This window comes from Podarcis pityusensis (genome assembly GCF_964106645.2).
Source record: "Podarcis pityusensis genome assembly, chromosome: 4".
Taxonomy (NCBI): domain Eukaryota; kingdom Metazoa; phylum Chordata; class Lepidosauria; order Squamata; family Lacertidae; genus Podarcis; species Podarcis pityusensis.
In genome coordinates, this window is record NC_138027.1 from 6016998 (window position 1) to 6518098 (window position 501101).

At 45.8% G+C, this 501101-nt stretch overlaps 18 protein-coding genes and 6 long non-coding RNA genes across 48 annotated transcripts in view; 7 read left to right on the forward strand and 17 right to left on the reverse strand.

The window, feature by feature from the left end:
- Positions 1–27629: 27629 nt before the first annotated feature.
- LOC308475333 (uncharacterized protein) lies at positions 27630–61371 on the reverse strand. The gene is made up of 3 exons (XM_081002434.1): positions 61209–61371; positions 59191–60312; positions 27630–27990 (listed from the first exon to the last, which is right to left on the reverse strand). Exon 2 carries the CDS (start codon positions 60147–60149, stop codon positions 59403–59405), a length of 747 nt encoding a protein of 248 aa, XP_080858560.1. The 5' UTR covers positions 60150–60312; positions 61209–61371; the 3' UTR covers positions 27630–27990; positions 59191–59402.
- LOC308475075 (uncharacterized protein) lies at positions 35512–202239 on the reverse strand. 5 transcript variants are annotated; one of them, XM_081001895.1, is made up of 6 exons: positions 202024–202239; positions 144794–145286; positions 144517–144598; positions 41808–41890; positions 40738–40864; positions 35512–38458 (listed from the first exon to the last, which is right to left on the reverse strand). In XM_081001895.1, the coding sequence occupies exons 2-6, from the start codon at positions 145193–145195 to the stop codon at positions 36372–36374; spliced, it is 2781 nt and encodes a 926-aa protein (XP_080858021.1). In that variant the 5' UTR covers positions 145196–145286; positions 202024–202239; the 3' UTR covers positions 35512–36371. The 5 variants fall into 5 exon arrangements, with proteins under 5 accessions (XP_080858021.1, XP_080858019.1, XP_080858018.1 ...); XM_081001893.1 differs by lacking the exons at positions 40738–40864; positions 41808–41890; positions 144517–144598; positions 144794–145286; positions 202024–202239 and adding exons at positions 64531–64657; positions 74928–75010; positions 75295–75376; positions 75573–76065; positions 77259–78980; XM_081001892.1 differs by lacking the exons at positions 41808–41890; positions 144517–144598; positions 144794–145286; positions 202024–202239 and adding exons at positions 74928–75010; positions 75295–75376; positions 75573–76065; positions 77259–78979.
- LOC308475429 lies at positions 49061–108222 on the forward strand. Its single transcript, XR_013985183.1, has 2 exons — positions 49061–50190; positions 107872–108222. It is a non-coding gene; the product is annotated as an uncharacterized lncRNA (long non-coding RNA).
- Positions 87244–104446, reverse strand: LOC308475145 (uncharacterized protein). Its single transcript, XM_081002098.1, has 6 exons — positions 104143–104446; positions 102432–102924; positions 102155–102236; positions 101788–101870; positions 100724–100850; positions 87244–89130 (listed from the first exon to the last, which is right to left on the reverse strand). Exons 2-6 carry the CDS (start codon positions 102831–102833, stop codon positions 87788–87790), a joined length of 2037 nt encoding a protein of 678 aa, XP_080858224.1. The 5' UTR covers positions 102834–102924; positions 104143–104446; the 3' UTR covers positions 87244–87787.
- LOC308475315 (uncharacterized protein) lies at positions 87244–228895 on the reverse strand. Its single transcript, XM_081002393.1, has 3 exons — positions 228867–228895; positions 178200–179230; positions 87244–87641 (listed from the first exon to the last, which is right to left on the reverse strand). The coding sequence occupies exon 2, from the start codon at positions 179133–179135 to the stop codon at positions 178296–178298; it is 840 nt and encodes a 279-aa protein (XP_080858519.1). The 5' UTR covers positions 179136–179230; positions 228867–228895; the 3' UTR covers positions 87244–87641; positions 178200–178295.
- Positions 95381–100989, forward strand: LOC308475454. The gene is made up of 2 exons (XR_013985213.1): positions 95381–97303; positions 100693–100989. It is a non-coding gene; the product is annotated as an uncharacterized lncRNA (long non-coding RNA).
- Positions 115437–126112, reverse strand: LOC308475172 (uncharacterized protein). Its single transcript, XM_081002152.1, has 6 exons — positions 126016–126112; positions 124304–124796; positions 124027–124108; positions 123661–123743; positions 122599–122725; positions 115437–116625 (listed from the first exon to the last, which is right to left on the reverse strand). Exons 2-6 carry the CDS (start codon positions 124703–124705, stop codon positions 115535–115537), a joined length of 1785 nt encoding a protein of 594 aa, XP_080858278.1. The 5' UTR covers positions 124706–124796; positions 126016–126112; the 3' UTR covers positions 115437–115534.
- LOC308476588 lies at positions 129027–129823 on the forward strand. Its single transcript, XR_013985984.1, has 2 exons — positions 129027–129117; positions 129696–129823. It is a non-coding gene; the product is annotated as an uncharacterized lncRNA (long non-coding RNA).
- Positions 139555–143709, forward strand: LOC308475437. Its single transcript, XR_013985192.1, has 2 exons — positions 139555–140022; positions 143056–143709. It is a non-coding gene; the product is annotated as an uncharacterized lncRNA (long non-coding RNA).
- On the reverse strand, positions 149175–163728 carry LOC308475123 (uncharacterized protein). The gene is made up of 6 exons (XM_081002044.1): positions 163607–163728; positions 159609–160101; positions 159331–159412; positions 158963–159045; positions 157282–157408; positions 149175–154546 (listed from the first exon to the last, which is right to left on the reverse strand). The coding sequence occupies exons 2-6, from the start codon at positions 160008–160010 to the stop codon at positions 153036–153038; spliced, it is 2205 nt and encodes a 734-aa protein (XP_080858170.1). The 5' UTR covers positions 160011–160101; positions 163607–163728; the 3' UTR covers positions 149175–153035.
- Positions 163865–279462, forward strand: LOC308475334 (uncharacterized protein; the record flags this gene model as incomplete). 8 transcript variants are annotated; one of them, XR_013985111.1, is made up of 4 exons in its annotated part: positions 163865–164165; positions 167964–168214; positions 223937–225724; positions 279360–279462. XR_013985111.1 is itself a non-coding variant. In XM_081002436.1 (4 exons), the coding sequence occupies 4 exons, from the start codon at positions 163865–163867 to the stop codon at positions 224126–224128; spliced, it is 642 nt and encodes a 213-aa protein (XP_080858562.1). In that variant the 3' UTR covers positions 224129–226697. The 8 variants fall into 8 exon arrangements, 2 of the variants coding, with proteins under 2 accessions (XP_080858562.1, XP_080858561.1); XR_013985112.1 differs by lacking the exon at positions 279360–279462 and adding an exon at positions 229256–229664; XM_081002436.1 differs by lacking the exon at positions 279360–279462 and having other exon boundaries at positions 167964–167995; positions 168098–168214; positions 223937–226697.
- On the reverse strand, positions 181345–199385 carry LOC308475078 (uncharacterized protein). Its single transcript, XM_081001900.1, has 5 exons — positions 198893–199385; positions 198615–198696; positions 198248–198330; positions 191641–191767; positions 181345–184305 (listed from the first exon to the last, which is right to left on the reverse strand). The coding sequence occupies exons 1-5, from the start codon at positions 199292–199294 to the stop codon at positions 182288–182290; spliced, it is 2712 nt and encodes a 903-aa protein (XP_080858026.1). The 5' UTR covers positions 199295–199385; the 3' UTR covers positions 181345–182287.
- On the forward strand, positions 204543–207500 carry LOC308475415. Its single transcript, XR_013985168.1, has 2 exons — positions 204543–204645; positions 205589–207500. It is a non-coding gene; the product is annotated as an uncharacterized lncRNA (long non-coding RNA).
- On the reverse strand, positions 209712–290839 carry LOC308475111 (uncharacterized protein). 4 transcript variants are annotated; one of them, XM_081002026.1, is made up of 6 exons: positions 290273–290839; positions 255189–255681; positions 254918–254999; positions 254551–254633; positions 253513–253639; positions 209712–212252 (listed from the first exon to the last, which is right to left on the reverse strand). In XM_081002026.1, the coding sequence occupies exons 2-6, from the start codon at positions 255588–255590 to the stop codon at positions 210655–210657; spliced, it is 2292 nt and encodes a 763-aa protein (XP_080858152.1). In that variant the 5' UTR covers positions 255591–255681; positions 290273–290839; the 3' UTR covers positions 209712–210654. The 4 variants fall into 4 exon arrangements, with proteins under 4 accessions (XP_080858152.1, XP_080858155.1, XP_080858153.1 ...); XM_081002027.1 differs by lacking the exon at positions 209712–212252 and adding an exon at positions 226842–228814 and having other exon boundaries at positions 290273–290381; XM_081002028.1 differs by lacking the exon at positions 209712–212252 and adding an exon at positions 241756–247714.
- Positions 235449–239428, reverse strand: LOC308475354 (zinc finger and SCAN domain-containing protein 31-like). The gene is made up of 4 exons (XM_081002467.1): positions 239335–239428; positions 237627–238119; positions 237350–237431; positions 235449–237065 (listed from the first exon to the last, which is right to left on the reverse strand). The coding sequence occupies exons 2-4, from the start codon at positions 238026–238028 to the stop codon at positions 236935–236937; spliced, it is 615 nt and encodes a 204-aa protein (XP_080858593.1). The 5' UTR covers positions 238029–238119; positions 239335–239428; the 3' UTR covers positions 235449–236934.
- LOC308475239 (uncharacterized protein) lies at positions 264962–279505 on the reverse strand. The gene is made up of 2 exons (XM_081002268.1): positions 279391–279505; positions 264962–268239 (listed from the first exon to the last, which is right to left on the reverse strand). The coding sequence occupies exons 1-2, from the start codon at positions 279422–279424 to the stop codon at positions 267065–267067; spliced, it is 1209 nt and encodes a 402-aa protein (XP_080858394.1). The 5' UTR covers positions 279425–279505; the 3' UTR covers positions 264962–267064.
- An 8228-nt stretch (positions 290840–299067) lies between the features above and the next one.
- Positions 299068–310708, reverse strand: LOC308475095 (uncharacterized protein). 2 transcript variants are annotated; one of them, XM_081001974.1, is made up of 6 exons: positions 310570–310708; positions 308916–309408; positions 308656–308737; positions 308289–308371; positions 304669–304795; positions 299068–301090 (listed from the first exon to the last, which is right to left on the reverse strand). In XM_081001974.1, the coding sequence occupies exons 2-6, from the start codon at positions 309315–309317 to the stop codon at positions 299427–299429; spliced, it is 2358 nt and encodes a 785-aa protein (XP_080858100.1). In that variant the 5' UTR covers positions 309318–309408; positions 310570–310708; the 3' UTR covers positions 299068–299426. The 2 variants fall into 2 exon arrangements, with proteins under 2 accessions (XP_080858100.1, XP_080858101.1); XM_081001975.1 differs by lacking the exons at positions 308289–308371; positions 308656–308737; positions 308916–309408; positions 310570–310708 and adding an exon at positions 307975–308265.
- A 5317-nt stretch (positions 310709–316025) lies between these two features.
- Positions 316026–332853, reverse strand: LOC308475152 (uncharacterized protein). The gene is made up of 6 exons (XM_081002108.1): positions 332784–332853; positions 331050–331542; positions 330789–330882; positions 330434–330516; positions 321752–321878; positions 316026–319297 (listed from the first exon to the last, which is right to left on the reverse strand). Exons 2-6 carry the CDS (start codon positions 331449–331451, stop codon positions 318039–318041), a joined length of 1965 nt encoding a protein of 654 aa, XP_080858234.1. The 5' UTR covers positions 331452–331542; positions 332784–332853; the 3' UTR covers positions 316026–318038.
- Positions 332854–345490: 12637 nt separating this feature from the next.
- Positions 345491–358384, reverse strand: LOC308475053 (uncharacterized protein). Its single transcript, XM_081001810.1, has 6 exons — positions 358299–358384; positions 356649–357131; positions 356400–356481; positions 356032–356114; positions 351281–351407; positions 345491–349129 (listed from the first exon to the last, which is right to left on the reverse strand). The coding sequence occupies exons 2-6, from the start codon at positions 357048–357050 to the stop codon at positions 346275–346277; spliced, it is 3549 nt and encodes a 1182-aa protein (XP_080857936.1). The 5' UTR covers positions 357051–357131; positions 358299–358384; the 3' UTR covers positions 345491–346274.
- A 5424-nt stretch (positions 358385–363808) lies between these two features.
- Positions 363809–403843, reverse strand: PGM2L1 (phosphoglucomutase 2 like 1). The gene is made up of 14 exons (XM_081002136.1): positions 403116–403843; positions 390614–390781; positions 385270–385376; positions 383004–383088; positions 381731–381814; positions 378839–379032; positions 377922–378111; positions 377718–377815; positions 374601–374781; positions 373126–373219; positions 372533–372662; positions 371707–371896; positions 370333–370466; positions 363809–369172 (listed from the first exon to the last, which is right to left on the reverse strand). The coding sequence occupies exons 1-14, from the start codon at positions 403224–403226 to the stop codon at positions 369070–369072; spliced, it is 1869 nt and encodes a 622-aa protein (XP_080858262.1). The 5' UTR covers positions 403227–403843; the 3' UTR covers positions 363809–369069.
- Positions 403844–404083: 240 nt separating this feature from the next.
- On the forward strand, positions 404084–468011 carry LOC308475061 (maestro heat-like repeat-containing protein family member 7). 4 transcript variants are annotated; one of them, XM_081001840.1, is made up of 24 exons: positions 404084–404248; positions 415115–415362; positions 418174–418298; positions 419651–419773; positions 420021–420094; positions 421594–421738; positions 424215–424310; positions 425454–425558; positions 427053–427188; positions 427499–427614; positions 428969–429121; positions 430322–430482; positions 436449–436578; positions 438624–438802; positions 441857–441994; positions 443869–443983; positions 446449–446589; positions 448964–449128; positions 451135–451290; positions 452581–452703; positions 454878–454977; positions 456141–456206; positions 463957–464492; positions 467729–468011. In XM_081001840.1, the coding sequence occupies exons 2-23, from the start codon at positions 415116–415118 to the stop codon at positions 464229–464231; spliced, it is 3069 nt and encodes a 1022-aa protein (XP_080857966.1). In that variant the 5' UTR covers positions 404084–404248; position 415115; the 3' UTR covers positions 464232–464492; positions 467729–468011. The 4 variants fall into 4 exon arrangements, with proteins under 4 accessions (XP_080857966.1, XP_080857965.1, XP_080857967.1 ...); XM_081001839.1 differs by lacking the exon at positions 404084–404248 and adding an exon at positions 412767–412893; XM_081001841.1 differs by lacking the exons at positions 404084–404248; positions 427499–427614 and adding an exon at positions 412767–412893 and having other exon boundaries at positions 428969–429144.
- On the reverse strand, positions 407107–412724 carry LOC308475462. Its single transcript, XR_013985221.1, has 2 exons — positions 412629–412724; positions 407107–407702 (listed from the first exon to the last, which is right to left on the reverse strand). It is a non-coding gene; the product is annotated as an uncharacterized lncRNA (long non-coding RNA).
- A 3092-nt stretch (positions 468012–471103) lies between the features above and the next one.
- On the reverse strand, positions 471104–486273 carry KCNE3 (potassium voltage-gated channel subfamily E regulatory subunit 3). Of its 7 annotated transcripts, none has more exons than XM_081002513.1 (3): positions 486160–486271; positions 483102–483196; positions 471104–472058 (listed from the first exon to the last, which is right to left on the reverse strand). In XM_081002513.1, the coding sequence occupies exon 3, from the start codon at positions 472031–472033 to the stop codon at positions 471746–471748; it is 288 nt and encodes a 95-aa protein (XP_080858639.1). In that variant the 5' UTR covers positions 472034–472058; positions 483102–483196; positions 486160–486271; the 3' UTR covers positions 471104–471745. The 7 variants fall into 7 exon arrangements, with proteins under 7 accessions (XP_080858639.1, XP_080858637.1, XP_080858638.1 ...); XM_081002511.1 differs by having other exon boundaries at positions 471104–472061; XM_081002512.1 differs by having other exon boundaries at positions 486154–486257.
- Positions 486274–494765: 8492 nt separating this feature from the next.
- The window catches only part of LIPT2 (lipoyl(octanoyl) transferase 2), a 9998-nt gene continuing 3662 nt past the window's right edge, over positions 494766–501101 (reverse strand). Inside the window, exon 2 of the mRNA XM_081002452.1 lies at positions 494766–495412. Within this exon, the coding sequence (XP_080858578.1) occupies positions 495180–495412 (233 nt within the window). The 3' untranslated portion in view covers positions 494766–495179. The remainder of the gene's footprint in view (positions 495413–501101) is intronic.

Genomic DNA, 501101 nt, shown 5'->3' on the forward strand with positions numbered 1-501101 from the left:
AAGTGTGCATGCACACGAAAGCTCATACCAATAACTTACTTAGTTGGCCTCTCAGGTGCAACTGGAAGGATTTTTATTATTATTATTTTGTTTTGTTTCGACTACGGCAGACCGACACAGCTGTAAACCTGTAACATTTAGCACAGTAAAACTTCAAACATTTAAAACCTCCCTATTCTAACCCTCGCTGCATAAGGACCCCCAAGAATTGGAAGGATCTCAGGGCATCATCCAGGCTGACACACACACACACACACACACACACACACACACACACACACTCAGACAGGCCCTTGTTGTTTTACCACCCCTAGTCAGGCTTTAAAACCTCTAAGTGAGTCTGCCTAGGAAGGTGATCTGGGGAGAGGGGGATTTTTTTGGGGGGGGGAATCTGTGGCTGTGAGAGGGGTTAAGCACCATGACCCCCCTCCCTCCAAGTGCCCCATAACCCACCCACCCCCCATTTTCCTGCAAGCTCGGCATCCGGTAGGGCTAGGACTTCCACTCCTGATGAGACAATCTCTCACTCCGCCATTAAAGCAGCTGCTCCGTAATGAAAAAATAAATCCCGCTAGATATCTCTGGGGTGGCTTTGGGAAGCAGCGAGCGGCCGGTTCTGCTGTGATGGGGGAAGCAGAGTGCTTTGAAAGGCAGCTCAAGGAAAGGCGATGATGATGGGGGGAGTGGAGGCTCAGTCTAAGCACTGGTCAAGAGCGGCCCTTCAAGCGGGAGGCGAGGGGCCCCCCAGGCTGAAAGCAGCAGGCAGAAGGGATTTAGGTGCACACCTGAGATTTAGACTCGAGCTGCTAAAGTGGGTTGAAGTGCTTGATCACCTCTGTGCAACATATCCCCTTTAATTAACACTCCACACGCGCACGCACGCGCGCACACACACACACACACACACACACCATTTTGCAATTAGGAAAGTGAGTGGGGAAATGTCTAGCAAGTGAATGACGTAGTTCATAGGTAGGCAAACTAAGGCCCAATCATCTTCTAAATCCGGCCCACGGGCGGTCCGGGAATCAGCGTGTTTTTACATGAGTAGAATGTGTCCTTTTATTTAAAATGCATCTCTGGGTTATTTGTGGGGCATAGGAATTCGTTCATTTCCACCCAAAAAATATAGTCCGGCCCCCCACAAGGTCTGAGGAACAGTGGACCAGCCCCTTGCTGAAAAAGTTTGCTGACCCCTGGCTTAGTTAGTTGAAAGACATATGGCCAATGGTTAAGAGTGTTGGGCAAGGACCCAGGAGACCATGGTTTGAATCCCCACTCAGCCATGAAGCTCACTGGGTGACCTTGGGTGCCAGTCGCTGCCTCTCCACCTATCCTACCTCACAGGGTCGTTGTGGGGGTTAAAATACAGGGTGAAGTTACAGGGAACCAGGCAGAGGGCCTTCTTGGTAGTGGCGCCCACCCTGTGGAATGCCTTCCCATCAGATGTCAAAGAAATAAACAACTATCCAATGTTTGGAAGACATCTGAAGGCTTCCTGTTTAGGGAAGTTTTTAATGACTGATGTTTTAATGTATTTTTAATCTTTTGTTGGAAGCCGCCCAGAGCGGCTGGGGAAGCCCAGCCAGATGGGTTATTATTAAATGAGGAGAGGGGAGAACCATGTATGCAACGTTGAGCTGCTTGGAGAAAAAGGTATAGCCTGTCAGGAGCCCATCCTACTCTCGAGTAGGACCCTGGCAAAGACACACGCCCAACTGGCATGTTCTCTCCCTACTGGTCGATCGTTTGGGAGCTTCAAAAGCTTTCTTCAGCCCGAACATCACAGTGGCCGATGCCAACAGACATCAACACACTTAGGGTTCCACAGAGTCTTCGCGGTTTGTGTGACAGACCTCAGCAACTCTAATCAGCTAATCTACTTTATTTACATATAAACACACACGGAGGCACTGCAACATGGCTCCCTCTCTCTCTCTCTCTCGCATCAGACAGCAAAGAGAAAAAGAACAAAGGACAATAGTCCCACTTCACGGAACACAGGAACACAAACATCCTGTCTTCGTCACATCCCACTCCTTGGAGTCAAAACATACACCGTCATGTGATAGACAACAATCCCATGACTGCAATCACGGAGCTGGAATCTTAACAGAGCCTGCATGCAATGAATAAATTTAAATAATAAATATGTAAGAACATAAAAACACGAGTCAGCTGGATCAGGCCAATGACCCATCTGGTTCAGCATCCTGTTCTCACAGTGGGAGATAAAAATAATACTGGGGGCATCTGAGCATGTGCAGAGTGCCTGCCACGCACTGAGTGATGACAAACAGTCCCCTGTACCTTTTGGGTGAAATTGCACAGCTTCTATGTACATGAAATCACACCAGCCCGTCCCTCTTCTGAGCGACGACACCCCATTCCTTTGGCCTGGAAAGTGTCGCCACAAAGCCTTGACATGCCGCTTGTGAAATGTGCCGCGAAATGGGAATAATTGGTGCGTACTGTTCGGAGCGCTCCTGGGTTAAAACTGCACGGTGGTGCTCACTGTTCCTGAGAGACACCCTTGGAGACCAGCGGAGGAGAAAATCAGCTCTCTTCCCAAATTGGAGGGTTGGCCTGGGTGGGTGGGGGCAGCTGGGGAGAGATGCACAAGTTGACTTTGAAAGTTGGCGTGAAACAAATGCCTGCTCCCTCCCTCCAGCTCCAAAATAAACGTGGAAAAAGAGAGAATTCTGCAATGACAGCGTAGCGTTAACGTGACAAGACTAGACTGCTCACATCATCTCTCCAGCAGCTGCTGGGCAGGGCATCCTGTTCTCTGCCTCCCTGTTCATCACCTTAATAAGCCATGCCAGGATTTTCTCCCACTTTGACCATTTATTTGACTGTCCCCCACCTGGCAAATTCAGAGCTGACAGTTCGGATGACTTAATCTAAGGTTACCAGATTTTTTTCAAAGAATCTGGGGATACTTTTCTTTTTTAAAAAAAGAGAATAATAATTTAATAATATTAATTTATTATTTGTACCCTGCCCATGTGGCTGGGTCTCCCCAGAGGAAAAAAAAAAGTTATTTTTTAAAAAAGTTATTTAATTTTTTAAAAGAAGTCATATCTTCTCTTCTGTGGTCTCCTCTGTCGCATGGCCTTCCTCTGGGCCCCAGCCTGCTCTCTTGGAGTGCTAGCCACCACGGAGTAGGCTCGGGTCGGGCCTGGACTTGACCACATGTCCTTGCCCTCCCGGTGCTCTCCTACCTCTTCTCCTCAGCGGTGGCGCAGCAAGGTCAGGGCTCCACTTTTTTTTCTCCTTCCTCTATCTCTTGCTTTCCTTCTCCTTCTCCTCTCCTCCTTCTCCCTGCATCGGCTCCAGGGTTTTCCTGCCCCGGAGCACTGCTAGGCAGTCGGCCGGGTGCTCTTGCTCCTGGCTCAATTTGGGTTGCGGGGGTCAGCATTTCCCCCAGTTGATGTGCTGGGCATCCCCAGTTCCCCCTGGGCAGTGGCGGTGGCAGCGGCAGTCTCAGCAGCCCAGAGCCAGCCTGGTAGCGCAGTTGGCTCTGGTTTCAGGAGCTGCTCGCTGCCTTGGCACCGGCCATTTTGCTTCGCCAGAAGTCCCCATATGATGTGTCTTGTGTCGTTGAACCAATCACACAATATTCATTCCCTACTGATCAATCTACAACACTTGAAATATAAATCCGGGGACATTAAATGAAATCCAGGGACATATTTTGTCCGGGGACAGATGTGTAAATCCGGGGACTGTCCCTGGGAAACGGGGACGTCTGGTAACCATAACGTAACCCTCTTCTGTCCCTTGAGACACCCTGCCTTACTCCCAGGGTGGTGAAAGAGGGATTTCACTATTATTTGTTTGCTGGTTCATTGCATATGTATCTCACTTCTCCCTTCAAGGAGCTCAGCACATATAGTTTCCCTCCTCATTTTTATCTTCAGAACAACCCTGTGAGGTAGCTTAGGCTGAGAGGCGGCGACTGGTCCAAGGTCACCCGCTGAGCTACATGGCTGAGTGGTGATTCGACCCCAGGTCCTTGTGCAGTACTCTAACCACTGCACAAAACTACCCTTCCATGCTTAGGGACAAAGTAGGGATTTAAATAGCTGCGGGTATGGGAACATGGGGTGGTATTTACTCTGGGTTAACCAAGGAGGCACCATGTTCCTTGTTTAAACATTTGGCATGCAGTCATTACAAACAAAACAAACTGCTATTGTTTAAAAGGTTTGCCGAAGCATTCTCTGTGAATTCAGCATCACTTATCCTGTCCTAACTTCTGCAGCTCAGATGCCCTCTGATGCAGAATTCCCCATCATCTTGAGTTCCCCTGGTTTCCCCTATAATTAACCAGAAAGCGATTTACCAGCTACATAAATAGATGCTTGCAAATGTTGTTGTTCTTTAGTCATTTAGTCGTGTCCGAATCTTCGTGACCCCCTGGACCAGAGCACGCCAGGCCCTCCTGTCTTCCACTGCCTCCCGCAGTTTGGTCAAACTCATGCTGGTAGCCTCGAGAACACTGTCCCACCATCTCCTCCTCTGTCGTCCCCTTCTCCTTGTGCCCTCCATCTTTCCCAACATCAGGGTCTTTTCCAGGGAATCTCCTCTTCTCATGAGGTGGCCAAAGTCTTGGAGCCTCAGCTTCAGGATCTGTCCTTCCAGTGAGCACTCAGGGCTGATTTCCTTCAGAATGGATAGGTTTGATCTTCTTGAAGTCCATGGGACTCTCAAGAGTCTCCTCCAGCACCATAATTCAAAAGCATCCATTCTTCAGCGATCAGCCTTCTTTATGGTCCAGCTCTCACTTCCATACATCACTACTGGGAAAACCAGAGCTTTAACTAGACGGACCTTTGTCGGCAAGGTGAATAGGCACATGCTATTTGAGACTTAAAACCAGCCCGCAAAATGAAAAGCTCTAGGGGTGATGGGAATTTAGGACAGGAAACCAAGCCTTATGAAGGAGCTGGGTATGTTTAGCCTGGGGAAGAAGAGACTGGCAGGAGATATGAGCGCCATCTTCAAATATCTCAAGGGCTGTCACATGGAAGAGGGAGCAAGCTTGTTTTCTCCTGCTCTGGAGGGTAGGACTCGAACTCATGGCTGCAAGTGGCAGGAAAGGCTATTCCAACTAAACATGTGAAAAGAATTTATGACAGTAAGAGCTGTTCGACTGTGGAACAGGGTCTCCCTTGGGAGGTGGTAGACTCTCCTTCCTTGGAGGTTTTTAAGCAGAGCTTGGAAGGCCATCTGTCACGGATGCTTTAGCTGAGATTCCTGCCTTGCAGGGGGTTGGACTAGATGACCCTCAGGATCCCTTCCAACTCAACAATTCTATGATTCTACGATTCTGGCCACCTCCTGGGAGACCCTCCTTGTTGAGATCTCAGCCTCTCAAGCCCTTTGGAACCTCTGGATTTGGAGCTTCAGCTGAGACATAAAGAGGCAGGCAGACATTATAAATATCCCTCTGGTGTGATTCTGTGGGTGTCTGGCCTCTCAGAAACACACTTTACCAGCAGAATTGGGGTATTATAAGGACATGCCGTAAGAAGAGCCTCGCTGGCAGATCAGGACAGAAGCTGGCTTAGCTCAGTCACTGCAGCATGAGATTCTTAATCTCAGAGTCGCAGGGTTGTGAGTTTGAGCCCCATGTTGGGGGGAAGAGATTGCTGCATTGCAGGAGATTGGACCACATGACCCCCCCCCTCCCCCATGGTCACTTCCGACTCTGATTCTACAACTAATACAGCATCATGTTCTCACAGTGGCCAACCAAATGCCTCTGGTAAGTCCACAAGCAGGATTTGAACTCAAGGGCACTCTGCCCACCTGCGATTCCCAGCCACTGCTATTCAGAAACATTGCTGCCTCAAACTGTGGAGGCAGAGGCACGGCCACAGTGGCTAATAGCCAATAGAAGCCCTCTCCTCCATGGATTTTTGTCTAATTCTCATTTACTGTCATCTGGGCTGTCCTGCATTTTGGGTTGGCAGGCAAGCCTGCCTAAACACCAGCCAACTTGGAAAGAATTGATGGCGTTCAAAGGTTTACTGGCCTACTAAGCATGCCAGTTCTCTTTCGATGACTCAGTGCAAGATCATAATGGCCAGAAATGGGGACGCACAGCCCAGAGCCCCAGCTCAGAAGGTCTCATTGACTTGAGGAACGGGAGCTTGGTGATTTGTCACCTTGGGAATCGATGCAATGCTGGAGGTGGTTTATCGAAAGAAGGCACAGCTGGCAGTTCTCTTTTTCCAGCCAAGTTCCTGCCAAGGAGGCCAGGCCCAAGAGACCTCACTGAGAATGTTTAGCTCAAAATCTGGACAGGACATTCTCAGATCAGGAAGAAAAAATGGTGGTTAACAGCCGAACATGGCTGCAGTATATAGTCATTTTGGGAGTCATTTTGGACTTACCGGTGTCCATGGAGATGCAGGTCAATTCTGTGTCCAGGGCAGCTGTCTAACAGCTCCATCTGGTACGCCGGCTGAGACCCTACCTGCCCACATGCCAGCGTGGTGCATGCTCTGGTTATTTCCTGCTTGGACAACTGCCATGTGCTCTACGTGGGGCTACCTTTGAAGGTAACCCAGAAACTGCAACTAATCCAGAATGTGGCAGCCAGACTGGTGACTGGGAGCGGCCGCCAAGACCACATAACACTGGTCCTGAAAGACCTACATTGGCCAGTATGTTTCCAGGCACAATTCAAAGTGTTGGTGCTGACCTTGAAAGCCCTAAACAGCCTTGGTCTAGTATACCTGAAGGAGTGTCTCCACCCCCATCATTCAGCCCGGACACTGAGGTCCAGCTCCGAGGGCCTTCTGGCGGTTCCCTCCCTGTGAGAAGCGAAGGTACATGGAATCAGTTAGAGGGCCTTCTTGGTAGTGGCGCCAGCCCTGTGGAATGTCTTCCTACCAGATGTCAAAGAAATAAACAACTATCTGACTTTTAGAAGACACCTGAAGGAAGCCTTGTTTTGGGAAGCTTTTAATATTTGATGAATTATTGTAGTTTAATATTTTGTTGGAAGCCGCACAGAGTGGCTGGGGAAACCCAGCCAGATATGTGGGGTAATAATAATAATAATAATAATAATAATAATAATAATATGTTGTTGTTGTGTTGTTGTTATATACAGTGGTACCTCGGGTTACATACGCTTCAGGTTACAGACACTTCAGGTTACAAACTCCGTTAACCCAGAAATAGTACCTTGGGTTAAGAACTTTGCTTCAGGATGAGAACAGAAATCGTGCTCTGGCAGCACAGCGGCAGCAGGAGGCCCCATTAGCTAAAGTGGTACCTTAGGTTAAGAACAGTTTCAGGTTAAGAACGGACCTCCAGAACGAATTAAATTCCTAACCCGAGGTACCACTGTAGCGCCTGCAATAGTCATGTGACGGCCAACGGCCTAGATGTCTTTAGGATAATAGAACTGTCCAAAGCATCCATGACAGATGGTCATCCTTTCAAAGAGGATTGGACAAATTCATGGAGGATGTGAGGGCTATCAATGGCTACTAAGCATGATGGCTGTTATCTGCTTCAGTGGTTGGAGGCAGTGATGCTTCTGAACACCAGTTGGTAAAAACTGCAGGAGGGGAGAGGGCTCTTGTGTTTGGATCCTGAATGCAAGTTTCCGTAAAGGCAACTGGTTGGCCACTGAGACAGCAGGATACTGCTCTAGATGGCCATCCCTATGTTCTAATGTGGGCTGGTGTCATGTATGAGAAGCCCAATGGAAGTGGGATTTGGGGTTGAGAATCTGCGAGGACTGATCAGCGAGCAACAAGCCCTGCTTTGAACATGCGAGTGGCGTGTATGCCTCTGTGTTTGTGATTCACTACCCTCTTTGTTTTTTTGTTTTTTAGAAAGGGGTGGAAATGAATGCATAAACTCCTGGCTCTGGATACTGGGAAACGCTTGGTCCAAATGCCTTGCAAATGGGTTTATTTCCTATCCCAGCAGAACTGATGAGATTCCAGGAGCACACAGCTGCGTGGCCAAATGAAAAACCGAATTTGAGTGCGCGGCAGCTCTGTTTTGCTGTTAAAAAGCTAGAACAAAGTGGATTTGGGAAGCGATCGCTCACCAAGGAGACAGTGACAATTCATCATCACTCTCTTGCTCTGTGAGCGCATCGGCTTTTTCCTCTCCCTGGGCTGCCAACCAAGGCAGCCAGCTGCAGTTGGCTCAATGCAGGAGAAGGACACGCCGCTGCCCGTTCTTTCTTCTCGGCCTCAAGAAGAAGAAGAAGAAGAAGAAGAAGAAGAAGAAGAAGAAGAAGAAGAAACTAAAATAGCAACAGCTCTCTGCATCGCTCAGTTGCCCGCACTTCCCCAGACTTCCTTGTTGGGTCCACCCACAGAGCAAGACAAGACAATGGGTGGTACCCCAGGAAAAACCATCATGCAGGATGCATTGTCGCTGGCAATTAAAGAGGCAATTTAGGACTCTGCTAAATCTGATCTGAGCTCTTTTCAAGGCATCAGAGTGACTATTTAATTGTTTATTGCATTTGTATGGCACCATTTTTCTCACAGGAGCTGAAGGTGGCTCTCCTTCTTCCTCATTTAATTCTCACAACGCCCTTGTGAGGTAGGTTGGGCCAGGCAGAGAGGCAGTGACTGGCTTCAAGGTCACCCAGGAGCCTTCATGGCATTTCAGGTCCAAAGATAGCAACCCACGCTGTGTGCCTTTCTCAACCCTGCACAATATAGTAATTGCTTGCTTCCTTCACATTCTGATATTCTTCCATGCAGCCAAGGATCTGCCCTGGAATAGACCCAGGACACCTGGGACCATTACTTCCACTTCCCTGATGCTTATTATGGGACCCTGAATAAAAGACATATGGCCGGTAGCAGGATTTGGGGGGGGGTCACCTTGCAAAAGTTGGCATTGCCTGAGATGCAAAGAGATGGAGAGATCTGCTCCAGATTAGGGATAGGCACAGCTCTCCATTTTGGTTTTCTAAGTTTCTCATTTTTCCAGTTTTAAATTCAGTGCATATTGCTGCAGCAGTTTGCAAAAATCCTGATGAAAATGTTGGTGCAAATTTCTCTTAGCAAACAAGTTTTAGTAGGCAGTACTGACTGATATAAGGCATTTATATATGTTATTTTCACAAATATATGAATTTTAGGCACATTCCCCTCTAATTTCTGCATTGCTGCACATGTAAGTTTAAAATACGATTTACTTACTCATAGTCATGAGTAAACAGCAACAGCAGTAAAATAAACGCAGGCAAGAGACTTACATTTATAAGCATTTGCCTGAGGCTGGAGTACAGTAGCTGGATATACATACTTCTGCTCCCATCATTGGTTGAAGAGAAAAGGGTTGAGAGAAAGGAATAGGAATTACCATATTTTTCTGTGTATAAGACTATATTTTTTCCTAAGTTTCTGAAGTTTAAAATAAGAAGTTGTCTTATACACAGATAGTGCATAGTGCATTTTCTTAATTTTGAGTCCTAAAAAATAGAGGGCGGCTTATACACAGAAAAATACGGTACTATATGCTCCTTCCCCCTCAGGAGGGATGGGGAAATGACATCACACAGAGCCCTTTCTACCAGCTCCATTTCTATGGTCTGGGCCTGCCAATCAGCCTGTGGCTCTGTGGCCTTAACCCCTTCACATGCTAACTTGCAGGAATGTACATTATTAGATAGGGCTGCAAATCTCCCACAAACACATAAATCCTAAATACACCACAGTCTCTGCTGACCTTCATTCCAAGGAGACAGAACCTGGGTAAGTGCGTTTCTGAAATAACTGCTCATAACACAGCTTTCCAAGAGACACAGTAGACAGAGATGTTCCAATGTAGAGCAAGAATTCATTCTGTCACCCAGCTGTTCCTGACCATCTTGGGTGCTTCACCCAAAGAGAAAATGGTGGTAGATTAGGGGCAGTCGGTTCCCAATTCTTGGTGCCCTCTGGAGCCATGTTCTCAGCACCTCTGGCAACAGCAATATGTACAAACCTTCGCAAAGAAAATGTTTAGCACACGCTGGTCCAATCCTTCACCCAGCAGAAGACAGCAGTAAAGAACAGCCAAGAGCCAGGAGCTGAAGGCAGGGAAATCTAAATTAGAAAAAAAAGAGACAGGTCTTATTGTAAGCACCGCCGCTTAAATCTTCATCAGAACAGACAGATTCTCCATTACCCGCAGCCATCAGAGCAAGGCCAGCTGACCTTCGCAGACAAACGTTTCAGCCAAGAACGATTTAAGCGGTGCTGGATATAGATATGGCTGGAGGCTGTTCAATTAGCAGAGGTCAGGCTGGATGGCATCGCTGGGACCCGCCGACCTTCCACGTTTGCAAAGGAGGCCAGGAAGAAACGGACCAAATGGGGCAGAGGTAAGGAGAAAGAAACAGCTTCTCAACTTGATGTTTCCCACCCAGGATAATTTCACATATTGGCATTTGAAGAAGTGGCTTTTGAATAACAATTAAAATTGAGAGAGTCCTGAATTGTAAGGGTTTATAATGTCATTCTGCAAAGAGACTGTCTCAGGAACTTTCCAGGGAACGGCGAGTTCAGCCTTTTCCTGATGCAATGCTGCAAAGCTGGAACAGTTTCAGAAAAGGGCAACCAAAATGATCTAAGGGAGATTGCAGCATTTGAGACTTTTTAGTTCGGAGGAAAGGCGAGTGAAGAGGCGACTTGACACAAGTTTATACAATTATGCACAGCACGGAGAATGTGGAGAGAGAAATATTCTTCTTCCTCTCATAACACTGGAACTCATGAACATCCAGCAGAGATTCAGGACAGAGAAATGACTTCTTCATGCAGTGCATAGTTAAACCATGGAACTCCTTGCCACTGGAGGCAGTGACGGCCAGCAACCTAGATGGCTTTCAGAGACGATTGGACAAATTGATGGAGGAGAGGGCTATCAATGGCTACCAGCCAGGATGACTCTTCTCTGCCTCCACATTCAGAACAGCAGTTGCTGGGAGTCACGGGAGGGGAGAGCTGCTCTTGTGTTCGAATCCTGCTTGCGGGTTTCCCACAAGCATCTGTTGATGAGCCACTGGCCTGATCCTAGCACACTCTCCTTCTTATGCATCCAGTGAAACTGAGATAACTGATTGATAGGCGCTGCTGGCTGGAAGTTGCTTACTTCAGCACAGTCTGTCTCCATTACTTAACTACTACTGTCTTAAGTTCTAAAACCCAGGGAAGCAGATCCCCCTGCAATTTCAGCCAGATGGTAAGCAGCTGTAATTTCATAATGATGGAGCAGGCTGTGTTTTCAAAGTCAGATGTGCCCATATGAATTGGACAGGAAATCCGGCACCATAATGTATGGAAATGTCCCCTAGATCGAGCATTAAGAGGCAAATGGCTAAGCAAACAATTAAGCAGCCTGTCTTCTGAAGAGAAACTGTTCTGACTATTAATCACGCTTTTCTCTGTTGGTCCTGGACCCAGAAAGGATGTTTGTTTTAGAGGCTCCACAGTTATCCTGCAGATTTTGTTGGTTTAATTATTACGGATCGCGCTGTACGATGCAGAACCTTCGTGCATTGTGTTTAATGTTTTGTTGTTGTGTGGCTTTCTTTTCTGGCAACGGCTGTCGATAAAAGGGAACAAGTAGCTTCTTCAGATCTCTCAGGGGCAAAAGCTTTGCAAACGGAATGGTGCGTCTCCTTCCACAGGCTTTTCCAAATGTCTATGCAGATTCCTGGCGAAAAGTTGCAGTAAAAACAAATGCATGATGAAAGTTGTGTAATCCAATTGAGCAATCCTGTCTTGCATGTTTCAATTAACAGCTGTCGATATCCGAGCTGAGAAATTAAGGTGCATCTGCCGTGAACGGAGATTTTCGTCACTCGTCGTCACAGCAAATCTCCAGAACAGAATGTTGACAAACCAACTTCATGGCCCACTAGGTTTTGCACCAACGTGGTGCAGAGTTGACTTCTCTCCAATGGGGGGTGCAAAAAAAGGGTGTAGTGCAAATTCTCTTTTGAGATCCCGTGTCTACATTTCAGCTCCACTGTTCCTAATCTGACAGAGATTCTCTCTTCTATGGATGTATACATTCTTAAATAAGTGCAAGGATAATAAATGTATATATTGACATTATTATTATTAATTAAACTTGTTAGGAAATGACAACCGAAATGATAAAGGGGAGGCAGTGACTCCTCTGTAAGGAAAGATTGCAGCATTTGGGACTTTTAAATTTAGGGGGAAAAGGTAAGAGGCAATATGAAGGAAATTTATAAAATTATGCTTGGCACAGACCAAGTGGGTAGAGACAAGGTTTTCTCCTCCTCTAAGTTCTTCCTAATGCTTAGTCACAATCTCCTTTCTTGTCATTTGAATGCACTGGTTTGGATCCACTCCTCTGGAGCAGGAGAAAACAAGCTTGCTCCATTTTCCATGGGACAGCCCTTCAGATATTGGGAGATGGCTTTCATATCACCTCTCAGCCTCCTCTTTTCCAAACTTAACATACCCAGCTCCTTCAATCGTTCTTCATCAGGCATGGTTTCCAGATCCTTGATCCTTTTGGTTGCCCTCTGCACACCTTCCAGCTTGTCAACATCCTTCTTAAATTGTGGCACCCAGAACTCGACACAGGACTCCAGGTGTGGGCTGACCAAGACAAAAGAAAGCAGGACTATGATGATGATGATGATGAAGAAGAAGAAGAAGAAGAAGAAGAAGAGGAGGAGGAGGAGTTTGGATTTGATATCCCGCTTTATCACTACCCTGTTGTTGTTGTTTAGTCGTTTAGTCATGTCTGACTCTTCGTGACCCCATGGATCAGAGCACGCCAGGCACTTCTGCCTTCCACTGCCTCCTGCAGTTTAGTCAAAATCGCTACCCTAAGGAGTCTCAAAGCAGCTCACATTCTCCTTTCCCTTCTTCCCCCACAACAAACACTCTGTGAGGTGAGTGGGGCTGACAGACTTCAGAGAAGTGTGAGCAGCTGCATGTGGAGGAGCAGGGAAGCGAACCCAGTTCACCAGATTACGAGACTACCGCTCTGAACCACTACACCACACTGGCTCTCTGTATCTGCATTCCTAGATTTAGAGGCTAGATTCTGTCCAAATTCGCAATAGCTTTGCTTTGTGCTATTATTACAGCGACACCCACACCCATTTCCTTGCAATGAAAGCTATTGAGTTGCCCAAGTGTTGTGTTGTGAATGGTAGTTTCCACTCTTCACAGCCTGGATGGCTTGGCCATAAATGAAGCCACCAGCAAACCCCAGCCAGCCCTCCTTCTGCGTCTGTGCTTTGGGTTCATCTGAAAAGCGTGTGCCGAGGATCCTGTTAATCTACAAAAAGAACATCTGCCAATATTTTCATGGGGAGATTAAACATCCCCAGCCAATAGGTCATTTTATTATATTAATGTAGGGCTTTCCAAAAGCAGGCTGTTTGACCCCAGAGAGGTGGGGCAGGTGGGGCCGAGGAGGCAATGGTGGGGCAGGGAGCCCCTCTGCCTGCACCTAATACTAACACACACACACACACACACACACACACCTGGATCTGCATAGCTGACTTGCAGGAGGAGCTACCTTCTGGCTCCCCTGATGGAGAGCTGGATTAAAATGCCAACAGAATCAAATTTCTCACTCAGCTATAGATCATAGGACAGTGAGCATCCATCCATCCTGACTGGCTTGCAGTTTACATGCCATAGAACCATTGAACCATTGAAGGGACCACGAGGGCAATCTAACCCTACCCCTGCCATGCAGGAATCTTTTGCCCAACATGGGACTCGAACCCTTGACCCTAATAATAATAATAATAATAAATTTTATTTATACCCAGCCCTCCCCAGCCAAGACCGGGCTCAGGGCGGCTAACAACCAATAATAAAAAACAAGTTGATTGAAATACAACTTAAAAAACAAGATTAAAATACAACATTAAAACATTAAAATGCAGCCTCATCACAGGAGGAGAAAGGAAAAAAGAAAGAGGGGGAGGGAATCAAGTTGATTCCAAGCCAAAGGCCAGGCAGAACAACTCTGTCTTACAGGCCCTATGGAAGAAATCAGATCCTGCAGGGCCCTGGTCTCATGAGACAGAGCGTTCCACCAGGCCGGAGCCAGTGTTGAAAAGGCCCTGGCTCTGGTTGAAGCCAATCTAACTTTCTTAGGGCCCGGGACCTCTAGAGTGTTGTTATTTATGGACCTTGAGGCTCTCCGTGGGGCAGACCGGGAGAGGCAGTCCCGTAGGTACATGGGTCCTAGGCCATATAGGGCTTTAAAGGTCAAAACCAGCACCTTAAATCTGACCCTGTACTCCACAGGGAGCCAGTGCAGCTGGAAAAGCACCGGGTGAATATGTGTCTCATGCTCTCCCGATTGAGCTATCTGCTTCCCACTTCAATTAGTTTTCCAAACCGGGGGGTGGGGGTGGAGCACTTTTTATAAAATAAATAAATAAAAGTGGCACGCTTTGACACACTTTAACTGCACAAATCTAAATCTCCGCCCAAACCCCTCCAGCTGCACTGAAACTGACTGGTAGAAAAAGCAGCAAAGCATTTTGGGCAAAAGATAATCGCCATTTTTATCACCCAGCTAACCTTACCTCCGTGGGAATTTCCAGAAAAGTCTGTCATTCGCCATTTAGGGTGGGGTGGGGGAATGCCTGCCTGGATGATTCAGATGACAGAAGGCAGAAGTTTATTTTTTTAAAAAAATGATATTTATTGAAAAAATTTAAAATTACAGAAAAAGAAAAAACAGAAAAGAGAAAAAGAAAGCAAACCACATCCAACAATACAAATTCAAAAAACAAATATACACCACAAACATACAAAAATAAAACCAACATTCTCAAATCTTCAACTTTCATTACCTTCTTTCTTTGACCTCCTCCTCCTCCCTTTTTTTGTATCCCAGTTATTAATTATCGCAGCAAATCCTTTCCATATTTCATAATATTCTGTCATTACATTACCTTGATCTATTTTCATCTTATCTTATAAAAAACCTTAAAACTTAAATCTTATTTTTACCCACTTCTCATGACCATAATATTCTTGCCTAATTCTTTAAACATTTTTGCTAGAGCCAAGTAATTTCGTTCCAACATTTTTCTAACAGTCATCAATTTTATAAAACAATCCTAGTAATAAAAAAAAAGAAATAGAAACAATCCAATCTTCATCCAGCGTCCCTTCCTCCTGGTCCCGGGTTTTGTCAGTCCTTTTTATCCCATTGATCTAGCGCATTAACCTGGTAACCTTATATCCGAGGCCCTTAAGTCCCTTCCATGTCCCTTCCGCAGCTCTTCTTCAGACAGAAGGCAGAAGTTTAGCCCCTTCTCTCCCTGGCCGCTGGCTCAGCCCCAACCCTTGGGGAGGCAAGAATACAGCCTATATTTAAGAGGGCAGAACATTCCTGATGCCAGCGGTGGGCAGGAGGTACACAGGACTCTACTGGCAGATCTCTAGATGACTTGAATTAGATTGACAAAAATTCATGCCTCCCAATTTTTTTTAAGCACGGTGGCACAAAAAATAACACACACCCCCACCCTGAATTGCATTGCTAAAATGATTGCATTCCTACTGTAAATGTACAGCACGTTCCATACCGCTCCCCAGGAAAGAATCCTGGGAGCTGTAGTTTCCTGGCACCCTTAACACACTACATTTCCCAGGATTCTCTGGGGGAAAGCTGAGAGCAAAGCTGAGAGCAAGGGGTAACCAGGAGTGGAGGTTTTGGGGTGGGCGGCCTGTGAGCTCTGTTCAGTTTTGGCGTGCAGAACAAAACCTCCTTCCTTGGAAGTTTTTAAGCAGAGGTTGGGTGGCCATCTGTCATGGATGCTTTAGCTGAGATTCCCACATTGCAGAGGGTCAGACTAGATGACCCTTAGGGGTCCCTTCCAACTCTAAGATTCTATGAAATTCTGAATTCTTGCATTCTAAGTGTATGGGGTTTTTTGTTTTTTGGGGGGTTTTTTTGCATCTGGACTCCATTTGATAGATCTTGGGGTACTAGTAAAAATCTAATTGAAAATGCCTTTTCTCAGCATGTGAAGCGTTAATTGCTGCTGCTGGAATGGGTCCAGTTCAAAAGCTAAGGCATGGCAGGGCTGGCAAAGGGAGGCCGTGGGCATGTTTGACACTGATGCCCACCCCAAAATGGCTCGAGACTTACAGGTGGGTGCCAGCCCAGTACTGGCCTCAGTCCAGTATAACTGAAGGAGCATCTCCACCCCCATCATTCAGCCCAGACACTGAGGTCCAGCTCCGAGGGCCTTCTAACGGTTCCCTCCCTGCAAGAAGCCAAGTTACAGGGAACCAGGTAGAGGGCCTTCTCGGTAATGGCACCCGCCCTGTGGAATGCCCTCCCATCAGATGTCAAAGAGAAAAACAACTACCAGACTTTGAGAAGACACCTGAAGGCAGCCCTGTATAGAGAAGCTTTTAATGTTTAATAGACTATTGTATTTTAATATTCTGTTGGAAGCCACCCAGAGTGGCTGGGGAAACCCAGCCAGATGGGTGGGGTATAAATATATTATTATTATTATTATTATTATTATTATTATTATTATTATTAAAGGAACACGGAAGTCTACAAAATGACATTGTGAAAAGGACCGACGAGAATAGACCTGCATTCTGCAGCTGCAGTTTTTTCCCCCCTAAGTGAACCAGATGTCACATTAAGGAAATGGTTAACGAGAGCTGAGGCTTGTTAGATAACCCTGCTCTGCCCCCCCCCCCCGCCCCGCATCTCAGTCCAGCCAAAATGCTGTCATCATCACGGCCTCTATCCCATTGGTTGGCCGAATTGTTATTTAACAAGCTGATGAGCATCGGAGGGGATTGTCAGGTCTCAGAGAGGATGGACGGGATGCTTGCCTCTTGGGCAGCTGGAATCAGTTGGGAGCCGTGGGCCCACCGTGTCAACTCCATCCCTCTGACAAGGAGGCTTACCCCAAGGCAAAGGGCACCACCTCATGCAGAAAGCAGGTGATCTGAAGGCAGGCTCTCTAGACAGCATCCCTCTGGGGTGTTCCTAACAGCAGCTCATCTGCCCAAACGCATTCCCCTCCGTCACTGTGAACGGAACAGACGCAGGGATTAGTTCATTAACTAAAGCGGGGCTGCAAGCATTCGCAAAGCGCCCACGTGACAGGGAGGCAGAGGACAGTAGGATCACACAGAACTCTAAAAACCTGCCTCTTGGCCACTGTGATACGCCAGAGTCTGGGAGGGAGATTATGGAAGCCAGATCCCGAATGTCGCTGAGCACCGGATCAGGCATTTGACAACCGGGAGGGTCACTGCTGGTATACACAATACCAAGCTACACATACTAACATACACTCATAGAATCATAGGTTTGGAAGGGACTCCAAAGGACATCTAGTCCAACCCCCTGAAATGCAAGGATCTCATCCAGGACAGACGGCCATCCAACCTCTACTTAAAAACCTCCAAGGAAGGAGCATTGACAACCTCCCAGGGGAGTTTGTTCCACTGCCAAACAACCCTTGCTGTCAGAAAGTACTTCCTGATGTTGAGTTGAAATCTCCTTTCTTGTGACTTGAAGCCATTGTTTTGGGTCCCAACCTCCAGAGCAGGAGAAAACAAACAGCATGCTCCCTCTTCCATGCAACAGCCCTTCAAATCTCCTCTCAGTCTCCTCTTTTCCAGGCTCTTTTCTGCACTGCCTAAGTGCAGAACCTTACATTTGTCCCTGTTGAAATTCATTTTGTTCATTTTGGCCCTGTTCTCCAATCTGTTAAGGTCATCTTGATTCTGTCCTCTGGAGCATTAGCTACCTCTCCCAATTTTGTGTCATCTGCAAATTTGATGAGCATCCCTCCCAGTTTCTTCATCCAAGTCATTTATAAAGATTTTGAACAATAATACACCCAGGTCAGAAACCTGTGGCACCCCACTTGTCACTTTTTCCAGGGTGATAAGGAACCATTAGTGGCACTCTTTGGGTTCAGTCAGTTTACCAGCTACAAATCCACCTAGCAGTTACCTTGTCCAGCCCACATTTTACCTGCTTCTCCACAAGAATATTACAGGGGACTTTGTCAAACATACAATACTCTGAGCTGTGGGAGATTCCAGGTTGTGTTTTCTCAGAAGGAAGGTCAGCAAAGACTTTGATGTCTTTAGGTTATATGGATTTATTTACACACACACACACACACACACACACACACACACATATTTACACATATATACAGCCCTGAGTGCTCACTGGAAGGACAGATCCTGAAGCTGAGGCTCCAAGGCTTTGGCCACCTCATGAGAAGAGAAGACTCCCTGGAAAAGACCCTGATGTTGGGAAAGATGGAGGGCACAAGGAGAAGGGGACGACAGAGGGCGAGATGGTGGGACAGTGTTCTCGAAGCGACCAGCATGAGTTTGACCAAACTGCGGGAGGCAGTGGAAGACAGGAGTGCCTGGCGTGCTCTGGTCCATGGGGTCACGAAGAGTCGGACACGACTAAATGACTAAACAACAACAAGAAATATACAACTGAAGCATAAAGCGGAGAGGCTCCCAGGCCCCATCCATACTGACCCTCCCAAACCCACAGCAATCCACTGATGCCCATCGCTGCCTCCTGAGTTTTTGCAGAAAGTCGTGACCTCACCTGACCCACAGCTGATGTTGCATCGGATGTCAAGGAGGCAGGGCTTGAGGGGAACGGTCTTGCAGACTATGTGAGTTCCTCTTCAGGGAAAGCAGGAAGGCAGTGGCAGTTTTAAGTCATGGCTCTTGTTGTTTTATTGTGGTGACCGCAGAGCCTTAGAAGGCTTCACTCCAACGCTTGCTAGTGAATGCTGGTTTTTTTGCGACATCAAGTGGGCAGGGCTGAGAACTGCAAGAGGCTTCGGCAAAGAGTAAAGACATACAGACACACCCTGCTGGGGCCACCTTTGCCTTCAGGATAATAATAACCATAGAATTGCAGAGTTCTAAATGGGGACGCTGCTGTGCAAATGGAATTTACATACATGGAATCTGTGCTACTCTTTCATTATTATTTTTTAAAGTTAGCTGACTCTGAGTCTGCTTTTTTGGGGGGGTGAACTGATTTGTATTGATTTTTGATGTTTGATTTTTGATAAGTTATAGAATTAAGGTCAAGCAACGATGGAAGTCAGATTTTAACTCACATTTCGAGTTATGTTGAACCAATGGTAGGGTGTGTGTGAGGGTGGTGTGATGCTTTGTGTTACTAACATGTACATATGTGTAAACCTTTCCTTCTGTTATTTTGTAGACTTAAAAACTTCAAAAAAAATTAATAATAATAATAAAATAAAGGATCTAAGTCTATTGACTGCTGTTTTGCTCCAAATTGCTTGGCTGGAATTTCCTTCTTTTACTGACTGCATGGACCTGCGGGCGACTGGTGCCCCGACCTCTCAACCCGGAATTTTCCTTAACACAATTGATCCTAAAGATACCCCAGTCTCTGCCGACATTTGTTTCAAGGAAATCAAAGATGGACCTGGAACCCCAGGAGTCTCTCACTGCTCAGAGACAGGCGGAGTGTCCAACTACAAACACACACACAATCATTTGTGCCTGTGCTCCTAAGACGTAACTAAGTGAGAAGGGTGTGTTTTATCAACAGCCCTCCTGCAACCTCCATTGACTCAAAGAAGCAACAAGGGAATCCGTTCCGGTGTCCCATGAGGTCTGTGGGGCCCTTAAAGAAAGAGGAGCCATTTCTGTGCCCTGAGCCCCCGAAAGGTCAGCAGAACTCCCTGCGAATCCTGAGGGGTTGAGCTCCTCTCCCATCTTCCCCAGGGCCAACTTGGCAGAAAGCCAAACCACTGCAATCAATCAGTCTGAAAAGATACTATTTTTCTTTCTCGTTTGTTGCTTCACTTAAAACACTAGTATAAAGTACATAAAAATAATTACACAAATGTAGAGGGGAAATCTAAAAGATTCTATCCTACTTTTTCTGCATTATTAAATCTCTCCGTGTAGCGATTTGTCTTCCCCAAAATTCAGATGAAACAGGCATGAAGATGACGCACGCCCACTTTGCATACAGTCTTGAATAGTTGCTTTATGAACAACAATCGCAGTTTAACGTGAACAAGCGGCATTTGTTGGAACTTCCCTTTCTGGAGAAATGAGCTTGGTTCCCACCTTGGGGTCTTTTGGCCGGCAGGTCAAGACTTCCTTGTCCCAAGAGGCTTTGGGAAGTGACAGCTTTGCATGAAAGCACTGGTGGCATGCGGCCTCTATGGGAATGTACTGTATGCTTCCAAGATACCAGATATATCTATGAATTACATTAATATGTAATGGTTTCTTAAATTATTACACTTTTTCCATGGGGTTAGCTGTTTCAGTGTAAGCTGCCTTGAGTCTTTCTCTTAGGGAGAAAGGCAGGATATCAACATGTAATATGTTTAGAATGATTGTTTGAGTTAAAAATTAAGGCCCTTGGCCTGCAATCCAAAGGGCCCCTGGGGCAAATCGGATCAACTCCTCCTATACTGGAGACAAGAGATGTCAAAAACCACCTCCCAACTTTTGGCTCCTCCCATGCCTCGGGCCTCTCTTCATCGGAGATCCAACATCAGCAGGGCCAACCAAAATGGAGCGCATTTGAAGGTCCACCCCCCCGACACCCCCCTCAAAACTGGAGATAGCCACTCATGCTCCAGAGTAATACAACCACTTTCATATCTCTCCCCCCCCCCCCCATCTTTGGCCAGGGCATCGGAGGAGCCAGAAGTTGGGAGGTTGCTTCTGACACCAAATCTCTTGTCTCCAGCAGAGGAGGAGTTGATCTGATTTGTCCTAGGGGCCTTAGGATTGCATGCTAATTTTTACTCAGACAATCATTTTAAACATTTTACGGGTTAAGAGTTTCAGCCTACTGAATTTTAAGGTGTATCTTTTTTCTAGTTGAGAAAATATCAACAAATATACTACAAATAATAATAATTCTGGTCACCTTGTTGTATAAAAACAGGGACTTTTCCAGATTGTCTCTTAAAGGAATCGATGGTCGGTCTGGTGCAGAAGTTATTTAGCTTGCTCCTCTTCAGCTCTATAACATAAGAGGAATATTCCTAGGAAGCTGCCTTGGACAGAGCCAGTCCTGTGACCCAGCAACCTCAGCAGCACCTGCACTGACTGGCAGCAGCTCTCCAGGGTTTTGGACGGGGGGGGCAGACATTCCCAGCCCCCCCCCCGAGATGCTGCCCAGGACGGAAGACCTGCATGCAAAGCACATGGTCCAATCCTGCGCTATGGAGACCCCTGACCTGCCTGGGAGGATGTGGGGCTGGCCTCCCTTTGGGAATGGGGCTGCAGGAAGAAGGATGCGAGAGGAAGATGGAGCCCAGCTGCAGGCGGAACAGCAGGGGCCTCCGAGTTCTGAAGAAGGAGCATCACCTCTCGGGAGGGGCCAGGTGGGGGGGTCGCCACGGTGACAAGGACCGGCCCTCCTTTGTGACCTCTGTTGCTTCTCCCTTAAAAGCCACCGACTTGCAGGAGGCCATTGTGGGTTAGGCGTGAGGCGAGTGGAGGAGAGAGGAGTTGGTGGCGGTTGGCGGAGATTGGGGAAGGAGTTTGGTTTATTGTTCTTTTTCCAGTTTCTTATTTTGCTTCCCATTTCATTTAATACTTTTATTTGATTTATTATTTTAGTTTTTTGTTTTAACACTTTTATCTTATTGTTCTTTATTTTAATATTTTTTATTTTATTTTGTGCACATTTTGTATATATTTGCATATATTTATTTTGTACATAGAGGGGTAGTTAAGGTTAGGCTTAGGCTTAGGGCTGCGGTTGGGGTCAGAAGTTAGGCTTGGATGGGCATTTTAGACAGCTAGTTTAGAGAGGAAGGTGGGATTTCTTCCTGGACAAAATGGACAGGCTGTAAGTGTTGGGATACTGCCAGGGAGACGAAGGCATCAAGCAGGCCTCCACGTCGCCTCCGGATGATCTCCCAGTCTCTCGTTGAACAGCATCAGTCAATTAGCAACACAAGCTTCAGAGACATTCCAAGACTCGTGCACACCCTTTTCAGCAGTCTCCACAACGGAAGATTCAGATAGGAGAGCATATTTACAGCTTTATTCAACGTAGATCAGAAGAAAGGAAAAACATGACTGCTTGCATCCGTGTCCAGGAAAACAGCCAGAACAAAAACTATATACAAAACGGAAGTTCCCAGAGAGAACAGTGCTGGGAGTAAACAGGCATGTGACACACAACAATCATGCCTGACCATTTAAGGTGGAACGGAACTATATCCTAACAGTAAGTAGGATTCTTTCCCTTGGTCTTGGTCTCTGGGGGGGGGGGTGAGTCCTGGGGTCTCTTGCACAGTCTTGGCTCTCTGGAAATTGACCCAGCCAGTCTTCTCTAGAGAGCTCAGCTCCTCCAAACTCATTCTCTGCCTTCCCCTTTTCTCTCCCCTCTCATCATCCGCTTTTATTAGGACATTCCTAGCCCACTTTTATCCCAGGAGCTCAAAGTGGCCTTCATGGTTCTCCCTGCCACCAATTTTTATCTTCCCAGCAGCCCTGCAAAGTAGGCCTGGCTGGCCCAAGGTCCACCAGGGAGCTTCATGGCTCAGTGGGGATTCGAACTCTCCTCTTCCCGGTCCTCCTAGTCCAGCCCTCCAAGCACTACACCTCTCCCTGGCTCCATCTTGCATCTCTCCAGCTGCCCAACACCATCGGCCTTCTCCCCCTTCATGGGGGTCTCTCTGGTTCCAAGGAAGACTCCACCACCTTCCTCTCTCGGCCCCCCGCACAGATACAAACACCCCCCACCCATTGGGGCTCCTGGGTCACTCTCTCCCCCCCACTCCTCTCTTCTAGGTTCAGGTGGTTCAGGGCCCTGTTCAGCTGCCAGCAGAGGAACAGGGTGGCCCCGCTGCAAGTCCGGGAGGAGCCCGTGGTGATAGGTGAGCAAGTTTGGAGACCGGAGGGCTAGGGGGCATCTCAGGGTGCAGTTCTCTGGCTGCCCCCCCCCCCGAAAGAGCTGGCTTTCCTCCTCTGCTCTCTTGCAGGACATCTTGGGGCACTTGGAGCGCTTCAGGGATCAATCCCTGAGCCTGGCCCTGGCCCTCCTCCAGCTGAGGTGAGGGGGTTCTTTGGGATGGACGGGGTTGTGGGGGTGGGTGGTGGACAGAATTCCAGGGGGAGCTCTGGGTGGGGAAGAGCAGGCAGGAGGGAGAAGGGGGCAAGGGAGACTCAGAGGAGGCAGCATCTAACCCTCTCCCCTTCATCTCTGCAGCATCATGAGGCCAAAGTTCAGCGGCGATATGCCCAGTGCTATCCTGCACAGGATGTTTGAGGCAGTGCTGAAAGGGGCTGAGAAGGTGGAGGACAGAGAAGTATGTCTTGACTTCCCTTTGCTCAGCTCTTTCTTCTTCTCACACCCTTGCAATATTTAACCCAGCACTCAACCTCTCTTCTCCCTTTTCCCGCAGGAACTGAAGCGGCACTTCCAGAGCCTGCTGGGGGGGGGGGTCCTCCACTTCAGAGATGGGCATCTCAATTCTCCACACAACTTTCCAGGCCAACTAGAGGGAAAGAATGAGAGGACAGGGAGGTCTGTCCTTAGTCCTCTTTACTTTTCCTTTGAGGCAACAGCACTGAGGGGCCTTTGGACCATCCAGCTGCCCAAGAATCGCACTGCAGAGTCCATTCTGGTTGTGTGAATGACCCCAGGAGGGAGCTGTCAGGGGATGGCAGAGGTGCCCTCCTGATGCCCCTGGAAGGACCTGACTTTCCTCCTCTGCTCTCTTCCAGGACATCCTGGGGCGCCTGGGGCGTTTTTACGAGCGCCCATAATCCAAACTTCTCCTCCAACCTCTGCAGTGCAATAGTCCGCAGGAGGTTTGAGGCACTCCTGAAGGAAGAACAGGAGGTGAACAGGAAGGTTTGTCATTGGTCTTGACTTCTCTTGACATGGCTCTTCTTCCTCTTCACACACTTCCACAACTGCACTCAGGACTCAAAATCTCTTCTCTCTTTTCCTTCCTTGCCCTTCGGGGACCTGCTGGCTTGAACATGGAAGTGAAGTGGCACTTCCATCATCTGCTCTGACAGAGACCCCCAATGCTCCGCACCTCCTTCTCCTGCTTAACGTAAGTGTCCTGATGGCATCAGAGATGGTAAAGGGATGCCAGGGACTCTGTGGTGGAGGCAGCGGAGGGCCACTTTGGCCCAGGCTGGCCCCTGACTTTGAGATGCTCTTTCTATCCACAGGACCTCTGATGTTACGCCCTTTCGGAAAGTGGGGAGGAACAGAAACTAGTGGCCAACAGCATCCCTTCTCTGCTGGCCTTTGCCCGAAGTTCCCCCATCTCAGAGCAAGTAGATTCAGTCCTTTGAACACTTCCATCTCCCCAAGAGACTCCCAAGGCTACTCATCCTCTGCAGTTGAGAACAGACCTAACTGAAAAGAACGGCTTCCTCTTCTGGTGACACCAGAGAATTTTAGAAGACATTCACCCTTTCCATAGCATTATGGATGCATGACAGTTCTTTAGTTGGAATCTCCTTTCTCGCAAGTCATTTGGGTCCTTGTCTCCAGAGCAGGAGCAGGTGCAAGCTTCTTGCAACTTCCATGTGGGAGCCCTTCAGGTATTTGAAGACGGCTCTCAAGTCATGTCTCCGTCTCCCCTTCTCCAGGCTAAACATCCCCAACTGTGAAATCCACTTAAAAAATAATAATAATCTGGCCTTTTTGCAGTTTGGAAAATGAAGGGTAAATGCATTGAAAAGTGTGGTGGGAAGACTTTTAAGAAATTGGGATGAGTGTTCATGGTCCTATACCTGCCCCACAAAGAAATCTGAATTGGATAGAATCTGATCTCCGTGTGCAGAACCTTAGATTTGTCCCTCTTGAAATTCTTTCCTGCTCTGTGCCAGACTCCAAAGCTGGACTTGGGGCTTTATGGGAAACCTAATGCAGAAGCAAGATCTGTAAGGGGGGGGTGCTAAGAGCCCCTCCATCCTATGCTCAGGTTGTATATATGTGCAAATAAAACCAGGTATCCTGAAGACTCCACAGTCTCTGCTAACCTTCGTTCCCAGAAAACTAAACCCCGGGTAAGGAGAAGCACCCCTGGAGTTTCTTGTTGCACAGAGATTGGGGTGCTGGGTAAGAAAAGGACACACCCCAGAGGTCAGAGCAATGGCGGATCGTGGCATCTCAAATGGTGGTGCTGCCCTGTACGATGCCAAATTCTGGCACCACCTCCCCCTTGCCTCACGCTTTCCTCCCCCCCCCCAGCTTTATTAATATTCTTACAATGCATTCTATATATATAGTACATCTTGTAAAATAGATTGAAGTTTCAATCACATATATACAGACACACAAAAAAGAGCATATACCTGTCTTTTCTTACATATTTATGAACCTTACACTTCAGCTGTATTTTTTTTTTATGTGATATCCTATGTCCAGCTATGTGCACTGCTACACATGCAAATAGCCTTAAGAGGAGGAGGAGGAGGAGGAGGAGGAGGAGGAGGAGGAGGAGGAGGAGGAGGAGAAGAAGAAGAAGAAGAAGAAGAAGAAGAAGAAGAAGAAGAAGAAGAAGAAAAGGAGTTTGGATTTGATATCCTGCTTTATCACAACCCGAAGGAGTCTCAAAGCAGCTAATATTCTCCTTTCCCTTCCTCCCCCACAACAAACACCCTGTGAGGTGAGTGGGGCTGAGAGACTTCAGAGAAGTGTGACTGGCCCAAGGTCACCCAGCAGCTGCATCTGGAGGACCAGGGAAGCGAACCCGGTTCCCCAGATTACGAGACTACCGCTCTTAACCACTACACCACCTCTCAAGAGGCCTGACATGCAAGTCTCTTAAGATTTACACGAAGGCATCCATTTACAACAAACCAGGTTATTATTTGTGGGGCAACAATTTTTTAGAAAATTTTATAGCCCTAAAGGGGGAAATGGTTAAAATATTTTTTTAGGATATATTATATAAATGTTCCTCAATATACCAAGCAAATACATATATAATTATATAAACCACATGTCCAAAACCCACAGGAAAAGCCTTAAAGCCATTTTGACTCTTTCACTCACCTCAAATATTTCTCTGCAATGTCGAAGGAAATGCAGAAACCTCCCCGTTGTCTCTGTCCTCACAAATCCTGCCTTAAGGGCACATTTAAGGTGTGAATAGGGTGAGCCTGTGACCTGGCTCAGGAATGAAGTATTATCATTACAAAAGAATGGCCAGGCTCCCCAGGTAATCCAGTCAAGTGACCATTTACAGGTAACCTGGCAGACAAGGTAAAAACAACGCACTCAGATTTCTGTTGTAGACCGCTTTTTCTGTGACGCAGGTATGATGCATCTGGGGGGTAGTCTTGGGCTACACCCCTTCTTTGATGTATGTATGATGTATCTGGGGGTGGTCTTGGACTCCAGGGCGGGCAATTAAAAATGTCTATATAAGGGCTTTCATGCATGGCTCGGGGTCCTCCTCTCTCCTGCGTGTTAATAAGTTAATAAAGAACAGGCTTAATAGCTGCTTTGCTTCTCAATATTCTCTGGTTGGTCTCTGTAATTTTCTCCTACCGATAGAGAACCTACAAAAGGGCTGTATATGGGCTCTTGGGTACCCCATAAGGAAAAAGGAGCAGGTTTTTTCCCTTATATCACCTGCAATCATGTGTGGTGAGTTAGCAATTCACTCCTCCCGTTGCTGGATATGTGGCTAGTATGTCACATGCCCCTGTTTACCTTCCTAGGCTTGGAAAGTGTAAGAACGGAAGTCAGTCTTATCTCTTTCGCTCTGCTGTGCTTTTGCACTGTTCTTTGTCTCCCTGTCTGTTGCTGAAGAAGAGAGGGGATGCCATTATGATCCGTTTGGTGTCGTGTGCAAATGTGATGAGAATCCCCTCATTTCCTTCATCCATGTCATTTATCAAGACCCTGCAGCACCCTTCTTGTCACTTTTCCCCAGGATGAGGAGGACCCATGAAGGAGTCCTCTTTGGGTTCGGTCAGTCAAATCCACATAACAGTTACCTCATTCAGCCTCATTTTACCAGCTTCCTCACATAAATCTCACAGAGGACTCTGTCAAAAGCCTTACTGAAATCAAGATGCACTACTTCCAAAGCAGTTCCCTGATCAAAGTTTCTAACTCCATCCAAAAAAATAAAAAAATAAAAATGGAGAGATTTCTCTGGCTTGATTTGTTTGTGAGAAAGCCATGCTTTCATCCTGTATGTTTATATTGTAAAATTTTCAGAAGAAGTGCAAATAAATTTTAAAAAGAATAAATGAGGATATTGACAAGCTGGAATATGTGCAAAGGAAGGAGATTTATGTATTTTTTTAATTGGGAAACCACCCGACCCAGTGCTACTTAACTGAATAAAATATTGGTGTGGGGCCAGTTAAGGCCCACCTTGCACAATCAATCACATGATGCATGCACACCATTTGAATGGCAATGCCTATAATGGCAGCGACTTTTTAAAAAAGTAATATTTTGAGCCCGTAGCTCAATTTCCCAGCAGCTCCCCTTGCCCCGGAGAACACTTCTGGCATTTCATCTCCTCTACCTGTGTCCATTTGGTATGGCCCTTTCCAGGTTTTTTCCTGCCCCTTATGTTTGTCTTTCATTTGTTCCCCTATGTGTGTTGCCAGTAGAAGCCACAATTCTGTGGGTACTCTAGGTGGCGCAGAAAACACCTAGAAGCTCCCTAGAGGTTGAAGTGCTGATCAAATTTCAGTTTTGCGATCTATAAATTCCAATTAGCCAACAGAGGGTGTCACAGGGCTGGCCTACTTTCCCTTTAAAGCAAACTCGGGTCTCTAGCTGTTTTTGGACTACAACTCCCATCATCCCTAGCTAGCAGGACCAATGGGGAGGGATGATGGGAACTGTAGTCCGGGAGCTCTTGGGGACCCAAGTTTGGGAAACCCTGATTTAAAGCAACTTTTGCGTTTGTCCCGCAAAGATGGGACCTGTCCACGTTTGTATTTTCTTGTATTTTGTTTTTCTAATGACCTTTGTGCGTTTATTTTTTAATTTTTTAAGAGGGCAAATTGAAAGAGAAATTGTATGGCAAGTTGTGGAAGAACAAAAGGTTGCATTTTTAAAAAAAACAACCTGGGGGGTGGCCTCCTCAAATATATATTTTTCAAAAAAAAAATTATTGCTTTTCCAAATTTCTAAGAAGAAATGACATTACACAACACAACACACAACAAAAGAAAACACATTAGAATACAAAAGAAAAACATAGAAACAATTATTACTTTCAAAACCCAATTTACCTTACATTGTTAACTGACTTCATCCAGTCCCCCCTAACTGAATTTCATTGTATCACCTTGTAACAGTTCTCCAAAATCATATTTCTAATAAAATTATCTCCTATTTACTATCCTCGTCTCTTTTATTAGTATTCTAATCCTTCATATTTTACAACACGTTCATATTTTAGTCCTAAGCCTATTTGTTACTTCCAAGTGACTTCTCATTATCATATATAACAATATTTAGCTAAATATTCTTTAAATTTCTTCCAACCTTCTTGTGTCTCCTCCTCTTTCTGGTCCCAGATTCTTCCAGCCAAAAAAGCAATTGCATTGAGCGCTTCCTGTTGGGTCCTCTCCACATCAGGGACTCTCAGGGACTTTCCAATTCCGACAATTTTGTCTTGTGACCTGTAACTTCTGCCTTGACTTCTTGAATTTTTTTCAAATCTACAAATTCTTGTTTAAGCTCCTGTACGCCCTGTTGGGTTCCTCTTCCATCTGTTTTATTTCAGTCAACATTTGCATCACCGACTCTTCAAAAGTTAGTGCTTTAGAGCCTCTTCTATCTTTAGGCTTGCTTTTCTCAGGCTTACCTACACCATTAGCCATAACTATTCCACAGTTTCAAGGTCCGCTCACCCAGACTCAGTCCACAGGTTTTTAGTACACAGACAGCAACAGGCAGCTCAGCAGCTCCCCTTTCAAAGTCTTATTCTTTTTACTCTTCTTATTCCTATTGAAAAGCATCCAAAATTGATTTGAACTATTGTAAACAATTCCAGGAGGGTAAAAGATACACTGTACAATGTTTCAGCGAGTTCAGACAACTGCAGTTACTTTGTAATCCCCAAAGAGGAAAACAAAAGTTGAAAGTATCCTCTCCCTTTGTGACGTAATAATGGAGTCTAACCTTTCCTCACTGGGAGGTCTGTTTCCAGAAAGCAAGAGTCTATTCTCTGTCAAATCTATCTCATTCAGGGTCCCAATTCAGTCAAATTCTCCCCCCTACCCCCTGCAGAAAGAGGGGCTTGAAATATTTCCTTGAAAGTTTTTAGCAAGTTTTTTAAAGTTACGGCTTCGGTCAGCGGTAACTGCTTTCACTTTCACTTCAGTGGAAAGGGATCGACCTCTGTGTTTAAATCCCTTCCAGTCCAATTTAATGTCCAAATGCAAATCCTTTTTACTCACAGTTTCCAATCTTAATTTAGTCCGAGAAATTGGTCGCTCACGATCGCCGGACTTTGGAGCTTCGCGCAATGAAGGAAGCGAGTCGATTCCACGGTACCGTCTCCAATCCCGCTCGCTCTCGGAGCTCTTACTAGCACTTACTGGGGAGCAGGGGAGTTGCTAAGGGTACCCGCCGGAACACCAGGTTCTCAGAATGTTCAATCTGAGGTATTTTTCGGGGTTCCACAACGTTCTCACGTTCACCCCAATCTTCAAAGCGCCGGGGCTCTTTCAGGCCAAAGAGCTCCCATCCGCCATAAATCAGGCGGCCAACCGGAAGTTCTCCTCAAATATTTTATTGGGGGGGGGGCAAAGACCCCCAGGCCTTTAATAATTGGCACCTATTCCCTACAGCCACAGGTCTCAGGAATGTTACAACATAAAAACAAAACATAAAAACACAAAAAACCCACATATTAAAAGGGCAGTAGATGTCATTCAGCTAAAGGCCTGGTTATAAAGATGCGGATTTGCCAGGATCCAAAAGCTGTATAATGGTTTTTCTGACCTTTGTATGGATTCTTTTATGGGAAGTGAGACTGTATTTCTGATTGAAGTTCTTTCGACATTCCACACACTAATAGGGTTTCTCCCCTGTATGAATTCTTTGATGGGAAGTGAGAGAGGAGCTATCAGTGAAGCTCTTTCCACATTCCGCACACTGATAGGGTTTCTCCCCTTTGCGAATTCTTTGATGGGAAGTGAGACTCTGGCTGCGACTGAAGCTCTTTCCACATTCCACACACTGTTAGGGTTTCTCCCCTTTGTGAATTCTCTTATGGTAAGTGAGATAGGAGCTCTTACTGAAGCTCTTTCCACATTCAAAGCACTGATACGGTTTCTCACCTGTATGAATTTTTTGATGGGAAGTGAGAGAGGAGCTCTGACTGAAGCTCTTTCCACATTCCATGCACTGATAGGGTTTCCCCCCCGTATGAATTCTCTGATGGGAAGTGAGTTTGGAGCTATGAGTGAAGCTCTTTCCACACACTGATAGGGTTTCTCCCCTGTATGAATTCTTTGATGGGAAGTAAGATAGGAGCTATCAGTGAAGCCACCTACACCACAGAATTTTGGCTGTTGGCACAGGACTTGTCCTGGAATGACTCTGCCCTTCAGGACCAGTATCTCGAGGGGCTTTCAGATGAGATACTGGACCAGCTGGCCATGATGGATCGCCCCGCCACGCTGGACACCCTCATTCAACGGAGCCTGCAGATAGACGATCGGTTGGAGGACCGTCACCAGGCTCAGGGCCTCCAGCACTCCCGGCTCCCGGCTCCGGTCCTTCCCAGCAGTTCCACAGCCACAGCCAAGTCACTGGAGGAGCCAATGCAGCTTGGGGCAGCGCGGCCTCGCCTCTCTCCCTCGGAGAAGACTCGGAGTCTGGAGGGGAACCTGTGTCTCTACTGCGGCGGGAGTGGACACTATGCCCAATCTTGTCCTGAGAAAACGCCAGCCACAGGGAAATGGCCAACCCCAGTAGCCAATGGCCCAGGCTACCTGGGGTCCCAAACATCGCATGATGGGACCTCACCGGTGGAATTGCAACACCTCATAGTTCTGGTGTGTCTATATCCCCTGGTGGGCCCTGGATTCTCACCCACACTCTGGTAGATTCAGGGGCAACCCGCTCCTATATGGACTCTGCCTTCGCTGCCCATCATCAGGTGCCACTCCAGGACAAGCCAGAACCGGTACAGGTGGAGGCAATTGACGGACGGCTCCTGCGCTCAGGGGCCGTTACTCAGGAGACTCGGCCCTTGGTCCTGTGTCACCAGCAGCACCGGGAGGTGTGCACCTTGGACATTGCCACCATGCCCCGGTTTCCCCTGGTGCTCGGGATGGACTGGCTGGAGTCTCACAATCTTCAGATTGACTGGGTCAATCAGACTGTGCACTTCCCAAACCCGTGTCCCCATGCTCGGTCTGAGATGCTAGTGGCCGCCCCCACGGGGGAAGCTGCGTCAACGCTCCCCGGTTTACCAGGACTACCAAGAAGTGTTTGAGGAACAGGGGGCAGACCAGCTGCTGCCTCATTAGTCTTTTGACTGTGGCATAGACCTCCAGCCCGGAGTGACCCTGCCTGTGAGCTGCCTATACTCTCTTATGGAGCCAGAGAGCTAAGCCTTGCAGGACTTCCGTCGCAAGAACCTGGAGTGCGGGTTCATTCGGCCCTCTACCACACCCACCGCCGCTCCAGTACTCTTCATTAAGAAGTGTAGGGAGCTTCGTCCCTGCCATGATTACCGGGCCCTGGATAATATTACCATCCCAGACCGGTATCCCTTGCCCCTTATTGCAGAGTTGCTGGAGCGGGTGCAAGGGGCACAGATGTTCACCAAGCTGCACCTTCGGGGAGCCTACAATTTGATTAGGATCCGAGCCGGGGATGAGTGGAAGACAGCATTTGGGACACGGTATGGGCAGTTCGAATATCTGGTAATGCCTTTCGGGTTGTGCAATGTGCCTGCCGTGTTCCAACGGTACATCAACCACGTGTTCCAGGTCTTGCTAGACAAGTACGTGGTGGTGTACTTAGATGACATTGTGTGTTTTTTTAAAAAAGGACTTCCGGGTTGGCACCTCTGGCAATGGCGGATTTCCTCCGATCGGGAGGAATCCGCTCCGTGGAAAACAGGGTCTGAACCGCCACGGCGAGGCGGAGACCCATCAAAAACCACAGGCGGGAGAAGCCTGTGGACGTGGGATTCGGCTGGCACCTTTGCGCCCCCCCTACTCGCGGGGAAACCCGGTTTTGGGGATCCGGAGCAACGTGGGGTGAGTGGCGCTGTGCCTTGAATCGACTGCTTCTTTCACGGAGTTAAGCCGCATTGCTGTTGCCGGAGAGCGCTGACTTTTTCCTGTGGACAATTGGACTTTAAATAACTGCCCGTGAGTAGAATGGAAAATTGGATTAAGAAATTTCTTTTAATTTGGCACTGAAGCGGGAAGGTCTAAACAGGAAGTCTGCCTTCCGCTTTTTGTAGATAGATTGAAGCAAAGACACGGCAAGCTAGAGTTTAGAAAGTCGTCTGTAAAGGATCAATTTTCATCATTTAAAATTACTGAACCCCCCTTGGAAGCAGGAGAAGAGGGGGGAACTTTTTCTGGACTGTTTAAACCTGCAGAAGAGAGAATAAAGAAAAGCAATTCTCCACCGTCTTGAACCTGGGAGCGGGGTGTCAGGACAGACGTCCTCGGGAAGTTCATTGACTACAGACAAACGTTTTAGACAGATAGTTAAAAGAAGAGAAACATATTGATTCCATTGTTCCCCTTCGCATCTAAAAGGAACAAAATATTGACAAAATATCTGAAAAAGGAAACTTTGTTGTTAGATCTGCTTTAAAAAAAGAGAGAGAGAGAGATGGATACAAATAGAAGCTTTTTCCCCTAGAGGGAGCTTGTGAAACTGTTATTAAATCCGAACTGGGGAGCTTTGCAGCTGCAATAGATTAAGATCGTGGGATCAGACTCTGACCTTGAACAAGAATGTACTCGGAGGCTCTGGTGCTTGCCTTTTGCAAGACAAGTGCTTTATTGGAACAGTTACATAAGAAGATGGATTTGATGACTGTTGGGATCGGAAATTTTGGACAGGCAGTGGGTGCCTATATAGAACCCACTCAGGAATTAATCCAGGAGTGTGCTCTGACAGATCAGATGAGGGAGGAGGTTGTTGCTGGACCTCGTGAGGCAGAGATGGAGGGAACTGTGGCCCAGCAGGAACTTGAGTTGTTGGACTTGACAAATGAACCTGGAAAAAGCCAGATTTGGAGAGAGAGAGTTTTGTTTGGCTTGGAGATGGGGGGTTGGATAGATCCCCCTATGCAGGGATGTTTTGACCTTTCAAGTCTGGCTTTGGGCCGGGAGGAGATCGGAGTTGTGGGGGCCCTTAACTTTGAAGGGACCTTGAAATATGCTTTTAAATACCACATGGAGTTCAGTGTTGACTATGGAAAAGGGGCTGATCTGTCGAGAAGGGACAAAAATATTGTCAAGCTGGAGTCTCCCCGAGTGAAAGGAGCAGAAGACAAAGTAAAGTACAGGTATAAATATGAAGAAGATCTGCGGAAGGGACATGGAAGAGATCTAAGGGCCTCGGACATAAGGTTACCAGGTTGATGGACTAGATGGACGGGATAGAAAGGACTGACAAAACCCGAGACCAGGAGGAAGAGATGTTGGATGAAGATTGGAAGAAAGTTTTAAACAATTTATTTAGGAAAATCTTGTAAAAGTAAAGAGTATTAGAAAAATGTTGGAATGAAATTATTTGGCTTTAGCAGAAATGTTAAAAAGAATTATGTAAGAATATGTCATGGTTAAGAGAATTTGGTATAAACAAGATTTAAGTTTTAAGTTTTAGGGCTTTTTATGGTAAGATAAGGTTAAAATAGATTAAGGTAATTTAATGACAGAATATTATGAAAGATGGAAAAGATTTGCTGAGATAATTAATGACTAGAATACAAAAAAGGGAGGTATGAGGAGGTCGATGAAATAAGGTAATGACAGTTAATGATTTGGGAATATTGGATCTGTTTTTAAATTTTTTGTTTATTTTTGCTTTTTGATTTTGATGTATTATGTGTTTTGTTTTGTTTTGTTTTTGACTTTGATTTTTTATGCATTTCTATTGTTTACATGTTACTTGTCTTTTCCTTCTTGTTTTCTTTGTTTCTTTCTAATCTTAAATTTTTTAATAAATATCATTTTAAAAAAATAATAGATGACATTCTGATTTACTCCCACGACCCAACTTGCCATGAGGGTCATGTCCGGTCCATGTTGCAGCGCTTGCGAGAGCAATGCCTGTATGCTAAGCTCAGCAAGTGAAAGTTCCACCAGGGGTCGGTGGACTTCCTCGGTCACCAACTCTCCCCCTGATGGGGTGCAGATGGATCCCGGGAAGGTGGCAGCAGTTCAGGAGTGGGCGGCACCCTGGAAGCGCAAGGACCTACAGCGGTTCCTGGGGTTCGCCAACTATTACTGAACCTTCATTGTGGACTATGCTCACCGCGCCACCCCGCTGACCCGACTGCTGTGCCCCAAGACACCATTCTCCTGGGACAAGGAGGCAAAGGTGGCGTTTCAGGGGTTGAAAGCCTGTCTCCAGAGGGCACCACTTTTATAGCATCCTAATCCCTCTTGTCCCTTCGTGGTGGAGACCGACGCCTCCAGTACGGCTCTCGGTGCCATCTTGTCCCAGCAGCACGGTCCTGATGCGCTGCTGTTACTCTGCGCCTACTATTCCTGCCAGCTTCTTCTGGCAGAGTGTAACTATACAGTGTGGGAGCGAAAACTACTGGCCATCAAGGTGGCCTTTGAGGTCTGGGGCAATCATCTTGAGGGGGCAAGACACCTGGCGGATGTGAGAACTGACCACCGGAACCTGGAGTACCTCCAGACTGGGTCAACCACTTGGCATTGGAGGAATTCGCTTACAACAACGCGGTGAACGCCTCCACCGAGCAGACCCTGTTTCAGGCCATGGACGGTTACCATCCGCGTTTGTTCCCGGACGTGCTGCCAGCATCTGCTGACAGATTGGTTCCAGGAGCTCCAGTCTCAGCACCAACTATTGATGGAGCAACTGCACCAGGCCAAGGATGCGTACAAGGTCCAGGCCGACCGCCGCCACCAGGTGGGGCTGGAACTCCACATCGGCAAGCCATGGGGCTATATAAATTCTAATTGGACTCCGTTGGAATTGGGCAAGTGTATCCAGGCTGCAATTAGCTTTTTGGTCCCTTAGGAACAACTGAGCAACTTCCGTAGAGTGGAAGACCAGAGCCTATTATAATAAAAATCCCATGGAAAGACCAAGGCAAAGACATCTCTCTCAAGAAATGTCCAAACCTGTGCCACTAGAAGGTGACATGGTCAATATGAAAGCCCTACAGGGATTCACCAGGGATTGTTGCTGCTGTAATATGATGGAGGTGTGAAACCAGACGAGAGCTAGCTTTGACACCTGGGAACACACAAAAAAGGCAGAAACAAAACAAACTGCATTTTTCACTCACTATTTGACCTTCTCGCTAAGTGTAAAGCATAGACCACTATTGAGGATGTTTCTCCCAAACTGCAAGTATGCCACAAGTAATTTAGTACAAAATGCAACGTGTTATTTTTTATGTGATATCCTATGTCCAGCTATGTGCACTGCTACACTTGCAAATAGCCTTAAGAGGCCTGACATGCAAGTCTCTTAAGATTTACACGAAGGCATATAAATGTACCAAGCAAACACATATATTTTACGGGGGGCAAAAACCCCTAGGAATTTAAGAGTGGCTGTATTCCCTACACCCACAAGTCTCAGAATGCTTAGAACATAAAAACACAACATAAAAACACAAAACATCACGTGGTAAAATAGCATTAGATGTCAATAAGAAAAAGGCCTGGTTAAAAAGGGGCGGATTTGCCTGGCTCCTAAAGCTGTATAATGGTTTTTCTGACCTTTGTATGGATTCTTTGGTGGGAAGTAAGTTTAGAGTTAACAGTGAAGCTCTTTCCACATTCCACACACCGATAAGGTTTCTCCCCTGTATGAATTATTTGATGGGAAGTGAGATAGGAGCTCTGACTGAAGCTCTTTCCACATTCCACACACTGATAGGGTTTCTCCCCTGTATGAAGTCTCTGATGCCTAGTGAAACTGGAGCTATCAGTAAAACTCTTTTCACATTCTACGAACTGATAGGGTTTCTCCCCTGTATGAATTCTCTGATGCTGAGTGAGATTGGAGCTCTGACTGAACCTCTTTCCACATTCCACACACTGATAGGGTTTCTCCCCTGTATGAATTCTTTGATGGGAAGTAAGAGAGGAGCTACATGTGAAGCTCTTTCCACATTCCGCACACTAATAGGGTTTCTCCCCTGTATGAATTCTTTGATGGGAAGTGAGAGAGGAGCTACATGTGAAGCTCTTTCCACATTCCACACACTGATAGGGTTTCTCCCCTGTATGAATTCTTTGATGGGAAGTGAGACTGTGGCTGTGAGTGAAGCTCTTTCCACATTCCACACACTGATATGCTTTCTCCCCTGTATGAATCCTTTGATGGGAAGTGAGAGAGGAGCTACCAGTGAAGCTCTTTCCACATTCCACACACTGATAGGGTTTCTCTCCTGTATGAATTCTTCGATGGGAAGTGAGAGTGGAGCTACATGTGAAGTTCTTTCCACATTCCACACACTGATAGGGTTTCTCCCCCTTATGAATTCTTTGATGAGAAGTGAGAGAGGAGCTCTGACTGAAGCTCTTTCCACATTCTACGCACGGATAGGGTTTCTCCCCTGTATGAATTCTTTGATGGGAAGTGAGATGGGAGCTATGAGTGAAGCTCTTTCCACATTCCACACACTGATAGGGTTTCTCCCCTTTATGAATTCTTTGATGAGAAGTGAGAGAGGAGCTCTGACTGAAGCTCTTTCCACATTCTATGCACGGATAGGGTTTCTCCCCTGTATGAATTCTTTGATGGGAAGTAAGACTGTGGCTGTGAGTGAAGCTCTTTCCACATTCCACACACTGATAGGGTTTCTCCCCTGTATGAATTCTTTGATGGGAAGTGAGAAGGGAGCTCTGACTGAAGCGCTTTCCACATTCCACACACTGATGGGGTTTCTCCCCTGTATGAATTCTTTGATGGGAAGTGAGAGAGGAGCTACATGTGAAGCTCTTTCCACATTCCATACACTGATAGTGTTTCTCCCCTGTATGAATTCTTTGATGGGAAGTGAGATGGGAGCTATTAGTGAAGCTCTTTCCACATTCTACGCACGGATAGGGTTTCTCCCCTGTATGAATTCTTTGATGGGAAGTGAGATGGGAGCTATGAGTGAAGCTCTTTCCACATTCCACACACTGATAGGGTTTCTCCCCTGTATGAATTCTTTGATGGGAAGTGAGAGAGGAGTTACATGTGAAGCTCTTTCCACATTCCACACACTGATAGGGTTTCTCTCCTGTATGAATTCTTCGATGGGAAGTGAGAGTGGAGCTACATGTGAAGCTCTTTCCACATTCCACACACTGATAGGGTTTCTCCCCTTTATGAATTCTTTGATGAGAAGTGAGATTGGAGCTCTGACTGAAGCTCTTTCCACATTCTACGCACGGATAGGGTTTCTCCCCTGTATGAATTCTTTGATGGGAAGTGAGATGGGAGCTATGAGTGAAGCTCTTTCCACATTCCACACACTGATAGGGTTTCTCCCCTGTATGAATTCTTTGATGGGAAGTGAGAAGGGAGCTCCGACTGAAGTGCTTTCCACATTCCACACACTGATGGGGTTTCTCCCCTGTATGAATTCTTTGATGGGAAGTGAGACTGTGGCTGTGAGTGAATGTCTTTCCACATTCCACACACTGATAGGGTTTCTCCCCTGTATGAATCCTTTGATGGGAAGTGAGAGAGGAGCTATCAGTGAAGCTCTTTCCACATTCCACACACTGATAGGGTTTCTCTCCTGTATGAATTCTTCGATGGGAAGTGAGAGTAGAGCTACATGTGAAGCTCTTTCCACATTCCACACACTGATAGGGTTTCTCCCCTTTATGAATTCTTTGATGAGAAGTGAGAGAGGAGCTCTGACTGAAGCTCTTTCCACATTCTACGCACGGATAGGGTTTCTCCCCTGTATGAATTCTTTGATGGGAAGTGAGATGGGAGCTATGAGTGAAGCTCTTTCCACATTCCACACACTGATAGGGTTTCTCCCCTGTATGAATTCTTTGATGGGAAGTGAGAGAGGAGCTATGAGTGAAGCTCTTACCACATCCCATGCACTGATAGAGTTTCTTTTCAATGAGATTTTGTTGATGGGAAGTGGAATTGGAGCTCTGACTGCAGCTTTCTCCATACTCCAAATTTTTTTGTGGCTTCTCCTCTCTGGGGATTTTTTCGTGGTCACCTTTGTTCTCGATTTCCAATTCATAACAATCTGCATTGGGGACAAAAAGGGATTAGAGCCTCAGGAACAAATGGAGAAGAACTGAAGGGAGTTGCGTGTGTGTTCATTACCTGTGTTGTTTGTTTAATATGAGATTCGGATGAGTTGTTGAATGTTGCTTTGTTTATATAAAGCAGTGGTCAAAATTGTGAAAGACTTTTGGAAAAAAGTGTATTTCAGAGTTTTGATGGCTTATAACACCACTTCATTTGGAGTAATGTCATAAAATTATATATCAATGGAAAGATAATTCGATCAAAAATGCAATCAAGAATGCAATCCAACAAAGTTTGTTCAATTACCAGTATTCTATCAAACGTTATAGCCAAATAACCAGAAAAAGGAAGCACAACCTGCTTTGGTTGACTTTTAGTGTGTTATGTGATTGCTATCAAGTTGGTTGGTTTTTTGTGTCTTTTCATTTAGTGAGGGTGTAAGACATAATAAAATTATAGAAATGGCACAAGGAGTTGAGTGGTCCCCAGAAAGTGATGTAAGATTGTACTATTAAGTGAGCAAGGCTACAGTTATGAAGAAATTAGAAGAGAGATTGGGGAAAACTTAACCAAAGTTGGCCTTTCTATATTTTTGAAGAGGTATAAGGAGACTCAGTCACTACAAAAGTGACGATGGATGAGTGGAGAGACTGTGCCTACATGACAGAAGAAAATCATCTGGGTGTATACAAGATGACATGGCGCAATGTAATGGGAAGTTGAGTGCAAGGACTGGTCTAAATTAGAATTCTAAGAAAAAGCCATTGTTATCTCTCAAGCAAAGGTTGAAAAGATGAAACCCATGTTAACTGGACAGTGGAACAATGGGGCGGTGTTATTTGGAGCGATGAGACCCAAATCTCCTTGCTTGGTAGTGATGGCATGAAATACCCGAGAAGAATCAGATAACATTTACATCCTACTTGCATTACACTGACCGTGAAACACCCAAACAGTGTGATGATCTGGGGTTGTATGGCAGCAAAAGATGTGGGCAGAATTTGCGTCATTAATGGGAATATAAATGCGGAAAAATGCATAAACGAAATATGTGAGCCCAAACTGAAGTGTTCCGCAGGTGATCTTTTCCCAGATACCGAAGCATTTATATATTTTCAACAGGATTCAGCTCTATGTCGTGTTGCTGCTGTGTGCAAAAGGTGTATTCAAGATAATGATATTTCACTGCCGTAAGGGCCTGGGAATAGCCCACACTTTAACCCGATCAGAAATCTATGGAGCCGACTAAAGAAACTTGTTATTCAGAAGCAACCCAGCAATAAAGCCCAATTAACAGAGGCCATAATTCAGTCTTGGTTTCGCATTATTACAGCTGCAGAACTAAAAACTTGGTTCACTTCATGGGAAGGCGTTGTAAGGCCGTAATTAAAGCTAAAGGTTACCAATGGTTACCAAAGGTTTCACGTTTTTTCTTTATGACTGCTGTTCTAATAAATACTCCTTCATAAAATTCATCGCATTACATTCTTCATTAAATTATCTTTCCATTGCTATATAATTTTATGGTATTACTCCACACAAAAGTGGTGTTATGAGCCATCAAACCTCAGAAATACACTTTTCACAAAAGGTTTCCACAATTTCGGCCACTAGGAGAAGTTGTTCATTTTAAAGTTAATGTTCTTTTATATGGAATCAGATTATTATTATTTATGTTTCATGTTTATATGTGTGTTGGAAGCTGCCCAGAGTGGCTGGGGCAACCCAGCCAGATGGGCAGGGTATAAATATAAATTATTATTATTACTACAGTACCTTGATTTAAGAATAGTCCTGTTCCGGAAAGTTTGTAAACCGAGGTACCACTGTATCATCATCATCATCACCACCACCACCACTGCTACTTCTACCTGAAATTCAATAAGTCTAGCTCTTCTCTGGGATGAATTTTGCTTGGCCCAGTCATGGCATCCCCTCCATCTCCAATGTCAGTCGTCTCTTTGGTCAACCCAAGACTGACAGCAGCAAAAACAAAAGCGGAAAACCTGAAGCTACTTATCTTTCCTAACAATTCTGAAGCTGACATTTAAGATGGCCTGGGCAGTTGAGACCAGCCCAATCGTGGTAGAAAAAGGAATAATTTGAGGAAGGCTGTTCAAAGAAAAAACTGTAATTTACTCTTTATTGTGGGGGTGTTAGGTTCCCAGGTGTTATAGGGGTCATTATTGAGATCTGTGAAAATAGATGAGGTTGGTCCATAGAGGTATTTTTTGAATTTCCAGGCAGATATGACAATCCCACAGGGAGCCTTACCAAGAGAGGCCACGATCCCACAATTCTCCTCTATGACGTCCTTATGCAGAGCTCTCTGGTCAGGATCCAGCAACGCCCACTCTTCGTCCGTGAAACGAACAGCGACATCTTCAAAGCACACTGGACCCTAAAAGAAAAAGGGAAATGTCCTCCTCTGAGACAGCAGAAATATGATCTGCTACACAATGCTCTGTTGTTTCCTTCCTGTAAATTGCAGTGTTGTTTCAATAGGATTGCTTTGCTGCACATTTTATTTATGGATGCTTATTTTATTCTGCGTTTTAAGTATGGGTATTCGTTTTTGTGCAAATAGGTTGTAGTCCACCTTGTGTTATTCAAGTCATTCTGCCTAGGCAAGCATTCCAGTTTCCCCAATGGAAGGATCCACATTCTCTTCTCCTCGTGAGCTCTTCTGGGGAGTTCCCTCCCAATGCCCTAGAGCCAAATTCAAGGGGTTCATGGAGGAATGGGGAGGGGGAGGAATGGGAGGCAGGCCCCATTTTGCAGCCGATGGGGCTGGTTAGGTGAATCCAGGCCACTATTTGTTCTCATTTGTCCACTGCTTAGAAAACAATTTTAGCATTCAGTGATCAATCTAGAAATAAAATAAGCCTATTTTGAATGGTCATCTGTCTTGGATGATCTAGCAGAGATTCCTGCATTGCAGGGGGTCTCCTGGCTCTGAGAGACAAGCAGGGAGGGTGGCTTCTGGCAAAAGGAGAGGGAGCCACCGGTGGCTCCTCCTTCTCCTGACTCACATCAGCCTCTCGACCTTCCTCTCCCACTTGCCTCCTTCCTCTTCTGCCTCTGATTCTGCACTGCATTCTGCCAGAGTCTCCCAGCTCACTAAGCTCTGTTTCCCCTTCAGCTTCTGACACCTCCTCTTCCCAGGCTTCTCCCTCTTGCCCCTCTGACCGCTCATCCTTCCTCCACCTCCACTCCTTCGGCTCTGAGCCATCTTCCCTTCCTGGTTCCCCGGCTGCTTCCTCCCACCATTCCTCTGTGCCCAACCAGTCCATGACATTGCTCCATCCCTCGGTCTCTGTCGCCACAAGGCAGCTTCCCCTGACCTGATCTGGTTCCACAGCCGTTGCTTCCCTTCTGCCCCCATGAAAAGGCGGATCAGGAGGTCTTGCTGGCATCCTTCCGTCACCTGCAAGAGAAAAAAAGGTAAGCAGGACGCCAGGAGTGCCGGCTTCTCTCACAGGTGAAACAGGGCATCTCTAACTACAGATGGGCCTTTGAGAAGGACTTACCTACTGAGAGTATTTGGACGTTTGTGCCCATTTCATATGTTTGTTTGTGCAGAAATACATCTCCCCTCCTCTGGACCCTTATTCCCAACCATCTATCCCCAAAACAAGATTAAAAAACCCTCAGATGAGTTGGAAAACCAACAGAATGAGACCAGTGGAGAAAAACCACCTTCCTCCTTACCCAGTGGCCTCTCTCTGGTGTCCAACGGAGGCCTCTCTGCCTCACAGGAATCCAGGTCCATTTCTGCAAAGAGATCCTTTCCCTGAAAAAAAACACAATGATTCAAACCAGAGAATGGGGAGAAATACTAGAAAGAGAATGACAAAGACTTGAAGGGTGTGAGATCTCATTCCATGGATGCTTTCCCAGGAAAAGGATGGGCCAACAGCAGACCATTATGGGATGTTCTCTGTCCTGTTTGGAGCCCCTTGGGAGTATCCAGAGGAAAGTCTCTCTCACCTGCTTTCTCTCCTCTGCCTGACTCAGGAGGAAACCTTCGGCCAGGGCCACCGCCTGGGAACTGGTCTCCGCTCCGCAGTCCCTCACCCAGCTCTCCATCTCCAGGGGAAGGACAGCCAAGAACTGCTCCAAGATCACCAGGTCCAGCATCTCAGCTTTCGTGTGCCTTTCTGGCTTCAGCCACTGATGGTCAAGGTGGTAGAGTCGGCTGCAAACCTCTCGGGGTCCTTTGGCCTCCTGGCAGCAGAACTGCCTCAACTGCTGGCTCTGCACCTCTGAGCATAGAGTGCCCTCCTCACCCAGGATCTTCTGCACTGGGTTTTCCCAAAATCCTCCACTGCTCCCAGTTTGGCTGGCATGGCCTCTTCCTGCTTCAGGGCCAGCCGAGTCTTGCTCATCCATCTGTGCTCTCAGGAAGCCTCTGAGAGATCGGAAGGAACCCTTTGGTCTTCTGCCAAGTTCTGCCTGTCTAAATGAGAAGCTCTAGCAAATCCTACAAAGCAAATACATTGTTCTGTTACAGAATTTGTAGGACAGGAGGGGAAATGGTTCCCTGAGCAAGCATGACTGCACCACATCCCAGACCATGAGCTATCTTTTTGAAAGAGAAGAAACAAGTCTCTAGCCTTCTAGCAATGCAAAATGTGGAGGCAACTGAACGGATTTCTGAGAGATTAATCAACCTGGTTTCCCCATCCTTCCAGTCAATTGATGACGTCGGAACCTACTGACAAACGAGTCGTTTCTATCTTGTGAAAAATGGATGCTTGGTTCTAGTGGGGTCCTCAGGAGTTGCCCCCCACACCTACACCCACTCCGCTGCTTCTGTCTCCTTTTCTTGCACTTGGACTCTCTGCCACTCTCAGAATAGATTTCTGGGGTGGGGTCCCTTTTTTTTGCTCTGAGGGCCAGGTATGTATCTGATCAACCCCCTGAGGGCCAAGTGGGCAGGACCAAAGACATCTCCCTTGAAATTTAGGAGGGTAATTTTTTATTCTTATATTCTTCTTCTTATTATTATTATTAACACACACACAGCCACTGATGCCAAGGTCCCTGGAGGCTCGGTGAGTAGGAGCGCCGATTTCCAGGTGGTTTTCCAGCAATAATCCCTTTGGGGCAGAGACAGGGGCGCCGACTTATAAAAAATATTGGGGGGGCCCATACCGGGGTCCTGGGGGAGGGAGAACGCGAGAAGCAGCGCGAGCCTCTGAGAGAACGCGAGACCCCGCGCAGCTGCTGCTCCTGCCTCAAGGCAGCGGGTTGGCCGGGTAGGCGTCGGTTCCTTGCTTGAGCAGGACCCCCGTGCCTGCCTGACTCCCTCCAGGTAGACCGGGTAGGAACCTGGCCCTTTGTATAGAAGCGACAGGCGGGCGGCAGGCAGGCAGGCAGGCAGCATGGCCGTCCCCTGCCTGCCTGCCTGCTTCCAGGTAGACCGGGTAAGAACCTGGACCTTGGTATAGAAGACAGGCTTGCAGGCAGGCAGGCGGCTGCTGCTGCTGTTCGGTCGGCGGCTCCTTTGCTTTGCTTGCTGCCGCCCAGGCCCCGGGAGCCACAGAGCCAGCGCCGCCTGAGGAGGAATATCCAGCCCATTCAGAGACGCTGCTGCTTCTCTCTCTCTCTCTCTCTCTCTCTCTCTCTCTTGTTGTTGTTCCGTTCGGATTCCCCCTCCCACCCGGCGGCTCCTCTGGCGCGTCCTGGCAGCAGCAGCGGCGGCGGCGGCAGCTCCTCCTGCAAAACACTTTTCCCTCTCCCTCGGTGTGTTTGTATTTGCGTGTGCGTGCGCGCGGCGAGCGAGTGCACCTCCGGCCTCTCTCTCCCTCTCTCTCTCCCCCGCCCTGCAATCTCCTCGGGACTCTCCAGTCCTTTTGATGTCGCCGCGGCCGCAGCGCTGGCCTGCCAGACTTTACACGAAGGTTCGCGCACTAATAATTTTCTTAAATTATTGGGGGGGCTCTGCCCCCCCAATCGAATTTTTGAGGGGGCTCGGGCCCCCTCAGGCCCCATGGAGTCAGCGCCTATGGGCAGAGAGGATGTGGTCCTGGGATGCCATGCTCTGGGTGCGAGGTGATGGCTGCCGTGGCCTCCATGTGGAGCTGCCCTTGGAGACACTGGGAAACTGCTCCCCCATGCAGTGGCCAGACTATGGGCTGGGATCCCTCTCTTTGTTCCTGGCCTTTCTTTCCCACCTTAACGTCCTTCCTCCCTGTGGGGTTTTTTTTTGGGGGGGGGGGCTAGTCCACCTCCTCGTCCAGCTTTGGAAAACCACTTGCACATGTTTCCTCTGTTGTGCAATGAGGCTGAGCGATGTCACACAGAGTAAAAGTACCAGGGACTCCTTTGTTTAAAGAGGGGAGATATTTTCAGAAAGGGGGGGGCGGAGGGCCAAATGAGTTTGGGATCCTCTGATCTCCAGGAAGGAGAGCGTGGCAGACCTGGCCCCTCCCGGATCAGGCCCCCCAGGCATCCTCCCCTGCTGCAGCCCTGGGACCCCCCCCCCGTCTCCCCACTGCACCCTCTGGGGGGAGAGAGAGGAGACTCACCAGATCCCAGGAGGGGACAGCGAGGCAGCCCTTGCAGGGGAGACCCCAAAGCAAGGGAAGGACTGGGGAGGGAGGGGCCTTGGCTCTGGAGGACCTGGCCCCCCTTGCTTCCTGTCCTCTCTAGGAAGGCAGCTCAGTTCTCTTTAACCCTTGCCAAGCCGAGTCCCTCCAGCTCAGCCCTCTCTCGCTTGGCAGATCCTCAGATTTTTATTATTTTTTTATGCATTTAGGTGCCACCCTGGCTAAGCCAATCCCCAGATATCGTTTTGGGGGTGACTCTTGGTTGGACTCTGAGCATCTCCCTCCCTTGTCCAGAAACCAGAGGAAGAGCTTGCAGGGAAAAGGGCTTTGCAGGAGGCAAGGAAGCTCCTCCTAGAATTCAGGAGTGGAGAGATAGGAGGGGATCCCAGGGTCATCTAGTCCTATTATTATTATTATTATTATTATTATTATTATTATCATTACAACCCCCAGCAATGCAGGAATCTCAGCTAAAGCATCCATGGCAGATGGCCGTCCGATCTGTGCCCAACTGCTCTTAGATGTCCCTCAAGGCATCGGGTCCTGAGTTCTAGCCCTGCTGAAGCAATCGCACTGGCTGCCAAGCAGGAACCCAGCGAAGTTCAAAATAAATAATTCCTATTCTCATCATAAATGAGTAATACTTTCCTATGCATGCTTTTTATACTAATATACAAAAGTATGCCATTTCCCTTTCCAGAAATGGATGGTTGTTGTTATTATGTTTAGGGAAGCTTTTAATATTTGTTGGACTATTGTATTTTAATATTTTGTTGGAAGCCGCCCAGAGTGGCTGGGGAAACCCAACCAGATGGGCAGAGTATAAATGTATTATTATTATTATTATTATTATTTATTAAATTGATCAGGTGAGTTTTCTCCTTTCGAAAGAGGGAGGTGGAATCTCCACGGTTGCTAATGGCATAACGTTGAAAGACTAGGGAAATATGGGGAGCCCTAGAGCATCTGCTTGGCATGCAGAATGTCCCAGGGTCAACCCCTGACATCTCCTGCAAGGGCCGGACGAAATCCCTGCCTGAAACTCTGGGGAGCTGCTGCCAGTCAGTGTAGGCCAGGGGTCCTCAAACTATGTTCCCTGGGCCAAATCCAGCCCGCCAGGGTCGTGAATCTGGCCTGCACGGCCCCTTCAGTACCCGCCAAGTGTCCGAGGCTGAAAGCATCTCGCCACCCGCTCAGTCAGTCCCTACATTGCGCGGAGGTAAACGCCACTAGCGTGGTGGCAGCTCTACCTATGACAGGCCAGGGGGTTTCGCCCGGGGACGGGAAAGTGTTTTCTTTTGGCTTGAAGAGCGATGTTCAGGTTGGTGGAGGAAGGCAGACTTGGGTCGATTTGGTTTTGTTACATAGACGTTTACTTTAAAGGTGGTAGAAGGAAGTATAGTCCTATTTCTGTAAGTGGCACAGGGGTCTTTCCACTCATGTGGTTTACATGCTCTGAGAGATGGGATCTATTTTGTTATTTTAATTTTAAAAGGGTGGAGTGGAACCGGAGATTGACCGTCTTGTTAGCCTGGGGCAGGGGGCAGCAACCTTTTTCAGCCATGAGGCGGTCCACTGTCCCTCAGACCATGTGGGGGGCCAGACTACATTTTTTGGGGGGGATGAACAAATTCCTATGCCCCACAAATAACCCAGAGACGCATTTTAGAAAAAAGGACACATTCTACTCATGTAAAAACACACTGATTCCCGAATTGTCTTTTTTTAAAAAATAATAATAATTTTTATTAACAGGCCAATCACATTATCCATATCACATTAATTCCAAATTATACAGCCAAATTTTAAATTTTGTTGGGGGTACCCATACATCAAGCTCAGCTCGAGTCCAAAACAGCATCACTTATCTTACTGCTTTAATTAGACAGTTCTGTCCAGGTTAAAAGCTGGCATTCTATGTGGATTTTGTACTCTTCCAAAAATCATATCAATCAGGGACAGCCTCTGTACAATGCTTCCATAAACAAAATTAATATCCGATCTGTCCTTTATTTTTCTCAGGCTTACCAAATAAATCAATTGAGTCTGGGGTTCTGTCAGGTCAAACTTGCATTCCAGCATTCCTTCTCATTCGAACAATCCTGATTCTCCTCCCCCAGTCCTTCTTCCTCCGACAAGCCTGTCTTGGCGAGACGCCATTTTTTAACTGCGTCATAAAAATTTTCCTCTTTTCTCACCATTCTCCAGTCTTCTTTCCTGTTATACTCCATCCCACATAGTTCTTAAAATCCTGCCTATGATTCATAAAAACGTGACGATCTTGTTTCTATTTGGGGTGAAGGGTTATTAATGTCACATCATGCAGAGAGGAAAAAAAAGAGTTTTTTCCTCCACCCACCCCCCCTTCGTTCCAAGCATACAGTCTCCTTATGGTAATTCATCAGAAGATTTACTTATCCGTCCGTCACTCCTGGTCGCAGAGATCCATTAATCAGCAGTCTTATCAGTCGAGCTTTACTTGATGTATGCGCTTTCAGCTTCATTTCCAATCATATGTTTCCAATTATAATTCCGAGCTGAAGCAACCAGTACGCGCTGATTGGAATCGGAGTCAGGAAGATCTGACTTCACCGAGGGCCTGTGCCAAGTGTTCAGCACCCCCATCACTCGTATCAGGGGGTGCATTGTGAACACAGCTGGCAGGACAGTGTCCCCCCGCATCCTGGGGGGATTAGGAAGGCTGCATACTTCCCATAGCAGCCCCTTAGTACCTCGTATGGGTCAGAGAGATGTTATTGTCGGCCATCTTCCAACGCACCACCTGGTGGCCCCCCTGATTCCCGAATTGTCCGCAGGCCGGATTGAGAAGCTTGCCTACCCCTGGCCTGGGGAGCCACATTCTGGTTGAAGGAGGCCAGGATTGGCCCCCAAGGCTTGGGATGTCCCTCCTCCCCTGCAGTAGGACTTGGAATCCAGGAGAAAACTCTTGGAATAGCCTTGCCAGGTGCTCAGGGACGGACTCACCTGTCCCCATGTCATTCTCTTTGCAGATGTGCTGCGGTTGCACATCCCTCCCTCAGGGGTGAGTATTGGAGAGAACCAGAGCAGGGACTCAGACCTGCCCTCCTTGCCCCCCACTCTGCACTCTCGGATGTGGAGAAGCCCTCCCTTTGTGAGGAACTGACAGCCTGACTTTTGCCTTTCAGCTGCTGGAGGAAGATCAGCTGTACCTGCCGGAGGTGATCCAGAACTGCCAGGCAGCTCAGCTCAGGGGGCTCCGAACCCTGAAGTGCTCCAAGCAAGAGACGACCAAAGCCATGCTGGTGAGTGATGGGTGGTGTGGGAGACCCCCATGGGGAAGTGGGAGAGGGAGGAGCTTTGGAGAAAGGGAAGTATCTGGGAATTTGGATGACGGCAAAGAATATAAATCTTTTTAATGACAATTATCAACCAGTCTGGAAGGAGATTAGGGAAGGTCAAGGGAAAAGACCAAGAATTAAATTTAAAATATTGACAGATAAGAAGGAAAGAGGGGGGGTTCGCAGTACCTGTTCTGAAACTCTATTATGAAGCGGCATGTTTATGTTGGACAAAGGACTGGATAACTCAGGAGAACCTAGACTTGTTAGATTTGGAGGGGTTCAACAATAGATTTGGATGGCACTCTTATCTTTGGTGTGGTAAGGCAAAAGTGCATAAGGGGTTTACAAATCATGTGATAAGAGGTGCCTTATTTGAAGTCTGGGAAAGAAACAAGAATTTGTTGGAAAGGAAAACACCGTGGTGGCTGTCACCAATTGATATATTAACAGTTAAAAAACTGAACATACTAGGGAGAGGAACCACATATGAGGAAATTTTGATGAAGGCCGAAAAAGGTTGGAAATTAAAGCCCTATGAGTGTATTGCTGAAAAATTGACAGGATGGTTGCAATACCATCAAGTCAATGATGTCTTTAAAGAGGATAAAAAAAATAGGATTTGAGAATAAAAAAATTGAAATTTCAAATAGATATTTTAGAGAGTAAATTCAAGCTATTATAAAAAATGTACAATCTCTTACTAGAATGGAACACAAAAGATGAATTTATAAAAGAGGCTATGATAAAATGGGCCATTGATTTAGGACATAACATAGAATGTGATGTATGGGCCAAACTCTGGAATGAGAGCATAAAATTCACTGCTTGTTCTGCCTTAAAAGAAAATGTTATGAAGATGGTTTATCATTGGTATCTCACTCCCACCAAATTGGCAAAAATGTATAGAACAAGTAGTAAAACCTGCTGGAAGTGCAAGGAAAAAGACAGCGACTTCTATCATATGTGGTGGTCTTGCAATAAAATAAAAGAGTTTTGGGATGCGGTTTACAACGAGTTAAAAAAGATGTTTAAGTACAGTTTTCCCAAAAAGCCGGAAGAATTTTTGCTAGGTTTGGTGGGAGAAGGGATTAAAAAGATAGATCAAAGATTATATTTATATGCAACAACTGCAGCCAGAGTTTTGATAGCTCAAAAGTGGAAAGCAACAGGAGATGCCGACAATAAGAGAATGGCAGATAAAGTTGGTTGAGTATGCTGAGATGGCTGAATTGACACACAGAATTCGCAATCAGGAGGAGACAAAGTACCAAAAAGAATGGAGTAAATTTATGGTTTATATAAGTGAGAATTGTACAAATATGAAAACGTTGGCAGGATTGAAATAAATCTCATGTCATGGTATAATTTATAATTAAAGAATCTTAAACTATAGAATGGAATAGGAAAACTGATGGAAGGGAAGGACGGAAGCTAATGGATCTATGAAACACAAAGTAGGATACATGTAATAAGATGTGATGTTTTGGTGGTGGGTGGTGGGGGTTGGTTGGTGATTGTAAATTTCAATAAAAATCATTAATAAAAAAGAAGAAGAATGGGTTGTCTGTCTGCCGGAGAGGAGGACTCTACTGGCCTAGGTTCACGTATCCTGTTTGAAAAGGGAATCATCTTAGGGACTTCCTGTGAACATCTGGGTCAGGAATGCTGTTCCTGGAATTGACAAACACACAAGACATAACCGGCTGTGCATTCACATAAACAATACTCTTCTATATATTCTTATCAGAATATCAAATGTTTATCTTGCACATAAACAACACATAAAGTGCAATAATATAGACGGAAGTCCCAATAAATCAGTTCATTCATAAAGACCAAATGTCTGCTAAGTCCAAATTGGGGACTACTACATTTCCACATTGTTGACAAAGGGTGATGGCCTGGGATTCAGACTTGGATGCTGAACCTGAGGGATCCCAGCCTGCACAGGATTCCCTGCCTCCAGAACCAGCTGAGCCAGGGCTGGGGCATGAGCCTGAAGGGTCCTCACCTGTGCTGGATCCTCAGGTGCAGGCACCAGCTGAGTCTGCTCTGGCTCCTGAGGTGATGGAGGACCCATTACCTGCAGGTGCTCCACTCTCAGCCCCGTCAGAGAAAGCTGAGGTTGCCTCTGGGTCCGGTAACCCTCCAGCCTCTCCTGAGCTGCAGAGGCTCAGGGTTAGAGAGGCGAGTCACCAGAGGATCGGGGCCACCTTATGCCTCAGGGCAGAAAAAAGCCGGCCAGCCCCAGTTCCAAGCTGCAGAAGCAACATTGTTGGTTGCTAGTTCTTGCCTGAGCTCCTGACACACCATGGCTACCTGCTTGCAAGCCTGTTCCTGACTTCACCCAACTCCCTGCCCTGCACCCAGCTTCAGCTACTACGGACTGCCTCCACGTTGCACCTTTGACCACGGACTGGACTTGGACCTAGCCTCTCGGGTAACCCACGGGACCAGCACAGTTTGCTCCCGCCATATCCGCACTCCCCCTTCGTTGGGGTGCGTTCGGGAGGAACCAGAAGCCATGGCTGACCAGGCGTCTGCGCTGGTGGCATCGGCTCAGGAAAACCAGGTCTTGACCCACATCGTTCAGGAGCTAAGCAATGCAGCTACAGCGCTTCAGCAGTGTTTGGACGCCTTACCAGCTTCTGGTGCCGACACCCCAGCTTCTGACAAGTACCCAGTGGCCCTGCCAGAGAAATTCAATGGGTCCCCAGCCAGCTTTCCCATGTTTCTTGCCCAGACCAAGCTGTATATTCAGGGTCGAGCCCGGAATTTCCCCGATGACCGCACCAAGGTGCACTTCCTGAACAGCTTGCTGAAGGACCGGGCAGCCAAGTGGGCATTGCCGCTGCTCCGGCAAGACTCTCCCTTGCTGACAGACTATACAGCGTTTTGCAACCATCTGGAAACCGCATTCGGCAACCCTCAGAAGGGGAGTCAAGCCAATCGGGCGATTCGGCGGTTGAAACAGGACAAGTCCATAGTGGCCACCTACGCCACAGAATTTCAGCTGTTGGCACAGGACTTGTCCTGGAATGACTCCGCCCTTCAGGACCAGTATCTCGAGGGGCTTTCAGATGAGATACTGGACCAGCTGGCCATGATGGATCGCCCCACCATGCTGGACACCCTCATTCAACGGAGACTGCAGATAGACGATCGGTTGGAGGACCATCGCCAGGCTCAGGGCCGCCATCACTCCCGGCTCCGGTCCTTCCCAGCAGTTCCACGGCCACAGCCAAGTCGCTGGAGGAGCCAATGCAGCTTGGGGCAGCGCGGCCTCGCCTCTCCCCCTCGGAGAAGACTCGGCGTCTGGAGGGGAACCTGTGTCTCTACTGCGGCGGGAGTGGACACTATGCGTAATCCTGTCCCGAGAAAGCGCCGGCCACAGGGAAATGGCCAACCCCAGTAGCCGATGGCCCAGGCTACCTGGGGTCCCAGACATCACATGATGGGCCCTCACCAGTGGAATTGCAACACCACATGGTTCTGGTGCGTCCATACCCCCCTGGCGGGCCCTGAATTCTCACCCACGCTCTGGTAGATTCAGGGGCAACCCGCTCCTGTATGGACTCTGCCTTCGCCGCCCATCATCAGGTGCCACTCCAGGACCAGCCAGAACCGGTACTGGTGGAGGCAATTGATGGATAGCTCCTGCGCTCGGGTGCCGTTACTCAGGAGACTCAGCCCTTGCTCCTGTGTCAGCAGCAGCACCGGGAGGTGCACACCTTGGACATTGCCACCATGCCCCGGTTTCCCCTGGTGCTCGGGATGGACTGGCTGGAGTCTCACAATCTTCAGATCGACTGGGTCAATCAGACTGTGCGCTTCCCAGACCCGTGTCCCCATGCTCGGTCCGAGATGCTAGTGGCCACCCCCACAGGGGAAGCTGTGTCAACGCTCCCCGCTGCTTACCAGGACTACCAAGAAGTGTTTGAGGAAGAGGGGGCAGAGCAGCTGCCGCCTCTGTAGTAAAGTTAGTACTTCCCTAGTAGCTGTTCTTTGGTCAAGTGGAGAGTGAGGCCTTGTGGGAAACCAGTAAGGATTATGAGAGCCGTCCTGTTGCTTTAATTTGTGGGCCCGTTGGCTCCAAGAGCGTGAGAGGACTTCTATGGGAAAGGAATTGTCGGGCTAAATTGAAGGTTTAACACCTGTGTTCAAAGCTATGACCATATCCTCTGTAATGTTATCTATCCTTTATTGCTTTGGAATGTGCATCTGCCTAAGTACAGTGGTGCCTCGCAAGACGAAATTAATCCGTTCCGCGAGTGTCTTCGTCTAGCGGTTTTTTCATCTTGCGAAGCAACCCTATTAGCGGCTTAGCGGATTAGCGCTATTAGCCGTTTAGCGGCTATTAAAGGCTTAGCGGCTTAGCGGCTTAGCTGCTAAAAGGCTATTAGCGGCTTAGCGGCTTAGAAAAGGGGGGGGAAGCGGGGGGAAAATCTCAAGACTCGCAAGACATTTTCGTCTTGCGAAACAAGCCTATAGGGAAATTCGTCCTGCGAAGCAACTCAAAAACGGAAAACCCTTTCATCTAGCGGGTTTTCCGTCTTGCGAGGCATTCGTCTTGCGGGGCACCACTGTACCACCAATCTCCATGGGAAGGGAGGAAACACCTTGATCTAGGTTCTGAAGGCTTAATTGGCTCAGCTGCCACAAGTTAGAATTATTAGCCCACAAACTGGTCATTGGAGAATTCAAATGTAATCAAGGGATTTTGATTGGTCCTGGGGTTTCTCATTCCACGTGCAAATTATGGATAGAAGATCTAGAGAATGGCTTGAAAGCGCTCGCTCTGCAATTCGCAAAGAATCACCCGGCTGCTGATGTCCATCAAGCAGCCGTCCTTTCGTGCTTTTGCATTGAAGATTTTCTGAGACCTTTGGATGCGGATTTCTGAAAGACTCTAACTAACCTATCTTTGCTTTAGAGTATAGAAGTAAGTACTAGCTAGCTATATTTTACAACGTTCTTATTTTTCTCTGTACTTGTAATTCACAAAAAGTTGTGCCTGCTTATTAGCATGTTCTTTATGCTTTTTAAATAATTTTTTAAGAAAGAACTTTCTTTTGTCTTGTGTGTGCCTATCAGGGGGAAAGGCTAATTCCAATGCCTAGACTTCTTGGTCGTGCCTACTATTCCTGCCAGCTTCTTTTGGCGGAGTGTAACTATACCGTGTGGGAGCGGGAACTACTGGCCATCAAGGTGGCCTTTGAGGTCTGGGGCCATCACCTTGAGGGGGCAAGACACCTGGTGGAACTGAGAACCGACCAACGGAACCTGGAGTACCTCCAGACTGGGTCGACCACTTAGCATTGGAGGAGTTCGCTTACAACAACGCGGTGAACGCTCCACCCAGCAGATCCTGTTCCAGGCCACTTACGGTTACCATCTGCGTATGTTCCCGGACGTGCTGCCAGCATCTACAGTCCCAACAGTGACAGATTGGCTCCAGGAGCTTCAGTCTCAGCACCAACTATTGATGGAGCAACTGCACCAGGCCAAGGATGCGTACAAGGTCCAGGCCGACCGCCATCGCCAGGTGGGGCTGGAACTCCGCGTCGGCAAACCATGGGGCTATATAAATTCTAATTGGACTCCGTTTGAATTGGGCAAGTGTATCCAGGCTGCAATTAGCTTTTTGGTCCCTTATGAACAACTGAGCAACTTGCCTAGAGTGGTAGACCAGAGCCTATAATAATAATAATAATAAATCCCATAGAAAGGCCAAGGCAAAGACATCTCTCTCAAGAAATGCCCAAACCTGTGCCACTAGAAGGTGACATGGTCAATATGAAAGCCCTACAGGGATTCACCAGGGATTGTTGCTGCTGTGATATGATGGAGGCGTGAGTCCAGAGGAGAGCTAGCTTTGACACCTGGGAACACACAAAAAAGGCAGAAACAAAACAAACTGCATTTTTCACTCATTATTTGACCTTCCTGCTAAGTGTAAAGCATAGACCACTATTGAGAATGTTTCTCCCAATGCCACAAGTAATTTAGTAACAAAATGCAACATGTGTTTTTTTTTATGTGATACCCTATGTCCAGCTATGTACACTGCTACACCTGCATATAGCCTTAAGAGGCCTGACATGCAAGTCTCTTAAGATTTACATGAAGATATCCATTTACAACGAAGGGACGCGGGTGGCGCTGTGGGTAAAACCTCAGCGCCTAGGAGTTGCCAATCGCATGGTCGGCAGTTCGAATCCCCACGGCAGGGTGCGCTCCTATCGTTCGGTCCCAGCGCCTGCCAACCTAGCAGTTCGAAAGCACCCCCGGGTGCAAGTAGATAAATAGGGGCCGCTTACCAGCGGGAAGGTAAACGGCGTTCCGTGTGCTGCGCTGGCTCGCCAGATGCAGCTTGTCACGCTGGCCACGTGACCCGGAAGTGTCTGCGGACAGCGCTGGCTCCCGGCCTATAGAGTGAGATGAGCACACAACCCTAGAGTCTGGCAAGACTGGCCCGTACGGGCAGGGGTACCTTTACCTTTTATCCATTTACAACATACCAGGTTATTATTTGTGGGGCAACAATTTTTTAGAAAAAAATTATATCCCCAAAGGGGGGAATTGTTATAAGGATTTTTAGGTGATTTTATATATATATATATATACTACATGTCCAAAACCCACAGGAAAAGTCCTAAAGCCATTCTGACTCTTTCACTCTTTCAGTCACCTCAAATATTTCTCTACAAGGTCGAAGGAAATGCAGAAACCTCCCTATTGTTTCTGTCCTCACAAATCCTGCCTTAAGGGCACATTTAAGGTGTGAATAGGGTGAGCCTGTGACCTGGCTCAGGAATGAAGTATTATCATTACAAAAGAATGGCCAGGCTCCCCAGGTAATCTAGTCAAGTGACCATTAACAGGTAACCTGGCAGACAAGGTAAAAACAATGCACTCAGATTTCTGTTGTAGACTGCCTTTTCTGTGATGTATGTATGATGTTTCTGGGGGTGGTCTTGGATTCCAGGGTGGGCAATTAAAAATGTCTATATAAGGGCTTGCATGCATGGCTCGGGGTCCTCCTCCTCTCTCCTGCGTGTGGGGGAGAACCCTGTTGCAACAGTTAATAAAGAACAGGCTTTCTAGCTGCTTTGCTTCTCAATATTCTCTGGTTGGTCTCTGTTATTTTCTCCTACCGATAGAGAACCTACAGAAGGACTGTATATGGGCCCTTGGGTACCCCATAAGGAAAAAGGAGCAGTTTGTTTTTTTTTAATAATATTTATTAAGAGTTTAAAAGTTACAAAAAAAAAGAAGAAAAAGAGTTAAACAAAGCAAAGAAGCAAAAAGAAACAAAAAACAAAAAACAACACAAGAAATGCAAGACAAATAAAACAAAACAAAGACCATTTTAAACAATTTCAATGTCATATCTTTCATTCGCTTATTTCCACGACTTCCTCACACCTCCCTTTTTGTATTCCACATCAATTAATTATTTCAGCAATTCCTTTCCATCTTCCTCTGTTTTCTATCCTATAATTATCTTAACACATTCTAACCTTATTTTATTCCCTTTAATGCTCAATTAATCTATTTATACTTAATTCCTTATAACATTTCTGCTAAAGCCATATAACGTCATTCCCACTTTGTTCTAACATTCATTAATTTTGCAATATTTCTATAAATAGTCTTTAAACTTCCAGTCTTCTTCCACCAGCTCTTCTCCCTGGTCTCAGATTCTGCCGATTCTCTCAACCAGCAAAAAGCAGATGATTCACAACAAAATTTAGGGGTCTGGCAGGGCAAGTCCACCTCCTTCTTTAGCATCCGTTAATATCTTAAATTTTACTCAAGGCTTCCTGCCCTGCCATACAGATCTAGAGACATCCCTCTGCCACCTCCTGAAACAATCCCTCCCATCCAAAACTTGCAATGTTTGAAACAAAAGCAACATCCCCGACCTCACCGCAACCCTCGTCCCCACCACAGCAACTCGGCCCAACAATAGCAACTTCCAATTTAGCCCTATTTCCAAATCCCCCTTCTCTTCAAGCCAACGTCCTTCACAGTTGCCCTTGAATAAATTCACATTTCTGGCGGTCATACTAACCCCCCAATACCTCTCTTTCTCAACCAATGTTACTCCTATCTCCTCCTGAAACTCTATCAAGGTTTCCTTTTCCTCGGGTAGGGCTCTGATCCTCAATTTCATCTGTTTCTCTTTAAGTTCAGTCATATCAAGTGTCAGCTCGTATTCATCAAATCGTCCTTGTTTGGATGGGACTCTCTCTCTCTCCAGTTGAATTACTTTAACTTCAGCAGCGAGGGTTTTCTCCTTAACTTCATCCGCAGTTTGCCGTATCAGGATAGATTCCTGTATCAATTTCTGGGTGGTTTCTGTATTGATATTCACCTTTTGTCCCAGGTTATTTAGACTTTCTACCATTAAATCATTTTTAATATTTGCAGCATCCACTTTCATATTTATCACATCCATTTTCTTGTGAAGCTGTTCCAGCGAATCATTTATTTTCACTAGTACAATCACTAAGGCCTCATTTATTTTCACTAGTACAATCACTAAGGTTTTTATCTTACAACTGGAAATTTCCCAGCCCAGATCTTATGTAGCCGCCAGTTTCAAGAACTTCCACTAGAGGGAAACAGTTTCTATTTGTATTGATAAGTAATATCCTCTTAAAGCACAGTTCAAACGACCCAAAACTAATTTCAATTTTCAGTTACTTTCACTGCTGGAAACAGTAGAAACAATGTATCTTCTCTTATGCTAGCTGTCAACACGATCCAAGCACTGTCAATAAACGTCTCACCAAAACGTCGGACCTTCTAGCAGCCCGTTCCCAGGGTCCGAGCGGCGGTGTTTTACCTCTCTTGGTCTCTTCCACAGGCAAACTCAGTTGACAACTTCCCTCCACCCTGTTCTCCTGCCTCCAAGTGGGGGGTTATATTCTTTACTTACGGAAATTTAGTCTTTTACAAAAGGCTTTCCAAGACTTCAGCTTGCAGCCTCAATTGCTTCAGTCTATTTACAAAAGGGGAAGGCGGACTTCCTGTATTGAACCTTCCCCGTTTCAATGCCAAATTAGACTTTTTAAAAAAAATAATAATCCAATTTTCCCAATTAAGCTCTACTCACGGGTAGTTACTTTAGAGTCAAATTGTCCACAGGAAAAAGTCAGCGCTCTCCGACAACAGCTATGCGGCTTCGCTCCGTGGAAGAAGCAGATGATTCGAAGCACCGCGCCACTCACCCCACGTCGCTCCGGATCCCCGAAACCGGGTTTCCCCACGAGTGGGGGAGGCACAAAGGGCGCCCGCCGAATCCCACACTCACAGGCTTCTCCCGCCTGTGATTTTTAACGGGTCTCCGCCTTCGCTGTGGCGGCCAGACCCAGATTTCCATGGAGCTGATTCCTCCGGATCAGAGGAATCCAGCCATTGCCGGAGGCGCCTCCCCAGAAGTCCAGGTTTTTCCCCTTATATCACCTGCAATCATGTGTGGTGAGTTAGCAATTCACTCCTCCCGTTGCTGGATATGTGGCTAGTATGTCACATGCCCCTGTTTAGTTTCCTAGGCTTGGAAAGTGTAAGAACGGAAGTCAGTCTTATCTCTTCCGCTCTGCTGTGCTTTTGCACTGTTCTTTGTCTCCCTGTCTGTTGCTGAAGAAGAGAGAGGACGCCATTATGATCAGTTTGGTGTCGTCTGCAGATGTGATGAGCATGCCCTCAGTTCCTTCATCCAAGTCACTTATCAAGACGTTGAACAACAACGGGCCCAGGACAGAACCCTGCAGCACCCCTCTTGTCACTTTTCCCCAGGATGAGGAGGAACCATGAAGGAGTCTTCTTTGGGTTCGGTCAGTCAAGTCCACCTAACAGTTACCTCATTCAGCCTCATTTTACTAGCTTCCTCACATAAATGTCACAGGGGAATTTGTCAAAAGCCTTACTGAAATCAAGATGCACTACTTCCAAAGCAGTTCCCTGATCAACAAAGTTTGTAACTCCATCCAAAAAAATAAAAAAATAAAAATGGAGAGATTTCTCTCGCTTGATTTGTTTGTGAGAAAGCCATGCTTTCATCCTGTATGCTTATAATGTAAAATCTTCAGATGAAGGGCAAATAAATGAGGATATTGACAAGCTGGAACATGTGCAAAGGGAGGCGATTTATGTCTTTATTTAATTTGTAAACCACCCGACCCAGTGCTGCCGACTTGAATAAAATATTGGTGGAGGGGGCAGGTAAGGCCCACCTTGCACTATCAATCACATGATGCATGCACACCATTTGAATGGCAATGCCTATAATGGCAGCGACTTTTTGAAAAAGTAATATTTTGAGCCAGTAGGTCAATTTCCCAGCAGCTCCCCTTGCCCCACAGAACACTTCTAGCATTCCATCTCCTCTACCTGTGGCATTGTTCAGCAGTGGGGAAAGTGAGCTCTTCACACCGGATGTCCATTTGGTATGGCCCATTCCAAGTTTGTCTTTCATTTTTTCTATGTGTGTTGCCAGTAGAAGCCAAAATTCTGTGGGTACTCTAGGTGGTGCAGAAAGCTCTTTTTGGACTACAACTCCCGTCATCCCTAGCTAGCAGGACCAATGGGGAGGGATGATGGAAATTATAGTCCCGGGAGATGCTGGGGACCCAAGTTTGGGAAAGCCTCCTTTAAAGCAACTGTTGCGTTTGGCCCGCAAATATGGGACCTGTCCACATTTGTATTTTCTTGTATTTTGTTTTTCTCATGACCTTTGTGCGGTTTTTTTAAATTTCTTAAAAGGTCAAATTGATAGTGAAATTGTATGGCAAGTTGTGGAAGAATAAAAGGTTGCATTTGAAAAAAAACACAAAGAAAACCTGGGGGGTGGCCTCCTCAAATATTTTATGGGGGGGCAAAGACCCCTAGGAATTAAAGAGTGGCTGTATTCCCTACCCTCACATGTCTCAGAATGCTTAGAACATAAAAACACAACATAAAAACAAAAAATATCACGTTAAAATAGCATTAGATGTCAATAAAAAAAAGGCCTGGTTAAAAAGGTGCAGATTTGCCTGGCTCCTAAAGCTGTTTAATGGGTTTTGTATGGATTCTTTGTATGGATTCTTTGATGGGAAGTGAGTTTAGAGCTAACAGTGAAGCTCTTTCCACATTCCACACACTGATAGGGTTTCTCCCCTGTATGAAGTCTCTGATGCCTAGTGAAATTGGAGCTATGAGTGAAGCTCTTTCCACATTCCACACACTGATAGGGTTTCTCCCCTGTATGAATTCTTTGATGGAAAGTGAGACTGTGGCTGTGAGTGAAGCTCTTTCGACATTCCACACACTGATAGGGTTTTCCGCCTGTATGAATTTTGTGATGGGAAGTGAGAGAGGAGCTATGAGTGAAGCTCTTTCCACATTCCACACACTGATAGGGTTTTTCCCCTGTATGAATTCTTTGATGGGAAGTGAGATCAGACCTCTTCCTGAAACTCTTTCCACATTCCACACACTGATAGGGTTTCTCCCCTGTATGAATTCTTTGATGGTAAGTGAGACTGTGGCTGTGAGTGAAGCTCTTTCCACATTCCACACACTGATAGGGTTTCTCCCCTGTATGAATTCGCTTATGGGAAGTGAGACTGAAGCTGTGACTGAAGCTCTTTCCACATTCTACACACTGATAGGGTTTCTCCCCTGTATGAATTCTTTGATGAAATGTGAGAATGTCCTTCCTCCTGAAGCTCTTTCCACATTCCACACACTGATAGGGTTTCTCCCCTGTATGAATTCTCTGATGAGATCGGAGCTCTGACTGAAGCTCTTTCCGCATTCCATGCACTGATAGAGTTTCTGTCCAATGAGATTTTGTTGATGGGAAGTGGAATTGGAGCTCTGATTGCAGCTTTCTCCACACTCCAAATTTTTGTGTGGCTTCTCCTCTCTGGGGATTTTTTCGTTGTCACCTTTGCTCTCAATTTCCAATTCATCACAATCTGCAGTGGAGACAAAAAGGGATTAGAGCCTCAGGAACAAATGGAGAAGAACTGAAGGGAGTTGGGTGTGTGTTCATTACCTGTATTTTTTGTCATTAACCAACATATTTATTATGAGATTCTGATGAGTTGTTGAATGTTGCTTTGTTTATATAAAGTAGTGGTCAAAATTGTGAAAGACTTTTGGAAAAATGTATTTCAGAGGATTGCTGGCTCATAACACCACTTCATTTGGAGTTATGTCATAAAATTATATATCAATGGAAAGATAATTCGATCAAAAATGCAATCAAGATTGCAATCCAACAAAGTTTGTTCAATTACCCGTATTCTATCAAAATTATAGCCAAATAACCAGAAAAAGAAAGCACAGCTTGCTTAGGTTGACTTTTGTCAGTGTGTTATGTGATTGCTATCAAGTTGGTTGGTTTTTTGTGTTCTTTCATTTAGTGAGGGTGTAAAACATAATAAAATTATAGAAATGGCACAAAGAGTTGACTGGTCCCCAGAAAGCGATGTAAGATTGTACTATTAAGTGCACAAGGCTACAGTTATGGAGAAATTAGAAGAGAGATTGGGGAAAACTTAACCAAAGTTGGCCTTTCTATATTTTTGAAGAGGTATAAGGAGACTCAGTCACTACAAAATCAGACTTGTTAAGGCAGGGAATGTGTGCAAAGGCAAGTGACGATGGACGAGTGGAGAGACTGTGCCTACATGACAGAAGAAAATCATCTGGATGTATCCAAGATGACATGGCACAATGTAATGGGAAGTTGAGTGCAAGGACTGGTCTAAATGTTAGAATTCTAAGGAAAAAGCCATTGTTATCTCTCAAGCAAAGGTTGAAAAGATTAAACCCATGTTAACTGGACAGCGCAACAATGGGACACTACCTTACTTGACAGGTTGTCTCAAGATATGGCAAAGAGAAATTTCCAAATTCCTGTGGGAAGGGAAGAAACCTAGGATTAAACACCTGATCTTAATAGACATAAAAGAGAGAGGAGGCTTTTCCCTACCCGACCTAAAACTTTACTACGAGGCAGCCTGTTTCACCTGGCTAAAAGATTGGTGCACGTTGCAGGATCCAGACCTCCTGAACCTGGAAGGTTTTGACAATCATTGGGGATGGCACGCCAACCTGATATATGGAAAAGCGAAAATTCATAAAAAATTTACCAACCATATAATAAGAAAGTCACTCTTTGCTGTATGGGAAAAATATAAAGACCTGATGGAGCCTAAAGTCCCGTGGTGGACTTCTCCAATAGAAGCCATAGCAGTAAAACGGAAAAATACTCAGGAAAGCTGGCCAACATGTAAAATACTTCTAAAAAATGAAGATAACCAAATAAAATTTAAAAACTTTGAGGAAATAAGAGAACACATGTCAGACGAGTTCCAATACCATCAGTTATTTGAAAAATTTAAATCTGACAAACAAAAGGGGTTCTCAACAGAAATTTCCCGATTCGAATCTGATCTTGTAAATTCTAAAAGAAAAACTCTTTCCAAAACTTATCGACTCCTCCTTGACTGGACAGTCAAGGAGGAGGAGGTAACAGTGGCAATGGTGAGGTGGTCCCAGGATTTTGGCCATTCAATAACCATGGCCCAATGGGAAAATTTATGGAAGATCAATTGGAAATTCACAAATTGTTACACAATTAGAGAGAACTTTCAAAAAATGCAACATCGATGGTATCTAACACCATGGAAACTTTCAAAAATGTATAAAAATGTGTCAAGTAATTGTTGGCGATACGGAGACTCAGGAACCTTCTACCATGTGTGCTGGATATGTAGGAAAATACAGGTATTCTGGGAGAGTATACATGCAGAACTGCACAAAATGCTAAAGATCTCTTTCAATAAAAAACCAGAGGCCTACCTCCTGGGAATAACAGATCTGGATATTCCACAAAAGAGGAAGGGTATCTTTTTATATGCGACAACGGCAGCAAGAGTTTTGATCGCAGCAAAATGGAAGGGTAATGAAATCTCCTCTATAAAAGATTGGATCCAAAAGCTGACAGAATATGCCAAATTAGATGGTTTATCAGAAAAAATAAAGAATAAATCAAAACAGGAATTAGTTTCAAAATGGGAGGTTTTCAAAGAATATCTGAAAAATAAATATAGTAGTCTCAATTCTGTTGCAGCATTCGAGGAACTTCAGTAATAGTTGCTAGGTAGATAGAAGAAATTAGATTTATTGAGAATAAGTTTAATTATGATAAAAGTGTGTATTGGCAATAAGCAATATGAATTTGAAATATGGAATAGACGGGAGGTTGGGTCTTTAGTGTTAAGACCAATAGATGTTTTATTGTTTGCTAAGAAAATTATGTGTCTATGGTTATTTTTGTAATTTGTGTGTAATTTGGTATTTGTGGCTTATTTTTCTTTTTTCTTGTTGTATAAATAAAAAACTTTATTAAAAAAAAAGGACACTACCTTTCTTGGTAGTGATGGCATGAAATACGTGAGTTTCTTTAATCGGATAAGAGGAGAAGAATCAGAGAAGATTTACATCCTACTTGCATTACACTGACCGTGAAACACCCAGACAGTGTGATGATCTGGGGTTGTATGGCAGCAAAAGGTGTGGGCAGAATTTGCGTCATTAATGGGAATATAAATGCGGAAAAATGCATAAACGAAATACGTGAGCCCAAACTGAAGTGTTCCGCAGGTGATCTTTTCCCAGATACCGAAGCATTTATATATTTCAACAGGATTCAGCTCTATGTCGTGTTGCTGCTGTGTGCAAAAGGTGCATTCAAGATAATGATATTTCACTGCTGGAATGGCCTGGGAATAGCCCACACTTTAACCCAATCAGAAAACTTTGGAGCCGACTAAAGAAACTTGTTATTCAGAAGCAACCCAGCAATAAAGCCCAATTAACAGAGGCCATAATTCAGTCTTGGTTTCCCATTATTACAGCTGCAGAACTAAAAACTTGGTTCACTTCATGGGAAGGCCGTAATTAAAGCTAAACGTTACCAATGTTTACCAAAGGTTTCACGTTTTTTCTTTATGACTGCTGTTCTAATAAATACTCCTTCATAAAAGTCATTGCATTACATCCTTCATTAAATTATCTTTCCATTGCTATATAATGTTATGCTATTACTCCACACAAAAGTGGTGTTATGAGCCATCAAACCTCAGAAATACACTTTTCACAAAAGGTTTCCACAATTTTGGCCACTAGTAGAAGTTGTTCATTTTAAAGTTAATGTTCCTTTTATATGGAATCAGATTATTATTATTATTATTATTATGGGCAGGGTAGAAATAAAAATTATTATTATTACTACAGTGGTACCTGTTCTGGAAAAGCTTAATTTTGTAAACCGAGGTACCACTGTATCATCATCATCATCATCACTGCTACTACTACCTGAGATTCCATAAGCCTAGCTCTTCTCTGGGATGGATTTTATTTGGCCCAGTCATGGCATCCCCTCCATCTCCAATGTCAGTCCTTGTTATGACTTGGTCTCTCCCACAAACGTGAGACGACTCTGGCTGTTAATAATTTCAGATTTATTGCTAAAACAACAAACTTGGACGGAGCTCTTCTACTCATCGTCCTCCCCACAAGATGGAGTTGCCCAGACTGAGCTCCTCCCCCTTCCCCAGCACAGAAGCCCCCACCTTCTCTTCCAGGATCTTTAAATTTGGCAGAGAATGCTTCCTGCATTCCAGCGTCTGACTCACTCCTGTAGCTCTCACACAGCTGTCTGTCACTCTGTCTCTCTTTTTCTTCTCCCCCTTGTTCAGAGCTCAGATGACAGTTGCTCTCCCCCTCCTCTCTGCCTTCCGCTGCTAACTCTCCTCTCCCTAGGCCTGCTTATTCTCTGGCTGGCAGCACCTGAGCTTCGCTGCCAGTCGTCTCTTTGGTCAACCCAAGACTGACAGGAGCAAAAACAAAAACCGGAAGCTACTTAGCTTTCCTAACAATTCTGAAGCTGACATTTAAGGTGGCCTGGGAAGTTCACACCAGCCCAATTGTGGTAGAAAAAGGAATAATTTGAGAAAGATTGTTCAAAGAAAAAACTGTAATTAACTCTTTATTGTGGGGGTGTTAGGTCCCCAGGTGTTATAGGGGGCACTGTTGAGCTCTGTGAAAATAGATGAGGTTGGTCCCATAGAGGTATTTTTTGAAGTTCCAGGCTGATATGATGATCCCACAGGGAGCCTTACCAAGAGAGGCCACGATCCCACGATTCTCCTCCATGACGTCCTTATGCAGAGCTCTCTGGTCAGGATCCAGCAATGCCCACTCCTCGTCTGTGAAATGAACAGCGACATCTTCAAAGCACACTGGACCCTAAAAGAAAAAGGGAAATGTCCTCCTCTGAGACAGCAGAAATATGATCTGCTACACAATGCTCTGTTGTTTCCTTCCTGTTAATAATAATAATAATAATAATAATAATAATAATAATAATTTATTATTTATACCCCGCCTATCTGGCTGGGTTTCCCCAGCCACTCTGGGCGGCTTCCAACAAAACACTAAAATACAATAATCTATTAAGCATTAAAAGCTTCCCTAAACAGGGCTGCCTTTAGATGTCTTCTAAAAGTTTGGTAGTTATTTTTCTCTTTGACATCTGGTGGAAGGGCGTTCCACAGGGCGGGTGCCACTACTGAGAAGGCCCTCTGCCTGGTTCCCTGTAACTTGGCTTCTCGCAGCGAGGGAACCGCCAGAAGTCCCTCGGCGCTGGACCTCAGTGTCTGGTCAGAACAATGGAGGTGGAGATGTGCCTTCAGATTTACTGGACCTTTGAGGCCAATTACAGCTTTAACGGTCAGCACCAACACTTTGAATTGTGCTCAGAAACGTACTGGGAGCCAGTGTAGGTCTTTCAAGACCGGTGTTGTATGGTCTTGGCGGCCACTCCCAGTCATGCTGCCGCATTTTGGATTAGTTGTAGTTTCTGGGTCACCTTCAAAAGTAGCCCCACGTAGAGCGCATTGCAGTACTCCAAGCGAGAGATAACCAGAGCGTGCACCACTCTGGTGAGACAAGTCTGCGGGCAGGGAGGGTCTCAACCTGCGTAACAGATGGAGCTGAAAAACAGCTGCCCTGGACACACAATTGACCTGTGCCTCCATGGACAGCTGCGAGTCCAGAATGACTCCCAGGCTGCGCACCTTCAGGGGCACAGTTACCCCATTCAGGACCAGGGAGTCCCCCACACCTGCCCGCCTCCTGTCCTCCAAAAACAGAACTTCTGTCTTGTCCGGATTCAACCTCAATCTGTTAGCCACCATCCATCCTCCAACCGCCTCCAGACACTCAAACAGGACTTTCACCGCCTTTACTGGGTCCAATTTGAAAGAGAGGTACAGCTGGGTATCATCTGCATACTGATGAGCACCCAACCCAAACCCCCTGATGATCTCTCCCAGCGGCTGCATGTAGATGTTGAAAAGCATGGGGAAAGGACGGAACCCTGAGGCACCCCACAAGTGAGAACCCAGGGGTCTGAACACTCATCCCCCACCACCACTTTCTGAACACGGCCCAGGAGAAAGGAGCGGAACCACTGTATGACAGTGCCCCCAGCTCCCAGCCCTTCAAGACGGTCCAGAAGGATGTTATGGTCGATGGTATCAAACGCCGCTGAGAGATCCAGCAGAACTAGGAAACAGCTCTCACCTTTGTCCCTAGCCTGCCGAAGATCATCGACCAGTGCGACCAAGGCAGTTTGAGCCCGATGATGAGGCCTGAAACCTGACTGGAAGGGATCCAAATGGTGCGCTTCTTCCAGGCGTGCCTGGAGTTGTTCAGCAACCACTCGCTCAATCACCTTGCCCAAGAATGGTAGATTTGAGACTGGGCGATAGGTAGCCATATTGGCAGCATCTAAAGATGGTTTTTTAATAAGCGGTTTGATAACCGCCTCTTTCAGCGGGTCTGGGAAGGCTCCTCACAGAGGGAAGCATTCACCACCCCGCAGAGCCCATCGCCCAGCCCTTCCCGGCTCGCTTTTATCAGCCAGGATGGACAAGGATCAAGGAGACAGGTGGTTGGTTTCACTCGTCCAAGCAGCCTGTCCACATCCTCGGAGGTAACAGATTGGAATTGATCCCACGCAACTTGACTAGACAGGACACTAGCACTCTCCCGCCCCGGCCCTGCTCCACGGTGGAGTCTACCTCTTCCTGAATCTGAGTGACTTTATCTGCAAAAAACTTTGCAAAATCATTGCAGGAGATCATGTGTCCCATACTGGGCCCCGTTGTAGCAGGTGGTTCCGCTAAATTGCAAACCACCTGAAAAAAGTCTCCTGCTGCTGTTTTCTGCAGATGCAGAAAGTCTTCTTCGCCGTCGCTACCGCCACTTAGTAGGCTCGACATTGAACCCTAACCCGTGTCCGGTCAGCTTCAGAATGAGTTATCCGCCACCGGCGCTCTAGCCATCTCAGCGATTGTTTCATTGCCCCCAGATCCGTGGAAAACCACGGGGCTGTCTGGGCTCCATGCAATCGAAGAGGGCGCTTCGGAGCCAAACAGTCAATAGCCCTGGTTAACTCCACATTCCAGCGGGCCACCAGGGAATCAGCTGAAAGGCCATCAACATGGGATAAAGCATCCCCTACCACTCTCTGGAAACCATTTGGATCCATTAAGTGGCAGGGGCGGACCATCCGAATCGGTCCCCCCTCCCTGCAGAGGGGAAGGGTCGCGGAGAAGTCCAGTTGCACGCGGAAGTGATCTGACCATGGCACTGCAACCCCCCCCTCCCCGCCCACAAGGCCTGGGTTGCTGTGCGTAAGAGAAACCTGGTGGACAAGTAGCGGCAAGGACAGGCCAATCTGCTTCATCCAACCAAGTCTCTGTTACACATGCCAGGTCAAGTCCTCCATCCATGATCAAGTCATGGATGGCAGTGGTTTTATGAATCATTTACCTGGTATTGAACAGCAGCACCTTCAGGTCATGTGGGTATCCCTTGCTGATTCTAGTATCCGTCCAGTCAGGACCAGACCCGGAGGCAGGGATAGTCCTCAAACAACGACTAAACCTGCTTCCTCTGTAATGACATGGTCTGGTCTTAGCGTACCTCCTCCTCCTACCCGTGATCACTGAGATCGGTTGTCCCAGTGCATCCCCCCCCATGGAACATGCCCCAGCTATTTTGTGAGCTGGGACCCACTCCCCGGCAGCCCTGACCCCTCCCCTTAAGAACAAAATAAAACCCTTAAAAAAAAGAACCCACAATAAAACAATACAAACAAAAAACTGTAAAAATTACAATCAAAATCAAACAAATTCCCGAACCCAGCCAAACATCCATCCCACCCCCCACAAAAAAAGTAATCAAAAGGGAAAAAAGAAAATTTTAAAAACATTTTAAAAAGAACATTGCGCCGCTCCGAGTCCTCCTGGCCAGCAGCAGCAGCAGCAGCAGCAACCGTCCTTATGTTTTTTTAAAAAAAATAATATTTATTACTTTTCCAACAATTTAAGCACTACAACACAAAAAAAGAACAATACAATACAATACAATAACACTACATAACACTAACACTAACACATTAAACTAACAAAACAAAACAAAAACAGTTTAAAACACATCAAACAATTTCAATATCTTATCTTTCATTCACTTATTTCAACGACCTCCTCACACCTCCCTTTTTGTATTCCACTTCTATTAATTGTTTCAGCAATTCCTTTCCATCTTCCTCTGTTTTCTATCCTATAATTATCTTAACACATTCTAACCTTATTTTTTCCTTTAATACTCTATTAATCTATTTATACTTAATTCCTTATAACATTTCTACTAAAGCCATATAACTTCATTCCAACATTTTTCTAACATTCATTAATTTTACAGTATTTCTGTAAATAGTCTTTAAACTTTTTCCAGTCTTCTTCCACCGACTCTTCTCCCTGGTCTCGGATTCTGCCAGTCATTTCCGCCAGTTCCATATAGTCCATCAACCATATAGCTGATTAAATCACATTGTTAGAAAAGCATTGTTTAATGTTTGGATAAGATATAAGGATTTGTTAGAAAAGAAAACCCCAAGGTGGTTGTCACCGATGGAAGCGAAGGCTCAGAAAAAGCTCAATATGGAGGCCAAATGGCCGAAATATTGGGAAATTTTGGAACAAGAGGGAGACAGATTGAAATTGCAGAGTTTTGAAAAACTAAAAAATAAAGTGCGAGATTGGCTTCATTATTATCAGATAATGGAGGCATATAATTTGGACAAGAAAATTGGCTTCCAGGTGGAAAAATTAAAATTGGAAACAGAACTGTTAGAACCCAAAACCAAGACTTTGTCAAAGATGTATAACTTGCTGTTGAAATGGAATACTCAGGATGAAACGGTGAAATCTGCTATGATTAAATGGGCACAAGATGTTGGACATAACATAATGATGGCTGACTGGGAACAGTTATGGACCACAGGTATGAAGTTTACGGCATGTAATGCCTTAAGAGAGAATATTATGAAAATGATATACAGGTGGTACATGACACCAGTCAAGCTTGCAAAAATCTATCACTTGCCCGATAATAAATGTTGGAAATGTAAAGAAACCGAAGGTACATTCTTTCACCTTTGGTGGACATGCCCAAGGATTAAGGCTTTCTGGGAGATGATTTATAATGAAATGAAAAGGGTATTTAAATATACCTTTCTGAAGAAACCAGAGGCCTTTCTCCTGGGCATGGTCGGCCAATTGGTGCCAAAGAAGGACAGAACCTTCTTTATGTATGCCACAACAGCAGCAAGAATACTTATCGCAAAGTATTGGAAGACACAAGATCTACCCACTCTGGAAGAATGGCAGATGAAGGTGATGGACTACATGGAATTGGCGGAAATGACTGGCAGAATCCGAGAACAGGGAGAAGAGTCGGTGGAAGAAGATTGGAAGAAATTTAAAGACTATCTACAGAAATACTGTAAAATTAATGAATGTTAGAATGATGCCAGAATGAAGTTAAGTGGTTTTAGCAGCAATGTTATAAAGGTATATGTAAAAATGGATTGTTAACAGGTGAGAACCTAAAGCTATATTAAGTTAAAGGATTAAGATAAAAACAAAGAGGGAAAGGAATTGCTGAATTAATTAATTGAACTGGAATACAAAAAAGGGAGGCGTGAGGAGGTCAGGGAAACAAGTAAATGAAATGTAAGGCATGGAAAGATTGATTTGTTTTTTAAGTCTTTTTTATTTTTTCTGTATTTTGTATTTTTTCTTTTTTCTATTTTTCTTTTTTTTATATATATGTAACTTTTCTTTTTGGAAACCTTAATAAATATCATTAAAAATAAATAAATCTGGAAATATCTTTCTGCCACTTCTTGAAACAATCCATCTTATCCAAAATTTGCAATGTTTGAAACAAAAACAACATCCTTGGCAACACATTCATTTTTATCACAGCAATTCGGCCTAACAATGATAACTTCAAATTTGTCCATATTTCTAAATCCTTTTTCACTTCAATCCAACATTTTTCATAATTATCCTTAAATAAATTCACATTTTTGGCAGTCATGTTAACCCCTAAGTATTTCACTTTCTTAACCAATGTTAGTCCTGTCTCCTCCTGAAACTTCTCTCTCTCATTCATAGTTAAGTTTTTCTCTAAAACCTTAGTTTTCATCTTGTTCAACTTAAAACCTGCTACCTGTCCAAATTCTTGAATCAGTTCCAATACCCTTTTAGTACTAGATTCTGGCTCCTGTAAAGTCAATACTAAGTCATCAGCAAATGCTTTCAGTTTGTACTGTTTAGCTCCCACTTGTATACCTTTAACCTCTTGGGCCTTTCTAATCATATTTAACAAAACCTCAAGGACCGATATAAAGAGCAATGAAGAAATTGGGCAACCTTGTTGTGTCCCTTTCTCAATCTTAAACTCCAGTGTGATGTAGTGGTTAAGAGCGGTAGTCTCCTAATCTGGGGAACCGGGTTCGCGTCTCCGCTCCTCCACATGCAGCTGCTGGGTGATCTTGGGCCAGTCACACTTCTTTGAAGTCTCTCAGCCCCACTCACCCCACAGAGTGTGTGTTGTGGGGGAGGAAGGGAAAGGAGAATGTTAGCCGCTTTGAGACTCCTGAAGGGGAGTGAAAGGCGGGATATCAAATCCAAACTCTTCTTCTTCTTCTTCTTCTGTCACTACATTGTTCACAATTAATTTTGCCTTTTGTTCTGAATATATTGCACCTATACCATTTTCAAAACCTTGACCTACCCCCATCCCCTGTAGATTCTTCTTCATAAAACTCCAAGAAATGTTGTCAAAGGCTTTCTCTGCATCCACAAATATCAAGACTGCCTTAGTATTGATATTCACTTGTAGGTTTTCTAGAATATTAATTATATTCCTCATGTTGTCAGACAAATGTCTGCCCGGGAGAAAGCCCGCTTGGTCTTTATGAATTTCTTCTACTAACACCTTTTTTAATCTTTTAGCCAAAATATCTGCAAAAATTTTGTAATCCACATTAAGCAGCGATATGGGGCAGTAGTTCTTGAGCTGTGTCTTTTCAGTCTCTGTTTTCGGTATAAGTGTAATGTAAGCTTCCTTCCACGACTCTGGGGCCTTTCTCCCTTCCAATATTTCATTGCAGACTTCCTTCAATGGTTGTATTAACCATTCTTTCAAAGATCTGTAATATCTTGAAGTCAAACCATCTGGTCCTGGAGATTTACTTAATTGCATGTTCTGGATGTCCCCTTCCACCTCCTGATAGTGAAGAGTTTTGACCAAACGTGATCCACCTGGAGCAGGAACCGGCAAGCCACTCCAGTATTCCTGCCAAGAAAACTCCATGGACAAAGACAAAAGGCATATAAAAGTTATGACGCTGGAAGATGAGCCCCTCAGGTCGGAAGGCGTCCAACATGCTACTGAGGAAGAGCGGAGGACAAGTACAAGTAGATTCAGAGCTGATGAAGCGGCTGGGCCAAAGCCGAAAGGACGCTCACTTGCGGATATGCCTGGAAGCGAAAGGAAAGTCCAATGCTGTAAAGAAAAATATTGCATAGGAACCTGGAATGTAAGAACCATGAACCTGGGTAAGTTGGAAGTGGTCAAAAATGAGATGGCAAGAATAAATATTGACATCCTGGGCATCAGTGAACTAAAATGGACGGGAATGGGCGAATTCAGTTCGGATGACTATCATATCTACTACTGTGGGCAAGAATCCCGTAAAAGAAATGGAGTGGCCCTCATAGTCAACAAAAGAGTGGTGAAAGCTGTACTGGGATGCAATCTCAAAAATGATAGAATGATCTCGATACGAATCCAAGGCAGACCTTTTAACATCACAGTAATCCAAGTTTATGCACCAACCACTGGTGCTGAAGAAACTGAAATTGACCAATTCTATGAAGACTTACAACACCTTATAGAATTGACACCAAAGAAGGATGTTCTTCTCATTATAGGGGATTGGAATGCTAAAGTAGGGAGTCAAGAGATAAAAGGAACAACTGGCAAGTTTGGCCTTGGAGTTCAAAACGAAGCAGGGCAAAGGCTAATAGAGTTCTGCCAAGAGAACAAGCTGGTCATCACAAACACTCTTTTCCAACAACACAAGAGACGACTCTACACATGGACATCACCAGATGGGCAGCATCGAAATCAGATTGATTATATTCTCTGCAGCCAAAGATGGAGAAGCTCTATACAGTCAGCAAAAACAAGACCTGGAGCTGACTGTGGCTCAGATCATCAGCTTCTTATAGCAAAATTCAAGCTTAAACTGAAGAAAGTAGGGAAAACCACTGGGCCGGTAAGATAAAATCTAAGTCAAATCCCTTATGAATACACAGTGGAAGTGAGGAACAGGTTTAAGGATTTAGATTTGGTGAACAGAGTGCCTGAAGAACTATGGATGGAGGCTCGTAACATTATACAGGAGGCAGGAACGAAAACCATCCCAATGAAAAGGAAATGCAAGAAAGCAAAGTGGCTGTCCAATGAGGCCTTACAAATAGCGGAGGAGAGAAGGCAAGCAAAATGTGAGGGAGATAGTGAAAGATACAGGAAATTGAATGCAGATTTCCAAAAAATAGCAAGGAGAGACAAGAAAGCCTTCTTAAACGAGCAATGCAAAGAAATAGAGGAAAACAGCAGAATGGGAAGAACCAGAGATCTGTTCAAGAAAATTGGAGATATGAAAGGGACATTTCGTACAAAGATCACCATAATAAAGGACAAAAGTGGTAAGGACCTAACAGAAGCAGAAGACATCAAGAAGAGGTGGCAAGAATACACAGAGGAATTATACCAGAAAGATATGGATGGCTCGTACACCCCAGGTAGTGTGGTTGCTGACCTTGAGCCAGACATCCTGGAGAATGAAGTCAAATGGACCTTAGAAAGCACTGCAAATAACAAGGCCAGTGGAAATGATGGTATTCCAGCTGAACTACTTAAAATTTTAAAAGATGTTGCTGTTAAGGTGCTACACTTAATATGCCAGCAAGTTTGGAAAACTCAGCAGTGGCCAGAGGATTGGAGAAGATCAGTCTACATCCCAATCCCAAAGAAGGGCAGTGCCAAAGAATGCTCCAACTACCGCACAATTGCACTCATTTCACACGCTAGCACGGTTATGCTTAAAATTCTACAAGGAAGGCTCAAGCAGTATATGGACCGAGAACTCCCAGAAGTGCAAGCTGGATTTAGAAGAGGCAGAGGAACCAGAGACCAAATTGCAAACATGCGCTGGATTATGGAGAAAGCTAGAGAGTTCCAGAAAGACATCTACTTTTGCTTCATTGACTATGCAAAAGCCTTTGACTGTGTCGACCACAGCAAACTATGGCAAGTTCTTAAAGAAATGGGAGTGCCTCATCACCTCATCTGTCTCCTGAGAAATCTCTATGTGGGACAAGAAGCTACAGTTAGAACTGGATATGGAACAACTGATTGGTTCAAAATTGGGAAAGGAGTACGGCAAGGCTGTATATTGTCTCCCTCCTTATTTAACTTATATGCAGAATTCATCATGCGAAAGGCTGGGATGGAATTAAGATTGCTGGAAGAAATATCAACAACCTCAGATATGCAGGTGACACAACCTTGATGGCAGAAAGTGAGGAGGAATTAAAGAACCTTTTACTGAGGGTGAAAGAGGAGAGCGCAAAATATGGTCTGAAGCTCAACATCAAAAAAACGAAGATCATGGCCACTGGTCCCATCACCTCCTGGCAAATAGAAGGGGAAGAATTGGAGGCAGTGAGAGACCTTATTTTCTTGGGCTCCATGATCACTGCAGATGGTGACAGCAGTCACGAAATTAAAAGACACCTGCTCCTTGGGAGAAAGGTGATGGCAAACCTAGACAGCATCTTAAAAAACAGAGACATCACCTTGCCAATAAAGGTCTGTAAAGATAAAGCCATGGTTTTCCCAGTAGTGATGTATGGAAGTGAGAGCTGGACCATAAAGAAGGCTGATCGCCAAAGAATTGATGCTTTTGAATTATGGTGCAGGAGGAGACTCTTGAGAGTCCCATGGACTGCAAGAAGATCAAACGCATCCATTCTTAAGGAAATTAGCCCTGAGTGCTCACTTAAAGGACATATCGTGAAGCTGAGGCTCCAATACTTTGGCCACCTCATGAGAAGAGAAGACTCCCTGGAAAAGAGCCTGATGTTGGGAAAGATGGAGGGCACAAGGAGAAGGGGACGACAGAGGACGAGATGGTTAGACAGTGTTCTCGAAGCTACAAACATGAGTCTGACCAAACTGCGGGAGACAGTGGAAGACAGAAGTACCTGGCGTGCTCTGGTCCATGGGGTCACGAAGAGTCGGACACGACTAAACAACAACATTCGTCTTTGTGCAAATAGGTGGAACTCCACCTTGTGTTTTCCAAGTCATTCTGCCTACACAAGCATTCCAGTTTGCCTGATGGAAGGGTCCAGTTTCTCCTCTCCTCGTGAGCTGTTCTGGGGAGTTCCCTCCGAATGCCCTAGAGCCAAATTCCAGGGGTTCGTGGGGGCATGGAGAGGGGGAGGAATGGGGGGCAGCCCCATTTTGCAGCCAATGGGGCTGGTTAGGTGAATCCAGGCCACTATTTGCGCTCATTAGAAACCAATCTTAGCATTCAGTGATCAATCTAGAAATAAAATAAGCCTAGTTTGGATGGCCATCTCTCTTGGATGATCTAGCAGAGATTCCTGCATTGCAGGGGGTCTCCTGGCTCTGAGAGACAAGCAGGGAGGGTGGCTTCTGGCAAAAGGAGAGGGAGCCACCTGTGGCTCTTCCTTATCCTGACTCACCTCTGCCTCTCAACCTTCCTCTCCCACTCGCCTTCTTCCTCTTCTGCCTCTGATTCTGCACTGCATTCTGCCACAGAGTCTCCCAGCTCACTAAGCCCTGTAACCCCTTCAGCTTCTGACACCTCCTCTTCCCAAGCTTCTCCCTCTTCCCCCTCTGACAACCCATCCTTCTTCTACCTCCACTTCTTGGGCTCTAAGCCATCTTCCCTTCCTGGTTCCCCAGTTGTATCCTTCCACCATTCCTCTGTCCGCAACCAGTCCATGACATTGCTCCATCCCTCGGCCTCTGTCCCCACAAGGCAGCTTCCCCTGACCTGATCCGGTTCCACAGCCGCTGTTTCCCTTCTGCCCCCATGAAAAGACGGATCAGGAGGTCTTGCTGGCATCCTTCTGTCACCTGCAAGAGATCAAAGGCAAACAGGACGCCAGGAGTGCCGGCTTCTCTCACAGGTGAAACAGGGCATCTCTAACTGCAGATGGGCCTTTGAGAAAGCCTTACCTGCTGAGAGCATTTGGACGTTCGTGCCCATTTCATATGTTAGTTGTGCAGAAATACATCTCCCCTCCTATGGACCCTTGTTCCCAACTGTTTCCCTGCAAAACAAGATGAAAAGAACCCTCAGATGAGTTGGAAAACCAACAGAATGAGACCAGACAGAGAAAAACCACCTTCCTCCTTACCCAGTGGCCTCTCTCTGGTGTCCAACGGAGGCCTCTCTGCCTCACAGGAATCCAGGTCCATTTCTGCAAAGAGATCCTTTCCCTGAAAAAGAAACAAGGATTCAAAACAGAGAATGGTGAGAAATATTAGACAGAGAATGGCAAAGACTTGAAGGGTGTGAGATCTCATTCCATGGATGCTTTCCCAGAAAAAGGATGGGCCATCAGCAGACCATTATGGGATGTTCTCTGTCCTGTTTGGAGCCCCTTGGGAGTATCCAGAGGAAATTCTCTCTCACCTGCTTTCTCTCCTCTGCCTGACTCAGGAGGAAACCTTCGGCCAGGGCCACCGCCTGGGAACTGGTCTCCGCTCCGCAGTCCCTCACCCAGCTCTCCATCTCCAGGGGAAGGACAGCCAGGAACTGCTCCAAGATCACCAGGTCCAGCATCTCAGCTTTCGTGTGCCTTTCTGGCTTCAGCCACTGATGGTCAAGGTGGCAGAGTCGGCTGCAAACCTCTCGGGGTCCTTTGGCCTCCTGGCAGCAGAACTGCCTCAACTGCTGGCTCTGCACCTCTGAGCGGAGGGTGTCCACCTCACCATGGATCTTCTGCACTGGGTTTTCCCAGAATCCCCCACTGCTCCCAGTTTGGTTGGCATGGCCTCTTCCTGCTTCGGGGCCAGTTGGGTCTCGCTCATCCATCTGTGCTTTCAGGAAGCCTCTGAGAGATCGGAAGGAACCCTTTTGTCTTCTGACAAGTTCTGTCTGTCGTAATGAAAAGCTCAAGGAAATCCTACAAAGCAAATACATTGTTCTGTTACAGAATTTGTAGGATGGGGGGGGGGGGCGAGGTAGGATGCTTCCCTGAGCAAGCATGGATGAGTCTTGCTGGGAACCAGGGCTGGACTGCACCGCATCCGAAACCATGAGCTATCTTTTTGAAAAGAAAGAGGAGGAAGAGGAGAAGAAATAAGTCTCTCGCCTTCTAGCAATGCAAAATGTGGAGGCAACTGAACGGATTTCTGGGAGATTAATCAACCTGGTTTCTGCTGCCTTCCAGTCAATGCATGAAGTCAGAACCGACTGACAAGCAAATCGTTTGTATCTTGTGAAAAACGGATGATTGGCTCTAGTGGGGGTTCTCACCCGGGGGTCCTCAGGAGTTGCTCCCCACCCCCACCCCACTCCCCTGCTTCTGTCTCCTTTTCTTGCACTTGGACTCTCTGCCGCTCTCCAGACAGACTCCTGGGGTGGGATCCCTTTTTCTTTGCTCTGAGGGCCAGGTATGTATCTGATCAACCCCCTGAGGGCCAAGTGAGCAGGCCAAAGACATCTCCCTTGAAATTTAGGCAGGTAATTTATTATTATTATTCCGCTAGATAGCTTAACACACGCACAGCCATTGATGCCAAGGTCCCTGGAGGCTCGGTGAGTAGCAGCGCCCATTTCCGGCTGCTTTGCCAGCAACAATCCCTTTGGGACAGAGAGGATGTGGTCCTGGGATGCCATGCTCTGGGTGCGAGGGGATTGCTGCAGTGGCCTCCGTGGGGAGCTGCCCTGGGAGACGACTGGGAAACTGGTCCACAATGCAGCAGCGAGACTATGGACTAGGATCCCTCTCTTTGTTCCTCGCCTATCTCTCCTACCTTTCCTTCCTCCCTCCACATGGGGTTTTCGGGGGGGGGGGGGCTAGTCCACCTCCTCCTCCAAACCATTTGCACATGTTTCCTCTGTTGTGCAATGAGGCTGAGCGATGTCACACAGAGTTAAAGTCCCAGGGACTCCTTTCTTTAAAGAAGGGAGATCTTTTCTGAAAGGGGAGGTGGTGGGCCAAATGAGTTTGGGATCCTCTGATCTCCAGGAAGGAGAGCGTGGCAGACCTGGCCCCTCCCTGATCAGGCTCCCCAGGCATCCTCCCCTGCTGCAGCCCTGGGACCCCCACCGTCTCCCCACTGCACCCTCTGGGGGGAGAGAGAGGAGACTCACCAGATCCCAGGAGGGGACAGCGAGGCAGCCCTTGCAGGAGAGACCCCAAAGCAAGGAAAGGACTGGGGAGGGAGGGGCCTTGGCTCTGGAGGACCTGCCCCCTCTTGCTTCCTGGCCTCTCTAGGAAGGCAGCTCACTTCCCTTTAACCCTTGCCAAGCCGAGTCCCTCCAGCTCAGCCCTCTCTCGCTTGGCAGAACCTCAGATTCTTATTATTTTTTATGGATTAAGGGGGGCATCTGCCCCCCTGGCTACGCCCATGCCCAGATATCCTTTTGGGGGTGAGGCTCTTGGCTGGACTCTGAGCATCTCCCTCCCTTGGGCGGAAGCCAGAGGAAGAGCTTGCAGGGAAAAGGGCTTTGCAGGAGGCAAGGAAGCTCCTCCTAGAATTCCGGAGTGGAGAGATAGGAGGGGATCCCAGGGTCATCTAGTCCAACCCCCAGCAATGCAGGAATCTCAGCTAAAGCATCCATGGCAGATGGCCGTCCGATCTGTGCTTAGAAACCTCCAAGGAAGTAGAGTCCACCACCTCCCAAGGGAGACCTTTCCCCTGCCCAACTGCTCTTAGATGTCCCTCAAGGCAGCGGGTCCTGAGTTCTAGCCCTGCTGAAACAATCGCACTGGCTGCCAAGGAGGAACCAAGCGAGGTTCAAAAGAAATAAATACTATTCTCATCATAAATGAGCAATACTTTCTTATGCATGCTTTTTATGCTAATATACAAAAATATGCCATTTCCCTTTCCAGAAATGATTAATTGCTAATTCAATGGACTGAAAATGGATTGTTGTTATTTTTATGTTTAGGGAAGCTTTTAATATTTGATGGACTATTGTATTTTAATATTTTGTTGGAAGCCGCCCAGAGTGGCTTGGGAACCCAGCCAGGTGGGCAGGGTATATTTTTATCATTATTATTATTATTATTATTATTTGATCAGGAGAGTGTTCTCGTTTCGAAAGAGGCAGGTGGAATCTCCAGGGTTGCTAATAGCATAACATTGAAAGGCTAGTGAAATATGGGGAGCCCTAGAGCATCTGCGTGGCATGCAGAATGTCCCAGGGTCATCCCCTGACATCTCCTGCAAGGGCCGGACGAAATCCCTTCCTGAAACTCTGGGGAGCAGCTGCCAGTGTTGGGTGTAGTGAAGGGTTAAGCTTCTGTGTCTCGAGGCTGAGAGGAGGCGCTTACAAGGGAAGTAAGCCAGGACGTGACGAAAGCAGCTTGGAATGCTGTGAGCTGAGTGAAAAGTGAAAGCAGTTTTGTTGCGTAGCTGCAAACTGAGAGAGAAGGACGCAGAGAAAATGCAGCTACAATCTGATGGTCTTTATGAATTGTAAATATGCTACTTTTGAGCAAATAAAGGGATATTAGGACAGAAGAAACGTGTGGGACTTGTTTTACTGCCCTTTCAACACGGACGCTGTGCAATTCTGCTAATTGCTTTACGACCTGCAGAGGCGTGCAGGGGAAGCGTGCCGGACGCCGAACAATAAAGCAATAAATCTACCTAACAGCCAGTCAGTGTAGGCCAGGGGTCCTCAAACTATGTTCCGCGGGCCGAATCCAGCCTGCCAGGGTCGTGAATCTGGCCTGCACGGCCATTTCAGAACCTGCCATGTGTCTGAGGCTGAAAGCATCTCGCCACCCGCTCAGTCAGTCCCCATGCTGCGCTGAGGTATAACACCGGTCTTGAAAGACCTACATTGGCTCCCAGTATGTTTCCAAGCACAATTCAAAGTGTTGGTGCTGACCTTTAAAGCCCTAAAAGGCCTCGGCCCAGGAAACGTGACGGAGTGTCTCCACCCCCATCATTCTATCTGGACACGGAGGTCCAGTGCTCAGGGCCTTATGGGGGTTCCCTCATTGCGAGAAGCAAAGCTACAGGGAACCAGGCAGAGGGCCTTCTCGGTAATGGCGCCCGCCCTGTGGAACGCCCTCCCATCAGATGTCAAAGTGATAAACAACTACCTGACATTCAGAAGACATCTTAAGGCAGCCCTGTTCAGGGAAGTTTTTAATGTGTGACATTTTAGTGTATTTTTGGTCGCTGTGGAAGCCGCCCAGAGTGGCTGGGGAAACCCAGCCAGATGGACGGGGTACAAATAATAAATTATTATTATTATTATTATTAGGTAAACGCCACCAATGTTGGCGCTGCTTTCCCCCACCACCAGCCTCAAAGACTAGACTCTCCTGGCTTCAGCGAAAGCAACTCCAAGCCTCCGGAGCGCAAGATTCGCTGAAGCCAGGGAGCCTGCATTTGCTCCCTAGGACGCACACACATTTCCCCTTAATTTTGAGAAGTTGAGAAGAACTGACAGTCTGACGTTTGCTGGAGCCAGAACAAGGCCTCTTGCTCCAGGTGATGCAGAGCTGCCAGGAAGCTGCCTTTTAAAAAAGTAATACTTTGAGCCTGTAGTTCAATTTCCCAGCAGCTCCCCTTGCCCCAGAGACACTTCTAGCATTCCATCTCCTCTACCTGTGGCATTGTTCAGCAGTGGGGAAAGTGACCTCTTCACACTGGATGTCCATTTGGTATGGCCCATTCCAGGTTTTTGCCTGCCCCTTGTGTTTGTCTTTCATTTGTTCTCCTATGTGTGTTGCCAATAGACGCCACAATTCTGTGGGTACTCTAGGTGGCGCAGAAAGCACCTAGAAGCTCCCTAGAGGTTGAAGTGCCAATCAAACTTCAGTTTTGCGCTCTATTAATTCCAATTAGCAGTACTGGGGGTGGTTAAGATTCTGGGGCAGTTCTTTTGGCCAGCAGAGGGTGGCACAGGGCCAGCCTACTTTCCCTTTAAAGCCAATTGGGTCTCCAGCTGGTTTTGGATTACAACTCCCATCATCCCTAGCTAGCAAAACCAATGGGAAGGGATGATGGGAACTGTAGTCCGGGAGCTGCTGGGGACCCAAGTTTGGCCCATAAAGATGGGACCGGTCCACATTTGTATTTTCTTGTATTTTGTTTTCCTCCTTTGTGCGTTTATTTTTTTTATTTTTTAAGAGGGCAAATTGAAAGAGAAATTGTATGGTAAGTTGCGGAATAATAAAAGGTTGTGTTTGAAAAAAACAAACCAACTTGGGGGTAGCCTTGTAATCATTTTACACTTAGTTAACCCTTTCCTTATGACCCAGTATGATGTCACACACCTAGGAGGGCTAACGCCACATACCTCCCCCCTTAAGAAGATTGACTCAGGATGGATAACTTAACCTACCGGTGGTTATTCTCCTGATCAATCAGCATTACATATCTAATGCAAATAAACATTTACTAACCTGTTATTACACTCTTCACATCCCACATAACATTGGTACATCAGTTACTTTGTTCTGGCAAAATATACACTTATACATAAAACGTGATATATCTTAGGTATTCAGTTAACTACAGAAAAATTATAACTGTGCACTGGTTAATTTTCAACCACAGGTCTTCTTGATAAGGCATCTGCAATGGTGTTCAGGGACCCTTATACATTTTTAATTGTAAAATTAAAGTCTTGCAGCAATAGGGCCCACCTCATCAATTTACTGTTCTTCATTGTTCTCAGCCACAGCAAGGGTGAATGGTAGTACATAAGATAAAAGTTCGGCCCCAGAAGTACGGCTTCAGTTTCTGTAATGCCCACACGATGGCAAGGCATTCCTTCTCGATGGTAGAAAAATGTCTTTCCTTCGGAAATAATTTGCTTATGAAGGTGATCGGATGCAGGTCATCCTTCTCTCCCTGTTGACACAGTACGGCCCCGATCCTGGCATTGCAGGCATCAGTGAAGACGGTGAACTCACGATCATAATTAGGAGCAACAAGGACTGGTCCTGACGTCAAGGCGCTTTTTAAGGCATCAAAGGCCTGCTGACACGCTGCTGTCCATTTAACCTTATCTGGCTCCTTCTTCCGAGTTAGGTCAGATAAAGGCGCTGCTAACTCACTAAATTTTGGAATAAATTTTCGATCATAACCGGCTAGTCCTAGGAAAGCTCTGACTTTCTTCTTGGAGGTAGGGGTAGGCCATTTTGAAAAGGTTTCATCACTCCTCCTCCCAACATGTGTCCCAGGTATTGAATAATCGAGCCCCCTATCTGACATTTACTAGCTTTGATGGTTAAGCCCGCCTCTTTAATTCGCTCTAGCACTATCCCCAAGTGCTCTTTGTGTTTATCCCAAGTTGGACTGTACACAGCAATATCGTCTAAATAAGCAACTGTGAACCCTCGTAATCCGTTCAGGATTTTGTCCACCAGTCGCTGAAAAGTGGCTGGCGCATTCTTTAAACTCAAACTGCCCTAAGCGACTTCTAAACACAGTTTTCTCCTGGTTCCTAGGGTCCATTTTTACTTGATAGTATCCCTTTGTTAAGTCTAGGCAGGTGATGTAATGACATTGGCCTATAGCTTCGATCAGGTCATCTAAATGTGGCATTGGATATGCATCTGCTTTAGTGACATGGTTCAGCTTCCTATAATCCAGGCAAAATCTGATAGATCCCTCAGGTTTGTCTAACAACACTTTGGATGCTACCCAGGGGCTTTCCGAAGGGGTTATGATCCCTGCCTTCAACATCTCCCTTACCTCATTGCTAACTTTCCCCACATATTCTCCTGTTATCCTATAAGGCACGGGTGTTAAACACAAGGCCCGCGGGCCGAATCCGGCCCACCAGACCTCGTCATGTGGCCCGTGTAGCCGCCCTTTCTCGCTGCTGTTCTCGCCCGTCCAGTGCACCATCGCCTGGTTGTGCGCCACGTCGCCTTTCAGCACGAAGGAGGTGGTGAGCAGAGAGGCCACCTCCGGAGGTCCCCCGCCGGTGTGACTCCGCAGGCCGTCCGCCTCGTCCCACGGGCTGCCCCTCTGGCGGCTGCTCCGGTCCGGCAGGCGTGCCACCCAGGAGGCGCCCAGCGTGAGCAGCAGCAGCAAGCGGAGCGGAGCTAACCGGCCGGGCGCTCCTCCGCACATCCTGCCAGCCGCTGCTGGCGCCATGCTCGGCCTCCGCTGCGCCGGCGCCGGGCAGCGATGCGAGTCTGGCAGGTGAGGCGCGGAGGCGGAGGACAGGAGGGAGTGAGCCGAGATGGAGGAGGGAGTGCGGCGCGGACGCGCGGTGTGGGAAACAATGTGCCAGCAGGGCTTCCACGCCCAGGCGAGGCGCAGCGCCGCCCTCTGCCGGCGGGCCCCACCGAGCCCCGGAGCCCGGCCGGCCGCCTTCCCCGACGGCTGCTGGCAGCAGGGCTGCAGCGGGCGCGCCGGAGCAAGTGGACGGGAGCCCAGCGCCTGGGCAAGCAAATGTCCCCCTCAGCCTGGGCTTGCCACGAGGGCAAGGGGAGGCGGCTGCCTCAGGCAGCAGGATCCACAGGGGCAGCTCAACCCCATCGTGGAAATGTGCTTCCTCCACCAGCGCCAGATTTGGGGCCGTGCGGGCGCCTCACCCGCCCCGAGCCAAGGGAGCACAAAATAATGATAACGATGCCTATTTATTCTATGGGGGGGGGACCAAATTTTGTCCTCACTCAGGGTGGGTGCCATATTACCAAAGTCCACCCCTGCCCCCCCCAATGGGATTTGAAATCCAGGGATTTGAAATCCAATAAATCCCTAGGAGTGCCCCTGTCCATACTGAGTAAGCCCCTCAGCCCCTAAAAGCAGACGATACGAACTTTTCAACATTGTGATAGTGATGTTGTGATACGGTAGCGATATATTGCAGTGTTGAAAAGCAGAGGGAGGAACAAGCAGCATTGGCCCCCGTCAGAAACTGGGGTGCAACCGACACATCTCCCCCTCCCCACCAGCTCCTGGCACAGGGAGGAGGCAGCAACAGGCGGAGAAGGAAGAGAAGGCGCAGACAAGCCCCAGCCACAAGACGCAGTCCGGTAAAGGTGCCCTCAGACTGGGCCTGCACAATGTTATGATACATCACCACAGGGGCAGACTTTAGTAATCTTTCATAACAGGGGTGTCAGCCTGAATAAAATATTGAGGGGGGGCAGGTAGGCCCCACCTCACATCACCATCACCATCACCATCATCATCATCATCATCATTTATTACTGGTCAAAGACCAACTCGAACCTCACATAATTTATCACATGCCACACACACCCCATTTAAATGTCAAAGCCCATCAACTTCGGGGGTCTCAGCCTGCTCAAATATTTTAGGCCGATACAACCAGCCCTTTGAGGGTGACCAAACTGCTGATGTGGCCCCTGATGAATTTGAGTTTGACACCCCTGCTATAGGGGGTTACAGCAATGGGCTCGGCATCCCCGGTGTCGATATGATGTACAACTCCCTTAGCTCTACCTGGAGTATTACTGAAAATTTCCTTATAATCTTGTAGGATCTGTTTAACCTTCACCTGCTGATTAAGGGTTAATGTAGGAGCTATCTTAATTTCTTGTAGATTGCACAACTGCATGTTCTATCAGCTTCGTCTGGATCTTCACGTATTGCATACACTGTCCAGCCTTCTGGTCTAAGATAAGGCTTTAACATGTTCACACGAACCACCTGACGCCCTTCTTCCCCTTGTTGGATTATGTAATTTACATCACTCATTTTGGACACGATTTTGTATGGTTCCTTCCATGCTAGTTGCATTTTATTTCCTTTGGTTGGTCTCAATAGCAACACTTCACTAGTGGGTTCAAAAGTTCTTACTCTGGCCTTTTTGTCATACCAGGCTTTCTGCTTTGTTTGGGCTGCCTCAAAACAATTAATTAAATCAGCATCCTCTTTCTGTTCTTGGGCAAAATTAGGTTTTTGGTAAAAGGAACCAGCAGGGCTTCATTTCTCCCCTCAGAGATCTGTTCCTCAGCTCTGTCTCCTTTGGCAACAGTAGCATTCCCCTCAGCATCAGGTGACTGTTGACCCCCCTTGGAGTGAGTAACTACAAAAGAACTCTGTTCATGCTCTAAGAGATCCTATCCGGAAGGAGGTGGACTTGCCCTGCCAGACCCCTAAATTTTGTTGTGAATCATCTGCTTTTTGCTGGCTGAGAGAATCGGCAGAATCCGAGACCAGGGAGAAGAGCTGGTGGAAGAAGACTGGAAGTTTAAAGACTATTTATAGAAATATTGCAAAATTAATGAATGTTAGAACAAAGTGGGAATGAAGTTATATGGCTTTAGCAGAAATGTAATAAGGAATTAAGTATAAATAGATCAATTGAGCATTAAAGGGAATAAAATAAGGTGAGAATGTGTTAAGATAATTATAGGATAGAAAACAGAGGAAGATGGAAAGGAATTGCAGAAATAATTAATTGATGTGGAATACAAAAAGGGAGGTGTGAGGAAGTCGTGGAAATAAGCGAATGAAAGATATGACATTGAAATTGTTTAAAATGGTCTTTGTTTTGTTTTCTTTGTCTTATGTGTTAGTGCTTTGTAGTGCTTTTACATTGTATTGTGTTGTTTTTTGTTTGCTTGTTTTGCTTCTTTGTTTGTAGTGTTTAAATTTTGGGAAACTCAATAAATATTATTTTTTTTAAAAAAAATGAGATCCCATCCAATCAGCACAGCAGTGGGAATCTCCTCAGAAATGGCAACCTGCCACTGTCCTGACCAGTCTTGGAACTTAACATGGATCTCTGCAACGGGGAATACCTCAGGCTGCTTTGAAATTCCTTTTAATCGCATAACTTTCCCTGGAATTATTTTGGTGGGACAGATTATCTCTGGGTGGACAATAGTGACTTGCGAGCCTGTATCTTTTAACCCTAGAAATCTCCTCCCTTCAATCCAAATAATTTCCCCAGCCGTTTTCAAAAAAAGATTGTCTTGTTTAATGGCATAGCAATGTGCCACTTTAGCCTCCACCACTTCAGCAGGCTTCGGCCTATCCTGACTAGCTAGGCTCTCCTCAGCTGCTGGTGTTTGCTTGGGCCTTGTCATTTTGCCCTTTTGACAATGGCCTGTTTCCCTTGTCTGTCTCTGAAGATGGGTTTCCCTTTGCCTGTTGGAATCTATTTCTGGTAGTCCCCCACACTTTGCCGCCAAAACTTGGTTCATCAAGCCTATGGTCCCTTATTTCATTTATTCGGTCAGCTAAGTTAGCGGCTTCTTGAAGTGATTGAGGGTGTCTTTCCTTTATAAGATATTTTAATTGGCCGTTTATCATTTCATAAAATTGTTCCAGAGCAAACACTTCTCTGATTTTTGGAACGGAGTCTGCCCTCTCCTGTTCTAACCATTTTGTGAGGTAGTTTGAGATTTTAGCCCCAAACTGAGCGTATGTCTCCTCCCTCACTTTAGTCACACTTCTAAATTTCTTTCTCAGTTGTTCTGGGGTAATCCCAAACCTGGTATATATTGTTAGTATCTTCAACTCACAGGCAGAGGTACCTGGCCTCCCCCGAGGCAATTGAGCGAGATACTGTGTTTACCGTCCGTCTGCGATCCCGGCAGGCTAGGTAAACAAACCCGGCGATTCTTCTCATTAGTCGTGAGAAGAACACACCCTCTGCTTCTCTCTCCCTCCCTGCATTCTCCCAGGGAGGAGAAATGAGACAGACAGGAGTCCTTTCTACATGTTTTATTCCTGTCACTCAACAGTACATAGAAATGTGACTGCACCCTTCAGACTCCATCAGAAGAGTCACACACTCCTCCCCTGTACTTCCAGCACAGGTCAGATAACACACTGAGCTAACATCCGGTGCTCAGTACAGAGAATAGGCTCCACCTTTTCTCCAACAGTACATCTGCAAACCTGTTTTGCATTCCAGCCATCTGGAGCTGGCTTTTGCCTTGGTGCTTTTTCCCAACATATATTAGTTGCTTAAACATATCTATATTTTTGGATTGGTCCTCAGTCATTTGGGCATAGATTTCAGCTAATGCACCAATTATTTTGGCTCTAAGTATCTTCATCTTATCTTCATCTTTCACTTGAAAATCTTGACAAACTCTTTCAAATGATATAATAAAAGCCTCAGGGCTATCTTTTTCCTTAAACACAGGAAAACGCTTTAAATCTACCTTCACTTGAGTTTGACTAATAGTGTTATTACTATTATTTTGATTTTCCATAGCTGCTAATTCCAGTTTCCTCATCTCCAGCTGAAATTGCATTCTTTCACTCTCACTTTCCCTCTACTGCTCAGCTCTCATTCTTTCGCTCTCCTGCTAAGCCCTAATTCTTTAGCTCTCACTTTCAGCTTTAATTATTTCTATTTCTTGTACAGATCTAATCTTTTCTAATTCCAATTTATATTCTTGTTCTAACTTCCACTTTGTAGTCTTCAGAGAATTTTGGACCTCCTGCCTCAGGTTGAATGTTAGCTACATTTTCTAAACACTGCTCTCCCCTCTGAGGATTTCCATTCTCCTCTCCTTCAGAACTTTCATAAGTTGTTTCCCTCACAGGGTTTCTTATCTTTTTGGGCGGCATAATGTGTGAGTGAGAATTGTCAGTAAATTAACAAAATAAGAGAAATTTCCTCTCAGTACCGTTCCCTCTGGCTAGGCTTCTCTCAAGACTCTGGTCCCAAAGTTCTGCTATGGGTTTTCTCTCTAACCCTTCAAGCTTACTTCCTCTGACCACGAGTCTAAACCCTCTGCCAGAACAGATTTTGAGCTCTCTTTTTCCTTGTTATTTTGGCTTTGCGGCTTACCTTAGGTATTTTACAACTACACACTCAGGCTAGGTAATCACTTCACAGATTTACCCTTCCCCCTCCAAGTGTATTGTTTTCCCCAACACAGGCGTATCTATCTGATCCCGCCTCAAACATATTGATTTGGATCCCACTGCTGCTGTCACTTTTTTGGTGACTAGGCGCAACAATCTAAATATCCCACCACAGGGTATTGAATGGATCTCACAGGCATATTGATGTTATCCCACTGCTGCCGACACTTTTGTGGCGTTCACACAGGGTCCCCGGACGTTTGACAGTCTATTGATCCCTGTGCCACCACTGGATCGCTTCCCCACTGCCACCAACCCATTTCTCTCGGGTACACACTGCATCTAGACAGTTGTTAACATTAAACCAAATAAACAAGTTTATTTTATAAGCATTAACAAGTTTATGGTTTCAGATAATTTTTCTTGTCAGTTTCTTAACCTTAGTTTCATTACCGGCCTATACCTTCCTAATACCTTCTAACTGATTATCCCAGCTGTTTAACTGACTCCTCTTAACAGATTCTCTCACTCTCTCGCATCAAACTAGCCCAACCCACAGACTTATCTTCCCTCTCCCTTCTCTAACTCCAGACTCACTTCTTAACAACTCTAACTCCTCCCCTTGGGTTCCTATTGGTTAATCATTTTACACTTAGTTAACCCTTTCCTTATGACCCAGTATGATGTCATACACCTAGGAGGGCAAACGCCACAGGCCTCCTTAAATATTTTATGGGGGGGAAGACGCCTAGGTCTTTAAACATTGGCGCCTATTCCTACACCCACAGGTCTCAGGATGGTTACAACATAAAAACACAAAACACCACATGTTCAAAAGGCATTAGATGTCAATCAGCCAAACGCCAGGTAATAAAGGTGCGGATTTCTTAGCTCCTAAAGCTGTAAAATGGTTTTTCCGACCTTTGAATGGATTCTTTTATGGGAATTGAGACTATCGCTGTGACTAAAGCTCTTTCCGCATTCCATGCACTGATAGGGTTTCTCCCCTGTATGAATTCTTTGATGGCAAGTGAGTTGGTCCTTCTTCCTGAAGCTCTTTCCACATTCCACACACTGATAGGGTTTCTCCCCTGTATGAATTCTTTGATGGGAAGTGAGACTGGAGCTCTGAGTGAAGCTCTTTCCACATTCTACACACTGATAGGGTTTCTCCCCTGTATGAATTCTTTGATGAGAAGTGAGACTATAGCTGTGATTAAAGCTCTTTCCGCATTCCATGCACTGATGGGGTTTCTCCCCTGTATGAATTCTTTGATGAGAAGTGAGACTATAGCTGTGATTAAAGCTCTTTCCGCATTCCATGCACTGATGGGGTTTCTCCCCTGTATGAATTCTTTGATGGGAAGTGAGACTGGAGCTCTGAGTGAAGCTCTTTCCACATTCTACACACTGATAGGGTTTCTCCCCTGTATGAATTCTTTGATGAGAAGTGAGATTATTGCTGTGATTAAAGCTCTTTCCGCATTCCATGCACTGATAGGGTTTCTCCCCTGTATGAATTCTTTGATGAGAAGTGAGACGATTGCTGTGATTAAAGCTCTTTCCGCATTCCATGCACTGATAGGGTTTCTCCCCTATATGAATTCTTTGATGGCAAGTGAGTTGGTCCTTCTTCCTGAAGCTCTTTCCACATTCCACACACTGATAGGGTTTCTCCCCTGTATGAATTCGCTTATGGGAAGTGAGATGATAGTTCTTCCTGAAGCTCTTTCCACATTCCACACACTGATAGGGTTTCTCCCCTGTATGAATTCGCTTATGGGAAGTGAGATCGGAGCTCTGACTGAAGCTCTTTCCACATTCTACACACTGATAGGGTTTCTCCCCTGTATGAATTCTTTGATGGGAAGTGAGATGGGAGCTCTGACTGAACCATTTTCCACATTCCACACACTGATAGGGTTTCTCCCCTGTATGCATTCTTTGATGGGAAGTGAGACTGGAGGTGTGACTGAAGTTCTTTCCACATTCCACACACTGATAGGGCTCCTCCCCTGTATGAATTATTTGATGGCAAGTGAGATCGCAGCTCTTCCTGAAACTCTTTCCACATTCCACACACTGATATGGTTTCTTTCCAATGAGATTTTGTTGATGGGAAGTGGAATGGGAGCTCTGACTGCAGCTTTCTCCACACTCTAAATTTTTACATGGCTTCTCCTCTCTGGGGATTTTATCGTGGTCACCTTTGTTCTCGATTTCCGATTCATCACAATCTGCAATGCAGACAAAAAGGGTTAGAGCCTCAGGAACAAATGGATAAGAACTGAAGGGAGTTGGGGGGGGTGTCCATTACCTGTATTGTTTGTCATTAACCAACATATTTATTATGATATTCTGATGTGTTGTTGAATGTTGCTTTGTTTGATATACAGTAGTGGTCAAAATTGCGGAAGCCTTTTGGAGAAAAGTGTATTTCAGAGGTTTGATGGCTCAAAACTCTGCTTCTTTTGGAGTAATATTCTAAAATTATATATCAATGGAAAGATAATTTAATCAAGAATGCAATTCAACTAAGTTTGTTTAATTATCCGTATTCTATCAAACATTATAGCCAGAAAACCAGAAAAAGGAAGCACAACTTGCTTAGGTTGACTTTTGTCAGTGTGTTACGTGATTGCTAACAAGTTGGTTGGTTTTCTGTCTTCTTTCATTTAGTTAGGTTGAAAAACATAAGAAAATTAAAGAAATGGCACAAAGAGTTGATTGGTCACCCAGAAAGCGATGTAAAATAGTACTATTAAGTGAACAAGGCTACAGTTATGAAGAAATTAGAAGAAAGATTGTGGAAAACATAACCAAAGCTGGCCTTTCTATATTTTTGAAGACGTATATGGAGACTCAGTCACTAAAAAATCAGACTGGTTAAGGCAGGAAAAGGTGCACAAAGGCAAGTGACAATCGAAGAATGGAGAGACTGTCCCTACATGACAGAAGAATATCATCTGGGTGTATACAAGATGACATGGTGCAATATAATGTGAAGTTGAGTGCAAGGACTGGTCGAAATGTTAGAATTCTAAGAAAAAAGCCATTGTTATCTCTCAAGCAAAGCTTGAAAGACTAAACCCTTGTTAAGTGGACAGTGGAAGAATGGGACAGTGTTATTTGGAGAATTGAGACCCAAATCTCCTTGCTTGGTAGTGATGGCATGAAATATGTGAGGAGAAGAATCAGAGAAGATTTACATGCAACTTGCATTACACTGACTGTGAAACACCCAGATAGTGTGATGATCTGGGGTTGTATGGCAGCAAAAGGTGTGGGCAGAATTTGCGTCATTAATGGAAATGTAAATACCCCCAAATACATAAAGGAAATACTTTAGCCCAAACTGAAGCCTTCCGCAGGTGATCTTTTCCCTGATACTGAAGCATTTATTTATTTATTTATCTATCTATCTATCTATCTATTTCAACAAGATTCAGCTCCATGTCATGTTGCTGCTGTGTGCAAACGGTGCTTTCAAGATAATCCTATTCCACTGCCAGAATGTCCTGGGAATAGCTCAGATTTTAACCCAGTCGGAAATCTATGGGGCCGACTAAAGAAACTTGTTAATCAAAGGCAACCCAGCAATAAAGCCCAATTAACATAGGCAATAATTCAGTCTTGGTTTCACATTCTCACAGCTGCAGAACTAAAAACTTCATGGGAAGGCGTTGTAAGGCCGTAATTAAAGCTAATTAATTAATTAAATTAATTAATTAATTAAATTAATTAATTTTAATTAATTAAAACCCCTTCATGGATCACTGCCTTGCCGTGGCGAAGGGGCTTAAATAACTCAGAGAAGCTATGAGCTTTGCCGTGCAGGGCCACCCAAGATAGACAGGTCATAGTGGAGAGTTTTGACCAAATGTGATCCACCTGCAGCAGGAACCGGCAAGCCACTCCAGTATCCCTGCCAAGAAAACTCCATGGACAAAGACAACAGGCATATAAAAGTTATGATGCTGGAAGATGAGCCCCTCAGGTCGGAAGGCGTCTAACATGCTACTGAGGAAGAGCGGAGGACAAGTACAAGTAGATTCAGAGCTGATGAAGCGGCTGGGCCAAAGCAGAAAGGAGGCTGAGTTGCGGATATGCCTGGAAGCGAAAGGAAAGTCCAATGCTGTAAAGAAAAATATTGCATAGGAACCTGGAATGTAAGAACCATGAACCTTGGTAAGTTGGATGTGGTCAAAAATGAGATGGCAAGAATATTGACATCCTGGGCATCAGTGAACTAAAATGGACGGGAATGGGCAAATTCAGTTCGGATGACCATCATATCTACTACTGTGGGCAAGAAACCCATAAAAAAAATGGAGTGGCCCTCATAGTCAACAAAAGAGTGGTGAAAGCTGTACTGGGATGCAATCTCAAAAATGATAGAATGATCTCGATACAAATCCAAGGCAGACCTTTTAACATCACAGTAATCCAAGTTTATGCACCAACCACTGGTGCTGAAGAAACTGAAATTGACCAATTCTATGAAGACTTACAACACCTTATAGAAGTGACACCAAAGAAGGATGTTCTTCTCATTATAGGGGATTGGAATGCTAAAGTAGGGAGTCAAGAGATAAAAGGAACAACTGGCAAGTTTGGCCTTGGAGTTCAAAATGAAGCAGGGCAAAGGCTAATAGAGTTCTGCCAAGAGAACAAGCTGGTCATCACAAACACTCTTTTCCAACAACAAGAGAGATGACTCTACACATGGACATCACCAGATGGGCAGCATCAAAATCAGATTGATTATATTCTCTGCAGCCAAAGATGGAGAAGCTCTATACAGTCAGCAAAAACAAGACCTGGAGCTGACTGTGGCTCAGATCATCAGCTTCTTATAGCAAAATTCAAGCTTAAACTGAAGAAAGTAAGAAAAACCACTGGGCTGGTAAGATACAATCTAACTCAAATCCCTTATGAATACACAGTGGAAGTGAGGAACAGGTTTAAGGATTTAGATTTGGTGGACAGAGTGTCTGAAGAACTATGGATGGAGGCTCGTAACATTATACAGGAGGCAGCAACTAAAACCATCCCAATGAAAAGGAAATGCAAGAAAGCAAAGTGGCTGTCCAATGAGGCCTTACAAATAGCGGGGGAGAGAAGGCAAGCAAAATGTGAGGAAGATAGTGAAAGATACAGGAAATTGAATGCAGATTTCCAAAAAATAGCAAGGAGAGACAAGAAGGCCTTCTTAAATGAGCAATGCAAAGAAATGGAGGAAAACAATAGAATGGGAAAAACCAGAGATCTGTTCAAGAAAATTGGAGATATGAAAGGAACATTCCGTACAAAGATTACCGTAATAAAAGACAAAAGTGGAAAGGACCTAACAGAAGCAGAAGACATCAAGAAGAGGTGGCAAGAATACACAGAGGAACTATACCAGAAAGAAATGGATGCCTCGTATACCCCAAGTAGTGTGGTTGCTGACCTTGAGCCAGACATCCTGGAGCGTGAAGTCAAATGGGCCTTAGAAAGCACTGCTAATAACAAGGCCAGTGGAAGTGATGATATTCCAGCTGAATTATTTAACATTTTAAAAGATGATGCTGGTAAGGTGCTACACTCAATATGCCAGCCAATTTGGAAAACTCAGCAGTGGCCAGAGGATTGGAGAAGATCAGTCTACATCCCAATCCCAAAGAAGGGCAGTGCCAAAGAATGCTCCAACTACCGCACAATTGCACTCATTTCACACGCTAGCAAGGTTATGCTTAAAATCCTACAAGGCAGGCTTAAGCAGTATGCGGACAATCAGATTTTAAACAACTACCCGTGAGTAGAACGGAAAATTGGATCTTTAAATACCTTAATTTGGCACCGAAACGGGGAAGGTCTTAAACAGGAAGTCCGCCTTCCCCTTTTTGTAAATAGATTGAAGCAAAGACGTTATAAGCTAAAGTCTTTGGAAGCTTTTGGCAAGGGATTAAATTTTCATCGGTTAAAGCTACAGAGCCCCCCTTGGAAACAGGAGAAGAGGGGGGAGATTTTGGACTTGGTGAGCCTGCAGGAGAGAGTGAAAAACCAAATTACCACTGCCCTGAACCTGGTAAGGGCTGCCAGAAAGAGTGAAGTTTTGGGAGAGTTTATTGACTGCGAACAAAACATTTTTGACAGCTAGTTAAATAAGAAAAAGATACTGTTTCCATTGTTCCCTTCTACGCTTAAAAAGGAGGAAAAGTAATTGGAAACTGAAACTATTTTCATGGCTTGAATTGTCTCTGAAAGGACTGATACAAGTGGAGACTGTTTCCCTCTAGAGGGAGTTTTTGAAACTGTCACAGGAGTGCAACTGGGGAATTACCAGCTGCAGATAAGTAATCGTGAGAACTAGAGATTGACCTTGGACCACTCAAAATGTTGACAGGAGAAGCCATTGTGACGGTATTATGCAAGATAAGCTACTTGTTGGAACAGCTTCATAAGAAGACAGATGACATGTCTTTTAAAATTGACAATTGGGATCAAAAAGTGACTAATTGGAGTCAAAAAGTGAGCACCAACACAGAAATAATTCAGGACTTGGTACAAGAATCTACTTTGGAAGGACAAATTGTGGAGGAGAAAGAGAAAGCGGTGGTCGTTGAGCCTAAAGTAATACAAGCGGGATCCTCAGTCTTACAGAAGCAAATTGAGGATTACAAGTTGAGGACTTCTAGGATTGAATCTAGAAAAAGCCAGATTTTGAGGATTGGATCCCGGCCTGAATGGAAGAAGGAAAGTTGGAAGGATACCTCTATGCAGAGATCAATTGACTTTTGGGACATGGATTTGGGTCTGGAGGAGATTGGAGTTCTGGGGGCCTTTGGAACCGGAGGAATTTTGAAACATGTCATGAAACATCTTATAGACCTCAGCTTCAACTATGGAAATTTGGCTGACCTGCCTGGAAGGAATAAAAGCATTGTTAGGTTGGAGTCTTCCCGAGATCTGCTTTTTGACATTAAAGAATATGAAGAAGACCTGCAGAAGGGACCTGGAAAAGAGTTAAGAGCCTCGGACATAAGATCTCCAGGTTGATGGACTATATGGAATTGACGGAAAGGACTGGCAGAATCCGAAAGCAGGGAGAGGAGATGGTGGAAGAAGATTAGAGAATTTAAAGTTTATATATAGTAATATTGTAAAATTAATGAATGATAGAAAAATGATGGAAAGAAATTTTATGGCCTTAGCAGAAATGTTATAAGGAGTTAAGCATATATAAGTATTTTAGTTTTAATGACAAAAAATATGTTAAGATATTTATAATATGACAGAAAATAGAGAAAGATGGAAAGGATTTGCTGAAACCATTAATAGAAGTGGAATACAAAAAGGGAGGTGAGAGGAAGTCGAGGAAACAAGGGAATGAATGATAGAGTATGGAAAAGGTGTGATGTATGTTTTTAAATGGTTATTGTTTTGTTTTATTTAGGGTTAAGGTGGGTTAGGGTTTTGTTTAGTGTAGTTTAATATGTTTAGGTTGTGTTTTGTATTGTTTATATATTGTATTGTATTCTTTTTTTCCTCTTTTTTAAGTTTTTTCTCTTTTCTCTTTTTTCTTTTTCCTTTCTTTTTCTGTAACTTTTAAAAGTAATAAATATTAATTTTTTTTTAAAAAAAGAACCTATTAATGAGGGTGAAAGGGGAGAGTGCAAAATATTGTCTGAAGCTCAACATCAAAAAAACGAAGATCATGGCCACTGGGCCCATCACCTCCTGGCAAATAGAAGGGGAGAAATGGAGGCAGTGAGAGATTTTATTTTCTTGGGCTCCACGATCACTGCAGATGGTGGACAGCAGTCACGAAATTAAAAGACGTCTGCTCCTTGGGAGAAAGGCGATGGCAAACCTAGACAGTGTCTTAAAAAGCAGACACATCACCTTGCCAACAAAGGTCCGTATAGTTAAAGCCATGGTTTTCCCAGTAGTGACGTATGGAAGTGAGAGCTGGACCATAAAGAAGGCTGATCGCCAAAGAATTGATGCTTTTGAATTATGGTGCTGGAGGAGACTCTTGAGAGTCCCATGGACTGCAAGAAGAAATAACCTATCCATTCTTAAGGAAATCAGCCCTGAGTGCTCACTGGAAGGACAGATCGTGAAGCTGAGGCTCCAGTACTTTGGCCACCTCATGAGAAGAGAAGACTCCCTGGAAAAGACCCTGATGTTGGGAAAGATGGAGGGCACAAGAAGAAGGGGACGACAGAGGACGAGATGGTTGGACAGTGTTCTCGAAGCTACAAACATAAGTCTGACCAAACTGCGGGAGGCAGTGGAAGACAGGAGTGCCTGGCGTGCTCTGGTCCATGGGGTCACGAAGAGTCGGACACGATTAAACGACTAAACAACAACAACAATTAAAGCTAAAGGTTACCAATGGTTACCAAAGGTTTCACATTTTTGCTTTATGACTGCTGTTTCAATAAATACTCCTTCATAAAAGTCTTTGCGTTACATTCCTCATTAAATTATCTTTCCATTGCTATATAATTTTATGGTATTACTCCACACAAAAGTGGTGTTATGAGCCATCAAACCTCAGAAATACACTTTTCACAAAAGGTTTCCACAATTTTGGCCACTAGTAGAAGTTGTTCATTTTAAAGTTAATGTTCTTTTTATATGGCATCAGATTATTATTATTTATGTTTCATGATTATATATGTGTTGGAAGGCACCCAGAGTGGCTGGGGCAACCCAGCCAGATGGGGAGTAGAAATAAAAATTATTATTATTATTACTACAGTGGTACCTCGATTTAAGAACAGTTCTGTTCCGGAAAAGATTAAGTTTGTAAACCGAGCTACCATTGGATTATGGAGAAAGACAGAGAGTTCCAGAAAGAAATCTACTTCTGCTTCATTGACTATGCAAAAGCCTTTGACTGTGTCGACCACAGCAAACTATGGCAAGTTCTTAAAGAAATGGGAGTGCCTCATCACCTCATCTGTCTCCTGAGAAATCTCTATGTGGGACAAGAAGCTACAGTTAGAACTGGATATGGAACAACTGATTGGTTCAAAATTGGGAAAGGAGTACGGCAAGGCTGTATATTGTCTACCTCCTTATTTAACTTATATGGAGAATTCATCATGCGAAAGGCTGGGCTGGATGAATCCCAAGACGGAATTAAGATTGCCGGAAGAAATATCAGATATGCAGATGACACAACCTTGATGGCAGAAAGTGAGGAGGAATTAAAGAACCTTTTAATGAGGGTGAAAGAGGAGAGCGCAAAATATGGTCTGAAGCTCAACATCAAAAAAATGAAGATCATGGCCACTGGGCCCATCACCTCCTGGCAAATAGAAGGGGAAGAAATGGAGGCAGTGAGACATTTTACTTCCTTGGGCTCCATGATCACTGCAGATGGTGATAGCAGTTACGAAATTTAAAGATGCCTGCTTCTTGGGAGAAAAGCAATGACAAACCTAGACAGCATCTTAAAAAGTAGAGACATCACCTTGACAACAAAGGTCCATATAGTTAAAGCTATGGTTTTCCCAGTAGTGATGTATGGAAGTGAAAGCTGGACCATAAAGAAGGCTGATCGCCAAAGAATTGATGCTTTTGAATTATGGTGCTGGAGGAGACTCTTGAGAGTCCCATGGACTGCAAGAAGATCAAACCTCTCCATTCTGAAGGAAATCAGCCCTGAGTGCTCACTGGAAGGACAGACCCTGAAGCTGAGGCTCCAAGACTTTGGCCACCTCATGAGAAGAGAAGACTCCCTGGAAAAGACCCTGATGTTGGGAAAGATGGAGGGCACAAGGAGAAGGGGATGACAGAGGACGAGATGGTTGGACAGTGTTCTCGAAGCTATGAGCATGAGCTTTACCAAACTGCGGGAGACAGTGGAAGACAGGAGTGCCTGGCGTGCTCTGGTCCCTGGGATCACGAAGAGTCGGACACAACTAAGCGATTAAACAACAACAACGACATTACTCCACAGAAAAGTGGTGTTATGAGCCATCAAACCTCAGAAATACACTTTCCACAAAAGGTTTCCACAATTTTGGCCTCCAGTATAAGTTGCTCATTTTAAGTTAATGTTCTTTTTATATGGGATCAGAATATTATTATTGATGTTTCATGTTTATATATGTGTTGGAAGCTGCTCAGAGTGGCTGGGGCAACCCAGCCAGATGGGCAGGGTAGAAATAAAAATGACAGCTTTGTTCCGAGCTGACAGAGGCTGGAATGTATGAAAGCAGGCAAAGAGAGATAAGGAAACTGGAATGTGAGCTGGAATGTGAGAAGGAGGAGGGGCAGCCGAGTGGCAGAGCTTCAGAGAACACAGAGCAGGCAGCAGATAGCAAAGATCCACAAAATACCAATCTTAGCTCAGAGACAAAAGGAGAGAGGCCAGGAATAGCTAGCCCAAAAACTCGAAGGCGCGAAAAGGTCAGTGAGAGGAGGGGGAAAGAGCGGAAGCGAAAGGGTTTTTCCCCCTCTTGGAAGAAGAGGAAGGGGCGGAGTTTAGACTTGGCAACTGCAAACTTGAAGTCAGACACGGAGTGAAGGAGCTCCGGAGTGATTTATGTGTATGAGCAATAAACCTGAGATAATTACTGCCGGTGTCTCGCTTCTGTGGGAGAGCCAAGCCATTACAAAAAATTATTATTATTACTACAGTGGTACCTGTTCTGGAAAAAATTAAGTTTGTAAACCGAGGTACCACTGTATCATCCTCATCCTCATCACTGCTACTGCTACCTGAGATTCCATAAGCCTAGCTCTTCTCTGGGATGTATTTTTTTTGGCCCAGTCATGGCATCCCCTCCATCTCCAATGTCAGTCCTTGTTATGGCTTGGTCTCTCCCACAAACGTGAGACGACTCTGTTAATAATTTCAGATTTATTGCTAAAACAACAAACTTGGACGGAGCTCCTCTACTCATCGTCCTCCCCACAAGATGGAGTTGCCCAGACTGAGCTCCTCCCCCTTCCCCAGCACGGAAGCCCCCACCTTCTCTTCCAGTATCTTTAAATTTGGCAGAGAATGCTTCCTGCATTCCAGCGTCTGACTCACTCCTGTAGCTCTCACACAGCTGTCTGTCACTCTGTCTCTCTTTTTCTTCTCCCCCTTGTTCAGAGCTCAGATGACAGTTGCTCTCCCCCTCCTCTCTGCCTTCCGCTGCTAACTCTCCTCTCCCTAGGCCTGCTTCTTCTCTGGCTGGCAGCACCTGAGCTTCGCTGCCAGTCATCTCTTTGGTCAACCCAAGACTGACAGGAGCAAAAACAAAAACCGGAAGCTACTTAGCTTTCCTAACAATTCTGAAGCTGACAGTGAAGATGGCCTGGGAAGTTCAGACCAGCCCAATCTCTTGGGATGCGTCCAAGGGAAACGGGGGCATTTGGCAGGCTCCCAGCTGGCTCCAGCCCACCGGCCGGTAACCGGGCAAACTCCGGTCCGCGGAACAGCATCAAACAGCGACCTGCAGCTTCAGAACTCTTCAGAAGCTGGAGCACCCTCTAATCAGCAGAGTAATGAACTCTGCGACAGAAGGGTGGCAGGGGAGGAAACCCAGAATGAAATACAAATTACTTACGGATTCCAAAGAAAGAGGGGGATTCTCTCTGTCAGACTTAACAATCTATTTTGAAGCTGCCACACTTTGTTGGATTAAAGAATGGATGAAATTAGAAGATACAGATTTACTAGATTTGGAGGGATTTGATAATGTGTTTGGTTGGTATGCATATTTGTGGTATGATAAAGTAAAAGCCCATAAAGCATTTAAAAATCATATAATTCGGAAATCGTTGTATAATGTTTGGATAAAATACAAAGACCTTTTAGAAAGAAAGACGCCCAGATGGCTTTCACCAATGGAGGCAAAAGCCCAGAAAAAATTAAATATGGATACCAAATGGTTGAGATATTATGATTTATTAATAGAGGAAGAGGAAGGTTATAAATTAGGACCATTTGAGCAAATTAAAGATAAGCAAAATTGGCTACATTACCACCAGATTAACGAATTGTATAAACTGGATAAGAAAAATGGTTTTGCCTTGGAAAAATCTAAGTTGGAGATGGAGTTGTTAGATACTGGAGGTAAAAACTTATCTAAAATGTACAAGCTTTTCCTGGAGTGGCATACGAAAGATGAACAAGTTAAATCGGTGATGACAGATTGGGCAAGAGATTTAGGACATAACATAATGTTTGAGGACTGGGAAAGATTGTGGAAGAAAGGGGTTAAGTTCACCGCATGTACTTTGTTAAAGGAAAATATTATGAAAATGATGTGTAGATGGTATTTGACTCCTGTAAAATTAGCAAAGATGTACAGTGGTGCCCCGCAAGACGAATGCCTCGCAAGACCGAAAACCCGCTAGATGAAAGGGTTTTCCGTTTTTGAGTTGCTTCACAGGACGAATTTCCCTATGGGCTTGCTTCGCAAGACGAAAATGTCTGCGAGTCTTGAGATTTTTTTTTCACTCCCCCCCCCCCTTTTTCTAAGCCGCTAGGCCGCTAATAGCCTTTTAGCAGCTAAGCCGCCAAGCCGATAAGCCTTTAATAGCCGCTAAACCGCTAATAGCGCTAATCCGCTAATCCGCTAATAGGGTTGCTTCGCAAGACGAAAAAACCGCTAGACGAAGACACTCGCGGAACGGATTAATTTCGTCTTGCGAGGCACCACTGTATCATAATTGTGATAATACATGTTGGAAATGTAAAGAAAAAGAAGGAACATTCTTTCATATGTGGTGGACCTGCTCCAAGGTGAAAGACTTCTGGGAAAAGATTTATAATGAATTGAAAAAAATGTTGAAATATACATTTATAAAGAAACCAGAGGCCTTTCTTCTTGGAATAACAGGTTCGGAATTGCCCAAGAAATATGTTAATCTGTTTTTGTATGCAACAACTGCGGCTCGTATTTTGTTAGTTAAAAGGGGAAAACTCAAGAATTACCAACAGTAGAAGAATGGCAGATGAAGATGATGGATTTTATGGAGCTAGCCGATCTAACCGGAAGAGTCCGCGACCAGAAGGAGGAGGAACTCACCACGAAGAATGGAAGAAATTTAATGATTATTTAGCTAAATTTGTTAAGCTAAAATAACTGGAAATAGCGTCCAGATACTTAATGGGCTTAGGACTGTATTTATGTTAACTGATAAAATAATATGTTTAATACAAGAAGGAGAAGATTTAAAGATGTTAATGTTTAATTTAAAGGGTATTAAAATTGGGATTTGGAAAACCGTTATAAGGATATGCAATGAAATTCAACTAAGGGGAAACGAGGAAGTCGTTTTACAAAGTAAATAACTGTTATTTTCAATAAGGTTATGATTTATGTTTGTTATGTTTTGTTTGTTTTATATTTTTGTTTGTCGTTGATATTGTAAAAACTAATAAAATGTGTGTTTTTTTAAAAAAAAGAAGGGTGGACAGAGGCATATGTAAAGCATATTTACAAGCAGTATATTCAGCATAGATCAAGACAAAGAAAAACATGTCTGCTCTCCTTCATGTCTAAGAGCAGGAAGCATGAGGCAAAAGCTATACACAAACGGAAGTTCCCATGTAAACAGAAATGTAAACAGAAATGTGACAGACGATAGCTCCACACATCAGTTTAGGTGGAAAGGAACATCAATATCCTAACACAATCATGATAGAAAAAGGAATAATTTGAGGAAGATTGTTCAAAGAAAAAACTGTAATTTACTCTTTATTGTGGGGGTGTTAGGTTCCCAGGTGTTAGAGGGGGTGCTGTTGAGCTCTGTGAAAATATATGAGGTTGGTCACATTGAGGTATTTTTTGAATTTCCAGTCAGATATGACGATCCCACAGGGAGCCTTACCGAGAGAGGCCACGATCCCACGATTCTCCTCCATGACGTCCTTATGCAGAGCTCTCTGCTCAGGATCCAGCAACGCCCACTCCTCGTCCGTGAAACGAACAGCAACATCTTCAAAGCACACTGGACCCTAAAAGAAACAGGAAATGTTCTCCTCTGAGACAGAAATATGATCTGCTACACAATGCCCTGTTGTGTTCTTCCTGTTAATTGTGGTGTTGTTTCAATAGGATTGCTTTGCTGCACATTATAAATATGGATGCTTATTTTATTCTGCGTTTTAATTATGGGTGTTCATCTTTGTGCAAATAGGTGGTACTCCATACTGTGTTTTTCAGGTCATTCTGCCTACGCAAGCATTCCAGTTTGCCTGATGGAAGGATCCACTTTCTCCTCTCCTCCTGAGCTGTTCTGGGGAGTTCCCTCCCAATGCCCTACAGTTAAATCCAAGGGGGTCATGGGGGCATGGAGGGCGGAGGAATGGGGGGCAAGCCCCATTTTGCAGTAGATGGGGCTGGTTAGGTGAATCCAGGCCACTATTTGTTTCTCATTTGTCCACCCCTTAGAAACCAATTTTAGCATTCAGTGATCAATCTAGAAATAAAATAAGCCTATTTTGAACGGCCATCTGTCTTGGATTATCTAGCAGAGATTTCTGCAATGCACAGGTCTCCTGGCTCTGAGAGACAAGCAGGGAGAGTGGCTTCTGGCAAAAGGAGAGGGAGCCACCGGTGGCTCTAACTTATCCTGACTCACCTCTGCCTCTCGGCCTTCCTCTCCCACTCGCCTCCTTCCTCTTCTGCCTCTGATTCTGCACTGCATTCTGCCACAGAGTCTCCCAGCTCACTAAGCCCTGTAATCCCTTCAGTGTCTGACACCTCCTCTTCCCAGGCTTCTCCCTCTTCCCCCCTGACCACCCATCCTTCTTCACCTCTACTTCTTGGGCTCTCAGCCATCTTCCTTCCTGGTTCCCCAGTTGCATCCTCCCACCATTCCTCTGTGCCCAACTAGTCCATGACATTGCTCCATCCCTCAGCCTCTGTCCCCACAAGGCAGCTTCCCCTGACCTGATCTGGTTCCACAGCCACTGCTTCCCTTCTGCCCCCATGAAAAGACGGATCAGGAGGTCTTGCTGGCATCCTTCTGTCACCTGCAAGAGAAAAAAAGGTAAACAGGATGCCAGGAGTGCCTGCTTCTCTCACAGGTGAAATAGGGCATCTCTTACTACAGATGGGCCTTTGAGAAAGCCTTACCTGCTGAGAGCATTTGGACGTTTGTGCCCATTTCATATGTTTGTGGTGCAAAAATACATCTCCCCTCCTCTGGACCCTCCTTCCCAACTGTCTCCCCACAAAACAAGATGAAAAGAACCCTCAGATGAGTTGGAAAACCAACAGAATGAGACCAGATGGGGAAAAACCACCTTTCTCTTACCCAGTGGCCTCTCTCTGATGTCCAACGGAGGCCTCTCTGCCTCACAGGAATCCAGGTCCATTTCTGCAAAGAGATCCTTTCCCTGAAAATAAACAAGGATTCAAAACAGAGAATGGTGAGAAATATTAGAAAGAGTATGACAAAGACTTGAAGGGTGCAAGATCTCATTCCATGGATGCTTTCCCAGAAAAAGGATGGGCCATCAGCAGAGCATTATGGGATGTTCTCTGTCCTGTTTGGAGCCCCTTGGGCGTATCCAGAGGAAAGTCTCTCTCACCTGCTTTCTCTCCTCTGCCTGACTCAGGAGGAAACCTTCGGCCAGGGCCACCGCCTGGGAACTGGTCTCCGCTCCGCATTCCCTCACCCAGCTCTCCATCTCCGGGGGAAGGATAGCCAGGAACTGCTCCAAGATCACCAGGTCCAGCATCTCAGCTTTCGTGTGCCTTTCTGGCTTCAGCCACTGATTGTCAAGGTGGTAGAGTCGGCTGCAAACCTCTCGGGGTCCTTTGGCCTCCGGGCAGCAGAACTGCCTCAACTGCTGACTCTGCACCTCTGAGCGGAGAGTGCCCTCCTCACCCAGGATCTTCTGCACTGGGTTTTCCCAGAATCCCCCACTGCTCCCAGTTTGCCTGGCATGGCCTCTTCCTGTTCCAGGGCCAGCTGAGTTTCGCTCATCCATCTGTGCTCTCAGGAAGCCTCTGAGAGATCGGAAGGAACCCTTTGGTCTTCTGACAAGTTCTGTCCGTCTTAATGAGAGGCTCTAGCAAATCCTGCAAAGCAAATACATTGTTCTGTTACAGAATTTGTAGGACAGGGGGGGAAATGGTTCCCTGAGCAAGCATGGATGAGTCTTGCCGGGAACCAGGGCTGGACTGCAGCGCATCCCAGACCATGAGCTATCTTTTTGAAAAGAAAGAGCAGGAAGACGAGAAGAAATAAGTCTCTAGCCTTCTAGCAATGCAAAATGTGGAGGCAACTGAAGGGATTTCTGCGAGATTAATCAACCTGGTTTCTGCTGCCTTCCAGTCAATGCATGAAGTCAGAACCGACTGACAAGGGAGTAATTTATATCTTGTGAAAATGGATGCTTTCCTCTATTGGGGTCCCCACCCGGGGGTCCTCAGAAGTTCCTCCCCACCCTCAGTCCCCTGCTTCTTTCTCCTTTTCTTACACTTGGACTTTCTGCCACTCTCCAGACAGACTCCTGGGGTGGGGTCCCTTTTTGTTTGCTCTGAGGGCCAGGTATGTATCTGACCAACCCCCTAAGGGCCAAGTGGGCAGGGCCAAAAACATCTCCCTTGAAATTTAGGTGGGTAATTTTCTATTATTATTATTATTATTATTATTATTATTATTATTCTGTTAGATAGCTTAACACACACACAGCCATTCATGCCAAGGTCCCTGGAGGCTCGGTGAGTAGCAGCGCCCATTTCCGGCTGCTTTGCCAGCAACAATCCCTTTGGGACAGAGAGGATGTGGTCCTGGGATGCCATGCTCTGGGTGCGAGAGGATTGCTGCAGTGGCCTCAATGTGGAGCTGCCGTGGGAGACGACTGGGAAACTGGTTTGCAATGCAGCAGCCAGACTAGGGGCTGGGATCCCTCTCTTTGTTCCAGCCCTTTCTCCCCCACTTTTCCTCCCTTCCTCCACGTGTTTTTTTTTAGAGGGGGGAGGGGCTAGTCCACCTCCCCGTCCAGCTTTGGAAAACCATTTGCACATGTTTCCTCTGTTGTGCAATGAGGCTGAGCGATGTCACACAGAGTTAAAGTCCCAGGGACTCCTTTGTTTAAAGCAGGGAGATTTTTTCTGAAAGGGGAGGCGGAGGGCCAAGTGAGTTTGGGATCCTCTGATCTCCAGGAAGGAGAGCGTGGCAGACCTGGCCCCTCCCGGATCAGGCCCCCCAGGCATCCTCCCCTGCTGCAGCCCTGGGACCCCCCCCCCCCGTCTCCCCACTGCACCCTCTGGGGGGAGAGAGAGGAGACTCACCAGATCCCAGGAGGGGACAGCGAGGCAGCCCTTGCAGGAGAGACCCCAAAGCAAGGGAAGGACTGGGGAGGGAGGGGCCTTGGCTCTGGAGGACCTGGCCCCCTCTTGCTTCCTGGCCTCTCTAGGAAGGCAGCTCACTTCCCTTTAACCCTTGCCAAGCCGAGTCCCTCCAGCTCAGCCCTCTCTCGCTTGGCAGAACCTCAGATTTCTATTATTTTTTACGGATTTAGGGGGGCAGCTGCCCTCCTGGCTATGGCAATGCCCAGATATCCTTTTGGGGGTGAGGCTCTTGGCTGGACTCTGAGCATCTCCCTCCCTTGGCCAGAAACCAGAGTAAGAGCTTGCAGGGAAAAGGGCTTTGCAGAAGGCAAGGAAGCTCCTCCTAGAATTCAGGAGTGGAGAGATAGGAGGGGATCCTAGGGTCATCTAGTCCAACCCCCAGCAATGTAGGAATCTCAGCTAAAGCATCCATGGCAGATGGCTGTCCGATCTGTGCTTAGAAACCTCCACGGAAGGAGAGTCCACCACCTCCCAAGGGAGACCTTTCCCCTGCCCAACTGCTCTTAGATGTCCCTCAAGGCAGCAGTCCTGAGTTCTAGCCCTGCTGAAACAATCGCACTGGCTGCCAAGGAGGAACCAAGCGAAGTTCAAAATAAATAAATCCTATTCTCATCATAAATGAGTAATACTTTCTTATGCATGCTTTTTATGCTAATATACAAAGTATGCCATTTCCCTTTCCAGAAATGCTTAATTGCTAATTCAATTAGCACTGAAGGACTGAAAATTGATTTTTATGTTTAGTGAAGCTTTTAATATTTGATGGACTATTGTATTTTAATATTTTGTTGGATGTCGCCCAGAGTGGCTGGGGAAACCCAACCAGATGGGCAGCGTATAAATTATTATTATTATTATTATTATTATTGAAATTGATCAGGTGAGTGTTCTCCTTTCGAAAGAGGCAGGTGGAATCTCCATGGTTGCTAATAGCATAAAGTTGAAAGGCTAGTGAAATATGGGGAGCCCTAGAGCTGAAGATGGATGGTTGCTGTTATTATGTTTTGGGAAACTTTTAATATTGGATGGACTATTGTATTTTGATATTTTGTTGGAAGCTGCCTAGAGTGGCTGGGGAAACCCAGCCAGATGGGCGGGGTATAAATTTATTATTATTATTATTATTATTATTATTAGATTAAATTGATCAGGTGAGTTTTCTCCTTTCAAAAGAGGCAGGTGGAATCTCCACGGTTGCTAATAGCATAACGTTGAAAGGCTAGTGAAATATGGGGAGCCCTAGAGCATCTGCTTGGCATGCAGAATGTCCCAGTCAGTGTGGACCAGGGGTCCTCAAACTATGTCCTGCACGGCCATTTCAGAACCCGCCAAGTGTCCAAGGCTGAAAGCGTTTTGCCGCCCGCTCAGTCAGTCCCTGTGAGGTAAATGCCACAGGCTTGGTGGCGGCTCTACCAATGGAAGGCCAGGGGGTTTCGCCCGGGGACGGGGAAGTGTTGTCTTTTGGCTTGAAGAGCGAAATTGAGGTTGGCGGAGGAAGGCAGACTTGGATCAATTCGGTTTCGTTACATAGAGGTTTACTTTAAAGGTGGGAGAAGGAAGTATAGTCCTATTTTTGTGCGGTCTTTCCACTCATGTGGTTTACATGCTCTGAAAGTTGGGATCTGTTTTGATATTTAAATTTTAAAAGGGTGGAGTGGAACTGGATATTGACCATCTTGTTAGCTTGGGGCAGGGGTCAGCAACCTTTTTCAGCCGTGGGCCGGTCCACTGTCCCTCAGACCATGTAGGGGGCCAGACTACCGTATTTTTCGCCCTATAAGATGCACTTTTCCCCCTCCAAAAATGAAGGGGAAATGTGTGTGCGTCTTATGGGGCGAATGCAGGCTCCTTGGCTTCAGCGATAGCAACGCGAAGCCTCCGAAGCCTGCGCTCCAGAGGCTTCGCATTGCTTCTGCTGAAGCCAGGAGAGTCTGCTCTTTGAGGCTGGCGGTGGGGGAAAGCAGTGCTTCCCCCATCGCCAGCCCCAGAGGATGGGGGGCAGCGGGAAGGTGCACGACGCCTTCCCGCTACTCTCCAACCCGGCTTGGAGGCTGGCGGTGGGGGAAAGCAGCGCTTCCCCCATCGCCAGCCCCAGAGGATGGGGGGCAGCGGGAAGGCGCGCGACGCCTTCCTGCTACTCTCCAACCCGGCTTGGAGGCTGGCGGTGGGGGAAAGCAGGCTTTTCCCCAAGGAGGGAGAAGGGACTGACTGGCGGAGTCGGTCCCTTCTCGCTCCTGTGGGCTTTTGTGGCAGATGGGGGAATTCCCCCACCTCCCGTAAAAACAGGCAAAAGCCGTGCGCTCTTTAAAGGGGCTGCGCGGCTTTGCTGGCTTTTCCAGGAGGTGGGGGAATTCCCCCACCTCGTAGAAAAGCCCGTAGGAGCCGCACAGCCTTTAAAGAGCGCGCCGCTCTTCGGGGCTTTTTCCCAAGGAGGGAGAAGGGACTGACTGGCCGTTTCAGTCCCTTCTCCCTCCTGGTCGAAAAGCCCGCAGGAGTCGCACGCGGCTCCTGTGGGCTTTTGAGGGAGGTGGGGGAATTCCACCACCTCCCGCAAAAGCAGGAAGGTGGTCTTGGAGTAGCGCACAGGCTGCGTGCAGCCTGTCTGCTGCTCCCAGAGCTGCGGGGGGGAAATCATTTTTTTCCCCTTGATTCCCCCCCCCTGAAAACTAGGTGCGTCCTATGGGCCGGTGCGTCCTATAGGGCGCAAAATACGGTATATTTTTTGGGGAGGATAAACGAATTCCTATACCCCACAAATAACCCAGAGAGGCATTTTAAATAAAAGGACAAATTCTACTCATATAAAAGCATCCTGATTCCCGAATTATCCGCGGGCCGGATTGAGAAGATGATTGGGCCGCATCCGGCCCCTAGGCCTTAGCTTTCCTACCCCTGGCCTGGGGAGCAATATTCTGGTTGAAGGAGGCCAGGATGTGCCCCCAAGGCCTGGGGAGTCCCTCCTCCCCTGCAGTAGGGCTTGGAATCCAGGAGAAAACTCTTGGAATAGCCTTGCCAGGTGCTCAGGGACGGACTCACCTGTCCCCATGTCCTTCTCTTTGCAGATGTGCTGCAGCTGCACATCCCTCCCTCAGGGGTGAGTATTGGAGAGAACCAGAGCAGGGACTCAGACCTGCCCTCCTTGCCCCCCAATCTGCACTTCTGTGGAGAAGCCCTCCCTTCATGAGGAACTGACTTTTGCCTTTCAGCTGCTGGAGGAAGATCAGCTGGAGGTGATTCACAACTGCCAGGCAGCTCAGCTCAGGGGGCTCCGAACCCTGAAGTGCTCCAAGCAGGAGATGGCCAAAGCCATCCTGGTGAGTGATGGGTGGTGTGGGGGACCCCCATGGGGAAGTGGGGGAGGGAGGGGATTTGAGGAAGAGGTTCTCCGTCTGCCAGAGAGGAGGACCCTACTGGCCTAGGTTCACGTATCCTGTTTGAAAGGGGAATCATCTGAGGGACTTCCTGTGAAAATCTGGGTCAGGAACGCTGTTCCTTGAATGTACAAACACACAAGACGTATCCGGCTGTGCATTCACATAAACAATACTCTTCTATATATTCTGATCACAATATCAAAGGTTTATCTTGCACATAAACAACACATAAAGTGCAATAATATAGACAGAAGTCCCAAAAAAAGTTCATTCATAAAGACCAAATGTCTGCTAGTTTCTGTTCCACATACGTTCATAAAGTCCAAATTGGAGCCTACTACATTTCCACAGTGTTGACAAGGATTTCTGGAATAATGTCTTGTTTCTCTCTCATGGGCTCCATCCGTTGTACATATTCTAAGTAATATAAATGAATATAATGTCATAATTCAACATATTTTGACAAATTAACAAACCAGTGTATGGATAAACTTTGTTTTACATTTGTTGTTTTAAAGGGGTCACTTTAAGAAGAAAACCTTACAGCTGCAGATTTCTGTCACCTGTAGCTAAAATCAATGCTGCGCCTGTCTATATACATTGTAAGACTTGTTGTTCACGGAAGAAACCACTGTGTTAAAAGTTCTATTATCTTGATACTTCATATATAGCATGTACTTTTATAGCACGATTGTTTATATAATTTTAATTTGTTAAATGATCTAGTGGTCGATCCACCACTCTGGTCACTGCTCCCTGAGAAAAGCTCAAGAACTCTGGGCAAAGACAATGGGTAGATCACTGGCAGGATTTTTATTACTGGGAGTAGATCTCAGTCTCTTGGAAGTTCTGACATTGTGGCCATTTCAAGGTACTAGCACAACTTTAATCGCCACTCATCTTTTGTTGATATTAACTCATTTTCCAGTATTTTGCTATTAACATACTAGCCGCTGTTGTCGTGTAAAGAAACACTCTTTTATTTTCATTTGGTATGCTTATTGTTAGAATATCAAATAGGAAAGCTTTGGTTTTCTTTAAAATAAATAGCATTTATTTTATTTTACTTTATTTTACTTTATTTTCCCTTTGAGACATGTCCATCACTTGTGGAATAAGGTTTCTTTCATTTTGTCTGCATCTCCAACACTTATTGCTGATATTTATTTATTTTGACTGATTTGGATGGGGCCAGGTACCATCTAAAAATCTGATAGCATGTGGGGAATTTTAAGTCTTTTTTCATAATTTCCCCCATTTTTCATCTTGATTGGATAGCCACAATCATGTGCCCATTTCACCATCACCTCCTTCACCTCCTAGTCCTTAAGGTTCCAGTCCAGTAACAATCTGTGTGGTTTTGATAATATCTTTGTATTATTCAATATTTAATAACTTTTTTAAAAATCTGCTATCTTTGTCCATTTATTTTTTATCTGGGAAAAAATGTTTAACTGGTAATCTGTCTTTCTTACTTTTGTTTTCTTTTTATATTTTTACTTTTTTTGTATTTTTAGCATATAATAACAGTAGTAAATACCGGTATATGGAAATGTGATCATAATATTGAAATGAATAAAATGCTTAACTCTCTAAGATAATAATAGTGAACTGAATAAAATGCTTGCAGCTTCCCAAGAAAACTCAAGGAGATTCTCCCCTTTTTGGCTTTTACCTCTTCCCTTTATAACTGTGTCTTTAAGTCCCAAAAGTCCTGCCCCCCCCCCCCCCCCGCTTACAGGATATCCCTTCTACAGATGTCAACGCAGACCTCACCACCACAAGACTATTTATTACCTGCAACAACAACAACAATAACAAAAGACACCAGAGTGGCCACAGCTCTCTATTTCCAAAGGATATAGACTGACAAGGGGGGATGACAAAGGGAGGAAAGTTGAATTGCAAGCACATTCTCTCACCTTTTAAACCTCAAGACTGTGCCCCAGGATTGAAAAGATATGTAAAAGATCACAATTGCCTCAAGATAGGCAACTGATATTTAATTAGTATGTGGTGTATTGTGTGATATTATGTAGGAATGCTAACATGTGTCTGACAGTATGTTATTTCCACAAAGGGGGGACCCAATTTTTGTGTATAATTGCTTTTCTGTTCAATGTATAGTGTTTTATTGCCTACACCCTAATGGAGGATTTTCATGCATTTTAAGCTTTCAAATAGATCAGGCTATTGCATAGGCCAGTATTTAGATTAGATCAATTAAAGTGGTTAAAATGAATGTTCTGCCAAAAATGCTATTCCTCTTTCAATCAGTCCCAGTAATTGTGAAAGATGAATGTTTCAAAAAGTGGCAGAAAGAAATTTCCAAGTTTATCGGGGAAGAGGGGCGGGGCAAAAGGCCAAGGATAAAACACAAGATACTTACAGACATAAAAGATAGAGCTGGTTTTGCCCTCACAGATCTTTCATTATATTATGAAGCTGCATGCCTGGTATGGATTAGGAACTGGGTGAACTTGGAAAAGCAAGAAGCATTAGAATTGGAAGGACATGACAACAGATTTGGCAGGCACGCATATTTATGGCATGGGAAAGGGAAGGTACATAAAAGTTTTTATAACCATATAATTGGGAAATTACTAATGAGCATATGGGAGAGATAGAGTGGTACCCCAGGTTAAGTACTTAATTTATTCCGGAGCTCTGTTCTTAACCTGAAACTGTTCTTAACCTGAAGCACCACTTTAGCTAATGGGGCCTCCTGCTGCCGCTGCACCACCGGAGCCCCATTTCTGTTCTTATCCCTAGCGCACCAGCAGCCACCCTGTCAGGCCTGCTGGAGGCGGTGGCCGGCTGGGCCTTGGAGTTCCCTAACCTATTGGTATTGGGGGACTTCAACATCCATGCTGATGCCACTCCCTCCTCACAGGCTCTGGACCTGGTGTCTTCCATGGCAACACTAGGGCTCTCCCAGTTTGTTTCAGGCCCCACACATCAAGCAGGCCACACGCTGGATTTGATCTTTGGCGTAGGTATAGATGTGATCATGTCTCCTTCAATTAAGGTGCCATGGTCTGATCACTACGCTCTGAAAGCCAGGATTGACTTTCCACCCCCACCCTGCTTAGGTGGCGAGCCGATTTGGGTTCGCCTGCAGAGGCTGATGGACCCTGATAGATTCCGTCAAGCCTTGCGGGACCTTGCTCCCCCTGGCGACTCATTGACTGAGCTTGTTGAGGGCTGGAATACCCAGCTCCTGGCAGCCATAGATGAGATCGCACCTAAGCGCCCTCTGCGACTCCGCAGAAACCGGGCTCCCTGGTTTACCGAGGAGCTTCGGAAAATGAAGCGGGACCTCAGACGGCTAGAGCGAGTATGGCGGGGTGCCCATGACGGAGCCTCAAGAACATCTTATAGGGTTTTTATGAAAACCTATGAGATGGCGGTGAAGGCCGCTAAGAAGTCTTACTTCTCAGCCTCCATTGCATCCGCTAGCTCTCGCCCGGCGCAATTATTTAGTATAATTAGGTCTTTAACGTCCCTTGAAGGACAGCCAAATTTAAATAACAATCTGACACACAGCTGTGAGGCATTTGTGAGCTTTTTTGCGGAGAAGGTCCTGTTGCTCCGCCATGACCTCCCTGCCAATTTGGATACAATAAAGGAACTGGAGGCCCCTCGACTGTCCTCGGGTCCAGTATTGGACCACTTTGATCGGATATCCCCAGCCGATGTGGACAGACTCCTCCGAGCTGGAAAGCCCACCACCTGTCCTCTTGACCTGTGCCCGTCTTGGCTGATTAGAGCGTGTCCAGATGAGGTGCGGGCCCCCCTGGGGGATATCATCAATTTGTCCCTTGGCACCGGGATATTTCCAGGGGAATTGAAGGAGGCAGTGGTGCGCCCGCTCTTAAAGAAAACATCATTAGATCCCTTAGATCTATCCAATTACCGCCCGGTTTCGAATCTTCCATTCCTGGGTAAGGTGATTGAGAGAGCAGTTGCTGAACAGCTTGGTAGGTTTCTGGATGAAACATCGGCTCTGGATCCATTCCAGTCTGGCTTCCGTGCTGGTCATGGGACCGAGACGGCTCTGGTCGCCCTAACAGATGATCTCCGCAGGCAGCTGGATAGAGGCGGGTCGGGGCTGCTGATTCTTCTAGACCTGTCAGCAGCCTTCGACATGGTTGATCACGAACTCCTGGACCACCGCCTTGCCGACGTAGGGATCCAGGGCACAGTCCTTCAATGGCTGCGCTCGTTTCTCTCTGGTCGGGGACAGAAGGTGGCGCTTGGGGGGGGGGATTGTCATCCCGCCACTCCTTGGTGTGTGGAGTGCCTCAGGGTGCGATACTCTCCCCGATGCTTTTTAACATCTTTATGCGCTCCCTCGCCCAGCTTGTCCGGAGTTTTGGGCTGGGTTGCCATCAGTATGCCGATGACACCCAACTCTATCTGTTGATGGATGGCCATCCTGACTCGGCCCCAGACATACTGACCAGATGTTTGGAAGCTGTGGCTGGATGGTTACGTGGAAGCCGGTTGAAGTTAAATCCTTCGAAGACAGAGGTCCTCTGGCTGGGACGGGACGATATGGGATTGGGGGGGCAACTCCCATCTCTTGCGGGGGTGCAATTAGTGCCAGCACCGTCCGTTAAGAGTTTGGGTGTAATCTTCGATACCTCCCTCTCTATGGAGGCGCAGATTACAGCTATAACAAAGGCAGCATTTTTTCATCTCCGCCAAGCTAAGCAGTTGGCCCCTTATCTCTCTCGCCCTGACCTAGCCACTGTGATCCACGCGACGGTCACCTCCAGACTGGATTATTGTAACTCGCTCTACGTGGGGCTGCCCTTGAGACTGACCCAGAAACTCCAGCGGGTGCAGAATGCCGTGGCGAGACTCCTTATGGGGTCTTCGCTGCGAGATCACATTCATCTGGTACTATACCAGCTGCACTGGCTCCCGGTGGAGTACAGGATCAGGTTTAAGGTGCTGGTTTTAACCTTTAAAGCCCTATACGGCCTAGGACCCTCGTACCTACGGGACCGCCTCTCCTGGTATGCCCCACAGAGGAACCTACGGTCTGCAAATAAAAACATCCTGAAGGTCCCAGGCCTCAGAGAGGTTAGGCTGGCCTCAACTAAAGCCAGGGCTTTCTCGGCTGCGGCTCCAATCTGGTGGAACGCTCTGTCACAAGAGACTAGGGCCCTGCGGGACCTGACATCTTTCCGCAAGGCCTGCAAGACAGAGTTGTTCCACCAGGCCTTTGGTCAGGGCCCAGCCTGACTCCCTCCTCTGGCAACCTGCACAGAACTTTGCTTAACGGTTGCCATTAATTTGATTTTAATTAATTTTTATAATGAAATGTTTTAGAATGTTGGATTATTTGATTGTTTGATTATTTGTTTGTTGTTAGCCGCCCTGAGCCTGGCTTTGGCTGGGGAGGGCGGGATATAAATAAAATTTATTATTATTATTATTATTATTATTAACCTGAAGTTAGCGGAGTGTGTAATGTGAAGCGTATGTAACCCGAGGTACCACTGTATAAAGATTTGTTAGAACAGAAGACCCCCTGGTGGCTTTCACCACATGAAGTTTTACTGCTCAAACCACTTGGAAAGAAAGGAAAGTGGCTTACGTATGCTGACTTGTTAAAGGATCAAGAAGGAAAATGGAAACGAAGAGATTACGAGGAAATAAAAACCACTTTCACAGTTGGTTACGCTATTGGCAACAACATGAAATATACAAAGAAGACAATAAGAAAGGATTTAGCTACACGACATCTAGATTTCAAAAGGAAGTCGTAGAAGGGAAAGGGAAGTTGCTGAAAGGTGCATATAGTATTCTGCTAGAATGGGAAACAAAAGATGAAGAGGTGAAATCAGTCATGATTAAATGGGCACAAGATATAGGTCATTATTTAATGTTTGAAGATTGGGAAAGATTGTGGAAAACTGATTTAAAATTTAAAGACTGCTCTTCGCTGACAGAAAATTACATGAAAATGATGTATAGATGGTATATATCACCAGTGCAGTTAGGAAGAATGTATAAAACCGGCTCAAATCTATGTTGGAAATGTAAGGAAAAAGAAGGGACTTTTTACCATATGTGGTGGGATTGTAAGAAAATTAAAAAATTCTGGGAAATGATATACAATGAGTTGAAGAAAATGTTCCAATTAACTTTTGTAAAAAAGCCTGAAGCATTATTGTTAGGGATTGTAGGAAAAGAAGAAGAAATGCACCTTGGGCTTCTTGCCGTGCAGCAGAAAATAGGGCGTGTCCCCTACTACAGAACTGTAAGAAAGGTTCAGAGTGAAGGACGCAGATTTCCACGCTTCCACCCAAAACTGCTGGGGCAACCCTGTGTCAAAGAGCATGGCTTCGGTTGCCTTCTGCAGCATTCTCTACCTGCATTCTGCAACTCCATTCTCCTGAGGAGAATTTGCTACAGTCAACCTGTGGCGTATGCCTTTCTGGCAGAAGAAGTTCTGCAACGCAGACCTGGTGAACTCTCCACTGCGAACTGATTGAAAGCTCTTGACCCGCAGTGAGAACTGTAGTTCTACTGCCGTTATCCAGTTATTCACCAAAGCAGCGGCCTCTCCCTTGTGCTTCAGAGAGAAAAGCCACCCATTTCTGGAATAATCATCCACCAGAGATAGCACAAATTTGGCCCCACCCAGACTGGCAACTGGCATAGGGCCCCAAAGGTCTGCATGGACTAGCTCAAAAGGTTTTGTGGTTACCCTGTCAGACCTAGGATAAGAGCATGTCTGAACCTTGGCTTTCTTGAAGGCACCCTTGATTCCAGGTATTTGTCACATGCCTTCATCTTGCACCCCTCAGTGCACCCTGGGACCATCTTCACGTACCCCCAGTTGATATGTGACATTCTCTGGTGCCAAACGCCATGATGGCACCCATCATGAATGGGAACGTTACCACACTGTGCTTGTGCATCCTCAGTGGGACCTTTACCTGCAATAGGCGTTTCTAGCACAAACAGCCTGTCTTTGCACTCAACACTGACCAGTTGTCGCCCACCTCTGGAAATGGAACACACATTATTTTCAAAACACACTTTGAACCCATCATGGACAAGAGAGGAAACAGAAAGCAAACAGCACTGCATCTCTGGAACGACATAGGCCTCAATCTCTGCCTGTAAAAAAGAACAATAAACAGACCCAGACATAGTTAGTTGGCGCTTGGAACAATCTGCAAGAGTTACACTTCTTCCAGTTTTCACAGCCTTGCAGTTCCACAAAAAACCACTAGATGGCGATGGCATGAGGTGGTGACACCCCACTGTCAATCACCCAGCTCAGCCTGTGGCCCTGGTCACAGTTTTTCCCTGTTGCCATAGCAGCAGCCAAATGATGCTGTGACGACATGTCTCTGCCAGTTCCCTTGGGACCTTTGCGAGGCTTCCCATGCTTGGCAGCTCCTGTTACCTGGTTGCCACAGAAAACGGCCTTGGAGACATCCTGTGGATCCACTGGACAATTCCGGGCCAGGTGGAATTCAGAGCCGCACCGGAAACGTCGGGAAGAAAAACTTTCACTGTTTCTTTACTTCTCCCTTCACCCCCATTCTTGGGTGCAGCACAGCTTGGGCCTGCTCGTCCTCCAGCTTTCTGCCTGTAATATTTTGAGCCCGTAGTTCAATTTCCCAGCAGCTCCCCTTCTGGCATTTCAAATCCTCTACCTGTGGCATTGTTCAGCAGTGGGAAAAGGTTTTTTCCTGCCCCTTGTGTTTGTCTTTCATTTGTTCTCCTCTGTGTGTTGCCAGTAGAAGCCACAATTCTGTGGGTACTCTAGGTGGTGCAGAAAGTTGGCAGATATTCCCTACACCCACAGGTCTCAGAACAGTTACAACATAAAAAAATAAAAATAAAAACATAAAACACCACATTTTAAAAGGGCATTAAATGTCAATCAGCCAAAGGCCTGGTTTAAAAAGCATGTATTTGCCTGGCATCTAAATATGTATAATGGTTTTTCCAACCTTTGTATGAATTCTTTGATGTGAAGTGAGACTGTGGCGGTTACTGAAGCTTTTTCCACATTCTTCACACTGATAGGGTTTCTCCCTTGTATGAATTCTTTTATGGTAAGTGAGAGAGGAGATCTGACTGAAGCTCTTTCCGCATTCCACACACTGATAAGGTTTCTCCCCTGTATGAATTCTTTGATGGGAAGTGAGACTGTGGCTGTGACTGAAGCTGTTTCCGCATTCCACACACTGATATGGTTTCTCCCCTGTATGAATTCTTTTATGGGAAGTGAGATCAGAGCTCTTCCTGAAGCTCTTTCCACATTCGACACACTGATAGGGTTTTTCCCCTGTATGAATTCTTTGATGGGAAGTGAGAGAGGAGCTCTGAATGAAGCTCTTTCCACATTCGACACACTGGTAGGGTTTTTCCCCTGTATGAATTCTTTGATGGGAAGTGAGTTCGGAGCTCTTCCTGAAGCTCTTTCCACATTCCACACACTGATAGGGTTTCTCCCCTGTATGAATTATTTGATGGGAAGTGAGATGGGAGCTCTGACTGAAGCTCTTTCCACATTCCACACACTGATAGGGTTTCTCCCCTGTATGAGTTCTTTGATGGGAAGTGAGATTGCAGCTCCGACTGAAGCTCTTTCCACATTCTACACACTGATAGGGTTTCTCCCCTGTATGAATTCTTTGATGGGAAGTGAGACTGGAGCTGTGACTGAAGCTCTTTCCACATTCTACACACTGAAAGGGTTTCTCGCCTGTATGAATTCTTCGATGGGAAGTGAGAGAGGAGCTATCAGTGAAGCTCTTTCCACATTCCACACACTGATAGGGTTTCTCCCCTGTATGAGTTCTTTGATGGGAAGTGAGACTGTAGATCCGACTGAAGCTCTTTCCACATTCCATGCACTGATAGAGTTTCTTTTCATTGAGATTTTGTTGATGGGAAGTGGAATGGGATCTCTGACTGCAGCTTTCTCCACACTCCAAATTTTTACGTGGCTTCTCCTCTCTGGGGATTTTATCATGGTCACCTTTGTTCTCAATTTCCGATTCATCCCAATCTGCAATGGAGACAAAAAGGGATTAGAGCCTCAGGAACAAATGGAGAAGAACTGAAGGGAGTTGGGGGTGTGTTCATTACCTGTGTTGTTTGTCATTAACCATCATATTTATTATTATATTCTGATGAGTTGTTGAATCTTGGTTTGTTTGATATACAGTAGTGGTCAAAATTGTGGAAGACTTTTGGAAAAAAGTGTATTTCAGAGGTTTGATGGCTCATAACACCATTTCTTTTGGAGTAATATCATAAAATAATATATCAATGGAAAGATAATTTAATGAAGACTGCAATTCAACAAAGGTTGTTCAATTACCCATATTCTATCAAACGTTATAGCCAAATAACCAGAACAAGGAAGCACAACTTGCTTAGGTTGACTGTTGTCAGTGTGCTATGTGATTGCTATCAAGTTGGTTGGGGGTTTTTTTGTTCTTTCATTTAGTGAGGTTGTAAAACATAATAAAATTATAGAAACGGCACAAACAATTAGGATATAGTTCTGTTCCACCTTAAAAGAGTCAGGCATTATTGTTGTGTGTCACATGCCTGTTAACTTCCTGATCACTGAGAGTTTCCGTTTTGTATATAGCTTTTGTTCTGGCTGTTTTCCTGGACACGGAGGCAAGCAGTCATGTTTTTCTTTTGTTCTGATCTACATTGAATAAAGCTGTAAATATGCTCTCCTGTCAGCATCTTCTGTTGTAGAAACTCTGCCATGCACAAGGGTGTGCACAAGTCTTGGACTGTGTCTGAGGCTCGTGTCGCTAATTGACTGATGCTGTCCTATGGGAGACCGGGAGATTGTCCGGAGACGACGTGGAGGCTGCCTGATGGCCACGTCTCCTTGGCAGTATCCCAACAGACTGGTCACCCAGAAAGCGATGTAAAATTGTACTATTAAGTGAACAAGGCTACAGTTATGAATAGATTAGATGAAAGATTGGGAAAAACTTAACCAAAGCTGGCATTTCTATATTATTAAAGAGGTATAAGGAGACTTGGCCACTACAAAATCAGACTGGTAAAGGCAGGAAAACATGCACAAAGGCAAATGAAGATCAAAGAATGGAGAGACTGTCCCAACCTGACAGAAGAAAATCATCTTGGTGTATACAAGATCACATGGTGAGATGTAATGTGAAGTTGAGTGTAAGGACTTGTCTAAATGTTAGAATTCTAAGGAAAAAGCCATTGTTATCTCTAAAGCATGAGTTTGACCAAACTGCGGGAGGCAGTGGAAGACAGGAGGGCCTGGCGTGCTCTGGTCCATGGGGTCACGAAGAGTCGTACACGACTAAACGACTAAAGAAAATCTCTCAAGCAAAGGTTGAAAAGATTAAACCCATGTTAACTGGACAGCGGAACAATGGGACAGTGTTTTTGGAGGGATGAGACCCAAATCTCCTTGCTTGGTAGTGACACCATGAAATACACAAGGGGAAGAATCAGAGAAGATTTACAGGCTACTTGCATTACACCGACCGTGAAACACCCAGATAGTGTGATGATCTGGGGTGGTATGGCAGCAAAAGGTGTGGGCAGAATTTTCGTCATTAATGGGAATGTAAATGCCCCCAAATACATAAAGGAAATACTTTAGCCCAAACTGAAGACTTCCGCAGGTGATCTTTACTCAGATGCAGAAGCATTTATATATATATATATAAATATTTATATATTTATTTTCTATTTCAACAGGACTCAGCTCCATGTCCTGTTGCTGCTGTGTGCAAACGGTGCTTTCAAGATAATCCTATTCCACTGCCGGAATGGCCTGGGAATAGCCCAAACATTAACCCAATCAGAAATCTATGGAGCCAACTAAAGAAACTTCTTTGTTAGAAGCAACCCAGCAATAAAGCCCAATTAACAGAGGCAATAATTCAATCTTGGTTTCACATTCTTACAGAACTAAAAATTTGGTTCACTTCATGGGAAGGCGTTGTAAGGCCGTAATTAAAGCTAAAGGTTACCAATGGTTACCAAAGGTTTCACGTTTTTTCTTTATGACTATTGTTCCAACAAATACTCCTTCATAAAAGTGATTACACTACATTCTTCATTAAATTATCTTTCCATTGCTATATAATTTTATGGTATTACTCCACACAAAAGTGGTGTTATGAGCCATCAAACCTCAGAAATACACTTTTCACAAAAGGTTTCCACAATTTTGGCCACCAGTGTAAGTTGTTCATTTTAAGTTAATGTTCTTTTTATATGGGATCAGAATATTATTATTTATGTTTCATGTTCATATATGTGTTGGAAGCCGCCCAGAGTGGCTGGGGCAACCCAGCCAGATGGGCAGGGTAGAAATAAAAATGACAGCTTTGTTCCGGAGCTGACAGAGGCTGGAATGTATGAAAGCAGGCAAAAAGAGATAAGGACACTGGAATGTGAGCCGGAATGTGAGAGGGAGGAGGGGCAGCCGAGTGGCAGAGCTTCAGAGAACAGAGAGAAGGCAGCAGATAACAAAGATCCACAAAATACCAATCTTAGCTCAGAGACAGAAGGGGAAAGGCCAGGAATAGCTAGCCCAAAAACTCGAAGGCGCAAAAAGGTCAGTGAGAGGAGGGGGAAAGAGCGGGAGCAAAAGGGTTTATTCCCCTCTTGGAAGAAGAGGAAGGGGCGGAGTTTAGACTTGGCAACTGCAAACTTGAAGTCAGACACGGAGTGAAGGAGCTCCGGAGTGATTTATGTGTATGAGCAATAAACCTGAGATAATTACTGCCGGTGTCTCGCTTCTGTGGGAGAGCCAAGCCATTACAAAAAAATATTATTATTACTACAGTGGTACCTGTTCTGGAAAAAATTAAGTTTGTAAACCGAGGTACCACTGTATCATCCTCATCCTCATCACTGCTACTGCTACCTGAGATTCAATAAGCCTAGCTCTTCTCTGGGATGGATTTTGCTTGGCCCAGTCATGGCATCCCCTCCATCTCCATGTCAGTCCTTGTTATGGCTTGGTCTCTCCCACAAACGTGAGACGACTCTGTTAATAATTTCAGATTTATTGCTAAAACAACAAACTTGGACGGAGCTCTTCTACTCATCATCCTCCCCACAAGATGGAGTTGCCCAGACTGAGCTCCTCCCCCTTCCCCAGCACGGAAGCCCCCACCTTCTCTTCCAGGATCTTTAAATTTGGCAGAGAATGCTTCCTGCATTCCAGCGTCTGACTCACTCCTGTAGCTCTCACACAGCTGTCTGTCACTCTGCCTCTCTTTTTCTTCTCCCCCTTGTTCAGAGCTCAGATGACAGTTGCTCTCCCCCTCCTCTCTGCCTTCCGCTGCTAACTCTCCTCTCCCTAGGCCTGCTTCTTCTCTGGCTGGCAGCACCTGAGCTTCGCTGCCAGTCGTCTCTTTGGTCAACCCAAGACTGACAGGAGCAAAAACAAAAACCGGAAGCTACTTAGCTTTCCTAACAATTCTGAAGCTGACAGTGAAGATGGCCTGGGAAGTTCAGACCAGCCCAATCTCTTGGGATGCGTCCAAGGGAAACGGGGGCATTTGGCAGGCTCCCAGCTGGCTCCAGCCCACCGGCCGGTAACCGGGCAAACTCCGGTCCGCGGAACAGCATCAAACAGCGACCTGCAGCTTCAGAACTCTTCAGAAGCTGGAGCACCCTCTAATCAGCAGAGTAATGAACTCTGCGACAGAAGGGTGGCAGGGGAGGAAACCCAGAATGAAATACAAATTACTTACGGATTCCAAAGAAAGAGGGGGATTCTCTCTGTCAGACTTAACAATCTATTTTGAAGCTGCCACACTTTGTTGGATTAAAGAATGGATGAATTTAGAAGATACAGATTTACTAGATTTGGAGGGATTTGATAATGTGTTTGGTTGGCATGCATATTTGTGGTATGATAAAGTAAAAGCCCATAAAGCATTTAAAAATCATATAATTCGGAAATCGTTGTATAATGTTTGGATAAAATACAAAGACCTTTTAGAAAGAAAGACGCCCAGATGGCTTTCACCAATGGAGGCAAAAGCCCAGAAAAAATTAAATATGGATACCAAATGGTTGAGATATTATGATTTATTAATAGAGGAAGAGGAAGGTTATAAATTAGGACCATTTGAGCAAATTAAAGATAAGCAAAATTGGCTACATTACCACCAGATTAACGAATTGTATAAACTGGATAAGAAAAATGGTTTTGCCTTGGAAAAATCTAAGCTGGAGATGGAGTTGTTAGATACTGAAGGTAAAAACTTATCTAAAATGTACAAGCTTTTCCTGGAGTGGCATACGAAAGATGAACAAGTTAAATCGGTGATGATAGATTGGGCAAGAGATTTAGGACATAACATAATGTTTGAGGACTGGGAAAGATTATGGAAGAAAGGGGTTAAGTTCACCGCATGTACTTTGTTAAAGGAAAATATTATGAAAATGATGTGTAGATGGTATTTAACTCCTGTAAAATTAGCAAAGATGTACAGTGGTGCCCCGCAAGACGAATGCCTTGCAAGACGGAAAACCCGCTAGATGAAAGGGTTTTCCGTTTTTGAGTTGCTTCACAGGACGAATTTCCCTATGGGCTTGCTTCGCAAGACGAAAATGTCTGCGAGTCTTGAGATTTTTTTTTCACTCCCCCCCCTTTTTCTAAGCCGCTAGGCCGCTAATAGCCTTTTAGCAGCTAAGCCACTAAGCCTTTAATAGCCGCTAAACCGCTAATAGCGCTAATCCGCTAAGCCGCTAATAGGGTTGCTTCGCAAGACGAAAAAACCGCTAGACGAAGACACTCGCGGAACGGATTAATTTCGTCTTGCGAGCCACCACTGTATCATAATTGTGATAATACAATTTGGAAATGTAAAGAAAAGGAAGGAACATTCTTTCATATGTGGTGGACCTGCTCCAAGGTGAAAGACTTCTGGGAAAAGATTTATAACGAATTGAAAAAAATGTTGAAATATACATTTATAAAGAAACCAGAGGCCTTTCTTCTTGGAATAACAGGTTCGGAATTGCCCAAGAAATATGTTAATCTGTTTTTGTATGCAACAACTGCGGCTCGTATTTTGTTAGTTAAAAGGGGAAAACTCAAGAATTACCAACAGTAGAAGAATGGCAGATGAAGATGATGGATTTTATGGAGCTAGCCGATCTAACTGGAAGAGTCCGCGACCAGAAGGAGGAGGAACTCACCACGAAGAATGGAAGAAATTTAATGATTATTTAGCTAAATTTGTTAAGCTAAAATAACTGGAAATAGCGTCCAGATACTTAATGGGCTTAGGATTGTATTTATGTTAACTGATAAAATAATATGTTTAATACAAGAAGGAGAAGATTTAAAGATGTTAATGTTTAATTTAAAGGGTATTAAAATTGGGATTTGGAAAACCGTTATAAGGATATGCAATGAAATTCAACTAAGGGGAAACGAGGAAGTCGTTTTACAAAGTAAATAACTGTTGTTTTCAATAAGGTTATGATTTATGTTTGTTATGTTTTGTTTGTTTTATATTTTTGTTTGTCGTTGATATTGTAAAAACTAATAAAATGTGTGTTTTTTTTAAAAAAAGAAGGGTGGACAGAGGCATATGTAAAGCATATTTACAAGCAGTATATTCAGCATAGATCAAGACAAAGAAAAACATGTCTGATCTCCTTCATGTCTAAGAGCAGGAAGCATGAGGCAAAAGCTATACACAAACGGAAGTTCCCATGTAAACAGAAATGTAAACAGAAATGGGACAGACGATAGCTCCACACATCAGTTTAGGTGGAAAGGAACATCAATATCCTAACACAATCATGATAGAAAAAGGAATAATTTGAGGAAGATTGTTCAAAGAAAAAACTGTAATTTACTCTTTATTGTGGGGGTGTTAGGTTCCCAGGTGTTAGAGGGGGTGCTGTTGAGCTCTGTGAAAATATATGAGGTTGGTCACATTGAGGTATTTTTTGAATTTCCAGTCAGATATGACGATCCCTCAGGGAGCCTTACCGAGAGAGGCCACGATCCCACGATTCTCCTCCATGACGTCCTTATGCAGAGCTCTCTGCTCAGGATCCAGCAACGCCCACTCCTCCTCCATGAAACGAACAACGACATCTTCAAAGCACACTGGACCCTAAAAGAAACAGGAAATGTTCTCCTCTGAGACAGAAATATGATCTGCTACACAATGCCCTGTTGTGTTCTTCCTGTTAATTGTGGTGTTGTTTCAATAGGATTGCTTTGCTGCACATTATAAATATGGATGCTTATTTTATTCTGCGTTTTAATTATGGGTGTTCATCTTTGTGCAAATAGGTGGTACTCCATACTGTGTTTTTCAGGTCATTCTGCCTACGCAAGCATTCCAGTTTGCCTGATGGAAGGATCCACTTTCTCCTCTCCTCGTGAGCTGTTCTGGGGAGTTCCCTCCCAATGCCCTACAGTTAAATCCAAGGGGGTCATGGGGGCATGGAGGGGGGCGGAATGGGGGGCAAGCCCCATTTTGCAGTAGATGGGGCTGGTTAGGTGAATCCAGGCCACTATTTGTTCTAATTTGTCCACCCCTTAGAAACCAATTTTAGCATTCAGTGATCAATCTAGAAATAAAATAAGCCTATTTTGAACGGCCATCTGTCTTGGATTATCTAGCAGAGATTTCTGCAATGCACAGGTCTCCTGGCTCTGAGAGACAAGCAGGGAAAGTGGCTTCTGGCAAAAGGAGAGGGAGCCACCGGTGGCTCTAACTTATCCTGACTCACCTCTGCCTCTCGGCCTTCCTCTCTCACTCGCCTCCTTCCTCTTCTGCCTCTGATTCTGCACTGCATTCTGCCACAGAGTCTCCCAGCTCACTAAGCCCTGTAATCCCTTCAGCGTCTGACACCTCCTCTTCCCAGGCTTCTCCCTCTTCCCCCCGACCACCCATCCTTCTTCACCTCTACTTCTTGGGCTCTCAGCCATCTTCCTTCCTGGTTCCCCAGTTGCATCCTGCCACCATTCCTCTGTGCCCAACTAGTCCATGACATTGCTCCATCCCTCAGCCTCTGTCCCCACAAGGCAGCTTCCCCTGACCTGATCTGGTTCCACAGCCACTGCTTCCCTTCTGCCCCCATGAAAAGACGGATCAGGAGGTCTTGCTGGCATCCTTCTGTCACCTGCAAGAGAAAAAAGGTAAACAGGACGCCAGGAGTGCCGGCTTCTCTCACAGGTGAAACAGGGCATCTCTAACTACAGATGGGCCTTTGAGAAAGCCTTACCTGCTGAGAGCATTTGGACGTTTGTGCCCATTTCATACGTTTGTTGTGAAAAAATACATCTCCCCTCCTATTGACCCTTGTTCCCAACTGTCTCCCCACAAAACAAGATGTAAAGAACCCTCAGATGAGTTGGAAAACCAACAGAATGAGACCAGATGGGGGAAAACCACCTTTCTCTTACCCAGTGGCCTCTCTCTGGTGTCCAATGGAGGCCTCTCTGCCTCACAGGAAACCAGGTCCATTTCTGCAAAGAGATCCTTTCCCTGAAAATAAACAAGGATTCAAAACAGAGAATGGTGAGAAATATTAGAAAGAGAATGACAAAGACTTGAAGGGTGCAAGATCTCATTCCATGGATGCTTTCCCAGAAAAAGGATGGGCCATCAGCAGAGCATTATGGGATGTTCTCTGTCATGTTTGGAGCCCCTTGGGCGTATCCAGAGGAAAGTCTCTCTCACCTGCTTTCTCTCCTCTGCCTGACTCAGGAGGAAACCTTCGGCCAGGGCCACCGCCTGGGAACTGGTCTCCGCTCCGCATTCCCTCACCCAGCTCTCCATCTCCGGGGGAAGGACAGCCAGGAACTGCTCCAAGATCATCAGGTCCAGCATCTCAGCTTTCGTGTGCCTTTCTGGCTTCAGCCACTGATGGTCAAGGTGGTAGAGTCGGCTGCAAACCTCTCGGGGTCCTTTGGCCTCCTGGCAGCAGAACTGCCTCAACTGCTGACTCTGCACCTCTGAGCGGAGAGTGCCCTCCTCACCCAGGATCTTCTGCACTGGGTTTTCCCAGAATCCCCCACTGCTCCCAGTTTGGCTGGCATGGCCTCTTTCTGTTCCAGGGCCAGCTGAGTTTCGCTCATCCATCTGTGCTCTCAGGAAGCCTCTGAGAGATCGGAAGGAACCCTTTGGTCTTCTGACAAGTTCTGTCCGTCTTAATGAGAGGCTCTAGCAAATCCTGCAAAGCAAATACATTGTTCTGTTACAGAATTTGTAGGACAGGGGGGGAAATGGTTCCCTGAGCAAGCATGGATGAGTCTTGCTGGGAACCAGGGCTGGACTGCAGCGCATCCCAGACCATGAGCTATCTTTTTGAAAAGAAAGAGCAGGAAGAGGAGAAGAAATAAGTCTCTAGCCTTCTAGCAATGCAAAATGTGGAGGCAACTGAAGGAATTTCTGGGAGATTAATCAACCTGGTTTCTGCTGCCTTCCAGTCAATGCATGAAGTCAGAACCGACTGACAAGGGAGTAATTTATATCTTGTGAAAATGGATGCTTTCCTCTATTGGGGTCCCCACCCGGGGGTCCTCAGAAGTTCCTCCCCACCCTCAGTCCCCTGCTTCTTTCTCCTTTTCTTGCACTTGTACTCTCTGCCACTCTCCAGACAAACTCCTGGGGTGGGGTCCCTTTTTCTTTGCTCTGAGGGCCAGGTATGTATCTGACCAACCCCCTAAGGGCCAAGTGGGCAGGGCCAAAAACATCTCCCTTGAAATTTAGGTGGGTAATTTTCTATTATTATTATTATTATTATTATTATTATTATTCTGCTAGATAGCTTAACACACGCACAGCCATTCATGCCAAGGTCCCTGGAGGCTCGGTGAGTAGCAGCGCCCATTTCCGGCTGCTTTGCCAGCAACAATCCCTTTGGGACAGAGAGGATGTGGTCCTGGGATGCCATGCTCTGGGTGCGAGAGGATTGCTGCAGTGGCCTCAATGTGGAGCTGCCGTGGGAGACGACTGGGAAACTGGTTTGCAATGCAGCAGCCAGACTAGGGGCTGGGATCCCTCTTTTTGTTCCTGGCCTTTCTTCCCCACTTTAACTTCCTTCCTCCCCGTTGTTCTTTTTTTTTTGGAAGGGGGGGGACTAGTCCACCTCCTCCTCCAGCTTTGGAAAACCATTTGCACATGTTTCCTCTGTTGCGCAATGAGGCTGAGCGATGTCACACAGAGTTAAAGTACTAGGGACTCCTTTGTTTTAAAAAGGGAGATTTTTTCAGAAAGGGGGGGCGGAGGGCCAAATGAGTTTGGGATCCTGTGATCTCCAGGAAGGAGAGCGTGGCAGACCTGGCCCCTCCCGGATCAGGCCCCCCAGGCATCCTCCCCTACTGCAGCCCTGGGACCCCCCCCCCCCGTCTCCCCACTGCACCCTCTGGGGGGAGAGAGAGGAGACTCACCAGATCCCAGGAGGGGACAGCGAGGCAGCCCTGGCAGGAGAGACCCCAAAGCAGGAAAGGACTGGGGAGGGAGGGGCCTTGGCTCTGGAGGACCTGGCCCCCTCTTGCTTCCTGGCCTCTCTAGGAAGGCAGCTCACTTCCCTTTAACCCTTGCCAAGCCGAGTCCCTCCAGCTCAGCCCTCTCTCGCTTGGCAGAACCTCAGATATCCTTTTGGGGGTGAGGCTCTTGGCTGGACTCTGAGCATCTCCCTCCCTTGGCCAGAAACCAGAGGAAGAGCTTGCAGGGAAAAGGGCTTTGCAGGAGGCAAGGAAGCTCCTCCAGGAATTCAGGAGTGGAGAGATAGGAGGGGATCCTAGGGTCATCTAGTCCAACCCCCAACAATGCAGGAATCTCAGCTAAAGCATCCATGGCAGATGGCCCTCCGATCTGCTCAGAAACCTCCACGGAAGGAGAGTCCACCACCTCCCAAGGGAGACCTTTCCCCTGCCCAACTGCTCTTAGATGTCCCTCAAGGCAGGGGTCCTGAGTTCTAGCCCTGCTGAAACAATCGCACTGGCTGCCAAGGAGGAACCAAGTGAATTTCAAAATAAATAAATCCAATTCTCATCATAAATGAGTAATATTTTCTTATGCATGCTTTTTATACTAATATACAAAGTATGCCATTTCCCTTTCCAGAAATGCTTAATTGCTAATTCAATTGACTGAAAATGGATTGTTGTTATTTTTATGTTTAATATTTGATGGACTATTGTATTTTAATATTTTGTTGGAAGCTGCCCAGAGTGGCTGGGGAAACCTGACGGGCGGGGTATTATTTGTTTGTTTTGTTTATTAGCTTGATCAGGTGAGATTTCTCCTTTCGAAAGAGGCAGGTGGAAACTCCAGGATTGCTAACAGCATAACATTGAAAGGCTAGGGGAATATGGGGAGCCCTAGAGCATCTGCTTGGCATGCAGAATGTCCCAGGGTCAACCCCTGACATCTCCTGCAAGGGCTGGACGAAATCCCTGCCTGAAACTCTGGGGAGCTGCTGCCAGTCAGTGTAGGCCAGGGGTCCTCAAACTATGTCCCGTGGGCCGAATCCAGCTCCCCAGGGTCGTGAATCTGGCCTGCACGGCCATTTCAGAACCCACCAAGTGTCTGAGGCTGAAAGCATCTCACCATCCACTCAGTCCTTGCGTCACACTGAGGTAAACGCTACCAATGAAAGGCCAGCGGGTTTCGCCCAGGGATGGGGAAGTGTTGTCTTATGGCTTGAAGAGCGAAATTGAGGTTGGCTGAGGAAGGCAGACTTGGGTTGATTTGGTTTCGTTACATAGAGGTTTACTTTAAAGGTGGGAGAAGGAAGTATAGTCCTATTTTTGTGCGGTCTTTCCACTCATGTGGTTTACATGCTCTGAAAGCTGGGATCTGTTTTGATATTTAAATTTTAAAAGGGTGGAGTGGAACTGGATATTGACCATCTTGTTAGCTTGGGGCAGGGGTCAGCAACTTTTTTCAGCCGTGGGCCGGTCCACTGTCCCTCAGACCATGTAGGGGGCCAGACTACCGTATTTTTCGCCCTATAAGATGCACTTTTCCCCCTCCAAAAATGAAGGGGAAATGTGTGTGCGTCTTATGGGGCGAATGCAGGCTCCTTGGCTTCAGCGATAGCAACGCGAAGCCTCCGAAGCCTGCGCTCCAGAGGCTTCGCATTGCTTCTGCTGAAGCCAGGAGAGTCTGCTCTTTGAGGCTGGCGGTGGGGGAAAGCAGTGCTTCCCCCATCGCCAGCCCCAGAGGATGGGGGGCAGCGGGAAGGTGCACGACGCCTTCCCGCTACTCTCCAACCCGGCTTGGAGGCTGGCGGTGGGGGAAAGCAGCGCTTCCCCCATCGCCAGCCCCAGAGGATGGGGGGCAGCGGGAAGGCGCGCGACGCCTTCCTGCTACTCTCCAACCCGGCTTGGAGGCTGGCGGTGGGGTAAAGCAGGCTTTGCCCCAAGGAGGGAGAAGGGACTGACTGGCGGAGTCGGTCCCTTCTCGCTCCTGTGGGCTTTTGTGGCAGATGGGGGAATTCCCCCACCTCCCGTAAAAACAGGCAAAAGCCGTGCGCTCTTTAAAGGGGCTGCGCGGCTTTGCTGGCTTTTCCAGGAGGTGGGGGAATTCCCCCACCTCGTAGAAAAGCCCGGAGCCGCGCAGCCTTTAAAGAGCGCGCCGCTCTTGGGGGCTTTTCCCCAAGGAGGGAGAAGGGACTGACTGGCCATTTCAGTCCCTTCTCCCTCCTGGTCGAAAAGCCCGCAGGAGTCGCGCGCGGCTCCTGTGGGCTTTTGAGGGAGGTGGGGGAATTCCACCACCTCCCGCAAAAGCAGGAAGGTGGTCTTGGAGTAGCGCACAGGCTGCGTGCAGCCTGTCTGCTGCTCCCAGAGCTGCGGGGGGGAAATCATTTTCCCCCCCCTGATTTCCCCCCCTGAAAACTAGGTGCGTCCTATGGGCCAGTGCGTCCTATAGGGCGCAAAATACGGTATATTTTTTGGGGAGGATAAACGAATTCCTATGCCCCACAAATAACCCAGAGAGGCATTTTAAATAAAAGGATAAATTCTACTCATATAAAAGCATCCTGATTCCCGAATTATCCGCGGGCCGGATTGAGAAGATGATTGGGCCGCATCCGGCCCCTAGGCCTTAGCTTTCCTACCCCTGGCCTGGGGAGCGATATTCTGGTTGAAGGAGGCCAGGATGTGCCCCCAAGGCCTGGGGAGTCCCTCCTCCCCTGCAGTAGGGCTTGGAATCCAGGAGAAAACTCTTGGAATAGCCTTGCCAGGTGCTCAGGGACGGACTCACCTGTCCCCATGTCCTTCTCTTTGCAGATGTGCTGCAGCTGCACATCCCTCCCTCAGGGGTGAGTATTGGAGAGAACCAGAGCAGGGACTCAGACCTGCCCTCCTTGCCCCCCAATCTGCACTTCTGTGGAGAAGCCCTCCCTTCATGAGGAACTGACTTTTGCCTTTCAGCTGCTGGAGGAAGATCAGCTGGAGGTGATTCACAACTGCCAGGCAGCTCAGCTCAGGGGGCTCCGAACCCTGAAGTGCTCCAAGCAGGAGATGGCCAAAGCCATCCTGGTGAGTGATGGGTGGTGTGGGGGACCCCCATGGGGAAGTGGGGGAGGGAGGGGATTTGAGGAAGAGGTTCTCCGTCTGCCAGAGAGGAGGACCCTACTGGCCTAGGTTCACGTATCCTGTTTGAAAGGGGAATCATCTGAGGGACTTCCTGTGAAAATCTGGGTCAGGAACGCTGTTCCTTGAATGTACAAACACACAAGACGTATCCGGCTGTGCATTCACATAAACAATACTCTTCTATATATTCTGATCACAATATCAAAGGTTTATCTTGCACATAAACAACACATAAAGTGCAATAATATAGACAGAAGTCCCAAAAAAAGTTCATTCATAAAGACCAAATGTCTGCTAGTTTCTGTTCCACATACGTTCATAAAGTCCAAATTGGAGCCTACTACATTTCCACAGTGTTGACAAGGATTTCTGGAATAATGTCTTGTTTCTCTCTCATGGGCTCCATCCGTTGTACATATTCTAAGTAATATAAATGAATATAATGTCATAATTCAACATATTTTGACAAATTAACAAACCAGTGTATGGATAAACTTTGTTTTACATTTGTTGTTTTAAAGGGGTCACTTTAAGAAGAAAACCTTACAGCTGCAGATTTCTGTCACCTGTAGCTAAAATCAATGCTGCGCCTGTCTATATACATTGTAAGACTTGTTGTTCACGGAAGAAACCACTGTGTTAAAAGTTCTATTATCTTGATACTTCATATATAGCATGTACTTTTATAGCACGATTGTTTATATAATTTTAATTTGTTAAATGATCTAGTGGTCGATCCACCACTCTGGTCACTGCTCCCTGAGAAAAGCTCAAGAACTCTGGGCAAAGACAATGGGTAGATCACTGGCAGGATTTTTATTACTGGGAGTAGATCTCAGTCTCTTGGAAGTTCTGGCATTGTGGCCATTTCAAGGTACTAGCACAACTTTAATCGCCACTCATCTTTTGTTGATATTAACTCATTTTCCAGTATTTTGCTATTAACATACTAGCCGCTGTTGTCGTGTAAAGAAACACTCTTTTATTTTCATTTGGTATGCTTATTGTTAGAATATCAAATAGGAAAGCTTTGGTTTTCTTTAAAATAAATAGCATTTATTTTATTTTACTTTATTTTACTTTATTTTCCCTTTGAGACATGTCCATCACTTGTGGAATAAGGTTTCTTTCATTTTGTCTGCATCTCCAACACTTATTGCTGATATTTATTTATTTTGACTGATTTGGATGGGGCCAGGTACCATCTAAAAATCTGATAGCATGTGGGGAATTTTAAGTCTTTTTTCATAATTTCCCCCATTTTTCATCTTGATTGGATAGCCACAATCATGTGCCCATTTCACCATCACCTCCTTCACCTCCTAGTCCTTAAGGTTCCAGTCCAGTAACAATCTGTGTGGTTTTGATAATATCTTTGTATTATTCAATATTTAATAACTTTTTAAAAAATCTGCTATCTTTGTCCATTTATTTTTTATCTGGGAAAAAATGTTTAACTGGTAATCTGTCTTTCTTACTTTTGTTTTCTTTTTATATTTTTACTTTTTTTGTATTTTTAGCATATAATAACAGTAGTAAATACCGGTATATGGAAATGTGATCATAATATTGAAATGAATAAAATGCTTAACTCTCTAAGATAATAATAGTGAACTGAATAAAATGCTTGCAGCTTCCCAAGAAAACTCAAGGAGATTCTCCCCTTTTTGGCTTTTACCTCTTCCCTTTATAACTGTGTCTTTAAGTCCCAAAAGTCCTGCCCCCCCCCCCCCCCGCTTACAGGATATCCCTTCTACAGATGTCAACGCAGACCTCGTCACCACAAGACTATTTATTACCTGCAACAACAACAACAATAACAAAAGACACCAGAGTGGCCACAGCTCTCTATTTCCAAAGGATATAGACTGACAAGGGGGGGATGACAAAGGGAGGAAAGTTGAATTGCAAGCACATTCTCTCACCTTTTAAACCTCAAGACTGTGCCCCAGGATTGAAAAGATATGTAAAAGATCACAATTGCCTCAAGATAGGCAACTGATATTTAATTAGTATGTGGTGTATTGTGTGATATTATGTAGGAATGCTAACATGTGTCTGACAGTATGTTATTTCCACAAAGGGGGGACCCAATTTTTGTGTATAATTGCTTTTCTGTTCAATGTATAGTGTTTTATTGCCTACACCCTAATGGAGGATTTTCATGCATTTTAAGCTTTCAAATAGATCAGGCTATTGCATAGGCCAGTATTTAGATTAGATCAATTTAAGTGGTTAAAATGAATGTTCTGCCAAAAATGCTATTCCTCTTTCAATCAGTCCCAGTAATTGTGAAAGATGAATGTTTCAAAAAGTGGCAGAAAGAAATTTCCAAGTTTATCGGGGAAGAGGGGTGGGGCAAAAGGCCAAGGATAAAACACAAGATACTTACAGACATAAAAGACAGAGGTGGTTTTGCCCTCACAGATCTTTCATTATATTATGAAGCTGCATGCCTCCTGGCAGCCATAGATGAGATCGCACCTAAGCGCCCTCTGCGACTCCGCAGAAACCGGGCTCCCTGGTTTACCGAGGAGCTTCGGAAAACGAAGCGGGACCTCAGACGGCTAGAGCGAGTATGGCGGGGTGCCCGTGACGGAGCCTCAAGAACATCTTATAGGGTTTTTATGAAAACCTATGAGATGGCGGTGAAGGCCGCTAAGAAGTCTTACTTCTCGGCCTCCATTGCATCCGCTAGCTCTCGCCCGGCGCAATTATTTAGTATAATTAGGTCTTTAATGTCCCTTGAAGGACAGCCAAATTTAAATAACAATCTGACACACAGCTGTGAGGCATTTGTGAGCTTTTTTGCGGAGAAGGTCCTGTTGCTCCGCCATGACCTCCCTGCCAATTTGGATACAATAAAGGAACTGGAGGCCCCTCGACTGTCCTCGGGTCCAGTATTGGACCACTTTGATCGGATATCCCCAGCCGATGTGGACAGACTCCTCCGAGCTGGAAAGCCCACCACCTGTCCTCTCGACCCGTGCCCGTCTTGGCTGATTAGAGCGTGTCCAGATGAGGTGCGGGCCCCCCTGGGGGATATCATCAATTTGTCCCTTGGCACCGGGATATTTCCAGGGGAATTGAAGGAGGCAGTGGTGCGCCCGCTCTTAAAGAAAACATCATTAGATCCCTTAGATCTATCCAATTACCGCCCGGTTTCGAATCTTCCATTCCTGGGTAAGGTGATTGAGAGAGCAGTTGCTGAACAGCTTGGTAGGTTTCTGGATGAAACATCGGCTCTGGATCCATTCCAGTCTGGCTTCCGTGCTGGTCATGGGACCGAGACGGCTCTGGTCGCCCTAACAGATGATCTCCGCAGGCAGCTGGATCGAGGCGGGTCGGGGCTGCTGATTCTTCTACACCTGTCAGCAGCCTCCGACATGGTTGATCACGAACTCCTGGACCACCGCCTTGCCGACGTGAGGATCCAGGGCACAGTCCTTCAATGGCTGCGCTTGTTTCTCTCTGGTCGGGGACAGAAGGTGGCGCTTGGGGGGGAATTGTCATCCCGCCACTCCTTGGTGTGTGGAGTGCCTCAGGGTGCGATACTCTCCCCGATGCTTTTTAACATCTTTATGCGCTCCCTCGCCCAGCTTGTCCGGAGTTTTGGGCTGGGTTGCCATCAGTATGCCGATGACACCCAACTCTATCTGTTGATGGATGGCCATCCTGACTCGGCCCCAGACACACTGACCAGATGTTTGGAAGCTGTGGCTGGATGGTTACGTGGAAGCCGGTTGAAGTTAAATCCTTCGAAGACAGAGGTCCTCTGGCTGGGACGGGACGATATGGGATTGGGGGGGCAACTCCCATCTCTTGCGGGGGTGCAATTAGTGCCAGCACCGTCCGTTAAGAGTTTGGGTGTAATCTTCGATACCTCCCTCTCTATGGAGGCGCAGATTACAGCTATAACAAAGGCGGCATTTTTTCATCTCCGCCAAGCTAAGCAGTTGGCCCCTTATCTCTCTCGCCCTGACCTAGCCACTGCGATCCACGCGACGGTCACCTCCAGACTGGATTATTGTAACTCGCTCTACGTGGGGCTGCCCTTGAGACTGACCCAGAAACTCCAGCGGGTGCAGAATGCTGTGGCGAGACTCCTTATGGGGTCTTCGCTGCGAGATCACATTCATCTGGTACTATACCAGCTGCACTGGCTCCCGGTGGAGTACAGGATCAGGTTTAAGGTGCTGGTTTTAACCTTTAAAGCCCTATACGGCCTAGGACCCTCGTACCTACGGGACCGCCTCTCCTGGTATGCCCCACAGAGGAACCTACGGTCTGCAAATAAAAACATCCTGAAGGTCCCAGGCCTCAGAGAGGTTAGGCTGGCCTCAACTAGAGCCAGGGCTTTCTCGGCTGCGGCTCCAATCTGGTGGAACACTCTGTCACAAGAGACTAGGGCCCTGCAGGACCTGACATCTTTCCGCAAGGCCTGCAAGACAGAGTTGTTCCACCAGGCCTTTGGTCAGGGCCCAGCCTGACTCCCTCCTCTGGCAACCTGCACAGAACTTTGCTTAACGGTTGCCATTAATTTGATTTTAATTAATTTTTATAATGAAATGTTTTAGAATGTTGGATTATTTGATTGTTTGATTATTTGTTTGTTGTTAGCCGCCCTGAGCCTGGCTTTGGCTGGGGAGGGCGGGATATAAATAAAATTTATTATTATTATTATTATTATTATTATTATTATTAACCTGAAGTTAGCGGAGTGTGTAATGTGAAGCGTATGTAACCCGAGGTACCACTGTATAAAGATTTGTTAGAACAGAAGACCCCTTGGTGGCTTTCACCACATGAAGTTTTACTGCTCAAACCACTTGGAAAGAAAGGAAAGTGGCTTACGTATGCTGACTTGTTAAAGGATCAAGAAGGAAAATGGAAACGAAGAGATTACGAGGAAATAAAAACCACTTTCACAGTTGGTTACGCTATTGGCAACAACATGAAATATACAAAGAAGACAATAAGAAAGGATTTAGCTACACGACATCTAGATTTCAAAAGGAAGTCGTAGAAGGGAAAGGGAAGTTGCTGAAAGGTGCATATAGTATTCTGCTAGAATGGGAAACAAAAGATGAAGAGGTGAAATCAGTCATGATTAAATGGGCACAAGATATAGGTCATTATTTAATGTTTGAAGATTGGGAAAGATTGTGGAAAACTCATTTAAAATTTAAAGACTGCTCTTCGCTGACAGAAAATTACATGAAAATGATGTATAGATGGTATATATCACCAGTGCAGTTAGGAAGAATGTATAAAACCGGCTCAAATCTATGTTGGAAATGTAAGGAAAAAGAAGGGACTTTTTACCATATGTGGTGGGATTGTAAGAAAATTAAAAAATTCTGGGAAATGATATACAATGAGTTGAAGAAAATGTTCCAATTAACTTTTGTAAAAAAGCCTGAAGCATTATTGTTAGGGATTGTAGGAAAAGAAGAAGAAATGCACCTTGGGCTTCTTGCCATGCAGCAGAAAATAGGGCGTGTCCCCTACTACAGAACTGTAAGAAAGGTTCAGAGTGAAGGACGCAGATTTCCACGCTTCCACCCAAAACTGCTGGGGCAACCCTGTGTCAAAGAGCATGGCTTCGGTTGCCTCCTGCAGCATTCTCTACCTGCATTCTGCAACTCCATTCTCCTGAGGAGAATTTGCTACAGTCAACCTGTGGCGTATGCCTTTCTGGCAGAAGAAGTTCTGCAACGCAGACCTGGTGAACTCTCCACTGCGAACTGATTGAAAGCTCTTGACCCGCAGTGAGAACTGTAGTTCTACTGCCGTTATCCAGTTATTCACCAAAGCAGCGGCCTCTCCCTTGTGCTTCAGAGAGAAAAGCCACCCATTTCTGGAATAATCATCCACCACAGATAGCACAAATTTGGCCCCACCCAGACTGGCAACTGGCATAGGGCCCCAAAGGTCTGCATGGACTAGCTCAAAAGGTTTTGTGGTTACCCTGTCAGACCTAGGATAAGAGCATGTCTGAACCTTGGCTTTCTTGAAGGCACCCTTGATTCCAGGTATTTGTCACATGCCTTCATCTTGCACCCCTCAGTGCACCCTGGGACCATCTTCACGTACCCCCAGTTGATATGTGACATTCTCTGGTGCCAAACGCCATGATGGCACCCATCATGAATGGGAACGTTACCACACTGTGCTTGTGCATCCTCAGTGGGACCTTTACCTGCAATAGGCGTTTCTAGCACTGTCTTTGCACTCAACACTGACCAGTTGTCGCCCACCTCTGGAAATGGAACACACATTATTTTCAAAACACACTTTGAACCCATCATGGACAAGAGAGGAAACAGAAAGCAAACAGCACTGCATCTCTGGAACGACATAGGCCTCAATCTCTGCCTGTAAAAAAGAACAATAAACAGACCCAGACATAGTTAGTTGGCGCTTGGAACAATCTGCAAGAGTTACACTTCTTCCAGTTTTCACAGCCTTGCAGTTCCACAAAAAACCACTAGATGGCGATGGCATGAGGTGGTGACACCCCACTGTCAATCACCCAGCTCAGCCTGTGGCCCTGGTCGCAGTTTTTCCCTGTTGCCATAGCAGCAGCCAAATGATGCTGTGACGACATGTCTCTGCCAGTTCCCTTGGGACCTTTGCGAGGCTTCCCACGCTTGGCAGCTCCTGTTACCTGGTTGCCACAGAAAACGGCCTTGGAGACATCCTGTGGATCCACTGGACAATTCCGGGCCAGGTGGAATTCAGAGCCGCACCGGAAACGTCGGGAAGAAAAACTTTCACTGTTTCTTTACTTCTCCCTTCACCCCCATTCTTGGGTGCAGCACAGCTTGGGCCTGCTAGTCCTCCAGCTTTCTGCCTGTAATATTTTGAGCCCGTAGTTCAATTTCCCAGCAGCTCCCCTTCTGGCATTTCAAATCCTCTACCTGTGGCATTGTTCAGCAGTGGGAAAAGGTTTTTTCCTGCCCCTTGTGTTTGTCTTTCATTTGTTCTCCTCTGTGTGTTGCCAGTAGAAGACACAATTCTGTGGGTACTCTAGGTGGTGCAGAAAGTTGGCAGCTATTCCCTACACCCACAGGTCTCAGGATAGTTACAACATAAAAAAATAAAAATAAAAACATAAAACACCACATTTTAAAAGGGCATTAAATGTCAATCAGCCAAAGGCCTGGTTTAAAAAGCATGTATTTGCCTGGCATCTAAATATGTATAACGGTTTTTCCAACCTTTGTATGAATTCTTTGATGTGAAGTGAGACTGCGGCGGTTACTGAAGCTTTTTCCACATTCTTCACACTGATAGGGTTTCTCCCTTGTATGAATTCTTTTATGGTAAGTGAGAGAGGAGATCTGACTGAAGCTCTTTCCGCATTCCACACACTGATAAGGTTTCTCCCCTGTATGAATTCTTTGATGGGAAGTGAGACTGTGGCTGTGACTGAAGCTGTTTCCGCATTCCACACACTGATATGGCTTCTCCCCTGTATGAATTCTTTTATGGGAAGTGAGATCAGAGCTCTTCCTGAAGCTCTTTCCACATTCGACACACTGATAGGGTTTTTCCCCTGTATGAATTCTTTGATGGGAAGTGAGAGAGGAGCTCTGAATGAAGCTCTTTCCACATTCGACACACTGGTAGGGTTTTTCCCCTGTATGAATTCTTTGATGGGAAGTGAGTTCGGAGCTCTTCCTGAAGCTCTTTCCACATTCCACACACTGATAGGGTTTCTCCCCTGTATGAATTATTTGATGGGAAGTGAGATGGGAGCTCTGACTGAAGCTCTTTCCACATTCCACACACTGATAGGGTTTCTCCCCTGTATGAGTTCTTTGATGGGAAGTGAGATTGCAGCTCCGACTGAAGCTCTTTCCACATTCTACACACTGATAGGGTTTCTCCCCTGTATGAATTCTTTGATGGGAAGTGAGACTGGAGCTGTGACTGAAGCTCTTTCCACATTCTACACACTGAAAGGGTTTCTCGCCTGTATGAATTCTTCGATGGGAAGTGAGAGAGGAGCTATCAGTGAAGCTCTTTCCACATTCCACACACTGATAGGGTTTCTCCCCTGTATGAGTTCTTTGATGGGAAGTGAGACTGTAGATCCGACTGAAGCTCTTTCCACATTCCATGCACTGATAGAGTTTCTTTTCATTGAGATTTTGTTGATGGGAAGTGGAATGGGATCTCTGACTGCAGCTTTCTCCACACTCCAAATTTTTACGTGGCTTCTCCTTTCTGGGGATTTTATCATGGTCACCTTTGTTCTCAATTTCCGATTCATCCCAATCTGCAATGGAGACAAAAAGGGATTAGAGCCTCAGGAACAAATGGAGAAGAACTGAAGGGAGTTGGGGGTGTGTTCATTACCTGTGTTGTTTGTCATTAACCATCATATTTATTATTATATTCTGATGAGTTGTTGAATGTTGGTTTGTTTGATATACAGTAGTGGTCAAAATTGTGGAAGACTTTTGGAAAAAAGTGTATTTCAGAGGTTTGATGGCTCATAACACCATTTCTTTTGGAGTAATATCATAAAATAATATATCAATGGAAAGATAATTTAATGAAGACTGCAATTCAACAAAGGTTGTTCAATTACCCATATTCTATCAAACGTTATAGCCAAATAACCAGAACAAGGAAGCACAACTTGCTTAGGTTGACTGTTGTCAGTGTGCTATGTGATTGCTATCAAGTTGGTTGGGGGTTTTTTTGTTCTTTCATTTAGTGAGGTTGTAAAACATAATAAAATTATAGAAACGGCACAAACAATTAGGATATAGTTCTGTTCCACCTTAAAAGAGTCAGGCATTATTGTTGTGTGTCACATGCCTGTTAACTTCCTGATCACTGAGAGTTTCCGTTTTGTATATAGCTTTTGTTCCAGCTGTTTTCCTGGACACGGAGGCAAGCAGTCATGTTTTTCTTTTGATCTGATCTACATTGAATAAAGCTGTAAATATGCTCTTCTGTCAGCGTCTTCCGTTGTAGAAACTCTGCAGAAAGGATGTGCACAAGTCTCGGACTGTGTCTGAGGCTCGTGTCGCTAATTGACTGATGCTGTCCTATGGGAGACCGGGAGATTGCCCGGAGACGACGTGGAGGCTGCCTGATGGCCACGTCTCCTTGGCAGTATCCCAACAGACTGGTCACCCAGAAAGCGATGTAAAATTGTACTATTAAGTGAACAAGGCTACAGTTATGAATAGATTAGATGAAAGATTGGGAAAAACTTAACCAAAGCTGGCATTTCTTTATTATTGAAGAGGTATAAGGAGACTTAGCCACTACAAAATCAGACTGGTAAAGGCAGGAAAACATGCACAAAGGCAAGTGGAGATCAAAGAATGGAGAGACTGTCCCAACCTGACAGAAGAAAATCATCTTGGTGTATACAAGATTACATGGTGAGATGTAATGTGAAGTTGAGTGTAAGGACTTGTCTAAATGTTAGAATTCTAAGGAAACAGCCATTGTTATCTCTAAAGCATGAGTTTGACCAAACTGCGGGAGGCAGTGGAAGACAGGAGGGCCTGGCGTGCTCTGGTCCATGGGGTCACGAAGAGTCGTACACGACTAAACGACTAAAGAAAATCTCTCAAGCAAAGGTTGAAAAGATTAAACCCATGTTAACTGGACAGCGGAACAATGGGACAGTGTTTTTGGAGGGATGAGACCCAAATCTCCTTGCTTGGTAGTGATGGCATGAAATACACAAGGGGGGAAATCAGAGTAGATTTACATGCTACTTGCATTACACCGACCGTGAAACACCCAGATAGTGTGATGATCTGGGGTGGTATGGCAGCAAAAGGTGTGGGCAGAATTTTCGTCATTAATGGGAATGTAAATGCCCCCAAATACATAAAGGAAATACTTTAGCCCAAACTGAAGACTTCCGCAGGTGATCTTTACTCAGATGCTGAAGCATTTATATATATTTATATAAATAATTATTTATATATTTATTTTCTATTTTAACAGGACTCAGCTCCATGTCCTGTTGCTGCTGTGTGCAAACGGTGCTTTCAAGATAATCCTATTCCACTGCCGGAATGGCCTGGGAATAGCCCAAACATTAACCCAATCAGAAATCTATGGAGCCAACTAAAGAAACTTCTTTGTTAGAAGCAACCCAGCAATAAAGCCCAATTAACAGAGGCAATAATTCAATCTTGGTTTCACATTCTTACAGAACCAAAAATTTGGTTCACTTCATGGGAAGGCGTTGTAAGGCCGTAATTAAAGCTAAAGGTTACCAATGGTTACCAAAGGTTTCACGTTTTTTCTTTATGACTATTGTTCCAACAAATACTCCTTCATAAAAGTGATTACACTACATTCTTCATTAAATTATCTTTCCATTGCTATATAATTTTATGGTATTACTCCACACAAAAGTGGTGTTATGAGCCATCAAACCTCAGAAATACACTTTCCACAAAAGGTTTCCACAATTTTGGCCACCAGTGTAAGTTGTTCATTTTAAGTTAATGTTCTTTTTATATGGGATCAGAATATTATTATTTATGTTTCATGTTCATATATGTGTTGGAAGCCGCCCAGAGTGGCTGGGGCAACCCAGCCAGATGGGCAGGGTAGAAATAAAAATGACAGCTTTGTTCAGGAGCTGACAGAGGCTGGAATGTATGAAAGCAAGCAAAGAGAGATAAGGACACTGGAATGTGAGCTGGAATGTGAGAGGGAGGAGGGGCAGCCGAGTGGCATAGCTTCAGAGAACAGAGAGCAGGCAGCAGATAACAAAGATCCACAAAATACCAATCTTAGCTCAGAGACAGAAGGGGAAAGGCCAGGAATAGCCCAAAAACTCGAAGGCGCAAAAAGGTCAGTGAGAGGAGGGGGAAAGAGCGGGAGCAAAAGGGTTTATTCCCCTCTTGGAAGAAGAGAAAGGGGCGGAGTTTAGACTTGGCAACTGCAAACTTGGAAGTCAGACACGGAGTGAAAGAGCTCCGGAGTGATTTATGTGTATGAGCAATAAACCTGAGATAATTACTGCCGGTGTCTCGCTTCTGTGGGAGAGCCAAGCCATTACAAAAAAATATTATTATTACTACAGTGGTACCTGTTCTGGAAAAAATTAAGTTTGTAAACCGAGGTACCACTGTATCATCCTCATCCTCATCAGTGCTACTATTACCTGAGATTCAATAAGCCTAGCTCTTCTCTGGGATGGATTTTGCTTGGCCCAGTCATGGCATCCCCTCCATCTCCATGTCAGTCCTTGTTATGGCTTGGTCTCTCCCACAAACGTGAGACGACTCTGTTAATAATTTCAGATTTATTGCTAAAACAACAAACTTGGACGGAGCTCCTCTACTCATCGTCCTCCCCACAAGATGGAGTTGCCCAGACTGAGCTCCTCCCCCTTCCCCAGCACGGAAGCCCCCACCTTCTCTTCCAGTATCTTTAAATTTGGCAGAGAATGCTTCCTGCATTCCAGCGTCTGACTCACTCCTGTAGCTCTCACACAGCTGTCTGTCACTCTTGTCTCTCTTCTTCTTCTCCCCTTTGTTCAGAGCTCAGATGACAGTTCCTCTCCCCCTCCTCTCTGCCTTCCGCTGCTAACTCTCCTCTCCCTAGGCCTGCTTCTTCTCTGGCTGGCAGCACCTGAGCTTCGCTGCCAGTCGTCTCTTTGGTCAACCCAAGACTGACAGGAGCAAAAACAAAAACCGGAAGCTACTTAGCTTTCCTAACAATTCTGAAGCTGACAGTGAAGATGGCCTGGGAAGTTCAGACCAGCCCAATCTCTTGGGATGCGTCCAAGGGAAACGGGGGCATTTGGCAGGCTCCCAGCTGGCTCCAGCCCACCGGCCGGTAACCGGGCAAACTCCGGTCCGCGGAACAGCATCAAACAGCGACCCGCGGCTTCAGAACTCTTCAGAAGCTGGAGCACCCTCTAATCAGCAGAGTAATGAACTCTGCGACAGAAGGGTGGCAGGGGAGGAAACCCAGAATTAAATACAAATTACTTACGGATTCCAAAGAAAGAGGGGGATTCTCTCTGTCAGATTTAACAATCTATTTGGAAGCTGCCACACTTTGTTGGATTAAAGAATGGATGAAATTAGAAGATACAGATTTACTAGATTTGGAGGGATTTGATAATGTGTTTGGTTGGCATGCATATTTGTGGTATGATAAAGTAAAAGCCCATAAAGCATTTAAAAATCATATAATTCGGAAATCGTTGTATAATGTTTGGATAAAATACAAAGACCTTTTAGAAAGAAAGACGCCCAGATGGCTTTCACCAATGGAGGCAAAAGCCCAGAAAAAATTAAATATGGATACCAAATGGTTGAGATATTATGATTTATTAATAGAGGAAGAGGAAGGTTATAAATTAGGACCATTTGAGCAAATTAAAGATAAGCAAAATTGGCTACATTACCACCAGATTAACGAATTGTATAAACTGGATAAGAAAAATGGTTTTGCCTTGGAAAAATCTAAGTTGGAGATGGAGTTGTTAGATACTGGAGGTAAAAACTTATCTAAAATGTACGAGCTTTTCCTGGAGTGGCATACGAAAGATGAACAAGTTAAATCGGTGATGATAGATTGGGCAAGAGATTTAGGACATAACATTATGTTTGAGGACTGGGAAAGATTGTGGAAGAAAGGGGTTAAGTTCACCGCATGTACTTTGTTAAAGGAAAATATTATGAAAATGATGTGTAGATGGTATTTGACTCCTGTAAAATTAGCAAAGATGTATCATAATTGTGATAATACAATTTGGAAATGTAAAGAAAAGGAAGGAACATTCTTTCATATGTGGTGGACCTGCTCCAAGGTGAAAGACTTCTGGGAAAAGATTTATAACGAATTGAAAAAAATGTTGAAATATACATTTATAAAGAAACCAGAGGCCTTTCTTCTTGGAATAACAGGTTCGGAATTGCCCAAGAAATATGTTAATCTGTTTTTGTATGCAACAACTGCGGTTCGAATTTTGTTAGCTAAAAAGTGGAAAACTCAAGAATTACCAACAGTAGAAGAATGGCAGATGAAGATGATGGATTTTATGGAGCTAGCCGATCTAATCGGAAGAGTCCGCGACCAGAAGGAGGAGGAACTCACCACGAAGAATGGAAGAAATTTAATGATTATTTAGCTAAATTTGTTAAGCTAAAATAACTGGAAATAGCGTCCAGATACTTAATGGGCTTAGGATTGTATTTATGTTAACTGATAAAATAATATGTTTAATACAAGAAGGAGAAGATTTAAAGATGTTAATGTTTAATTTAAAGGGTATTCAAATTGGGATTTGGAAAACCGTTATAAGGATATGCAATGAAATTCAACTAAGGGGAAACGAGGAAGTCGTTTTACAAAGTAAATAACTGTTATTTTCAATAAGGTTATGATTTATGTTTGTTATATTTTGTTTGTTTTATATTTTTGTTTGTCGTTGATATTGTAAAAACTAATAAAATGTGTTGTTTTTTTAAAAAAAGAAGGGTGGACAGAGGCATATGTAAAGCATATTTACAAGCAGTATATTCAGCATAGATCAAGACAAAGAAAAACATGTCTGCTCTCCTTCATGTCTAAGAGCAGGAAGCATGAGGCAAAAGCTATACACAAACAGAAGTTCCCATGTAAACAGAAATGTAAACAGAAATGTGACAGACGATAGCTCCACACATCAGTTTAGGTGGAAAGGAACATCAATATCCTAACACAATCATGGTAGAAAAAGGAATAATTTGAGGAAGATTGTTCAAAGAAAAAACTGTAATTTACTCTTTATTGTGGGGGTGTTAGGTTCCCAGGTGTTAGAGGGGGTGCTGTTGAGCTCTGTGAAAATATATGAGGTTGGTCACATTGAGGTATTTTTTGAATTTCCAGGCAGATATGACGATCCCACAGGGAGCCTTACCAAGAGAGGCCACGATCCCACAATTCTCCTCCATGACGTCCTTATGCAGAGCTCTCTGCTCAGGATCCAGCAACGCCCACTCCTCCTCCGTGAAACGAACAGCAACATCTTCAAAGCACACTGGACCCTAAAAGAAACAGGAAATGTTCTCCTCTGAGACAGAAATATGATCTGCTACACAATGCCCTGTTGTGTTCTTCCTGTTAATTGTGGTGTTGTTTCAATAGGATTGCTTTGCTGCACATTATAAATATGGATGCTTATTTTATTCTGCGTTTTAATTATGGGTGTTCATCTTTGTGCAAATAGGTGGTGCTCCATACTGTGTTTTTCAGGTCATTCTACCTACGCAAGCATTCCAGTTTGCCTGATGGAAGGATCCACTTTCTCCTCTCCTCGTGAGCTGTTCTGGGGAGATCCCTCCCAATGCCCTACAGTTAAATCCAAGGGGGTCATGGGGGCATGGAGGGCGGAGGAATGGGGGGCAAGCCCCATTTTGCAGTAGATGGGGCTGGTTAGGTGAATCCAGGCCACTATTTGTTCTCATTTGTCCACCCCTTAGAAACCAATTTTAGCATTCAGTGATCAATCTAGAAATAAAATAAGCCTATTTTGAACGGCCATCTGTCTTGGATTATCTAGCAGAGATTTCTGCAATGCACGGGTCTCCTGGCTCTGAGAGACAAGCAGGGAGGGTGGCTTCTGGCAAAAGGAGAGGGAGCCACCGGTGGCTCTAACTTATCCTGACTCACCTCTGCCTCTCGACCTTCCTCTCCCACTCGCCTCCTTCCTCTTCTGCTTCTGATTCTGCACTGCATTCTGCCACAGAGTCTCCCAGCTCACTAAGCCCTGCAACCCCTTCAGCTTCTGACACCTCCTCTTCCCAGGCTTCTCCCAATTCCCCCTCTGACCACCCATCCTTCTTCACCTCTACTTCTTGGGCTCTCAGCCATCTTCCTTCCTGGTTCCCCAGTTGCATCCTCCCACCATTCCTCTGTGCCCAACCAGTCCATCACATTGCTCCATCCCTCAACCTCTGTCCCCACAAGGCAGCTTCCCCTGACCTGATCTGGTTTCACAGCCGCTGCTTCCCTTTTGCCCCCATGAAAAGACGGATCAGGAGGTCTTGCTGGCATCCTTCTGTCACCTGCAAAAGATAAAAGGTAAACAGGATGCCAGGAGTGCCGGCTTCTCTCACAGGTGAAAAAGGGCATCTCTAACTACAGATGGGCCTTTGAGAAAGCCTTACCTGCTGAGAGCATTTGGACGTTTGTGCCCATTTCATATGTTTGTGGTGCAAAAATACATCTCCCCTCCTCTGGACCCTTCTTCCCAACTGTCTCCCCCCAAAGCAAGATGAAAAGAACCCTCAGAAGAGTTGGAAAACAAACAGAATGAGACAAAACGGAGAAAACCACCTTCCTCCTTACCCAGTGGCCTCTCTCTGGTGCCCAACGGAGGCCTCTCTGCCTCACAGGAATCCAGGTCCATTTCTGCAAAGAGATCCTTTCCCTGAAAATAAACAAGGATTCAAAACCGAGAATGGTGAGAAATATTAGAAAGAGAATGACAAAGACTTGAAGGGTGCAAGATCTCATTCCATGGATGCTTTCCCAGAAAAAGGATGGGCCATCAGCAGAGCATTATGGGATGTTCTCTGTCCTGTTTGGAGCCCCTTGGGAGTATCCAGAGGAAAGTCTCTCTCACCTGCTTTCTCTCCTCTGCCTGACTCAGGAGGAAACCTTCGGCCAGGGCCACCGCCTGGGAACTGCTCTCCGCTCCGCATTCCCTCACCCAGCTCTCCATCTCCGGGGGAAGGACAGCCAGGAACTGCTCCAAGATCACCAGGTCCAGCATCTCAGCTTTCGTGTGCCTTTCTGGCTTCAGCCACTGATGGTCAAGGTGGCAGAGTCGGCTGCAAACCTCTCGGGGTCCTTTGGCCTCCTGGCAGCAGAACTGCCTCAACTGCTGGCTCTGCACCTCTGAGCGGAGAGTGCCCTCCTCACCCAGGATCTTCTGCACTGGGTTTTCCCAAAATCCCCCACTGCTCCCAGTTTGGCTGGCATGGCCTCTTCCTGTTCCAGGGCCAGCTGAGTTTCGCTCATCCATCTGTGCTCTCAGGAAGCCTCTGAGAGATTGGAAGGAACCCTTTGGTCTTCTGACAAGTTCTGTCCGTCTTAATGAGAAGCTGTAGCAAATCCTACAAAGCAAATACATTGTTCTGTTACAGAATTTGTAGGACAGGGGGGGAAATGGTTCCCTGAGCAAGCATGGATGAGTCTTGCTGGGAACCAGGGCTGGACTGCAGCGCATCCCAGACCATGAGCTATCTTTTTGAAAAGAAAGAGCAGGAAGAGGAGAAGAAATAAGTCTCTAGCCTTCTAGCAATGCAAAATGTGGAGGCAACTGAAGGGATTTCTGGGAGATTAATCAACCTGGTTTCTGCTGCCTTCCAGTCAATGCATGAAGTCAGAACCGACTGACAAGAGAGTAATTTATATCTTGTGAAAATGGATGCTTTCCTCTAATGGGGTCCCCACCCAGGGGTCCTTAGGAGTTCCTCCCCACCCTCAGTCCCCTGCTTCTTTCTCCTTTTCTTACACTTGGACTTTATGCCGCTCTCCAGACAGACTCCTGGGGTGGGGTCCCTTTTTGTTTGCTCTGAGGGCCAGGTATGTATCTGACCAACCCCCTAAGGGCCAAGTGGGCAGGGCCAAAAACATCTCCCTTGAAATTTAGGTGGGTAATTTTCTATTATTATTATTATTATTATTATTATTATTATTATTATTCCGCTAGATAGCTTCACACACACACACAGCCATTCATGCCAAGGTCCCTGCAGGTTCAGTGAGTAGCAGCGCCCATTTCCGGCTGCTTTGCCAGCAACAATCCCTTTGGGACAGAGAGGATGTGGTCCTGGGATGCCATGCTCTGGGTGCAAAGGGATTGCTGCAGTGGCCTCCGTGTGGAGCTGCCCTTGGAGACGACTGGGAAACTGGTTTGCAATGCAGCAGCCAGACTAGGGGCTGGGATCCCTCTCTTTATTCCTGGCCTTTCTCTCCCACCTTTCCTTCCTTCCTTCCTCCACTTGGGTTTTTCTTGGGGGGAGGGACTAGTCCACCTCCTCGTCCAGCTTTGGAAAACCATTTGCACATGTTTCCTCTGTTGTGCAATGAGGCTGAGCGATGTCACACAGAGTAAAAGTCCCAGGGACTCCTTTGTTTAAAGAGGGGAGATTTTTTCTGAAAGGGGAGGCGGAGGGCCAAATGAGTTTGGGATCCTGTGATCTCCAGGAAGGAGAGCGTGGCAGACCTGGCCCCTCCCGGATCAGGCCCCCCAGGCATCCTCCCCTGCTGCAGCCCTGGGACCCCCCCCCCCCGTCTCCCCACTGCACCCTCTGGGGGGAGAGAGAGGAGACTCACCAGATCCCAGGAGGGGACAGCGAGGCAGCCCTTGCAGGAGAGACCCCAAAGCAAGGGTAGGACTGGGGAGGGAGGGGCCTTGGCTCTGGAGGACCTGGCCCCCTCTTGCTTCCTGGCCTCTCTAGGAAGGCAGCTCACTTCCCTTTAACCCTTGCCAAGCCGAGTCCCTCCAGCTCAGCCCTTTCTCGCTTGGCAGAACCTCAGATTCTTATTATTTTTTACGGATTTAGGGGGGCAGCTGCCCAGATATCCTTTTGGAGCGCGAGGCTCTTGGCTGGACTCTGAGCATCTCCCTCCCTTGGCCAGAAACCAGAGTAAGAGCTTGCAGGGAAAAGGGCTTTGCAGAAGGCAAGGAAGCTCCTCCCAGAATTCAGGAGTGGAGAGATAGGAGGGGATCCCAGGGTCATCTAGTCCAACCCCCAGCAATGCAGGAATCTCAGCTAAAGCATCCATGGCAGATGGCCGTCCAATCTCTGCTTTGAAACCTCCAAGGAAGGAGAGTCCACCACCTCCCAAGGGAGACCTTTCCCCTGCCCAACTGCTCTTAGATGTCCCTCAAGGCAGCGGGTCCTGAGTTCTAGCCCTGCTGAAACAATCGCACTGGCTGCCAAGGAGGAACCAAGCGAGGTTCAAAAGAAATAAATCCTATTCTCATCATAAATGAGTAATACTTTCTTAAGTATGCTTTTTATACTAATATACAAAAGTATGCTATTTCCCTTTCCAGAAATGCTCAATTGCTAATTCAATGGACTGAAAATTGATTTTTATGTTTAGTGAAGCTTTTAATATTTGATGTACTATTGTATTTTAATATTCTGTTGGAAGTCGCCCAGAGTGGCTGGGGAATCCCAACTAGATGCGCAGCGTATAAATAAATTATTATTATTATTATTATTATTATTATTGAAATTGATCAGGCGAGTGTTCTCCTTTCGAAAGAGGCAGGTGGAATCTCCATGGTTGCTAATAGCATAACGTTGAAAGGCTAGTGAAATATGGGGAGCCCTAGAGCTGAAAATGGATGGTTGCTGTTATTATGTTTTGGGAAGCTTTTAATATTGGATGGACTATTGTATTTTGATATTTTGTTGGAAGCTGCCTAGAGTGGCTGGGGAAACCCAGCCAGATGGACGGGGTATAAATATATTATTATTATTATTATTATTATTATTTGATTAAATTGATCAGGCGAGTTTTCTCCTTTCAAAAGAGGCAGGTGGAATCTCCACGGTGGCTAATAGCATAACGTTGAAAGGCTAGTGAAATATGGGGAGCCCTAGAGCATCTCCTTGGCATGCAGAATGTCCCAGTCAGTGTGGACCAGGGGTCCTCAAACTATGTCCTGCACGGCCATTTCAGAACCCGCCAAGTGTCCAAGGCTGAAAGCGTTTTGCCGCCCGCTCAGTCAGTCCCCGTGAGGTAAATGCCACAGGCGTGGTGGCGGCTCTACCAATGGAAGGCCAGGGGGTTTCGCCCGGGGAAGTGTTGTCTTTTGGCTTGAAGAGCAAAGTTGAGGTTGGTGGAGGAAGGCAGACTTGGATCAATTCGGTTTCGTTACATAAAGGTTTACTTTAAAGGTGGGAGAAGGAAGTATAGTCCTATTTTTGTGCATGGAGCAGCGGCATTTCCACTCATGCGGTTTACATGCTCTGAAAGCTGGGATCTATTTTGATATTTAAATTTTTAAAGGGTGGAATGGAACCAGATATTGGCCACCTTCTTAGCCTGGGGCAGGGGTCAGCAACCTTTTTCAGCCATGGGCCAGTCCACCGTCCCTCAGACCATGTAGGGGGCCAGACTATATTTTTTTGGGGGGGGGAGATGAACGAATTCCTATGCCCCACAAATAACCCAGAGAGGCATTTTAAATAAAAGGACACATTCTACTCATGTAAATACACGCTGATTCCCGAATTGTCCGCGAGCCGGATTGAGAAGGCGATTGGGCCGGATCTGGCCCCCAGGCCTTAATTTGCCTACCCCTGGCCTGAGGAGCCACATTTTGGTTATAGGAGGCCAGGATTGGCCCCCAAGGCTTGGGATGTCTCTCCTCCCCTGCAGTAGGAACTTGGAATCAGGAGAAAACTCTTGGAATATCCTTGCCAGGTGCTCAGGGACGGACTCACCTGTCCCCATGTCCTTCTCTTTGCAGATGTGCTGCGGTTGCACATCCCTTCCCCAGAGGTGAGCATTGGAGAGAACCAGAGCAGGGACTCAGACCTGCCCTCCTTGCCCCCCACTCTGCCCTCTCGGAGGTGGAGAAGCCCTCCCTTCGTGAGGAACTGACTTTTGCCTTTCAGCTGCTGGAGGAAGATCAGCTGTACTTGCCAGAGGTGATTCAGAACTGCCAGGCAGCTCAGCTCAGGGGACTCCGAACCCTGAAGTGCTCCAAGCAAGAGACGACCAAAGCCATCCTGGTGAGTGATGGGTGGTGTGGGAGACCCCCATGGGGAAGTGGGGGAGGAAGGGGCTTTGGGGAGGGGGTTGTCCGTCTGCCAGAGAGGAGGACCCTACTGGCCTAGGTTCACGTTTCCTATTTGAAAGGGAATCATCTGAGGGACTTCCTGTGAAAATCTGGGTCAGGAATGCTGTTCCTGGAATGTACAAACACACAAGACGTAACCGGCTGTGCATTCACATAAACAATACTCTTCTATATATTCTGATCACAATATCAAAGGTTTATCTTGCACATAAACAACACATAAAGTGGAATAATATAGACGGATGTCCCCAATAAATCAGTTCATTCATAAAGACCAAATGTCGGCTAGTCTCTGTTCCACATACGTTCATAAAGTCCAAATTGGAGCCTATTACAGTTCCACAGTCTTGACAAGGATTTCCGGAATAATGCCTTGTTTCGCTCTCATGGGCTCCATCCATTGTACATATTCTAAGTAATATAAATGAATACAATGTTGTAATTTACAATTGTGTATAATTGCTTTTATGCTCAATGTATAGTGTCTTATTGCCTACACCCCAATGGAGGATTCTCATGCATTTTAAGCTTTCAAATAGATCAGGCTATTGCGTAGTCTATAGCTGTCAACTTACAGATTTGAAAATAAGGGACCAGCAGCCTTGAAAATAAGGGACCAAAAGCCAAAATAAGGGACCTGCAGCCTCACTTGTTCCAGGCACTCCAGTCTTCCTGTACTCCTGCAGTCTGGTCAAACTCATGCTGGGTAGCTTCGAGAACACTGTCCAGCCAACTTTGTAACCAGAGGTTCAACTGAATAGAATCTGAATCACATGCACCACAAGGCCTATGCAGCCTCAACTTAAGATGGCTCCCCGGCCTGGCTTTGCACTGCAAAGTTTGCAGCAGCACGTGCAACAAAATGGCGTCCAGCATTCAAAAAACCCCGCAGCTTGCATTAACTAGTCACACACAAGGCATGCAAGCTCCACCCCCCCAGTCATTCTTAGACTCCTTATTGGGTGAGCAACACAGCCAAGCAACACAGTCAGAGCCTCCCTCCTCCCTGGCCGGCAGGGAGGGAGGGAGAGGAGCTGCTTCCTTTGAAATTTAAGGGACATCCATCAATAAGGGACAGCAGCGGGACATGGCGCTGGAATAAAGGACTGTCCCTTCAAATAAGGGACACTTTACAGCTATGGCGTAGTCCAGTATTTAGATTAGATCAATTTACGTGGTTAAAATGAATGTTCTGCCAAAAATGCTATTCCTCTTTCAAACAGTCCCAGTAATTGTGAAAGATGAATGTTTCAAAAAATGGCAGAAAGAAATTTCCAAGTTTATCAGGGGGGAGGGGCTAAAGGCCAAGGATAAAACACAAGATACTTACAGACATAAAAGACAGAGGTGGTTTTGCCCTCCCAGACCTTTCATTATATCGTGAAGCTGCATGCCTGGTATGGATTAGGGACTGGGTGAAGTTGGAAAAGCAAGAAGCATTAGAATTAGAAGGACATGACAATAGATTTGGCTGGCACGCATATTTATGGCATGGGAAAGGGAAGGTACATAAAAGTTTTTATAACCATATAATTAGGAAATCACTAATGAGCATATGGGAGAGATACAGTGGTACCCCAGGTTAAGTACTTAATTTGTTCCGAAGGTCCGTTCTTAACCTGAAACTGTTTTTAACCTGAAGCACCACTTTAGCTAATGGGGCCTCCTTCTGCTGCTGCGTCCCTGGAGCTCGATTTCTGTTCTTATCCTGAAGCAAAGTTCTTACCCTGATGCACTATTTCTGGGTTAGCGGACTGTGTAACCTGAACCGTATATAACCCGAAGCTTATGTAACCCAAGGTACCACTGTATAAAGATTTGTTAGAACAGAAGACCCCTTGGTGGCTTTCACCACATGAAGCTTTACTGCTCAAACCACTTGAAAAGAAAGGAAAGTGGCTTACGTATGCTGACTTGTTAAAAGGATCAAGAAGGAAAATGGAAACGAAGAGATTACGAGGAAATAAAAGATCACTTTCAGAGTTGGTTATGCTATCGGCAACTACATGAAATATACAAAGAAGACAATAAGAAAGGATTTAGCTACACGACATCTAGATTTCAAAAGGAAGTCGTAGAAGGGAAAGGGAAGTTGCTGCAAGGTGCATATAGTATTCTGCTAGAATGGGAAACAAAAGATGAAGAGGTGAAATCATTCATGATTAAATGGGCACAAGATGTAGGTCATAATATAATGTTTGAAGATTGGGAAAGATTGTGGAAAACTGATTTAAAATTTAAAGACTGCTCTTTGCTGACAGAAAATTACATGAACATGATGTATAGATGGTATATATCACCAGTGCAGATAGGAAGAATGTATAAAACCGGCTCAAATATATGTTGGAAGTGAAAGGAAAAAGAAGAGACTTTTTACCATATGTGGTGGGATTGTAATAAAATTAAAAAATTATGGGAAATGATATACAATGAGTTGAAGAAAATGTTCCAATTAACTTTGTAAAAAAAGCCTGAAGCATTCTGTAGGAAAAGAAGAAGAAATGCACCTTGGGCTTCTTGCGTGCAGCAGAAAATAGGGCGTGTCCCCTACTACAGAACTGTAAGAAAGGTTCAGAGTGAAGGACGCAGATTTCCACGCTTCCACCCAAAACTGCTGGGGCAACCCTGTGTCAAAGAGCATGGCTTCGGTTGCCTCCTGCAGCGTTCTCTACCTACATTCTGCAACTTCCATTCTCCTGAGGAAAATTTGCTAGACAACCTATGGCGTATGCCTTTCTGGCAGAAGAAGTTCTGCAAGGCGGACCTGGTGAACTCTCCACCGTGATCTGATTGAAAGCTCTTGACCCGCAGTGAGAATTGTACTTCTACTGCCGTTATCCAGTCTTTCACCAAAGCAGCGGCCTCTCACTTGTGCTTCAGAGAGAAAATCCACCCATTTCTGGAATAATCATCCACCAGAGATAGCACAAATTTGGCCCCGCCCAGACTGGCAACTGGCATAGGGCTCCAAAGGTCTGCATGGACTAGCTCAAAAGGTTTTGTGGATATCCTGTCAGACCTAGGATAAGAGCACGTCTGAACCTTGGCTTTCTTGAAGGCCCTGCATTCCAGATATTTGTCACATGCCTTCATCTTGCACGCCTCAATGCACCCTGGGACCTTCTTCACGTACCCCCAGTTGACATGTGACATTCTCTGGTGCCAAACACTATGATGTCCACCATCATGGATGGGAACGTTAGCACACTGTGCTTGTGCATCCTCAGGGCCTACCTGCAATAGGCGTTTCTAGCACAAACAGCCTGTCTTTGCACTCAACACTGACCTGTTGTCGCCCACCTCTGGAAATGGAATAAACATTATTTTCAAAACACACTTTGAATCCATCATGGACAAGAGAGGAAACAGAAAGCAAACAGCACTGCATCTCTGGAATGACATAGGCCTCAATCTCCGCCTGTAAAAAAGAACAATAAACAGAGCCAGACATAGTTAGTTGGCGCTTGGAACCATCTGCAAGAGTTACACTTCCAGTTTTCACAACCTTGCAGTTCCACAAAAAAACACTAGATGGCGATGGCATGAGGTGGTGACTGGCCCCACTGTCAATCACCAAGCTCAGCACGTTTTTTCAGCTTTCTGCCTGTAATGCGTATAATGGCAGCAACCTTGCAAAAAAATAATATTTTGAGCCCGTAGTTCAATTTCCCAGCAGCTCCCCTTGCCCCAGGAATGCTTCTAGCATTCCATCTCCTCTACCTGTGGCATTGTTCAGCAGTGGGAAAACTGACCTCTTCACTCCGGATGTCCATTTGGTATGTCCCTTTCCAGGTTTTAGCCTGCTCATTGTGTTCGTCTTTCATTTGTTCTCCTATGTGTGTTGCCAGTAGAAGCCACAATTCTGTGGGTACTCTAGGCGGTGCAGAAAGTTGGCAGCAATTCCCTACACCCACAGGTCTCAGGATGGTTAAAACATAAAAAAACAAAATAAAAACACAAAACACCACATTTTAAACGGGCATTAAATGTCAATCAGCCAAAGGACTGGTTAAAAAAGTGTGGATTTGCCTGGCTCCTAAATCTGTATAATAGATTTTCCAACCTTTGTATGGATTCTTTGATGGGAAGTGAGATTCTGACTGTGACTGAAGCTCTTTCCACATTCCACACACTGATATGGTTTTTCCCCTGTATGAATTCTTTGATGTGAAGTGAGACTGTGGCTGTTACTGAAGCTCTTTCCACATTCCACACACTGATAGGGTTTCGCCCCTGTATGAATTCTTTGATGGGAAGTGAGATCGGAGCTCTTCCTGAAGCTCTTTCCACATTCCACACACTGATAGGGTTTCTCCCCTGTATGAATTCTTTGATGGGAAGTGAGAGAGGAGCTATGAGTGAAGCTCTTTCCACATTCCTCACACTGATAGGGTTTCTCCCCTGTATGAATTCTTTGATGGGAAGTGAGACTGTGGTTGCGACTGAAGCTCTTTCCACATTCCACACACTGATAGGGTTTCTCCCCTGTATGAATTCGCTTATGGGAAGTGAGATCGGAGCTCTGACTGAAGCTCTTTCCACATTCCTCACACTGATAGGGTTTCTCCCCTGTATGAATTCTTTGATGTGAAGTGAGATTCTGACTGTGACTGAAGCTCTTTCCACATTCCACACACTGATAGGGTTTCTCCCCTGTATGAATTCTTTGATGTGAAGTGAGACTGTGGCTGTGACTGAAGCACTTTGCACATTCCACACACTGATAGGGTTTCGCTCCTGTATGAATTCTTTGATGGGAAGTGAGAGAGGAGCTCTTCCTGAAGCTCTTTCCACATTTCACACACTGATAGGGTTTCTCCCCTGTATGAATTCGCTTATGGGAAGTTAGATCAGAGCTATCAGTGAAGCTCTTTCCACATTCCACACACTGATAAGGTTTCTCCCCTGTATGAATTCTTTGATGGGAAGTGAGATGGGTGCTCTGACTGAAGCTCTTTCCACATTCCACACACTGATAGGGTTTCTCCCCTGTATGAATTCGCTTATGGGAAGTGAGATCAGAGTTTTGACTGAAGCTCTTTCCACATTCTACACACTGATAGGGTTTCTCCCCTGTATGAATTCTCTGATGGGAAGTGAGATTGGAGTTATTCTTCAAGCTCTTTCCACATACTACACACTGATAGGGAGTCTCTCCTGTATGAATTCTCTTATGGGAAGTGAGATCGTGGCTGATTCTGAAGCTCTTTCCACATTCCACACACTGATAGGGTTTCTCCCCTGTATGAATTCTTTGATGGGAAGTGAGATGGGAGTTCTGACTGAAGCTCTTTCCACACTCCACACACTGATAGGGTTTCTCCCCTGTATGAATTCTTCGATGGGTAGTGAGTTTGGAGCTGTGACTGAAGCTTTTTCCACATTCCATGCACTGATAGAGTTTCTTTCCAATGAGATTTTGTTGATGGGCAGTGGAATGGGAGCTCTGACTACACCTTTCTCCACACTCCAAATTTTTACGTGGCATGTCCTCTCTGTGGATTTTGTCATGGTCACCTTTGTTCTCTATTTCCGTTTCATCACAATCTGCAATGGAGACAAAAAGAGGTTAGAGCCTCAGGAACAAATGGAGAAGAACTGAAGGGTGTGTGTTCATTACCAGTTGTTTGTCATTAACCAATATATTAATTATGAGATTCGGATGTGTTGTTGAATGTTGCTTTGTTTGATATACAGTAGTGGTCAAAATTATGGAAGCTTTTTGGAAAAAAGTGTATTTCAGAGGTTTGATGGCTCATAACACCACTTCTTTTGATATCATAAAATTATATATCAATGGGAAGATAATTTAATCAAGAAGCAATTCAACAAAGTTCATTTAATTATCCATATTCTATCAAATGTTATAGCCAAGTAACCAGAGAAAGGAAGCACAATTTGCTTAGGGTGTAAAACATTATAAAATTATAGAAATGGCACAAAAAGTTGACTGGTCACCCAGAAAGAGACGTAAAATTGTAGTATTAAGTGAACGAGGCTACCGTTATGAAGAAATTAGATGAAAGATTGGGAAAAACTACACCAAAGATGGTCTTTCTATATTTTTGAAGAGGTATAAGGAGACTCAATCATTATAAAATCAGACTGGTAAAGGCAGGAAAAGGTGCACAAAGTTAAGTGATGATCGAAGAATGGAGAGACTGTCCCTACATGACAGAAGAAAATCATGTGGGTGTTTACAGGATGACATGGAGCAATGTACTGTGAAGTTGAGTGCTAGGACTGGTCTAAATGTTAGAATTTTAAGAAAAAAGCCATTGTTCTCTCTCAAGCAAAGCTTGAAAAGATTAAACCCATGTTAACTGGACAGCGGAACAATGGAACAATGTTATTTGGAGCATTGAGACCCAAATCTTCTTGCTTGGTAGTGATGGCATGAAATACGCAAGGAAAAGAATCAGAGATTTACATCCTTCTTGCATTACACCAACCATGAAACACTCAGATAGTGTGATGATCTGGGGTTGCATGGCAGCAAAAGGTGTGGACAGAATATGCGTCATTAATGGGAATGTAAAACGCATCACCATAAAGAAGGCTGATCGCCGAAGAATTGATGCTTTTGAATTATGGTGCTGGAGGAGACTTTTGAGAGTCCCAAGGACTGCAAGAAGATCAAACCTCTCCATTCTTAAGGAAATCAGCCCTGAGTGCTCACTGGAAGGACAGATCGTGAAGCTGAGGCTCCAATACTTTGGCCACCTCATGAGAAGAGGAGACTCCCTGGTAAAGACCCTGATGTTGGGAAAGATGGAGGGCACAAGGAGAAGGGGACGACAGAGGATGAGATGGTTGGACAGTATTCTCGAAGCTACAAACATGAGTCTGACCAAACTACGGGAGGCAGTGGAAGACAGGAGTGCCTGGCGTGCTCTGGTCCCTGGGGTCACGAAGAGTCGGACACAACTAAACGACTAAACAACAACAAAACGCATCAATGAAATACTTGAGCCCAAACTGAAGCATTCCGCAGGTGATCTTTACCCAGATACTGAAGCATTTATATTTGATTGTTTGTTTATTTGTTTGTTTGCTTTCTATTTCAACATGATTCAGCTCCATGTCATGTTGCTGCTGTGTGCAAAAGGTGCTTTCAAGATAATCTTATTTCACTGCCAGAATGGCCTGGGAATAGCACAAACATTAACCCAATCAGAAATCTATAGAGCCGACTAAAGAAACTTGTTAATCAGAAGCAACCCAGCAATAAAGCCCAATTAACAGAGACAATAATTCATTCTTGGTCTCACATTCTTACAGCTGCAGAACTAAAAACTTGGTTCACTTCATGGGAAGGCGTTGTAAGGCCGTAATGAAAGCTAAAGGTTACCAATGGTTACCAAAGGTTTCACATTTTTTCTTGATGACTGCTGTTCTAATAAATACTCCTTCATAAAAGTCATTGCATTACATTCTTCATTAAATTGTCTTTCCATTGCTCTATAATTTTATGGTATTACTCCACACAAAAGTGGTGTTATGAGACATCAAACCTCAGAAGCACACGATTCACAAAAGATTTATACAAGTTTGGCCTCTAGTATAAGTTGTTAATTTTAAAGTTAATGTTCTTTTTATATGGGTTCAGATTATTATTATTTATGTTTCATGATTATATATGTGTTGTGCCGCTCAGAGTGGCTGAGGAAACCCAGCCAGATGGGCAGGATAGAAATAAAAATTACTGTTATTATCACAGTGGTACCTCAATTTAAGAACAGTCCTGTTCCGGAAAAGATTTATGTTTGTAAACCTAGGTACCACTGTATTACTCTTGTTGTTATTGTTGTTAAGTTTGTAAACCGAGGTACCACTTTATTACTATTACTATCATCATCATCATCATCATCACTGCTACTACTACCTGAGATTCCATAAGCCCAGTGTTTCTCTGGGATGAATTTTGTTTGGCCCAGTCATGGCATCCCCTCCATCTCCAATGTCAGTCGTCTCTTTGGTCAACCAAAGACTGACAGGAGCAAAAACAAAAATCTGAAGCTACTTATCTTTCCTAACAATTCTGAAGCTGACATTTAAGATGGCCTGGGAAGTTCAGACCAGCCCAATACTGGTAGAAAAAGGAGTAATTTGAGGAAGATTGTTCAAAGAAAAAACTGTAATTTACTCTTTGTTGTAGGGGTGTTAGGTTCCCAGGTATTATAGGAGGCACTGTTGAGCTCTGTGAAAATAGATGAGGTTGGTCCCATAGAGGTATTTTTTGAAGTTCCAGGCTGATATGATGATCCCACAGGGAGCCTTACCAAGAGAGGCCACGATTCCACGATTCTCCTCCATGACGTCCTTATGCAGAGCTCTCTGGTCAGGATCCAGCAACGCCCACTCCTCATCCGTGAAGCGAACAGCGACATCTTCAAAGCACACTGGACCCTAAAAGAAAAAGGGAAATGTTCTCCTCTGAGACAGCAGAAATATGATCTGCTACACAATGCTCTGTTGTTTCATTCCTGTACATTGTGGTGTTGTTTCAATAGGGTTGTTTTGCTGCACATTTCAAATATGGATGCTTATTTTATTCTGCGTTTTAATTATGGGTATTTGTCTCTGTGCAAATACGTGGTTCTCCACATTGTGTTTTCCAAGTCATTCTGCCTACGCAAGCATTCCAGTTTGCCTGATGGAAGGATCCACTTTCTCCTTTCCTCATGAACTGTTCTGGGGATTTCCCTCCCAATGCCCTAGAGCCAAATTCAAGGGGTTCATGGGGGCATGGAGGGGGGAGCAATGGGGGGCAGGCCCCATTTTGAAGCCGATGGGGCTGGTTAGGTGAATCCAGGCCACTATTTGTTCACATTTGTCCACCACTTAGAAACCAATTGTAGCATTCATTGATGAATCTTGTATAAGGTTACCAGATTTTTTTCAATGAATCTGGGGACACTAAGTATAAATAAATAAATAAATAATACTACATGTGTGGGACGTTGATGCTGCAGCGATGGAGGTGGCAGAGGGGCGGCCACCACCTTGACCTCAACCGCCACGTTTCCCCTTCCACCAAGGCTTCTATCTCCTTTCTCCATGAGCCTGGGTAGCCCCTGAGTTGTTGGTTCTTCGGTGGTGGTGATGGGGAAGCGCTGCGCGGTGGGTCAGGCATGGAAGGCGAAGAAGGAAGGCCAAGAGCAGCCGCAAGGCTCGGGCAGCGTGATGCCTCCCTTCTCATCGGAGCAGCCCCAATTCCATTCCTACTTGCATGCTAGCAGGAAGGAGCGTAGATCCCTTAGCTGCAAAGCGAGGCTTTACACTGCCTTTCGGAGCAGCCCCATCCCAACTGCTACTTGTGTGCAAGCAGGAGGGGGCAGGGATCTCTCAGGCTACTGAGACTGCCACTGCTGCTTTTCCCGGGGACATTAGATGAAATCTGGGGACATTCCAGGGATGGTATTTGTCCGCAGACTTATTCACAAATCCGAGGACAGTCCCTGGGAAACGGGGACGTCTGGTAACCGAAGTCAAGAAATAAAATAAGACTATTTTGAATGGTCATCTGTCTCTAGCATGATCTAGCAGAGATTCCTGCAATGAACAGGGTCTCCTGGCTCTGAGAGACAAGCAGGGAGGGTGGCTTCTGGCAAAAGGAGAGGGGGACAATCTTCCTTATCCTGACTCACCTCTGCCTCTCAACCTTCCTCTCCCACTCGCCTCCTTCCTCTTCTGCCTCTGATTCTGCACTGCATTCTGCCACAGAGTCTCCCAGCTCACTAAGCCCTGCAACCCCTTCAGCTTCTGACACCTCCTCTTCCCAGGCTTCTCCCTCTTCCCCCTCCGACCGCCCATCCTTCTTCTACCTCCACTTCTTGGGCTCTCAGCCATCTTCCTTCCTGATTCCCCAGCTGCATCCTCCCACCATTCCTCTGTGCCCAACCAGTCCATGACATTGCTCCATCCCTCAGCCTCTGTCCCCACAAGGCAGCTTCCCCTGACCTGATCTGGTCCCACAGCCGCTGCTTCCCTTCTGCCCCCATGAAAAGACGGATCAGGAAGTCTTGCCGGCATCATTCTGTCACCTGCAAGAGAAAAAAGGTAAACAGGACGCCAGGAGTGCCGGCTTCTCTCACAGGTGAAACAGGGCATCTCTAACTACACATTGGCCTTTGAGAAAGCCTTACCTACTGAGAGCATTTAGACATTTGTGCCCATTTCATATGTTAGTTGTGCAGAAATACATCTCCCCTCCTCTGGACCCTTCTTCCCAACTGTCTCCCCACAAAACAAGATGAAAATAACCCTCAGATGAGTTGGAAAACCAACAGAATGAGGCCAAACAGGGCAAACGCCACCTTCCTCCTTACCCAGTGGCCTCTCTCTGGTGTCCAACGGAGGCCTCTCTGCCTCACAGGAATCCAGGTCCATTTCTGCAAAGAGATCCTTTCCCTGAAAAAGAAACAAGGATTCAAAACAGAGAATGGTGAGAAATATTAGAAAGAGAATGGCAAAGACTTGAAGGGTGTGAGATCTCATTCCATGGATGCTTTCCCAGAAAACAGATGGGCTATCAGCAGAGCATTATGGGATGTTCTCTGTCCTGTTTGGAACCTCTTGGGAGTATCCAGAGGAAAGTCTCTCTCACCTGCTTTCTCTCCTCTGCCTGACTCAGGAGGAAACCTTCGGCCAGGGCCACCGCCTGGGAACTGGTCTCCGCTCCGCATTCCCTCACCCAGCTCTCCATCTCCGGGGGAAGGACAGCCAGGAACTGCTCCAAGATCACCAGGTCCAGCATCTCAGCTTTTGTGTGCCTTTCTGGCTTCAGCCACTGGTGGCAAAAGTGGAAGAGTCGGCTGCAAACCTCTCGGGGTCCTTTGGCCTCCTGGCAGCAGAACTGCCTCAACTGCTGGCTTTGCACCTCTGAGCGGAGGGTGTCCTCCTCACCCAGGATCTTCTGCACTGGGTTTTCCCAGAATCCCCCACTGCTCCCAGTTTGGCTGGCATGGCCTCTTCCTATTCCAGGGCCAGCTAAGTCTAGCTCATCCATCTGTGCTCTCAGGAAGCCTCTGAGAGATCGGAAGGAACCCTTTGGTCTTCTGACAAGTTCTGTCTGTCGTAATGAAAAGCTCAAGGAAATCCTACAAAGCAAATACATTGTTTTGTTACAGAATTTGTAGGTCAGAGGAAGAAAAAGCTTCCCTTAGCAAGCAAACCATGAGCTATTTTCTGAAGAAGAAGAAGAAGAAGAAGAAGAAGAAGAAGAAGAAGAAGAAGAAGAAGCTCTCCTAGAAAGAAGATTGCAATGCAGGACTTCTGGGTCAGCGCCATTGGTGAATGGCAGAGTTCCTCCGACCGGAGGAACGGGCTCCGTGAAAACTGGGACTTCCCGCCGCGGCGAAGGTGGGGACCCGCTAGAAATCCCAGGCGGAGGAAGCCTGGGAACGTGGGGTTCGGCAGGGCACCAGAAGCGCCCCCCTACTCGCAGGGAATCCCATCTAGGGGCTCCGGAGCGAAGTGGGGTGAGAAGCGCGGTGCTACGAACTGACTGCTACTTTCACGGAGTGAAGCCGCACAGCCATTGCCAGAGAGCGCTGACTTTTTCCTGTGGACAATTGGACTTAAAACAAGTACCCGTGAGTAGAAATGGAAAATTGGATCAATAAATTGTTTTAATTTGGTATCGAAGCGGGAAGGTGCAAACAGGAAGTCCGCCTTCCGCTTTTTTGTATATAGACTAAAGCAAAAATTTTGCAAGCTAAAGCCGGGAAGCTGTTAAAAAAGGACTAAATTTCCTTCATTTAGAATCATTGAAACCCCCCTTGGAAGCAGGAGAAAAGGGGGGGGGACTTTGTTTAACCCTAGCAGGAGAGGGAGTGAAGAAGGATAAGTTTCCACCGTCTCTAACCTTGGAACGGGGTGTCAGAGACAGAAACTGTTGGAGAGGTTCATTGACTGTGAATGGAATATTTTGACAGATAGCTAATGAAGAGAAACAAGTTGATTCTAATGTTGCCTTTTGCATTTTAAACAAACAAAATATCTGAAAAACATCTGAAATATCTGAAAAATGAAAGTAACTTTCCTTTGCCTTTAAAAAAAAAAATGGATACAAATAGAAATTGTCTCCTCTAGAGGGAGCCTGTTAAATTGTTGCTGCAGTATACTTGAGGACCCAACATCTGTGAGATTAAGATCGTGGGAACAGCCTTTTCTGACCTTGACCAAAGATGAGCTGGGAGGAAGATTGGGTGCTTGCTTTATGCAAGACAAATGCCTTGCTGGAACAGATGCACGAGAAGATGGACTTGATGAATGAGAAAATGGATTTGACTGTTGTGGTTAATAACTGTGGACAAACAGGGAACATTGATACAGAAATCATCCAGGGACCAACCTATCAATCTGTACTGACTGGGCAAGTGAAGATGATAATGGAGGAGGATGCGGTTGCACCTCAAATAATATAAATGGAGAGACCCGAGGCCCTACAGGAGCATAAGCCGCTGTCATTGAAGATTGAAGTTGGAGTGGGCCAGGGGGAGTTTGGAGCTGAGGAGGTTCCTAACCTTGGAGAGACCTTGAAATATGATTTCAAATACTTTTTGGATTATATCGAGGACTGTGGGGAGTGGGACTGTGGGGAATGGGCGGGCTGGATGAAGGGAGATGGAGACAATTTTGGGTTGGAATCCCCCAGAGACCTACTCCTCAATGAGAAAGGAAAGAAATTAAGAAAGAGACCAACAAAAGACAAGGAAAAGGGCAAGTATAAACAACAAGAAGAAGAACTGCAGAAGGGACATGGAAGAGACTTAAGGGCTTTGGACATAAGGCTTCCAGGTTGATGGACTAGATGGAATGGACAGTAAGGACTGACACGATCCGAGAACAGGAAGAAGAGACGCTGGATGATGATTGGAAGAAAATTTATAAAGGAAACTTTTTATTTAGAATTAGCTTAATGAATATTAGGGAAAATGTTGGAATGAAACTATATGACTCTAGCAGAAATGATATTAGGAGCTATGTATATTTGAAAACTAAGATTTAAGCTTTAAGGTATTTTGGGGTAAGATAAGGTTAAATAAATTAAGGTAATTTGAATAACAGAATATGGGGAAAGATGGAAAGGATTTGTTGAGTTAATTATCAGGTTAAATTGTTAAGATAATTTTTTTAACAAAAATTGAGAAAGATGGAAAGAATTTGCTGAAACAATTAATTAAACTAGAATACAAAAAGGGAGGTGTGAGGAGCTCAATGAAACAAGCAAATGGAAATTATAGATATGCAATTTGGGATTTGTGTCTTTTCCCCCCTCTTTTTTATTTTCTTTTGCTGTATTGTTGTATTGGTTTTTATGTTTTGCGTTTTTCTCTTTTTTTTCTGTATTGTAGTGTTGCTTTTTATTTTTTTTTTTTTTTTGCAATTCTGAAATTATTAATAAATATTATTTTTTAAAAAAAATAGAAAGAAGATTGCAATGCAAAATGTGGAGGCAACTGAAGGGGGGAATGGTTCCCTGAGCAAGCATGGATGAGCCTTGCTGGGAACCGGGGCTGGACTGTACTGCATCCCAGACCATGAGCTATCTTTTTGAAAAGAAAGAGGAAGAGAAGAACAACTAAGTCTCTAGCCTTCTAGCAATGCAAAATGTGGAGGCAACTGAAGGGATTTCTGGGAGATTAATCAACCTGGTTTCTGCTGCCTTCCAGTCAATGCATGAAGTCAGAACCAACTTACAAGGGAATCGTTTGTTTGGATGCTTGGCTCTAGTGGGGGTCCTCGCCTGGGGTCCTCAGGAGTTCCTCCCCCACCCCCACTCGCCTGCTTCTGTCTCCTTTTCTTGCACTTGGACTCTCTGCCGCTCTCCAGACAGACTCCTGGGGTGGGGTCCCTTTTTCTTTGCTCTGAGGGCCAGGTATGTATCTGATCAACCCCCTGACGGCCAAGTGGGCAGAGCCAAAGACATCTCCATTGAAATTTAGGCGGGTAATTAATTATTATTATTCCGCTAGATAGCTTAACACACGCACAGCCATTGATGCCAAGGTCCTTGGAGGCTCGGTGAGTAGCAGCGCCCATTTCCGGCTGTTTTGCCAGCAACAATCCCTTTGGGACAGAGAGGATGTGGTCCTGGGATGCCATGCTCTGGGTGCGAGGGGATTGCTGCAGTGGCATCCGTGGGGAGCTGCCCTTGGAGACGACTGGGAAACTGGTCCGCAATGCAGCAGCCAGACTAGGGGCTGGGATCCCTCTCTTTGTTCCTGGCCTTTCTCTCCCACCTTTTCTTCCTTCCTTCCTCCACTTGGGTTTTTCTTGGGGGGGGGGGGGCTAGTCCACCTCCTCGTCCAGCTTTGGAAAACCATTTGCACATGTTTCCTCTGTTGTGCAATGAGGCTGAGCGATGTCACACAGAGTTAAAGTCCCAGGGACTCCTTTGTTTAAAGAGGGGAGATTTTTTCTGAAAGGGGGGGCGGAGGGCCAAATGAGTTTGCGATCCTGTGATCTCCAGGAAGGAGAGCGTGGCAGACCTGGCCCCTCCCGGATCAGGCCCCCCAGGCATCCTCCCCTGCTGCAGCCCTGGGACCCCCCCCCCCGTCTCCCCACTGCACCCTCTGGGGGGAGAGAGAGGAGACTCACCAGATCCCAGGAGGGGACAGCGAGGCAGCCCTTGCAGGAGAGACCCCAAAGCAAGGAAAGGACTGGGGAGGGAGGGGCCTTGGCTCTGGAGGACCTGGCCCCCTCTCGCTTCCTGGCCTCTCTAGGAAGGCAGCTCACTTCCCTTTAACCCTTGCCAAGCCGAGTCCCTCCAGCTCAGCCCTCTCTCGCTTGGCAGAACCTCAGATTCTTATTATTATTTATGGATTTAGGGGGGCAGCTGCCCCCCTGGCTACGCCCATGCCCAGATATCCTTTTCGGGGTGAGGCTCTTGGCTGGACTCTGAGCATCTCCCTCCCTTGGGCGGAAGCCAGAGGAAGAGCTTGCAGGGAAAAGGGCTTTGCAGGAGGCAAGGAAGCTCCTCCTAGAATTCCGGAGTGGAGAGATAGGAGGGGATCCCAGGGTCATCTAGTCCAACCCCCAGCAATGCAGGAATCTCCGCTAAAGCATCCATGGCAGATGGCCGTCCGATCTCTGCTCAGAAACCCAAGGAAGGAGAGTCCACCACCTCCCAAGGGAGACCTTTCCCCTGCCAAAATGAGTAATAATGAGTAATAAATTAAATGAGTAAATGAGTAATACTTTCTTAGGCATGCTTTTTATGCTAATATACAAAGTATGCCATTTCCCTTTCCAGAAATGCTTAATTGCTAATTCAATTGACTGAAAATGGATGGTTGTTGTTATTATGTTTAGGGAAGCTTTTAATATTTGATGGACTATTGTATTTTAACATTTTGTTGGAAGCCGCCCTGAGTGGCTGGGGAAACCAGATGGGCAGGGATTTATTTATTTATTTATTATTAAAATTGATCAGGTGAGTATTCTCCTTTCGAAAGAGGCAGGTGGAATCTCCATGGTTGCTAATAGCATAACATTGAAAGGCTAGGGAAATATGGGGAGCCCTAGAGCATCTGCTTGGCATGCAGAATGTCCCAGGGTCAACCCCTGACATCTCTTGCAATGGCTGGATGAAATCCCTTCCTGAAACTCTGGGGAACTGCTGCCAGTCAGTGTAGGCCAGGGGTCCTCAAACCATGTCCCACGGGCCGAATCCAGCCCACCAGGGTCGTGAATCTGGCCTGCACGGCCATTTCAGAACCCGCCAAGTGTCCGAGGCTGAAAGCATCTCGCCACCCGCTCAGTCAGTCCTTGCATCGCGCTGAGGTAAACGCCACAAGCGTGGTGGCGGCTCTACCAATGGAAGGCCAGGGGTTTTGCCCGGGGACGGGGAAGTGTTGTCTTTTGGCTTGAAGAGCAAAGTTGAGGTTCCTAACGTATCCTTTAAAGGTGGGAGAAGGAAGTATAGTCCTATTTCTGTCAGTGGCGCAGCGGTCTTTCCACTCTTGTGATTTACTCGCTCTGAAAGCTGGTATCTGTTTGATATTTAAATTTTAAAAGGGTGGAGTGGAGCCGAATATTGACCATCTTGTTAGCCTGGGGAAGGGGTCAGCATCCTTTTTCAGCCATGGGCCGGTCCACCGTCCCTCAGACCAAGGAGCGTCTCCACCCCCATCGTCCAGCCTGGACACTGAGGTCCAGCTCCGAGGGCCTTCTGGAGGTTCCCTCATTGCGAGAAGCGAGGTTACAGGGAACCAGACAGAGGGCCTTCTCGGTAGTGGCGCCCATCAGATGTCAAAGAAATAAGCAGCTATCCTATCTTTAAAAGACATCTGAAGGCAGCCCTGTTCAAGTTTTTAATATATATTTTTTAAAAATAATATTTATTAATAATTTCAGAATTACAGGGGGGGAAAAGAATAAAGAACAACTGCAATACATAAAAAGAAAAAAAAGAAAAAAAAACGCAAAAACATAAAAACCAATACAACAATACGACAAAAAAGGAAATAAAAAAGACACAAATCCCGGATTACATATCTCCAACTTCCATTTGCTTGTTTCGTTGACCTCCTCACACCTCCCTTTTTGTATTCTAGTTTAGTTAGTTATTTCAGCAAATTCTTTCCATCTTTCCCAATTTTTATTAAATAATTTATCTTATCAATTTAACCTGTTAATTGACTCGACAGATCCTTTCCATCTTTCCCCATATTCTGTTATTCAAATTACCTTAATTTATTTAACCTTGTCTTACCATAAAATGCCTTAAAGCTTAAAACTTAATACTCAGTTATCCATAACTCCTGATGTCATTTCTGCTAGAGTCATATAGTTTCATTCCAACATTTTCCCTAATATTCATTCATTTTAGGCTAATTCCCCAAATAAAAAATTTTCTTTATAAATTTTCTTCCAATCTTCATCCAGCGTCTCTTCTTCCTGGTCTCGGGTCATGTCAGTCCTTACTGTCCATTCCATCTAGTCGATCAACCTGGAAGTCTTATGTCCGAGGCCCTTAAGTCTCTTCCATGCCCCTTCTGCGAATCTTCTTTTTGTTTATACTTGCCCTTTTCCTTGTCTTTTGTTGGTCTCTTTCTTAATTTCTTCCCTTTCTCGTTGGAGAGCAGAACTCTGGGGGATTCCAATCCAAAATTGTCTCCATCTCCCTTCATCAAAGCCGCCCATTCCCCACAGTCCCACTCCCCACAGTCATCAGTATAATCCAAAAGATATTTAAAAGCATATTTCAAAGTCTCTCCAAAGTTAAGAACCTCCTCAGCTCCAGGTTCCCCCTGGCCCACTCCAACTTCAATCTTCAATGACAGCGGCTTATGCTCCTGTAGGGCCTCGGGTCTCTCCATTTGTATTGTTTGAGATGCGACCGCATCCTCCTCCATTATCTTCTGCACTAGCCCAGTCAATACAGGTTCATGGGTTAGTCCTTGAATGGTTTCTGTCTCAATGTTCCCTGTTTGTCCATAGTTATTAACCACAACAGTCATCAAGTCCATTTTCTCATTCATCAAATCCATCTTTTCATGCATCTGTTCCAGCAAGGCACTTGTCTTGCATAAAGCAAGCACCCAAACTTCCTTCCAGCTCATACTTAGTCAAGGTCAGACAAGTCTGGTCCCACGATCTTAATCTGACAGCTGTTGAGTCCTCAAGTAGACTGTAGCAACAATTTAACAGGCTCCCTCTAGAGGAGACAATTTCTATTTGTATCCATTTTTTTAAGGCAAGTCCAGCAAAGGAAAATTACTTTCATTTTTCAGATATTTTGTTTCATTAGAATGCAGAAGGCAACATTGGAATCAGTTTATTTCTCTTCTTTAGTTATCTGTCAAAGTATTCCATTCACAGTCAATGAACCTCTCCGACTATTTCTGTCTCTGACACCCCGTTCCCAGGTTAGAGACAGTGGAAACTTATCTTTCTTCACTCCCTCTCCTGCAGGGGTTAAACAAAGTCCCCCCGCCCTTTTCTCCTGCTTCCAAGGGGGTTTCAGTAATTATAAATGAAGGAAATTAAGACTTTTTTAATGACTTTCTTGGCTTTAGCTTACGAGGTTTTTGCTTTAGTCTATATACAAAAAGCGGAAGGCGGACTTCCTGTTTTGAACCTTCCTGCTTCGATGCCAAATTAAGATATTTCTTAATCCAATTTTCCGTTTCTACTCACGGGTACTTGTTTTAAATCCAATTGTCCACAGGAAAAAGTCAGCGCTCTCCGGCAATGGCTGTGCGGCTTCACTACGTGAAAGTAGCAATCAGTTCGCAGCACCGCGCCACTCACCCCACTTCGCTCCGGCGCCCCAAGAAGGGGTTCCCGGTGAGTAGGGGGGGCGCTCCTGGTGCCCTGCCGAACCCCACGTTTCCAGGCTTCCTCTGCCTGGGATTTCTAGTGGGTCCCCGCCTTCGCCGCGGCGGGAAGACCCAGTTTTCACGGAGCTAGTTCCTCCAGTCGGAGGAACTCCGCCATTCGCCGATCGCGCTAACCCGGAAGTCCTCAAGTTTTTAATATTTAACGCTGTCCTGTTTTTAACACTCGACTGGGAGCCGCCCAGAGTGGCTGGGGAAACTCAGCCAGATGGGCAGGGTATAAATAAATAAATAAATAAATAAATAAATAATAATTACGGTATGTAGGGGGCCAGACTATATGGGGGGGGGGGGGAATGAATGAATTCCTATGCCCACAAATAACCCAGAGAGGCATTTTAAATAAAAGGACACATTCTACTCATGTAAAAACACACTGATTCCCGAACTGTCCGCGGGCCGGATTGAGAAGACGATTGGGCCGCATTCAGCCCCCAGGCCTTAGTTTGCCTACCCCTGGCCTGGGGAGCCATATTCTGATTAAAGGAGGCCAGGATTGGCCCCCAAGGCCTGGGGTGTGCCTCCTCCCCTGCAGTAGGACTAGCCTTGCCAGGAATAGCCTTGCCAGGTGCTCAGGGAGGGACTCACCTGTCCCCATGTCCTTCTCTTTGCAGATGTGCTGCGGTTGCACATCCCTCCCCCAGAGGTGAGTATTGGAGAGAACCAGAGCAGGGACTCAGACGTTGCCCTCCTTGCCCCCCACTCTGCACTCTCGGATGTGGAGAAGGGACTGACTTTTGCCTTTCAGCTGCTGGAGGAAGATCAGCTGTACCTGCCGGAGGTGATTCAGAACTGCCAGGCAGCTCAGCTCAGGGGGCTCCGAACCCTGAAGTGCTCCAAGCAGGAGATGGCCAAAGCCATCCTGGTGAGTGATGGGTGGTGTGGGGGACCCCCATGGGGAAGTGGGGAGGGAGGGGTTTTGGAGAAGGGGTTGTCCGTCTGCCAGAGAGGAGGACCCTACTGGCCTAGGTTCACGTATCCTGTTTGAAAGGGGAATCATCTGAGGGACTTCCTGTGAAAATCTGGGTCAGGAATGCTGTTCCCGGAACTGACGAACACACAAGATGTAACCGGCTCTGCATTCACATAAACAATACTCTTCTATATATTCTTATCACAATATCAAAGGTTTATCTTGCACATAAACAACACATAAAGTGCAATAATATAGACGGAAGTCCCCAATAAATCAGTTCATTCATAAAGACCAAATGTCTGCTGGTCTCTGTTCCACATACGTTCATAAAGTCCAAATTGGAGCCTACACTTCCACAGTGTTGACAAGGATTTCTGGAATAATGCCCTGTTTTGCTCTCATGGGCTTCATCGGTTGTACATATTCTAAGTAACAGAAATGACTATAATGTCGTAATTCAACATATTTTAACAACTTAACAAACCTGTGTATGGATAAAGTTTGTTTTTCATTTGTTGTTTTAACGGGTCACTTAAAGAAGAAAACCTTACAGCTGCAGATTGCTGTCACGTGAAACTAAAATCAATGCTGCGCCTGTCTATATACATTGTAAGAGTTGTTGTTCACTGAAGTTCACTGTTAAAAGTTCTATTATCTTGATACTTCATATATGGCATGTACTTTTATAGCACAATTGTTTATATAATTTTAAATTGTTAAATGATCTAGCGGTCGATCCACCACTCTGGTCACTGCTCCCTGAGAAAAGCTCAAGAACTCTGGGCAAAGACAATGGGTAGATCACTGGCAGGATTTTTATTACTGGGAGTAGATCTCAGTCTCTTGGAAGTTCTGGCATTGTGGCCATTTCAAGGTACTAGCACAACTTTAATTGCCACTCATCTTTTGTTGATATTAACTCATTTTCCAGTATTTTGCTATTAACATCCTAGCCGCTGTTGTTGTGTAAAGAAACACTCTTTTATTTTCATTTGGTATGCTTATTGTTAAAATATAAAATAGGAAAGCTTTGGTTTTCTTTAAAATAAATAGCATTTATTTTATTTTACTTTATTTTACTTTATTTTCCCTTTGAGACATGTCCATCACTTGTGGAATAAGTCGAAATAGAAAAATTCCTTCCTGTAGCACCTTAAAGACCAACTAAGTTAGTTCTTGGTATAAGCTTTCGTGTGCAAGCACACTTCTTCAGATACACTGAAACAGAAGTTACCAGATCCTTCTATATATTGAGAAGGTGGGGAGGGGTATTACTTAGAAGGGTGGTGGGAATCGGAGATTGGCAGATAGCTGAGATGAGCCTGTTGATGACTCTTAACGACTGTAATAGGTCTTACAGGAAAAGGCAAGGGGTGAGAAGGTGAGAAATGGCTTAGTCATGTATAATGAGATAAGAATCCAATGTCTTTGTTCAAACCAGGTTTCTCCATTGTTTTAAGTTTGGTAATGAGTTGTAATTCAGCAGCTTCTCTTTCCAGTCTATTTCTGAAATTCCTTTGTAGTAAAACAGCTACTTTGAGATCTTGTATAGAATGTTGTGGAATAAGGTTTCCTTCATTTTGTCTGCATCTCCAACACTTATTGCTGATATTTATTTATTTTGACTGATTTGGATGGGGTCAGGTACCATCTAAAAATCTGATAGCATGTGGTGAATTTTAAGTCTTTTTTCATAATTTCCCCCATAATTTCCTGCGGATTGTCTCACCTCTACTTTGAGTCTATGACGTACAATCAAGCTAGAGCTGTGATCTCCCGGAGACTGAGTGACATTGCCAGACAAGAGGACATAGCCCAGGTAAAACCAGGGATGTTCCTAGGGGACCAGATTTATCGGACCATACCAGCCCCCTACCTTGCAGAAATCCATTATGTGGAATACCGTAGACTTCTTACAGCGGCTAGATTAAATGTCCTTGACTCTGCGATATTGTGGGGAAGGTACAGGGGGGTACCATACGCCCAGAGAACCTGTCATTGTGCCATGGGTGTGGTTGAGTCCACTGAACATATTCTTTTGACTTGCCCTTCTTATGCAGAGCTTAGACAAAATTTTATAGACCCTCTCCTATGTCAATTCAGCTTCCTACCCAGAGAAAACCAGGTTTTACACTTGCTGAATAACGCCACTAGAGCTATACCTTCCTTGGTGGCCAAATTTTTCTTTTTAGCTTTTAAGCGTCGCAAGACTATAATTGACTGTATTGATATGGGGCTACCTGTTTAGCCTATTTTAGTGTTGGCTAAGTTTTAAAATCTTCCTGGATGTTTTAACTGTGTATTGATAAAATGTACCTTTTTCTGACTGACGGTCGAATAAAAATGATGATGATGATAATTTCCCCCATTTTTCATCTTGATTGGATAGCCACAATCGTGTGCCCATTTCACCATCACCTCCTTCACCTCCTAGTCCTTAAGGTTCCAGTCCAGTAACAATCTGTGTGGTTTTGATAATATCTTTGTATTATTTAATATTTAATAATAACTTTTTAAAAAATCTGCTATCTTTGAATCAAGTCCATTTATTTTTTATCTGGAAAAAAATGTTTAGCTGGTAATCTATATTTTTTACTTTTGTTTTCTTTTTATATTTTTCCTTTTTTTGTATTTTAAGCATATAATAACAGTAGTAAATACCGGTATATGGAAATGTGATCATAATATTGAAATGAATAAAATGCTTAACTCGCTAAGATAATAATAGTGAACTGAATAAAATGCTTGCAGCTTCCCAAGAAAACTCAAGGAGATTCTCCCCTTTTTGGCTTTTACCTCTTCCCTTTATAACTGTGTCTTTAAGTCCCAAAAGTCCTGCCCCCCCCCCCCCCCCGCTTACAGGATATCCCTTCTACAGATGTCAACGCAGACCTCGTCACCACAAGACTATTTATTACCTGCAACAACAACAACAATAACAAAAGACACCAGAGTGGCCACAGCTATCTCTTTCCAAAGATATAGATGGACAGGGAGGGGGCTGACAAAGGGGAGAAAGTTGAATTGCAAGCGCATTCTCTCACCTTTTAAACCTCAAGACTCTGTGCCCCAGGATTGAAAAGATATGTAAAAGATCACAATTGCCTCAAGATAGGCAACTGATATTTAATTAGTATATGGTGTATTGTGTGATATTATGTAGGAATGCTAACATGTGTCTGACAGTATATTATTTCTGTTGGAAACTGGCCCCCTCGGGAAAGGCTGGCTCCACTTCCCAGGCACTCGGGGCCTGTTGCCGGTGATCTACCCTGGCTGGCATCCGGACAGACCAGGGAGCTCTTGGATAAGCGACACCTCCCTCCTGAGAGGTGCACACTCCCTTCCCCCTTGCATAGCAGCAGGAGAAAGAAAACAGTCTGAAAAAGTAGTCTATTTCATTCTACTTTTATTCCTGGACTGTACACTGTACAAAAGCATGACTTCTCTCTCAGAAACCTCCGAGCAACTCACTCACTCCTCCTGATCACAAACAACAGGAAGGTTTCATGTTACACTTAGAACACAACTCTGAGAATAGCTTGGAACTTCCTGTCCCACACTTAGACCCATCATGTGATGAAAACATCAAGCTTGTTCGCAGCTGCTGAGTACTAATATTACAACAATTTCCACAAAGGGGGGGGACGCAATTTTTGTGTATAATTGCTTTTATGTTCAGTGTATAGCATCTTATTGCCTACACCCCAATGAAGGATTCTCATGCATTTTAAGCTTTCAAATAGATCAGGCTATTGCATTGTCCAGTATTCAGATTAGATCAATTTAAGTGGTTAAAATGAATGTTCTGCCAAAAATGCTATTCCTCTTTCAATCAGTCCCAAGTCCCAGTAATTGTGCTAGATGAATGTTTCAAAAAATGGCGGAAAGAAATTTCCAAGTTTATCGGGGGGGGGGGCTGGCACGCATATTTATGGCATGGAAAAGGGAAGGTACATAAAAGTTTTTATAACCATGTAATTAGGAAATCACTAATGAGCATATGGGAGAGATGCAGTGGTACCCCAGGTTAAGTACTTAATTCATTCCGGAGGTCCGTTCTTAACCTGAAACTGTTCTTAACCTGAAGCACCACTTTAGCTAATGGGGCCTCCTGCTGCTACTGCGCCGCCGGAGCCCGCTTTCTATTCTTATCCTAAAACAAAGTTCTTAACCTGAAGCACTATTTCTGGGTTAGCGGAGTGTGTAACCTGAAGCGTATGTAACCTGAGGTACCACTGTATAAAGATATTTTAGAACAGAAAACCCCTTGGTGGCTTTCACCACATGAAGCTTTACTGCTCAAACCACTTGAAAAGAAAGGAAAGTGGCTTACATATGCTGACTTGTTAAAGGATCAAGAAGGAAAATGGAAACGAAGAGATTACGAGGAAATAAAAGACCACTTTCAGAGTTGGTTAAGCTATCGGTAACTACATGAAATATACAAAGAAGACAATAAGAAAGGATTTAGCTACACGACATCTTGATTTCAAAAGGAAGTTGTAGAAGGAAAAGGGAAGTTGCTGAAAGATGCATATAGTATTCTGCTAGCATGGGAAACAAAAGATGAAGAGGTGAAATCAGTCATGATTAAATGGGCACAAGATATAGGTCATAATATAATGTTTGAAGATTTGGAAAGATTCTGGAAAACTGATTTAAAATTTAAAGACTGCTCTTTGCTGACAGAAAATTACATGAACATGATGTATAGATGGTATATATCACCAGTGCAGATAGGAAGAATGTATAAAACGGGCTCAAATATATGTTGGAAATGTAAGAAAAAAGGGACTTTTTACCATATGTGGTAGGATTGTAATTAAATAAAAAAAATTCTGGGAAATGATATACAATGAGTTGAAGAAAATGTTCCAATTTTGTAAAAAAGCCTGAAGCATTATTGTTAGGGATTGTAGGAAAAGAAGAAGAAGAAATGCACCTTGGGCTTCTTGCCGTGCAGCAGAAAATAGGGCGTGTCCCCTACTACAGAACTGTAAGAAAGGTTCAGAGTGAAGGACGCAGATTTCCACGCTTCCACCCAAAACTGGTGGGGCAACCCTGTGTCAAAGAGCATGGCTTCGGTTGCCTCCTGCAGCATTCTCTACCTGCATTCTGCAACTCCATTCTCCTGAGGAGAATTTGCTACAGTCAACCTGTGGCGTATGCCTTTCTGGCAGAAGTTCTGCAAGGCAGACCTGGTGAACTCTCCACCACGATCTGATTGAAATTTCTTGACCCGCAGTGAGAACTGTAGTTCTACTGCCGTTATCCAGTCTTTCACCAAAGCAGCGGCCTCTCCCTTGTGCTTCAGAGAGAAAAGCCACCCATTTCTGGAATAATCATCCACCAGAGATAGCACAAATTTGGCCCCACCCAGACTGGCAACTGACATAGAGACTCAAAGGTCTGCATGGACTAGCTCAAAAGGTTTTGTGGTTCCGGGGTGGCGCCATCGGCAATGGCGGACTCCCTCTGAACAGGAGGGACTAGCTCCGCGGGAAACGGGTCTTTTCCGCTACGGTGAAGTGGGGACCCTTTTAAAAATCACAGGCGGATGAAGCCTGTGACCATGGGACTCGGTGGGCACCTTTAGCGCCCCCCCAACTCGCTAAGGAACCCACTAACGGGCTCCGAAGTGAAGCGGGGGAAGTGGCGCGGTGCTGTGAATCAACTGCTATTTCCGTGGAGCGAAGCCGCACAGCCGTTGCTGGAGAGCACTGCCTTTTTCCTGGGACAATTCGGACTCTAAAATAAGCACCCGTGAGTACTTAGACTTTGAACAACTGGACATTAGATAAGGACTTGCGAGCAGAAAGGAATTGGATTTTAAAAACCTATTTAAATTTGGTACGGATTGGGAAGGTTTAAACAGGAAGTCAGCCTTCCGTTCTTCTGTAGACAGAATAAAGCAAAGACAACGTAAACTAGAGCTTAGAAAATTGCCTTTAAAGGATTGGATTTCATCATTTAAAATTGTGGACCCCCCTTCGACAGCAGGAGAAGGAGGGGGATCTTTTCCGGACTGTTTAAAGTGAGTTTAAAGTAAAGTAACTTTCCTCCGTCCTGATCCTGGAGCGGGGTGTCAGGACTGACGTTTGAAGTTCATTGACCAGAGACAAGCGTTCTTGACAGATAGCTAAAAGAAGAGAAACATAGCGATTCCACTGCTTCCCTTCGCATCTTTAAGCAACAAATATTGACAAAGTATCTCAAAAAGGGAAACTTTGTTGCAAGAACAAATAGAAGTTTCCCCCCTAGAGGGAGACTGTGTAACTGTAACCAACTCCAGGGAGCCGGCAGCTGTTACAGATAACAATCCTGGGAACAGGCATTTGACCTTGCAGGACAATGTATTCAGAAGCTTTGTTGTGTGCTTTCTATAAAACAAATGCCCTACTGGAACAATTACATGAAAAGGTGAATTGGATGGCGACTTCGACTAGAAATTTCGAACAGGCAGTGGGAAATTTTGAACAGACAGTGGAAAAATATGTGGAGCCCACTCAGGAATTAAATCAGGAGTGTGTCCTGACAGAACAGGCCCAACAGGAATATGAGTTTTCGGATTTGACAAATGAACTTGGAAAAAGCCAGATTTGGAAAGAAAAAGTTTGGTTTGGCTTGGAAATGGGGGGCTGGATTGACCCCCCTATGCTGGGATGTTTGGACTTTTCAAATCTGGCAATGGGCCGTGAGATGTTTGGGATTGTGGGGGCTCTTAATTTTGGAGGGTCTTTGAAACATGCTTTTAAATACCATATGGAATTCAGTGTTGAATATGGAAAAGGGGCTGACCTGTTGAGAAGGGTTAAAAATATTGCCAAGCTGGAGTTACCATGAGCAGGAGATAAGGGAAAATACAGTTACAAATATGAAGAAGAGCTGCAGAAGGGACATGGAAGAGACTTGAGACCCTCGGATATAAGGCTGCCAGGTTAATGGGCTAGATCGACAGGATAATAAGGACTGACAAAACCCGGAACCAGGAGGAAGGGACATTGGATGAAGATTGGATTTGTTTGTATTTCTTTTTTCTACCATTAGAACTGTTTTATAAAATTGATGAATGTTAGAAAAATGTTGGAATGAAATTACTTGGCTTTAGTAAAGATGTTTAAAGAATTATGAAAGAATATTATGGTTATGAGAAGTTGGTAAGGATAAGATTTAAGTTTCAAGCTTTAAGGTTTATTTTATTATAGAAAGATAAGATTAAAACAGTTTAGGGTAATGTAATGACAGAATATTATGAAATATGGGAAGGATTTGCTGGGATAATTAATAACTAGGATACAAAGAAAGGGAGGAGGAGGTCAAAGAAAGAAGGTAATGACAGTTGAGGATTTGAGAATAATGAATTTGTTTTTAAATGTTTTTTAATTGTGTGTGATGTATTTCTGTATTTTCTTTTTTTTGTCACTTTTTCTTATCTTTGAATTTGTATTCATACGGTTGGAAGAGCTTTGTTTTTTTTTCTTTTTCTACTTTGTTAATTATTTTTATTTTGTATTTTCTACTGCTTTTATTTTATTTGGTAACACTTTGAAAATTTCAATAAATATCTTATAAAAAAAACAAAAACAAAAGGTTTTGTGGTTACCCTGTCAGACCTAGGATAAGAGCACGTCTGAACCTTGGCTTTCTTGAAGGCCCTGCATTCCAGATATTTGTCACATGCCTTCATCTTGCACCCCTCAGTGCACCCTGGGACCTTCTTCACGTACCCCCACTTGACATGTGACGTTCTCTGGTGCCAAATGCCATGATGGCACCCATCATGAATGGGAACGTTACCACACTGTGCTTGTGCATCCTCAGTGGGACCTTTACCTGCAATAGGCGTTTCTAGCACAATCAGCCTGTCTTTGCACTCAACACTGACCAGTTGTCGCCCACCTCTGGAAATGAAACGCACATTATTTTCAAAACACACTTTGAACCCATCATGGACAAGAGGGGAAACAGAAAACAAACAGCACTGCATCTCTGGAACGACATAGGCCTCAATCTCCGCCTGTAAAAAAGAACAATAAACAGAGCCAGACTTAGCGCTTGGAACCATCTCCAAGAGTTACACTTCTTCCAGTTTTCACCGTCTTGCAGTTCCACAAAAAACTACTAGATGGCGATGGCATGAGGTGGTGACTGGACCCACTGTCAATCACCCAGCTCAGCCCGTGGCCCTGGTCGCAGTTTTTCACTGTTGCCATAGCAGCAGCCAAATGATGCTGTGACGACATGTCTCTGCCAGTTCCCTTGGGACCTTTGCAAGGCTTCCCACGCTTGGCAGCTCCTGTTATCTGGTTGCCAAAGAAAATGGCCTTGGAGACATCCTGTCCCTCCACTGGACAATTCCGGACCAGGTGGAAATCAGAGCCGCACCGGAAATGTTGGGAAGAAAAACTTTCACGGTTTCTGAAGGAATGGGTTTCTGTGTAGTAAGTTTAAAAACTGACTCAACCCCCCCCCCTTTGTTCTTTCAAAAGAGAGCACTTTTAAATGCGTAAAACTTGAACTGTTGAGCAAAACCATAATAAGGACAGAACTGCATAAACAGTTCTCTCCTTTATCAGGACAGGCAAGGGATGGTCTTGGCCCTCCAGGGGAACAAAGAAAACACGTCAGAACTTTATCTTATGTGCTGACCACAAAATACACGCAAGACCAATGTCCGGGAAAAACGCCAAAAGCGTGTTCCCGGAGATTATGACGTCTTCCCAGATAAGAGTAGGAAGAGGAAGATCCTTTTATGGTCAGAAGTACAGGAAGGAAGATCCTTTTATGGTTGAGAGTACCAGAGCAGGAACATATGTGATGTCAACCTGCGTATACAAGTTGACGTGGCTGGGGAAGGGGGAGAGGATGCCTGGAGGATATATATACTGCATGAAACTTGTCATTTCTTTGGACTAGTCGTGGACTTGATCGCACAAGTGCCTTCTGCTATCCGGAGAGCAGAATAAACTCTTTCTTTGAATCCACCTCGGTGTCGTTTTGACTTCCTTCCTCCTGTTCAGGAGCAACGCAGACCCAATCGATGAACTCCAATAAGGCTACAGTTCACTTCTCTCTTCTCCCTTCTCCCTTCTCCCTTCACCCCCACTCTGGGCCTGCTCACCCTCCAGCTTTCTGCCTGTAATGCCTATAATGGCAGCAACTTTTTAAAGCAGTAATATTTTGAGCCCATAGTTCAGTTTCCCAGCAGCTCCCCTTGCCCCGGAGAACACTTCTAGCATTCCATCTCTTCTACCTGTGGCATTGTTCAGCAGTGGGAAAAGTGACCTCTTCACAACGGATGTCCATTTGGTATGGCCCTTTCCAGGTTTTTGCCTGCTCATTGTGTTAGTCTTTCATTTGTGCTCTGCGTGTTGCCAGTAGAAGCCACAATTCTGTGGGTACTCTAAGTGGCGCAGAAAGCACCTAGAAGCTGACTAGAGGTTGACGTGCCAATCAAACTTCAGTTTTGTGCTCTATTAATTCCAATTAGTAGTACTGGGGATGGTTCAGATTCTGGGGCAGTGCTTTTGGCCAGCGGAGGGTGTCACAGGGCCAGCCTACTTTCCCTTTAAAGCAAACTTGGGTCTCTAGCTGTTTTTGGACTACAACTCCCATCACCCCTAGCTAGCAAAGCAATTGGGAAGGGATTATGGGAACTGTAGTCTGGGAGCTGCTGGGGACCTAAGCTTGGGAAAGCCTGCTTTAAAGCAACTTTTCCATTTTGCCCACAAAGATGAGAAGGGTATATGTTTGTATTTTCTTTTCCTCATGACCTTTCTGTGTTTGTTTGTTTGTTTGTTTGTTTGTTTAAGAGGGCAAATTGAAAGAGAAATTGTATGGCAAGTAGCGGAAGAATAAAAGGTTGCGTTTGGAAAAAAAGAAAAAGACCCCTGGGGGGTGGCCTCCTTAAATATTTTATTGGGGGGAAGACGCCTAGGTCTTTAAGCATTGGCTCCTATTCCTACACCAACAGGTGTAGTTACAACATACAAACACAAAACACCGCATGTTAAAAAGGCATTAGATGTCAATTAGCGAAAGGCCTGGTAATAAAGTTGCGAATTTCCTGGCTCCTAAAGCTGTAAAATGGTATTCCCGACCTTTGTATGGATACTTTGATGGGAAGTGAGTGTCGGATTGTGACTGAAGCTCTTTCCACATTCCACACACTGATATGGTTTCTCCCCTTTATGAATTCTTTTATGGGAAGTGAGAGAGGAGCTATGCCTGAAGCTCTTTCCACATTCGACACACTGATAGGGTTTTTCCCCTGTATGAATTCTTTGATGGGAAGTGAGAGAGGAGCTCTGAATGAAGCTCTTTCCACATTCCACGCACTGATAGGGTTTCTCCCCTGTATGAATTCTTTGATGGGAGATGAGTTGGGAGCTCTGACTGAAGCTCTTTCACATACCACACACTGATAGGGTTTCCCCCCTGTATGAATTCTTTGATGGGAAGTGAGAGAGGAGCTATCAGTGAAGCTCTTTTCACATTCCACACACTGATAGGGCTTCTCCCCTGTATGAATTCTTTTATGGGAAGTGAGATCAGAGCTCTGACTGAAGCTCTTTCCACATTCCACACACTGATAGGGTTTTTCCCCTGTATGAATTCTTAGATGAGAAGTTAGAATGTCCTGCGTCCTGAAGCTCTTTCCACATTCCACACACTGATAGGGTTTCTCCCCTGTATGAATTCTTTGAAGGGAAGTGAGATTGTAGCTCCGACTGAAGCTCTTTCCACATTCCATGCACTGATAGAGTTTCTTTCCAATGAGATTTTGTTGATGGGAAGTGGAATGGGAGCTCTGACTGCAGCTTTCTCCACACTTCAAATTTTTACGTGGCTTCTCCTCTCCGGGCATTTTATCGTGGTCACCTTTGTTCTCAATTTCCGATTCATTACAATCTGCAATGGAGACAAAAAGGGATTAGAGCCTCAGGAACAAATGGAGAAGAACTGAAGGGAGTTGGGGGGGTGTTCATTACCTGTGTTGTTTGTCATTAACCATCATATTTATTATTATATTCTGATGAGTTGTTGAATGTTGGTTTGTTTGATATATAGTAGTGGTCAAAATTGTGGAAGACTTTTGGAAAAAAGTGTATTTCAGAGGTTTGATGGCTCATAACACCACTTCTTTTGGAATAATATCATAAAATAATATATCAATGGAAAGATAATTTAATCAATACTGCAATTCAACAAAGGTTGTTCAATTACCCATATTCTATCAAACGTTATAGCCAAATAACCAGAAAAAGGAAGCACAACTTGCTTAGGTTCACTTTTGTCAGTGTGTTATGTGATTGCTATCAAGTTGGTTGGGGGGTTTTTTGTTCTTTTATTTAGTGAGGTTGTAAAACATAATAAAATTATAGAAATGGCACAAAGAATTAGGATATAGTTCCGTTCCACCTTAAGAGAGTCAGGCATGATTGTTGTGTGTCACATGCCTGTTTACTTCCTGGTCACTGGGAGTTTCCATTTTGTATATAGCTTTTGTTCCGGCTGTTTTCCTGGACATGGAGGCAAGCAGTCATGTTTTTCTTTTGTTCTGATCTACATTGAATAAAGCTGTAAATATGCTCTCCTGTCAGCATCTTCTGTTGTAGAAACTCTGCCATGCACAAGGGTGTGCACAAGTCTTGGACTGTGTCTGAGGCTCGTGTCGCTAATTGACTGATGCTGTCCTATGGGAGACCGGGAGATTGTCCGGAGACGACGTGGAGGCTGCCTGATGGCCACGTCTCCTTGGCAGTATCCCAACAGACTTGTCACCCAGAAAGCGATGTAAAATTGTACTATTAAGTGAACAAGGCTACAGTTATGAATAGATTAGATGAAAGATTGGGAAAAACTTAACCAAAGCTGGCATTTCTATATTATTGAAGAGGTATAAGGAGACTCAGCCACTACAAAATCAGACTGGTAAAGGCAGGAAAACATGCACAAAGGCAAATGAAGATCAAAGAATGGAGAGACTGTCCCAACCTGACAGAAGAAAATCATCTTGGTGTATACAAGATCACGTGGCGAGATGTAATGTGAAGTTGAGTGCAAGGACTGGTCTAAATGTTAGAATTCTAAGGAAAAAGCCATTGTTATCTCTAAAGCATGAGTTTGACCAAACTGCGGGAGGCAGTGGAAGACAGGAGTGCCTGGCGTGCTCTGGTCCATAGGGTCACAAAGAGTCTTACACAACTAAAGAAAATCTCTCAAGCAAAGGTTGAAAAGATTAAACCCATGTTAACTGGACAGTGGAACAATGGGACAGTGTTATTTGGAGGGATGAGACTCAAATCTCCTTGCTTGGTAGTGATGGCATGAAATACACAAGGGGGGAAATCAGAGTAGATTTACATGCTACTTGCATTACACCGACCGTGAAACACCCAGATAGTGTGATGATCTGGGGTGGTATGGCAGCAAAAGGTGTGGGCAGAATTTTCGTCATTAATGGGAATGTAAATGCCCCCAAATATATAATTGAAATACTTTAGCCCAAACTGAAGGCTTCCACAGGTGATCTTTACCCAGATACTGAAGCATTTAAATATATTTATATAAATAATTATTTATATATTTATTTTCTATTTCAACAGGATTCAGCTCCATGTCATGTTGCTGCTGTGTGCAAAAGGTGCTTTCAAGATAATCCTATTCCATTGCTGGAATGGCTTGGGAATAGCCCAAACATTAACCCAAATCAGAAATCTATGGAGCCAACTAAAGAAACTTGTTTGTTAGAAGCAATCCAGCAATAAAGCCCAATTAACGGAGGCAATAATTCAATCTTGGTTTCACATTCTTACAGCTGCAGAACCTTACTAGCTAGCAGGAACAATGGGGAGGGATGATGGGAACTGTAGTCCAGGAGCTGCTGGGGACCCAAGTTTGGGAAACCTTGCTTCAAAGCAACTTCTGCGCTTCACCCGCAAAGATGGGACCTGTCCACGTTTGTATTTTCTTGCATTTTGTTTTCCTCGTGACCTTTGTGAGTTTATTTTTTAATTTTTTAAGAGAAGAATAAAAGGTTGTGTTTGAAAAAACACACACCAAAAACTTGGGGGTGGCATCCTTAAATATTTTATTGGGGGTGGGGCAAAGACCCCTAGGCCTTTAAGAGTTGGCGCCTATTCCCTACACCCACAGGTCTCAGGATGGTTACAACATAAAACACAACATGAAAACACAAAACATCACATGTTAAAAGGGCATTACATTTTTTTTCCAAAAAATTATTTATTAATGTTCTTATGTTACATTGGTAAACATTATCATGTAACATCACAAGGCTTATTATACTATAATTTTCAACATGTATACAAAGTTTATATGCTAAAAGAAAAAGAAAACAAGGACAAAAAATTATTCCAAAATCATATATGTACCAACACTTTGGACTTCCTGTGTATCCCATTGTATATTCCTTTTTCACAAATGAATGTGCTCTTATTACTGTATATTTCTTTACATTTTATCTAATACATTCCTATATCAATATGTACCCTTTGTCTTATTTCTCAACTCAGTCTCTTTCCAATGCCAATTGAATGCTAGCATAGATAGCGAACCATTACTGTATTTTTGAACATATATCTATCCCACTTTTCCATAAATTTTTGTTTTGAATTGCCTCTCAGGCTATTTGTCAACTGCATTTCAGCAAATTCTTGTAGCTTGTTATGCCAGTCCGTTATTGTCGGGACTTCTTCTTCCTTCCACCCCTTTCGCACCAAAGTCCAAGCTGCAGCCGTTGCATATAAGAATACCTCCCTAAAGGCATCCGGGATGTCCCTGCCAACAATACTTAACAGAAATCCATCTGGTCTTTTTAGAAAGGTTATTCCAAACATTTTTTAAAACTCATCATAAATTAAGGCCCATAACACTTTGATTTTCATACACGTCAATTAGCCAAAGGCCTGGATTCTAAAGCTGTATAATGGTTTGTCCCACCTTTGTATGGATTCTTTGATGGGAAGTGAGATTGGAGCTATCAGCGAAGCTCTTTCAACATTCCACACACTGATAAGGTTTCTCCACTGTGTGAATTATTTGATGGGAAGTGAGAGAGGAGCTCTGACTGAAGCTCTTTCCACATTCCACACACTGATAGGGTTTCTCCCCTGTATGAATCCTTTGATGGGAAGTGAGAGAGGAAGTATGAGTGAAGCTCTTTCCACATTCGACACACTGATAGGGTTTCACCCCTGTATGAATTCTTTGATGGGAAGTGAGAGAGAAGGTCTGCCTGAAGCTCTTTCCACATTCGACACACTGATAGGGTTTCTCCCCTGTATGAATTCTTTGATGGGAAGTGAGATGGGAGCTCTGACGGAAGCTCTTTCCACATTCCACACACTGATAGGGTTTCTCCCCTGTATGAATTCTTTGATGGGAAGTCAGATTGCAGCTGTTTCTGAAGCTCTTTCCACATTCCACACATTGATAGGGTTTTGCCACTGTATGAATTCTTTGATGGGAAGTGAGATGGCGGCTGTGACTGAAGCTCTTTCCACATTCCACACACTGATAAGGTTTTGCCCCTGTATGGATTCTTTGATGGGAAGTGAGAAAGGAGCTATCAGTGAAGCTCTTTCCACATTCCACACACTGATACGGTTTCTTGCCTGTATGAATTCTTTGATGGGAAGTGAGATGGGAGCTCTGACGGAAGCTCTTTCCACATTCCACACACTGATAAGGTTTTGCCCCTGTATGGATTCTTTGATGGGAAGTGAGATTGTGGCTGTGACTGAAGCTCTTTCCACATTCCACACACTGATAGGGTTTTGCCACTGTATGAATTCTTTGATGGGAAGTGAGATGGTGGCTGTGACTGAAGCTCTTTCCACATTCGACACACTGATAAGGTTTCTCCCCTGTATGAATTCTTTTATGGGAAGTGAGAGCGGAGCTCTGATTGAAGCTCTTTCCACATTCCACACACTGATAGGGTTTCTCCCCTGTATGAATTCTTTGATGGGAAGTGAGATTGTGGCTGTGACTGAAGCTCTTTCCACATTCGACGCACTGATAAGGTTTCTCCCCTGTATGAATCCTTTGATGGGAGGTGAGAGAGGAGCTATCAGTGAAGCTATTTCCACATTCCACACACTGATAGGGTTTCTCCCCTGTATGAATTCTTTGATGGGAAGTGAGCTCGTAGCGTGTCCTGAACCTCTTTCCACATTCGACACACTGATAGGGTTTTCCCCCTGTATGAATTCTTTGATGGGAAGTGAGAGAGGAGCTATCATTGAAGCTCTTTCCACATTCCACACACTGATAGGGTTTCTCCCCTGTATGAATTCTTTGATGGGAAGTGAGAGAGGACCTATCAGTGAAACTCTTTCCACATTCCACACACTGATAGGGTTTCTCCCCTGTATGAATTCTTTGATGGGAAGTGAGATTCTGGCTGCGACTGAAGCTCTTTCCACATTCCACGCACTGATAAGGTTTCTCCCCTGTATGAATTCTTTGATGGGAAGTGAGAGCAGAGCTCTGACTGAAGCTCTTTCCACATTCCACACACTGATAGGGTTTCTCCCCTGTATGAATTCTTTGATGGGAAGTGAGCTCGTAGCGTGTCCTGAACCTCTTTCCACATTCGACACACTGATAGGGTTTTTCCCCTGTATGAATTCTTTGATGGGAAGTGAGAGAGGAGCTATCATTGAAGCTCTTTCCACATTCCACACACTGATAGGGTTTCTCCCCTGTATGATTTCTTTGATGGGAAGTGAGATGGGAGCTCTGACGGAAGCTCTTTCCACATTCCACACAATGATAGGGTTTCTCCCCTGTATGAATTCTTTGATGGGAAGTGAGATTGGAGTTCTGACTGAAGCTCTTTTCACATTCCATGCACTGATAGAGTTTCTTTCCAATGAGATTTTGTTGATGGGAAGTGGAATGGGAGCTCTGACTGCAGCTTTCTCCACACTCCAAATTTTTACGTGGCTTCTCCTCTCTGAGGATTTTGTCACAGTCACCTTTGTTCTCGATTTCCAATTCATCAGAATCTGCAATGGAGACAAAAAGGGATAAGAGCCTCCGGAATAAATGGAGAAGAACTGAAGGGAGTTGTGTCATGTGACAAAGACACATGAGAGCAGAAACAGGAAACAGGCTGGGAGGTGCTGGGACTGGACAATCATTTGGGTCTACTACAGTCATTCAGTCCTAACTGCTAACTGTTGAGTCACTCTGACATGTGACTTGGCAGCCATTTTCTCTCTGTGTTCTCTGTAAGATTTCAGTCAGAGTCAGTCTGCCTCAGTTGTGAGCAGAGTCAGTATGTAATCTCAGTCAAACTGTTTGGAACCATGTTTTTTATAAGTTAATTTTAACTCAGTAAAGCTCTTATTCTTTCACTTAAAAACTCTGCATTATTAATTTACACTGTGCGTCAAATTGGGTGTGTGTTTATTACCTGTGTTGTTTGTCATTAACCAACATATTCATTATTGGATTCTGATGAGTTGTTGAATGTTGCTTTCTTTGATACACAGTAGTGTATCCCCTTCATGTATCACTGCCTTGCCGTGGCGAAGGGACTTGAATAACTCAGAGAAGCTATGCAAAGAAATAGAGGAAAACAATAGAATGGAAAAAGCAGAGATCTGTTCAAGAAAATTGGAGATATGAAAGGAACACTTTGTACAAAGATTATCATAATAAAGGACAAAAGTGGTAAGGACCTAACAGAAGCTGAAGACATCAAGAAGAGGTGGCAAGAATACACAGAAGGAATTATGCCAGAAAGATATGAATGTCTCATACACCCCAGGTAGTGTGGTTGCTGACCTTGAGCCTGACATCCTGGAGAGTGAAGTCAAATGGTCCTTAGAAAGCACTGCTAATAGCAAGGCCAGTGGAAGTGATGATATTCCAGATGAACTATTTAAAATTTTAAAAGATGATACTGTTAAGCTGCTACACTCAATATGCCAGCAAGTTTGGAAAACTCAGCAGTGGCCAGAAGATTGGAGAAGATCAGTCTACAACCCAATCCCAAAGAAGGTCAGTGCCAAAGAATGCTCCAACTACTGCACAATTGCACTCAAATCACACGCTAGCAAGGTTATGCTTAAAATTCTACAAGGCAGGCTTAAGCAGTATGTGGACCGAGAACTCCCAGAAGTGCAAGCTGGATTTCGAAGGGGCAGAGGAACCAGAGACCAAATTGCAAACATGCGCTGGATTATGGAGAAAGCTAGAGAGTTCCAGAAAGACATCTACTTCTGCTTCATTGACTATGCAAAAGCCTTTGACTGTGTCGACCACAGCAAACTATGGCAAGTTCTTTAAAAATATATATATATTTATTGATAATTTCAAAATTACAAGAAAAGGGAAAAATCAAAAACAACAGTACAATACAAAAAAGAAGAGAAAACAATAAAAAAGAGAAAAGCACAAAATATGAAAACCAATACCACAATACAGCAAAAGAAAGTAAAAAAGAAGAAAAAAAGGGAAAAAAAACACAAATCCCAAATTGCATATCCATAATTTCCATTTGCTTGTTTCATTGACCTCCTCACACCTCCGTTTTTGTGTTCTAGTTTAGTAATTATTTCAGCAAATTCTTTCCATCTTTCTCAATTTTTGTTATAAAATTTATCTTAACAATTTAACCTAATAATTATCTCAACAAATCCTTACCATCTTTCCCCATAGTCTGTTATTCAGATTACCTTAATTTATTTAACCTTATCTTACCCCTAAGTGCCTTAAGACTTAAATCTTAAATTTCAAATATACATAGCTCCTGATATCATTTCTGCTAGAGTCATATAGTTTCATTCCCACATTTTCCCTAATATTCGTTAGCTGATTCTAAAATAAAAAATTTCCATTATAAATTCTCTTCCAATCATCATCCAGCGTCTCTTCTTCCTGATCTCGGGTCATGTCAGTCCTTATTGTCCATTCCATCTAGTCCATCAACCTGGAAGCCTTATGTCCGAGGCCCTTAAATTTCTTCCATGTCCCTTCTGCAGTTCTTCTTCATCTTGTTTGTACTTGCCCTTTTCCTTTTCCTTGTCTCTTGTTGGTCTCTGTCTTAGTTTCTTTCCTTTCTCATTGAGGAGTAGGTCTCTGGGGGATTCCAACCCAAAATTGTCTCCTTCACCCTTCATCCAGCTCACCCGTTCCCCACAGTCCCACTCCCCACAGTCCTCGATATAATCCAAAATGAATTTAAAATCAAATTTCAAGGTCTCTCCAAAGCTAGGAACCTCCTCATCTCCAGACTCCCCTTGGCCCACTCCAACTTCAATCTTCAATAACAGCGGCTTATGCTCCTGTAGGGCCTCAGGTCTCTCCATTTGTACTATTTGAGGTGCAGCCGCATCCTCCTCCATTGTCATCTTCACTTGCCCAGTCAGTACAGATTGATAGGTTGGTTCTTGGATGATTTCTGTATCAATGTTATTAACCACAACAGTCAAATCCATTTTCTCATTCATCAAGTCCATCTTCTCATGCATCTGTTCCAACAAAGCATTTGTCTTGCATAGAGCAAGCACCCAGTCTTTCTCCCAGCTCATCTTTGTTCAAGGTCAGAAAAGACTGTTCCCACAGTCTTAATCTCACAGATGTTGGGTCTCAAATATGCTGCAACAACAATTTAGCAAGCTCCCTCTAGAGGAGACAATCTACTTGCATCCATATTTTTTTTTTGAAGACAAAGGAAAGTTACTTTCATTTTCCAGATATTTCAGATGTTTTTCAGATATTTTGTTTCTTTAAGATGCAAAAGGCAACAATAGAATCAACTTGTTTCTCTTCATTAGCTATCTGTCAAAGTGTTACGTTCACAGTCAATGAACCTCTCCAACAGTTTCTGTCTCTGACGCCCCGTTCCCAGGTTGGAGACGGTGGATACTTATACTTCTTCACTCCCTCTCCTGCTGGGGTTAAACAGAGTCCCCCCCCCTTTTCTCCTGCTTCCAAGGGGGGTTTCAGTGATTCTAAATGAAGGAAATTTAGTCCTTTTTTAACAGCTTCCCGGCTTTAGCTTGCAAAATTTTTGCTTTAGTCTATATACAAAAAAGCGGAAGGTGGACTTCCTGTTTGCACCTTCCCGCTTCGATACCAAATTAAAACAATTTATTGATCCAATTTTCCGTTTCTACTCACGGGTACTTGTTTTAAGTCCAATTGTCCACAGGAAAAAGTCAGCGCTCTCTGGCAATGGCTGTGCGGCTTCACTCCGTGAAAGTAGCAGTCAGTTCGTAGCACCGCGCTTCTCACCCCACTTCGCTCCGGAGCCCCTAGATGGGATTCCCTGCGAGTAGGGGGGCGCTTCTGGTGCCCTGCCGAACCCCACGTTCCCAGGCTTCCTCCGCCTGGGATTTCTAGCGGGTCCCCACCTTCGCCGCGGCGGGAAGACCCAGTTTTCACGGAGCCCGTTCCTCCGGTCGGAGGAACTCCGCCATTCACCAATGGCGCTGACCCGGAAGTCCAAACTATGGCAAGTTCTTAAAGAAATGGGAGTTCCTGATCACCTCATCTGTCTCCTGAGAAATCTCTATGTGGGACAAGAAGCTATAGTTAGAACTGAATATGGAACAACTGATTGGTTCAAAATTGGGAAAGGAGTACAACAAGGCTGTATATTGTCGCCATGCTTATTTAACCTACATGCAGAATTCATCATGCAAAAGGCTGGGCTGGATGAATCCCAAGCCAGAATTAAGATTGCCAGAAGAAATATCAAATATGCAGATGACACAACCTTGATGGCAGAAAGTGAGGAGGAATTAAAGAACCTTTTATTGAGGGTGAAAGAGGAGAGCGCAAAATATGGTCTGAAGCTCAACATAAAAAAAAAAAAAGATCATGGCCACTGGTCCCATCACCTCCTGGCAAATAGAAGGGGAAGAAATGGAGGCAGTGAGAGATTTTACTTCCTTGGGCTCCATGATCACTGCAGATGGTGATAGCAGTCATGAAATTAAAAGACACCTGCTTCTTGGGAGAAAAGCAATGACAAACCTAGACAGCATCTTAAAAAGCAGAGACATCACCTTGCCAACAAAGGTCCATATAGTTAAAGCTCTGGTTTTCCCAGTAGTGATGTATGGAAGTGAGAGCTGGACCATAAAGAAGGCTTATCACCGAAGAATGGATGCTTTTGAATTATGGTGCTGGAGGAGACTCTTGAGAGTCCCATGGACTGCAAGAAGATCAAACCTCTCCATTCTGAAGGAAATCAGCCCTGAGTGCTCACTGGAAGGACAGATCCTGAAGCTGAGGCTCCAATACTTTGGCCACCTCATGAGAAGAGAAGACTCCCTGGAAAAGACCCTGATGTTGGGAAAGATGGAGGGCACAAGGAGAAGGGGACGGCAGAGGACGAGATGGTTGGATAGTGTTCTCAAAACTACCAGCATGAGTTTGACCAAACTGCGGGAGGCAGTGGAAGACAGGGGAGATTCTGATGAGTTGTTGAATGTTGGTTTGTTTGTTGGTCAAAATTCTGGAAGCCTTTTGGAAAAAAAGGTTTGATGGCTCATAACACCACTTCTTTTGGAGTAATATTATAAAGTCATATATCAGTGGGAAGATAATTTAATCAAGAATGCAATCCAAGAAAGTTTGTTCAATTATCTGTATTCTATCAAATGTTATAGCCAAATAAGCAGAAAAAGGAAGCACAACTTGCTTAGGTTGACTTTTGTCAGTGTCTGATGTGATTGCTAACAAGTTGGTTGGTTTTCTGTGTTCTTTCATTTAGTGAGGTTGAAAAACATAATAAAATTAAAGAAATGGCACAAAGAGTTGACTAAATCCTTAAACCTGTTCCTCACTTCCACTGTGTATTCATAAGGGATTTGGTTTAGATTGTATCTTACCGGCCCAGTGGTTTTTCCTACTTTCTTCAGTTTAAGCTTGAATTTTGCTATAAGAAGCTGATGATCTGAGCCACAGTCAGCTCCAGGTCTTGTTTTTGCTGACTGTATAGAGTTTCTCCATCTTTGGCTGCAGAGAATACAATCAATCTGATTTCGATGCTGCCCATCTGGTGATGTCCACGTGTAGAGTCGTCTCTTGTGTTGTTGGGAAAGCGTGTTTGTGATGACCAGCTTGTTCTCTTGACAGAACTCTATTAGCCTTTGCCCTGCTTCGTTTTGCTCTCCAAGGCCAAACTTGCCAGTTGCTCCTTTTATCTCTTGATTCCCTACTTTAGCATTCCAATCCCCTATAATGAGAAGAACATCCTTCTTTGGTGTCACTTCAATAAGGTGTTGTAAGTCTTCATAGAATTGGTCAATTTCAGTTTCTTCAGCACCAGTGGTTGGTGCATAAACTTGGATTACTGTGATGTTAAAAGGTCTCCCTTGGGTTCGTATCGAGATCATTCTATCATTTTTGAGATTGCATCCCAGTACAGCTTTCACCACTCTTTTGTTGACTATGAGGGCCACTCCATTTTTTTTATGGGTTTCTTGCCCACAGTAGTAGATATGATGGTCATCCGAACTGAATTTGCCCATTCCCGTCCATTTTAGTTCACTGAGGCCCAGGATGTCAATATTTATTCTTGCCATCTCATTTTTGACCACATCCAACTTACCCAGGTTCATGGTTCTTACATTCCAGGTTCCTATGCAATATTTTTCTTTACAGCATTGGACTTTCCTTTCGCTTCCAGGCATATCCGCAACTGAGCGTCCTTTCGGCTTTGGCCCAGCCGCTTCATCAGCTCTGGATCTACTTGTACTTGTCCTCCGCTCTTCCCCAGTAGCATGTTGGACGCTTTCCGACCTGAGGGGCTCATCTTCCAGCGTCATAACTTTTATATGCCTGTTGTCTTTGTCCATGGAGTTTTCTTGGCAGGGATACTGGAGTGGCTTGCCGGTTCCTGCTCCAGGTGGATCACGTTTGGTCAAAACTCTCCACTATGACCTGTTCATCTTGGGTGCCCTGCTCAGCATAGTTCATAGCTTCTCTGAGTTCTTCAAGCCCCTTCGCCACGGCAAGGCAGTGATCCATGAAGGGGAAAGTGGTGTTATGAGCCATCAAACCTCAGAAATACACTTTTCACAAAAGGTTTCCACAATTTTGGCCACTAGTAGAAGTTGTTCATTTTAAAGTTAATGTTCTTTTTATATGGAATCAGATTATTGTTATTTATGTTTCATGTTTATATATGTGTTGGAAGCCGCCCAGAGTGGCTGGGGCAACCCAGCCAGATGGGCAGGGTAGAAATAAAAATTATTATTATTATTATTATTATTATTATTATTATTATTATTATTATTATTATCACAGTGGTACCTCGATTTAATAACTGTCCTGTTCTGGAAAAGATTAAGTTTGTAAACCGAGGTACCACTGTATCATCATCATCATCACTGCTACTACTACCTGAGATTCCATAAGCCTAGCTCTTCTCTGGGATGGATTTTGTTTGGCCCAGTCATGGCATTCCCTCCATCTCCAATGTCAGTCCTTGTTATGACTTGGTCTCTCCCACAAACATGAGATGACTCTGGCTGTTAATACCGTATTTTTCGCTCTATAACATGCACCCAACCATAACACGCACGTAGTTTTTAGAGGAGGAAAATCCGTAGGCATGCCACCCATAGGCATTCCCTCCATAACATGCACAGACATTTCCCCTTACTTTCTAGGAGGAAAAAAGTGAGTGTTATGGTGCAAAAAATACGGTAATTTCAGATTTATTGCTAAAACAACAAACTTGGACGGAGCTCCTCTACTCATCGTCCTCCCCACAAGATGGAGTTGCCCAGACTGAGCTCCTCCCCCTTCCCCAGCACGGAAGCCCCCACCTTCTCTTCCAGTATCTTTAAATTTGGCAGAGAATGCTTCCTGCATTCCAGTGTCTGACTCACTCCTGTAGCTCTCACACAGCTGTCTGTCACTCTGTCTCTCTTTTTCTTCTCCCCCTTGTTCAGAGCTCAGATGACAGTTCCTCTCCCCCTCCTCTCTGCCATCCGCTGCTAACTCTCCTCTCCCTAGGCCTGCTTCTTCTCTGGCTGGCAGCACCTGAGCTTCGCTGCCAGTCGTCTCTTTGGTCAACCCAAGACTGACAGGAGCAAAAACAAAAACCTGAAGCTACTTAGCTTTCCTAACAATTCTGAAGCTGACAGTGAAGATGGCCTGGGAAGTTCAGACCAGCCCAATCCTGGTAGAAAAAGGAATAATTTGAGGAAGGTTGTTCAAAGAAAAAACTGTAATTAACTCTTTATTGTGAGGGTTTTAGGTTCCCAGGTGTTATATGGGGCGCTGTTGAGCTCTGTGAAAATATATGAGGTTGGTCCCATAGAGGTATTTTTTGAATTTCCAGGCAGATATGACGATCCCACAGGGAGCCTTACCAAGAGAGGCCAACATCCCACGATTCTCCTCCATGACGTCCTTCTGCAGAGCTCTCTGGTCAGGATCCAGCAACGCCCACTCCTCATCCGTGAAACGAACAGCAACATCTTCAAAGCACACTGGACCCTAAATGGAAAAGGGAAATGTCCTCCTCTGAGACAGCAGAAATATGATCTGCTACACAATGCTCTATTGTTTCTTTCCTGTTAATAATATTAATAATAATAATTTATTTATACCCTGCCCATCTGGCTGGGTTTCCCCAGCCAGAACTCTGGGCGGCTTCCAACAAAACACTAAAATACAATAATCTATTCAACATTAAAAGCTTCCCTAAACTGGGCTGCCTTTAGATGTCTTCTAAAAGTTTGGTAGTTATTTTTCTCTTTGACATCTGGTAGGAGGGCATTCCACAGGGCGGGTGCCACTACCAAGAAGGCCCTCTGCCTGGTTCCCTGTAACTTGGCTTCTTGCAGCGAGGGAACCGCCAGAAAGCCCTTGGCGCTGGACCTCAGTGTCTGGGCAGAACGATGGAGGTGGAGACGCTCCTTCAGGTATACTGGACCAAGGCCATTTAGGGCTCTAAAGGTCAGCACCAACACTTTGAATTGTGCTCGGAAACATACTGGGAGCCAATGCAGGTCTTTCAGGACCAGTGTTATGTGGTCTTGCCGGCCACTCCCAGTCATCAGTCTAGCTGCCGCATTTTGGATTAGTTGTAGTTTCCGGATCACCTTCAAAGATAGCCCCACATAGAGCGCATTGCAGTACTCCAAGCGAGAGATAACCAGAGCATGCACCACTCTGGTGAGACAGTCTGAGGGCAGGTAGGGTCTCAGCCTGCGTAACAGATGGAGCTGATAAACAGCTGCCCTGGACACACAATTGACCTGTGCCTCCATGGACAGCTGCGAGTCCAGAATGACTCCCAGGCTGCGCACCTGGTCCTTCAGGGGCACAGTTACCCCATTCAGGACCAGGGAGTCCCCCACACCTGCCCGCCTCTTGTCCCCCCAAAACAGTACTTGTGTCTTGTCAGGATTCAACCTCAATCTGTTAGCCGCCATTCATCCTCCAACTGCCTCCAGACACTCACAGAGGACCTTCACTGCCTTCACTGGTTCCGAATTGAAAGAGAGGTAGAGTTGGAGGCCAACTGAATGCCCCAATAAGTAGTGATGAAATAAAGGAGATAATAAAGGAACTGAAAAGGGGGAAAGCCCCAGGACCAGACGGATTTACAGCAAGATACTATAAAGAATTGAGAGATGTTTTGGTGACACCATTGAAAGAAGTTATGAATAATATTTTAAAAGAAAGGGATATTCTGCAAACTTGGAAAGAAGCATTTATTACATTTATCCCCAAACAGGATTCGAACCTAACACAAGTTAAGAATTATAGGCCTATTTCATTATTGAATACAGACTACAAAATATATGCAGGGATTTTAGCGAATAGAATGAAAAAGATACTACAAGAAATTATACATAAAGATCAAGCGGGTTTTCTTCCTGGCAGACAGCTGAGAGATAATATAAGAAATATAACAAATATTTTGGAATACCTGACTGCCGGGAATGAAAAACAAGCAATCTTAATGTTTGTGGACGCAGAGAAGGCCTTTGATAATATTGTATGGGATTTTATGTTGAAGAATTTAGAATATATGGATGTGGGGAAAGAATTCTTTAATGGGATAAAGGCAATATATACAGAACAAAAGGCAAAATTGATTGTCAATAATGTTATTATGGAGGATATAAAAATAACAAAAGGAACTAGACAGGGATGTCCACTTTCACCATTGTTATTTATAACGGTCCTGGAGGTTCTCCTGAGGGCGATTAGACAAAATGACTTAATAAAAGGGTTGACAGTTGGCCAGAATGAATATAAGGTGAAAGCCTTTGTAGATGATCTGGTAATAACAATTGAAGAACCAACAGAAGGTGTAACAGAAGTACTGAAGGAGATGGAGCAATTTGGAACTGTAGCAGGGTTCAGACTAAATAAAAAGAAAACTAAAATAATAGCAAAAAATATGGACCAAACTACGACAGAAATAATGCAACAAAGAACAGAGATAGATGTGGTGAAAAAGGTAAAATATCTGGGAATTTGGTTAACTCCTAAAAACGTTGATTTATTTCAAAACAACTATATTCCGGTGTGGAACGAAATAAAGAAAGACCTGGAAATATGGGGTAGATTGAAGCTATCCTTTTGGGGTAGAATTTCTTCTATAAAGATGAGCGTCCTTCCTAAGATGTTATTTTTGTTTCAGACTACCCCCATAATAAAGGGGGTATCAATATTTACAGAGTGGCAGAGAGTGATATCAAGGTATATCTGGCAGGGCAAGAAGCCGAGAATTAAATTTAAGTTATTAACAGATGTGAAGGAAAGAGGAGGCTTCGCCCGGCCAGATTTGAAACTGTATTATGAAGCAGCTTGTCTCTGTTGGTTGAAAGAATGGATAAAACTAGAAAGTAAGGAATTATTAGATCTCGAAGGCTTTGATAACAGATTTGGATGGCATGCGTATTTATGGTGTGAGAAGAAGAAAATACATAAAGGGTTTGGGAGCCACATATTCCGAGGTCCACTAATAGAAGTATGGGATAGATATAAAAACCTATTAGAACCAAGAGTTCTGCACTGGTTATCTCTGTTAGAGATTATGTCTGTGAAGAAAATAAATATGAGAGGTAATTGGATCACATATGGTGAATTGATAATCAAAGAAGGAGGCAAATGGAAAATAAAACCATGTGAGCAAGTTAAGGAATATGTTTACGATTGGTTGCATTATTTCTAGTTTAATGAAATGTTTAAAAAAGATATTAAAGAAAGTGGTTACACAGAAAAAGATTCAAAGTTTCAAACAGACATAATAAACAATGATTGTAAAATTTTGTCAAAAATGTATAAGATATTATTAGACTGGCATACGAAAGATGAGGAAGTTAAATCGGTAATGATACAATGGGCCAGAGATTTTGGGTATAATATACAATTTGAAGACTGGGAAAAATTATGGAAGGAAAATTTAAGATTTACTGCTTGTACGGCGTTAAAAGAAAATGTTATGAAAATGTTTTACAGATGGTATATCACACCGGTAAAATTAGCAAAAATGTATAAGACCTGTAATAAGTGTTGGAAATGTAAAGAAAAAGAAGGAACGTTCTATCACATGTGGTGGGAGTGTAAGAAAGTGAAGGGCTTCTGGGAGATGATATATAATGAAATGAAAAAAATGTTGAAATATACATTTGTTAAGAAACCAGAGGCCCTACTTTTAGGGATTACAGGAAAGGAAATAAGAAAGAAGGACTATAAACTTTTCCAATACACAGTTACAGCAGCAAGAATTCTACTGGCCCAGAAGTGGAAACAAGAGGAAATACCGACGAAATAAGAATGGAGGATGAAATTAACAGACTATGCAGAACTGGACAAATTAACAGGGAAAGTCAGATATTGTCGAGACCAAAAGTTCATCGAGGACTGGGGGAAATTTGTGGAATATCTGAAAAGTACATGTGAAGTACAAACAACGCTAGCGGGTTTTAAAGAAGCACTGTAAAAGCTGAGATATATTGTTAAAAAGAAATGGATGATTGGAGGGAAGACTAATGACAATATAGAACAGAAGAAATGCGTAATTAAGAGTTAAAAATGGATGATTGTCAGAGAAGCTGAAGGAAGTCCAAAAATGTTAAATTTGTGAAAACTTGGATTAAACTGTATATCTATGTTGGAAAATTAATAAAAAGTATTTCTTTTAAAAAAAGAGAGGTAGAGTTGGGTATCATCCACATACTGATGAGCACCCAGGCCAAACCCCCTGATGATCTCTCCCAGCGGCTGCATGTAGATGTTGAAAAGCATGGGGGAGAAGACAGAACCCTGAGGCACCCCACAAGTGAGAGCCTAGAGGTCTGAACACTCATCCCCCACCACCACTTTCTGAACACGGCACAGGAGGAAGGAGCGGAACCACTGTATGACAGTGCCCCCAGCTCCCAGCCCCTCAAGACGGTCCAGAAGGATGTTATGGTCGATGGTATCAAACGCCGCTGAGAGATCTAGCAGAACTAGGAAACAGCTCTCACCTTTGTCCCCTAGCCTGCCGGAGATCATCAACCAGTGCGACCAAGGCAGTATCAGCCCCATGATGAGACCTGAATCCCGACTGGAAGGGATCCAAATGGTCCACTTCTTCCAGGCGTGCCTGGAGTTGTTCAGCAACCACTCGCTCAATCACCTTGACCAAGAATGGAAGATTTGAGACTGGGTGATAGTTAGCCATATTGGCAGCATCTAAAGATGGTTTTTTAAGAAGCGGTTTAATGACCACCTCTTTCAGCGGGTCTGGGAAGGCTCCCTCACAGAGAGAAGAATTCATGACCCCGCAAAGCCCATCGCCCAGCCCTTTCCGGCTAGCTTTTATAAGCCAGGATGGGCAAGGATTAAGGAGACAGGTGGTTGGTTTCACTCGTCCAAGCAGCCTGTACACATCCTCGGAGGTAACAGATTGGAATTGATCCCACGCAACTTGACTAGACAGGACACTAGCACTCTCCTGCCCCGGCCCTGCTCCCACGGTGGAGTCTACCTCCTCCTGAATCTGAGCGACTTCATCTGCAAAAAAACTTTGCAAAATTATTGCAGGAGATCATGTGGCCCATACTGGGCCCCAATGTAGCAGGTGGTTCTGCTAAATTGCAAACCACCTGAAAAAGTCCCCTGCTGTTGTTTTCTGCAGATGCAACAGAGGCGACCAAGAAAGTGTTATTCGCCGTTGCTACCGCCACTTGGTAGGCTCGACATTGAGCTCTAACCTGTGTCTGGTCAGCTTCAGAATGAGTTATCCGCCACCGGAGCTCTAGCCGTCTCAGCGATTGTTTCATTGCCCTCAGATCTGTGGAAAACCATGGGGCTGTCCGGTCTCCATGCAATCGAAGAGGGTGCTTCGGAGCCAAACAGTCAATAGCCCTGGTTAACTCTGCATTCCAGCGGGCCACCAGGGAATCAGCTGAAAGGCCATCAACATGGGATAAAGCATCCCCTACCACTCTCTGGAAACCATTTAGATCCATTAAGTGGCATGGGCGGACCATCCGAATCGGTCCCACCTCCCTGCAGAGGGGAAGGGTAGCGGAGAAGTCCAGTTGCACCATGAAGTGATCTGACCATGTCACTGCAACCCCCCCTCCCCGCCCACAAGGCCTGGGTTGCTGTGTGTAAGAGAAACCTGGTGGGCAAGCAGCGGCAAGGACAGGCCCATCTGCTTCAGCCAACCAAGTCTCTGTTACACATGCCAGGTCAAGTCCTCCATCCATGATCAAGTCATGGATGGCAGTGGTTTTATGAATCATTGACCTGGCATTGAACAGCAGCACCTTCAGGTCATGTGGGTATCCCTTGCTGATTCTAGTATACGTCCAGTCAGGACCAGACCCGGAGGCAGGGATAGTCCTCAAACAACGACTAAACCTGGCTCCTCTGTAATGACATGCTCTGGTCTTAACATCCAACCCCCCCCCCCCACAAAAAAAAGTAATCAAAAAGGAAAAAAGAAAATTTTAAAAAACATTTTAAAAAGAACATTGCACTGCTCCGAGTCCTCCTGGCCAGCAGCAGCAGCAGCAGCAGCAGCAACAACCGTCCTTATGAGGCTTCAGGCCCCGCCCTGGGCCAGGTGGTGAGTGGCAGGAGCAGGGCCCTCAGGCACTCACGCAGGGGAGTTGTTTCAATAGGATTGCTTTGCTGTACATTTTATTTATGGATGCTAATTTTATTCTGCGTTCTAATTATGGGTATTCATCTTTGTGCAAATAGGTGTTACTCCACTTTGTGTTTTCCAAGTCATTCTGCCTACGCAAGCATTCCAGTTTGCCTGATGGAAGGATCCACTTTCTCCTCTCCTCCTGAGCTGTTCTGGGGAGTTCCCTCCCAATGCCCTAGAGCCAAATTCAAGGGGTTCATGGGGGCATTGAGGGGGGAGCAATGGGGGGCAAGTCCCATTTTGCAGCCAATGGGGCTGGTTAGGTGAATCCAGGCCACTATTTGTTCTCATTTGTCCACTGCTTAGAAACTGATTTTAGCATTCAGTGATCAATCTAGAAATATAATAAGCCTGTTTTGGATGGCCATCTGTCTTGGATGATCTAGCAGAGATTCCTGCATTGCAGGGGGTCTCCTGGCTCTGAGAGACAAGCAGGGAGGGTGGCTTCTGGCAAAAGGAGAGGGAGCCACCGGTGGCTCTAACTTATCCTGACTCACCTCTGCCTCTCGACCTTCCTCTCCCACTCGCCTCCTTCCTCTTCTGCCTCTGATTCTGCACTGCATTCTGCCACAGAGTCTCCCAGCTCACTAAGCCCTGCAACCCCTTCAGCTTCTGACACCTCCTCTTCCCAGGCTTCTCCCAATTCCCCCTCTGACCACCCATCCTTCTTCACCTCTACTTCTTGGGCTCTCAGCCATCTTCCTTCCTGGTTCCCCAGTTGCATCCTCCCACCATTCCTCTGTGCCCAACCAGTCCATCACATTGCTCCATCCCTCAACCTCTGTCCCCACAAGGCAGCTTCCCCTGACCTGATCTGGTTCCACAGCCGCTGCTTCCCTTCTGCCCCCATGAAAAGACGGATCAGGAAGTCTTGCTGGAATCACTCTGTCACCTGCAAGAGATAAAAGGTAAACAGGACGCCAGGAGTGCCAGCTTCTCTCACAGGTGAAAAAGGGCATCTCTAACTACAGATGGGCCTTTGAGAAAGCCTTACCTGCTGAGAGCATTTGGACGTTTGTGCCCATTTCATACGTTTGTGGTGCAAAAATACATCTCCCCTCCTATGGACCCTTGTTCCCAACTGTTTCCCTCCAAAACAAGATGAAAAGAACCCCCAGATGAGTTGGAAAACCAACAGAATGAGACCAAACGGAGAAAAACCACCTTCCTCCTTACCCAGTGGCCTCTCTCTGGTGTCCAACGGAGGCCTCTCTGCCTCACAGGAATCCAGGTCCATTTCTGCAAAGAGATCCTTTCCCTGAAAAAGAAACACGGATTCAAAACAGAGAATGGTGAGAAATACTCGAAAGAGAATGACAAAGACTTGAAGGGTGCGAGATCTCATTCCATGGATGCTTTCCCAGAAAAAGGATGGGCCATCAGCAGAGCATTATGGGATGTTCTCTGTCCTGTTTGGAGCCCCTTGGGAGTATCCAGAGGAAAGTCTCTCTCACCTGCTTTCTCTCCTCTGCCTGACTCAGGAGGAAACCTTCGGCCAGGGCCACCGCCTGGGAACTGGTCTCCGCTCCGCATTCCCTCACCCAGCTCTCCATCTCCGGGGGAAGGACAGCCAGGAACTGCTCCAAGATCACCAGGTCCAGCATCTCCGCTTTCGTGTGCCTTTCTGGCTTCAGCCACTGATGGTCAAGGTGGCAGAGTCGGCTGCAAACCTCTCGGGGTCCTTTGGCCTCCTGGCAGCAGAACTGCCTCAACTGCTGGCTCCGCACCTCTGAGCGGAGAGTGCCCTCCTCACCCAGGATCTTCTGCACTGGGTTTTCCCAAAATCCCCCACTGCTCCCAGTTTGGCTGGCATGGCCTCTTCCTGCTTCAGGGCCAGCCGAGTCTTGCTCATCCATCTGTGCTCTCAGGAAGCCTCTGAGAGATCGGAAGGAACCCTTTGGTCTTTTGACAAGTTCTGTCTGTCGTAATGAAAAGCTCTAGGAAATCCTACAAAGCAAATACATTGTTCTGTTACAGAAACAAGATGAATTTTAACAGGGAGAAATGTAAAGTATTGCACTTGGGCAAAAAAAATGAGAGGCACAAATACAAGATGGGTGACACCTGGCTTGAGAGCAGTACATGTGAAAAGGATCTAGGAGTCTTGGTTGACCACAAACTTGACATGAGCCAACAGTGTGACGCGGCAGCTAAAAAAGCCAATGCAATTCTGGGCCTCATCAATAGGAGTATAGCATCTAGATCAAGGGAAGTAATAGTGCCACTGTATTTTGCTCTGGTCAGACCTCACCTGGAGTACTATGTCCAGTTCTGGGCACCACAGTTCAAGAATCACAGAATCACAGAATCATAGAGTTGGAAGAGACCACAAGGGCCATCGAGTCCAACCCCCTGCCAAGCAGGAAACACCATCAGAGCACTCCTGACATATGGTTGTCAAGCCTCTGCTTAAAGACCTCCAAAGAAGGAGACTCCACCACACTCCTTGGCAGCAAATTCCACTGTCGAACAGCTCTTACTGTCAGGAAGTTCTTCCTAATGTTTAGGTGGAATCTTCTTTCTTGTAGTTTGGATCCATTGCTCCGTGTCCGCTTCTCTGGAGCAGCAGAAAACAACCTTTCTCCCTCCTCTATGTGACATCCTTTTATATATTTGAACATGGCTATCATATCACCCCTTAACCTCCTCTTCTCCAGGCTAAACATGCCCAGCTCCCTTAGCCGTTCCTCATAAGGCATCGTTTCCAGGCCTTTGACCATTTGGGTTGCCCTCCTCTGGACACGTTCCAGTTTGTCAGTGTCCTTCTTGAACTGTGGTGCCCAGAACTGGACACAGTACTCCAGGTGAGGTTTGACCAGAGCAGAATACAGTGGCACTATTACTTCCCTTGATCTAGATGCTATACTCCTATTGATGCGGCCCAGAATTGCATTGGCTTTTTTAGCTGCCGCGTCACACTGTTGGCTCATGTCAAGTTTGTGGTCAACCAAGACTCCTAGATCCTTTTCACATGTACTGCTCTCAAGCCAGGTGTCCCCCATCTTGTATTTGTGCCTCTCATTTTTTTTGCCCAAGTGCAATACTTTACATTTCTCCCTGTTAAAATTCATCTTGTTTGTTTTGGCCCAGTTCTCTAATCTGTCAAGGTCATTTTGAAGTGTGATCCTGTCCTCTGGGGACAGTGACAAACTGGAACGTGTCCAGAGGAGGGCAACCCAAATGGTCAAAGGCCTGGAAACGATGCCTTATGAGGAACGGCTAAGGGAGCTGGGCATGTTTAGCCTGGAGAAGAGGATGTTAAGGGGTGATATGATAGCCATGTTCAAATATATAAAAGCATGTCACATAGAGGAGGGAGAAAGGTTGTTTTCTGCTGCTCCAGAGAAGCGGACACGGAGCAATGGATCCAAACTACAAGAAAGAAGATTCCACCTAAACATTAGGAAGAACGTCCTGACAGTAAGAGCTGTTCGACAGTGGAATTTGCTGCCAAAGAGTGTGGTGGAGTCTCCTTCTTTGGAGGTCTTTAAGCAGAGGCTTGACAACCATATGTCAGGAGTGCTCTGATGGTGTTTCCTGCTTGGCAGGGGGTTGGACTCGATGGCCCTTGTGGTCTCTTCCAACTCTATGATTCTATGAGAATTTGTAGGACGGGGGGAAATGGTTCCCTGAGGAAGCATGGATGAGTCTTGCTGGGAACCAGCACAGCATCCGAGACCGTGAGCTATCTTTTTGAAAAGAAAGAGGAGGAAAAGGAAAAGAAATAAGTCTCTAGCCCCCCCCCCACTCCCCTGTTTCTGTCTCCTTTTCTTGCACTTGGACTCTCTGCCGCTCTCCAGACAGACTCCTGGGGTGGGGTCCCCTTTGCTCTGAGGGCCAGGTATGTATCTGATCAACCCCCTGAGGGCCAAGTGGGCAGGGCCAAAGACATCTACCTTGATATTTAGCTGGGTAATTTATTATTATTGTTACTATTATTATTATTATTCTGCTAGATAGCTTAACATACACACAGCCATTGATGCCAAGGTCCCTGGAGGCTCCGTGAGTAGCAGCGCCCATTTACGGCTGCTTTGCCATCAACAATCCCTTTGGGACAGAGAGGATGTGGTCCTGGGATGCCCTGCTCTGGCTGTGAGGGGATTGCTGCATTGGCTTCCGTGGGGAGCTGCCCTGGGAGACGACTGGGAAACTGGTCCGCAATGCAGCAGCCAGACTATGGGCTGGGATCCCTCTCTTTGTTCCTGCCCTTTCTCTCCCACCTTTTCTTCCTTCCTTCCTCCATGTGGGTTTTTTTTGGGGGGGGGGGCGGCTAGTCCACCTCCTCGTCCAGCTTTGGAAAACTGTTTGCACATGTTTCCTCTGTTGTGCAATGAGGCTGAGCGATGTCACACAGAGTTAAAGTCCCTGGGACTCCTTTTTTTAAAGAAGGGAGATATTTTCTGAAGGAGGGGGGCGGAGGGCGAAGTGAGTTTGGGATCCTCTGATCTCCAGGAAGGAGAGCGTGGCAGACCTGGCCCCTCCCGGATCAGGCCCCCCAGGCATCCTCCCCTGCTGCAACCCTGGGACCCCCCCCCCCCCGTCTCCCCACTGCACCCTCTGGGGGGAGAGAGAGGAGACTCACCAGATCCCGGGAGGGGACAGCGAGGCAGCCCTTGCAGGAGAGACCCCAAAGCAAGGGAAGGACTGGGGAGGGAGGGGCCTTGGCTCTGGAGGACCTGCCCCCTCTTGCTTCCTGGCCTCTCTAGGAAGGCAGCTCACTTCCCTTTAACCCTTGCCAAGCCCAGTCCCTCCAGCTCAGCCCTCTCTCGCTTGGCAGAACCTCAGATTTCTATTATTTTTTATGGATTAAGGGGGCAGCTGCCACCCTGGCTAGGCCCATGCCCAGATATCCTTTTGGGGGTGAGGCTCTTGGCTGGACACTGAGCATCTCCCTCCCTTGGGCGGAAGCCAGAGGAAGAGCTTGCAGGGAAAAGGGCTTTGCAGGAGGCAAGGAAGCTCCTCCTAGAATTCAGGAGTGGAGAGATAGGATGGGATCCCAGGGTCATCTAGTCCAACCCCCAGCAATGCAGGAATCTCAGCTAAAGCATCCATGGCAGATGGCCGTCCGATCTCTGCTTAGAAACCTCCAAGGAAGGCGAGTCCACCACCTCCCAAGGGAGACCTTTCCCCTGCCCAATTGCTCTTAGATGTCCCTCAAGGCAGCGGGTCCTGAGTTCTAGCTCTGCTGAAACAATCACACTGGCTGCCAAGGAGGAACCAAGCGAAGTTCAAAAGAAATAAATCCTATTCTCATCATAAATGAGTAATACTTTCTTATGCATGCTTTTTATGCTAATATACAAAAGTATATTATATCCCTTTCCAGAAATGCTTAATTGCTAATTCGATGGACTGAAAATGGATTGTTGTTATTTTTATGTTTAGTGAAGCTTTTAATATTTGATGGACTATTGTATTTTAATATTTTGTTGGAAGTCGCCCAGAGTGGCTGGGGAAACCCAGCCAGATGGGCAGCGTAAAAATAAATTGTTGTTGTTGTTGTTGTTGTTGTTGTTGTTGAAATTGATCAGCTGAGTGTTCTCCTTTCGAAAGAGGCAGGGGGAATCTCCACTGTTGCTAATAGCATAACATTGAAAGGCTAGTGAAATATGGGGAGCCGTAGAGCATCTGCTTGGCATGCAGAATGTCCCAGGGTCAACCACTGACATCTCCTGCAAGGTCTGGATGAAATTCCTGCCTGAAACTAGGGAACTGCTGCCAGTCAGTGTAGACCAGGGGCCCTCAAACCATGTCCCACGGGCCAAATCCAGCCCCCCAGGGTCATGAATCTGGCCTGCATGGCCTTTTCAGAACCCGCCAAGTGTCTGAGGCTGAAAGCATCTTGCTGCCCGCTCAGTCAGTCCCCGTGAGGTAAACGCCACTGGCGTGATGGCGACTCTACCAATGAAAGGCCAGGGGTTTCGCCTGGGGACGGGGAAGTGTTGTATTTTGGCTTGAAGAGAGGAGTTGAGGTTCCTTACATATCCTTTAAAGGTGGGAGAAGGAAGTATAGTCCTATTTCTGTGAGTGGAGCAGAGGTCTTTCCACTCCTGTGATTTACATGCTCTGAAAGTTGGGATCTGTTTTGATATTTAAATTTTAAAAGGGTGGAGTGGAACTGGAGATTGACCATTTCGTTAGCGTGGGGAGCCACATTCTGATTGAAGGAGGCCAGGATAATCCCCCCAAGGCCTGGGGTGTCCCTCCTCCCCTGCAGTAGGACTTGGAATCCAGGAGAAAACTCTTGGAATAGCCTTGCCAGGGGCTCAGGGACGGACTCACCTGTCCCCATGTCCTTCTCTTTGCAGATGTGCTGCAAACTGTGTTGGAATGTGACATCAAGCTTTATTTACAGCGGTAAATAACAAAGAAACATGGCGTGAGCTGTCTTCCACAGCCGTCTCCTCCTCGGTCAGAGTAGAAGAGTACAAAGGCCAGAAGTGATTTACAGATTGACTTCCATTCTTACACAGACAGTACAGAAAATGTAAACATGGATATCATGTTACACTAGCTTTGGGAGAATGAAATACTGACAGTTTGGCCCCTAATTTGGTCCAAGACCAAAATCTGCAGCCTTCATGGTTCAGGAGTGCCAGGGACTCCGTGGTGGGGGCAGTGGGGGACCTCCGATGTTACGCCCTTTGGGAAAGTGGGGAGCAACAGAAACCAGCAGCCAACAGCATCCCTTCTCTGCTGGCCTTTGCCTGAAGGTTCCCCCATCTCAGAGCAAGTAGCTCTCCCTCATGGATTCAGTCCTTTCATCACTTCCATCTCCCCAAGAGGCTCCCAAGGCTACTCATCCTCTGCAGTTGAGAACAGACCTAACTGAAAAGAACGGCTTCCTCTTCTGGTGACACCAGAGAATTCTAGAAGACATTCACCCTTTCCATAGCATTATGGATGCACGATTCCCACAGGCAAGTTTCTTGGCAAGACAAGGGCCTTTGCTGGCCATAGAGTGTCCTCCTCAGCATCCCCAACGAAGGAGCTGGGTTGCAAGAGCTGCAGCTAATGGGGGGCTGTCCTCCCCCCTCCCATCTCACCTGACTGCTAGGTAGGAAAGCAAGACCCAGAGAGAGTTGCGGGAAACCCCGAAACCAGCTTGCTCTGTGCCGCATCCAAAGCTGCGACTAATAGAGAAGCAAGATCTGTTCGGGTGTTGATGCTGTGAGCCCCTCCGTCCTACACTCCGATTGTGTATGTGAGTAAATAAAACTAGATATCATAAAGACAACACAGTCTCCACTGACCTTCGTTCCAAGGAAACCGAAGATGGGGAAGCACCTGGGACCCCTGGAACCTCACCTCTCAGAGACTGGGGTAGTTTGCAAATACAAACACACACACAATAATTTGTGCCTGTGTTCCTAATAGATAACTAAGTGTGAAGAGCATGTCATGTGCTTTAGCAACAGCCCTCCTGGAAATAAGGAAATGCAACCTGCATTGCTGGTTGACTCAAAAAAGCAACAAGGGAACCTGCTCTGGTGTCCCATGAGGTCTGTGGGGCCCTTAAGTAAGAGGAGCCATTGCTTTGCTTTTCTTTTTTTAAAAAATAACTTAATTAAAGAAATTTTAACATAATCAAACATTCAAATTACATTTTACAATTTCAATTAACACCCCCCTCCCCGCCATGCGAATTCCCCCAACTTCCCTTCCTGGTTTATAACATCTCTGTTTCTTTTGCTTATAATTTTGTATTCTTTTTATATTAAAATGAAGGCTATAACATTTGTCTCTTCCTTCTCATTTTTACCTCATAATTGCATTTTCTGTTTGTATTTGTCCATTGTAAGTGTGTCACTCAAATCCTGCCAGTGAGTTCATTTCTATGCATTGTTTCTGTATATACATCTTAAAAGGTTCCCAATCTTTTTAAAAGTCATTATTGCCCTTATCTTTAAGTCTCTGAGTTAGCTTCGCCATTTCAGCGTATTCCATCAACTTTTCTTGCTAGTGTTCTTTCGCTGGTTTTTCATCGCTTTTCCATCTTTGAGCTAGTAAAATTCTGGCTGCTGTTGTCACATACATGAATGGAATATTCTTAATTTTTGGTAAATCCTGCCCTAAAATACCTAATAAAAACGCTTTTGGTCTTTTAACAAAGGTTATCTTAAAACATTTTTTTCATTTCATTATAGATCATCTCCCAATAGGTGGAGCCAGGTGGGCCCAGGTCCAGGGGGAGGGGGGTTGCCACGGTGACAAGGACCGGTAAAAGCCACCGACTTGCAGGCGGCCATTTTGGGTTAGCAGTGAGGCGAGTGGAGGAGAGAGCAGTTGGTGGCAGTTGATGGAGGACAAGGTGAGGCAATCAGTGGATTCTTATTTTCTCAGTTTCTTATTTCATTTATTACTTGTTTTTCTCTTCCTGAAGATGTGCCAGAGGCTTTCTTCATCCAGCAATGGTGAGTATTGGAGGAAACAAGAGTAGGGAGAGCATAGCTGTCAACGTTTCCCTTTTTTGAAGGGAAATTCCCTTATTCCAAATAGGATTCTCGCAAGGAAAGGGAAAAGTTGACAGCTATGAGGGAGATGATCCCAAAGACCTGCTCCCCGCTGCCAGGACTCTCAGTTGTGAGGAACTGACAGCATGACTTTTGCTGGAGCCAGAACAAGATCTCTTGCTCCAGGTGATGCAGAGCTGCCAGGCAGCTGCCCTGAGAGGCCTCCATGCCCTTCAGGTGTCCAAGCACCGGACAGCGGAGGCCGTTCTGGGGCTGCCGGAGAGGAGGACCCTGCTGGCTTACGTTCAGGTATCCTGTCTGAAAGGGGAATCATCTTAGGGACTTTCTGTGAAATTCTGCGTCAGGGATGCTGTTCCTAGAATGGAGGCATGTGCAACTGGTCAATCGCCATCTACTGGTCGATCCACAACTCTGGTCACTGCTCCCTGAGAAAAGCTCCACAACTCTGGGCAAAGACAATGGGTAGATCACTGGCAGGATTTTATTACTGGGAGTAGATCTCAGCATCTTGGAAGTTGGACGTCCCTGCTATAGTGCATAGGTATATACACACAAAACCAAACCTGATAAAATCAATAAAAATCCATTTAAAAAAAAAACTACTCAGAGACAATTCAGAGTGGGAGAACTCTGAAATTTACCTGTGGAAAGAATCTTGCGTGTTATCTTTGGACCTTGGCAAGCTTTCTTCCATAGTTGATGGTTCAGTACTTCACCATTATTTCCCCTTTGGGACCCCCTGGGGCAAAGATTTGGGGCAACCAACCATTTTACACAAACACACAAAAGGGGTCCTTCTCACTGCCGTTCCCTCAATGGCTCCCAATTTTACAAAAAGAAATTTGAATCAAGTTTCATGTGCAGAGCATAGCTTTGTCACCTCTTGGTTTAAACCTACTTTTTCTTTTCTTCTTTTTTAAAACTAATGTAGCCACTGTACATGTACAGGGTACATGATTCAGCAATCTATTATACCATTTGAAGTGTTGCATCACCTGACTAAATTACCATTTGAATAAAGCCATGATTGGCTTTTCTTACCAGGGACTCAAGGAAGGCGAAGGGGTAGATTTAAGAGACCAAATTCCCAAGGGCATAAAACCTTTTCAGTTAGTTTAAAATCTCCTTTCCCAGTTTGATGTCCTAAGACATTTCTGATATGTATGCTTTCCTGTTTCTTTTTGCTTAGGAAGCAGACTTATAGATCTGAAACTTTAAATAGATCAGAACTTCAACATTCAGACAACCCAACTCAACTTTCCCACCAAAAGCCAGTAATAAAAGTTTGGTCAAGGCACATTCCACCTAATTATGAATTTGTATGTGCTTTAAACTTTGGCTTGACTTTAGCCTATTTGAAGTCTGATTTGAATAACAGACAAAGTGATGAAAATCCCCAGATAATCACTCAAATGCTTGATATCGCCAGCTCTGCTCCAAAACATCACCGCTTTCACCTCCCACTTCTTAACACTCTATTCCAAACTCTGAAAACCAATCCTTCCATCTTTTTCTACCAAAGAGCAAAGCTTGGCTAAATTTCAGCCCATCACCCCACCCCACCCCACCCCACCATAACTTAAAATTCACTCCCCAATGCTTGCAGACACATCCCTTCTCCTTCGGTGATGCCCAGAATTGAACACATTGTGACGACTTTAAAGATGTGCCACCCCATGTCATTTCTGTAACACCTGCAATCATGTGTGTTGTGTTAGCAATTCACTCCTCCCGTTGCTGGATATGTGGCTAGTATGTCACATGTCTCTGTTTACTTTCTTTTTTTAAAATAAAATGAATATTTATTGAATTTTATAACAAATAAAAATACAGATCTCAATCATCATGTTATTTACCATTGTTTTCCCTCCCCTCCTCTGGACTTCCCTCAACTTCCCCTCTGCTGAGTTATTTAGCTTTATTTGTTGTATCCTGCTTTTCTTATATAAAAGCAATTTCCCAAATCATTTCTCTAAAGTATCTGTTACTGAAATAAAGTTGTGAAAGTTTATTCAAACCCTGCCAGTGAATCCAGTCCATTTTGTTGTTTCTGCAAATAGACTGTAAATGGTTCCCAGACTCTTTTGAAGTCCTTTTTGTCCTTCTCTCATAGTTTATCTGTTAGCTTAGCCAACTCTGCAGAGTTCATCAGTTTTTCTGGCCATTGTTCCTTTGATGGTATGTCTTCTGTCTTCCAATATTGTGCAATCAAGATTCTGGCCGCTGTTATAGCATACATAAATAATATCCATTTTTCTTTTGGCAGCACTTTCTTTGGGATACCTAATAAAAAGGGTGTTTAAGAAAGTTCATTTTCAACATGAACCTGTATAGTTTCCTAGGCTTGGAAAGTGTAAGAACGGAAGTCAGTCTTATCTCTTCTGCTCTGCTGTGCTTTTGCACTGTTCTGTGTCTCCCTGTCTGTTGCTGAAAAAGAGAGAGGACGCCATTATAATCCCTTTGGTGTTGTCTGCAAATGTGATGAACATCCCCTCAGTTCCTTCATCCATGTCATTTATCAAGACGTTGAACAACGGACCCAGGACAGAACCCTGCAGCACCCCTCTTGTCACTTTTCCCCAGGATGTGGAGGAACCATGAAGGAGTCCTCTTTCGGTTCAGTCAGTCAAATCCACCTAACAGTTACCTCATTCAGCCCACATTTTACCACCTTCCTCACATAAACATCACAGAGGACTTTGTCAAAAGCCTTACTGAAATCGAGATGCACTATTTCAACAGCAGTTCCCTGATCAACAAAGTTTGTAACTCCATCAAAAAAAGAAAAGAATAAAAATGGAGAGAATTCTCTGGCTTGATTTGTTTTTGAGAAAGCCATGCTTTCATCCTGTATGTTTATATTGTAAAATCTTCAGATGAACGCAAATAAATTTTAAAAATAATAAATGAGGATATTGACATGCGCAAAGGAAGGAGATTCATGTCTTTATCTAATTTGGAAACCACACGATCCAGTGCTGCCGACTTGAATAAAATATTGATGGGGGGCCAGGTAAGGCCCGCCTTGCACAATCAATCACATGATGCATGCATGCCATTTGAATGGCAATGCCTATAATGGCAACAACTTTTTTAAAAAGTAATATTTTGAGGCCATAGTTCACTTTCCCAGCAGCTCCCCTTGCCCTGGAGAACACTTCTAGCATTCCATCTCCTCTACCTGTGGCATTGTTCAGCAGTGGGGAAAGTGACCTCTTCACACCGGATGTCCATTTGGTATGGCCCTTTCCAGGTTTTTTCCTGCCCCTTGTGTTTGTCTTTCATTTCTTCTCCTATGTGTGTTGCCAATAGACGCCACAATTCTGTGGGTACTCTAAGTGGCGCAGAAAGCACCTAGAAGCTCCCTAGAGGTTGACGTGCCGATCAAACTTCAGTTTTGCGCTCTATTAATTCCAATTAGCAGTACTGGGGGTGGTTCAGATTCTGGGGCAGTGCTTTTGTCCAGCAGAGGGTGTCACAGGGCCAGCCTACTTTCCCTTTAAAGCAAACTTGGGTCTCCAGCTGGTTTTGGACTACGGCTCCCATCATCCCTAGCTAGCAGGACCAGTAGGGAGGGATGATGGGAACTGTAGTCCGGGAGCTGCTGGGGACCCAAGTTTGGGAAAGCCTCTTTTAAAGAAACTTTTGCGTTTTGCCCGGAAAGATGGGACCTGTCCACGTTTGTATTTTCTTGTATTTTGTTTTCCTCATGACCTTTGTGAGTTTATTTTTTTATTTTTAAAGAGAAGGATAAAAGGTTGTGTTTGGGGGAAAAAACACACCCAAAACTGGGGGGTGGCATCCTCAAATATTTTATTGGGGGATGGGTCAAAGACCCCCAGGCCTTTAAGGGTTGTAGCCTATTCCCTACACCCAAAGGCCTCAGGATGGTTACAACATAAAAACACCACATAAAAACACAAAACATCACATGTTAAAAGGGCATTAGATGTCTTTTTTTTAATTATTTATTAATGTTCTTATGTTACATCGGTAAACATGATCATGTTACATCACAAGGCTTATTTTACTATAATTTTCAACATGTATACAAAGTTTATATGCTAAAAGAAAAAAAACAAGGACAAAAAATTATTCCAAAATCATATATGTACCAACACTTTGGACTTCCTGTCTATCCCGTTCTATATTCCTTTTTCACAAATGAATGTATTCTTATTATTGTATATTTCTTTACATTTTTTCTAATACATTCCTATATCAATATGTACCCTTGGTCTTATTTCTCAACTCAGTCTCTTTCCAACGTCAATTGAATGCTAGCATAGATAGCGAAACTTTACTGTATTTTTGAATATCTATCTATCCCATTTTTAAATAATTTTTTGTTTTGAATTGCCTCTCAGGATATTTGTCAACTGCACCATTTCAGCAAATTCTTGTAGCTTGCTATGCCAGTCCGTTACTGTCGAGACTTCTTCTTCCTTCCACCCCTTTCCCACCTAAGTCCGAGCTATGGCCGTTGCATATAAAAATACCTCTCTAAAGGCATTCGGGATGTCCCTGCCAACAATACTTAACAGAAATCCCTATGCTCTTTTTAGAAAGGTTATTCCAAACACTTTTTTTGACTCATCATAAATTAAGGCTCATAATACTTTGATCTAAATACACGTCAATTAGCCAAAGCCTGGATTCTAAAACTGTATAATGGTTTTTCCCACCTTTGTATGGATTCTTTGATGGGAAGTAAGATTACGGCTGTTACTGAAGCTCTTTCAACATTCCACACACTGATAAGGTTTCTCCCCTGTGTGAATTCTTTGATGGGTAGTGAGATGGGAGCTCTGACTGAAGCTCTTTCCACATTCCACACACTGATAAGGTTTCTCCCCTGTATGAATCCTTTGATGGGTAGTGAGAGAGGAGGTATAAGTGAAGCTCTTTCCACATTCCACACACTGATAGGGTTTCAACCCTGTATGAATTTTTTGATGGGAAGTGAGAGAGAAGGTCTGACTGAAGCTCTTTCCACATTCCACACACTGATAGGGTTTCTCCCCTGTATGAATTCTTTGATGGGAAGTGAGATGGGAGCTCTGACGGAAGCTCTTTCCACATTCCACACACTGATAGGGTTTTGCCCCTGTATGAATTCTTTGATGGGAAGTGAGAGAGGAGCTATCAGTGAAGCTCTTTCCACATTCCACACACTGATAGGGTTTCTCCCCTGTATGAATTCTTTGATGGGAAGTGAGAGAGGAGCTCTGAATGAAGCTCTTTCCACATTGTACACACTGATAGGGCTTCTCCCCTGTATGAATTCTTTGATGGGAAGTGAGATTGCGGCTGTTTCTGAAGCTCTTTCCACATTCCACACACTGATAGGGTTTTGCCCCTATATGAATTCTTTGATGGGAAGTGAGAAAGGAGCTATCAGTGAAGCTCTTTCCACATTCCACACACTGATAGGGTTTTCCCACTGTATGAATTCTTTGATGGGAACTGAGATGGGAGCTCTGACTGAAGCTCTTTCCACATTCCACACACTGATAGGATTTGGTCACTGTATGAATTCTTTGATGGGAAGTGAGATGGTGGCTGTGACTGAAGCTCTTTCCACATTCCACACACTGATAAGGTTTCTCCCCTGTATGAATTCTTTTATGGGAAGTGAGAGCGGAGCTCTGATTGAAGCTCTTTCCACATTCCACACACTGATAGGGTTTCTCCCCTGTATGAATTCTTTGATGGGAAGTGAGATTGTGGCTGTGACTGAAGCTCTTTCCACATTTCATGCATTGATAAGGTTTCTCCCCTGTATGAATCCTTTGATGGGAGGTGAGAGAGGAGCTATCAGTGAAGCTCTTTCCACATTCCACACACTGATAGGGTTTCTCCCCTGTATGAATTCTTTGATGGGAAGTGAGATGGGAGCTCTGACTGAAGCTCTTTCCACATACCACACACTGATAGGGTTTCTCCCCTGTATGAATCCTTTGATGGGAGGTGAAGGAAGAGCTATCAGTGAAGCTCCTTCCACATTCCACACACTGATAAGGTTTCTCCCTTGTATGAATTCTTTGATGGGAAGTGAGACTGTGGCTGTGACCGAAGCTCTTTCCACATTCCACACAATGATAGGGTTTCTCCCCTGTATGAATTCTTTGATGGGAAGCAAGATTCTGGCTGTGACTGAAGCTTTTTCCACATTCCATGAAATGATAGAGTTTATTTCGAATAAGATTTTGTTGATGGTAAGTGTAATGGGAGCTCTCACTGCAGCTTTCTCCACACTCCAAATTTTTACGTGGCTTCTCCTCTCTGGGGATTTTTTCACGGTCACCTTTGTTCTCGATTTCCGATTCATCAGAATCTGCAATGGAGACAAAAAGGGATTAAAGCCTCCGGAATAAATGGAGAAGAACTGAAGGGTGTTGTGTCATATGACAAAGACACATGAGAGCAGAAGCAGGAAACAGGCTGGGAGGTGCTGGGAATGCACAATCATTTGGGTCTACTAAAGTCATTCAGGCCTAACTGCTAACTGTTGAGTCACTCTGACATGTGACTTGGTAGCCATTTTCTCTCTGTGTTCTCTGTAAGATTTCAGTCAGAGTCAGTCCGCCTCAGTTGTGAGCAGAGTCAGTATGTAATCTCAGTCAAACTGTTTGGAACCATGTTTTTTATAAGTTAATTTTAATTCAGTAAAGCTCTTATTCTTTCACATAAGAACTCTGCATTATTAATTTACACTGCGCGTCAAATTGGGTATGTGTTCATTACCTGTGTTGTTTGTCATTAACCAACATATTTATTATTGGATTCTGATGAATTGTTGAATGTTGCTTTCTTTGATACACAGTAGTGATCAAAATCCCCTTCATGGATCACTGCCTTGCCGTGGCGAAGGGACTTGAATAACTCAGAGAAGCTATGCAAAGAAATAGAGGAAAACAATAGAATGGGAAAAAGCAGAGATCTGTTCAAGAAAATTGGAGATATGAAAGGAACACTTTGTACACAGATTACCATAATAAAGGACAAAAGTGGTAAGGACCTAAGAGAAGCAGAAGACATCAAGAAGAGGTGGCAAGAATACACAGAGGAATTATACCAGAAAGATATGGATGTCTCATACACCCCGGGTAGTGTGGTTGCTGACCTTGAGCCAGATATCCTGGAGAGTGAAGTCAAATGGGCCTTAGAAAGCACTGCAAATAACAAGGCCAGTGGAAGTGATGATATTCCAGATGAACTATTTAAAATTTTAAAAGATGATACTGTTAAGGTGCTACACTCAATATGCCAGCAAGTTTGGAAAACTCAGCAGTGGCCAGAGGATTGGAGAAGATCAGTCTACATCCCAATCCCAAAGAAGGGCAGTGCCAAAGAATGCTCCAACTACCGCACAATTGCACTCAAATCACATAAGCAAGGTTATGCTTAAAATTCTATAAGGCAGGCTTAAGCAGTATGTGGACCGAGAACTCCCAGAAGTGCAAGCTGGATTTCGAAGGGGCAGAGGAACCAGAGACCAAATTGATTGCAAACATGCGTTGGATTATAGAGAAAGCTAGAGTTCTAGAAAGACATCTACTTCTGCCTCATTGACTATGCAAAAGCCTTTGACTGTGTTGACCACAGCAAACTATGGCAAGTTCTTAAAGAAATGGGAGTGCCTGATCATCTCATCTGTCTCCTGAGAAATCTCTATGTGGGACAAGAAGCTACAGTTAGAACTGGATATGGAACAACTGATTGGTTCAAAATTGGGAAAGGAGTACGGCAAGGCTGTATATTGTCTCCCTCCTTATTTAACTTATATGCAGAATTCATCATGCGAAAGGCTGGGCTGGATGAATCCCAAGCCAATATTAAGACTGCTGGAAGAAATATCAGATATGCAGATGACACAACCTTGAGGGCAGAAAGTGAGGAGGAATTAAAGAACCTTTTAATGAGGGTGAAAGAGGAGAGTGCAAAATATGGTCTGAAGCTCAACATCAAAAAAAGGAAGATCATGGCCACTGGGCCCATCACCTCCTGGCAAATAGAAGGGGAAGAAATGGAGGTAGTGAGAGATTTTATTTCCTTGGGCTCCATGATCACTGCAGATGGTGACAGCAGTCACGAAATTTAAAGACGCCTGCTTTTTGAGAGAAAAGCAATGACCAACTTAGATAGTATCTTTAAAAGCAGAGACATCACCTTGCCAACAAAGGTCCATATAGTTAAAGCTCTGGTTTTCCCAGTAGTGATGTATGGAAGTGAGAGCTGGAGCATAAAGAAGGCTTATCACCGAAGAATGGATGCTTTTGAATTATGTTGCTGGAGGAGACTCTTGAGAGTCCCATGGACTGCAAGAAGATCAAACCTATCCAATCTTAAGGAAATCAGCCCTGAGTGCTCACTGGAAGGACAGACCCTGAAGCTGAGCCTCCAATACTTTGGCCACCTCATGAGAAGAGAAGACTCCCTGGAAAAGACCACGATGTTGGGAAAGATGGAGGGCACAAGGAGAAGGGGATGACAGAGGACGAGATGGTTGGACAGTGTTCTCGAAGCTACGAGCATGAGTTTGAGCAAACTGCGGGAGACAGTGGAAGACAGAAGTGCCTGGCGTGCTCTGGTCCCTGGGATCACGAAAAGTCGGACACAACTAAGCGATTAAACAACAACAGTGGCCAAAACTGTGGAAGCCTTTTGGGAAAAAAGTGTATTTCAGAGGTTTGATGGCTCATAACCCCACTTCTTTTAGAGTAATATTATAAAGTTATTTATCAGTGGGAAGATAATTTAATCAAGAATGCAATCCAAGAAAGTTTGTTCAATTATTCTATCAAACATTATAGCCAAATAAGCAGAAAAAGGAAGCACAACATGCTTAGGTTGACTTTTGTCAGTGTGTTACGTGATTGCTAACAAGTTGGTTGGTTGGTTGCTAACAAGTTGGTTGGTTTAAAACGGCATTTCCGTGCGCTGCTCTGGTTCGCCAGAAGAGGATTGGTCATGCTGACCACATGACCTGGAAGCTGTACGCCGGCTCCCTTGGCCAATAAAGCGAGATGAGTGCCACAACCTAAGAGTCATTCGCCACTGGACTTAGCAGTCAGGGGTCCCTTTAACTTGAAACGCCCCCCAAATATATAAATGAAATGCTTGAGCCCAAACTGAAGCGTTCCGCAGGTGATCTTTTCCCAGATACTGAAGCATATTTATTTATTTATTTCAACAGGATTCAGCTCCATGACCTGTTGCTGCTGTGTGCAAACGGTGCTTTCAAGATGATCCCATTCCACTCCCAGAATGGTCTGGGAATAGCCCAAACTTTAATCCAATCGGAAATCTATGCAGCTGATGAAAGAAACTTGTTAATCAGAGGCAACCCAGCAATAAAGCCCAATCAACAGAGGCAATAATTCAGTCTTGGTTTGACATTCTTACAGCTGCAGAACTAAAAACTTGGTTCACTTCATGGGAAGGCATTGTAAGGCCGTAATGAAAGCTAAAGGTTACCACAGGTTTCACGTTTTTTCTTTATGATTGCTGTTCTAATAAATACTTCATAAAAGTCATTGCATTGCATTACATTGCATTACATTCTGACTCCCTCCCTCGGCAATCTTCACGGAGCTCTGGCCCAATGGTTGCCAGTGGCTTGAATTAATTAATTTTATAATGAATGATTTTAGAGTGTTGTTTATGCTGTACTTTTGTACTGTTTTATTGTTGTTAGCCGCCCAAGGCTTCTATCTCCTTTCTCCATGAGCCTGGGTAGCCCCTGAGTTGTTGGTTCTTCGGTGGTGGTGATGGGGAAGCGCTGCGCGGTGGGTCAGGCATGGAAGGCGAAGAAGGAAGGCCAAGAGCAGCCGCAAGGCTCGGGCAGCGTGATGCCTCCCTTCTCATCGGAGCAGCCCCAATTCGCATCGGAGCAGCCCCAGCCAGATGGGAGGTAGAAATAAAAATTATTATTATTATTATTATTATTATTATTATTATTATTATTATTATTACTACTACTACTACTACAGTGGTACCTCGATTTAAGAACTGTCCTGTTCCGGAAAAGATTAAGTTTGTAAACCGAGGTACCACTGTATTACTATTACTATCATCATCCTCATCCTCATCACTGCTACTACTACCTGAGATTCCATAAGCCTAGCTCTTCTCTGGGATGGGTTTTGTTTGGCCCAGTCACGGCATCCCCTCCATCTCCAATGTCAGTCGTCTCTTTGTTCAACCCAAGACTGACAGGAGCAAAAACAAAAACCTGAAGCTACTTAGCTTTCCTAACAATTCTGAAGCTGACATTTAAGATGGCCTCAGAAGTTCAGACCAGCCCAATCCTGGTAGAAAAAGGAATAATTTGAGGAAGATTGTTCAAAGAAAAAACTGTAATTTACTCTTTATTGTGGGGGTGTTAGGTTCCCAGGTGTTATAGGGGGTGCTGTTGAGCTCTGTGAAAATAGATGAGGTTGGTGACATTGAGGTATTTTTTGAATTTCCAGGCAGATAGGACGATCCCACAGGGAGCCTTACCAAGAGAGGCCACGATTCCACGATTCTCCTCCATGACGTCCTTATGCAGAGCTCTCTGGTCAGGATCCAGCAACGCCCACTCCTCGTCCGTGAAACGAACAGCAACATCTTCAAAGCACACTGGACCCTAAAAGAAAAAGGGAAATGTCCTCCTCTGAGACAGCAGAAATATGATCTGCTACACAATGCTCTTTTGTTTCCTTCCTGTTAATTGCGGTTTTGTTTCAATAGGATTGCTTTGCTGCACATTTTAATTATGGGTGCTTATTTTATTCTGCGTTTTAATTATGGGTATTTGTCTTTGTGGGCGGCTTCCAACAAAACACTAAAATACAATAATCTATTAAACATTAAAAGCTTCCCTATACAGGGCTGCCTTTAGATGTCTTCTAAAAGTTTGGTAGTTATTTTTCTCTTTGGCATCTGGTGGGAGGTCGTTCCACAGGGCGGGTGCCACTACCGACAAGGCCCTCTGCCTGGTTCCCTGTAACTTGGCTTCTTGCAGCGAGGGAACCGCCAGAAGGCCCTTGGCGCGGGACCTCAGTGTCTGGGCAGAACGATGGAGGTGAAGACGCTCCTTCAGGTATAGAGGACCGAGGCCGTTTAGGGCTTTAAAGGTCAGCATCAACACTTTGAATTGTGCTCGGAAACGTACTGGGAGCCAGTGTAGGTCTTTCAAGACCGGTGTTATATCGTCTCGACGGTCACTCCCAGTCACCAGTCTAGCTGCCGCATTTTGGATTAGTTGTAGTTTCCGGGTCACCTTCTAAGATAGCCCCACATAGAGCGCATTGCAGTAGTCCAAGTGAGAGATAACCAGATCATGCACCACTCTGGTGAGACAGTCTGCGGGCAGGTAGGGTTTCAGCCTGCATAACAGATGGAGCTGATAAACAGCTGCCCTGGACACACAATTGACTTGTGCCTCCATGGACAGCTGCGAGTCCAGAATGTCTCCCAGGCTGCGCACCTGGTCCTTCAGGGGCACAGTTACCCCATTCAGGACCAGGGAGTCCCCCACACCTGCCCACCTCCTGTCCCCCAAAAACAGTACTTCTGTCTTGTCAGGATTCAATCTCAATCTGTTAGCCGCCATCCATCCTCCAACAGCCTCCAGACACTCACACAGGACTTTCACCTCCTTCACTGGTTTGAAAGAGAGGTACAGCTGGGTATCATCCGCATACTTATGAGCACCCAGCCCAAACCCCCTGATGATCTCTCCCAGCAGCTGCATGTAGCTGTTGAAAAGCATGGGGGAGAGGACAGAACCCTGAGGGACCCCACAAGTGAGAGCCCAGGGGTCTGAACACTGATCCCCCCCACCACCACTTTCTGAATACGGCCCAGGAGGAAGGAGCGGAACCACTGTATGACAGTGCCCCCAGCTCCCAGCCCCTCAAGACGGTCCAGAAGGATGTTATGGTTGTTCAGCAACCACTCGCTCAATCACCTTGCCCAAGAATGGAAGATTTGAGACTGGGCAATAGTTAGCCATATGGTTTTTAAATAAGCTGTTTGATAAGCGCCTCTTTCAGAGGGTCTGGGAAGGCTCCCTCACAGAGAGAAGCATTCACCACCTCGCAAAGCCCATCGCCCAACCCTTCCCGGCTAGCTTTTATAAGCCAGGATGGGCAAGGATCAAGGAGACAGGTGGTTGGTTTCACTCGTCCAAGCAGCCTGTACACATTCTCGGAGGTAACAGATTGGAATTGATCCCACGCAACTTGACTAGACAGGACACTAGCACTCTCCCGCCCCGGCCCTGCTCCACGGTGGAGTCTACCTCTTCCTGGATCTGAGCGACTTTGTCTGCAAAAAACTTTGCAAAATCATTGCAGGAGATCATGTGGCCCATACTGGGCCCCGTTGTAGCAGGTGGTTCCGCTAAATTGCAAACCACCTGAAAAAGTTTCCTGCTGCTGTTTTCCGCAGATGCAGAAAGTCTTCTTCGCCGTTGCTACCGCCACTTGGTAGGCTCGACATTGAACCCTAACCCGTGTCCGGTCAGCTTCAGAATGAGTTATCCGCCACCAGCGCTCTAGCCATCTCAGCGATTGTTTCATTGCCCTCAGATCCATGGAAAACCACGGGGCTGAGTGGGCTCCATGCAATCGAAGAGGGCCCATCTGCTTCAGCCAATCAAGTCTCTGTTACACATGCCAGGTCAAGTCCTCCATCCATGATCAAGTCATGGATGGCAGTGGTTTTATGAATCATTGACCTGGCATTGAACAGCAGCACCTTCAGGTCATGTGGGTATCCCTTGCTGATTCTAGTATCCGTCCAGTCAGGACCAGACCCAGAGGCAGGGATAGTCCTTAAACAACGACTAAACCTGCCTCCTCTGTAATGACATGGTCTGGTCTTGATGTACCTCCTCCTCCTCCTACCCGTGATCACTGAGATCGGTTGTCCCAGTGCATCCCCCCCCCCCCCCGTTGGAACATGCCCCAGCTATGTTGTGGGCTGGGACCCACTACCTGGCAGCCCTGACCCCTCCCCTTAAGAACAAAATAAAACCCTTATAAAAAAAAATCTAATTCCCGAACCCAACCAAACATCCATGCCACCCCCCACAAAAAAAGTAATCAAAAGGGAAAAAAGAAAATTTTAAAAACATTTTTAAAAGAACATTGCGTCCTCCTGGCCAGCAGCAGCAGCAGGAGCAACCATCCTTATGAGGCCTGTCAGGCCCTGCCCTGGGCCAGGTGGTGAGTGGCAGAAGCAGGGCCCTCAGGCACTCACGCAGGGGAGTTGTTTCAACAGGATTGCTTTGCTGCACATTTTATTTATAGATGCTTATTTTATTCTAAGTTTTAATTATGGGTATTCGTCTTTGTGCATATAGGTGGTACTACACCTTCTGTTTTCCAAGTCATTCTGCCTACACAAGCATTCCAGTTTGCCTGATGGAAGGGTCCACTTTCTCCTCTCCTCCTGAGCTGTTCTGGGGAGTTCCCTCCCAATGCCCCAAAGCCAAATTCCAGGGCTTCATGGGGGCATGGAGAGGGGGAGGAATGGGGGGCAAGTCCCATTTTGCAGCCAATGGGGCTGGTTAGGTGAATCCAGGCCACTATTTGTTTTGATTTGTTCACTGCTTAGAAACCGATTTTAGCATTCAGTGATCAATCTAGAAATAAAATAAGCCTGTTTTGGATGGCCATCTGTCTTGGATGATCTAGCAGAGATTCCTGCATTGCAGGGGGTCTCCTGGCTCTGAGAGACAAGCAGGGAGGGGGGCTTCTGGCAAAAGGAGAGGGAGCCACCGGTGGCTCCTCCTTCTCCTGACTCACCTCTGCCTCTCGACCTTCCTCTCCCACTCGCCTCCTTCCTCTTCTGCCTCTGATTCTGCACTGCATTCTGCCACAGTGTCTCCCAGCTCACTAACCGCTGTAACCCCTTCAGCTTCTGACACCTCCTCTTCCCAGCCCTCTCCCTCTTCTCCCTCTGACCGCCAGTCCTTCTTCTACCTCTACTTCTTGGGCTCTCAGCCATCTTCCCTTCCAGGTTCCCCAGCTGCTTCCTCCCACCATTCCTCTGTGCCCAACCAGTCCATGACACTGCTCCATCCCTCGGCCTCTGTCCCCACAAGGCAGCTTCCCCTGACCTGATCTGGTTCCACAGCCGCTGCTTCCCTTCTGTCCCCATGAAAAGATGGATCAGGAAGTCTTGCCGGCATCATTCTGTCACCTGCAAGAGAAAAAAGGTGATCAGGATGCCAGGAGTGCCTGCTTCTCTCACAGGTGAAACAGGGCATCTCTTCCTACAGATGGGCCTTTGAGAAAGCCTTACCTGCTGAGAGTATTTGGACGTTTGTGCCCATTTCATATGTTAGTTGTGCAGAAATACATCTCCCCTCCTCTGGACCCTTGTTCCCAACTGTCTCCTCACAAAACAAGATGAAAAGAACCCTCAGATGAGTTGGAAAACCAACAGAATGAGGCCAAACAGGGCAAACGCCACCTTCCTCCTTACCCAGCGGCCTCTCTCTGGTGTCCAACGGAGGCCTCTCTGCCTCACAGGAATCCAGGTCCATTTCTGCAAAGAGATCCTTTCCCTGAAAAAGAAACAAGGATTCAAAACAGAGAATGGTGAGAAATATTAGACAGAGAATGGCAAAGACTTGAAGGGTGTGAGATCTCATTCCATAGATGATTCCAAGAAAACAGATGGGACATCAGCAGACCATTATGGGATGTTCTCTGTTCTGTTTGGAGCCCCTTGGGAGTATCCAGAGGAAAGTCTCTCTCACCTGCTTTCTCTCCTCTGCCTGACTCAGGAGGAAACCTTCGGCCAGGGCCACCGCCTGGGAACTGGTCTCCGCTCCGCATTCCCTCACCCAGCTCTCCATCTCCGGGGGAAGGACAGCCAGGAACTGCTCCAAGATCACCAGGTCCAGCATCTCTGCTTTCGTGTGCCTTTCTGGCTTCAGCCACTGATGGTCAAGGTGGCAGAGTCGGCTGCAAACCTCTCGGGGTCCTTTGGCCTCCTGGCAGCAGAACTGCCTCAACTGCTGGCTCTGCACCTCTGAGCATAGAGTGCCCTCCTCACCCAGGATCTTCTGCACTGGGTTTTCCCAGAATCCCCCACTGCTCCCAGTTTGGCTGGCATGGCCTCTTCCTGCTTCGGGGCCAGCTGAATCTTGCTCATCCATCTGTGCTCTCAGGAAGCCTTTGAGAGATCGGAAGGAACCCTTTGGTCTTTTGACAAGTTTTGCCCGTCTTAATGAGAAGCTCTAGCAAATCCTACAAAGCAAATACATTGTTCTGTTACAGAATTTGTAGGACAGGGGGGGAAATGGTTCCCTGAGCAAGCATGGATGAGTCTTGCTGGGAACCAGGGCTGGACTGCACCGCATCCGAAACCATGAGCTATCTTTTTGAAAAGAAAGAGGAGGAAGAGGAGAAGAAATAAATCTCTCACCTTCTAGCAATGCAAAATGTGGAGGCAACTGAAGGGATTTCTGGGAGATTAATCAACCTGGTTTCTGCTGCCTTCCAGTCAATGCATGAAGTCAGAACCGACTGACAAGCAAATCGTTTGTATCTTGTGAAAAACGGATGTTTGGCTCTAGTGGGGGTTCTCACCCGGGGGTCCTCAGGAGTTGCTCCCCACCCCCACCCCCACTCCCCTGCTTCTGTCTCCTTTTCTTGCACTTGGACTCTCTGCCGCTCTCCAGACAGACTCCTGAGGTGGGGTCCCTTTTTATTTGCTCTGAGGGCCAGGTATGTATCTGATCAACCCCCTGAGGGCCAAGTGAGCAGGCCAAAGACATCTACCTTGATATTTAGCTGGGTAATTTATTATTATTGTTACTATTATTATTATTATTCTGCTAGATAGCTTAACATACACACAGCCATTGATGCCAAGGTCCCTGGAGGCTCAGTGAGTAGCAGCGCCCATTTCAGGCTGCTTTCCCAGCAACAATCCCTTTGGGACAGAGAGGATGTGGTCCTGGGATGCCATGCTCTGGGTGCGAGGGGATTGCTGAATTGGCCTCCGTGGGGAGCTGCCCTGGGAGACGACTGGGAAACTGGTCCGCAATGCAGCAGCCAGACTATGGGCTGGGATCCCTCTCTTTGTTCCTGCCCTTTCTCTCCCACCTTTTCTTCCTTCCTTCCTCCATGTGGGTTTTTTTTTTGGGGGGGGGGGCGGCTAGTCCACCTCCTCGTCCAGCTTTGGAAAACTGTTTGCACATGTTTCCTCTGTTGTGCAATGAGGCTGAGCGATGTCACACAGAGTTAAAGTCCCAGGGACTCCTTTTTTTAAAGAAGGGAGATTTTTTCAGAAAGGAGGGGCGGAGGGCCAAACGAGTTTGGGATCCTCTGATCTCCAGGAAGGAGAGCGTGGCAGACCTGGCCCCTCCCGGATCAGGCCCCCCAGGCATCCTCCCCTGCTGCAGCCCTGGGATCCCCCCCCCCCCGTCTCCCCACTGCACCCTCTGGGGGGAGAGAGAGGAGACTCACCAGATCCCAGGAGGGGGCAGCGAGGCAGCCCTTGCAGGAGAGACCCCAAAGCAAGGAAAGGACTGGGGAGGGAGGGGCCTTGGCTCTGGAGGACCTGGCCCCCTCTTGCTTCCTGGCCTCTCTAGGAAGGCAGCTCACTTCCCTTTAACCCTTGCCAAGCCGAGTCCCTCCAGCTCAGCCCTCTCTCGCTTGGCAGAACCTCAGATTCTTATTATTTTTTATGGATTTAGGGGGCATCTGCCCCCCTGGCTACGCCAATGCCCAGATATCCTTTTGGGGGTGAGGCTCTTGGCTGGACTCTGAGCATCTCCCTCCCTTGGGCGGAAGCCAGAGGAAGAGCTTGCAGGGAAAAGGGCTTTGCAGGAGGCAAGGAAGCTCCTCCTAGAATTCATGGGTGGAGAGATAGGAGGGGTTCCTAGGTCATCTAGTCCAACCCCCAGCAATGCAGGAATCTCAGCTAAAGCATCCATGGCAGATGGCCGTCCAATCTCTGCTTTGAAACCTCCAAGGAAGGAGAGTCCACCACCTCCCAAGGGAGACCTTTCCCCTGCCCAACTGCTCTTAGATGTCCCTCAAGGCAGCGGGTCCTGAGTTCTAGCCCTGCTGAAACAATCGCACTGGCTACCAAGGAGGAACCAAGCGAGGTTCAAAAGAAATAAATCCTATTCTCATCATAAATGAGTAATACTTTCTTAAGTATGCTTTTTATACTAATATACAAAAGTATGCTATTTCCCTTTCCAGAAATGCTCAATTGCTAATTCAAAGGACTGAAAATGGATGGTTGTTGTTATTATGTTTAGGGAAGCTTTTAATATTTGATATACCACTGTATTTTAATATTTTGTTGGAAGCCGCCCAGAGTGGCTGGGGCAACCCAGCCAGATGGGCGGGGTATAAATATTATTATTATTATCATTTATTGTATTGATCAGGTGAGTGTTCTCCTTTCGAAATAGCGTTTTCGAAATAGCTAATAGCGTAAGGTTGCTAATAGCGTTTCGTTAGCGTGGGGAGCCACATTCTGGTAGAAAGAGGCCAGGATTTGCCCCCAAGGCCTGGGATGTCCCTCCTCCCCTGTAGTAGGACTTGGAATCCAGGAGAAAACTCTTGGAATAGCCTTGCCAGGGGCTCAGGGACGGACTCACCTGTCCCCATGTCCTTCTCTTTGCAGATGTGCTGCAAACTGTGTTGGAATGTGAAATCAAACTTTATTTACAGTGGAAAATAACAAAGAAACATGGTGTGAGCTGTCTTCCACAGCCATCTCCTCCTTGGTCAGAGTAAAAGAGAAGAAAGGATGGAAGTGATTTACAGACTGACTTCCATTCTTACACAGACAGTACAGAAGGTGTAAACATGGATATCATAGTACACTAGCAATGGAAGAATGAAATACTGACAGTTTGGCCCCCAATTTGGTCCAAGACCAAAATCTGCAACCCTCATGGTCCAGGAGTGGCAGGGACTCCGTGGTGGGGGCAGTGGGGGCCGCTTTGGCCCAGACTGGCCCCTGACTCCGAGATGCTCTTTCCTCCCGCAGGACCTCCGATGTTACGCCCTTTGGGAAAGTGGGGAGCAACAGAAACCAGCAGCCAACAGCATCCCTTCTCTGCTGGCCTTTGCCCGAAGGTCCCCCCATCTCAGAGCAAGTAGCTCTCCCTCGTGGATTCAGTCCTTTCATCACTTCCATCTCCCCAAGAGACTCCCAAGGCTACTCATCCTCTGCAGTTGAGAACAGACCTAACTGAAAAGAACGGCTTCCTCTTCTGGTGACACCAGAGAATTCTAGAATACACTAACCCTTTCCATAGCATTATGGATGCAGGATTCCCACAGACAAGTTTCTTGGCAAGACAAGGGCCTTTCCTGGCCATAGAGTGTCCTCCTCAGCATCCCCAACGAAGGAGCTGGGTTGCAAGAGCTGCAGCTAATGGGGGGGCTGTCCTCCCCCCTCCCATCTCACCTGGCTGCTAGGTAGGAAAGCAAGACCCAGAGAGAGTTGTGGGAAACCCCGAAACCAGCTTGCTCTGTGCCGGATCCAAAGCTGCGACTAATAGAGAAGCAAGATCTGTTCGGGTGTTGATGCTGTGAGCTCCTCCGTCCTACACTCAGGTTGTGTATGTGAGTAAATAAAGCTAGATATCATAAAGACGCCACAGTCTCCACTGACCTTCGTTCCAAGGAAACCGAAGATGGGAAAGCGCCTGGGACCCCTGGAATCTCACCGCTCAGAGACTGGGGTAGTTTGCAAATACAAACACACACACAATAATTTGTGCCTGTGTTCCTAATAGATAACTAAGTGTGAAGAGCATGTCATGTGCTTTAGCAACAGCCCTCCTGGAAATAAGGAAATGCAACCCCCATTGCTGGTTGACTCAAAAAAGCAACAAAGGAATCTGCTCTGGTGTCCCATGAGGTCTGTGGGGCCCTTAAGTAAGAGGAGCCATTGCTTTCTTTGCTTTTTAAAAAAAATATATAACTTAATTAAAGAAATTTTAACATAATCAAACATTCAAATTTCATTTTACAATTTCAATTAACACCCCCCCGCCATGCGAATTCCCCCAACTTCCCTTCCTGGTTTGTAACATCTCTGTTTCTTTTGCTTATAAATTTGTATTCCTTATAAATTAAAATGAAGGTTATAACATTTGTCTCTTCCTTCTCATTTTTACCTCATAATTGCATTTTCTGTTTGTTTTTTTCCATTGTAAGTGTATCACTCAAATCCTGCCAGTGAGTTCATTTCTCTGCATTGTTTCTGTATATACATCTTAAAAGGTTCCCAATCCTTTTTAAAGTCATTATTGCCCTTATCTTTAAGTCTTTCAGTTAGCTTCGCCATTTCAGCCTATTGCATCAACTTTTCTTGCCAGTGTTCTTTCGCTGGTTTTTGATTGCCTTTCCATTTTGAGCTAGTAAAATTCCGGCCGCTGTTGTCACATACATGAATAGATTTTCCTTATCTTTTGGTAAATCCTTCCCTAAAGTACCTAATAAAAATGCTTCTGATCTTTTAACAAAGGTTATCTTAAAACATTTTTTTCATTTCATTATAGATCATCTCCCAATAGGTGGAGCCAGGTGGGCCCAGGTCCAGGTGGGGGGGGTTGCCATGGTGACAAGGACCAGTAAAAGCCATAGACTTGCAGGCGGCCATTTTGGGTTAGCAGTGAGGCGAGTAGAGGAGAGAGCAGTTGGTGGCAGTTGACGGAGGACAAGGCAAGGCACTCAGTGGATTCTTATTTTCTCAGTTTCTTATTTCATTTATTACTTGTTTTTCTCTTCTTGAAGATGTGCCACAGGCTTTCGTCATCCAGCAATGGTGAGTATTGGAGGAAACAAGAGTAGGGAGAGAATAGCTGTCAACGTTTCCCTTTTTTGAAGAGAAATTCCCTTATTCTGAATAGGATTCCTCGCAACAAAAGGAAAAAGTTGACAGCTATGAGGGAGAGGATCCCAAAGACCTCCTCCCCGCTGCCGGGACTCTCAGTTGTGAGGAACTGACAGCCTGACTTTTGCTGGAGCCAGAGCAAGATCTATTGCTCCAGGTGATGCAGAGCTGCCAGGCAGCTGCCTTTTAAAACAGTAATATTTTGAGCCCGTAGTTCAGTTTCCCAGCAGCTCCCCTTGCCCCAGAGACACTTTTAGCATTCCATCTCCTCTACCTGTGGCATTGTTCAGCAGTGGGGAAAGTGACCTCTTCACCCCGGATCTCCATTTGGTATGGCCCTTTCCAGGTTTTTGCCTGTTCATTGTGTTGGTCTTTCATTTGTTCTCCTCTGTGTGTTGCCAGTAGAAGCCACAATTCTGTGGGTACTCTAGGTGGTGCAGAAAGCACCTAGAAGCTCCCTAGAGGTTGACGTGCCGATCAAACTTCAGTTTTGGGCTCTTTAAATTCCAATTAGCAGTACTGGGGGTGGTTCAGATTCTGGGGCAGTGCTTTTGTCCAGCAGAGGGTGTCACAGGGCCAGCCTGCTTTCCCTTTAAAGCAAACTTGGGTCTCCAGCTGGTTTTGGACTACGGCTCCCATCATCCCTAGCTAGCAGGACCAATAGGGAGGGGTGATGGGAGCTGTAGTCCGGGAGCTGCTGGGGACCCAAGTTTGGGAAAGCCTCTTTTAAAGAAACTTTTGCGTTTTGCCCGGAAAGATGGGACCTGTCCACGTTTGTATTTTCTTGTATTTTGTTTTCTTCGTGACCTTTGTGCATTTATTTTTTTATTTTTTAAGAGGGCAAATTGAAAGAGAAATTGTATGGCAAGTTGCAGAAGAATAAAAGGTTGCATCTGGAAAAAAACCAAAATAATCTGGGAGGTGGCCTTGTGGCGACCACACAGGGTCCCCAGACGGTTGACGGCCTATTGATCCCTGTGCCACCACTGTGATCGCTTCCCCGCTGCCACCAACCCATTTCTCTCGGGTACACACTGAGTCCAGACAGTTGTTAACATTAAACCAAATAAACAAGTTTATTTTATAAGCATTAACAAGTTTATGGTTTCAGATAATTTTTCTTGTCAGTTTCTTAACCTTAGTTTCTTTACCGGCCTATACCTTCCTAATACCTTCTAACTGATTATCCCAGCTGTTTAACTGACTCCTCTTAACAGATTCTCTCACTCTCTCATATCAGACTAGCCCAACCCACAGACTTATCCTCCCTCTCCCTTCTCTAACTCCAGATTCACTTCCTAACAACTCTAACTCCTCCCCTTGGGTTCCTATTGGTTAATCATTTTACACTTAGTTAACCCTTTCATTATGACCGAGTATGATGTCACACGCCTAGGAGGGCAAACCCCACAGGCCTCCTTAAATATTTTATGGGGGGGGGGAGACGCCTAGGTCTTTAGGCATTGGCACCTATTCCTATACCTACAGATCTCAGGATGGTTACAACATACAAACACAAAACACCACATGTTAAAAAGGCATTAGATGTCAATCAGCCAAAGGCCAGGTAATAAAGGTGCGGATTTCTTGGCTCCTAAAGCCGTATAATGGTTTTCCCGACCTTTGTATGGATTCTTTTATGGGAAGTGAGTTTGAAGCTTTGACTGAAGCTCTTTCCACATTCTACACACTGATAGGGTTTCTCCCCTGTATGAATTCTTTGATGGGAAGTGAGAGAGGAGCGCCGACTGAAGCTCTTTCCACATTCCACACACTGATAGGGTTTCTCCCCTGTATGAATTCTTTGATGGCAAGTGAGTTGGTCCTTCTTCCTGAAGCTCTTTCCACATTCCACACACTGATAGGGTTTCTCCCCTGTATGAACTCTTTGATGGGAAGTGAGATTGGAGCTCTTCCTGAAGCTCTTTCCACATTCCATACACTGATAGGGTTTCTCCCCTGTATGAATTCTTTGATGGGAAGTGAGATGGGAGCTCTTCCTGAAGCTCATTCCACATTCCACACATTCATAGGGTTTCTCCCCTGTATGAACTCTGTGATGGGAAGTGAGACTCTGGCTGTGACTAAAGCTCTTTCCACATTCCATGCACTGATAGCGTTTCTCCCCTGTATGAATTCTTTGATGGGAAGTGAGATGGGAGCTCTTCCTGAAGCTCTTTCCACATTCCACACATTCATAGGGTTTCTCCCCTGTATGAACTCTGTGATGGGAAGTGAGACTGTGGCTGTGACTGAAGCTCTTTCCACATTCAAAGCACTGATAGCGTTTCTCCCCTGTATGAATTATTTGATGGCAAGTGAGATGGGAGATCTGACTGAAGCTCTTTCCACATTCCATACACTGATAGGGTTTCTCCCCTGTATGAATTCTTTGATGGCAAGTGAGATCGCAGCTCTTCCTGAAGCTCTTTCCACATTCTACACACTGATAGGGTTTCTCCCCTGTATGAACTCTTTGATGGGAAGTGAGACTATGGCTGTGATTGAAGCTGTTTCCACATTCTACACACTGATAGGGTTTCTCCCCTGTATGAATTCGCTTATGGGAAGTTAGACCGGAGCTGTGCCTGAAGCTCTTTCCACATTCCACACACTGATAGGGTTTCTCCCCTGTATGAATTCGCTTATGGGAAGTGAGACTGAAGCTGTGACTGAAGCTCTTTCCACATTCTACACACTGATAGGGTTTCTCCCCTGTATGAATTCTTTGATGAAATGTGAGAATGTCCTTCCTCCTGAAGCTCTTTCCACATTCCACACACTGATAGGGTTTCTCCCCTGTATGAATTCTTTGATGGGAAGTAAGACTGTCCTTCTTACTGAAGCTCTTTCCACATTCCACACACTGATATGGTTTCTTTCCGATGAGATTTTGTTGATGGGAAGTGGAATGGGAGCTCTGACTGCAGCTTTCTCCACACTCTAAATTTTTACGTGGCATCTCCTCTCTGGGGATTTTATCTTGGTCACCTTTGTTCTCGATTTCCGATTCATTACAATCTGCAATGGAGACAAAAATGGGTTAGACACTCATGAACAAATGGAGAAGAACTGAAGGAAGTTGGGCTTGTGTTCATTACCTGTGTTGTTTGTCATTAACCAACATATTTATAATGAGATTCTGATGTGTTGTTGAATGTTGCTTTGTTTGATATACAGTATTGGTCAAAATTGCGGAAGCCTTTTGGAGAAAAGTGTATTTCAGAGGTTTGATGGCAAAAACTCTGATTCTTTTGGAGTAATATTATAAAATTATATATCAATGGAAAGATAATTTAATCAAGAATGCAATTCAACAAAGTTTGTTTAATTATCCATATTCTATGAAACATTATAGCCAAATAACCAGAAAAAGGAAGCACAACTTGCTTAGGTTGACTTTTGTCAGTGTGTTACGTGATTGCTAACAAGTTGGTTGGTTTTCTGTCTTCTTTCATTTAGTGAGGTTGAAAAACATAATAAAATTATAGAAATGGCACAAAGAGTTGACTGGTCACCCAGAAAGCGATGTAAAATTGTACTATTAAGTGAACAGGGCTACAGTTATGAAGAAATTAGAAGAAAGATTGGGGAAAACTTAACCAAAGCTGGCATTTCTATATTTTGGAAGAGGTATAAGGAGACTCAGTGACAACAAAATCAGACCGGTAAAGGCAGGAAAAGGTGCACAAAGGCAAGTGACGATTGAAGAATGGAGAGACTGTCCCTACATGACAGAAGAATATTATCTGGGTGTATACAAGATGACATGGCACAATGTAATGTGAAGTTGAGTGCAAGGACTGGTCTAAATGTTAGAGTTCTAAGGAAAAAGCCATTGCTATCTCTCAAGCAAAGCTTGAAAAGATAGGAGGAGGAGGAGGAGGAGAGTTTGGATTTGATATCCCACCTTTCACTCCCCTTCAGGATAATAATAATAATAATAATAATTTATTATTTATACCCCGCCCATCTGGCTGGGCTTCCCCGGCCACTCTGGGCGGCTTCCAAAAGGAGTCTCAAAGCGGCTAACAATCTCCTTTCCCTTCCCCCCCCACAACAAACACTCTGTGAGGTGAGTGGGGCTGAGAGACTTCAAAGAAGTGTGACTGGCCCAAGGTCACCCAGCAGCTGCATGTGGAGGAGTGGAGACGCGAACCCGGTTCACCAGATTACGAGTCTATCGCTCTTAACCACTACACCACGCCATGACTAAACCCTTGTTAAGTGGACAGTGGAACAATGGGACAGTGTTATTTGGAGGGATAAGAGCCAAATCTCCTTGCTTGGTAGTGATGGCATGAAATACGCGAGGAGAAGAATCAGAGAAGATTTACATCCTACTTGCATTATACCGACCATGAAACACCCAGATAGTGTGATGATCTGGGGTTGTATGGCAGCAAAAGGTGTGGGCAGAATTTGTGTCATTAATGGGAATGTAAATGCCCCAGAATACATAAATGAAATACTTTAGCCCAAACTGAAGTGTTCCGCAGGTGATCTTTCAGAGATACTGAAACATATTTATTTATTTTTCTATTTCAACAAGATTCAGCTCCATCTCATGTTGCTGCTGTGTGCAAACGGTGCTTTCAAGATAATCCTATTCCACTGCCATAAGGGCCTGGGAATAGCCCAAACATTAACCCAATCAGAAATCTATGGAGCCAACTAAAGCAATCCAGCAATAAAGCCCAATTAACAGAGGCAATAATTCAGTCTTGGTTTCACATTCTTACAGGTGCAGAACTAAAAATTTGGTTCACTTCATGGGAAGGCGTTGTGAGGCCGTAATTAAAGCTAAAGGTTACCAATGGTTACCAAAGGTTTCACGTTTTTTCTTTATGACTGCTGTTCCAATAAATACTCCTTCATAAAAGTCATTACATTACATTCTTCATTAAATTATCTTTCCACTGATATATAATTTTATGGTATTAGTCCACACAAAAGTGGTGTTATGAGCCATCAAACCTCAGAAATACACTTTTCACAAAAGGTTTCCACAATTTTGGCCACCAGTATAAGTTGTTCATTTTAAGTTAATGTTCTTTTTATATGGCATCAGAATATTATTATATTAATATTAATATTATTATTTATGTTTCATGTTTATATATGTGTTGGAAGCCGCCCAGAGTGGCTGGGGCAACCCAGCCAGATGGGCAGGGTAGAAATAAAAATGTTCCGGAGCTGACAGAGGCTGGAATGTATGAAAGCAAGCAAAGAGAGATAAGGACACTGGAATGTGAGCCGGAATGTGAGAGGGAGGAGGGGCAGCCGAGTGGCAGAGCTTCAGAGAACAGAGAGCAGGCAGCAGATAGCAAAGATCCACAAAATACCAATCTTAGCTCAGAGACAGAAGGGGAGAGGCCAGGAATAGCTAGCCCAAAATCTCGAAGGCGCGAAAAGGTCAGTGAGAGGAGGGGAAAAGAGCGGAAGCGAAAGGGTTTTTTCCCCTCTTGGAAGAAGAGGAAGGGGCGGAGTTTAGACTTGGCAACTGCAAACTTGAAGTCAGACACGGAGTGAAAGAGCTCCGGAGTGATTTATGTGTTTGAGCAATAAACCCGAGATAATTACTGCCAGTGTCTCGCTTCTGTGGGAGAGCCAAGCCATTACAAAAAATTATTATTACTACTACAGTGCTACCTGTTCTGGAAAAAATTAAGTTTGTAAACCGAGGTACCACTGTATCATCCTCATCACTGCTACTGCTACCTGAGATTCCATAAGCCTAGCTCTTCTCTGGGATGGATTTTGTTTGGCCCGGCCATGGCATCCCCTCCATCTCCATTGTCAGTCCTTGTTATGGCTTGGTCGTGAGACGACTCTGGCTGTTAATAATTTCAGATTTATTGCTAAAACAACAAACTTGGACGGAGCTCCTCTACTCATCGTCCTCCCCACAAGATGGAGTTGCCCGGACTCAGCTCCTCCCCCTTCCCCGGCACGGAAAGCCCCCGCCTTCTCTTCCAGTATCTTTAAATTTGGCAGAGAATGCTTCCTGCATTCCAGCGTCTGACTCACTCCTGTAGCTCTCACACAGCTGTCTGTCACTCTTGTCTCTCTTTTTCTTCTCCCCTTTGTTCAGAGCTCAGATGACAGTTCCTCTCCCCCTCCTCTCTGCCTTCCGCTGCTAACTCTCCTCTCCCTAGGCCTGCTTCTTCTCTGGCTGGCAGCACCTGAGCTTCGCTGCCAGTCGTCTCTTTGGTCAACCCAAGACTGACAGCAACAAAAACAAAAACCTGAAGCTACTTAGCTTTCCTAACAATTCTGAAGCTGACATTGAAGATGGCCTGGGAAGTTCAGACCAGCCCAATTGTGGTAGTAAAAGGAATAATTTGAGGAAGACTGTTCAAAGAAAAAACTGTAATTTACTCTTTGTTGTAGGGGTGTTAGGTTCCCAGGTGTTATAGGGGGCGCTGTTGAGCTCTGTAAAAATGTATGAGGTTGGTCCCATAGAGGTATTTTTTGAATTTCCAGGCAGATCTGATGATCCCACAGGGAGCCTTACCAAGAGAGGCCAATATCCCACAATTCTCCTCCATGACGTCCTTATGCAGAGCTCTCTGGTCAGGATCCAGCAACACCCACTCCTTGTCCGTGAAGCAAACAGCAACATCTTCAAAGCACACTGGACCCTAAATGGAAAAGGGAAATGTCCTCCTCTGAGACAGCAGAAATATGATTTGCTACACAAAGCTATATTGTTTCTTTCCTGTTAATAATAATAATAATAATTTATTTATACCCTGCCCATCTGGCTGGGTTTCCCCAGCCAGAACTCTGGGCGGCTTCCAACAAAACACTAAAATACAATAATCTATTAAACATTAAAAGATTCCCTAAACTGGGCTGCCTTTAGATGTCTTCTAAAAGTTTGGTAGTTATTTTTCTCTTTGACATCTGGTAGGAGGGCATTCCACAGGGCGGGTGCCACTACCAAGAAGGCCCTCTGCCTGGTTCCCTGTAACTTGGCTTCTTGCAGCGAGGGAACCGCCAGAAGGCCCTTGGCGCTGGACCTCAGTGTCTGGGCAGAACGATGGAGGTGGAGACGCTCCTTCAGGTATACTGGACCAAGGCCATTTAGGGCTCTAAAGGTCAGCACCAACACTTTGAATTGTGCTCGGAAACATACTGGGAGCCAATGCAGGTCTTTCAGGACCAGTGTTATGTGGTCTCGGCCACTCCCAGTCATCAGTCTAGCTGCCGCATTTTGGATTAGTTGTAGTTTAAGGGTCACCTTCAAAGATAGGCCCACATAGGGCCAGGGGGGGTCTGGAGTTGTGGGGGCTCCTAACTTTGGAGGGATTTTGAAACATGCTTTTAAATACTTTCTGGACTACAGTGTTGACTGTGGAGAATGGGCTGATCTGTGGAGGGGAGACTGAGATATTCTTGGGTTGGAGTCTCCCCGAGACCTACTCCTCAATGAGAAAGGAAAGAAATTAAGAAAAAGATCAACAAAAGACAAGGTAAAGTGCAGGTATAAACAAGAAGAAGATCTGCAGAAGGGACATGGAAAAGACTTAAGAGCCTCGGACATAAGATCACCAGGTTGATGGACTAGATGGAACGGACAGTAAGGACTGACATAACCCGAAACCAGGAAGAAGAGATGAAGATTGGAAGAAAGTTCTTAAAAATTTATTTTGAGAATTAGTGTAAAATCAATAAGTGTTAGGAAAAATGTTGGAATGAAACTATTTGGCTTTAGTAGAAATGATATAATGAGTTATGTATAAATAAGTATTAAGTTTTAAGGTATTTTATGGTAAGATAAGGTTAAAATAAATTAAGGTAAACTGAATGACAGAATATAGTCAAAGATGGAAAGGATTTGCTGAGTTAATTAATAGGTTTAGACCGTTAAGATAAATTATTCAACAAAATTGAGAAAGATGGAAAGAATTTGCTGAAACAATTAATTAAACTAGAATACAGAAAGGGAGATGTGAGGAGGTCAATGAAACAAGCAAATGAAAGATAAAGATATGGAATATTGGATGTGTGTTTTAATGTTATTGTTCTTTTTTGCTGTATTGTTTTATTGGTTTTTATGTTTTACTTTTTTATGTATTGTAATTTTTGTGGTTTTCTTTTCTTCTTTTTTCTGCAAATTTTAAAATTATAATAAATATCATTTAAAAAAACAAAAAACAAAGATAGGCCCACATAGAGCGCATTGCAGTACTCCAAGCAAGAGATAACCAGAGCATGCACCACTCTGGTGAGACAGTCTGCTGGCAGATAGGGTTTCAGCCTGTGTAACAGATGGAGCTAATAAACAGCTGCCCTGGACACACAATTGACCTGTGCCTCCATGAACAGCTGCAAGTCCAGAATGACTCCTAGGCTGCGCACCTGGTCCTTCAGGGGCACAGTTGCCCCATTCAGGACCAGGGAGTCCCCCACACCTGCCTGCCTCTTGTCCCCCCAAAACAGTACTTCTTTCTTGTTAGGATTCAACCTCAATCTGTTAGCCGCCATCTATCCTCCAACTGCCTCCAGACACTCACAGAGGACCTTCACTGCCTTCACTGGTTCCGATTTGAAAGAGAGGTAGAGTTGGGTGTCATCCGCATACTGATGAGCACCCAGCCCAAACCCCCTGATGATCTCTCCCAGCGGCTGCATGTAGATGTTGAAAAGCATGGGGGAGAGGACAGAACCCTGAGGCACCCCACAAGTGAGAGCCCAGGGGTCTGAACACTCATCCCCACCACCACTTTCTGAACACGGCCCAGGAGGAAGGAGCGGAACCACTGTATGACAGTGCCCCCAGCTCCCAGCCCCTCAAGACAGTCCAGAAGGATGCTATGGTCGATGGTATCAAACGCCACTGAGAGATCCAGCAGAACTAGGAAACAGCTCTCACCTTTGTCCCTAGCCCAGACCAAGGCAGTTTCAGTCTCATGAGGCCTGAATCCTGACTGGAAGGGATCCAAATGGTCCGCTTCTTCCAGGCATGCCTGGAGTTGTTCAGCAACCACTCGCTCAATCACCTTGACCAAGAATGGAAGATTTGAGACTGGGCGATAGTTAGCCATATTGGCAGCATCTAAAGATGGTTTTTTAAGAAGCGGTTTAATGACCGCCTCTTTCAGCAGGTCTGGGAAGGCTCCCTCACAGAGAGAAGCATTCACGACCCCGCAAAGCCCATCGCCCAGCCCTTCCCGGCTAGCTTTTATAAGCCAGGATGGGCAAGGATCCAGGAGACAGGTGGTTGGTTTCACTCGTCCAAGCAGCCTGTCCACATCCTCGGAGGTAACAGATTGGAATTGATCCCACGCAACTTGACTAGACAGGACACTAGCACTCTCCTGCCCCGGCCCTGCTCCCACGGTGGAGTCTACCTCTTCCTAAATCTGAGCGACTTTGTCTGCAAAAAACTTTGCAAAATCATTGCATGAGATCACGTGGCCCATACTGGGCCCCGATGTAGTAGGTGGTTCCGCTAAATTGCAAACCACCTGAAAAAGTCTCCTGCTGCTGTTTTCCGCAGATGCAATTGAGGCGGTGAAGAAAGTCTTCTTCGCCGTTGCTACCGCCACTTGGTAGGCTCAACATTGAACTCTAACCCGTGTCTGGTCAGCTTCAGAATGAGTTATCTGCCACCAGAGCTCTAGCCATCTCAGCGATTGTTCCCTCAGATCCGTGGAAAACCACGGGGCTGTCTGGGCTCCATGCAATCGGAGAGGGCGCTTCGGAGCCAAACAGTCAATAGCCCTGGTTAACTCCGCATTCCAGCAGGCCACCAGGGAATCAGCTGAAAGGCCATCAACATGGGATAAAGCATCCCCTACCACTCTCTGGAAACCATTTGGATCCATTAAGTGGCGGGGGCGGACCATCCGAATCGGTCCCCCCTCCCTGCAGAGGGGAAGGGTAGCGGAGAAGTTCAGTTGCACCAGGAAGTGATCTGACCATGTCACTGCAGCCCCCCCTCTCCGCCCACAAGGCCTGGGTTGCTGTGTGTAAGTGAAGCCTGGTGGACAAGCAGCGGCAAGGACAGGCCCATCTGCTTCAGCCAACCAAGTCTCTGTTACACATGCCAGCTCAAGTCCTCCATCCATGATCAAGTCATGGATGGCAGTGGTTTTATGAATCATTGACCTGGCATTGCACAGCAGCACCTTCAGGTCATGTGGGTATCCCTTGCTGATTCTAGTATCCGTCCAGTCAGGACCAGACCCGGAGGCAGGGATAGTCCTCAAACAGCGACTAAACCTGCCTCCTCTGTAATGGCATGCTCTGGTCTTAACACCCCCCCCCCACAAAAGTAATCAAAAAGGAAAAAAGAAAACTTTAAAAAACATTTTAAAAAGAACATTGCGCCGCTCCGAGTCCTCCTGGCCAGCAGGAGCAGCAGCAGCAGCAACCGTCCTTATGAGGCTTCAGGCCCCGCCCTGGGCCAGGTGGTGAGTGGCAGGAGCAGGGCCCTCAGGCACTCACGCAGGGGAGTTGTTTCAATAGGATTGCTTTGCTGCACATTTTATTTATGGATGCTTATTTTATTCTGAGTTTTAATTATGGGAATTCGTCTTTGTGCAAATAGGTTGTACTCCACTTTGTGTTTTCCAGGTCATTTTGCCTACGCAAGCATTCCAGTTTGCCTGATGAAAGGGTCCACTTTCTCCTCTCCTCCTGAAATGTTCTGGGGAGTTCCCTCCTAATGCCCTAGAGCCAAATTCTAGGGGTTCATGGGGGCATAGAGCGGGAGGAATGGGGGGCAAGTCCCATTTTGCAGCCAATGGGGCTGGTTAGGTGAATCCAGGCCACTATTTGTTCTCATTTGTCCACTGCTTAGAAACCAATCTGAGCATTCAGTGATCTATTTAGAAATCAAATAAGCCTCTGTTGGATGGCCATCTGTCTTGGATGATCTAGCAGAGATTTCTGCATTGCAGGGGGTCTCCTGGCTCTGAGAGACAAGCAGGGAGGGTGGCTTCTAGCAAAAGGAGAGGGAGCCACCGGTGGCTCCTCCTTCTCCTGACTCACCTCTGCCTCTCGACCTTCCTCTCCCACTCGCCTCCTTCCTCTTCTGCCTGTGATTCTGCACTGCATTCTGCCACAGTGTCTCCCAGCTCACTAAGGCCTTTAACCCCTTTAGGTTCTGACACCTCCTCTTCCCAGGCTTATCTCTCTTCCCCCTTTGATTTTGACTTCCTTTGACTTCCCCTGACCTGATCTGGTTCCACAGCCGCTGCTTCCCTTCTGCCCCCATGAAAAGATGGATCAGGAAGTCTTCCTGGGATCACTCTGTCACCTGCAAGAGATAAAAGGTAACCAGGACGCCAGGAGTGCCGGCTTCTCTCACAGGTGAAACAGGGCATCTCTAACTACACATGGGCCTTTGAGAAAGCCTTACCTGCTGAGAGCATTTGGACGTTTGTGCCCATTTCATATGTTAGTTGTGCAGAAATACATCTCCCCTCCTCTGGACCCTTCTTCCCAACTGTCTCCCCCCAAAACAAGATGAAAAGAACCCCCAGATGAGTTGGAAAACCAACAGAATGAGACCAGACAGAGAAAAACCATCTTCCTCCCTACCCAGTGGCCTCTCTCTGGTGTCCAACGGAGGCCTCTCTGCCTCACAGGAATCCAAGTCCATTTCTGCAAAGAGATCCTTTCCCTGAAAATAAACAAGGATTCAAAACAGAGAATGGTGAGAAATATTAGAAAGAGAATGACAAAGACTTGAAGGGTGTGAGATGTAATTCCATAGATGCTTTCCCAGAAAATGAATGGGCCATCAGCAGACCATAATGGGATGTTCTCTGTCCTGTTTGGAGCCCCTTGGGAGTATGCAGAGGAAAGTCTCTCTCACCTGCTTTCTCTCCTCTGCCTGACTCAGGAGGAAACCTTCGGCCAGGGCCACCGCCTGGGAACTGGTCTCCGCTCCGCAATCCCTCACCCAACTCTCCATCTCCGGGGGAAGGACAGCCAGGAACTGCTCCAAGATCACCAGGTCCAGCATCTCAGCTTTCGTGTGCCTTTCCGGCTTCAGCCACTGGTGGCAAAAGTGGTAGAGTCGGCTGCAAACCTCTCGGGGTCCTTTGGCCTCCTGGCAGGAGAACTGCCTCAACTGTTGGCTCTGCACCTCTGAGCATAGAGTGTCCTCCTCACCCAGGATCTTCTGCACTGGGTTTTCCCAGAATTCTCCACTGCTCCCAGTTTGGCTGGCATGGCCTCTTCCTGCTTCGGGGCCAGCTGAGTCTCGCTCATCCATCTGTGCTCTCAGGAAGCCTCTGAGAGATCGGAAGAAATCCTTTGGTCTTTTGACAAGTTCTGTCTGTCGTAATGAGAAGCTCTAGCAAATCCTACAAAGAAAATACATTGCTCTGTTACAGAATTTGTAGGCCGGGGGGGATATGGTTCCCTGAGCAAGCATGGATGAGTCTTGCTGGGAACCAGGGCTGGACTGCACCGCATCCGAAACCATGAGCTATCTTTTTGAAAAGAAAGAGGAGGAAGAGGAGAAGAAATAAGTCTCTCGCCTTCTAGCAATGCAAAATGTGGAGGCAACTGAAGGGATTTCTGCGAGATTAATCAACCTGGTTTCTGCTGCCTTCCAGTCAATGCATGAAGTCAGAAGCGACTGACAAGCAAATTGTTTGTATCTTGTGAAAAACGGATGTTTGGCTCTAGTGGGCGTTCTCACCTGGGGGTCCTCAGGAGTTGCTCCCCCCCCACTCCCCTGCTTCTGTCTCCTTTTCTTGCACTTGGACTCTCTGCCGCTCTCCAGACAGACTCCTGGGGTGGGGTCCCTTTTTATTTGCTCTGAGGGCCAGGTATGTATCTGATCAACCCCCTGAGGGCCAAGTGAGCAGGCCAAAGACATCTACCTTGATATTTAGCTGGGTAATTTATCATTATTGTTACTATTATTATTATTATTATTCTGCTAGATAGCTTAACACACGCACAGCCATTGATGCCAAGGTCCCTGGAGGCTCGGTGAGTAGCAGCGCCCATTTCCGGATGCTTTGCCAGCAACAATCCCTTGGGTCAGAGAGGATGTGGTCCTGGGATGCCATGCTCTGGGTGCGAGGGGATTGCTGAATTGGCCTCCGTGGGGAGCTGCCCTGGGAGACGACTGGGAAACAGGTCTGCAATGCAGCAGCCAGACTATGAACTGGGATCCCTCTCTTTGTTCCTGGCCTTTCTCTCCCACCTTTCCTTCCTTCCTTCCTCCACGTGGGGTTTTCTTTTTTTGGGGGGAGGGGCTTGTCCACCTCCCCGTCCAGCTTTGGAAAACCATTTGCACGTTTCCTCTGTTGCGCAATGAGGCTGAGCGATGTCACACAGAGTTAAAGTCCCAGGGACTCCTTTGTTTAAAGAAGGGAGATTTTTTTTCTGAAGGGGGGGGCGGAGGGCCAGATGAGTTTGGGATCCTCTGATCTCCAGGAAGGAGAGCGTGGCAGACCTGGCCCCTCCCGGATCAGGCCCCCCAGGCATCCTCCCCTGCTGCAGCCCTGGGATCCCCCCCCCCGTCTCCCCACTGCACCCTCTGGGGGGAGAGAGAGGAGACTCACCAGATCCCGGGAGGGGACAGCGAGGCAGCCCTTGCAGGGGAGACCCCAAAGCAAGGGAAGGACTGGGGAGGGAGGGGCCTTGGCTCTGGAGGACCTGGCCCCCTCTCGCTTCCTGGCCTCTCTAGGAAGGCAGCTCACTTCCCTTTAACCCTTGCCAAGCCGAGTCCCTCCAGCTCAGCCCTCTCACGCTTGGCAGAACCTCAGATTTCTATTATTTTTTATGGATTAAGGGGGGGAACTGCCACCCTGGCTACGCCAATGCCCAGATATCATTTGGGGGTGAGGCTCTTGGCTGGACTCTGAGCATCTCCCTCCCTTGGGCGGAAGCCAGAGGAAGAGCTTGCAGGGAAAAGGGCTTTTCAGGAGGCAAGGAAGCTCCTCCTAGATTTCAGGAGTGGAGAGATAGGAGGGGATCCCAGGGTCATCTAGTCCAACCCCCAGCAATGCAGGAATCTCCGCTAAAGCATCCATGGCAGATGGCCGTCCGATCTGTGCTTAGAAGCCTCCAGGGAAGGAGAGTCCACCACCTTCCAAGGGAGACCTTTCCCCTGCCCAACTGCTCTTAGATGTCCCTCAAGGCAGCGGGTCCTGAGTTCTAGCCCTGCTGAAACCATTGCACTGGCTGCCAATGAGGAACCATGCGAGGTTCAAAAGAAATAAATCCTATTCTCATCATAAATGAGTAATACTTTCTTATGCATGAATTTATTCTAATAAAAGAAGTATGCCATTTCCCTTTCCAGAAATGCTTAATTGCTAATTCAATGGACTGAAAATGGATGGTTGCTGTTATTATGTTTTGGGAAGCTTTTAATATTGGATGGACTATTGTATTTTGTTATTTTTTTGGAAGCTGCCCAGAGTGGCTGGGGAAATCCAGCCAGATGGGCGGGGTATAAATATATTATCATTATTATTATTAATTGATTAAATTGATCAGGTGAGTTTTCTCCTTTCGAAAGAGGGAGGTGGAATCTCCACGGTTGCTAGTAGCATAACGTTGAAAGGCTAGTGAAATATGGGGAGCCCTAGAGCATCTGCTTGGCATGCAGAATGTCCCAGTCAGTGTAGACCAGGGGTCCTCAAACTATGTCCTGCACGGCCATTTCAGAACCCGCCAAGTGTCCAAGGCTGAAAGCGTTTTGCCGCCCGCTCAGTCAGTCCCCGTGAGGTAAATGCCACAGGCGTGGTGGCGGCTCTACCAATGGAAGGCCAGGGGGTTTCGCCCGGGGACGGGGAAGTGTTGTCTTTTGGCTTGAAGAGCGAAATTGAGGTTGGCGGAGGAAGGCAGACTTGGATCAATTCGGTTTCGTTACGTAAAGGTTTACTTTAAAGGTGGGAGAAGGAAGTATAGTCCTATTTTTGTGCATGGAGCAGCGGTATTTCCACTCATGCGGTTTACATGCTCTGAAAGCTGGGATCTGTTTTGATATTTAAATTTTTAAAGGGTGGAATGGAACCGGATATTGGCCACCTTGTTAGCCTGGGGCAGGGGTCAGCAACCTTTTTCAGCCGTGGGCCGGTCCACCGTCCCTCAGACCATGTAGGGGGCCAGACTATATTTGGGGGGGGGGGATGAACGAATTCCTATGCCCCCAAATAACCCAGAGAGGCATTTTAAATAAAAGGACACATTCTACTCATCTAAAAACACACTGATTCCTGGATCCGGCCCCCAGGCCTTAATTTGCCTACCCGTGGCCTGGGGAGCCACATTCTGTTTGAAGCAGGCCAGGATTAGCCCCCAAGGCCTGGGGTGTCTCTCCTCCCCTGCAGTAGGACTTTGAATCCAGGAGGAAACTCTTGGAATAGCCTTTCCAGGTGCTCAGGGACGGACTCACCTGTCCCCATGTCCTTCTCTTTGCAGATGTGCTGAGGTTGCACATCCCTCCCCCAGGGGTGAGTATTGGAGAGAACCAGAGCAGGGACTCAGACCTGCCCTCCTTGCCCCCCACTATGCTCTCTCGGAGGTGGAGAAGGGACTGACTTTTGCCTTTCAGCTGCTGGAGGAAGATCAGCTGTACCTGCCGGAGGTGATTCAGAACTGCCAGGCAGCTCAGCTCAGGGGGCTCCGAACCCTGAAGTGCTCCAAGCAGGAGACGGCCAAAGCCATCCTGGTGAGTGATGGGTGGTGTGGGGGACCCCCATGGGGAAGTGGGGGAGGGAGCGGCTTTGGGGGAGGGGTTGTCCGTCTGCCGGAGAGGAGGCCCCTACTGGCCTAGGTTCACGTATCCCGTTTGAAACGGGAATCATCTGAGGGACTTCCTGTAAACATCTGGGTCAGGAATGCTGTTCCTGGAATGGACAAACACACAAGACGTAACCGGCTGTGCATTCACATAAACAATACTATTCTATATATTCTTATCACAATATCAAAGGTTTATCTTCCACATAAACAACACATAAAGTGCAATAATATAGACGGAAGTCCCCAGTAAATCAGTTCATTCGAAAGACCAAATGTATGCTAATTTCTGTTCCACATACGTTCATAAAGTCCAAATTGGAGCCTATTACAGTTCCACAGTCTTGACAAGGACTTCCGGAATAATGTCTTTGTTTCGCTCTTATGGGCTTCATCCGTTGTACATATTCTAAGTAATATAAATGAATATAATGTTGTAATTCAACATATTTTAACAAATTAACAAACCTGTGTATGGATAAACTTTGTTTTACATTTGTTGTTTTAAAGGGGTCACTTAAAGAAGAAAACCTTGCAGCTGCTCATTGCTGTCACCTGTAGCTAAAATCAATGCTGCCCCTGTCTATATAAATTGTAAGACTTGTTGTTCTCCGAAGAAACCACTGTGTTAAAAGTTCTATTATCTTGATACTTCATATATGGTATGTACTTTTAAAGCACGATTGTTTATGTAATTTTAATTTGTTAAATGATCTAGTGGTCGATCCACAACTCTGGTCACTGCTCCCTGAGAAAAGCTCAAGAACTCTGGGCAAAGATAATGGGTAGATCACTGGCAGGATTTTTATTACTGGGAGTAGATCTCAGTCTCTTGGAAATTCTGGCATTGTGGCCATTTCAAGGTACTAGCACAACTTTAATTGCCACTCATCTTTTGTTGATATTAACTCATTTTCCAGTATTTTGCTATTAACATCCTAGCCACTGTTGTTGTGTAAAGAAACACTCTTTTATTTTCATTTGGTATGCTTATTGTTAGAATATCAAATAGGAAAGCTTTGGTTTTCTTTAAAATAAATAGCATTTATTTTATTTTATTTTATTTTACCTTTGGGGACATGTCCACCACATGTGGAATAAGGTTCCCTCATTTTGTCTCCATCTCCAACACTTATTGCTGATATTTATTTATTTTGACAGATTTGGATGGGGTCAGGTACCATCTAAAAATCAGATGGCATGTGGTGAATTTTGAGTCTTTTTTCATAATTTCCCCCATTTTTCATCTTCATTGGATAGCCACAATCGTGTGCCCATTTCACCATCACCTCCTTCACCTCCTAGTCCTTAAGGTTCCAGTCCAGTAACAATCTGTGTGGTTTTGATATCTTTGTATTATTTAATAATATTATTATATATATATATATATTAAAAAAACGCTGTTGTTCTGTCAAGTCCATTTACTTTTTGTCTGGGAAAAATTGATTAGCTGGTAATCTATCTTTTTTACTTTTGTTTTCCTTTAATATTTTTTCTTTATTGTATTTTTAGCATATAATAACAGTTGTAATTATATGGAAATGTGATAATAATATTGAAATGAATAAAATGCTTAACTCGCCAATATTTTTATTGTTTGCGGCTTCCCAAGAAAACTCAAGGAGATTCTCCCCTTTTTGGCTTTTACCTCTTCCCTTTATAACTGTGTCTTTACGTCCCAAAAGTCCTGCCCCACCCTCCCGCTTACAGGATATCCCTTCTACAGATGTCAATGCAGACCCAACGATGGAAAGCCCTCAGCCCAATTCCTCGTGACCACAAGACTATTTATTACCTGCAGCAACAACAACAAAAGACACCAGAGTGGCCACAGCTATCTCTTTCCAAAGGATATAGACTGACAGGGAGGGGGCTGACAAAGGGGAAAAAGTTGAATTGCAAGCACATTCTCTCACCTTTTAAACCTCAAGACTCTGTGCCCCAGGATTGAAAAGATATGTAAAAGATCATGATTGCCTCAAGATATGCAACTGATTATTTAATTAGTATGTCGTGTGTTATTATGTAGGAATGCTGTGTCTGACAGTATGTTATTTCCACAAAGGGGGGACCCAATTTTTGTGTATAATAGGCTACATCCACATCAAAGTGATGCACCTGATGACCTCTCTGTGCAGCAATGGCTAAGAGCATGCACAGACTTTCACTTCTGGAAGTAGGAGCATACACCTCAGTGTAAAGCAGCTGTTCCACTGTGTAAACCCTCTGGCTACCAGCCTAGCCTTGTACTGCGGTTCTCCAGTTGCTGTGGGTTTAAGACGGTAAACCCGGCGGCTGCTCACGGCCTGCTTGCCTGCTGGCAGCGTCGTGATGGAGAACACACCTAGAGACTCCATTGAGTTCATTTCCTTCTGCATTGCCTCTTGCCACTTCCTGGCTTCCTCTTCAGGCAACTTCTGAACTTCCTCAAAACTCTCTGGTTCACACTGAGCCACACCAATCCACACGCTAGTGACCTCAAACCTTTCAGGTGGTATTCCTTTAGTAGTGTGAGCTGAACACCTCAGCACAACCTCAGGTACCCCCTCTGACCCACTAGGGCCAACTAGTGTGTCCTTGCTCTCAGATAACTCCCCCTCTGACTTACTGCGCCTTCTGGATTTCTCAACTGGACTTGTGGGTGAGGAGGAGCACTCTTTGGCTCTAGCTTAACAGCTTTAGGAGATGCCCTTTCCTGTTCCTGCTCTGGGTTGGGACTCTGAGCCTCAGCAGCAGGATCAGTTTCTACCTTTCCTTCATCAGCAGTCAAGCAGACTCTCTGAAAGAATGTCTGGATTCCCAAGTATGCATTGCCACCCACTCTGCTCACAGAACTCAGCACTCCTGCTGACTAGAATCCTAGACTGATTGCCTTCTGGATAGGCAAATCTCCACCACTTGGTCCCTGGCTCATACCCACAAAGGATCATTCTCTGGGACCTAGAGCCACCCTTTCTGTGTTTGGCACAAGGACCCAAGCCTCACATCCAAACACAAAGAAGAAATGCACCTTGGGCTTCTTGCTGTGCAGCAGAAAATAGGGCGTGTCCCCTACTACAGAACTGTAAGAACGGTTCAGAGTGAACGATGTAGATTTCCACGCTTCCACCTAAAACCGCTGGAGCAACCCTGTGTCAAAGAGCATGGCTTCGGTTGCCTCCTGCAGCATTCTCTACCTGCATTCTGCAACTCCATTCTCCTGAGGAGAATTTGCTACAGTCAACCTGTGGTGTATGCCTTTCTGGCAGAAGTTCTGCAACGCAGACCTGGTGAACTCTCTGTTCCAACACTCTCCACCGCGATCTGATTGAAAGCTCTTGACCCGCAGTAAGAACAGTAGTTCTCACTGCCGTTATCCAGTCTTTCACCAAAGCAGCGGTCTCTCACTTGTGCTTCAGAGAGAAAATCCACCCATTTCTGGAATAATCACCCACCAGAGATAGCACAAATTTGGCTCCGCCCAGACTGGCAACTGGCATAGGGCCCCAAAGGTCTGCATGGACTAGCTCAAAAGGTTTTGTGGTTACTCTGTCAGACCTAGGATAAGAGCACGTCTGAACCTTGGCTTTCTTGAAGGCACCCTGCATTCCAGGTATTTGTCACATGCCTTCATCTTGCACCCCTCAGTGCACCCTGGGACCTTCTTCACGTACCCCCAGTTGATATGTGACATTCTCCGGTGCCAAACGCACCCATCATGAATGGGAAGGTTACCACACTGTGCTTGTGCATCCTCAGTGGGACCTTTACCTGCAATAGGCGTTTCTAGCACAAACAGCCTGTCTTTGCACTCAACACTGACCAGTTGTCATCCACCTCTGGAAATGGAATAAACATTATTTTCAAAACACACTTTGAACCCAACATGGACAAGAGAGGAAACAGAAAACAAACAGCACTGCATCTCTGGAACGACATAGGCCTCAATCTCCGCCTGTAAAAAAGAACAATAAACAGAGCCAGACATAGCGCTTGGAACCATCTGCAAGAGTTACACTTCTTCCAGTTTTCACAGCCTTGCAGTTCCACAAAAAACCACTAGATAGCGATGGCATGAGGTGGTGACTGGCCCCACTGTCAATCACCCAGCTCAGCACGTGGCCCTGGTCGCAGTTTTTCACTGTTGCCATAGCAGCAGCCAAATGATACTGTGACGACATGTCTCTGCCAGTTTCCTTGAGACCTTTTGAGGCTTGCCACGCTTGGCAGCTCCTGTTATCTGGTTGCCACAGAAAACGGCCTTGGAGACATCCTGTGGCTCCACTGGACAATTCCAAACCAGGTGGAATACAGAGCCGCACCGGAAACGTCGGGAAGAAAAAGCTTTCAGTTTCTTCTCTTCTCCCTTCTCCCTTCACCCCCACTCTTGGGTGCAGCACAGCCTGGACCTGCTCACCCTCCAGCTTTCTGCCTGTAATGCCTATAATGGCAGCAACTTTTTTAAAAAGTAATATTTTGAGCCCGTAGTTCAATTTCCCAGCAGCTCCCCTTGCCCCAGAGAACACTTCTAGCATTCCATCTCCTCTACCTGTGGCATTGTTCAGCAGTGGGGAAAGTGACCTCTTCACACCGGATGTCCATTTGGTATGGCCCTTTCCAGGTTTTTGCCTGCTCATCGTATTTGTCTTTCATTTGTTCTCCTATGTGTGTTGCCAGTAGAAGCCACAATTCTGTGGGTACTCTAGGTGGTGCAGAAAGTTGGCAGCTATTCCCTACACCCACAGGTCTCAGGATGGTTACAACATAAAAAAACAAATTAAAAACACAAAACACCACATTTTAAAAGGGCATTAAATGTCAATCAACCAAAGGGAAGGCCTGGTTAAAAAAGTGTGGATTTGCCTGGCTCCTAAATCTGTATAATGGTTTTTCCAACCTTTGTATGGATTCTTTGATGGGAAGTGAGATTCTGACTTTGACTGAAGCTCTTTCCACATTCCACACACTGATATGGTTTCTCCCCTGTATGAATTCTTTGATGTGAAGTGAGATTGTGGCTGTGACTGAAGCTCTTTCCACATTCCACACACTGATATGGTTTCTCCCCTGTATGAATTCTTTGATGGGAAGTGAGTTTGGAGTTCTGAGTGAAGCTCGTTCCACATTCCACACAATGATAGGGTTTCTCCCCTGTATGAATTCTCTGATGCTTAGTGAGATTGGAGCTCTGAGTGAAGCTCTTTCCACATTCCACACACTGATAGGGTTTCTCACCTGTATGAATTCTTTGATGGGAAGTGAGCCTGTGGCTGTGACTGAAGCTCTTTCCGCATTCCACACACTGATAGGGTTTCTCCCCTGTATGAATTCTTTGATGATAAGTGAGATTGGAGATCTGACTGAAGCTTCTTCCACATTCCACACACTGATAGGGTTTCTCCCCTGTATGAATTCTTTGATGGGAAGTGAGACTGTGGCTGTGACTGAAGCTCTTTCCGCATTCCACACACGGATAGGGTTTCTCCCCTGTATGAATTATTTGATGGGAAGTGAGACTGTGGCTGTGACTGAAGCTCTTTCCACATTCCACACACTGATAGGGTTTCTCCCCTGTATGAATTCTTCGATGTGACGTGAGATCGGAGCTCTTCCTGAAGCTCTTTCCACATTCGACACACTGATAGGGTTTTTCCCCTGTATGAATTCTGTGGTGGGAAGTGAGAGAGGAGCTCTGAATGAAGCTCTTTCCACATTCCACACACTGATAGGGTTTCTCCCCTGTATGAATTCTTCGATGATAAGTGAGAGAGGTGCTATCAGTGAAGCTCTTTCCACATTCCACACACTGATAGGGTTTCTCCCCTGTATGAATTCTTTGATGGGAAGTGAGATGGGAGTTCTGACTGAAGCTCTTTCCACATTCCACACACGGATAGGGTTTTTCCCCTGTATGAATTCTTTTATGGGAAGTGAGATTGGAGCTGTGACTGAAGCTCTTTCCACATTCCACACAATGATAGGGTTTCTCTCCTGTATGAATTCTCTGATGCTTAGTGAGATCGGAGCTCTGACTGAAGCTTTTTCCACATTCCATGCACTGATAGAGTTTCTTTCCAATGAGATTTTGTTGATGGGAAGTGGAATGGGAGCTCTGATTGCAGCTTTCTCCACACTCTAAATTTTTACGTGGCTTCTCCTCTCTCGGGATTTTATCGTGGTCACCTTTGTTCTCAATTTTGGATTCATTACAATCTGCAATGGAGACAAAAAGGGATTAGAGCCTCAGGAACAAATGGAGAAGAACTGAAAGAAGTTGGGCTTGTGTTCATTACCTGTGTTGTTTGTCATTAACCATCATATTTATTATTATGTTCTGAGCTGTTGAATGTTGGTTTGTTTAATATACAGTAGTGGTCAAAATTGGGGAAGACTTTTGGAAAAAAGTGTATTTCAGAGTTTTGATGGCTTATAACACCATTTCGTTTGGAGTAATATCATAAAATATCAATGGAAAGATAATTTAATGAAGACTGCAATTCAACAAAGGTTGTTCAATTAGCCATATTCTATCAAACGTTATAGCCAAATAACCAGAAAAAGCAAAACTTGCTTAGGTTGACTTTTGTCAGTGTGTTATGTGATTGCTGTCAAGTTGGTTGGGGGTTTTTTTTGTTCTTTCATTTAGTGAGGTTGTAAAACATAATAAAATTATAGAAATGGCACAAAGAGTTGACTGGTCACCCAGAAGTGATGTAAAATTGTAGCATTAAGTGAACAGGGCTACAGTTATGAAGAAATTAGATGGAAGATTGGGGAAAACTTAACCAAAGCTGGCATTTCGATATTATTGAAGAGGTATAAGGAGTCTCAGCAACTATAAAATCAGACTGGTAAAGGCAGGAAAAGGTGCACAAAGGCAAGTGACGATCGAAGAATAGAGAGACTGTCCCTACATGACAGAAGAAAATCATTTTGGTGTATACAAGATGACATGGCAAGATGTAATGTGAAGTTGAGTGCAAGGACTGCTCGAAATGTTAGAATTCTTTTTTTTTTTTATATCATATTTATTAAAGTTTCCAGAAATATAGAAATACAAAGAAAAAGAAAAAGAAAAAAAAAAGATACTTGAAACCTTACTTTCATTACCTACTTTCTGGGACTCTCCCCCTCCCAATTGTATTCCCTTTTCATTAATTTGGTTCTACAAGCTCTCACTCCCAATTTGAAGCTTAATTTGTTTAACCCACTATCCAAATTGAATTGTACAAATCTTACCACCGTCCCGCATCATTAACAAGAAAAGAAAAAAGATTTTCCCAAAGATCCACCCCAGTTCCTTCCACGAATTCCCTTTTTTAAACACGTCTGTCAGGGCTGCCTCAAGTCTCAGCTCACAAAAGACCAACGCCTTTCTTTTCTTATATACAAAAGTGTTTATTGCAGTTCATTGTTTGCTTCAGATCCGAGGCGCGCAGCCCTACGTCTGCTAGGCTTAGACCGCTGAAGTCCCTTCTGAATCTGTCCCCGCCCTGCACCAGTTTAAGAGGCTTGCGCTGCTCCACCTCTTTCTCTCTTTCCTTTTCCGCAGGGTCTTTCTGCCCACTGGGGTTTCGCCCCTCCTGGATTCCTCCGACGCGGAATCAGACTGCTCTTGCCCCCTCCTGCGGGTTTTGGGACCTGGCCCCTCCTCCGGGCTCCCTGTACTTCCGCGCGCCTCTACATTTGAACTTGGCGCGCGCCCCCAACCTCTAACTTTCCTTTTGACAGCTACGCTACTCCCTTCACTACTCCCCTCCCCTTCCGGGAGGGTGGCTTGCTCCGACCTCCCTCCTTTCTCTACTGCCGGAGCCGCCTCCCCTGATACACTGGAACCTCCACCCCCTTCGCTGCACTCTGGCGGGGAGGCTGGTCCTGACGCCCAGCTGCCACTTTGGGATCCCCCGCTGGCCCCCTGCTCCTGACAAGTCCCCCCTGGGGCTCCCCTGGCCTTGACCACCGGCGCCCCCTTCTGGGAATCCTCTGATTCGCTGGAAAGACTCATGGAATCTCTAGAGTCATTGTCATCCTCTTCCTCGCTGTCCTGGGATTCATCCCCATCGCTCTCCATCTCCTGCCTACCCTGTGCCTCTGTCCCTGAACCCCTGACAACGTCCAATCAAAATAAAATGACATACGTAATTTATATAAAGAAATAGAAAATAAAAGATATAAAAAGATTCAAAAGATGATTACACAGCCTTTGGATTCCAAATCTCCCCCCCCCCCTTCCCCAGTTTGAATTCCCCATGTCCATCAGTCTATATGTTATCAGCCTGTAGGTCTCAAGTCATGGCCAAATTTCTCCCCAATTCCATCTTGCCGGTTTTCTTTTAATTTATTAATTTTAATAATATTTAACTTCAAACGTCCAATCTAACAGAGGCCTTAAATTTCCTTGATCTTTACCACTCCTCCCATTGTTCTTTCCGTGTCGTAGTCAGTCCTTTGTTCTTCTTATTCCTCACTTTCTCAGGTTTCTTGTCCTGTGCAGCTGTTGAAACGTTCTAATTCAGAAATCTGGTATCTCTACAGAGGTTTGTTATTCAGGAACAAAAACTTACGTCCAGTCCCTTCCTTTCTTCAATAGAAAATTCTATTGTCTCCTTTAATGTAAATACCTCTGTAGACAAAATACTATTTCAGTTTTGCAGCTTTCCCAGAAGATAACAAGTCCTGTGCGAATCCCGGAGTATTTTTCCACTTACGACCGTTCTTGTAATGTCCCGAAACCCCTCTAGGGGGATTGTAATAACTTTGTATCCTCTAATCCAAAAGTCAAATTGTTGTTCCTTATTTTCCGACAGTTTATATCCATATTGCAGCAAATTGTAACAAAATTAACCAGCAAAGTCCTCATAACAAAGTCCTCTTTATATTCTCCAGCTTTGACAGCTACTTTGACAGCTGTCAAAGTCTCCGTCTCTCTTCACCAGGCTCTGCGAATCGCCCCGGTTCCCAGGGGGGGGTTGCATTTTCCTTCTCACCCTCCACTCTTCTCCTCCAGCACAGTTCTTATAATTTCCCATCGTGGAATTAATGATTTTTATCGAGAGTATACTTCCCTTTCGACCTTGGTTACCCAGTCCTTGTTTTGGGATGTTTACAATAGGGGGGGGATTGACTTCCTTTTTAGATCGCCCCCGCTCGTGCCTAATCCGAAAAAAAATTCCTTTTTTTTCTCCTTTTGAACCCGGTTTCCCAATTACTCACGGGTTGTTGTTAATAGTCCAAATTTCCAATGGAAGAAGTCAGCGCTCTCCGTCGAATGGCATGCGGCTGCGCTCGGCAGGGAAAGCAGAGGACTCAAAGCACCACGCCGCTCCCCGGCACCCGATCCGAAGCCTTTAAAAAGGCTCCTTCACGAGTCGGGAGGGCGCTAATGGTGCCAGCCGAGTCACCCATGTCCACGGGCTCCGTGCCCATGGTTTTTAAGGGTCCCCGCGTCGCCGGCGCGGTAGGACCCAGCCCCTGCCGAGCAGACTCCCTCCGGAGCTCGGAGGGAGTCCGCCATTCGGCGATGGCGCCAACCCGGAAGTCCCGAAATGTTAGAATTCTAAGGAAAAAGCCATTGTTATCTCTCAAGCATGAGTTTGACCAAACTGCGGGAGGCAGTGGAAGACAGTAGGACCTGGCGTGCTCTGGTCCATGGGGTCACGAAGAGTCGTACACGACTAAACGACTAAATAAAATATCTCAAGCAAAGGTTGAAAAGATTATACCCATGTTAACTGGACAGCGGAACAATGGGACAATGTTTTTGGAGGGATGTGACCCAAATCTCCTTGCTTGGTAGTGATGGCATGAAATACACAAGGGGAAGAATCAGAGAAGATTTACATCCTACTTGCCTTACACCGACCGTGAAACACCCAGATAGGTGTGATGATCTGGGGTTGTATGGCAGCAAAAGGTGTGGGCAGAATATTCGTTATTAATGGGAATGGAAATGCCCCCAAATAAAAAATGAAATACTTTAGCCCAAACTGAAGCCTTCCGCAGGTGATCTTTACTCAGATACTGAAGCATTTATATATATTTATTTATATATTTACTTTCTTTTTTTAAAAAAATAATTTTTATTAAGTTTCATATTACCGAATTAAACACATCAAACCAATTAGTCCAAATTATAACAATACATATCATGTAATCCAATTATTTTCCAAATTATAAATTTTTGTGAGGGGTACCCATGCTTCTTGATCGGCAGGAGTCCAATCCTCGAATATTTTCTGCTGCTTTCATATTAAGAATGATATTTCCAGTCCCTTCTTCTCAATCCTTGTCGTTACTCATTTTCCTTTTCATTCACCTCCGAATTGCTCCGCAAGTGGCTTGAAAGAAACAGTCTTGTTTGTATTTCTGTGTGGGCTTTGTACTGCTCTCTCGTAAATCCCAATAATCCAGGCATTTCCGCTCGAGCAAGCAATCGCCATCTTCTTGTTCTGATGAAATACAGTCCAAAAGCTCGCTCTTTAACTTTTCTGACCTGTTGCATCGTAAATTAGTCTTTTTCCAGGAGGGCTGCCCCTTCCAGTTCACAATCTCATCGAAAGTAATAAATCTTCGGCTCGCCCTCCCCAAGACCAAACCTCCTGCAACACAGGTCTCATATCAAATCTCCATTCTAACTGCGTCACAAAGAGAGCCCTTCTTTCCAAATCCTTTACAGAGTAAAACCTTTAAATTCATATTATTCCCACACAGTTCCTTTTTAGTCCCATTTGCCAATTAGTTGCTGTGATGGATATTTTAAGAGGGAGTGTTATTAGTTAATCACATAGAGCAAAAAAAGATAAAAAGTCATTTCACCCCCCCTTTAGTTCCGTTGCACTCCAATCCACATACCAGCATGTCTGTAGTTCTTTGATGTAATCTTCCGTCTCAGTCTTCTTCATTTCAGTGGTAAACTTGTTAGCAAATAAAAACCTCCTGCCTCTCTTGAAGCCTGTGCGTTATCTTTCACCAATTTTTTTCCTTTTAAGTAACGCAACTAGTTTCGCTCCTGAAAGTAGCTTCGGAACAATAAACCCGAGATAATTACTGCCAGTGTCTCGCTTCTGTGGGAGAGCCAAGCCATTACAAAAAATTATTATTACTACTACAGTGGTACCTGTTCTGGAAAAAAATAAGTTTGTAAACCGAGGTACCACTGTATCATCCTCATCCTCATCACTGCTACTGCCACCTGAGATACAATAAGCCTAGCTCTTCTCTGGAATGAATTTTGTTTGGCCCAGTCATGACATCCCCTCCATCTCCAATGTCAGTCCTTGTTATGGCTTGGTCTCCCACAAACGTAAGACGACTCTGGCTGTTAATTATTTCAGATTTATTGCTGAAACAACAAACTTGGACGGAGCTCCTCTACTCATCGTCCTCCCCACAAGATGGAGTTGCCCAGACTGAGCTCCTCCCCCTTCCCCAGCACGGAAGCCCCCACCTTCTCTTCCAGTATCTTTAGAGCGTCTCAACCACTTTTCAGATCCTACGAGATTTGGCAGAGAATGCTTCCTGCATTCCAGCGTATGACTCACTCCTGTAGCTCTCACACAGCTGCCTGTCACTGTCTCTGTTTTTCTTCTCCCCTTTGTTCAGAGCTCAGATTACAGTTGATCTCCTTCTCCTCTCTGCCTTCCGCTGCTAACTCTCCTCTCCCTAGGCCTGCTTCTTCTCTGGCTGGCAGCACCTGAGCTTCGCTGCCAGTCATCTCTTTGGTCAACCCAAGACTGACAGGAGCAAAAACAAAAACCTGAAGCTACTTAGCTTTCCTAACAATTCTGAAGCTGACAATGAAGATGGCCTGGGAAGTTCAGACCAGCCCAATCCTGGTAGAAAAAGGAATAATTTCAGGAAGGTTGTTCAAAGGAAAAACTGGGGGTGGGGGTGTTAGGTTCCCAGGTGTTATAGGGGACGCTGTTGAGCTCTGTAAAAATAGATGAGATTGGTCCCATAGAGGTATTTTTTGAATTTCCAGGCTGATATGACGATCCCACAGGGAGCCTTACCAAGAGAGGCCACGATCCCACGATTCTCCTCCATGACGTCCTTATGCAGAGCTCTCTGGTCAGGATCCAGCAACGCCCACTCCTCGTCCGTGAAATGAACAGCGACATCTTCAAAGCACACTGGACCCTAAAAGAAAAAGTGAAATGTCCCCCTCTGAGACAGCAGAAATATGATCTGCTACACAATTCTCTGTTGTTTCCTTCCTGTACATTGCGATGTTGTTTCAATAGGATTGCTTTGCTGCACATTTTAAATATGGATGCTTATTTTAAGTTTTAATAATGGGTATTTGTCTTTCAGCAACAGGTTTTACTCCACATTCTGTTTTTCAAGTCACTCTGCCTACGCAAGCATTCCAGTTTCCCCAATGGAAGGATTGACTTTTCCCTCTCCTCCTGAGCTGTTCTGGGGAGTTCCCTCCCAATGCCCTAGAGCCAAATTCAAGGGGTTCATGGGGGCATTGAGGGGGGAGCAATGGGGGGCAGGCCCCATTTTGTAGCGGATGGGGCTGGTTAGGTGAATCCAGGCCACTATTTGTTCTCATTTGTCCACTGCTTAGAAACTGATTTTAGCATTCAGTGATCAATCTAGAAATATAATAAGCCTGTTTTGGATGGCCATCTGTCTTGGATGATCTAGCAGAGATTTCTGCAATAAATTGGGTCTCCTGGCTCTGAGAGACAAGCAGGGAGGGTGGCTTCTGGCATCCTTATCCTGACTCACCTCTGCCTCTCGACCTTCCTCTCCCACTCGCCTTCTTCCTCTTCTGCCTCTGATTCTGCACTGCATTATGGCACAGAGTCTTCCAGCTCACTAAGCCCTGATAGCCTTTCAGGTTCTGACACCTCCTCTTCCCAGCCTTCTCCCTTTCCCCCCTCTAACCACCCATCCTTCTTCTACCTCCACTTCTTGGGCTCTGAGCCATCTTCCCTTCCTGGTTCCCCGGCTGCTTCCTCCCACCATTCCTCTGTGCCCAACCAGTCCATGACATTGCTCCATCCCTCGGCCTCTGTCCCCACAAGGCAGCTTCCCCTGACCTGATCTGGTTCCACAGTTGCTGCTTCCCTTCCGTCCCCATGAAAAGACAGATCAGGAGGTCTTGCCGGCATCATTCTGTCACCTGCAAGAGACAAAAGGTAAACAGGACGCCAGGAGTGTCTGCTTCTCTCACAGGTGAAACAGGGCATCTCTAACTGCAGATGGGGCTTTGAGAAAGCCTTACCTGCTCAGAGCATTTGGACGTTTGTGCCCATTTCATATGTTTGTTGTGCAGAAATACATCTCCCCTCCTCTGGACCCTTGTTCCCAACTGTCTGCCCCCAAAACAAGATGAAAAGAACCCCCAGATGAGTTGGAAAACCAACAGAATGAGACCAAATGAAGAAAAACCACCTTCCTCCCTACCCAGTGGCCTCTCTCTGGTGTCCAACGGAGGCCTCTCTGCCTCACAGGAATCCAGGTCCATTTCTGCAAAGAGATCCTTTCCCTGAAAAAGAAACACGGATTAAAAACACAGAAAGGTGAGAAATATTAGAAAGAGAATGGCAAAAAGTTGACAGGTGTGAGGTCTCATTCCATAGATGCTTTCCTAGAAAATGGATGGGTCATCAGCAGATCATTATGGGATGTCCTGTTTGGAGCCCCTTGGGAGTATCCAGAGGAAAGTCTCTCTCACCTGCTTTCTCTCCTCTGCCTGACTCAGGAGGAAACCTTCGGCCAGGGCCACCGCCTGGGAACTGGTCTCCGCTCCGCATTCCCTCACCCAGCTCTCCATCTTCGGGGGAAGGACAGCCAGGAACTGCTCCAAGATCACTAGGTCCAGCATCTCCGCTTTCGTGTGCCTTTCTGGCTTCAGCCACTGATGGTCAAGGTGGCAGAGTCGGCTGCAAACCTCTCGGGGTCCTTTGGCCTCCTGGCAGCAGAACTGCCTCAACTGCTGGCTCTGCACCTCTGAGCGGAGGGTGTCCTCCTCACCCAGGATCTTCTGCACTGGGTTTTCCCAGAATCCCCCACTGCTCCCAGTTTGGCTGGCATGGCCTCTTCCTGCTTCGGGGAGAACTGAGTCTTGCTCATCCATTTGTGCGCCCAGGAAGCCTCTGAGAGATCGGAAGGAACCCTTTGGTCTTCTGCCAATTTCTGCCCTTCTAAATGAGAAGCTATAGCAAATCCTACGAAGCAAATACATTGTTCTGTTACAGAATTTGTGTGTGGGGGGGGGAATGGTTCCCTGAGGAAGCATGGATGAGGGCTGGACTGCACCGCATCCCAGACCATGAGCTATCTTTTTGAAAAGAAAGAGGAGGAAGAGGAGGAGAAATAAATCTCTAGCCTTCTAGCCACGCAAAATGTGGAGGCAACTGAAGGGATTTCTGGGAGATTAATCAACCTGGTTTCTGCAGCCTTCCAGTCAATGCATGAAGTCAGAACCGACTGACAAGGGAGTCATTTGTATTTTGTGAAAACGGATGCTTGGCTCTAGTGGGGGTCCTCACCCAGGGGTCCTCAGGAGTTGCTCCCCCCCACTCTCCTGCTTCTGTCTCCTTTTCTTGTACTTGGACTCTCTGCCACTCTCCAGACAGACTCCTGGGGTGGGGTCCCCTTTGCTCTGAGGGCCAGGTATGTATCTGACTTATCCCCTGAGAGCTAAGTGGGCAAAGCCAAAGACATCTCCTTTGAAATTTAGGTGGGTAATTTTTTATTTTAATATTATTATTCCTATTCCTATTATTATTCTGTTAGATAGCTTAACACACACACAGCCATTCATGCCAGAGTCCCTGGAGGCTTGGTGAGTAGCGGCGCCCATTTCCGTCTGCTTTGCCAGCAACAATCCCTTTGGGACAGAGAGGATGTGGTCCTGGGATGCCATGCTCTGGGTGCGAGGGGATTGCTGCAGTGGCCTCTGTGGGGAGCTGCCCTTGGAGACGACTGGGAAACTGGTCTGCAATGCAGCAGCCAGACTATGGGCTAGGATCCCTCTCTTTGTTCCTGCCCTTTCTCCCCCACTTTTCCTCCCTTCCTCCACGTGTTGTTTTTTTTTAGAGGGGGGAGGGGCTAGTCCACCTCTTCGTCCAGCTTTGGAAAACCATTTGCACATGTTTCCTCTGTTGTGCAATGAGGCTGAGCGATGTCACACAGAGTTAAAGTCCCAGGGACTCCTTTGTTTAAAGAAGGGAGATATTTTTTTCTGAAGGGGGGGGGGCCGAGGGCCAAGTGAGTTTGGGATCCTCTGATCTCCAGGAAGGAGAGCGTGGCAGACCTGGCCCCTCCCGGATCAGGCCCCCCAGGCATCCTCCCCTGCTGCAACCCTGGGACCCCCCCCCCGTCTCCCCACTGCACCCTCTGGGGGGAGAGAGAGGAGACTCACCAGATCCCAGGAGGGGGCAGCGAGGCAGCCCTTGCAGGAGAGACCCCAAAGCAAGGAAAGGACTGGGGAGGGAGGGGCCTTGGCTCTGGAGGACCTGGCCCCCTCTTGCTTCCTGGCCTCTCTAGGAAGGCAGCTCACTTCCCTTTAACCCTTGCCAAGCCGAGTCCCTCCAGCTCAGCCCTCTCTTGCTTGGCAGAACCTCAGATTCTTATTATTTTTTATGGATTTAGGGGGCAGCTGCCCCCCTGGCTATGCCAATGCCCAGATATCCTTTTGGGGGGGAGGCTCTTGACCGGACTCTGAGCATCTCCCTCCCTTGTCCAGAAACCAGAGGAAGAGCTTGCAGGGAAAAGGGCTTTGCAGGAGGCAAGGAAGCTCCTCCTAGATTTCAGGAGTGGAGAGATAGGAGGGGATCCCAGGGTCATCTAGTCCAACCCACAGCAATGCAGGAATCTCAGCTAAAGCATCCATGGCAGATGGCCGTCCGATCTCTGCTTAGAAACCTCCAAGGAAGGAGAGTCCACCACCTCCCAAGGGAGACCTTTCCCCTGCCCAACTGCTCTTAGATGTCCCTCAAGGCAGCGGGTCCTGAGTTCTAGCCCGGCTGAAACAATCACACTGGCTGCCAAGGAGGAACCAAGCGAAGTTCAAAATAAATAAATCCTATTCTCATCATAAATGAGTAATACTTTCTTATGCATGCTTTTTATGCTAATAAAAGAAGTATGCCATTTTCCTTTCCAGAAATGCTTAATTGCTAATTAAATGGACTGAAAATGGATGGTTGCTCTTATTATGTTTTCGGAAGCTTTTAATATTGGATGGACTATTGTATTTTGATATTTTGTTGGAAGCTGCCTAGAGAGGCTGGGGAAATCCAGCCAGATGGGTGGGGTATAAATATATTATCATTATTATTATTAATTGATTAAATTGATCAGGTGAGTTTTCTCCTTTCAAAAGAGGGAGGTGGAATCTCCACTGTTGCTAATAGCATAACATTGAAAGGCTAGGGAAATATGGGGAGCCCTAGAGCATCTGCTTGGCATGCAGAATGTCCCAGGGTCAACCCCTGACATCTCCTGCAAGGGCTGGACGAAATCCCTGCCTGAAACTCTGGGGAGCTGCCGCCAGTCAGTGTAGGCCAGGGGTCCTCAAATATGTCCCGTGGGCCGAATCCAGCCCTCCAGGGTCGTGAATCTGGCCTGCACGGCCATTTCAGTACCCGCCAAGTGTCCGAGGCTGAAAGCATCTCGCCACCCGCTCAGTCAGTCCCTGCGCTGCACTCGGGTATAACACCAGTCTTGAAAGACCTACATTGGCTCCCAGTACGTTTCCGAGCACAATTCAAAGTGTTGGTGCTGACCTTGAAAGCACTAAATGGCCTCGGTCCAGTATACCTGAAGGAACGTCTCCACCCCCATCGTTCTGTCTGGACACGGAGGTCCAGTGCTGAGGGCCTTCTGGCGGTTCCCCCATCGCGAGAAGCAAAGCTATAGAGAACCAGGCAGAGGGCCTTCTCGGTAATGGCGCCCACCCTGTGGAACGCCCTCCCATCAGATGTCAAAGCGATAAACAACTACTTGCAGCCTTCTACTTCGTTTGTACACATGGCTACTGGTATCAGGTTCGGATAAGCAGCAACCAGCAGCAATAGAATGGAGCACAAAAAAGCGGTAGGGGCACTAGGACCCAGACAATGCTCAAATCTATCCTGCCTGAAAACAAGCTGCAGAAGTAAAAAAGCACCTGCAGCTGGGGGGGGGGGATTTGCATAGTTTTGCCCTCTCCCTCATCCCGTGCCTTCCCCAGCTTTTTTTTTTTTTACTTCCTGGTTTTCACTGCGCTCGTGGCTCAGAGCTCGAGGTTGGGGTTTTTTTGGCTGCTGGTTACTTAATTTTTTTCCTTCCCGATCCAACCCCTCCTGTGCCCTGCCGTCCCTCTCCAGCCTCATTGCTCCGTTTAGAGAGCGTGCGGACCTTTGCTAGCTGAGGCTGCAGCAGCTGTTGCTGGCTATGCAACGCTTTTAAAAGCGCCTGCTGGCGTTTAACCACCTGCCTCCTTCCGGCTCGATATGGCTCCCGTCTGTCCCTCCTCCCGTGTAAGCGGCTGCTGCCCGCTTTGCTGCCATGGCTCTCCTTCCCTCCCTCCTCCCCAGCTCCTCCGTAGGTTGCTTTAAAGCAAGCAAAGCGAGGACAGACGCTTTGCTTGACTGACGGCAGCCAGGGCTCCAGTCCGGTGCATTCGCTCTGTAACACTACAGGCATTTTCCCTTACTTTCTAGGAGCAAAAAAGTGCGTGTTATGGAGCGAAAATTAGAGTAGTTATTCTCCTGATCAATCAGCATTACATATCTAATGCAAATAAACATTTACTAACCTGTTATTACACCCTTCACATCCCACATAACATTGGTACATCAATTACTTTGTTCTGGCAAAATGTACATTTATACATAAAACCTGATATATCTTAGGTATTCAGTTAACTACAGAAAAATTATAACTGTGCACTGGTTAACTTTCAACCGCAGGTTGGCAAGGCATTCCTTCTCGATGGTCGAAAATGTCTTTCCTTCGGAAGTAATTTCTTGCTTATGAAGGTGATTGGATGCAGGTTGTCCTTCTCTCCCTGTTGACACAGTACGGCCCCGATCCCGGCATTGGAGGCATCGGTGAAGACGGTGAACTCACGATCATAATTAGGAGCAACAAGGACTGGTCCTGACGTCAAGGCGCTTTTTAAGGCATCAAAGGCCTGCTGACACGCTTATTTAACCTTATCTGGCTCCTTCTTCCGAGTTAGGTCAGATAAAGGCACTGCTAACTCACTAAAATTTGGAATAAATTTTCGATAATAACCGGCTAGTCCTAGGAAAGCTCTGACTTTCTTCTTGGAGGTAGGGGTAGGCCATTTTGAAATGGCTTCTACCTTTGTCTCTAAAGGTTTCATCACTCCTCCTCCCAACATGTGTCCCAGGTATTGAATAATCGAGCCCCCTATCTGGCATTTGCTAGCTTTGATGGTTAAGCACGCCTCTTTAATTCGCTGTAGCACTATCCCCAAGTGCTCTTTGTGTTTATCCCAAGTTGGACTGTACACAGCAATATCGTCTAAATAAGCAACTGTGAACCCTCGTAATCCGTTCAGGATTTTGTCCACCAGTCGCTGAAAAGTGGCTGGCACATTCTTTAAACTCAAACTGCCCTAAGCGACTTCTAAACACAGTTTTCTCCTGGTTCCTAGGGTCCATTTTTACTTGATAGTATCCCTTTGTTAAGTATAGGCAAGTGATGTGATGACACTGGCCTATAGCTTCGATCAGGTCATCTAAATGTGGCATTGGATATGCATCTGCTTTAGTGACATGGTTCAGCTTCCTATAATCCAGGCAAAATCTGATAGATCCCTCAGGTTTGTCTAACAACACTTTGTTTTTGTTTTTTTAAAGATATTTATTAAGGTTTTACAAAAAATAAACAAAAGTTTACAGAATAAAAAAGGAGAACATATAAGAACAAAGAAAAAAAATACAAAAAAGAAAAATACAATAATACATAGAGCAAAAAAAATTAAAAACACATAAGTGAAAGGAAAAAAAAGTTAAAAAACAAATCCACTTTTTATATCTTTTGGGTCATTTGCCACTTTCCTTGACCTCCTCTCACCTCCCCTTTTTGTATTCCCGTTTACATAATCAGTTCAGCAAATCCTTAGCCTCTTTCGTTTATCTTAACCCTATATCTTAACACATTATAACTAAATATTTTCATCCATTATCACTCCAGTTTTTTGCATATTCGTTTTAACTTTGTTGCTAATACCACTTATTTTCAATCCAACATCAATTTAACATTCATTAATTTTACAGTATTTCTGCAGGTAGTCTTTAAATTTCTTCCAATCTTCTTCCACCAACTCTTCTCCCAGGTCTCGGATTCTGCCAGTCATTTCTGCCAATTCCATATAGTCCACCACCTTCATCTGCCACTCTTCCAGGGTGGGTAAATCTTGTGTCTTCCAATACTTCGCAATAAGTATTCTTGCTGCTGTTGTCGCATACATAAAAAAAATTCTATCCCTCTTTGGCACCAATTGGCCGACTATGCCCAGGAGAAAGGCCTCTGGTTTCTTCAGAAAGGTATATTTAAATACCTTTTTCATTTCATTATATATCATGTCCCAGAAAGCCTTAATCCTTGGGCACGTCCACCAAAGGTGAAAGAATGTACCTTCGTTTTCCTTACATTTCCAACTCTTGTTATCGGGCAAATGATAGATTTTTGCAAGCTTGACTGGAGTCATGTACCACCTGTATATCATTTTCATAATATTCTCTCTTAAGGCATTACATGCCGTAAATTTCATACCAGTGGTCCACAACCGTTCCCAGTCAGCAAACATAATGTTATGTCCTATATCTATATTCTCCTGTTATCCTATAGGGGGTTACAGCAATGGGCTCGGCATCCCCGGTGTTGATATGATGTACAACTCCCTTAGCTCTACCTGGAGTATTACTGAAAATTTCCTTATAATCTTGCAGGATCTGTTTAACCTCCACCTGCTGATTAAGGGTTAATGTAGGAGCTATCTTAATTTCTTGTAGATTGCATAATTGCTCCCCTCTCCCTTCCCAGCATGTTCTATCGGCTTCGTCTGGATCTTCACGTATTGCATACACTGTCCAGCCTTCTGGTCTAAGATAAGGCTTTAACATGTTCACACGAACCACCTGACGCCCTTCTTCCCCTTGTTGGATTATGGAATTTACATCACTCATTTTGGACACAATTTTGTATGGTTCCTTCCATGCTAGTTGCATTTTATTTCCTATGGTTGGTCTCAGTAGCAACACTTCACTATTGGGTTCAAAAGTTCTTACTCTGGCCTTTTTGTCGTACCAGGTTTTCTGTTTTGTTTGGGCTGCCTCAAAACAATTAATTAAATCAGCATCCTCTTTCTGTTCTTGGGCAAAACTAGGTTTTTGGTTTTTTGTAAAAGGAACCAGCAGGGCTTCATTTCTCCCCTCAGAGATCTGTTCCTCAGCTCTGTCTCCTTTGACAACAGTAGCATTCCCCTCAGCATTGGGTGACTGTTGACCCCCCTTGGAGTGAGTAACTACAAAAGAACTCTGTTCATGCTCTAAGAGATCCCATCCGATCAGCACAGCAGTGGGAATCTCCTCAGAAATAGCAACCTGCCACTGTCCTGACCAATCTTGGAACTTAACATGGATCTCTGCAACGGGTAATACCTCAGGCTGATTTGAAATTCCTTTTAATCGCATAACTTTCCCTGGAATTATTTTGATGTGACAGATTATCTCTCAGTGGACAATAGTGACTTGCGAGCCTGTATCTTTTAACCCTAGAAATCTCCTCCCTTCACTCCAAATAATTTCCCCAGCGTTTTTCAAAAAAAGGTTGTCTTGTTTAATGGCATAGCAATGTGCCACTTTAGCCTCCACCACTTCAGCAGGCTTCGGCCTATCCTGACTAGCTTGGCTCTCCTCAGCTGCTTTGATACAATATGTTTTTTTTGGAGGGCTAATATTGACAGACATTTCCCCTCCAGCTCTACGATTAAAATTTTTGTGGCCAAATTTTCCACATCCCCAGCATTTCGGTTCTTTGGGATTTGTATAATTTGTTTTCCACTCTTTCTCCTCAGTGAGACTGGTGTTTGCTTGGGCCTTGTCATTTTGCCCTTTTGACAATGGCCTATTTCCCTTGTCTGTCTCTGAAGATGGGTTTCCCTTTGCCTGTTGGAATCTATTTCTGGTAGTCCCCCACACCAGTGTGGTGTAGTGGTTAAGAGCAGTGGACTCGTAATCTGGGGAACCGGGTTCGTGTCTCTGCTCCTCCACATGCAGCTGCTGGGTGACCTTGGGACAGTCACACTTCTTTGAAGCCTCTCAGCCCCACTCACCTCACAGAGTGTTTGTTGTGGGGGAGGAAGGGAAAGGAGATTGTTAGCCGCTTTGAGACTCCTTAAAGGGAGTGAAAGGCGGGATATCAAATCCAAACTCTTCTTCTTCTTCTTCTTTCCCGCCAAAACTTGGTTCATCAAACCTATGGTCCCTTATTTCATTTATTCGGTCAGCTAAGTTAGCGGCTTCTTGAAGTGATTGAGGGTGTCTTTCCTTTATAAGATATTTTAATTGGCCGTTTATCATTTCATAAAATTGTTCCAGAGCAAACACTTCTCTGATTTTTGGAACGGAGTCTGCCCTCTCCTGTTCTAAGCATTTTGTGAGGTAGTTTGAGATTTTAGCCCCAAACTGAGCGTATGTCTCCTCCCTCACTTTAGTCACACTTCTAAATTTCTTTCTCAGTTGTTCTAGGGTAATCCCAAACCTGGTATATATTAGTTGCTTAAACATATCAACATTTTTGGATTGGTCCTCAGTCATTTGGGCATAGATTTCAGCTAATGCACCACTTATTTTGGCTCTAAGTATCTTCATCTTATCTTCATCTTTCACTTGAAAATCTTGACAAACTCTTTCAAATGATATAATAAAAGCCTCAGGGCTATCTTTTTCCTTAAACACAGGAAAACGCTTTAAATCTACCTTCACTTGAGTTTGACTAATGGTGTTATTACTATTATTTTGATTTTCCATAGCTGCTAATTCCAGTTTCCTCATCTCCAGCTGAAATTGCATTCTTTCACTCTCACTTTCCCTCTCCTGCTCAGCTCTCATTCTTTCGCTCTCCTGCTAAGCCCTAATTCTTTAGCTCTCACTTTCAGCGTTAATTCTTTCTATTTCTGGTACAGATCTAATCTTTTTTAATTCCAATTTATATTCTTGTTCTAACTTCCACTTTACAAAGTCTTCAGAGAATTTTGGACCTCCTGCCTCAGGTTGAATGTTAGTTACATTTTCTAAACACTGCTCTCCCCTCTGAGGATTTCCATTCTCCTCTCCTTCAGAACTTTCATAAGTTGTTTCCCTCACAGGGTTTCTTATCTTTTTGGGCGGCATAAAGTGTGAGTGAGAATTGTCAGTAAATTAACAAAATAAGAGAAATTTCCTCTCAGTACCGTTCCCTCTGGCTAGGCTTCTCTCAAGACTCTGGTCCCAAAGTTCTGCTATGGGTTTTCTCTCTAACCCTTCAAGCTTACTTCCTCTGACCACGAGCCTAAACCCTCTGCCAGAACAGATTTTGAGCTCTCTTTTTCCTTGTTATTTTGGCTTTGTGGCTTACCTTGGGTATTTTACAACTACACACTCAGGCTAGGTAATCACTTCACAGATTTACCCTTCCCCCTCCAAGTGTATTGTTTTCCCCAACACAGGCGTATCTATCTGATCCCGCCTCAAACATATTGATTTGGATCCCACTGCTGCTGTCGCTTTTTTGGTGACTAGGCGCAACAATCTAAATATCCCACCACAGGGTATTGAATGGATCTCACAGGCGTAGTGATGTTATCCCACCACTGCCAACACTTTTGTGGCGTTCACACAGGGTCCCCGGACGTTTGACAGTCTATTGATCCCTGTGCCACCACTGGATCGCTTCCCCGCTGCCACCAACCCGTTTCTCTCAGGTACACACTGCATCTAGACAGTTGTTAACATTAAACCAAATAAACAAGTTTATTTTATAAGCATTAACAAGTTTATGGTTTCAGATAATTTTTCTTTTTTTAAATGAATATTTATTAGCATTTTCAAAAAAGAACAACACATATAACAACAAAGACAAAGATAAACAAACAAAAAGAAAAAATACAAAAATACAAAACTTAAAAATAAAAACAATTAAAAACACCTGAAAGTTCAAATACTTATTTTCTTTTAACTTGTTTCTCAGACCTCCTCACACCTCCCCTTCTAGTATTCCAATTTAAATTATTGGCTCAGCAAATCCTTAATTTACTTCTCCATTTTAACTTAATTTAATTTATTCTAACATATTGTTATTTTATTTTTCTTCTTTCTTCCATTTCCTCAATTTATATTTACAAACCTTATTTTCCTTTAATTTTAGCCATTTAAAAAAAGATCAATTATAACTTAACCAAATTTACACCTACAATATTTATACCTCATTATTTTTTCTTAAACAAAACGTATTTCCTAAAGTCGACCAAAATTTCCCTTCCACGTCTTTCCCAATTTCCATACCAATAACAAAGCAAAATAAAAACAAAACAAACTATATTTATATACCCTTTGGATTCCCAGACTCCACCCACCCTTTTCCCGGTTTCAATCCTCAACAAAAATCCATCAGTCTCAATATACTGTTTAGCCTGGAGATCTCACGTCCGAGGCTCTCAGTTCTCTCTCAGTTCCTCTCTGCCGGTCTTTTTGATAGTCTTTTATGTTAAACTCCAAGTCTGAAAGAAGCTCCAGTCCAACAGGATCCAAATATCTAAGAAACTCCGGCCCAACAGGATCCATATTTCTACCAGCCAGACCTCCATTTTTAGTGATAAAGCTTATGGGGTACTTCAAATCTTGTTTTATACTCCTTTCAGGTCCAAATGTCCCCCAGGCTCCAACTTCCACCTCCAATTCAGGCCAGGCTCTCCACATCAGATTTTTATTTTCCTTTTTTGTCATCATGTCAGGCTTCAAAATGTTGCTCTCCTTTAACTTCTGCACAGTTTCAGCTCCTCCTTCCTTTTCTTCAGGGACAACATCTGTTACCTGCTCCATATTGTCAAAGCTCTCCGTTTTCTCTATTTGTTCAATTGGATAGGCTCCTTGTTTCAAGTCCTTATCAGGTTCAACAATGTTCTTTACTGCTGAATCCAGAGCTATAACATTTCATAGCCAAAACAACAGATTGGCCTCGTAACTTTCCCAAGAGAACAAATGCTCTGTCCAATTCAGCCTGAATTTTCCTTCCTCCAGCCATTCCTGTAATGTCACTAAACCCCTCTAGGGGGATTTTAGTTCCTTAGTATTCCTTTCAGCTCAAGTCCAAAAGTCAGGTTATTTTGTATCAGCCCTTCCTTATTCAACAAATTATTACAAATTAACCAACAGAAGCAACAGAAACTAGGTTCTCCTTTTCCGTCTCGACAGCCAACTTGACAGCTGTCAAACTTTCCAGTCTTTCATCAACAGGCTCTCTCGTGGGACATTCCCGGGTCCGGGGGGGGGGTGAAACTTCAGCTCCCAAAATTAATCTTTTAATCCTCCAGCAAAAATTCTTATAATGTCAAAACCGTGAAATTAAAGTCTTTTACTAAAAAAAAAAAAAAAAAAAATTCTCTCGACCTTAGCTAGCAGGTCCTTTGCTTTAAATTGTTTACAAAGAGGGGGGGTGGACTTCCTTTTAACCCTTCCCCGCTCGTTCCTGACCCGCAAAATTTTTCTTTAAGATTCCAATTTCCGTATTACTCACGAGTTGCTGTTTTAAAGTCCGAATGTTCCAAGGAAAAAGTCAGCGCTCTCCGATAATGGCTCACGGCTTCACTCCGCAGATGAAGGAGTACTCTCAGCACCGCGCCGCACCCCGTCCCCGTTCCGAAGCCTTTAAAAAGGCTCCTTCATGGATTGGGGGGGCGCAAATGGTGCCCGCCGAGTCACTACGCTCACAGGCTTCTACGCCTGTGATTTTAAGGGTCCCCGTGTCGCCGCAGTGGTAAGACCCGGTCTCTGCAGAGCCGATTCCCTCCGGAGCTCGGAGGGAATCCGCCATTAAACGATGGGTCCAACCCGGAAGTCCCGGTTTCAGATAATTTTTCTTGTCAGTTTCTTAACCTTAGTTTCATTACCGGCCTATACCTTCCTAATACCTTCTAACTGATTATCCCAGCTGTTTAACTGACTCCTCTTAACAGATTCTCTCACTCTCTCGCATCAAACCAGCCCAACCCACAGACTTATCCTCCCTCTCCCTTCTCTAACTCCAGACTCACTTCTTAACAACTCTAACTCCTCCCCTTGGGTTCCTATTGGTTAATCATTTTACACTTAGTTAACCCTTTCCTTATGACCCAGTATGATGCCATACACCTAGGAGGGCAAACGCCACAGGCCAAATTAAAAATTTAATGGGGGGGAGACGCCTAGGTCTTTAAATATTGGCGCATATTCCTACACCCACAGGTCTCAGGATGGTTACAACATAAAAACACAAAACACCACATGTTCAAAAGGCATTAGATGTCAATCAGCCAAACGCAAGGTAGTAAAGGTGCGGATTTCTTAGCTCCTAAAGCTGTAAAATGGTTTTTCCGACCTTTGAATGGATTCTTTTATGGGAAGTGACTTTGGAGCTTTGACTGAAGCTCTTTCCACATTCCACACACTTATAGGGTTTCTCCCCTGTATGAATTCTTTGATGGGAAGTGAGACTGGAGCTGTGACTGAAGCTCTTTCCACATTCTACACACTGATAGGGTTTCTCCCCTGTATGAATTATGTGATGAGAAGTGAGAGAGGAGCTCTGACTAAAGCTCTTTCCACATTCCATGCACTGATAGGGTTTCTCCCCTGTATGAATTCTTTGATGAGAAGTGAGATTGTTGCTGTGACTAAAGCTCTTTCCACATTCCATGCACTGATAGGGTTTCTCCCCAGTATGAATTCTTTGATGGGAAGTGAGAATGTACTTCTTCCTGAAGCTCTTTCCACATTCCACACACTGATAGGGTTTCTCCCCTGTATGAATTCTTTGATGGGAAGTGAGAATGTACTTCCTCCTGAAGCTCTTTCCACATTCCACACACTGATAGGGTTTCTCCCCTGTATGAATTCTTTGATGGGAAGTGAGATGGTAGTTCATCCTGAAGCTCTTTCCACATTCTACACACTGATAAGGTTTCTCACCTGTATGAATTTTTTGATGGGAAGTGAGATGGGAGCTCTTCATGAAGCTCTTTCCACATTCCACACACTGATAGGGTTTCTCCCCTGTATGAATTCTTTGATGGGAAGTGAGATCGCAGCTCTTCCTGAAGCTCTTTCCACATTCCACACACTGATAGGGTTTCTCCCCTGTATGAATTCTTTGATGTGCAATGAGATGGGAGCTCTGACTGAACCATTTCCCACATTCCACACACTGATAGGGTTTCTCCCCTGTATGAATTCTCTGATGGGAGGTGAGACTGTGGCTGTTACTGAAGCTCTTTCCACATTCCACACACTGATAGGGTTTCTCTCCTGTATGAATTCTTTGATGGCAAGTCAGATCGCAGCTCTTCCTGAAACTCTTTCCACATTCCACACACTGATATGGTTTCTTTCCAATGAGATTTTGTTGATGGGAAGTGGAATGGGAGCTCTGACGGCAGCTTTCTCCACACTCTAAATTTTTACGTGGCTTCTCCTCTCTGGGGATTTTATCGTGGTCACCTTTGTTCTCGATTTCCGATTCATCACAATCTGCAATGCAGACAAAAAGGGTTAGAGCCTCAGAGAAGAACTAAAGGGAGTTGGGGGTGTGTTCATTACCTGTGTTGTTTGTCATTAACCAACATATTTATTATGATATTCTGATGTGTTGTTGAATGTTGCTTTGTTTGATATACAGTAGTGGTCAAAATTGCAGAAGCCTTTGGAGAAAAATTTCAGAGGCTTGATGGCTCAAAACTCTGCTTCTTTTGGAGTACTATTATAAAATTATATATCAATGGAAAGATAATTTAATTTAATCAAGAATGCAATTCAACAAAGTTTGTTTAATTACCCGTATTCTATCAAGCATTATAGCGAAAAAACCAGAAAAAGGAAGCACAACTTGCTTAGGTTGACTTTTGTCAGTGTGTTACGTGATTGCTAACACGTTGGTTGGTTTTCTGTCTTCTTTCATTTAGTCAGGTTGAACAACATAATAAAATTAAAGAAATGGCACAAAGAGTTGATTGGTCACCCAGAAAGCGAAGTAAAATAGTACTATTAAGTGAACAGGGCTACAGTTATGAAGAAATTAGAAGAAAGATTGGGGAAAACATAACCAAAGCTGGCCTTTCTATATTTTTGAAGACGTATATGGAGACTCAGTCACTAAAAAATCAGACTGGTTAAGGCAAGACAAGGTGCACAAAGGCAAGTGACGATCGAAGAATGGAGAGACTGTCCCTACATGACAGAAGAATATCATCTGGGTGTATACAAGATGACATGGTGCAATGTAATGTGAAGTTGAGTGCAAGGACTGGTCGAAATGTTAGAATTCTAAGGAAAAAGCCATTGTTATCTCTCAAGCAAAGCTTGAAAGACTAAACCCTTGTTAAGTGGACAGTGGAAGAATGGGACAGTGTTATTTGGAGGGATGAGACCCAAATCTCCTTGCTTGGTAGTGATGGCATGAAATACGCGAGGAGAAGAATCAGAGAACATTTACATCCTACTTGCATTACACTGACAGTGAAACACCCAGATAGTGTGATGATCTGGGGTTGTATAGCAGCAAAAGGTGTGGGCAGAATTTGCGTCATTAATGGAAATGGAAATGCCCCCAAATACATAAAGGAAATACCTTAGCCCCAACTGAAGCGTTCCACAGGTGATATTTTCCCTGATACTGAAGCATATATATATATATATATATATATATATATAAAATTTATTTATTTATTTATTTTTCTATTTCAACAAGATTCAGCTCCATGTCATGTTGCTGCTGTGTGCAAGCGGTGCTTTCAAGATAATTCTATTCCACTGCCAGAATGTCTTGGGAATAGCTCAGATTTTAACCCAATCGGAAGCCCAATTAATAGAGGCAATAATTCAGTCTTGGTTTCACATTCTCACAGCTGCAGAACTAAAAACTTCATGGGAAGCATTGTAAGGCCGTAATTAAAGCTAATTAATTAATTATGTTAATTAATTAATTTTAATTAATTAATTAATTTTAATTAATTAAAACCCCTTCATGGATCACTGCCTTGCCGTGGCGATGGGGCTTAAATAACTCAGAGAAGCTATGAGCTATGCCATGCAGGGCCACCCAAGATAGACAGGTCATAGTGGAGAGTTTTGACCAAACATGAGCCACCTGGAGCAGGAACCGGCAAGCCACTCCAGTATCCCTGCCAAGAAAACTCCATGGACAAAGACAACAGGCATATAAAAGTTATGACGCTGGAAGATGAGCCCCTCAGGTCGGAAGGTGTCCAACATGCTACTGAGGAAGAGCGGAGGACAAGTACAAGTAGATTCAGAGCTGATGAAGCGGCTGGGCCAAAGCAGAAAGGACGCTGAGTTGCGGATATGCCTGGAAGCGAAAGGAAAGTCCAATGCTGTAAAGAAAAATATTGCATAGGAACCTGGAATGTAAGAACCATGAACTTGGATGTGGTCAAAAATGAGATGGCAAGAATATTGACATCCTGGGCATCAGTGAACTAAAATGGAAGGGAATGGGCAAATTCAGTTCGGATGACCATCATATCTACTACTGTGGGCAAGAAACCCATAAAAGAAATGGAGTGGCCCTCATAGTCAACAAAAGAGTGGTGAAAGCTGTACTGGGATGCAATCTCAAAAATGATAGAATGATCTCGATACGAATCCAAGGCAGACCTTTTTGTTGGGAAAAAGCAGCAAGGCAAAAGCCAGCTCCAGATGGCTGGAATGCAAAACAGGATGTTATGTTTTGCAGATGTACTGTTGGGGAAAAGGTGGAGCCTATTCTCTGTACTGAGCACCGGATGTTAGCTCAGAGTGTCATGTGACCTGTGCTGGAAGTACGGGGGAGGAGTTTGAGTCTCTTCTGATGGAGTCTGAAGGGAGCAGTCGCATTTCTATGTACTGCTGAGTGACAGGAATAAAACATGTAAAAGGACTCCTGTCTGTCTCATTTCCCCTCCCTGGGAGAATGCAGGGAGGGAGAGAGAAGCAGAGAAGCAGAGGGTGTGTTCTTTCTCACGACTGATGAGAAGAATCGCCGAGTTTGTTTACCTAGCCTGCCGGGGGTCGCAGACGGAAGGTAAACACAGTATCTCGCTCAATTGCCTCGGGGGAGGCCAGGTACCTCTGACTGTGAGCCAAGATACTAACATATGGCAGCCTTCGGATGGTTGCGATTCATCGGACATCTGCATGAGAGGCTGGTGGATTGTCCTCCTCTGCTCCAAGGGAGAAGGCAAGCGTCTGACAGAAGCCAGAGGCTGAACAGACCCAGAGGAAGGTGTTTTCCAAGCAACGGAGATCAAGGTATGCTGCATTTCGGGCTAAAAGTGTGAACGCAGGTTGATTAATTCCCTGGTTCACGGGAGCTGCGTTTGAAAAACAAAAGCTCCGGGAGAAGAGGCCTGCAGCTTCGAAGCTCAGCCTGCATTCCACAAATTCTTGTGGTTAAGATAAGAAGTCCTGAATGCACTCTTGCTAAGTAACGGTAGTGGAAAATTACTGGCAGAGAGGCTGGACTGTGAGTGTAAGCTTGAGAAAAGCGAAACAAAGCCACGGAGTGTTTTGGCTACACGTTTATGTGCTCTTGGAGGGACTTTCCATAGCAGCCAGAGTTTAGCTGCCAGGTGCTAAAAGCGTAAACAACTTGCAGTTTGCCTGCCTGAGAAAGGAAAAAACAACTGTTGGATTTTACAGCTTGCTTGAGAGTGTGAGCTAGAGGCTTGGCTTCAAGATGGATGCCAAGAAAGGGGGAGGTCTGCCTTGCCCAACCCCCTTAAATAATGACAATTATTCATCTTGGTCTGTAAAGATGAAGGCCCTGCTGCAGAATCAGAGGCTTTTTGATGTAATTGAAAACCCCATCCCTGCAGCACCAACCGGAGGTTGGGAGTCACGGAACGTGAGGGCCAGGACTGCTACAATTCTGTGTGTCTCAGATGAGCAGTTGGTACATATTCAGCATTTACAAAATGCGAAAGAGGTTTGGGATACGCTGCGTACAACGCATCAGAGAGATGCTGGTTCTTCAGCGTTGCTGTATTTTGAGAAGTTGACCAATCTGAGACTTGCGCCTGATGGAGATGTTCAACCGCACCTGACAGAAATGAAGTTTCTGCGTCAACAGATGGTGGAACGCAATTTCCGTCTTCAGGAGGAAGTGTTTTGCTTCATGATGATAAACAGCCTTAATCGCACCTACAAGGTTGTTGCCAGTCAGCTTGGTTCCCTACCGGCCGCGCAGCTAACCGCGGAGAGAGTGTGTGCTGTGGTCCTGAATGAACACGACAGACTTGCTGCACTGGAAGTGAAGGACAGGGGGAGGCAAGAACAGAGTTCTAATTCCCCCGCTGCTGAATCTACTGGAGAGCATGGAGTAGCATTGAGTGCTGTCCGATGCTACAATTGTGGACAGACTGGGCATCTACAGTGAAACTGTAGGAAGCCGCGACAGTCAAAAGGAGCAAAGAGCAGCTCTATGAAGCCTGAGGCGTCAGGCAAAAGCCGTACCAAGTACCAGGTGAAACCTGCAAAGGCTATGATGGCGAAAGGAACCACGCCAGATGTTGGGAACGCATTCATAATCGACACGGGCTGTACAAAACATTTATGCCCGCACAGACAACTGTTTTCGACGTTGAAGAAGCAAAGCTTCACTGTGAAACAGGCCAACATTCAAGAGTTGGAAGCGACCAGGATTGGGACTGTGTATCTTGAAAGTCTGAACTTGACTATAAGCGATGTTTACCTGGTTCCAGAACTGAGATTTAATCTGCTGAGCGTGTCGCAGATTGCAAAGAAAGGACTGAAACTGTCCTATGATGCTAAAAGCTGCAAGATCTACAAAGATGGAGAACTGTTTCTTACTGCCAAAGAGAAAGATGGACTGTATTTGTTGACTTTTGATCAAAGTGATTACATGAAATGTAATTCTTCTGATTCTAACGAAATCTCTCTTGCAGGTGTGACCAGTACGAGCACCAGGAAGGTGACCAAGAAGGTCGACAGAGCATTTCAGCGGGTGTATGCTGATGTGATTGGTCCTCTAGAACCATCTAGGGGCAGTGCAAAATATTACCTTTTGTGTGTGGATTGTTTCACTAATTATTCTTGGGTTTATATGATGGAGAAACCGCAAGAAGCTTTAGAAAAGTTTCAGGAGTTTTGTGACAAGGTTAAAAATATGCATGAGGCTAACATTGATTGTCTTTTCACAGATGAGAAGCAAATATTTCTGTTACAGAAGTTTCAGAAGTTCCTGGATGGAAAAGGGATAGACCACAAAGTTGCTGTTTCGCCAGAAGCGCGGAACAGGGGGGTCTGTGTTAGGGTGAACAAAGAATTGCAAAAGGGGATGAATGCGCAATTGCTGAGTTCACATTTGCCACATGAATATTGGGCCGAATCGCTAGCGTCCTATCTTCATGTGTGGTTGAGAAAGGTCTCAACAGAGTTGGGATGTTCTCCTTTTGAGAAGCTGTTCAATAGAAAACCTTCTGTTGCCTATTTCAAGGTTTTTGGGTCTCATGTGAGAACAGAAGCTCCAGGTGGAGTAAAGAATGCCAGAGGCATTTTTGTGGGATATGAAAAGGGTCTCTACAGAGTAATTTTGTCTGAATCTGGTCAGGTGATTCTCACAAAGTTTCTAGAGAGTGCTCCAGAGCAAGAGCGGGTTGTAGAACAAACATTTCCCACAGGTGGTAATTCAGATGATGATGATGATGATTTTTCTGATGTCACAGATTATAGTGGTTCTGACGATGACAGTGATAGCTCAGAGAGTTCAGTTGTAACTGTCATTGAGAGAAAATCTCACACAATGGATAGACCTTCACAGATGAAGGAAGAACCACAGTTAGCCATTGCTACTGGTTCTCAACAAAGTCCAGAGGTTGAACCAGTGAGCACAGAGGATCAGAACCTCATACGCAGGTCTGAGAGAGTTACAAAGGGTGTACCACCAAAGAGGTACTCAAAAGAGTTTGCTAACTTAGCGGTTGCATGTGTTGCTATTGTTAACAACGCAAAACAGATTAAAGCAGTGTCTAAGTCAGAGACAAAGACACAACAGAGAGTAGCAAGCCAAGGTAATGCAGAAGCACTCATTCCTTGGAAGCCAGACAACCAGAGAGGTACACTGGTGAAACCAGTGGTGGGGAGTTCCAAGGGTGGAACTGAAACAACAGGGGACCGTTATATGTATAACAACTGTTTGTTCTCTTCTCTGGATCATGTTTTGCCAATTGATGCTTTTGGGGGAGGATGTTGGGAAAAAGCAGCAAGGCAAAAGCCAGCTCCAGATGGCTGGAATGCAAAACAGGATGTTATGTTTTGCAGATGTACTGTTGGGGAAAAGGTGGAGCCTATTCTCTGTACTGAGCACCGGATGTTAGCTCAGAGTGTCATGTGACCTGTGCTGGAAGTACGGGGGAGGAGTTTGAGTCTCTTCTGATGGAGTCTGAAGGGAGCAGTCGCATTTCTATGTACTGCTGAGTGACAGGAATAAAACATGTAAAAGGACTCCTGTCTGTCTCATTTCCCCTCCCTGGGAGAATGCAGGGAGGGAGAGAGAAGCAGAGAAGCAGAGGGTGTGTTCTTTCTCACGACTGATGAGAAGAATCGCCGAGTTTGTTTACCTAGCCTGCCGGGGGTCGCAGACGGAAGGTAAACACAGTATCTCGCTCAATTGCCTCGGGGGAGGCCAGGTACCTCTGACTGTGAGCCAAGATACTAACACTTTTAACATCACAGTAATCCAAGTTTATGCACCAACCACTGGTGCTGAAGAAACTGAAATTGACCAATTCTATGAAGACTTACAACGCCTTATAGACGTGACACCAAAGAAGGATGTTCTTCTCATTATAGGGGATTGGAATGCTAAAGTAGGGAGTCAAGAGATAAAAGGAACAACTGGCAAGTTTGGCCTTGGAGTTCAAAACGAAGCAGGGCAAAGGCTAATAGAGTTCTGCCAAGAGAACAAGCTGGTCATCACAAACACTCTTTTCCAACAACACAAGAAACGACTCTACACATGGACATCACCAGATGGGCAGCATTGAAATCAGATTGATTATATTCTCTGCAGCCAAAGTTGGAGAAGCTCTATACAGTTAGCAAAAACAAGACCTGGAGCTGACTGTGCCTCAGATCATCAGCTTCTTATAGCAAAATTCAAGCTTAAACTGAAGAAAGTAGGAAAAACCACTGGACTGGTAAGATACAATCTAAGTCAAATCCCTTATGAATACACAGTGGAAGTGAGGAACAGGTTTAAGGATTTAGATTTGGTGGACAGAGTGCCTGAAGAACTGTGGATGGAGGCTCGTAACATTATACAGGAGGCAGGAACGAAAACCATCCCAATGAAAAGGAAATGCAAGAAAGCAAAGTGGCTGTCCAATGAGGCCTTACAAATAGCGGGGGAGAGAAGGCAAGCAAAATGTGAGGGAGATAGTGAAAGATACAGGAAATTGAATGCAGATTTCCAAAAAATAGCAAGGAGAGACAAGAAGGCCTTCTTAAACGAGCAATGCAAAGAAATGGAGGAAAACAATAGAATGGGAAAAACCAGAGATCTGTTCAAGAAAATTGGAGATATGAAAGGAACATTTCGTACAAAGATTATTGTAATAAAAGACAAAAGTGGAAAGGACCTATCAGAAGCAGAAGATATCAAGAAGAGGTGGCAAGAATACACAGAGGAACTATACCAGAAAGAAATGGATGCCTCGTATACCCCAAGTAGTGTGGTTGCTGACCTTGAGCCAGACATCCTGGAGAGTGAAGTCAAATGGGCCTTAGAAAGCACTGCTAATTACAAGGCCAGTGGAAGTGATGATATTCCAGCTGAACTATTTAACATTTTAAAAGATGATGCTGTTAAGGTGCTACACTCAATATGCCAGCAAATTTGGAAAACTCAGCAGTGGCCAGAGGATTGGAGAAGATCAGTCTACATCCCAATCCCAAAGAAGGGCAGTGCCAAAGAATGCTCCAACTACCGCACAATTGCACTCATTTCACACGCTAGCAAGGTTATGCTTAAAATCCTACAAGGCAGGCTTAAGCAGTATGTGGACCGAGAACTCCCAGAAGTGCAAGCTGGATTTAGAAGGGGTAGAGGAACCAGAGACCAAATTGCAAACATGCGCTGGATTATGGAGAAAGCTAGAGAGTTCCAGAAAGACATCTACTTCTGTTTCATTGACTATGCAAAAGCCTTTGACTGTGTCGACCACAACAAACTATGGCAAGTTCTTAAAGAAATGGGAGTGCCTGATCACCTCATCTGTCTCCTGAGAAATCTCTATGTGGGACAAGAAGCTACAGTTAGAACTGGATATGGAACAACTGACTGGTTCAAAATTGGGAAAGGAGTACGGCAAGGCTGTATATTGTCTCCCTGCATATTTAACTTATATGCAGAATTCATCATGCAAAAGGCTGGGCTGGATGAATCCCAAGCCGGAATTAAGATTGCCGGAAGAAATATCAACAACCTCAGATATGCAGATGACACAACCTTGATGGCAGAAAGTGAGGAGGAATTAAAGAACCTTTAATGAGGGTGAAAGAGGAGAGCGCAAAATATGGTCTGAAGCTCAACATCAAAAAAACGAAGATCATGGCCACTGGTCCCATCACCTCCTGGCAAATAGAAGGGGAAGAAATGGAGGCAGTGAGAGATTTTACTTCCTTGGGCTCCATGATCACTGCAGATGGTGACAGCAGTCACGAAATTAAAAGATGCCTGCTCCTTGGGAGAAAGGCGATGGCAAACCTAGACAGCATCTTAAAAAGCAGAGACATCACCTTGCCAACAAAGGTCCGTATAGTTAAAGCTATGGTTTTCCCAGTAGTGATGTATGGAAGTGAAAGCTGGACCATAAAGAAGGTTGATCGCCGAAGAATTGATGCTGTCAGGGGTTCAGGGCCAGAGGCACAGGGTAGGCAGGAGATGGAGAGCGATGGGGATGAATCCCAGGACAGCGAGGAAGAGGATGACAATGACTCTAGAGATTCCATGAGTCTTTCCAGCGAATCAGAGGATTCCCAGAAGGGGGCGCCGGTGGTCAAGGCCAGGGGAGCCCCAGGGGGGACGTGTCAGGAGCAGGGGGCCAGCGGGGGATCTCAAAGTGGCAGCTGGGCGTCAGGACCAGCCTCCCCGCCAGAGTGCAGCGAAGGGGGTGGAGGTTCCAGTGTATCAGGGGAGGCGGCTCCGGCAGTAGAGAAAGGAGGGAGGTCGGAGCAAGCCACCCTCCCGGAAGGGGAGGGGAGTAGTGAAGGGAGTAGCGTAGCTGTCAAAAGGAAAGTTAGAGGTTGGGCGCGCGCGCCAAGTTCAAATGTAGAGGTGCGCGGAAGTACAGGGAGCCCGGAGGAGGGGCCAGGTCCCAAAGCCCGCAGGAGGGGGCAAGAGCAGTCTGATTCTGCGTCGGAGGAATCCAGGAGGGGCGAAACCCCAGCGGGCAGAAAGACCCTGCGGAAAAGGAAAGAGAGAAAGAGGTGGAGCAGCGCAAGCCTCTTAAACTGGTGCAGGGGAGGGACGGATTCAGAAGGGACTTCAGCGGTCTAAGCCTAGCAGACGTAGGGCTGCGCGCCTCGGATCTGAAGCAAACAATGAACTGCAATAAAAACTTTTGTATATAAGAAAAGAAAGGCGTTGGTCTTTTGTGAGCTGAGACTTGAGGCAGCCCTGACAGATGCTTTTGAATTATGGTGCTGGAGGAGACTCTTGAGAGTCCCATGGACTGCAAGAAGATCAAACCTCTCCATTCTGAAGGAAATCAGCCCTGAGTGCTCACTGGAAAGACAGATCCTGAAGCTGAGGCCCCAATACTTTGGCCACCTCATGAGAAGAGAAGACTCCCCGGAAAAGACCCTGATGTTGGGAAAGATTGAGGGCACAAGGAGAAGGGGATGACAGAGGACGAGATGGTTGGACAGTGTTCTCGAAGCTATGAGCATGAGTTTTACCAAACTGCGGGAGACAGTGGAAGACAGGAGTGCCTGGCGTGCTCTGGTCCCTGGGGTCACGAAGAGTCGGACACAACTAAGCAATTAAAAAACAACAACGACATTACTCCACAGAAAAGTGGTGTTATGAGCCATCAAACCTCAGAAACACACTTTCCACAAAAGGTTTCCACAATTTTGGCCACCAGTATAAGTTGTTCATTTTAAGTTAATGTTCTTTTAATATGGGATCAGAATATTATTATTGATGTTTCATGATTATATATGTGTTGGAAGCCGCCCAGAGTGGCTGGGGCAACCCAGTCAGATGGCCAGGGTAGAAATAAAAATGTCAGCTTTGTTCAGGAGCTGACAGAGGCTGGAATGTATAAAAGCAGGCAAAGAGAGATAAGGAAACTGGAATGTGAGCTGGAATGTGAGAGGGAGGAGGGGCAGCCGAGGGGCAGAGCTTCAGAGAACAGAGAGCAGGCAGCAGACAGCAAAGATCCACAAAATACCAATCTTAGCTCAGAGACAGAAGGGGAGAGGCCAGGAATAGCTAGCCCAAAAACTCGAAGGCGCGAAAAGGTCAGTGAGAGGAGGGGAAAAGAGCGGACGCGAAAGGGTTTTTTCCCCTCTTGGAAGAAGAGGAAGGGGCGGAGTTTAGACTTGGCAACTGCAAACTTGAAGTCAGACACGGAGTGAAAGAGCTCCGGAGTGATTTATGTGTTTGAGCAATAAACCTGAGATAATTGCTGCCGGTGTCTCGCTTCTGTGGGAGAGCCAAGCCATTACAAAAAATTATTATTATTACTACAGTGGTACCTGTTCTGGAAAAAATTAAGTTTGTAAACCAAGGTACCACTGTATCATCCTCATCCTCATCACTGCTACTACTACCTGAGATTCCATAAGCCTAGCTCTTCTCTGGGGTGGATTTTGTTTGGCCCAGTCATGGCATCCCCTCCATCTCCAATGTCAGTCCTTGTTATGGCTTGGTCTCTCCCACAAACGTGAGACTGTTAATAATTTCAGATTTATTGCTAAAAAAACAAACTTGGACGGAGCTCCTCTACTCACCGTGCTCCCCACAAGATGGAGTTGCCCAGACTGAGCTCCTCCGCCTTCCCCAGCATGGAAGCCCCCACCTTCTCTTCCAGTATCTTGAGAGCTTCTCGACCACTTTTCAGATCCTACGAGATTTGGCAGAGAATGCTTCCTGCATTCCAGAGTCTGACTCACTCCTGTAGCTCTCACACAACTGTCTGTCACTCTGTCTCTCTTTTTCTTCTCCCCTTTGTTCAGAGCTCAGATGACAGTTGCTCTCCCCCTCCTCTCTGCCTTCCGCTGCTAACTCTCCTCTCCCTAGGCCTGCTTCTTCTCTGGCTGGCAGCACCTGAGATTCGCTGCCAGTCGTCTCTTTGGTCAACCCAAGACTGACAGGAGCAAAAACAAAAACCTGAAACTACTTAGCTTTCCTAACAATTCTGAAACTGACATTGAAGATGGCCTGGGAAGTTCAGACCAGCCCAATTGTGGTAGAAAAAGGAATAATTTGAGGAAGGTTGTTCAAAGAAAAAACTGTAATTAACTCTTTATTGTGGGGGTGTTAGGTCCCCAGGTGTTATAGGGGGAGCTGTTGAGCTCTGAGAAAATATAAGAGGTTGGTCACATTGAGGTATTTTTTGAATTCCCAGGCAGATATGACGATCCCACAGGGAGCCTTACCAAGAGAGGCCACGATCCCACGATTCTCCTCCATGACGTCCTTATGCAGAGCTCTCTGGTCAGGATCCAGCAACACCCACTCCTCATCCGTGAAACGAACAGCGACATCTTCAAAGCACACTGGACCCTAAAAGAAAAAGGGATATGTCCTCCTCTGAGACAGCAGAAATATGATCTGCTACACAATGCTATATTGTTTCTTTCCTGTTAATAATAATAATAATAATAATAATAATTTATTTATACCCCGCCTATCTGGCTGGGTTTCCCCAGCCACTCTGGGCGGCTTTCAACAAAACACCAGAATACAATAATCTATTAAACATTAAAAGCTTCCCTAAACAGGGCTGCCTTTAGATGTCTTCTAAAAGTTTGGTAGCTATTTTTCTCTTTGACATCTGGTGGGAGGGCGTTCCACAGGGCGGGTGCCACTACCGATAAGGCCCTCTGCCTGGTTCCCTGTAACTTGGCTTCTCGCAGCGAGGGAACCGCCAGAAGGCCCTCGGCGCTGGACCTCAGTGTCTGGGCAGAACGATGGAGGAGATGACGCTCCTTCACGTATACTGGACCGAGGCCATTTAGGGCTTTAAAGGTCAGCACCAACACTTTGAATTGTGCTCGGAAACGTACTGGGAGCCAGTGTAGGTCGTTCAAGACCGGTGTTAGATCGTCTCGACGGTCGCTCCCAGTCACCAGTCTAGCTGTCGCATTTTGGATTAGTTGCAGTTTCGGGGTCAGCTTCAAAAGTAGCCCCACATAGAGCGCATTGCAGTAGTCCAAGCGAGAGATAACCAGAGCATGCACCACTCTGGCAGGACAGTCCGCGGGCAGGTAGGGTCTTAGCCTGCGTACCAGGTGGAGCTGGTAGACAGCTGCCCTGGACACACAATTGACCTGTGCCTCCATGAACAGCTGCGAATCCAGAATGACTCCCAGGCTGCGCACCTGGTCCTTCAGGGGCACAGTTACCCCATTCAGGACCAGGGAGTCCCCCACACCTACCCGCCTCTAGTCCCCCCAAAACAGTACTTCTGTCTTGTCAGGATTCAACCTCAATCTGTTAGCCGCCATCCATCCTCCAACTACCTCCAGACACTCACAGAGGACTGTCAATGCCTTCACTGGTTCCGATTTGAAAGAGAGGTAGAGTTGGGTATCATCCACATACTGATGAGTACCCAGCCCAAACCCCCTGATGATCTCTCCCAGCGGCTGCATGTAGATGTTGAAAAGCATGGGGGAGAAGACAGAACCCTGAGGCACCCCACAAGTGAGAGCCCAGGGGTCTGAACACTCATCCCCACCACCACTTTCTGAACACGGCCCAGGAGGAAGGAGCGGAACCACTGTACGACAGTACCCCCAGCTCCCAGCCCCTCAAGACGGTCCAGAAGGATGTTATGGTTGTTCAGCAACCACTCGCTCAATCATCTTGCCCAAGAATGGAAGATTTGAGACTGCGCGATAGTTAGCCATATTGGCAGCATCTAAAGATGGCTTTTAAATAAGCTGTTTGATAACCGCCTCTTTCAGAGGGTCTGGGAAGGCTCCCTCACAGAGAGAAGCATTCACGACCTCGCGAAGCCCATCGCGAAGCCCTTCCCGGCTAGCTTTTCTAAGCCAGGATGGGCAAGGATCAAGGAGACAGGTGGTTGGTTTCACTCGTCCAAGCAGCCTGTCCACATCCTCGGAGGTAACAGACTGGAATTGATCCCACGCAACTTGACTAGACAGGACACTAGCACTCTCCTGCCCCGGCCCTGCTCCACGGTGGAGTCTACCTCTTCCTGAATCTGAGCGACTTTATCTGCAAAAAACTTTGCAAAATAATTGCAGGAGATCATGTGGCCCATACTGGGCCCCGTTGTAGCAGGTGGTTCCGCTAAATTGCAAACCACCTGAAAAAGTCTCCTGCTGCTGGTTTCTGCAGATGCAATAGAGGCAGCAAAGAAAGTCTTCTTCGCCATCGCTACCGCCACTTGGTAGGCTTGACGTTGAGCTCTAACCTGTGTCCGGTCAGCTTCAGAATGAGTTATCCGCCACCGGCGCTCTAGCCGTCTCGGCGATTGTTTCATTGCCCTCAGATCCGTGGAAAACCACAGGGCTGTCCAGGCTCCATGCAATCGAAGAGGGCGCTTCAGAGCCAAACAGTCAATAGCCCTGGTTAACTCCACATTCCAGCGGGCCACCAGGGAATCAGCTGAAAGGCCATCAACATGGGAGAAAGCATCCCCTACCACTCTCTGGAAACCATTTGGAGCCATTAAGTGGTGGGGGCGGACCATCCGAATCAGTCCCACCTCCCTGCAGAGGGGAAGGGTTGCGGAGAAGTCCAGTTGCACCAGGAAGTGATCTGACCATGGCACTGCAACCCCCCCTCCCCACCCACAAGGCCTGGGTTGCTGTGCGTAAGAGAAACCTGGTGGGCAAGCAGCAGCAAGGACAGGCCCATCTGCTTCATCCAACCAAGTCTCTGTTACACATGCCAGGTCAAGTCTTCCATCCATGATCGAGTCATGGATGGCAGTGGTTTTATGAATCATTGACCTGGCATTGCACAGCAGCACCTTCAGGTCATGTGGGTATCCCTTGCTGATTCTAGTATCCGTCCAGTCAGGACCAGACCCGGAGGCAGGGATAGTCCTCAAACAACGACTAAACCTGCCTCCTCTGTAATGACATGCTCTGGTCTTAACATCCATCCCACCCCCCACAAAAAAAAGTAATCAAAAGGGGGGGAAAGAAATTTTTTTAAAAGATTTTAAAAAATTTTAAAAACATTTTAAAAAGAAGATTGCGCCGCTCCAAGTCCTCCTGGCCAGCAGGAGCAGCAGCAGCAACCGTCCTTATGAGGCCTGTCAGGCCCCGCCCTGGGCCAGGTGGTGAGTGGCAGGAGCAGGGCCCTCAGGCACTCACACAGGGGAGTTGTTTCAGTAGGATTGCTTTGCTGCGCATTTTATTTATGGATGCTTATTTTATTCTGAGTTTTAATTATGGGTATTCATCTTTGTGCAAATAGGTGGTACTCCACTTTGTGTTTTCCAAGTCATTCTGCCTAGAATTCCAGTTTGCCTGATGGAAGGGTCCACTTTCTCCTCTCCTCCTGAGCTGTTCTGGGGAGTTCCCTCCCAATGCCCTAGAGCCAAATTCAAGGGGTTCATAGGGGCATAGAGCGGGAGGAATGGGGGGCAGGCCCCATTTTGCAGCCAATGGGGCTGGTTAGGTAAATCCAGGCCACTATTTGTTTTCATTTGTCCACTTCTTAGAAATCAATCTGAGCATTCAGTGATCAATCTAGAAATAAAATAAGCCTCTGTTGGATGGCCATCTGTCTTGGATGATCTAGCAGAGATTTCTGCATTGCAGGGGGTCTCCTGGCTCTGAGAGACAAGCAGGGAGGGTGGCTTCTGGGAAAAGGAGAGGGAGCCACCGGTGGCTCCTCCCTCTCCTGACTCACCTCTGCCTCTCGACCTTCCTCTCCCACTCGCCTCCTTCCTCTTCTGCCTCTGATTCTGCACTGCATTCTGCCACAGAGTCTCCCAGCTCACTAAGCCGTGTTACCCCTTTAGCTTCTGACATCTCTTCCCAGGCTTCTCCCTCTTGCTCCTCTGACCGCCCATCCTTCCTCCACCTCCACTTCTTGGGCTCTGAGCCGTCTTCCCTTCCTGGTTCCCCAGCTGCTTCCTCCCACCACTCCTCTGTCCCCAACCAGTACATGACATTGCTCCATCCCTCGGCCTCTGTCCCCACAAGGCAGCTTCCCCTGACCTGATCTGGTTCCACAGCCACTGCTTCCCTTCTGTCCCCATGAAAAGACGGATCAGGACGTCTTGCCGGCATCATTCTGTCACCTGCAAAAGATAAAAGGTAAACAGGATGCCAGGAGTGCCGGCTTCTCTCACAGGTGAAACAGGGCATCTCTAACTACACATGGGCCTTTGAAAAGCCTTTCCTGCTGAGAGCATTTGGACGTTTGTGTCCATTTCATATGTTAGTTGTGCAGAAATACATCTCCCCTCCTCTGGACCCTTCTTCCCAACAGTCTCCCTCCAAAACAAGATGAAAAGCACCCCCAGATGAGTTGGAAAACCAACGGAATGAGAGAAAAACCACCTTCCTCCTTACCCAGTGGCCTCTCTCTGGTGTCCAATGGAGGCTTCTCTGTCACACAGGAATCCAGGTCCATTTCCGCAAAGAGATCCTTTCCGTGAGAAAGAAACAAGGATTCAAAACAGAGAATGGTGAGAAAGGCTGAGATCTCATTCAATAGATGCTTTCCCAGAAAACGGATGGGCCATCAGCAGACCATTATGGGATGTTCTTTGTCCTGTTTGGAGCCCCTTGGGAGTATCCAGAGGGAAGTCTCTCTCACCTGCTTTCTCTCCTCTGCCTGACTCAGGAGGAAACCTTCGGCCAGGGCCACCGCCTGGGAACTGGTCTCCGCTCCGCATTCCCTCACCCAGCTCTCCATCTCCGGGGGAAGGACAGCCAGGAACTGCTCCAAGATCACCAGGTCCAGCATCTCAGCTTTCGTGTGCCTTTCTGGCTTCAGCCACTGGTGGCAAAAGTGGTAGAGTCGACTACAAACCTCTCGGGGTCCTTTGGCCTCCTGGCAGCAGAACTGCCTCAACTGCTGGCTCTGCACCTCTGAGCGGAGGGTGTCCTCCTCACCCAGGATCTTCTGCACTGGTTTTTCCCAGAATCCCCCACTGCTCCCAGTTTGGCTGCCATGGCCTCTTCCTGCCTCAGGGCCAGCTGAATCTTGCTCATCCATTTGTGCTCTCAGGAAGCCTTTGAGAGATCGGAAGGAACCCTTTGGTCTTCTGACAAGTTCTGTCTGTCGTAATGAAAAGCTCTAGGAAATCCTACGAACCAAATACATTGTTCTGTTACAGAATTGTAGAACGGGGGGGGGGGGGATTGGTTCCTTGAGCAAGCATGGATGAGTCTTGCTGGGAACCAGGGCTGGACTGCACTGCATCCCAGACCATGAGCTATCTTTTGAAAAGAAAGAGGAAGAGGAGAAGAAATACGTCTCTAGCCTTCTAGCAATGCAAAATGTGGAGGCAACTGAAGGGATTTCTGGGAGATTAATCAACCTGGTTTCTGCTGCCTTCCAGTCAATGCATGAAGTCAGAACTGACTGACAAGCAAATCATTTGTATCTTGTGAAAAATGGATGCTTGGCTCTAGTGGGGGTCCTCACCCAGGGGTCCTCAGTAGTTGCTCCCCACCCCCACTCCCCTGCTTCTGTCTCCTTTTCTTGCCCTGGGAACTGGGCCAAAACAAACAAGATGAATTTTAACAGGGAGAAATGTAAAGTATTGCACTTGGGCAAAAAAAATGAGAGGCACAAATACAAGATGGGGGACACCTGGCTTGAGAGCAGTACATGTGAAAAGGATCTAGGAGTCTTGGTTGACCACAAACTTGACATGAGCCAACAGTGTGACGCGGCAGCTAAAAAAGCCAATGCAATTCTGGGCTGCATCAATAGGAGTATAGCATCTAGATCAAGGGAAGTAATAGTGCCACTGTATTCTGCTCTGGTCAGACCTCACCTGGAGTACTGTGTCCAGTTCTGGGCACCACAGTTCAAGAAGGACACTGACAAACTGGAACGTGTTCAGAGGAGGGCAACCAAAATGGTCAAAGGCCTGGAAACGATGCCTTATGAGGAACGGCTAAGGGAGCTGGGCATGTTTAGCCTGGAGAAGAGGAGGTTAAGGGGTGATATGATAGCCATGTTCAAATATATAAAAGGATGTCACATAGAGGAGGGAGAAAGGTTGTTTTCTGCTGCTCCAGAGAAGCGGACACGGAGCAATGGATCCAAACTACAAGAAAGAAGATTCCACCTAAACATTAGGAAGAACTTCCTGACAGTAAGAGCTGTTCGACAGTGGAATTTGCTGCCAAGGAGTGTGGTGGAGTCTCCTTCTTTGGAGGTCTTTAAGCAGAGGCTTGACAACCATATGTCAGGAGTGCTCTGATGGTGTTTCCTGCTTGGCAGGGGGTTGGACTCGATGGTCCTTGTGGTCTCTTCCAACTCTATGATTCTATGATTCTATGAATGCATGAAGTCAGAACCAACAGACCAGGGAATCGTTTGTATCTTGTGAAAAATGGATGCTTGGCTCTAGTGGGGGACCTCACCCAGGGGTCCTCAGGAGTTCCTCCCCACCCCCACTCCCCTGCTTCTGTCTCCTTTTCTTGCACTTGGACTCTCTGCTGCTCTCCAAACAGACTCCTGGGGTGGTGACCCTTTTTATTTGCTCTGAGGGACAGGTATGTATCTGACCAACCCCCTCAGGGCCAAGTGGGCAGGGCCAAAAACATCTCCCTTGAAATTTAGGCGGGTAATTTATTATTACTTTATTATTATTATTATTCTGATAGATAGCTTAACAAACACACAGCCATTGATGCCAAGGTCCCTGCAGGTTCGGTGAGTAGCAGCGCCCATTTCCGGCTTCTTTGCCATCAACAATCCCTTTGGGACAGATTGAAGCCTTAATTACTGTATTTTTCGCTCTATAACACGCACCCGACCATAACACGCACATAGTTTTTAGAGGAGGAAAACAAGAAAAAAAATATTCTAAACGAAACAGCAGATGTATGATTTTTGTGGTTCATGCTGTGGCCACAGACATGTGATCTGACGGTGAGTTTGGGGTAGCCCAATGCAAAAATCCTGAGGATCCATGTGGATCCATGCTTTGTAACCACGTTTTTGCACCACTGCGGCCCCAGGCAACAGTGGGTGCGTGATTTTTTGGGTGCAAGCTGTAGCCATGGACATGCTATGTGATCTAATGGTGAATTTGGGGTGACCCAGTGCAAAAATCCTGAGGATCCATGTGGATCCGTGCTTTGTAACCACATTTTAAGTGGGGAGGGAAGGAAAAGCACTCAAGGGACAAGGAACACGTGTGGGGTGGGTGGAGAAGGATGCTGCTAATAATGCAGAAGAGGGGTATAAGAGGAGAAGGCTCCTCTCCTCTCCCGCTTTGCTCCTTTAAAGCAAGCAGGCTCTCTGCCCCTCTCTCCCCACTCAGCAGCTCTTCTCCCGCTTTGCTGTTTCAAAGCAAGCCACGGAGGAGGGAAGGAAGGGGAACCATGGATCCTCTGCTCACGACTGCAGCAGATCCCCCCGCCATCCGTAGGCATTCGCTCCATAACACGCACAGACATTTCCCCTTACTTTCTAGGAGGAAAAAAGTGAGTGTTATGGTGCAAAAAATACGGTACTTGGGATCCATTTGCCCGCTTGCCCAGGACCGAGGAGAGAACAAAAGCACCAGGGAAGCAACTTCTTCGGAGAAAAGAGTTTTATTGAGATCTGCGCAGAGGCAGCCAGTGGAGTATCTTCCAAAGACTGGCGGCCCCTATACTGTGTTCAGCAAGCATTCTTATACCTGAGAGCATACATTCGTCTCCCCAATCAGCTGGCAAGGTTACAACTTATTACCTTATATGGCATATGGCTATATGGCTAACTAAGCTCCAGCAAACTGAGTGATGAAATATCGGAAAGACTTCACTGAGATACTTTTCTTGCTAGAAAGGAGAACCTCGTTAATTCCCCAACTCCTGAGGCTAGATTAGACATGTTCCGGGAACTGATTTCGTCCCTACAACCTTATCTGACCAACAAAAAAACGCCACGGCAATCTCTACACTCTAATAAATCCAAACCTTGGTTTGACCAAGAATGCATGGCTATGAAACGCCTCCTGCTGGATAAGTACAGGAACTATAGATCAGCGAACTTACCTTCGCTTCCATTAGACTGGTTTGAGTTAAAACGCAGTTATAAAGCTTTGATTAACAAGAAAAAGCTCCAGGCACAAAGGGAGGAATGGCAGTGCCTAGTGGAGGCCTCCCAAAGGAAAGATTCTGCCACGTTTTGGAAAACAATTGCAAAAAGCTGGAGAGACTCCCCGATTGAAATCGATTACTCTATACCCGCTGGAGCATGGGAGGCCTATTTCCTCTCATTATATTCATCAAATCAACTGGCCCCAGTTCTGCTTCCTGCTTCAAGTGAATTTGGCAAGGAATGGCCCCCTGTAACCACAGAAGAAATTACTGGCCTTATTCAAGCTCTTAAATCAGGGAAAGCCCCGGGTGCTGACAATATCCCACCAGAAATTATTATGGCAAATGTTGAATGGTGGGCCCCTGTGCTAGCCGCCTTGTTCACTAGTATAAATCAAGCGGCTATTATCCCCGAGGACTGGGGTTTAGCCATCATCATTCCAATATTTAAGAAAGGAAACAGAACTGAGCCAGCTAACTACAGACCAATCAGTCTATTAAGTATTATTAGCAAACTGTACGCTGCTCATTTATGTGATAAATTAGTGGAGTGGATGGAAAGAGAGCATATTCTATCAGAAGCTCAAGCTGGTTTTAGAGCAAAGCGTTCAACTATAGACCAGGCCCTTATCCTTCAACACCTGGCAGACAAATACTCTAGAAAAGGGGGGTCTTTATATGCAGCTTTTGTGGTTTTTAAATCGGCCTTTGATCCAATACCAAGGGACAGACTCTGGGAAAAGCTTGGCGCTACAAACATAGATAAAGGCTTATTACGCCTTATCCGTGGTCTATACGAAAACACCAGGGTGAGGGTAAGATGCGATCGGTCAGGCCATCTAACTAAAGAAATTCAAACGCACTATGGGGTTAAACAAGGATGTGTCCTCGCGCCAACGCTATTTAATTTCTATATCAACTCTCTAGCAGTAAATATGGCGAAAGAAAATGCCCACCCTCCCAAACTGGCAGGTATGCCCCTCCCGGTGCTTCTGTATGCGGACGACGCAGTCCTACTCTCCTTTTCCTGCGTTGGCTTGAGGAAGCTTTTGAGATCACTTGCTGACTATTGTCAAGTGGAACAACTATCAATAAATTACAGCAAATCTAAAATTATGGTGTTTTCAAAAAAAAGAAGGAAACACAAATGGAGAATTAATGGTCAACCTATTGACCTGGTAGCAACTTTCAAATACCTGGGAATAACTTTTCAGTAAAGGGTCTTGTGGCACCAACAGATGAAAAACGCCATTGCCAACGCAGGAAGGGCCAATAAAGCCCTTATAAGATTTTTTCACGGGAAAGGGGGTAAATACGTTCCGGCGGCCTCCCAGGTTTTTGCTGCAAAAATACTCCCACAACTCACTTATGGATCCCAGGTTTGCAGTTTTAAAAATTTTGCACCTATGGAGGCATTTCAAACAAAATTCTATCGGTGTTTATTGGGGATCCCCCCCTGTGTATCTAATATAGCTGTCCGCTTAGAAGTTGGACAACCACCCGTTAACGCACGGTTGTGGATTCTAAAGATACACTACTGGTTAAAACTTATTTTTTCCCCGGCCAGTTTGGCTCCTTTAACACTCTTAGACACCTTTCATTCTACCTGGAAAGCTTCCCTGTTTGAAAAGATAAGAAGCTTGGGATTCTCCCCGCAGATCTTGATAGCGGCAGGATATGAGAGAGCCAGAAGTCAAGTGCTCCAATGCATTAGGGACATAGAGCTGCAATGTCATATGGGCAAAATGGATAAACATGCCACAATTAGAGACTTTGGGAGAGGGTTCTCACCCGCAAATTATCTGGCTGATTTACAAATACCTAAGTACAGACACTCCTTTACCCTGGCCAGATTTAACGTTCTGCCCTCTGACCTGCTGCTAGGCAGATATGAGGGCAAACCATATGAGTCACGTGTTTGCCCATGAGGCTCATCGGAAGTGGAAACAAGTCTGCATGTATTGCTGCATTGTAGTTACTACGAGGATCTACGCCTGACCTTTATTGCCCCAGTTCTACAAAAGCTTAAAAATGAACCAGAACTCCAATGTATGAGAGCCTTGGTAGAACGTTCCTGAAATTACGATCAATGTTGTCAAATTCTGTGTAGCCGCTATTAGGCGCAGGAAACAAGAGCTTTCCAATGTCAATATGCAGGCGAAGGCAAATACTTAATTTTATTTATGCTGTCTAATTTTAAATTGCTGTTATGGCCTAATCTGTATTGAAATTGTCCTTTGTTTTTTCCGGTGTTATGCTTCACTGACTAGCTGTACGAGTTAATCTGGTCTGTGACCGTTTAATAAAATTTGATTTGATTTGATGGCTATATGGCTAACTAAGCTCCCCTCCCTCCCTTCTATGTGTGTTCTTCTTCTCTTGCATATCTGAAGCAGGAAGCATGAAACAGGAAGCAGCTTCTGGCCTACATAGCTGAAGCAATTGCGGTTTTAACCACAGCTGCTTCTAGCTGCTTAACCACAACTGCAGCAGTTAGCTTGGGTCCAGATATTATTGGGATTAACCCTTCCCTCTCCCTTCAAGACAGGATGTGGTCCTGGGATGCCATGCTCTGGGTGCAAAGGGATTGCTGCAGTGGCCTCCGTGGGGAGCTGCCCTTGGAGACGACTGGGAAACTGGTTTGCAATGCAGCAGCCAGAATATGGGCTGGGATCCCTCTCTTTGTTCCTGGCCTTCCTCTCCCACCTTTCCTTCCTTCCTCCACGTTCGGTTTTCTTGGGGGGGGGGTAGTCCACCTCCTCCTCCAGCTTTGGAAAACCATTTGCACATGTTTCCTCTGTTGTGCAATGAGGCCGAGCGATGTCACACAGAGTTAAAGTCCCAAGGACTCCTTTGTTTAATGAAGGGAGATTTTTTCTGAAGGGGGGGGAGTGGAGGGCCAAATGAGTTTGGGATCCTCTGATCTCCAGGAAGGAGAGCGTGGCAGACCTGGCCCCTCCCGGATCAGGCCCCCCAGGCACCCTCTCCTGCTGCAGCCCTGGGAGCCCCCCCCCCGTCTCCCCACTGCACCCTCTGGGGGGAGAGAGAGGAGATTCACCAGATCCCAGGAGGGGACAGCGAGGCAGCCCTTGCAGGAGAGACCCCAAAGCAAGGGAAGGACTGGGGAGGGAGGGGCCTTGGCTCTGGAGGACCTGGCCCCCTCTTGCTTCCTGGCCTCTCTAGGAAGGCAGCTCACTTCCCTTTAACCCTTGCCAAGCCGAGTCCCTCCAGCTCAGCCCTCTCTCGCTTGGCAGAACCTCAGATTCTTATTATTTTTTATGGATTAAGGGGGCAGCTGCCCCCCTGGCTACGCCAATGCCCAGATATCCTTTTGGGGGTGAGGCTCTTGGCTGGACTCTGAGCATCTCCCTCCCTTGGGCGGAAGCCAGAGGAAGAGCTTGCAGGGAAAAGGGCTTTGCCGGAGGCAAGGAAGCTCCTCTTGGAATTCCGGAGTGGAGAGATAGGAGGGGATCCCAGGGTCATCTAGTCCAACCCCCAGCAATGCAGGAATCTCAGCTAAAGCATCCATGGCAGATGGCCCTCCGATCTCTGCTTAGAAACCTCCAAGGAAGGAGAGTCCACCACCTCCCAAGGGAGACCTTTCCCCTGCCCAACTGCTCTTAGATGCCCCTCAAGGCAGCAGTCCTGAGTTCTAGCCCTGCTGAAACAATCGCACTGGCTGCCAAGGAGGAACCAAGCGAATTTCAAAATAAATAAATCCTATTCTCATCATAAATGAGTAATACTTTCTTATGCATGCTTTTTATGCTAATATACAAAAGTATGCTATTTCCCTTTCCAGAAATGCTTAATTGCTAATTCAATGGACTGAAAATGGATGGTGGTTGTTATTATTATGTTTAGGGAAGCTTTTAATATTTGATGGACTATTGTATTTTAATATTTTGTTGGAAGCTGCCCAGAGTGGCTGGGGAAACCCAGCCAGATGGGAGGGGTATAAATATGTTGTTGTTGTTGTTGTTGTTAATTAAATTGATCAGGTGAGTTTTCTCCTTTCAAAAGAGGCAGGTGGAATCTCCATGGTTGCTAATAGCGTAACGTTGAAAGGCTAGTGAAATATGGGGAGCCCTAGAGCATCTGTTTGGCATGCAGAATGTCCCAGTCAGTGTTGACCAGGGGTCCTCAAACTGTGTCCTGCACGGCCATTTTAGAACCCGCCAAGTGCCCGAGGCTCAAAGCATCTCACCACCCACTGAGTCAGTCGTCATGCTGCGCTGAGGTAAACGCCACTGGCGTGGTGGCAGCTCTACCAATGGAAGGCCAGGGGGTTTCGCCAGGGGATGGGGAAGTGTTGTCTTTTGGCTTGAAGAGCGAAGTTGAGGTTGGCGGAGGAAGGCAGACTTGGATCTATTCTGTTTCGTTACGTAGACTTTTACTTTAAAGGTGGAAGAAGGAAGTATAGTTCTATTTCTGTGAGTGGCACAGCGGTCTTTCCACTCATGTGGTTTACATGCTCTGAAAGTTGGAATCTGTTTTGATATTTAAATTTTAAAAGGGTGGAGTGAAACCAGATATTGAACATCTCGTTAGCCTGGGGAGCCACATTCTGGTTGAAGGAGGACAGGATAATCCCCCAAAGGCCTAGGCTGTCCCTCCACTGTAGTAGGATTTGGAATCCAGGAGAAAACTCAATTGAAATTGCAGAGTTATGAGAAATAGAAAGATAAAGTGCGAGATTGGCTTCATTATTATCAAATAATGGAGGTGTTTAAGTCCGATAGGAAAAATGGTTTTCAGGTGGAGAAATCGAAATTGGAGACAGAACTGTTAGAACCCAAAACTAAGAACTTGTCAAAAATGTACAACTTGCTGTTGGAATGGAATACACAGGATGAAACAGTTAAATCAGCTATGATCAAGTGGGCACAAGATATTGGTCATAACATTATGTTTGAAGACTGGGAACGGTTATGGACCACCGGTATAAAATTTACGGCATGTAATGCCTTAAAAGAAAATATTATGAAAATGATTTATAGGTGGTACATGACCCCAGTCAAGCTTGCAAAAATATACCACTTGTCTGACAATAAATGTTGGAAATGTAAAGAGACTGAAGGTACATTCTTTCACCTCTGGTGGACGTGCCCAAGGATTAAGGCTTTCTGGGAGAAGATTTATAATGAAATGAAAAAGGTATTTAAATATACCTTCTTAAAGAAACCAGAGCCTTTCTCCTGGGTATGGTCGGCCAATTGGTGTCAAAGAAGGACAGGACTTTTTTTATTGTCACATACATGAAGAGATTTTCCTTATCTTTTGGTAAATCCTGCCCTAAAATACCTAATAAAAACGCTTCTGATCTTTTAACAAAGGTTATCTTAAAACATTTTTTTCATTTCATTATAGATCATCTCCCAATAGGTGGAGCCAGGTGGGCCCAGGTCCAGGTGGGGGGGGGGTTGCCATGGTGACAAAGACCAGTAAAAGCCACCGACTTGCAGGCGGCCATTTTGGGTTAGTAGTGAGGCGAGTGGAGGAGAGAGCAGTTGGTGGCAGTTGACAGAGGACAAAGTGAGGCAATCAGTGGATTCTTATTTTCTCAGTTTCTTATTTCATTTATTACTTGTTTTTCTCTTCTTGAAGATGTGCCACAGGCTTTCGTCATCCAGCAATGGTGAGTATTGGAGGAAACAAGAGTAGGGAGAGAATAGCTGTCAACGTTTCCCTTTTTTGAAGGGAAATTCCCTTATTCTGAATAGGATTCCTCGCATGAAAAGGGAAAAGTTGACAGCTATGAGGGAGAGGATCCCAAAGACCTGGTCCCCCCTGCCAGGACTCTCAGTTGCGGGAAAATGACAGCCTGACTTTTGCTGGAGCCAGAGCAAGATCTATTGCTCCAGGTGATGCAGAGCTGCCAGGAAGCTGCCCTGAGAGGTGTCCAAGCACCGGACAGCGGAGGCCGTTCTGGGGAGGGACCCCCATGGGGAGGGAGGGGAGGGAGGGGCTTTGGGGAAGGGGTTGTCCGTCTGCCAGAGAGGAGGACCCTGCTGGCTCACGTCCATGTATCCTGTCTGAAAGGGGAATCATCTTAGGGCCTTCCTGTGAAATTCTGCGTCAGCGATGCTGTTCCTAGAATGGAGGCATGGGCAACAGGTCAATCGCCATCTACTGGTGGATCCACAACTCTGGTCACTGCTCCCTGAGAAAAGCTCCACAACTCTGGGCAAAGACAATGGGTAGATCACTGGCAGGTTTTTTATTACTGGGAGTAGATCTCAGCATCTTGGAAGTTGGACGTCCTGTAGCCTTTCTAGGCCTTTTAACCATGGGTAGGAAAACATTGCACCCGGGCAGAGACGAAAAGGGTCAATCGACACCAAGGGGTTAAATCCAGAGAAAGAGCTTTATTCTGCCGTGGGGGGGGGGGGGGGCAGAGGCACCTGTGTGATGGATTCACAAAACAGGCCGCAGAAAAAAACATTTTACAGCAGGTTTTTATCCTTTTTCCCAACCCCCCTTTTTCCCTCTCCCCCTTCACAGGATTGCATAGAAATGTTTCTCTTGTTCCCTGGCTCTGTTCCCGGAAGTTTGCAACAATCTAGATGTACTGTTTGACAAGGTCAGCTAGGCCTGAGAAGCGAAAAGGCTTTGTTCTAATTCAGCTACCTTTGTTACATAGAAAGATGCTCAGCTAAAAGCTTTTAGCCTTAGAGAGAGAGAAACTTTGAAAAGTGCAGTTTGAAAAGTGCTTGAGGCTTTGAGGCCTGGCTGGGGGAGGAAATTCACAAACAGTTTTAGGGTAACCTAACTGTTTCCCCTAACTGTCCCCCTTCAGTCCCTGCTATAATGCATAGGTATATACACACAAAACAAAACCTGATAAAATCAATAAAAATCCATTAAATAAAACAACTACTCAGAGTGTAGCCTTATGAGGCTTTGCCCTCGGGTGGGAAAAATATTGCGCCTGGGAAAGGGAAGTGGGAGTCAACAGACACTCAAGGAATAGTTTCGGAGAAAAGGCTTTTATTTCTACCATCCATGAACTGGTAGAAGGAGCAAGTGTGATAAGTCACAAAAAGCATGCACGAGTTCACAGTGATGTGCACAAACATATATACCCCTTTCTAGTTCCCTCCCCCTTTCTCCTCCCTCAGGAGTCCTGCCTCATGTTGAGGTTCCTCTGAGCATGAACAGAAAGCTGTCTTGGGACTATTGTGGACTCTTGGCACCCTTGCCAGGAAAGGGGAATGAGAACGGTTCAACATGTCCAAAGGTGTTGCAACTGAATGAGATAAGATTCGTTTCTCAGGCCTGAGTATTCTTGGCAATGACAGAGTCTATTCATTAGCCTTTCAAAGAAACATTTTGCCTTTTGCCACAGCATCTTGTGATAGAGCAGAGGAGAGCAGAGAAAAGCTGTTTTGGATTTTTAGAAGACAAAAGGAATTCTGGACAGTTTTGAGGCCTGGGGTGATTTCACAGATAGGATTTGGGTATCCTGTCCCTTCAAGAGACAATTCAGAGTGGGAGAACTCTGAAATTTACCTGTGGAAAGAATCTTGCATGTTAGATTTGGACCTTGGCAACCTTTCTTCCATTGTTGATGGTTCAGTACTTCACCATTATTTCCCCTTTGGGACCCCCTGGGGCAAAGATTTGGGGCAACCAACCATTTTACACAAACACACAAAAGGGGTACTTCTTACTGCAGTTCCCTTAATGGCTCCCAATTTTACAAAAAGAAATTTGAATCAAGTTTCATGTGCAGAGCATAGCTTTGTCACCTCTTGGTTTAAACCTACTTTTTCTTTTCTTTTCATCTTTTTTTAAACTAACGTAGCCACTGTACATGTACAGGGTACATGATTCAGCAATCTATTATACCATTTGAAGTGTCGCATCACCTGACTAAATTACCATTTGAATAAAGCCATGATTGGCTTGTCCTACCAGGGACTCAAGGAAGGCGAAGGGGTAGATTTAAGATTTAAGAGAACAAATTCCCAAGGGCATAAAACCTTTTCAGTTAGTTTAAAATCCACTTTCCCAGTTTGATGTCCTAAGACATTTCTGATATGTATGCTTTCCTGTTTCTTTTTGCTTAGCAAGCAGGCTTATAGATCTGAAACTTTAAATAGATCAGAACTTCAACATTCAGACAACCCAACAACTCAACTTTCCCACCAAAAGCCAGTAATAAAAGTTTGGTCAAGGCACATTCCACCTAATTATGAATTTGTATGTGCTTTAAACTTTGGCTGGACTTTAGCCTATTTGAAGTCTGATTTGAATAACAGACAAAGTGATGAAAATCCCCAGATAATCACTCAAATGCTTGATATCGCCAGCTCTGCTCCAAAACATCACCGCTTTCACCTCCCACTTCTTAACACTCTATTCCAAACTCTGAAAACCAATCCTTCCATCTTTTTCTACCAAAGAGCAAAGCTTGGATGAATTTCAGCCCATCACCCCACCCCACCCCACCATAACTTAAAATTCACTTTCCAATGCTTGCAGACACATCCCTTCTCCTTCGGTGATGCCCAGAATTGAACACATTGTGACGACTTTAAAGATGTGCCACCCCATGTCATTTCTGTAACACCTGCAATCATGTGTGTTGTGTTAGCAATTCACTCCTCCCATTGCTGGATATGTGGCTAGTATGTCACATGTCTCTGTTTACTTTCTTTTTTTAAAATAAAATGAATATTTATTGAATTTTATAACAAATAAAAATACAGATCTCAATCATCATGTTATTTACCATTGTTTTCCCTCCCCTCCTCTGGACTTCCCTCAACTTTCCCTCTGCTGAGTTATTTAGCTTTATTTATTGTATCCTTCTTTTCTTATATAAAAGCAATTTCCCAAATCATTTCTCTAAAGTATCTGTTACTGAAATAAAGTTGTGAACGTTTATTCAAACCCTGCCGGTGAATCCAGTCCATTTTGTTGTTTCTGCAAATAGACTGTAAATGGTTCCCAGACTCTTTTGAAGTCCTTTTTGTCCTTCTCTCATAGTTTATCTGTTAGCTTAGCCAACTCTGCATAGTTTATCAGTTTTTCTTGCCATTATTCCTTTGATGGTATGTCTTCTGTCTTCCAATATTGTGCAATCAAGATTCTGGCCGCTGTTGTAGCATACATAAATAATATCCATTTTTTTTTTTTGGCAACGCTTGGTTTGGGATACCTAACAAAAAGGGTGTTTAAGAAAGTTCATTTTGAACATGAACCTGTTTAGTTTCCTAGGCTTGGAAAGTGTAAGAACGGAAGTCAGTCTTATCTATTCTGCTCTGCTGTGCTTTTGCACTGTTCTGTGTCTCCCTGTCTGTTGCTGAAAAAGAGAGAGGACGCCATTATGATCCGTTTGGTGTCTTCTGCAAATGTGAAGAGCATCCCCTCAGTTCCTTCATCCATGTCATTTATCAAGACGTTGAACAACGGACCCAGGACAGAACCATGCAGCACCCCTCTTGTCACTTTTCCCCAGGATGTGGAGGAACCATGAAGGAGTCCTCTTTCGGTTCAGTCAGTCAAATCCACCTAACAGTTACCTCATTCAGCCCACGTTTTACCACCTTCCTCACATAAACATCACAGAGGACTTTCATATTGTAAAATCTTCAGATGAACGCAAATAAATTTTAAAAAGAATAAATGAGGATATTGACGAGCTGGAACATGTGCAAAGGAAGGAGATTCATGTCTTTATCTAATTTGGAAACCACCCGACCCAGTGCTGCCGACTTGAATAAAATATTGATGGGGGGCCAGGTAAGGCCCACCTTGCACAATCAATCACATGATGCATGCACACCATTTGAATGGCAATGCCTATAATGGCAACAACTTTTTCAAAAAAAGTAATACTTTGAGCCCATAGTTCAATTTCCCAGCAGCTCCCCTTGCCCCAAAGACACTTCTAGCATTTCACATCCTCTACCTGTGGCATTGTTCAGCAGTGGGGACCTCTTCACACCGGATGTCCATTTGGTATGGCCCTTTCCAAGTTTGTCTCTCATTTGTTCTCCTATGTGTGTTGCCAGTAGAAGCCACAATTCTGTGGGTACTCTAGGTGGCGCAGAAAGCACCTAGAAGCTCCCTAGAGGTTTAAGTGCCGATCAAACTTGGGTCTCCAGCTGGTTTTGGACTAGGGCTCCCATCATCCCTAGCTAGCAGGACCAATAGGGAGGGATGATGGGAACTGTAGTCCGGGAGCTGCTGGGGACCCAAGTTTGGGAAAGCCTCTTTTAAAGCAACTTTTGCGTTTTGCCCACAAAGATGGGACCTGTCCACGTTTGTATTTTCTTGTATTTTGTTTTCCTCATGACCTTTGTGAGATTTTTTTTTTATTTTTAAAGAGAAGGATAAAAGATTGTGTTTGGGTAAAAAAAAAAACACCAAAAACTGGGGGTGGCATCCTCAAATATTTTATTGGGGGATGGGTCAAAGACCCCTAGGCCTTTAAGGGTTGTAGCCTATTCCCCACACCCACAGGTCTCAGGATGGTTACAACATGAAAACACCACATAAAACCACAAAACATCACATGTTAAAAGGGCATTAGATGTATTTTTTAAAATTATTTATTAATGTTCTTATGTTACATCGGTAAACATGATCATGTTACATCACAAGGCTTATTTTACTATAATTTTCAACATGTATACAAAGTTTATATGCTAAAAGAAAAAAAAACAAGGACAAAAAATTATTCCAAAATCATATATGTACCAACACTTTGGACTTCCTGTCTATCCCGTTGTATATTCCTTTTTCACAAATGAATGTATTCTTATTATTGTATATTTCTTTACATTTTTTCTAATACATTCCTATATCAATATGTACCCTTGGTCTTATTTCTCAACTCAGTCTCTTTCCAACATCAATTGACAGCTATCATAGATAGCGAATCTTTACTGTATTTTTGAACATATATCTATCCCACTTTTAAATAATTTTTTTGTTTTGACGTGCCTCTCAGGCTATTTGTCAACTGCACCATTTCAGCAAATTCTTGTAGCTTGTTATGCCAGTCCGTTACTGTCGGGACTACTTCTTCCTTCCACCCCTTTCCCACCAAAGTCCGAGCTGTGGCTGTTGCATATAAAAATACCTCTCTAAAGGCATTCGGGATGTCCCTGCCAACAATACTTAACAGAAATCCCTCTGGTCTTTTTAGAAAGGTTATTCCAAACACTTTTTTTAACTCATCATAAATTAAGGCCCATAATACTTTGATCTTCATACACGTCAATTAGCCAAAGCCTGGATTCTAAAGCTGTATAATGGTTTTTCCCACCTTTGTATGGATTCTTTGATGGGAAGTAAGATTCTGGCTGTCACTGAAGCTCTTTCAACATTCCACACACTGATAAGGTTTCTCCCCTGTGTGAATTCTTTGATGGGTAGTGAGATGGGAGCTCTGACTGAAGCTTTTTCCACATTCCACACACTGATAGGGTTTTGCCCCTGTATGAATTATTTGATGGGAACTGAGATGGGAGCTCTAACTGAAGCTCTTTCCACATTCCACACACTGATAAGGTTTCTCCCCTGTATGAATTCTTTTTTAAAAAAATAATATTTATTAAAGGTTTAATAATTACAGAAAAAAGAAAAAAGAAACAATAAAAAGTTAAACAGAACAAAACAATACCTTACAATACATCAAAAAGAAAAACAAAAACAAAAAACAATACAGCAAAACAACATAAGAAACAAAAACATTTAAAAACACATCCAATATATCCGTATCTTTACTTTTCATTTACTTGTTTCATCGACCTCCTCACACCTCCCTTTTTTGTATTCTAGTTCAATTAGCTATTTCAGCAAATCCTTTCCATCTTTCTCAATTTTTGTTCTATACAGTGGTACCTCACAAGACGAATGCCTCGCAAGACGAAAAACACGCAAGACGAAAGAGTTTTCCGTTTTTTGAGTCGTTCCGCAAGACGAATTTCCCTATGGGCTTGCTTCGCAAGACGAAACGTCTTGCGAGTTCTTGCGAGTTTGTTTCCTTTTTCTTAAAGCCGCTAAGCCGTTAATAGCCGCTAAGCCGCTAATAGCCGTGCTTCGAAAGACGAAAAAACCGCAAGACGAAGAGACTCACGGAACGGATTAATTTCGTCTTGTGAGTTACCACTGTAATTTATCTTAACATAATCTAACCTTAATTTTTCCACTTTGGCCCATTAACAATCTGTTTTTACTCCTAAAGCCATATAACTTCATTCCAGCATCCTTGTATGAATTCTTTTATGGGAAGTGAGAGTGGCGCTCTGATTGAAGCTCTTTCCGCATTCCACACACTGATAGGGTTTCTCCCCTGTATGAATTCTTTGATGTGAAGTGAGATTGTGGCTGTGATTGAAGCTCTTTCCACATTTCATGCACTGATAAGGTTTCTCCCCTGTATGAATCCTTTGATGGGAAGTGAGATGGGAGCTCTGACGGAAGCTCTTTCCACATTCCACACACTGATAGGGTTTTGCCCCTGTATGAATTCTTTGATGGGTAGTGAGAGAGGAGCTATCAGTGAAGCTCTTTCCACATTCCACACACTGATAGGGTTTCTCCCCTGTATGAATTCTTTGATGGGAAGTGAGATGGGAGCTCTGACTGAAGCTCTTTCCACATTCCACACACTGATAAGGTTTCTCCCTTGTATGAATTCTTTGATGGAAAGTGAGACTGTGGCTGTGACAGAAGCTCTTTCCACATTCCACACACTGATAAGGTTTCTCCCCTGTATGAATCCTTTGATGGGAAGTGAGAGAGGAGCTATCAGTGAAGCTCTTTCCACATTCCACACACTGATAGGGTTTCTCCCCTGTATGAATTATTTTATGGGAAGTGAGAGAAGAGCTCTGACTGAAGCTCTTTCCACATTCCACACACTGATAAGGTTTCTCCCCTGTATGAATTCTTTGATGGGAAGTGAGATTGTACTTCTTACTGAAGCTCTTTCCACATTCCACACACTGGTAGGGTTTTTCCCCTGTATGAATCCTTTGATGGGAAGTGAGATGGGAGCTCTGACTGAAGCTCTTTCCACATTCCACACACTGATAAGGTTTCTCCCCTGTATGAATTCTTTGATGGGAGGTGAGAGAGGAGCTATCAGTGAAGCTCTTTCCACATTCCACACAGTGATATGCTTTCTCTCCTGTATGAATTTTTTGATGGTAAGTGACATAGGAGCTATCAGTGAAGCTCTTTCCACATTCCACACACTGATAGGGTTTCTCCCCTGTATGAATTCTTTGATGGGAAATGAGATGGGATCTCTGACTGAAGCTCTTTCCACATTCCACACACTGATAAGGTTTCTCCCCTGTATGAATTCTTTGATGTGAAGTGAGATTGTGGCTGTGAGTGAAGCTCTTTCCACATTTCATGCACTGATAAGGTTTCTCCCCTGTATGAATCATTTGATGGGAAGTGAGATGGGAGCTCTGACGGAAGCTCTTTCCACATTCCACACACTGATAGGGTTTTGCCCCTGTATGAATTATTTGATGGGAAGTGAGAGAGGAGCTATCAGTGAAGCTCTTTCCACATTCCACACACTGATAGGGTTTCTCCCCTGTATGAATTCTTTGATGGGAAGTGAGATGGGAGCTCTGACTGAAGCTCTTTCCACATTCCACACACTGATAAGGTTTTGCCCCTGTATGAATTATTTGATGGGAAGTGAGAGAGGAGCTATCAGTGAAGCTCTTTCCACATTCCACACACTGATAGGGTTTCTCCCCTGTATGAATTCTTTGATGGTAAGTGTAATGGGAGCTCTCACTGCAGCTTTCTCCACACTCCAAATTTTTATGTGGCTTCTCCTCTCTGGGGATTTTATCGTGGTCACCTTTGTTCTCGATTTCCGATTCATCAGAATCTGCAATGGAGACAAAAAGGGATTAGAGCCTCCGGAATAAATGGAGAAGAACTGAAGGGAGTTGTGTCATATGACAAAGACACATGAGAGCAGAAGCAGGAAACAGGCTGGGAGGTGCTGGGACTGCACAATCATTTGGGTCTACTAAAGTCATTCAGGCCTAACTGCTAACTGTTGAGTCACTCTGACATGTGACTTGGCAGCCATTTTCCTCTCTGTGTTCTCTGTAAGATTTCAGTCAGAGTCAGTCCGCCTCAGTTGTGAGCAGAGTCAGTATGTAATCTCAGTCAAACTGTTTGGAACCATGTTTTTATGAAGAAGTTTATTTTAACTCAGTAAAGCTCTTATTCTTTCACTTAAAAACTCAGCATTATTAATTTACACTGCACGTCAAATTGGGTATGTGTTCCTTACCTGTGTTGTTTGTTAAGGTGCTACACACAATATGCCAGCAAGTTTGGAAAACTCAGCAGTGGCCAGAGGATTGGAGAAGATCAGTCTACATCCCAATCCCAAAGAAGGGCAGTGCCAAAGAATGCTCCAACTACCGCACAATTGCACTCATTTCACACGCTAGCAAGGTTATGCTTAAAATTTTACAAGGCAGGCTTAAGCAGTATGTGGACCGAGAACTCCCAGAAGTGCAAGCTGGATTTCGAAGGAGCAGAGGAACCAGAGACCAAATTGCAAACATGTGCTGGATTATAGAGAAAGCTAGAGAGTTATAGAAAGACATCTACTTCTGCTTCATTGACTATGCAAAAGCCTTTGACTGTGCTGACCACAGCAAACTGGCAAGTTCTTAAAGAAATGGGAGTGCCTGATCACCTCATCTGTCTCCTGAGAAATCTCTATGTGGGACAAGAAGCTACAGTTAGAACTGGATATGGAACAACTGATTGGTCCAAAATTGGGAAAGGAGTACGACAAGGCTGTATACTGTCTCCCTGCTTATTTAACTTATATGCAGAATTCATCATGCGTAAGGCTGGGCTGGATGAATCCCAAGCCAAAATTAAGATTGCCGGAAGAAATATCAGATATGCAGATGACACAACCTTGAGGGCAGAAAGTGAGGAGGAATTAAAGAACCTTTTAATGAGGGTGAAAGAGGAGAGCGCAAAATATGGTCTGAAGCTCAACATCAAAAAAAGGAAGATCATGGCCACTGGACCCATCACCTCCTGGCAAATAAAAGGGGAAGAAATGGAGGCAGTGAGAGATTTTATTTCCTTGGGCTCCATGATCACTGCAGATGGTGACAGCAGTCACGAAATTTAAAGATGCCTGCTTTTTGGGAGAAAAGCAATGACCAACTTAGATAGTATCTTTAAAAGCAGAGACATCACCTTGCCAAGAAAGGTCCGTGTAGTTAAAGCTCTGGTTTTCCCAGTAGTGATGTACGGAAGTGAGAGCTGGAGCATAAAGAAGGCTTATCACCGAAGAATGGGTGCTTTTGAATTATGGTGCTGGAGGAGACTCTTGAGAGTCCCATGGACTGCAAGAAGATCAAACCTATCCAATCTTAAGGAAATCAGCCCTGAGTGCTCACTGGAAGGACAGACCCTGAAGCTGAGCCTCCAATACTTTGGCCACCTCATGAGAAGAGAAGACTCCCTGGAAAAGACCCTGATGTTGGGAAAGATGGAGGGCACAAGGAGAAGGGGATGACAGAGGACGAGATGGTTGGACAGTGTTCTCGAAGCTACGAGCATGAGTTTGAGCAAACTGCGGGAGACAGTGGAAGACAGAAGTGCCTGGCGTGCTCTGGTCCCTGGGATCACGAAGAGTCGGACACGACTAAGCGATTAAACAACAACAACAGTGGCCAAAACTGTGGAAGCCTTTTGGGAAAAAAGTGTATTTCAGAGGTTTGATGGCTCATAACCCCACTTCTTTTGGAGTAATATTATAAAGTTATATATCAGTGGGAAGATAATTTAATCAAGAATGCAATCCAAAAAAGATTGTTCAATTATCTGTATTCTATCAAACATTATAGCCAAATAAGCAGAAAAAGGAAGCACAACATGCTTAGGTTGACTTTTGTCAGTGTGTTACGTGATTGCTAACAAGTTGGTTGGTTGATTGCTAACAAGTTGGTTGGTTGATTGCTAACAAGTTGGTTGGTTTTAAATGGCATTTCCGTGCGCTGCTCTGGTTCGCCAGAAGAGGATTGGTCATGCTGACCACATGACCTGGAAGCTGTACGCCGGCTCCCTTGGCCAATAAAGCGAGATGAGTGCCACAACCCAAGAGTCGTTCGCCACTGGACTTAGCAATCAGGGGTCCCTTTAACTTTAAACGCCCCCCAAATACATAAATGAAATGCTTGAGCCCAAACTGAAGCGTTCCGCAGGTGATCTTTTCCCAGATACTGAAGCATATTTATTTATTTATTTCAACAGGATTCAGCTCCATGACCTGTTGCTGCTGTGTGCAAACGGTGCTTTCAAGATTATCCCATTCCACTCCCGGAATGGCCTGGGAATAGCCCAAACTTTAATCCAATCAGAAATCTATGCAGCTGATGAAAGAAACTTGTTAATCAGAGGCAACCCAGCAATAAGGCCCAATCAACAGAGGCAATAATTCAGTCTTGGTTTGACATTCTTACAGTTGCAGAACTAAAAACTTGGTTCCCTTCATGGGAAGGCATTGTAAGGCCGTAATGAAAGCTAAAGGTTACCAATGGTTACCAAAGATTTCACGTTTTTTCTTTATGACTGCTGTTCTAATAAATACTCCTTCATAAAAGTCATTGCATTACATTCTTCATTAAATTATCTTTCTATTGCTTTATAATTTTATGGTATTACTCCATACAAAAGTGGTGTTAGGAGCCATCAAACCTCAGAAATACACTTTTCACAAAAGGTTTCCACAATTTCGGCCACTAGTATAAGTTGTTCATTTTAAAATTAATGTTCTTTTTATATGGAATCAGATTATTATTATTTATGTTTCATGATGATATATGTGTTGGAAGCCGCTCAGAGTGGCTGGGGCAACCCAGCCAGATGGGAGGGAGAAATAAAAATTATTATTATTATTATTACTACTACAGTGGTACCTCGATTTAAGAACTGTCCTGTTCCGGAAAAGATTAAGTTTGTAAACCGAGGTACCACTGTATTATTATTACTATCATCATCCTCATCCTCATCACTGCTACTACTGCCTGAGATTCCATAAGCCTAGCTCTTCTCTGGGATGGGTTTTGTTTGGCCCAGTCATGGCATCCCCTCCATCTCCAATGTCAGTCGTCTCTTTGTTCAACCCAAGACTGACAGGAGCAAAAACAAAAACCTGAAGCTACTTAGCTTTCCTAAAAATTCTGAAGCTGACATTTAAGATGGCCTCAGAAGTTCAGACCAGCCCAATACTGGTAGAAAAAGGAATAATTTGAGGAAGATTGTTCAAAGAAAAAACTGTAATTTACTCTTTATTGTGGGGGTGTTAGGTTCCCAGGTGTTATAGGGGGCGCTGTTGAGCTCTGTGAAAATAGATGAGGTTGGTCACATTGAGGTATTTTTTGAATTTCCAGGCAGATATGACGATCCCACAGGGAGCCTTACCAAGAGAGGCCACGACCCCACGATTCTCCTCCATGACATCCTTATGCAGAGCTCTCTGGTCAGGATCCAGCAACGCCCACTCCTCGTCCGTGAAACGAACAGCAACATCTTCAAAGCACACTGGACCCTAAAAGAAAAAGGGAAATGTCCTCCTCTGAGACAGCAGAAATATGATCTGCTACACAATGCTCTGTTGTTTCCTTCCTGTTAATTGCGGTTTTGTTTCAATAGGATTGCTTTGCTGCACATTTTAATTATGGGTGCTTATTTTATTCTGCGTTTTAATTATGGGTATTTGTCTTTGTGGGCGGCATCCAACAAAACACTAAAATACAATAATCTATTAAACATTAAAAGCTTCCCTATACAGGGCTGCCTTTAGATGTCTTCTAAAAGGTTGGTAGTTATTTTTCTCTTTGACATCTGGTGGGAGGTCGTTCCACAGGGCGGATGCCACTACCAAGAAGGCCCTCTGCCTGGTTCCCTGTAACTTGGCTTCTCGCAGCAAGGGAACCGCCAGAAGGCCCTCAGCGCTGGACCTCAGTGTCTGGGCAGAACGATGTCGCTCCTTCACGTATACTGGACCGAGGCCGTTTAGGGCTTTAAAGGTCAGCACCAACACTTTGAATTGTGCTCGGAAACGTACTGGGAGCCAGGGTAGGTCTTTCAAGACCGGTTTATATGGTCTCGAGGGTCGCTCCCAGTCACCAATCTAGCTGCCACATTTTGGATTAGTTGTAGTTTCCGGGTCACCTTCAAAAGTAGCCCCACATAGAGCGCATTGCAGTAGTCCAAGCGAGAGATAACCAGAGCATGCACCACTCTGGTGAGACAGTCTGCGGGCAGGTAGGGTCTCAGCCTGCATAACAGATGGAGCTGATAAACAGCTGCCCTGGACACACAATTGACTTGTGCCTCCATGGGCAGCTGCAAGTCCAGAATGACTCCCAGTCTGCGCACCTGGTCCTTCAGGGGCACAGTTACCCCATTCAGGACCAGGGAGTCCCCCACACCTGCCCACCTCCTGTCCCCCAAAAACAGTACTTCATTCTTGTCAGGATTCAATCTCAATCTGTTAGCCACCATCCATCCTCCAACAGCCTCCAGACACTCACACAGGACTTTCACCTCCTTCACTGGTTCCGATTTGAAAGAGAGGTACAGCTGGGTGTCATCCACATACTGATGAGCACCCAGCCCAAACCCCCTGATGATCTCTCCCAGCAGCTGCATGTAGATGTTGAAAAGCATGGGGGAGAGGACAGAACCCTGAGGCACCCCACAAGTGAGAGCCCAGGGGTCTGAACACTCATCCCCCACCACCACTTTCTGAACACGGCCCAGGAGGAAGGAGCGGAACCACTGTATGACAGTGCCCCCAGCTCCCAGCCACTCAAGACGGTCCAGAAGGATGTTATGGTTGTTCAGAAACCACTCGCTCAATCACCTTGCCCAAGAATGGAAGATTTGAGACTGGGCGATAGTTAGCCATATTGGCAGCATCTAAAGATGGTTTTTTAATAAGCGGTTTGATAACCGCCTCTTTCAGCGGGTCTGGGAAGGCTCCCTCACAGAGAGAAGCATTCACGACCTCGCAAAGCCCATCGCCCAGCCCTTCCCGGCTAGCTTTTATAAGCCAGGATGGGCAAGGATCAAGGAGACAGGTGGTTGGTTTCACTCGTCCAAGCAGCCTGTACACATCCTCGGAGGTAACAGATTGGAATTGATCCCACGCAACTTGACTAGACAGGACACTAGCACTCTCCCGCCCCGGCCTTGCTCCATGGTGGAGTCTACCTCTTCCTGAATCTGAGCGACTTTATCTGCAAAAAACTTTGCAAAATCATTGCAGGAGATCATGTGGCCCATACTGGGCCCCGATGTAGCAGGTGGTTCCGCTAAATTGCAAACCACCTGAAAAAGTCTCCTTCTGTTTTCTGCAGATGCAATAGAGGCGGCAAAGAAAGTCTTCTTCGCCATCGCTACCGCCACTTGGTAGGCTCGACATTGAGCTCTAACCCGTGTCCGGTCAGCTTCAGAATGAGTTATCCGCCACCGGTGCTCTAGCCGTCTCGGCGATTGTTTTATTGCCCTCAAATCCGTGGAAAACCACAGGGCTGTCCAGGCTCCATGCAATCGAAGAGGGCCCATCTGCTTCAGCCAATCAAGTCTCTGTTACACATGCCAGCTCAAGTCCTCCATCCATGATGAAGTCATGGATGGCAGTGGTTTTATGAATCATTGACTTGGCATTGAACAGCAGCACCTTCAGGTCACGTGGGTATCCCTTGCTGATTCTAGTATCCGTCCAGTCAGGACCAGACCCAGACGCAGGGATAGTCCTCAAACGACTAAACCTGCCTCCTCTGTAATGGCATGCTCTGGTCTTAGCGTACCTCCTCCTCCTAACCGTGATCACTGAGATCGGTTGTCCCAGTGCATCCCCGCCCCTTGGAACATGCCCCAGCTATTTTGTGGGCTGGGACCCACTACCTGGCAGCCCTGACCCCTCCCCTTAAGAACAAAATAAAACCCTTATAAAAAAAAATCTAATTCCTGAACCCAACCAAACATCCATGCCACCCCCCACAAAAAAAAGTAATCCAAAGGGAAAAAAGAAAATTTTTAAAACATTTTAAAAAGAACACTGCGCTGCTCCGAGTCCTCCTGGCCAGCAGCAACCGTCCTTATGAGGTCTGTCAGGCCCCGGCCTGGGCCAGGTGGTGAGTGGCAGGAGCAGGGCCCTCAGGCACTCACGCAGGGGAGTTGTTTCAATAGGATTACTTTGCTGCACATTTTAATTCTGGATGCTTATTTTATTCTAAGTTTTAATTATGGGTATTCGTCTTTGTGCAAATAGGTGGTACTACACCTTGTGTTTTCCAAGTCATTCTGCCTACACAAGCATTCCAGTTTGCCTGATGGAAGGGTCCACTTTCTCCTCTCCTCCTGAGCTGTTCTGGGGAGTTCCCTCCCTATGCCCTAGATCCAAATTCCAGGGGCTCATGGGGGCATGGAGAGGGGGAGGAATGGGGAGGCAGGCCCCATTTTGCAGCCAATGGGGCTGGTTAGGTGAATCCAGGCCACTATTTGTTCTCATTTGTCCACTGCTTAGAAACCAATCTGAGCATTCAGTGATCAATCTATAAATAAAATAAGCCTGTTTTGGATGGCCATCTGTCTTGGATGATCTAGCAGAGATTCCTGCATTGCAGGGGGTCTCCTGGCTCTGAGAGACAAGCAGGGAAGGTGGCTTCTGGCAAAAGGAGAGGGAGCCACCTGTGGCTCTTCCTTATTCTGACTCACCTCTGCCTCCCGACCTTCCTCTCCCACTCACCTCCTTCCTCTTCTGCCTCTGATTCTGCACTGCATTCTGCCACAGTGTCTCCCAGCTCACTAACCCCTGTAACCCCTTAAGCTTCTGACACCTCCTCTTCCCAGGCTTCTCCCTCTTCTTCCTCTGACCACCCATCCTTGTTCTACCTCCACTCCTTGGGCTCTGAGCCGTCTTCCCTTCCTGGTTCCCCGGCTGCTTCCTCCCATCATTCCTCTGTGCCCAACCAGTCCATGACATTGCTCCATCCCTCGGCCTCTGTCCCCAAAAGGCAGTTTCCCCTGACCTGATCTGGTTCCACAGCCGCTGCTTCCCTTCTGCCCCCATGAAAAGACGGATCAGGAAGTCTTGCCGGCATGATTCTGTCACCTGCAAGAGAAAAAAGGTGATCAGGATGCCAGGAGTGCCGGCTTCTCTCACAGGTGAAACAGGGCATGTCTTACTACCGATGGGCCTTTGAGAAAGCCTTACCTGCTGAGAGTATTTGGACGTTTGTGCCCATTTCATATGTTTGTTGTGCAAAAATACATCTCCCCTCCTATGGACCCTTCTTCCCAACTGTCTCCCCACAAAACAAGATGAAAAGAACCCCCAGATGAGTTGGAAAACCAACAGAATGAGACCAGACAGAGAAAAACCACCTTCCTCCTTACCCAGTGGCCTCTCTCTGGTGTCCAACGGAGGCCTCTCTGCCTCACAGGAATCCAGGTCCATTTCTGCAAAGAGATCCTTTTCCTGAAAAAGAAACAAGGATTCAAAACAGAGAATGGTTAGAAAGGCTGTGAGATCTCATTCCATGGATGCTTTCCCAGAAAATGGATGGGCCATCAGCAGACCATTATGGGATGTTCTCCATCCTCTTTGGAGCCCCTTGGGCTTATCCAAGGCGTATCCAGAGGAAAGTCTCTCTCACCTGCTTTCTCTCCTCTGCCTGACTCAGGAGGAAACCTTCGGCCAGGGCCACCGCCTGGGAACTGGTCTCCGCTCCGCATTCCCTCACCCAGCTCTCCATCTCCGAGGGAAGGACAGCCAGGAACTGCTCCAAGATCACCAGGTCCAGCATCTCAGCTTTCGTGTGCCTTTCTGGCTTCAGCCACTGATGGTCAAGGTGGTGGAGTCGGCTGCAAACCTCTCGGGGTCCTTTGGCCTCCTGGCAGCAGAACTGCCTCAACTGCTGGCTCTGCACCTCTGAGCGGAGAGTGCCCTCCTCACCCAGGATCTTCTGCACTGGGTTTTCCCAGAATGCCCCACTGCTCCCAGTTTGGCTGGCATAGCTTCTTCCTGCCTCAGGGCCAGCTGAATCTTGCTCATCCATCTGTGCTCTCAGGAAGCCTTTGAGAGATCGGAAGGAACCCTTTAGTCTTCTGACACGTTCTGCCCTTCTAAATGAGAAGCTGTGGCAAATCCTACAAAGCAAATACATTGTTCTGTTACAAAATTTGTAGGATAGGAAAAGAAATAGTTCACTGAGCAAGATGGATGAGTCTTGCTGGGAACCGGGGCTGGACTGTACTGCATCCCAGACCGTGAGCTATCTTTTTGAAAAGAAAGAGGAGGAAGAGGAGGAGAACTAAGTCTCTAGCCTTCTAGCAATGCAAAATGTGGAGGCAACTGAAGGGATTTCTGCGAGATTAATCAACCTGGTTTCTGCTGCCTTCCAGTCAATGCATGAAGTCAGAACCAACTTACAAGGGAATCATTTGTTTGGATGCTTGGCTCTAGTGGGGGTCCTCAGGAGTTCCTCCCCCACCCCCACTCCCCTGCTTCTGTCTCCTTTTCTTGCACTTGTACTCTCTGCCACTCTCCAGACAGACTCCTGGGGTGGGGTCCCTTTTTCTTTGCTCTGAGGGCCAGGTATGTATCTGATCAATCCCCTAAGGTCCAAGTGGGCAGGGCCAAAGACATCTCCCTTGAAATTTAGGCGGGTAATTTATTATTAATTCACTAGATAACTTAACACACACACAGCCATTGATGCCAAGGTCCCTGCAGGTTCGGTGAGTAGCGGCGCCCATTTCCGGCTGCTTTGCCAGCAACAATCCCTTTGGGACAGAGAGGATGTGGTCCTGGGATGCCATGCTCTGGGCGCGAGGGGATTGCTGCAGTGGCCTCCGTGGGGAGCTGCCCTGGGAGACGACTGGGAAGCTGGTTTGCAATGCAGCAGCCAGAATATGGGCTGGGATCCCTCTCTTTATTCCTGGCCTTTCTTCCCCATTTTAACTTCCTTCCTCCCAGTTGTTCTTTTTGGGGGGGGGGAACTAGTCCACCTCCTAGTCCAGCTTTGGAAAACCATTTGCACATGTTTCCTCTGTTGTGCAATGAGGCTGAGCGATGTCACACAGAGTTAAAGTCCTAGGGACTCCTTTCTTTAAAGAAGCGAGATTTTTTCAGAAAGGGGGGGCGGAGGGCCAAATGAGTTTGGGATCCTGTGATCTCCAGGAAGGAGAGCGTGGCAGACCTGGCCCCTCCCGGATCAGGCCCCCCAGGCATCCTCCCCTGCTGCAGCCCTGGGACCCCCCCCCCCGTCTCCCCACTGCACCCTCTGGGGGGAGAGAGAGGAGACTCACCAGATCCCAGGAGGGGACAGCGAGGCAGCCCTTGCAGGAGAGACCCCAAAGCAAGGACAGGACTGGGGAGGGAGGGGCCTTGGCTCTGGAGGACCTGGCCCCCTCTTGCTTCCTGGCCTCTCTAGGAAGGCAGCTCACTTCCCTTTAACCCTTGCCAAGCCGAGTCCCTCCAGCTCAGCCCTCTCTCGCTTGGCAAAACCTCAGATTTCTATTATTTTTAATGGATTAAGGGGGCAGCTGCCCCCCTGGCTAGGCCCATGCCCAGATATCATTTGGGGGTGAGGCTCTTGGCTGGACTCTGAGCATCTCCCTCCCTTGTCCAGAAACCAGAGGAAGAGCTTGCAGGGAAAAGGGCTTTGCAGGAGGCAAGGAAGCTCCTCCTGGATTTCAGGAGTGGAGAGATAGGAGGGGATCCTAGGGTCATCTAGTCCAACCCCCAGCAATGCAGGAATCTCAGCTAAAGCATCCATGGCAGATGGCCGTCCGATCTGTGCTTAGAAACCTCCAAGGAAGGAGAGTCCACCACCTCCCAAGGGAGACCTTTCCCCTGCCCAACTGCTCTTAGATGTCCCTCAAGGCAGCAGTCCTGAGTTCTAGCCCTGCTGAAACAATCGCACTGGCTGCCAAGGAGGAACCAAGCGAAGTTCAAAATAAATAAATCCTATTCTCATCATAAATGAGTAATACTTTCTTATGCATGCTTTTTATACTAATATACAAAAGTATGCCATTTCCCTTTCCAGAAATGCTCAATTGCTAATTCAATGGACTGAAAATGGATTGTTGTTATTTTTATGTTTAGGGAAGCTTTTGATATTTGATGGACTATTGTATTTTAATATTTTGTTGGAAGCCGCCCAGAGTGGCTGGGGAACCCAGCCAGATGTGCGCGGTATAAATATTATTATTATTATTATTATTATTATTAAAATTGATTAGGTGAGTGTTCTCCTTTCTAAATACTTCCATCTCCCCAAGAGGCTCCCAAGGCTACTCATCCTCTGCAGTTGATAACAGACCTAACTGAAAAGAACGGCTTCCTCTTCTGGTGACACCAGAGAATTCTAGAAGACATTCACCCTTTCCATAGCATTATGGATGCACGATTCCCACAGACAAGTTTCTTGGCAAGACAAGGGCCTTTCCTGGCCATAGAGTGTCCTCCTCAGCATCCCCAACGAAGGAGCTGGGTTGCAAGAGCTGCAGCTAATGGGGGGGCTGTCCTCCCCCCTCCCATCTCACCTGGCTGCTAGGTAGGAAAGCAAGACCCAGAGAGAGTTGTGGGAAACCCCGAAACCAGCTTGCTCTGTGCCGGATCCAAAGCTGCGACTAATAGAGAAGCAAGATCTGTTCGGGTGTTGATGCTGTGAGCTCCTCCGTCCTACACTCAGGTTGTGTATGTGAGTAAATAAAACTAGATCTCGTAAAGACGCCACAGTCTCCGCTGACTTTTGTTCCAAGGAAACCGAAGATGGGAAAGCGCCTGGGACCCCTGGAATCTCACCGCTCAGAGACTGGGGTAGTTTGCAAATACAAACACACATACAATAATTTGTGCCTGTGTTCCTAATAGATAACTAAGTGTGAAGAGCATGTCATGTGCTTCAGCAACAGCCCTCCTGGAAATAAGGAAATGCAACCCCCATTGCTGGTTGACTCAAAAAAGCAACAAGGGAATCTGCTCTGGTGTCCCATGAGGTCTGTGGGGCCCTTAAGTAAGAGGAGCCATTGCTTTTCTTTCTTTCCTTTTTTTAAAAAATAACTTAATTAAAGAAATTTTAACATAATCAAACATTCAAATTACATTTTACAATTTCAATTAACACCCCCCGCCATGCGAATTCCCCCAACTTCCCTTCCTGGTTTATAACATCTCTGTTTCTTTTGCTTATAAATTTGTATTCCTTATATATTAAAATGAAGGTTATAACATTTGTCTCTTCCTTCTCATTTTTACCTCATAACTGCATTTTCTGTTTGTATTTGTCCATTGTAAGTGTATCACTCAAATCCTGCCAGTGAGTTCATTTCTATGCATTGTTTCTGTATATAAATCTTAAAAGGTTCCCAATCCTTTTTAAAGTCATTATTGTCCTTATCTTTAAGTCTCTGAGTTAGCTTTTCTTGCCAGTGTTCTTTCGCTGGTTTTTCATCGCCTTTCCATCTTTGAGCTAGTAAAATTCTGGCCGCTGTTGTCACATACATGAATGGATTATTCTTAATTTTTGGTAAATCCTCCCCTAAAATTCCTAATAAAAACGCTTCTGATCTTTTAACAAAGGTTATCTTAAAACTTTTTTTTCATTTCATTATAGATCATCTCCCAATAGGTGGAGCCAGGTGGGCCCAGGTCCAGGGGGAGGGGGGTTGCCACGGTGACAAGGACCGGTAAAAGCCACCGACTTGCAGGCAGCCATTTTGGGTTAGCAGTGAGGCGAGTAGAGGAGAGAGCAGTTGGTGGCAGTTGACGGAGGACAAGGTGAGGCAATCAGTGGATTCTTATTTTCTCAGTTTCTTATTTCATTTATTACTTGTTTTTCTCTTCTTGAAGATGTGCCACAGGCTTTCGTCATCCAGCAATGGTGAGTATTGGAGGAAACAAGAGTAGGGAGAGCATAGCTGTCAACGTTTCCCTTTTTTGAAGGGAAATTCCCTTATTCCGAACAGGATTCTCGCAAGGAAAGGGAAAAGTTGACAGCTATGAGGGAGATGATCCCAAAGACCTGGTCCCCCCTGCCAGGACTCTCAGTTGTGAGGAACATGACAGCCTGACCTTTGCTGGAGCCAGAGCAAGATCTCTTGCTCCAGGTGATGCAGAGCTGCCAGGAAGCTGCCCTGAGAGGTGTCCAAGCACCGGACAGCGGAGGCCGTTCTGGGGCTGCCGGAGAGGAGGACCCTGCTGGCTTACGTTCAGGTATCCTGTCTGAAAGGGGAATCATCTTAGGGCCTTCCTGTGAAATTCTGCGTCAGCGATGCTGTTCCTAGAATGGAGGCATGTGCAACAGGTCAATCGCCATCTACTGGTGGATCCACAACTCTGGTCACTGCTCCCTGAGAAAAGCTCCACAACTCTGGGCAAAGACAATGGGTAGATCACTGGCAGGTTTTTTATTACTGGGAGTAGATCTCAGCATCTTGGAAGTTGGACGTCCTGTAGCCTTTCTAGGCCTTTTAACCATGGGTAGGAAAACGTTGCACCCGGGGAGAGACGAAAAGGGTCAATCGACACCAAGGGGTTAAATCCAGAGAAAGAGCTTTATTCTGCCGTGGGGGGGGGGGGGGGCAGAGGCACCTGTGTGATGGATTCACAAAACAGGCCGCAGAAAAAAACATTTTACAGCAGGTTTTTATCCTTTTTCCCAACCCCCCTTTTTCCCTCTCCCCCTTCACAGGATTGCATAGAAATGTTTCTCTTGTTCCCTGGCTCTGTTCCCGGAAAAGTTTGCAACAATCTAGATGTACTGTTTGACAAGGTCAGCTAGGCCTGAGAAGCGAAAAGGTTTTGTTCTAATTCAGCTACCTTTGTTACATAGAAAGATGCTCAGCTAAAAGCTTTTAGCCTTAGAGAGAGAGAAACTTTGAAAAGTGCAGTTTGAAAAGTGCTTGAGGCTTTGAGGCCTGGCTGGGGGAGGAAATTCACAAACAGTTTTAGGGTAACCTAACTGTTCCCCCTAACTGTCCCCCTTCAGTCCCTGCTATAATGCATAGGTATATGCACACAAAACAAAACCTGATAAAATCAATAAAAATCCATTAAATAAAACAACTACTCAGAGACAATTCAGAGTGGGAGAACTCTGAAATTTACCTGTGGAAAGAATCTTGCATGTTAGATTTGGACCTTGGCAACCTTTCTTCCATTGTTGATGGTTCAGTACTTCACCATTATTTCCCCTTTGGGACGCCCTGGGGCAAAGATTTGGGGCAACCAACCATTTTACACAAACACACAAAAGGGGTACTTCTTACTGCAGTTCCCTTAATGGCTCCCAATTTTACAAAAAGAAATTTGAATCAAGTTTCATGTGCAGAGCATAGCTTTGTCACCTCTTGGTTTAAACCTACTTTTTCTTTTCCTTTCTTCTTTTTTTAAACTAACGTAGCCACTGTACATGTACAGGGTACATGATTCAGCAATCTATTATACCATTTGAAGTGTCGCATCACCTGACTAACTTACTATTTGAATAAAGCCATGATTGGCTTTTCTTACCAGGGACTCAAGGAAGGCGAAGGGGTAGATTTAAGGTTTAAGAGACCAAATTCCCAAGGGCATAAAACCTTTTCAGTTAGTTTAAAATCCACTTTCCCAGTTTGATGTCCTAAGACATTTCTGATACATATGCTTTCCTGTTTCTTTTTGCTTAGCAAGCAGGCTTATAGATCTGAAACTTTAAATAAATCAGAACTTCAAAATTCAGACAACCCAACAACTCAACTTTCCCACCAAAAGCCAGTAATAAAAGTTTGGTCAAGGCACATTCCACCTAATTATGAATTTGTATGTGCTTTAAACTTTGGCTGGACTTTAGCCTATTTGAAGTCTGATTTGAATAACAGACAAAGTGATGAAAATCCCCAGATAATCACTCAAATGCTTGATATCGCCAGCTCTGCTCCAAAACATCACCGCTTTCACCTCCCACTTCTTAACACTCTATTCCAAACTCTGAAAACCAATCCTTCCATCTTTTTCTACCAAAGAGCAAAGCTTGGATGAATTTACAGTGGTGCCTCGCAAGACGAAATTAATCCGTTCCGCGAGTGTCTTCGTCTAGCGGTTTTTTCGTCTTGCGAAGCAACCCTATTAGCGGCTTAACATTAGCGCTATTAGCGGTTTAGCGGCTATTAAAGGCTTATCGGCTTAGCGGATTAGCTGCTAAAAGGCTATTAAAGGCTTAGCGGCTTAGATAAAGGGGGGGGAGCAGAAAAAAAATCTCAAGACTCGCAAGACATTTTCGTCTTGCGAAGCAAGCCCATAGGGAAATTCGTCCTGCGAAGCAACTCAAAAACGGAAAACCCTTTCGTCTAGCGGGTTTTCCGTCTTGCGAGGCATTCGTCTTGCGGGGCACCACTGTACTTTCTTTTTTTTTTAAAAAAAAGAATATTTATTGAATTTTATAACAAATAAAAATACAGATCTCAATCATCATGTTATTTACCATTGTTTTCCCTCCCCTCCTCTGGACTTCCCTCAACTTCCCCTCTGCTGAGTTATTTAGCTTTATTTGTTGTATCCTGCTTTTCTTATATAAAAGCAATTTCCCAAATCATTTCTCTAAACAGATAGGTAGCCGTGTTGGTCTGCCATAGTCAAAATAAAAAAAATCCTTCCAGTAGCACCTTTAAGACCAACTAAGTTAGTTCTTGCACACGAAAGCTCATACCAAGAACTAACTTAGTTGGTCTTAAAGGTGCCACTGTAAGGATTTTTTTTCATTTCTCTAAAGTATCTGTTACTGAAATAAAGTTGTGAACGTTTATTCAAACCCTGCCAGTGAATCCAGTCCATTTTGTTGTTTCTGCAAATAGACTGTAAATGGTTCCCAGACTCTTTTGAAGTCCTTTTTGTCCTTCTCTCATAGTTTATCTGTTAGCTTAGCCAACTCTGCATAGTTCATCAGTTTTTCTCTCCATTATTCCTTTGATGGTATGTCTTCCGTCTTCCAGTATTGTGCAATCAAGATTCTGGCCGCTGGTGTAGCATACATAAATAATATCCATTTTTCTTTTTTTTTGGCAGATCTTGGTTTGGGATACCTAATAAAAAGGCTTCAGGGTGTTTAAGAAAGTTCATTTTGAACATGAAGCTGTTTACTTTCCTAGGCTTGGAAAGTGTAAGAACGGAAGTCAGTCTTATCTCTTCCGCTCTGCTGTGCTTTTACGCTGTCCTTTGTCTCCCTGTCTGTTGCTGAAAAAGAGAGAGGATGCCATTATGATCTGTTTGGTGTTGTCTGCAAATGTGATGAGCATCCCCTCAGTTCCTTCATCCAAGTCACTTATCAAGACCTTGAACAACAACGGGCCCAGAACAGAACCCTGCAGCACCCCTCTTGTCACTTTTCCCCAGGATGAGGAGGAACCATGAAGGAGTCCTCTTTCGGTTCAGTCAGTCAAATCCACCTAACAGTTACCTCATTCAGCCCACATTTTACCACCTTCCTCACATAAACATCACAGAGGACTTTGTCAAAAGCCTTACTGAAATCGAGATGCACAATTTCCACAGCAGTCCCCTGATCAACAAACTTTGTAACTCCATCCACAAAAAGAAAAGAAGAAAAGGAGAGATTTCTTTGGCATCACTTGTTTTTGAGAAAGCCATGCTTTCATCCTGTATGTTTATAATGTAAAATCTTCAGATGAAGGGCAAATAAATTTTAAAAAGAATAAATGAGGATATTGACGAGCTGGAACATGTGCAAAGGAAGGAGATTCATGTCTTTATCTAATTTGGAAACCACCCGACCCAGTGCTGCCGACTTGAATAAAATATTGATGGGGGGCCAGGTAAGGCCCGCCGTGCACAATCAATCACATGATGCATGCACACCATTTGAATGGCAATGCCTATAATGGCAACAACTTTTTAAAAAAGTAATATTTTGAGCCCGTAGTTCAGTTTCCCAGCAGCTCCCCTTGCCCCGGAGACACTTCTAGCATTCCATCTCCTCTACCTGTGGCATTGTTCAGCAGTGGGGAAAGTGACCTCTTCACCCCGGATGTCCATTTGGTATGGCCCTTTCCAGGTTTTTTCCTGCCCCTTGTGTTTGTCTTTCATTTGTTCACCTATGTGTGTTGCCAGTAGAAGCCACAATTCTGCGGGTACTCTAGGTGGCGCAGAAAGAACATAGAAGCTCCCTAGAGGTTGACGTGCCGATCAAACTTCAGTTTTGCGCTCTGTTAATTCCAATTAACCAACAGAGGGTGTCACAGGGCCAGCCTACTTTCCCTTTAAAGCAAACTTGGGTCTCCAGCTGTTTTTGGACTGCAATTCCCATCATCCCTAGCTAGCAGGACCAATTGGGAGGGATGATGGAAACTGTAGTTCGGGAGCTGATGGGGACCTAAGCTTGGGAAACCCAGCTTCAAAGCAACTTTTCCGTTTTACCTGCAAAGATGGGACCTGTCCACGTTTGTATTTTCTTGTATTTTGTTTTCCTCATGACCTTTGTGCGTTTATTTTTTTTATTTTTTAAGAGGGCAAATTGAAAGAGAAATTGTATGGCAAGCTGCAGAAGAATAAAAGGCTGTGTTTGGAAAAATACACACCAAATCTGGGGGGTGGCATCCTTAAATATTTTATTGGGGGGTGGGGCAAAGACCCCTAGGCCTTTAAGAGTTGGCACCTATTCCCTACACCCAAAGGCCTCAGGATGGTTACAACAACAAAAAAAACCACCTATTAAAAAGGGCATTAGATGTCAATCAGCAAAAAACCTGGTTAAAAAGGTGCGTCTGCCTGGTTCCTAAAGCTGTATAATGGTTTTTTCGACCGTTGTATGGACTCTTTGATGGGAAGTGAGATTGGAGCTCTGACTGAAGCTCTTTCCACATTCCACGCACTGATAGGGTTTCTCCCCTGTATGAATTCTTTGATGGGAAGTGAGAGAGGAGCTATGACTGAAGCTCCTTCCACATTCGACACACTGATAGGGTTTCTCCCCTGTATGGATTCTTTGATGGGAAGTGAGAGAGGAGCTATGACTGAAGCTCCTTCCACATTCGACACACTGATAGGGTTTCTCCCCTGTATGGATTCTTTGATGGGAAGTGAGAGAGGAGCTATGACTAAAGCTCTTTCCACATTCCACACACTGATAGGGTTTCGCCACTGTATGAATTCTTTGATGGGAAGTGAGATGGTGGCTGTGACTGAAGCTCTTTCCACATTCCACACACTGATAGGGTTTTTCTCCTGTATGAATTCTTTGATGGGAAGTGAGATTCTGACTGTGACTGAAGCTCTTTCCACATTCCACACACTGATAGGGTTTCTCCCCTCTATGAGTTCTTTGATGGGAAGTGAGATGGGAGCTCTGACTGAAGCTCTTTCCACATTCCACACACTGATAGGGTTTTTCTCCTGTATGAATTCTTTGATGGGAAGTGAGATTCTGACTGTGACTGAAGCTCTTTCCACATTCCACACACTGATAGGGTTTCTCCCCTGTATGAATTCTCTGATGGGAGGTGAGACTGTGGCTGTCACTGAAGCTCTTTCCACATTCCACACACTGAAAGGGTTTCTCCCCTGTATGAACTCTTTGATGGGAAGTGAGATCGGAGCTCTTCTTGAAGCTCTTTCCACATTCCACACACTGATAGGGTTTTTCTCCTGTATGAATTCTTTGATGGTAAGTGAGAGAGGAGCTCTGACTGAAGCTCTTTCCACATTCCACACACCGATAGGGCTTCTCCCCTGTATGAATTCTTTGATGGGAGATGAGTTGGGAGCTCTGACGGAAGCTCTTTCCACATTCCACACACTGATAGGGTTTCTCCTCTGTATGAGTTCTTTGATGGGAAGTGAGATTGTAGCTCCGACTGAAGCTCTTTCCACATTCCATGCACTGATAGAGTTTCTTTCCAATGAGATTTTGTTGATGGGAAATGGAATGGGAGCTCTGACTGCAGCTTTCTCCACACTCCAAATTTTTACGTGGCTTCTCCTCTCTGGGGATTTTATCGTGGTCACCTTTGTTCTCGATTTCCGATTCATCACAATCTGCAATAGAGACAAAAAGGGATTAGAGCCTCAGGAACAAATGGAGAAGAACTGAAGGAAGTTGGGGGGGTGTTCATTACCTGTGTTGTTTGTCATTAACCAACATATTTATTATTAGATTCTGATGAGTTGTTGAATGTTGGTTTGTTTAATATATAGTAGTGGTCAAAATTGTGGAAGACTTTTGGAAAAAAGTGTATTTCAGAGGTTTGATAGCTCATAACACCACTTCTTTTATAGGAAAAACATAAAATTGTATATCAATGGAAAGATAATTTAATCAAGAATGCAATCCATCAAGAATGCAAGTTTGTTCAATTACTCATATTTTATCATATGTTATAGTCAAATAACCAGAAAAAGGAAGCACAACTTGCTTAGGTTGACTTTTGTCAATGTGTTATGTGATTGCTATCAAGTTGGTTGGTTTTTTTTTGTGTTCTTTCATTTAGTGAGGTTGTAAAACACAATAAAATTATAGAAATGGCACAAAGAGTTGACGGGTCACCCAGAAAGCGATGTAAAATAGTACTATTAAGTGAACAAGGCTACAATTATGAAGAAATTTGAAGAGAGATTGGGGGAAACATAACAAAGCTGGCCTTTCTATATTTTTGAAGAGGTATAAGGAGACTCAGGCACTACAAAATCAGACTGGTAAAGGCAGGAAGAGGTGCACAAAGGCAAGTGACGATCGAAGAATGGAGAGACTGTCCCTACCTGACAGAAGAAAATCATCTTGGTGTATACAAGATGACATGGCGAAATGCAATGTGAAGTTGAGTACAAGGACTGGTCAAAATGTTAGAATTCTAAGGAAAAAGCCATTGTTATCTCTCAAGCAAAGGTTGAAAAGATTAAACCCATGTTAACTGGACAGTGGAACAATGGGACAGTGTTATTTGGAGTGATGAGACCCAAATCTCCTTGCTTGGTAGTGATGGCATGAAATACATGAGGAGAAGAATCAGAGAAGATTTACATGCTACTTGCATTACACCGACCGTGAAACACCCAGATAGTGTGATGATCTGGGGTTGTATGGCAGCAAAAGATGTGGGCAGAATTTGCGTCATTAATGGGAATGTAAATGACCCCAAATACATAAATGAAATACTTGAAAGAAACTTGTTAGTCAGAAGTAACCCAGCAATAAAGCCCAATGAACAGAGGCAATAATTCAATCTTGGTTTCACATTCTTACAGTTGCAGAACTAAAAACTTGGTTCACTTCATGGGAAGGCATTGTAAGGCAGTAGTGAAAGCTAATGGTTACCAATGGTTATGACTGCTGTTCTAAAAAATACTCCTTCATAAAAGTCATTGCATTACATTCTTCATTAAAATATCTTTCCATTGCTATATAATTTTATGGCATTATTCCACACAAAGGTGGAGTTATGAGCCATCAAACCTCAGAAATACACTTTTCACAAAAGCTTTCCACAATTTTGGCCACTAGTAGAAGTTGTTCATTTTAAAGTTAATGTTCTTTTTATATGGAATCAGATTATTATTATTATGGGCAGGGTAGAAATAAAAATTATTATTATTACTACAGTGGTACCTGTTCTGGAAAAGCTTAATTTTGTAAACCGAGGTACCACTGTATCATCATCACCCTCATCACTGCTACTACTACCTGAGATTCCATAAGCCTAGCTCTTCTCTGGGATGGATTTTGTTTGGCCCAGTCATGGCATCCCCTCCATCTCCAATGTCAGTCCTTGTTATGGCTTGGTCTCTCCCACAAACGTGAGAGGACTCTGGCTGTTAATAATTTCAGATTTATTGCTAAAACAACAAACTTGGACGGAGCTCCTCTACTCATCGTCCTCCCCACAAGATGGAGTTGCCCAGACTGAGCTCCTCCCCCTTCCCCAGCACAGAAGCCCCCACCTTCTCTTCCAGTATCTTTAAATTTGGCAGAGAATGCTTCCTGCATTCCAGCGTCTGACTCACTCCTGTAGCTCTCACACAGCTGTCTGTCACTCTGTCTCTCTTTTTCTTCTCCCCTTTGTTCAGAGCTCAGATGACAGTTGCTCTCCCCCTCCTCTCTGCCTTCCGCTGCTAACTCTCCTCTCCCTAGGCCTGCTTCTTCTCTGGCTGGCAGCACCTGAGCTTCGCTGCCAGTCATCTCTTTGGTCAACCCAAGACTGACAGGAGCAAAAACAAAAACAAAAACCTGAAGCTACTTATTTTTCCTAACAATTCTGAAGCTGACATTTAAGATGGCCTGGGAAGTTCAGACCAGCCCAATCCTGGTAGAAAAAGGAATAATTTGAGGAAGGTTGTTCAAAGAAAAAACTGTAATTAACTCTTTATTGTGAGGGTTTTAGGTTCCCAGGTGTTATATGGGGCGCTGTTGAGCTCTGTGAAAATATATAAGGTTGGTCACATAGAGGTATTTTTTGAATTTCCAGGCTGATATGACGATCCCACAGGGAGCCTTACCAAGAGAGGCCAATATCCCACAATTCTCCTCCATTACGTCCCTATGCAGAGTTCTCTGGTCAGGATCCAACATTGCCCACTCCTCGTCCGTGAAACGAACAGCAACATCTTCAAAGCACACTGGACCCTAAAAGAAAAAGGGATATGTCCTCCTCTGAGACAGCAGAAATATGATCTGCTACACAATGCTCTTGAATAACTCAGAGAAACTATGAGCTATGCCGTGCAGGGCCACCCAAGATGGATAGGTCATAGTGGAGAGTTTTGACCAAACATGATCCACCTGGAGCAGGAACCGGCAAGCCACTCCAGTATCCCTGCCAAGAAAACTCCATGGACAAAGCAACAGGCATATAAAAGTTATGACGCTGGCACTGGAAGAAATTTAAAGACTATTTACAGAAATATTGCAAAATTAAGGAATCTTAGAAGGATGTTGGATAGAAACTAAGAGGTTTTTAGCTGTAATGCTTTAAGAGATATGAAAAAAGGTTAACAATTGGGTAAAAGTTTAATGGTAAGGATTTGCTGAACTAACAAACTGAACTGGAATACAAAAAAGGGAGGTATGAGGAGGTCCGGGGAAATAAGTGTAGGGAAGATAGGTTTGGAAAATCAATGTCTTTTTAACTGTTTTATTTTGTATGTTTTCTTTTTATTCTTTATTTTTTTGTTATATTTTAAAAACGTTATTTTTCTTTTTTTGTACTCTGTATTTTTTTTTTGTATTTCTTGAAACTTTAATAAATATCTTTAAAAAATATATATATATAAAAGTTATGACGCTGGAAGATGAGCCCCTCAGGTCGGAAGGCGTCCAACATGCTACTGAGGAAGAGCGGAGGACAAGTACAAGTAGATTCAGAGCTGATGAAGCGGCTGGGCCAAAGCCGAAAGGACGCTCACTTGCGGATATGCCTGGAAGCGAAAGGAAAGTCCAATGCTGTAAAGAAAAATACTGCATAGGAACCTGGAATGTAAGAACTATGAACCTTGGTAAGTTGGATGTGGTAAAAAATGAGATGGCAAGAATAAATATTGACATCTTGGGCATCAGTGAACTAAAATGGACGGGAATGGGCGAATTCAGTTCGGATGACTATCATATCTACTACTGTGGGCAAGAATCCCGTAAAAGAAATGGCGTGGCCTTCATAGTCAACAAAAGAGTGGCGAAAGCTGTACTGGGATGCAATCTCAAAAATGATAGAATGATCTCGATACAAATCCAAGGCAGGCCTTTTAACATCACAGTAATCGAAGTTTATGTTATGAGATAGATGCAATGCAGCTGCAAATTGCTAGCTTGAAAACATCACATGATGTTGGGACTGTCCGTGGGAAACAGAGGGACAGCCAGTTCACAGGGCAGTGCACCGGAATTAGCTCAGAGTGTAATATGAGCTCTTCCTCTTGTTCCTGTACAGGAAGTATAGGATCTGTTGGTCTCTCGACTGCTGGAGCTTGAAGAGAGCAGTCATGTTTTCTGTAATGCTGCAAAGACAGAAATAAAGGAATGTAAATACGTTTCTGTCTATCTCTTTCCCCTGCCGGGGGGGCAGGAAAGAGGGGGGGTGTTCTTCTCATGCTGAGAAGAATCGCCTATCGCGACCTAGCCTGGATCTTGCTGGGGAATGCAGACAGGGAGGTCAACAGGAGATCAAGCCAGGTGCCTGGAGAGTTACCAGTTACTACTGATATAGGCTTGAATCCCGACAGTTTATGCACTAACCACTGGTGCTGAAGAAACTGAAATTGACCAGTTCTATGAAGACTTACAACACCTTATAGAAATGACACCAAAGAAGGATGTTCTTCTCATTATAGGGGATTGGAATGCTAAAGTAGGGAGTCAAGAGATAAAAGGAACAACTGGCAAGTTTGGTTTTGGAGTTCAAAATGAAGCAGGGCAAAGGCTAATAGGGTTCTGCCAAGAGAACAAGCTGGTCATCATAAACACTCTTTTCCAACAACACAAGAGACGACTCTACACATGGACATCACCAGATGGGCAGCATCGAAATCAGATTGATTATATTCTCTGCAGCCAAAGATGGAGAAGCTCTATACAGTCAGCAAAAACAAGGCCTGGAGCTGACTATGGCTCAGATCATCAGCTTCTTATAGCAAAATTCAAGCTTAAACTGAAGAAAGTAGGAAAAACCACTGGGCCGGTAAGATACAATCTAAGTCAAATCCCTTATGAATATACAGTGGAAGTGAGGAACAGGTTTAAGGATTTAGATTTGGTAGACAGAGTGCCTGAAGAACTATGGATGGAGGCTCGTAACATTATACAGGAGGCAGCAACTAAAACCATCCCAATGAAAAGGAAATGCAAGAAAGCAAAGGGAGATAGTGAAAGATACAGGAAATTGAATGCAGATTTCCAAAAAATAGCAAGGAGAGACAAGAAGGCCTTCTTAAACAAGCAATGCAAAGAAATAGAGGAAAACAATAGAATGGGAAAAACCAGGGATCTGTTCAAGAAAATTGGAGATATGAAAGGGACATTTCGTACAAAGATTTTCATAACAAAAGACAAAAGTGGAAAGGACCTAACAGAAGCAGAAGACATCAAGAAGAGGTGGCAAGAATACACAGAGGAATTATACCAGAAAGATATGGATGTCTCGTACGCCCCAGATAGTGTGGTTGCTGACCTTGAGCCAGACATACTGGAGAGTGAAGTCAAATGGGCCTTAGAAAGCACTGCTAATAACAAGGCCAGTCGAAGTGAAGATATTCCAGCTGAGCTCTTTAAAATTTTAAACGATGATGCTGTTAAGGTGCTACACTCAATATGCCAGCAAGTTTGGAAAACTCAGCAGTGGCCAGAGGATTGGAGAAGATCAGTCTACATCCCAATCCCAAAGAAGGGCAGTGCCAAAGAATGCTCCAACTACCGCACAATTGCACTCATTTCACACGCTAGCAAGGTTATGCTTAAAATTCTACAAGGCAGGCTTAAGCAGTATGTGGACCGAGAACTCCCAGAAGTGCAAGCTGGATTTCGAAGGGGTAGAGGAACCAGAGACCAAATTGCAAACATGCGCTGGATTATGGAGAAAGCTAGAGAGTTCTAGAAAGACATCTACTTCTGCTTCATTGACTATGCAAAAGCCTTTGACTGTGTTGACCACAGCAAACTATGGCAAGTTCTTAAAGAAATGGGAGTGCCTGATCATCTCATCTGTCTCCTGAGAAATCTCTATTTGTGACAAGAAGCTACAGTTAGAACTGGATATGGAACAACTGATTGGTTCAAAATTGGGAAAGGAGTACGGCAAGGCTGTATATTGTCTCCCTGCTTATTTAACCTATATGCAGAATTTATCATGCGAAGGGCTGAGCTGGATGAATCCCAAGCTGGAATTAAGATCGCCGGAAGAAATATCAACAACCTCAGATATGCAGATGACACAACCTTGATGGCGGAAAGTGAGGAGGAATTAAAGAACCTTTTAATGAGGGTGAAAGAGGAGAGCGCAAAATATGGTCTGAAGCTCAACATCAAAAAAACGAAGATCATGGCCACTGGTCCCATCACCTCCTGGCAAATAGAAGGGGAAGAATTGGAGGCAATGAGAGATTTTACTTTCTTGGGCTCCATGATCACTGCAGATGGTGACAGCAGTCACGAAATTAAAAGACGCCTGCTCCTTGGGAGAAAGGCGATGGCAAACCTAGACAGCATCTTAAAAAGCAGAGACATCACCTTGCCAACAAAGGTCCGTATAGCAAAAGCCATGGTTTTCCCAGTAGTAATGTATGGAAGTGAAAGCTGGACCATAAAGAAGGCTGATCGCCGAAGAATTGGTGCTTTTGAATTATGGTGCTGGAGGAGACTCTTGAGAGTCCCATGGACTGCAAGAAGATCAAACGCATCCATTCTTAAGGAAATTAGCCCTGGTGCTCACTGGAAGGACAGATCATGAAGCTGAGGCTCCAATACTTTGGCCACCTCATGAGAAGAGAAGACTCCCTGGAAAAGACCCTGATGTTGGGAAAGATGGAGGGCACAAGGAGAAGGGGACGACAGAGGACGAGGTGGTTGTACAGTGTTCTTGAAGCGACAAACATGAGTCTGACCAAGCTGCAGGAGGCAGTGGAAGACAGGGGTGCCTGGCGTGCTCTGGTCCATGGGGTCATGAAGAGTCGGACACGACTAAACGACTAAACAACAACAAACACAATGCTCTGTTATTTCCTTCCTGTTAATAATAATAATAATAATAATAATAATAATAATAATAATAATTTATTATTTATACCCCGCCCATATGGCTGGGTTTCCCTAGCCACTCTAGGTGGCTTCCAACAAAACACTAAAATACAATAATCTATTAAACATTAAAAGCTTCCCTAAACAGGGCTGGCTTTAGATGTCTTCTAAAAGTTTGGTAGTTATTTTTCTCTTTGACATCTGGTGGGAGGGCGTTCCATAGGGTGGGTGCCACTACCGAGAAGGCCCTCTGCCTGGTTCCCTGTAACTTGGCTTCTCGCAGCGAGGGAACCGCCAGAAGGCCCTCGGCGCTGGACCTCAGTGTCTGGGCAGAACAATGGAGGTGAAGACGCTCCTTCAGGTATAGAGGACCGAGGCCGTTTAGGGCTTTAAAGGTCAGCACCAACACTTTGAATTGTGCTTGGAAACGTACTGGGAGCCAGTGTAGGTCTTTCAAGACTGGTGTTATATGGTCTCGGTGGCAGCTCCCAGTCACCAGTCTAGCTGCCACATTTTAGATTAGTTGTAGTTTCCGGATCACCTTCAAAGGTAGCCCCACATAGAGCGCATTGCAGTAGTCCAAGCGAGAGATAACCAGAGCATGCACCACTCTGGTGAGACAGTCTGAGGGCAGGTAGGGTCTCAGCCTGCGTACCAGATGGAGGTGATAAACAGCTGCCCTGGACACACAATTGACCTTTGCCTCCATGGACATCTGTGAGTCCAGAATGACTCCCAGGCTGCGCACCTGGTCCTTCAGGGTAAACAGTTACCCCATTCAGGACCAGGGAGTCCCCCACACCTGCCCGCCTCCTGTCCCCCCAAAACAGTACTTTTTAAAAAAATAAATCATATTTATTACTTTTATAGATTACAAAAAGAGAAAAAAAACCAAGAAAGAAAAACAGGAAAAAAACAAAGGAGAAAAGCAAAACAAAACAAAACAAAAAAATACAATACAATATATAGACAATACAAAACACAACCTAAACTCAAAACTCAACACATTAAACTAAACTAAACAAACCCCACTCCCTAACCTTAACCCTAAATGAAACAAAACAAAAACTTTTTAAAAACATACATCATCTCTTTTCCATACTCTATCTTTCATTCCCTTGTTTCCTCGACCTCTCACCTCCCTTTTTGTATTCCACTTCTATTAATTGTTTCAGCAAATCCTTTCCATCTTTCTCCATTTTCTGTGATATTGTAAATAACGTATTTTCTAACCTTATTTTCCATTAAAACTGAAATACTTATATATGCTTAACTCCTTATAACATTTCTGCAGAAGTACTGTTACTGTTTATGGGCTTAGCAGAAACAGTATTTCGGTCTTGTCAGGATTCAGCCTCAATCTGTTAGCCGCCATCCATCCTCCAACAGGACTTTCAAACAGGACTTTCACCGCCTTCACTGGGTCCAATTTGAAAGAGAGGTATAGCTGGGTATCATCCGCATACTGATGAGCACCCAGCCCAAAGCCCCTGATGATCTCTCCCACCGGCTGCATGTAGATGTTGAAAAGCATGGGGGATAGGACGGAACCCTGAGGCACCCCACAAGTGAGAGCCCAGGGGTCTAAACACTCATCCCCCCCCCCACTTTCTGAACACGGCCCCGGAGGAAGGAGTGGAACCACTGTATGACAGTGTCCCCACCTCCCAGCCCCTCAAGACGGTCCAGAAGGATGCTATGGTCGACGGTATCAAACGCCGCTGAGAGATCCAGCAGAACTAGGAAACAGCTCTCACCTTTGTCCCTAGCCCGCCGGAGATCATCGACCAGTGTGACCAAGGCAGTTTCAGTCCCATGATGAGGCCTGAATCCCGACTGGAAGGGATCCAAATGGTCCGCTTCTTCCAGGCGTGCCTAGAGTTGTTCAGCAACCACTCGCTCAATCACCTTGCCCAAGAATGGAAGATTTGAGACTGGGCAATAGTTAGCCATATTGGCAGCATCTAAAGATGGTTTTTTAATAAGCGGTTTGATAACCGCCTCTTTCAGCGGGTCTGGGAAAGCTCCCTCACAGAGAGAAGCATTCACGACCCCGTGAAGCCCATCGCCCAGCCCTTCCCGGCTAGCTTTTATAAGCCAGGATGGGCAAGGATCAAGGAGACAGGTGGTTGGTTTCACTCGTCCAAGCAGCCTGTCCACATCCTCAGAGGTAACAGATTGGAATTGATCCCACGGAACTTGACTAGACAGGAAACTAGCACTCTCCTGCCCTGGCCCTGCTCCCACGGTGGAGTCTACCTTGTCCTGAATCTGAGCGACTTTATCTGCAAAAAACTTTGCAAAATCATTGCAGGAGATCATGTGGCCCATACTGGTATGGGAAGGTGTAGCAGATGGTTCCGCTATATTGTGAACCACCTGAAAAGGTCTCATGCTGCTGTTTTCTGCAGATGTAATAAAGGTGGCCACTTGGTAGGCTCGACATTGAGCTCTAACCCGTGTCCGGTCAGCTTCAGAATGAGTTATCTGCCACCAGCGCTCGAGCCATCTCAGCGATTGTTTCATTGCCCTCAGATCCGTGGAAAACCACGGGGCTGTCTGGGCTCCATGCAATCGAAGAGGGCACTTCGGAGCCAAACAGTCAATAGCCCTGGTTAACTCCACATTCCAGCGGGCCACCAGGGAATCAGCTGAAAGGCCATCAACATGGGATAAAGCATCCCCTACCACTCTCTGGAAACCATTTGGATCCATTAAGTGGCGGGGGCGGACCATCCGAATCGGTCCCCCCTCCCTGCAGAGGGAAAGGGTCGCGGAGAAGTCCAGTTGCACCAGGAAGTGATCTGACCATGGCACTGCAACCCCCCCTCCCCGCCCAGAAGGCCTGGGTTGCTGTGTAAGAGAAACCTGGTGGGCAAGCAGCAGCAAGGACAGGCCCATCAGCTTCATCCAACCAAGTCTCTGTTACACATGCCAGCTCAAGTCCTTCATCCATGATCAAGTCATGGATGGCAGTGGTTTTATGAATCATTGACCTGGCATTGCACAGCAGCAACTTCAGGCCATGTGGGTATCCTTTGCTGATTCTAGTATCCGTCCAGTCAGGACCAGACCCGGAGGCAGGGATAGTCCTCAAACGACTAAACCTGCCTCCTCTGTAATGACATGGTCTGGTCTTAGCGCACCTCCTCCTCCTACCCGTGATCACTGAGATCGGTTGTCCCAGTGCATCCCCCCCCCCCCCCGTGGAACATGCCCTAGGATTTTGTGGGCTGGGACCCACTACCTGGCAGCCCTGACCCCTCCCCTTAAGAACAAAATAAAACCCTTAAAAAAAAGAACCCACAATAAAACAATACAAACAAAAAACTGTAAAAATTACAAACACATCAAAATCAAAAAAATTCCCGAGCCCAACCAAACATCCATCCCACCCCCCACAAAAAAAAGTAATCAAAATGGGAAAAAGAAAAATTTTAAAAACATTTTTAAAAGAACACTGCCACTCCGAGTCCTCCTGGCCAGCAGCACTCACGCAGGGGAGTCCTCCTGGGCAGCAAGCAGTCCTTATGAGGCTTCAGGCCCTGCCCTGGGCCAGGTGGTGAGTGGCAGGAGCGGGGCCCTCAGGCACTCATGCAGGGGAGTTGTTTCAACAGGATTGCTTTGCTGCACATTTTATTTATAGATGCTTATTTTATTCTAAGTTTTAATTATGGGTATTCATCTTTGTGCATATAGGTGGTACTACACCTTGTGTTTTCCAAGTCATTCTGCCTACGCAAGCATTCCAGTTTGCCTGATGGAAGGGTCCACTTTCTCCTCTCCTCGTGAGCTGTTCTGGGGAGTTCCCTCCCAATGCCCTAGAGCCAAATTCCAGGGGTTCATGGGGGCATGGAGAGGGGGAGGAATGGGGGGCAGGCACCATTTTGCAGCCAATGGGGCTGGTTAGGTGAATCCAGGCCACTATTTGTTCTCATTTGTCCACTGCTTAGAAACCAATCTGAGCATTCAGTGATCAATCTAGAAATAAAATAAGCCTGTTTTGGATGGCCATCTGTCTTGGATGATCTAGCAGAGATTCCTGCAATGCATGGGGTCTCCTGGCTCTGAGAGACAAGCAGGGAGGGTGGCTTCTGGCAAAAGGAGAGGGAGCCACCTGTGGCTCTTCCTTATTCTGACTCACCTCTGCCTCCCGACCTTCCTCTCCCACTCGTCTCCTTCCTCTTCTGCCTCTGATTCTGCACTACATTCTGCCACAGTGTCTCCCAGCTCGCTAAGCCCTGTAACCCCTTCAGCTTCTGACACCTCCTCTTCCCAGGCTTCTCCCTCTTCCCCCTCTGACAACCCATCCTTCTTCTACCTCTACTTCTTGGGCTCTAAGCCATCTTCCCTTCCTGGTTCCCCAGCTGTATCCTCCCACCATTCCTCTATCCGCAACCAGTCCATGACACTGCTCCATCCCTCGGCCTCTGTCCAACAAGGCAGCTTCCCCTGACCTGATCTGGTTCCACAGCCGCTGCTTCCCTTCTGCCCCCATGAAAAGACGGATCAGGAAGTCTTGCCGGCATCATTCTGTCACCTGCAAGAGAAAAAGGGTAAACAGGATGCCAGGAGTGCCTGCTTCTCTCACAGGTGAAATAGGGCATCTCTAACTACACATGGGCCTTTGAGAAAGCCTTACCTGCTGAGAGCATTTGGACGTTTGTGCCCATTTCATATGTTAGTTGTGCAAAAATACATCTCCCCTCCTGTGGACCCTTGTTCCCAACTGTTTCCCTCCAAAACAAGATGAACAGAACCCCCAGATGAGTTGGAAAACCAACAGAATGAGACCAGACAGAGAAAAACCACCTTCCTCCTTACCCAGTGGCCTCTCTCTGGTGTCCAACGGAGGCCTCTCTGCCTCACAGGAATCCAGGTCCATTTCTGCAAAGAGATCCTTTCCCTGAAAAAGAAACAAGGATTCAAAACAGAGAATGGTGAGAAAGGCTGTGAGATATCATTCCATGGATGCTTTCCCAGAAAACGGATGGGCCATCAGCAGACCATAATGGGATGTTCTCTGTCCTGTTTGGAGCCCCTTGGGAGTATCCAGACAAAAGTCTCTCTCACCTGCTTTCTCTCCTCTGCCTGACTCAGGAGGAAACCTTCGGCCAGGGCCACCGCCTGGGAACTGCTCTCCGCTCCGCATTCCCTCACCCAGCTCTCCATCTCCGGGGGAAGGACAGCCAGGAACTGCTCCAAGATCACCAGGTCCAGCATCTCAGCTTTCGTGTGCCTTTCTGGCTTCAGCCACTGATGGTCAAGGTGGTAGAGTCGACTGCAAACCTCTTGGGGTCCTTTGGCCTCCTGGCAGCAGAATTGCCTCAACTGCTGGCTCTGCACCTCTGAGCAGAGGGTGTCCTCCTCACCCAGGATCTTCTGCACTGGGTTTTCCCAGAATCCCCCACTGCTCCCAGTTTGGCTGGCATGGCCTCTTCCTGCTTCGGGGCCAGCTGAATCTTGCTCATCCATTTGTGCTCTTAGGAAGCCTTTGAGAGATCGGAAGAAATCCTTTGGTCTTCTGACAAGTTCTGTCTGTCATAATGAAAAGCTCAAGGAAATTCTACGAAGCAAATACATTGTTCTGTTACAGAATTTGCAGGACGGGGTGGGGGGGGGGAATGGTTCCCTGAGCAAGCATGGATGAGTCTTGCTGGGAACCAGGGCTGGACTGCACCGCATCCCAGACCATGAGCTATATTTTTGAAAAGAGCAGGAAGAGGAGCAGAAATAAGTCTCTCGCCTTCTAGCAATGCAAAATGTGGAGGCAAATGAAGGGATTTCTGGGAAATTAATCAACCTGCTTTCTGCTGCCTTCCAGTCAATGCATGAAGTCAGAACCAACAGACAAGAGAATTGTTTGTATCTTGTGAAAAATGGATGCTTGGCTCTAGTGGGGGTCCTCACCCGGGGGTCCTCAGGAGTTGCTCCCCCCCACTCCGACCCCCACCCCACTCCCCTGCTTCTGTCTCCTTTTCTTGCACTTGGACTCTCTGCCGCTCTCCAGACAGACTCCTGGGGTGGGGTCCCTTTTTGTTTGCTCTGAGGGCCAGGTATATATCTGACCAACCCCTCAGGGCCAAGTGAGTGGGGCCAAAGACATCTCCCTTGAAATTCAGGCCGGTAATTTTTTATTATTATTATTATTATTATTATTATTATTATTATTATGTTAGATAGCTTCACACACACACACACACACAGCCATTCATGCCAAGGTCCCTGGAGGCTCGGTGAGTAGCAGCGCCCATTTCCGGCTGCTTTGCCAGCAACAATCCCTTTGGGACAGAGAGGATGTGGTCCTGGGATGCCATGCTCTGGGTGCGAGGGGATTGCTGCAGTGGCCTCCGTGGGGAGCTGCCCTGGGAGACGACTGGGAAACTGGTTTGCAATGCAGCAGCCAGACTAGGGGCTGGGATCCCTCTCTTTGTTCCTGGCCTTTCTTCCCCACTTTAACTTCCTTCCTCCCCGTTGTTCTTTTTTTGGGGGGGAGGGACTAGTCCACCTCCTCGTCCAGCTTTGGAAAACCATTTGCACATGTTTCCTCTGTTGTGCAAGGAGGCTGAGCGATGTCACACAGAGTTAAAGTCCCAGGGACTCCTTTCTTTAAAGAAGGGAGATTTTTTTTCAGAAAGGGGGGGCGGAGGGCCAAGTGAGTTTGGGATCCTCTGATCTCCAGGAAGGAGAGCGTGGCAGACCTGGCCCCTCCCGGATCAGGCCCCCCAGGCATCCTCCCCTGCTGCAGACATGGGACCCCCCCCGTCTCCCCACTGCACCCTCTGGGGGGAGAGAGAGGAGACTCACCAGATCCCAGGAGGGGACAGCGAGGCAGCCCTTGCAGGAGAGACCCCAAAGCAAGGAAATGGCTGCGGAGGGAGGGGCCTTGGCTCTGGAGGACCTGGCCCCCTCTTGCTTCCTGGCCTCTCTAGGAAGGCAGCTCACTTCCCTTTAACCCTTGCCAAGCCGAGTCCCTCCAGCTCAGCCCTCTCTCGCTTGGCAGAACCTCAGATTTCTATTATTTTTTATGGATTAAGGGGGCAGCTGCCACCCTGGCTACGCCAATGCCCAGATATCCTTTTGGGGGTGAGGCTCTTGGCTGGACTCTGAGCATCTCCCTCCCTTGGCCAGAAACCAGAGGAAGAGCTTGCAGGGAAAAGGGCTTTGCAGGAGGCAAGGAAGCTCCTCCTAGAATTCCGGAGTGGAGAGATAGGAGGGGATCCCAGGGTCATCTAGTCCAACCCCCAGCAATGCAGGAATCTCAGCTAAAGCATCCATGGCAGATGGCTGTCCGACCTCTGCTTAGAAACCTCCAAGGAAGGAGAGTCCACCACCTCCCAAGGGAGACCTTTCCCCTGCCAAACTCCTCTTAGATGTCCCTCAAGGCAGCGGGTCCTGAGTTCTAGCCCTGCTGAAACAATCGCACGGGCTGCCAAGGAGGAATACTTTCCTATGCATGCTTTTTATACTAATATACAAAAGTATGCCATTCCCTTTTCCAGAAATGCTTAATTGCTAATTCAAAGGACTGAAAATGGGTGGTTGTTGTTATTATGTTTAGAGAAGCTTTTAATATTTGATGGAGTATTGTATTTTAATATTTTGTTGGAAGTTGCCCAGAGTGGCAGGCGAAACCCAGCCAGATGGGCTGGGTATAAATGTATTATTATTATTATTATTATTATTATTATTATTATTTAAATTGATCAGGTGAGTGTTCTCCTTTCAAAAGAGGCAGGTGGAATCTCCAGGGTTGCTAATAGCGTAACGTTACTAATAGCATTTTGTTAGCGTGGGGAGCCACATTCTGGTTGAAGGAGGCCAGGATTAGCCCCCAAGGCCTGGGGTGTCCCTCCCCTGTAATAGGACTTGGAATCCAGGAGAAAACTCTTGGAATAGCCTTGCCAGGTGCTCAGGGACGGACTCACCTGTCCCCATGTCCTTCTCTTTGCAGATGTGCTGCAAACTGTGTTGGAATGTGACATCAAGTTTTATTTACAGCGGAAAATAACAAAGAAACATGGCGTGAGCTGTCTTCCACAGCCGTCTCCAGAACAAAGGACGGAAGTGATTTACAGACTGACTTCCATTCTTACACCGACAGTACAGAGGGTGTAAACCTGGATATCATGTTACACTAGCAATGGGAGAATGAAATACTGACAGTTTGGCCCCCAATTTGGTCCAAGACCAAAGCTGGCATCCCTCATGGTTCAGGAGTGCCAGGGACTCCGTGGTGGGGGCAGTGGGGGCCGCTTTGGCCCAGATTGGCCCCTGACTCCAAGACGCTCTTTCCTCCCGCAGGACCTCCGATGTTACACCCTTTGGGAAAGTGGGGAGGAACAGAAACCAGCAGCCAACAGCATCCCTTCTCTGCTGGCCTTTGCCCGAAGGTCCCCCCATCTCAGAGCAAGTAGCTCTCCCTCATGGATTCAGTCCTTTCATCACTTCCATCTCCCCAAGAGGCTCCCAAGGCTACTCATCCTCTGCAGTTGAGAACAGACCTAACTGAAAAGAACGGCTTCCTCTTCTGGTGACACCAGAGAATTCTAGAAGACATTCACCCTTTCCATAGCATTATGGATGCACGATTCCCACAGGCAAGTTTCTTGGCAAGACAAGGGCCTTCGCTGGCCATAGAGTGTCCTCCTCAGCATCCCCAACGAAGGAGCTGGGTTGCAAGAGCTGCAGCTAATGGGGGGGCTGTCCTCCCCCCTCCCATCTCACCTGACTGCTAGGTAGGAAAGCAAGACCCAGAGAGAGTTGCGGGAAACCCCGAAACCAGCTTGCTCTGTGCCGGAGTCAAAGCTGCCACTAATAGAGAAGCAAGATCTATTTGGGTGTTGATGCTGTGAGCTCCTCCGTCCTACACTCAGGTTGTGTATGTGAGTAAATAAAGCTAGATATCATAAAGACGCCACAGTCTCCGCTGACCTTCGTTCCAAGGAAACCGAAGATGGGAAAGCGCCTGGGACCCCTGGAATCTCACCGCTCAGAGACTGGGCACACATACAATAATTTGTGCCTGTGTTTCTAATAGATAACTAAGTGTGAAGAGCATGTCATGTGCTTTAGCAATAGCTCTCCTGTAAATAAGGAAATGCAACCCCCATTGCTGGTTGACTCAAAAAAGCAACAAGGGAATCTGCTCTGGTGTCCCATGAGGTCTGTGGGGCCCTTAAGTAAGAGGAGCCATTGCTTTTGTTTTCTTTTTTTAAAAAATAAATTAATTAAAGAAATTTTAACATAATCAAACATTCAAATTACATTTTACAATTTCAATTAACACCCCCCGCCATGCGAATTCCTCCAGCTTCCCTTCCTGGTTTATAACATCTCTGTTTCTTTTGCTTATAATTTTGTATTCCTTTTATATTAAAATGAAGGCTATAACATTTGTCTCTTCCTTCTCATTTTTACCTAATAATTGCATTTTCTGTTTGTATTTGTCCATTGTACGTGTGTCACTCAAATCCTGCCAGTGAGTTCATTTCTATGCATTGTTTCTGTATATACATCTTAAAAGGTTCCCAATCTTTTTAAAAGTCATTATTGTCCTTATCTTTAAGTCTCTGAGTTAGAGACTGCCCCACCATGGAGTCCCTGGTACTCCTGAAGATATGTCAGTATCTTCAGCCCACAGGTACCTGGCCTTCCCCGAGGCAATTGAGCGAGATACTGTTGTTTACCGTCCGTCTGCGACTCCCGGCAGGCTAGGTAAACAAACCCGGCGATCCTCCTCAAACGTGAGCAGGACACACCCTCCTCCTTCCTCCCTCCCTGCATTCCTTCCCAGGGAGGGGAAGAAGAGACAGACAGGAGTCCTTTCTACATGTTTTATTCCTGTCACTCAACAGTACATAGAAATGTGACTGTTCCCTTCAGACTCCATCAGAAGAGTCACACACTCCTCCCCTGTACTTCCAGCACAGGTCATATGACACACTGAGCTAATATCCGGTGCTCAGTACAGAGAATAGGCTCCACCTTTTCTCCAACAGTACATCTGCACTGTTTTGCATTCCAGCCATCTGGAGCTGGCTTTTGCCTTGGTGCTTTTTCCTGACAGCTTCGCCATTTCAGCTGTCAACGTTTCCCATTTTTTAAAGGGAAATTCCCTTATTCCGAACAGGATTCCTCGCATGAAAAGGGAAAAGTTGACAGCTATGAGGGAGATGATCCCAAAGACCTGCTCCCCGCTGCCAGGACTCTCAGTTGCGGGAAAATGACAGCCTGACTTTTGCTAGAGCCAGAGCAAGATCTCTTGCTCCAGGTGATGCAGAGCTGCCAGGAAGCTGCCCTGAGAGGTGTCCAAGCACCGGACAGCGGAGGCCGTTCTGGGGAGGGACCCCCATGGGGAGGTGGGGGAGGGAGGGGCTTTGGGGAAGGGGTTGTCCGTCTGCCAGAGAGGAGGACCCTGCTGGCTCACGTCCACGTATCCTGTTTGAAAGGGGAATCATCTTAGGGCCTTCCTGTGAAATTCTGCGTCCGGGATGCTGTTCCTAGAATGGAGGCATGTGCAACAGGTCAATCGCCATCTACTGGTGGATCCACAACTCTGGTCACTGCTCCCTGAGAAAAGCTCAACAACTCTGGGCAGACAATGGGTAGATCACTGGCAGGTTTTTATTACTGGGAGTAGATCTCAGCATCTTGGAAGTTGGACGTCCCCGCTATAGTGCATAGGTATATACACACAAAACCAAACCTGATAAAATCGATAAAAATCCATTAAAAAAAAAACTACTCAGAGACAATTCAGAGTGGGAGAACTCTGAGATTTACCTGTGGAGGACTTCCGGGTTGGCACCTCCAGGCAATGGCGGAGTTCCTCCAACTAGGAGGAATTTGCTCCGTGGAAATTAGGGTCTGACCGCCACGGCGAAGGCGGAGACCCACTGAAATCACAGGCGGGAGAAGCCTGTGAACTTGGGATTCGGCTGGCACCCTTTGCGCCTCCCCTACTCGCGGGGAAACCCTGATTTGGGGATCCGGAGCGAAGTGGGGTGAGCGGCGCGGTGCTTCGAATTGACTGCTTCTTTCACGGAGTGAAGCCGCATCGCTGTTGCCGGAGAGCGCTGACTTTTTCCTGTGGACAATTGGATTTTAAACAACTACCCGTGAGTAGAACGGAAAATTGGATCCTTAAATTCATTAATTTGGCATCGAAACGGGAAGGTTCTAAACAGGAAGTCCGCCTTCCTTTTTTGTAAATAGATTGAAGCAAAGAAGTTGTAAGTTAAAGCCTTGGAAAGTTTATTTTTGTGAAGGATTAAATCTCCATCGGTTAAAACCATTAAACCCCCCTTGGAAGCAGAAGAGAGGGGAAATTTTGGATCTAGTGAGCCTGCAGGAGAGAGTGAAAAACCAAATTACCACTGCTTCGAACCTGGAAACGGGCTGCCAGAAAGAGTGGCGTTTTTTGACAGCTAGCTAAATAAGAGAAATATATTCTTTCCATTGTCCTCAGTTGAAAGGATTGATACAAGTGGAGACTGTTTCCCTCTAGAGGGAGCTTTTGAAACTGTTACAAGAGTGGAGCTGGGGTTTTTCCAGCTGCAAGATAAGAAGTGTGTGAATCAGAGATTGACCTTGGATTTTAAGAATGTTGACAGAAGGAGCCTTAGTGACTGTATTATGTAAGATAAGCTATTCATTGGAACAGCTCCACAAGACGGATGCTAGGAATACCAAACTTGAGAACTTGGGACAAAAAGTGATTAATTTGGGACAAAAAGTGATCATTAATACAGAAATCGTTCAGGATTTGACACAGGAACCTACTTTGACAGGACAAACTGGGGAAAAGATGAAGGAGAATGTTGGTATTGTTGAACCTAAAATAATACAAGTGGAAGCCCCAGTCTTACAGAGGCAAATTGAGGACTATAATCGGAAGTCTTTTATGAATGAATATAGAAAAAGTCAGAATTTGAAGATTGGAGCCCTGTTTGGATTGGAGAAGGAAGGTTGGATAGACTCTTTCATGCAGAGATTTACTGACCTTTGGGTCCTGAATCTGGGTCAGGAGGTGATTGGAGTTGTGGGGGCCTTTGGATCTGGAGGAGCCTTGAAACATGATTTGAGATATTGTATGGACATTGGTTTTAGCTGTGGAGAGTTGGTTGGCCTGTCGAGAGGGAATGGGGGCATGGTTGGGTCGGGGGCCCCCCCAAGACCTGCGCTTCAGCATCTTCAGCACCAAAGAATATGAAGAAAAACTGCAGAAGGAACTTGGAAAAGATTTAAGAGCCTCGGACAGAAGATCTCCAGGTTGATGAACTATATGGAATGGACGGAAATGACTGGCAGAATCCGAGACCAGGGAGAAGAGATGGTGGTAGAAGATTGGGAAAGTTTAAAGTTTATATATAGAAATACTGTAAATTTAATGAGTGTTAGAAAATTGTTGGAATTAAACTTTATGGCTTTAGCAGAAATGTTATAAGGAGTTAAGTATAAATAAGTATTTCAGTATTAAAGGAAAATAAGGTAAAAAATATGTTAAGATATTCATAATGATAAAAATAGAGAAAGATGGAAAGGAATTGCTGAAACAAGTAATAGAAGTGGAATACAAAAAGGGAGGTGAGAGGAGGTCCATGAAATAAGGGAATGAAAGATAGAGTAATGAAATGGTATGGTATATGTTTTAAAATTGTTGTTTTACTTTGTTCAGTTTAGTGTGTTAAGGTTGTGTTTTGTATTGTTTATTGCATTTTTTCTTTTTCTTTTTTTTTCTTCTCTGCTCTATTTTGTCTTTCTCTCTCGCCTCTTTTCTTCTTCTTTCTTTTCTTGTAAGTTTTAAAAGCAATAAGGATTATTTAAAAAAAAGAAAGAAATTTACCTGTGGAAAGAATCTTGCATGTTAGATTTGGACCTTGGCAACCTTTCTTCCATTGTTGATGTACTTCACCATTATTTCCCCTTTGGGACTCCCTGGGGCAAAGATTTGGGGCAACCAACCATTTTACACAAACACACAAAAGGGGTACTTCTCACCGCAATTCCCTTAATGGCTCCCAATTTTACAAAAAGAAATTTGAATCAAGTTTCATGTGCAGAGCATAGCTTTGTCACCTCTTGGTTTAAACCTACTTTTTCTTTTCTTTTCATGTTTTTTTAAACTAACGTAGCCACTGTACATGTACAGGGTTCATGACTCAGCAATCTATTATACCATTTGAAGTGTTGCATCACCTGACTAAATTACCATTTGAATAAAGCCATGATTGGCTTGTCCTACCAGGGACTCAAGGAAGGCGAAGGGGTAGATTTAAGATTTAAGAGAACAAATTCCCAAGGGCATAAAACCTTTTCAGTTAGTTTAAAATCCACTTTCCCAGTTTGATGTCCTAAGACATTTCTGATATGTATGCTTTCCTGTTTCTTTTTGCTTAGCAAGCAGGCTTATAGATCTGAAACTTTAAATAGATCAGAACTTCAACATTCAGACAACCCAACAACTCAACTTTCCCACCAAAAGCCAGTAATAAAAGTTTGGTCAAGGCACATTCCACCTAATTATGAATTTGTATGTGCTTTAAACTTTGGCTTGACTTTAGCCTATTTGAAGTCTGATTTGAATAACAGACAAAGTGATGAAAATCCCCAGATAATCACTCAAATGCTTGATATCGCCAGCTCTGCTCCAAAACATCACTTCCTTCACCTCCCACTTCTTCTTCTTTTTAAGTAATATTTATTCCTTTTCCAATAATTTAAACACTACAAAAGAAAACACTACAAAAGGGGGAAAAAGAACAATACAATGCAGAGACACTACATAACACCAACACATTAAGCTAACAATACAAAACAAAAACAGTTTAAAACACATCAAACAATTTCAATATCTTATCTTTCATTGACTTATTTCAACGACCTCATCACACCTCCCTTTTTGTATTCGACTTCTGTTAATTGTTTCAGCAATTCCTTTCCATCTTCCTCTGTTTTCTATCCTATAATTATCTTAACACATTCTAAACTTATTTTCCCTTTAATATTCTGTTAATCTATTTATACTTAATTCCTTATGACATTTCTACTAAAGCCATATAACTTCATTCCAACATTCTTCTAACATTCATTAATTTTACAGTATTTCTGTAAATAGTCTTTAAACTTTTTCCAGTCTTCTTCCACCAACTCTTCTCCCTGGTCTCGGATTCTGCCAGTCATTTCCACCAGTTCCATATAGTCCATCAACTTCATCTGCCATTCTTCCCGGGTGGGTAAATCTTGTGTCTTCCAATACTTCGCAATGAGTATTCTTGCTGCTGTTGTTGCATACATAAAAAAAGTTCTATCCTTCTTTAACACCAATTGGCCGACCATGCCCAGGAGAAAGGCCCCTGGTTTCTTCAGGAAGGTATATTTAAATACCTTTTTCATTTCATTATAAATAATCTCCCAGAATGTCTTAATCCTTGGGCATGTCCACCAAAGGTGAAAGAATGTACCTTCAGTCTCATTACATTTCCAACATTTGTTGTCGGGCAAATGGTAATTTTTTTCAAGCTTGACTGGTGTCATGTACCACCTATAAATCATTTTCATTAAATTTTCTCTTAGGGCATTACATGCCGTGAATTTCATACCTGTGGTCCATAACTGTTCCCAGTCAGCCATCATTATGTTATGTCCAACATCTTCTGCCCATTTAATCATAGCTGATTTCACCATTTCATCCTGAGTGTTCCATTTCAACAGCAAGTTATACATTCTTGACAAATTCTTGATTTTTGGATCTAACAGTTCTGTTTCCAATTTTAATTTTCCACCTGGAAACCAACTATTTTGTCCAAATTGTATGCCTCCATTATTTGGTAATAATGGAGCCAATCTCGCACTTTGTTTTTCAATTTTTCAAAGCTCTGCAATTTTATTCTGTCTCCATCTTGTTCCAGAATTTCCCAATATTTCGGCCATTTGGCCTCCATATTAAGTTTTTTCTGTGCCTTCGCTTCCATTGGTGACAACCATCTTGGGGTTTTCTTTTCTAACAAATCCTTGTATCTTATCCAAACATTAAACAATGCTTTTCTAACAATGATTTTTAAACGCTTTATGTGCTTTTACCTTATCGTACCACAAATATGCATGCCAGCCAAATGCATTATTGAAGCCTTCTAGATCCAACACTTCAGTGTTTTCAAGAAGCAGCCATTCTCTCAGCCAGCAAAAAGCAGCTGATTCATAATAAAGTTTAAGGTCTGGCAGGGCAAATCCACCTCTTTCTTTGTCATCAGTTAATATTTTTAATTTTATTCGAGGCTTCTTGCCCTGCTAAACAAATCTAGAAATATCTTTCTGCCACTTCTTGAAACAGTCCATCTTATCCAAAATTTGCAATGTTTGAAACAAAAACAACATCCTTGGCAACACATTCATTTTTATCACAGCAATTCGGCCTAACAATGATAACTTCAAATTTGTCCATATTTCTAAATCCTTTTTCACTTCACTCCAACATTTTTCATAATTATCCTTAAATAAATTCACATTTTTGGCAGTCATGTTAACCCCAAAATATTTCACTTTCTTAACCAATGTTAGTCCTGTCTCCTCCTGAAACTTCTCTCTCTCATTCACAGTTAATTTTTTCTCTAAAACCTTAGTTTTCATCTTATTCAACTTAAAACCTGCTACCTGTCCGAATACTTGAATCAGTTCCAATACCCTTTTAGTACTAGATTCTGGCTCCTGTAAAGTCAATACTAAGTCATCAGCAAATGCTTTCAGTTTGTACTGTTTAGCTCCCACTTGTATACCTTTAACCTCTTGGTCCTTTCTAATCATATTTAACAAAACCTCAAGGACCGATATAAAGAGCAATGGAGAAATTGGGCAGCCTTGTCGTGTCCCTTTCTCAATCTTAAACTCTTCTGTCACTACATTGTTCACAATTAATTTTGCCTTTTGTTCTGAATAAATTGCACCTATACCATTTTCAAAACCTTGACCTACCCCCATCCCCTGTAGATTCTTCTTCATAAAACTCCAAGAAATATTGTCAAAGGCTTTCTCTGCATCCACAAATATCAAGACTGCCTTAGTATTGATATTCACTTGTAGTTTTTCTATAATATTAATTATATTCCTCATGTTATCAGACAAATGTCTGCCCGGGAGAAAGCCCGCTTGGTCTTTATGAATTTCTTCTACTAACACCTTTTTTAATCTTTTAGCCAAAATATCTGCAAAAATTTTGTAATCCACATTAAGCAGCGATATAGGGCGGTAGTTCTTGAGCTGTGTCTTTTCAGTCTCTGTTTTCGGTATAAGTGTAATGTAAGCTTCCTTCCACGACTCTGGTGCCTTTCTGCCTTCCAATATTTCATTGCAGACTTCCTTCAACGGTTGTATCAACCATTCTTTCAAAGATCTGTAATATCTTGAAGTCAAACCATCTGGTCCTGGAGATTTACCTAATTGCATGTTCTGGATGGCCCCTTCCACCTCCTGATCCGTTATTTTGTAATTCAACATTAGCTGTTTTTCCTGAGAGATTTTGTGTAGTCCATTTATTTTCAAAAATCGATCAATGTCCATTTCTTTCTGCTTCTCCTGTGTATAAAGTTGTTTGAAATACCTCTGAAAACACTTCCTGATCTCCACTGGGTTCTGTATATTCTTTCCTTCCACTTCCAAATTCGTAATAGTATTGAGTTTTTGTCTTTTTTTCATTTGCCAAGCCAACAATTTTCCACACTTATTTGCCGATTCAAATGTCTTTTGCCTCATCTGTTTAATCTTCCATTCTATTTCCTGATTCATCAGCTTCGTATATTGTACTTGGTATAACTTTATCTCTTTCAGGATCTCCTGTGACTTTGGTTTTGCTCTCAGTTTCTTCTCTCCTTCCTTTATTTTCCCCAGGATTTTATACTTTTTTTTCATTCTGAGTTCTCTTCTTAATTGCATTCTGTTGTATTAGGAATCCTCTCATAACCGCTTTGCTTGCGTCCCAAATTACTCTTTTTTCCACTGTTGTATTCATGTTTATCTCAAAATAGTCTCTTAGAGTTTTTTGGGCCTTCTTGGTCACCTCTTCATTCCTGAACAGAGTATCATTCATCCTCCATCCAAAGGAACCAATTGGTGTCAATTTAATTTCCATCTTCACAGCATTATGGTCAGAACACGTTTTGGGGCAAATCTCCACTTTACTGATCTTCGGAACCAATCCCCTGGTTACCCAGATTTGGTCAATTCTTGTCCATGTCATTTTAGCCTCAGAGAAGAAAGATCCCTCCCTTCCCAGAGGGTCCTTCATTCTCCAAATGTCAACTAAGTCCATACTTTCAGTCATGTCAAAAAAGGTTTTTGGTAGTCTACCATCTTTGGTGACTACCTGTCTCTGTGCCTTGTCCATATTTGTAGACACCACTCCATTCATATCTCCCATCAAAATCATATTATAGTCCATATAATCCATCAGAGTCTCGTGTAACTTCTTAAAGAACTCTGATTTTCCTTCATTTGGTGCATATATACCTACAATCAGAAATTTCTCTCCTTGTGATTGAATTTCAATTGCAACAAATCTTCCTTGGTCATCTTTGAATATGAATTTCGGTGATAGGCTCTCCTTTGCATAAAGGACCACTCCTCTTTTTTTAACTTTATCTGATGAGATAAATTCTTGGCCCAGTCTTTTATTACTCAATATCTTCCTGTGTAGCCTTATCACATGTGTTTCTTGTAAACAAATCAAGTCCAAATGTTCTTTTTTCAATAAATGAAAGACTCTCCGCCTTTTTTCTGGAGAATTTAGTCCATTCACATTCCAGCTCGAAACCTGCAACGCCATCATGTAATTACGCTGATATTCCTCCAACTGCACCCAATGCTTGCTCTTCTGTTGGTGGTGGTGGTGCCACGTTCACTGGGAGATCCAATCCAGAGGGTAATGCTGATATATCCAATATTCCCCTGTTTGGTGATCTTCTATCCGATGCTCTTTGCTCTAGTCCTCTATCTGGTGATCTTCTATCCGATGCTCTTGGCTCTTTTCCAAGTCCCTTCTGCAGATCTTCGTATTTATACAAAAACTTTACTTTATCTTCTACTGATCTTATTTTTATTTTCCTTCCTTTGAAACTGAACGATAGACCTTGGGGAAACTCCCATCTGAAGATGATTTTATTCCTTCTCAGCAGGGCAACAATATCTCCGTAGTTAGGCCTAAAATCCAAAAGATATTTCGGGACGTCTTTAAAAATTTCCACTCTTGACTGTTGTACTTCACCTCCCACTTCTTAACACTCTATTCCAAACTCTGAAAACCAATCCTTCCATCTTTTTCTACCAAAGAGCAAAGCTTGGATGAATTTACTTTCTTTTCTTTTTTTAAAAAAAAAGAATATTTATTGAATTTTATAACAAATAAAAATACAGATCTCAATCATCATGTTATTTACCATTGTTTTCCCTCCCCTCCTCTGGACTTCCCTCAACTTCCCCTCTGCTGAGTTATTTAGCTTTATTTGTTGTATCCTGCCTTTCTTATATAAAAGCAATTTCCCAAATCATTTCTCTAAAGTATCTGTTACTGAAATAAAGTTGTGAAAGTTTATTCAAACCCTGCTAGTGAATCCAGTCCATTTTGTTGTTTCTGCAAATAGACTGTAAATGGTTCCCAGACTCTTTTGAAGTCCTTTTTGTCCTTCTCTCATAGTTTATCTGTTAGCTTAGCCAACTCTGCATAGTTCATCCGTTTTTCTGGCCATTATTCCTTTGATGGTATGTCTTCTGTCTTCCAATATTGTGCAATCAAGATTCTGGCTGCTGGTGTAGCATACATAAATAATATCCTTTTTTTTTTTCTTTTTTTTTTGGCAGCTCTTGGTTTGGGATACCTAACAAAAAGGCTTCAGGGTGTTTAAGAAAGTTCATTTTGAACATGAAGCTGTTTACTTTCCTAGGCTTGGAAAGTGTAAGAACGGAAGTCAGTCTTATCTCTTCCGCTCTGCTGTGCTTTTGCACTGTTCTTTGTCTCCCTGTCTGTTGCTGAAGAAGAGAGAGGATGCCATTAGGATGTGTTTGGTGTTGTCTGCAAATGTGATGAGCATCCCCTCAGTTCCTTCATCCATGTCATTTATCAAGACGTTGAACAACAACGGGCCCAGGACAGAACCCTGCAGCACCCCTCTTGTCACTTTTCCCCAAGATGAGGAGGAACCATGAAGGAGTCCTCTTTGGGTTCAGTCAGTCAAATCCACCTAACAGTTACCTCATTCAGCCCACATTTTACCACCTTCCTCACATAAACATCACAGAGGACTTTGTCAAAAGCCTTACTGAAATCGAGATGCACAATTTCCACAGCAGTCCGCTGATCAACAAACTTTGTAACTCCATCCACAAAAAGAAAAGAAGAAAAGGAGAGAATTCTCTGGCTTGATTTGTTTTTGAGAAAGCCATGCTTTCATCCTGTATGTTTATAATGTAAAATCTTCAGATGAAGGGCAAATAAATTTTAAAAATAATAAATGAGGATATTGACATGTGCAAAGGAAGGCGATTTATGTCTTTATTTAATTTGGAAACCACCCGACCCAGTGCTGCCGACTTGAATAAAATATTGATGGGGGGCCAGGTAAGGCCCGCCTTGCACAATCAATCACATGATGCATGCACACCATTTGAATGGCAATGCCTATAATGGCAACAACTTTTTTAAAAAGTAATATTTTGAGCCCGTAGTTCAGTTTCCCAGCAGCTCCCCTTGCCCCAGAGACACTTCTAGCATTCCATCTCCTCTACCTGTGGCATTGTTCAGCAGTGGGGAAAGTGACCTCTTCACCCCGGATGTCCATTTGGTATGGCCCTTTCCAGGTTTTTTCCTGCCCCTTGTGTTTGTCTTTCATTTGTTCTCCTTTGTGTGTTGCCAGTAGACGCAACAATTCTGTGGGTACTCTAGGTGGCGCAGAAAGTACCTAGAAGCTCCCTAGAGGTTGAAGTGCCGATCAAACTTCAGTTTTGCGCTCTATTAATTCCAATTAGCAGTACTGGGGGTGGTTCAGATTCTGGGGCAGTGCTTTTGTCCAGCAGAGGGTGTCACAGGGCCAGCCTACTTTCCCTTTAAAGCAAACTTGGGTCTCCAGCTGTTTTTGGACTGCAAAGACCCCTAGGCCTTTAAGAGTTGGCACCTATTCCCTACACCCAAAGGCCTCAGGATGGTTACAACATAAAAAAAACAAGAAACAAAAAAAACACACCACCTATTAAAAAGGGCATTAGATGTCAATCAGCCAAAAGCCTGGTTAAAAAGGTGCGTCTGCCTGGTTCCTAAAGCTGTATAATGGTTTTTTCGACCGTTGTATGGATTCTTTGATGGGAAGTGAGATTGGAGCTCGTCCCGAAGCTCTTTCCACATTTGACACACTGATAGGGTTTCTCCCCTGTATGAATTCTTTGATGGGAAGTGAGAGAGGAGCTATGACTGAAGCTCCTTCCACATTCGACACACTGATAGGGTTTCTCCCCTGTATGGATTCTTTGATGGGAAGTGAGAGAGGAGCTATCAGTGAAGCTCCTTCCACATTCAACACACTGATAGGGTTTCTCCCCTGTATGGATTCTTTGATGGGAAGTGAGAGAGGAGCTATCAGTGAAGCTCTTTCCACATTCCACACACTGATAGGGTTTCGCCCCTGTATGAATTCTTTGATGGGAAGTGAGATGGTGGCTGTGACTGAAGCTCTTTCCACATTCCACACACTGATAGGGTTTTTCTCCTCTATGAATTCTTTGATGGGAAGTGAGATTCTGACTGTGACTGAAGCTCTTTCCACATTCCACACACTGATAGGGTTTCTCCCCTGTATGAATTCTTTGATGGGAAGTGAGATTCTGACTGTGACTGAAGCGCTTTCCACATTCCACACACTGATAGGGTTTCTCCCCTGTATGAATTCTTTCATGGGAAGTGAGATCGGAGCTCTTCCTGAAGCTCTTTCCACATTCCACACACTGATAGGGTTTCTCCCCTGTATGAATTCTCTGATGGGAGGTGAGACCGCGGCTGTCACTGAAGCTCTTTCCACATTCCACACACTGATAGGGTTTTTCTCCTGTATGAATTCTTTGATGGTAAGTGAGAGAGGAGCTCTGACTGAAGCTCTTTCCACATTCCACACACTGATAGGGTTTCTCCCCTGTATGAACTCTTTGATGGGAAGTGAGAGAGCAGCTCTGACTGAAGCTCTTTCCACATTCCACACACTGATAGGGTTTTTCTCCTGTATGGATTCTTTGATGGGAAGTGAAAGCGGAGCTAACACTGAAGCTCTTTCCACATTCCACACACTGATAGGGTTTCTCCCCTGTATGAATTCTCTGATGGGAGGTGAGACTGTGGCTGTGACTGAAGCTCTTTCCACATTCCACACACTGAAAGGGTTTCTCCCCTGTATGAATTCTTTGATGGAAAGTGAGAGAGGAGCTCTGAATGAAGCTCTTTCCACAATCCACACACTGATAGGGTTTCTCCCCTGTATGAATTCTCTGATGGGAGGTAAGACTGTGGCTGTGACTGAAGCTCTTTCCACATTCGACACACTGATAGGGTTTCTCCCCTGTATGGATTCTTTGATGGGAAATGAGAGAGGAGCTATGACTGAAGCTCCTTCCACATTCGACACACTGATAGGGTTTCTCCCCTGTATGGATTCTTTGATGGGAAGTGAGAGAGGAGCTATCAGTGAAGCTCTTTCCACATTCCACACACTGATAGGGTTTCGCCCCTGTATGAATTCTTTGATGGGAAGTGAGATGGTGGCTGTGACTGAAGCTCTTTCCACATTCCACACACTGATAGGGTTTTTCTCCTGTATGAATTCTTTGATGGGAAGTGAGATTCTGACTGTGACTGAAGCTCTTTCCACATTCCACACACTGATAGGGTTTCTCCCCTGTATGAATTCTTTGATGGGAAGTGAGAGAGGAGCTCTGACTGAAGCTCTTTCCACATTCCACACACTGATAGGGTTTTTCTCCTGTATGAATTATTTGATGGGAAGTGAGAGAGGACCTCAGACTGAATCTCTTTCCACATTCCACACACTGATAGGGTTTCTCCCCTGCATGAACTCTTTGATGGGAAGTGAGATCGGAGCTCTTCTTGAAGCTCTTTCCACATTCAACACACTGATAGGGTTTTTCTCCTGTATGAATTCTTTGATGGGAAGTGAAAGCGGAGCTAACAGTGAAGCTCTTTCCACAATCCACACACTGATAGGGTTTCTCCCCTGTATGAATTCTTCGATGGAAAGTGAGAGAGGAGCTCTGACTGAAGCTCTTTCCACATTCCACACACTGATAGGGTTTCTCCCCTGTATGAATTCTCTGATGGGAAGTGAGTTCGTAGCGTGTCCTGAACCTCTTTCCACATTCCACACACTGATAGGGTTTTTCTCCTGTATGAATTCTTTGATGGGAAGTGAGTTTGTCCTTCTTCCTGAAGCTCTTTCCACATTCCACACACTGATAGGGTTTTTCTCCTGTATGAATTATTTGATGGGAAGTGAGTTTGTCCTTCTTCCTGAAGCTCTTTCCACATTCCACACACTGATAGGGTTTCTCCCCTGTATGAATTATTTGATGGGAAGTGAGATGGGAGTTCTTCCTGAAGCTCTTTCCACATTCCACACACTGATAGAGTTTCTCCCCTGTATGAATTCTCTGATGGGAGGTGAGACAGTGGCTGTGACTGAAGCTCTTTCCACATTCCACACACTGATAGGGTTTCTCCCCTGTATGAATTCTTTGATGGGAGGTGAGACTGTGGCTGTGACTGAAGCTCTTTCCACATTCCACACACTGATAGGGTTTCTCCCCTGTATGAATTCTTTGATGGGAAATTAGATGGGAGCTCTTCCTGAACCTCTTTCCACATTCCACACACTGATAGGGTTTCTCCCCTGTATGAATTCTTTGATGGGAAATTAGATTGGAGCTGTGACTGAAGCTTTTTCCACATTCCTTGCACTGATAGAGTTTCTTTCCAATGGGATTTTGTTGATGGGAAGTGGAATGGGAGCTCTGACTGCAGCTTTCTCCACACTCCAAATTTTTACGTGGCTTCTCCTCTCTGGGGATTTTATCGTGGTCACCTTTGTTCTCGATTTCCGATTCATCACAATCTGCAATAGAGACAAAAAGGGATTAGAGCCTCAGGAACAAATGGAGAAGAACTGAAGGAAGTTGGGGGGGGTCTTCATTACCTGTGTTGTTTGTCATTAACCAACATATTTATTATTAGATTCTGATGAGTTGTTGAATGTTGGTTTGTTTAATATACAGTAGTGGTCCAAATTGTGGAAGACTCTTGGAAAAAAGTGTATTTCAGAGGTTTGATAGCTCATAACACCACTTCTTTTATAGGAATAACATAAAATTGTATATCAATGGAAAGATAATTTAATCAAGAATGCAATCCATCAAGAATGCAAGTTTGTTGAATTACTCATATTTTATCAAATGTTATAGTCAAATAACCAGAAAAAGGAAGCACAACTTGCTTAGGTTGACTTTTGTCAATGTGTTATGTGATTGCTATCAAGTTGGTTGGGGTTTTTTGTGTTCTTTCATTTAATGAGGTTGTAAAACATAATAAAATTATAGAAATGGCACAAAGAGTTGACGGGTCACCCAGAAAGCGATGTAAAATAGTACTATTAAGTGAACAAGGCTACAATTATGAAGAAATTTGAAGAGAGATTGGGGGAAACATAACCAAAGCTGGCCTTTCTATATTTTTGAAGAGGTATAAGGAGACTCAGGCACTACAAAATCAGACTGGTAAAGGCAGGAAGAGATTCAGCTCCATGTCATGTTGCTGCTGTGTTGAAAAAGTGCTTTCAAGATAATCCTATTCCACTGCCGGAATGGCCTGGGAATAGCCAAAACTTTAACCCAATTGGAAATCTATGCAGTCGACTAAAGAAACATTTTAAACAGAGGCAACCCAGCAATAAAGCCCAATCAACAGAGGCAATAATTCAGTCTTTGTTTCACATTTCACACATGCAGAACTAAAAACTTGATTCACTTCATGGGAAGATGTTGTAAGGCCGTAATGAAAGCTAAAGGTTACCAATGGTTACCAAAGGTTTCACGTTTTTTCTTTATGACTGCTGTTCTAATAAATACTCCATCATAAAAGTCATTGCATTACATTCTTCATTAAAATATCTTTCCATTGCTATATAATTTTATGGCATTATTCCACACAAAGGTGGAGTTATGAGCCATCAAACCTCAGAAATACACTTTTCACAAAAGCTTTCCACAATTTTGGCCACTAGTATAAGTTGTTCATTTTAAAGTTAATGTTCTTTTTATATGGAATCAGATTATTATTATTATTATTATCGGCAGTGTAGAAATAAAAATTATTATTATTACTACAGTGGTACCTGTTCTGGAAAAGCTTAATTTTGTAAACCGAGGTACCACTGTATCATCCTCATCCTCATCACTGCTACTACTACCTGAGATTCCATAAGCCTAGCTCTTCTCTGGGATGGATTTTGTTTGGCCCAGTCATAGCATCCCCTCCATCTCCATGTCAGTCCTTGTTATGGCTTGGTCTCTCCCACAAACGTGAGACGACTCTGTTAATAATTTCAGATTTATTGCTAAAACAACAAACTTGGACGGAGCTCCTCTACTCATCGTCCTCCCCACAAGATGGAGTTGCCCAGACTGAGCTCCTCCCCCTTCCCCAGCACGCAAGCCCCCGCCTTCTCTTCCAGTATCTTTAAATTTGGCAGAGAATGCTTCCTGCATTCCAGTGTCTGACTCACTCCTGTAGCTCTCACACAGCTGTCTGTCACTCTGTCTCTCTTTTTCTTCTCCCCTTTGTTCAGAGCTCAGATGACAGTTCCTCTCCCCCTCCTCTCTGCCATCCGCTGCTAACTCTCCTCTCCCTCGGCCTGCTTATTCTCTGGCTGGCAGCACCTGAGCTTCGCTGCCAGTCTTCTCTTTGGTCAACCCAAGACTGACAGGAGCAAAAACAAAAACCTGAAGCTACTTATCTTTCCTAACAATTCTGAAGCTGACATTTAAGATGGCCTGGGAAGTTCAGACCAGCCCAATCCTGGTAGAAAAAGGAATAATTTGAGGAAGGCTGTTCAAAGAAAAAACTGTAATTTACTCTTTATTGTGGGGGTGTTAGGTTCCCAGGTGTTATAGGGGGCGCTGTTGAGCTCTGTGAAAATATATGAGGTTGGTCACATTGAGGTATTTTTTGAATTTCCAGGCTGATATGACGATCCCACAGGGAGCCTTACCAAGAGAGGCCAATATCCCACAATTCTCCTCCATGACGTCCTTATGCAGAGCTCTCTGGTCAGGATCCAGCATCGCCCACTCCTCGTCCGTGAAACGAACAGCAACATCTTCAAAGCACACTGGACCCTAAAAGAAAAAGGGAAATGTCCTCCTCTGAGACAGCAGAAATATGATCTGCTACACAATGCTCTGTTATTTCCTTCTTGTTAATAATAATAATAATAATTTATTATTTATACCCCGCCCATCTGGCTGGGTTTCCCTAGCCACTTTGGGCGGCTTCCAACAAAACACTAACATACAATAATCTATTAAACATTAAAAGCTTCCCTAAACAGGGCTGCCTTTAGATGTCTTCTAAAAGTTTGGTAGTTATTTTTCTCTTTGACATCTGGTGGGAGGGCGTTCCACAGGGCGGGTGCCACTACCGAGAAGGCCCTCTGCCTGGTTCCATGTAACTTGGCTTCTCACAGCGAGGGAACCGCCAGAAGGCCCTCAGCGCTGGACCTCAGTGTCTGGGCAGAACGATGGGGGTGGAGACGCTCCTTCAGGTATACTGGACCGAGGCCTTTTAGGGCTTTAAAGGTCAGCACCAACACTATGAATTGTGCTCGGAAACGTACTGGGAGCCAATGCAGGTCTTTCAGGACCAGTATTATATGGTCTCGGCAGCCATTCCCAGTCACTAGTCTAGCTGCCAAATTTTAGATTAGTTGTAGTTTCCGGGTCACCTTCAAAGGTAGCCCCACATAGAGTGCATTGCAGTAGTCCAAGCGAGAGATAACTAGGGCATGCACCACTCTGGTGAGACAGTCTGAGGGCAGGTAGGGTCTCAGCCAGCATACCAGATGGAGCTGATAAACAGCTGCCCTGGACACACAATTGACCTGTGCCTCCATAGACAGCTGTGAGTCCAGAATGACTCCCAGGCTGCACACCTGGTCCTTCAGGGACACAGTTACCCCATTCAGGACCAGGGAGTCCTCCCACACATGCCCGCCTCCTGTCCCCCAAAAACAGTACTTCTGTCTTGTCAAGATTCAGCCTCAATCTGTTAGCCGCCATCCATCCTCCAACAGGACTTTCAAACAGGACTTTCACCGCCTTCACTGGGTCCAATTTGAAAGAGACGTATAGCTGGGTATCATCCGCATACTGATGAGCACCCAGCCCAAACCCCCTGATGATCTCTCCCAGGGGCTGCATGTAGATGTTGAAAAGCATGGGGGAGAGGACGGAACCTTGAGGCACCCCACAAGTGAGAGCCCAGGGGTCTGAACACTCATCCCCCACCACCACTTTCTGAACACGGCCCAGGAGGAAGGAGCGGAACCACTGTATGACAGTGCCCCCAGCTCCCAGCCCCTCAAGACGGTCCAGAAGGATGTTATGGTCGACGGTATCAAACGCTGCTGAGAGAGCCAGCAGAAATAGGAAACAGCTCTTACCTTTGTCCCTAGCCCGCCAGAGATCATCGACCAGTGCGACCAAGGCAGCTTCAGTCCCCATGATGAGGCCTGAATCCTGACTGGAAGGGATCCAAATGGTCCGCTTCTTCCAGGCGTGCCTGGAGTTGTTCAGCAACCACTCACTCAATCACCTTGCCCAAGAATGGAAGATTTGAGACTGGGCGATAGTTAGCCATACTGGCAGCATCTAAAGATGGTTTTTAATAAGCGGTTTGATAACCGCCTTTTTCAGCGGGTCTGGGAAGGCTCCCTCACAGAGAGAAGAATTCACGACCCCTCAAAGCCCATCGCCCAGCCAGGATGGGCAAGGATCAAGGAGACAGGTGGTTGGTTTCACTCGTCCAAGCAGCCTGTCCACATCCTCGGAGGTAACCGATTGGAATTGATCCCACGCAACTTGACTAGACAGGGCTCTAGCACTCTCCTGCCCCGGCCCTGCTCCCACGGTGGAGTCTACCTCTTCCTGAATCTGAGCGACTTTATCTGCAAAAAACTTTGCAAAATCATTGCAGGAGATCATGTGGCCCATACTGGGCCCCGATGTAGCAGGTGGTTCCGCTAAATTGCAAACCACCTGAAAAAGTTTCCTGCTGCTGTTTTCTGCAGATGCAATAGAGGCGGCCAAGAAAGTCTTCTTCGCCGTTGCTACCGCCACTTGGTAGGCTCGACATTGAGCTCTAACCCGTGTCCGGTCAGCTTCAGAACGAGTTATCCGCCACCGGCGCTCTAGCCGTCTCAGCGATTGTTTCATTGCTCTCAGATCTGTGGAAAACCACAGGACTGTCCAGGCTCCATGCAATCGAAGAGGGCGCTTTGGAGCCAAACAGTCAATAGTCCGGGTTAACTCCACATTCCAGCAGGCCACCAGGGAATCAGCTGTAAGGCCATCAACATGGGATAAAGCATCCCCTACCACTCTCTGGAAAATATCTGAATCCATTAAGTGGCGGGGGTGGACCATCTGAATCGGTCCCCCCTCCCTGGAGAGGGGAAGGGTCGCGGAGTAGTCCAGTTGCACCAGGAAGTGATCTGACCATGTCACTGCAACCCCCCCTCCCCGCCCACAAGGCCATAGCTGTCAACTTACAGATTTGAAAATAAGGGACCAGCAGCCTTGAAAATAAGGGACCAGCAGCCAAAATAAGGGACCTGCAGCCTCACCTGTTCCAGGCACTCCAGTCTTCCTGTCCTCCTGCAGTCTGGTCAAACTCATGCTGGGTAGCTTCGAGAACACTGTCCAACCAACTTTGTAACCAGAGGTTCAACTGAATTGAATCTGAATCACATGCACCACAAGGCCTATGCAGCCTCAACTTAAGATGGCTCTGCAGCCTGGCTTTGCACTGTAAAGTTTGCAGCAGCACGTGCAACAAAATGGCGTCCAGCATTCAAAAACACCCTCAGCTTGCATTAACTAGCCACACACAAGGCATGCAAGCTCCACCCCCCAGTCGTTCTTAGACTTCTTATTGGGTGAGCAACACAGCCAAGCAACACAGTTGGTGCCTCCCTCCTCCCTGGCAGGAAGGGAGGGAGGAAGAGGAGCTGCTTCCTTTGAAATTTAAGGGACATCATTTAAGGGACATTTAAGGGACATCTATCAATAAGGGACAGCAGCGGGACATGGTGCTGGAATAAGGGACTGTCCCTTCAAATAAGGGACACTTGACAGCTATGCACAAGGCCTGGGTTGCTGTGTAAGAGAAACCGGGTGGGCAAGCAACTGCAAGGACAGGCCCATCTGCTTCATCCAACGAAGTCTCTGTTACACATGCCAGGTCAAGTCCTTCATCCATGATCAAGTCATGGATGGCAGTGGTTTTATGAATTATTGACCTGGCATTGCACAGCAACATCTTCAGGTCATGTGGGTATCGCTTGCTGATTCTAGTATCCGTCCAGTCAGGACCAGAGCTGGAGGCAGGGATAGTCCTCCAACAACGACTAAACCTGTCTCCTCTGTAATGACATGGTCTGGTCTTAGCGTAACTCCTCCTCCTACCCGTGATCACTGAGATCGGTTGTCCCAGTGCATCCCCCCCCCCCATGGAACATGCCCCAGCTATTTTGTGGGCTGGGGCCCACTCCCCGGCAGCCCTTACCCCCCCCCTTAAGAACAAAATAAAACCCTTAAAGAAAAGAAAGAACCCACAATCAAACAATACAAACAAAAAACTGTAAAAATTACAATCAAAATCAAACAAATTCCCGAGCCCAACCAAACATCCACCCTACCCCCCACAAAAAAAGTAATCAAAAGGGAAAAAGAAAATTTTAAAAACATTTTAAAAAGAACATTGCGCCGCTCCGAGTCCTCCTGGCCAGCAGGAGCAGCAGCAGCAACCGTCCTTATGAGGCCTGTCAGGCCCCGGCCTGGGCCAGGTGGTGAGTGGCAGGAGCAGGGCCCTCAGGCACTCACGCAGGGGAGTTGTTTCAATAGGATTACTTTGCTGCACATTTTAATTCTGGATGCTTATTTTATTCTAAGTTTTAATTATGGGTATTCGTCTTTGTGCAAATAGGTGGTACTCCACACTGTGTTTTCCAAGCCATTCTGCCTACACAAGCATTCCAGTTTGCCTGATGGAAGGGTCCACTTTCTCCTCTCCTCCTGAGCTGTTCTGGGGAGTTCCCTCCCAATGCCCTAGAGCCAAATTCCAGGGGTTCATGGGGGCATGGAGAGGGGGAGGAATGGGGGGCAGGCCCCATTTTGCAGCCAATGGGGCTGGTTAGGTGAATCCAGGCCACTATTTGTTCTGATTTGTTCACTGCTTAGAAACCAATCTGAGCATTCAGTGATCAATCTAGAAATAAAATAAGCCTGTTTTGGATGGCCATCTGTCTTGGATGATCAAGCAGAGATTCCTGCATTGCAGGGGGTCTCCTGGCTCTGAGAGACGAGCAGGGAGGTGGGCTTCTGGAAAAAGGAGAGGGAGCCACCGGTGGCTTTTCCTTCTCCTGACTCACCTCTGCCTCTCGACCTTCCTCTCCCACTCGTCTCCTTCCTCTTCTGCCTCTGATTCTGCACTGCATTCTGCCACAGAGTCTCCCAGCTCACTAAGCCCTGTAACCCCTTAAGCTTCTGACACCTCCTCTTCCCAGGCTTCTCCCTCTTCTTCCTCTGACCACCCATCCTTGTTCTACCTCCACTCCTTGGGCACTGAGCCATCTTCCCTTCCTGGTTCCCCGGCTGCTTCCTCCCACCATTCCTCTGTGCCCAACCAGTCCATGACATTGCTCCATCCCTCGGCCTCTGTCCCCAAAAGGCAGCTTCCCCTGACCTGATCTGGTTCCACAGCCGCTGCTTCCCTTCTGTCCCCATGAAAAGACGGATCAGGAAGTCTTGCCGGCATCATTCTGTCACCTGCAAGAGAAAAAAAGGTGATCAGGACGCCTGGAGTGCCTGCTTCTCTCACAGGTGAAACAGGGCATCTCTTATTACAGATGGGCCTTTGAGAAGGACTTACCTACTGAGAGTATTTGGACGTTTGTGCCCATTTCATATGTTAGTTGTGCAGAAATACATCTCCCCTCCTCTGGACCCTTATTCCCAACTGTCTCCCCCCAAAGCAAGATGAAAAGAACCCCCAGATGAGTTGGAAAACCAACAGAATGAGACCAAATGAAGAAAAACCACCTTCCTCCCTACCCAGTGGCCTCTCTCTGGTGTCCAACGGAGGCCTCTCTGCCTCACAGGAATCCAGGTCCATTTCTGCAAAGAGATCCTTTCCCTGAAAAAGAAACAAGGATTCAAAACAGAGAATGGTGAGAAAGGCTGTGAGATCTCATTCCATGGATGCTTTCCCAGAAAACGGATGGGCCATCAGCAGACCATTATGGGATGTTCTCTGTCCTGTTTGGAGCCCCTTGGGAGTATCCAGAGGAAAGTCTCTCTCACCTGCTTTCTCTCCTCTGCCTGACTCAGGAGGAAACCTTCGGCCAGGGCCACCGCCTGGGAACTGCTCTCCGCTCCGCATTCCCTCACCCAGCTCTCCATCTCCGGGGGAAGGACAGCCAGGAACTGCTCCAAGATCACCAGGTCCAGCATCTCAGCTTTCGTGTGCCTTTCTGGCTTCAGCCACTGATGGTCAAGGTGGCAGAGTCGACTGCAAACCTCTCGGGGTCCTTTGGCCTCCTGGCAGCAGAACTGCCTCAACTGCTGGCTCTGCACCTCTGAGCATAGAGTGTCCTCCTCACCCAGGATCTTCTGCACTGGGTTTTCCCAGAATCCCCCACTGCTCCCAGTTTGGCTGGCATGGCCTCTTCCAGTTCCAGGGCCAGCTGAGTTTCGCTCATCCATCTGTGCTCTCAGGAAGCCTCTGAGAGATCGGAAGGAACCCTTTGGTCTTCTGACAAGTTCTGTCTGTCGTAATGAAAAGCTCTACGAAGCAAATACACTGTTCTGTTACAGAATTTGTAGGACGAGGGGGAAATGGTTCCCTGAGGAAGCATGGATGAGTCTTGTTGGGAACCAGGACAGGATTGCACCGCACCCCAGACCGAGAGCTATCTTTTTGAAAAGAAAGAGCAGGAAGAGGAGAAGAAATAAGTCTCTCGCCTTCTAGCAATGCAAAATGTGGAGGCAACTGAAGGGATTTCTGGGAGATTAATCAACATGGTTTCTGCTGCCTTCCAGTCAATGCATGAAGTCAGAACCGACTGACAAGGGAGTCATTTGTGGGTCTAGTGAGGTCCTCACCCGGGGGTCCTCAGGAGTTACTCCCCCCCCCCTTCCCCTGCTTCTGCCTCCTTGCACTTGTACTCTCTGCCGCTCTCCAGACAGACTCCTGGGGTGGGGTCCCTTTTTCTTTGCTCTAAGGGCCAGGTATGTATCTGATCAACCCCCTGAGGGCCAAGTGGGCAGGGCCAAAGACATCTCCCTTGAAATTTAGGCGGGTAATTTATTATTATTATTCTGCTAGATAGCTTAACACACGCACAGCCATTGATGCCAAGGTCCCTGGAGGCTCGGTGAGTAGCAGCGCCCATTTCCGGCTGCTTTGCCAGCAACAATCCCTTTGGGACAGAGAGGATGTGGTCCTGGGATGCCATGCTCTGGGTGCGAGGGGATTGCTGCAGTGGCCTCCATGTGGAGCTGCCCTGGGAGACGACTGGGAAACTGGTCTGCAATGCAGCAGCCAGACTATGGGCTGGGATCCCTCTCTTTGTTCCAGGCCTTTCTCTCCCACCTTTTCTTAATTCCTTCCTCCATGTGGGTTTTTTTTTGGGGGGGGGGCGGCTAGTCCACCTCCTCCTCCAGCTTTGGAAAACCATTTGCACATGTTTCCTCTGCTGTACAATGAGGCTGAGCGATGTCACACAGAGTTAAAGTCCCTGGGACTCCTTTGTTTAAAGAAGGGAGATTTTTTCTGAAAGGGGGGGCGGGGGGCCAGATGAGTTTGGGATCCTGTGATCTCCAGGAAGGAGAGCGTGGCAGACCTGGCCCCTCCCGGATCAGGCCCCCCAGGCATCCTCCCCTGCTGCAGCCCTGGGACCCCCCCCCCCGTCTCCCCACTGCACCCTCTGGGGGGAGAGAGAGGAGACTCACCAGATCCCAGGAGGGGACAGCGAGGCAGCCCTTGCAGGAGAGACCCCAAAGCAAGGACAGGACTGGGGAGGGAGGGGCCTTGGCTCTGGAGGACCTGGCCCCCTCTTGCTTCCTGGCCTCTCTAGGAAGGCAGCTCACTTCCCTTTAACCCTTGCCATGCCAAGTCCCTCCAGCTCAGCCCTCTCTCGCTTGGCAAAACCTCAGATTTCTATTATTTTTTATGAATTTAGGGGGGCAGCTGCCCCCCTGGCTAAGCCAATGCCCAGATATCCTTTTGGGGGTGAGGCTCTTGGCTGGACTCTGAGCATCTCCCTCCCTTGGCCAGAAACCAGAGGAAGAGCTTGCAGGGAAAAGGGCTTTGCAGAAGGCAAGGAAGCTCCTCCTAGAATTCCGGAGTGGAGAGATAGGATGGGATCCCAGGGTCATCTAGTCCAACCCCCAGCAATGCAGGAATCTCAGCTAAAGCATCCATGGCAGATGGCCGTCCGATCTGTGCTTAGAAGCCTCCAAGGAAGGAGAGTCCACCACCTCCCAAGGGAGACCTTTCCCCTGCCCAACTGCTCTTAGATGTCCCTCAAGGCAGCGGGTCCTGAGTTCTAGCCCTGCTGAAACAATCGCACTGGCTGCCAAGGAGGAACCAAGCGAAGTTCAAAATAAATTAATCCTATTCTCATCATAAATGAGTAATACTTTCTTATGCATGCTTTTTATACTAATATACAAAAGTATGCCATTCCCTTTTCCAGCAATGCTTAATTGCCAATTCAAAGGACTGAAAATGGATGGTTGTTGTTATTATGTTTTGGGAAGCTTTTAATATTGGATGGACTATTGTATTTTGATATTTTGTTGGAAGCCGCCCAGAGTGGCAGGGGAAACCCAGCCAGATGGGCTGGGTATAAATATATTATTATTATTATTATTATTATTATTTAAACTGATCAGGTGAGTGTTCTCCTTTCAAAAGAGGCAGGTGGAATCTCCAGGGTTGCTAATAGCGTAACGTTGCTTATAGTGTTTCGTTAGCGTGGGGAGCCACATTCTGGTTGAAGGAGGCCAGGATTTGCCCCCAAGGCCTGGGATGTCCCTCCTCCCCTGCAGTAGGACTTGGAATCCAGGAGAAAACTCTTGGAATAGCCTTGCCAGGTGTTCAGGGATGGACTCACCTGTCCCCATGTCCTTCTCTTTGCAGATGTGCTGCAAACTGTGTTGGAATGTGAAATCAAGCTTTATTTACATTGGAAAATAACAAAGAAACAAGGCGTGAGCTGTCTTCCACAGCCATCTCCTCCTTGGTCAGAGTAAAGGAGAAGAAAGGATGGAAGTGATTTACAGACTGACTTCCATTCTTACACAGACAGTACAGAAGGTGTAAACATGGATATCATGTTACACTAGCAATGGGAGAATGAAATACTGACAGTTTGGCCCCCAATTTGGTCCAAGACCAAAATCTGCAACCCTCATGGTCCAGGAGTGCCAGGGACTCCGTGGTGGGGGCAGTGGGGGCCGCTTTGGCCCAGACTGGCCCCTGACTCCAAGACGCTCTTTCCTCCCGCAGGACCGCCGATGTTACGCCCTTTGGGAAAGTGGGGAGCAACAGAAACCAGCAGCCAACAGCATCCCTTCTCTGCTGGCCTTTGCCTGAAGGTTCCCCCATCTCAGAGCAAGTAGCTCTCCCTCATGGATTCAGTCCTTTCATCACTTCCATCTCCCCAAGAGGCTCCCAAGGCTACTCATCCTCTGCAGTTGAGAACAGACCTAACTGAAAAGAACGGCTTCCTCTTCTGGTGACACCAGAGAATTCTAGAAGACATTCACCCTTTCCATAGCATTATGGATGCACGATTCCCACAGGCAGGTTTCTTGGCAAGACAAGGGCCTTCGCTGGTGAAATATACTCAGAGTCGCAAAGTGATTTCATGCTCTTTAATTAGCTCATAGTGGTGAGGAGAAATGAATGAAAGTCCTCTTAAAGTATCTGCTTTATATACATTATTTACACAATGGGCTGCACATGATTGGCTAATTCTGGAATTCTACTGTAAGCCAATCAGGTTGTGGATTCACTTATATCTGTAGCATGATTGGGTGGTTCCTGCCAACCAATCATACTGCTGCATTGTTCTAGGACCAATCAGACTGCTGCATTCTGAATCCTATTGTTCTAGGACCAATCAGACTGCTGCAATTTGGATCCTATTGTTCTAGGACCAATCAGACTGCTGCAGTTTGGATCCTATTCAACTCAGTACATAACACCCCTCCCCTCTAAGTTCCAGTCCTGCCCAGGAGGTCGCATTCATAGTCCTCAAGGTATGCCGGCGGCCTACGTGTGCGTTGCGGCCTGTGGTGTTCCCTGGTCTGGGGTTCAGGTTCTGGCTCATGTTCAAAGGATGCTGGCTGTGATGGGCCTGTTTGGTCTGGCGCAACTGGCTTGCTCAGTCGTGGTTCTGGTTCTGGTTTCCTTTCGACCTCGCAGGTCCTCTCTGTATTTACTGATTCTGCCTCTCCTGCTGGCCCCTCCTGCTCTATGGGCCTCACTGCCCCTCTGTTCCCTTGGGACTCCTCTGACCTTTCCTCCTCCTGGTTTTCTCCCGGGAATCGTCGCCGTATCTGGTCGCAGTGGCGGCGCCAGCATTGCCCCCCATCCGTTAGCACCTCGTACGACACGGCGCCAGTGACCCTGGTGACTGTGGCGGGTACCCATGCTGGGCCTGCCCCAAAATTCTTTGCGTACACTGGGTCCTGGGCCTCGAAGGTCCGGGGGTTCCTGCCTTCCCCCACCACTACCTCATCCTGAACTCTATCGGGGTGAAGGCGGTCCAATCTGACTGCAAGGCACCGACCCATTAGTAGTTCAGTGGGGCTCCGGCCAGTCGTTGAGCTGGGGGTGCTGTGCTGTGCTAGGAGGAATGTGGCAAGGCGGTACTCCCAGTCCCCTTGCGTCATGCGGCGAAGGGTGTCCTTGGTGGTCCGCACCATGCGTTCTGCTTGGCCATTGGTGGCAGGGTGGAATGGCGCTGAACGGATGTGGCGGATGGCATTCTGCGCTGTGAAGGTTTGGAATTCTCCTGACGTAAATGCAGTCCCGTTGTCTGAGACAAGAGTGTCAGGGAGCCCGTGGGTTGCAAACAGCCTGCGTAGTACCCGGATGGCTGCGGATGTAGAAGTGGACGGTACCAGTGCGACTTCCAGCCATTTGGTGTAGGAGTCCACCACTATGAAGAATGTTTTCCCCTGAAAGGGGCCAGCGAAGTCCATATGCAGGCGTGACCATGGTGCTCGGGCGGACTCCCAGGACTGGACTGGGGCCCTTGGGGGATCTGGGCAGGATTCTTGGCAGGCCTGGCAGTGTTTGACCCAGGCCTCTATCTCTCCGTCGATCCCCGGCCACCACACATAACTCCTGGCAAGGGCCTTCATTCTTACTACCCCTGGGTGTGTCTCGTGTAGGGCTGTGAGGACCCTTTTGCGGAGGGGGTGGGGAACTTCAGCACTTCTCAGGTAAAAGTAAAGGGACCCCTGACCATTAGGTCCAGTTGTGGCCGATTCTGGGGTTGCGGCACTCATCTTGCTTTATTGGCCGAGGGAGCCGGCGTACAGCTTCCGGGTCATGTGGCCAGCATGACTAAGCCACTTCTGGCGAACCAGAGCAGCGCACGGAAACGCCGTTTACCTTCCCGCCGGAGTGGTACCTATTTATCTACTAGCACTTCATGCTTTCGAACTGCTAAGTTGGCAGGAGCAGGGACCAAGCAACAGGAGCTCACCCCATCACGGGGATTCGAACCGCCGACCTTCTGATCGGCAAGTCCTAGGCTCTGTGGCTTAACCCACAGCACCACCCGCGTCCCACTTCAGCACTTCTTAGACCCCCCGTATTGCAGACCCACCTTGTGACCCCTTATATTACAAACGCAGGGTCAGGAAGCAGAGACTGGCAGAATCGCTAGAACTTTAGTAACTTTCATGTAGGCCAATGCGGAAACTCCAAATGGTGACTCTGCTCCGGGAAGATGTTCCTGTCTGCTTCATAGGCAGGATGGGGTTGGCCCAAGACCAAAACTTGCAGCCTTCATGGTTCAGGAGTGCCAGGGACTCCGTGGTGGGGGAAGTGGGGGCCGCTTTGGCCCAGACTGGCCCCTGACTCTGAGATGCTCTTTCCTCCCGCAGGACCTTCAAGGCTACGCCCTTGGGGAAAGTACCGGCCAGCAACATTTCTGAACTGCTGGCCTTTGCGCAGAGATTCCCCTACCTCAGAATAAGTAGCTCTCCTTCCTGTATTCATTTCTTTGGTTGCTTCCATCACTCCCGAGAGCACACCCCCAAACAACTTTCAACACAGATGATGCAGTATGTGTCCCTGGGTGGAATGAGGCCAGAGGCTTTTCCTGCCCCCTTTCCTGATGCTGCCCTTCCACCTCTGCCCAGGAGGCTGTGGGGCCCAGGGAGGTCCTCTGGGGCAAGGGATTGGGTCCAAACCAGGGGGAGAAATAGATTTGGGGAGCCATGCCACAGCAGAGGGTGCGCTATTTGTTCACACCCATCATGCTAGAACCCAACCCTTGGTCATCCAATGAAGATGAATGCCAGACAAAAAAGCATGTCACACAGCACACAGTTAAACTAGGCAGGCCTCTTCTTATGTCAATTGCAACGCGTGCACACAAATAAAATTGGTTTCTCTCTCCCCACAGCCCAACTGCTGTAAAGTTTTTGGCTTGCCTGGAATGCTGAACAACAGCACTCCTGTTAGGGACTAAGAGGGGACATACCGTATTTTTCGCTCTATAGGACGCACATTTTCCCCTCCAAAAATTAAGGGGAAATGTGTGTGCGTCCTATAGAGCGAATGCAGGCTGCACGGCTAAGCCCAAAGCCAGAACAGGGAGACGGAGCGATGCGCAGCGCTCCATCTCGCTGTTCTAGCTTGGGGTTAGTTGCGCAAAGCCTCCTGTCTTGCAGAGTCTGTGCGTCAGTGTGCTTACAAGAGAAGCCCCAGCTCTGCCATCCTGTCTCCACTGACAAGGTCATCCATTAAGCGTCACGGACTGATAAAGGAGATAGCTGTTGTTTATACAGCTGGGTTCCTGTTACACATTTGCTCAAGTGGTTACGTTAATGGTTTTTAGCTAATGCATCCTTGGAGGAGGAAAAATGGGGATTTTGGGGCCCGTTTCAAACTGACTGCACAGTCAGGTTTTAGATTTGGGAAACCCATTCCTTCATTACCTTTTAATATAACCCTGGCTGCCCTGTTGCCTCCCTGGGTCCATCAGGGAGCCACAAGCAAGGCTGCATCTAGACTGCAACCCCACACACAGAGCACAGAAGGCAAAATTCATCTGCCTCACAATTTGGTTTTAATTAGAAACAAACAAGCATTTGAGTCTCTGTCCAGAGAGCCCAGGAAATTATCTGGTCACCAAGAACCCCCCCCCCCCCCGCAGTCCTTTTCAAAAGCTGGAGAAACGAAGTCATAGAAAAACACTTCTACAAGGAGAACGTTTTATTAACTTAACACTTTATTCAACTAAACCCACTTCATAATCCAGACACAAAAAAATACTTCCAACAGAATCAAAGTGCAAATTTTCAGTCCATATTGATAATACACCCATTGTCTCTTAGGCAGAAAAGCACATCTGAAATGAAAGAAGGGTAATGAAAAGCTTGCCTGGTACCACTCTTTAGATTCAGTTGAAGGGCAGTCCAAGATGGTGACTACCCTGGTTAAAGCAACAGTCCTGAAAATGAAGTCAAGTAGGATACATAAAAAGGAAGCTGGAGGTTGGGCTGGGCAGGTGCTAAGTGCATCACCTCCTTCCAAGCTAAGGGGGCTACCAAACGAAGGCAGACACAGTAAGGGGCGAAGCCTTGCTTTGCTTTTTGTACTCAGTGTTTTGTACTACACACACCCTGTCTTGTGGGAAGGGTACACCTATGTAAACTTAGGACATGCGCATCTTTCAGAACAAAACAAAAAGAAGAGACATGGAATCTTAACAGTTGTAAGAATCACACTCTCAACTCCTACCATTCCAGCTTTTGAGTGGCAGATAACGCTGCAAGGTCCCAGAGGGAACACACAAGGTCTCTCACTATGGCACATAAGATGTGTATTTCCAATAAAGGGCAAAACACGCACTCTCTCTCTCTCTATATATATATTCTTGAAGCCTCTCAACAGTTTGGAGCTTTGAGAAAAGAGGAAGAGGGTGGTGCCACATTATAGCTTGGGATGTTGCTGGGTTGGGGCAGCCAAACAAGTATTCCAACCGAGTCTCATCTCAGTTGGCATTCCTGCTGCACTTGGGCTGTCTGCAATAAAAAGCCCAGAAGAAGCGGTACACATTTCTGAAAGTCTCAGTACACACTGAACAAAAATTATGAAGGAAGGTCTTGCTTTGAGTCAAACATCTATGGACTATGAATGGTCATGCCCCACCCGCAAAAAACTGAATTATCTTCACACTGATCAACAGAATGCTTTATGGCCTTAAGTTCTACACAAACTCCAGTGCTTGTTTGCGCAAGCGCACATTGCAGAGCATGACTCCCCATGCCCTGAAAGCATCCTTAAGTGAGATGAAATTGGATGCAGTGAGGCACAGGTGAGCTACGAAGCTCCATTCACCAGAACCAACAACGTGTCAGTCAAAGAGACTCACCTCCGCTTGACCAATTATTGCTGTGATTCTCTCTATTTGGCCTAGGAGAGTTCAGCTCCCTGAGATGTTGCTGGGCTCCCTCTCAGCGCAAAGCACAGCTGCTCAGGCAGCAGTCAAGGCTGAAAGACATGCAGGAGAGGGCCCCGCCTGGGACTTGTAAACCTGGCACAGGGAGTGGCAGGAGCTGGAAGAAACTGAGGCAAGGGACTGGATGTGCCCTGCCAGTTTCGAAAGGTTATTTCAACACACTCTGTTGGCATGAGGACTTAAAAACTTACTGAGTGTGATTTGGAGCTCCAAGTATACAGAGCCCACTATAGCACTGGACTCTGCTGATAATGGAAAAAATCTTGCTTGCATGTGCGGGGCTTCTTCTTTATGGGATGTGATTCATCAAGTGCAAGGCTGCACCAGAAAGGGAGTCTTCTCCATAATAAAAATGAGACCAGATTTTAGGCTCTTCCTTTGAGGTTGATATTACAAGGGAAAGTCTGTTCTCTCCCTCACCTATTCCCAAAACAGTGGTTGCCATTTATTGTCATAACAGACGATTAAGACGATGAAGACCATTAAGACGTTTTCTTATTGGGTAGGAAAGGGGAGGTTTTCTCAAAAGCATACTCAAGTAAACCAAGCAGCCAAAGTGAATTATAAATATTCTCAACTAGCAAACTTCATGTGTGTGTGTGTGTTGCTTTTCAAAGCCTGCATTTTAAGCTGCAAACCTATACTCTTTTAGCTTGGAGTAAGTCCCACTGTATTCACTGGGATTTACTTCTGAGGAGACATGCAGAGACCATGCTACAGAATTTCAGGAGACGAAAGTGCTTTCAGCAAATCATTTCAAGATTTGAAAGAGCAAAACAACAAACCACCCCCCACCTTATCAAATCATCATACAACAACCTGGTGATATCGCTCCACACCAACATCTTAGAAGGGAAGAGGCATCTTAAACAAACCACAGTGTGCTTCTGAAGTGGTTTCAAATACTTTTGCCCGTCATGCCACATTATAAATGTTCCTGGCATCAGTCAAGAGAAACCCCGCAGGGAAGGAGGGTGGGAGCAGAAGCCCAAAGGACCTCCATGTTGCTCATTGGTGAGGTAAGAGGAGGAGGTGATCTTTCACAGTTAAGAAAAGCAGGGAAGAGAAGAAAAAGAAACTTCCCCCAATGGAATAGGATGGATTTTCAAGCATTGTGAACAATTGAAAAAATAAAAAAACCACCGATAGCAGCGGTTCCAGCAGAAATAATCAAATCCTTAACAAGTCAGCTTTCTTAGGACACTAAACAAAACTGGAGCCTTAGCCCTCTTTCCCATACATTTTGGGGGTAGGGAATATATGCCCCCTCTCTCTTAAACTCTTGTCCCAGGACAGAATCAATCCGATAGTGATCCCTAAGCTACTCACCCCATCATGTGAATTGGGTAGAAAACTTGTCAATGAACATGTTGCTTTGTTCTTCCATGACTTATGTTTGTTCAAACTAAACCAGAGAAAGAGGGTTCTTTCCCCCCAAATCAGCAAAGGATTCAGAAAGAGCCTCTTAAGGCCTTGGATTCTGCTCTCTCTGTTCCAAACAGCAACACTTTAACGAGATGGGAATTGGATTCTTAAAGGATGACAAAACTCCCACGAGGCAAACATTTGCCCCCACTGTCTTTGGATGCCTTCTGGCACGTAGGCTGGGGCAGCTCTGTCAATTTAATTGCCCCCTCGTAATTTCTCCTTGCTACGCTGCAGCACTTTCAAATATACAGTAAATGAAAAAGAAAACAAAGAGTAAAAAATAAAATAAAAAGGAAGGTTTTTTGGCATTCAATACATTTCACTCAGATATATACGAACAACCTGGAAGGCATTTAAGCATTAAATAATAAAAATAATAAATAAATATTGCATGTAAATCAATGGCAAAACACAACAGGAATACGTCCCGCGCACAGGACGAGTTCCTGGTGGATCTTGCCCCGAAAGCCTCGTGCAATACAAGCAAGTTCCTGCTGTCCACATACATTCAGATACCACAAAGGTACTTTGTTATGCCACAGAGCAAAAGCTTCAGTTGGCATCAATCCCCCTCTTTCCCCCCAAACCCCCAACCCGGATGTACAAGAAATGGAGTTTCTTGTCCCTGTGGCCTAAAGCTGGGTCATCAGGACAGAAGTCACCTGCACCACCTTATCAGATCCAACTCACAAAGGGCGTAAGGAGAAAGAGGAGGACAAAGTCAAGCAACAGTGGCAAAGCTATATCAACTGGGCTACCAAAACTCAGCTTTTCCGTCAACTCAGAAGAAAGAAGCTACTGGGTTTGGAAGAAGAAAAATCTGCTTGGAAACTTTGGTAGTGCCAGATGGGGAAATGGATGGGACTTCTCCCTATTTCAAATATATACTTGATCAATTTAACCAAACGGCATTATGTCTAGTTCTGAGGTGGCAAAGCTGCGTCTGGGCTCTACCATTTCGCATTGCAGCTTGGAGGCTCCCATGACCAATAGCTCCATTTGGGCCTGGGTCAAGCAAGATCTGTGGTCAGGCAAAGAATCATGGATACAGAGAGACAACAGGACTGCTTGAGGTCCCCCAATTATATAATTGCAGACAATGAGAGATATGTTGCGGCCCCGGCAGTATACCTCTACTTTCTCGCATCAAGAAACACAAGAAGGGCTTTTACTCTAGCCAGAAGCTCGGCCTTGCCCTCGCCAGTTTTGGAAGGAACATTTGGAAAAGTCTTGCCCCACCCTCCAGCCCTCTCTGGGAGCCTTTCCATGACTTTGAGAACAGCAGAACCAGCTGGGAAGAGAGGCGTTCAGGGATATTTAAAAAAATAATAATTATTAGTTGTGTGTGACTGTTTCTCCATTTGACCCTTTTACATGGTTTTGTAGGCTTTGTGGTATTTTATGCATTGCGATTTGGTGTTATCTTTATTGATTATAGATTAGTAATTCTTTGTTGTAACTGATAGGTGCAAACTGCTTAGTTATTATTCGCTGATGCTTTACTATTTACTCTTAGATTTGGATGGATTATTGAATATTGCTTTATTTGATGTAGGTTGTTTATTTTAAAGATACTGTGACTTTAAAATAGTGGCAGAGGCAAAGCTGGTATGTCTAGACTAGAAGGATTTCTAATGGTGGCAGGTGAAGGCAAAGCAGGCACAGCAATGATCAATTTTGTATCCCCTTGAGCCAAGAGGTCTGCATTCTGTCTTGCTTCCTAACTTCCAAGAAGCCCAGTAGGCAGTCCGAGGGCCAAAAGAGGAATGAGGTGGTCCATCATACCTGCTTTGGCCCCAGGGCTAGCCAGCTACACCTCATATGATATAGCTTGCCACTACTGCTTAACTGTTGAGTAAACGTCAGCAAATACACAGACAGATAAGAATACAATGCACAAAGAGCACCTTTCAAAAGAAGAGATTTAAAGAGCTGGAACCTTTATGACTTCTAAACAACTTCTGCACTAGAAAACCCTAAGTACTGAATTCTACTGAACAGACTGATTTTTAAAAAAAGGTAAGACTCAACAGTACAGTAAAGATACCTACACTCAAAACAGCTACAAGGAAGCAGGACCATTCTGCCAGTCCAATATGATCATCCAGGACAGCTGCCAAGGGACTGAGCAAGTTGAAGACTTCAGATACCCAACACTGGTTTAATACAAGGCGGCAGCCAGGAAAGCCTCCAGGGATGCGTTTATTTCATTTTTGAGGTGCGGCAGTAGAGGAAGTCCCTTTCACCAATCACTCCTGGCAAATTTGCCAGAAACTGCTCAGCCTTTTCCTTTTGGCTTGATGGATCTCTGTGGGAGCCCAAAGCTGTCTGATAATCTGCTTCTCATTTTGGAAAGAAAGCTGACAAAATGATACTGCTTCCATATAAATATGCTGGCTAAGGAACATATATATCTATATATAAAACACACATACACACACAGAGGCATTCATATATATATATATATAGTATATATATAAATGCAAACAGGAGTTATCATCTTGGTTCCTTTGTTCCACATTACGCAGTGCATGGAGTGACTGCTATCACAGCCAATGGCAGCAGCAGCAGCAGGAGGAAGGCTACACTGAACGCCAGATTAGTCCATTCTTACTAGGCTCCAGAAAATTCTCAATCAGGGCATCAATGAGGTTCTGTAGATCCTCTTCCAGGAAGACCGTGTCGCTAAAAGGGAAGAGGAGTCAGAGGTTATTAAGATACCTCTCCACAATCCAAAATGCCAACTCACATTCTGAAAAGAAAAGTTCTATCAGACTTCCATTCATTTTCTTCATGCCAAAGCTACTCTGCTGTCACAGAATCATAGAACTATAGAGCTGGAAGGGACTAGGGTCATCTAGTCCAAACCCCTGCAATGCAGAAATCTTTTGCCCAATATGGGGCTTGAATCCACAACTCTGAGATTAAGAGTTTCATGCTCTAGCTTTCAGAAGACCATGCATGCTCCGCCTGGCTGGTCTTTGCAGAGATCAAGTGAGAAGTCAGGAAGGCAACTGCACAGCCTGCCTCCAATGGCAAAGGGTCTCTTCTTCTTGTACATTTCCACTAGCTTCAGCAAAAAAAGTGTCAGTTCAGGCACATGTCTTATAGGCCATGAGTGGTGGGCTGAATAGGAGAGACACAGTCTCAGCTTTCAAACAACTATTGCGTCAGCTACAAGATGTGAGAGAGTAGTCAGTGAGAAAGGGACTGCTGTGATGATGGTCATGAATTTCACTAGGTGACCTAGTGGACACGGAGCAATGGATCCAAACTACAAGAAAGAAGATTCCACCTAAACATTAGGAAGAACTTCCTGACAGTAAGAGCTGTTCGACAGTGGAATTTGCTGCCAAGGAGTGTGGTGGAGTCTCCTTCTTTGGAGGTCTTTAAGCAGAGGCTTGACAACCATATGTCAGGAGTGCTCTGATGGTGTTTCCTGCTTGGCAGGGGGTTGGACTCGATGGCCCTTGTGGTCTCTTCCAACTCTATGATTCTATGATTCTATTCTATGATTCTATGACCTTGGGCCAGTCATTCTCTCCCTCAATTAAATCCACCTCACTGGGTTGTTGTGTACTGGGGGGAGAGGAGAAGAGAAGAGACCACGCATGTTGCCCTGAGTTCCTTTGAGGAAGCGTGGGATAAAAAAAGAAAAAGGAAATCAAAATCCCTACTAGCTGCCCTGCAGCTTGACCATTTGGCAGCAACGGTGTGTCCACATCAAGCCATAATGAGACACCTCCTGCTTTGTAAGTGCTTGGTTCAGACAAGACTGTTCACAGAACCACTGGCAGGCATAAAACCTAACCCATGGGAGTGATGGCACAAACAGAATTCCCCACCTCTGTTCTGGTGGTGCGCACATCTCTGCATAATATTTTATCTTTGGTTCAGTTCCACTTGTCCGAAGGGTGGCGACACAGCCATTCTGAAAGGTGAAGGTGATCATCTGACTGTTTTTACTCACAGGCAGTACCTGCAGCGACAGCAACAAGAGCAGCAGGATATCAGGAGAAAAATCATTGTGGAATTGATGTAGGGGTTCCTGCAGCCTCCCCCCACCCACTAATTAAATATCAAGTGCTCCAGTTAAGTGTTTTGTGGACAAGTTTCAACCCAAAGACTAAAAACACTGCATTATGATGGTGATAGTATCTGTAGACCTGAATTTACTCTCTAAAGCACTGATGGCACAGTACAAATAAATCTGTCACATGTTCGTTGCTGTTCTGCGATTTTAAGTTACAGAATTGTGCAAATGAACCCATCGATGAACTAGTTAGACCTTGTTCAAAGTATATACAACAGCATTCGTCAACTACTGTTTATTTATAGAGAGGTTCCTTTGACTCTCAAGTTAGGAATGGTAAATTCCTTAGCCAGTTCTGGCAGGAGGAAAAAAATATTTGAACACTGCAAGAAGAGTCCTCCTAAAGGATTTTGAATCCAGTTAGCCTGTTTTACATCCCCAACCTTGTGCCCTCCAGATGCTTCAAAGTGCATCGCCTATTGGCTGAGGCTCATGGAAGTTGTAGCTGAAGTCATCTAGGGGGCACCAGGTTGGGGAAGCCTGTTCTGTATATAGGCTAACAATTTCATATTCTGCTCTGAGGAATTTGGTGTCAGGTATCTTTGAACCAGACTCAGTCCTGACCGGAGTTTACTTTTTGTTGAGGGAACATGGGATGTGGATGTAATTTTAACACGCAGGCTTGTGATCGAAGCACACAAAACTCTGCACTGTGCTCAACTACAACTCAACACATAAGGCAGCTGAAGTTTATGTGAACCATCATAAGTATCTGCATGCCAATATGATCTTTTATGGGTTTCCTCCTTTAAGGTGGCAACCCACCTGCTGAAAGGTGGTCAGCCTGACAGAACCTAGGCCAGTGTGTCCCCAACCTGGGTCTCCAACTGTTTTTGGACTACAATTCCCATCATCCCTTAACACTGGTCTTGCTAGCTAGGGATGATGGGAGTCGTAGTCCACAAAGAGCTGGAGCCCCAAGGTTAGGAAACACTGGCCTAGACTGAAATGACATACTCGCTTCTCCTTCTCAACACCCAAGCCTACAATCTAATTACTGATTTCCTCCAAGCAACACCACTGTTACTTGAAAACTCTGCAAAGGGTTGCAAGGCAAAAGGGTTCACATTAAAGCTATTATGAGAATGATCTGCAACAGCTTCCTAACAAGAGTCGCACAACTCACCGACTTCTTATTTGGCTGGCTGCTGTCATACCCAGTGGTCACATCCCGGATGTCCAATATACTGAAAGTGCCACAAACTGCTGGGTAAGAATTAGGCGATGTAAAGTTTCGGAGTCTTTCAAATATCCTTTTGATAGTAGGAGGATCATAACACAGGAAATACGAGGTTTTTGAAATGTGGTAGCCATACCTACACAAAAACAATATATAGTCAGCCACGGTAATCTAGATCTCTAAATTCAGTCACTAGGAAAAGAAAGGAAAGCTAAGCACAAACCAGAGTCCTTCATATCACTAAACGTATCTATGATGTCTCTACAAATGGTGGCACAGAAAAGGGATAAAGTAAGGCCCCGCCAGAAGTTCTTTTTCGAATGCTACCCCTTCAGCCACTTCCAACATTTCTGAGTTATCTCACAGGCAAAAACACAGGAAAGACAATTCCTACTCTTTTCCATTCAGATTTATTTATTGAAAGCATTTTAACGTCACCCTTTGGCCAAAAAGGCTCCCAGAATGGCTTACAAAAATCAGCACCAGAAGACACTCCCTACCTCACACTTATAATCTAAAAAGGCACAACACACAAGGAAACAATGTGGGGGAGGAGAAAAGCAAGATCAGGCTTTAAGTTACAGTTCTAGTAATGACTAAATTTATTTTTCACCAGCTGGAATTGATGCAACCAGCTCCATGAGTAATTTCCGTGATGGAAAGTCACTTTAACTGTCTTCAGCATTGTGTTTCAATGTTGTAACCTGCCCTGGGACCTCAGGCGAAGGGCGGGTAATAAATCAGAATAGCGATGATGACACACAGAACTTACATTTTATATATTTCTGTTAGTTGGGATGCCAGCATTTGGCTCTTGGTATCTAGATAAGCAGCCATTTCTGCAATCACCACAGCTGCGCTGACGCCATCTTTGTCCAGCACAGAAGTGCCACACATGAAGCCTGGAAAACAAAAATTTGCAAAACAGCATTTTTTTTTATTTTATCCACATGTCGCCTTAAATCCACCATCTTAACATTTCTGTACAACAGAACGAAACACAAAGAGTAGCTTCCTAGAAATTTCCTTATCCAGCTCATCCGAGCATCTAATACGCAGAAATCTCAGCTCCAAGTTGGTAGGCCTGGGGGGGTTCAAGTCATTACAGAATAGGTCCCTTTTTACATCAAAGTGGAAGCAAAGCGGTAAGTGATCATTGTATACCCACCCCTCCACCCTGCATTCAAGGGATCTATTCAGAAGGTTATATGACGCTAGAACCAAACACAAAGAGTTTGAGAGTTAGACCATGCAATGGAGGGATGGGAAACAACAGCCTGAAGGGAGAGGCCAGATTCTAGGACTGGGCTCTGGCTCTGGCCCCACCTTCTGCCTGGCATAGCACCCAACACCTGCTGTGCTTACCAATGGACTCTTCAAAGGCAAAAAGGACTTCTTTGCCGCTGTCCAGGAGGTTTTTAACTCTGCTGCCAATCGATTTGAAGCCAGGGAGTGTATCCTGAAAGACAGGAAGGTGCCTTCACTTAATACAGATCGTTCTCATGGAACATGCCAACTGCACGCAAATTCACCAAGCTGCTCATTCCAGGAGGCCTTCTGAGAGCAACTCTCTTTTAGGTATGCAGCCCTGAGTGGGCTTAGAATTGCAGCTGGGTCACCCAAGATTGGGAAAAGGTTACTCAGAAGAGAGTTCTAAGCATGGCTCCCAAGGGAGCATCCCTGAACTCCCTAGCCAACCAGGTGTACTGCCTCTGCTCTCTAAATGGGCAAAAAGGGCTCCTTCTTATATGCCAGCACATTGTAGAATGGTACCCAAATTAAAAACAGTCCTCTGGCCCAAGATCAGTGGTCCTGGAAGACGTGACTGAAGTTTCCTTTTCTCAAAAGTCTACCATAACTAAACAATTTCTTTTGACCATTAGAATAATAGTCTGCCCTGTTTAAACTGCACACAAGGACAGTGCTGCAAAACAGAAACTGAAGGCTTAAAAGGCCTAACAAACAAAACAGATTTTCTCAGAAAGATGCCACAGCAGCTGTGCTCCAGAAGGGGCACTAGAGGGCAGTAAGAGTTGCAATAATGAAAAGGAGTCAATGCTCTCTCTACAGCTTTAATCATCTCAGCCCTTGCAATCTAGTCACATGGCACTCTATAAATTCATTATATATCACATTGAAGCTGACCAGAGCTAGGTAAATTGCCTGCAAGAAGCAAAAGACAGATCCTGCCCGAACCCAAACTTGTACATCTGCACACCATCTGGATCAACTCAATACTCCCCCCACAAAAATTTTATTCAGAGTAAACCCATTGAAATTAATGGATCTAACAAGTCTTCTCCATGAATTTCAATGGGTCCCCTCTGAGTATAACTTATTACATGTCAAAGGCATAAGTGAGGGGGTGCTCACTACTTCATTCCTTCTAACATCTCGCGTGTCCTTTAAAAAGACCCCTGAATTGCACCCTGAACGCTCAAAAGTTTCCCCTTCTCCCTGGAGCTCCTTCCCAGAGCAGCTTCAGTTCTCTCCTTTAGCTCATAATGAATGTAGTAATATTCCATATCTCACCATGGTCAGATGCACCCTGTACAGTAGTATCTCGGGTTACAAACACTTCGGGTTACAAACGCGGCTAATCCGGAAGTAGTTGCTCCGGGTTGCGAACTTTGCTTCAGGATGAAAACAGAAATCATGCACAGGCAGCGTGGCAGCAGCGGGAGGCCCCATTAGCGAAAACGCACCTCAAGTTAAGAACAGTTTCGGGTAAAGAACGGACCTCCGGAACAAATTAAGTTCATAACCCGAGGTACTACTGCACAAAGACGGCTGGGATTTACTCAGCCAAACCACAACCCTAAACACCATTCAGCTCTTACTTCAAAGTGAAATCCTTCTTTTTGTGCGATGGCCTTCAGGATCTTAGAGGAGACCGTGGTGGCCAGCATGTAAACATTCTTGACGTCGGCATCTTTGGAACAATTCTCCTTCCAACAAGTAAACATCCACCACCCAAACAACGCTGCCAGCTCATTGCCAGTGAAGACTTTCCAGTGGCCACTGCAGGAGGAGGAGGAGGAGGAGAGGAGAGGACCAGAGGTCAAAAGGAATACGCACGAGAATCCAAAACACAGAGGAATGCAGCCACAAACACAGTTGCTTTAAAAGTTTCTTCTGTGCAGAAGAGGAGACTTGTCCACCAGCAGGGCTTCTTAAATGTGGGTGCCAATACAACACCCCATCATTTTCAGAATGGTCCAGGAAGCAGAGTTTCCCAGGTGACTGAAGCTCCTCCCCTGCACTCATTGCACTGTGGCTGGCTTGTGGACTCATTCATTTGAAAGGCACTCAAGGGACTTTCAGGTTGAGGCTTAATTTTTCAAACAATTCAGACTTTGGTAACAGGTGATTTTTAAAAAAAGTTATTGGATTTTTCACAGGATGGGTAAATTGAGATTTATTTATTTTTAATTGAATTTATATACCACCCTATACCCGCAGGTCTCGGGACAGTTCACAGAATAAAATCAAAATATAAAACCATAAAATATATAATCAAAATATTATCATGATATAATCATAATATATAATCAAAATAAAAACAAACCAATAGATGGATATGGGAATATGGGTAGGAATCCTGATGACGACATCAGTGCTGTGCAGATGATGCAAAAACCCTGCAGGTATGAAGAATCCCCCATCCCCCAACACAGACTTGTTTGGAAGTGGCCTGAGAATTAGCGGTGGAAGGAGAGGCAGGGGGAGTACTAGGAGAACTCAGAAGAATAAGTTGTGGCAGAAAAGTCTTCCAGTTGGAGGATGAAACGGTGAAATCTGCTATGATTAAATGGGCACAAGATGTTGGACATAACATCATGTTTGCTGACTGGGAACAGTTATGGACCACAGGTATGAAGTTTACGGCATGTAATGTCCTAAGAGAGAATATTATGAAAATGATATACAGGTGGTACATAACCCCAGTCAAGCTTGCAAAAATCTACCATTTGCCTGATAATAAATGCTGGAAATGTAAAGAAACTGAAGGTACATTTTTTCACCTTTGGTGGACGTGCCCAAAGATTAAGGCTTTCTGGGAGATGATATATAATGAATTAAAAAAGGTATTTAAATATACCTTCTTGAAGAAACCAGAGGCCTTTCTCCTGGGCATAGTCGGCCAATTGGTGTTAAAAAAGGATAGAACTTTTTTTATGTATGCTACAACAGCAGCAAGAATACTCATCGCAAAGTATTGGAAGACACAAGAGCTACCCACACTGGAGGAATGGCAGATGAAAATGATGGACTACATGGAATTGGCGGAAATGACTGGCAGAATCCGTGACCAGGGAGAAGAGTCGGTGGAAGAAGATTGGAAGAAATTTAAAGATTATTTACAGAAATATTGCAAAATTAATGAATGTTAGAGTGATGTTGGATTGAAGCTAAGTGGCTTCTAGCTGTACAGGTTTTAAAGTTATAAATATATCAAGATTAAGGATTAGGATTAAAAAGGTTAAAAGAACGGAAAAATTGGTTTTTAATAGGTAAAAACTTAATGTTATAATATATTAGGATTAAGGATTGGGACTAAAAAGGAGGGAAAGAAATTGCTGGACTAACAAACTGAATTGGAATACAAAAGAGGGAGGTATGAGGAGGTCCGGGAAACAAGTAAATGTAAAAGAAGTTATGAAAAGACGGAATTGTTTTTAATTGTTTTTTCTTTTTCCTTTTTGTATTTTGTATTGTGTATTTTTCTTTTTCTTTTTAAATTTTCCTTTTTTATTAATGTGATTCCTTTTCTGTGAAACTTTAATAAATATTATTATTTTTTTTTTAAAAAAGAAAAGTCTTTCAGTTGGAAGGTTTATGGAGAACGAAACAAGAGGAGTAAAGGAAGGAAGAGAGGGCGATATCGGGGAGAACAAGCTGGTAGCAAAGGGGAAATGAGATGGGCCAGGACAGAGAGAACAAGAACAGCTCCACATTTTTATGCAATTTTTGCTTCTTATAGGCACACTGGAACCTTTGGGCATTTCCCTAAGCACTCCCTGCTCCCAAACTGGGAGCATCCTTGCCAGTGATTTTTTTCTAGAAAAATAGGTGCCTGTACTCACCATAAAGTTGTTACAGTAAGTGCCACACTTTTTAACAACTACAAAAAGAGGTGCTGGTACCAAGTACCATTGAGTACCCCCTGAAAAGAAAAGGCACTGATCCTTGCTGTGTACAGTATAGAAACAATCTAAGAGCTTGCTAACTGGAATGGAGCCATGGAATAACGGTGGGGTGGGATGGGGTTGGAGATGGTGGCAGAAGGGAAAACAGAAACCGGGCTGCTTTTATGCGTTGGTGCTGTGTATCTGTTTCTCTTCCGATGTGGCCTGAGAGAGGCAGGTGCAGATATATTCCTGGACTATAGAGGGATCTGAGGATTTTCATGTCCCTTCCAAGCCTTTAATTCAATTTCTTGGAATATCTGAAGCACAGGGAGCTTCAGCTATATGTGCTTTTAGTGGCGTGGTGGGTTAAACCACAAAGCCTAGGACTTGCCTATCAGAAGGTTGGCGGTTCGAATCCCTGCAACGGGATGAGCTCCTGCCCACATAGCAGTTCGAAAGCATGTCAAAGTGCAAGTAGATCAATAGGTACCGCTCCGGCGGGAAGGTAAACAGTGTTTCCGTGCGCTGCTCTGGTTCGCCAGAAGCGGCTTAGTCATGCTGACCCGGAAGCTGTACGCCAGCTCCCTTGGCCAGTAAAGCGAGATGAGCGCCGCAACCCCAGAGTCGGTCACGACTGGACCTAATGGTCAGAGGTCCCTTTACCTTTACCTTACCACAATTACTGGTGCCATTTTTAAAACAGAAGTTTAGATATTCAAACATTATTCAGTATGGAGGTCTGCATCTCAAGGAACACCCACAAGACTTGCCTGTCTTTTCCCCTTCACAGAGTAAACTCTCTCTCACACACAAACACACGCTTACTTCTTCTGCAGTTCTGCCACAGCTAATCTGTCTGCATCAGGGTCAGTTGCCACCACCACCCTGGCACCTTCCTTCTCCGCAAGCCTCAAAGACAATTCCTGGAAGAGGAAAGTTATTATTTTTACTCAACATGAAACAGCCAGTCCGTTTCGCCCACCCTTATTTACATACAGAACTGTTGACGAAATCGCCTGCCAAACTTACTAGCACAGATTCTCCTTCTTCAGGATTCGGACATTTTACAGTGGAGAAATCTGGATCTGGGTCTTTTTGTTCAGGAACTGGAATGGGAGGCTGAAAGCCAAACGCCTGAAAAGCCAACTGCACGTAGTCGTGCCCAACCCCATGAAAGGACGTGTGAACAAATTTCAAGCTGCTCTTTGTGTTCAGCTCCCTATAAAGAAAACAACAGAATGGATTAATAGGAGACCTGCTGTTCCCAAAAGGTGGGGTGGCATCACAAGAGATGGTGACATGCCCAGACGCCAAAGCAGACTTCATATAAAAACAGCTCACAGCACATGTCCAGCATCTGAGGAATGAGCCAGGCTTTCATGGGACACTGCAACTAAAAATGATAGACATGGATAACCAGCAAATCTAATGTGGGCTCAGCTGTTACCTTTGCCCTTCTCCTAGACTTCAAGTGCGCTGTCTGGTAAAGTTCTCTGGGTGGCTCACAGCAAATAAGGGGGGGAAAGCCAAAGTAAATACAAAACTAAACATAAAATCTGAGGGAGGTGCAGAAGGTGGCTGCATGAGAATGAGCCTTTTCAGTGGTGGCCCCTTCATTCGTGGAATGTTCTCCCCAGGGAAATGTGGCCTGGTTCCTTTGTTCTCAATTCTCAGCCAGCAGGCTACGTCATTTTTATTCAGTCAAACCTTTGGTAACTAAGTTTTCCTCTACAGTGGTGGCCATCTTTCAGTGGTCTTTGTCCAGAAAGGTGGTCTTATAAACAAAAATTAAAAAATACACACTCTTCTTCTGCTCTTCCCTGTTCAAATATCTATGCCCAAGCCAAACATTTGCATCTTACCTGCTTCCAATTCTGAACCTCCACCTTTGAGGGCTTCTAACATATGGAATTGATGCTTACAGGAGTTGTGCTTTGATTTCTTACCTATGGTAACAGATCTTTTTCAGGTCCTCCATGTAGCTTGCACAGATTTCCTTCAAGGGATCTCGCGTAAGAGGGCTGCTTTCTACCAGATTCTCATTCCAGGAGTCGTTCCACGGCTCAACACATTCTTCTATACACTTCAGGATTTCTTTGTCATGAGGAGATGTGATCTGAGCGCCATTTTCCCAGTATACCTAAAGTGAGAGTTGGGAAAGTGTAAGAGTTCAATCACTGCAAGACCTCTGGGCAGGGTCTGAGCACTCCAAAATTTAAATGCCAAACGTTCAGCAACTATAGCACGAGAATGCTATATGTTTAAATAAACATTCACATCTTTATTGATAAAGAACAATTAACGGGATGAAGGAATGATATAGTGGATTGTATGAAACAGCAGTATAATAAGGAGGCAATAAATCAGAAATGGAAGCTGAGGGAAGTCTGGGAGGGAGGGGGTGACCATGTGTAATATGTATGTTATTGATATGAGATGTTTTTAAATAATAGAAAAGAAAATTAATTAAAAAATTATTTAAAAAAGAAGAAAAAGAATGCATGTAGTGATGCAAGCTCTACGAGAAAAGTGAGGAACCTGAGGCCTAGGGGCCAATGTGGCCCCTCAGCCATTTCCTCAGAAGCCCTCCTCAAGTGCTTCTGTCCAGCTAATACCTCCTGCTTGCCTGGAGAGAAATGTGGGTGGGCGGGCTTGCAGGGCTAGATTGCAGCCTACTGTACGAAGCTAAGCGTCATATCTGTTGTTCTGCCTGCTTTGACTTCATTTGGGCTGAAAAAGCCTCGATCTATAAAATGCAACAGCAGCACACTTTTTCAAAAACGGTGCAGGTATATCACTTTTCTATGTAAGTATTCTCCACTTGGTTTGTATTTTTGAAAACAAAATTGAAATGATCAATAAACATACATGCTCATTTAGCTCTGAAGGGCAAATAGGTCAATATTTGATAGTCTGATGTATCAGAATAATAAAAGGCTGTGGTTGGTGTTTTATTATCTACTTTTAGAAATTCATAGTAAAGACAGTAATTAATTATATCAAAAACTGGGAGGATACAACAATCCATGGATTGTATTCAACCAACTTTTACTCTGCATAGATCCACTGAAATCAACAAACCTAAGTTATTTATAGCCATTAAGTTCAGTGAGACTGCTCCAAGTAAAAGTTAGTTGAATACAACCCTAGTATTTGTAAAGGCCAGGGGCTATTTGGAAAGAGGGGGTTTCTTGTTGCTCTCTGCTGCTCATTCAGGCAGGCTCCCTTTAAAGGTGTGTTAAAATGATACCTGATGGCATTGAGATGCACCTACAATGCCAGCTTTCAATACTCTGGGGGTGTCAAAATAAAAAGTCTTTTCACCAAAGTGTGAAAAACTCCATTCACTCTCCCTTGGAAGGTATTTTCACCCAACATCATCCTATCAGCAGAGCTCGGCAGATGGACCAGGCCAAAGGTCCATTTAGCCCAGCATCCTTGTTCTTACAGTGGACAGGGAAGTTTTTAATGTGTGACGTTTTAATGTATTTTTAATCTTTGTTGGAAGCCGCCCAGAGTGGCTGGGGAAACCCAGCCAGATGGGCGGGGTACAAATAATAAATTACTATTACATCTGTTTGTCTTTGGGAAGCCTGCAAGTAGCACTGAGCTCTCCCCACCTGCAAGTCTCAGCAACCAAGTTTTAGCAGACATTTTACGTATAAACACAGAAAAAAAGAACAATTTATTGCAGGGGTCGGCAAGGTTTACCACGCCTGGGCTGGTTCACTCCAGCGGAGATCCCTCTGTGGGCCGGATTGTGCACACCCGCAATTTCCGGAATCTGCGCAGACATGATTTCCGCCGTCTATGCATGCACAGGCACGATTTCTGGCGCCACGGAAGAGAGTCCCTGCACCGCGCTGCACCAGTTTAGCGCAGCACCCAGGGACTCACCAAGCAATCTGTTCGGTTCGGGGGCGGCTAGTGGGCCAGTTAAACAACCCCTGTGGGCCGCTTGTGGCCCACGGGCCTTAGGTTGCCTACCCCTGATTTATTGTCTGTGCAAACCAGTAGGGGCCAAAGAACCAAAGCAGAAAGCATGCATTTATTTTCATTAAAAGGCAATTATTCCACTAACAGAACATACAGTATGTAGTGTTCCATTCTTGAGCATTTTCCAGAATATTACAGTCTGGAAACTTCCTGACATCAGGTCAGACCACTGGATCCATCCACAAGGATGGAAGAATGAGGAAACCCCGACTAAAGAACTATGGCAAGAGAAACTGATGGACTATGCAGAACTGGCAAAACTGGCACATAAACTACGGGACAAGGATAACTGTGACTTTAAAGATGAATGGGAACCTTTTACAAAGTATTTAAAGAGGCAACAAAGTGAACTGGACTCCTTGGCAGGCTTTGAATAAACACTCACAAACTTTTTATTGATAATAATCAGTCAGATAAATTAAGGATTTATACAATTTTGTAACATGCAGAGAATAGCATCTATAGAGAAACCAGAGATTGGAACTGAGGGAAGTTGGGGGGGGGTTGTTTTATGGGGGGGGGGGAATTAAGGGTGATATGTTTTGTTTATATTACATATATATATATATATATATATATATATATATATATATGACCATTGAATCCATCTAGCTCAGTACTGTCTACACTGACTGGCAGTGACTCTTGAGGGTTTCACGCAGGAGTTTTTTCCAGCCCTATCTAAATATGCCATTGGGGACTGAACCTAGGACCGTCTGCTCTACCGCTGAGTTAGGACCTTTCCCCAAACAACTCCAGTATCTAACACAGATCTTTTCTTAGACTCTTGATTTAAAGGATTGTTAAAAGCTAGCAGGCATCTACAGAGTTCTTCGACGTACCTTGTAGCCATTGTCTTCCTTACGGTTATGGGAAGCAGTAATCATCACCCCAGCTACAGCTCTGAGCTGCTGAACTGCGTAGGGCTGCAAGACAAAAACCACATTCACTCTCCAGCATGCCAGGATTTCCGAAACAGCCCAGATAGGAACTCAGGATATTCCAAGCGTCTGCACAACTGATGCAAGAAGAATATGTGGACCCTTGAATGACAACTGCCATTCAGTATGACCTTTGAGTTACGCAGTGTTTTTGGCTTAACAATGCTATTAAACAAAAGAAGAATCCCTAGATATTTCCCAAGTCGCATCCTCTAAACAAGCAAGTTATTATAAGTGGCTCAGAGCTGTTCATCAGCTTAGTGCCAAAGATACAGGAAAATCAATATGCCTAACTGAGCCCAAGATGGTGTTGTGAAGACACGCACATTCCAATACAGCTCTCTCTGTATTGCACCCAAGACTGCAGTCCAGAAAGCCCCAGGCACATGAAAGCAAAGGCTTCGGGTCTTGTTTCTAAGCACAAGCCACTCCATACCCAAGGGAAGAGTTCAAACATCTACTGCGCATGCTGAGATGGGTTGGAGCCCAGGATTTTGACCTTTCACGACTCTGGAAAGCAAGTGCTACAAACGGTAATAATGGTAATCCATACATTTGAGGAGCACATCTGCCATAAGTTGAGATATGTTCAGTGGGCAGACCTTCTGTAATGTTATTTGTGCAATTTCTGGTATGAGAAAGAATTGCCGCTCCAAGAGACTTCAGGTAACACATATTCACCCCCCCCCCTTAATTATTTGATTGATCAAATTTATATACCACCCTTCATCCAAAGATCTCAAAAATAAATAGTGAAAACAAAAACAAAACAAAAAATAACTCCCAAGGCATCTGACATATACATGTTGATGTTGCAACAGATTTCAAATGGTTTTGAAACAGGGGTTCAAGTCACCTATTCCGACTCTAGCAAAGGATCACCAGAGGATATATACCGGTAATTTCATCAAGCCAAGGCCTGACATTATTCAGAATTCTAATTTCTACTTTAAGTATCAAGCACACCACTGCTCCATTACCGTATGTAAATGCTAGCCCTTACAGCAAACAAACTAACTATGATCAATCCAAACATTCATTTCTTACCCCTGGGACTGCTATGCCACAACATTCAATAAGGTTTCGCACTAGAGATGTGGATCCAGTTTAGAACCTGCTGGCCATGTTCCCAATAATAATAATAATAATAATAATAATATAAGGATGGACTTACCACAAAAGGAGTGGGAACATATCTTGAGAACAGGTAGACAGGTACACCCTTAGCAAGCAAGACTGCTGCTGTGAGCTTTGCAAGTCTGTGGAAGACAAAAAATGATAAAGCCACTCTCCTGTCCATTGCACTCTCCCCAAAATCCTAAGACAAGACAAATTCCCATTTCCTTTTTAAAAAGAAGAAGAAGAAAGTGGCAAATGGATAAATAAATGGGTAATGTCACCTGACCCAATGTAGGGCAGCTGCGCAAAGGGTAGCTTCCCTGTTAAGAATCATTACGAAAGGGATCAACAATAAACTGCAAATATCACTATGCTTTTATAGGCATCTATAGTATTGATCTATAGTATCTAAGTATCTATAGTATCTAAGGGACGCGGGTGGCGCTGCGGGTTAAACCACAGAGCCTAGGACTTGCCAATCAGGTTGGCGGTTCGAATCCCCGCGATGGGATGAGCTCCTGTTGCTTTGTCCCAGCTCCTGCCCACGTGGCAGTTTGAAAGCACATCAAAGTGCAAGTAGATAAATAGGTACCGCTCTGGCGGGAAGGTAAACGGCATTTCCGTGCGCTGCTCTGGTTCGCCAGAAGTGGCTTAGTCATGCTGGCCACATGACCCGGAAGCTGTACACCGGCTCCCTCGGCCAATAAAGCGAGATGAGTGCCGCAACCCCAGAGTCAGCCACGACTGGACCTAATGGTCAGGGGTCCTTTATAGTATTGCCACACCTGGAATACTATGCACAGTTCTAGTTGCCACATCTCAAAAAAAGGATATTGTAGAGCTAGAAAACATGCAGAGACAAGCAATCAAAATAATTTGGAGTCTGGAGCTACTCTCACACAAGGAAAGAGCGCACCGTTGGGGGCTTCTTAAGGTGCGTAAGGGGAAATATGACAGAGAAATATAAAATTGTGCCTGGTGCAGAGAAAGTGGATAGAAGAAGAAGAAGAAGAGGAGGAGTTTGGATTTGATATCCCGCTTTATCACTACTCGAAGGAGTCTCAAAGCGGCTAACATTCTCCTTTCCCTTCCTCCCCCACAACAAACACTCTGTGAGGTGAGTGGGGTTGAGAGACTTCAAAGAAGTGTGACTGGTCCAAGGTCACCCAGCAGCTGCATGTGGAGGAGCGGAGACGCGAACCCGGTTCCCCAGATTACGAGACTACCGCTCTTAACCACTACACCACACTGGCTCTCTCCCCCTCATCTAATTTTTCTCCCCCTCATCTAATAAGACTATAATTTGGGATCATCTAACGTAGCTGAATAGTGGGGGTCAGTTCAGGACAGAATACAGGGAAGTCCCACTTGATGACAATCAACATGGACAGCTTTAAGAGGGGATTAGTCGAATTCATGGCAAAAAAGGCTATCAACAGCTGCTGGTCATGGCAGCAATATGCCACCTCCAGGATCAGAGGCAGGCAGCATATGGGGAAAGAACAGCAGGAGGGCTATGGTGTTCATGTGCTGCTTGAGGGCTTCTTGCTGGGCAATGTGGGAAACAGGATGCTGAATCAACTAAGCAGGGCTCCTCTTGTGTTATGCTTGAGACAGAGAGCTGAGTCAGCATTCAGTTCACTGGTACAAACACCTGTCATTTGAGTTGCAAGGCGAGAAGGAAGCTAGGCTGACTATGTTCCTTATACTATGTTTGTCTGCACTCCAAATCTACTATGGTTCTCTCCCTCTCCCTCCAGGGGGCACAATTTGATGTCTGTAATGTGCCAAACATGGGACATATCTGCTCTCTAATTCTAAACTACTGAAACTCAAAGAAAATACAACAATACACACACACTGCCACAAGGTCTCTCTTGAACTGGCCTCATATTAAATAGCTCAGTGGCTTTTGGGAGAAGTTTTTAAAGCATCAGGAAGGCTTGGGCAGAGGTTCTGCAAATCTGCCTGATCCTAGGCCTTATCTGTAGGACCTGACACAAATTATGCATTTAATGAAAAGAGCCAGGCCTGTGCAACAGGTGTAACGCCTAAGTATCAAATCCATGGCTTGAGTTACTCTGTGCCTGACTTCATCCACCAAACTGCCCCTTATGACTGAAATGGGATCTGTAATGTGGCAGAACGGAGGCTACGTCTTCGTGTCGCTTTCAGATACAGACGTTCACATTCAAAAAGAACTGATATATCTTCCAGGTTTCTTCTCATCTTCAAATTTTAAAAGTTTGATTTCTGCTTAGTGCAAAGGGGACTTAGTCATTCCAAGGCAATCTTGTTTCTACTCCCAACAAAGCCCATACCTTAAGCTGCTGCAACTGCTGGTTATCTGGCCTCGCGTGTCATATCCAACAACAAAACCACGTTGCTTGAAGTCTGGAAACGATTTTTCAAGGTATTTGTACATCCCCTGCAGCAAAGTAAAAAGAGAAGTCCCATGCATAAAGCCTCCTATTTGATTAGGTTTTCAGACCTTCCCTATTCCACTAGCACAGGGAAGTTGTAATAAAGAATTCTCTGTCCCAATTATGTAATCTGAATTTGTCATGGTGGACAAATTATATTATCAATTAGAGTTGTTTCCTTCTTTATTGAGCAATCTCAGGAGAAGCTATAGTACAATGTTTTCTCATTTGTAACTTCACATCAGTCCTGCAACGTTGGCTACACCAAGTTAATTACCCAAAGCCTCCTCGTTAGGGAACAGGTGGAACATCTGAACCTTGGTCAACCATAGTCTCAAATCTGGCACTGATGACTGCCATCAGCAAGGCAAGAGAAACAAAAGGAAATCCATAAATTTGACTTTAATTTACCCTTACCAACTGTCTCCAGTGCTATTCAATAAAAAGTTTCCCTACATAGTAAGCCAGGTATGAGGAATCTTTTTGGCCCAGAGAGCCAAATCTTTAGCTTCCCCCAATCCATGAGCCAACTCTGACAGGTGGGTAAGGCCACCCACCTATCAATCATCTGATGTCGCAATTATGCCAGGCGACTGAAAGATGGGTGGTACCATGGGGGTTCTCTAAAGGCGACCCACAGGGGAAGGGTCTGCTTCACTAGCAAAGCAGCACCCAAGCAGTACTGAACTCCACACATCAGCTGACATCACCTAGTGATGTAAACTGATGGTCAGGAGGGTGTGGTTTTGGGGAAATAACCTTATGGGACAATCTTGGCAGCAGGTCAAGACTGGCCCAAAGGCTGGAGGTTCCCCACCCCTGCCAGAAAACCTTCACAATGAATGGTACAGTGGTACCTTGGGTTACAGATGCTTCAGGTTACAGAAGTTTCAGGTTACAGACTCCACTAACCGAGAAATAGTAGTTCAGTACCTCGGGTTAAGAACTTTGCTTCAGGATAAGAACAGAAACCGCACGGCGGCGGCATGGCGGCAGTGAGAGGCCCCATTAGCTAAAGTGGTACCTCAGGTTAAGAACAGTTTCAGGTTAAGAACGGACCTCCAGAACAAATTAAGTTCTTAACCCGAGGTACCACTGTATTTACCCAACAGTAAAGCAAATTATTCTTCACATAAGAATGGCTATTACTTATTCATACAGTCTCCAGCAAACATGGCATCTGCAGTTGTAGAACACTGTGGCCCAATTCAAACCACCATAGCTCAGTTTAATTAGCTAATATGAACAAATATTGTGCCTCTACTCATAGACCCTTCCCACTCAGGGAAAATATTTAAAATATGGTTACCAGGCTTGGAATAGGCCAGGATAGTGAGCCATCTTCAACCGTGTTTTAAGAACCAGCCTTTTCCCAAAGTTGGTAACAATGGTGGCCCTGTTTAGACATTAACAGGAAATTATGGTTAACTGAAGACTTCCTGGTTTATTACAGCACAGTGAGAATTGGTGCGGTCATTTATTTATTTAAAAGTATTTCTAAGCAGTGTGCAAACTGACATTAAAAACACTACCATACAGAAATCCATTGGTTTTTTGCATGAGGATGACATGCATGGGCAAATGGATCATGCTCATCTCAGTTTATTCAGCTGTGGTATGAACATCCAAACTAGACTTCTGCCATGGACTCTCCAAGGAGTCCCTAGGACTTGGCACCAGAAATTATGCTTAGTGCAAAATGCAACTGATGCCAGCCCTAGCATGTTTCGTAGCAGTCTGCACTTGAGGTCTCTGATTAAGAAGATGGTTCCGTAGGGAAGCAAGCAACACCTCACCCTTTCCAAATGCAGTACCACAATTTGTAATTTTACTTGGTCTGGGAGAACTTTTAGTACCAATTTCACTTTCAGAATGGCTGAAATAATGGTGCTGCTCATATTGAAAAGCCCTTTTTCTTCAGCTTCCCACAAATCCAGCATGGATGTGGCTCAGATTGTGTACCATAGGACACCTCTTCTCTTGACTCAGCACAAAGCCATCATAGAGAGAGGCTCAAAACCTGAATGCTGATTAAGCGCCTGGCACTTCAGCCACGGCCAGCAGAAATCTCAGTCATGAGATTGCTGACCAGCTAGTTAGCATGCTTATCTGAGGCTCAGTAGGACTGCACTGCAAAGCCTTTCCCCCATCATGCTGACTTTGATAGAGATTTAGCTGGGACACCATGAAGGGCTTGGGGGTCTGCAAGTTCATGGAAGGAGAATGGTGGACAGAGTTTCATACTGCCTCTTTTCCCCACAAAAGCGTAAGAACGGGGAGCTCCAGAATCTGAGGTGTAAGGTGCCAAAGGTGGCCAACTCCCCATTTCCATGCCAGCCTGCCAGATGCAACCCAGGCGGATGTGTGCCAAAAGAGGAGAGCAGCTGCACTACAATAAGTGCTTGATTAGCAAATAGTTCCAAACGGTATTAGCAAGCCAGCCAGGATACGATACAGGAGGGCATATGCAACCCAAGGCCATTAACCAGTCTGTCCTAAGGGGAATAATCTTCCCAATCTAAGTATTTCATTTCATTTCACTTTTCATTTGTATACCGCCTTTCTACATTACTACATTACTATATGCAAGTCAGTTTACAAGCTGAAGAAACAACAAGATACCATACAGTAGACAACAAAGATGGTTTTATAACACTCTAATCCAATACAAAAAAGTCATAATAAAAACATAACTTTAAAATAAACAACTTATATCAAATAGTTCTATTCAATAATCTAAGGTATACCTGTACAGTAGTACATCAGGTTAAGTACTTACGGTATTTTTTGCTCTATAGGACGCACCGGACCATAGGACGCACCTTGTTTTAGAGGGGGAGAACAAGAAAAAAATAATTCTCCCCCTCTCTGCTCAGCGCCCCTTCAGCGAAGTGGCAGGAGAAACGGAGCCCCTTCCATTTCTCCTCCCACTTGGCTGAAGGGGCGCTGCGCAGCTCTCCCTCTCCTGGCTTCAGCAAAAGGAACCTGAAGCCTCCGGAGCGTATCGGGAACTTGTGCTGCGCTCCGAAGGCTTCAGGTGGCTATTCCTGAAGCCTGGAGAGTGAGAGGGGTCGGTGCGCACCAACTCCTCTCGCTCTCCAGGCTTCAGCGAAATCAACGAGAAGCCTCCACAGCGTGGAGGGAGCGCTCCCTCTGCGCTTCGGAGGATTCGCGTTGCTATCATTGAAGCCAAGGAGCCTGCATCCGCTCCATAGGACACACACACATTTCCCCTTAATTTTTGGAGGGGAAAAAGTGCGTCCTATAGAGAGAAAAATACGGTACTTCGTTCCGGAGGTCCATTCTTAACCTGAAACTGTTCTTAACCTGAAGCACCACTTTAGCTAATGGGGCCTCCTGCTGCTGCTGCTGCCGCGCCACCAGAGCACAATTTCTGTTCTCATCCTGAAGCAAAGTTCTTAACCCGAGGTACTATTTCTGGGTTAGCGGAGTCTGTAACCTGCAGTGTATGTAACCCAAGGTACCACTGTATTTGGCATGGCAAAGCTGGACCAGCCCTGTACTTATTTATTTTCTAGTCAATGCAAAATGCAAAAGTTTAGCCAAAACCAGCAATAGCTGGCAGCCTCCCAAAATGATTTCCCAGTCTTAGCCTTCACCAAAATGCAAATATAAAACTGAAACAAAGGGCTTGAAGAAGACAAACAAGGATTTTCAAGAACTCTTGAAGTTCAGGGGAAAACCTGCCTTAACCCACTTCTCAAAGAACGCTGTCTTATGCAACAAGAAATCATTACCGAAGAAAATAACCACCAGTCAGGGAGATAACCTGCAAAGCTAGCACAACAGTGTTCGCAGAGACTTCCTGGTATCTGAACTGAAGTCTTCTGCCAAGAATGCTTATTGTTACTTAGCAGCCAATCCAAAGTTCCTCGTGCTTCCAGTAGACCAAAACACAAAGCCGGCACGTGCTCTTCAGGCTGTCACAGCATGAACACTTTCAAAGTGAACAAAACAGAGAGGTCAGAAAGTACAAAGCTCTGTTTGCTTCCTCAGCAGTTGAGCAAGGCCCGTGAGCACGTTGAGTTCCTTAAAGCCTGCCCTGCTGTAAAAGTGCTTTGGTACTCCTCATATGCACATATTAATTCGGCAATCATTTATAGTTGAAGGCTTTCAGCTTGTTCATGTTCAACAAAGGGAATTACATTGACCATATGCACACGGGAAGCTCAAATTTATATAGCAAGGTAGTTGACTTTTGTGTGAAACAGCTCTCTTTTGGAGCTCCTGAAATTTCAGAAAAGCCAACATAAACCCCCAAAAGAGGAGCCACATTGATGTGTAGTTCTGCTCCTGGGGCACAGCTTTGCACAACTGGGTTCCTGCCTAGTGAGGCAGCCACGATGCCACTCTTTGTTTCCTCTGAATATACTGCCTTGGTGCTTCCACATCTTCAAAACACTTTTTAAAAACCCTTGCTATTCTGGCAGACCACAGACACTGAAGATTTTTAAAAATGTAACGAATAAAAATGTTTTAAAACCATAAGGCGGCAGTTCAGGGAGGCACTGACTGCTCCACCTGGTCTTTTTAACTGCACAATAACCCTGTGACGTAGATTAAGTTGAGAGCTAGAGACTGGCCTTAGCTAACTGCTCTAAACAGACAGGCAAATTTGTTCCCCTGAATTCCCTGTGCAGACTCAATTGGAAAAAGCTTTCGTTCACCATCCACTGTCCAGAGGTCTGCTCCCTCCAAAGACTCTGCCCTTTCTCCCTTGCTACCCTGTTTGCTCAGAACTCCTTCCCAGAACACCAATATGATGCCACCTCTCTTCCTTGCTATCCCTCATGGCCCACCTCTACCATGAAGGTTTCATTATAACCTGCTATTTCCTTGCCCTACTTTAACTCATTCTGCAACTATACCTTAGCATGTGCCAGTGCCACTGAAACAGCTGTACATGGGGCTCCACATGCCTCCACTCCCTGCACCGTTGTTTCCATTGTGCTGTATTTGATTGCAAGCTCCTCGGGGCAGGGATCTGTCCTCTTGTGCACACAGGTGACACTTTATAAATAACAATATTTTTTCATTTCCTCTACTAATTGACTCCACGGCGTCCATACTCTATGGGGCAACTACCACACACCAGAAAGGCTCAGGACTGGAAAGTGAAATGTTTGTATTTGTAAAATAATGTTGCAAGTTACTCGGAGTAGAAGAGGGACAGGCAGTAGCACATAGATTTCCTGCCTGCACACTGTTGCCTGGAACTCACCTGTGTTGACTGGATCACAGTAAGATCATTGATGTAGCAAAAGCCGGCCCCCATGGCAGAGCGGAGCCCGGCAGTTCCAAAGGTAAGCCGATGGCATAGACGGTCCCGCAGCTCCTTATTCTTCCCATTTCGTAGCAAGTTTTCAATTTGCTCTTTCGTTTTCGGATTCTGCAAATGAAACACACAATAGGGTTATGTTTTACAAACACAAAACTCAGAACCGGACGGCATTTATGATGCGTGAAATCATGTATGTTTGGGTTATATCCGAGGACTAAGTCTCACAGCCCTTTCAGCACACAAAAGCCACAATTGTTACGTCTGAATCTGCAGTAGCACACCAAAGCCAGGCCAAGTACAGAGCACGTGCCCTGCTGCCTTGACACAGCCTGACATGGTTATACACCAACATGAGCCTGGGGTGTGTGTGTATGTGCATAATCTCTGCTGCTGTGGACAGGGAGGTTTGGTGAATCAACCCTGGCTGTTCTTCATCTGATTATGTCTTTACCCCTCTAGGGAAGTGAGTAAATGTGGCCCAAGTACCCCAAACCAAGCTGATGTCAGTAGATAGCATCTTAATAAACCTCATGGCTGACTGCAAAGTCCGAACACTAGGATATAAGGAGTCAAGGGCATTAACAGATCATACAATTCATAGCATGCAGGATCTACTCCCTTCAAAACAAAACAAAGCAGATAGACTTATGTAAATTGTGCCAAGAAACATTTTCAAGCCAGAGAACATGTAGCATAAGTAGGTACGCTGCCCAGTTAGTCAGTATGGAACACAAGGCAACAAAACAGCCACTTGTCAATAAAATATCATTAAAATCAGAGAATCAAATAAGATACAATAAGCAGCAGCGATAGTATCTGTAGCAACCCGCCCCCAACAATTACTACATGGTCCAAATGCCTGGCATCTCCAGACGCCACTGAGAAGATTGCCATCCTAGCCTGTGTTATGTGCAGGATGACGATCTAGTTCAGAGCTTTCCAAACTGTGTGTTGCGACAGGTTAGTATGTCAGCTATAGTGTGTAGGTGTGTTATGCACCATAAAAATATATTCAAGTTTACCTGAGAAGAAGAAGAAAAACTAGAGGAAGAGCCAGTGTAGAGTAGTGATTAGAGTGCTGGAGTAGACTCAGACCTGGGAGACCAGGATTCAATCTCCACTTGAGAATGAAGCCCCTTGGGTGACTTTCAGCCAGTTACTGGTCCTACAGCTTAACCTACCTTACAGGGTTGTTGTGAAATAAAAAGAAGAGGGGGGAAAGTGTGTATGCCAACTTGAGCTCTTTGGAGAAAATGTGTGATATAATAATAATAATAATAATAATAATAATAATAATAATAATAATTCTTCATTTAACCGATTCCCATTCCCCCACCTTCTTAATGTCTATTTCCCATTCAGGTGTCCCCAGGGCACACGTATGAAGCACCAGCAACTCATTCCAGTCATATTCACTAAATGCTAAAAACAAGACAAAACCTGTTCTGAGATTAGGGGAAAATTCCAAGGTGATTTGTGGGAGCCTTGCACATATGCAAAGATTTGTTCTGCCAGACTCTCTGAAGTGGATATGTAATCACAGCAACCTTTGCTAGTTATTGCTTTCATGCTTCAGCCAGAACTTGGAGCTGGCTGGCTGACAGCACGGAATGATCTTAAGTGCAATTTGTACTACATAATAAAACCAAACTACTTTTGATAACATAGAGTTGCTCAACAATATGCATGTCTCTGAAGCCATTCTCCACGGTGAGCAGGGTAAACAGGACTCCTCAGCAGGGGTTTAAAAAAGGCAATGGAATCTGAAGTCTCAAGGGTGAGTGAGCAACGGTGACATTTACCACAAAGAGGTCAGCCAGCTTCTAGGTCCAGCAACTGCAAGGCACCAATCAGCTTGTGAAGCCTGAATAATATTTATTTCAGAATGAGGAAAACACCCATGGTGCAGTTTTAATGTTATTCAGTCTCCAGATCTAGCATTGCAAGCAGTTCAACAGAAAAAAGTCCTGAGAGTCACAGAGGGAAACTTTAAAAAAAGTTTCATTTCCTGTTGAAACCAAAGCAACTATGCAGCACCATGGAAATGAATATCAACAAACGGTTCTTCGTGTCTGTTTTTTAATTATTCTTCATCTGAAGATATCAAGGCGGTTTACAATATAAAGACAAAAATACACACTGTAATAACAACCTGCCACTAGTTACAGAGTTTAATAGAATGCAAAAAAATAAAAAATCGATACGAAGAATCAAAGTGTTCAAAGTGTTGGTGCTGACCTTTAAAGCCCTAAACGGCCTCAGTCCAGTATACGTGAAGGAGCGTCTCGTTCTGCCCGGACACTGAGGTCCAGCGCTGAGGGCCTTCTGGCGGTTCCCTCGCTGCAAGAAGCCAAGTTACAGGGAACCAGGCAGAGGGCCTTCTCGGTAGTGGCGCCCGCCCTGTGGAACACCGTCCCACCAGATTTCAAAGAGAAAAATAACTACCAAACCTTTAGAAGACATCTGAAGGCAGCCCTGTTTAGGGAAGCTTTTAATGTTTAATAGGTTATTATATTTTAATGTTTTGTTGGAAGTCGCCCAGAGTGGCTGGGGAAACCCAGCCAGATGGGCGGGGTATAAATAAATTATTATTATTATTATTATTATTATTATTATTACCAACATCCAGATTACACACCCATATTCTGGAACACTTGAGCGTTTGGTGGGTGGTGGAGCAGATGCACTGACTGCTTTAGTCCTCACCCACTTCATTTAGTCCTCCCCCACTACTGCCAGCATTATAACCCAAGTTCCCCTGATTCAAAACTGTTTCTATCAGTTTCCATTCATTTATCGACAGATGTTCTATGCCACTGGCACCTGGCGGCCAGCTTTTGCAGGGCTTCAAGCCAATGACTTGGCTCTGATCAGGGTTGCAGGCATTCAGCCATTCTACAGCTGCATAATGCAGGGGCTGCAATTTTATTATTTTTAGAATAAATCAATCAATAACAAATGCAGCTGGCTCCATGGCAATGAATATAGGGCAGCAGCAAAGCCATTCCTGCTACCACACTCCCCGACTGCCGACTCCTGAGCAGCTCCTGCTTTGCGCATCTGCTGCGGGTGGCTGTTCTCCAGTGCTGTAGCTTCATCCCACTCCACTCCATCAGCAAGACAAAAGGGGCAGAAGCTGCTGAAAATGGACCAGGATGTTGCTTAGGCCCAGCGCCAGCTGCTCTCCCCACCAATTAGAGGGCCTCGGAATTGGTTAGGCAGAGACGTAGTGCCACTATTATTATACTTCTTTCTGCACAAATGGGGTGGGGAATTGAATCTTGCCGAAAGGGTAAGATGTGAGCGATTGCAAATAATGAACAAAGCAGAGGGATGATTCATAGACTGTGGGAAATTAACCTTGGTTGAACTCTACTATTTTCTAGGAATTAATGCTCCTTTCACCACCGTGGCCTGGAAAAACAGAACCTTGCATCCCCAACTATCTCTTCTACAAACAACACCAGGTCTAATTTTGGCTCTGAACTCTATTTGTAAAACAGGAGGATAGGAAAAATAAATTAAATATCATAGAATGAGAAATAAAATGAAAAGGAGGTAGAAACTGTGAGTGGAATTCATGTTATGACGAATGTTGTTTGTGCAGGCATTGCAGCTTGCCAGACAGAATGACCCCCCTCTCCACCAGCCCCCACGCACTGTTCTGGGGGTTCTCCCAACCCCCTCCTGCTGTTTTGGGGGCACATGGGGGGAGGAGGGCAGGGACAGCACCATTGCACAAGCTTATGTCCTTGCACAGGGTTTTTGCTGATGGGATTTGATAGGTGAATCCCATCCTGTACATTTATATCTCTAAATAACACTCAATGGAAGGTAAGCATTTATTGATAAATGCCATTTTGCATTTTCTTTTGCAGGGAAATGAAGGGCTAGACTCACGCATGGCTGCGCATCGAGAGGGGAGCTGTAACGGTCACTCAGTATAACTCCTTGTACTAGCACTGTTTTACAAACCTTGACTGGATCTGCTGGCAGGGTTAGTAAAGAGTTTAGCCAAGGACGATTTGAAGTTTGCTTAGTCAAAATTTGTCCACTACTTTTTGTTGAAGAAACAGAAAATTTTAAGTGGGCGCAAAACCCATTTGCAACTGATGTCACAAAGTTGTCTTTCTGGAAAAAGAGCGCATTTTAAAAAATATTTATTTATTGCTTTTCATAAATATATTATTTTATTTATTTATTGCAATGTAAAATACTTGCTCTTCAAGCACAATATTCCATTAAATTCAGAGCTGTCTTATTGCTGCATTTTAACTATTCTCCCCTGCCCCACCCACTCTTTGCATCTCAACTTGCAACTCTGTAATGACAGGTCATGGCAAGGAGAGGGAAGGCTGGGTAATGAAAGGCTATTGAAAATGTGTAGAGTGGTCACTTTCTTCCTACGGCAACCATATCAGACAGTGGAACTCTAGCAAACTCTTCAAACACCCCACCCCACCAGCTTAGGAGAAGAAAAAGACAACATACTACACACACTTTCCCATAGTGCTCACTAGTAGCTAGAAACTACTTGCTTTTTTCCCCAGGTACAAATTATAAGCATGCTTTTTATTTTATCTATTTGGGTTGCATCCAACGATTCTGCCTTCCAGGGAGGGAAGAAATTTCCAGCAATTCTCCCTCTCGCTGCTGCCCCCCCCCCCCCCCCCCGCATTCTGGAACCCTCCAGACAATTTTAGGAAGGAGAGGAGGGGAATTGCTGAAAATTATTTCCTTCCCCATTCCGATGACAGAAACCTGTCAACTGAACAAGGTTGTTTGATACAACCCTTCATAGCTCACCTCTCCTGATTTGTCAGACACAAGACTACAACAATTAAACTCTGACAAATATAAAACGGTAAAAGAGGCACACACACAATGCAATATCCTCTAGGCATGCAAAGGAACAGCACCAGCGCAAGCTTTCGAAAGCCAAAGGAACAGGTTTCTTCTGCTTTTCCAAGAACCAACTTGATGATTTACTGTCATCTCTCCTCTGGAAAGAAGAGAGGAGGAGGCGAGCACCAGAATGCAAAGAAAATTAAAGACCAACACCACCTCTCCTACTATTTTTTAAATTTATTAAGCAAGGTATTCAGCAAAGCTTTAATCAGAGTAAAGGTAAAGGTATAGGGACCCCTGACCATTAGGTCCAGTCGTGACCAACTCTGGGGTTGTGGCACTCATCTTGCTTTATTGGCCGAGGGAGCTGGCATACAACTTCCGGGTCATGTGGCCAGCATGACTAAGCTGCTTCTGGCGAACCAGAGCAGTGCACGTAAACGCTGTTTACCTTCCCGCCGGAGCGGTACCTATTTATCTACTTGCACTTTGACGTGCTTTCGAACTGCTAGGTTGGCAGAAGTTAACCAGAGTAGACTCAGTTAAATGGACACGACTAAGTTAGGCCCATTAATTTCAATGGGTCTGAGTAAAACTTAGCTGAATCGCATTCTAAGTTTATATCCTGCCCTTCGTCCCAAAGGAGCCCAGGATGGCAACTGAACCTGGCGCACAACTACAAGCAGAACAGCTGCCTCCCACTGTGTGTGGCTGAATATGACCCCATCTCCCCACACCCAGGAGGCAGGCTGAAGCATTCTGCACCAGCTGAAATATGCAGAATGTTTCAAAGGGCTGCCCCACCTGGAGCACCTACTATAGTCAGTAAGCCCTGGAACCAATGCAAGGACAAAAGGACGGGAGGCTGAAGAACCAATAAAGGGGCTGGGACTGATCCTCCCTTCTAGGGAGTCATGATGCTGCTTTTCAGAGCAAGACAAATGGTGCAGATATGCTCTCTGGCCTCTTCCACCATCCAGCAACAGGTTGGATTGCTTAAGATCAAAGCAATTCAAGTTTTGACCTGAAACAGCCAAACAAAATATATGTGATGGTGATGATGATGATGAATTAAATATGTATACCACCCTTTATCCAAAAATCACAGGATGGTTCACAACATTATAATACAAAATGAGAACACAAAATACATCATAATAAAAATTTCAAAAAACAATAAGCCCCATCCCACTCCCATTATCATCTTGCCCATAACATTTTATTTAGGTATAGCCATACTTTCTAAATCAGCATGCATACCCAAAATAAAATTAGCACACGTTAATCTTAAAAAGACCTGAAAGATATGAAAGTAAGCCTAATTCAATTGAATGGGTATATCTTTGAAAGATGAGAATTATTTCTACGTGAAATTTAGTGATGTGGGCGGAAGGTTTTCCAAGATGTGGAGTTTTCCAGTGCTTATTTTTTCTGCAGAAAATTTTCCATTAATAAGTTCAGCTTTAACCATGAATGGATGCCAAATGCAAAGACACTATTAGGAAAGCTTGGCAGGTTCAAGGTTTTTAGCACTGTTCACTAAATACAAGTAAAATAAACAAGAGTATCAGAATTTTTTTCCAGTGAAAGGGTTCCTATGCAAAATTACCATAACATATTTTTCTGGAAAACCCACACCGCCAGTTAAAATGGTGTAGAGTTTTTCACACTGTAAAATTGCATCCCTATTCTCTAACCAGTCCTTCTGCACCCTGCACGCTATGCTGGAAGTTTTACTGAGCAAGCCAGATTAGATCTTACACCCCTAGGCTGTTATTTTCACAGCAACACAGCACCTGAGCATGCACAATACTGATTCACCAAGCTCCAGCATAACTCTTTGCTCTACACACCACCATCTTCAACAGAAATCGGACATTCACAATACAAACCAAATGAAGAAAGTCGTTTAGTGTAATCTGAGACACATTTAAGTATCTTCTTTATAACACCAGAGAACAAGCTGCAGTTACGCACATATCTCAAATGGTCAGCTTCACAAGAGTACATTTTTTGTATATTTTTAAAACTGAGAAGTGATCTCATTTGTGCAAAATTCCAAGGGCAGTAGCTCAGTAGTAGAGCATTTCTGTTTTGCCTGCAGAAGGTCCCAGGTTCAATCCCTGGTATCTTCAGGTAAGGTTGGGAGAGATGCCTGCCTGCTAGAAACCCTAAAAAGCCACTGTCAATCAGAGTAGACAACGTGGAACTAGATGGACTGAATATTGTATAGGGCTGCTTCCTATGTTCCTATGTTCCACTGAGAAGAGCGAGCTGATAAAGATGAGGCAGATCTGTGTTTTTCCACAATTTGAAAAGTTTCCATAATGGGTGCAGAATCAAAAGCCTGAGATAGGAGCCAAGCAAAGAGAGCCCTGCTGTAAAACAAGGGATTAAGCTCTTACACTGTAGACAATCCTGATGTGATTCATATTGTTGTTTCCTAAAACCTTTACAGTGGTACCTCAGGTTACAGATGCTTCAGGTTACAGACTCCGTTAACCCAGAAATAGTACTTCGGGTTAAGAACTTTGCTTCAGGATGAGAACAGAAATCGAGCGGCAGCAGCGGGAGGCCCCATTAGCTAAAGTGGTACCTCAGGTTAAGAACAGTTTCAGGTTAAGAACGGACCTCCAGAACGAATTAAGTTCTTAACCCGAGGTACCACTGTATATAGATTTATATTTGTCTTATCTAAATTCATGGCCAGTCCCCTATAGGACTAATCCCCTTTACAGAGTGTTCGTGACTTATCAGCGCAGACATCCCTGCCCAACTATCCATAAACCTATAAGCCTAAGAATTTGATGTACTGTAAATTATATTCACCTCCTCCTAACTATGGCTCATTAAATATGACAAAATACTAGGCCAGCATGAAGTTACAAGGAAGCAGCAGTTTTACTGTCTTCATGGACGCAGTACATTAAGCTTCAGTTTAATTATATGCCGCTTTCCACAAGAAACTGTGCCCGCAGTGGTTCACAATACACAATAATTTACCAAAATTCTGGCAAAAAAAAGGTTCCCTGCCATACATTCCTACTTCATAATTCCCCTGACATTCCCAGTGAATTGTGGCAGCAATTAAGATCTTCAAAATGCAGCTGCCTGAGGCGAAGTGAATTCAGTTGCATTAAGTCTACATTTTAGTGGCTTGCTCACCTGGATCAGACCCTGGCGCAGAAATCAACATGCCAAAGATGAAATCCAGGATCACTTGAGCGAGGCTTCAAAGAGCTTGCGTAGAAGCAATCTACAGTCTGTTAACTGATGTGCCAAAATAAATACACGCATGAACTTCATTCCTTACAAGTTTCCATTAAGAACCAGGCCTTGTATGGGCTTTAGTAGGGAGGTAAAAAGTCACTTCAAGTTATCCAAATAATAATATGAATACATTGTATGTGGTATCCAATTGGGTCATTCTCACAGGAGACCCACATAAATCAATTTCAGTGGAATGACTCTGAAGGTGACTGTCAGGTATGTAATCCTATAAAATAATTTATCCATGGCAGGTCTAATTCCAAGACCTACAGCCTTATCAACTATGCACATTTATTATGCATGCTTTTTGCTTATGACACCATAAAATATCATATACAATCAATTTGCTAGATAAATGATACATCCCACTGTAATCAATGGAGTTTATTCCCTGAAAAGTGTGAATATAATTGCAGTTTTAGTCTTACTAGTTAATATATTATTTTGTTTTCTCTCTTTTAGTTGTCAATTCATTTTAAAGTTCTAACATCATCAAGTCTTCAAACCATGTTTTTCTTATTCCTCACTCTTAAAAGAAAGCAATATTTATTTCACTGGAAGACAGGCCCAGATACCAAAACACTACAAGCTCTTATTCAGCCAAATCAATCTGTTATAGCCGCTTTAAGGTGAAAGTCAAAAATATCAGTTTTGTGTAAGTCTGTGCATGTTCACCCACAACTGAGTCCCACTGTGCTCAATAGGAACTATGTTACAGGGAAAACAGTTACAGTATTCCCTTCTTCCAATGTTGGGAGTGGATGTCTTGCAGACAAGCATCCAGCTACACATCAGGTACCAAGGCCCCAAATAGAACCAATTTTATCAGCATCTTTTAATCCTTTAGAGGCTAATTTGGTGATGGTTTAGTAAGCGTGTGTGGGGCATGAACAGTCTCTCTTCCCGCTGTAGATGGCAGGTCCAGACAGCTTGATTCCTATTGAAACCATGGCAGGAGCAAAAAGTTGAAGTCTCCCTTCCCCACCACACTGTCCCCACCACAGTGTCTAGATGGGGACACTTGTATTTATATATTTAAAACCCCAAACACTCAAGGGCTAAAAACATAAATAATGTGACTTTTAGTTTGGCCCTGAAAACCAGAGATTCTAGGCTGGCTCCAAGCACCTGGGCAACTCAAGTCAGCTATCTGTGGTACAACTCCTGTAAATAAACTCTGCCCACCATAGTTCTAGGTTTCCAAATACTGGACAGAGCTTGATTCTAATTTCTAGAAGTCAAATCCCAAAGAAAAAGGAGACAGGAATGTTCCATATATTGTTGTTGTTGTTGTTGTTGTTAAAATTTATATTCTACTGTCAGCTTCATAAAACCATTATCAACTTATCTTCTGAATTATTGGTTTTGTTTGACAGTTTTTCAGTAAACCAAAGATAACAAAGCAGTAGTGAATTTCCAGAATTATGCATGCACTTCTGCTAAAACAAAACTTAAATCTTACCTAAGAAGTCCCAATTTCATGGCCTAGCTTTCACATACATTCACAGAGAGAGAAACAGGCGCGCACACAACTTGTTTTATTTCTACAAGCTCATCTGTTTCTAGAATAAGACGACATAGGTTGCAAAAAAGTATTTTGACATTTCTCCAAATGTGATATCAATTATCATGTAATGCTCCAAGTCTACACCTCATGCCTGAATAAGAAATGTCACAGAGCTTATGTGGGTCACCATGATTACACCTTTAAAGTTACACCTTTATTCCGCTTGATCCAATTAAGCAAAAGTACTTCAATTTAAATTGGATGTGAATCTAGCCATGTGCTGATCTCCTGTAACTCAAGGTAATTTCAAGGCACAGGTAAGTACATTTAGGAGCACAGGAAGCTGCCTTATCCTGGGTTGATTCACTCACCTAGCCCAGAACAGCTACTCTGACTTCCAGCATCGCAGGCAGGGCTATTTCACATCACCTGCTACCTGACCCTTCTTTAATCTGGAAATTTTAGGGATTCAACCTGGTATTTTCTGTAAGCAAAACATCTCCTCCATCACTGAACTACAGCCTCCCCCCCTCCCCCGCTGTATCCTTCACATTTCAAATGCAGGATGCTTATTTTTTTACTAACTTTCCTCACTTATACAATTGGTGGCATGCATTATTAATTGCTTGCTCCATCCAACCTCAGAGGCAACAGTTCCTAAAAATAGGCCCCAAGCCAATCTGCAGCATCAGCAAGCTGCACAGATAATGAAATATTGATGTATGGCCATTGTTACCAAAAAGGGGAAAAAAGAGCTGCAGTACTTGGGTACAATTTTGACGTCACATACTGGGGCTCAGGTGCCACCTGCCTCTTTGTAAGATTTTGTATTAACAAAGGAACAATTAAGCTCAAAATGAAGCAATGACCCATGTAGGCTGCCATCTACATCACAAGCCCAGGTTAACTGCTGGAAGTGACAAGAGGGGAAAAACTGAAATATGTGGAATTATGTAAAGCTGCTGAAGAGCATGGAATAAAATGTTGAAACATCAAAGAGATGCAAGGTTTGGAGAAGCACATTTTTAAATGCCTAGAATTCCCATAGACAACCATAGTCATCTAAGGATCTAACTATGGAGCACCTGGAAGCAGTAAAACACGTTAAGCTTCTTTTACATATTATACACTAAATTTTAGAGTGTGATAATGCACATCAGTCCCATCTGCAGTAAGGCAAGATCACCCTTTTGCATTAATGTAGAAACTGTTGGTCTCCCGAGTTTATTTGAAAAATGCAGACACCAAAATGTCCTCCTTCCCCTTGAAAAAATACATCCGTAGTCCACCTGCAAGATGTCATGTTCTTTTCCAATATTTCAGTTTTATTTTTGTGCTAAATGTAAAAGCTATTTTACAGAGAACCTTCCTAATGACTGAGAATTCAAAAAACAACAACCTGTCTATTTCCAAATTACTGATTGTTGCCTTTCAGACAGCTCTCACCCCCTAGACCACTTCACAAGGTTCCCTCTGCACAATGCTAATCAGACTCTGTATGACATCATCAAGCAAGCAGGAGGAGGAAGAGTAAGACATCAGGGAACCAGATCAGCTATAACTGGCCAAAAGACCTACACGCTACTGATAACCAAGTACAAAAGCAAATTTGATGGCAGACTGAAATAGCTTCCCGGAGGAAGCAGAACAGTGCAAAACAAAACAAGCAACAAAACAAAGCCACACAGTTTGCAGCACTGCCTAGTTTAAAAAGAAGAAGAAGAAGAAGAGAGAGAAAGAGAAAAGGGAAGTGTCTTAAGACAGTAACACACAAATTGTGACTTGCAAATTAATTTGTATTCTGCAATGTCATACCTTTCCAAGAATGATAGTGTCAAAGGAAGTTATGGGGCACTTACGGCAGAACAGCCCAGCCAAGAAAGTTGTTTAAGCTTGGTCTTAGAATTGCACAGCTTTGCAAAAACAAAATGAAATCAAAATAGCAGAGCTGCCCTCTACTGAAAACAGAAATTTCAAAGCAGGAAAGTGCAAAACATCCAGCTCTCAGAAACACTTTCCTTTGTCTACAACATAGATGAGTCACTGCTCTACATTGCATCACTGTTTATTAAGCACTACTGCTTAAGGATAGCAGTACATGGTGCTGAAATAAGGGAGAAGCATCTCTTTTGAAGTGAGGGGATGCATTAATTTCTTTCTTCCAGAGCCACATGAGCCTCCTACTCAGAGAGGGGCTTCACCCCAATTTTAAACTATGGTCTTATGCCTAATTACATGGACCAGGAGCCCTATCTTAAGGGAATATGAATGCAAAGGTTTGCTGGACACTAAGGAATCCCTCGCAATATAAATATGAGTAGCCATGTTAGTTGTTTGCAGAGAGTCTTTGGCAACTTAAAAGACTTAACAAATCTATTATGGCGCAAGCTTTTGTAGACTACAGTCTTTAGATGCACGAAACGTTATGCAGCAGGGCTTCGTTTTTGAGAGAGGGGAGAAATGGCAGTGGCAAGGGAAAACACGCACACCGATCTCGATCACACATTCACAATTAAAGGCAATCGATAATGGTGTATTTCTTGCCAGCGCCGAAAATTCACCTACGCTGCAAAGGAGGGAGATGTGAGTTTCCCCGAAGCCTTCCCACCCCCCAGCAAGCCTCTCAAGCGCGTTAACGTGCGCACGATTTTCCAGCAGTGCCCAGCGCAGCAAACTCCTATTTCTGGCGTTGGCAAAGCCCTTTAACTGCACGAGGAGCGAAATGTATAGTATCGCCCTCTCTCTCTCTCTCTGGCAGCTACTTAACAGATCCTGGAGGCTTCGTGGGGGGCTATTGGGAAGAAGAGCCCGACCCACCTTGTCCCAGGTCAGCCACTGCCAGATGGCCTTGTCCAGCTGCAGGTCCCCCGTGCTGAAGGTGATGAGCAGGTTCGAGTTGACGTCGCCGGCCTCTCGGTGGTCCCCCATCGCCTCCCCAGGGGTCCGGGTGGGCGCCAGCAGCAGCAGGAGCAGCACTTCGGGCGATGCAGCGAGGGGCGAGCGTGCAGACGGGCGCCGATCTCGCAGGCACACGCGTGTGTGTGTGTATGCGTGTGCAAAGGCTCACCCCCGCCCCCTCCCACGCCCCCACCCCACCTGCTGGCCGGCTGGGTGGGCGGGGCTGCCGCTGGCACGGAGACCGCCCAGCAGCCCAGCCAAGGGCATGGAGGCGCTCACTGCCCCCACCCGGCGGGGGGGAAGGGCTGGTCCAAAATTGGTCGGGGGGGCGTGGAAGGGAGGAGGGGCCTGTCAATCTCCCCCCATAAGCCCTCAGTCGGTTTTGGGGTGGGGGAAGCCCCTCCTCTCACGCACATAGAGGATTCACCGGGAGCGGCAAATATTTGGGGTGGGGTTTTTTTGTCGAAAAAAGGCACCCCTCCCCCCTCACGCCCCACTTTTCAGGCAAAAAGAAGCCCCTTCCCTCACAGGGCGGGAGACCTTCCCCTCACTTTTCCCTCACAGAGAAGGTGCTCCCCGCCCCCTTCAAGTTTCCCCTCAGAGGAGCTGCGCGCGCAAGCGAGCGCGCTCGCGAACTTCCAAGGCGCGCGCACCGAGCCTGCCTCGACCACCGGGCGCCCGCCGTAAATAAGAAAAAAGACGCGCTAAGCCCCGCCCAAAGAACCGGCAGGCCCCGCCCCCGCGCTCAACCGCCGGCCGCACACGCCCAACGGCACGGCCTTAATAATAATAAGGAGCAGGAGGACGGGGCGGGAACCACCCAAGCCCCGCCCCTCAGGCTGAGTAACGCGCTGCGGCAGGCTTAGGTTGCGCGCGCAGCTTTCCCTACGGGGTTGTCCCGAGGGCTGATGGGGCGTGTAGTTTTCTCGCTCTTTTCGCTCTCTCCCGCTTGGGGGCGTTGTCGTCCCCGACACGTTCCCTTGAGAAATGTCGAATTGTAGAGCTGGAAGCGGGGCCAGATTTAGGTTTGATGAGGCCCTAAGCTCCTGAAGGTAATGGGGCCCGTTATATGCCCAGCTGTCTGTTGTCAACAACAAATGGACACTGTTTTTCGTGTTGAATATATGTTATATGGTAATTTATGGACCTCATAAGTATCTAAAGCCATTTGCACATGTTGCCTTGCAACCAGTCCATGCAGAATGTAGGCACCCTATATATAGAAAGGAGCAAACCAGGGATATTTTAGGGAGCAGGCTAGCAGGTGGGGCCCATGACTTCCATCACAGGAGCCTACACAACACAAAGCACTGTTGCTGTATGTAGGTTTTATTTTATTTGTTTGTTATCTTATATTTTGGAAATGTACATCCAGTTGCTTTTTTCCTTTACATTTTTTTTTGACCCCTCAAGAGAGTGGGGCCCTAAGCTATAGCTTGTTTTGTTGTTGTTTAGTCGTTTAGTCGTGTCCGACTCTTTGTGACCCCCTGGACCAGAGCACGCCAGGCACTCCTGTCTTCCACTGCCTCCCGCAGTTTGGTCAAACTCATGCTGGTAGCTTCGAGAACACTGTCCAACCATCTCGTCCTCTGCCGTCCCCTTCTCCTTGTGCCCTCCATCTTTCCCAACATCAGGGTCTTTTCCAGGGAGTCTTCTCGTGACATGGCCAAAGTAATGGAGCCTCAGCTTCACGATCTGTCCTTCTAGTGAGCACTCAGGGCTGATTTCCTTCAGAATGGAGAGGTTTGATCTTCTTGCAGTCCATGGGACTCTCAAGAGTCTCCTCCAGCACCAGAATTCAAAAGCATCCATTCTTCGGCAATCAGCCTTCTTTATGGTCCAGCTCTCACTTCCATACATCACTACTGGGGAAACCAGAGCTTTAACTATACGGACCTTTGTTGACAAGGTGATGTCTCTGCTTTTTAAGATGCTGTCTAGGTTTGTCTAGCTTGTTTAACTTATACGTAACTCCGGCACTGGCTGGAAGGGACCCTGAGGTTCAATATGCAGTCACAGAGAATCAAACCTGTAATCTTGGCGTCATCAGCAGCATGCTGCAACCCACTGAGCTGTCCGGGCTGACTGCGTATCCTGAAGAAGGAGCTTGCATGCTTCTAAGGATTCTTCGCATGCAGTGCAGGCTGCATCTGGAAACTATCGCAGGGATTCCCACCGCCTGCCACTGCCACCAGGCATCTCTTATCACGCCCCCCCTTTTTAATTACCTGTTTTGCATTCAAAACGAGCAGCAACCATTGCCAGGAGGGGGAAAGGGAAACTGCAAGTCCGTTAAGTGGCTTGTTGTTCCAGTGAAAGCATCTCACTGCCGTGCGGCTTAATAATGGATTTCTCATAATAACTCTTTTCTGTCGTCACACAGCCCTGGTTAGATACCGGCACTGGAGATTCTTCCGCCTCTGCCCTGCGTTGCCTTCATTTTCCTTGCTATCTCCCACTTCCGAACTAGCTTCTGGAACAAAATGAGTTTAGCAAACGGAACCTATTCATTCAATAGTATGGAGTCTAAAATTACCGTATTTTTCGCTCTATAACACGCACCCGACCATAACACGCACATAGGTTTTAGAGGAGGAAAATCCGTAGGCATGCCACCCGTAGGCATTTCCTCCATAACACGCATAGACATTTCCCCTTACTTTCTAGGAGGAAAAAAGTGAGTGTTATGGTGCAAAAAATACGGTAAATTGCACCTGGATGTAAATTGCATTTATTTATTTTATATCTCACCGTTTCCAGCAAGGAGCTGGTGTACCTGGTTCTCTCCCTTATTTAATGCCCACAACAATGCTGTGAGGTAAGGTAAATGTAAAGGACCCCTGGACAGTTAAGTCCAGTCAAAGGCAACTATGGGGTTGTGGCACACACCTCGCTTTCAGGCTGAGGGAGCCGGCGTTTGTCCGCAGATAGCTTTCTGGGTCATGTGGCCAGCAGGACTAAACTGCTTCTGGTGCAACGGGACACCGTGACAGAAACCAGAGTGCACGGAAACGGCATTTACCTTCCCGCCAGAGCGGTACCTATTTATCTACTTGCACTGGCGTGCTTTTGAACTGCTAGGTTGGCAGGAGCTGGGACAGAACAATGGGAGCTTATCCCATCGTGGGGATTCGAACCACTGACCTTCCGATCAGCAAGCCCAAGAGGCTCAGTGGTTTAAACCACAGTGCCACCAGTTAGGCTGAAAGGCAATGACTGGCCCAAAGTCCCCCCTTGTGAGATTTTTCTCTCTGGTATTGGGAGAATCTTATGAATGCAAAGCCCTGCTAGATCAGGCCAGATACCTCAAAAGGAAACCCGCAAGCAGAGCACAAGACCACTCTCTTCTCCATCAGCTTCCAGCAAGTGTTATTCAGAAGCGTTACTGCCTCATTCCATGGAAGAAGCATCTAGCCATCCTGGCAATATTAGTAGCCATAGATAGACTTATCCTGCTGTCTAGTTCTTCTAGGGCAAAGCCCGCAAAGAGATCAGTCCTGGTTCTTTGCCAGACATCTTGAACTGTAGGCTTCAATTAGGGTAAACAACAGCAGCTTTGAGAGACCAATAGTTTCACCCAGGAGAAGGCATTTAAAAATATAAGAGGCTGCTGGATCAAGCCAATGCCCTGTCGAGTTCAACCAGGTGAGAACTGCCCACAAGCAAACTGTACCCTTCAGAAATCCAGGTTTCATGTAAACACATCTGCCCCCCCCCCACAGAAAACTCAAAGACGAATTCCAAAAGTTTAGACCAATTTGTGGATCCCTTATTAAGAACGTGTTTTACAGATGTATAAAGTTGTGGTGTATGTAATGGAAGATAGGTTTTCATAATGTATTTTGGAGGACGGGGTCTCAGGGGAAATTTAAAGAACACAATTAAAAAATAATAACCCCAATTACATGTGTAAAACAAATATCAGCACTTTAATAAGACGTCCTTCAAAGACAAAAACGGGGAGGCTTGATGTACAGGGTGGGGAGGGGCTGCCCCAATATACAGAAGATGTGCATGGAACTTAGATATCTGAAATATGTTCTGAGGCTGGAGTCTGACTCAAAAGCTCAAATAAAGGAATTTTCACAGTATGTCTGGAGGCTGGCCTTCCCCTTAAAGCCTGCTGCTAGAGAAGGAAGCAAAGGCATCCCTGAATGCATTATCAAGTCTTCTGTTGCCATGGTGACCACAGGCACTGCAGAGAAATCTGGATCATCTGGGCAGGAAGGCTGTGGCGATGGAGCTGTTTGCGTGTCTCTGGGTGCTGGAGGGGCACCCCACCCCTAACGCAGTGCATGCCCATCTCCCCCAGAAACACAAGTAGTGGGTCCGGACCCTCATAAATCCTGCTTTTGTATAAACACAAAAATGATGGTCACAAATCAGGGGTGACAGATGATGGAATTTTATCCTGCACAGGACTTGGCGTAATTGCTCTTCATCCCTTTCGCTCTTTTCATATCTGTAAAGAGGTTTCACTGATTTTCAGATGGGTGCAGCTTTCATCTGTAAATTAAATTACATTTAATCAGATGCCATCGTTTTGCTGTTTATCAATACGAGCCACGTTATCATAAAATTGCTTAAATGTGTTTAGTTTTGGAACGAGTGAAACCCTAAAGAAAAGTGTGTCTCACGAGCAGATGGTGACTGAACTCCTAAACCTGCTTTCCTGAGAAGAAGCCCCAATGGCCTAGCAGGACTTCCTTTTGTGTAAACCCTTAATTGCACAATGCAAACCTGTGTGCTTACTGGGGACTAAATTGGATGATACATTTATAGAGTCCTTACGTAGGTTCCCTATTGGTAGAAGATAACGGAGGCAAACCAGAGAATATTGAGAAGCAAAGCAGCTAGTAAGCCTGATCTTTATTGATCTGTTGCAACAGGGTCCTCACCACACACAGGAGGGAGGAGGAACCCAGAACAATGGCGCACAAGGCCTTATATAGACATTTTAAAGTCCCTGCCCTGGAGCTCAAGACCACCCCTCCATACATCATACATACATCACAGAAGGGGCGGTCTACAGCAAAAATCTGAGTGGTTTGTTTGCCTCCTTTCTGCCAGGTTACCTGTTTAATGGTCACTTGATTGGATTGCCTGGGGAGCCTGGCCAGTCTTTTGTAATGATAAATACTTAGTTCCTGGGCCAGGTCACAGGCTCACACCCTATTCATATCTTAAATGTGCCCTTAAGACACGATTTGTGAAGGAAAAAGACAATGGGGAGGTTTCCCACTTTGACTTTACAGAGAAATAATTGAGGTCAATTTGTTCAGGACTTTTTTCCGTGGGGTTTTCAGACATGTGGTTTATATAGTTATGTATGTGTTTGCTTGGTACATTTATGAACATTTATTACATATCTAAGGGACGCAGGTGGCGCTGTGGATTAAACCACAGAGCCTAGGACTTGCCGATCAGAAGGTCGGCGGTTGAGCTCCCGTTGCTCGGTCCCAGCTCTGCCAACCTAGCAGTTTGAAAGCATGTCAAAGTGCACGTAGATAAATAGGTACCACTCCAGCGGGAAGGTAAACGGCGTTTCCATGCGTTGCTCTGGTTCGCCAGAAGCGGCTTAGTCATGCTGGCCACATGACCCGGAAGCTGTACGCCGGCTCCCTCAGCCAATAAAGCGAGATGAGTGCCACAACCCCAGAGTCGGTCACGACTGGACCTAATGGTCAGGGGTCCCTTTACCTTAAGACCTTAAAATTCTTATCACAGAACCTAGTGCGAAGGGCTGGGGGTTTTAAGCCTCTGTCTCTATCCAGTGTTGGACCTCCGCTGTATGAGGCAATATGCTTCCGAATACCACTTGCTGGGAATCTCAAATGGCATCCCATTGGAGCATGTGGTTGGTCCCTGAGATAAGACCAGGATGCTGAACTATATGGACCTCATATGGACCTATATGGATCCAGCAAGACTCTTGCATTCTTAGGTTCTTACATTGCATCAGCCTTTCAGGGTCATGCAAGGTGACCTTGGTGGCTCTCCAGAAGACCAGCTGCGCACACAGATCAATCTCCTTTTTCCAGGACACCTTTCGTCTGATCATTACTTATTTAACAGCAATACTGTCCTGCTTTATCTGGACGTCTCAGATTACGAGGCACTGATACCCTGGGGGCTGGATGTTTCGCTTTGTCCCTGTTAAGCTGGTATGTGTGTGGGTGTTCACTCCCAACCTCTGGCAAACCTTAAACTTGGGGTTTTTTTAAATGAAAGCATCTTCAATGCTGGCTCACTGCAGGAAGAGCAACAAAGAAGCATAGCTGTCAACCGTCCCTTATTTGGCGGGAAACTCCCTTATCCCAGCGCCGTGTCCCGCTGCTGTCCCTTATTGATCATGTCCCTTAATTTCCCGGGTTTCAAAGGAAGCAGCTCCTCTCCCTCCCTCCCTGGCGGCCAGGGAGGAGGGAGGCTCCAAATGTGTTGCTTGGCTGCATTGCTCACCCAATAAAGAGTCTAATAATGACTGGGGGGTGGAGCTTGCATGCCTTGTGCCGATCAAATCGGACGCGTTGCCTGGGGACTCGGCTTTGCTCAGCGCTTCCCAGCGGAGAGGTGACGGTGGTTTTCCTTGCTGCAACCCCTTTGCCGGGTTGCTACGCTGTGGGAACCACCGCTTGAGGCTTTGTTTGGCTGCTGGCTGGGCTTTCTGCCTTTGGTTCGGAGGGGCTCAGAAGTTGAACATACCTGTGCTCAAAAAATCCCTTATTTTGGCTGCTGATCCCTTATTTCCGAGGCTGCTGGTCCCTTATTTTCAAATCTGTAAGTTGACAGCTATGCGAAGAAGTGAAGCGGCGAGAATGTACAGGATTAGTAGTAAGACATGTTGGAAATGCAAAGATAAAGATGGAGATTTTTACCACATGTGGTGGACGTGTGAGAAAATGAAACAGTTTTGGGAACTGATTTATAACGAATTAAAAAAGATATTTAAATACACTTTCCCGAAAAAGCCGGAAGCTTTCTCGCTAGGCTTGATGGGAGAGGAAATAGAAAAAGCAGATCAAAGGTCATTTATGTATGCTACGACTGCTGCCAGAACTTTCTTAGCCCAAAAATGGAAAGTACTAGAATTACCAACAATAGAGGAGTGGCAGACGAAGATGGTTGATTATACAGAACTAGCAAAACTGACCTGTAGAACCAGAAATCAGGAGGAAACAAAATTCCAAAAAGATTGGAGTAAATTTATGAAGTCCATAAATAATAATTGTAGAAATTTGAAGACTCTGGCAGGACTGAAATAAATCTTATGACGTAGATAGGATTGCATACAATAAGAAACTGTGGAAAAGTAGCTGACATAAGAAAACCTGTTGAGGGGAGGGAAGGAAGTCAATGCTCAGCAGAGTGTGGGGAAAGAATGTGGGTAAATGACTGTTGAATTTTACTGTATTTTGTTTGTTTGTATTAAATGAAACACCAATAAAAAGCTTTAAAAAAAACAAAAGTGAAGTGGCTTGGTCCTGAGCTGAGTTTCTTGTCTGACCTGGGGTCAAAGCAGCTGAGCGTTTTTGTCCCATTCAACCCAAAGGTTAAGAATGTAAGAAGAGGCCAGCTGGATCCAGCCAATGGCCCATCTAGTCCAACATAACAATAACAATAACAATAACAATTTATTATTTATACCCCGCCCATCTGGCTGGGTTTCCCACTTTGGGCGGCTTCCAACAGAACACTAAAATACAATAACCTATTAAACATTAAAAACTTCCCTAAACAGGGCTGCCTTCAGATGTCGTCTAAAAGTCTGGTAGTTGTTGTTCTCTTTGACATCTGGTGGGAGGGTGTTCCACAGGGCGGGAGCCACTACCGAGAAGGCCCTCTGCCTGGTTCCCTGTAACCTCACTTCTCGCAATGAGGGAACTGCCAGAAGGCCCTCGGTGCTGGACCACAGTGTACTGGCTGGATGATGGGGATGGAGACGCTCCTTCAGGTATACTGGACCAAGGCTGTTTAGGGCTTTCAAGGTCAGCACCAACACTTTGAATTGTGCTCAGAAATGTACTGGGAGCCAGTGTAGGTCTTTCAAGACAGGTGTTATATGGTCTCAGCGGCTGCTCCCAGTCACCCGTCTAGCTGCCGCATTCTGGATTAGTTGTAGTTTCTGGGTCACCTTCAAAGGTAGCCCCACATAGAGCGCATTGCAGTAGTCCAAGTGAGAGATAACTAGAGCATGCACCACTCTGGCGAGACAGTCTGCAGGGCAGGGAGGGTCTCAACCTGCGTACCGGGATAAGATGGAGATAGCAGCCAGGTTTAAGCAACATGCGACGAGGATTCGTGAATGTTAATATACAACTTAAGTGTTAGATGCAGGTTTTTGATGAGTGTTTTTATTGAGCTGAACCCTCCTGGAATCTTGTATATATGCCAATAAAAGTTTGAAAATTTGAACTGGATTTCCCTCCTGAGTTGCACAGTATAACTACGCACGATGCGAAGGAGTCCTTTTTATCTGCTCTGAATCTTCCAGCCTTCCGCTTTGTTGGATGCCCACGAGATCAACGCCAGGCTGGCAGCTCTGCCGGGGAGTCATAGTCCCTAACCTCCAGCGGGCACCAGGTTGGGGAAGCCCGTTCTGTAGCAAAAGCCTTGCTATGGAGATGGTGGGGCGATGCTTTGGAATTCTGCAGCGTCCCTCTGATTGGCTGCCGGTGATGTCATCCCCCATTCAGGTTGACTCTGCTGTTCCTTGATCACAATGGTAAAAATCTCTCCCCGGTTTCATTGAATGCAAAGTCAGATGTGGCCTTAGCAGAATTTGCAAAGGTTTTGCTGGCTCTCTGTCCCACCACTTTATCATCATCAATGCAACAGAGGCATCACCCTTCTCCTGACGACATGTTTCCTTCCCTAGGTCCCATGTTTGGGTCCCCAAAGCTGCTTCCAGCCACGGTATACCTTACCGGGTCCATACTTTCAACCTGAATAGAACAGATTTACTTTTTCTTTTGCTGCATATTTGCATCATGCTCTGTCATCAATGGGACACGGGTGGCGCTCTGGGTTAAACCACAGAGCCTAGGACTTGTCAACCAGAAGGTTGGCGGTTCGAATCCCCACAACAGGGTGAGCTCCCGTTGCTCGGTCCCTAAAAGCACACATTCTGCTCATGTAAAAACACCAGGCAGGCCTTACAAATAACCCAGAGAAGCATTTTAAATAAAAGGGCACATTCTACTCATGTAAAAACATGCTGATTCCCGGACCGTCTGCGGGCCAGATTTAGAAGGCGATTGGGCCGCATCCGGCCCCCGGGCCTTAGTTTGCCTACCCGTGGTTTAACAAGTACAGTAGTACTTTCTTTTATCTGCCCTGAAATCTTCCGACCATGAGTTGTAGCATGATGAGAGAGGGAGGAAAACCTTTTCTCTATCCCCTTTCTCCAATCCATCCCTAATTTTATAAACTCACCTGAACTCAACATTGAGAAAAGCTTCGTGAGCCCAGGGACCACATCGCCGGGTCACCTTGGTCCACCCTTTATTACCTGTGTGTTTTCATAGCAACTCTGCCCTGCGGTTTCCCGGGTGACCCCATCCAGCTGCAGTGTAAACCCTCCACCCAGTGAATCTCCTCCCCAGCACTAGTTGCCCTTGTTGCGATGTAAGGCTGAGTTTTGCCTCTTGAGCTGCTTGCCTGGAGTGAACCGAAGATCAAATCTACTCTCAGCCAGACAGTAAGTGCTACAGATCTGTGGTCCTTTTTTTCCGGAGGAATAAGCTGCTTGCATCATCTCAGTTTGTTAGGAAAGGTGAAGTCACACAGTGCATCTACAACACAGATAAATTAAGACCCTCTCCTTCCCTGGAGGTTTCCAGGCAGAGGTTGGAGGGCCATCTGTCATGGATGCTTTAGCTGAGATTCCTGCATTACAAGGAGGTTGGAATGGGGTTCCATTGCAACTCTATGATTCTATGATTCCAACTCTATGATTCTATGATTCTAAATAATGATGGAATCATTATTTTACCCTCTTGATTTGCACCACCACCAGCTCGCCAGCAGCATCCATATTTCAGATGCAGGAACCTTTCAATTTCATAAAAACTTCTCACAATATACACATTTTTGTATGTGCTTTTTGCCAAAAAAGGGCACCTTTTTGTAAGAAATACAATGCATTTTGTATGTCGTTTTCATGAGTTTGTGTGTTTTTAGGCACGCTCTCGCCTAATATATACATCGCTGCGCCCAAATTTTGTTTGAAGAGCTGCATCACAAGAATAGATTGGGAAAACGGAGAATTTCCACAGGTTTCGGTTGGTGTATAGTTTCAGGAAGAGCAAATTGGGCAGGGTCATATTAAAATGCAAACGGAACCAGTTTTCTCCTGCATCCTTTGCATCCATAACTAGGACTGTGATTTTTTATATATTTGAGAAGCTCCTGCCCATATATGTTTGCTTAAGCTATAATAATGGGGTCCCTGAATGGCATAACAACATCAGAAGAGTGTCTGGATCAGGCCAGTGGCCCATTTAGTCCATCAACCTGTCCTCTCATTGGTCTCTTTCGGGGAACCTGCAAGCAGGATCTGAGCACAAAAGCAATTATCTCCCTTCCTGTGGTTTCCAGCAGCAGGGATTCAGAATCATTGCTGCTTCCAGCTGTAGAGGCTGAGCATAGCTATTGCGGCTAGCAGCCATTGGTAGCCTTATTCTTCATGAATTTCTCCGGTCCTCTTTTAAAGCCATCACTGCTTCCAGTGGGGGTGAGTTCCATGGTTGATTTATGCACTTTGTCAACCCTAATAAGGAGGGCCGCCAAATGAAAAGCTCTAACAGGACAGCCTAGCTGCCTTGGTGGCGCTGCGGTCTAAAGCACTGAGCCTCTTGGGCTTGCCGATCGGAAGGTTGGCGGTTCGAATCCCCGCAACGGAGTGAGCTCCCGTCACTCTGTCCCAGCTCTACCTCTCTTTCAAATCAGAACCAGTGAAGGTCCTCTGTGAGTGCCTGGAGGCGGTTGGAGGATGGATGGCAGCTAACAGATTGAGGTTGAATCCTGACAAGACAGAAGTACTGTTTTGGGGGGGACAGGGCGGGCGGGTGTGGAGGACTCCCTGGTCCTGAATGGAGTAACTGTGCCCCTGAAGGACCAGGTGCACAGCCTGGGAGTCATTTTGGACTCACGGCTGTCCATGGAGGCGCAGGTCAATTCTGTGTCCAGGGCAGCTGTTTATCAGCTCCAACTGGTACGCAGGATGAGACCCTCCCTGCCCGCAGACTGTCTCCCCAGAGTGGTGCATGCTCTAGTTATCTCCCGCTGGGACTACTGCCATGTGCTCTGTGTGGGACTACCTTTGAAGGTGACCCGCAAACTACAACTAATCCAGAATGTGGCAGCTAGACTGGTGACTGGGAGCGGCCGCCGAAAGACCTACATTGGCTCCCAGTACATTTCCAAGCACAATTCAAAGTGTTGGTGCTGACCTTTAAAGCCCTAAACAGCCTTGGTCCAGTATACCTGAAGGAGCGTCTCCACCTCCATCGTTCTGCCCAGACGCTGAGGTCCATCCAGCTCCGAGGGCCTTCTGGCGGTTCCCTCGCTGCGAGAAGTGAGGTTACAGGGAACCAGGCAGAGGGCCTTTCTGGTAGTGGCACCCGCCCTGTGGAACGCCCTCCCACCAGATGTCAAAGAGAAGAACAACTACCAGACTTTTAGAAGGCATCTGAAGGCAGCCCTCTTTAGGGAAGCTTTTAATGTTTAACAGACCACTGTATTTTAATACTTTGTTGGAAGCTGCCCAGAGTGGCTGGGGAAACCCAGCCAGATGGGCGGGGTATAAATAATAAATTCTATTCTGTTTTATTCCATTCTATTCCTTTACCTTTACCTTTACCTTACCTTTTGTTTCTATAAACAAAACCTGAGGTGTCCCTTCTTCCTGTCTGTTACAGAATGGATTTGAGCAGCTACCTGGGAGACTATGAAGATGACATCTTCCGAGGGTCTTCCCCCCTGGGGTGGGAAGATTCTGAAATTTTTCTGGGTAGCCAGAGCGGGACAGATCTGAGCCAAGGGGACTTGCAAGATGACACAACCGAGTCTATCACGGATGAAAGCGGGCCGCTGCTTCGATGCCTCAAGAAAATCTACCGGAAGGGAAAGAAAGAAAAGACGAGGCGACGAAAAACCATGACTTCAGGTAAAGCAAGGTCTCAGCGGCTCAGATTGCGTTGGAATTGTGGATGCGAGGAAAAATAAATACATATTAAAGGATAAATCCTAGATGCCAAGTTCCAGGTTTGGGGCTAGTTAGTGTTCTTTGGTGAGGGAATCCCAGTAGAGATTTATAATATGCAGCAAAGTGAAATAGGCAGCAATATCGGCTGTTAGGCCTTTAAAATATGCCTTTGTGAGTAACCAAGCAGTCCCTGCTGCCCCAAGCATAGGAAAAGACCACAGGTTTGGTCAGTTAAAAATGGGTTTACTCACAAATTCTTCAAAGGTCAGGTTCATGTGCTTTTCCACACATCCATTCAGAAAAGTTGCACAGACAGTAAAACCTGGCTTAGTTACAGTGGTGAGAGTTCCCAAATTACTGGTATAGGAATTCAAGTGTGGCTTGTAAGAGCCATGTGGTCTGAGCTGCAGCAACCCGCTCAGTGCAACTCAGACCCAGGGCTGGATTTAGGTTTGATGAGGCCCTAAGCTCCTGAAGGTAATGGGGCCCTTTATATATGTCCAGCTGTCCTTTGTCCACAACAAATTGTCACTGTTTTTTGTGTTGAATATATGCTATATGGTAATTTATGGACCTAATAGGTATTTTATCAAACGTATTTGATAAATATGTATTTTGTTTTTTATCTCATATTTTGGAAATGTACATCCAGGTTTTTTTCCTTTTAAATTTTTTGGAGGCCCCCAAGAGAGTGGGGCCCTAAGCTATAACTTGTTTAGCTTATATGTAAATCCGGCACTGCTCAGACCTCCTCACATGCTTCTCTGGTAGACTTGCATCAGCCAGCACCCCAAATTCTTAATTCTATATCACATGCACGCACAGAAGTTGAGGAAAGCCTTCATGGATCCTGCAGGCCAAGGCTGGGAGCTCTTTTGCGGACTGAGGGCTGCCCTCCCTTCTGGGGGCCACTTGCCATTGGTGGGCGGGGCCAGAGGCAAAAGTGGGTGGGGCAGTGAACAAGATGCTTAGCTTTGCAGCATAGGCTGATTTCACTCCCCTCTATTCTCCATCCAGGGCTGGTGACCTAGAGAGAAGAGGTGGGTGGCCTGGAGAAAGTCCTGCAGGCCAGGGAGAGGTGCCAAGCAGGCTGAATTTGGCCCCCGCACTTGGCCTACCCCTGCTACAGGCAAACTACCTCTGGAGAAAGCTGTTAGATCCTTATTCCTCAAGGGACCCTGAATCCCCATTAGGAGAGCACAGTAGATGCTCGGGTTGCGAACGTGATCAATGCGGGTTGCACGTTCGCAACCCTCAGCGTCCGCAACCCTCAGTGGCGCATCTGCGCATGCGCGGGTTACAATTCTGCGCAAAGCGCGATTTAGCGCTTCTGCACATGCGCGACCGCCGAAACCCAGAAGTAACGTGTTCCGGTACAGTGGTACCTCGGGTTAAGAACTTAATTCGTTCCGGAGGCCTGTTCTTAACCTGAAACTGTTCTTAACCTGAAGCACCACTGTAGCACCCTGCTTGTGGTTAACGCTTAGCTGGAATGAAATATTCAACGCAGCAATAGAGAAATTAAAATAATTATTTGTCAGACAAATAAATGAGAGACACAGTGGTATATGGATACCAAAGCTCTGCCCACTCCAGCCCTGATGGCCAGCACTTATATTCCCTCAGCCCAGCCCCCTTGCTCCTCCTTTGGCTGCCTCTGTCCAGTCAGCCTGGTTGAAATTTCTATTGGCTGTTTGCTAGAACCAATCATAAAAGATACACCCATTTCCTATTACCTTTTATGGGAGAGAAAGAGCTATATTTCCTTCTATCCATAAATGGCAGACAAGTAGCCATATATCTTACATTTGCCTCGACTAGGCACCTTAATTACCAGATCACCTTTTGCCCTATTGCCCTATTGCCCCTTCACTCCAAAACAGATGGCTAAAACAGATGGCTCATGGTAACAGAGATCTTGGGTTCACATTCTCACACACCATCAATGAAATAAGGATCTAACATAAGAATCTAACATTTCTTACTTTCTAGATCCTTTGCATAATTACATTTAAGCCAACAAATCTCATACATTAACATAGATAGCTTTTTAGAAGAAAAGGAACTCAGTAAACAGCTTCAAAAGCAGCCTCTTTAGTTTACACCCCCTTTCCCCAGCTGCTTTCCCCATTAGCTCTTGCCCTTTAACCTTAGGAAAATATGACTCGAGTCTAATGGGAGGCACATGGTATTATTTTCTAATAAACAATAAATCTTACTATTTACCAACTCTTAATTAGTGTTTTTGCAGCTTGATTGTATTCTGTAATTTGTAGGGTCAATGTAACCTTTGCTCCCAGCCTGTATTTCCCTTTTACAACTTTGAGAAATTCGTCTCCTGCTATAAATCAGGGGGGCCCTGTTCAGCAGGATAAACAGCTGCCAAAGTACTTAGCCAGCTGCTTTATGCCTGGCATGAAACATACAAACATTTGCAAATATATATTTTTAAGCTCATTTTAAAATACAGACCTTGATCATAAAATACAGGCCTTGATCAGATGCCTCACCACTTTAGCTAATGGAGCCTCCTGCTGCTGCCGCACTGCCTGAGCACGATTTCTGTTCTCATCCTGAAGCAAAGTTCTTAACCCGAGGTACTATTTCTGGGTCAGCGGAGTCTGTAACCTGAAGCGCATGTAACCTGAGGTACCACTGTACTTCCGGCTTTCGGCGGTCCGCAACCCGAAAAAATGCAACCTGGAGCATCTGTAACCCGAGGTACCACTGTAATTGATTTCTCCTTTCTCTCTTCTTCCCCGGCGCTTTTAGTCCCTGATCTCTCTGCTATGGCAACCATCTGGGAAGAAAGCGAGAACCCTGGTTCTGCTCAGGAGCCTGAGCTCCTGTTGAACTCCTGGAGGAGCACCATAGATTACTTCAACAGTAAAAAAGAGGTATGGGGGCACGACTTAGGAACAGGCTATCTGAGGGACCGTACTGTCCCATAGGTGCCCGCCCAGGCTCCAAGGTGTTCAGGGGAGGCAGAAGGCTGGAGGGAGTAGAACGGACTCCCTCAGGACATGATGGGCTCTCCTTCCTTGGATTGTTTTCAAGCAGAGCTTGGATGGCCGTCTGTCGTGGATGCATTGCACGGGGATGGACTAGATGACCCTCGGGTTCCCTTTTTACTTTTTAACCATGATCTTTTATATGTTCTTAGCTGTGTGTATTTTACCTCTGTCCTTTTAATTTGTGTAAGCTGCTTTGAGTCCTGGACTGGGGAAAAGGTGAGATATCAATCATAATAATACAGTGGTACCTCGCAAGACGAAAAACTCGCAAGACGAAAGAGTTTTTCGTTTTTTGAGTTGCTTCGCAAGACGAATTTCCCTATGGGCTTGCTTCGCAAGACGAAAACGTCTTGCAAGTTTGTTTCCTTTTTCTTAAAACCGTTAATACCCGTTAAAACCGTGCTTCGCAAGACGAAAAAACTCGCAGAACGAATTAATTTCGTCTTGCGAGGCACCACTGTATAATAACAAAATTTGATTATTTATACTCCGCCCACCTGGCTGGGTTTCCCCAGCCACTCTGGGCGGTTCCCAACAGAACACCCATAACAATAATTTAAAAAGCGACAAAACATCAAACATTACAAACTTCCCTAAGCAGGGCTGCCTTCAGATGTCTTCTAAAAGTCAGGTGGTTGTTTATTTCCTTGACATCTGATGATGAGGGCGTTCCACAGGGCGGGCGCCACCACTGAGAAGGCCCTGTGCCTGCTTCCCTGTAACCTCGCTTCTTGCAGGGAGGGAACTGCCAGAAGGCCCTTGGAGTTGGACCTCAGGCTGAATGATGGGGGTGGAGACGCTCCTTCTCTCTCTCTCTCTCTCTCTCTTTCTCTGGAAACCACAATGTAGGGTTATCAACTGCCAGCCTAAGCATCCAATCCGGCCTCCAGGGGGCTCCCCATCTGACCCCCATTCTGGATCCAAAAGATCCCCCATCTTTATACACTGTCTACTTTCTCCTCCATGGGCACAGACAAAGAGAGCCAGTGTAGTGTAGTGGTTAGTGTTGGACTAGGACGTGGGAGACCAGGGTTCGAATCCCCACTGGGCCATGAAGCTCACTGGGTATATGACCTTGGGGCCTCCCTCACAGGGTTGTTGTGGGGCTTAAAAGAGCAGAGGGAGAACCCTGTGCTCCACCCCAAGCTCCCTGAAGAAAAAAGGCAGGATAGGTCTGCAATAAATCCATAATAATAATAAATACTTCTCTCTCACACACACCCAATTTCCTTTAGGAAGATGTCATGAAGAAAAGTTTTTTCAGGTTCTTATCCATCCTCAGCAAGACAATCAACTGGAGCAACATGACTGATTTTTTTATGGATAACTTTACGTCCGATGTTGTGGGAGTCTTAACAGTGAGTTTCTCTATTTGCTTGTTTGCCTGTTTTCAATCTGACCCCACTCTTGAAAATATTTACTCAACCCTTGCTTTTTTCCTGTACATGCAGAGTCCTCCTTGTACCTTAACTGGAGTTAAGGTTCCTCCTGTTACCAATCTTGTGGTCAGGCCACACTCTTGTGCACTGACGCTGACCTCACTGTTGATGAGTTTTGCAGGATTTCTACCTCATTCACTGAGGATATCCCACTTCTCGTTTACAGGAGATGATTAAGAGAGATTTTCCAGAATCCAGCGTCGTCTGTCTTCATGCTATGGCCACCGTTATTGACTTGAGGTAGATTCAATTCCTTAGCTCACTTCCTGGGTTGACTTCTAACTCCTGACCCACCGCGGCAACTGCGTTGAAGCTTTCCGCTGTTCAAAGGGAATCTGTTTTACACTTGTGGCCGAGGGTTTCAAACGAAGTGGCGCCTCATAGATTAGGAGGAGATATAACATGGCGCCCTCCAGATATCATTGGGCCTCCAACTCCTATCAGCCCCAGCAGTCATAGCCAATGGCCAGGGATCATGGGAAATGTAGTCCAAAACATTTGTAGGCTGCCACATTGGTGAAGGCTAGGCCCAGCACTATCTAAAGGGTCATTTTCTTCCACTCGAACCTATCCCTCAGTAAATATGTTCTTCAGAGACCTGTCTTCTAATTTCCCTGCCTTCTGAGGTCTAGCAGGAAGCTGCTGGAGAAGAGGGCCTTCTCCTTGGTGGCACCCAAAAGATGGAAAACTCTCCGCTGAGAAATTTGCTTGGTCACATCTCTACATAGCTGTCAACTTTTCCCTTTTCTTGCGAGGAATCCTATTCAGAATAAGGGAATTTCCCTTAAAAAAAGGGAAACATTGACAGCTATATATCTCTACCATCCTTTGGGCACCAGGCCTGCTCTCTTGGGCTTTTAATGGTAGATGAGATCTTTTAATGTCCTTCTGTGTTACCCTGTTGCTCAGGACTCTGCAGTTCCTTTTTCTAGGAAAAAAGGGATGCCAGAACTCATCACGAACACTTCCCTTGTTGTCTTATAATGGCAATGGTGCCCACCTGAGAAGTGCCAGAATTCTGGTGACTTCTGGCTGGAATAAAAGTCCAGCAACTATGTATGCTAACTAACTAACTAATCAGTTGCAATCCTTTATTGTTTCTATAATAATAATAATAATTTATTATTTATACCCCACCCATCTGGCTGGGTTTCCCCAGTCACACCGGGCGGCTCCCAACAGAACACTAAAAACACAGTAAAACATCGTACATTAAAAACTTCCCTAAGCAGGGCTGTCTTCAGATGTCTTCTAAAAGTCAGATAGTTGTTTATTTCCTTGACATCTGATGGGAGGGCATTCCACAGGGCAGGAGCCACCACCGAGAAGGCCCTCTGCCTGGTTCCCTGCAACCTTACTTCTTGCAGGGAGGAAAAGGCCCTTGGAGCTGGACCTCAGTGTCTGGGCTGAACGATGGGGGTGGAGATGCTCTTTCGGGTCTACTGGGCCTTTGAGGCCATTTAGGGCTTTAAAGGTCATCACCAACACTTTGAATTGTGCTCGGAAATGTACTGGGAGCCAAGGTAGGTCTTTCTGTATTATTGTCCTAAAATTACAGATTTGAAGAAAAACAAAAGGGTCAATCCGTGAGATCATAGGTCAAAAGGCTGGGTTGAAATCTTAAAAGTAACACGAGTGAGTCATTCCCCAGCCAGACGCCCACCAGAATCTTCAGACTCCATCTCGCATCGTCCCCAGCTGGCAAAATGCCATTCTCTGACTCCCGTTTCTTCCACCAGCAAGGCGAACGTCACAAAAACGATGGGGTCCTACAAGAAGGGGATATTGCTCCGCACCTTTTTCAAGAGCGTCTTTGCCCTTTCACCCCTGAAGGTGGGACAAGAGGAAGGAGTGGCCAATTCTGCCAATGCCCAGTACGCAAAGGTAGTTTTGTCTTCCTCTCTGGCTTAGAACATAAGGAGAGGCTGCTGGATCAGGCCAATGGCCCATCTAGTCCAGCATCCTGTCATCTCAGTGGCCAACCAGATGCTTCAATGGGGATCCTGCAAGCACAAGAGCCTTCTTCCCTCCTGTAGCCTATGGCAGCGAGTCACATAGTTCAGCTATCATAAAACCATAGAATTGCAGAGTAACTTAAAGGTAAAGGGACCCCTGACCATTAGGTCCAGTCGTGACCGACTCTGGGGTTGCGGCGCTCATCTCGCTTTATTGGCCGAGGGAGCCGGCGTACGGCTTCCGGGTCATGTGGCCAGCATGACTAAGCCGCTTCTGGCAAACCAGAGCAGCGCACGGAAACGCTGTTTACCTCCCCCCCCGGAGTAGTACCTATTTATCTAACTTGCACTTTGACGTGCTTTCGAACTGCTAGGTTGGCAGGAGCAGGGACTGAGCAACAGGAGCTCACCCCGTCACGGGGATTCGAACCGCCGACCTTGTGATCGGCAAGTCCTAGGCTCTGTGGTTTTACCCACAGTGCCACCCGCGTCCCGCAGAGTAACTTACAACAAGACTAAACCTTAACACTAAGCATACTGTGTACAGAACACCACACCAGAAAGAGAGATAGAAAGAGAAAGTGAAACCTAGGCTCCTTCTGGCCTTACTTTTATAGCCAGCATGACCTTGTCAGAAAGAGATAACAGAGCCAGTTTAATCCCGCTGTACAGTGGTGCCTCGCAAGACGAAATTAATCCGTTCCGCGAGTCTCTTTGTCTTGCGGTTTTTTCGTCTTGCGAAGCATGGCTATTAGCGGCTTAGCGGCTTAGCGGCTATTAACGGCTTAGCAGCTTAGCGGCTTTAAGAAAAAGGAAACAAACTCGCAAGGACTCGCAAGACATTTCGTCTTGCGAAGCAAGCCCATAGGGAAATTCGTCTTGCGGAACGACTCAAAAAACGGAAAACTCTTTCGTCTTGCGCGTTTTTCGTCTTGCGCGTTTTTCGTCTTGTGAGGTACCACTGTATAACCCAAACATCAGGATGAACCTTCCGCTTGTTTCTTTCACACAGAGAAGCTTCCAGAACCCTCTTGAATTAAATAGAATAGGAAAGATATCTGCACATCAGTTCAATACTATCTCTACCAAGAAATGCAATTTGACAGTTTTGCAGCAGGCATAGCTAACCTGTGGCACTTCAGATATTGTTGGACTCCAGTTCCCATCATCCTTGACCAGTGGACGTGCTGGCTAGGGATGATGGGAGCTGCAGTCCAACAACATTGCTTAGCCACCCCAGTTTAGTGGACTTTTTATCCAGCCGTGATATAAAGAAGGGGTTTTATGTATGGGAATCCCCCCAGATCCTGGAGCTCGCCAGCCCAGCCAGCCCAATATTCCATCATAGAATTGTAGAGTTGGAAGGGACCAAAGGGTCATCTAGTCCAACCCCCTGCAATGCAGGAATATGCAGCTGTCCCACACAGAGATCGAACCTGCAACCTTGGCGTTCTCAGCACCGTGTTGGTAACCAGCTGAGCTATTCAGGCATTACCGTATTTTTCGCCCTATAAGGCGCACTGGCCCATAGGACGCACCTCATTTTTGGGGGGGAAATGAATTAAAAAAAATTATTCCCCCCCCCACCCGCGGGGCTGGGGCAGGGGAAGCCCGAGCTTCCCCCGACCCCAGCCCACAGAACTGGCTGCCGCCTCAAGCCTTGCACGCCTGGCGGGACCTCCCACCGGGTGCGCAAGGCTTGCGGACACCTGCCCGAAGCACGGGGCGTCCTCCAGAGGGCGCCCCATGCTTCGGGCTGCAGGCTGCTGCCTGCAAGCCTTGCGAGCCCGCGGGAACTCCCGCCGGGCTCCCAAGGCTTGCGGATAGCTTCCTGAAGCCGGGACAGCGAGAGGGGTCGGTGCGCACCGACGCCTCTCGCTCTCCAGGCTTCAGCGAAAGCCTGCATTCGCCCCATAGGACACACACACATTTCCCCTTCATTTTTGGAGGGGGAAAAGTGCGTCCTATAGGGCGAAAAATACAGTATGTGTGCTGCATGAAGAAATGCTTACTTTTCTCTTTCCTGAATCTTCCAATGTTTGGCTTCATCGAATGTCCACAAATTGTAATGTTACAGATCTATCTATCTATCTATCTATCTATCTATCATCTCTGTTCCCACACTGCTCCAGTGAGAATTTTGTGGCTTGGATCCTGACAAGGAACTAATCCACACTTCCAGCTCAGCCAGTAGAGTACGAAACTCTTCATCTCATCGGTCATGGGTTCAAGCCGCACCTTGGGCAAAAGATTCCTGCACTGCAGGGACGGGGTTGGACTAGATGACCCTTGTGGTCCTGAGCAGTAATCTAGGCAGGGCATTTAGCTCTCCTAGTTTCCAAGGTCATCCTTTCCTGGGCCCTTAGTGAACTGGTCTCCTTCAACATTCCTACCCCCTCCTCCAGAACCTCTTCATCAGAACATACCAGACCTTCAGTGAGATGCTCCAGCAGCTGATGGTGGAGAACCCAATTCCTTCGGAGCTGGAGAGGATCTTGCAGGTAAGAGGAAAGGAGTAATAACAATAATTTATTATTTATACCCCGCCCATCTGGCTGGGTTTCCCCAGCCACTCTGGACGGCCCCCACAGGCTAAAAACAGAATAAAACATCAAACATTAAAAACTTCCCTAAACAGGGCTGCCTTCAGATTTCTTCTAAAAGTCAGATAGTTGTTTATTTCTTTGACATCTGGCGGGAGGGCGTTCCACAGGGCGGGCGCCACCACCGAGAAGGCCCTCTGCCTGGTTCGCTGTAACCTCACTTCTCACAGGGAGGAAACCGCCAGAAGGCCCTTGGAGCTGGAGCTCAATGTCCGGGCTGGATGATGGGGGTGGAGATGCTCTTTTGGGTATACTGGGCCAAGGCTGTTTAGGGCTTTCAAGGTCAGCACCAACACTTTGAATTGTGCTCGGAAACATACTGGGAGCCAATGTAGGATCAGTGTTATATGGTCTTGGCAGCCGCTCCTAGTCACCAGTCTAGCTGCCACATTCTGGATTAGTTGCAGTTTCCGGGTCACCTTCAAAGGCAGCCCCACGTACAGCACATTGCAGTAGTCCAAGCGGGAGATAACCAGAGCATGCACCACTCTGGTGAGACAGTCTGCGGGCAGGGAGGGTCTCAGCCTGTGTACCAGATGGAGCTGATAAACAGCTGCCCTGGAGACATAATTGACCTGCGCCTCCATGGACAGTTTCTTCAGACTGTCAAAATTCCATCTTACTGCCCATGGGTTTGGTTGCTGGCTAAGTGGGAGTTCCTGCTCAGCCTCTATATATTTATACAGACACTTGGGTTACAGACACTTCAGGTTGTGTTTTTTCAGGTTACGGACCGCCGAAATCCAGAAGTACCGGAATGGGTTACTTCTGGGTTTCGGCAGTCGCCCATGCGCAGAAGCGCTAAATCCCACTTTGTGCGTGCACAGAAGCACCGAATCACAACCCACGTGTCCACTGTATATGCAGTGTCTGCTCCACCTATATAATGTTTATGGGCACACATTCAAAATGTATGTTACATGTTTCTCATGGACACTGACGCTAGAGGGCTCTGCACTTTCTGGTACTTTGGGAAGACAAGTGAACAGACCGGATGGCTGCAGAATTTTCTCTCTCTGTTGCGTTTCCCCTCCTCAACAGCTGATGGCTCCTTGGCTACAGTCCTCGGAGGCTGACCTGCGAGAGAGGGCTATCTGGACCAGTGCGTCGCTGCTCAACTTTGTGGCCAGCAAATTACAGCTGGATGTGAGTAGACTGTGAAATAACCAACTGAGCTATCCAGCAAACTTTCCTCTTAAGCAGGCACCCCCAAACTTGGCCCTCCAGATGTTTTTGGGACTACAACTCCCATCATCCCTAGCTGACAGGACCAGTGGTCAGGGATGGTGGGAGTTGTGGTCCCAAAACATCTGGAGGGCTGAGTTTGGGGGTGCCTGCTATAAAGTCCCAAACGCTTTTTTGAACTCATGGTGCTCCCTGAGACTTGTTCCTTGTTATCAGCACTGCTGTGCCCCTTTAATAGCGTGGGAAGAACTAGGGAGAAAGAACTGGAAATTTACAGCCTGTGAAGTACTGAGGGAAAACCTAATCAAGATGTTTTATAGATGGTACTTAAAGGTAAAGGGACCCCTGACCATTAGGTCCAGTCGTGACCAACTCTGGGGTTGCTGCGCTCATCTCGCTTTATTGGCCAAGGGAGCAGGCGTACAGCTTCCGGGTCATGTGGCCAGCATGACTAAGCCGCTTCTGGTGAACCAGAGCAGCGCACGGGAACGCCGTTTACCTTCCCGCTGGAGTGGTACCTATTTATCTACTTGCACTTTGACATGCTTTCGAACTGCTAGGTTGGCAGGAGCAGGGACCGAGCAACGGGAGCTCACCCTGTCACAGGGATTTAACCACCGACCTTCTGATCAGCAAGCCCTAGGCTCTGTGGTTTAACCCACAGCGCCACCCGCATCCCTTAGATGGTACTTAACACCTACCAAAATAGCTAATATGTATAAGACAAAAACAAATCTGTGCTGGAGGTGTGGTAAAACAGAGGGGACACATATACATGTTTGGTGGACCTGTGGAAAAAATCAAAAGCTTCTGGAACACAGTATATGACGAGCTTAAAAAAATGTTTAAGTATAACTTTATGAAAAATACAGAAGCTTTTCTACTAGGGATAACGGACACAGCTATAGCAAGAGAAGATCAGAAACTATTCCTCTATGCCACAGGAGCAGCAAGGATCCAACTGCCAAAAACTGGAAAAAAGGAACTGTGCCAACAAAAAAGGAATGGCAAGATAAAATGTTAGAGTAAATTGAACTGGCTAGATTAAGAGAGGCAATGAGAGATCACACTAGACAAGCGTTTCAAAAAAGCTTTGGGGGAAATGCAGAGAACGCTTCACAAAACAGTGCCCTAAAATACATACCTGGACTTGTTTCGGTTAATGTCTGCAGGAGACTTTGTGGATATTTAAGTTATAATTAGAAAAATCTCAATAATTATTCATAAAGGAAACAGTTTATAAGAAGTAAATAAGGAGGCCAGGTACAGGATAAAGGAAGTCGTTTATTTGGTTGTTTGTATTTTTGTATGTTATGCTTATTGTATGTTATGTTCGCGTTTAATGAGGGTGGATTTCTGTATTGGGGGTGGGGGCTTTATGTTATGTTGTAAATAAAATTTCCAATAATTTTTTTTTTTAAAAAAAGCACTGCTGTGCCCCTTTTCCTCCGCCAGACACTGTCCAAATTCTCCCGGCTGGGCCACCTCGTTGCGGTGCTGGGGATCTGCTGCGGAGACGCCGTCAAGTCCATCAGCTCCAAGGCAGCCAAGAGTGTCCACCTCCTCCTGGCGATCGTGCTTGGCCAGAAAAGTAAGAAACGGGCGGTGAAGCCATCCTTGAGCATGTGCAGAGTGTGGGGGGGCGTAGCTCAGCGGCAGAGCCTCTGCCTCACAAGCAGAAGTTCCCAGGTTCAGTCCCTGCCATCTCCTGCCTGAAATCTTTGGAGAACGGCTGCCAGTCATTGCAGGTGGGTTAGGTTGCGAAGGCAGCAACTCTCACCCAGCGAGCTTCATGGCTAAGCAGGGATTTGCACCCTTGCCCGGTGCTCTAGCCACTACACCGCGCTGCCCTGGAACTGACGGGTGTGTTCTTGTTTTTTAAAATTTCCGGGGTGTGTCAGTTGCGAGGCTGGATGAGAAGAACGTCCACACGGAAGCCATCAAGCGCAAGCACAAGGAGTTCTTGGAATCTTGGAATCCGTCCGTGTTTCTCAAAAACCCCTCCAGAGTTGCAGAGGTAACTGGGAGGACACAACTGGGGGGTGGGCATTATCCCAGGACAAATTTATGTCTGGATATTGCTCACTACAATATCCGTGGCTCCATGAATCCCCTTGGTTACTTTCAGGTTGGGATATTAAGTTTCCCACCATTCTGGCCGTACCGGATGGGGAAAAAAGGCTCACCTCTTAGCTGAGATGGCAAAACTGACATGTTTAATCAGAGAGAAGTCCTTGCTAACGTTTCTTAAAGAATGGAAACCTCTCATGGACTTTTTGCGTGAAAAAGAAATAACAATATCTGGATTCGAGGATATTTCAGGATTTGTTGATAGAAAACGGCTTTGTTGGAAGTGAATATTGTTTTTACATAGCGGACAGATCAATCAGAAATTCTTTATTTTCTGAGTCTTATTTTTCTATCTTCCTCTTTTAAACTCTTTCCTATTTTTTAAAAAAATTATTCCTTTTTCTTTCTCTAGTTCTCTCCCCCCCCCCCCTTTTTGTGTCCTTACGGTATCTAAAGTCTTTTATCTAAAGTCTTGGTTTGGTTTAAAATAAGGGGAAAGATATTAAGCTTCAATTTTTTCTCTGCAAGCCTTAATAGAATTTATCATCATCAACCTTTATTACGGTCCAGAGACCCAACAAATCGTTACAATGCAATACATAATTCATACATCCCACCTCCAGGTTAAACAAGCATTTCGTTCAGAATATAAGGATCATTGGTTCTTGCAACCACCGATAAAAACTTGGCCACTGCTAATGTTCTAGGATTTGTCCGGTCTTCTAATAGGAACCTGACATAGTGAGCCTCTGATTTTCCCGGAAAAGGTACCAGCAAGGGTAGTATCAGTTCAGCCCTGGCTTGCTCATATTTTTCACAGTGCAACAAAATATATTTTATGGAATCAATGTCTTGAGCACACGAGCAAAGTCTGTCCTGGTAGGGAACTCCTCTCAACCTGCCATCCAACACTGCAGAAGGAAAGACGTTTAGTCTGGCTTTGGTGAAAAGCCTTCGATAGTTTGGTACTGTCAGGTTTTTAATGTAAGATGTTAACTTAAAGACATGCCCATATTGTACTCCTACTGCCAGCGGACTACAGGCTGCGTGTGATCGAGATCGCAAGTCACTGTGTGCATTATCCCATAATCTTTGCTTTAACGTCTTTAGGGCGCCTTCATAACCCAGGTAATACAGTTTGGGGGGGGGTGACAGACCAATAGAGGTGGCTTTTTTAGCCATGGTTTTCTGCTAATAGAATTGATTTTAAGAAAATGAAAAAAGCAGGGGCATCTCTGCACAACTTGCCCCAGCCAACCACACGCCAACAGCATTCCTCCCTCCCTCCCCTTGTGCTCCAGGTCTTTGGCGTCTACTTCAGCCCAAGAGAGAAGACCGATTTCATCCTGACCGCTTTGGATGGCTTGACGGTGCAGTGCACCACCCAGTGCTGCGCCACCACAGAGGGGCTCCTTGCCAGCATGGCGAGGCACTGCGGCGCCGAGATAGAGAAGGTGGGGCAGGTCTGAGGCAGCAGGTGGGCGTCCTGAGGATGCTGATTTGGCAGGTGGGGAGTCCTTGCAGTGGTGTAGCGTTGCTTGCCGGGGCCCGGGGCACGGAGGGTGAATGGAGCTCACAGCACCAGCCCAATCCTCACTGCCACCGCCACCGCAGGAGCAACGCCAGCCCTACGTCACTTTGCCAAATGCACAGTGCCCCCTAAAAAAATGTGTCTCCCCCTCACACTGTACCCCTGAGTCCTTCCTGCAGCGGGGCTGAGCTTTTCTGAACTTCACAATAGCCACTCCACTGGGTGACTACAACCTACAGAGACCTGCCCATCACTCAAGACTCTGGCTGAAGGTCTTCTCCTTCTCCTTCTTCTCCTCCTCCTTCACTTTTTCTCCTCCTCCTCCTTCCTCCTTCTCCTCCTTACTCCGCCTTCCCCCTCTCCTTCTCCTGCATCTCCTTCTTCTTCCTCCTGCCCCATCTCCTTCTCCTCCTTCCTCCTCCTTCCCCCATCTCCTCCTCCCTCCTCCTTCCTCCTCTCCATCTTTTCCTTCTTCCTCCTTCCCCATCTACATTTCCTTCTTCTTCCTCCTTCCCCATCTCCTTCACCTCCTCCCTCCTCCTTCCCCCTCTCCTTCTCCTCCATCTTTTCCTTCTTCTTCCTCCTTCCCCATCTCCTCCTCCTTCTTCCTCCTCCTTCCCCCTCTCCTTCTCCTCCATCTTTTCCTTCTTCTTCCTCCTTCCCCATCTCCTCCTCCCTCCTCCTGCTTCTCCCTCTCCTTCTCCTCCTCCCTCCTCCTTCCCCCTCTCCTTCTCCTCCATCTCCTCCTCCTTCTTCTTCCTCCTTCCCCATCTCCTTCTCCTTCTTCCTCCTGCTTCTCCCTCTCCTTCTCCTCCTCCCTCCTCCTTCCCCCTCTCCTTCTCCTCCATCTCCTCCTCCTTCTTCTTCCTCCTTCCCCATCTCCTTCTCCTCCATCTTTTCCTTCTTCTTCCTCTCCTTCTCCTCCTCCCTCCTCCTTCCCCCTCTCCTTCTCCTCCATCTTTTCCTTCTTCTTCCTCCTGCCCCCATCTCCTTCTCCTCCTTCCTCCTCCTCCCCCCTCTCCTTCTCCTCCATCTCCTCCTTCTTCTTTCTCCTTCCCCATCTCCCCCTCCTCCTTCCTCCTCCTTCCTGCCCTCCTACCTCCCAACCCCTTTCCCCTTCCAGGTCTCGGACATTGTGGACGGGATCTGCAGCCGCCTGGACCTGATCCACCAGCCCAGCGCAAGGAGGCTGGTGATGAAGCTGGTGGGCTTGCTGGCAGGCAGGACCGAGCACTTGGACACGGTCATCTCCAGCCTCCTGGAGCATTCCTTCCCACCAGACAGGTAACAAGTTCCTCGCGTTTCTCCCTTGAGAACAGAACCCTAGGCAGCAAGTCTCTGTCCACATGGGGAATCCTGGTGCCTCTGGTTTTTAGCATGGGTGGTACTCAGCTAGATGGATCGGTGGTCAGACTGAGAACAAGACAATTTCCTATGTTCATCAGGTGTATCCATAGCTCAGTCCAGGCACCTACTTTGACGAAGGTATTGGGTTCAATCTTCAGGGGCATTTCCAGGTATGGCTTGGTTTCAGATTGGATGTATTGCATGGCAAGTTCCCGCCCCCCCCCAGGTGGAAATAATGACACATGACACACTTATTAAGGTTAATGGGCTAAAAAAGGCCACAACTTTATTGGTTACAGGGATGAGCGGTATTGGCTTAGGCATTGGTCCTAACCGACTATATCCGACTTCAGCCTGTCCGCTTGAAGTCCAGGAAGGGTTAACCACCAGTAGGCGGAGTCCTGCTGATGCACATCAACTAGGAACTCCCCCGGGGTCACCGATAGGGGGGTTGTCTTAGGCCCTCACCTCTCCAGGCTTCGGACAGGGCCACACACCCCAGAATCCTTTGTCGGACTACCCTTCAATATGTGGGGCAGGTGATGGCGTTACCTCCCCATTTTCCATCTACAGGACTGTCCCAATGCCTAACCGCCAATACCCAAAAAGTTGTGACGATTTGCTACGAGGGAGGCGAAAACCAAGTGGCTGGTGCCAATTTGCCAAGTAGAAAAATTCCTACCAGGCCCCTCAACAGCAACCAACCGAGGTCCATAGCAAGGTCAAAGAATGAGAACCTTATAGGGCGGGAGGGTGGGATATTTTAGGTGATATTTTAGGGAGCAGGTGGGACCCACTGCTTACATCAGGCATAGGCAAACTCACCCCTCCAGATGTTTTTGGGACTACAACTTCCATCATCCCTGGCCACTGGTCCTGTTAGCTAGGAATGATGGGAGTTGTAGTCCCAAAACATCTGGAGGGCCGAGTTTGCCTATGCCTGACTTAAATCATAGGAGTCGTTTAGTCATGTCCGACTCTTCGTGACCCCATGGACCAAAGCACGCCAGTTACTCCTGTCTTCCACTGCCTCCCGCATTGCTGGTAGTGCTGGCAAACTCATGCTGGTAGCTTCGAGAACACTGTCCCACCATCTCGTCCTCTGTCGTCCCCTTCTCCTTGTGCCCTCCATCTTTCCCAGCATCAGGGTCTTTTCCAGGGAGTCTTCTCTTCTCATGAGGTGGCCAAAGTATTGGAGCCTCAGCTTCACGATCTGTCCTTCCAGTGAGCACTTAGGGCTGATTTCCTTAAGAATGGATAGGTTTGATCTTCTTGCAGTCCATGGGACTCTCAAGAGTCTCCTCCAGCACCATAATTCAAAAGCCTACACAACACAAAACACTGCTGCTGTCTGTAGGTTTTATTTTATTTGTTTTTTATCTTATATTTTGGAAAGGTAAAGGTAAAGGTAAAGGGACCCCTGACTATTAGGTCCAGTCGTTTCCGACTCTGGGGTTATGGCGCTCATCTCACTTTACTGGCCGAGGGAGCCAGCGTACAGCTTCCGGGTCACGTGGCCAGCAGGACGAAGCCGCTTCTGGCGAACCAGAGCAGCACACAGAAACACCGTTTACCTTCCCTCCAGAGCGGTACCTATTTATGTATTTGCACTTTGACGTGCTTTTGAACTGCTAGGTTGGCAGAAGCAGGGACCGAGCAACGGGAGCTCACCCTGTCGCGGGGATTCAAACTGCCGACCTTCTGATCGGCAAGTTCTAGTCTCTGTGGTTTAACCCACAGAGCCACCCGCGTCCCTTTTTGGAAATGTACATCCAGGGTTTTTTTCCTTTAATAATAATAATAAATTTTATTTATATCCCGCCCTCCCCAGCCGAAGCCGGGCTCAGGGTGACTAACAACAATAAAACAGTATAAAAGTACAGCATAAACAACACTCTAAAATCATTCATTATAAAATTAATTAATTCAAGCCACTGGCAACCATTGGGCCAGAGCTCCGCGAAGATTGCCGAGGGAGGGAGTCAGGCTGTGCCCTGGCCAAAGGCCTGGTGGAACAGCTCTGTCTTGCAGGCCCTGCGGAAAGATGTCAAGTCCCGCAGGGCCCTGGTCTCTTGTGACAGAGTGTTCCACCAGATCGGAGCCACAGCCAAAAAAGCCCTGGCTCTAGTTGAGGCCAGCCTAACTTCTCTGTGGCCTGGGACCTTCAAGATGTTTTTATTTGAAGATCGTAAGTTTCTCTGTGGGGCATACCAGGAGAGGCGGTCCCGTAGGTACGAGGGTCCTAGGCCGTATAGGGCTTTAAAGGTTAAAACCAGCACCTTAAACCTGATCCTGTACTCCACCGGGAGCCAGCGCAGCTGGTATAGCACCGGATGAATGTGATCTCGCAGCGAAGACCTCGTAAGGAGTCTCGCTGCAGCATTCTGCACCCGCTGGAGTTTCTGGGTCAGTCTCAAGGGCAGTCCCACGTAGAGCGAGTTACAATAATCCAGTCTGGAGGTGACCGTCGCGTGGATCACAGTGGCTAGGTCAGGGCGAGAGAGGTAAGGAGCCAACTGCTTAGCTTGGCGGAGATGGAAAAATGCCGCCTTTGTTATAGCTGCAATCTGCGCCTCCATGGAAAGGGAGGTGTCGAAGATTACACCCAAACTCTTAACGGACGGTGCTGGCACTAATTGCGCCCCCGCAAGAGATGGGAGTTGCCCCCCCAATCCCATATCGCCCCGTCCCAGCCACAGGACCTCTGTCTTCGAAGGATTTAGCTTCAACCGGCTCCCACGTAACCATCCAGCCACAGCTTCCAAACATCTGGTCAGTGTGTCTGAGGCCGAGTCAGGATGGCCATCCATCAACAGATAGAGTTGGGTGTCATCGGCATACCGATGGCAACCCAGCCCAAAACTCCGAACAAGCTGGGCGAGGGGGCGCATAAAGATGTTGAAAAGCATCGGGGAGAGTATCGCACCCTGAGGTACTCCACACACCAAGGAGTGGCGCGATGACAATTCACCCCCACGTATCACCCTCTGTCCCCAACCAGAGAGAAACGAGCGCAGCCATTGAAGGACTGTGCCCTGGATCCCCATGTCGGCAAGGCGGTGGTCCAGAAGTTCGTGATCGACCATGTCGAAAGCTGCTGACAGATCTAGAAGAATCAGCAGCCCCGACCCACCTCAATCCAGCTGTCTACAAAGATCATCTGTTAGGGCAACCAGAGCCGTCTCGGTCCCATGACCAGCGCGGAAGCCGGACTGGAATGGATCCAGAGCCGATGTTTCATCCAGAAACCCACCAAGCTGTTCAGCAACCGCTCTCTCAATCACCTTACCCAGGAATGGAAGATTCGAAACCGGGCGGTAATTGGATAGATCTAAAGGATCTAATGATGTTTTCTTTAAGAGCGGGCGCACCACTGCCTCCTTCAGTTCCCCTGGGAATGTCCCCGTGCCAAGGGACAGATTGATGATATCCCCCAGGAGGGCCCGCACCTCGTCTGGACACGCTCTAATCAGCCAAAACAGGCACGGGTCGAGAGGACAGGTGGTGGGCTTTCCAGCTCGGAGGAGTCTGTCCACATCGGCTGGGGATATCCGGTCGAAGTGGTCCAATACTGGACCCGAGGACAGTCGAGGGGCCTCCAGTTCCTTTATTGTATCCAAATTGGCAGGGAGGTCATGGCGGAGCAACAAGACCTTCTCCGCAAAAAAGCTCGCAAATGCCTCACAGCTGTGTGTCAAATTGTTATTTAAATTTGGCTGTCCCTCAAGGGATGTTAAAGACCTGATTATACTAAATAATCGCGCTGGGCGAGAGCTAGCGGATGCAATGGAGGCCGAGAAGTATGACTTCTTAGCAGCCTTCACCGCCATCTCGTAGGTTTTCATAAAAGCCCTATAAGATGTTCTTGAGGCTCCGTCACGGGCACCCCGCCATACTCGCTCTAGCTGTCTGAGGTCCCGCTTCATTTTCCGGAGCTCCTCGGTAAACCAGGGAGCCCGGTTTCTGCAGGGTCGCAGAGGGCGCTTTAAAATCTTGGGGGGGGGGGCCAAGAGAGTGGGCCCCTAAGCTATAGTTTTTTCCACTTATACATAAATCCGGCCCTGAGAGCGAGGGAGGGGGAAGGAACAGAGGCAGGAAGGAGTCCGTATCAGACCACTAAACTCCTCGATAAATTTTTTCTTCTGGGTGCATTTTCCATACATCTAGTCCAACTCCTTTGCAGTGCAGGAATCACAGCTACAGAACCCCTGACAGGCAGCCATCCAAGCTTTGTCTAAACACTTCCAATGAAGGAGAGTCCACAGCCTCATGAGGGAGACTGTTCCACTGTCTAACAGCTCTGACTGTCAGAAAGTTCTTCCTGATAATCGGAATCTCCTTCCTTGTAACTTGAAGTCATTGCTTCAGGTCCTCCCCTCCGGAGCAGCAGAAAAACAAGCTTGCTCCCTGTTGTGGTTCTGGACAGTTAACACTCCAGGAAGAAGAAGAAGAAGAAGAAGAAGAAGAAGAAGAAGAAGAAGAAGAAGAAGAAGAAGAAGAGAGGAGGAGGAGGAGGAGGAGTAGTTTGGATTTGATATCCCGCTTTATCACTACCCAAAGGAGTCTCAAAGCGGCTAGCAATCTCCTTTCGCTTCCTCCCCCACAACAAACACTCTGTGAGGTGAGTGAGGCTGAGAGACTTCAGAGAAGTGTGACTGGCCCAAGGTCACCCAGCAGCTGCAGGTGGAGGAGCGGAGACGCGAACCCGGTTCACCAGATTGCGAGTCCACTGCTCTTAACCACTATACCACACTGGCTCTCTGGAAGCGTTTTTATTCACTGGGTGCATTGCCCACATGACCCAGGCATTTTCCTTTGATCTGTCCTCTCTGGGGGCTGCTGAGAGCAGTCTGTCTGAGAATGTGAGCAAGGTAGTTTCATTTTTGTTAGAGACAGAAAGCTGCAAGCATGCAGCTAGATTCTGTAGGCTTTTCTTTTCTTTCTTTTTTTTGGTATGCTTCTAAATAAAGAGTGATAAGGGATGCGGGTAGCGCTGTGGGTTAAACCACAGAGCCTAGGACTTGCCGATCAGAAGGTTGGCGGTTCGAATCCCCGCGACGGGGTGAGCTCCCGTTGCTCGGTCCCTGCTCCTGCCAGCCTAGCAGTTTGAAAGCACGTCAAAGTGCAAGGAGATAAATAGGTACCACTCTGGCGGGAAGGTAAACGGCGTTTCCGTGCGCTGCTCTGGATCTCCAGAAGTGGCTTAGTCATTCTGGCCACATGACCCGGAAGCTGTACGCCAGCTCCCTCGGCCAATAAAGCGAGATGAGCGCCGCAACCCCAGAGTCGTTCGCGACAGGACCTAACTGTCAGGGGTCCCTTTACCTTTACCTTAAATAAAGAGTGATAGATTAGAAGCACTGGTGTCGTGCTGAGTTATCGAAGACACCATACAGACACAGACAAACCCATTTTACGCTGCTTGTGAACTCTGCCACTATCCGACAACTGATAAGAGAGGCGGCGCGTGAGTGGAAATGTGTGGGCGCCATTGAAGTTTGCCAGAGTGCCAATAAATCAGATTTATTGCAGTGCCATTGCAGCAGACTCCATGGGATTTACGACCCACAAACTTTAACACTCCCTCTTCTGTGTGACACCCCTGTAGGTAGTTGAATATGGCTCTCATATCTCCTCTCAGTCTCCTCTTTCTCAGGCTAAACATACCCAACTCCTTCAACCGTTCCTCATCAGGCTTCGTTTCCAGACCCTTGATCACCTTGGCCGCCCTCCTCTGCCCACCTTCCAGCTTCTCAGCATCCTTCTTAAATTGTGGTGCCCAGAACTGGACACAGGACTCCAGGTTGGGGGTCTGACCAAGGCAGAGCAGAGTGGGACGACAAGACACGTTTCAGAGGCCCTCAGCCGTTGATGTTGCTCCATCCTCTTTTGGCCCTTTGCAGCAATTCGTCCGAGTTGTGGCAGTCCCTCTCTACCGAGGAAGTCGTGGAGGAGCAGCTGATGGAGAATTTGCTGGCCAGGCTTCAGGACCACCACAGCACTGAGCTGCAGACCTCCGCAGCCTCTATTGCCGTGAGTCTTGCCATATCTTTGGAGATAACAGAGCTACGGGTCTCTCTGAACATCACCCGCTCTAAAAGGCCATCGATAGTTAAAAGCCAAAGGCCTGGTTAACAAGAAAGGTTTTCCCCTGGCACATAATGCTATATAATGACGGTGCCAGGCAAGCCTCCCTGGGGAGAGTGTACCATAAGCAGGGAGCCAATACCAAAAAGGCCCCATTCTCATCTTGCCACCATCTGAGCTGACCTGGGCAGAATGAAGATTGGGATCTGATTGGCAGATCTCTGGGTGATTGGTAAAAGTTCCCAGTTCCCCATTTTTAAACTAAAGGACTGCCCTCAGTTACACTAAGAATATTAGGCAGCCACCCTCGCTAGATTGCTTTAGATAGCCTGCTGAAAAGGATTTATTTTTCCAGCAAGCCAATCAAGGCATATAATTTCATTACTTACATCTGTTTTTAAATATTTATTAGTTTTGTATTTGCTTTTAATGACAATGGTTCTGTATATATTTTGTTTAGCTGCAAGTGTTCGTTTCTTAAGCTTATTTTATATTTAGTGACAATTTGTGCATTTCCAGGGGGTGGACTAGATGACCCCTGGGGGGGTCTCTTGCAACTCTACAGTTCTATGATTCTAACTCAGGAAGCTGCCTGTCAAAGTATTTGTTTATATGTTTGTGTGTGTTTGTTCAATGATGATCTTATACACTGTTTTTCATTGGACTGTGGGTTTTAGTCCCGTTTCGTCTCCCGTTTTATTTGCAATCCGATTGGAGAGATTTTTGATCAAGCAGTTTATAAATCAAAATAAATCAATACTACTGAATTGAAGAAAGGGAGGTGGTGGTAACCAGGAGGCACATCTTGTGTGGAAGGACTGGATGTCCCATTTAGTCAAGAAACAGATTCCTGGACTTCTTTAATTGAAGGTGTCGCGTCTTTCCCACCAAGGTCCCTGACACAAGAGAGAATTGTCCTCACGGCCTCCCCACCCACTCTTTTCTCCTGCCTCCCCTTTCAGATCACGCAGGCTCTCTACGAGCTCATCTTGGTGCCTGAATCCAAGTAAACTGGCAAAAATGTATAAATTTAAATCAAACAAGTGCTGGAAATGTAAAGAGAAAGAAGGTTCTTTTTATCATATGTGGTGGTCTTGTAGTAAGGTTAAAGCTTATCGGGAAATGTTATATAATGAATTGAAAAGGGTGTTCAAAATAACTTCGATTAAAAAAACCAGAAGCTTTCCTTTTGGGAATTATAGGGACAGAACTACCTAAATTGTACAGAAACGTATTCATGTATGCTATTACAGCAGCAAGAATTTTCACTTGCCCCAAAATGGAATAAGCAGAAGTCCCAGTAAAGGAAGAGTAGATAAAAAAACACATGGAATATGCAGAGATGGCGAAACGTACTGGAAGAATAAGAAACCAAGATAACAAACGTCTTATAAAAGAATGAAAATTGTTTATTGAATCTTTACAGATAAATTCTAAACAGATAAAAACATGGGCAGGATTAATGTAATAACCTGCAGTTTCATAAGAGTATATATTTAAAGAAGATGGATAAATGAGCAAGTTGGGTATGCAGAAGATATTAAAAAATTAAATTAAGCAACTGCAGAAAGAGGGGGAAGGAAGTCAAAGTTTGGAAATGTTAAATTGATTGTAAAACTAATGAAATGCATAAATTTGAAAAATATAAATAAAAAACTACAGTGGATGCTCGGGTTGCGAACATGATCCGTGCGGGAGGCACGTTTGCAACCTGCAGCTTTCGCAACCCGCAGCGCTGCATCTGCGCATGTGCGGGTAGCAATTCGGTGCTTCTGCGCATGCACAAAGCACAATTTAGCACTTCTGCACATGCACGACTGCCAAAACCCGGAAGTAACCCGTTCCGGTACTTCCGAGTTTCGGCGGGTCCGTAACCCGAAAAAATGCAACCTGAAGCGTCTGTAACCTGAGGTATGACTGTATTTTAAAAAGACACGAGAGAATTGTCCTCAAAGCCTCCCCACCCACTGTTTTCTCTCCTCCCCAATCAGATCACTCAGGCTCTCTACGAAGTGATCTCGGTGCCTGAATCTAAAGACACCATCCAGAGACTTTATCCAGACCTTCTGACCGCTCTGCTCATCGAACTCTACTTCAGCAATCAGGCCGAAGCTCTGCCAGATATGAATTTCCTCCGGAAGCAATGTGGTCGTGGGGAAAACCTCGCGAGGTGGGTACCTTGGTTGCCCGGCGAGAGCATTCAGTGTCAGGAGTTCAGCCTACACTCGAGTAGGACCCTGGCAGAGACACATGCCCAACTGGCATGTTCGCTCCCTTCTGGTTGATCGTTCAGGAGCTTCCAAAGCTTTCTTCAGCTGAAAATCACAGTGACCGATGCCAACCAACATCGGCACACTTAGGGATCCGCAGAGTTTGCACAGCTTTGTGTAACAGACCTCAGCAACTCATCATTTTGGCTAATCTTCTTTATTTACATATACAGTGGTACCTCGGGTTACATACACTTCAGGTTACATACGCTTCAGGTTACAGACTCCGCTAACCCAGAAATAGTACCTCGGGTTAAGAACTTTGCTTCAGGATGAGAACAGAAATCGTGCTCCGGCGGCATGGCAGCAGCAGGAGGCCCCATTAGCTAAAGTGGTGCTTCAGGTTAAGAACAGTTTCAGGTTAAGAACGGACCTCCGGAACAAAATAAGTACTTAACCCGAGGTACCACTGTAAACACACACGGAGCACTGCAACATGGCTCCCTCCCTCTCTAGCACCAGACAGCAAAGAGAGAAAGAACAAAGGACAATAGTCCCACTTCATGGAACACAGTAACACAAACATCCTGTCTCCGTCACTTCCCACTCTGTGGAGTCAAAACATACACCGTCATGTGAAAGACAACAATCCCATGACTGCAATCATGGAGCAGGAATTCTAACATTCAGATTAGCAAATGTCGCTTTTTAACCTGAAAGGGTTAAAAGAGTATTGGGAAATAATTTATAACAAATTGGAAAAAAAATGTTTAAAAGTACTTTTCCAAAAAAACCCAGAGTCATTTTAGTTGGGGATAATTCAGACTGAAATTCCCAGGTGTCCAAAAAAGACTATTTATGTATACCACTACCACGGCCCATGTTTTGTTAGCCCCAAAATGAAAAACGAGTGAAGTCCCAACCAAAGAAGAATGGCAACTTAAGCTGACAGAATATGCGCAGCTTGCAGACTTAACCTATAGAATAAGAGAACAAGAAGAACATATGTTCAGAGAAGACTGGAAAGCATTTATTGACTATATGGGTGGAAATTGTGTATGTTTGAAAACGTGGGCAGCGTTGAGATAAATTCAACAGTGTAAACAAGTTTTCATGGATGTAATAATGGAATACTGAATGGTTTAGTTTATGTAAAATATGCAGGGATTTGTGTTATGTAAAACGAACCATGGAAAGAGAAGGAAGGAAGTCATTGATATTTTAAGGTTGCTTAAATGAATATTCTAAAATGCATAATAGAAGAACTTAATAAAAGTTATATATTTTTTAAAAAGATTAAGAAATGTAACCTGGTTAGTCTCTCCGCAGTCTGATAGCTATCCATTTTGTATAACACAGAGCTGGGCTTTTTCACTGGTAGCCCCATGGTTATGGAACATGCTCCCTGCTGAAATAAGAGAGGCATCCATCTGCATTGGCATACCGCCGGCTTTTGAAGAGAGGCCTGCTTACCCAGGCATGCCTTGATCTCTCAACCCACTCAAGTGTTAAAATATAAGCCAGGCACCTATGTCGCTGGGCACCCATAGTCTGAGGCCTGACCCGGGTCCTCTGCTAGTGGGTGACAAGGAGAGAACGCTAGAACTCATAAACATCTGTATGTTGGAAAATTCAGGACGGTTAAAAGCACTTGTTCAGGCAGCACATAGTTAACTCCCACAGGAGGCAGTGATGACCAACAACCTGGATGACTTTAAAAGAGGATTAGACAAATTCATGGAGGGCTTTGGGGGGCTATTAGCCAGGATGGCTCTGCTCTGCCCTCTTGTTGCTCTTGTGTTCGAATCCTGCTTGCGGGTTTCCCACAGGGATCTGGTTGGCCGCTGTGGGAACAGGATGCTGGCTTAGATGGGCCATTGGTCGGATCCAGCAAGCCCTTATGTTCTTATATTGTTCTGAAAGTGACTTCTCCATTTCATACAGATGGTACTTGACCCAGGCCAGATTGGCAAAAATGTACAAAAACTGTAGTAATGTATGTTAGAGATGCAACAACGGGGCAGGAACCTTTCTGCATATGTGGTGGGAGTGCAAAGAGATAGTGGGATTCTGGGAAAATATCTATAATGAACTGAAAAGAATGTTTAGATTTTCATTTGAAAAACCCCCAGAATCCTTTCTCCTAGGCATCATGTCAGAGGAAATAAAAAGAACGGTCAGACCAATATTTATGTATGCAACTATGGCGGCAAGGTTATTGATTGCCAAAAATTGGAAAAGCAGCAGTGTCCCAACTAAAACAGACTGGTTATCTAAAATAATGGAATACTTCCATATTGCCGAACTAACAGGGAGGATAAGAGGAGATATGGTACAAAAAGTGAATAAGGAGTGGGCTATCTTTAAAGAATACATCAAAATTTATGTGGAAAAAGTAATTCCTGACAGATACTGAGTGAATCCGGAAAATGATTTGAGTGAAAGGAAAGGAAAGTTAAGATAGAAGAAGAGATTAAAGAAATAATGAAAGGTAGTTGGAAAAATAAAGTAGCGTAACAAGAACGGCTGGAAGTCAAATCATGTGGTGGGTGTTCATGTGGGGTAGGAGTGTACGTATGTTGATATGTATAGTATAGGTAGGTATTATATAGAGTAATGTAGGTATGTTTTATGTTATGAAAATTAGGTAGTGCGTTGTGTACGTGTATTGTGTAAGTGTATATGTATGTGTTTTATATGTTAATAAAATAAATGAATAAAAAAAGAAGAAAAGAAAGTGCCTTCTCCATTTCTACCCAGACTATTATTATTATTATTATTATCATTATCAACAACAACAATATTTATGTATTGCTTGCTATGAATTATGTCAAGGCAATTTCACAATGCAATAAAGACATGAACAAAACAATTGCCGGTATAAAAACAGTTAAGACCATTAAGAAGAGCCTGCTGGGTCAGGCCAAATGCCTATCTGGCTGAGCATCCTCATGGCCTGATTCTGCAGAGCTTCACTTATGTCCTTATGTAACCAGGCCATCCTCTTGGCTTAGCTTTTCAGCGGAGGCCCTCAAGTTGCTCCTGATTCGCACTGGCTGCCGCTACGAGGTCACGTTCATGGAGAGGACGCGGGGCTGGAGCATGCTGCAGAGCGCCAGGGAAGTGCTCCAGGGGGCCACGCTGCTGGCAAGGTGAGGGCCCTGCTGTTCCGTCCACTTCACCCCTCGCCAAGGAGAGGCGCCCGCCGGCTCCCAGACTGCCACGCTGGTTCTGACGTTTCGAAAACCATCACAGCTCTTCTCCAAGGGAGCCAAGGCCCTGGGCCCAGAAAGCTGGTGTCAGGATTTGGGGAATCACCCCCCCCCCATAGTAGATAAGCAGAACAAAAGAAAAGGAGTCTTCTTACCAGTTAGAAATTTTAATAATCACAGCGAGAGAACAGAGAACACATCTCCTAGAAATGGTGGTGCTCCCATTTAAGGATTACACCCTCTGCCGTCCCTATTAATCTACATCACTCCTACGTCTTGTAATCTGAGTTTGTACCCTCCGTGTTTTCTTTTCTTTTTTAATTTTTATTCATTTTTCTTTTTCATTCATTACACACATCTCATATCCATGACATTTACTATGCATTCCTCCCTCCCTCCCCTCCTAGGCTTCCCCCAACTTCCACTTCTGGTTTGTTTCTCCTTTCACCCACTTTGCTGCCTCCTAAGAGAAAAAGTTACTAATATCATATTTCTACAATAACATCAAACCTAAAAACATAAAAATAACAGTGAATACACCATATTGTTTCTCTATCTTCTACACATTTTCTAATACTGACAATGTGAATGTTTATTTAAATCCTGCCATCAAGTCTATAGACTTTCTGCAGGTATAATATAAATGGTTCCCATTCTTTTTCAAAGTCACTGTTGTCTTTTTCTCCTAATCTGTCTGTCATTTTTGCCAGTTCTGCATAGTTCATCAACTTCTCTTGCCATTACCCTTTAGTTGGTATTTCTCCAGTCTTCCAATTTTGTGCAATCAACATTCTCGCTGCTGTAGTGGCATACATGAATATAGTCCTCTTTTCTTTCAGTATATATTGGCTTAAAATACCTAATAAAAAGGCTGGTGTTTTTTATAAAAGTTATTTTCAACATTTTTTTTAATTCATTATATATCATTTCCCAATAAGCTTTTACCTTTTTACAATCCCACCACATATGATAAAACGTACCTTCTGCTTCGCACCTCCAGCACTCTTTCTTTTCATTTTTATACATTTTTGCCAATTTAACCAGTGATATGTACAATCTGCACATCATTTTCATATAATTCTCTCTCAGTAATTTGCAATCTGTGTTTTCTGTTCTGACACTGTGTGAGCTCTTCTCAACCTTGGACTGAGCGGAGGAATTCTGTGAATCTGTTAACCCTCTATTCTTCCAGTGTTTCTTCTCCTAGCTGTTCCCCATCCAGTATTTCCCAGCTTCTGCCTTCTGAACTATGCCCCTCTGCAAACCACTGTTCCAAATCTATACCGTCCTCCTGCTCCCGGGAAGATTCAGGATCCGGAGCAGGGGGAGGGGAGGCTGCTCAGAGCAGCCCCTCCTCTGCACAGTCCCTGATAGCTAGACTCTGTCCGCCACTTGAGAAATCATTGCACACACTAATCAAATGTCCACACATTTTTATTTTTATTTTCTCTTTTTATTTATCCTTGCACAAACTGGCTATGGACAACGCTAAGGGCCTAATCAGGGGTGTCCAAACTGTTTAATTCTGTTTAAATTATCGAAAGGGCCTTGAAGATTAAAGCATTCCCAGAGACAGACCAAATTCTTTGAGTTGTAAATTAGCCAGTTAACCCTCTCACACTAAATCTACATCCCAGACACCCAGGTGTCAAAACCACAAATCAGCTAGAAACTTTCTTCCTGTGAAGGGAAAGAGATAACCCTGTTCACACTTTTAAAGTCTGTAATTGAGACCCAGATACGCATTCCTCGCAGGGGTGGCGTTACCCTCCTTCCTTGTAACAACATGGCGCCTTCCCCCTGGTGTCTTCCAGAGCCATGCTGCACTTTGCTTGCCCCGAGACCATGAGAATCTTGGACATGATGTTCTCTCTGCTCAGCAAAGGCAGCAAGAAACTCAAGCCAACCACCATTGCTTTCTTCGTAGAGGTAAGAGATGTGCAGGACCGCTAAAGCGACCACCTGGGACCAGGTGACCTGAGAGAACGCCTTCTCCCATACAGGGCCAGGTGGGGAAACAGAGCCGTCTTTCCTGTTGGGCTTACTGGTGCGTTGCGCCAGGGTGCTGGCTTCTCAGGGGAGCCCCAGCGAATGGGGGAGCTTTGTGGCTTTGCCCTTTCCCTGCATGCCCGCCAGCTGTGCCCCATCAACCATACGGCTGGCGGGCATGCAGCTTGCCTCCCAAGCCTCCACAGAAGTAATAATAATAATATTTTTTTATTTGTACCCCGCCCATCTGGCTGGGTTTCCCCAGCCACTCTGGGCGGCTTCCAACAAATATTAAAAATACATTAAAATGTCACACATTAAAAACTTCCCTGAACAGGGTTGCCTTCAGATGTCTTCTAAATGTCAGGTAGTTGTTCTTCTCTTTGACATCTGACGGGAGGGCGTTCCACAGGGAGGGCGCCACTAGCGAGAAGGCCCTCTGCCTGGTTCCCTGTAGCTTTTCTTCTCGTAATGAGGGAACCGTCAGAAGGCCCTCGGAGCTGGACCTCAGCGTCCGGGCAGAACGATGGAGGTGGAGACGCTTCTGGGTCTACTGGGCCGAGGCCGTTTAGGGCTTTAAAGTCAACACCAACACTTTGAATTGTGCTCGGAAACGTACTGGGAGCCAATGTAGGTCTTTCAAGACCGGTGCTTTGTGGTCTTGGCGGCTGCCCCCAGTCACCAGTCTAGCTGCCACATTCTGGATTAATTGTAGTTTCTAGGTCACCTTCAAAGGTAGTCCCACACAGAGCACATGGCAGTAGTCCCAGCGGGAGGTAACTAGAGCATGCACCACTCTGGGGAGACAGCCTGAGGGCAGGGAGGGTCTCATCCTGCGTACCAGATGGAGCTGGTAAACAGCTGCCCTGGACACAGATTTGACCTGTGCCTCCATGGACAGCTGTGAGTCCAAAATGACTCCCAGGCTGCGCACCTGGTCCTTCGGGGGCACAGTTACCCCATTCAGGACCAGGAGGAGAGTGATCCGCGCAGAAGCTTAGGATGGAAGCTGTGCCCCAAAGGCCGTCGTTCAGGGCTGGAGCATCTTCTTGGCATGCAGAACCTCTCTGGGTTCAATCCCTGGGAAGGGCTGGAAAGATTCTGGTCCAAAACCCTCAGGCTCCTTCTCTGAGCCTATCCTACCCGTCCGGTTTGTTGTAGAGACTGAATGAGCAATGGGAGAACCTCGCACACACACCTTGATCTCCCTGGGGAGAGAGGTGGAATAAAAATGCAATAAGGAAATAAGAAATGCGCCGTGTGCTTTTAAATGTGCAGTGAGGAGAACATCACCTAGCAAGTTTGAAGCAGAGACTGAACTGTGGTCTTCCTTCCCTCTTCACAGGCAACCCCTTTCAGAATCTGTGTTTAAGGGGTTAAATACATTTTAATTTTGGGAAGCTATTTTGATTCCTCCTGTAAGAAATGCGGTGGAGAAAGACTGTATCCTAAGGATGAGCTCAGCTCATCGATTTAAAAGACATTTAAATCGAATGGAATTAAATGTAACGGACTAATGAGTTATCTAAATGGTTAATTATGAGGTGAGTCCTTAGTTGATTAAGGACTGTTTAAACAGCAGGCCGGCCTAATGAATTGGTTGAGGATTTATTTATTTTTTAATTTGCTTGCCTCTTTATCCTTCCAATCTTGCACCCATGCATGCAGCTCAGTCAACCTAAGTAAACATGTAAGATATTGTATGGTAAAGGGTTAAGACATGACTTCCCACGTGCATGTTTGGGCTAAAGGCGGGTCCTGGGTCTGAAAAGGTAGAAAACTCCTGCCCTAAACCACCTTGTTATTTTGCACACAATGAGAAGCAGCTGGGAGGAGAGTTCAGGGATAGTTTTTTTTTAAAAAAAATAATAATAATGTTGTAAGTTGTGTGCCCTTGTTTCTCAACTTAATCCTTTTACATCGTCTTGCATGACTTGTCGAATTTTATGCATTGTGATTTGCTGCTGTTTTTATCCATTATGGATGAGTAATTCTTTATTGTAATTGATAACTGTCTAATTATTACTAGCTGATGTTTCATTTTAGTGTTTACTGTTGGATTATTGCATATTGCTGTATTTGGTATACGTTGTTTATTTCAAAGTTATTGTGACCTATTTTACGCAGGATCTGATTGTTACTATTAATGTTTGATGTATTCTTATTATTTTTGTGTGCTGGAAGCTGCCCAGAGTAGCTGGGTATAATAATAATAATAATAATAATAATAATAATAATAATAATAATAAATACTACACACACACACAGCATTTTGGAGACTTAATGTGGACGTTTTTATGGCTGTTGGCCCTGCTCATCTAGGCAAGCTCCATCTCAGGGAAAGAGGTGGTCGCATCCTGCCCGTTCCTCTCTCACGTGGCCGATGGTCCTTTCTTGTTCCTCAGCTTCTCCACTACCAGGAGATTGAGCAGCTGCCAGCGGACCAGATCTTTGAGAGTCTTGAGGAGTGGACCAGGAACCCCAGCCCAGACGTCCGTTCCCTTGGCCTGAGAGCTCTGGGCATCTTAGCCATCCACCCTGATAAGGTGAGGAAGGAGGGGGCAGGGACAACCCCTCTGTTCTCTCACATGACTCATGGGAATTGTGGAGTTGGAAGGGCTGGCAGCTGTGGAGAATGTACCATATTTTTCGCTCTATAGGACGCACCCGACCATAGGACGCACCTTGTTTTAGAGGGGGAGAACAAGAAAAAAAATTCTCCCCCTCTCTGCTCAGCGCCCCTTCAGGAAAGCGGCAGGAGAAACAGAGTCCCTTCCATTTCTCCTGCCGCTTTGCTGAAGGGGCGCTGCGCAGAGAGGGGGAGATTTTTTCCCCCTTGTTCTCCCCCTCTAAAACAAGGAGCATTCTGTGCGTTCAATGTGCGTTCACCCAAAGCCTGCAGAGCGCAGCGGAAACTCGCGCTGCACTCTGAAGGCTTCAGCGAAAGCAACGCAAAGCCTCCGGAGTGCGGAGGGAGCGCTCCCCCTGGGCTTCAGAGGCTTCGCGTTGCTATCGCTGAAGCCAAGGAGCCTGCATTCGCTCCACAGGATGCACACACATTTCCCCTTAATTTTTGGAGTGGAAAAAGTGCATCCTATAGAGCGAAAAATACAGTAACCACAGCCTTTCTGTACCAGGCCAGAGAGATATCAAGTGCATGAGATGCCGCCTTCTGCAGGAAGGCTGGTGGCGACAGGTTGAAAGTGCCTTTTCTGCAACGGTGTCCCACCTGCGGAACTCCCTGCCACTGCCTCTTTATCTGCTTTCCATCCGCAGTTGAGAATATTGCTGTCTAAACAGGTTTTCTGCTTAGGGCATTGATCCCCAATTATCTTCTTTGTGCTTTGGTCTTTCCCTGCTGTTTTTCTGCTCAACAATTTGTGATCTTGGCGAATGGATCGTGGCCCCTTTCCTGCTTTGCTCTCCTTGTCTCGCAAGCCGCTTTCAGCAGCTCCATCATGGAGAGGGGAAGCAGGGCATAATTTAAAAAAGTAAAGGACCCCTCACAGTTAAGTCCAGTCGCAAACGACTCTGGGGTTGTGGTGCTCATCTCGCTTTACTGGCCGAGGGAGCTGGCGTTTGGCCACTCCGCAGACAGTTTTTCCAGGTCATGTGGCCAGCATGACTAAACCGCTTCTGGCGAAACCAGAGCAGCGCACGGAAATGCTGTTTACCTTCCCGCTGGAGCAGTGCTTATTTATCTACTTGCACTTTGTGCTTTTGAACTGCTAGGTTGGCAGAAGCTGGGACCAAGCAACGGGAGCTCACCCTGTCGCAGGGATTCAAACCGCCGACTTTCCACACTCACACTGGTCCTTATTATCCTTCCTCACTCACGCTAGTGAGCTGGTAGCAGAGCACATTCCCCTATATATTGCAGGAAGCAATCTGGTAGATTCATTTGAATCTCTTGAGTTAAGCAATCCAGTCTGGCGGCTTCTTCTTCTTCTTCTTCTTCTTCGTCTTCTTCTATTAAATTCCCATTTAATCCCTCTTTAAAAGAATAAAGACACAACAGTCTTCTCTTAAAAGTAACAAGAAATTTACTTACATTCAGTTCACAATTCGATCTGGAAAGCAGGCTTTAGCTTGTAGTTACAGAAGAGAGTGTGAGTCCATCCCATATGGTAGGGGTGGCCAACTCTCAAATGACTGCGATCAACTTTCAGAATTAAAAACTGGCAGTGATCTACCCCCGTTTTGGTGGTGGGTTCAGCTCAAAGTTGTTGAGCCTTTTTTAGGGAAGAGAGGAGCCCCGTTTTTGGGGAAGTTAAAAAAATAACCTTTTTTGGGGGGAAAGTTCTATTGGGGGGTTAAAGGCAAGGGACAAAGGGGTAAAGTCACTAACAAAAAGATTGTTGTGGATCAAAACAGCAGCACAGAGAAATCTCCATCTTCCCTTCCAGAAATCATACAACAATGGAGAGCGGGACGAGGGGGTGGGGCAGGAGTCAGTTTTAGCGACATTAAGGAAAGGGAGCCAGAGATTGACCACGATCTACCAAAACCTCATGGGGATCTACCAGTAGATCACGATCGACCTGTTGGACATCCCTGCCATACGGGAATGAGCCTATGTACTGCTGGCTGAGAGCCAGCAGACAGCAAAAGGAATCAAGATGGAATAAAGCGAGGAAGAAGGGAAGATGGCTGCAGGAACAGCCCTTTTATGGGGTCTCCCAGGGTCATGTCCATCTACCTGGTCACATGTGTGGGGGGGTGCTCCAGACCAGGTGTGACAGGAAGTCCTCCTGGCTGGAGCAACATTCCCCTGTGTGTCCATTCTGGGCAAACAAGAAGTGTTGTACTTGTCTGCTACATTGATGACACACCCCACATTATCTAGAGACCCAGGAGTCAGCTTTCTGTCCAGAAGAAGCTTGGGGAAGGGAGTGATGTTCATCTGCTTCCTGTTTGCAGGTGGAGGAGGTCAAGACCCTCATGCCAACGCTCTTGGGCAGCTTGGAAGAGGCAGACGGTGTGGTTGTCGCTGAGGGCATCACGGCCATCCAGAACCTTTTGAAGTTCATGCAGAGGAGCGACATTGTCAGCTTGGCTGAGAAGCTGCTTCCTTTGTTCAGCAACGTAAGAATTTGGGGGAGGTTACTTTCCAATCCGGGGTGTGCCTCCCACCGCCCTGTGACCCCAGAACTCTCCATGGTCCCATCGTGCCCCCTACTTCTGTTTTCAGGGCTCCCTGTGCCCCCTTCTCCCTCCAATCCCTGGTGGCTTGGCTATGTCCCCTCCATTAGCCCTGAAAATGGAGAGGCTGGGTCAGTGCGAGACCCATAAGGTGCGGGAACGTTGTGGGTAACAGGAGAGGATATGTTGATTAATATTATCCTTCCTAACTCGCACTAGCAAGTAGCAGAGCGCATTCCCCTATTACATAGCCGGAAGCTGGTTGCAGACTCACGTGAGTCTCTTGAAACAATAAGCAGTTCAATCTGGCTTGCCCAGATTGGGATATGTTCCTGGTAATATCCCTTGGATCCTGAAATATACTTGGAGTCAAGAGTAGATTTCATGCTCTTTATTCAGCTCATAGTGGCGAGGAGGAATGGAAGTTCCCCCAAAATATCTGCTTTATATACATTATTTACACAATGGGCTGCACGTGATTGGCTAATTCCGGGATTCTCCTGTAGGCCAATCAGGTTGTGGATTCACTTCCACCTAGAGCTGGATTGGGTGGCTCCTGCAGACCAATCAGACTGCTGCACTGTTCTAGGATCAATCAGACTGCTGCATTTTGGATCCTATTCAACTCAGTACATAACAAAACCCTAAAAGAATAAAGACACAACAGTCTTGTTCATAAGTAACAAAAAGAAGTTTACTCACGATCAGGCAGAGCACAGTGTGATTGATCCCTGAAGGCAGGCTTTAGGCTTAAGGTTGCAAATATGTACAAATAGGTTTACCCCATATGAGAGATAACCCAGGGACTGCTGGCTGAGAGAGCCAGCAGTGCGGTCCAGGTGAAGCAGAAAGCAGGCAGGACGAAAAAGAAGGGAAGATGGCTACATGACTTGGCCTTTTACCAGATCTGGAAAGGTCACACTCACCTACCGGTCACATGCAAAGGAAGGATGCTCCAGCCAGGTGTAACAGGAAGCTCGACTGGCTGGACCAACATCACCTGCATGTCCACTCTAGCAAAACAAGGAATGTTGTACTTGACTGCCCCAGTGGATTACATCCCGCGTAAAGCTGGGCTGGGGAATAGGTTGAGGGCAAGGGTGCAAAGAGGGCAGAGCTAAACTCCCCCCCTGCTCAAAGATCTGGGCAGTGGGGGTCAAATAATGAGGTTCAGATGGTTGGTCAGTGAGGGTGAAATGTAGGAATTGAAGGCTGGAGACATGGTCAGTGTTATGTACTGAGCTGAATCTTAGCTCAATAGGATCCAGAATGCAGCAGTCTGATTGGTCCGCAGGAGCCACCCAATCCAGCTCCAAGTGGAAGTGAATCAGCAACCTGATTGGGCTGCAGGAGCATCCAATCAGGCTTCTGGAAGAAGTGAATCTGCAACCTGATTGGCCTGCAGGAGCAGCCTGGAATTAGCCAATCACGCGGGGCCCATTGTGTAAATAATGTGTATATATAGCTAGACATTTTGGGGAAAGTTTCATTCATTGCTACTACGAGCTGAATAAAGAGCGTGAAATTTATTAAGCAGTGGGTGAACAAAGCAGACAACACAGAGATTTCGCCAAGTAGTTCTTTATTAGTAAGCTGAAACTGAACTGAACTGAACTGAACAGCTTAGCTGGCCTGCTTTTATAGGCAGCCAGCTGTCAACATTGTAACAATAACAGCCCAGGGTTTCCTGCCTAAATTAACTTATGTGGACCTGAGTGAGAACTATATACACAACACCCCCTGGTGGCCAGGGTGAGAACTTCAACACATAACAAAATTCACACTCGACTCCGGGTATATTTCAGACAGCAAGGGCTAGGGGCAGTCAGAGTGGCAGGTTTCTCCCTTCTCAAGGCTTGTGGGACCTCCCCATTTGATCAACCCATGCTTTCAGCCAAGCTCTGAAGTTTGAAGACTCACCCACATGAAGCAGCCTCTGTTGCCCACAGGCAGAGGCCAGGACCCGCAATTCCGCCATTGCCCTGTTTGCTGAGCTGCCCAACGTAGTCAAGAAGAAGGAGAAGTATCTCATCCAAGAGCAGGTGACCCAGAGTCTGCTCCCGCTGCTCCTCCACCTGCAAGACGAGGAGCCCGAGGTGGTGAAGGTGAGTCAGGAACAGAGGATGCAGTTGCCTTACCCTTGGGTCATAGCTGTCAACCGTCTCTTATTTGGCGGGAAACTCCCTTATCCCAGCGCCGTGTCCCCGCTGCTGTCCCTGCTGTAGTGGTAGACTAGCATAGATGGTCTGATCTGCGGGTTTACTTCAGGCGCTATCTCCACCCCCCTTCCTCCCGCCCCGCCTGATGGAACTGAGAGCTGCAGATGGAGCACGAGAGAAAAGATACAGAACTGCAGCAGCATCTTCGTAGCTTGGACTTTGTTTTGCGCAAAAAGTGGTTGCTGCTTGTAGTTATTTCATTGCAGTGTTTCATCAGCTGGTGTCTTGAGCAGCAACCTCTGGAAACGAAGGGCTAAAAACCGGCGCTGCTCTCCCAAATGATCTGGTCCCTTTTAACTTCGCATTTCAGCTGGTTGACAAAAATCCCTTATTTTGGCTGCTGATCCCTTATTTTTGAGGCTGCTGGTCCCTTATTTTCAAATCTGTAAGTTGACAGCTATGCCTTGGGTCCATCTAGTTCAGTAATGTCTGCACTGACTGGCAGCAGCTGTCTTAAGATCTCAAACAGGGGACATTCCTAGTCCGACCCGGAGATGCCGTCAAACCTGGAACCTTCTGCATGCCAAGCAGATGCCCTACCACTGAACCCAACCTTTCCTTGTTCTGAGTTTGCAGAATCCGATTTCCCTGTGCTTCATGGACCAATGTATCGTATTTTTAATATTTTGTTGGAAGCCACCCAGAGTGGCTGGGGAAACCCAGCCCAATGGGCAGGGTATAAATAATAATAATAATAAATTATTTTATTTGATTTTATTTTATTATTTTTATTATTTTTATTATTTTTTATTTATATTTATTTTATATTTTATATTTTATATTTTATATTTTATATTTTATATTTTATATTTTATATTTTATATTTTATATTTTATATTTTATATTTTATATTTTATATTTTATATTATTATTATTAATACATATGGAAGGATGCAGGAAGTACTTTTCGACTTCTCCTCCTGGATCTTAATATTACATATGATTTCTATGCTCTCCCACCCCCAAACGATTTTTAAAAAATGTGTGCTCAGTTTCCCCCTGATCACAATTTACAAATTTTAATACAAACTTAAAATGAAATGAGGAAGGGGACGGAAATTTAGATCAGGATGGTTGTGAGCAGAGGCTGAGGTTGCCAGCTTGGCGGTCGCTGTTGCCATTGACCTGCCCTCTCCCTGACTGACCCTTGTCGCCCCTTTTGACTCCCCACGGCAGGGTTGCCAGGATGCCCTCGCCAGGTGCTTCCGCTTCCTGGGCTGGTCCCTCCCGAAGAAGATTAACAGCAAGAAGGCTTGGCACGACCACCCTCAGATCGCAGAGACCCTCTGCCGGCAAATCGTAAGTCACCAGCCTTTGTCTAGCAACGGCTTGGCAGGGTATGCTTCAAATTTCCCCCCGTAGGGCCAGGTGGGAGACAAGTCAAAAAATGGCAAGTAGCCCCATTTCAAGTTGCAAATCCCCTCGAGTCTTTCTGGATCCCACAATTTTTGTTATTCAGTTTCTAGGATTCCGGGTTTGGAATCAAATATCTTTGGAGCCGCCTTTTCAAATATTTCGACTGCACGTTCCAGATTTTGTAAAGACTCTTTTGAGTTCACTGAGTCCAGTTTATGCCTCTAAATACCAGTTGCTGGGAATCTCATGGAGGCAAAGGGGTCTTGTGTTCAAATCCTGCTGCCAGGTTTCCCCTTGAGGCTGTCAGTTTGCATTTCCTAGTGCAGAAAGTATTGAACTGATGTGTAGAGACCTTTCCTATTCTACTTAATTCAAGAGGGTTCTGGAACATAGCTGTCAAAGTTTCCCTTTTTTAAAGGAAATTCCCTTATTCCGAATAGGATTCCTTGCAAGAAAAGGGAAAAGTTGACAGCTATGTTCTGGAAGCTTCTCTGTGTGAAAGAAACAAGCAGAAGGTTCATGGTTCTAGATTCCGGTAGGTAGCCGTGTTGGTCTGACACAGTCGAAATAAAAAGAAAAATGTCCAGTAGCACCTTAGAGACCAACTAACTTATGTTAAGTGATGAATTAATATGTTTAATTCCATAAGGTGAAGATCTGAGGATGTTAATGTTTAAGTTAAATTTCATAAAAATTGGGATTTGGAAAACCGTTAAAAGGTCATGCAATGAAATTCAACCAAGGGGAAGCGAGGAAGTTACTTCTGTTTTGTGTGTTTGTTTGTTTGTTTGTTTATAATATTGTGAAACTAATAAAAAAAATTGGGGAAAAAATAGAGAACAACTATGATTGTTCTGGGTACGTATAAGCTTTCATGTGCATGCAATCTGATTTCGTGGTATCTGAAGAAGTGTGCATACACACAAAAGCTTATACTGTACTCAGAACAAACTTAGTTGGTCTCTAAGGTGCTACTGGACATTTTATTATTATTATTATTTCAAGGTTCCTGATGTTTGGGTTATTCCTTCCGAGAAGCTGAGTACAGCTGGCTTAAACTGGTTCTGTTATCTCTTTCTGTCAAGGTCATGCTGACTATAATAGTAAGGCCAGAAGGAGCCTAGGTTTCACTTTCTCTTACCTCTTTTCCTTCTGGTGTGATGTTCTATATATAGTGTTAAGGTTTAGATTATAATGTAAATTTAAGTTAAGTCTGTTGCAACTGGATTTCTTATGGCCAGGGCCAATCCTGAACGTTTTGGATTTGTAACCATTATACTCATCTGCCTTCAGTAGCAGTAAATCTCTCCCGGATGAAATACAATTCCCTCTGGTCTGTTTTTTGGGGAATCCTGCAACGTGTTTACGTTTCTACTCTGCTAACTATATGTTGGAGTCATATGTGGTGGGATTGTCCGTTAGTTAATGAATTTTGGAAACAGATTGGTATAGAAATTTCGGGAATTGTGGGCAGGAAGGTGGGGATATCTAAATTAATGATTCTTATTAGTCTGAGTAGCACCGAGTTAAAAACAAAAGAGGAATGTAAATGGGTAAAATTGATGGTAACTGCAGCCGGACAGGTTATAGCGAGTAACTGGAAAAATGCAGAAGAGCTAGGGGTGAACCAATGGAGGAAGAAACTGAATAATATTATAATTTTAGAATAACTGTGAAGATACACAGACTGAAAGGGTTTAAGGTCAGTGAGAAAGAGGAGGATTGGTTTGAGAAGATACTGAATTATTTGGGTAGGTTTGAACAATTTGCGGCAATTAAAATGTTAAAAGTTACCTTGTGGATGGAGGAGTGTTAACGTATATAAAATTGTGCATATGGTTGATTTGAATATGTTATTATTGATTATGTATACCCAATGTATCAGCTGCTTGGGGGGTTTCACTGTTTGTGTTTGGTTGTTGGTAAAAAATAAAAATTTTAATAATAAAAATAAAAGAACTATATGATGGAGTTCTGCTCTGGATCAATCGGAGTAGAATTCCACAACAGAGGCATCATGTCGGCCACTGTGAGGACAGACGGCTGGTCTAGATGGACCATTGGTCTCATCCAGCAGCCTCTGCTTATGTTCTTAATGTTCCTCTTTGCTTTGCTAGTCCTGGAAGGTCAAAACCATCCCTGCCATCTTGCTCCAATGTCTGGACCACCTTCAGTGCCCGCAGGTCTCGATCCGGAGAGCAGCTGCCATCTTTCTTGGTGAGCAAAAGAGTGGCCCTATTCCTTTATCACCCGGTGCTTCATTGCACTAGTTGGAGGCTGTTGGAGATGTATGGCGCTAACGGATTGAGGTTGAATCCTGACAAGACAGAAGTACTGTTTGGGGGGACGGGGTAGGCGGATGTGGGGGACTCCCTGGTCCTGAGTGGGGTAACTGTGCCCCTGAAGGACCAGGTGCGCAGCCTGGGTGTCATTTTGGACTCACCGCTGTCCATGGAGGGGCAGGTCAATTCTGTGCCCAGGGCAGCTGTTTATCAGCTCCATCTGGTACGCAGGATGAGACCCTCCCTGCCCACAGTGTCTTTCCAGAGTGGTGCATGCTTTGGTTATCTCTCGCTTGGGCTACTGCAATGTGCTCTACGTGGGGCTGCCTTTGAAGGTGACCCGGAAATTACAATTAATCCAGAATGTGGCAGCTAGACTGGTGACTGGGAGTGGCCCCTGAAACCATATAACACTGGTCCTGAAAGACCTACATTGACTCCCAGTACGTTTCCAGGCACAATTCAAAGTGTTGGCGCTGACCTTGAAAGCCCTAAACAACCTCAGTCCAGTATACCTGAAGGAGTGTCTCCTTCCGCATCGTTCTGCCTGGACACTGAGGTCCAGCGCCAAGGGCCTTCTGGCGGTTCCCTCCCTGTGAAAAGTGAGGTTACAGGGAACCAGGCAGAGGGCCTTCTCAGTTGTGGCTCCTTCCCTGTGGAATGCCGTCGTGTTGGATGTGAAGGAAATAAACAACCATCTGACTTTTAGAAGACATCTGAAGGCAGCCCTGTTCAGGGAAGTTTTTAATTTGTGACATTTTAAAGTATTTTTAATCTTTGTTGGAAGCCGCCCAGAGTGGCTGGGGATACCCAGCCGGATGGGCAGGGTATACTTTATATTATATTATATTATATTATATTATATTATATTATGATCTCCTTTTTCCTCTTACCTGATGCTATATACCTGCTGGAACAAAATTAACCATTTAAAATTAAAAGGGAAAATGAGTGAATTGTTTGAAGTCACACAATGAGTCTGTGGTCTAGGCAGGCCTCTCTGTTCTGGCAGTCTTCCTAGTCCCAGCGCAAAGGAGGTGGGATGCTCATGGGAAAGGTGTGACTTACTGAGAGGCTCACGGACTTCCTGTCTTTCAGGTTGCGTTGCCCAGTGTGCAGAGCCAGTTGCGATCACTCAGGAAAAAAAGGACTTGATATTCCTCTGTAAGTAACAGCACCGCGGGACTCAAATCCCTTTGCATGATGACGACATGAACTCCTAGTTCCAGGGAGACTTACAAATTTAAAAGACCGTCTCTCGCGTGTCTAGTAAAAAAAAGAGAAGGTTCTATGCCGTACATTTTGATTTGATATCATTTACAAATAAGGAGGCACGTGGTCCCTCCAGCTTATGCTGAAGTGCAAAAATACAATCCATAAGATGCCACACACCCATTCTGTTTTATTTGATCTTATTGTATCGCATTTTATTCTCACCATGTCTCCGTTCATATGGTGTACGCATGATGATAAGGGAATTAAGATTAACATAAATTCTAAAGCAGATTTAAACCAGGGGGTAGGGTTAGGGTTAACAGTAGGGGTTAAGGTTAGGGGTTAGGGTTAGAGGGTTAGGGTTAGGGTTAGAGATAGAGTTATTGACAGAGTTAGGCTTAAGGTTAGGGTTAGGTTTGTGTCAAGGTTAGTGTCAGAGCTGCTTCCAGATCCTAGCTCACAGAGGATCACGCTAGCCAGCGATCATTAAACAAAAGTCTTTATTGAGTTACAGTTTCCATTCTCAAGCTGCTGCGTGCAACTCTACGTCTCATGGTTAGATCGGCGAAGCTCCATCTGAGTCTCCGCCCCCTGTACACCAGTTTAAGATTCTAGCCTTACTCCACCTCTTCCGTCTCTCCTTTCTCCTCTGGGTCCTGCTACCCCCCGGGGTCCCTTCCTTCCTGGATTCTTCTGACGCTGACGTTGACCCCCCTGACTCCTCCCCGTCTTTTCGGCGGGCTTTGGGACCTGGCTCCCTATCCGGGCTGCCAACTGCACCGCCCTCCTGTACATTTGAACTTGGCGCGCGCGCCCAGCCTTCAACCTTCCTCTCGACCGTTTCCTCGCTCCCCGATGGAGGCGTGGCCAATCCTGACTCATGTCCTCCCACTGGCAGTGCGCCGCCTGATCCCGATGCCTGGGACTCCTCCCCCCTACTGCACTCTGGTGTGGACGCTGGTCCTGATTTCCAACTGCTTCTCTCTGAGTCCCCTCTGGCCCCTTCTTCCTGGGGTGTCCCCCTCGGCACCCCCCTTGCTCTGACCATGGGAGCCCCTTTCTGTGAATCTTCCGATTCGCTGGAAAGACTCAGAGACCTCGGACCGCTGTCATCGCTAACATTACCTTCGGACTCCTCCCCCTCGCTCTCTATTTCCTCCCTTTCCTGTGCCTCTGCTCCTGAACCCCTGACATCCATCCCCCCCTCGAAGCCCCCCCTTCCCCCCTCCCCTCCTTCAGGTGTGGGTACTGGGTGCTCCGTCGTTGTGGGGGTGAGTGCCGGATACAGTTCGTCCCCCGTGGCGTGCATCCAGCCGGATAAGTCCGGCTCGTCCTCCGTGCTCTCGCCGACCTCGATTTCCTCTGCTTCCATCTCTTTGCCGCCGTGCTCGAACCCAAGGTCCTCCCCCAACACGTCCATGTCCGTCTCTCCCCCGGTCTCCTCCGGGGACGTTGCCTGCCAAGGACCCCCCAGCCACTTCCTGCGCCACTGCTCCTCTGGTCGATCGTCCCACCAATAGGAACGGTCTGAGGCCGACCCCGAGGGTGATCCCTCCGGGGAACGTGTTTCTAGTGCCGGTTCCTCGTCCGAGGTGAACCCCTGGAATGCGCTGGCTGAAAATGTCGGTGTGAAAAGCCAGTCGTCGAAATACTCGGCTGGCATGGGCCTGTGTGGGAAAAGGGCATGAAACTCGTCCTTGAGAAGAGGCTCGTCCAAGGCATAGTCCGGCACCCAACTGTTGGCGCTGGCCGGGGTACCTTCTCTGGCGAGAAAATATTCTACACCCTCTTCCCCCCATCTCGAGTCTAAAATCTCTGTGACCTCGTTGATGGGTTCCCCCCTTGGCGACCCCCTCCTTGGGGGCGTCTCCCTGAGCGGGTCTGGTGCCGTGCCCGGCTCCTGAAATCTGTGAGGTGCTTTGTAGGGCGTGAGCACTGATCTATGGAACACTGGGTGCATTCTGGATCCCTCCGGAAGTGTCAACCGGAAGGCCACTGGATTGACCTGTGCCTCGACTTGGTAAGGGCCTAGCTGCTTATGTCCGAGCTTCTTCTTCGCTAACGATCTGGCCGGCACCGCCTGGGCTGCTAACCAAACCCAGTCTCCCACCTGTATGTCTTCCCCAACCCTTCTGTGCTTGTCAGCCTGCAGTTTGTATGCGTGCTTTGCTAGTTCTAACTGCCTCCGAAGCTGTTCGTGAACCTCCTGCAACTCTGACGCTAAGGCTTCCGCTGCCTGTGGCTCCCCCTCCCCCAGTCTCTCTAATCCCGGGAAGGTTCTGGGATGCCTCCCGTTGTTGGCGAAGAACGGTGTCACCCCCGTGGACACGTGCTTCGTGTTGTTGTAGGCGAACTCAGCGAGCGGCAGGTAGTCCACCCATGTTGCCGGCTGCTGATTTGCGTAGCATCTCAGGTACTGCTGCATGATGGCGTTGACTCGCTCCGCTTGTCCGTTGGTCTGCGGGTGTCTTGCCGACGCTAGGTTGATCTTGACGTTCAGGAAACCCATCAGCTTCTGCCAGAAGTTCGAGATGAACTGTCGCCCCCGGTCGGACAGGATAGACCGTGGCAGACCGTGAACCCTGAACACGTGGTCTATGAACAGTTTGGCGGTCTGTTCCGCTGTGGCCACCTTTGCGCACGGAATGAAGTGGGCCATTTTGGTGAACATGTCCACCACCACTAGCACTGCCGTCTTGCCCCTCGAGCTGGGCAGATCCGTGACAAAGTCCAGGGCCACTCTCTCCCATGGTTCGAACAGAGTTTGCAGCGGTTCCAGCAGTCCGGCCGGGGGTCTGTGCACTGGTTTGGCCCTCTGGCAGGTGTCACACCTCGCCACGTAGTCCGCGACTTCCCCTCTCATTCCGGGCCACCAGAAGTCTCTGGCGACTAATTCCACCGTCTTCTCCTTGCCAAAGTGCCCGGCAGTGGGCGCGTCGTGCAGCTGCTGCAGTACCTTGGCGCGAAGTTCGTCTCCCGGCACGTAGATGGCCCCTTTACGGATGAGCAATCCATCTCGCAGCTGGAACTCGTCGGTCGCTGCCGTGCCCTTGCGCACCTCTGCCATCTTTGCTTGCGCGAAGGAGTCATCCTGCAACGCTCGTCGCACCGCCTCCAGGTCAACTGTTGCAGCAGCGCACGCCCACACTGTCGGTGCGAAGATGTGCATGGCGGCCGCTGGCGTTGCCTCCTCCAGATACTGTGACTTACGGGAGAGAGCATCCGCCATGATGTTGGTGTCCCCCGGGACATACTCTATTCGGAAGTCGAAGTTCGCAAAGAACTCAGCCCAACGTATCTGCCTCTGGTTCAGGAACTGTGCCGTGCGCCAGTGCTCCAGATTCTTGTGGTCCGTGCAGACCTGCACCGTGTGCTTGGCGCCGATCAGGAAGTGCCTCCACGCTTTGAATGCTGCATGAATGGCCAGCAACTCCCTGTCCCAGATGGTGTAGTTCTGTTCAGACTTGCTGAGCTTCCTGGAGTAAAACGCTCCCGGCCTCCAAGCCCCCTGCGGGTCTTTCTGCAGCAGGACTGCTCCCACGGCTCTGTCCGAAGCGTCTGTCTCCACCCTCATCGGCCTGCTGGGGTTGACATGAAGCAGCTGCTCTTCCGACGCGAAGAGACGCTTGAGTGCCTGAAAGGACTGCTCCGCCTGCTCTGTCCAGATGAACTTCTTTTTCTTGGAGCTGAGCGTGTCCGTGATGGCCGCTGTCTGCATGGCAAAGCCTTTGATAAACTTGCGATAGAAGTTCGCGAAGCCGACAAACCGTTGGACCTCCTTCCGGTTGCGTGGGCTTTTCCAATCCAACACTGCTCGAACCTTGGCGCTGTCCATGGCGAGCCCCTTGTCAGACAACTTGTAGCCCAGGAAATCCACCTCGGTCACGTCGAATTGGCACTTCTCCAGCTTGGCGTAAAGCCTATGTTGCTGTAGCCTGCTCAGCACTTCCTTGACGTGTCTGTCATGCTCCTGCTGCGATTCCGAAAAGATCAGGATGTCATCCAAGAAACAGACGCACGTCTTGTAGAGGAGCCCCGCCAACACGTGATGCATGAAAGCTTGAAAAACGTGGGAACCATTTTGCAATCCAAAAGGCATAACTCTATATTCGTAGGTGCCCAGGGGCGTGAACATGGCTGTCTTCCACTCATCTCCTTCCCGCATGCGAATGAGGTTGTACGCCCCTCGCAGGTCCAACTTGGTGAACACGCTGCCCTTCCGTACCTTTGCGAGGAGGTCATCGATTCGGGGCATGGGGAAGTCGGATGGCTTGGTCACACTGTTCAAAATGCGATAGTCCACTACAAGTCTTTTTTGGGGCGTGTCCCGCTTCTTAACAAAGAATACCGGACTGCCCCCCGCTGCCTTGGACTCTCGGATGAAACCGCGCTCCAAATTATGATCTATGAACTCTTTGAGTTCCTGCAGTTCGTCCTCAGACATGGAATACAGCTTCCCTTTGGGCAGCGCCGCCCCCGGCAGCAGGTCAATTTTGCAGTCATATGGTCTGTGGGGGGGTAGCCTGTCTGCCTCCTTCTCGCAGAAAACCTCCAAAAATTCTGCGTACTTGTGGGGAACCGCTTGCAGCGTGCCTAGCTGCAGCTGTGACTCCTCTTCCTCTCCTTCCTGCCGGGGCACGATGCAGTGTTCAGCGCAAAAGGAAGAGCCGAAGGTCAGCTGCCTCTGGTACCAAGCCAGCGTCGGGCTGTGCTTGTCCAGCCAACTCATGCCCAATACAATGGGCGTGTCCGATAGTTGAGTGACATTGAAGCTGATGATTTCCCTGTGATTCCCAAGTCGCATCACCATTGGTGGCGTCTGCTTCACCACTTGCCCCCCTAGCAGCTCCCTGCCATCCACCGTGACAACCTGCAGGGGCAGCGTGGCAGGCAGCAACTGTATAGCGTGCCGGTCGACAAAGTCCTGCCCTATAAAGTCCGCATTGCTTCCGGAGTCAATGGTGATTGGCACGTCCATGGTGATTCCATTGGGCAGCTGGAGCGACGCGGTGAGCCTCACTACTGGTTTGGGCGGGAGGGGGTCCATGGGCTGTAAAATCTCTGGGGACTGCTTCACTGACACGTCTGGCTGGGCCCCAGTGCCTCTTTCTCCAGCCAGACTCCGTCGTTTCCCTGCTGTGGTTCTCCTTGCTGCGTTGCTGCAGTTACCATTGCTGAGGCTGCAGTGTGCTTGTGGAGCCTCTGGGGACACTCTTTCGCCATATGCTGTGGATCATCGCAGATGTAACACTTCCTGTTCCCTCTAGGAGGCTTCGCTTTCACTGCTGCCGGTGCTAGGGCTCTGGCTGCTGACTGAGCCCTTGCACCTCCAACCTCCATAGGTTCCGCTCCTCCTCCTGGCGGAGGCGTGGATTGCGCACGCGCTGCTTCTCTGGGAAGGAAGGAGGAGCCCCTGGCTGGTTCGCGCCCTCCACGCCCTTCGTCCCTGCTCCACGGACGTTCTTCCAGCCGCACCCCCACCGCCAGCGCCCTCTGAACGATCTCCTGCGTGGTCCGGGGTCTCTCCCCCCTCGCAATTTCATCTTTAACCGAGCCGTGCAATCCCTCCCAAAACAGGTCTCTTACAGGAGCCGAATCTCTGTCCCATTCCAGAGCACTGACCAAAGCGAAAAAGCGGGCATGGTACTGCCTTACGCTGGCCCTCCCTTGCTTCAGTCCATGTATCTGCTGCCGAGCAAGATCCACGTCAATGCTTGATAAAAGGCACCCATCCATCGCTTTAATAAAGGCATCCGCATTTTGGAGCGCCGGATCCTTATCTCTCCACAAATTGCGCAGCCATGCTTTAGCATCTCCATGCAAATGGGACATGATGAATCCCACCTTCTCTTGCTCATCTCTAAAGTCTTTGTTCAGCAGTTGCAGTGCACACATTACATCTGCTCTAAAGTTGGGGTACTGTTGCAAATTCCCATCGAAGTGAGAGACCAGACCGCCTGTTCGTCTCCCCAACCCAATCCCCTCCGGTTTGGGTGTCAGTTGCCCTTGCTTCGTAAGCACTTCCAACCTGACCTGGAGATCCCTGTAGGCGGCAGCTGCGTCCTCCTCTCTCTTCCTGGATGCAAGAGCCTCGGCATTCAGTCGTGACACTGCTTCTCTGAGTTCCGCTATCTGCTGTTCGGCCGTCATATTGTCTGCCGTTCGTGAGCTCGCTAGTAGGCACCCGCTTTCTCTCCTCTCCGCGAGGCCGTAGATGCCCACAATTTAAGTGATGGAGCTTACTGTCAGAGCTGCTTCCAGATCCTAGCTCACAGAGGATCACGCTAGCCAGCGATCATTAAACAAAAGTCTTTATTGAGTTACAGTTTCCATTCTCAAGCTGCTGCGTGCAACTCTACGTCTCATGGTTAGATCGGCGAAGCTCCATCTGAGTCTCCGCCCCCTGTACACCAGTTTAAGATTCTAGCCTTACTCCACCTCTTCCGTCTCTCCTTTCTCCTCTGGGTCCTGCTACCCCCCGGGGTCCCTTCCTTCCTGGATTCTTCTGACGCTGACGTTGACCCCCCTGACTCCTCCCCGTCTTTTCGGCGGGCTTTGGGACCTGGCTCCCTATCCGGGCTGCCAACTGCACCGCCCTCCTGTACATTTGAACTTGGCGCGCGCGCCCAGCCTTCAACCTTCCTCTCGACCGTTTCCTCGCTCCCCGATGGAGGCGTGGCCAATCCTGACTCATGTCCTCCCACTGGCAGTGCGCCGCCTGATCCCGATGCCTGGGACTCCTCCCCCCTACTGCACTCTGGTGTGGACGCTGGTCCTGATTTCCAACTGCTTCTCTCTGAGTCCCCTCTGGCCCCTTCTTCCTGGGGTGTCCCCCTCGGCACCCCCCTTGCTCTGACCATGGGAGCCCCTTTCTGTGAATCTTCCGATTCGCTGGAAAGACTCAGAGACCTCGGACCGCTGTCATCGCTAACATTACCTTCGGACTCCTCCCCCTCGCTCTCTATTTCCTCCCTTTCCTGTGCCTCTGCTCCTGAACCCCTGACAGTTAGGATTATGGTTAGGGTTGGGTTAGGGTTGGGGTTAACAGTAGGGGTTAGGATTAGAGGGTTAGGGTTAGAGTTATGGTTGGGGTTAGGTTTAAGTTTAGGGTTAGGGTTTCAGTTTGTGTCAGGGTTAGGGTAAAGGCCTGGGTTTGGGGTTCGCATTCTCAAATCTTATAAAAATGAAGCAAAACCACAGGAGAGACAAAAAAGCAAGCAAAACCAATGGCAATTTATGTGGGCTATTTGCAGATTAGTTGCGCTGCAGAGAGCTTGCTTGGGAGACCACACATTACAAGGAATGCAAAATAACTTTAGCTAGGTTTTAATAACAAAAACTCCTTTCACATTAATTATAATATATCAATAAGCATGACCCATCCACCAGCCCAGCCACCAGGGGACTGAGGGAGGTAGGTGCTGCTCTTTATATACTATACCCAACAGCTTAATTAACATAGCTTAACAGCACCTGCTGTACTGTTTCACAGCTGTAAAACTAGGTCACGTTATTTGCTCTGGCCCTTAAAGGAATACACATCTTGTGGAACAATAATGAACCTTCAAATTTAAAGAGACCATTCAACAATTTAAACCAGGCAGCCATGGGATTTATCTCCCAGGTTCATTCCATTTCTGCCTTTGTCCAAAGCGTGTCCTCCTCTCTCATGGGCCTGGCTTTCTCTCCCTTGCTCCAGCGCTCTCCAAACTGCGGCAGGATCACGACCCCTCCGTCCGCCTGACGGCCTTGCAAGCCACCCGGATGGTGCAGGAAGCCTGTGGTGTCTCGGCTGCCGTCTCGCCCCGATTTTCTGGCTCGGAGGGGGAAGACAGCCTCTCCTCTGACCGGGGCCACTGGGACACGCCGGATCCTGCCCTGACACACCGGTGGAACCCAGCTTCCCCCACTTCTCACCGGTTGGTGCCCAGCGCTGCCAGGAAGAGAGGTTTCGGGCCAACCCGGCAGGCCTGATCCTACGCTCCCTTGGGAGGCGCTCAACGTAAGCTCAGGAGACCTGCACACAACTCCCAGTCGAAAAGGCACCGGAGCCACAGATGATGGGAGGGGACCAGAAAGGAAGGAGCGGGAGAAAGGAGGCGGCGGGAGAAGGATGCTCAGCGTGCCTGGATTCGGCCAGCGTCCGCAGCAGGACAGGAACAGGGAACGTTCTGTGGTGCGAACCATCAAGACTTCCTCTTGCATTCCTCCATAGAACCAGGATGGCCTTGCATGGTGAGTGCCCATTAAGGGGAGGAAAGAGTGAAATGGAGCCAGGTATTGATTTATTTTCATTCTGTTTACAATGTTGTAAACTACACTGCCTCCCAGTACATTTCCAAGCACAGTTCAAAGTGTTGGTGTTGACCTTTAAAGCCCTAAACTGCCTCGGTCCAGTAGACCTGAAGGAGCGTCTCCACCCCCATCGTTCTGCCCGGACACTGAGGTCCAGCTCCGAGGGCCTTTTGGCGGTTCCCTCGCTGCGAGAAGCAAAGCTACAGGGAACCAGGCAGAGGGCCCTCTCGGTGGTGGCACCCACCCTGTGGAAAGCCCTCCCACCAGATGTTAAGGAAATAATCAACTACCTGACTTTTAGAAGACATCTGAAGGCAGCCCTGTTCATGGAAGTTTTTAATGTTTAATAGGTTATTGTATTTTAATATTCTGTTGGAAGCCGCCCAGAGTGGCTATAGAAACCCAGCCAGATGGGTGGGGGTATAAAAATATTATTATTATTATTATTATTATTATTATTATTATTATTAGCCGCCCTGAGATCTACGGGTATAGGGTGATATACAAATTTAATGAACAGATAAAAGGTTATGATGATGAGAGTACCACCCACTTTGAGAACCATTGCCCTAAACCAACCTTCTCCAACCTGGGAATAATACCTTCTAACATTTCTCAGTTTAAAATAGGGACATCCTATTCCAGGCACGTCCAACAGGTAGATCGCTGGACGGCTGTGGTAGATCATCCCCAAAGAAGCTCAACAACTTTGGCTCCCCTAAAAAAACTCAACATTTTTGCCCTGCACCCCCCCCAAAAAAACAGGGCTTTTCTTAAAAAAAAGCTCAACAACTCTGACCTGAAGCCCCATAAAGGGTGTAGTTCACTGCCAGTTTTTAACTCTGTGATTTAGATCGCAGTCTCTTGGGAGTTGGCAGCCCTATTTTAATTATTCTAATTATTACTACTACTACTACTACTACTACAGTCATACCTTGGGTTACAGATGCTTCAGGTTGTACGTTTTCAAGTTGCGCACCGCGCTGAACCCGGAAGCACCGGAATGGGTTACTTCCGGGTTTCAGCGCTCGTGCATGCGCAAAAACACTAAACCGCGCTTTGCGCATGCGCATGCACAGAAGTGCCAAAATGCGACCCACGCGTGCGCAGACGCAGCACTGCGGGTTGTGAACGTGCCTCCTGCACAGATCATGTTCGCAACCCAAGCATCCACTGTATTATTATTATTATTCCCCACCCATCTGGGTGGCTTCCCACCTATATAAAAACATAATTTATTTATTTATTTTTTTAAAAAAACTTCCCTTCAGGTGTCTTCTAAAGGTTGTCTAGTTACTTATCTCCTTGGTTCAGAAGTCACATAACTCCAAACCCTCCAACATTCCTTCGATGAGAATAGGGACATTACTAAGGGAAAGTGGGACATTCCGGGATCAAATCATAAACCTGGAATACAACTCCCATCATCCCTTGCACCATTGGCCAACGAGGACGCCATGTTGGCCACCTCTGAGATAGACGTTTGGTCCGACCCACTTGGGCTCTCTTTACACTGTGTCACTCCTCCTTGAGGACTGGGAGCTTAGGCCCCAAACCTAAGGAGCCTGTTTCCATGCTCAGCGCTTACAAGAACACAGTGCCCTCTGCCGTAATGGCCGCGACTGATGGAAGTTGTAGTCCAAAACACCTGGAAGTCGCAGAGTTAAGGAAGCCTGTTGTCCGCTAGAATATTAACTAGCTTTTTAAAAAAAAATGCAGAGCTGCCCTCTTGTGGCAAATGTGGAAATCGGCCTTACCTGGGAGATGCCAGGGATTGAATCTGACACCTTCTGCACGCAAAGCAGAGGAACCTTTGCCCCTTCAGATCTTGCTGAACTACAACTCCCATCATCCCTGACCACTGCCCATGGGTTGTTGGGAATTGCAGTTCAGTGCCACCTGGAAGGTTGCAAGTTCAGATATTTGAAGGTGGCTCTCCTATCTTCTCTCAGTCTCCTCTTTCGCAGGCTAAACACACCCAGCTCCTTCAACCGTTCCTCATCAGGCTTGGTTTCCAGATCCTTGATCATCTTGGTCGCCCTCCTCTGCCCACCTTCCAGCTTGTCAACATCCTTCTTAAATTGTGGTGCCCAGAACTGGACACCGTATTCCAGGCAGGGGCGTCTTACCCATAGTTCTGGAGGGTGCCAGGGAAGAGGTGGAGGCTGGACGTGGTGCCTCCCAGCATCAGCCATGGCCAACGCCTCACGAAGCGGCCGGCTGAGCTGGGAGGTGCTGGGAAAGGGGGGTGTAGCGGAGGGAGCTTTGCACCACGGCACCAGATATGCTTAAGATGGCAGAATAGAGCGGGCAGCGCTGTGGGTTAAACCACTGAGCCTCTTGGGCTTGCTGATCAGAAGGTCGGTGGTTCGAATCCCCGCAACAGGGTGAGCTCCCGTTGCTCGGTCCCTGCTCCTGCCAACCTAGCAGTTCGAAATCACGTCAAAGTGCAAGTAGATCAATAGGTACCGCTCCAGTGGGAAAGTAAACGGCGTTTCCGTGCGCTGCTCTGGTTCGCCAGAAGCAGCTTAGTCATGCTGGCCACATGACCCGGAAGCTGTACGCCGGCTCCCTCGGCCAGTAAAGGGAGATGAGCGCCGCAACCCCAGAGTCGTCCGCGACTGGACCAAACGCTCAGGGGTCCCTTTACCTTTATGACTTCCCTTGATCTGGACACTTGACTTCTGTTGATGCAGCTTAGAATAACATTAGCTTTGTTTGCTGCTGCATCGCACTGTGGACTCATGTTCAGCATGTGGTCTACTAAGTCCCCCTGAAACCTTTCCACATGTACTACAGTCAAGCCAGTTGTCTACCTTCCCTGTACAGTGATACCTCGGGTTAAGAACTTAATTTGTTCCGGAGGTCCGTTCTTAACCAGAAACTGTTCTTAACCTGAAGCACCACTTTAGCTAATGGGGCCTCCTGCTGCCGCCGCACCACCGGAGCACAATTTCTGTTCTCATCCTGAAGCAAAGTTCTTAACCTGCGGTACTATTTCTGCGTTAGCGGAGTCTGTAACCTGAAGCGTCTGTAACCTGAAGTGTCTGTAACCCCAAGTACCACTGTATTCAGGCTCCCAGGACCTACTGCTTCCATTCCCCCCCTCTCCTGGCACAGATCAACAACCACAAGAGGGCGTTCTGTCCTTTCTTTCTCTCTCTCTCTTTCACCAGGAGCTTTCTGGCTGCAGGAGGACAGAGCCAGTGGTGGAGAAGGCTGCAGGAGAAGCCTCAGTCGAAGGATGCAGATGAGAAACCCAAAATGTGGATGCAAGCCGACGGTTCTTGCTTGCTGAAGAACCCTTACCGTAAGGGCCTTCACGCTGCTTGCAAAATGCAACTTCCTGCATCAAGATAGAATTTGCAAGCAATATATAGCAATGTTCTCATGTATATATATTTTTATGCACATATGCCTTGAGGACTTTAAGCCAGTAAATTTGTGTTTTCGGATTTATTTTTTAAAGTCGGTTTGTGTTTCACAAAAGTGGAATGGATTTCTCTCTGTGTGTGTACCTAACTGATTCTCAGGACCTGTTTGTTGAAGTTGGTGTGTGCCTCCAGATTTGCCACTATCTTGCAGAATAATAATAATAATAATAATTTCAAGTGCATGCCAGAGGTGTGCAATGAAAGTGGATTAAAGCGCTCTATTGTCCTAGTGCAAGAAATCCTCTTTTTTTATTTAAAAAATAAATAGATTTTATCCAGTTGAGGAAGTACACTAGGGAAAAGTGTGGGATTAATGGGGAAACGTATACAAACAAATTGGGGTGAATTGCAGGATGGATTCTCATCCATTAGGGTCATCTAATCAGAGCCCCTTGCAATCACATGTGCTGCGTGTGATTTCTCTAAAAGTTTTGGTGTCCTCCTAGGCTTAGGAGCCCTTGCTGGCCTTGTCCTTGGAAGGACCATGTTCAAATCCCAAAGTTGCATAGGTTTTCTTTTTAAAAATCCATAGGATCAAGTTGAATATGGCAGCCTTAAATATATGGGTGTGGTGTGCCTGCCAGCACATTGGAGACATCCCTGAGCCTACAGGAAGCAGGGACAAACCAATCTGGTCAGCCTTTATCCAAGCTGGTAGCTTCTAGGCCATGGGTAGGCAAACTAAGGCCCGGGGTCTGGATCCGGCCCAATCGCCTTCTAAATCCGGCCCGTAGACGGTCCGAGAATCAGTGTGTTTTTACATGAGTAGAATGTGTGCTTTTATTTAAAATGCATCTCTGGGTTATTTGTGGGGCATAGGAATTAGTCCATATTTTTTTCAAAATATAGTCCAGCCCCCCACAAGCTCTGAGGGACAGTGGACCGGCCCCCTGCTGAAAAAGTTTGCTGACCCCTGTTCTAGGCATTTTGGACTAAAACTCCCAGCAGTGCCAGCTTCACAGAAATCTCTCGCTCTGAACAGGGACTTGCACCAGATCCAGACCTGGCACCACAGCCAACACAAGGCAGGAAACGATCCTTGTTAATGTATACACCCAATATTTAGTTTTAAGTCTCTATCCTAACTTTTTTTAGAAAACGGGACGAACCAGAGGCTGCCATCCATGTTTAAATCTCAGCACAATATAGAAAAGAAAAGCAAATCTGCTAAGCATGCGTGCGGTTTAAGAGCGGATTTTGCAAGCTCACTGAGTAAACATATTTCACCGTGTGGCGGAGGCTGGGGAGGAGAAAGGACGACTGACGTTCTCAGGCTGGGAAGAACGAATCCTTTATCCTATTGTGGGATTATATTGCCCCATAAAAATGATCTCTTTCTAGCGCTGCAGGAAGTGTTTGAAGATGTTATGAAACCACCAAGGAAGGGGAGAATTTGGGGACGGGCAGTCCAAGAAGAAAGACAGATTTACCTGCTTCAGGGTCGATGCCCAATATCCTGTTGGCATAGAAGTTTTTTCTTATCAAGTCCGCTTTCAAAGGAAACAAAAGAAGAATTCATGGGGCTTGCCTTGACTGCCACTGGGGTGAATTTGCCTTGGCTGGTTCCCAGAACAGATAAATCAGGTACCCTAAGCGAATTCACTAGATGTTTTGGATCCCTTCCAATCGGGGTTCAGGCCTCATCATGGGACTGAAACTGCCTTGGTCGCACTGGTTGATGATCTCCGGCGGGCTAGGGACAAAGGTGAGAGCTGTTTCCTAGTTCTGCTGGATCTCTCAGCGGCGTTTGATACCATCGACCATAACATCCTTCTGGATCGTCTTGAGGGGCTGGGAGCTGGGGGCACTGTCATACAGTGGTTCCGCTCCTTCCTCCTGGGCCGTGTTCAGAAAGTGGTGGTGGGGGATGAGTGTTCAGACCCCTGGGCTCTCACTTGTGGGGTGCCTCAGGGTTCCGTCCTTTCCCCATGCTTTTCAACATCTACATGCAGCCGCTGGGAGAGATCATCAGGGACTTTGGGCTGGGTGTTCATCAGTAGGCGGATGATACCCAGCTCTACCTCTCTTTCAAATTGGAACCAGTGAAGGCGGTGAAAGTCCTGTGTGAGTGTCTGGAGGCGGTTGGAGGATGGATGGCGGCTAACAGATTGAGGTTGAATCCTGACAAGACAGAAGTACTGTTTTTGGGAGACAGGAGGTGGGCAGGTGTGGAGGACTCCCTGGTCCTGAATGAATGAAGGACCAGGTGCGCAGCCTGGGAGTCATTCTGAACTCGAAGCTGTCCATGGAGGCACAGATCAATTATGTATCCAGGGCAGCTGTCCACCAGCTCCACCTGGTTCGCAGGCTGAGACCCTACCTGCCCGCGGACTGTCTTGCCAGAGCGGTGCATGCTCTGGTTATCTCTCGCTTGGAGTACTGCAATGTGCTCTATGTGGGGCTACCTTTGAAGGTGAGCTGGAAACTACAACTAATCCAGAATACGGCAGCTAGACTGGTGACTGGGAACGGCCGCCGAGACCATATAACACCAGTCTTGAAAGACCTACACTGGCTCCCAGTACGTTTCCGAGCACAATTCAAAGTGTTGGTGCTGACCTTTAAAGCCCTAAATGGCCTCGGTCCAGTATACCTGAAGGAGCGTCTCCACCCCCATCGTTCTGCCCAGACACTGATGTCCAGCGCCGAGGGCCTTCTGGCGGTTCCCTCGCTGCGAGAAGCCAAGTTACAGGGAACCAGGCAGAGGGCCTTCTCGGTAGTGGCACCCGCCCTGTGGAACACCCTCCCACCAGATGTCAAAGAGAAAAATAACTACCGAACTTTTAGAAGACATCTGAAATCAGCCCTGTTTAGGGAAGCTTTTAATGTTTAATAGGTTATTGTATTTTAGTGTTTTGTTGGAAGCCGCCCAGTGTGGCTGGGGAAACCCAACCAGATGAGTGGGGTGTAAATAATAAATTGTTATTGTTATTGTTATTATAAAAATACTGGATGTGAATTTGTTAAACCTGTAGGACCAAAGAACACACGATATTAGATGAATCAGGTATCCTAGACCCTGTCCAACCCTCTTCTGCGACCTCCACTGGATTATCAACCTTAGGCACCAGAACATCTTCCATAGCTCCTGAACGCTAGTAATTTAATTCTCAGGGGAGGAAACTGATCTGTTTATTGTGTACTGGGGGCAGGGAAGGAGGAATCAATCAAACGTATACTTTTAATATATATAAAAAACCCCTCTTGATAATCTGCGATTTGAAGGCACCCCCACCAGTCCAAATTTCTTTGAAAACAGTGTTTCCTCTCCCCACATCTTAGATTTCCACCCATCAGCACACAGGTGTGCCTCAGTTCCAGAAGGGGGGATATAACTGGAATCAGGAAAAGCAAGATTCATCAACCTGGCGCCTGAACTACAACTCCCATCAGCCACAGCCATGCTGGTAGGATGACCCCTACTGGTTAGAAAAGGTACTGTCCCATTGAGATATCACCTGTATTGTATCTGCAGTGCTGACTTTAGGGAGGCTTACTCCCAGGTAAGTGAGAATAGGTAAGTGAGCTGAAGGCTTTGGATCTCTGTGAAATTTAAAAGGCAGCTCATGTGGCAGGACCTTTTTTAACCAGTAGGGGTCGTTTGCAGCCCAGTGTGGCCCTGGCTGATGGGAGTTGTAGTCCAACACATCTGGAGGGTGCCAGGTTGACGAATAAAAGGCGTGTCTTCTTTTTGCAAAGGATGCACCAAGGATTTCTGCCCTGCGGCATCTCAAGTCCTTCCTGCCTTGGTGCTCCTCCTCATATCATGGACACCCGATTCTTGATGTAAACATGATAGGGGTCGCTCTGCTTGTCCACCTCCTTGCGGGATCTGGTGTAGCCGAGGATCAGGCTCCCGACCGTCGCGGCAAAGAGGATCATCACGAAGAGGATGTAGATGCAAGCGTAGTTGTCCTTCTCCTCCTCCTCCTCGACGGGCTTCGCATCGTGGGGGCAAGCGTGGGAGAGAGTCTGGTTCAGGGCCCGCATCATCGAGTCCAGCTTCTGAAGCCAGGTCTCCGTCCGGTTCCCCAACGCGGAGGCCATCGTCCGATCCCGGGGGGTGCCGTCGCTGCTGCCAAAAACAGAAACAGGAACCATTTCAGAACAAGCAGACCTCTGAAAGCATGTGGGGCGGCCTCATTCGCACTCAGAGCCGGCCCAAGATATTCAGCTGCCCCAGGAAGCACAGGAAATAGAGCGTAGGCACCCTCAGGCACACAGATGATGATGTTGTTGTTGTTGTTGTTAATAATAATAATAATAATAATAATAATAATAATGCAGTGGAACCTTAGTTCTTGAACTAAGAGTTTTAGAATTACAGAAAAAACAGAGAAGAAAAAGAAAGAGAAAAAACAAAAGAGAAACAATCCACAATCAAACAATACAGATTGATAAAAATCAAAATCAAAAAATAAAAACAAAGCACGTAACACAACACAATCAAAAGGCAAAAATAAGCCACAAAAATTTAAAAACAAATCCAATATTCTCAAATCCTTATCTGTCATTACCTTCTTTCTTTGACCTCCTCACTCCTCCCTTTTTTTGTATCCTAATTGTTAATAGTCACAGCAAATCTTTTCCATTTTTCATAATATTCTGTCATTACATTACCTTAATCTATTTTAACCTTATCTTACTATAAAAGACCCAAAACTTAAAACTTAGATCTTATTTATACCTATTTCTCATTGCCATAAGATGTTCTTAGATAATTCTTTTAACATTTTTGCTAAAGCCAAATAATTTCATTCCAACATTTTTCTAACATTCATCAATTTTATAGGGCAATCCTAATAAAAAAAAAAAAAATTTCTTCCAATCTTCATCCAGCATCTCTTCCTCCTGGTCCCGGGGTAACCTGAAACTGTTCTTAACCTGAAGCACCACTTTAGCTAATGGGGCCTCCTGCTGTGCCACCGCCGTGCAATTTCTGTTCTCATCCTGAAGCAAAGTTCTTAACCCAAGGTAGTATTTCTGGGTTAGCGGAGTCTGTAACCTGAAGCGTATGTAACCTGAGGTACCACTGTACTGGGTAAGGCAATCTCGCAAGCAAACTGGTGCCAAGTTGTTAAGGGCTTTGTAAGGTAAAGGTAAAGGACCCCTGGATGGTTAAGTCCAGTCGCAGACCACTCTGGGGTTGCAGTGCTCATCTCGCTTTCTGGCCGAGGGAGCCGGCATTTGTCCACAGACAGCTTTCCGGGTCATGTGGCCAGCAGGACTAAACCGCCTCTGGCGCAGCGGGACACCGTGATGGAAACCAGAGCGCAAGGAAACACCGTTTACCTTCCCGCCACAGCAGTACCTATTTATCTACTTGCAGTTTGACGTGCTTTCGAACTGCTAGGTTGGCAGGAGCTGGGACCAAGCAACGGGAGCTCACCCCGTCGTGGGGATTCGAACAGCCGACCTTCTGATCGGCAAGCCCAAGAGGCTTAGTGGTTTAGACCAAAGCCCCACCCGCATCCCTAAGTGCTTTAAAGGTAAAGGTAAAGGACGCCTGACAGTTAAGTCCAGTCGCAGACGACTGGGGTTGCGGCGCTCATCTCACTTTACAGGCCAAGGGAGCCGGCGTTTGTCCACAGACAGTTCTGCCGGGTCATGTAGCCAGCATGACTAAGCCACTTCTGGCGAAACCAGAGCAGCACAAGGAAATGCCGTTTACCTTCCCGCCACAGTGGTACCTATTTATCTACTTGCACTGGCGTGCTTTTGAACTGCTAGGTTGGCAGGAGCAGGGACAGAGCAACAGGAGCTCACCCTGTCACGGGGATTCAAACCGCTGACCTTCCGATTGGCAAGCCCAAGAGGCTTTGTGGTTTAGACCACAGCGCGACCCGCGTCCCTAAGGGCTTTACCTAAGGGCTTTGTATACTAATAGTAGCACCTTGAACCTGAAAAGGCTCTGGGAAGGACTCCTAACTCCTCAGCCCCTCACTCTCCTTTTACCCCCTCCCTTGAAGTCCCCATATACAGATGTCCTGGGTATCTTGATTGAAAATGCCTCAATCTTCCCTGATCTGATGCAACATCTGTACAGACCCAATTCTGCTTTGCTGCAACAGAAGCCCTGTTGTGCCCACATAATAAGTGACGGGTGGCGTCTACAAACCCTTCGGCTTTTATGCCGCCAGCTGACCTTCAGCTGATCTCCCATGGCCATTGCAAAGAAAGGTAATTAGCAGGATGGTGCCAGTTACGTGCTGGCAGGAAGGCGCAAATCCTTTGCTAGCCAGGCAACAGGACCTGATTCATGCCACTTTGCACGGTTTCCATACTCTCGCTTACAGCGCAATCGTCATTTGCCCTGCAGAGCTCAATGAGATTTACTCCCAGGGAAATGTGTACTGCAACTTCTTTTCTCATTGTGATGCATCCTTCCTGAACCTGAATGTTTTGGACTACAACTCCCAGAAGCCCCCAGCCAGCACTTAATTCCTAGCACAGCCTTTCACCAACCCGGCACCGTCTACTCTAGACAATCTGAACTATAATTTCCATCTGCCATAGCTAAATAGCCTTCAAATAGCTCCCTATCCTCCTCTCTTGTCTGACTCCCCATCTAAAACAAAGCCTAAGAACACGTAACTATTTTTGCACACACTCGCTCGTCCTTTGCTGACTTTCTCTGTCCTCCTTCCCTTTCTCTCCGCCACTATCAAATTTTTGATTGTAATGCCCTTGGGAGCAGGGACCTATTTTTTCAGCACTGTAGGATTTAGGATAGTACCAAAGCTGATTTGCAGAGATAATTTTTTAAATGAACAATTATTAGGTTTCAAAATTTCATCCACCGCACAATGAGGGCTCGGAACTTTGTATTATTATTACAGTGGTGCCTTGATTCTCAAACGCCCTGGTTCTCAAATGCTGAAAACACGGAAGTGAGTGTTCCGGTTTTTGAACGTTTTTCAGAAGCCAAACATTTGTCGGCTGTCGTTTCTGGGGCGCCTGCACCAATCAGAAGCTGCACCTTGGTTTTCGAACATTTCAGAAGTCAAACAGACTTCCAGAATGGATTAAGTTTGCGCTTTTGTTTTTGCTATTTATTTTGCGTTTTTGAGGCTTTTTGGGTTAATTTGTTTTTGTGACTGTGTGGAACCCAGTTCAGCTACTGATTGATTGATTGATTGATTGATTGATTGTGTGACTGCGGAAATGGATAAAAGCCCCCCATCCAGACAATGACTATCAGTGCAGGTAAGAATTTTTTTTAAAAAAATTATCATCTACAATACTGTCTTATTTATTTCATAGTACAGTACATTGATTATTGCTTTCATTTTATGGATCAATGATCTTGTTACATAGTAAAATTCATGTTAAATTTCTGTTTTACGGGTTGTTTTTAAAAGTCTGGAACAGATTAATCCCTTTTGCATTACTTTCTATGGGGAAACGTGCCTTGGTTTTGGAACGCTTTGGTTTTGGAACAGACTTCTGGAACGGATTAAGTTTGAGAACCAAGGTACCACTGTATTACTATTTATAATGGAACAGGGGCACACATCTGCAGAATGGCAATGTTCCTGCTAAGTAAGTATAAAGCAGCTCTGCGGTGGAACTAATTCCATCTCAGCTCTGCTTGCTCAAAGATTTTCGAGGGCTTTGCAAACATGAATGAATTATGCTTCATTGCCCTTCTGGAAAAGCAAACAAACATTACCTACATGTGTGGGAATGGTAAACTCAATCGGAAAAAAGCGGTTTGCTGTGAGACTGTGTTCCTGTGCTATCGCTCTAGCATTATTATTTTCCTGCCCTGAGAGTTTTCCTTTTTTTTTTAAGGACCTTGCCCAGTTGGAAAACATTCAGATGGGGAAACCCAAATGATCAAGGGGTGAGGTGCAACTCCCCAATGAAGAAAGTTTGCAATGTTTGCAGGGCTGCCACACACCCAGATTATCCCGGAGATTTCCAGGATTAGAAAAGGTAAAGGGACCCCTGACCATTAGGTCCAGTCGTGACCGACTCTGGGGCTGCGGCGCTCACCTTGCTTTATTGGCCGAGGGAGCCGGCATACAGCTTCTGGGTCATGTGGCCAGCAGGACTAAGCTGCTTCTGGAGAACCAGAGCAGCGCACAGAAGCGCCGTTTACCTTCCTGCCAGAGTGGTACCTATTTATTTACTTGCACTGGCGTGCTTTCGAACTGCTAGGTTGGCAGGAGCAGGGACTGAGCAATGGGAGCTCACCCCGTCGCGGGGATTCGAACCGCCGACCTTCTGTTCGGCAAGTCCTAGGCTCTGTGGTTTAACCCTCAGCGCCACTCGCATCCCAGAGACTACCTTACACTGTGTTTAAAACCAAAATCACATTTGGGTAGAAACTCAGGCAGAAGCTGAAAGAGATCATTTCCGGGGTGCGCACTATCCTGCGCTATCTCTGCAGCTTCCTTATGGTACCTGGAAGCGTAGATTTGATCCAAGGTGGGAAGAGTGCACCCAATTTTTCTCTCCACAGTCTTTACAACCCTGGACAGCATTGTTTTTTCCCTGACCGTGCAGCTCCCAAACCACACACAGAGACCATAAGTTAATACACTCTCCACAGTCCAATGGTAAAACGCCATCAACAGGTCCTTTGAGAGATTATTTTTCCAGAGGATTCTCAGAAATTATAACCTCTGCTGTGCTCTCTTCATCAGGTCTTTAGTGTTTTCTCCCCAGGTTAGGGAGAAACCTTCTCCAACTCTACAATATCCTTCCTGAGATGAGGCGACCAGAACGATACATGGTATTCCAAATGTGGTTGCACTACAGATTTGTACAATGACATGATGGTTTTGGCGGTACTATGACCCTACATGATTCTATGATTCTATAATATGATTCTATGATTAGCTGAGATTCCTGCGTTGCAGGCGGTTAGACTAGATGACTCGTTCCAGCTCTACAATTCTTTGACTCGAACCTCCACAGATTCCAGCTGACATATTTGACTTCCTGGTCTTGCTTGGGTGCTGCAGTCCCAGGCACCCTTCCCACCCACCCCTTTTTTGTTTTGTGAAAGCCACTATTGTTCGGAGAAGGGGAAAGACTGATAAGTCCCTGGCTGAGAGCTCGGTGGTCAACCAAAAAACCGGGCCGTCCACAGTTCCATTGTGCCTGCCCGGCTGAGCTTGCCAAACTCCCTTTCTGCAAAAAATGAGGAATGCAAATAAGAAACCACTTCCTTGCTGGCTGCGGGCGCAGGAGAGAAACATGATCCAAGATCCTACCTCCCCTGGACAATCAGACAGCAGTACCAAGTACGGAGAGTCAGTGTGGTGTAGTGGTTAGAGCACTGGACTAAGGCCTGGGAGACCAGAGTTCGAATTCCCCACTCAGCTCATTGGGTGAGCTTGGGCCAGGCACTCGCTCTCAGCCTAACCTACTTTGCAGGGTTCTTGTTGGGATTAAATGGAGAGGAGGAAAGCCGTTTACGCCAGGCATAGGCAAACTCGGCCCTCCAGCTGTTTGGGAATACAACTCCCATCATCCCTGACCACTGGGCCTGTAAGCTAGGGATGATGGGAGTTGTAGTCCCAAAACATCTGGAGGGCCAGTTTGCCTATGCCTGGTTTACGCCACCTTGAGGAAAAGGTGGAAGAGATATGCAATAAACGAATAACAACTAAGTCCAAGGGGGATATCTGCAAAGACAGGTGGAGGGCCAGAGGAGGACGAGATTTTGAGGGCTGACTGGCTAGCCTGAAAAGGCTACTTTGCAGCCATGGGGGGTGGGGGAAGAGATATACAACGGTGCGTGAATCTGGGTTGGGGGGACAAATTCAATCTTGGTTGTATTTTAACGAGAAACCACCCTATTTGTGCTTCTTGAGTGAGTACGTGAACCAAAACACAGGGGCGTCCTTCAAAATCAGAACATCTCTGTATTTTGCACTATAGTTCGTACACGCTTCTGCCTAGGATGGATAGCTCAGCTGGTAGAGCACAGGGCTCTTAACCTCACGGCTGTGGGTTCGAGTCCCATATTGGGTGAAAGATTCCTGCATTGCAGGGGCTGGACTAGATGACACTGGTGGTCCCTTCCAGCTCTGATTCTAAGATTCAACTGGCCGAGGCGTGCAAAAGCCTTGTATTGGGGAGATGTGCATCAAAAGACATATTCTGATCCTAAATATAACATATAAATTGCCACTTCCCACAAAACATGCATCTCTGTGCTTTGCAATGGCACAGAGGGTGGTTGGGTGCTCTAAAACTGCCATCAAATGTACTCAAACATCCCTGCAAAGAGGCCAAATTTAGGTTTGATGAGGCCCTAAGCTCCTGAAGGTAATGGGGCCCTTTATATGTCCAGCTGTCCTTTGTCAACAACAAATGGTCGCTGTTTTTTGTGTGGAATATGTGCTATATGGTAATTTATGGACCTAATAGGAATCTAAAGCCCATGTTGCCTTGCAACCAGTCCATGCAGAATGCAGGCACCCTATATATTGTTGTTGTTTAGTCGTTTAGTCGTGTCCGACTCTTCGTGACCCCCTGGACCAGACCACGCCAGGCCCTCCTGTCTTCCACTGCCTCCCGCAGTTTGGTCAAACTCATGCTGGTCTCTTCGAGAACACTGTCCCACCATCTCGTCCTCTGTCGTCCCCTTCTCCTTGTGCCCTCCATCTTTCCCAGCATCAGGGTCTTTTCCAGGGAGTCTTCTCTTCTCATGAGGTGGCCAAAGTCTTGGAGCCTCAACTTCACGATCTGTCCTTCCAGTGAGCACTCAGGGCTGATTTCCTTCAGAATGGATCGCTTTGATCTTCTTGCAGTCCATGGGACTCTCAAGAGTCTCCTCCAACACCATAATTCAAAAGCATCAATTCTTCAGCGATCAGCCTTCTTTATGGTCCAGCTCTCACTTCCATACATCACTACAGGGAAAACCATTGCTATATGGACCTTTGTTGGCAAGGTGATATATCTGCTTTTTAAGATGCTGTCTAGGTTTGTCATTGCTTTTCTCCCAAGAAGCAAGCGTCTTTTAATTTCGTGACTGCTGTCACCAAACCAGTGATATTTTTGGGAGCAGGCGGGGCCCATGACTTACATCATAGGAGCCTACACAACACAAAACACTATTGCTGGATTTAGGTTTTATTTTATTTTATTTTTATCTTATATTTTGGAAATGTACATCCAGGTTTTTTTCCCTTTAAATTTTTTTGGGGATCCCAAGAGAGTGGGGCCCTAAACTATAGCTTGTTTAGCTTATATGTAAATCCGGCGCTGCCTGCAAAGCATCCCTCCTCGGTCGCACACCTATGGCAATGTTGAGGCGTCTCTGGCGAGGCCCATTCAGGTCTGAGGAGCAAGAGGGATCAGCGAGGCCTCCCTCATTCCACACCCTTCAGTATTTACACTGGGGAATTAGCTGCATATTTCCAAGGACTGCTTGGGCTGTGTGCTTTTACAGATTTGCGCAAACAAAGTTCTCCAGTTTCATGACACCTGCAGTGGGCGTGTGTTATACTCAGAAGCCCAGCACTGCACCTGAAAGCATCATCAGACACTGTATGTTTTGGCAGGGCAAAACAGCGTCGTCCCGTCCCGTCCCCAAAAGGCTGAAAGGCAGCCAGATCCTCGAATGGGGGTCACATCCAGACTGAGTGTGGGAAACCTTAAACCCTCCAGATATCGCTGAACTATAGCTCCCATTGTCTTACACCATAATAACTTTTATTAAATGTTCTGTTTTACAATTTCAGGTAAACCTTGTACAGTCATACCTTGGGTTAAATATGCTTCAGGTTGAGCGTTTTCAGGTTACGTTCTGTGGTGACCCGGAAGTAACGGAGTGCGTTTCGCCGCTCGCGCATGTGCAGATGCTTAAAAATGACATCATGCGCATGTGCTGAAGTAGCGAGACACGACCCACGCACGCGCAGAAGCGTGTTACATTCTACTCAGGTTGCGAACGGGGCTCCAGAACGGATCCCGTTCGCATCCAGAGGTACCACTGTACAAACTTTAAAATATCCAATGACTTCCCCCTTCTTCTCTTTCCGTAGTTCGTTTTACATATCTTACATCCCTGCATACTCTACTATAACCATTCAAATCAATTTTCCACTATTACATTCATCAAGAATTATTTACTCTTAACGCTGCCAGCGTTTTCAGCTGTACATAGCTGTTTTCCATATACCGTATTTTTCGCTCCATAGGACGCACTTTTCCCCCTCCAAAAATGAAGGGGAAATGTGTGTGCGTCCTATGGAGCGAATGCAGGCTTTCGCTGAAGCCTGGAGAGCGAGAGGCATCGGTGCGCACCGACCCCTCTCGCTCTCCAGGCTTCAGGAAGCTATCCGCAAGCCTTGCAAGCCCGGTGGGAGTTCCCGCGGGCTCACAAGGCTTGCAGGCAGCAGCCTGCAGCCCCGGCGAGTGCCCGCAAGCCTTGCGCGCCCGGCAGGAGGTCCCGCCGAGCGCGCGAGGCTTCGGGCGAGTGTCTGCAAGCCTTGCGCGCCCGGCAGGAGGTCCCGCTGAGCGCGCAAGGCTTGGGGCGGCAGCCTGTCGCCCGAAGCACGGGGAGCCCTCCGGAGGACTCCCCGTGCTTCGGGCGAGTGTCTGCAAGCCTCGCGCGCCCGGTGGGAGGTCCCGCCGAGCGCGCGAGGCTTGGGGCGGTAGCCTGCAGTCCGAAGCACGCGAGACTTGGGACGGCAGCTGGGGGGGGGGAATAATTTTTTTTATTCATTTCCCCCCCCCCCCCCAAAAAACGAGGTGCGTCCTATGGGCCGGTGCGTCCTATAGAACGAAAAATACGGTACTCAATAAATGTTTTCCAATCTTCTTTAAACGTATGTTCTTCCTGCTCTCTTATTCTATATGTTAAATTTGCAAATTGTGCATATTCTGTCAACTACAGTTGCCCATCCTCTTGAGTTGGGACCTCGCTCACTTTCCATTTTGAGGCTAACAAAACAGGGGCCGCAGTTGTTGCGTACATAAATAATCTTTTCTGACACCTAGGAATTTCAGTCTGGGTTATCCCCAGCAGAAAGGACTCTAGTTTTTGTGGGGCGGGGAAGTAATTTTAAACATTTTCCCCAGTTCATTATAAATTATTTGCCAATACTCTTTTACCTTTTTACATGTCCACCACATGTGGAAGAATGTTCCCTCTACATTTTTACACTTCCAGCATCTTGACCACTCTTGCTGGGACTGAACTCCAACCGCCTTTGGAGGGCCACAGAAGAGATTTCTCTTTTCACTTTTACAGTAATATCTCATTTTATTTCAAGATAGAGTTACACTCTATCACTCAACAGCTATAATCCCATTTCACAAAACTGGCAACTTCCCGCTCAACCGAAATTACGATTACAGTGGTATCCCAGGTTACAGACGCTTCAGGCTACAGACTCTGCTAACCCAGAAATAGTACCTCGGGTTAAGAACTTTGCTTCAGGATGAGAACAGAAATAGTGCTCCGGCGGCAGCGGGAGGCCCCATTAGCTAAAGTGGTACCTCAGGTTAAGAACAATTTCAGGTTAAGAACAGACCTCCAGAACGAATTAAGTTCCTAACCCGAGGTACCGCTATAAAAATAAAACAACAAACCAATAGCCCCCCTCCAAGGAAAAACACATTTTAAAAGGGCATAGGATGTAAATCAAATCAGCCAAAGGTCTGGTTGAAAAGGAACATTTTTGCCTGGCACCTAAAGGTGTATAATGAAGGCTTCAGGCAAACTTCCCCGGGGAGAGCGTTCCACAGGCGGGGAGCCACTGCAGAGAAGGCCCTGTTCTTGTGTTGCCACCCTCCAGACCTCTCAAGGAGGAGGCACACAAATTAAGTTCTTAACCCGAGGTACCACTGCACATGCAATTGCATTTTTTAAATTCCATCACCCGCAGCTTCATCCTTTTTAACAAATTTCTTACCACGTTCTGCGTTGCTGACTCCAACTGTGGAGGCAGAGTATGGTCAGAGTGGCCATTAGCGAGCCTGCAAGTCTGTCTACGTTGGGCATGTGGAACATTTGGCCCTCTAGATGTGGCTGAACTACAACTCCCATAAGCCCCAGCAAGGATGGTCAGGGACAATGGGAGTTTAGTTAAGTAACAGGAGGAGGGCCCAAACATCAGGAAGATCTTTCTGACAGCAGCAGCTGTTTGACGGTGGCACGGTCTCCCTTGGGAGGCGGTGAACTCTCATTCCTTGGAGGTTTTTAAACAGAGGTTGGATGGCCACCTGTCTTGGATGATTTAGTTGAGATTCCTGCATTGCAGGGGGTTGGACTAGATAACCCTGGGTGTCCCTCCCGCCTCTACAATTCTATGATTCTACGACCTGAGCACAAGAGCGATCTCCTCTCTAAGAATGCCATCTGAGGAAGAATGGCAGATGAGAATCACGCAGAGATGGCAAAACTGATGGTGCAGATGAGAGACCCAAGTTTAGAATCTTTTAAGGAGGACTGGAAACTTTCTCCGGTCTTCTAAATAAAGTAACTTCTCATATGCAAAGTCCACAGCGGGGTTGACATGGCTAGCAGCCGGAACCAGAATCCTAGTAAATATACAGTGGTACCTCGGGTTAAGAACTTAATTCGTTCCGGAGGTCCGTTCTTAACCTGAAACTGTTCTTAACCTGAGGTACCACTTTAGCTAATGGGGCCTTGTGCCACCGCCGTGCAATTTCTGTTCTCATCCTGAAGCAAAGTTCTTAACCCGAGGTACTATTTCTGGGTTAGCGGAGTCTGTAGCCTGAAGCGTCTGTAACCTGAAGCATCTGTAATCCAAGGTACCACTGGATAAGGAACTGTTTGCCCGCTGAACTGTTCTGTGTTAACACAAAAGCTTGCACATGATCCACAATCCTTCGGCTGCCTAGGGAAAGTGTGGCAGGGTCCAGGGATTGGTGGACTTGGGCGCCATTGTGCTTTTGACAAAGGCACAAAACCCCTGAGATAGCAAAGGTGTGTTGTGGCATCGAAAACACGGCTTAATTTGAGCTGAGAGGCAATTGGAGCCCTGCAATAGAGGTGGGGACCCTGCCGACCAGGTTTCAAAGGTAGCCTTCGAAGGCTTCCTTCCTGGCCCTGTAGACTCTTCCCCCAGGCCAAATCTCTCACTAGTCCTGTCTCACGACCTCCTCACACAATTTCAATTACCTGGAAAACGTTCTTGAACCGTGAAGGTGCCTTTTGCTTGCCGGAATGGAAGATACAGAGATTTGCGTCGGTAGAAACCTCTGCTTTTCGCGTACCTGGAATGGAAGGTGAGGAGTCACATCCATTGCTCCGCCCCCTTTTGCGTTTGGCCACGCCCACTGCATGAGGGCCCCCAGAAACTTGCCCATGGGGGATTGTGGCCCTCAGACTGGAAAGAAAAAGATTCCTCTCCCTGGGCGTGTTCCCCCAATGCCAGTGTGGAACACAGAACGTAATAATAATTTGCTTTCTGAGCATGTGCAGAGTGCTTTTGCCCCAGGAATGACAATCGGCCTGCAAATACCTGGATTTGAGATGGGAATTCCCAGCAGAAGTTTCTTCTGCTACCAACCAGCCTGCCTTTTTGTATTAGACGTTTCATCAAGGGCCTTTCATACAATGATAATTCGCAATTCTATATTGTTCCAGGGGTGCCATTTGATCACAAAAGTCATCAAATCCAGTGTGGAAGGAAAACAGCAGCTGGAACTCTAATCCACAAACAGATACACACAGGGCCGGATTTAGGTTTGATGAGGCCCTAAGCCAGGGGTCAGCAAACTTTTTCAGCAGGGGGCCGGTCCACTGTCCCTCAGACCTTGCGGGGGGCTGAACTATATGGCGGGGGAATGAACAAATTCCTCTGCCCCACAAATAACCCAGAGATGCATTTTAAATAAAAGCACACATTCTACTCATGTAAAAACATGCTGATTCCCGGCCGGATTGAGAAGGCAATTGGGCCGGATCCGGCCCCCGGGCCTTAGTTTGCCTACCCATCCCCTAAGCTACTGAAGGTAATGGGTCCCTTTATATGTCCAGCTGTCCTTTGTCAACAACAAATTGTCACTGTTTTTTGTGTTGGATATATGCCATATGGTAATTTATGGACCTAATAGGTATCTAATGCCATTTGCACAGAACAAATAGGAACCCTACACAACACAGAACACTGTTGCTGCATGTAGGTTTTATTTTATTTGCTTTTTAGCTTATATTTTGGAAATTTACATCCAGATTTTTTTTCTTTAATTTTTGGGGGGCCCTCAAGAGAGTGGGGCCCAAAGCTATAGCTTGTTTGGCTTATATGTAAATCCGGCACTGGATACTCAGCCTTCATCGGAGGGTTTGCAGAACAGAAAAGGATACACAGCCAAAGAAAGGGTCAGAGCATGGGTAGGCAAACTAAGGCCAGGGGGCTGGATCCGGCCCAATCGCCTTCTCAATCCGGCCCGCAGACAGTCTGGGAATCAGCGTGTTTTTACATGAGTAGAATGTGTCCTTTTATTTAAAATGCCTCTCTGGGTTATTTGTGGGCCACAGGAATTCGTTCACCCCCCCCCAAAAAAAAATATAGTCCGGCCCCCCACAAGGTCTGAGGGACAGTGGACCAGCCCCCTGCTGAAAAAGTTTGCTGACCCCTGATCCAAAAGCTATTCATCAGGAAATAAGGATTTGTTTTAAGTTTTTCATGTGTGCTAAAACCCAGTCTAAGTTTTTTAATTTATTACTGTTTAACCACATCAGTTAACAAACATGGATGCATATGCTATCATGTTACTGTTTCAGTTAAATAAATTGTTTAGTTATTCAGGAAATGATTGTTTTGTCTCCTTCCGATAAAGTACAGCGGAAAAGTTGTCCAAATATAAACAGCTAACTTATTAAACATCACCATAATTTCATAATGATCGGTCTATGTTTTTCTGATCGTATAACCAAACCAGTCACTGTAAAAACTACTCGGAAAAATAAGTATTCGGAAAAAAGGAAACCTTCATCTGGTTGTAAATATTAAGATGATACTAGCAAGAACGAGTGTGTAAAAAAAAAAAGAAAAGATCTATATCAAGGCTTACTGACTAGCAATTTAAATCGTGCAGCTAACCAAAGTGTCAGAAAATCAGATGGAGAATTTGGAGTAGTGTCTGAGCTTGATCAAGACTGCCCAAAAGGAGGGTGGCATCAATTCATAGAATCGTAGAATTGTAGATACGCAAGAGAACCCCAAAGGTCATCTAGCATGTTCGGGGGCACCCTCTCCTTTGTAAGGAGCTGCCTTGGCCGGATTGGGACCCAAACCCAGCCTCCCCTGTCCCCAGAAAAGTTTGCAAGAAAGCAGGGTAGATAAAAAAAATCAATGGTTTTTAAAATATATATACCATATCTATAAAATTGGATTTTTTAAAATTTAAATCAGATTTTTTAAAATTTAAATTGGACTTTTAAAATAAAATTCTTTTGGAGGAAAAAACTTTCTCAAGATAGTTTTTTACTCGAGTTACATTATAGTCCAAAGGCTGTAATATAAGGAAATAAGGATTTGTTTTACGTTTCTCATGTGTGCTAAAACTCAGTCTAAGTTTTTTTATTTTTAAATGTTTAACCACATCAGTTAACAAAATGGATACATATGCTATAATGTTACTGCTTCAGTTAAATAAATTGTTTAGTTACTCAGGAAACGATTGCTTTTCTCCTTCCGATAAAGTACAGCGGAAAAGTTGTCCAAATATAAAGAGTTAACTTATTAAACTTATTAAATCAGGCTGCCCCAAAGGAGGGTGGCATCAATTCATAGCATCTTAGAAATGTAGATACGCAAGGGAACCCCAAAGGTCATCTAGCTCAACCCCCCTGCAATGCGGGAATCACAGCTCAAGAATCCCTTGACACGTGTCCAGGAGGCAGCTCCATCAATTTGGGGCTGTTGGGGCTTTCTAAGAAGATGAGGTTGGGCTCCGACGCGCGAGAGGAGTCAACACGTGTCTGCATGTTCTGGGAGGGTGCACCCTCTCCTTCGTAAGGAGCTGCCTCGGCCGGATCGGGACCCAAACCCGCGATCCGCGTGTCCCCAGAGAAGCGCTTTCACACGAGGCAGCGGATCGTGTGTCCCAGCCAGCGCTTCGCCGCAGGTGGGGAGAGGCAAACGGTTCGGGCGCTGAATCCGGGGCTGATGGTGATCCTCCCCGCGCCCGGCCTCAGTTTCCCCTGCGCGCTGCACCGGACTCACCTTCACCTGCTGCTGCTGCTGCTGCTGCTCCAGAGGCGCCGGCTCACTCGCCTGCGGGATTCTGCGGCGGAGCGTCTCCCGGCAGCAGCCGCCTTGGGCGAGGCGAAGCCGGCCCTCCCCTTGGGCAGGGGCCGTCCCTCCCTACCTCCCTGGCAGGCAGCCCAAGCCGAGGCCGCCACCTGATCCTGGAGGCAGCCCTTTCCTGGGCAGAAATCCAACAGGTGGGAAGTTAAATTAATTGGAAACAGCTTGCAGATACTGAATTGGCTTAGGATTTTAGATAAGTTAAGTGATGAATTCATATGTTTAATTTCAAAATGAAAAGGCTTAAGGATGTTAATGTTCAAGTTAAAATTTTGTAAGAACTGTGATTTGGAAAACCTTAAAAAGATATGCATTGAAATTCAACCAAGGGGAAGTGAGGAAGTCACTTAACAATGTTAATAAGTGGAATTTTTAATAAGGTTATGATTTATGTTTGTTTGTTTGTTTGTTTATAATTTTGTGAAAATCAATAAAAAAATTGGAATAAGAAGTCCAACAGGTGGGGCTTCACCTGTTGAACTTTTGCCTGCCGTGCGCTGCAAAACGGCAACAACAAACCTATGGTTACGTGAAACATAATAAACACACAAGACGTAACCGGCTGTACTTTTGAATAAATAAGGTATACCATTCATTGTATCAGATTGTAGATTTCAACGGAAGTCTCATAAAGTTCAAGGGAAAAAGCAGAAGACGCAGTGGAGCAGTTCGTTCTCTAGTCAGTTCATGCATAAGGTCCATACATGTATACAGGTATCTATTCCACCTGTCTGTTCAAAGAGTCCAATCATGTACAGGGTTGTTACAGTTCCACAGAATCCTTTCACAGAGTCTAAGACAAGGATTTCCGGAATATTTGCCTTGTTTCGCCATCCTAGGCTTCATCAGTAGAACAGGCTGTAGGTAATGCAAAGAAATGCAATATCGTAATCTCACAGCGCAGGAGAGATCTGCCGCTTGCATGTGTTTTCAGGACCCCATAGAGTCTGCGGCACATGAAAAACAAAAGCAAAAACTCTTATTCATGCTTACCTGGAGGTAAGTCCAGTGCTTTCTTTTTCTATATATCTAAAAAAATGTTTTGTGGTACTGTACTCTGATTTTGACTCAAGAAAACTACCATTTTATAGTTCAGATTGGGGAAAATGAATACAGTAAATGGACAAAAGTACAAAGATTCACAAAATGTTTAGGGATATGTGCCGCGCCGGATTTATGTGTAAGCTAAACAAGCTATAGCTTGGGGCCCCACTCAGTTAAAATCGTTAGTTAGATTGGAATATCTCTTGTAGTTTAAGATTAATTCTGGACATGACAGAAGAGGTAAAAGGTTTGGATGATCATAAAAGATGCCGGAGTCATTGATTAATGATAGGACCCACACAGGGGAGGGTGGAAGTCCAGGAGATTCTTTGGAATCCTGTTTCTTGTTTCTATGATTTGTGTTTGATATATCTCTGTAAAATTTTAAGTTGAAAAACCAAAGAAATAAATTAGAGAGAGTGAGTGCACAGTGCATAGTTAAACTGTGGAACTCCCTGCTGCAGCACCAACTTGGGTGGCTTTAAAAGAGGATTAGACCATACAATTGTATGGGGAAAATACGGAATAACAGATACAACTTTGCTTAAAATGTATATAGGAAGTGCAGTGTAAGCGATGGAAGTCAATTAATGAAATTTTATTATTGAGATATCTGTAGAATAAATTTGGAATAAAGTCTTCCAACTTTTCTTCTTCTTCTTTTTCTTCTTTTTCTCCTTTTTTTTCCTTTTCCTTTTCTTCCTTTCTTCCTTTTTTGTTCTTTTTATATATGTGTGCTTATCTGAAATATACACGTATGTATGTATTTGCAATATTTTGCTTATATTTTGTAATATGTTAACTTTTTTAAAAAATAAACATTTTCCAATCTTCTCTAAAAAAATAAAAATATAAAAAAGAGGATTAGACAAACTCCAGGAGGAGAATTCTGCCAACGATGGCTCTGTTCTGCACTCCACAGTCGGAGGCAGTGATGCTTCGAAATCCCAGTTGCTAGAAATCCACAGGGAGACGATTGCTCTGGTGCCAGAATCCTGCTTGCTGGTTTTCCACAGAAAACTGTTCAGCCGCTGTGAGATCAGGATGCTGGAGTAGACGAGCCACTGGCCTGATCCGGCAGGCTCTTCTGATCTTACGATACGATACGATACGATAATCTTTATTGTCATTGTCCCATACAGAACAACCAAATTGAAAAAATCTACATCAGACATTCAAAACCAACAAGCCTGCTATCCCAGCTATCCCAGCCTGGTTAGCCCCCTAAAAACTCTGATACCCCATAATTAAATACAATATACTCCCACAGAGACTACCTTACACTGCGTTTAAAACCAAAATCGCATTTGGATAGAAACTGTTTCTCAGGCGGCTAGTCCTGGTCTTTATAACCCTGGACCTTCTTCCAGAAGGCAGAAGCTGAACGAGATCATTTCCGGGGTGCGCACTATCCTGCGCTATCTCTGCAGCTTTCTTATGGCACCTGGAAGCGTAGCTTTGATCCAAGGTGGGAAGAGTGCGCTCAGTTATTCTCTCTGCAGTCTTTACAACCCTGGATAGCATTGTTTTTTCCCTGGCCGTGCAGCTCCCAAACCACACACACAGACCAAAAGTTAATACACTCTCCACAGTCCAATGGTAACATGCCATCAACAGGTCCTTTGAGAGATTGTTCTCATACTTTGCAATGTGCTTCTGGTCTCACTCCTGTTTGCCCCACATCAGGGTCTGCCCTGCAGTGGTGAGCATGGCGGTTGAGTGAACGTCAGAGTTTCACTTGATTGACATTCATGCAGACATGTCCTAAGCCACTGCCTCAGTCCTTGTTTTATTTTTTCCTCCTGCAAGATGGCAGGGCTAAATTACTGCCTGGATTTATGAGTTAAATCTGCAGTTGCGGTGCATATTTCGGGCTACATACCTGGGACGACTTACGCAATTGTGGGGCATGTCTCAGCTGCGCTGGAAGGTCCTGACCTCATCTTCCCTCTGAACAGGAGCAGCCGCTCCTGTTCCTAGAAGCCATAAATGTGGCGCAATGGCAAGGATGGGTTATTTTGCAGTGGAGCAAAGGTTGAGAGACTCCTGGCTGTTTCGCTAAGCAACAATAGTGGCGCATCTCCATGCTCAGAAACCACTAGCTCCGCTAGCTGAGAAAAATGGGGTTGATAAATGAAAGTGATTTGAGGTTGAGTTAAGTTAGACCGAAAGCAGGAACCCCTGCAAGCTGTTTGGGGGTGCCTAGCCAGATCGGAGACGTATGGTCCAATCCCAGATTTATGTAAAAGCTAAACAAACTATAGCTTAGGGCCGCACTCTCTTGGGGGCCCCCAAAAAATTTAAAGGGGGAAAAATGGATGTACATTTCCAAAATGTAAGATAAAAAACAAATAAAATCAAACCAACATACAGCAGCTATGGGATGCGGGTGGCGCTGTGGGTTAAACCACAGAGCCTAGGGCTTGCCAATCAGAAGGTCGGCGGTTCGAATCCCTGCGACGAGGTGAGCTCCCATTGCTCGGTCCCTGCTCCTGCCCACCTAGCAGTTCAAAAGCACGTCAGAGTGCAAGTAGATAAATAGGTACCACTCCGGCGGGAAGGTAAACAGCGTTTCCATGTGCTGCTCTGGTTCACCAGAAGTGGCTTAGTCATGCTGGCCACATGACCCAGAAAAACTGTCTGTGGACAAACGTCGGCTCCCTCGGCCAGTAAAGCGAGATGAGTGCCGCAACCCTAGAGTCATCCACGACTGGACCTAATGGTCAGGGGTACCTTTACCTTTACCTACAGCAACAGTGTTTTGTGTTGTGTAGGCTCCTGTGATGTAAGTAATGGGCCCCACCTGCTAGCCTGCTCCGAAAAATATCACTGGTTCGCTCCTTTCTATATATAGGGTGCTTACATTCTGTATGCACTAGATGCATGGCAACATGTGCAAATGGCTTGAGATACCTATTAGGTCCATAAACTACCATATAGCATATATTCAACAACAAAAAACAACAGGGACAATTTGTTGTTGACAAAGGACAGCTGGACATAGAAAGGGCCCCGTTACCTTCAGTAGCTTAGGGCCTCATCAAACCTAAATCTGGCCCTACATGCATATTTAGAATCATTGAATTGTAAAGTTGGAAGGGACACCAACCCCCCGCAAGGCAGGAATTTACTTGGCAGTAAAGCCCACTTTTTTCAAAGATGCTTACCTCCAGGTAACTGTGCACAGGATGAGGAACACGGGTGGCGCTGTGGTCTAAACCACTGAGCCTTGGGCTTGCCGATCGGAAGGTCAGTGGTTCGTATCCCTGTGAGAGGGTGAGCTCCCGTTGCTCAGTCCCAGCCCCTGCCAACCTAGCAGTTCAAAAGCATGCCAGGGCAAGTAGATAAATAGGTACCACTGCAAAGGGAAGGTAAAAAAACAAAAAAATGTGCACAGGATTGTAGCGCCCATGAGGCAAACCGGGACAAACCTCAGGCATCTTCTGAAAGATCTGCTGTTTATAGACAGGCCTTCACAATGAGTTTCTATTTTTTAACCAACTCGTAAAGATTTTCGTTATGTTTTATGGGTATTTGTATGAACTGATTATATGGCCACGCTGCAAGCCACAGCGATACACTTTATAAAATTGTGGCTCAATTATATTTAAATAAATGATGCTACTCTTTACTCAGGGACCCCTTGCAATTTGCTTGGATTTTTGCCCACATTCCTGTGGGAAATTGATGATAAGCCTTAATGCCACTAACTCAAGAATCCCCAACTTTCTCTCTACAGAAGAAGCCTCAAGGAAACACAATTGCTGAAAGCTTTAAAAAGAACTCCATAAAAAACAAAACAACCTCCACCATTGTACTCTTCTAAGCAAGCCACTGGCTATATGCCATGATTCTCTGGCCAAGCCTGACCTGGTATTAAAAAAAACCAAACCCATATAATTCATTTAATAAATAACGTCAGATAAATCAAAGTGTCAAATGGTAGAGATGGGAAGGGCAGAAAGAGAGCATTCTTCACTGGAACGACATTTAGTTCCAGTTAAGGAGCAGAGGTGAAAGGGAAAGCTTTTTTAATCGGGGTTTTTGAACAAATGTTGACTTTGGACCTCTTCACCTCCACCTTAATTCTTGTACACACATATTTTAACAATCACCTTCTGATTGAGAGGCGATGCTCTAACATTCACAAGCTAGCAAGGTTTTTGCAGAGCTGAAACCTGTGAAGTTATAAAGGTTTGTAGCGATTCTTCCACACTTTTAAAAATATTTGTTTTAGACCCTTCAGAAAAGCCCACTGTGAACTGTTTCCAAGGCACCTTGAGCATTACTTGCCCTCATAGCAATCTTCATGGCGATCCACGTTCCCGGCCATCTCCAATGAGGTGTCCAGTGGTGTTTGCTGCAAGTTCATGGGATCGGTTTCAATCAATGACGTGGACAAGTTCCTCGCAACGATGTGGCTAGCAGTGTGTCTGTCCCCTTGACCCTTTGGGCTTATTAAAGCTTGCCAAGGGGATGTGAGCAGGTGGATCCGGCATGTAGTCAATGTGTTAGGGAAGGAATGGTCTCAGCTGTCCCGAAAGACACCATGATCTCACCACTCCAGAAAATCTGTTGGTTGGTGTTGACCTTTAAAGCCCTAAACGGCCCAATATACCTGAAGGAGCGTCTCCACCCCCATTGTTCTGCCCAGACACTGAGCTCCAGCTCCGAGGGCCTTCTGGCGGTTCCCTCCCTGCAAGAAGCCAACTTACAGAGAACCAGGAAGAGGGCCTTCTTGGTAGAGGCGCCCGCCCTATGGAACGCCCTCCCATCAGATGTCAAAGAGATAAACAACTACCTGACATTTAGAAGACACCTGAAGGGAAGTTTTTAATGTGTGACATTTTAATGTATTTTTAATCTTTGTTGGAAGCCGCCCAGAGTGGCTGGGGAAACCCAGCCAGATGGGCGGGGTACAAATAAATTACTACTACTACTACTAGTAGTACTGCCTAATCCCAAAGACCCATTTCAAGAAGGTGGTTGACAGGGTTGCATGGCAATACTTGCCAAGTACTCATGGAACAGATTGTCTCAACGTATTTCAATGTGGGTTCATGCCTAGTTATGGGGCCGAATTGGCTTTGGTCGCCTTGATGGATTAGCTTTCTCGAGAGAAGGATCGTGTCTTTGTGGCACGGCTCCTTTCTGACCATTTGGGGAAATATCAGACACCCAGAGCCACATGAGAATTATGCCTCTTCTCCCCACAACACTGTTGCCTTTCCAGAAGGGAAGAAGTACAGTGGTACCTTGGTTTAAGAAAAGCTTAGTTTATGAACAACTTGGATTAAGAACGCTGCAAACCCGGAAGTAGGTGTTTTGGTTTGTGAACTTTTCCTTGGAAGCAGAACACGTTCTGCTTCCTGTTGAGTGTGTTCCATTTGTAAACTGAATCCCCTGCTGCTATGGGAAAGCACACCTTGGTTTAAGAACGGACTTCCAGAACGGATTAAGTTCGTAAACCAAGGTACTACTGTACTGTGTTCTCCTGCCTTATGGGCTGGGGGGTTCCCTTGTTATCTCCCCAAAAGGCAACATACAGAAAGAAAGAAAAGTTTCCCACCCCATTCCTCCACCTGGACACAGGTATTTCTTTGTTATCCAGGAGGGATTCAGAAGTAGAGCTGCGAAAACATTTTGCCATTAGCAAAAAACATTTTTGCTCTGCCAAGCATTTTTAGAGAATACATTTTATTTGTTGTTGGGTCATTGGCTCTTGTATGCTACCATTTTATGTTGTATGTTATGATTTTTGTTGTGTGTTTTCAGTTTTATTTGTTGTGTGCTGCCACAGTATTATGTGCTATTACGGCTCATAAATACCTTTATAGATACAAGAATAAAACGCTTCCTATGAGAGTAGTTGAGTGTCGACCATCAAACTTACTTAGAACCTCCCATCTTTCCTGCTGCCAGACAGACCCAAATTTCCTTTTCCCCATACACTAATACTTGTCAGGTTAGGCTGCAGCCTCTGAATCCCAAAACATGTCTAGACATCCACCAGGGCTTCATCTGGCACCACCCAGCTATTATGAAAATCATTTTATTCTGGATGTGGGATTCTAGAATATCTTAGCCCTTGCAGATCAGAACTGCAATGACATTCGTAAGAATGCTGTCAAGTAGTGGAACTAATCTACTTATCTAGCATTCTTTAACCACTTCAGTTGTGACCACAGAAAGGGGACCTGAAAGCATGCTTCAGGTGTCCCAGAAGAAATATATATATGGCAGCCACTTGCCTTTCAATTAGAACAATGAAAATATTTCATATTAACTTGTCTCAGGAAGCTGTACATACTCTTAAGGCTGCAATCCTAAACCCATATACTAGAGGAAGTCCTGTGGTTTACTTCTAAGTAAGCATTTTTCGGATCACACTGCATCCCCAGAATATAAATTTACCCTAGTCAATAAAGAGTGGAAATACTTGACAAGGACACCTGCAGGAACCGCTGAATAACACCCACGGAAAAACCACCTAACAAAGATGGCTTTATAGATTACCGTATTTTTTGCTCTATAAGACTCACTTTTTCCCTCCTAAAAAGTAAGGGGAAATGTGTGTGCGTCTTATGGAGCAAATGCAGGCTGCGCAGCTATCCCAGAAGCCAGAACAGCAAGAGGGATTGCTGCTTTCACTGCGCAGCGATCCCTCCTGCTGTTCTGGCTTCTGAGATTCAGAATATTTTTTTTCTTGTTTTCCTTCTCCAAAAACTAGGTGCGTCTTATGGTCTGGTGCGTCTTATAGAGCGAAAAACACGGTATTTATTTTGTTAGTTTACTGGGGATGGGAGGGGGGGAGAGGCGATTGGGAAAATTCAAAGTGTCTTAATGCATGTTAAGCGATCTCCGAACATTGGGGGGGGGGGGGGGAACCTTCAACATGTTATCACAGTGAATCCTGTTCCACTTCTACAATCATCTCTAAAATCACGAGGTCTATATTCTTTCTCTGTATACAGTTGTACCTCAGGTTACATACGCTTCAGGTTACATACGCTTCAGGTTACAGACTCCACTAACCCAGAAATAGTGCTTCAGGTTAAGAACTTTGCTTCAGGGTAAGAACAGAAATCGTGCTCCGGCGGCGCAGCAGCATGAGGCTCCATTAGGTAAAGTGGTGCTTCAGGTTAAGAACAGTTTCAGGTTAAGTACGGACCTCTGGAACGAATTAAGTACTTAACCCGAGGTACCACTGTACTTGATTCTGACCAAACTAAACCTCCCGAGGTATTTTTTGTTCCAGGAGACTTAGTTGGGTCAGAATCAAGTATACACCTGTGGTCAATGAGCCATCATAGATGCGAAAGGACCATGAAAATTTGTCTACTTGTCTACCCAGGTACTATCTGAAAATCTGAAACCAGCGGGGAATGTTGTGTTGCCAGGTGCGAAATATATTGGTGTTATCTTCAGCTCTCCTGCTCTGCTATTTAACGGAAACAACTGAACAGAAACCCCATTACACCACAAACTTTGAACACCTTTAATACCATCACGGCTTCCTGTGAACCGTAGTTTATTTGAGTGGCTGAACATTCCGTTGGAAATTCCTTGGGACTCTCCTTTCACAAAAAGGCAAAATTCCCAGGACTGGCTGGGAAAGGAATCGCCAGCATTTCAAGTCTATGCAGCAGAACTGGGTCGGCCCACAGGGATGTCTCTCCAGATGTTGCTGAACTCCAATTCCTATCATCCCCAGCCCTCACAGCTAATGGGAGTTGTAACACAGTAATATCTGAAGGCAACACATTGGCAGCAGAAGACAAACTTCATACACAAAGGCATACAGTGATTTTCATGATTCAATAGATCTTCTGTTGGGAACAGAACTGTGTGTTCCTAAGGAGCAGGCGGATATTAGGACAATTCATTCTCCCAAACTCCTAATTCTCTGTTGGAGATCCTTCCATCAAAGTGCAATTGAACACCTCTTGAAAGGCAGCCAGAAAAGGCTCGGTGGCTTCCTCAACCGAGACGTGTCTCTGGAGTTCTCTGCTCAGAGAGGTCACCTCCTTCCCCTCCAGCCCACAAGGAACAATGTGGTCAAACCATGTTAAGTCGGTGCAGCAGTTCAGAGCCAAACCATGCGAGGTGATATGCCTTCCGCAGTGGATGCCTGGAGAGCAAGACCAGAGAAATGCATTAAACTTACTGGGAAGGGAGAGCCGCCTGTCGATTTATCAAGCGCCGTGTCGCAATACAGTGGTACCTTGGTTCTCAAACTTAATCCGTTCCGGAAGTCCGTTCCAAAACCAAGGCGCGCTTTCCCATAGAAAGTAATGCAAAATGGGTTAATCTGCTCCAGACTTTTAAAAACAACCCCTAAAACAGCAATTTAACATGGACTTTACTATCTAACGAGACCATTGATACATAAAAATGAAAGCAACAGACAGTGTACTGCAGTCACACAATTAATCAATCAGTAGCTGAACTGGGTTCCACGCAGACACAAAAACAAAATGAAGAGAGCCGCAAAAACCAAAACCAAAATAAATAGCAAAAACAGACAGACCTCAGTGTAACACTCAAATTGGAAGTGTGGCACTCAAATCAGAAGCGTAACACTCAAAACAGAGCACTTCCAGCTTCCGAAAAAAGTTCGCAAACTGGAACACTTAACTTCCGGGTTTGCAGTGTTTGGGTTCCAAGTTGTTTGAGTACCAAGGCGTTTGAGAACCAAGGTACCACTGTACTGAAGAAAACTACTGCATGGAGTAACCTCAGAGTAAACACCAGAATAAATCAACTTCCAGCAAACTATTAACCCTGCATTTAAAAGGTAGCAAAATTTAAGATTAGGGCTGCAATATTTAATTGACTCACCAGGGAAATGAATTAACTTACAAATAGTTTAATTGGCTAAAGGCTATCAGCATGTGTTAATGCTGTAAATGGCAAGCCCAAATTTAAGATAGGAATTTTCCCTCCAGTGTTTGTTTCTCTCACACACTGGAGGGAACAATTATTCTAAGATGATGCCTGGAAGACATGTCGGCATCACCCAAAAGTGAACAAAAGATGCGTCTTCCTTCAGGATAGACGGATCAGTCCATTTCCACCCCATGATATACTGTACAGCTGTAGATGCTGATAGATACAGGTATAGTCATAGATATACATAGATATAGATATACCGGTAGATAGATATGATATATAGATATAGATAGATATAGACATATATATAGAAATAGAAATGGCTATGACTATAGCTAGATATAGACATAGCCCTAGATAGATATAGAAAAAGACAGCCATATAGATACGGATATAGAGATGGATATAGATATGGATATAGCCCTAGGTAGATATATGACATATATAGAGATATATACTGTATAGATGCTGTGATGGGACGATGAGCTGCTTGTGTGTAAAATCCAAGTCCCTCAGAGTTTGGTCAAGTTTGCAAACCTCTGTCTGTAACGGAGCCCCTTAAACATGGCTCCGTCAGTCGCTGGCAGATTCCGACAGTGGTTGCTTTCGGAATCGCTTCCAACATAAAAGCTCCTTAACGGAAACACGTCTTCTGGACTCTCTGCGTGACAGTTTCCGGCGAGGAGTGGGTGTCCCTACAGGAGGTCCTGAAACCTCCCCACTGTTTTCGCTGGAAGTGTCTCTGAGCCATCCCTCCAGCTCACTTTCCCTCAGCTCAGCTCCTCTCCCCCTACTGGTTCCCTCTTCAGCTGCTGAGTCTCTCCCAACCTGTGTGAGCCCTTTCACTTCCCTTCCTTCCGATGGCAGTTCCCTGACATCCACCTCCCCTCCAGGGCCCCCTTCATCCCCTCTCGCCCCCTCCTCTACGGGCGGTGAGGAGGCAAAACCCCGGAATGAACTTCCTTCATCTTCCGATGTCTCGAACACTTCTCTCCACCTGTTGCGGTTCCTGGTCTCAAAGTACTCCTCCTCCTCAGAGTCCATCTCCCCTTCCCCTTCCGAGTCCGAGAATCCTTCCAACTCCTCCTCCTCATCGGTGGTCCCAAAGTATTCCCTCCGGAACCTCTCCACAGGCTGAGGTTTCCTTGGGAACCTTTGATGGAACGTTTCTATCAATACCTCGTCATTGATATTTTCTGCCATTACCCAAGTGTTTTCTGACTCCGGTTCTCCTTCCCACGCTACCAAATACTCCACCTGATCCCCCTTCCACCTGGCGTCGAGGATTTCTGCCACATGGCTGCTGCATTCCCTTTCTTCTATGACCGGTCCCCTAGTGGCCATCCCTTCTCGTCCCCCCTCATACGGTGACAGTAACGACCTGTGAAATACTGGGTGCAGTTTCATGTGGTTGGGTAACCGGAGCCTGAAAGCCACTGGGTTGACCTGTTGAATGACCTCAAAGGGACCCAATCTCCTGGGTCTTAATTTCTTACAACCTCCTTTGAACGGCAACCCTTGGGTTGACAGCCACACCCTATCTCCCACCCTTATGGTTTCACCTTCCCTTCGGTTCTTGTCTGCCTGCCTCTTGTATTCTTCCTTCGCCCTTTCTAAGTTGAGTTGGAGCTGACGATGGATTGCTTCCATTTCTTCTACAAAATGCTCGGCTGCCGGGACGCTCCATCTCTCCCCTTCTCCCCCTGGGAAAGCCCTGGGATGACACCCATAATTAGCCAAGAAGGGGCTCATCCCTGTGGACACATTCTCGGCATTGTTGTAGGCAAATTCCGCCAGCGCCAACTTTTCTACCCAGTCATTCTCTCTGTCATTGACATAACACCTCAGGTATTGCTGGAGGACACCGTTTGCTCTTTCCGCCTGCCCGTTGGTTTCAGGGTGCCGGGCAGTCGAAAAGTTGACCTCCACCTGCAGTAAGCTCATGAGCTTCCTCCAGAACCTGGAAGTAAATTGTTTTCCTCGGTCTGAGACCACCCTCAATGGCACTCCGTGCAACCTAAAAATGTGTTCTACAAATAACTTCGCTGTCTCTTCCGCCGTGACTGCATGCGAGCAGGCTACAAAGTGGCACATCTTTGTTAGTAGGTCTACCACCACCATGATGGCTGTTTTCCCCTTGGACTTCGGCAGATCAGTCATAAAATCTATTGACACTGCCTCCCAAGGTCGTTCTGGGGTTGGTAAGGGTTCTAATAGCCCCGCCGGCGCCCGCCTCTCCCCTTTGGCTCGCTGGCATTGCTCGCACCCTCTTACATACTCCCGTACATCTTCCCTCACCTTAGGCCACCAAAATTCCCTGGTGACCAACCACATGGTTTTGTGTTGTCCAAAATGCCCCGCCGTGGGGCTGTCGTGCAACTGCTTGAGTACCCTCCCCCTTAAGTCTCCTTCAGGGATATACAGTGCCCCTTTGTAATACAAAGCTCCATTTCTTTCCTCGAAACCCCCTGGTTCCTCTCCCTCACCCCTAAGACCTCTGAGCTTATTCTGGGCGTATTCATCATTCTCTGTTTCCTCTACCAGTTCTCTTTGTCCCACCAATGCCGCCCCACACACCCAGCGGTCCTCTGGAATGACATGTCTCTCTTCGGGTGCTCCCTCCCCCTCCAAATATTCAGGTTTGCGTGAGAGAGCGTCCGCCCTAATGTTCTCTGGGCCTGGCACGTAACAAATCTCAAAGTTAAATTTGGAGAACTCCTGGGCCCATCTCACTTGCCGTTGGTTGAGCACTCGTGCCGTCCTCCAATACTCTAGGTTCTTGTGGTCAGTGCACACTTGCACCTTATGTTGTGCGCCAATTAGCAGGTGCCTCCATCTCCGGAACGCCTCATGAATGGCTAGTAGTTCTCGGTCATACACCGTGTAGTTCCTCTCGGATTTGTTCAGCTTTCGCGAAAAAAAGGCACACGGTCTCCACTCTGACTCCTCCTTCCCTGGCTGCAGAAGCACCGCCCCAATCGCTCTGTCTGATGCGTCAGTTTCCACTCTCATCGGTTTTTGTAAATCCACATGCAGGAGTTGTTGTTCCGAGGCGAAGGCCCTTTTTAGTTCCTCAAATGCTCGCTCCGCCTCCTCAGTCCAAACGAACTTCTTCTTACTGCTGAGACAGTCCGTAATGGGCGCCGTCAGGTGGGCAAAGTTTCGGATGAACTTACGATAGAAGTTCCCAAATCCTAGGAACCTCTGCACATCCTTCCTTGTTTTGGGTGTTTTCCATTCCAGCACCGCCTGGACCTTGCCGGGATCCATGGCCAATCCCTTGTCTGACAGGCGATACCCCAGGAATTCCACCTCCTTGGTATGAAACTGACACTTCTCCAGTTTCACCCACAGCTGGTTGGCTTGCAGCCTGCTCAACACTTCTCTGACGTCTCTCACATGCTGCTCCTCATTCTCAGAATACACCAACACGTCGTCTAAGAAGGCCACACAATTCTTGTAAAGCAAAGGCCCCAGGACGTGGTTCATAAACGATTGAAAGCATGCGGAGCCTGCTTGTAGGCCGAAGGGCATAACTAAATATTCAAATGCCCCTAAAGGGGTGAACATGGTGGTTTTCCATTCATCCCCCTTCCTTATTCGTATCAGGTTGTACGCCCCCCTTAGGTCCAGCTTTGTGAAAATCTTTCCCTTCCGCACCCTTGTCAAAATGTCGTCAATCCTGGGCATAGGGAAAGCCACTGGTTCTGACACTGCATTTAAGGCCCTGAAGTCACACACCAGCCTCGGCTTGTTCGTGTTTTTTTTATCCACAAAAAACACTGGGCTGCCCCCCACCGCCCTGGACTCTCTGATGAACCCTCTCTTCAGGTTCTTGTCAATGAACTCTCTTAGCTCCTGCATCTCTCTGTCTGACATGGCGTACAGCTTGCCTACAGGGAGCTGTGCCCCAGGGAGTAAATTGATTTGACAGTCAAAGGGTCTATGCGGAGGTAGTTGGTCAGCTTCCCTTTCGCTGAAGACGTCGCGGAGATCTGCGTATTGTCGTGGTACCTTCACGTTCTCCGTTACTTCAGTCCCTGCTAGGGTGGCTTGGGCCCCTGCCAAACCCTTTCCCTCCTTGCAGTGTTCTAAGCAATGTGCTGAACCAAAAGAAACCACTCTCTGATGCCAGCCCACCAGCGGATCATGTAACGCTAGCCAGCTCATCCCCAATATAATGGGAGCTCCTCCCAAGGTGGCCACATTAAACGCTATCAGTTCGGTGTGCCTTGCCACCTTCATTATCATTGGGACGGTCTGCAAGCTGACTTCTCCTCCCAACAGCTCCCTGCCATCGATCGTGGTCACCTGCAGGGGGTTGCTTAAAGGGATCGTCTGTATCTGGTGTTCAGCTGCAAACTCTTTGCTCATGAAATTGCAGGAGCTGCCTGAGTCCAACAGCGCCTTTATCTTTAGAGGGTGTCCGTTTGGCAGCTCTAGCGCCACTTCTATCACTAGGGCGGGTTTAGGAGGTTCTGGCGTGGGCACTTTCACTGCTCTTTGGCCTGGCTGCTGTGCCCCGACGGTGGCAGCCAGGCGTTGGCTTTTACTTGCTCCGGTATTTCTTCCTCTCTTCCCTCCACAGCTCCTACCATCCCTTGCCATTCCTTCCTCTGGGGGCAGACTCTGGCAAAGTGACCTGGCTGTTGGCAGAGATAGCATTTCCGGGCGCCTTTTCCCTCCTTCTTTCCCCCCTCACTGGGCTTTGAAACTGCGCGCGCGCGCGCTGTTCCGATTTCCATCAGCTCTGCCGGCGGGAAAGTTGGCTCTGGAATGTCTGGAATGCGGAACTCCTTCCAACGTTCCCCCTTCCCTTCCCGCCTCTCCAATGCTCTCGCCTCCTGGCGCGCTCCTATGGTCAGCGCTGATTTGGTCAGCTGGTCCATAGACTCCGCCCTGGGCGCCCGGGAAAGTTCGTCTTTCAC

Bases quoted from the DNA above. Each gene is read 5' to 3' on its own strand.
- LOC308475095 (XM_081001974.1), bottom strand. From the start codon at position 309,317: ATGGATGAGCAAGATTCAGCTGGCCCTGAGGCAGGAAGAAGCTATGCC. The intron at 308,738-308,915 runs GTGAGAGAGACT...TTTCTTTTTCAG, and splicing joins AGGCAGAGGAGAGAAAGCAG to GAAAAGGATCTCTTTGCAGA. The intron at 308,372-308,655 runs GTAAGGAGGAAG...TTTCTCTTGCAG, and splicing joins CACCAGAGAGAGGCCACTGG to GTGACAGAATCATGCCGGCA.
- PGM2L1 (XM_081002136.1), bottom strand. From the start codon at position 403,226: ATGGGGGACCACCGAGAGGCCGGCGACGTCAACTCGAACCTGCTCATC. The intron at 385,377-390,613 runs GTGAGTTCCAGG...ACTTTGCTGCAG, and splicing joins CTGTGATCCAGTCAACACAG to GGGATGTACAAATACCTTGA. The intron at 373,220-374,600 runs GTAAGAGCTGAA...CCTGTCTTTCAG, and splicing joins AAGAAGGATTTCACTTTGAA to GATACACTCCCTGGCTTCAA.
- LOC308475152 (XM_081002108.1), bottom strand. From the start codon at position 331,451: ATGGATGAGCAAGATTCAGCTGGCCCCGAAGCAGGAAGAGGCCATGCC. The intron at 330,517-330,788 runs GTGGTTTTTCTC...TTTCTCTTGCAG, and splicing joins GCCACTGGGTAAGGAGGAAG to GTGACAGAATGATGCCGGCA. The intron at 321,879-330,433 runs GTCAGGGGAAGC...TTTTTCTTTTAG, and splicing joins CGGCTGTGGAACCAGATCAG to GGTCCAGTGTGCTTTGAAGA.
- LOC308475075 (XM_081001895.1), bottom strand. From the start codon at position 145,195: ATGGATGAGCGAAACTCAGCTGGCCCTGGAACAGGAAGAGGCCATGCC. The intron at 144,599-144,793 runs GTGAGAGAGACT...GTTTATTTTCAG, and splicing joins AGGCAGAGGAGAGAAAGCAG to GGAAAGGATCTCTTTGCAGA. The intron at 40,865-41,807 runs GTCAGGGGAAGC...TTTTTCTTTTAG, and splicing joins CGGCTGTGGAACCAGATCAG to GGTCCAGTGTGCTTTGAAGA.
- LOC308475061 (XM_081001840.1), top strand. From the start codon at position 415,116: ATGGATTTGAGCAGCTACCTGGGAGACTATGAAGATGACATCTTCCGA. The intron at 419,774-420,020 runs GTGAGTTTCTCT...TCTCGTTTACAG, and splicing joins ATGTTGTGGGAGTCTTAACA to GAGATGATTAAGAGAGATTT. The intron at 456,207-463,956 runs GTAAGTAACAGC...CCCTTGCTCCAG, and splicing joins AAAGGACTTGATATTCCTCT to CGCTCTCCAAACTGCGGCAG.
- LOC308475123 (XM_081002044.1), bottom strand. From the start codon at position 160,010: ATGGATGAGCTAGACTTAGCTGGCCCTGGAATAGGAAGAGGCCATGCC. The intron at 159,413-159,608 runs GTGAGAGAGACT...TTTCTTTTTCAG, and splicing joins AGGCAGAGGAGAGAAAGCAG to GGAAAGGATCTCTTTGCAGA. The intron at 157,409-158,962 runs GTCAGGGGAAGC...TTTTTCTTTTAG, and splicing joins CGGCTGTGGGACCAGATCAG to GGTCCAGTGTGCTTTGAAGA.
- LOC308475078 (XM_081001900.1), bottom strand. From the start codon at position 199,294: ATGGATGAGCAAGACTCGGCTGGCCCTGAAGCAGGAAGAGGCCATGCC. The intron at 198,331-198,614 runs GTAAGGAGGAAG...TATCTCTTGCAG, and splicing joins CACCAGAGAGAGGCCACTGG to GTGACAGAGTGATTCCAGCA. The intron at 191,768-198,247 runs GTCAGGGGAAGC...TTTTCCATTTAG, and splicing joins CGGCTGTGGAACCAGATCAG to GGTCCAGTGTGCTTTGAAGA.
- KCNE3 (XM_081002515.1), bottom strand. From the start codon at position 472,033: ATGGCCTCCGCGTTGGGGAACCGGACGGAGACCTGGCTTCAGAAGCTG.
- LOC308475172 (XM_081002152.1), bottom strand. From the start codon at position 124,705: ATGGATGAGCGAAACTCAGCTGGCCCTGGAACAGAAAGAGGCCATGCC. The intron at 123,744-124,026 runs GTAAGAGAAAGG...TTTCTCTTGCAG, and splicing joins CACCAGAGAGAGGCCACTGG to GTGACAGAAGGATGCCAGCA. The intron at 116,626-122,598 runs GTAAGGCTCCCT...TCTCCATTGCAG, and splicing joins TGGGATCGTGGCCTCTCTCG to ATTGGGATGAATCGGAAATT.
- LOC308475354 (XM_081002467.1), bottom strand. From the start codon at position 238,028: ATGGATGAGCGAGACTCAGCTGGCCCCGAAGCAGGAAGAGGCCATGCC. The intron at 237,432-237,626 runs GTGAGAGAGACT...GTTTATTTTCAG, and splicing joins AGGCAGAGGAGAGAAAGCAG to GGAAAGGATCTCTTTGCAGA. The intron at 237,066-237,349 runs GTAGGGAGGAAG...TATCTCTTGCAG, and splicing joins CACCAGAGAGAGGCCACTGG to GTGACAGAGTGATCCCAGGA.
- LOC308475333 (XM_081002434.1), bottom strand. From the start codon at position 60,149: ATGCGGAAAGAGCTTCAGTCAGAGCTCCGATCTCATCAGAGAATTCAT.
- LOC308475315 (XM_081002393.1), bottom strand. From the start codon at position 179,135: ATGCCCGGAGAGGAGAAGCCACGTAAAAATTTGAAGTGTGGAGAAAGC.
- LOC308475111 (XM_081002026.1), bottom strand. From the start codon at position 255,590: ATGGATGAGCAAGACTCAGTTCTCCCCGAAGCAGGAAGAGGCCATGCC. The intron at 255,000-255,188 runs GTGAGAGAGACT...TTTCTTTTTCAG, and splicing joins AGGCAGAGGAGAGAAAGCAG to GGAAAGGATCTCTTTGCAGA. The intron at 212,253-253,512 runs GTAAGGCTCCCT...TCTCCATTGCAG, and splicing joins TGGGATCGTGGCCTCTCTTG to ATTCTGATGAATCGGAAATC.
- LOC308475053 (XM_081001810.1), bottom strand. From the start codon at position 357,050: ATGGATGAGCGAAACTCAGCTGGCCCTGGAACTGGAAGAGGCCATGCC. The intron at 356,482-356,648 runs GTGAGAGAGACT...TTTCTTTTTCAG, and splicing joins AGGCAGAGGAGAGAAAGCAG to GGAAAGGATCTCTTTGCAGA. The intron at 356,115-356,399 runs GTAGGGAGGAAG...TTTCTCTTGCAG, and splicing joins CACCAGAGAGAGGCCACTGG to GTGACAGAATGATGCCGGCA.
- LOC308475239 (XM_081002268.1), bottom strand. From the start codon at position 279,424: ATGGAGGAGAATCGTGGGATCGTGGCCTCTCTTG. The intron at 268,240-279,390 runs GTAAGGCTCCCT...TCTGCATTGCAG, and splicing joins TGGGATCGTGGCCTCTCTTG to ATTGTGATGAATCGGAAATC.
- LOC308475145 (XM_081002098.1), bottom strand. From the start codon at position 102,833: ATGGATGAGCGAAACTCAGCTGGCCCTGGAACAGGAAGAGGCCATGCC. The intron at 102,237-102,431 runs GTGAGAGAGACT...GTTTATTTTCAG, and splicing joins AGGCAGAGGAGAGAAAGCAG to GGAAAGGATCTCTTTGCAGA. The intron at 89,131-100,723 runs GTAAGGCTCCCT...TCTGCATTGCAG, and splicing joins TGGGATCGTGGCCTCTCTCG to ATTGTGATGAATCGGAAATC.